At 41.6% G+C, this 547,202-nt stretch overlaps 2 protein-coding genes, 1 long non-coding RNA gene and 2 pseudogenes across 11 annotated transcripts; 4 read left to right on the forward strand and 1 right to left on the reverse strand.

Moving 5' to 3' along the window:
• The first annotated feature begins 15,221 nt into the window (after positions 1–15,221).
• Positions 15,222–377,899, forward strand: TMEM108 (transmembrane protein 108). 9 transcript variants are annotated; one of them, XM_055110470.2, is made up of 7 exons: positions 15,222–15,367; positions 22,821–22,939; positions 188,508–188,597; positions 208,221–208,306; positions 359,694–361,103; positions 370,114–370,268; positions 375,793–377,899. In XM_055110470.2, exons 4-7 carry the CDS (start codon positions 208,267–208,269, stop codon positions 375,913–375,915), a joined length of 1,728 nt encoding a protein of 575 aa, XP_054966445.1. In that variant the 5' UTR covers positions 15,222–15,367; positions 22,821–22,939; positions 188,508–188,597; positions 208,221–208,266; the 3' UTR covers positions 375,916–377,899. The 9 variants fall into 9 exon arrangements, with proteins under 9 accessions (XP_054966445.1, XP_054966446.1, XP_003822559.2 ...); XM_055110471.2 differs by having other exon boundaries at positions 208,225–208,306; XM_003822511.5 differs by lacking the exon at positions 188,508–188,597.
• A 2,093-nt stretch (positions 377,900–379,992) lies between these two features.
• BFSP2 (beaded filament structural protein 2) lies at positions 379,993–454,652 on the forward strand. The gene is made up of 7 exons (XM_055110472.2): positions 379,993–380,509; positions 424,757–424,839; positions 425,976–426,132; positions 427,829–427,990; positions 444,315–444,446; positions 449,828–450,048; positions 452,880–454,652. The coding sequence occupies exons 1-7, from the start codon at positions 380,021–380,023 to the stop codon at positions 452,881–452,883; spliced, it is 1,248 nt and encodes a 415-aa protein (XP_054966447.1). The 5' UTR covers positions 379,993–380,020; the 3' UTR covers positions 452,884–454,652.
• LOC134730069 (AF4/FMR2 family member 4-like) lies at positions 389,884–390,880 on the forward strand (annotated as a pseudogene).
• A 13,374-nt stretch (positions 454,653–468,026) lies between the features above and the next one.
• Positions 468,027–469,300, forward strand: LOC100986355 (repressor of RNA polymerase III transcription MAF1 homolog; annotated as a pseudogene).
• Positions 469,301–520,285: 50,985 nt separating this feature from the next.
• On the reverse strand, positions 520,286–530,696 carry LOC134730046 (uncharacterized). Its single transcript, XR_010111653.1, has 2 exons — positions 525,099–530,696; positions 520,286–524,913 (listed from the first exon to the last, which is right to left on the reverse strand). It is a non-coding gene; the product is annotated as an uncharacterized LOC134730046 (long non-coding RNA).
• Between the last annotated feature and the right edge of the window lie 16,506 nt (positions 530,697–547,202).

The raw sequence follows: 547,202 nt of genomic DNA on the forward strand, positions 1-547,202 counted from the left end.
AGTCACTCAGAAGTTTAAAAATTATTATTTTGAGATAAACATGACTATTAGAAAATGAAGTCTGAACACCAGTGACTGCAGAGGAGGTAGTAGTACAACTAATACAAAATTTAAGTTAAAGTGACTCCTGAAAACAAAATAGAAAAAAATCCTTGAGGTTTATAGAGCCACTAACTCCTTGCCAAAGAGAGTTAACTCTTTTTGAAAATCAGATGGTTTGGGAGAACTGCTAGTTGCTAATGCCATACACATTTCTTCTTTTTCTTTAAAAATTCTAAACGCTGATTTTGGTCAAGGCAGCAATGTTTCTGGCTGAAATACACATTTCCCATCATCTCTTGCAGCTAGAGCAGCCATCTGACAAGCTCTGGCCAATGAGACATAAGTAGAAGATTGCTGAACATTTCTGGGTAACAGTTGCTTTCCTGATACAGGCGCTCCTTCTTGTTCCTGTCTAGAGTGCAGAAATAAGGCTGGGAGTGGAAGTGATCTTGAGATCATGAATCATCCATTAGCATGAAAGCCACATGCTAATAATGGCAGATCAGAAAGGCAGAAGGAGTCTGAGACATGGACAGCTGTGCTGGGCACTGTGCTATGCTGCCTGATCCTTCTTCAGGAACCCACCACTAATCTCCACCACTGGGTCTGTTGATAGCTGGTGTCCCTCTGCTATGAGCTCTCTCTGAGAATTGCCCTCAGCTGAAGACAGACACCCTACTCCAGGTCATGCCCCTTCCTGGCAGGCAGCCCACATCCAGTGACTAGTTGATGAAGAGTATAGATGCCTGCCACCTTGGTCCAACACTGAAAGATTCTGAAGGACAAGCTTCACAGCTCCCTGCAGGTTTCACTGAGGTCTTGTGACCATACCACAGCCCAAATTCTTCCTCTTATACAATCCTGCTGCCTGCCCTTACCCTACAGGTTGTTGATCCCAGGTGCTCTCCCCAGTAAACTTCATACATGCAGTTTCCATGACAAAGTCTGCTTTCTAGGGAAACTTGACTTGCAACGACAACCTTGCACAGCCACTATACCAGCCTACCTCCTGATTTCTTGCTACATGAGAAGATTAAAATAAATTTTAGATAAGCTACAGAGCTGGATTTCTCATATATCTAGTCCAAAGCAATGTCTGTATAATACAGAGGGGTATTTTATATCATGAACTGTGAGTTTAAAAGTCTGAATTAAGGATTGATTCACAAGACTTAACATGGGTTGCTGAGGGCAAATGTGATATAAGTGAAACTTTTAGGTTGACAAGGAAAATACTAATTCCCATCTGATTCCTGCTTTGGAATATGAAGATACAGAAAAACCATTCCCTAAAGCTGCAAGAAAGGGCAGGTCCTTGACATTTCTCACTGAAAGGGTAATGATGAAGTACAGTAAGACTTGGCTAGATTGAAACACAGATATTGGCTCTACCAAGGCTGGAAGCCCTCTTCAATGAATAGATGAAGGCGCATGAGAGTTGGTTGGCGTGACCCAGAGTAAGCAACTCCAGCACTGAGGATTTAATGTTCAAATGTTAATTTGTGTTGCTATTGTCAGACTCCTCAGACATCATTAGTTCTAGAACATCTTAATGACTAGAGATGTTGAATCAAGAGTACTTCATCATTGGTACCCTCCCAAAAAGTCAACCCCACAAAATGAAAAAGCAAATAAAAAAAAAACCTTGAAATGAATCAAATGCAAATATGGAAACAAATAGTTTCCTTTTCTTCCCGGTGAATGGAAAAGGTGGTTAAGTACATCCTTGATTATCATAAAATTTGAAGAAAATGAATTCTAGGTGAAATTAATAGTGAATTCAGATCTCTTGAGACTACAGAACACCTGAAACTAGTATTCTGCCTAGTGTCTCAGATGCATCACACCTACGTTGTTTAAGGCGAAGTCCAGCAAATGTAAAATCAGGTAAATAATAAGGAAGTCCTGAAGGCTTAATCAATCTCCACCCATGACCATTGCATCATTACTGGTAGATTATTGCCTTCTTTTTCTGGGTTTTAAAATGAATACAATTGACTCTTCAAATAAGACAGTCATTGACATGAAAATGAGAAATGTGTACTTGTTCCGTATAGCTTTTGACTTCAATGATATTTCCCAAAGTAATTTAAATCTAATGACTTCTCAAACATTTGCTTGTCTTGAGACTAGGGCAATGACAGGAAAAGTACATCTGTCATATCATGAAAGTCCTAGAAAAAGTAGTAATTTAAGTTTTAATTTGTGTACCTGGAATTTTTAGCTATCTTTTCTTTCACGTGTTTGCTTAATATAGACCTGCACTATATTGAAAATGGCCACATTTGGCACAGTAACTACAGTCCTTCAATTCATTATGGTTATATAATTAACAGTATAAGTCACATTATACTCAGGCCAATATATTGATCCAGAGACCTCCAAGGATCGTTCAAGGGCAGAGAGAAAGGAGATTGCTGAAAAGTTAGATATTTGTGGAATCTCTTAGGTCTAGTGTTCCAAAGCATGGAGCATCTTCCCTCCTTAGGATGCGTGACTTCCTTTTTTGCTTAGTAATAGAATCCAGATTTTATTAATACCAACAAGGTACTCTGTCCACAAAAAAACAAAAACAAAAACAAAAAAACTATACTTCTTGGTTTCCCTTGTACTCAGCAATGATCACGTGATGCAGTTCTAAGGAGGAGTTTGGGAGATTTTAGGATGGGGAATTGACCCTTTTAGCCAAGGGCTGTATCTGATTTGCAGATGTGTTTCGGTTGGCCCACAGACTTAAAAAACAAACAAACAAACAAACAAACAAACAAACAAAAAAACTGGATAAATTCCCATAAAAAGTCCAGGTTTCTAGATTTCTGAAAAAATCATGAGATATGAGAGGTTTTGCATTCTTACGTTGTAACAACAAGCTGAAACTCACTAACAACACAGTTCCTGCTTCTTTGTATTGTCCTATTTTCTTTTCTTTTTTTTTTTTTTAAGATGAAATTTTGCTCCTGTCGCCCATGCTGGAGCCCAGTAGCGTGATCTCAGCTCACTGCAACCTCTGCCTCCCGGGTTCAAGCAATTCTCCTGCCTCAGCCTCCCCAGTAGCTGGGATTACAGGCATGTGCCACCACATTGGGCTAATTTTTGTATTTTTAGTAGAGACGGGGTTTCACCACGTTGGCCAGGCTGGTCTCGAACTCCTGACCTCAGGTGATCCGCCCACCTCAGCCTTCCAAAGTGCTGGGATTATGGGCATGAGCCACCACTTCCAGCTTCTACGTATTGTCTTATCCTAGCCTGCTTCACTTTTTTGCTTCGCCTGCTTCACTCCATAAGCATTTGTATTGCAAACCCTACCTTAAACCATAATCTGTGTCTCTCTCACTTTTTTCCTTTACTGTATCATATGTCATGTTTTATCTGTCAGTGATTCAGCCCTGGATGACAGAAGGGTTCTCAAACTCACACAGTTATCAGGGCTGCATAAATTACCATTCCCAGAAGGCTCTCAAAGCTAGAGCACGTGTGAGTAAATGGATAGATTATTGTTCATTAACTTTAATTTTTTTTGTTACTGGTGCTAAATTTGGATCACAGGTCATATTTCAAGGTGAGGTGGGCAACATGAAGTCTAAAGGTCTTATATTGCTCATCTGGTCTTGAGGGTTAGAACTGAGCCCAGTGTAGTGGCTCATGCCTGTAATCCCAGCACTTTGGGAAGCCAAGGTGGGAGGATTACTTGAGCCCAGGAGTTCAAGACCAGGCTTGGCGACATAGTGAGACCCTGTCTCTAAAAAAATAAAAAAATTAGCTGGGTATGGAGTCATGTACCTGTAGTCCTAGCTACTCAGGAAGCTAAGGCAGATCACTAGAGCCTAGGAGCTTGAGGCTGCAGTGAGCTATGATCACATCCCTGCACTCCAGGCTGGATGACAGAGGAAGACCCTATTTCAATTTTTTAAAAAAGGAAAAGGTCAGAACTGTGTTATGAGGCAAAACTCAAGGAGTGTTTACTACATTATTTTGTCAAAGGCAGCACTAGGGGGGCATGTAATGAGGAGATAGGTTGTCCTCACTTTTATGTTATAGGCTAATTCACTTTTTCATTCTAAGCAGTTTATCATTTTATCATTATCTACTTGACAAAATATATTTTCATTATCTTTATTTTCCTCATTCACATTGTTCTTGAAGATTATGAGTGCCACAAAGTATTCCCACTGAATAAAGTAGTACTTGCTTCATAAACTTCCCTAAGTTGAGTTTTAAAGGATCCCACTACCCTAGCTGTGCATTCTAGGGTTTCAGAATTGGGCCATTAGTCTACCTGTAATGTTCATGATCTTAGAAAATTGTATTGTCCCACTTCTTAACTTTTACCATCCTGAAATGAGAAAACCTACCACCTCCTTTTATTATAGGGTAGCCTCTGTCCAATGGAACTCTTACTTTCCATCAGCCTAGATGCCCTTCCTGGCACTTTTTCCAGGGCTGCTGTAGCTTTTTTGAATTTCAATAACCAGAGATACACACAGTTTTATTGCAGAAATCTTTATTTCTTTTGAATGATATTCAACATCTGGCTGACCATTTGAGCTGTGGTGCCATAGTGGAGTAGCATCCTGGAATGACTCCAGTCCCTCCTTTGGTCATAACCAATCATACAAAACAATTCCTTTTGTGCATAGATTTTTGATTATTTATTAATTTTTAATATTATTAGTTTGTCATTTAAACACTGTATCACTGACACAGTATAGTGATTCTAAAGTGCACTTCTCATGCAAAAGCATTAGCAGTATCTAGAAACTTGTTAAAAATGTACATTCTCAGCCCTCACCCCAGATCTACTTAATCAGAAACCCTATGGGTAGGGTCCAAGCATTTTGTTTTTGATGTAGGTGATTCTGGTACACACTCAAGTTTGAAACCCACTGACATAGTGTTTTGTAGATGAATAAGATGTAGTGACAGAAAAATTCATAGAAAGGAAAGTTTTTACTTAGAATTAGAAAAAAAATGGAATGTAAAGGAATGGAACATCAAGAATATCTTATATTGCCTTTTGTTTGTTTGGATATATGGCTATGGATCCAATCACTGGCAATTTGTGCAAGGGGTCAGTTGCTCACATTTGAAATTATGCTATCTAGGTTTGATGCTCTAAGTAAAATTAGCAAGGGGAAAGAAATAAATGTGAGAATGGAGAAGTAATTTAATATGAGAAGAAATGTAAATATTTATACATGCATGTATTCGCAGAAAGAGGAAAGAGCCCCCAAAGGAAAAGAAATGTAACAGAATGTTAATGATAGGCCCCATTAATAGGTAAGGATAATTCTCCAGTTCAAAGGGAAATCAGCAGAGATGCCAGCAGAAGTAGTGGGCGGCTTCTGAGAAAGAGTGCTCTTATTCATTTAACAAGTGACTACTGAGCACCTACTCTGCACCAGACATTATTCTAAGGGCCAGGATACAATGATGGACAAGACAGAACTTAGTCTAGTGGAGGTCATAAACTGTTGAACAGCCAATGGCAATACAGTGTGATGGAAGCCACATTAGGGGAGGAGCAAGGTAGCCGTCGAAGCTCAGAGGAGAGATGCTGGATGCTGAACCGAGACTTGGGAGATGGGAATCTTGGTAATGGTCATTACCATGATTAGAGTAGAGAAATACTGTAGAAGAAAACTGGAAGAAATTAGTAAAGTACTTCTCTGGGGCTCATTTCTAATTATATCTCTGAGGTGGGAAGCATTAGTCTCAGTATGGGTTTTTAATAGAAAATGTGTGTGTGATGAGGCCATACAACAGAGGGGAGTGATCTTGGGCTGTGGAAATCCGAATTCCTGGCAGAAGCACAGGACTGGGTCTAGATCCCACTTTGAAACTAAATTTCTAATCTTAGGATTAGCACAAGCAATCATAACACTGGGGAGACAGATCTAGCTAAAAGAAAATATATTTTTTTTAATCTTTGAAACCAGAAAACCTGAATACTCTTTTCTAATTTGGGGTTTTAATCGAACATGTGTGTGTGATGAGGCCATAATACAGAGGGGAGTGATCTTGGGCTATGGAAATCCAAATTCCTGGCAGAAGCACAGGACTGGGTCTAGATCCCGCTTTGAAACTAAATTTCTAATCTTAGGAAGCACGAGCAATCATAACACTGGGGAGAGGGATCTAGCTAAAAGAAAATACATATTTTTTAAATCTTTGAAAACAGAAAACCTGAATATTCTTTCTAATGCAATGGCTTTTGGTACTTTGAGATTCTCAGGATGAATTCTTAAGCATCAATAGCTATAAGAACATATTAGGGCCATGTTTTGGGGCCCCTTGTTAGCAGAAACTTTCATCAGTGGGCCGTTATTGATATAGCTGGAGATGGCAGATAGAATTCCAACAGAGAGAAAAGCACAAAAAAGAAAAAATAAAGGGGGAGGGGAAGACAGCTTGGATTTTATTTTAATTTTTTGGTTTTGGTATTTTTATTTATTTACTAAAAAATATTTTAAAGCAGGTAACAGTTATTGAATATTATTATGTGTCAGGCTTTCAGTTTGTTTTAAACCTGTAACTTTAAGTGTAATTGGTCAGTAAATTCACAAGTGACAGTTAATGTCAAGAGAGATAAGAAGAAACAGAAAGAACATGGCCACATACAATTTTTATCAGGTCCAGTCAAATATCCATTTCATTAAGTCAATTTAATTTCAAGTTTGGTAAAGTCATAGAGCCTGTAATGGAAGCTAAAAATCATTGGATATTTAAACAAAAATAATCTTTGAAATTTTTTTTCAGGCCCCTCGGAACCCCTTCATATGAATGGGGAACAGCTACACATTTGTGATACAAATCATTCGAGCCAGCAGGTTCCCCATCTCTCAGTTCTGATGGCTTGTCCATATGGATTTTGTTCAGCCTTGCAAAGTATCCTCAATGACTAAAGTAATTCTAACTAGTGCATCTTTGGGGATATCATAGAAAAGAAAGTCTCTATATCATCTTTTCAATATCTTAATTTGGGGCAAATAATTCAGCCTGTGAAACATGCCCTTTTCCATTCTTGAGCAAATCCTTTATCTCACCAAGATCAAAGTATTCCACTTATTCTTTGAGTGACTTCCTTCCTCTGGCATGTTGAAATTCATCTGTTTTATTGGTTTTGGAGACATTTGCAAGGTGCTTTAAAAGTTTTTTTGTAGTTATTATTCTCCTTCTTTATAATTGATTGGGTTTCTTTCTTCTCTTCACATGAACTACCGTTTTGCAGGGAAATTTTTCTCTGATAATTTATATGGCTCTAATAGTTCTCTTTTTAGTTCCTACCTTTAATCGTTGTTATTTTTATTCCTTGGTATATGCTTTTCGTGGAAAGCAAACAACAATAACAACAAGGTATTTAGGCTTTTCTAGTGGGTTATTGACTTTTTAAAGTTTTTTATTTCAAATGTCTCCTAAATAGAGACTATATTTATCATATTTCCCTTTAAAAAATCTAAAGTGTGTGCAATTTGTTTCATGGTTTTCCCCTGTCCCATGAGGATGTAGAATTTAATTACTGTATTAGTTGTTACTTAGCGGTTCACCCAACACAGTCTCTTGGGTCCATTTCTGATCCTGTTTAGGATGAAAGTTCCCTCCATTCCTTTCCTTGTGGGATTTAGAAAGCAGTTCTCAGTTTATTGACATCTATTCCCATTGCCTCTCGCACCTCTCCTCCTGACTGAACAGTTGGCTGCTCTGTGTTTGGATAATTAAAGCCTTTCATTATTATTATCTGGACAAATTTTTTTTTTTGCTTTCCCAATTCCATTTAGAATTTTCTGTCATCATTCCTCTTGGGTAATCTATAATATAAATTTTTTCTGCATGGAGAAGTTGTAACTTGAATTGTTTTAACATAAAAACGTTATTAAAAGTTATAACACAAATGGATCCTGTGAAGTTCATTCAACAGATACTTTTTGAGTGCTGGCTGTGTACCAGTTCTAGACCCTGGTAATAAGCAGGGATAAGAATAGAAGTTCATATGCTTATATTCTAAAGAGAGCAGGGTAGGGAGACAACAAAGAAATAATTCATCAGATGTTGATGAGAGGTAAGAAGAAAAAAGTAGGATAATAATTTAGAGCAGTCCTTTTCCACCAGTTCTACCAGAGAATTAAACTCTAATGCCCTAAGGCACACTTTGTATAGAATGAATTAACTTCTCTCCTATGCAAATAGAATGATACCAACTGTGTACTTTGGGAGACTAAAGAAAGCACTCTGAAACCATTTTCTACAGGGCTTAATTTTCTCAAGGAACCCTAAGTTGAGAAAGGCTTGAGTTAGAGAGTAACAGTTGTGGGAGGGAATGCTTCTTTGGATCATTTGACCAGGGAAAGCCTGTCTGACAAGGAATCCTCAGAGCAGAGACCTAAATTTAGCAAGTGAGGGAGGGTCCTGAAGAAGCAACAGCTGCAAGGTGGTGGTAGTGAAGGACAAAGTATTATGGCCAGATACAAGAGTGAGTTTGGTATATTTGAGAAGTAGTTAAGAAGGCCAAGGTGGCCAGAGCTGTGTTATCATGGGGCAGAGAAGTGGAGATAAGATCAGAGAAGTGAATAGTGAGGGGTAGAAATTGTGTGGAAAACATACCAGAGACATTTCAACTCAAGCTAATTAAACAGATTGACTGGGCTCCAGCTATGGGTCATAGCTTGGGGAGTTCCAAAGTTGAATGAATCATGGTCTCTGTCCTCATGCATCTTACAATATAGAGTATACAACATAACTTAGACTAAGAAAATACAATGTGATAAATGCTACATCTTAATAATAAGCAAAGGGGTGACCATAAGATGAGTTTTCCCAGGAGTAGACCCTGAGCCAAGTATTCAAGAATAGGTGATTTATAAAGAAATAACATCCAGAAGGACTCATAAGAGTCAAGTAGGGATGGGATATCAAGCAAGAGAGAGCCTGGCCATGCAGAGAGCTCTGTATTATAAATGACACCTTAGAGATTGTCACACTTTGAAGGAAAGAAGCTGGGTTTTTGCATGTACACCTGTTAATCATTGCTAATGGTGGTATACTCTCTTAGGCATGTTTGGTTCTTCATACAGGTGAAGTGGTGCCAGGTAGTTCTCTGAAGAACTCAGCCAAGGGAGCAGAGGCTCAGAAATGGGTGCACAGAGTTGTTAGAAGGGACCCAAGGAGAACTTGGTGGGGCATCAGTGGGCCACCAGAGGGCTCACAGAGCTTCTCAGCCTGAAGGGTGGTGCTTAAAGGATAGGCAGAGGATATTAAACTTTTCCTAGGTGAAAACCATGCCTATCTGCTTGATCCTGTAGCCTCAGCACCTAGTCTGGTTCATACTCACCATAGAGAATCCTAGAAGCGTTTCTGAACGGGAATGAATGCATGCATGAAAGACATCCCAGGCCCAGCAATTAGTCATGATAATTACATCTTTGTAGAAATGCTAAGATCCTCTGCATAAGAATTGCAAGCTGATGAGAATAGAGTTCAGAAATTCAGGAGGCATAGCCATAAAATGGTATGTAAACGTGAATCTGAGCAAGTGAGAAGTAATGCATTTAAGGAACAAAAAGTCCAAACTACTTAGAGTATGATGTGTTTTATTTAAAAATTATACATAAGAAAATCAGTAAAAATAATCTCTAAGTTTCCAAGAAAATACTTAGGTATGTGAGCCGCTAGTTTTTTATGACTTGTTTTGGACTGAGAGAAACCTTTTATCATAAGAACTTGCTTAAATGTGAATAAGAATTGTCACACATGAGGGGCATTACGATGAGCTCTAAGTCAGAGTCATGTCAGGAACCATGATGGCAAGGAGGTTCTCCCTGGGTGCCCATTCTGATTGGTTGAGGAGGGATGCCAATAACAATGTGTTGATGAGTATGAAGCTACATTCAGGTTTAGGAGAATAATATTAATAATACCTATCATTTATTTAGCATTGCCTACATGCAAATACTTCTTTAGCACTTTGTATTATTTAATTAGCTCATTAACAACTATAAGACAGTGTAGTGGCTCATGCCTATAATCCCAACACTTTGGGAGGCCAAAGTGGGTGGACTGTTTGAGGCCAGGAGTTCAAGATCAGCCTGGCCAACATGGCAAAAACCCATCTCTACTAAAAAATTATAAAAATTAGCTGGGCATGGTGGTGCGCACATGTAATACAAGCTACTCGGGAGGCTGAGGCAGGAGAATCTCCTGAACCCAGAGAAGGAGGTTGCAATGAGCCGAGACAGCATCACTGTACTCCAGCCTGGGCAACAGAGTAAGACTCTGCCTCAAAAACAAACAAATGAAAAGAACTATAAGAGACAAGTATAATAGTCCCCCTTTATCTGCGTTTTTGCTTTCCATGGTTTCAGTTACCCTAGGTATAGCACAATGAGACATTTGGAGAAAAAGGCCACATTCACATAACTTCTTATTTCTGTGTATTGTTACAATTGTTCTATCTTATTATTGTTGTTAATCTTTTGCTGTACCTAATATACAAATTAAACTTTATCACAGGTGTGTATGTGTAGGAAAAAAAAAGTCATATACATATATAGGATTTGGTACTATCTGGGGTTTCAGGCATCCACTGGGGTTTGTAGAACATATTCCCTGAAGATGAGGAGGGACCACTCTACTTGTATTGCCATTATTTCCATTTTACAGGTGAGATAACTTTGTGAATCGTTTATCCAGTATCTTCCAGGGGCCAAACTGTCTGGGTTTACACAGATGGAGGAGCTGGGATTTCAACCCATACCATGTAGCCCTAGATTTTACTCATAATCACTATAACACAGTTGAATACTATGATTGATTATCTGCCATATGTACAGGAGGAGGGAGGAATGGCATATCATGCATTTGCAATTTTTCGATTCTGGTCTTTGCCCCACCTTTCAATCATCATTTTTTCCCCTTCTCCTGTTAAACCCAGTTAAATTACACTACTTTCTCTTTCCCAATGTTCTATGCTCTTATGCTTTCATGTGGGCTGTTCCCTAGGCCCAGAACACCCTTTCTTTTGCCCTTTGCTGGCATCTTAGTCCATTCGGGCTGCTATAGCAAAGTGCCATAAGCTGGATGGTTTATAAACAACAGAAATTTATTTTCACAGGTCAAGAGGCTGGAGATCAGGGTACCAGCATGGACAAGTGCTGGTGAGGGACTTCTTCTGGATGACAGTCTGCTGACTTCTTATTGTATCCTCACATGGCAGAGAGCAGAAGCAAGTCTCTGGAGACTTTAAAAAGGGCATTAATCCTATTCATGAGGGCTCTACCGTTACAACCTCATCTAATCCTAATTACCTCCCAAAGGCCCCACCTCCCAACATCATCCACTGGGGATGGGAGGTTTCAACATATGAATTTTGGGGAGAAACAGTCCACAACACCTGGTTAACTCCTACAACTCCGGAATTCAGTTCACGTATAATTTCTTGCAAAAAGCTTTCCCTGATTTCATCAGTCAGAATTGGTACTCCATCTCTACGCGATCTTACAGTGTTAATGCGCCTCACTTGTAACATAAAAGTTTTTATTTTGAATTGTGGTAGCTTACCTCTCTTAAAATGAGCTAAAAGACAAGGCTCATGTAGTGTGTTGATTGAAAGAATGAAACCTGAATCCTTACCTCATCTCTGCTCCAAACTGTTGTTTTCTGAAGCTTACCTGCTTCCCACGTCCAGTTTGTAATTGTTAAGACACAGGTTTTGAACCACAGGTGATTTCCAGCTTTCTTAGCTTTTTCTTATATCAGTTTGGAATGTCCAAACATTTTATTCAGTAAGACTTTTGCCCATTTACACTTGTATTGCCTATTACATGCATGAGATAGGTGTTCCTTCCATAAACCATTATCTCTCCTTGGTGAATAAGCTTGCTAATTATGAAATCTCCATTTAAAAAAAAATCAGCTTGTTGGGAGGGGCACATGAGGTATTCAACTGTATGTATAATGCTTGATTTCTTAAGTTGGGGGAGGTACAGAGAGGTATATATTATCTACACATATTTTAAGTCTAAATTGTTTTGTGAAAATATAAAAGCGAATATTAATATTCTTAACATTCGTTATAGAGAATATAAAGAAAACCAAGTTTTCTACAAAAATGCCTTGTGGTTGGGTTAAATCTGTACACAGTCACAGTAAAGGGATAAAAGTATCAGTTATTAAAACACAGATACATAGACACAAAATGTTATCCTGCCAGGATTTGTATGACAGATGGAGACTAGAACCTTGGGTAATCTATCGGTCTTCATGAATGAAATCAATTAAGTTTAGAGAAGCTATTTATTGTCAGAGAGATAAAAAGGTAATTAGCAATTATAAAGCAGTCTATGGGGGTTCTAATAATAATACAACAATGGGTGGATTTCTGGGACTTGGCAAAATGGTGGATGGCTTATATCTTATCTTTTTCTTTCTTTTCAAATATACCTAAATCTCTTGCTGAGCAATTTCTGGACTAAGGGGTAGGAAACCTGGTTTGAGCTAACTCATATCAAGTTACTAATATATCCATTTCCCAAGACAGGAAAACCAGGTTATATGTATGAGGCAAGTAGACTGAAAAACAGAGAATGAACGACAGCCTGGATTTTTTTTTTCAAATTCACATCCTCAAGCAAGAGTCTTTGTTTCTTGTTGCTTCTTTCTGTAATAATGACACCCACAAAGAGAAAAATAAATGCTTTTTTCCTAGTTAAAAATTTACATTACTCAGTTAAGTAGCAGTGAAAACTGTCCTTGTTTTACTCAATAGATAAAGCAAGTTTACAAGGTGAGAAAAATTTCTCCCCCATTTGAATGCTGTGAAATATATTTTTAAAAGTGTCACAGAAGAAGGGAAGCTAGTTTGCAGGCTCACACATTGGGCTTCCATATTTCTGGTGTCACAAATAAAGTCACTTTTGAGTAAGATGGCTGGTGTTGGTAGAATGTTCTGAGGGATCTCACTAATTTAGTTAAAATCTAAGTAGGTCATATTCCACTACATTGAATATCACGCCATAAAAAAGTTGTACAATAGTTTTCCAAGGTGCAGGCACTAATCACTTTTAAAAAGTAACAGAATTTGGTAAAACGCCAGTAAAGAGAATTGGAAACCCTTGGAATCTTTGAAATAGACTCACCTAGGTGATGGGTTGCTAGGTGCAGCAAACCACTATGGCACATGTTTACCTTTGTAACAAACCTGCACATCCTGCACATGTACCCCGGAACTTAAAAAATAAAAAATAAATGCTCAAATGGAAATCTGTTTTAGTTAAGAAGGGCATAAAACAAGTAAAGCTATTACCAGAGAGTTTATCAGTTTGGCATGGTTAACAAAAGGCAATACGTTCTTTTAGAAATATTTAGTTAATCAATTGAAATTAAACCTAGTTGTGGACCTAGCTTTTCAATTTATTCCATTGACTAGTCTTTGGAGTATTTATTACCTATGAATTATTTTTGGCCTTTAAAAATCAGTTCTCAAAAATTATGTGGAAACTTTCTTCTGTTTACAGAGTGTGTATGTCATTAGTGATTTGTGTTGCAGAGTTTAGTTTTCCCTGTTAAAAAATGCGTCTATCGATCTAGCAGCTTATGCAGGTGTTCTCAAGCATGGATGGATATCAAATCGCCAGTAGAACTTTTTAAACCTATAGCTGCCCAAGCCCCACTTCTCATCCCAATCAGAATCTCCAGGCACAGGGCCCCACAACCTACTTCCATAAATACTTACCATCCAGCTAGGCTTGAGAACCACTGGTTTAATGACAGCAAACAAACTTTTTTTGAGGCTTTCAAAACATTTTTCTTGCTTAGACATTTCTTTACTCCTGCTGTAGCCAGAATCATTGCTGTGACAGGTTTAACATGTTCCCAGAAACTCTGAATTTTGTGCGATGCCATCTCTGATAGGGACAATGTGATGAACAATGTCTGAGATTGCTAGGTGGGCTTCACTTCTGGGGATGAGAAGCCAGAGAAGTTCAGGACACACTGACAAAGGTGAAGTTTTCTCTAAGCGACAGTTTGATCACCTTGATAGTGAGAGAGAAATGCTGAAGCAGGGTTATACCACCTGGTTTCAAGAGATGAGAGATGAAGGTTTTGGAGAATTCAGCACTTAAGAATCTTGAACCACGGCGGTACACTACTGGGTAATAAGAGCTTGGCTACGCTGAACGACAAAGGTTCTAGCTGGCCAGTCCGAAAACACCGAGTCCTTAGGTCAAATTTGAGAGATGACAGGGCCAGTGGGAGTCCTAACTTCTTGACTCTGGAATTACTGACAGAAGAATATTTGGACAGTTTTTAAGACCCCCAAGGCATATTATTTCACAACCTCTTTAGCTTATGCCTGAATTTGTGCTGTGACTGTTAGCTTCCCGGATGTTTTCTCCACATGCTTCTTTCTGAACTAGCCTGTATAGTTCTACAACAAATTGTTACGTTTTGAGAAGCAGGGACCACTTATACCACTTCTCTGGCCAAGTGTCTGGCACCGCGCCACTCAGACACACACGCCCAACCCTTTAGGATTAACGTAGACACAGTGTTCTCTTCCATGGCCATTCCGTCTCCACTTTTGGTTCCACACTCCAGTCACCAAGTTGGCATGATTGCTGCTCCATAGACCAAGGGTGGGTAATGTGGGGATTAAACACACCTTCCCTCAGCTGGTGCCCAAACTGTAAGCATCACCGGGACACCCCATGTAGCCACAGGAACGCTTCTCATCAGTGGAAGAAGGACAAGAAAGGTCGTGCAAGTTTCAAATTACGTGGAGCTGGGGCTACAGCCATTACTTTCGGACAGGTGCAATTCAAAGCGTGATCCTCCGACCAAGAGCTTCGTCATCGCCACCTGGGAGCTTATTAGAAATGCAGGATCTCAGGTCTCCACCCCAGACCTTCTGGATCAGAATCCGCATTTTAACAAGATAGTCAAGTGATTCTTATTTATATTAGAATTTGAGAAGTCAATTGATCTGGTAATTGATCAACTGAGTGCCACTTAGCCCCCGAAAACAGAGACCCTTTGTGCCAGCCTCGCACCCGCTCTGCTAGGTAGCAACCGAACCCCCAGAGACATCGGAGCGGGCGCTGCCGAGGGCAATTTGGTGATTGGCTGGTCTCACCACGTGACCGGCGCCGAGCCTTCCGTGCGACTGGATTGGCTGTCGCGGACGCTGACGGACAAGGCCGGGGCGGGCCAGAGCCTGGTCGGAGGGGCGCGCGCGGGGGCCCGAGGGGCGAAGGCGCGAGTGCGCGAGAGCGCGTGCGCGAGCGGTGGGGCTTTCTCCTGAGCCGTCGGAGGGAGCCGGAGCGCTTCTCCCGAGGTAAGCGGCGCTCCGGGGCGGCCCCCCAGTCCTTCCCATGCTGGGTCCCGGCAAGCGGGTTAGGCTGGGCTGGGCGGGGCGCGGGGAGGTGTGGGGTCAGCTTGCCCCGGGAGCCCAGCTTCAGGGAGGATGCAGCCCCGGTTGCCTTGGTTTCCCTTTTCCTATCCTCTCAGGCACCTTCCCATCCTCCCCACTGCGTGACGGGTCTGCCCGAGGGGAGTTGCCCACCTGGCAGCCCTGCCTCCGCCTTTGTTTCCCGCCTGGAGGGTTGCTGGCATGAACCCCCTCCCCAGGTGTAGGGTGCGGGTGATGGGGCGCGGGCGTCAGGAGCGCTGGACCTGAGCTGGGGCCGAGGAGGAGGTGGCTTTAATGCAGGGGGACCTGTCACATGGGAAAACGAAGAAGAAGAAATGTAGTGTCACTTTGGCCAGCCCGTGGGACTCGAACTAATCCCGCGGCCGCGAGCGAAGCCAAATTCCTAGCGCAGCTGTGCGAAGAGCCCTCCTGCCTAGGTGCCGGCGGCCTCGCCGGGGACGGAGCCTCCGTGCTGCCCGGGAGGTTGCTCTGCCGGCTGGACCTGGCGGTTTTCACCCCAGAGTTTCAGCGAAATTGAACGCTTTGAGCCTGCCGGAGGAATCCAGAGATTGGTTCAGGGGCTATTTTTTTTTTTTTAAGCAGTTGGGCACCGGTGGAGCCGGTCTAAATGAGAGTCTACAAAAACGAATTTCAGATGCAGCGTAACTGATGACTGGTAAATGGTGAGGAGGGAAATGCCTGCAGTGAACTGCAGACCACCACACTGAGATTCTTCCTTAAGAAGATAGGTTTTTTTTTTTTCGGAGGAAGGGTTGTAGTTTCTGCAAACAGGTTTTTCTGGGGGTACCCAGGAAGGTTATTACTTATTTTCAGCATGTTACTGGGTTGTGGGGAGAGGGAAGGCAGGGTCTAAACTAAACCTACTCAGACATCCTTAATTCTTTGAAAAGTGTGTGCTCGATGAAGACCATTTGGCTGCCAAAAGAGGTTTGTATGGGAGTCCGGGGGAGATGGATTGTTGCCTTTAAATCATACTTTAAAAAGGGGAAGGTATGTCCAGGAACTTAAGAGCAGATTAAGCTATGCAAAGTATTCCCTGCCTCTCCTCCATTTCCCCAGACAGCTCATAGGCAAACATAAAAAGTCCCTTCAATTTTCCACGGGTTAACTTCTTGATTTATTGGATACACCTGGTAATCTACTCTGTAAGAAATGGTTCAACTAACTCATTATGAAGATATTACTGTGTTCTGGAGTTTCCACGTAATTTATTCAGAACTCTTTCTGGTATGAGATGGACAAGGGTCTCTCTACCTTGTCCCTTGGAGACATCCTGATACCTTCAAAGCCCTTTATAGCTCTTACATTCCCTGTACAACATCATGTTTCTTTAGGAAGTGACCTGATTTCAAACCTCTAAAACACACCCCATGCCTGTGAAATGCCTACACTTGCCAAGAATTCAGTTTACTAGGCAAGATAAATATTTTTTTTAAAGAGGGAACACCTAAATTTGTTAGGGGTATCAAATTCAGGTTTATCAGCCACAGGAAATCAAATTTTGTCGGTTTTCTGAGATGAATGAAAGTAAAAGAACAAGTTACTGCAAAGCTCATTTAGAATATCACAAATGACCCTAGTAAAGTGAAATATAGGTTGTCACCTGATAGACTGTCACACAAACCAAATTAGTGGGAATAATTTAAAAACTTTATCAGAGTTTTTTGTTTTTTGTTTTTTTTTGAGACGGAGTCTCACTCTGTCACCCAGGCTGGAGTGCAGTGGTGCGATCTCAGCTCACTGTAACCTCCGTCTCCTGGATTCAAACGATTCTGCTGCCTCAGCCTCCCGAGTAGCTGGGATTACAGGTGTGAGGCACCATGTCTGGCTAATTTTTGTATTTTTTAGTAAAGACGGGGTTTCACCAGATTGGCCAGGCTGGTCTTGAACTACTGACCTCGTGATCCACCTGCCTCAGCCTCCCAAAGTGCTGGGATTACAGGTATGAGCCACCATGCCAGCCAGAGAATTTTTTTTTTAAGTGGCATGGAGTAGAGGGGAGAAAAGAATGCTGAGGGTGAGGTAGGTGGCATAGTATACACTTTTATTTTCAGAGGAAAGAAATTAATCTTTGTTCCATAAACCGCAAAGGGTATGCATTGTTTGTTTGGCCTGCGGAAGGGAGGCAGGGATTTTGAAAAGGTTGGGAAACACTGATTAGGTTATGCAAGGGACAACAAAAAGATTGACAGGCTTAGTCCATCTAGCAACGTACTTCAGTGACCTATAGGTCAAGGTTTTATTCTCTGATTCAATAAAAGCCCACTAGTGTTGCTTTCAAAGCAGCAACAAAATCATTTCCTTTCTGTCGTTTCTGTCCCCTGGGTCAGGGACGGGGAACATAGAGAGTGAATGAGAGAGATTAGAGTCCGACCTGCATGCCTAAGCAGTAGTGTCCTCTGAGGAGGATCTGTGTCACATTGTGTAAGTATAAGAGCCTTCATATTGAGAGGGATCTGAGTACCTTCCTTAGGACACATGCTGTAAGATACAGCTGGATTAACAGAGCCACAGGTGGGGGCACTGGGTGAGATCATCTGATAGGGAAGCATTGGGGAAAGAGGAGAGCCAGGAAATGTTTAATTCAGTGGGGCTCTGCTGGCTGCTTTTGGATCCTTGAGGAGGCATTTCAAGGCAGAGCTGCCTCATTGGCTAGCCTGGCTGGCTTTATGTGGCTTCCAGAGGACCTGCCATTCACACGATGAAAGCTCCTGTGGTAGTTACATGTCTCAGGTTGTAAGCATCAGTTATGCTTGTAATGTGCTTGAGAAAAGAAGGGCTCACAGAGACCTAAATCTAGGCTGCCGTTCCTTCACTTGGCTCGTGTCACCCCCAATGGCTCCCAGAAAACAAGTTGTACCCTCCTTACCAGTAGATGGCACTGCTGCCTCTGGGAATTCCTGAAGGAGCTGAACTATGGAGCTGGCAAACCAGCAGTGTGTAGCCTCTAGTCAGAAGATTTTGAAAGGCTATGTCAGCCCTCAAACGAAATCTCAAAGAAAATAGTTCTGAAAGCCATAACTGTTTACATAAGGTAGGAATAATGTGTGTCATGGGGACTGAGGAATGGCTGTGATTACATTGACTGTACATGTGTGTTTCTGAAGGGAGAAGGCAGAGAGTAAACTAACAAGCATCATAGCATAGGCTTTAAACGCACCCGACATATGTATTGTTGGTTAATTAAACATAATAATCATGATTTGATCCAACTTTCCAACAACTTAAACGTTTCTAATTATTTGCATGTGAAGCTAGTCTACACACATGGATGGGACTATGGAAATGTACATGTGACTTTTAAACCTGAACAGTAGCTGGTAAGTACATGCTCTGAAGACAGCAGTGAGAGTATTAGTAAAAATAATGCTGATAAAGTAGTCACTATATTTCAGGGCTGTCCACAGAAGATAGGTCAAAATAATTCTTAATTCGTTTCTTCTAAAACTTGAAAATTCCTAATGTGTTTTTAGATCTTCTTAGTTAATGCGGACCTTTCAATATTATATTAGCAGCCCCAAACTTGTGCTTTGGTTTTAATGATGTTATTAGTCAGGGTTAATTCACCCATCCACCTATTTTGAAATAACTATTCTTTGTTCTCTAGCTGTTACTTCTTTGAGATGGGAAGGTTATAGTGTATAATGAGGGCCCTGGCTTTGACTCTGCCTGAGGTATAGGATGCTACCTCTAGGTGCCATTACCCCAGTCACCTGCTGCTTTGTGTAGTTCCCATCCTATGGCTTAGGTTATTTGAGGTTTCTTTCTATCTCTCCAAGTGAACTGATGAGCTTGTCTTTACTACCAATGCTAAATACTAAAATCCTGCTTGTGCTAGGTAGTGGTAGGCCAACAGTCCATTAATGCCACCTTATTATGTGACTAAAAATAAATCTATTCACCTTTCTGAACCTTACTTTTCTCACCTGTTCACTGAGATTGATGAGATGGTGGATGTCTCTTAAAATCTCTTCCAAGTCTAAAGTTATATGGTTAGGTGATTCTCATAAGTTATTTCTGAAGACTAAAAATTATTTAGAAAATATTTTCATACTGTGAGCTTAGGGCAAAAAGAAGTCTTGCTAATGTTTCCTCCCAGAGAAGTGGTTGTGCATTATCTTAGGATCCTAACAGTTCAGAGTAGGAAGAAACTCTTGAAGATGATTTAACTTAACCTTCTCAATTTATAGACAGTTCAGTTCAGAACTGAGTTTCTTGACCAAGGTAACAGAGCTAGTTAGTGGCAGAGAACTAGTTAGAGGACTAGGATGCAAGCTCAGGACTCAATATAGTTTTCCCTTCTCCAATGCTGCTTTATTTCATCTGCCATCAGGCCACAGAATATGCTGTGTCTACAGGGCTGGGGCCAAGAAAATTTTCTGAGTAATTCCTTAATGTAGGGCTTTAAAGCAACAGCATGAATAGCTTTGAGTTTTGGCAGAAGTTCAAGGTCAGGCTTCTCTTTGCAGCTCATTCTTTTCTTCACTGATTGATTGTGAGCAGGATTTTTCACTGCGCATCTTTAGGCTTTAAAAACTTTTCTGCATATGCTGTTTCCTGTAAGAAAAAACTTTCATCATCCTAGAAGAATCATTCCTCAATCAGCTGTTCTTAAATTGGGTCCATGGACTCCCCAGCATCTCTCTGGATAGGAGAATCTTTCATATAATTCACTTCCTTTGTAATCTTATGTATTTTATCTTATACATTTCACACATAATTCTGAGAAGGAGGTCCTAAGGCTTCAAGAGACTACAAAAGAGGTCTGTGACACATACACACAAAATAGGGTAAGAATTCTGAGTTCTTGTCTGAGGAGCTAAAAGACATTAGGGTGGAAGAGTGTTAGGGGTAAGATATGGGGTAAACTTATTGAAGTTTGTAGGAACATTTTTACCTTTTAAAAAATTGCTCACTAAATGATGCTAATAGCATTTTACCCATCTTAAATTAATAATGTATATGCGAGTATTGATTTCCATTTATCATTCCTTCCTCAATAAGTACTCTTTCCTAATTTTACCAAAACACTTTCAAATTCATGTTGCTTTATTGGCGATGACATGCATACTAAGAGGCTCCCTTCTCCCCCAATCTGACTTGATTTCCAGATGTTCAGTTCCCTTCTAATTCATGACTTGGAGTTTTTGACTTCTGAGGTACTACACTTCATGTTCAACTCTAGGCTCCTAGGATCCACCATGATCCCAGAGAGGCAAAATAATTTACATGCTAGGAATTAAAAAAAAATCCTTAAGTTCCTTTATTTGTACCCAGGGTTTACCACAGAAATTGCTGCTCCTCCTTGGCTAATTATTTTCCTTTTCTATTTGTAATCCCAAATTCTCACTTTTCCTAATTGTTTCCAAATAGGAGTGACTGGGAGTTTGTATATATTGGAAATAAAAATCCTTGTTTAAAAAATGCAAAATTTTTGAATTTTGAAGAACATTTGCTTGAAAATCTCTTGCTTTGTGTCCTGTGACACCTTGCCTACTTTTGGTGCCATGGTGACCCATGTTGGTGAATTCACCTGCTGGCATCTTTTTGGCTATGTATCTTTTTGGCCAAAGTAATATTTATTATTGCTTTAGTAGAAGAATAAAAATTACCTTTTCTTCTTTAGAAGGTTATAATTGGGTTTATGTAATAACCTAATTATGTTATGTAATGTCAATTTTCTGCATTCTAATCTCAGTATATTGCTGAGTTATTGTGAGATTTTGGGGGCATGATTGATTTCTCTGAGCTTGTTTCCTTGTTTGGAAAATAAGGGGAGAGAGTAGTGACTACTTTGTTTCCTGTTCCAAAATCCTGTGACTCTAAGAAATTGTACCTGGTACCCAGACTAAACATATCCTAAAAAATGCTGCCTAATTGGGAATTTATTTATAATCAATTAGTGCCAGGATAATAATTCTTTATATCTGCAAATCATTTTATGGTTTTCAAAAATGTTCTCTAATCCTGTATCTATTTTCTACTCAAAATGCCAAAGGACAGCAGCATCAGTATTATGTGGGAGCTGGTTAGAAATGCAGAATCTCTGGCTTCACCCATGACCTAACAAACCCGAACCTGCATTTTTATCAAGATGCCTTGAGGATGCACATGCACCTTAAAGTCCAAGAAGTTGGTGGCTCGTGCCTTTGAGAAGAAGCTGGTGCTTTGAGAGGCTGAGGCAGGAGAATTGCTTGAGGACAGGAGTCTGAGACCACCCTGGATAACATAGTGAGACTCCATCACTATATACATTTAAGAAAAAATTAGCTGGGCCTAGCGGCACATTTCTATAGCCCTAACTACCCAGGAGGCTGAGGTGCGAGGATCACTTGAGCTGAGGAGTTTTAGGCTGCAGTGAGCTGTGATCACACAGTACAGAGTGAGACCCTGTCTCTTAAAAAAATTCTGAAGTGCAGCTTTTTTTTTTTTCTTTTTTTTGAGACGGAGTCTCACTCTGTTGCCCAGGCTGGAGTGCAGTGGCGTGATCTCGGCTCACTGCAAGCTCCGCCTTCTGGGTTCACGCCATTCTCCTGCCTCAGCCTCCCGAGTAGCTGGGATTACAGGCACCCGCCACCATGCCCGGCTAATTTTTTGTCTTTTTTAATAGAGACAGGGTTTCACCGTGTTAGCCAGGATGGTCTTGATCGCCTGATCTTGTGATCCGCCCACCTCAACCTCCCAAAGTGCTGGGATTACAGGCGTGAGCCACCACACCTGGCCCTTTTGAGTCTTATATTGGCCCTATGAGAGAGGAATAGTATTTTACAGTTGAGGAAACTGAGACTCAGAGTAGTTAAGTAACTAAGTCAAGGTTACTGTGCTAGTGTCTCACTCAGAACCCTCTACTCTAAACTTAATGCTGTCTTTCTTCATGATTGGGCTGAAGTCACTTTTGTACAATAGAGTCTGGTCACTGCCCTGCAGCCCATAAGGTTAAGTGTGACTGTGTAATTGAGTTTTAGCCAACCAACAGAATGTGATGGAAGTGGAAAAGTATTGTGATCCACTTCTAGGAAAAAAAGCACAGAGTATGCTCATGCAAGCTTCTTCATACTGTTTTCCATTCTTAGCTGACTGGAATGGAGAGGACCCATAGGGCAACCTTGGAAATTATGTTTTAAACATGGCAGGACTCTTGTTAGCCTGGGTACCTGGATCACTGCATTAGGTCCACCCCACCTACATGTTCACCTGTCTAGTATGCATACATGAATCAGAAATAAATTTTTATTGAACTTGAGCTATTATACATGTTTGGGTAAGCACTTAGTCTACTCTCATATTCACTTCAGCAGTGACTTGGGACTTGAAGTTCCTTTGGCCTAATGCATTTTTTCATTTTCATCTTTGCCAGTTGGTGATAGATTGGTGGTCATCCAACATGCAGAAATGAATGAGCAGTGAAAAGCAGCAGAGCCGATGGGTCATGAGGATGTAAGTGCGTTTGAAGGCTTCCACACCCTCTACTCCAGGGTAAGGCAAAGGCATTCTCTGCCATTGTTTTTCTTGCTTTTCCAATTCATAGAGGCTATTGTCTCACCTGTCTCTTGGAGTCAGTGCAATATGATGCCCTGTCTGTGAAAGGCTCCTAAAAGCCTTTATTGATTCAACTCATAGATACCAGGCAAATCAGCAGTTATGAAGAGAAAACCATGACCGAGGTGATGGGATGGAATCTATGCATGGAAATATTTCAAAACAGGAGTTTTTAGTGAGTTCGTTTAGGGTGTGATTTATATGGGAGGGGCTGTTGAGCCCTCTTGAAGTGCACTGTAAAGATGGGAACAGGGCCTGATTATCATTTCCTTATAGCCATGTCATATGTTAGCTCTGGTAGCTTCTATTTCCCTCACCTACCACCTTCTTTCTTCTTTGATTACTCTGCTTAACTTTTCCTTCATTAATCACTTTTTTAGTGAAGGAAATAACTTCTCAAAGTGTTGAAAATTCCGGATTTGGTGTATAATAGCACTAGCAAAGTACATGGTTTTGCCTGTTCCATTTTATTTTATCCAGCATCACTGGAAGTCACATGCCCATTCATGCCTCATCTGTTTGCAGCCCCTAGTACAATGCGTGTGGGCACTGGCAATGTTATAACCAAAACTGGTTTTGAATTTTCACTTGTGCTGCAGATTTTTGAGACCAGAAGGAGAAATTAACTGTTTGGTGTGGAAAGGACATCACATCCTTTCTGAGCTCTCCAATTTCTAGAGCTTAAACTAAAACCAGACTCCTTGAAGGGAAAATTATGATTCATATAAATATAAGAAAAGCTGAGTATGGTTAGGAATGAGGGATAGGAGGTTAAAGAAACATACTTAACTGAAGGGTTGTTTTAAGCAGCTTGGCTCAATACTGCTGAACCTTTGCTAGATAATGTCCCATTATCCAGGCTCAGACAGAGGGCACCCAGAAAAGGCTGGTATCTTTCGGGGCCTCATGTGGCTCAGTAATGAGTACAATGTACTGAACAAAATAGACAATTAGAGGATGGAGATCTCTGGAGATTCCAATAAATGTACATCATTATTGCTCTAAAGTGATGCACATGCTTGGAGATAAAGCAAAGAAAGGGCAGCTGCCAAGTGCGTCAGCAGAAGAGTCCAGGTGAGCAGCCCGATGCAGACTATAGCTCAGCACCTGGAGGTTGCTAAGAAAAGGAGCTGGTCTTTTCTAGATTTTCTCATTAAAAGAAAGGAGCTGGTCTTTGCTAACTTTGCTCAATTTCCTCTATATCCTGTATATCCTGTATTTTAAAAGTATATCCTGTATATCCTCTATTTTAAAAGTAACTAAAAAGTATAGCATGTCAGAAATAGCACTTGGCTGGTATGTTGCTGTGTAAATACTATACAAGGACTACATTGTGGAGGGAGCCATTCTTTAATTATTGATTTGGGGTCAAATAAAGTAATGCTAGAGATGCCAGTGGACCAGAGTTAGTTTCTCAACCTTACACTATTTATTGACACTTTGAGCCAGGCAATTCTTGTGTGGAGTGTCCTGTGCATTGTAGGATGTTCAGCAGTGTCTTTGACCTCCACCCTCGAAATGCCAGTATCTCCCTCCCTGATTGTGACAATCAAAAATGTCTCCAGACATTGCCAAATGTCCCCTGGAGAGCAGAATTGCCCCTGGTTGAGAAACACTGCTGAAGGGATATAGTGATTCAATCTTGCTCTGAATTTCTCTGGTATCGTATTTTAATCATTTAACTTCATTTTGTTTCACTTTCCATATCTGTAAAATATACACACATAAATAGCTAAATAGTCTAATGAAGTAATGTACATAGTACTGTGTGACTCCTTGGGGGCTCTGTCATTTCTAAGAAGCGATATTCGTCTTCCCAAATTTCTAGGACCCAAGGGTGATTCTTAATTCTTGTGGTGGCACTAACTGAGGAACACTGGAGTTTGAAGAAGGGCGAAGGTCTGTGGTATGGGAAATAATGAAGAATGCTGGACTCTTGAGTTTATTCAAGGGCTTCATGTTCTGGTTCATTGTGATAATATATTCTGGATGAAAACTTCCCTTTGCAAAGTTAAAAAAAGGGAAGAGTGGATGAGGCAGAAAGAAGGCTGTTCAAAAGAGCAGTCAAGGAAATTGCATTTGACAAGGTGATCTGCTAATGTTAAAGTGACTCATGTATAATTAGACCAAAGGACATAAAGAAATAGCCTCCAAAGGAAAACTATCGTCCCAAATGACTGCTAGTCCAGATCAGTTTTTACAGACAATACAGTAAAGACCAGAGAATGTTTGGAGGTCAGTGTTTATTCTAGAAACTTTTACATTTCTATTTCTTCTCTTCTTTAGGAATATGGAAAGGGATTATCTTTAATATATGCCCTTTGAATTATAAATATAAATGTTTTAATATGACATGTTCTTTTGATAGTTTTCTAGTACTATGGGTTGGAATGGTCAAAGAGGCCATAACTCTGATCTAGACCTGAAGTGTAACCTGCATTATTTTAATTAAAAGGCTCAGTTTAACTCTAAAACAAGGCCAGTGCAGGGATTAGATGTAAACTGTCCTGGCAGGTTTGCATTCCCCCTTGCTGTGTTTCTGGTCCCTGTGATTATTAGACTTGCTTACAAAGTTTCCAACAAATGCACTGTATTTTGGATCTACTATGTAGAGAAGCCATCATGTATAGTCTTGTTTATTTGCATTCTTCATACATTTTTAGTCCCAGGTGTTAAGCAAAACTTATAAGAATGTTTAAGAAGGATTCCATGTACCTTGAAGAAAGAGGCACTTTGGTGTAGAAGAGAGGTGAAAAGTGAAAGAAGCTCCACTTTGTTAGGAGTAGGCTGGTGTTTGAATGTTGAAGTTTTTGTTCTAATACTACTCAAAGTGTGGCCTCTGAACCAGCAGCATGAGAATCATTTATACTTGTTAGAAATGTACAGACCTATTAAATCAGAATTTCTGGGAGTGGGCGTAATAATCTGTGTTTTAACAAGACTCCCAGTGATCCTGATGGATGCTAAAATTTGAGAAGCATTGCTTTGTTAGTGGTTTCTGACGTAGTTACTTCTTACAAATGATGTCTGTGTGTGTTTATGATGGGGAGGGCACAGAGAAAGTATTTTTCCAGGTGGTCAGAACATATATAAGCTTTTCTTGTGATAACCTCTTGGATAGTTTTCTCAAATGATGCCTTAAGCCTTTTCCTGCATTGTCTAATACAGTAGCCACTAGCCACATGTGGCTTTTTCTTATTTAAATTAATTAAAATTAAATTGAAATTCAGTTCTTCATTGCACTAGCCACATTTCAAGTGCTCTGTAGCCACTTGTGGTTAGTGGCTACCATATTGGACATTGCAGATAGGGAGCATGTCCATCATCAGAGAATCTGTTAGACAGCACTGTTTTAGCCTGTGAAGACCCCTGTTTGTCAGAAACTTACATTTAGAATGATAGTATGCTCTTGTTATAACAAGACCTCAACTCATTTAAAACAGAATTGAGTTTTGGGCTTCTCCATCCTGGGGAAACTTTTCAGTCTGTGACTGTATCTTGCTGAACTTTTTACCTTGCTCTGGTATCTGTCTGCTACAGAAAGTGCCATGGGTACATCTCTGACATAATCAAATCCAAAGCCTCTGAAACATTTGCCCTTTAATCCCAGGCTGCTGAGCTGTCTTTTTCCATTTGGTCTCTCTATGCCCTGACCCTTCGTGGTGAGGCTTGTTTGTGCAAGATGTCTCTTTTGATACTGCCTAGAGCTTTACAAAGAGTCTGGAAGAGGTGGCAAGAAAATTTTCACCTCCCCTACTTCCAATTTCCAGCTTGGCTCAAAAAAAGTGTTTCATAAGAGGGTATTAATACTCAGACTTCACCGCTGAGGAATTATCCCCTGAAGAATTAGTCTCTAAAGCAAGTTTTCCAGCAGACATATTACAGCACAGATTTAGTAATTAAGCCCTTTGGCAACATGGAAGAATTTTCAGTTGATATTATGTATTAATATTACCAATATTAGTTGCTCAGAAATTATAATTAGAACAAATGAAAAGATGTGGAAATATAGACACACAATTTTTCAAAGATATAAAGTTTCCTGAGCCCAAGATTCTTGTGCATAGGAGAGGGAATAGGAATAAGGAGTTTGTGGCAATTAGTAGTATTGCTGGAGTTGAGGGGAAGGAGGTGGATAGAACCTGGACTTGATCCCTGAGTAGTCTTAACCCTGCTGTTTTTCTTTTGATGGATGCATTGCTTGTTCTCTTCCTGCCTTTCTTTCTTTCTCTCTTTAAAAATAGTTTATTCACTCATTTGTTTATTTGAACAGTTTTAAGTTCAAGCAAAATTGAGAGGAAGATACAGATTTCCCATATACCTCCTACTCCTCCTACTGCCTATACATGCATGGCCTCCCCCAATGTCAGCATCACCCACCAGAATGGCACATTTGTTAGAACTGATGAACCTACATTGACACATCATAATCACCCAAAGTTTATAGTTCACATTAGGGTATATTCTTGGTGTTGTACATTCTTTGGTTTTAGACCAATGTATAATCACATGTATCCATCATTATAGTATATAGGTATTTTCAGTGCCCTAAAAATCCTTCATGCTCTGCCTTTTCATATCTCCCACCCCTTTGCTCTTCACTAAACCCCAGAAACCACTGATTTTTTTTTTTTTTACTATCTCCATAGTTTTGCCTTCTCTAGAATATCATGTAATATGTAGCCTTTTCAGATTGGCTTATTTTACTCAATAATCAATGTAATGTAATGTAATGTAAGTTTCCTCTATGTCTTTCATGGTTTGATAGCTCATTTCCTTTTAGCACTGAATAATATTCCATTATCTGGGTATACCACAGTTTGTCCATTCACCTACTGAAGGACATCTTGGTTGCTTCCATGTTTTGGCAATCATGAATAAAGCTGATATAAAAATCTGTGTGCAAGTTTTTTTTTTTGTGGACATAAATTTTTAACTCCTTTGGGAACATTCCAAGGACCATGATCGCTGCCTCATATGGTGAGAGTGTGTTTTATTTAGTAAGAAACTGCCAAACTGTCTTTCAAAATGACTAACATTTTGCATTCTCACCAGCAATGAATGAGAGTTCTTGTTGCGCCACATCCTTGCAAGCATTTGGTATTGTCAGCATTTCAGATTTTGGCCATTCTAATAAATGTGTAATGATAGATAGCTCAGTGTTGTGTTGTTTTAATTTGCATTTCCCTGGTAACAAATGATGTAGAACATCTTTTGATATGCATACTTGCCATCTGTATGTCTTCCTTGATGAGGTATCTGTTAAGGTCTTTGGACTATTTTTTACTCAGGTTGTTTTCTTACTGTCGACTTTTAAGTTTTTTATAGATTTTGGATAATGGTCCTTTGTCAAATATGTCTTTTGAAAATATTTTTTCCCAATCTGTGGATTGTCTTCTTATTCTCTTGACCTGATGTTTCAGAGAACAGACATTTTGAATTATAAAGAAGCCCAGCTTATAAATTGTTTCTTTCATGGATCATGCCTTTTGTGTTGTATCTAAAAAGTCATTGCCATACCCAAGATCATTTAGGTTTTATCCTGTGTTATCTTCTATGAGTTTTATAGTTTTGTCCTTTACATTTAGGCCTGTGATCCATTTTGAGTTAATTTTTGTAAAGAGTGTAAGGTCTGTGTCTAGATTAATATATTTTGCATTGGATGTCCAATTTTACCAGCATCATTTGTTGCTTTGTTTTACTGCCTTTACTCCTTTGTCAAAGATCAGCTGACTATCTGGATGTAGGTATATTTCTAGGCTCTCTATTCTGTTCTATTGGTCTATAGGTCTGTTATTTTATCAATACCATACTGTCTTGATTATGTCACTTTATAGTAGGTCTTGAGGTCAGGTAGTGTCAGTCTTTCAACTCGGTTCTGCTTTAATATTGTGTTGGCTATTCTGCGTGTTTTGCCTCTCCGTATACACATTAGAACCAATTTGTTGGTAGCCACAAAATAACTTGCTGGGATTTTGATTGGGATTTTGTTGATTCTACAGATCGAATTGAGGAGAACTGATATCTTGACAATATTGAGTCTATAATGATCATGGAATATCTATTTAGTCCTTCTTTGAGTTCTTTCACCAGAGTTTTGTAGTTTTCCTCATATAGATCTTGTACACATTTTGTTAGATTTATACCTAAGTATTTCATTTTTGGAGACACTAATATAAATGGTATTGTGTTTTTTATTTCAAATTTCATATGTTTATTGCTGATATGTAGGAAAACAGTTGACCTTTGTATATTATTCTAGTATCCTGCAGCCTTGTTATAATTGCTTTACTAGTTCCAGAGGTTTTTTGTTGATTCCGTCAGATTTTCTACCCAGGTGATCATATTATATCATCTGAACAAAGATACTTTTATTTCTTCCTTCCCAATCTGTATTCCTTTTATTTTAATTTAATTTAATTTTATTTTATTGTTCTATTGCATTACCCAGGACTTCTAGTACAATGTTTGGAAAAAAAAAAAAAGTAGTGACAGTGCACTTCCCTGCTTTGTTCCTGATCTCAATAGGAAAACTTCTAGTTTCTAGTTTCTCACCATTTAATATGATGTTAGCTATAGATTTTTAAAATGTTCTTTTCCTTTTGGTTTGCCTTTCTTACCCATTTTTTTCTGCCCTAAATGTTGGAGGGGGCTCAGTTTTCTCAAGGGGGGTGCTATTAGCATTTTGATGGAATGAATCATTGTTATGTAGAATTTTCCTGTCTATTATAGGATGTTTGGGCTCTCTGGTCACAAAATGCCCATATTATTCTAACCAAGTCATTGTGTCAATCAAGATGTCCCCCTACATTTCCAAATACCCTCTGATTGAGAATCACTGACTGCTAGAAAGAGATGAGTTTGATGGGTTTTCTGTTTGTTTCTTTTTTGATGGGGAGAGGGAGGAGTAATTAGAGTCAGGGAAGATGCAGGTGCTCTGAGTGTCTGGTTCATTAATTTCTAATATCACCTAATCTTTCCCCGGTGCTGGCAGTGCTGTTGGTAGCCAATATTATTCTATTGGGATCAGGAGAATCAGGGTCTCCTACTGCAAGACTTGCTTTCAGAGGCTTGATACCAACCCAGAAACCATAGGGGGTTGTCTGTGCCACAGAGAGTAGAGGAACTACTGAGGCTCCCACAAGATGCTGCATTTTTATTTTGATTCACTGCAGCTAAATCTCCTACATCTACTTGAAAGTAGACTGTTGTCTACATGACAGTGATCTACTGAGGGAAAAATCAATAAGAGAAATTTACAGACAATCCAAGGGAGAAAGGCTTTGCCAGCCATTTACTTTTTTTCTCTGTGATTGCACATATTGGCAAAGTAGCCCCTAAATTTGTGAGGTTATGTGTAGACTATTGAGAGATCTGAGAATTGTTCTACAATTAGAAAAGAAAGGGAGAACACTTTTTAGACATCTTGCCAAGGGGCCTACATAGCCTATTTTGATTACAAGAGTGGAAACTCAAGTTACTTTAAAAAATGGAAGACTTAACTAAAGATGCACGAGAAAATAAGGAAAACAGAATTTCAGTCATGTGGCAAGTCTGCGAAGAATCTCAGGGGTTTTTAGGATGAGAGAATAGTCTGGCTGGACCTCATGGAGTCAGGACTTAGGAGCAGGAAGATTGTTCTGATCTTTTGTAACTCCAGGGTGTGTCTGCACTAACAGTGTTGGTCAGTCCATATTCTACTTTTAGATCATTAATGTGGTTCAGCATTTCCATTTTAGATTCTCTCTTGTTCCTCATGTTCTTGCTTCCATTTATCATTCCCACAACCTAACCAATGATCTGTGTATAGACCAAACTCCGAAAGAAGAAAAGGAGTATGATAGGTTTTGTAGTAACTATCATCCTGATAGTTAAACTTTATACCATGCAATTTTAGAGCTGCTGATGCTCTCTCCTGGTCCAAACAGCTGTGATTTAAGGGTATTTGCTTTAGTAAGGGCTATGGGCCTGGCAGTTTCTCTAGAAGAAGGTAATGGTGGGATAGGCTGAGACCCCACTGGGGTAGAGCAGTGCTGGGGTAGAACATGAGACCTCAATCTAGTTTAATGACCCTGAATTCTTAACTCTTGGAATCAATATAAATAGTATTTGTGGGTTATATAGACAACAAAGAACTGGAAGATTATTCAGAAAGGATACATGTTTAGTAGCAATTGTGAAAAAGCATGAATCTGTTTTTTTGAGAAGTCTGATTCTATCCCAGTGCTGAGTGATAGGGAAATTGCTGGGCTGGATGATTGGGAAATGGGGAATTGTATTTCCCATACAGATATCTTATTTTTTATATCTGTCAAATTTGATTCTTATGGCCACCTGTGTGTTGCACAGGAATAATGGCTAGGTGACTTTCTAAATGTTGAAAGACATTTTGACATCTTCGACAAGTGTTGTTCAACAGCTGGGTTTGTAAGACTCCAGTTGTGATAAAGGAAAATAACTTGGCTTATTACTCTAAAAATAAGTTCCATACAAATGTTGACATTTGGTGGATTACTACCTCACATAGTGTGTTTTGTTCACTTTCTCCCTGAACTTGGAGCATTAGTTTCATTTGAGCCAGTGATTGAGTGTGACTTTATAAGGGAATGCATTCTAATACTGCAGAAGGCTCTGTCTTTATTTATGACTCTGTGTCAGGGTAAGAATGATGGTCCTGGCTCTATTTGGACCTGCACAGCTGTGAGTGGAGTGACCCATGGCAGCACAAACAGCCCGTCATTTCATTGAATTATTTAAGGCTCTTACACTTCCCTTCAAGTAGCTGGATCATGGTGGCACCACATACAGAGAACAAGTTAGTATTTCCTTAGAGAAATGCAGCTTTTGTTGAAAGAGAGTCTGAAGAGAAGAGGTTCAGCAGGGCTTCTTCAACTGCTGGTTGAGGAAAGAATGTAGTTTGTTATTGAAGGGTGATGGAGATTGGGATCAACTTTCTCAACCCAGCTGCTGACTGCTGAGGTGAAAACAGCAGAGATAAAACATTTGCTCCAGTTTCTCTTCAGACTCTGTGAAGATCCCCATCCCCTGTATTGAATTTTTAAAAATAAAAAGCAAAAAATATAGTATTGTATCTAATTGGTCTTAACATATATCCGTGTTTCTTCTGAACAGGAAGATTTGTATGTAGATAACCACACATTGCCAGAAGATTAAAATCTTCAATTTTAACTTTAAAGAAGCATTAATCTTACAGTATAAGTGAAAGATTAACTCAAATTTGTGCATATGTAATTTTTCTACAAAAATAAAACAAAATTATGTTTGTTCTCATAGAATCAGGAATTAATTTGAAGCCCTTGTTGAAGATTCTTTAGCAACAATAAAGACATCTGCTCTCTCCAGGGTATAGAGAGATTCTGAAAGATGGCCAAGAGCCAGGGATCCTGAATCCTTTATTCCCATCCTGCCATAGGCTACTCCCCGTGAGGTTCCTGCAGGATAAATGTGCACGGGGGGTGGTGGAGGCAGGACTTTGGATGCAGATCCCTGAGGGCCTAGGACTGAAACCCCCAGCCCTGAACTGCCCTATTCTTCCTATGAACCACAGAAAGAGGCAGCTCCTCTCAGCCTTTTTCTTTCCATGCCCACTGTTGAATCTTTGCCTTCACTTTTCAAACAAGCAAAGCTGTGGCTGATGCCATGTCCTCAAACATGACCCATTCCTATCAGCACACCCCTTTAGAGGGCCCATCACAGACAAGGAAGAAGGCAGACGGGGAGGAATATGCTTCCCTGACTATCAAAAGCTGTTTCTTTTCCACTGGAAAGAACTTACTGGATCACTTCTGAAATTAATTATTGTCATTAGAACAGTATTTACCAGGCATTAAATGTTAGACATTATTTAGAGACTCTCAACTTAGAAAATCATATTTTTACTTTGAGAGAGCAAAATCCCATATTAGTACAGTCCTGGATTTTAACTTTTGGTTTCCTCTGGTGTTTCTCCACATACCCCTCCATTTTTTCCTTCCATTAACCCTGTTACCTTAAGTTCTTTAGTCTCTTTGCCTCAATTCTTATATCTTTATTTTATTTCCAGAGTTCTATGGTTCCCACCTGGCTGCAGGACAAGGTGCTTTATAAGTTGGCATAAAGACACAGGCTGATTCCAACTTCTCTTTCTGAATTTCTTTCTACTCTTTCTATGCGCAAACGTCTTTTACCCAAACTGGTCCTTGGTCCCGTTCTCTCCTCCCTGTGTAGAGTGCTCCTGTTTCTTTTCAGTGACCGCTTGGTAGCATTGATAGACTTTGGGTCCTGTGGCCAGATAGATCTGCATTTCTATCCTGTCCCTATCACTTTTTAGAAATGTGACTTTGGGCAGAATATTTCATTTCAGCCTCAATGTTTTTATTTTTAGAATGGGAATCATAACTACCTTATGGGATGCTTATGGGCATGGTACTTAAGGAACTGTCCTGCCCAGGTTCTATTTTCTGCCTTTTCATCCCAACAGTATGCATACGTGCTTGCTGATGAAGTTATTGAACATCAGAATTCCAGAGCTGGTCTACATCACAGTTCGTGGTTAGCCATTCTCTACCTGCCACTTTCACACCTTCCCTAACCACATCTTCCTTTGATAGGACCTAATCCTGTCAGTGAGCATCTAAAGATACATTTTCCTCCTTCTACCTATGATCGTGAAAACTATGTTCATGGACATTCAGAATGTCTTGGTATATCTGCCCATATCAGAAATTGACAGCAATTTCATGGCCACTGTCTGCAACCTTGAGCACTAATTCATTTTCTCAGCATTTGTTTCCTTTCATGTAAAGTGAGATTTATTGTGAACATCGAATGCTCTGATTGCAAAGAATACCTCTTTAAAATGAAGTTTTCCAACAGCTTTTTATTCTGAGTATCATTTAATAAAGTGCAACATGACATTAACAAGGTTGCTTAGACAACCCCTCGGAGTTTATTTAAGTAGACTCTGCCCCATATTGATTCCCAATTATAACATGTTTAGCATGAATTAAACCTGCCAGTGTTCTCAGACAATGTGATGCTCTCCCTGCAATTCTGCCCTCGTCTGTCAGCTACAAGAGTGTCAGTGTTTCCTTGTTCATTCTATTTAAAACGTAATTCTCAACCTCTTGCTCAAATGATTTAAGCCATATGTGAAGTCTATAAATTTTTTTTTCTCAGATGACCACCTTCTTTCCCTTCTTACTATTTCTTACTCCCTTTTCTCTATTTTCCTTATTGTCTCATGTACTAAAATAAGACTTTAAATTTTTTTTCTACTCAAAGTAAGAATAACAATGCTTATATTTTTCTAGTTTGATCTACTTTTTAGTAATAAATATGGGCTATTAGTTGTGTGTGTGTATGTATGTGTGTGTGTATATATATATATATATATATATATATATATATATATATGGGTTTTCATGGAATTAACTTTGTCTCTTTTTGCCCATGAGTTTATTGGTGAGAAGACACAAGTATAACTGTTGGGGTTCTTCTGCATTCTTTGGTTATTCATGATATTGCTAACTGAACCTTTACTGGTTGTTTAAATTTTGTGGTCATGTGTGTTTTTACCATAGGCTCTTGAGGGAAATATATAAAAGGCCATGGGAAAATTGGTGGTATGAAAAAAATCTATCAGTATATTATTCTCAGATACCCTTTTCGAGAAAAATTAAGATACTTTGAAAAAGATTCATAATCAGAAATATTATCTAGTTTAACTTTTTTGAATGGAGAGATTTTATAGGCTGGCAACAGGAGCTTCTGACCTTTCTTCTTCATGAGCACTGATGATGGAGGGAGTGACTGTGTTTGAGTGAATTTTAGGTAGAAGAAAGGGAGCCTGGTAACAACAAACTGTGAGACTGGTTGTATTACGTTACTTGTTAATCCTTCTGAAGGAGAGATACCAGGGCCTCTGCCCTGCATCCTTCCATGCTAGAAATATTCATAGTTGGAGGAAGCAAGAAATGCAGCCTTTGAGCAAGTTGGATTTTTTTTTAACTATTGATTTTGAAAAAAAAATTGTTTTTGTAATTATGAGTACCAGGAAAAAAAAGTAAATGAGAAGAGAGATGTATAGCAGATTAAATATGTGGCTGCCTTTTTGACTTGTGTAACATCAGATATCCCACTCCACCTTCATTTTTAAATAAACCTCTCTATTTCTTGCCCTTTCAGCTAATCAGAACTTTTCTCCTGCTCTCCCCTGTTGTCTCAGGATTTAGGAAAAGAGCTGATGGGATTGGGCTGGGCCTAGGAAGGATTGACAGCACCTCTAAGGGTTTGCTCCTGAGGAGAGGAGAATAACTTGCCTCTTGCTCCTCTTCAAGCCTCAGACGGGAGCTCACCCCCAGCCTAGCAGTTAACATTGCTGCTGCAGTCAGATGTGCTCTCTCTGTCCACCTTTTCTGTCTGGGGTTCCCTTCCTGTCTTTTGTTTGGCTGTGAGACATGTGGTTAAGCCCTTTGGCTACTCCCGTGCCTACAGGCCCTATTGCCCTGGTTGGAAGGGATGGGGTGGGAACGCACTTGAGGGGTGAGAGGCCCCCAGAGAGGAGACCAAGAGGTGCCAAGGGCAAAGCCCTGTTTCACAATTCTGTTCCAGGCCTCCGTGTTTACCTGGCTTTGCTTCTTAGGCTGGGGGACTTTGTTACTTATTAGAATTTTTTTTTCCTCAATTACATATTTTGTTTCCCCAATTAGATAAGGAGGCCTCTACAGGCATGGATCCTGCCATGTGCTTCTCTTGCATTCTTTGTGTTGCCTGCACTGTGGGAGGCACATAGCAGGAGCTCAGATATGGGGGTTTCATTGCATTAATAATGTCTCTTTGTAGTTGTCTTAGGGCTCTTACAACAGAGACTGGGTGGCTTATAAACAACAGAAATTTATTTCTCACTGTTCTGGAGACTGGAAGTCTGAGATCAGGGTGCCAGCATGGTTAGGTTCTGGTGAGGACTCCCTTCCGGGTTGCAGACTGCCAGCTTCTCATTGTGTCCTCCTCACATAGTGAAAAGACAGCGGACTGGCTTTCTGGCTTTGGATTACATGTGTGAGGGCTCTACCCTCATGACTGAATCGCCTCTCAAAGACGCTACCTCCTAAATGCTTCACAGTGGGGGTTAGGTTTTCAACATATGAATTTTGGGGGAACACAAACATTCAGTCTGTTGCAGTAATTTGTCTTATTCATTCCCTTCACCTTCACTTACTTACCATTCTTATATTTTTTTTGTTAAACATATATTTAGTAACTACTTGCCTGGTTCTTGCTGGAGTGACTTTTTTTTGGAAGGGTCCAGATTCTGCATACCTCCAAAGCAGTCTGCCTAAGATTGATTTGTCCATTTCTGCCTTTATTTGTTGAGTTGAATCTTAAACTTTCTCTTTCTTATAACTCTGTGAAGAACCTGCAATCTCAGGAAACATGAGCTCCACTTTCAAATGAAAGGGCTTTACTACTAGGAAATGAGAGAGGCCTAGGTTTTCTTCTTTCAGACGTCACATAAATTGGCTGTGCGGCTGCGGAAGAGTTAGGTCGCTTCTCTGTATAGTGTATTCTCAGATGATGTGAGTTAGGCTCATAATTGGGAAGTTTAGTGTAACTCCTCTAACTCAGATTATTCTCTCTGTTACTTAGGTTCTCCATTACATACAAAATCATTGTTTTTGTTAAAGTTGTTCTGTTCCTTTTTTCTAGTTGTTTAATGCATTTTTCCCCTGGCCAGATCAATTTTTTTGAGGAGCAAGGACAAGAGCTAATTCTCACATATCCTTGGCTACCCTTTTTCTCCCTGTAGACCAAGCATGAGAGTCCATTCAAAGTAGGTGATCCATAAATGTTTTAACCTAATTAGACACAAGCATTTTTAGAATTCAAGAGGAAGAAATTCCCTAAATACGTTAGCATTTAAGCACATCCTAGAGGTCATCTGGTTTACCACCTCAGTTTTTGATCATCAATTTATTTGTTCTATTATTCTCTCCTTCCTTTCTTCATCCCTTTTGTGCCAGGCACTGTGTAAGGAGCAGGGGATATGAGGTGAGGATAGACATAGAACTTCCATCAGGTGGAGAGGATAGACATTGAGCAAGTATTTAAAAGTCTGAGGAGAGCTTTAAGTACCAAAAGCTACAAAAGCCCATGTTGGGGAGCTGCCTTGTGGTCTGAGAAGGCTGTTATGAGGACGTGATGTTTAAGCTAAGGATTATCAACTCAGAGAAGGGAAGTAGCTTGCCCAAGGTCAGTCAGTAGCTCACACGTAGTAGAGCATGGCCTGTAGCACAGATTTCTCCCCTGACCTGGGCTTATCCCTATGAGTTTTGTGGGGGTGCTGAGAAAACTTCATTGTTCAAGTACTTTGATTTTGCATTTCACTGGGGCACATGGCTTAGCTATTCTATGAATAGCTTACAGTTTGATAATTTTATGGACTGTTCGTATACCCCCCAAATTCATGTTTTAATCTAATCTCCAATGTGATAGTATTTCCAGGTGGAGTTTTTGAGAGCTAATTAGGTCATGAGGATGAAAATACCTTCTAGAATTTGTCCACCAATTCAACTTCTAGTATTTGTCCAACTTCTAGTATTTGTCTATGCTGTTATCTTTCTGGAAGGCAGTTTGGCAAGATACATAAAAGTGTAAAATGTGTGTACACCTTGACCCAGCAATTCAACTTCTAGTATTTGTCTAACTGCATAGCCATGAAACGATACATGCACAGAGATGCCCACTACATATTTGTGTTTGTACGAAAAAAAACTAGAAATAACCTAAATACCTATTAGTGGGAGACTTGTTAACTAATTTATTATTAGGAAACTAAATACTTATACAGGTCAACTGTGGAATACCATATGATTTTTTAAAATGATATAGTAGTTCTTTATTTGTTTTTAATGGAAGGATATCCCTGACATGTTATTTAAAACAATTCTGATCACAGACAACATAAATAATATGAGCCTATTTACGTAAAATTGTTTGTAAATGTATGGATGTATATGAACATGCAAGGCCTGTTCAATAAAATCTTAGCAGTGTTTTTTCCAAGTGATTTTTAGTTTTGTTTCGGCATTTTGCTGTGTCATTTGAATGTTTGTACAATGGGCATGTCTCCTTTTTTTTTTTTTTTTTTTTGAGACAGAGTCTCACTCTGTCGCCCAGGCTGGAGTGCAGTGGCGCGATCTCTGCTCACTGCAAGCTCCGCATCCTGGGTTCATGCCATTCTCCACCTCAGCCTCCCAAGCAGCTGGGACTACAGGCGCCCGCCACCACACCCAGCTAAATTTTTTTTGTATTTTTAGTAGAGATGGGGTTTCACCGTGTTAGCCAAGATGGTCTCCATCTCCTGACCTCGTGATCTGCCCGCCTCGGCCTCCCAAAGTGCTGGGATTACAGGCGTGAGCCATCGTGCCCAGCCGGGCATGTCTCATTCTTAAAAGTCACAACAATATTTAAAACATGCATTGCCCTACTGACCAAGTGTTTGCAGCATCGTCTAATTAAGTCAGAGTATTAAATGGGTACAGAGGATTGGACATTGCTTTCATAGAGCATTTATTAACTGTATATGCCCTATAAAACTAGGGGATATGAATACAGAGAGGTGTCCTTGTTCCCTAGGAATTTAAAGTTTAGAATAATTTCAAGGCTATATGTTACTAAGTAGGCATACTGCACTGGTGTGTGGAATATGTAAGTACCCACCAAGGAGAAATTTTATAATGGCATATGGATTCAGATTTATCACTTTACCTTGAGGATTTACCCAAATATGAAAGGAATATTAGTGATTGCTTCACGTTCAAGGGAAGGGGTTTGGGCATAATGTGTAGACCTCCAGTACCATTTAACTGAGTGTTGCTACCAGTTGGGGCATGTATTTTTCAAAAGGAACTAGTAATTTCCTTCATTGGCAATTAATTAGGTATCCTAAAAACGTGCAATTTAAATCTGATAGCATGGATGGTGAGTCTTCTGGATGGCAGTGTTGGAGAGAAAGTCCAAGAATGCATTTTCTAGGACAAAAGGTCACTAATTAGCTTTGCGAGTAAAATCAATGCTTAGTCATTCCTTCATCCAGTTTTTCTTTTCTGATGTTCCTTTAGCAGCATCATATTAGTTTTTGACAATGGAAAATCATAACCTGTTAACCCAATGGATAAACAATAGCTAGGAAAGCTTTTTAGAGTTTTTGATAATTTTATTAATTTTCTATTAATGTCTCATCTTTATTGTAATTTTCTTTAGGCTCAGAGAATAAAAACATCTGTCTCTAGCTAATGGACCAGTAGAATAGTCTTTGGAGCCAGTAGGATATGAGCCTGTGATCTGAAGAATCAGGATAGATTTAAAGGAATTTGGTTAGTGACCTTGAATCTTTAATGTTCTCTGCCACACATTCTCCTCTTTTATAGTCTTACCATAAGAATTTGTGCTAAGAGGAATCTCTGGAAACATTCTAACCCAGGACACAAACTGCCTTTGAAATCTGAAGTAAATCTCATATAAAATGTATTTACACATAATTAAATTTGTTTTAGTCTAAAATCTGGTGATGTTACTTAATGTCAGTTCATTTCCACAAAGATTTATCAAGCTTCTGTGGATTCAAGTGAGAATGGAAGGAGAAAGTTTGGAGACAACACTTCTGAGGACTTTTGCCAATCACCTAAGCAATGTGAGGTTCCATATTGTGGCTTTCGAGTGAGATCATTCAAAGGTGTTATGTGTTTTTCTCCCTCTGGGCCTTCATGTGTATGAGTGGAGTGTTGAAGTTAACGAAGCCATGTTTTTGCCGAGTGAGCAGGTCCACGCTAGAGTGGGGATAGAGTTCAGCATGTATGGAAGGGAGTGGTTATGACAATTGACTGTGGAATTTAAATTGGCTAAGGAGGTGAATTTGGACATGAGGAGGGTGAGGGACAGTGAAAAGCTGTAGTATCCAATGGGTTGGAGGTCTCCCTGGGGTCAGAGACTTGCTGAAGTTGTGGTATCAGAGATGGGAAACTGACAGGAGATGTTGGTGGTGGGAGAGCAACATGGAGGAATTTCAGCTAAAAACTGGTGTGTGACCTTGGAGTTAGGGCAGAGAACAGGGACTGAAAAGCCAGGGTATTGGAATGATCATCTGTGTGGATACTGAATTCACTTAGAGTCATGGCCACAGGAGTGATGAAGAGTGACAGGGAACCAGGAACCCAGATCTTCCCAGAATGAGGGAGAGTGGGCAATATAGTCTGATTTTGTGTGAATCAAAGGTCAGGATTTTACAGAAGAAAGGAGGGACAGTGGTATAGATGTGATAAAGATAACCCACTCTACCTCTAAGCCTTGAAGTTCAGGGAATGTGGGGAGAAAATAGTCACCACATAGGGGGGCTGGAGGTGGAGTGAGCAGTGGGATCTTGCTAATGACTATAAGTTCCAGACAGCACAGGGAAAGGGTTTCAAGCATTGGGAATGGTGGGTGATAGGGTCAGGAAGAGGAATGGAAAGAGCCATATGGTGGTAAAATTGTAAGGTTGAGAAATGACTTGTGAGTCCTTGAGGGCTTCTCCTTGTATTCTTAACAGGGATAAAAGATATGATTAAGTTAGTCCTGATATTCCCAAGGCTATTGATTTATAGAGTGGAATGGGAGAAAGGACAGCACCCAGGGTTTTGGGTCTCCCGCTGGACTCCTGCTTGAGGGGGTGGTCTTATACAGAGCACATAGGGCCCCCATTTAACCCCAGCCAGAGGAGGGGCTGCCTTGAGACCAAGCATTCATTACCCCTGTCCAGGGAAGTATAATGAACAGTAGAGGTCATGGAACATTCTCCTGTTTTATTCAACTTTGTGGATCACTTCACGTATTTCACCACATAGGCAGCATTCCCTTGTGCCATATTTCTGATTACTTTGTGCCCAGTGAGGATCCTTCATTCATTTATTGCTTCTTTCCTTCCCAGTTACTTGTGTTTCTTTTGTCTGGACAGAAGAAAGCGGTAATGTCTGCCAGTCTGAGGACAGAGCGTGTGTGATGGTGCCCTGTAAGACTCTATTGAATTGAGATACTGTCTGCAGGAAGGCCATTTAGCCTAAAACCAGTTATCACTTCTCCTGAGCTAAAAAGCATTCAGTTCTATCTTCTGGTCACTCCAGAAGAGATTCCATAGTACAAGCCAAAAGAAATTAAATACATGAAGTGACCTTTAATCTATATTAGGGAAATTAATATATGTTTAACTCTTTGGAAGCATTAGATTTGAAATTCAAAATGAACTCCTTAATAAATCCTTACTGTCTCCTTGTGGACAGATGCGAGGGTCTTTAATATCTTTATTCTTTATGTCACAGTCTGTTGAGCCCTAAACATACTTGTATAAATAAAGAGATTCAGGAAAGATTTGCCAAAAGGACTTAATTTTATTTCTAATTCCTCTTTCTGGAATCCTGCTTCCTTTACAAGGATATTGTACAGAAATGTGATTTTATGAAATACTTGAATTGTTTTAATACTTCACTTTTAAAGTTCCACTTTGTATGTAAGAGGACTTCTCAGATTTGAGTCACAATTTTCAGAACATAGTGAAGGACCAAATGGGAATATAAAGGTTGGTTAGAGAAATAAACTTTTTTTTTTTTTTTTTTTTTATGGACAGTTAAGCACGTGATAGAGGTTCCAAAGGTAGATTGAAGTAGGGGAAGATAATGCTGATGAAATCATGGTTTCACTGGTGTCCCTTCCTTCTTTACAAATAAATCTATCCTAGAGATCACTTATGCAGTATGTAAATAATAAACACAGCCAAAGTTGGTTTACTGGTCTTTTTTCCAACCAGAACTTTACACTGATACTTCCTCTCCTCTGTGATAGAGTCATGATCACCAGTCCTTTGGAAGATCTGGAAAGTCCTTAGATAGCAGGGTGAAATCAGACCCCTTCCAGGCTGTAAACTTTTACAAGGCACAACCAGGCCTTTTATGTCTTACATGGTGAAGTTGGGGAAACTATCTCACCATTTGGGAAGGCATAGATGCTAAAGTCACAATGATGTGATCCTCGAACATAGAGCTATTCAATGTGTATTTGTTGGATGGATTAAATTGTCACTGCATTTTTTTTTTAGCACTATGTATTCTTTTTTAATTCTGTGGACTCCAAAAGTGTGGTTGTGTGTAAGGATATGTACAAATAAACACTTACATAGGTAGCCACACACACACACACGCACATGCACACACACATGCACAGAGATATTCGCATATGCAGAGAGACACCTGACTGTTGGTTCACACAGTTTTCCATTACAGAATAATGCCTTTCCCAGCTATGGTAAATAAGTGGGGTTAGTCTGATCTCTCCACCTCTGACCTAGTTTTGATATTTTGTAGCTCTAGTTAGTACAAAAGAAACCCAATTTTTTTTCATGTTCCAGAAACAGGTTCTTTCTTCCTAAAAATAAATGAAAGGACCTTGACATAAGGTGCATATTTTCTAATTAAGAACATCTATGCTGCATTTAATTGATAGCTTCTCAACCTTATTTCCAACAAGTTGTTTTATTCATAACTGGGCCAATTCTTATTAAATTTAAAAAAAATTTATGTCCATATGGCATTCTAGTGGTATGCGCATTTGTACATAGCATTCTAGGAATAAAAATATCATTTTAAAATGGAAATTACAATACCAGTATGTGCCTATTTCTACATAGTTCAGCCATTTTCAAGGCTTAAAATGGGTGGGACCACACATCTGAATTTTTCAGTATAATCGTTGGGTTATTACTGCATGGCAATTTTAGTTCCGTGAACAAGGAAATACACTGTGCTGGAGTTTCTTCTTTGATGGGTAAATATACTCTCTAAGTTAAGTGTAAGGATTCAGAGCAACCACAATAGCTACATAAGGCTACTCTCTTTTGCTTCATTAGTGTGGTTTTTTGAGGATTTTATTGTCATAATTCTTCACATGTACTTATATTCCAATTACTTTACTATATTTGGTGGCCCAAACGTGACATTCCTTACTAGATTCCCATCAGTTTACTTAGACTCGTCTTTTCTCTATAGTAAAGACTTTCTTGGAGCTTGGAATTTAATTGGTGTTATGCTGGGATAACTACCAAGTTCATTCCCATTGCCATCTGGTATGAGCCTCTTTAGTGTTGTGTGTGCCTGGTTGCACAGTGATCTCTTCAGTCTGTTTTGTATTACTATATTGTTATTTATAATGTACATCTCATTTATTTTATACCTTGTTCTAGAAAGGATTTAGGATGGTTTACAAAGATGCATAAAAAAAACTTAAAATTTAAGAGTGTAAGCAATAGAAGAAATGAGAAAAAAAAGCAAGATAATAAGAATAGAACTTGAAAAGGTCTGAGAAAATTGCTGGCTTTTAGGGCTGATAGTCATGCTTTTGCATGGACACATATATGAAGCGTTGGGCATCCTAGAAACCATTTAAAAAGGACCTCTATTCCATTACATGATATCCTTAGTATAGGAGCAAACCATTTACCTTCCTTCTTCTATAGTTTGATCAGTGTTTGTTAATCTTTAAAAAGTTAGTTTATTATACATAGAAGAGCAGTTATAATGTATATATTATTTATGAAGAGTAAAGTGCATACCCTCTGCCTAGCTTAAAAATAAAACATAACCACTGCCTTTGAAGCCCCCAATGTGCTCTTTACCAATTGCATTCCCTCCCTCTCTCCCCTACTAGAGGTAATTAGTACACTAAAATTTGCAGTTATTCTTTACTTTTGTTATATTTTAACATCTCTTTACAAATGAGTGAAAATGAAACAATAATGTGCATTTTTTTTCTGTGATCTTTGCTTCTTGTACTCAGCACTGAGATTCACCCATGTTGAAATTTGTACCTATAGTTCATTCATTTTCACTTGGGTAAACATGTACTACTTATCCATTTCCTTATGAACAACAAACAATGCTATCAATATTCTTATTTGTGTCTCCTGGTATGACTCCCTTTTGTATGTCTTACATAGGCATATATGTGTGAGACTTTCTCTAGGTTTTAGAATTACCAATTTGTTGTGTCATGGGGATAATCAGCTGTGCATATTAAGCTTTTCTAGATAATGTCAAATTATTTTCCAAAGAGATTTCTGCTCCCACTAGTGTAAGAGGAGCTCTTGTGCTTCACAGCCTTATGATACTTGGCATTGTGTGGCTTTTTGATATTTGCCCATCTGGTAGGTATTTGATGCATTCTTTATAAAGGTATTGCCAGGCCAGAAGCCTGGCACCAGAGATGAGTTATATATATCCTGCTCATCTTACTCACCAGACCTTCCTTCACAACTTCTCTCTTGTATCTGAAGTTTTCCTTCATAGCATCCATCTAAAGCTTGACTACATCTCACCTGCTTTAGCTCTCTGAATTATGAATGTTCATATGCTACTACTTGCTTACATTACAAATTTAGAACACATTTCAAGTGTCTTCAGTCGTGGTTCTCTATTAATTAGCTCAACACATAAGTTGAATAATTCATTGACACTGGACCTGGTATATGTTAAGGTAAGTACTTTGCTCTCAGAGACTTTTGTCTAGCTAAGGTGGTGAGGGCCAATAGGACTGTAAACAAGTATGTGATAAATTAAAATGCTATGAAGGGAACATCAGGTGCTGAGATGAATAACATGGAAATGAACTTTAGCTGGTGTCTCAGTTTTGTGCTGCTGTAACAAAATAAGCTGGGTAATTTATAAGGAACAGAAGTTTACTTGTCTCACAGTTCTAAAAACTAGAAGGTTAATTTGTACAGCAGCATAGAAAAAAAAAAAAGAAACTGGAAAGTCCAAGAGCATGGTTCCAGCATCTGGAACCATGTGGGTCATCCCACCGTGGAAGGCAGAAATGAGCACATAAGACAGAGGGGAAATCAGGCTAAACTCATCCTTTTATCAGGAGCTCATTTTCATGGTAACTAACCAATCCCTGAGATGATAACATTAATATATTAATGTTATCTAATATATTAATATATTAATGTTATCTCTTAAAGGTCCCACCTCCCAACACTGTTGCATTGGGGATTAAGTTTCCCACATGAACTTAGGAGAACATACTCAAATCATAGCAGATGGTGTGGCCAAGGAAGGCCTCTCAGGCAGGTGAACTTAGCTGAGACATGACCAATGGGAAAAGGTTAGCCAGGTGTTGTGACTACTATGTGTGGGGCAGGTTGGAGGGAGAGAAGGAAACAGAGGCAGCACTTCGGGCCAAGAGGTTGAGGTGTGAGGAACTTGAGGCAGGATAAAACTGGCATGTTTAATAGTTGTAAGAAGGCAGGTATGGCTGGAAGGCAGATGCTTGTTTGGAGGACTGTGGCAAGAAATTAAGAAAGAGAGAAATCTTATACCACCTCCTAGGCAGGGTAAGGAGTATAGATTTATACTTAAGGGCAAGAGAAAGCTGATGAAGGGTTCAAAATGTGGATAGGGAAGGGAGAATGATATGATCTAGTTGAAGTTTTAAGATAACTTTTGCTGATATGTGAAGATTGGATTGAGGATCATGATCGAGTAATTTTTTTGTGTGTTCGAAACAATCACAAAATTTCAAACATGTGCAGCACCTGTTACCTGTGAGGATACAAAGTGGGGTCCTTGTCCTCTAGAAGTTGTTCATAATCATTTGGGGTAGTGAAGCACATAAGAAAACCGTTAGTACTAAATGCCAAGTGAGCTGTACAAAGAAGACTTGTTACAGGATTAGAAAAGGAAGAAATAACTGTTGCCAGAAGCCATCAGGAAAGGCTTCCTGGGGCAGCTGTGAGGCTCAATATAGACAGGGAAGGATGAGTAAAAGTTAAATAGTAGGGAATAGAGAAGGCATTCCAAGCAGGACAAAACAGTGTACATCCATGTTTGGATAGAACAAAGGAAGGCTGGGAAATCAATTTAGAGAGACAGAGAAAGCTGTTGCCAGGTTGTGAGAGCCCTTGAATGACCTCTTTTCCCTAAAGATGGCACCACCAGTAGAATGGTGAACTAACACACTTCACATTTTCATGAGGATGGAGCCGATGGCTCTGGTTTAGAAGACTTTACTTAAGAATGCAATTTCTTTACAAACAATACCATTGCATTTATGATTACAGACTTATTTTATTGGTCCTAGATTAATATCTTACAGGTCTTTGCTGGGTCACATGGTTGATTTTGGTTTGGCATCGGGTCTTTACATAACAGAACCAGTTCTTTTTTAAAATAAACTAAGAAGTAATTAGACAAATGCATGTCTAGCTAATAAAATAAGGGCACTTACTTTACTCCCTCAGGACTCCTTCATTTCAGTGGTAGTGCAAAGAAATGGTGGAGGCAGCATGCATCTGGGGGACTTATTCAAATTAACTAGTATAAAGTCATATCTTTTAAGGTCTTACAGGAACTTCAGGTCCAGTTCAGTACAAGTCCTTTTATTTAAAACCCAAGCTGTTCTCCTCTATATTTGATCCTTTATTTAATACCCAAACTCCTCCCTTAGCCTGCCCTTACTTAAGGTAGAATTAGTGGCATCATGTGATACTCCATTCTGGCTTCTGGCTTCCAGCTTCCTTCATTTCTTAAGACTTTATATTTACCCATCATCCTGTAGCCAGGATTGGTGCATGATCTGTCCAGGCTTTGTCTGTCTGTTTGGTCAAAGTCCCGCTGTATAATTGACTCACCTCACTCTTACGCTTCCAAGAATGTGTACATTGTTCAGTCTCCTTGTCTGCTTTTCCACAGTATTTTGTATATTTACATATTCTTTGAATGTGTTCATTTAATATATCCTATTTTTATTCACTATTTTTACTCACTAAATGTCTTTCTAAATTTCTCATCTTCCTATCAGAGCCCACTGCTGCATTTTTGCCCAGTCTTCTCTCATGGCTCAATACCATACATCATACCTCATTCAATGGTGAGGAAATGTCCATGAAGACCCTAAACAGTACAGAGCACTTGATTCTTTTCCTGCTTCCTCTGGAAGCACTGAGTGACATCACCAGTATAATAACCATCCTGGGTCATTGCCAGCCTTACCACACCTTTTTTTCAGATAATTCAAACATTTTGATAGCCTGCCACAGTCACAGAGTTAGAGAGACCCTCAGAGTGCCAAGTATGAGATATTGTGCCTGTCTTCTGGAAAGGTTCTGGTCTTGGGAGAGGAGGGCTTACACAAGTGAGGACAAGAGAGGAGTACAAAATGGCTTTGCCAAGTTATCTCTGACATAAGGCAGTTCAACTTTGGCACTTGCAGGGCTGTGGTGTACCTGCTGCCACTGCCTTTCTCTCCCCTTAACTTGTGGGCAGTGAGCTAAACAAACTGAGGAAGTTTAAAGGTGGATTCTCCATTGGAAAAGGCTTAGAACCCTAATGCAACCTATAAGCAAGTACTGCAACTACAGATACAAAGGAAACACATAATAATCCCTGAAGAGTGTATTAAGAAGAGAGCATGATTTAAATCTCATTGCAACATTTCATTTCATACCAAGGACTCATTCTTTGTAACAAAGCAATGTCCCTGTCCTGGTAGGCGACCCACAGAAAAACCATTTTGTTTCTCTGAGTACAGTAAACTCTTTGCAGTGAATGCTTTCTCTGATGTATGTGTGTGTGTGTGTGTGTGTGTGTGTGTGTATCTGTGTGTGTTTGTGTGAGTGTGTTTAACAGTCTCTTGTTGTTAAAAAAGAATTGCATTCTGAGCTGAAGATGGGTATGAGGGTGCTAGGGTACTGCAGCTGCTCTGAATGTTATGTTGCCTTTAAAAAAAATTCAACATTTGCTGTCTTCAGGGAACTCCCATTGAAGAGATGGGGACACCAGACAGCTTACTAATGCAGCTCTGATCTCATTTAAGGTAGGAGCTCAGGAATTTTTGTTTGTCCCCTCTCTGTTACCAGCATATTGTACAATGCCTGGTGTGCAAAACGTGTTCAGTAGGAATGTGCTTTTTTGTTTGGAAATAATTTCAGGATTTTAAATAAGTTGCAATATAGGCTATAGGGTATACCCATATACTGTTTACTCACTGTTTTAGTTTGCTAGGGCTGCCATAGCAGTGTATCACAGAGTGGGTGGCTTCAACAATAAAAATGGATTTTGTTATGATTCTAAAGGCCAGAAGTCCAAGATCAGGGTGTCAGCAGGGTTGGTTTCTTCTGAGCCCTCTCTCCTCATCTTGTAGATGGCTGTTTTCTCCATGTGTCTTCACATGGATTTCCCTGTATATATGTCTGTGTCAAAGTTTCTTCCTCTTATGAGAACACCAATCATATTGGTTTAGAGCCCACTCTAATGAAATCATTTTAACTTAATTATCTCTTTAAAGACCCTATCTTCAAATATAATCACATTCTGAGGTTAGGACTACAACATGTAAATTGGGGCAGGAGGATCATAGTTTAGCCCATAACACCCAGATTCATTTAATATTTTTCCTCACTTGCATGATGATTTGTGTGTTAAACATCTGTTCATATTCTTGTTAGCCATTTGTGTATTATCTATGGAAATAATACACAAAATCCTTTGCCCATTTTTTAAAAATTGTGTTGACTTTTTTTGTTGAGTTGCGGGAGTTCTTTCTATGTTCTGGATATTACCCCTTTATCAGACATATAATTTTCAAATATTTTATCTCATTCTATAGGTTATTTTTTCACTCTACTGATATTGTTGTTTGATGTACAAAGGTTATAACATTTGATGTAGTCCCATTTGTCTACTTTTGCTTTTGTTGCCAGTGCTTTTGATATCATATCCAAGAAATCACCAAGTCAAATTCCAATGTTACATTTTCTTCTGGGATAGTTTTAGATCTAACATTTAGGTCTTTAATCCATTTTGAGTTGATTTCTGGTATATGATGTAAGACAAGGGTCCAACTTCATTCTTTTGCATGTGGATGTCCAGTTTTCTTAGTACCATTTATTGAAAACACAGTCCTTTGGTGTTGGTACCCTTGTTGAGAATCATTTGGCCATATACAAGGAGTTTATTTCTGGGCTCTCTATTCCATTTCTAAGCTTACCAGATCATTAGGAGAATCCTGATGACGTTTGGGAAAGAGATCCCCGCAAATGGCATCTAAAGATATTCACACAACAGTGAGGTCAATGAGGTAAAAATAATGATTAAGGACAGATTTTAGAATTAAGAAGTACTTATTATAATGAATATGACACTGCTAAAACCTGTCAAGTAAAATATGTAATAAAGCCTCAGGATAATCAGAGAATGGGTTATTCTCTGTTTACCTCAGGATTTAGCCAAAAGTGCTTTAGTTTTAAACCTTCATTAATATAAAATTATTAAGGATAATATAATATGAATGATTAAGGATTTCACAAGATCATGGGATCATAACTCTTATGTCAATTACCACATTTAATGTAGAAAAAGGGGAACACAGAATATACGTGGCCAAAGAATACCCCACGGAAGTTATTTGCTTTTGCTCTTTACCACATACCTGGTGGTACTTTTTAAAGCAGGCCTTCTTTTTAAAATAACAGCTTTATTGAGTTATAATTTACATATTATAAAATGCACCTTTTAAAAAATGTACAATTCAGTGATTTTTAGTATATGTAGAATGTTGTGCAACTATCACCACTATATTTCAGAACATTTTTGTCACCCCAAAAGAAACCTCATACCCATTAGCAGTCATGCCCTACCCCGTTTCCCCTAAGTCCCTGACAGGCAGTAATCTACTTTGTATCTCTGGATTTGCTTATTCTGTACAATTCCTATAAATGGGATCATTCTATACGCAACCTTTTGTGTCTGGCTTCTTTTACTTAGCAAATGTTTCCAAGGTTCATTCATGTTGTAGCATGTGTTGGTACTTCATTCCTATTTATTTGTTTAAATTCACAGATGGAAATTATAAATATTATTTTATAAAATATGTTTTGAAATATGTATACATTGTGGAATGGCTAAATTAAGCTAATTAAAATATGAATTATCTCATTTATTTGTGGTAAGAACACTTAAAATCTACTCTCATCAATTTTGAAGTATACAGTACATTGTTGTTGACTATAATCACATTGTTGTATAATAGGTCTTTTGGATTTATTAGTCCTGTCTCATTGAAATTTTGTATCCTTTGACCAACATCTTCCCAGTTCCCCCTTTTCCCAAGTCCCTAGTGTCCACTGTTTTACTCTCTGCTTCTATGAGTTCTCCTCTTTTATTATAGATTCCACAGGTAAGTGAGATTGTGTGGTATTTGTCTTTCCGTGCCTGGCTTATTTCACTTAACATAGCGTCTTGTCCATGTTGTTGCAAATGACAGGATTCTCTTCTTTTTTTTTTTTTTAAGGCTGAATAGTATTCTATTGTCTCTCTCTCTCTCTCTCTCTCTCTCTCTCTATATATATATATATATATATATCACATTTTCTTTATCCATTTATCTGTTGATGGTCACTTAAGTTGATCTCATATCTTGGCTATTGTGAATAATGGTGCAATGAGTATGGGAGTGCAGATATCTCTTCTACATACCGATTTCATTTCCTTTGGATATATATCCAGTAGTAGGATTGTAGGATCATATGGTAGTTCTATTTTAATTTTTTGAGGAACTTCCATACTGTTTTCTATAGTCACTGTATTAATTTACATTCACACCAACAGTGTACAAGAGTTCCTTTTTTCCACATCCTTGCCAACACTTATCTTTTATCTTTTTGATAATATTCATTCTAGCGGTGTGAGATGACATCTCATTGTGGTTTTGATCTGTATTTCCTTGATGATTAGTAATGTAGAATATTTTTTCATATTTGAAAAATATGGTCATTTGTATGTCTTCTTTTGGGAAATAGCTCTTCAGGTCCTTTGCCCCCCATTTTTTAATCAGGTCATTCATTGAGATTCATAGAGATTAGTCAACTTTTCCCAAGTAATATAATTAAAAAGTAGTAGAGTTGGAGTTTCAAGTTACTTGTACCTGTCTCCAAAGTTGAGGCAGGTTTTTTGTTTTATTTTGTTTAAAATCACAGGCACAGAGAGTTGAGTGAATCCTATTTCTTGGTACATGGAACCAAGAAATGGAATTTTATTAGACTTCCTCTTGATTATTTACTTAAATATTTATTTCGTTTTATCTTCATATTTCATTTGATTCCCCCCCAACAAGCAGTCATTTAAATTTGTTTTCATGTACAGATGCTTTTCAACTTATGGTGGTGTTACATCCTGATAAACACAATGTAAGTTAAAAATGTTGATAATGTATTTAATATACCTAATCTACTGAACGTCATAGCTTAGCCTACCTTAAATGTGCTCAGAACACTTACAGTAGCCTACAGTTGGGAAAAATCATCTAACACAAAGCCTATTTTTTTGTTTGTTTGTTTTTTGAGACGAAGTCTTGCTCTGTTGCCCAGGGTGGAGTGCAGTGGTGTGATCTCAGCTCACTGCAACCTCCTCCTCCCAGGTTCAAGTGATTCTCCCGCCTCAGCCTCCTGAGTAGCTGGGATTACAGCATGTGCTACCACACCCAGCTAATTTTTGTATTTTTAGTAGAGACGGGGTTTTGCCATGTTGGCCAGGCTAGTCTCGAACTCCTGACCTCAGGTGATCCACCTGCCTTGGCCTCCCAAAGTACTGGGATTACAGGCGTGAGCCACTGCACCCGGCCACAAAGCCTATTTTATAATAAAGTTTTTATAAATAATTTTGAATCAAAATCCAAAATTCAGAATACATTTTCTACTGAATGTGTATTACTTTTGTGCCATTGTAAAGGCAAAAAATAATAAGTAGATCCATCATAAGCCAGGGACCATCCATACATCTTTTTGAGTATATTATAAAATATGTATTGTGTTGTATTCGTGTGTTATAACAAATCTTATCTCTCTTTTTTCCCACTAAGCCTTGCAATTTTAGGATCTATCCATGTTGCTATGGGTACATCAAACCTGCTGCGTCTCTTTGCTGTGCTTCTCCACAGAGCATCCACCACATTTTTATCCATCTGTTCGGCCAGGGATGCTCACTCGATTCCCTCAAGATCCTCTTCCCCACAAACAATACTGCTGTCAGCAGCTGCTTTTGATTGCACATGAACATTCCTCTGGGATATATACAAGGGAGTCAAATTGCTGGGTCATACTTAATTTAACTAAGTAGTATTGGATTGCTCTCCAGGATAGCTCTACCAGACTTCACTCTACTAGCAGTTCTTGGGGGTTACTGTTTCCCCAGCACTCCACCAATGCTTGGCATTATCCAGCCTCCTAATTTTTGCTAGGCAAATAAGCACAAAATGAAGTCTTGGGGGAGTTTTTGGCCATTTCTTTGATCACCAGTGATTTAACATTTCTTACTATTTTGCTGTGATTTCTAGCAAGTGAAAACAACCCTACTGAATAGTAATCCTAACCCTCAAGAAGTCCAGACCATCACTAGTTTTCTGTTGTTGTCCTTCATCACTCCTCCTCCTTAGCACATCCCCGTGGCTTTTCCTTCTCTGCTGTAATCCCTCCTTCCTTGCACCTATCCTTTTTATCTTTTTGATAATATCCATTCTAACAGGCGTGAGGTGATATCTTATTGTGGTTTTGATCTGCCTTTCCTGGGAAAATGTCAGAAAAGATCCCTGGGGAAAGATCAGAAGCTATTTCGCCCATCCTGTGTTTTGTTGCTGTGGGAAACAAGGAGATTCTCCTGCTTTGTGCCAGCAGTGAATCAAATAAGAAGTAATAGATAATTTGAAGGGTGAGGACAAAGACACGAGGCCACAAGCAAGTGATGTTCCTTTAAAACACAGCATTCAAGGAGAAGCAAGTGAGTGAGGCTGAAAGAGTGAGGAAAGATTGCTAGGTAAGGGTGGTATCTGGAGACCACCAAGTTCCAAAAGAAGGAGGAGATGATCCACAAAGGAATGTGGTGCTGAGTAATGTGGGGACCCTCGAGATTTGGGTAAGGAGGAAGGCAGGAGGAGGATTTAAGGGTCTAGATTTTTAAATACATGTACTTTTAATAAGTCCAAACTTATCAACATATATACATTAAATGTGGGCAATTTTTTGTATCAGTTATGCTTTGATAAAACTAAAAAATAAGGAACTTTTCCATAAAAGTAGGTAGTGACACTAATAATAGTAATAATAACCCCTTCTGTGTGTCTGTTTCACAGTTTAACATTCTGCTTGCACTTCGAGGAGTCAAGGATGCCACTGCCTCATTATGCATGTAAAGAGACCGTGATATAGATGGGAAAAAAAGACTTCCTCGAGGTCTTTTGGAAGTTGAGATAGGAACTTGGGTCTCAAAGCCCAAGTCGCTTACTGCTTATTTCTGTAACATGATGTTGGAGATTGGGCAGGAGTGCTTGGGAGAAGCAATTGATTATAACAGAAGGGCAGAAAGGAGATAAAAGGAAGAGAAAAATTGCAGATGCAGTATGTGTAATAAAAAGTAAGCTACTCTGCCCTTAAAGTTTATGTCCTATAATCTTCCACTTTAAATTGTTCTCTCAGAATTTTCTAGTGTAAATGGGTTGAGAATATTAGAACTGATTACCTTTTCATTTCTATCGCCCAGCCATCCTCATTTGGCCAAAGGCCAACAGACAGTTTTCTGGGTTGAGATGTAGGAAGGCTTTGGCAATGGGCAGCAGTCTTTCTTAGCCCATCTTTGCCATGGGGTCAGTCTCTTTGGGTTGCGCCACCTTTACAGGTTAGCTGGAGTCAAGCTTAGGTCACATACAGGGATCCAGATCTATGGATAAGCCAATGAAAGGAAGAGAAATCAAGTGCAAGGCCAAGAAATCAGAATTCAGTTACCACATCAAAGCCAGAATGACAGCACTCTGAGCTGGGAGGGCTGGGGCACTGCCTCAGTTTCTCACATGAGATAGTCATGCTAGAGCCCAAGAAGCAGATAGATCCAAGGCAAAGAGACAAGGACTTGGGAGTGGGGGGCAAGGCTGCAGTTGTTTCTCATTCTTTGTCTGGCTGAGCCAGTCAAAGACTCAGACAAAGGGCAAGAGAAGTAAGCAAGTGGGTACCTGGCCGTTTGGGGCTGTGCTGGTGGTGAGCAGGGGAGGCAGCTGATGTTTTATAAATTGTTGCAAACAATACTCCTAAAGTCTTGGGCTTTATTTTTGCAGAGAGGAAAAAGGGCCCATTTAATTGTGCTTTGTTATTCTCCTACTCATTTTTTTTTCTTTTTTATTGTAGTGATGGCAGTGGTGTTCAGCCAGGAGCAAGTTATATGAGGTAGGGTTCTGCCCAGGGGAGGTGCCAGGGGCAGGTGGTGAGATAGGGCGTCCAGGCTACCTGGGTGTCTGCAGAGCACCCTGGAACACCCATTTCAGTGAGTTGTCTGACCCAGGAAGGTCAGCACTGTGCTCTCCCCACTTTGTTCTTGGGGTGAAGGATGGATCTTGTGAAATCCTGAGCAAAAACAAAGGCTAACTCTATCCCTAGGAGGGATATTTGGGTCACATTTCCTCTCTGAAGACTACTTCCACAGTTCTCAAAGTGAGAAGGCAGAAATGAAAGCACCTTCCCTTTTCTGTTTGTGCCCCTAAATTCCCCTGCACCTTCAGTCTTCCTTTGGCCTGGTAACTTCCTTTTGAGTTGGCTAGCTTCCTCTGCCTGCTGCTTAGGGATACAGGAGAGATGGTCCATTCGAGAAAGGACTCTAATCTTTGTCTTTTGTGTATGGAGTAAATAGGTACTTGGCCAGGATTCCCTGAGCTCTTGCTCCCAGGCTGACTCGTTTGCCTGTGTTCTGAGGAAATAGGCAGAGTGTGTCTTCCCAGGACAGCCCAGGGACATTCAGAGTGATCACCCCAGATGCTGCCAGGTTTTTGTGTGTCTTCCAAACTAAGACTTTTATACAAACTGAAATCAGCCTTTGAGGATAGAGAACTCCCTAAATGGAAACATGTAGCAAAGTGGATGGAGGGATGGCAAAATGGGGCAAGGCTGTCTCACCTGCATGTTTTGGCGAAAAATGGTGGAGTTTATGGAGCTCTGTGTGTGTGTGTGCACACGTGTGTGTGTATCTCAGATCTTTGTTTTTAGTGACTCACATATGTGCTCCTGAGTTGCTTTTTGTGGATGACAGGGCATATACCTCCCTATTCTTCTCAGTCCTTTCGGACATGCACTCATTTTATATCACCTCAGGGATGGCTCCAGCCTTCCTACCCAATTCTTAAGTATTAGAAGACAGGTTACTCCCAAACAACTAGGCGGTGTCCGATACCCTTGTGGCAATCAAGTGATGCTCTACAAAGCTGCTTTGTAGAGCTGACCTGAGTAGCTAGGGTCTTTGTAGAGATGAGCTGAGTGGCTAGGGTTAGATTAAGGCTTGGAGGGGTCCAAGAAAAATGAACAAGTTACAAGGCTGTAACCCTCTGAAAGGCCACAGAATTATTAGTGATATTTTGAGTTTTAATTATTGAGAGCAACTCAATAATTTAAGTAGTTAATCAGCTCAAGAATAAATACAACTTAGCAGGAAGTAATTAAAAAATTGAGATGTTTAACTGGAGGAGTTTTAAGCTTTGAAGTTATCTATTCAGTCAGAATAGTTGCACTAAATCCCAAATTATTCATTTACCAAGTATGAAATGTTTTTTTTCTTTCTCTTTCCCTCTCTGATGCACACACACATATATTTTATCATACTTGGATCTTGTAGGAAAAAGACTTTGAAGGGACTGATCATTTTCAAATCATTTATCCAGCGAATAGATATTGACATACTATTTTGTATGTTATTCTCTGCTCAAAACTGTAAGGGTGTTAAGATGCTTAAAACATGATTGCTGCCTTTCAGAAACTTTCAGCCATTAAATTGAGAAGAGAAGACAAACTTGCAAAATATAATAATAGTTATATAAATATTGAATTCAGCGAGAAGTGCCAGTGGTATATAATTAGGTTCTAGAAGAATGGATCAGATAGCTGTGACTTATGAAGGGGAAGATATAATTGGTGACTGCATTTTACTAAACCATTTATTTCCTCCTGGATTTGTTCCCTGTGTGTAAAGAGGGGCCTTCAACCCTGGTCAGGTGAGATGGAATATGCAATGCATATACATTTATCTGGAACTTTGTCCAGAGAATGGGTCTTTCAAAAAACAGAGTTACATAAATCCTCTCAGTGATTCTTTGGGGATTGTTGAGATGTTCATCATTATCTTTATTTTGCAGGTGCCTTAGTCCGTTTGGGTTGCTATACCAGAAAAATATAGACTAGGTGGCTTGTAAACAACAGAAATGGATTTCTTACAGTTGTGTAGGCTGGAAGTCCAAGATCAAGGTGGCAAGCTGATTCAATATCTGATGAGGGTCCGCTTCTGGTTTACAGGTAGCCATCTACTTTCTTTGTCCTAACGTGGCAGAAAGGAGCAAAGGTCCTCTCTGGAGTCCCTCTTACAAGGGCACTCATCCCATTCTTGAGAGTTCATGATCTAATCATGTCTGAAAGGCCCTATATCCAGGTACCATCACATTAGGATTAGGTTCAGCATGTGAATTTTGGGAGGACACAAACATTCTGTTTATGGCAGCAGGTAAGGAACTGCAGGTCAGAAGGGCCCCAGCAAAGTATCATTCTGAAGTGAATGACAGACGGGACAGGCATGAAGCTTGAAAGCGAGGAATAAGAGTGTGTCTTGCTTGACTGTGACCGTCTTGCTTACCTGCTGAGGCAGAGGTGCTAGGTATGCTTTCTCTTCAAGGCAGGGCCTCATCATGTAAAGGAGCTTCTGGGCGGAGGCTGAGTGCTTTCTCTATATAGCCAGAGGCCTCACTCCAATGCTTGGGGTGTGAGATCTAAGTTTTGCACAGATGTCTTCTTGCTACAGGCCAAGGCCACAATTAGGGGGAATGGACTCTTTCCACATGCTTACTTGTCATCTCGTCCAAGGTAGATGCTTGATAAAATAGTGCTCTATGCTAAAGTGAGCTGCCTAAGATTCCCTACACATGAAAAAGAAGCCTAGAGGAGAGCACAGATGGGGGACTGTTCAACTGCATTCCCAAGAGCATTATCCCTAACAGGGATAATGGCAGGATGTCCACTGTCTGTGGCCCCTTCCCTGGCCATTCTTTTACATTCATTGCTGTAGAGGGTATAAATAGGAATAAGGAACTGATGGCTATGTGAAGGTGAATTTCAAACTCTTTGGGTTGTGATTAACTTCCAGAGGCCTCAAAATAACTGATTTACATAAAGTATGATGCAGAAACTAAGCCACTCGTTTACATCTTCACCATATTTTTTGCAGGTAAGGATATATGTTGGTTACCTTTGGTCTTGACAATAACTTCAAGGAAGGAATGCTTTGTCTAATCATTGTTCCTTCTTCAAGGCCCAACTCAAACACTTTCTCCCCTGGTATCCTTCCCAGAGCTCTTTAGTCAGAATTCATGATCTTGTATACCTTTCCATAGCTCTTTGTTCATATCTCTTCACATATTTGGTTATTCACATGTGTGTTCATTTTCTTCATTCAACTCATATATTGTTTTTTTTTACACTCAGAAGCTGAAATTAGTAGACACTTAGTGCTACACGCTGATTGTAAAGTGTATATCTAGAGGAAAGCCAGTACAGTTCAATGTACCCAGTGTGAAGTACTATCATCCTAGTACTTAATATTTGAATATTTTCTCTATTTTTTTTAAATACTAGGACCTGCGTGAATGAAAGCTTAGTCTCTAGATAGACACAAGTAGGGTCTCTTCACATGAAAAAGGAACTCATCCTCTTCCCCTTTAGCTCCTTAAAGCTTCTCCTCTGGGTGGCAGAGTCGTTTGATGAAAGGAACATGAACTTTAAGCTGACCAGATGGGTGATCTTGGGTAAGTTATTCTTATCTTTCCACATAACAACTTCTCGGATATAAAATGTGGATAATTACAGTTTCCTTGAACAGTTCCATAGCACAGTGTCGTCACTTCTCATGCCTTCATCCATACCTTCATCATTTCTCATCTGGACGTTTCACTGGAAGATGACTGTCCTAGCTCAGGCTGCCATCACAAAATACCATAGACTGGGTGGTTTGACAAGAGAAATTTGTTTTCTCACAGTTCTGAATGCGGGAAATTTGAGATCAGGGTACCAGTATGGTCAGAATATGGTGAGGGTTTTCTTCCCAGTTTGCAGATGGCCACTTCCTTGACGTGTTCTCACACGGCAGAAAGGGAAAGAATAAGCACTCTGGTATCTCTTCTTATAAAGGCACTAATCTCATCATAGGGGCCTCACCCTCATGACCTCATCTAAATCTAATTACCTCCCAAAGACTCCATCTACAAATACTATCACATTAGGGCTTCAACATATGAATTTGGGGGGAACGCAGTTCGGTTCACAGCAATGATTGTGGCATTCCTTCAATCCATTCTTGCTATATGGAATATAGATCTGTCACATTTCCCTGCAGGCCAGAATAAAATTCACATTTCTTTGCATAACACTTGCAACTCTGGCTCTTATTTAATGCTTCAGCATTGTATCTCTCTGCCTTCATGTTGGTTGGTTCTTCCAGGAAGCAGACACCAACATGGGATTAGAAATGCAAAAGATCTGTTGGGGAAAGATAATAGGGAAAGGGAAAAAGAGTAGGTAGGGAAACTTTAGACTGCAATACCAAGTGAGACACATGAAAAAGAAAGGAATCAAGTACAATCAGATAGGAAGAGCATTGTACTGCAGTGTAACTCTGAGCAACAAGGAACTTTTGTGCAAAGATCATCTATAGAGGAGTCCCCATTGGTTGGGAGTGGCAAGCCTTGCTTGGTTATTGGCTGGAGCTACCTTAGTAGAGCATGACCTCAGCTTCAAAGCCGTGGCAGATCCTAAAGACACCCACAGCTAGGAGCTGTCAGCTAACTCTACTCCTTGTGGCAGATTTTGTCTTGAAAATAAATCTGAGCAGCATACTTTATGACCTCTGCAGTCTGCTTTGTGCTCTCTCCTTTGCCATGCCAAGTTCCTTCAACAACCATTCTACAGATATTTGAGTGCCTGCTTTGTGCCCATAACCAAGCTTGCTGAGCAAAACCAGGCTTCTCTGGAGTTTACAGTCTACTGGGGGAAATAAATGCTAATCAGATATTCACAATGATGGTGCATAACTGCCAGCGGCACTGAATGCTCTGCAGGAAAGGAAGTCCATCTTATAGGAGTGGGTGGCAAAGGAACCTGAATTTCTTGAACTCACCCCAGTTTCTTGACTCTCTGTCATTGTATGCGTTGTTACTTCTGCCATAACGTCCTTTCCCTGCTTCTTTGCTTAGCCAACATCATTCAATAATAACAACCATGAGCACATATTGAGCTTAGCCAAATGTCCTGATTTGACTTGGACGCTTCTGGTTGACTCCTTTTGTCATAGTGTAGTGATTAGTATTGCCCTCTTTCCTGTTAAAAATATCCCAGTTTAGACAGTATATTATATGGTCACTTGTTTGCCAAGCACTATTTTAACCTTTTTATTTATTATTTTTATTGTTGTTTTGAGACAGGGTCTCACCCTGTCTGCCAGACTGGAGTACAGTGGTGTAATCATAGCTCACTGCAGCCTCAACCTCCTGGACTTAAGGGATCCTTTGGCCTCAGCTTCCCAAGTAGCTAGGACTACAGGCAGGCACCACTGTGCTTGGCTAATTTTAAAAATTGTTTTATAGAAACAGGGTCTCCCTCTATTGTCCAGGCTGGTCTTGAACTCCTGGGTTCAAGCAATCCTCTTACCTCGGCCTCCGAAAGTGCTGGGATTACAGGCATGAGCCACCATACTTGGCCTCTAAACTTTTTGTACAAAATACTCATTTAATGCCCACTATATGTCTAAAACAGTAACGTTTTCAAAAAGTTGCAATTGTACAGTACAAGAAGTTAAACAACCCACTAAAAGTCACTGAGCCAGTGGTGCTGGGATTTGAGCCCAGCAAGTCGGTTCCTGAGCCTGTGCTTTCAACTACCAAGCTGTTTCGCCTCTCAAGAGACATTACTTGGAAAGCCCCCCCCACCCCCCTGCCGCCCCACTCCTCAGCCTGGCTTGACTGTTTCCCATGTGATCCATCTGTATCCTGTACATGCCTCTGTTACAGCACATTGTGATGGCACTGGAAACTGTCCCTCACTCCTCATCCCCCTCCCAGCACCTCACACATACTGAGTGCTCAGTCAATCTGTTGAATAAATGGATTGAGACAGATGAGAGAGTTGCCCATACATGGCACATGGACTGTTAAGCTGGAACAGGACGTTGGGTAAGTTGTTTTCTCCTTTTTAGATGTTTTTGCCCTTGTCCAACCTTCAGAAGTTTACTTCCTCTCTGGTTTAATACTGTTCTTAGACATACTGAATTATAAGGACTGTGGACTGAAAAGGGGCAGCTTTGAAAGAAGTGTATCTCATATAGTTCTTTGTTTTGTCTAATTCATTTTGTGGTGTCACATTCATTGGGCAATTTATATTTCTTTTCATGTCCCTGAAGTAACGTTTTATTTTTAGATAGTTCTAACCCTGAGGACATTCCAAAGACAATGGTATTTCTGTTTTTTTAAAATAAAGGAATATATAATTTTTTAAAAGCACATTTTGCTAAGGGACAGGACAGTCTGGTAATTGGGGGGTGAAGGTGATTCTGTTCACTTTGATTCTATTGTTTTCCCCTTTCTCCTCCATAGGGGCTAGTCCTGAGATAAAGTAAAAAAAAAAGGCATATGGTAATCCATTCTGAATATGTCATATTCCCTTAGTGTTCATAGCTGAGACCTTCCATAAACTATTTCTTAAGACACTGAAGATGAACCTCTTGACATGGTTATAGGGAGCAGAGATAAGGCATCCAAGGGGTTGCTTTTCAGCTAGGAAGTTTTTGGTCATCTGTACAATGCATACCCCAGTATCATTAATGATAAGATTTTATTTTCAACCATTCTTTTTCTTGAATTAAAAAAAAAACAGTGATTAGGAAATTTTCAACTAGAGGAAACCAAAGAACAGCATCATAAACCATGTGTATTCAGCTTCAACATTTACCCACATTCTTTTAATCCTACTACCAGACTTGCCTATCTGAATCATGAATGTTAGGCCCTCTGGTCAACTAGATTTTCTTCAATGCTTGATTTTTCCCTTCAAACAGACTTCTATTACTGTCACTAGAACAATCAGTATTAGACTTATTCCAGCCACTCTTCCCTTCTCTCTCCCACTCTAGAGAAGAAATGGCCTCAAATTTAGTTTGGAGTAGGGTGCTGTGCACATATCTCATTAGGAAATGGTGTAGATATTCAGGTTCTATCTAAAGATAGTTCATAGGAGAAAAGGGGAGGCAAAGAGAGGTGATTCATGTGCTGGAATGATGAAGGTACCAGCGCTGCTCCTTGAAGGATTATTAGCTTTTGGATGGGTGATGGAATTAAAAATTGTTAATTGTAATGGCAACAGTAGCTAATATTTGACGTGTTTACTATGGTCCAGGCACTGTTCCAAGCACTTCACATATATTACGTCATTACTATATGCAAAGGTGAGGAACAAGAACTATTAACATCCCATTTGCAAATGAGGTGGAACCTGAGGTAGAAGGAAGTTAATTCCTTCAAGGGCACACAGCACAGGGAGATAGAAGTTCACATATTCGTGAGATCATAGAGTGGGAGTGAATGTCATCAAGACCAGCTCTTTTATTAAGGAAACCATAGTGCAAAGGGTAAAGGGGTTTCTCCAGGACACGCAGTGAGTGGGTGGTGGGTTTGAGACTCTTTTCCAGGAACCTAGATTTGAGTGTGGTGTGTTTCAGTTATACCAGACAGTCGTCTTCACTAACAGAAGCACCTCGCGAGGCCTCATGATGTCAGTTCCCTACCTTTCAGCTTTTGTTAGGATTGACTCTTCTTTTACTATTTCTTTCTTCCAGGAATAGTTCTTGCTTTTTATATTTTTAAATCTCATCTCTGCAAATTATTGAACTTAGCTAACATTTAGAGAATACAGCCTGTTCAAAACATGGTCCAAAGACAATGTAAAGTTAGGGGAAGAGTCTCTTGCCTCTTTATCTGAAATTCCAAATATAAAATGAATGTTTCCATTTTTTTACCCCATTTCCTCTGCCTTATAGTCTCAAAAAAGTGATGGATGTCTGAAGGATAATTTCTTTCTCTGCCACCAAAGGCCTTGCCCACTATGGTGCTTATTCACTTTATTTTACTTTTATAATGGAAAAAGTTTATACAAAGCAAAAATTGAGCACTGAAACAGATCACTGATTCTCAATCAGAGGCTACAGCAAGAGATGGGAAATAATTGCGTTATAAGGATTTCCCCTTTCACTTTTAATTTTTTAATGCACGTTACTGTGTACTCATGGGTTTTCATCTATTCAGTATGTTACAATCAATTATAGTCATTATTATTTGGACCAAATTTGGCCACCAGAAACCTCTTCAGTCTGATTCCTTTGTCCTTTTGGCATAAACCCATTAATCTTTGAATCCTTTCTTGTATTCAGTGATAATAAGATGTCCCATTAAGGTGTCATGTTGTACTTTCTTGCTAGACTTCTTCTTTTTTGTAATAATTACTTTTATTTTTTTTTTCTTTCATAGAAGAATGGTGGTTTAGATTGTATGGATTTTAGAAACTCTTGAAAAAAATTGAAAGCCATTAGTAAGATCAATGTACCATTTGAGATTTTTTAAAAAGTATTTCAGCCTTCAAGAGCAATATTTTTAGAGTGAGACTTATTTTGGAAATGGAATCTATAAGGTTTCTAAATCAGGGGTTTCTATTTTTCACTAATTTCATCTTTTCTCTTGTTCAACTCTTCTAATTTCTGTCTTTGACTGCTGAGCCACATTAAAAAAAGAAAGCACCATTATTGCTTACTAAGGAGATATGATATGGAAAGAATTCTCAGATCCTGACCTTGTCCAAGGAGTGGTGAAAGGGATGGCATCCCAAATGTTAGCTGTCCTTTGTGGCCTTTTCTGCTTCTGGAGTCCAGAGGTTCTCCTTCTGTACCTTGTGACCTATCCATCATTGAATTCAGCTTATTTGTTTCAGTGCCAGATGTGTCTGGAGTCCACCTTAGTTCTCTTCTTACTTAATCTCTCGAGCATTTGAGCTTTTTTTTTTCTTTTGTCATCTGTAAAGTGAAGCAAAACTTGTAAGTTTGAGGTAAGCATTAAATGAACAATGTTATACACTATAAATAAGGGACTCGAGGCATAGTGAGGGTTTTGTACCTGTTGAATTCCTTCTTCCTTGTGTTATATTTACTTACACATGCAGGATATGTGTCTGCTTCATTTCTATAAATATTTTTATTGTTAAGTATAAGACAAATACAAAAACCTCCTAAAATAATTGTACAGTTTAATGAACTATTACGAGACGAGCATTTTTTAAAACATAATCCATGTGAACCAGGCCCTCTCTTTATTAGATGAGGTACACTCTGTGGTGAACAAGACAGGGTCCTGCTTTCATAGAGCTGATGATTCTGTAGCATCTGGTACTGCCAGAGATCATACATAGGAATGAGAGAAGACATTTAATTTGGCTAAATTAACATTGGCTCAAATCCAGCAAAAGACCTTGTTAGCAGAAGGTAGAGCTCTTTGTCCACTATGGTGTAGTTTGGGCATTACATGGATGTGTGGGGTTGGCCATACAACCATGAGATAACATGAGATTCCATGTCTCACTTCCATGGTTACAGAAGGACCAGCATGCTTTATAGTTTTACATCACAAAATGATTCAGAAAAATGCAGATGTTTACAAATCCTATACTTGTCCCAGAAACCTTAAACTCCCACTTGAAAAGGAAATTCAAAATGTCAGGAATCCCTGGGGAGGAACATTCAACTTTAGGATCTTGGCTCTGCTTGACTGTCACTCAGGGGTAGCCACCAGCAGTTGGGTGCAGCCCTGATAGAGATTAATGTAACTCAGCCTAGACTTCTTCCTCTCTGGGCTCCTCCCTTGTCATGTCCTCCAACTTTGACTCTGCTGTGTATCTCCTTGACCTGCTTCCCACTCTCTGGGTCTCTGGACTTGATAGAAAGCCTTGGTGAGTTCTAACTGCTACCTCTGGGAGTTCCTCTGAACCTTACCATCCCATGCACCTCTCTTGTTCTGTCCTATTTAGATGTGATAACGCTGCAGGATAAATCTTCTGGAACTATCTCCCAGGCTCCATGCCTTATAACCATAGGCGATGCTAACTTGCTTTGTTGTATAGCCCCAGTCTGGGAGATCAGACAGTGGTTTCCACTGGCTTGGGGTTAACCACAGAGATGTATGTCTTTTTGTTCTCTCTGATTTTGTTTCCTTGCTTGTTCTTTATGCTGATCCTTAAAAAATGTCATGAAACTGTGGCATTGTGACAATTAGCCCTTGGCATTGCTGTTTGGGACCAGATAAGGGAAATTTCTGACATTAAGATTGGTTATGCCAGGACCATACTACCTGTCTCAGGTATCCTTCTTGGGCTCCCTGGTGTTGTTGGTTAGCTTGCTCTGGACCTTGTCTGCCTAATAGGGCTTCGGGTATCTTGAGAACAAGGACTGTGGCCATCTTTCTTCCCTGGAACCTGAGCACTGAGTGTTGTCACCTTTCCACTGTGTGTGGCAGCAGCAACCAGAGAAGAGCTGTGGGTTTGCCTGTTTTGTTGCCTACCCATCATCCAGGAGGGCAGCCTCTGTCATGTCATTAAAGTCGAGGCCCAACTACGTGGTGCCTTTGAGAGAGCCCACTCTCATAAAGTAACTTTACAGAGAGATGCAGATGAATACTATAATCTGGGTATTGCATTCTTTTTGGCAAAGAGAAAAAAAGAAGATTGTTACTGTGTCTAGAGTGTTGAAATTGACTTTAGCGTGTTCTTTATCAGTGGGGGCCGAAACATTTTAGCCTGTTATAGGCCTTTGGAGAAGTAAAAAGAAAGATGGCTGTGGTCCTTGTCATGGTATCTGTGGTGTTGTTAAAGGGACAAGGCCTAAAACAGCTATCCAGCAGTGGTAGGGAGCCTGAGAAGTGCATGCTGGGACAGGCATTGTGGGCTACAGATTGACAGGAGGGCAGGAAAGGCCCACAGAGGTGGCAGAACATGAAGGTGTTGAGTTGGACCTTCACGAATGGGAGGAGTCATAGGGGAGAGAAGAGGGCTTTGGAGGAGACCATGGCCTGAGCAAAGCTAATACACAGGGTGTGTTTGAGAAAACTGAGTGAAAGTGATGTAACATTAGCCTTGAAAGAGCATGTGGGGCAGTAGGAATAGAGCAATGCTGAGAAGAAAGTAATTGAGAGGGAAGATTGCTACTGGGGCTGGCTTTTTGAGTAGCAAAGCTTAGGTCCTTGTATTCTGCTCCTAAACTAATTCTGATTCATTTTTATAGATCTGTGCTAGTAGTTCATCCACAAAGAAGGATTTGGTGCTAAGCAGTATATTCACACTGTATTTGAATACTTGACTTGGAATAAATATTGGCATTAATAACAGTTTTTAAGGACGTTTCTGATTGATAATAGACATTTGAATCACTGCTTGCTAGATTGACTCCAAGAGCTGTGGCATTATGACAGCCTTGGCATTGTTATTTGGGACCTCTGTCATTAAGATTGACTGTGTCACAGCCACAAATGCTGCGAGCAATTGTGTGATCCATGGAGACCTGGTGTGTTAGTCCATTCTTGCATTGCTATCAGAAAATACACAATGCTGGGTAATTTATAAAGAAGAGATTTAATTGGCTTACAGTTCTGCAGGCTGTACCAGAAACATAGCAGCTTCTGCTTCTGGGGAGGCCTCAGGAAGTTTCCAATCACGGCAGAAAGCAAAGGGGGAGTGAGCTGTCTCACATGGCCAGAGCAGAAGTAAGTGGGGGCGGTACTATACACTTTTTAACAACCAGATCTCACAAAAACTCATCATCACGAACAGCACCAAGGGGATAGTGCTAAACTAATTATGAGAAACTGCTCCTGTAATCCAATCACCTCCCACCAGGCCCCTCCTCTAACATTGGGGATTACAATTTGACATGAGATTTGGGCAGGGACACAGATCCAAACCATATCACCTTGTCAGTGCACAGGGAGGCATGGGAAGGTCACCACTGAAATGATGTCAGTTGTCTGGTCAAATTACCAGTTTATGTTCGGTGCCTTTTCTATAATTTTAATATATTAGCATATTGAGTTTTTTATTCAAAATAAATTTTACTCTCATGTCCTTTGAAAGAAAATGCATATTAATCTTATTTTTGGCTGTAGTTAATTCATTTTCGATAGTTGTTTTTTGGTCCACTTTACTCTGAATGTGCCTCATGGACTCATGTGGTGCTCTATGGGCAGGTGAGTCTAGTGACACCAATTATAGGTTGTCACTTCATATAAATAGTAACTGAAGAAACAGCGAACTTGACAAGGACAGAGAGGAGAAAAGATGTTTGGGAGCAGGAAAGAGGTTGGCTTAATGATTGTCTACCTTCTATAATCCCAGATTAATACCAGACTGCATGGTTCAGAGGTGCAAGCTATCTCTTGTTTTCTGATTCTTAGGAAAAAATACTAATGGTCTGGTTGAAAACCTAGTTCATTCATAAAGTGACCTGCTGAAGGCAGGTCTGACTATCTTGAATAGACAGCAAATAGATTTGTTTGCTGGCTGTATATCAGCATTTGTAAGAGTTTCAAGTTCAATTAAATGTCAATTTAGCGTGTGTTTAATATGTAGAATTTATTCCTGAATCAAACTATGCAAAAATGAAGGACTCAGCTAATGGAATTTAAAGGCAAGTTCTTACTCTGTCAGCCCTGTGGGTTGAACATAGTTGTAGATTAAAATGAGACCAGCAAGCATGAAGAACACCTTAACAATGGAAGGTGGTGGCCAGTGGGTTTTAGAGGCATGTTACTGAAACCCTGGAAACTTTGTGGAGAGTGCCTAAGTACAAAATGAATCATTACCTGAGAGAGAGATCATTGTTTTAAAAATATGTAGATTCTCACTGTAGGATCTGTAGTCTTTCCCATTAAAACGAAACAAAAAACTTCCCTGAAATCTTTCATACAAAACACCTAGAGCCAAGCAAAACGTCATCAGGGAGCATTTCTTGAACTCTCTGGCATTTCAAGGCAGTGATGTCATTCTTATTGCTTGATAAACATAACAATTCTTCAGGAGTCTTTTTCCTCCCATTTAATTTAAAAGGGAACTGTTACATAGCTGCTGTATTGTTGGGATTAAGTAATAGGGGCGTGAGGCCCTTGTATCTTTAGGATTCTTTCCCATCTCAGCTGTAGGCAGACACTTTTGGGACAAAGCCATCAGTAAGCATCAGTAAGTCATTTCGCATTACTATAAAGAAATAATATATTCATATATTGCCAAGTAAAGCTTGAGAAGTCAGTGCACTACCATTCTCATAAGAATTATCGTAAGAAATTTCAAAGGCGCATTTTTAAGAGTGGGGCAATCTCCCATGCAGTCAGCATCCACAGAAACTCATTGGTTAGCAGTTTGGAGTTTTTCCTTCCGGTATAATTTACATGCATATAGGGATATATTTTTATTTCATAAAATTAAGATCATACTGAATTTAAGGACATATATCTTACATTTTCACACATCTTATAATTTACCATGTCACTAAATATTCTTAGAGAACTTGAAAGTATTCTATTATATGGAGCTCCCAGAATTTATTAACATACTACTTTTGTTAAATGATAGTTATCTGCTGGTTTTACTTTTATAAAAGTGATGATCATCCTTGCACATTAGATTAATATTTGTGAATTTTTAGGGTAAATCACTGTAAGTAAAACTATTGGGTTAAATATATACATTTTTAATAAACATTGCCAGAATACTTCCAAAAAGCTGATTCCAATTTGTAATTCCTGTAGAAGTACATGAGAGTATCTATTTCAATGTAGTCTACTGACACTGTTACTGTTAAAAATATTTCCTAGATTCTTAGATAAAACATGGTATCTTATTTTAATTTGTATTTCTTTGATTACCTGAGAAATTGAACTTTTCCATATATTTGTTACTTGTATTTATTATTGTCCTGGCTTTTTCTGTACTCTAGATCCTCTTTACAGGGATCTTCTGTACAGGTAGGCTTCCCCAGTGAGTGTGAATTATGGGGCAATAATAGATTGTAACTAACCACAAACCAGGCCAAGGGACAGCTATTCCTATGGACTTGTTGACTAGATCAGTGGCTTTTATGTCCACTTAATGCACATCTGTCATAACTTTCTGTTTCTTATTTATTCTTCTCCTGACATTTATTGATTATGATGCATAATATGGTTTAGTAAGCTGCTAAGGAAACCATGTGATGGGTGGGATAATTTTTCTTATCAGGAATTTACAAATTAATTAGTATCATACTTGATAACTTTGCGTTTGTCAATAAAGAAGTTAAATACTACTCTACTTATTCACCCGCTACTTATTCAAATACTTTGGCCTAGGGAAGACTGTGAGAGGTTATCAAGTTCATTTTTCTGCCATTAGGCAAAACCTAATCAAACGAGGCTAGAAGAGGCAGTAGAGAAATGTAAAGTATTGCCTCTCCCAGCCTCATTTGATTAGGCTTTGACTAAAGGCAGAAAATGACCTGATGAAGAAATATTTCTCTGATTTGAGAGACTTCTTATTAAAAAAAAAAAAAAACCCAAAGCATCATGGTAGCATAAGAGCATGAACGTATCGTGATTGTTTTGAGCCTCTCAGAGAAAACACATTATTTGGTATCTACTCTTGCTAATCATAACTAGTTTGTCCCTGTCTAATAAGATGCTGAGTCTATAAAGTATGATGACTTCAGTAGTACTTGGAGCTTCCAAATTGCAAGGCATGTCTTGGGAGGAAGACGACAGCTTTTCCTCTTCTGCTAAACTGAGGCACTCTTCTCTGATACCTGTTGAAATGGTAGAGATGGTAGTCAAGAGGAAACAACCCATCGTTTGAGCCTTGATTTTATAAACAGTTTAGTAATACATACAAGTCAACTTCATTCCAGATACAGCCTGACAAGGAACCAGCTATGAAAAAGATAGCAGATGTCTAGAACTTTCTTCTACATTGATTAGTTGGTATACCCAGAGTGATGTGAAACATCTCCAGTGTTTCCCAAACTCCAGGGTCTAATAACTGCAGCTCATATTTTCTCCTACCCTCTTTTACCCAAGTCATATTTAAAAGTTTTCTTTCTGTGAAATTTTAAATTTATAATTTTTTAGTTGGACAGTTTTAAGTATGTTAAAATATTATAATAACTCACTTTTAGACTTTTAGAATTTTTTTATTCCTTGTAACTCTACAGCTGACACAATGGCCATTATTATTACTTTGATTTTTAACCCTATTTTTAGAAGACATGGTTTTTACATGGTGTGATCATAGGTTGTACTCTGTATTGTAACTCAGATTTTTTTCACTTAAGATTAAATCCTAAAATATTTTCCTAATTCATGGTATAGTCTTGATAATGTTAATAGCAGCAAAATCATTTTCCATTAAGTGAACATAACTCCTTAACCGTTGCCTATTGTAGGACATGTCCATAGCTTCTAACTCATTGTATTCAGTGTTCCTTGAAGCTATATTTATATTATAATACATTCATTCATAGAGGCATCAAGTATTTAAAAGTGAAGAGCCGATTTAAGTAGAAGGAAACAGAACAAAGCTGTGTAATCATCTAAAATAGTTCACTTAGTCATAGCTGAAGAAGTTCCTCTGCCATGTCTGTGGCTTGAGAGGAAAACACAAATCCCATATTTTATATATGTAGGTAAAGTTGTTTTTTTTTTTTTGAGATGGAGTCTTACTCTGTCACCCAGGCTTGAGTGCAGTGGTGTGATCTTGGCTCACTGCAACCTCTGCCTCCTGGGTTCAAGTGATTCTCCTGTTTCAGCCTCTTGAGTAGCTAGGGCTACAGGAGTGTGCCACCACACCTGGCTAATTTTTTGTATTTTTAGTAGAGACGAGGTTTCACCATGTTGGCCAGGCTGGTCTCGAACTCCTGACCTCAAGCAATCCACCTGCCTTGGCCTCCCAAAGTGCTGGGATTACAGGCGTGAGCCACCGCGCCCGGTCATAGGTAAGGATTTGAAAAGTTAGAACTGAAGTCCCACTTGGGTGGGGAGCTGGAACTGATGCTGTTTGAAGTTAGAACTCTTGGGACACCACACTCTTGGTAAGGGCAGTAGGAGCTTCCTCCCACCTGGCTTGTTCCTCAGGCCTGAGGTGTGCAAACAGAAAGTCCAGAGGAAGATTTGCTTCTAGGACTGGTTCTCCATCTTTGTTATGTATATGGTCTTGGCCAAGTCACTGTATTTCTCTGGGCTAGTTCCATCTTCCATAAAAATAGAAGCATTACATCAGATCTAAAATACTTGGCAATATTCTCACTTCTGTGACTTTTAGACAGCCTATCAGCTCAAAACTGCTCTGAGTGGTCTGGAATTATGGGGAATTAATATGACTTACTGGGTGGAAGAAACTTAATTCTGATGGGGACAGAGATGGACAGAAGGCTCCAACATTTAATGTTGCTTTAAAACATTTTTATGCCTTTCTTGATATTTCATTTTTACTGTTAGGTCAGTATATCTTTCTGAATTAGAAATCTAGCTATAAGTAGAGATGATTTTCATTCACTGAAAGCACAAATGATGTCTTTGTGGATGGCTGCAACTTTTCTGCTTATTCAACCCCCGGCTACCTAGGAACCTGCCACTTGTATTTGTAACATCAGTCATGACAGGTGTGTTGACATGTGAAGCAGACACCTGGGTAGATTAACAAGGCCTGAGGAACTTGAGTTGTTACAGTTAATAGATCAGCTGTTGTATAGATAGTAATATTATAGCCAAAGTTTCCAGTTTAGTCCTTGTTTCCAAAGGAAATTCCTCTCATGGTGTGAAGATATGCAGGTCTGTTTCTTAACCCTCTCAGTACCTGTGTCCCTTCTGATGAACCTCAATGTCAGTCATTCTTTCTTTCTCCCCTTCCCACCTCCCACCCCACCCCCCCCCACACACACACGAGATGCTGCTGACCAGGTTGATAACCCTTGATACAAATGGAAGGAATACTAGATTCATTCATTTCAAGGCTACTCAACTGTAGTTTCAGATCAACCCCTTACCAGCCCCGTGGCCTTGGATAAGTTAGCAAATCCCTCTGTTTTCTCTTCTAAAAAATGAGGACTTAGGTCAGAGAATCTTAAGAATCACAAAATTATACTTTCAGAAGAGTAAGACCTGACGCATAAATAAATACATGCCTGGCCCCAGGCATACTGATTAAACAGGACATGCTGTTTGTTTGTGGAACTTTCTTGTCTCTTGTCCCTTTCTGCACACCTCATCATTTGCTCTCGCTCCCTCCATATCGCCAGCATATGGCACCCAGTAGACTTCTTCTGCTGCCACTGCTGGCCTGGCCCCTTGCAGGGATAGTTAGCAGTTTCTCAGCCACCTTTTCCACTTGTCTTGTTTGTATTCTAGCCATCCTTCAACACGCAGGTTAAATGGCTTCTCCATTAAGCCACATAGATCCCCTCATCTAGCCTTAATCTCTTCCACCTACTAACTTCCATAACACTTTATCTTGTTTTTTTTAATTCGGGGTATTTATTACTTCCTCTTTTGTGGACACAAATATTTCCTTTACTGGATTGTAGTTCCTCTGAGGGTTTAATTTGTATCCCAATGCCTAGTATATTTGTTGAATGAGTGAACAAATGAATGAGTGGGGAGTTAGTAAGTGACTAAGTGAATTAATTAATTGTATTCCCACTCAGTACTATGCCATTCACTAGTAGACCCTCAGAGTTCTGTTTTTCTCATCATTCCCTTAGGCCCTCTTTAGATAACTAGCTTCTTAATTTCTGGTTAATTAATGAAGAGATTGTTAATGGCTGATATACTGATACGTTGCTGCTTAAAAATTTGTGTCTTAATAGCAGATCCAAAGAGATGACTCTTTAGTTCAGATAATGGACTATAAGAGGATTATGGGATGTGTGGATGTAGTCAGGGATGGGGAGGTTCCATCTACCAAAGGTGATGGTCTCAGCCTGTGTAGAAAGCTGGTCCAAGTTACATGTATTAACTTTTAATTTATAATGCAAAACAAAAATTCTCCATAGTACAGCAAGCCCCAGCCTTTTTGGCACCAGGAACTAGTTTCATGGAAGACAGCTTTTCCATGGACTTGAGGGGTGGATGGTTTCACGATGATTCAAGCACATTACATGTATTGTGTACTTTATTTCTATTATTGTTACATTGTAATATATAATGAAATATTATAGTTATATAACTCACCATCATGTAGACTTGGTGGGAGCCCTGAGCTTGTTTTTCTGCAACTAGATGGTCTCATCTGGGGTTGATGGGAGACAGTGACAGATCATCAGGCATTAGATTCTCATAAGGAGGATGCAACCTAGATCCCTTGCATGCACAATTCACAATAGGGTTTGTGCTTCTATGAGAATCTAATGTTGCCACTGATCCAACAGGTGGTGGAGCTCAGGTGATAATGAGAGTGATGGGGAGCGGCTGTAAGTACAGATGAAGTTTTGCTTGTTCACTCACCCGATGCTCACCTCCTACTGTGTGGCCCAGTTCCTGGCTGTCCACAGACCAGTATCAGTCCATGGCCCAGGGGTTTGGGACCCCTGCCATAGAACACTTAATAATTGTGGCAAAGTTGACAGTCAGCTGCCATCTCTTTGTTGCCTTGCAAATATTCTTTCCATTCAACAGCAGCGTTTTAATTTTTGCTGTGTGGACCATCAATCTGTAAGCTGCACTCAAGGAAAAAGACTGAGGCTCTCCTAAAAAATGATAATTGGGTCATCTTGACGTCTTAGACAGAATATTCATATAGCACAGGTGTGCAGTTTTCAAAGGCTCACCTGTATTCACTCCTGAGGATGCAGTGGTGGTTTTTGTTTGTTTTTTATAGACAGGGTCTCACTCTGTCACTCAGGCTGGAGTGCAGTGGCACAATCATGGCTCACTGCAGCCTTGAATTCCTGGGTGCAAATGATCCTCTCACTTCAGCCTCCCAAGTAGCTAGGACTACAGGCATGCACGACCACATGCAGCTAATTTTTTAAAAATTTTTGTAGAGATGGGGTCTTGCCATGTTGCCCAGGCTGGTCTCAAACTCCTCACCTCAAGCAATCCTGCCTTGGCCTCCCAAGGTGCTGGGATTACAACTGTGAGCCATTGTGCTCAGTAGTTGTGGTATTTTAAAGTGAGACATGGAGATGAGAGAGACTCATAGGATGTCTCTACTAATTGATCAGCACAGGCTTTCTTGTCTCTTCAGATTATATGCTGAATGGCCTCACCTCATCCAAACACACAATGCTGATGCCTCTGCCTCCCCTACCACCATGCACTGTGCCTTTCCTATAATATATATTAAAATAGATGACAGATGGTAAAGAGCAAAGCCGATTCTGTAAGCCTTGTTTTGTGAGTGCTTGATCTTTTATTTCAGTCACTGTGCAGTTTTCTGTGGATTATGTTTCTCATATTCTAGAAGACCAAGTATATCTAAATAATTTGGTATAATACGCAACAGAAGACTGTGGGTGAACTGACACTGAATAAATGATTTACTTTGAGAGAATGGAGGTTTACAAATATGACAGCCAAGGAACCAGGGCAACAGTTAACTTGAGCAGTTGGCCCCAAGAGGAAATGTCTTGGTGTCCTGGCAGAAGAGAGCCAGTTGTCTGTGTTAGTACCACAACTATCTCCTACTTCTTTTCTCTTCTGTCCGCACCCTTGCATGTCATGGGAAGGACTAAAACATGGTTAGATTGGCCATTCCAAATAATGTTAAGTTCTATAGAGGCCATGACCTGGGTCATTGTAGAAACAGCAGTCTTTAATCTGTTTCCAGAATGCAGTGTGCTTAGATAAGCAGTCTACTCAAGGTTAATATCTCTGCATCTGTGGTGTTTGGTATTTAAAGAATCAATTTAAACACCTTTTATTCAAAGAAAAATCTTAATGTTCTTTGGAGGTTAATGAATTTCAAGTATACTTGGGATTTAAGGAGTAGACAAAAAGTAAAAGAAGTAGATTTCTCATGGCTTAGATGTCTGGTGATGAAAACATAACTGCTTTCTAACGTTTTAATGTTTTTCCTGTGGTAATTCCAGAATGCATTCATTGTGGTTCTGTGTCATTAAGTACTGGCACAAAGGAGTTGTTGATAATAACCCAACCTGGGCACGTTTCCCAGCCTATAAGTTGATTTACAGTTACAGATTCTCTGCATGTTCATCACTCCCTAACCCCACAGACTATCATTTTTGAAGGAACTAGAAAAATAACATTAGTGGCATTTGAAAGGATAACATTAGAAAATTATCTGTTATTATAGTAATATCTGTTATATTGACTACTACCTATTTTATTGTTCTACTGTCTGAATGTTAGACTTTCATGTAGAATTCATTTGTAGTTTGGCTTGGTTCAGTTTTTATCCAGAGAGACATACAAATGTGGTTTACTGTTACTTTTGAGGATGAGGTCTATTACTAAAGAAATATGTGGCCCATTATAACCCATTGCTGTCTATGTGGATCCTGCAATACACTCCTCCATCACTTTACATGAAGAACTAACAGTAGAATGCAAAATGTAGGAAAATTTGCTTTAGGTTTTACACCTCAGCCTTCTAAGTTTCAGTTTGGTTCAGTCTGAGAAAGGCCTAGTAAATCAAGGAAAGAGAAGGGCTGCCTTGTGAGGCAGTATTACAAAAATGAGAATTGCTCAGCTTAGATGGATACTCACCAATAGGATACATTACCTAAATCCAAAAGAGGACAGGTGTAGCAGCTTGTATTAGTTCTTTTTCACACTGCTGATAAAAGCATACCCAAAACTGGGAACAAAAAGAGGTTTAAGTGGACTTACAGTTCCACATGGCTGGGGAGGCCTCAGAAACATGGTGGGAGGCAAAAGGCACTTCTTACATGGCAGCGGCAAGAGAAAAATGAGGAAGAAGCAAAAGTGGAAACCCCAGATAAACCAATCAGATCTTGTGAGACTTATTTACTGTCATCAGAATAGTTCAAGAAAGTCCGGCCCCCTTGACTCAATTACCTCACCCGGGGTCCCTCCCACAACACATGGGAATTCTGGGAGACAAAATTCAAGTTCAGATGTGGGTGGGGACACAGCCAAACCATATCATTTTGCCCTTGGCCCCTCTAAATCTCATGGCCTCACATTTCAAAACCAATTATGCCTTCCGAACAGTCCCCCAAAGTCTTAACTCATTTCAGCATTAACCCAAAAGTCCACAGTCCAAAGTCTCATCTGAGACAAGGCAAGTCCCTTCTACCTATGAGCCTGTAAAATCAAAAGCAGGCTTGTTACTTCCTAGATACAATGGGGGTACAGGTATTGGGTAAATATAGCCATTCCAAATGGGAGAAATTGGCCAAAACAAAGGGGTTACAGGGCCCATGCAAGTCTGAAATCCAGTGGGGCAGTCAAATTTTAAAGCTCCAAAATGATCTCCTTTGACTCCAGGTCTCACTGATGCAAAAGGTGGGTTCCCTTGGTCTTGGGCAGCTCTGCCTCTGTGGCTTTGCAGGGTACAGCCTGCCTCCTGGATGCTTTCACGGGCTGGCGTTGAGTGCGGCTTTTCCAGGCACACAGTGCAAGCTGTCAGTGGATCTACCATTCTGGGGTCTGGAGGATGGTGGCCCTCTTCTCACAGCTCCACTAGGTCACTGCCTACAGTAGGGACTCTGTGTGGGGGCTCTGACCCCACATTTCCCTTCAGCACTGCCGTAGCAAAGGTTCTCCATGAGGGCCCCACCCCTGCAGCAAACTTTTGCCTGAGCATTTAGGCGTTTCCATTCATCTTCTGAAATCTAGGCAGAGGTTCCCAAACCTTAATTCTTCACTTCAGTGCACCTGCAGGCTCAACACCACATGGAAACTGCCAAGGCTTAGGGAATCCACCCTCTGAAGCCACAGCCTGAGTTCTGCGTTGGCTCCTTTCAGCCATGGCTGGAGCAGCTGAGACACAGGTCACCAAGTTCCTAGGCTGCACGCAGCATGGGGACCCTGGGCCTGACCCACAAAACCGCTTTTTCCTCCTGGGCTTCCAGGCCTGTGATGGGAGGGGCTGCCATGAAGGTCTCTGACATGGTCTGGAGACGTTTTCCCCATGGTCTTGTGGATTAACATTAGGCTCCTTGCTACTTATGCAAATTCTGGCAGCCAGCTTGAATTTCTTCTCCAAAAAATGGGTTTTTCTTTTCTACTGCATCATCAGGCTGTAAATTTTCTGAACTTTTATGCTCCATTTCCCTTTTAAAACAGAATGCTCTTAATAGCACCCAAGTCACCTTTTGAGTGCTTTGCTACTTAGAAGTTTCTTCCCCCAGATACCCTAAATCATCTCTCTCAAGTTCAAAGTTCCACAAATCTCTAGGGCAGGGGAAGTATGCCACCAGTCTCTTTGCTAAAACATAATAAGAGTCACCTTTGCTCCAGTTCCCAACAAGTTCCTTGTCCTCATCTGAGACCACCTCAGCCTGGACCTTATTGTTCATATCACTATCAGCATTTTTGTCAAAGCCATTCAACAAGTCTCTAGGAGGCTCCAAACTTTCTCACATTTTTCTGTCTTCTTCTGAGCCCTCCAAAGTGTTCCAGCCTCTGCCTGTTACCCAGTTCCAAAGTCGCTTCCACATTTTCGGGTATCTTTTCAGCAACACCTACTCCTGGTACTAATTTACGGTATTAGTTCATTTTAACGCTGCTGATAAAGACATACCCAAAACTGGGAACAAAGAGACGTTTAATTGGATTTACAGTTTCACATGGCTGAGAAGACCTCAGAATCATGGTGGGAGGTGAAAGGCACTTCTCACATGGCAGCAGCGAGAGAAAAATGAGGAAGCAAAAGGGGAAACCTCTGATAAACCCATCAGATCTTGTGAGACTTATTCACTATCATCAAAATAGCAGGGGAAAGATTGGCCCCCATGATTCATGGGTTCCACCCACAACACATGGGAATTCTGGGAGATACAATTATAGTTGAGATTTGGGTGGGGACACAGTCAAACCATATCATGGGTCATGCCTATAATCCCAGCATTTTGGGAGGCTGAGGTGGGCAGATTGCTTGAGCCCATGAATTTGAGACCAGCTCTGGCAATATGGTGAAACGCTGTCTCTACAAAAAATATTTCTAAAAATTAGCTGGGCATAGCAGTGCACTCCTGTAGTTAACAGCTACTTGGGAGGCTGAGGTGGGAGTATCACGTGAGCCCAGAAGGTTGAGACTGAAGTGAGCCATCATCATGCCACTGAACACCAGCCTGGGTGACAGAGCAAGACCCTGTCTCATAAATAAAATAAAGATTCAAAAGATGGTGAAGAGTTAAGGATTTGTTCAATACCTCCAAAAGAGTATTCTTTACAACTTGAAATAAGCATGAGGACTTTGATTCCACCATCCATCCATTCCATGAAGTCTGAAACCTGGAAGCAATTTTTTTGTAAAAATTTTTTCTGATTATAGAAGTAATGTTAATTGTAGAAAATATTGTTAAGCACAGTAAAGAAAATAACCTGTAACCCTACATCGTAGAGATAATTGTTACAATAATCATAACTGTAATCATTGTGAATCAAGCTTTGTGTGTTTATATATCTAGATATTTATTTCTAGTTGTGTGTATAATAACTGATTTTTAGAATTGAAATTGTATTTTTATACCTACATTAAGAACATTTCCTCATTGTCACATACACATGTGAAATATCCATCATTTAGATGAACCATAATTTTCTGTGTCCTATTTTTGATTATTTAAGGTTATCTCCAAGTTTTTGCTTCTGTACATAATGGAGCAATGAAAAGAGCCTTGTATGTAAAAATGTATGTGAAAATTTCTAGTTATTTTATTATGGACAGTGCCTAAAACTGGATTTTTTTGGGTGAAAGCTCCTGATAGTTTTAAGGATTTTTGAAACATATTTCATTGTCTTACCAGCTTGCCCAGTGCTGTGTATATCAGGCGTTTTACTCTACAAATGATGTTCCCTTCATCACCCCTGCCTTGGTTAAAGCCTTAACATTTCTTCACTGGTTTACATCAACAGCCTCTAGCCTTGACTCTCTCCAAGCACTTTCCATATTTCCAATGTGATCCTTCTTACATAGGAATTCATCACATCAGTGGCTCCTCTGTAGCCTTTACATCAAACCACATATCCTAGCATGTATGTAGAACTTTTGGGGATTTGAGCAGTCCTGACCTCCCCAACCTTCATCTGGAAATAATTGCCCGCCTACAGTCTGGGCTTCATTCCTGTTAAAGTATAGTAGAAGCCGTCTAATCTGAGGCATGATTTTTAAATTTAAAAATATTGGCTAAAATAATGAGAGATTAGTGTCTTAAAATGTTTATTTTACATACATCTCTTAAAATGTTTATTTTAACTTAAAACATATAGTTGGACATTGTTCACCAATCCTTTGATGTAGGAACAAGACCTTTCCTTTGAATGTGGTTCCACCATTGAAATCTACTCATTGGAATCCCATGTCATTTTTCTTGTGTAACCACACCCATAATATGTCACTTACAAGTTCCAGTTTGGGATTCTTTTAAACAGAGTGAATACAAGGGCAGAATTCTTCCAGGTTGTTATGATTTATTTTCCAGTCTTGTATGGCTGCCTCACTCCTAATTTGACAGTAATTTTTTGGGACCTAGTATTTTTGAGGCTATTCTCTCTAGCTTTATAGAAGTACTAAGTCTTTTGATTCACATTCATATTCCATTGGTTTCTATAATATGATTAAGTTATGCGATTGTAATGCCAAGCACAACTCGCACAAACATATTGAGAACCAACATAAATAACCTTTGGCACACATGCCCCTCAACTGGGAAAGCATAAATCCTCCCAGCATACTGTAGAGATGCTTTCAGGCTGAGAACACTTGACTTGGTACGGGTACTGGTGAGCGCATCTTTCAGAAGGAGTGGAGAATATTTATTAATTTAGGAGTTGGTTCAGTGGAGGCCAGTGAAAGAAGTTTCTGTTGTGTTTATAGTACCCTAAATATGTCGTGGTCTCTCCCTTCTTTATCTTCAGCCTGCTGCTTACTCTGAGATCCTTGCAAACTGAACTCCAGCATCCTAAGTTACTGCAGGAAGTTTTCTCTTTCATAGCCCCTCCCCTTCCAGCTAGCTGCTCCTCCTGTGTGCTCATGTACCACCACATGCTTTTCTCTGTGTAAGTGCCTATTGTAATTTATTTGCTTAAAGTCTCCCTAGAATAGAATGTGAGTCCAGTGAGACGAGGGGCCTTGTCCTTTACCTCTGACTCCCTAGCTTCTGACACAGTCTTGTCTCTTAGAAAATATTGGATAAATGAAAATGAATTTCTTTAGCAAGTGGTATAAGCTGAAAATATACGTATCACATATCCTCATTCTAGGACACATTCAGTGTCCCTGAAATTAGAATAGGACTTACAATAAGTGTGTTCACTTTCTCAATAGCTGTTATTCAATTGATGGTAGCCCTTAAAAGTCAAAGAAATGAGAGGGCATGTGAAAAAAAGCTCAACATCACTGATCGTTAGAAAACTTCCATTCAAACCCCCAATGAGATACCATCTCATACCAGTCAGAATGGCTATTACTAAAAAGTCAAAAAATAACAGATGCTGGCAAGGTTGTGGAGAAAAAGGAACACTTAAACACTGTTGGTGAGTGTAAATTAGTTCAGCGATTGTGGAAGACAGTGTGGCAATTCCTTATACCTAAAGACAGAAATACTGTTCGACTCAGCAATTCCATTATCAGGTATATACCCAAAGGAATATAAATTATTCTCTTATAAAGACGCATGCACACCTATGTTCATTGCAGCACTATTCACAATAGCAAACACATGGAATCAGCTGAAATGCCCATCAGTGGCGGACTGGATAAAGAAAGTGTGTACATATACACCATGGAATACTATGCAGCCATAAAAAAGAATGAGACCATGTCTTTTGCAGGGACATGGAATGAGCTGGATGCCATTATCCTTAGCAAACTAATGCAAGAACAGAAAACCAAATACCGCATGTTCTCACTTACAAGTGAGAGCTAAATGATGAGAACACATGGACACATAGAGGGAAACAGCACACACTGGGACCTTTCAGAGGGTGGAGGGTGGGAGGAGGGAGAGGATCAAGAAAGTAACTAATGAATACTAGGCTTAATACCTGGGTGATGAAATAATCTGTACAACAACCCCCCATGACACAAGTTTACCTATATAACCTGCACTTGTACCCCTTTAGTTAAAATAGAAGTTAAAAAAAAATGTTAGATCACCTCAGGGACAACTATAGTGAGCATAGTTGTTGGTGTGGCAGTGTTCTTCCATAAACACCCCTCCATGTTTCTGTCAGAATCCGCTTTCTGGGCCTTCAGTAACCAGTGCAACATTCCTTGATTTCTAATTCCTAAGGGTGGCTCAGAGTAGGGAGGTTGTGTAGCCCCATGGTTATGAGCGTGAAGACTGGAGGTCAGATGTAGGCCCTGCCTCTTAGGCAAGTCAGGTCCTCACTTTTCTCGTCTATAAAATGGAGAAAGTCATGACTTTGGGATGATGCATGAAACCACTTAGAACTGCTTGGCATGCAGTATGCCTTCAATATATTCTAGCAGTTGCTGTTGCTATTGTGAAACCAAAGAGTTCATAAAAGTGATCCTATAAATAATATAATCAAAGAAGGATTCATAAGATGTTCTATAAATAATATCATTTCTGTCACACACTCCTTGCAAAGAATTCAAGGAGAAAGTACTACTGGGTAGATGTTTGATTCTGGAATCTACCATTTAACAACTGTAACATATCTGGGATATTTTCTTAACTTCTCTTAGCCTTGATTTCTCTACCTATAAAATGGGATGATAATAATAATGCAAAACTTAGGGGGTTATTAAGCATAGCAAATTATAGGATACATGTAAAATACAGCTCCTGGCAGATAATAACTGCTCAATAAATGTTAGCTATCTCTGGCAGTTATAATTCACAGTCACAGACTTGGATATGCAAAATAGAGCTTTATTTGTCTGTAGCTGAATGTTTCTCACCTCTTGAATTTCCATTTCCACTGATGGCAGAAATCATAAATCTTGCCAATTTATGATAAATTCAGTGACTTTCAGGCTTTTTTTCTTAATCTCTAGTTTGAGTAAATTCTCAGTTGATTTTGGATTCTTTCCTTTTGCTTTCTCCCAAAGGGTGAGGTCCTGGGGAGCAGGTGTTTTTCTGATATCCATATGCTTCTGTTCAGATGTAGGGCTCCTGTTGGTCTTTGGCCCTGCTGTGTGCACAGCTGGAAGTTTTCATTTCTCTTCTGTCTCCTGGGATCCATCAGGGTCCTACAGATCCCTTTGGTTCCCTGAAGCCTGGTTCCCCTGCCTAATCACTGACATTTTGGGGAAAACTCTCAGTGTTCTCTAGCACCTCACAGGAGAGCCAAGAACCTGTAAGACGGCCTCCATTCATTTCCTTGCCCACACTGTGCAGCCATAGCTCCTCCATCTCTCTGGCCCCTGCTGGGTGCTGAGCTTTTCTCAGAGCTGCTACTTTCCTGGATTTCCCAGGCACAGGCATCTGCCTGAACTTACCTGGTGTTTGTTACCTAAGGATTCATCCCCTATCCACCTGGGCTTGACTTAGTGTGGATTGGGAAAGAAGAGTACTGCTTCCTTCTTAGAAGCCCACAAGAGGCATCTAACTGTTAGTCTTTGTGTTAGTTTTCTATTGCTTCCATAACAAATTACCACACATTTTGCAGCACAAAATAGCACAAGTTTATTATCTCACAGTTCTCTAGGTCAGAAGTCCAGCTGGACTCTGCTGACATCTCTGTGTCAGGTGGCACAGGGTCAAAACCAAGGCCCACTTCCGAGCTCACGAGGTGGTTGGCAGTTTCTTGCCATTGTGGGACTGAGATCTGTTAGCTGGCTGTCAGTGGCAGGTCATTCTCAGTTTCTAGAGGCTGTCCATGTTCCTTGGTCCATGGCTCTCTTCCTCCATCTGCAAAGCTAGCAATGGTGGGTTGAGTCCTTCTCATGGTTTGAATCTCTCTAACATTCCCTTCTGCCAAGCTAGCAATGGTGGGTTGAGTCCTTCTCATGGTTTGAATCTCTCTAACCTTCCCTTCTGCCTCGTCTTTTTTGCCTTCCTCTTCCAATGCATCTCTCTCAGTAACTCTTCTGGCCTTCCTCTTCTGCTTTTAAGGACTCAGGTGATTACATTAGGCCTACCCTCATAATTTCCCTGTCTTAAAGTCAGCTCATTAGTAATCTTAATTCTTTCTGCAAAGTTCCTTCACTGCAGTACCTGGGTTAGCAGTTGATTGAATAACCAAGCAACAGGAAACCTTGGGGGTATGTGTGTGCGTGCACATGTGTGTGTTTCTTTAGAATTCTGCCTGACACACTCTTACCCCCAAACTTCCACGACTTTCTCTCGTCCACAAGTAGAGGGATAAACTGGCTTGGCATATATTCCTTGAAAACTATTGCTTCTGCTAGAACTTCAGTTTTTGAACCTGAATACTTTTAAAAGTGTCAAACTATTTTCTCTACAGCAAGCCTGAAGATGCTTTGGATATCTAGAAATAAAACCAATATTTTTCTCTGTTATAGCCTGTGTACCCCATGGGCAGTGGGTACAAAGAGGTCTCCCGGTCTCTTAGGGTGGTGGCTAAAGGGTAAAGGTCCTTCTAAAGGCACGACAGTTCGGTTAATCAAATGTTTATTGATTATTCTGTTGACAGTGCTGTGGGAGATCCTGCCCTCACGGAATTTATAACCTAATAGGGGTGAATGTCATTTAAATACATACTTATAATAAGTGCAGAATATGGGAAGACTGTGGGGAATTTGCAGTGTTGTCAGAGCCTATAAGAGGAGGCTGGGACTTCCAATTGAGAGGTTAAAGGTTTTTTTTTTTTTTTTTTTGGCTTAAAGAGTGGGTGGGTTTTGAGAAATAATGTTACATATTTGTAGTCTACAATGTACTTTCTATACTGGATTTCACTTAGAACTCACAGTTCCTTTTTGTGGCAGGGATTATACTGTTTGTGTTACAGATGTGGGAGCTAAGCCTGAGAGACTTGGCTCAAAATCAGATTCCAGTCATTGACTGACTGAGATTGAACCCAGCTTCACCAACTCTAAATCAAAACCATGCAGAGAGAACTGCATGAGTGAAGACAGTGAGGTGGGCTAGTGTATCATGTAGAGCTAGCCTCCAGGGTGGCCAACCATGATCCCCAGCTACTGGTACTCACACTTTTGTGTAGTTTCCTCCCAAACTGAATGGGAATGGCCTGCATAACCAATAAGATGTAGAAATAATGATGTGTGGGTTATGTCTGAGGCTAGGTTATAACAGATATGGCAGCTTGCAGCTTGCTTTATTGGATCTGTCATTCCAAGGGAAAATAGCCACCATGTTGTGAGGACATTTAAGCATCTTCTTGGAGAGGTCCATGTGGCAGGACTATGCAAGATCCATCATGAAAGCAGATATTCCAGTTTCAGTCAAGTCTTCAAATGATTACAGTCCGAGGCAACAACATGACTGTACCTTCATGGGAGCCTCTGAGCTAGAACCACCCCAGTTAAGCTGCACTCAGAATCCTAACCCGCAGAAACTATGTGAAATAATAGATGTTTATTGTTGTTTTAAGCCATTGTGTTCTGGGCTAATTTGTTTCACGGTAATAGATAGTTAATACAGCATGGGGTTTAAAAGAGTAATTTTATTTAAATAACATTGAACAGATTGTAAAAAACTTGCCTGCCAGACTAAAAACCATATTTTTTATTCTGATGGCATGAGGGAGCCACTGGAGGGTTTTGAACAGTAGAATATTTGGAAAAATAGGCTATTGGAGAGTCTCTTGCATATAGAGTATTTACAAATTAACTGAATTCTATGTCGTTTGGGCCTGGAGAGGAGTCACTAAGAAATTAAATACCCCCCAAATACTTCCTGCTTCATCTTTTTTGGTCTGAAAATCTTAAAATATGTATCTGCCTTCTTTTGCAATCCTAGGAATTGTGTTTCATTTTTAATCTTTTTCTAATTAGTGGAGATTTTTCTACTTGTAGCATTCATAGAAGATTAGAGCCCATGAAAGATAAAATAGCTTATTCCAAGAGTATGCCGAGGCAAATCTGTGGGTTACCACCAGGATGAAGTGTATGTGGTGTGTGTGTGTGTGTGTGTGTGTGTGTGTGTGTGTGTGTGTGTGTGTGTGTATAAAAAATGATTACATTTCAGCCAAACACAGACATAGCAGGGAAAAGTGTGTAGTGGAAAAATTCTGATCTTGAGCCTCTGTTCTCTAGCCTTCTAGTGGAGTCAGATTACAAAGGGGATTTAATTGCCAGCAAGACCTTGATGTTAATTCAGCTGCCAAAAAAGGGATTGCTCATGATTCACCAGGTTACCCAGGAGAAATTGGGTGACACATCCTGAGTCTCTGAGACCTTTAGGTCTTGGGAGGCCTTTACCTGATCCTGGTCACTGAACCGCTCGCTATAGCCTCTAAGCCACAACCTTTTTGGAAGACTGATCTGGGTGTAATGAATACTTTCCTTTTAAGTAGATTTCCTAAATCCAAGTTTTGAGGAGGTAGTCTAAAGTGGCTCCACATCTTTGGATTTTGCTTAAACCTTGTAAGGACTGACAGATCTCCTATAAAAATGTTGTTTATAGCTGGGCGCGGTGGCTCACGCCTGTAATCCCAGCACTTTGGGAGGCCAAGATGGGTGGATCACTTGAGGTCAGGAGTTCAAGATCAGCCTGGCCAACATGGTGAAACCCATCTCTACTAAAAATACAAAAGTTAGCCGAGCGTGATGGTGCGTGCCTGTAATCCCAGCTACTCAGGAGGCTGAGGCAGGAGAATCACTTGAACTCGGGAGGCGGAGGTTGCAATAAGCCAAGATCACACCGCTGTACTCCAGCCTGAGCGACAGAGTGACACTTCATCTTAAAAAAAAAAGTTGTTCGTTCCTATTTCTCCACATCCTCTCCAGCACCTGTTTTTTCCTGACTTTTTAATGATTGCCATTCTAACTGGTGTGAGATGGTATCTCATTGTGGCTTTGATTTGCATTTCTCTGATGGCCAGTGATGATGAGCATTTTTTCATGTGTTTTTTGGCTGCATAAATGTCTTCTTTTGAGAAGTGTCTGTTCATATAGTTCGCCCACTTTTTGATGGGGTTGTTTGTTTTTTTCTTGTAAATTTATTTGAGTTCACTGTAGATTCTGGATATTAGCCCTTTGTCAGATGAGTAGGTTGTGAAAATTTTCTCCCATTTTGTAGGTTGCCTGTTCACTCTGATGGTAGTTTCTTTTGCTGTGCAGAAGCTCTTTAGTTTAATTAGATCCCATTTATCAATTTTGGCTTTTGTTGCCATTGCTTTTGGTGTTCGTGTCCTTTGTAGGGACATGGATGAAACTGGAAACCATCATTCTCAGCAAACTATTGCAAGGACAAAAAACCAAACACCGCATGTTCTCACTCATAGGTGGGAATTGAACAATGAGAACACATGGACACAGGAAGGGGAACATCACCCTCTGGGGACTGTTGTGGGGTGAGGGTGGGGGGAGGGATAGCATTAGGAGATATACCTAATGCTAAATGACGAGTTAATGGGTGCAGCACACCAACATGGCACATGTATACATATGTAACAAACCTGCACATTGTGCACATGTACCCTACAACTTAAAGTATAATAATAATAAAAAAAAAGTTGTTCGTGAAGATGACCTTTCTATATCATGGGTACACTTGGCCTTGCAGGTGACCTCAGAGACTGTCATGCCTGTTTTGCTTTGCTTGGAGTTCATTGGTAGAATGATACGGTGGAAAGAATAGTAGGTTGGAGAGTCCAGAGGTGAAAGTGCTGGTTCTCACTGTGCTCCTAACTAGCCGTGTTATTTTGGGAAAGTCACTGAATTCCCCTGGGTCACACAGCTTTCTTGCCCATAAAATGAGGAAGGGTTGCAATAGACACTTTCGAAGGTTCATTCTAATTACAATACTCTATAACTTGTGATTCCTTTTATGAACTATCTTCATCAAATTTGAGGTACTGCCAGGCATGGTGGCTCACGCCTGTAATCCCAGCACTCAGGGAGACAGAAGTGGGAGGATAGCTTGAGCTCAGGAGTTTGAGACCAGCTTGGTCAACATAGTGAGACCCCGTTCTCCACAAAAAGAAAAAAAAAATTGAGGTACTATGTATCTCTGGGGAGAGTTCAGAGTGATAAGCTAACTCTGTTTCTAAAGAGAATAGGGCAAACGTTACAACCAGAGATATTCCTTGGAAACTTTATGCACTGTTATTAGACACAAATACCCATTCATTAGTTTTCCAAGGTTTTTGTGTAAGATGAGTGTTCCTTTGTAATTGTAAGAAATATTTAATTTCTAAGACTCATAAAGGTATGGAAAACATGAGAAAGGCTGTCATTGCATGCGTTGACAGTGCGTAAGTAAGCAAATCTGTGCCATATTGTTCAGTGTGTTTTATATTGTTTAATAGCTGCAGTTTTAGTCAATTATGATTTGTAGCATATTCTTAACGTTATGCAGGGGGTGCAGCCTCCTGCCTAATAATCAGTGTGACCTTAGTTTTGGTGCAACATTAGTATATAATACGGTACTTAGGAATTGTGATTTGTAGCTATGACAGATTTTCTTTTTAGGATTGGTAAGTACAGACAGGGCCCCCTTCTGGAACCCTTACAGGATAGCTGAAATCCACCAGTTAATCAGAAATCCTCTATTTTAGCTTCCACTGTAATTGCATCTCTTCTTCACCAAGCCTGTTTTGCCTATTTTTTTCTCTTCCCTCAGAGGATCAGTGAAAATGCAATCAGATGAACAAGCAGACAAGTAAAAAGGAGGAAAATCAAGGAGCCTATATGTTCTCTGAGAGAGCTACATAAACTTAAACTCTGTTGCTTCTGGAGTTGATTTGAGTGTGGGGGAGGGGGAGGAAGAGAAGGTCACCAGGTACAGCAGCTTGTCTTGTTTGAGCATTCAGCCACAGCTTCCAACACTGAACAGACAGAAATAAAAAGTTGGTGCTGGCTATGTGCGTCAGGTAGCTCCACATCAGTCCTCCCACTGTGGACCATGTTTACACCAGTAGGTTATTTTCTACACTCCTTTCATTCTAAGAGGATTACATCCTCCATTGCTTTCTGTCCGGGAATCCTCCAATTCCATCTGAAAGGCATGTTCGTGACATTTCTAGTTGGATCAGGAATTGACTTTGACCTGTAGTGGTCTGAGGAAGTGTCGAGTTGCTGGGTGACCTGCATCTTGTTGTCACATAGCCAGAGAGTATTGTGAATCCATTGCTGATCTGTGTTATATCACAGGGCCAGAGGGATACTGAGATTTCTTGAACTAAATCAGACATTTTCTAAACTCTGATTTGAAACAAACTCCTGAACCCACTGAAGCGAGACTGTCTCCTAAGGCTGTGGTTCTTAAAATTATGTGAGCATCAGAATCTCCTATAGGCTTTGTTAAAGTCCATTTGTTGTGTCCTCACTCCCAGAATTTCTGATTCAGTAAGTGTGCAGTAGGGGCAAATATTTTGCATTTCTACCAAGTTCCCAGGTGATGCTAATGCTGCTGGTCCAGGGACCACTTTTGACAGCCATTGTCCTAAGGGGCTTCTCAACATGGAAAGATTTGAAGTCAGGCCATAGTCCTTCTGAGATTTCTCAATCCTTTGACTCTGTTGACCCAGCTTGTCTCTGACCTACTGCCCCTTGGGTATGGGGGCCATAGATGTGTGCTCATATCCTGTCTTTCAGTTCCATAGTGCCCAGACAACCAAGATTGTGTCTGAACTATGGTAGCCATCTAGTCTGAATTTTTGAATGTAGTGTAAAAGCCAGAGATTTAGGGCAGAATTTATGTCTCCTATTGCCTTAGGAACATTAATCTTGAAAAAACAGTCTTAGGTGGGGAGGATTCTCATTTTTATCTATGAGGAATTGAAACTCAGAGTTTAAATTACTTGCCCAGGAAGTAAATGGCAGAGTTGATATTTGAACCCAGGACTCTGGCTTCAGTGATGATTTTCCTTCACCTAAGCTTCTCTTTCTCTTGGGTTCCTTTTGAACTGAAGATTTTCTTCACCCTTTCTTCTCATCATGAGTCTCTTTAATTAGAGTGTGAATTATGACTTTAATATAGATATATATATATCTGTATGGAGGCCCATTTTCCAACAGTTTTATCAAGTCAGTGAAGTCCTCAGATGTGTGTGTATTCATATATATTAATATATATGCACAATACATTGCTTCATTTTTAATATTTTGCATGCATTTTATCATACTATATAATATGCATCTTTGTAAGCTGCCCTGAAGCAGTTAGAAACAGGGCAAAGAATACATGTAGACCCCCAACTGTAGTCAACACATACACAAACACATTATTTATCCACCCACAAGGTGGCTTGTTCTTCATACCTTACAGTCTAAGAAAATGTCTCTTTGGTAGCTAAAGACTTGTACTAGGTTCCAGCTATGCCCTTGACTGTCATCAGTAAATGGAGTTGAAACTGGCTTTGCTTACCCTGCTTCCACCCAGTAACTTTCTATAAAGGAGATCAGGGCATCACTTAGTTCTGTGGGGAGAGAGGTGGCAGGTCTGTATTGACACTTTCATCTGTTGGAAAACAAGAACAAACCCTGAGGGCTTTTAAAGTATGTTCTGCAGTGAGAGTTTATATGCTTTATCCACATTAAGAGCAAGACAGTTTTTTTTTTTTCTTTCCTAAAGAAAACAGTTCTTTTTCCATTGCGGGGGAAACAAAAAAGGAAGAAATTCTGGCATCTCTTGCTGAAGGCTGTAATGAGGCAAGGAGCTGGATTGCAGGAGAATGGTAATAAGAAGTTAAAAATGATGGTCATAGATACCCCTCCAGGAACAAAATGACTCTGGGAAGATATAAAATTGCCTGTTTTTGTTTTTAAATTATCAAATAATATGGCAAAATGTATCAGTGACCCTTACTCCATTCCCCAATCTTCTTCCTAGTTAGGTGGCTTTTTTACTTTTCCCTTCACTCATGTTTTGTGAGTACAATTTTTACTGTCAGCAAAACATAATGAAGATATTTGTTAAAAACCTGTGACAACGGTTAGCTTCCAAGGGGGTCTCAGTTATGCCAACTTCTATTATTATAAAGAAACTTTCTGATGTTTAATAACATGTATAAAGAATACTAAAAGAAATTCTGTGTCGTCTAGAACTGAGAATAAGGATCATCACATGAATCAAGCATTCTTTTATCTTCCCTCAACCCTATTCACACATGGTGATTGGTCAGACAATATTAATGTACTTAGGGGCCTATAAAAATTAGAGTTATCCAGCACCTAGATATTCCAATGGGAAGCAGAATGGGTTCTATAATTAAGCAGTCAAATGTGTTTATCAATTGAGAGTAAGTTAATTTGGCTAGTGCTGCTTTAAGGGAGAAATCAGAGAATTGAAGTTGCAGAAAGATATAGTCAGTTCTGCTATAAAGTGACATAAGTGTTCTGAGAATCACCATGCTATGCAAAATTGTGCAACAAAACCCACAGGATTTATGGTTAAAATGGGCTTAGTGGCACACATTTAAAAACTTTGTCATTAAACATTAAAACAAAAAGAAACCTAATAAAAATGGTAACACTGTTAATATGGTTAAATGGTTAAAGAACACGTAAGAAAGACTTCAAGAAGTATGGCATTTTTCCTTGAAAAAAAAGCCACTAAGTTTGCTTGTGGAAGTAGACATTGGAAAGGTTGCTGCTTGTGAGTTATTATGAAGTGGTGGAAGGAGGGTTTTCCTGACACTGGAAGGAAGGTTGTAAACAGCAATGTGAATGGATGGGTGGCTCATAACACTCAGTGACTTAGGTATCCGATAGGTGTTAGAGGCATGTGCACCTGCTTTGGTTCAGTTGGGTGTGGTTTTCTGCAGTCACCTAGTGTTTCTCGTGGATGAAATAATGCATAAACCCAACATTTGTGTTATACTTAAAGTGTTCCCTAATATATCAGTTGTGTTGAAACAAATTCATGTTTTCAAAATAAGCATTATAGAAGAATTGACAAGTCAATCCTCAGAGGATGAGTGGAACCCTCCACCCACCTTCTCATTTTTTAAATACTGATGGTCATCTATGAGCGATGAGCCATATGAGAATGACTCTTTTATGCATGTTTATATCATATATCTTATAAAATGTTAAATAATATTAAGAAACATAAACATGTAAAGTCCTCCTTCCAGCCCCACAAGACAAGTAATAATTTTAGGCCAAATCAAAAATATCCCATGTATCAAAATGGCCTTGTCAAGATGACATGTCCTCACCCCAACCCACCCCTACCCTTGAGATGAGCCAAATAGAGGCTGAGTCACCGATGACTGGATGTTATTCGTTTTCTCACTGATGATTTTCCTTGACTGAGGTGGCAGCTGTTGAACTGGCTCTGTATTGTTTGACGAAGTATATATATATAATCATTGGTTCTGGGTCCCAAGGCAGTTCCCAGGGTCTTGTTTGTTGATTTTCAGGATGTGGCTGCATGTACTGGACATTTCTCAGCAGATCCTGCATACAGAATGATTGATTCTGGGGCATTCTGGATGTTCTACTCTTTTTAGGTCCACTTTGGGAAAAAAAGGGAAGCTACTACTTTCACATGAAGAAAGAAGTAGCTCTACATCTTTGAGCCTACATTTGCAGGGAAGCCATGTCTAGAAAAAGCATAATCAAAATGATGTCCTTGGAGGGAGCACCTGGCTGTTTACAACAAGTGAAATCCTTGTCTTCCAATTAGAGGGGCAGCTGGAGTCTTATGTGTGCATTCAGGTTGCAAAGAGATGAGCCACTATTAGATGAGCCACCACTAACAGAACTGCTGGGATGATGTAAAGTAATAAATTACACCACTCATGTTAAGTATGATAGCATCAATGTAAGCATGTAGGAAATTTTGTTTTAATTCTAGATTTAGGTATCAACTATAAAACCCTAGAATCTATGGCAAGTAGGAAATGAGGAGAGTATATTTTATCCCACACCTCATCTTACAATGAGGTGAGGCCTGCAGAAGCAACAATGACTAGCCAGGAGATGCTGGCGAGTCATAATGTAACTAAACAATAACATAAACGCTAGAATTCCCAACTGTTCTTTTAGTACCATAGTATTGATTTTTGTAATTTGGTGAGTTTTGACCACTTATTTAAGATTCCAGGCAGCCCTCCTGTTGTTGTTGCTGCTCTCCTTTATGCCAGCATTTGTCACACTTGCTTGATTTGATTCCCTGCCTCCTGCCTTCATTTTATTTTATTTTTTAAAGCTGAAAAAAATGAGGGTTGCTTGTATTCAGGCCACGGTTACCACCAGTTGGCTTTATTTCTTTGGTCAGTATCCTCTCTTCCATGGATAGAAATATGAATAAGAATAATCCTTGTACAAAGAAAACAAAAGTGCTAGCCTACTTTGTATGGAGGCCCATTTTCCAACAGTTTTGTTTTATCTAGTCAGTGAATTCCTCAGATGTGTTACTCGAGATGCAAGGAATACATTGGGAAAAACACCCCAGAAAAGTAGTAGCTTCCCTTTTTTTCCGAAAGTGGACCTAAAAAGAGTAGAACATCCAGAAAGCCCCAGAATCAATCATTCTGTATGCAGGATCTGCTGAGAAATGTCCAGTACATGCAGCCACATCCTGAAATCAACAAACAAGACCCTGAGAACTGCCTTGGGACCCAGAACAAATGATAGTCTTGATAATTAAAATCTTGAATATTTATCTTTCAAGACTTTTCTTAAGCCAAATTGAGAAAAAATGGATTATGAAAAGTGCTTAGAATTAAATCCAATATTTAAGATATATTAAGTGTTCATATGCTGTTGTATAATCTTTAACTTTTCAAAATGAATTCTAAAAACCACACAACTGGAAGACATTCATGAAAGACTGTTTACAGTGTCATTTAGCACAATTCCCACACACCAAGGATAAGCTGACTAATAATAATATTAATAGCAGCAGCTAAAACTCACTGAGCACTTACTAGGTGCCTGGCATCATTCTTCATGGATTACATGGAACTATTTAATCCTTAACCCCAAGAGGAAAATGCCATCATTATTTACCCCATTTGAGGAGAGGAAACTGAGGTTCAAAGAGGTGACTCCTGTCATAAAGCCAGTCAGCTAATAAGTTGAGAAGCTGGAATGCAAAACCAGGTTATCTACTTCCAAGCTTACACTGCTAGTAGAAATAAAGGGAGGAACCAGTAGCACTTGAGTTAGCCATGCCTCTCTCACTGATCAGGCAAGAAAGGCCATGCCTCTAAGCAGTTTTGTTATGCATTAAAGAGAAATAAAAATAATACATGTTTTTTCTTTCTTACAGATTTGTTGTGATAATCTTAGAAGATAGGGGGAGGAGGTGGTGTTTAATGAATATCTGCTATATGCAGGCACTGTATCAGGTATTTCACATAACATCATTAGCTGTTGCTGTCCCTGTTATTGCACAGGTCTCAAATTCACTTTTGACTGTAGAGTCACTGCCATTTTCAAAGGATAGAATCATTGCCATCTGTTCTCATGTGTGAGTTTTTCTTGTTGCCTGTCTTACTCAACTGATTCCAGTGGGGGTGGGGAGTTATTTTTAAAGCAATACATGTTATTAGTAGAAAACTTGAGCAAAGGATTTGAACAGGCAGTTTACATAGGAGGAAACTTCACAGGCCATCAAGTATTGGAAAAGATACTCCAAGTCTTTAGTAATGAGAGAAATGTAAATGGATGGTCTGCCTCTATGGGCTTCATCTTCAACATCATCTCATCTCTTCTTAAAATGAGTTATCCATTTGTAAATTGCTCATTTCTCTGGGGCATTGTCTTTGTAAACATTTTGTGATGCATCAGTAATTTCAGCATTCTTCCACCCAAGAATCACAGTAAATTTGATGTTTGCTCTTCAATTTTAGCAGAATTCTTTTTGCTTGGATAGGGGCACTTTGCAAACTGATGTCTTATACTTCTTAGTGCCTTAAACTAGATCCTGTTTAGATATGTTATAACAACTTAGTATGAGTTTATTTTGGTGCAAAAAAAATTTGAAATCCATGTATAGTTTTTTCTTAATATTCATTTTTCATGAACTTTTTGAAGACTTCTTGTATTTTATTTACGTAAATAAATGAATAAAATGGGGGAGGCATATTACATATGCTTTTTTTGTACCCTGGCTATGAAGATGGACTGAGTTATCTCTAAGATGCCTTCCAACTCGAAGACACTCTCCCCTCAAGGCAAATATCAGATCATCAAATCCAGTCAAGTTATAAATTGACTTGGGTTCAGCATAATTCAAAACTTACTTTGCTAAGCACTCTTGTTGTCAACTATATGAAATACCAGTGTACCAGTGCATTCAAAGGAAAGTATATCTGTATTTTGATTTATCTGCATTTATTTATTTATTTTTTGAGACAGAGTCTAGCTCTTGTCACCCAGGCTGGAGCGCAATGGCGCGATCTCTGCTCACTGCAACCTCCTGGGTTCAAGCGATTCTCCTGCCCCAGCCTCCTGAGTAGCTGAGACTACAGGCGTGCACTACCACACCTGGCTAATTTTTGTATTTTTAGTAGAGATGGGGTTTCACCGTGTTGGCCAGGCTGGTCTCCAACTCCCAACCTCAGGTGATCCACCCACCTCGGCCTTCCAAAGTGCTGGGATTACAGGTATGAGCTGCCGCACCCGGCCTGATTTATCTGCATTTAATTCAAACAGTACACATTTTGACTTGGTATGCTGAAATCGTTTTAGTGTATTCAGACCATTTCATAGGCTGATAGTTTACTCTAAAAATAGAATATACAGCATCAAACAAATATTAGTCCTCAATGGAACAAGTGAGGTTGAAACTTGATCTAATGTACCAGGAAACCATCCCATGTGAGTGATCTAGTGGCTTTTAATAGGCTAGAGCTGAACAGTTTCTGATGACTGCTCAAAAGCAAGTCAATCAGCGAGTAATACAGTTCAGAATCTTTATTCTCTGTTTTGTATCTGGACTGTGAACAACCCTTAATAAAGAGTACATTCCTTTCTGCCAGAACTGCCCAATGGAAGACAACAAGTCTATCTAGGCTTCTTATAAAAGCCAACAGAAACCTCCCAAGGGAGACTCAAACCTCAGATCATTGCATTAGGAGCTGAAAATTAGAGTGCCATTGACTGTTGTTGCCATGGTAATCACTGCTGACCTGGCAGGTTCTTCCTCATGATAGCCTTCTCAACAGGTTCACTTCTGCTAAGGTGTGAGGTGTGTGTCTCTGTTTGTTTGCTTGTGGCAAAGTTGTCATGTTTTACTCTAAATACAAAGTAAGAAGACAGGAGCCACCAATGTCTTGCACACAATAAATGTTAAATGAAGATTTTTGGGGTTTGATTGGGTGCACCGGGTTTGGAAAAAAAATCAGAGGTGTCAGTCACTATGCTCAAAATGTCTGTGAAGCCCCCATTGCTGGCTGCTGTTTCTCTTGAACAGTTCCAGTTGCTTTTTGGAGTAATCAGCACCTGTGTAAGATTTGCAACTCTCCAATCCACAAAATTCTGTAGGTGTCCAGAGAGTGGGGGAGCTGTTTTAAAACTGTCCTTCTTTAGAATCTATTATGAGGCCTTTTTCGGGGAGGAATAGCATGGCTTCTGAGTACTCATTCTATTAGGTTGTCTGGTTTTGGGGAGTTGGTAGAGTACTAACTCTAGGTTCTCTGATTTCTAGGAGTTGGTAAAGTACTTACGCTAGGTTCTCTGACTTCTGGGGACTGGCAGAGTACTTACTGTAGGTTGTCTGGTTTCTGGGGCCCTCCTTTGGGATTTTTATGCCCATCCAGGTGTGGAAACTACTCAATGGTAATAGTCTTAAAATCATCTTAAGAGTTTCCAGTCCTGAGATTTCCCCAAACCTAAACTGATATTAATAGTCTTATCAGATTTTTGCCATGTGTTCATTGAAAAAATAATCTCCTTCATGTTAATGCATTACTTATGGAATTATTCTTTCCAAGAAGAAGGGAAAGATAACATCCAAAGTTTTGGAGGTAGTTTAAGCATTTGTCTTAAGTTTTGTGTTTGCAAAATACTCTTCAGTTGTCTCTCATTTATCCTTACAAGCCTAGCCACACCTGCCCCCAGTGAACATCTCAAATTTACTGAGAAATAAAAATTTAGTACAGGTGATTTGCCTTGGATATTGTTACCAGATTGTGTTTTTGCCCAGTGGAGAAGCAGATGCATTTAAAACTGCACTTGACACCTGAAAAATCACTGTCCCAGAAGCTACTAAGTCCTTTGTGAAATTACAATGAAGCTGCGGGCTGAACCACTGGTGGTTCTCCTACCCAGGGCTCGGCTTCCCACAGACATAAGTGAATCAGATGCCAGGGTGTTTCAGTTTACCGTAGGGGGTGTGTAAAAAGACGTAAGATTATTTACTTAGGCAATGTAGTGTGGGGACATCACCACAGACCAATAGTAAGAAGGTTGGCCTTGATGCTGGGCTTTTTCTAATAGCACAGACTTGATCACATCATTAACCTCTCTTACCTGTAAAATGAAGACACCTGCCTTTCCTATGCCACAGGTGGTTGTATCAAATGAGGTAATGTTTGTTAACATTTTTTTTTGCAGCCTCCGAAGTACTTTGGAAACGTACTAGCACCATTCTCTGAGGCCCGATGATCGTACAGTGGCTGGAAACGGCATTTTCACATGTGCTTTTCCTGAGTCTAGGTTGTCAGGTGGATCCTTCTTAGGCTCCTCAGTTTGAACAAGCTGTCAGAGTGTATCAAAGAATACCAGATAGGAGGAGAAAAAAAAGTAACAGCTGAAAAAAAAAAAAGAGGGAAAAAAAGAGTAGGCACTCCCCTCCACCCACTCTCGGGTTCCATTCAGCACACTGACTTCATTCAGCAGTTTTTTTCCTGCTTTGTATGCAAAGACAGAGCCTCTCATGAGAACTTGGATGGTGGAGTATAAACACTCATTTAAAAATAAATCCAGATGTAGTTGGCTGCAGTCATCTGACAGAACCCTGATTCTCTCTTCAATAATGACGTTCATTTCTACCTCATTAATTCAGAGTTCTTAATAATTTCTCCAGGGTAAGTCTGAAGTTTACTTTGTTTTATCTATGAAGAAAGGACCCACAGAGCAAATGAATAGTGTAAATAAGTTTGCTAGGAAACATTGAGCCTGCTTGAGAGGAAGGGCCATTTTCAAATGCCTTACTTGCATCTATTTGCATCCTAACTATCTACTGATTATGAGTGATTCTAGTCATTAAAGTAGTCCTAGGAGGATTTCTTCTTGGTGATGTTTTATTAGCATTTAATTTGAACTCTAATAAAACTCCATTTTTAAAAACTTGCCCATAATTCAATATTGTCACACATCTTCCTTCCATCAGTATAAATTTGTTGTAAGGCATTATTGTAATTAATTACGTGCCCCCAAATCTCTTGCATATCATCTGGTACAATTACATCCTTTTGAAAAAGATTTTCTATTTTCCTTTAGTTTGTTAAGATTAAAGTGTCCTGACATAAATAGCATCACTAAGGCTTGGACTTAGAGAAGAGCTGCCTGTAAGAAACCAACTAGGGAGGAATGTAATTAGTTATTTCCACTATGACTAGATTCCAGCCCAAGATAGAGACCAACTTCTTCTTCTAAAAACTTTAGATTTCTGTAATTGCATAAACTAGACTTTATTCATAAAACAACTTCTGTACCATGCTTGAGATACAGTGAATACTAAGTATTTAATGAATTAAGGCATGAGTGCACATCTTTTGGGTTTTCGTTTGTCTTTTGTGTAGACACCTTTTAATATCAAGCAGTCTGTATTATAATAGGAACTCTGCAAGAAGATTGTATTGAAAGCAGTGTGTTCAACCCATCTATTCACTCATTTTTCAAATATTTTGAGGGACATCTACTATGGATCAGCCAGACCTAGAGGTCAGAGGAAGTCTGTGCCTCTGTACATTTCACATTTAGCGTTCAAGCCCCTTCACCTTTAAAAGTGAGATTGATACACTCTACAGTCTTTGCCTCTTACTGTACTTTGAGTTGCTGTGTGCCTGGTTCAAATCCTTTCCCAGCCATCCTCCTATGGTTATTGCTTTATGCCTAACTAGACCACTATTACAACAAAGCAGATGCTCTGGGCATAGCTCATCTCTCTTTATGTTTGTGTCTAATTTTTCACTTTGTTATACTTCTGTCACATTTTGAATATCTGCGGTACTATGGATCTACACTTCTAAGTAAATAAAGTACCTTTGTACCAAAGGTAACAGCTAATATTTTTGTTATTTATCTATGCTAGGCACTCTTAGAAGAGCTGACATATGCTCTTAGAAGAGTGCCTAGTATAGATAGCACAGATAGAGCAAATGATAAAAAGCATGGATGCATGCATCTAAGAGCATCTGTGAAATGAGTGTTTTTATTATTCCCATTTTACAGGTAAGAAAACTGAGTCACACAAGGATATATTTGTGTAACACAATTTCAAAAAGGCAAACTCTTGCTCTTGTTAACGGTAAGGCCTTTTTGGCATCCCATATTTGTGAACTGTATCCATATGTTATCTCATTTGATCTGATACATCCCTTCCCATTTGCTCACATAGAAGAAGTGAGACAGATGAAGGTGAGTCTCTGCTTTCAGCAGCTCTGCAGGTTAAGGACTGTACAGCACTTGAACCCAGGACTTCTGAGTCCTGATCTTGGACTCTTCCCTCAGAAACAAGCTGCCTTTCTTTTGCTGGTCTGGCCAGTAGATCTGTACTAAAGATGGGGGCCTCTCAATCTGAATGGGAGATTTGGAATCATGGGGACCTGAAGCAGTTAATGGAGGAGTGTTATAATAGAACATGTTTCATAGCCAGTCCATTTAGTCTAGGATCTAGAGCATTCCAAATAAACACCAACTCCTAATTTATTTTTTGCTCCTGTGTTGAATCAATATCTAGAATATGCTCTTGACAGCTCTGGAGCAAAAAGCCAAGTCTCTGACAAAAGAATCAGTACTAATTGGGAAATAAATCACAGTTTGCTATAGCTAAAAGGGAAAAACTCCCACACATTTATCTGTCATTTTGATTCGTTCTTTCATCCTTTGTAGTACATTTTCAGGGTCTCAAAGAAGCTCATCTGTCTATGAAGGTGCTCATGGAAGCATCTTGTTTTACATATGATGAAAATGGAGAGAGCACTTCTTTTGACAGGAAACTTCACTTCTTGTTACTGAAAACCATCACAACAGTCATTATGTCTGGCTTTCAGAGATTTCCTGGAGTTAGGAGAACAATAGACAGTTAAAATGGCAATGTCAAGAGCATTCTGGGGTTTTATAATGAGTACCAAGGGAAATTTTTTCTCTCGAGTTTGTAAGAAAAAAGTAGGAGGAATATTTGGGAAGCTGGGGATATGTGGAAATGAAAGGCAATGCTCTATTTTTTTAACGGAGTGTTCTTTCTAACCTTTGTAAGCTGAAAAAAATGTTATACCATGGTTTCCATGTTCTTGTTATTGAGTTGCCAGTGAAGAAGAGAAGTTTCTCTTCAGTTGTCCCTCTCTGTAGGTTAAATCAGCCCCTGAAAAGACACATTTGCAGCTTTCTGTATTTTTCTTTGATTAAACATCAGTTAGAATTCTTGGATCCAGTTTTTTAATTCTTGTTGTATATGTACAGTGCTTCTGGGGCTTATGATTTCTAATTTAGCAGCAGAAGTTACTTCTCTTTTCCCTCTACCTCCAAAAAAAAAGATGACTCAAGCATTAGGAATATGTTTTTGGGCTTATTGTATAATTCAATGTGTATTTGGATTTGCACAATTTTTAATCTTGATTTATGTAGCCCTAATGTGATTTCTAATTTTTAATAAAGTTTTTGAGGTACTAATGTCTAACACATTTAAAGTATAAACTTCATAAACAATTTATGTGACCTGCTGTTTTCATTTCTGTAGTTTCTTGCTTGCTGCTAGAGCTGTGGATGGTTTTAAAGACCCCTGTATTAGTTACGCAGAGATACCTGAATGGTAAAAATAACCTGCTATCTTTATATTTTTTTGAAAATCTAATAATACAAAGGCAATTATGAATTATTAACATGTTTTTAAAATATGAGTTGAATATTCCTTGTTTTAAAAATCGGTCAACATTGGCCAGGCACGGTGGCTCACGCCTGTAATCCCAGCACTTTGGGAGGCTGAGGTGGACGGATCGAGGTCAGGAGATCAAGACCGTCCTGGCTAACACGGTGAAACCCCGTCTCTACTAAAAATACAAAAAATTAGCCAGGCGTGGTTGCAGGTGCCTGTAGTCCCAGCTACTCGGGAGGCTGAGGCAGGAGAATGGCCTGAACCTGGGAGGCAGAGCTTGCGGTGAGCTGAGATCACGCCGCTGTACTCCAGCCTGGGCGACAGAGCGAGACTCCATCTCAAAAAAAAAAAATTGGTCAACATTTTAAGATGCTATAAGGTGGAAATAAAAGTTTTCCTTCCTATTGTCTCAATCCTAAATATCATTCCTTAAAGGTAACCACTGTTAAGTCTCTGCAAATTCTACCAGAAATGACCTAATGTTCTATTTGTATACAAGCACACATACATGTATACATAAATACCTATAAACATGTAACACACATCTATGCTTACATGTGTATGTACAGATACATATATGGATTCCGTTGTGGATATGTTAGTGATATACCTTAGACATCTGTTCACATCAGTATGTATAAATCCATTTCATTTTTAATGGCTATATTGTATTCCATTGCATTGGTTTGCCATAATTTAGCTTACCTTCTGTTTATCAACATTTACGTTTTTCCAGTTTTATCTTGTTGCAAACAATACTGCAATAAATATTTTTGTATATATCTTTTTGCATTTTTGTAAGTATATTTGTAGGATACATTCAAGGCAAGGGAATTACTGGTAAAAGAGGGTGTCCATTTTTAGCATCACTAAATATTGGCAAATTGTCCTCCAAAATGGCTGCCCTAATTTATACTTCCATCAACAGTGTAGAAGAATGTCGTGTTTCTCCACTCCCTTGTCAACACTAAATATGACAAAAATTTTAGTTTGTAAATACAATAAGTGAAAATAGTATCTTATTTTGACATTCTGTTGCTGCTGTATTTGAGGTTCATTTCAGCAAATGCTTACTGAGCACTCACTGTGTGTCATCACTGAAATAGGAAATGGCAATAAAAAAATGTCCTTGTTCTTGAGGAGCCATGGAAGTGAAGAAGAAGCCTCTTTTTAGAAGAAATTCAAAGGTTGCAAAGCTAGAAAAGTGGGTCTTTTGCACCCTACCAGCAGGAAATGTTGTCTATAAAAGATAGTGTCCACCCATGTCAACTTTCATTTCTGTTGTCGGCCTAAATTGGCAACTCTCTGCTTCTGCAATAGTGGCCTTGCTTTCATTTTGGAAGAAAGTTGGCTGCAGGTAGGAGTAGAAATGCCTATCTAGTAGCTTTGGTTTTTCTCCAGGACCTGACTTGATTATCTCACTGGTTGCTTTTAGGAGAAAGCACCCACTGTTGGCTTCTGTTCTGAAAGGGCACCAGGCAAGCATGGAATCCTATCAGCAGAGCAAGCCAAGAGCTCAATAAACTGTTTATTCATTGTTCAAGCTTCTCCACCTATATGGATTATTAGAAGAAGTATTTCATCTTAGGGTACCCAGATTAGATTATAGATACTTCAAGTATTCTTTAGAATTTACTGAGGGGAAAAAAATATGGAAAGCAGCATCAGTCATTTGGGACCGTGTTGTTTCCTGATACCAAAATAACCGAAATGAAGAAACTACAATCTGTAAGTTAAAACAGCTGGTTTCCAGCCTGTTAAATAAAAACCAAAAGGTGTGCCGTACATGGCAAAATGGGATAAACCTGGTTTTCTGAGTGGAGGCAGCTATTGATAATTTTACTTTTCGTATAGCTGAAGGTGAAGGAGATTTGAGGTTCTCTGAGAATTAAAATTCCGCTGGAGTTAGCCCAGGGTGAGACCCTCAGAGCTGTCTGTTCATGCCATTGCCTCAAGCCTGTGGACATTTTTTCACCCTGGGGCAAGAAGAGGCTCCAGTTTGCCCAACTGCTGTGTGTGTTCCAGGCCAGTGTCCAGTGAGGCTGACTTGGCAGCTGCCCTTTCCACAGCCAGCCAGCCAGCCCCTGAGTGTGTTTTAAAAGATAAGCGACAAAAAGCCAACCCCTTTTAGAGGGGCTGGAACAGGCTAGTAGTTGCTAGGCAAGTTAAAGTAATTCAGCGTCCTTGCCAAACGTCTGCCAGGCAAATAGGGAACTTTCAGAGAAAGGGAGTGAGATGGTGGTGTGTGTTGGTTGCCATAGGAATGTTTCCCTGATTGGAACAAGACCACAGAGTGGGGAGAGCAAGACGGCAGCATCTACGGTTCTTTCTGCTTAGGAATGGGAACCCAGAGTGGGCAGTAGAGCGGAGGCAAGCTATGCAGAGGCAGGAGCAGATGAGACCCTAGATGCCACGAGAAGCTAAACGTGGGGAAAATAAAGAGCAGATTAACTCAGGAAAATTATATGGGGAGCTCTTATGCTACTCTGAAGATGTGAGACTTGTTGGAGAATTTACAATCCCAAATTAACTCAGGGAGAATTCCAGCTAGACTCTGAAATGAATTAGATGGAGATTTAAAATAGGGCAATTTAGTGGGAAGAGATACTTAATTTGAAGGTAGGTATTTTGTATTTATGTAAATATTATGTCAGATTATGTCTTTATTTTAGCTCTTAAGGTAGTAATTAAATATCTGTTCATGAATTATAGTTTTTATCAAGTTCTGATTTATAGGGGAAAAAAGCACAGTTGACCAAATTGTATGAAACCTTGGACCTTGAAGAGACCCTCTGATGTGGGCTTTACTGCTGCATTAACAAGCACCCTGTGCATCTGGTGGCAGCTTCCAGAATGACAGCTGAGGGTCTGAGTGGAAATAAGTGGTTTTTAGCAAATGTTGAACCTCGAATGTACTATTTAACCTCCCTGATTAATTGATTATCCAGCTCCGAAAATAAGAGGTGATATAGCTATCCCCTTATCTCAGCATAGATGCTGTTCTCATTTGAATACAATTTGGGGGGTGGGTGGGGGTAGTATCACATCCTAGGGTACCTGCTATGATAATGACAGGCTTAATTATCAGTCAGTCAATATGGTTTAGAACAAATGTTTTCTTTTAGATCACAATCTTAAGGAAACCTTTCTTTAACGGATAAAGTTTTACTTGTGCATATGAAGTGTATATATAAATTTATCATTTGCCATATATTTGATTCATGTTCAGAGGGTATTTAAAATAGTATCTTCTTCAGAATGTATATGTTGGGATTATATATTGCTGTTTCCTTTTTATGTGGTTTCTTTTTGTGGTCATGTAAAAGAAGACTAAAGGGATGTGATATTTAGTCTCAAATATTTGAATTATAGTCACTGTTTTGTTTCAGGGCTGTTTCCTTCTATCAGTTCCTTTGATCTGGAACACCAATGTCATTTTTACTTTATAGTTGACCGTATGCTGGCTGACTGACATCAATTAACTAATCAGAGGCAAATTTGTAAGCCAAATGCCAAATTGTAATTTACTGGGAGAGTATAATCTAATAAGAAAGACTATCCTTGGGCTTTTCACATGGTGAACCCTAGTGTGATTTTGACAAAGAAGCCCAAGTATATACTACTATAATCTTTTTTTAAAAAAAGTGATGTTCTGAGCAGGTGCGGTGGCTCACACCTGTAATCCCAGCACTTTGGGAGGCTAAAGTGGGCGGATCATGAGGTCAGGAGTTCGAGACCAGCCTGACCAATATGGTTAAACCCCATCTCTACTAAAAAAATACAAAAATTAGCCAGGCATGGTGGCGGGCGCCTGTAGTACCAGCTACTCGGGAGGCTGAGGCAGGAGAATCATTTGAACTTGGGAGGCGGAGGTTGCAGTAAGCTGAGATAGCACCACTGCACTCCAGCCTGGGCAACAGAGTGAGACTTTGTCCCCGCCCCCCCCAGAAAAAAAAAAAAAAAGAAAGTGCTGGTCTTATCTAGACCCTCCAGAATCTAGACTAGCATTGTCCAATAAAAATGTAATATAAACCTCAAGTATGAGCTTTATATGTAATTTTAAATTTTCTAGTGGCCACATTAAAAAATAAAAGGAAACATGAAATTAATTTTAACAGTATATTTTATGTTGCTTAATATATTCAAGATATTATTTCAACACGTACAGTTGTCCCTTGGTATCCATGGAGGATTGGTTCCAGGACTCCCCACAGATACCAAAATCTGTGGATGCCCAAGTCCCTTATATAAAATGAAGTATTTGTATATAACCTGTACACATCCTCCCATATATTTTAAATCATCTTTTAGATTACTTAAAATACCTAATACAATGTAAATGCTATGTAAATAATTGTTGTGTTGTATTATCTGTATTATTTTTTGTTGTATTTATTTAAAAATATTTTTACTGGGCAGTTGCATATGTAGAACCCATGGATATGGAGGGCTGACTGTAATTAATGTAACTATTAATGAGATATTTTGCATTTTTAAAATACAAAGTCTTGAAAGTCCTATTGAGATGTGCTGTAAGCATATTTTTACACTTACAGCACATCTCAATTGGGACACTGAAGTTTCATGGACAATACTTGATCTGTACTTAGATTAAAACTTACAGTAGAAAAAGTAGATTCACATATCCAAGTCATTCCAAACATGCATATCAGTTGTCCAGTAACTGAATCAGTGTCCATTTCTAAATTTAAATTTAACTTTAATAAAATTAAATAAAATTTAAAATAAAATTTGGTTTCTTATTCACATTAGCCACGTTTTAAGCACTCAGTAACCACCTGTGGAGTGGCTGCCATGTTGGACAGCACAGAAAGGACTGCTTTCTCTAGCCTTTTCCTTCACTTCCACATGTCTCAGATTGGAAGACCTGTGTGAGAACTTGGATGGGAAGAGAATCTCATTTCGTAAGTGTGGAACCACAGACAAAGAGTTGATGTTCTTAAAAGGAAGTTTCCATTCAGGCTGTATTAGAACCTGCCTGGCAAGGAGTTATCTGCCTGGTAAACCACACTATCTCCACCCTTGTTCCTAGATACACCCCTCATTGTCTCCCCAACAGATAAAATCATGCCAACCTTGACAGTCTGCCTCCCTCAGGCTCCTCTTGTCCCCCACTCCAGGCTGGCTCATTTCCATTATGTCAGTGTATTTCCTGGTTATAGGCCCCCTTTATCTTTCTCATTGTTTCAATTTCCACATTTGGCCTTAATTTCTATGATACCTTAGTGTAGCATTCAAATGTTTAAATTCCAGTTTAGTTCTTAATTAAGATCATGTATATCAAGGTCAATGTTGTTGATTTATGTTAATTTGAATAAGAAACATTTCCTTTGCCCCTTGCTCCAGATTTCTAGAGTGGCTGGGCCAAGAAACTTTACTTCCTGTTCACCTAGGTAGGTATCTTGCTTTGGGCAAATCAGGATTCTTGAATATAATCACTCTGTGGTGAATCAGACCTGTGAAACTTAAAGAACTTATCTGTTCCCTAGAGAGGAAGAATTAAGAAATATCAGGTGGATGGATAAAGACTTAGCCTTGCCAGAAGTTTTGCCCCACGCCTTGCTTGGGTCTGAAACTTGGTTGGTACATAGTATAACAGTAACTCTATCACTCATAGGTTAAAGAGCACAGAAGTCTGTCATTTTCTGTTGGGTACCTGGCACTTGCAAGGGACATCACTGATAAAATTCATCCACTCTGTTTTGAATATATCAAGTGAAAAGCACTTACATTGCTTTTTCAGGTCTGGAGAATGATGACCTTAGAATGGGCCCTTGTTCAAGACAATTCCAAGTCCTCCCTTAGCAAGAAAGTTAGCTTGGAAATTAGGAAATAAATATTTGACCTGTCGAATCATTTTAAATTAACCTGAATAGAAATGCATATTGTGCTCCTTCCTCATTACCATCAGAATCAAATCATTTTAGAGACAGCTAAGGCTTCGTGGAAAGAGGATCTTTATTGCCTTTATTGGGACTGGATGCCAGTCCCAAGTCTCTTGGCTGCAAGGACTGTGACATCAAGAAAGCCATTGAATTGTTCTTGGCCTCACTTCTCACCTGTCAAGTGAGAACATTAGACTAGATGATCTTAAGGCCTTTTGGTCATCACATAGTTTGATCATCTACTCTAATCCCATGGTTTCTTGGGTGAAGAAACAAAGGCCTGCAAAGTTACTTCCTAAGATCCCACAGCAAGTGTGAGGCTGGTCTCTGGTTCTCCGTCATGCTCTGTCTACTTCAGGAAACTTCATTGTTCACTTAGAGGTTAAGCTTGAACCAAGTAAAAATACCCAGACGGATAGCTGATTCTCTGTTCTTCCCATAATGTCATTTTGTCTGCTCATATATTGAGGTTGTTGGCCAAACACCTAAAATCCATAGGTTACCTGTTAATTTTTTGCCTCCTTAATATAGCCAGCCAGTAATTCAGGTCAGATACCTCTCTGGCATAAAGTCCCCAATGACCTCCTATTTAAAACAAAACAGGCTGGGCACAGTGGCTCACGCCTGTAATTCCAGCACTTTGGGAGGCTGAGGTGGGTGGGTCACTTGAGGCCAGGAGTTCGAGAACAGCCTGGCCAACATGGTGAAACCCCGTCTACCAAAAATACAAAAATTAATTGGGTGTGCTCTTGTGCACCTGTAATCCCGGCTATTCAGGAGGCTGAGGCACAAGAATCACTTCAGTCTGGGAGACAGGGGCTGCAGTGAGCATCGAGATCGTACCACTGCACTCCAGCCTGGGTGACACAGCAAGACTCCGCACCCACACCCCCCCCCCCCCAAAAATAAACGAAACACTAAATTAGTTCTTTGCTGGTGAAAATGCATGGTAACAAAAGAAAAAGCAGTAGCTGGGATGCAGAGTTAAATTTGCTCAAATATTTTCCATTAAAACAATAACTACCAGAAACCCAGAGAGGGCCCCAGTAGCTGCTCTGGTTGGAAGCCAACTTTCAAGTGTTGGAGCATCACTCACGGACAGGAAGCAGAGCCTGACTTTCTTGGGAAGGCTTCTTTTAGCTGGGGCAAACCTAGGGACTTTCATTCTCCTTTAGCCTTTCATTCAATGAAAAAGGCCAAGAGTGCCAAGGAAAGGAAACTTGTTGATTGTCTATTATATACCAGGCATGCTAAGCATTTTATATATAGTGGCTCATTTAATTCTGTAACCACCCTGTGAATAGATAGGTATTATTTCCATATTACAGATCAGTAAAAGTTGTGTAGCTTGTCTAGGGCTACACAATAAGTGATCAGGGATTTTACTTAGCTCTAAAATCTGATTACTTTCCACTAATAGTCAATAGCAGATAATATGTAGAGCCCGGTGATTTCATTTTGTTTCCACTGGATTTGAGGACACCTGATATCACTCTGTCAGCACCAACATAAATTACAGCCTAAAATGAAAGGTGGATACGGTAATTGAGTAAATTTTGTTAACAAGCAGAGGCTGTTAACCTGCATCAGTGATCTTTTGAAGACTAAAAGCAAAAATACTAAACGATTTTTTTGCAAATAATACATTTATATACATATCCACTAATCGGCATTGTTGGTGAGTGGCAAAAGGTGTGTGAATCCTAAGTCAAATTTAACTTTCAGAAGTGGTGCTTGCACTTTTTGGGTAAAATACAGTGCTATCATTTTGGTTTTTAAGAAACCCTGTTGTTTGGGCTTGTGGTTCTGTCTTTTATCCTTAGGGTAGATGAAGGGATGACATTTGCATTCAGTGTCCCTCCTGTTCCAGTTAATTGGTGCTGCATAACAAACCACTCCAAAACTTAATGTCAGCAACAACCATGTGTATTTGACTCATGAATCTGCAATCTGGCCAGGGCTCAGCAGGGACAACTCATCTCTGCTCGCCTCAGCATCAGCTGGGTTGGCCTAGAGGCTGGGGGTTAGAATCATCTGAAGCTAGCCCACTTACATGTCTGGAGCCTAGCTGGGAAGACAGAGAGCTGGGCTCCTCAGGCATCTCTGTTTGTGGTCTCTCCAGCATGATAGCTTCAGGGTAGACAGACTTCTGTACCAGTTCACTGCTCAGCACATGACCCAAGAGAAAAAAAAGCAGGAACCTTTCATGATCTACCTTAGGAAATCAGACAGCATCACTCCACTATGTTCTATTAAACTGAAGCAGTTACAAAGGCCACTTAGGTTCCATGGGAGTAGAAATAGATTCCATCTCTTGATAGGGAAGTGAAAAGTTTCTCACAATCTTGCAGTGGCCACTGTTGGAAAATATAGACTGCTACACAGATAAACGAGATTGCAGGTAATGTGCTGGTGCCCAAACCAGATGCATCTCTGGGCCTTTCTCTTCAGACCAAGGGAGCATATTGGCATTAAAATGGAATATAATCTATCCATTATAATTTAACTGACATAACTTATACTTTTCAAGAAAATTATCTGAAAATTTATGACACTCTATCTACTGTTTAAAAATTACTTATGAAATACCAATGGATTAGGCTAATGTGGTAGATGGTTGAGTCTTTCCCTAAATTTTTCATCATTTTTGAGCTGGTGTCCGTTTAGTGTTCCTGAATTGTCATCAGGTTTCTGCTTTTCTACCTTGTGTGCAGAGGTAAACAGCTGAATATTTATGTAAACAGCTTTGTATAGAAACTTTTCCGTTTAAAACTAAAAAGGGAAGGCAATTGCACTTAAGATTGAATGTTTCCTGAAGGTTGTTTCAGCATTTTACAGCAGCTGCTGCCTCCTCTTTTGGAGATGAAATTATTATTCAAGACACATTTCTCAACGTTTACAAACTTAGTACACGCACACCTTATTTTATTATGCTTCACTTTATTGTGTTTTGCAATTTTTATAAATTGAAGGTTTATGGCAACCCTGCATTGAGCGAGTCTATCAACACCATATTTCCAACAGCATGTGTTTAATTCATGTCTCTGTGTCACATTTTGGTAATACAATATTTCAAACTTTTAAATGTTATTATATCTAGTATGGTGATCAGTGATCTTTGATGTTACCACTATAATTGTTTTAGGGCACTGTGAACCATGCCCATATAAGACAGCAAATTGATAAATGTTATGTGTGTTCTGACTATGCCACCAACCAACTGTTCTACTTCTGTCCCTCTCATTGGGCCTCCCTATTCCCTGAGACACAACAATATTAAATTCGACCAATTAATAACCCTAAAATGGCCTCTAAATGTAGGAAGCCTTGTTGAAAGCCTAAAGGCCAAAACAAAAGCTAGGCCTCTTGCATCAGCGAGACAAGTTAGGAATGCAAAGCAAAAGTTCTTGAAGGAAATTAAAAGTCCTACTCCAGTTAACACACGAATGATAAGAAAGCAAAACAGCCTTACTGCTGATAGGGAGAAAGTTTTAGTGGTCCAGATATATATAGAGGGAGTGAGAATATATAGAAGATAGATAGATAGATAATATAGAGAGAGAAGATTAAATCAGTCACAACATTCCCTTAAGCCAAAGCCTAATCCAGAGTAAGGTACTAACTCTTTTCAACTCTCTGAAGGCTGAGAGAGGTGAAGAAGCTGCAGAAGAAAAATGGAAAGCTAGCAGAGGTTGGTTCATTAGGTAAGAGGAAAGAAGCCATCTCCATAACATAAAAGTACCAAGTGATGCAGCAAGTGCTCATGGAGAAGCTGCAGCAAGTTATCCAGAAGATCTAGCTAAGATCATTAAACACTAAACAACAAATTTTCAATGTAGATGAAACAGGCTTCTGTTGGAAGAAGATGCCATCTAGGACTTTCATAGCTAGAGAATAGAAGTCAATGCTTGGCTTCAGTGCTTCAGAGGTCAGGGTGACTCTCAGGGGCTAATGCAGCTGATGACTTTAAGTTGAAGCCAATACTCATGTACCATTCTAAAAGTTCTAAGGTCCTTAAGAATGATGCTAAACTATTATTGCCTGTGCTTTATAAATGGAACAACATAGCCTGGATGACAACACATCTGTTTATAGCATGGTTTACTGAACGACTTAATCCCACTGTGGAGACTCACTGCTTAGAAAAAGAAGATTCCTTTCAAAATGTTATTGCTCATTGACAATACACATGGTCACCCAAAAGCTCTGAGGGGGATGTACAAGGAGATTCTTGTTGTTTTCATGTCTGCTAATGCAACATTCATTCTGCAGCTCTTGGGTCAAGGAATAATTTCAACTTTCAAGTCTTATTATTTAAGAAATTCATTTCATAAGGCTATAATTGCCATAGATAGTGATTCTTCTGATGGATCTGAGCAAAGTAAATTGAAATCCTTCTGGAAAGGATTCAGCATTCTAGATGCCATTAAGAACATTCGTGATTTATGGGAAGAGGTCAAAATATCAACATTAACAGGAGATTATAAGAAGTTGATTCCAATCCTCATGGATGACTTGGAAGGGTTTAAGACTTCGGTGGAGGAAGTCACTGCAGATGTAGTGGAAATAGCAGGAAAACTGGAATTAAAAGTAGAGGCTGAACATATGACTGAATTTCTGCAATCTCATGATAAAACTTGAAGGGATGAAGAGTTGCTGCTTATGGATGAGCAAAGAAAGTGGTTTCTTGAGATGGAGTCTATCCTGGTGAAGGTGCTGTGAACATTATTGAAATGACAACAAAGGATTTAAAATATTACATAAACTTAGTTGATGCAGCAGCAGCAGCAGCAGGGTTTGAGAGTATTGACTCCAATTTTGAAAGAAGTTCTGTGGGTAAAATGTGGCAAACTTTATTGTTTAAGAAATTGCCACAGCCATCCCAAACTTCAGCCACCACCCTGATCAGTCAGCAGTCATCAACATCGAGGATCCTCTACCAGCAAAAAGATTACAACTCACTGAAGGCTCAGATGATCATTAGCATTTTTAGCAATAAATTATTTTTAATTAAGGTATGTACTTTTTTTAGACATGTTATTGCACACTTAATAGACTACAGTAATGTAAACATAACTTTTATAGGTCCTGGGGAAACAGAAAATCTGTGTGACTCACTTTATTGTGATATTCACTTTATTATGGTAGTCTGAAACTGGACCTGCAACATCCCTGTGGTATGCCTGTAAGGAAGATCATATGCCATTTGTCTTTCTGTGCCTGGCCTATTCACTTAACATAATGCCCTCCATGTTCATGTTCATCCATGTTGTCACAAGTGGCAGAGTTTTCTTTTTTCTTCCTTTTTTTTCTTTTTTTTTTTTTTTTTAGATGGAGTCTGGCTGTATCACCCAGGATGGAGTGCAGTGGTGCGATCTTGGCTCACTGCAAACTCTGCCTCCCAGGTTCACGCCATTCTATCGCCCAGGATGGAGTGCAGTGGCGCGATCTCGGCTCACTGCAAACTCTGCCTCCCAGGTTCACGCCATTCTCCTGCCTCAGCCTCCCGAGTAGCTGGGACTATAGTCACCTGCCACTGCCCCTGGCTAATTTTTTGTATTTTTAGTAGAGACAGGGTTTCACCTTGTTAGCCAGGTGGTCTCGATCTCCTGACCTCGTGATCCACCCACCTCAGCCTCCCAAAGTGCTGGGATTACAGGCATGAGCCACCGCTCCCGGCCTCAGAGTTTTCTCTTTTAAAGCTGAATACTATTCTATTATATATATATATATATATATATATATATATATATATATATATACACACATACACATACAGTATAGATTATATATATGTATAAAATCTCACATTTGTGCATTCTAGTTATCTTTTAAAAATATATTTATAATATTGCATTGTAAGGGAATGTTGGTATATCAGTCCTTTGCAATTTATTGAGGTTTTCTTTATAGCTTAGTCAGTTTTCAGAGTTAATATTTCACTAATTATTGTATTCAATATTCTATATATGTTCTATACATCTAAAAGTTAATTATGCTATTGAAATCTTTTTACTGACCTTTTTTATCTGCTGAAGCTATCAATTACTAGGAGAGTTGTATTGCAGTTTCTCCCTCTGGTGATGGATTTGTCTATTTCTCTTAATTGCCATGTGTGATATAATAAGAAATATATATTTGGTCACTGCCCTCAGTTTCTGACACAGAGCTCCTAAAATGCTTGTAATTTCCTGAGTAATAGGGGTGCTTATTAACGCTATTTCTTTCCCCCTCTCTTCTTGCTGTCTCTTGTTTTTTTTAAATTATTATTATTTTTATGATAAAAGATTGTTTTATTTCAACAGCTTTAGGAGTACAAGTGGTATTTTTGGCTACATGGATGAGTTGTAGAGTGGTGAAGTCAGTCTGGATTTAGTGTAACTGTCACCTGAATAATGTGCATTGTACTCAGCAGGTATTTTTTCATCCCTCACCCCCATCCCAACCTCCCCGCTTCTGAGTCTGTAATATCCATTATACTACTCTGTCTGCCTTCGCATACCCATCTTGCTGTCTTTTGAATTGATAAGTCTTTCTTCCTCACTCCAAGTCCCCCCTACCTGTTTAGAGGTTGTTTGCTCTATGTCTGTCTGCTTCCTTAGTAGCTGCTCCTGCTATTTTAACAGGCATCCTTTAAAAAAAAATCTCTATTTGAATATGCTCCAAAATTCAAAGACATATCTCTCTGGCTTTTCTATTTTTCCTCCACAAATTATACATTTTTCTTATAGTTTTAAACAATGTTTTTCTTTTCCCATCTGTTTATCAATATCTTCTCTCATTGTTACTTTCTTCCATTTCAAGGTTTTCATCTGCTATCGTTTTTTCTTTCTTTCTTTCTTTCTGCAGTACGTACTTTAGAATTTCCTTTAGCGGGTCTTTCTCTCTTCTAATAGCAAACTCCGTAATAGACATCAGTGATACAGAGATAAATAAGGCTCACTCCCATACAATATGTAATTGCAATGTAAACTAAGTACAAAATTAGAGGTTAGGACAAAGTGTTGAGAGCAAAGAGAGGGGAGACTAACTCTAGAGAGTGAGGAGAGCATCTCAGGAACAATAAGTGTACATTAAATTATGGAAGGCTATGAGTATATTCATGGAACATTCATCAGCTCAGTGGGCTGGAGCTTAGGCGCGGGTTGGTGCCAGATGGAGCTAGAGAGGTGAATTAGCTAGATGGTGGGCTGTGAAGAGCCTTAAATGCCAAATTGAATGCAACAGGGAATTGGGGGAGGTTTTAGGCCGGGGACTGGCATGATTAGATGCATTATTTAGAGGTAAACTGTGTGACTGCATGGAGAGCCATGAGCTGCAATAGTCACCTGAGAGGAGGCTGAGTAACTAAAGCAAGGCAAAGCAAGGATAATGAAGAGAAGAAAAGAAATTTTAAAAGACATTCGTGAGGTAAAATCTTAACAGATTCAAAGTGTAGAGCACTGGAGGATGTACTCCAGGGACTCTAATTTGGAGGACCAGCAAGCTTGAAAGCACAGGAAGGAGTGCTCTTGTTTGGTAGTGGAGGGAGGGTGGCATTAGAGATGATGAGTTTAATGTATAGCATAAAACGTTTTATGTGCTTCAGGACAAATGGTGCGTTGGTTTTAGAAGAATTAAATATTGAGATGTTAGGGGGGATATCTATGTGCTGAGAACTCTGCAGGCTGACATATGTAACCCAGATTGTCTAAGAGCATCTGTCAAGACAGGAGAGAAGGAAGACAGGGCAAGAGAAGAGGGGAGGGAAAAACATATTTCATTTAATTAGAAAAGTATTTGCAGGGCTTATGCTTCCTACCTGCTCTTTTTAGCTAGCAAGATCAGATTCTCCCCTGGAGATTGCTTCCTGGCCTGTAAGCCCAGACTAGGGCTTTCTTTTTGATGTGTGAGTCATCACAGTATTTCTGTGACTTATTATTTACTCACATGTAATAATTGCAGTGGGCACTACTGAGAATTGAGAGGAGCTTCTTCCCACCAGGGTGTGAAGTAGTTTTGACAGCAGGTGTGGTGTGTCAGCCTGAAACCTGAACAGGGCATCACCTTTTACCTGGTGCCATCACAGAGTGCTCCAGATTTGGGTAGGAAGAGGATCCCGTCACATCCAGGCATCTCTTGGCAGAGGAAAGGGAGCTGGTCAGGGAGTTTTGAAAACAAAAATTGTACTATAAAATGTTTTATTTGGGGAGCTGTGCTCTGGCAGCATCCTGATCTGAAATAATTCCTAGCCTTTTGTGTGGTTGGTGGTGGCTGATCCATGGAATCCTGCTGTGTCACTCAGCTGCTGTTAAAATATTGGATCAAAGAAATGACTCAGGAGGAAAAGTGTCAAGTAACAGTTAATCATTTCTTCCTTGCTGAAAGATAGAATTTGAGTTGTTAAATTGCAGAATTAGTCCTGGAGTTTTTGTTGTTGTTGTTGTTAGAAATTAGTTATGATAAGAATTTGTATTCCTACATCTGCATAGAGACGGTGTTTATCACTAGCACCTGTCTCTGGTTGGCATCAGTAAGGCAGAAAGTGAGAAGTGGTGACATATGTGAACGCATGAACAATGCTAGGCATTGTACCTAAATTATCTCATTTAATCTATTGTGCAATAAAGGAAACTCAGAGATGCTCAGAGACTAAAGACGCCATCCGAAGTCACTGAGCAGGCACATGGCAACTACCGTTCAAACCCAGTGTAATTGTTGGCAAAATCTATACCACACTGCCGTCAGTCATCTTTCAGTATGTTTTTCTAATTTGAAAGAGCAGATGTGGTTTCCATGATGAATTAGTTTCACCCAGGTGTTTTCCCTTGATCGAAACACCATCCTGTCACGCCTGCCCCAGATTCCCAGCCTTCTATCCCCAGATGCTGTCTTCAAGTAACAAAGGAAGGAAAACATCTGAAGGGGCTCACTCCACGGTGCAGCAGCCAGCCCTACTTCATTCTTTGCTTTGAACTGTTTCTTGACTGCCTGTTAGACCATTTGTCAGATATGTTTTTAAACTATTACAGTTTCTGGCTATCCTTGTCACAAGGATAGATTACACAAGGTTCTCAGCAGCAAAGATGTCAGCTCTACAAATACAAGGATTTGGTCCTTGTTTTTCCTAGTGGTTTAAAATTGACTAAAGGCAAAGGATGGGCCAAATGGGACAGCCAAGGATGGGACAGCTTGAGCTGTCGGAAAAGGAACATATAAAGGTTGTCTTGGGAGCAGGTTTCCTTGGTGCCCACCCAAAGTGGCTTCCTGCATTCTACAAAGTGGCTTCCTGCATTCTACAAAGCTTAGGGGAAAACAGCATTTAATTTACATGGAGTGTCCTGTCGTCTCCAAGAGAACTTAAAATCACTTGCTTGAACAAGCAGAATTTACAATAAGAGGGCTTGAGAACATGAATGGATAGCCTTTTGTTATGGAAACAAGTTGTGTTATACAGATTAAAATGTTAATAGTTTTGGATGGCAATTGGAACTGGAGCTTATATCTATGCATGGTTGTTTTCCCTGGGACTTGTAGATACCCAACCAAAAGAGTAGAGTATTTTTAGCCAGGTTGTCACCCACAAAGAAAATAAAATGAAGATCTAGAACTAGGAATCCGGAGTTCAGAAAAAGAGGAACAGAAAGTGAGAGGATTGGTTACAAGCAATGACCATTTACAGAACAGGTGTGACTCATTCTCCAAGGTAGAGTTTATCACCTTACCCCACAAGGAATGACTTTCTGGAGAACCCATATTAGTCTCTTCCTTTATAAGACTTCACAGGAGAAAAAGGAGTGAAAAGGAAGAGAGACTATCAAACTTATCCAACCCAGGGCCTGTGGGCTGCATGCGGCGGCCCAGGACAGCTTTGAATGTGGCCCAACACAAATCCATAAACTTTCTTAAAACATTATGAGATTTTTTTGTGTGTGATTTTTTTTTTCTAAGCTCATCAGCTATTGTTAGTGTATTTTATGTGTGGCCCAAGATAATTTGTCTTCTTCGAGTGTGGCCCAGGGAAGTCAAAAGATTGGACATCCCTGCCAAAGGTTGAGGAAGTTCATGTATAACCGTGTGTTCAGATAAGTTCTAACTTACCTGACCAATTTTTGTTTGTTAATTTTATGCCACCTTTTTGCAGTTAAGTGGATTTTGGCATAGTTGCAGGGGCCATTTGTACTAACCTCTGTTGATTTTTTTTTTTTTTAATACTTTAAGTTCTGGGGTACATGTGTAGAATGTGCAGGTTTGTTACATAGGTATACACATGCCATGGTGGTTTGTGGCACCCATCAACCCGTGTTCATCTACATTAGATATTTGTCCTAATGCTCTCCCTCCCCTAGCTCCCCACCCCCCAACAGGCCCCTGTGTGTGATGTTCCCCTCCCTGTGTCCAAGTGTTCTCATTGTTCAACTCCTACTTATGAGTAAGAACATGCAGTGTTTGGTTTTCTGTTCCTGTGTTAGTTTGCTGAGAATGATGGTTTCCAGTTTCATGTCCCTGCAAAGGACATGAACTCATCCTTTTTAATGGCTGCATAGTATTCCATGGTGTATATGTGCCACATTTTCTTTATCCAGTCTATCATTGATGGACATTTGGGTTGGTCCCAAGTCTTTGCTGTTGTGAATAGTGCTGCAATAAACATACATGTGCATGTGTCTTTATAGTAGAATGATTTATAATCCTTTGGATATATACCCAGTAATGGGATTGCTGGGTCAATCTATCTATCTGACAAAGGGATAATATCCAGAATCTACAAAGGACTTAAACAAATTTGCAAGAAAGAAACAACCTCTGTTGATTTTCTACTAACTTTTTAGAAACTCATGTTCTTAAAGTGTTCAGAGGCCTTGTGTTTCTCATCTGTGTAATAAAGGAGGTGATATAGATGACCCATAGTGTATGATTTGTAACTCCAGAAAATAGTTATAAGTGAATTCAGTTATCATTTGATGTACTAGACACCCAATGACTAGGGGAAAATCAGCAAAGGATAGGTAGTTCTCTAGAGCCCTGTCTGGTCTTTCCTGTGTACGCACAGCTTTAAGCATTTGCCCAGCCTTGTATACCTTTAGAGATAAGGGGATCTTTAAAAAGCTGTCTTTAGTTCTTTCCTTCCCTGGATTTTCTTACTAAATTTCTGGCTGCTCTGCCATTTTGTGTTTGCTCGTTCCATCCAGTATCAAAACCTAGGCTAGCCTTGATGTTAGGCTGTCCTGATTGCTTGCCACTGTGACATCTCTTATTTCTGATAGTACCCTGGGCACTGTTTTCCATGCCCTGTTCCAAATATAGTCAGCCCCCTCCAGCAGGGCAGTGAGCTGCCAGCCCACATAGTCTTCCTCATCTGCTGAGGCTGGGGTAGGACTTTCAGGTAATGGAGCCTAAGGTGTGAGGGGGAAGAGGATAGGAGCAGTCTCTGGGGAAGATGTCACAGATTCCACTGTTGTTACTAAGATTCAGTAGGTGTTCTTTATAAATCCTTTTCAATTTGTTATATGCCATTGATCAGTTTTTAGAATCTTAATTTGGTTGTTTTTGACAACTGTGCCCACTTTTATCATTGCCCTTTGGGGAAGAGATTTGCCGAGCTCCTCATTAAGCCATTCCAGAAATCCCACCTCTTTTTCATATATTTATAAGTTTTCTTTAAAACTTATTTTACAATTCTGACTTCAGATTAGTGCATGGACATTATAGTTGTAAACATCTTGAGTCTCTTCAATTATCTCCTACGAGCCCTGCAGGTGCAATTTACCATGACTTGGCCCTAAACCATATTGATTTAATGAACACAGTCAGCTATGTATATTCCTTGATGATCTGTTGGTAATTTGAAAGATCATATCAACAGACATTATCCTGAATGGTAGAGTTGTGAAGAATTGTGTCCTGTGAATTTTGCAATTCAGAGGACAGATTGATTAGAAAGAAGATATTCTGCTGGATAATATTTTACTTCAATAAATCTGGCAAATTTATAAGATCTTTTTTTGAGAAAAAGTCTAGGCAGAATACAGTTGTGGTAAAGAGTCTTTTAAAAGCATCCTTACAAAACAGAAATTAAGTACCAAATTGGTTGCCGTGATCTCAAAGTAGTCATTTATTCCCTTCTATTTTCTGTACTCCATAAGAAGTCTTAAGCCTTAATCACATTTGAGTGATAGAAACATATCACAGTACCAGAAGACAGAAAATTAAAATGAAGTCTGGCTCTAAGAATGGGATAGAAACTAGTCATAATTCTAATCAAAAGTTATTTTATTTTCTAATTTTTAATAATTATATATTGTGATTAAAAAAATTTTAAAATATGTGCACATGCCCCTCTCCTTCAAATTTTATGTGTGCCAAGCATGGGCTCCATTTTGGCAGTGAAATGGCTGTGCATGCCACAGTAGACTAGGGGAGAGGTACTGACTATAGAGGTTCACTCCAAAAGGATCCAGCCTACCAAATCATAGTAATGTTGCTCATATATTTTGTGAATCTAAATTATTAAAATAAAGGTTAAAATCATACCATTTAAGGGGTAAAGTTAATACTCAGGAGATCTGGAGGCCAAATAGTCTCATTTCTTTTGGGCACAGATCTCTCTAATGGTTAGGTTGTTTCCAGAGCTATGGTGCCAGCAGGGCCATTGTGGTTGAAGCAGGCCCACAGATGATGCCTTGGATACTGAGAGCAAGGTTCATTTCCAGGTCAGTGAAGCTTGCTGAGAGCCAGAGATAAAGGATGAGGACCTGAACTATAGGGCTGTACTAGAACTCATTTGGGAACCTAGACATAAACCTCATTCACAGGGATGGGGCAAGTGTGGCAGGATTGGCAAAAGAAAACTGCAAGGAGATAGGCAGGTGGTATGCAGGAGTCCACTTTAGTCACCTTAGATATACCTGGGCAAGAGCAGAAAAAGTAACCTCAGACGCTACCTGTCCATGGGATGGGCTGTATTAATATTCAGATAAGTAAAGTGGGATGAGCCTGCTGGTAAAAGGCTTTCAGAGCCAGGGACTGACCTGTGTGGTCTACCCTGTGCCAAGGAGATGTCATTGTCTCTATTCATAATGACAATTGAACAGTCCCTGCTGCTGGCACAAATACCACAAGGCCCAAACAATATAAAACAAAATATATCCACTTTTATCTTCATGGTTATCATTATTACTATTAATAAAAAGAAAGGACCTTGGGTTAGTGGGCATGACCCTGGAATGGAAGTTGAAACTTAGTGCTTGGCCCATTAAGACATTACAGAAAAAAAATCATGTAATTGGAATGAATCTCATTTTCCTACTGTCCTTGGTATTATTGGACAGGATTTCTCAACCCTAATACAATGAACATTTTGGACCAGATAATTCTTTGTTATGGGGAGAAGAGGGGCAGGCTGTCTTGTGTGTTGAGTATTTAGGAACGTCTCTAGTCTCGACCCACCAGATCTCAGTAGCACTCCCCTTCCCAATCATGACAACCAAAAATGTCTCCAGACATTGTCTTGTATATTCTAGGGGGCAAAATTGTCCCCAGTTAAGAACCGCTGCTGAAAAGATACAAAATAAGCTTGTGTAAGATATGACTTTGTCCTTAAGGAATTCACAAACCTGTTAGGTGAACACACCTAATATAATATAATCCATGTACATGGATAATGTGGTAAAAGTTAAATTTGGAACAGTGAATTTCTCAACTTACACATAAAAAGAGTTAAAAGCAGAATATGAGACTAGCTATGGACAGGAAGGGTGCTGAGGAGCCAGGGATAGAAACAGCATTTGAGGATGGACAGCATTCAGCATATTTAGGGGAGATGAGGAGGGCAGCTCAGCTAGAGGAACAAGAGCAAGTATGTTTGTCAAGGTCCGTGAGAACGTTACCTGCTCAGGGTGGATGTGTGTGCTGGGAAGTAGAGGCAGGAGGCTGCACCAGGCTGCTGCTATCCTGGAGCACAGTTTCACACTCCACACTCCACATGTCCCTGCTCTCTAAAATATCACATCCCAGGCATAAAGTTAGTTCTAGAAATCAGGCCTTACAAGTATTGGTGATTCTACTTTTCTCCTCTCCCCATGTGATTAAGTGTGATAATAAAACACCTGCTAATACTTTAACTCACAATCTGTGCCCCCTCATTAGGGATTCTACTTGATAAGGCTGTTAGTGTAGTATAATTATAACTAACACTTATTAAGTTCTCACTATGTTCCAAACAGTGTTCTAAATGCTTTACATGTCTCAATTATTTTCCCAACAGCCCTAGTTGTAGTATGTTGTCATTTTCTCAGTTTTCAGAATGAGGAAACTGAGGTGTGAAGAGGTTATACCTTGAATATGCCCAAGATTATGCACCTAATAAGTGGCATAAACAGCATTTGAATCCAGATGGTCTGGCTCCAGTGTACTTTTAACCCATATTATACCCCTTCTCTATCCATGCTGATAAAATTGTGTATGTGACATAGATAGCAAAAAAACTACATAGAAAAAAGAAACAAGTGTATGGTGCTGAAGGAATTACTGGTTCATACCCAGAGCTCTGGCCTCTGAAAAATCCAAAACTGTCCTTGAGGCATGGGCTTATCTTCAGGGAGTTTACATTCCAGGGGTGAATTGAAAGGAAGCTCTGGGTTTGGAATTAATATCACATAAATTACTTAGATATATTCAGTATTAGGAATATTGGTATACCTAATCTGAATCTTTTAAAATGGGAATGCTTGGATCTGTCTTATTTCCAGATTTCATAGATTAATGTATTCAATTCATATTCCCCAGGATATTAAAGTACAGTGCATTCATCTGGAGCTGTTTAAAAAAGAAAAAAAAAGAGTGCTTTATGTTTGTATAGGTCATTTTCAATTGCATCATTTAATTTTATCATAACAGCTCCAAAGCAAAACTGCTTATGAAGCATAAGAGTTTGCATTAATCTTTTCATTCCTTTGCCTTTTATTATTGCCTTGTATGGCGAAAAGATGTCATAATTCTGTTTTACAGATGAGGAAACAGGTACAGAGAGATGAAGCCAATTACCCAAGAAGGCAGAAACAGATTTAGGTGTGTAATTCTCCTAAGCCCCCTGGGTAGATTCTAAATCTGCTGCACTGAAATGGGCTGCAGGGGAGGCCAGACAGCCAATATGGTTTCCTTCGTACACAAAGACTCCATGCTCAACCTTGACCAGGCTGGTGTCTTGCCAGCCCCAGCACATGCCCTTCTCTGCCTTCACTCATTCTACTTCCTTGACCTGCATTGCTTCCTCTCTTCTCTGATACTCTAAGTTATGAGCATTCTACAAGGGAAAGGAAGGCTCACTTTTATTTTATTTTATTTTATTTTATTTTATTTTATTTTGCTTTAAGTTCTGGGGTACATGTGCAGAACGTGCAGGTTTGTTACATAGGTATACACATGCCATGGTGGTTTGCTGTACCCATCAACCTGTCATCTATATTAGGTATTTCTCCTAATGCTGTCTCTCTCCTAGCCGCCCACACCCTGACAGGCCCTGGTGTGTGATGTTCCCCTCCCTGTGTCCATGTGTTCTCGCTATTCAACTTCCACTTATGAGTGAGAACATGCGGTGTTTGGTTTTCTGTTCCTGTGTTAGTTTGCTGAGAATGATGGTTTCCAGCTTCATCCATGTCCCTGCAAAGGACATGAACTCATCCTTTTTAATGGTTGCATAGTATTCCATGGTGTATATGTGCCACATTTTCTTTATCCAGTCTATCATTGAGGGGCATTTGGGTTGGTTCCAAGTCTTTGCTATTGTGAATAGTGCTGCAATAAACATACATGTGCATGTGTCTTTATAGTAGAATGATTTATAATCCTTTGGGTATATATCCAGTAATGGGATTACTGGGTCAAGTGGTATTTCTAGTTCTAGATCCTTGAGGAATTGTCATACTGTCTTCCACAATAGTTGAACTAATTTACAGTCCAACCAACAGTGTAAAAGTGTTCCTATTTCTCCACATCCTCTCCAGCATCTGTTGTTTCCTTTTTAATGATTGCCTTTCCAACTGGTGTGAGATGGTATCTCATTGTGCTTTTGATTTGCATTTCCCTAATGACCAGTGATGATGAGCTTTTTTTCATGTTTGCTGGCTGCATAAATGTCTTCTTTTAGAAGTGTCTGTTCATGTCCTTCGCCCACTTTTTGATGGGGTTGTTTGTTTTTTTCCTGTAAATTTGTTTAAGTTCCTTGTAGATTCTGAATATTAGCCCTTTGTCAGATGGATAGATTGCAAAAATTTTCTCCCATTCTGTAGGTTGCCTGTTCACTCTGATAGTTTCTTTTGCTATGCAGAAGCTCTTTAGTTTAATTAGATCCCATTTGTCAATGTTGGCTTTTGTTGCCATTGCTTTTGGTGTTTTAGTCACAAAGTCTTTGCCCATGCCTATGTCCTGGATGGTATTGCCTAGGTTTTCTTATAGGGTTTTTATGGTTTTAGGTCTTTCATTTAAGTCTTTAATCAATCTTGAATTAATTTTTCTATAAGATGTAAAGAAGGGGTCCAGTTTCAGTTTTCTGCATATGACTAGCCAGTTTTCCCAATACCTGTTATTAAATAGGAAATCCTTTCCCCATTTCTTCTTTTTGTCAGGTTTGTCAAAGATCAGATGGTTGTAGATGTGTGATGTTATTTCTGAGGCCTCTGTTTTGTTCCATTGGTCTGTATATCTGTTTTGGGCCAGTAACATGCTGTTTTGGTTACTGTAGCCTTGTAGTGTAGTTTGAAGTCAGGTAGCATGATGCCTCCAGCTTTATTGTTTTTGCTTAGGATTATCTTGGCTATACAGGCTCTTTTTTGGTTCTGTATGGAATTTAAAATAGTTTTTTTTCTAATTCTGTGAAGAAAGTCAATGGAAGCTTGATGGGGATAGCATTGAATCTATAAATTACTTTGGGCAGCGTGGCCATTTTCACGATATTGATTCTTCCTATCCATGAGCATGGAATGTTTTTCCATTTGTTTGTGTCCGCTCTTATTTCGTTGAGCAGTGGTTTGTAGTTCTCCTTGAAGAGGTCCTTCACATCCCTTGTAAGTTGTATTCCTAGGTATTTTATTCTCTTTGTAGCAATTGTGAATGAGAGTTCACTCATGATTTGGCTCTCTGTTTGTCTGTTATTGGTGTATAGGAATGCTTGTGATTTTTGCACACTGATTTTGTACCTTGAGACTTTGCTGAAGTTGCTTATCAGCTTGAGGAGATTTTGGGCTGAGACGATGGGGTTTTGTAAATAGACAATCATGTCATCTGCAAACAGAGACAGTTTGACTTCCTCTCTTCCTATTTGAATATGCTTTATTTCTTTCTCTTGCCTGATTGTCCTGGCCAGAACTTCCAATACTTTGTTGAATAGGAGTGGTGAGAGAGGGCATCCTTGTCTTGTGCCGGTTTTCAAAGGGAATGCTTCCAGCTTTGGCCCATTCAGTATGATACTGGCTGTGGGTTTGTCATAAATAGCTCTTATTGTTTTGAGATACATTCCATCAATACCTAGTTTATTGAGAGTTTTTAGCATGAAGGGATGTTGAGTTTTATTGAAGGCATTTTCTGCATCTATTGAGATAATCATGTGGTTTTTGTCATTGGTTCTGTTTATGTGATGGATTACATTGATTGATTTATGTATGTTGAACCAGCCTTGCATCCCTGGGATGAAGCTGACTTGATCGTGGTGGATAAACTATTTGATGTACTGCTGGATTAGATTTGCCAGTATTTTATTGAGGATTTTCACATCAATGTTCATCAGGGGTATTGGCCTGATGTTTTCTTTTTTTGTAGTGTTTCCAACAGGTTTTGGTATCAGGATGATGCTGGACTCATAAAATGAGTTAGGGAGGAGTCCCTCTTTTTCTGTTGTTTGAAATAGTTTCAGAAGGAATGGAAGCAGCTCCTCTTTGTACCTCTGGTAGAATTCAGCTGTGAATCTGTCTGGTCATGGGCTTTTTTTAGTTGGTAGGCTATTAATTACTGCCTCAATTTTAGAACTTGTTATTGGTCAATTCAGGGATTCGACTTCTTCCTGGTTTAGTCTTGGGATGGTGTATGTGTCCAGGAATTTATCAAATTCTTCTAGATTTTCTAGTTTATTTGCATAGAGGTGTTTATAGTATTTTCTGATGGTAGTTTGTATTTCTGTGGGATCAGTGTTGATATCTCTTTTATCATTTTTTATTGTGTCTATTTGATTCTTCTCTCTTCTCTTCTTTATTAATCTGGCTAGTGGTCTATGTATTTTATTAATCTTTTGAAAAAACCAGCTCCTGGATTCATTGATTTTTTGAGGGCTTTTTCGTGTCTCTCTGTCCTTCAGTTCTGCTCTGATCTTAGTTATTTCTTGTCTTCTGCTAGCATTTGAATTCGTTTGCTCTTGCTTCTCTGGTTCTTTTAATTGTGATATTAGGGTGTCAAATGTAGATCTTTCCTGCTTTCTCCTGTGGGCATTTAGTACTATACATTTCCCTCTAAACACTGCTTTAGCTGTGTCCCAGAGATTCTGGTACGTTGTGTCTTTGTTCTCATAGGTTTCAAAGAACTTGTTTATTTCTGCCTTAATTTTGTTATTTACTCAGTAGTCATTCAGGAGCAGGTTTTCAGTTTCCATGTAGTTGTGTGGGTGTGAGTGAGTTTCTTAATCCTGAGTTCTAATTTGATTGCACTGTGGTCTGAGAGACTGTTTGTTATGATTTTCGTTATTTTGCGTTTGCTTATGTGTTCCCTTTTCTTTGAAACCTCTCCAACATCATTTATTTTTTGACTTTTTAACAAAAGCCATTCTGACTGGTGTGAGATGGTATCTCTTTGTGGTTTTGATTTGCATTTCTCTAATGATTAGTAATGTTGAGCATTTGTCCATATACTTGTTGGCCACATACATGTTTTCTTTTGAAAAATGTCTGTTCATGTCCTTTGCCCACTTTTTAATGGGGTTGTTTGTTTTTTGCTTGTAGTAAAAATATTGGCAACTTTCTTAACCCTCTTGAGCCTCAGGTTTCCCACCTGTAAAACGTAGTCAGTCCAACCTACTACCTACTGCTGAGAAGATTTTTTTATTTAAAGAATCTCAATGACCACGTCAGTATTTTCCCCTCTCAGTCTGGCCTAAGACATACCTGCTTTGAGAAATCTTTTCTTTGCTTGAAATCCTTGTCTGATTAAAAACTCCTCTGAATGCTGTGATAAATCCTATGGTGCTGGATTAAAGTTAGAAATATCAGTATGAACTCCTGTTTATTTTAATGCATATTTGGATAGCTAGCTACAGAAATACAGAAATCTTTGTCTGATTAAAAACCCTCCTCTGAATGCTGTGATAAATCCTATGGTGCTGGATTAAAGTTAGAAATATCAGTATGAACTCCTGTATATTTTAATGCATATTTGGATAGCTAGCTACAGAAAAACAGATATCTCTGTATACCTGCATTAATATACATACAAGTATTTTCCAGCTGTATCCATGAAGAGCAATGAACTTTCCTAGTACCCAGATTTTGGTTTCTGAATATCATTTTCTGATAAAATAGCCCAGGGCTCCTTGGAGAAATGGCTGATTCTAAGACTGGGAGAGGAAAATACAAGAGGAATTGAGAGCATCTTTTGGTGCCAGAAAGTAAGAAAATGCTCAAGATTTTAAAAGTACACTAAAAGGACACAGAAGCCAATCTGAAAGAACATCTAATGGCCAAAGCTAGGCAAATATAATAGCTACTTTTCTTGGGGAAGTTGAAAAATGTACAGGATAACTGAGGAGCCAGAGAGTCTGGTTTTGTTGTGGTAGTATTGCACTTTCATTTCTAGGAGCATTAATTAATAATAAAAAAAATCTTCCATGAGGATATGGACTGCTTACATGATATCATTATGCTTTCATTTAGGTGATGCTAACACTGGAAAAAGTCCAAGATTTCACTGAAAAGTCTTCCATGTGTTCAGAATATAAATCCTATTAACAGGGCTTCATCATGATACTTCTTAAATTACGTTCTTGATAGCAGTCATTCAAGAGAGCCTCTCAGCTTTTAAATGTGCCGGTAAGGTTAAAAAAAAAAATCCAAACATTGGTCAGGTATGGTGGCTCGTGTCTGTAATCCCAACACTTTGGGAGGCTGAGGTGGGAGGATCACTTGAGCCCAGGAGTTTGTGACCAGCCTAGGCAACATAGTGAGACCCCATCTCTACAAAAAATAAATAAAATCAGCTAGGCATGGTGATGCATGCCTGTGGTCCCAGCTACTCAGGAGGCTGAGGTCGGGGGATCACTTGACCCTGGGAGGCTGAGGCTGCAGTGAGCCAAAATTATGCCACTGCACTCCAGCCTGGGTGACAGAGGGAGACCCTGTCTCAAACCAAACAAAACAAAAACAATAAGAAAACACAAATATTTAACCTAGCTTATATAATAAGAGAAGAAAACACCTACATCAGTCAAGCTGGACTTCACTACCTCATATTGCTCCATAAAAGAATGACCAATAGGAGCTTAGGTTTTAGGCCTTACTCAGTTGACTCAGCACCCCACAGGCCCTCAGATGAAACAGTTCACCTTTCCTGTCTCCCCCAACCAGCTTTCCTGAAAAATAATTGACAAATAAAAAATGTATATATTTAAGGTATACACTGTCATGTTTCAAAATGTGAATACATTGTGAAGTGATTACCAAATCAAGCAAATTAACATCCATCACCTCATATGCTCACCTTTTCTTTGATGTATGGTGAGAACACTAAAGATCTCTTAGCAAATTTTAAGTATACAATACATTAAAATTAACTATAGTTACTATGCTGTATATTTGATCACCAGAACCCATCTTATAACTGAAAGTTTGTATCCTTTGATCCAAATCCCCACATTTTTCCCAGCCACTGACAACCACCATTCTACTCTGTTTCTATGAGTTCAACTGCTTTAGACTCCACATGTAAGTGAGATCATACAGTATTTTTCTTTCTGCACTGGCTTATTTCACTTAACATAACATCCTCTAGGTTCATCTATGTTTCAGCAAATGGCAGAATTTTCTTCTTTTTAAAGGCTGAATAGTATTCCCTCAGGTATATGTACCAGATACACATACATAAGGGAATATATATATGTCTCAGGTACATATACATAAGGGAATACTATTTTTTACTCATTCATGTATGTGTACCAGATACATATACATAAGGGAATATATATATATATGTCTGGTACATATACATAAAGGAATGCTATTTTTTACTCATTCATCTCTCAGTGGACACTTAGGTTGTTTTCATATCTTGGCTATTATGAATAGTGCTGCAATAAACATGGGAGTGCACATATCTCTTTGACATACTGATTTCAGTTCTTTTGGATATATACCCAGAAGTAGGAGTGCAGGATCATATGGCAGCTCTATTAGTTTTTTGAGGGAATATCCATACTGTTTTCCACAGTGGTTATACCAATTTACAATCCCAGCAAGAGTGTACAAGGGTTCCCTTTTCTCTACACCCTCACCATCACTTGTTACCTTTTGACTTTTTGATAATAGCCTTTCTAATAGATATGAAGTGATATTTCATTATGGTTTTAATTTGCATTTCTATGATGATTAGTGATGTTGAGTACCTTTTCACATACTTTTGGACATTTCTTTGTCTTCCTTGGAAAAATACCTCCTCAGGTCCTTTGCCCATTTAAAAAAATCAGGTTATTTGGTTGTTTTTTTTTTTTTTTGCAATTGAGTTGTTTGAATTTCTTATATATTTCGGATATTAGCCACCTATTAGATATATGATATCAGATATAATAGCAAATATTTTCTCCCATTCTCTAAGTTGCCTTTCCATTTGTTGATTGTTTCCCTTCCTGTGCAGAAGCCTTTTAGTTTGATGTAGCCCCACTTGATATTTTTTCTTTTGTTGCCTGTGCTTTTGAAGTCATAGTCATAAACTTGTAGTTAAACTTTTTTTAACCTGTATTCATCTACTTGAATAGTAAGAAGAATTAGAGAATTAGAGCGTGTGAGCCCCCAGACCAAGAACATGATGGATAGCTTAGCTTTAAAAAAAAGCCATTCTGTGGTTATAAAATATCTATAGAAGTTTCTAAACTGGGGTGAGATCAGAGACATGATGAGAGAAGTAGTCTGATGGCGCAGTGAACATCGATCCAATAAGTACAAGATGGCAGGAAGACTAGGCCACAGTCAAGAACACTCCCACCTTCCTTTCCAAATACCTTTAATGCCTCCCCCATACTTTTAAGGAAACTCAGACACCTTCATTTGGCTTATACAACATTTCCTGGTCAGTCCCCAGTTTACCTCCTTTGAGCTCATTATCCCAATGTAAGTATATGAGTAATGAGTTTCCATTTCTTTCTCTTGCCATGCCTTTCTTTTAGTGGCCTGTGTACCTGCTACCCCCTCTTCCAAGAACCCTTTTTTATTCCTTTAGCTCGCCTGTTTCACCACCATTTTTTCCAGGATATCTTTTATGAACCCCGTCTGGGTAAGGGGACCTTGCTAGGTGCTCCTTTAGCATTGATCCTCTCCTGACATTGGCACTTGACATGCTGCATTGTATTTGGCTGTTAATTTTCTGTTGCCCCCTTAGGACTGTAATCCTGAGGGAAGGGAACATGTTTGTTTTGTTGTATCCCTAGCCCCTAACCCAGTGTATGGCACCAAGATGCCCAACAAATACTTGTCGAATGAGTGGACAAAGTAATGAATGAATGAACAATTGAGCAATATTAAATCTGAGCTAGCTTACTGAGAAGACTTTCCGAAGTCCACTCCAGAGATCTTTAATGGGAAAACCATCATGGAAATCAAATACAAGTCACCTTTGCTGTGAAGCATAAATTTTCTTTGTAGAGCCATTTTATCTCTTACATTCTGAGAAGCCCTCTTAACAGTAAGAAGAAGAGGAACTCGAGGGGAAAATCATTGACATTAAACTAGGATTTTAATGCTAGAAATAAATAATAGTAACAAAGAGCCTATTGTAACAAACCAGGCTTAATGGTTTATAACCTAATTTAATGAAGTATTTCATTGACAGATCTTACTTTCTTTTGTGTTTATATTCAAATAGCAATAGAACCATTATATAGAGTTTCTAAATATTTTAATTGTAGATTGTCATTAAATTTGTGGTATCTTGTCACTTTAAATTAAGTAGAGGTTTATTTGTTAAACATTTCACAGCATCTCCGTATCCTGAGTGCCTCACACTTCAGTTGTCTCTTTCTATGGCAGAATAGAAGAGAGCCGAGTAAGAGAATGGAGAGTTGAATGTCATGGTTGATGCCAACCAGAGTAGACCATATGCTACTCTATGCATCTACCGCTGACCTGCACAAATCGGGTGATGACGTATTTATTTGGTTGTCTGAGACTTCCGTTGACCAAAACAGCATCTGACTCAACTCCATGAATGAGCTTCATCAGTTGAGTGCTTCCAAAATGCCAGTAGAACATTCACTTTAATCAGAATCTCAAGTCATACTTTAGATACAAGGGACAGAAGAAGGTATTTAACTCTTCATTCACAGTGCCTTTGAAGAATGGCATTGGTTGCTAAGGAACAGCAATAGCATATTCTCGTGCAAACAATTGGTCTGCTGGGAATTCACGTTACTGTTTCAACAGGCTCTCTTAGAAGGAGGCAATATCTGTTTCTTTGTTTGCTAGTGTAATGGCAACGTATGCTGACTTCACTTCATCTATTTTGTTCAAGAAGTATCTCAGTTGAACCTTCATAAGGGCAGAAGGGAAGCTAGATGGCACACTGCTCTCTGTTGTATAGTGATTTGATTTTGGAAAGAAAGAATACAAACAGGAAATCCATCTTTATAGTTGTTTTAGAAATTGTCATCATCTATTTGGGTTATGCCTTTGTCACATGACCCCTGCATATCTCCCCTGGGTTACCAGGGTCATGCTTTCTGTTTCACAGATAAGGCAATTCAAAGGCTTACTTTGAATGGAGGAATGCGAATATAACTCTTAGAACCTGGAGAACATGCAAACTTGCTGGAATTTCCAGACCCCTATTACCTGGAAAAACATGTTTAAGCTGCTTTCTGAAATGCCCTTATCTAAGCCTTTTAAAAGAGAACCAATTTAAATTTTTTCACTTTAAAGTGCATTGGAACACAACAAGCATTTCTGCCAGCTCTTAAAATTCATTCAGTGTAGCAATTAAGGGCGACTTAATTAAAAAACAACTGACAATATCATTAAGCTGGTGAGCAAAATAGAACTAATTTCAGGCTAGAGTCCTACCTCTAGGCTGCAAAGAGCTTTGATTCAATGTTTGGGCCTGTTTCATTTTGTACTCAGGCCAAGATTTAACAGTCATGGGGGTTGGTTGTGTTCTCTGTGCTTAAATAGATGGATTTTCAGAGGAAATGAACACTAACCAAAGAAAATCAAATTTGATTTGTGCAGAATCAAGTAGACCATTGTGTCAAACACCATTCTAAATAAAACATTCCTCCTATACATAAAATTACATGAGGCTAACAGTCAGGAAACTCAGATTTCATCTTGGGTCGCTCATAAATTGTTCGATTCCAGACAAATGCCTTAAATTTCTTTGGAGCAGATAGACTCCAAAGTCCCTTCCAGCCCTAAAATTTCATTATATGTTAATATCTGAGTTCAGTTGGCTCAAGTGGAAGCATTTGGCAAAATTCAAAGGAAAGTAATACCTATAACATTTAGTGAGTGCTTACTATGTATTAGACATTTTCTGTGTTTTATGCATTCTCATTTAATCCCCACAACATCCCTATGAAATAAGTACTGTTATTATCCCACTTTTACAGTGAGGAAAGTGAGAAATTAAGTAGCATGCCCAGGTGAGTTTTAGTCTGTGGTTAGATTAAGACAGATCAGACAAGCTATCAGGAAACTGGTTTCACCATTATCACTTCTCCTTTTTATTCAGACTCTGGTGCTAATTAAGCACTTGGCTTTTGATCCTTCCAATCTTGCCCTGTGCAGGAGCACTACATTCATTCCAGGGTTTTCAGAAAAAATCTGCCTTTGGGGAAATTATGGAAATGACTTAATGATGGAAAAATGACTTTTAGTGAATTCACAAAGAGGAACTTTCAGTGTCAAAACAAAGGCAAACCGAAGTCTGCAAATGGGCAATGGTTGTATATAGTAAGAATGATGTGTTGTCTGTAGTGTGTGACGTGATTTGATGTGATGGAAAAGGGAAGCACATATATATATAGTCACACTTTACAGGCACTTTACACACACCATGTATTTACAAATACAAAACTTTGTATTTGTAAATGAAGGTGGTATATGGAGGACATCTCCAAATGGAGTAGTTTTAAGTTCTCCAAAACAATAAATTAGTAGACGTTTTTTTTCATTTTTTTAAAAAAAATTTTCATGTGTTTTTTGGCTGCATAAATGTCTTCTTTTGAGAAGTGTCTGTTCATATCCTTTGCCCACTTTTTGATGGGGTTGTTTGTTTTTTTCTTGTAAATTTGTTTGAGTTCATTGTAGATTCTGGGTATTAGCCCTTTGTCGGATGAGTAGATTGCAAAAATTTTCTCCCATTCTGTAGATTGCCTGTTCACTCTGATGGTGGTTTCTTTTGCTGTGCACAAGCTCTTTAGTTTAATTAGATCCCATTTGTCAATTTTGGCTTTCGTTGCCATTGCTTTTGGTGTTTTAGACATGAAGTCCTTGCCCATGCCTATGTCCTGAATGGTATTGCCTAGGTTTTCTTCTAGGGTTTTTATGGTTTTAGGTCTAACATGTAAGTCTTTAATCCATCTTGAATTAACCCAAATGTCCAACAACGATAGACTGGATTAAGAAAATGTGGCACATATACACCATGGAATACTATGCAGCCATAAAAAATGATGAGTTTATGTCCTTTGTAGGGACATGGATGAAGCTGGAAACCATCATTCTCAGCAAACTATCGCAAGGACAAAAAACCAAACACCGCATGTTCTCACTCATAGGTGGGAATTGAACAATGAGAACACATGGACACAGGAAGGGGAACATCACACACTGGGGACTGTTGTGGGTGAGGGGAGGGGGAAGGGATAGCATTAGGAGATATACCTAATGCTAAATGAAGAGTTAATGGGTGTAGCACACCAACATGGCACATGTATGCATATGTAACAAACCTGCACGTTGTGTACATGTACCGTAAAACTTAAAGTGTAATAATAATAATTTAAACAAATTATTTTAATTTTTATTTTAGGTTTGGAGGTACATGTGCAGGTTTGTTATATAAGTAAACTCATGACTAGGAGATTCAGTATAGAGACTATTTCATCACCTGGGTAGTTTTTTCCTGAACCTCTCCCCACTTCCACTTTTCTCTCAAGTAGGCCCCAGTGTCTGTTGTTCCCCTCTTTGTGTCCGTGTGTTCTTATTATTTAGCTCCTATTTATAAGTGAGAACATGTGGTATTTGGTTTTCTGATCTTGCATTAGTTTGGTAAGGATAATGGCCTCCAGTTCCATCTGTGTTCCTGGAAAAGAAGTGATCTCATTCTTTTCTATGGCTGCATAGTATTCCATGGTGTGTATATATACCACATTTCCTTTATCCAGCCTATTGTTGTTGGCTATCTAGGTTGATTCCATGTCTTTGCTATTGTGAGTAGTGCTGCAATAAACATAATGTGTGCATGTGTTTTTATGGTAGAATGATTTATATTCTTCTGGGTATATACCCAGTAGTGGGATTGCTGGGTCGAATGGTAGTTCTGTTTTTAGTTTTTTGAGGAATTACCACACTGTTTTCCACAGTGGCTGAACTAATTTACACTCCCACCAGCAGAGTACAAGTGTTTCCTTTTCTTGGCAGCCTCACCAGCATCTGTTATTGTTTGAGTTTTTAATAATAGCCATTCTGACTGATATGAGATGGTATCTCATTTTGATTTTGATTTGCATTTCTCTAATGATCGGTGATATTGAGCATTTCTTCATATGCTTTTTGGCCACATGTATATCTTCTTTTGAAAAGGGTCTGTTCATATCCTTTGCCTGCTTTTCAATGGGGTTGTTTTTTGCTTGTACATTTGTTTCAGTAGATTCTGGATATTAGACCTTTGTCAGATGTATAGTTTGCAGATATTTTCTCCCGTTCGGTGGGTTGTCTGTTTATTCTGTTGATGGTTTCTTTTGCTGTGCAAAAGCTCTTCAGTTTAATTGGGTCCCATTTATCAATTTTTGCTGAAATTGCTTTTGGCATTTTTGTTATGAAATTTTTGCCAGATTCTATATCCAAAATGTTATTTCCTAGGTAATCTTACAGAGTTTTTATAGCTTTAGGTTTCACATTTAGGTCTTTAATGCATCTCGAGTTTATTTTTATATAATACGTAAGGTGAGGGTCCAGTTTCAATCTTGTTTTTATTTTTTCATTTATTTATTTATTTATTTATGTTTTCTTTTTGGTAGGGACAAGGTTTTGCTATGTTGCCCAGGCCTAGACTTAATTTTTCTAGTTAACTTCTTTCTCCTGAGATACTCAAAGTACAGGCTTGGTGTTCAGAAAATAGTGATTCTGTAGGTGTTTTACAAATCAGCTAAGACAACCTTACAAATATTTGCCTTTTATGTCTCTGCAGTAGCTGAGATACTGTGGCGAATGCAAGGAACTATGTGACAATATATCTTCAGGAAGCACAGAATTTAGAGACAGAGTACATGTATAGTATATAGGAAGAGATGAGTAGCATCAGATAACATTTAATGAATAGTACAAATAACAAGTTAGAATGTACTTCAAACTATGAGAGCAAAGATTTGTACCACAATAGCCTTTTAACTAGAATATTATAATATGGAATTCCAAAAGCTGTTTGACTTACTATTTATGTGATTTAAGCAAGTCACTTAATCTCTCTGAGGCTTGGCTATTTTTGTTTGTAAAATGGGATGCAGATAGAACCCAAATTACAAGGGTGGAGTAGAAATCGAATGAGATAACAGATGAGAAAGAACAATGCAGGATTCTTATATAAGATTGTCATTTGTGATGTACAAAAATGTCCACCTCTGTGCCTTTTAAGCGTGTGGCAGAACTGTACTGCCTTGCCTCCTTTGCAGTTAGGTATGGCCATGTATCTTACTCTGGCCAATGAAATGTGGGCCCAAGTGGATATATGCCACTTCTAGGTGGAAGCTTTTAAGAGCCTGTGTGTGAATCATTGTTTTCCCCTTTTTCTCTCTGCCACTGGGATTGTGGAAGCCATGTGAAGCCTTAATTCACCTGGGGTCCCTTGAGTGGCTATGATGAGCAGAGCCCCCAGCTACCTGATGTTGAGTATAAAGCATGAACAAGAAATAAATTTCTGTCATGTTAAAGTAATGAGATATTGGGGTTGTTACTGCAACATAATTTCCTGGAACAGTCTGGCTAGAATGTTTACCAATCATTCTTAATATTACTTGAGTACCTGGATATCCAGGTTTTAGATATGTTATACATGTATGTGTCTGCTGCATGTTAGATTTTTTAATATCTTTGCTACCGTTTTTAACTCCAGTTTTCCAAAAAAGATGTTGGCCTCAACCCAGTCATGTCTTTTTCTCTTCTTTTCTGTTAAGTATTTAAGGTATCTACAGACCAGGACTAGAACTGGGCTTTTCTGTCTACTTCTATTTTTCAAAAGTTTAATTGGAGGGAAAAGTTACTGGTCAAGACAAAGTTTCTATGCAGATCATAACAATATTTGGAAGAGTGGTTGAATATAATTAAAGACAAGCTACCTTTATGTGTGTACACACACACACACACACACACACACACACATATATATATATTTAACAAGTCTGTAGTTATTACCACAAAATTAAACCTGAGTCTTATAAGTTTGGGAAAAGTAAACTCTTGCTCATATTTTAAGTTCTTACTCTCCTTGACACCCTTTTCTCACTTAGGGAAAATTGGACCCATTTTAGAACATGTGGCCGTAAACTGGTGCTTGAGACCCATGGAAGGAATGGTATTCTGTTTAAGAGTACTTTTAACAAGTTAAGGATAGCAAGTTCTCTTGGAGGGTGCCTAAAACAGAGCTACTTTATATTAAACTCTTATCTGCATTAAAGAATATAGTAAGCATTCAGTGTAATAGTCACTCTGATGATCCAAGCCATCAGTTATAATGAGGATTTACGTGTATCCTGTTGAATATAGCTCTCTCAGGGTGTGTGTAAGCCAGGGGAATGAGCTCCCCCAGTTCTGGATAACAATTAGCCCAGTGTGACTCTGTTGAAAGGCTGGTTAGTGCCAGCACTGCAGACTACAACATGGCCTTTTGAGTGCTTAGTCTCTTTAGACTGAACAGATTAACCCTTCTTTTTGGAGTAAAGCCTACATTGCCATATGCCAGGTACTAGACAAGTGGGTTATCTCCTTTAAGCCTCTTAACAATCCTGTGAGTCCTTTTAACTCCTTTTTATATAACAGATTCAGACAACAACAAACAAAAAAACAGAGGTGGGTTCTGCCCTCCATATTTATCTCTGTGGTGTCTCATGTATCTTAGAAACTGGTTAGATGGGCTAGGTGTGGTGGCTCACACCTGTAATCCCAGCACTTTGGGAGGCCAAGGTGGGCGGGTCACGAGGTCAAGAAATCGAGACCATCCTGGCCAACATGGTGAAACCCCATCTCTACTAAAAATACAAAAATTAGCTAGGCATGGTGGCATGTGCCTGTAGTCGCAGCTATTTGAGAGGCTGAGGCAGGAGAATCACTTAAACCCAGGAGGCGGAGGTCACAGTGAGCTGAGATCGTGCCACTGCACTCTAGCCTGGCAACAGAGTGAGACTCTGTCTAAAAAAAAAAAAAAGAAAAAAGAAAAGAAAGAAATTGTTGTGACATAGGTCGACTTAAGGAAGCAAAACTTTTAGTTCTTTAACATCTTTGACATTTGTTTCATAGAAAATCAAAAAATGCCAGAGTCAGAGAGAAACTGCCCATCATTCTGCCATACATCGTGAAGTGTGATTGAACTTTGGCATGCAGTCCCCTTCCTGAGCCTAAGTGTGTGCAGTGTTTGTGGCGGGAGATGTGAAGGAGCACTGTCCATCTTCCAGTAGTACTTGGAGAACTCAGCATCTCAAGGATGAGGGACAGGAGATTTAATTTAGTTAAATAGTCAATCATGAGAGGAGCTATCACAAAGTTAAATGTCCATGGTTACTGTCTCCTTTGGCCTTTCCCACAGCTGGCTACTGTCATCCAGCTGCCAATCAAAGTTTGTGAACAGGTGGCTAACACAGCAGAATAACAGCTCAGGCCATGTATGTATGTTTAGCAGGCTGTAAAAATTCCCACCCTTTCCCATTCAGGGCAAATGTCACAAGCATGCTATATCTGTTGGTGAATGTGATGAATCACCCAGAGAAGGACAGCAAAAATGCAGGCTTTCCATATAAAAAGGGAAAACATTATATTCATTGTCTCCCCACATCTTCACTCATGACATCCATGGTTTCTGATAGATCATCCTCTATGATTCCCCACTATTGTAAGGAAGTAGGTGAGCTGCTCTGTGTGTCCCTTATCACACCAGTCGATAGTGATGAGTAGGAATTTATCACTATGATATACTTCATGGTTTTCCAACTATAAACTAGTTTTCATTCTAGTTTTGCTAATCTAGTTAGGTAAGTCTCCACGGCCCATTCCCCTGGAATTTAGCTGTTTTAAAACATTAATACATCTGTCATCTATGTATTTCTCTTTCTTCTCTTTGGCTGCATTTATCCATGCTCTCAGTAGCTAACTTACTTTCCTCCGTTCACTGCAAAGGATCCACCCCTTTGATGACCTGATCTTTGAGGGCTCTTGCACCTTACTCAGTGTCTTTCTGGTATAATTTTTTCCAGGAGCAGCACTACAGGTTTACGTTCAGATTTAAGAAGCCCACTATGATGATGATAACCCATACGTACCTCTAACTCTGGGCCAGGGACTGTTCCACATGTTCATGTTAACTTACTTCTCATAGCCCTGTGAGCGGATATTGTTGTTATCTGCATTTTGCGGATGAGGGAGCTGAGTCACAGAGACGTTAAATGACTTATGCAAGGTCACACAACTGTTAGTGGCAGATCTGGGACTTGAAGCCAGGCAGTGTGGCTCTAGGACCTCTCTTCTTTAACTGCTACTCTATGCCCATCCTGTATCCCTTCTGTTTTCATTTTCACTTTTTCTGAAATTTTCTTCATAAACGATGTGAAATCTCTTTCTGTTTTGTCCTGCTTTGTTTAAGAGGACCCAGCAAAGGTGCAGAGAGAATGTAATGGCTTGGCTCCTGATGTCACGGCAAGTAAGAATCCATGTTGAGAAGCATGGGGAGAGGCCAGAATCAAACAGAACATGCTAGGTTCACAGTCACCTTCTTTGTTGACAGACACCTTCTTTGTGGAGGACTACAGGATTTTCCTGTGGTATGCTTAAGAGGGGGCTGGCTTTCTGGCCCATCTGAGGCAGAAGGCACCCTCCAGGAGCAGGGCTGCTGCTCCTCTTGTGGGTCACTTAGCCTCAGTTGAAGTCCTCAGAGCTGGTTCTAGAAAGCGGCGCTGGTGCGAGAAGAGGAACTGACGCTGCTCAGTGGAATCACATGAGGAACCAATAGCAGTGTTTCCTTGGTTAGTGGGTCTGGGTGTGAGACTGTGAGAACATGTGTGTGTTCCCAGACCTCAACATAGGCACACCTAAGGAGTTGGCCTTGGGTCTAAATGATGTTCTCTGTTCCTCTGTCAGGAACCAGACAAGGCCTAAGTTCCACGCTGTGTTTTTGAAATCACTGAGTCCTAGGACTCATTCAGATTGAATGCTGCTTCTCCAGGTTTAGGTTAAATATTTTAGCCTTGGATGCTGGGGCCAGGTTTATTGCAATAGGGCATAGCCAGGCTGGCCTGGCCACCTTGGGCTGCCACTTTCAAATGCTTTCCATTTACAGAAAAATTGATGGAGCTTCTCCCAGGGTAGATCTAATCAGTTGGCAATTCCTTGCTGTCACTGCTAACCTATCTGTGCCTTCAAACCTCTGTTGACTTTGAGGACCTATCTGCCTACTTTCTGCAAGCCACTCAGCCCAGCCATCCTGCTCCACTTCTTATGTATCTGATATCTGGGTCAGTCCAGCACCACCTTTGGTGCCAAGCCTTTGTCCTTGTGCAATTTTGTAGACTTCTTTGGGGGGTGGTTTAAGGATTTGATGCAAAGCATGATGTCTGACATTGATATTACACTGTCACCTGAGCCCCTGTAATGGCCTCCTAACTGGCCCTCCTGCTTACACACCCCTCCCTGCAATCTTCAAAAGCAGTTTTGTACCTATTGCCAATATGATCTTTTAAAAATGAACATTCTATCATATCGGTTTCTTGCTTAAAATCCTCCAGTGACATCTCAATTTTTGGCATATTGAATAAAACCCAAGCCTGCATAACACCACATGATCTGGTCCCGCCTCTACCTTGGGCACCATTTTGTACCAGGCCCTTTTGATTCAGCCACACCAACCTTCTGTTTTAACACTTCAAGTACTTGCATTGGTACTTGTGTACATGCAGTTTCTGCTTCCTGGAATGCTTGTCCATTGATCTTACATGGCTGGCCTCTTCACATCATCAGCTCTCACCTTAACATCCTCGAGAGGCATTCTTTCATCACTCAGTCTAAAGTAGCCACTCTGTCACTCTTTCTGCCTTTTGTATATTTGTCCATTGTCTCTGTACTCTCCTTAGAAAATAAGCTCCATGAGGCGGGGACCTTTCATGTCCTGTTCTGTTGTATCTCCAATGCCTAGAATAGTGCCTGGAACATAGTAGATAGGTGTTCAATTAATAGCTATTGAATGAATAAATGATATATGGTAAGTGCTCAATAAATGTTAACTATTATTATTTTGTTAGATAAAAACAAAAATGTGAAAATATAACTGGGGTTCCATTGAGTCCTGATTCTTTCCGGTGATATGTTCAAAGAAACAACTGTGTGGCAGAAAAATATGATTAAAAACAACTTTTACTCATTCCCTCAAAAAAAAAAAAAAAAAGCCCAAAGTGAGAGGGTGTGTTTTTCTCCTATAACAGAACTTGTTGAAATCTTGTTTCGCCATTTCTGATACTCACAGCATTCAACACACATGGCAGCTCTGCCAACTGTGTCTTTCTGTCTGTTTGCCAACCCCCAACCAAAGAGCTCCTCGAAAACCTGGCTAAGTGTCTTCAGGTGCTGTTGTTACCTCATTTTTGGCCCCAGTTTCTAAATCAGCATTCAGAAAAGGTCAGGAGCCACACAGGCACATTAAAACCTAGAGTGAAGTTGGGGGTGGTGGAAGTGAGGTTGGGAATACTCAAGTTGATAGTTTTTTAACCTGCTAGACATATAGCAAAAATAGGGAACTGATTAAAGATATGAGTGTATTCTAAACTGAAGAGTACTTAAGACTATCCTAAATAGCTGTACCTGTGGAGCATTGAATCCTAGACTTTTTTTTTTCAGATATACAAAAGGTTGATCTCTTTAATCTTGGTATCCCGCTACAAAGCTTTGAACCCAGAATAGAAGGAGATCTCTACTATCACAAAGCTTGTGCATTAAAACGATTTGTTTACTCTATAGGTCCTCCCTTGGAACCTTATTGACTTGCTTTATTATTTTGTTTGTAACTACTTTAGGTTAGAAACTGGACCTAAAAGGGAAGGGGAACTATTAGAGACAAGGAAAAGAACATGATACTAGTCAGCCTGAGTGAGCAGACCAAGATGAAAAATGCTCTCACTACACAGTGGTAACAGTGACCCTGATTCCTAAAGTGGGAGTCAGATTAAAGACAGGAGTGTGTCCTGGTCACTTTTTATCTCTGAATTGTTTCTCCAGTAGTGGGTTCTGGCTTCCAGAGCCATTAATGCCCTCTGTTCAGCTTTCTTATGTCCAGCACACATTTGCAAGACAGATCTTTAAGATTACAGGATGTGGTCTTGGGAAAGCAGGTCTTCACTGTGCAAAATATCCAGGTCTGACAGAGCATCTTTTCTGAGCCGTTGGCTTCATTAATACACTGCTTCAACCTGCTGACCTCAACTGACTCATCAGGTTATAAACGGAGTTGGGAATAGAAATTATTTCCCTGGGGGATCCCAGTTATATAATAGCTGTCATTTGTATGCAGTAAAATGATTTGCAGAGTAGCACAGCTCAGAGTTCCCAGCTGCATTCTGTTTGTTTATTTCTGGCAGCATATGAAACAGTTTGCTGGGTATGTGGTTTCCAAAAGGTAACATGGACATAATAGTAACATCTGGGGCTGGGGTTTTCTCCCACCCCATATAGATTTTAGTAGGAAGTCTGCATCTAAGGAATTTGAGTTTAATGTCTGTTGCTTGCTTTCTAACTGCATGCCTGTCAGTTCTCCATTGCTTTTACTGGCCACAGTCTTGAGCCTCTCAGCTGCCATCTCCCAGAGAGTGCCAAGCTAAAGAGCTACACATAAATATTCATGAGGGAAAGAGACTCAGAAAGCAGAGGACAGGTTGGGGAACCCTTTTTTCTGAGATGGGCTACTGGCTTCTTGCCTTACTTTCTTTTTCCTCTCTCCATCCCCCCTAGAGTAAATTAACTTATATACTGGCCATTGTCTTCCCTGTCCAGTGGGGAAGAGGCAGGACAGAGTGGAAGGCAACAGCCAAGAGAAGTGTGGGAACTACACATTTCCCTGGGATGGCATGGTGTTGTCCAACCAACTTATGCCACTGAAGGGTGCATTGTCCAAATAGTCCTTATATACCATAGGGGTCAAGGAGGGTGTAATGAGGACAGCAGAGAATCACGAGTGATAATAGCTATTGTGGTGGACAGCAGAGGGGTAGAGGAAGGAGAGATGCTCTTGTTTGCCCTAGCCAGGCTAGTGGGGACTGTGCCTTGGAGACAGTTATACAGGGGCTCACACTCATTCCTCTAACCCCCTAAACCTTTCTCTACCAGAAAATCAGATGTAAATGAACTACAGCTGCAGCCTTGAAGACTATGGAGAGAGGGAGGATATTTTAGACCTCCGTGCCTCACTGAGAGGTGAGAGAGTTGATGCTCAGGGGCCTGAATCTATGAGTCTTCTGATAATTTTGCCATTGGGTGTAGCATCCTCCTCTTATTGTCATCTTTCTCCTCCCTCTGCATTGAAATCATCCCTAGCTACCGAGTTTCCCACAGCTTAGGCTGCTGGCGAAGGCCCCAGTTTGTTCCACACTTGGTTGTTCTCTGACAGCTACTTGTCTCAGTCTCAAGTTCCTGATTTTCGGTTTTCACAATATTCCGAGCTAGGATCTTGCCTATTTCTAGTTGCCCTTACCTAGGTTTCCATTTTATAACTTCCTATCAAAGATACACAGTCTGATTAACTCTTCATAATATTGTTTTCTCTTTGTAAGCAGTAGAATTGGACTCTTAGATCAATTTATAGAATAGCTGCCACAACCATCTCTATGTCTGCCTTCACATGGACTATATTTTTAGTGCCGTTTTCTACTATATAACAAGAATACTTCTATTAATCTCAGCAGACAAGACCAAGTGTCAAGTCACAGCAAGGGTGATGGGAGCCAGGATTTCTTACTGACTTGACTGAACACCTCTGACTAAGGGTAGTTCTTCAGGTAATTGAACACACACCAATGCTTTAACACAGTTTCTAGCCTAGCCTGTCTCCTGAGCCTGATAATTTGAATAAGTGGGGAGTCTCTAAGCTGGACACAGAATACCCTGTGTCATATGATTGGTGGGTCTGAATGAAAATCTTTGTATTGGAGCTGGAATGGCAGGAGACAGTGCGATATAGTAGAAGCAACACTGAACTTGTAGTGAGAATCTTAGGTTTGGGAGCATCCTTACTCTGGCATCTTACTGTCCACGTGATGTGGTCAAAACACTTAACCTGATGTTGTTCAGCTGTTCATGAATCCTGTGTACCAGACACTGTGCTTGGCACTGCTGACACAGTGGTGACTGTGGCAAGATCTTGCAGTTAAGTATGACAACCCTGGCTATGTTAGGGGCCTCTTGTGACCCTTGAATGAGATAATGTTAGGGGGTTCTTGTGCACCTTAAATGATAGAAGAGTCACTTCTTTTGTGAACTTTAAATGTTCACAAGAGAGGTCTCATTTTTATTGAAAAAAACATTAATAATGTACATAATTTAAAGTCCACATGGGAGAGCATTAATGTATCCAACCAGAGCACCATATTGAAAAAAGTGCATAGCTACCCAGATGGAGAATGTACATTATCTAGCGGGAAAATATTTTTTACACATTTATACACTTACAGTAACAAAGTATAAACACTACTGCCTTTGATCCAAGGAATATAAGTACTTATTAAAAATAAATTATATGAAATGCCATTTGATTCTCTTGGAAGCTATTCTTCTGTGTCATCATTGAACACCCAGAAAGACTACAGGCTTATAAAGAAACATCTCTATTTACATGGTGTATTTCTGTATCACTCTTCAGGCTCAAAACAGAAGCAGAGCAGAGTGGCTGTAAGGCATGGATTGAGGACAATCTTCAGACCACCCTTTCCTGGTGAGGGAGGGGCTTTGTGAAGGCTTATGTTCTCCTTTGGAACCTAAAAGGCAGCTCTTGAGATCCTCCTGAGGGACTAAATACCAAAGGGAGATTAGGCCTGGGCAGACTTAAATGCACCGCACATTGGATGATTCGAAGTGACAGAGAAGAGCATTTTAAAATTATATACTGTAAGACAGATTACAGATCTATAAAAAGACAATGTCCCATTAAAAACTCCTCATGACATATTGGTAAGTGGAGAAAAAAAAAGACTATAGACTGTTTTGTGCATATCTCACTTTTTGGAAAAAGAAGTATTTGCAGGTTTATGTGTGTTTCAGTCTGTTTTGGCACTTTATAAAACACACAATTTATAAATTTAGAAAAAGGAGACTTTATTTTTTCTTAAGAATTATAGCTTGCAAGGTGGCCATCCTGCAGGCTGAGAAGCCTGCCTCTGACCAAGACCCACTTCGGAGGAGGTGCGTTTGGGATAGGAGCTTTATGCTAAACAGGTTGGCTAAATATACATGTTGAACAGGTTACAGAGGGGGCTATGAATATTCATGAAGGTGGTCCTAACACATGTGTATTAGACAAAATGCATGTAACATACACCTATGTTCACTTTGGGGTGGACACTTAACGTTTAAATATATTACAATTAGGCCCTATATGTCAAAAGGTCTTTTCAGGGCATGAAGGCACCCAAGTGGGCAACATCTGTGAACCAGCCAGAATCAGTCCATGGTTGGTGGTCTTATCATCAGGAGAAAGTTACTGAAATCAGTCTTGTCCAATAAAGCTGTATTTATGGCTGATAGAACAGGGGTTCAGTTAGCATCTGTGAGCTGGATGAGTTGTAATTGTTTTAATGTTGCTTATATCAAGGCCAGTGTTTGTAGCTGCTAGGGAAAAAGAAAAACCTTGTGACAATTAAAACATAGTTTTTGTTGGAGGGTGGGGTTGGGAGGAGGGAGAGCATCATCAGGAAGAAGAGCTAATGGATGCTGGGCTTCATACATAGGTGATGGGATGATCTGTGCACAGACCACCATGGCACACATTTACCTATGTAACAAATCTGCGCATGCACCCCTAAACTAAAAATAGAAGTTGGGAAAAAATCGTTTATTTTACTCATAAATAAAGAGTTTTGTGTCCGAAATTGGTGGGTTCTTGGTCTCACTGACTTCAAGAATGAAGCCGTGGACCCTCGCAGTGAGCGTTACAGTTCTTAAAGATGGTGTGTCCGGAGTTTGTTCCTTCTGATGTTCGGACGTGTTCGGAGTTTCTTCCTTCTGGTGGGTTTGTGGTCTCATTGGCTTCAGGAGTGAAGCTGCAGACCTTCACAGTGAGTGTTACAGCTCTTAAAGTGGCGTGTCTGGAGTTGTTCCTTCCTCCCGTCCAGACTTGTTCATTCCTCCCGGTGGGTTCATGGTCTCGCTGGCCTCAGGAGTGAAGCTGCAGACCTGCGCGGTGAGTGTTACAGCTTATAAAGGTAGTACAGACCCAAAGAGTGAGCAGCAGAAAGATTTATTGCAAAGAGCTAAAGAACAAAGCTCCCACAGTGTGGAAGGGGACCTGAGCGGGTTGCTGCTGCTGGCTTAGGCAGCCTGCTTTTATTCCCTTATCTGACCCCACCCACATCCTGCTGATTGGCCCATTTTACAGAGAGCTGATTGGTCCGTTTTACAGAGAGCTGATTGGTCCGTTTGGACAGGGTATTGATTGGTGCATTTACAATCTCTGAGCTAGACATAAAAGTTCTCCAAGTCCCCACTAGATTAGCTAGACACAGAGCACTGATTGGTGCATTTACAAACCTTGAGCTAGACACAGAATGCTGATTGGTGTGTTTACAATCCTTTAGCTAGACATAAAAGTTCTTCAAGTCCCCACTAGATTAGCTAGACAGAGCACTGATTGGTGCGTTTACAAACCTTGAGCTAGACACAGAGTGCTGATTGGTCTGTTTACAAAACTTGAGCTGGACACAGAGTGCTGATTGGTGCATATACAATCCTCCAGCTAGACAATCCTCCAGCTAGACAATCCTCCAGCTAGACATAAAAGTTCTCCAAGTCCCCACCCAACTCAGGAGCCAAGCTGGCTTTGCCTAGTGGATCCTGCTCCAGGGCCATGGGCAGAGCTGCCTGCCAGTCCCGCGCTGTGCGCCCGCACTCCTCAGCCCTTGGGCGGTCCATGGGACTGGCTGCAGAGCAGGGGGTGGTGCCCGTCAGGGAAGCTCGGGCAGTGCAGGAGCCCACCATAGGGGGACTTGGGCATGGTGGGCTACAGGTCCCAAGCCCTGCCCCGTGGGGAGGCGGCTGAAGCCCAGCGAGAATTCGAGCATGGCACGGGTGGGCCGGCAGTGCTGGGGGACCTGGTGCACCCTCTGCAGCTGCTGGCCCAGGTGCTAAGCCCCTCACTGCCCGGGGCCAGTGCCACCGGCTGGCCGCTCGGAGTGTGGGGCCCGCCGAGCCCACGCCCACCCGGAACTTGCGCTGGCCCGTGAGCACTGCATGCAGCCCCAGTTCCCACCTGCGCCTCTCCCTCCACACCTCCCCGCAAGCAGAGGGAGCTGGCTCCAGCCTCGGCCAGCACAGAGAGGGGCTCCCACAGTGCAGCGGCGGGCTGGGCTCCTCAAGTGTGGCCAGAGTGGGCACCGAGGCCGAGGAGGCACCAAGAGCGAGTGAGGGCTGCCAGCACGCTGTCACCTCTCAGTTTATTCCAAGGGTAGGAGTGTGTGACTTAACCCTTTTGTGACTTAACCCTTTCCTGTCATGGCCTTACGTCCTGTTTATAATTTGGTATCTTAGTGCCACAGAGAGTCTGTTTTGTCAGTCTTATGATCTCTGTTTTGACATTAATGCTGGTCACTTGTGTCTAAACTGAAAAAGGGAAGGGATGTAATGAGGCATGTCTGGCCTCCCATCCCATCCTGGCTGGGAACTCAGTTTTAAGATTTTTATGGGGTTGCCTTGGCCACAAGGGGGCCTATTCGGTCAGTTGTGGGGGCAAGTAGGATTTTATTTTTGGTTTATACACTGTAACAGAATACCACAGACTGGGTAATTTATAAGGAAAAATATATTTCTTACAATTCTGGAAGCTGAGAAGTCTAAAGTTAAGGGGCTCACATCTAGTGAGGGCCTTCTTGCTACATCTTCACATGGCAGAAGGCTTGAAGGGCAAGAGATCAGGGGAGAGAGAAGGGGGAGAGGGGGATTGAACACATCCTTTTCTTAGGAACCTACTGAGAGGTGAAGCTGGCTGGGCTTCTGGGTCGGGTGGGAACTTGGAGAACTTTTCTGTCTAGCTAAAGGATTGTAAACACACCAATTAGCACTTGGTGAAAAAGGACCAATCAGCACTCTGTAAAACGGACCAATCAGCACTCTGTAAAACGGACCAATCAGCTCTCTGTAAAATGAATCAATCAGCAGGATGTGGGCGGGACCAAATAAGGGAATAAAAGCTGGCCACCTGAGCCAGCAGTGGCAACCCACTCAGGTCCCCTTTCACAATGTGGAAGCTTTGTTCTTTCGCTCTTTGCAATAAATATTGCTGCTGCTCACTCTTTGGGTTTACTTCGCCTTTATGAGCTGTGAGACTCACCGTGAAGGTTTGCGGCTTCACTCCTGAGGCCAGCGAGACCACAAACCCACCGGGAGGAAGGAACAACTCTGGATGTGCCGCTTTTATGAGCTGTAACACTCACTGTGAAGGTCTGCAGCTTCACTCCTATAGTTAGCGAGACCACGAACCCACCAGAAGGAAGAAACACCGGACACGTCCGAACATCAGAAGGAGCAAACTCCGGACACACCGTCTTTAAGAACTGTAACACTCACCGTGAGGGTCTGCGGCTTCATTGTTGAAGTCAGTGAGACCAAGAACCCACCAATTCCAGACACACTACTCCCAAGATAACAGCATTAATCCATTCATGCCCTTGTGGCCTAATCACCTCTTAAAGGTCCCACTTCTCAACACTGTTGCATTGGGGATTAAGTTTCCAACACATGAACTTTGGGGTCACATTCAAACCATAGCAGTATGCAATATTAACTTTGTTTATCACTTGATGATATAGTTGTGTACTCAGCTTTGGACCTTCTGTATTTTCTAAGCTTTGTGCAGTAAGCATGTATTTCTTTTGTAGTCAGAAAAGTAATTATTGTAAACAAAATCCTATTATAAACAGAACTCTAAAATATCTATACAGCAAAGGGACTGTGTTGTTCATTATTTTATTCCTAGTGTCTGGACTATGCGGTGGAATCACATGAGAGAGCTTGTGAATGCTGCAGATTTCTGAGCCTCAGCCCTAGAGATGCTGGCTGATTCAGTTGTTGTGGAAGGAGATGAGGCTGCCAGGGAAAATGGAAGCAGATTCTAGAACAAATCATATTATGGAATATTATCAAAGCTATTATTTCCCATGTAACTCCAGATTTATTATAACCTGGGACAAAATGTGTACCCCAGTTGAAAATTATCACTGTAGCCTTCCCTCCATCTTGGCTCTAGTTGTTGCTCTACCTGAGAAGAATGTATCTAGTTCGGTTTCCCCTGAGATGCTTTTCAGGCTCTGTGGGACTTAGAAAAAGCAATTATCTATCAAATACCAGATGGCTGTGTAGATTAGCCCCAATGAGTAAAAACACAGTGATGCGAACAAAAGATGGTGATTAGCTGGTTGAATAACAACAGACGATCTCAGCGCAGATGCACTGGAAACAAGGGTGGGATCAGATACTATCATTTTTATTTTCTTGGGTTCATTAACAATGCATTCATTATTTCAGTACTGCTCTGATGTTAACAGAGAGATAAGGAGAGGGGGATAACTTTTACACCACAGCTTTCTCATTTTTATTAAAATAACATTTCCTTAAAACTTCATGGTAAGAGATGACTTAATGTTGTTTTCCATCTGGTTGTAAAGAATAGTAATGTGTGCTTCCTGGGAGATTTAAAAAAAAAAGAAATAATTCCAAACTAAGCATTTTTAGCTCAGTTTACATAACTGTTATAGAAAAACTAATATTCCCATAATATTCACATTGTCCACGTATGCAAACACAGTACTAAGTTGTATGAAACAGAAAAGACAATGGAGGCCACCCAAATGTTTCAGGCCATCATTCTGGTTCTGTTCAGTTAAAAAAACTTGAAATTTTCTAAGATGCTACCTATTCAAAACTCTGCTGTAAACTCTAGGATCTCCCAACTCTCAGCTAAGGTATGAGTGAAGAGAAGAAAAATCACAGGTTTAAAGCATGGTTAAACCAAAACTAGTAAAATGTGGTAACAAAATTTTAATTGTAAAAATACTTAGTTTAAAATGTAGCCAATATTTAGAAACACATTAACACACTCTAAGACATCATCCAAAAAAAAGCGTTTAGATATTGGTGGTGTACAAGCACTGAACATCGTTTTACTTCAACAAAGGAATGGTCAAAATATTAAAGTCAGAGTTTTAAAAAGATCAAAATCTGTTAAAATACACTGCTTTTTTTAATGAAAGAAGAAACAGATCTCCAAGGTATGATAGGAGATATATCAGTATATATCAGTTAATACATATTTCTAGGAATAGATGCCTTCAAAAATATAGGTATTGTTGCTGAATTGTGGGGGTTTAATTTTTTGGCAAATGCATTATCTTAGGTGTGGTCAGTTTGATTTGCCTACCCCTAGAGAATCAATAGTTAAACCCCGTATCACCCAGCCCATGTTCCTAACATTCAGACAAGTGATGAAGATTAGGCAACTAAAAACAGATATTGTTAGCAGGATGTATCACTGAAAGGCAAGCTGGTCATGAGTAGATATTTTTTCATTGTTTTATTTACTCATTTGTGAGCCTGGGGTCATTGGTTCCACCTAACTTCTCTCTCTGACATTTAGATAATTCACCACCAGATAGATGGTGATGGTGATGACTGGCTTTCTGTTAATCTGTGTATCGACGTTATAGTTTGTCTACCCATACTAGGTACATGAAAGAAGTTAGCAAAGCTTTAGTATAAATGGATGCATGTGATGTGCTTTCAGAGAGTATCAGTTTTGCTTAAGGATGTTAGGGGCACAATAATATAAACAAGTTTTATTGCTAGTATATAATTTTAAAATTATATTTTTATTAAAGTCATATTGCCTACTGTGGAATATAAAGCAAAATATGCATGTGTCTTTAAGAGATGGAGTCTTGCTCTGTCACCTATGCTGGAGTGCAGTGGTGCAATCATAGCTCACTGCAACCTCAAACTCCTGGACTCAAGTGATTCTCCTGCCTCAGTGACCCAAATAGCTGAATACAGGTGCACACCACCATGGGCTCAAAGTACACATTTTTGTAAAGATGAAACAGGAGATTTCAAGGACATTTCCTGCTTAGAGAGGTCACTTTCCACTGTACCTCAGGACTCCAGAATGTGGGATTAGGGTGATATATATTAGTTTACTCGCATCTTTTATTAGAGACTCTTCTATAAAAGGATTTGAGAAGCACTGCATGGGGCAGGAAGAAAAAGAGCATAAAATTTACTTAAATAGATGTCTATTCAGTTACAGTTATGAGAGGACTCCATTAAGTTACACATTTTTTGAAAAAAACTAACTCTTAAATGAGCCAAGCACACATCACTAAGTATTCTATTTATGAGGATTCAACGTTTAGAGAATCAAGAAGTACCAGTGGCTACATTCTCACAATTTTCTGCAAGAACCATGAGTCTCTCACTTATCTACTTTAGTGTCTCATTTACCACTTTTGGTGTGAAAAGTTCCCATGATTTATACATACCTAGACTCTTACTGCTAAAGATTCTTTACATACTTTGATGATAATGATTATAATGATAACCCATACATAGTGTTTAATGCATGCCAGACACTACTCTAAGGTTTTTGCATTTAACGCTCACAGGGATGCAATTGTCCTCATGTTTTCATTTTACAGATGAGGAAACTGACTCATAGAGAGTTAAGTAATTTTTTTCAAGGGCGTGTAGCTTACAAATGATAGAACAAAGATTGGACCCTGGACAATCTCGTTCCAGGGTCCTGTTCTTAAACATTACCTTTTCCTGCTTCTTACAGAAATTATTAAATGTTTACTGTTTACAAGGCTAATATTTATGAAGTCATTAGAAATGATGTTGGAAAACTGCTTTGAATCACATAAGTAGCTATTAACAAATGAGGTTCTAGTAGAATTTGACAATAATGACATGGTAGGTGCCATTTGGCTAATAAAGGAAATAAAATGAAGCCCTGAAATAGATTTTTAAAATTACTTTCATTATGGTTTTGCTATGCACATCTTGTGTTAAGTAAAGAATGTTGCATGGTGCTATTGGGCAGGGGTTTTTTTGTGCTTTTTAAAACTTTATTTCAACATAACTATGCTTACAGAAATACAGTCATATTGGTTAATAGAATGCAACTTAGTTTTAACTTATAATACACAATTTGGACCAAAAACTTGGTACATGGTTTAAGATTTTAAAAAAGGACTTGCAATCTGATTTATTTTTATCTATTACCAATTGATATTGTTTGGCTGTGTCACCACCCAAATCTCATCTTCAATTCCCGTGTATTGTGGGAGGGACCTGGTGGGAGGTAATTGAATCATGGGGGCAGGTCTTTCTCATGCTGTTCTCGTGATAGTAAATCTCATGAGATATGATGGTTTTATAAGGGGGAGTTTCCCTCCACAAGCTCTCTCTCTTTGCCTGCTGCTATTCAGGTAAGACGTGACTTGCTCCTTCTTGCCTTCCACCATGATTGTGAGGCCTCCCTAGCCATGTGGAACTGTAAGTCCATTAAATCTCTTTCTTTTGTAATTGCCCAGTCTCGGGTATGTCTTTATCAGCAGCATGAGAACAGACTACCACACCAATGTAAAAAAGTTGAGATCCTCCATCAAATGCTGCTCAAGAAGGTAGCAAAAAGAAGGCAGCAAGAACTTTGAGAAACTTAGCTTTGGTTTGCCTCAGAAAAATAACATGTGTTGCACTGCATAAGTTTGTAAAAATGGTGCAACAAAACATTGTAATCTTTCAATGCCAGTTTAGAAAGTTCAGTAACTAATGAATATGGAAGAGGGTGGGAGGGAGCCTATGTACACATGTGAAATTTCTAAAAGCTATCTGATTTAGATAATATTGCATGTAGGTTGTATATCTACACAAACCAAGATTCAGATCATTTCTTCAACCTGAATTAACACTATCTGTTCATCTGCTGAGGTCAACCAGAAAACTGGGCACACTAGCTGTTAAGTTTTTTTGACTTACGGAAAAAAGAAAATTAAATTTCTTCTTCAACTTTTCTGTTCAGAAGTGAAGGTATATTACAGGCAAGGTATTCCTTCCATTGTCCACATTCGTGAGGGAGCATGCAATGTGGTCTACTTGGGTTTTAATTTGTATCAGCACACATATGCAAAATGGTTTCCAAAGTTAATGACCACATAACTTTAGAAGTGACCCTAAAAAATAAAATGGCCAGGGGGTGGAGCCAAGATAGCCAAATAGGAACAGCTCTAGTCTACAGCTCCCAGCATGAGTGACGCAGAAGATGGGTGATTTCTGCATATCCAACTGAGGTACCGGGTTCATCTCACTGGGGAGTGCTGGACAGTGGGTGCAGTGCACCAAGCATGAGCGGAAGCAGGGTGAGGCATCACCTCATCTGGGAAGCACAAGGGGTTAGGGAATTCCCTTTCCTAGTCAAAGAAAGGGGTGCCAGACGGCACCTGGAAAATCGGGTCACTCCCACCCTAATACTGCACTTTTCCAATGGTCTTAGCAAACGGCACACCAGGAGATTATATCCCGCTCTTGGCTCAGAGGGTCCTATGCCCACGGAGCCTTGCTCATTGCTAGCACAGCAGTCTGAGATCAAACCGCAAGGTGGCAGCGAGGCTGGGGGAGGGCGCCTGCCATTGCTGAAGCTTGAGAAGGTAAACAAAGCAGCTGGGAAGCTCAAACTGGGTGGAGCCCACCTCAGCTCAAGGAGGCCAGCCTGCCTCTGTAGACTCCACGTGTGGGGACAGGGCATTGCCAAACAAAAGGCAGCAGAATCCTCTGCAGACTTAAATGTCCCTGTCTGACAGCTTTGAAGAGAGTAGAGGTTCTCCGAGCATGCAGCTGGAGATCTGAGAATGGGCAGACTGCCTCTTCAAGTGGGTCCCTGACCCCCGAGTAGCCTAACTAGGAGGCACCCCCCAGTAGGGGCAGACTGACACCTCACACGGCCGGGTACTCCTCTGAGACAAAACTTCCAGAGGAACGATCAGGCAGCAACATTTGCTGTTCAACAATATCCGCTGTTGTGCAGCCTCCGCTGCTGATACCCAGGGAAACAGGGTCTGGAGTGGACCTCCAGCAAACTCCAACAGACCTGCAGCTGAGGGTCCTGACTGTTAGAAGGAAAACCAACAAACAGAAAGGACATCCATGCCAAAAACCCATCAGTACATCACCATCATCAAAGACCAAAGGTAGATAAAACCACAAAGATGGGGAAAAAACACAGCAGAAAAACTGGAAACTCTGAAAATCAGAGCGCCTCTCTCCTCCAAAGGAACGCAGCTCCTCACCAACAATGGAACAAAGCTGGATGGAGAATGACTTTGATGAGTTGAGAGAAGAAGGCTTCAGACAATCAAATTACGCAGAGCTAAAGGAGGAAGTTCGAACCCATGGCAAAGAAGTTAAAAACCTTGAAAAAAAATTAGACAAATGGATAACTAGAATAACCAATGCAGGGAAGTCCTTAAAGGACCTGATGGAGCTGAAAACCAAGGCTCCAGAACTACGTGATGAATGCACAAGCCTCAGTAACCGATGCGATCAACTGGAAGAAAGGGTATCAGTGACAGAAGATCAAATGAATGAAATGAAGTGAGAACAGAAGCTTAGAGAAAAAAGAGTAAAAAGAAACGAACAAAGCCTCCAAGAAATATGGGACTATGTGAAAAGACCAAATTTACATCTGATTGGTGTACCTGAAAGTGACGGGGAGAATGGAACCAAGTTGGAAAACACTCTGCAGGATATTATCTGGGAGAACTTCCCCAACCTAGCAAGGCAGGCCAACATTCAATTTCAGGAAATACAGAGAATACCACAAAGATACTCCTCAACAAAAGCATCTCCAAGACACATAATTGTCAGATTCAAGTTGAAATGAGGGAAAAAATGTTGAGGGCAGCCAGAGAGAAAGGTCGGGTTACCTACAAAGGGAAGCCCATCAGACTAACAGCAGATCTCTCAGCAGAAACTCTACAAGCCAGAAGAGAGTGGGGGCCAATATTCAACATTCTTAAAGAAAAGAATTTTCAACCCAGAATTTCATATCCAGCCAAACTAAGCTTCATAAGTGAAGGAGAAATAAAATACTTTACAGACAAGCAAATGCTGAGAGATTTTGTCACCACCAGGCCTGCCCTAAAAGAGCTCCTGAAGGAAGCACTAAACATGGAAAGGAGCAACCATTACCAGCCACTGCAAAAACATGCCAAATTGTAAAGACCATCAATGCTAGGAAGAAACTGCATCAACTAACGAGCAAAATAACCAACTAACATCATAATGACAGATCAAATTCACACATAACAAAATTAACCTTAAATGTAAATGGGCTAAATGCTTCAACTAAAACACACAGACTGGCAAATTGGATAAAGAGTCAAGACCCATCAGTGTGCTGTATTCAGGAAACCCATCTCATGTGCAGAGACACACATAGGCTCAAAATAAAGGGATGGAGGAAGATCTACCAAGCAAATGGAAAACAAAAAAAGGCAGCGGTTGCAATCCTAGTCTCGGAAAAAACAGAATTTAAACCAACAAAGATCAAAAGAGACAAAGAAGGTTGTTACATAATGGTAAAGGGATCAATTCAACAAGAAGAGCTAACTATCCTAAATACATATGCATCCAATACAGGAGCACCCAGATTCATAAAGCAAGTCCTTAGAGACCTACAAAGAGACTTAGGCTCCCACACAATAATCATGGGAGACGTTAACACCCCACTGTCAACATTAGACAGATCAACAAGACAGAAGGTTAACAAGGATATCCAGGAATTGAACTCAGCTCTGCACCAAGTGGACCTAATAGACATCTACAGAACTCTCCACCCCAAATCAACAGAATATACATTTTTTTCAGCACCACACCGCACTTATTCCAAAATTGACCACATAGTTGGAAGTAAAGCACTCCTAAGCAAATGTAAAAGAACAGAAATTAAACTGTCTGTCAGACCACAGTGCAATCAAACTACAACTCAGGATTAAGAAACTCAGTCAAAACCACTCAACTACATGGAAACTGAACAACCTGCTCCTGAATGACTACTGGGTACATAACGAAATGAAGACAGAAATAAAGATGTTCTTTGAAACCAACGAGAACAAAGACACAACATACCAGAATCTCTGGGACACATTCAAAGCAGTGTGTAGACGGAAATTTATAGCACTAAATGCCCATAAGAGAAAGCAGGAAAGATCTAAAATCGACACCAACATCACAATTAAAAGAACTAGAGAAGCAAGAGCAAACACATTCAAAAGCTAGCAGAAGGCAAGAAATAACTAAAATCAGAGCAGAACTGAAGGAAATAGAGACACAAAAAACCCTTCAAAAAATCAATGAATCCAGGAGCTGATTTTTTGAAAATATCAACAAAATTGATAGACTGCTAGCAAGACTAATAAAGGAGAAAAGAGAGAAGAATCAAATAGACACAATAAAAAATGATAAAGGGGATATCACCACCAATCCCACAGAAATACAAACTACCATCAGAGAATACTATAAACACCTCTACACAAATAAACTAGAAAATCTAGAAGAAATGGATAAATTCCTCGACACACCCTCCCAAGACTAAACCAGGAAGAAGTTGAATCTCTGAATAGACCAATAACAGGCTCTGAAATTGAGGCAATAATAAATAGCTTACCAACCAAAAAAAGTCCAGGACCAGATGGATTCACAGCCGAATTCTACCAGAGGTACAAGGAGGAGCTGGTACCATTCCTTCTGAAACTATTCCAATCAATAGAAAAAGAGGGAATCCTCCCTAACTCATTTTATGAGGACAGCATCATCCTGATACCAAAGCCGGGCAGAGACACAACCAAAAAAGAGAATTTTAGACCCATATCCCTGATGAACATCGATGCAAAAAATCCTCAATAAAATACTGGCAAACCAAATCCAGCAGCACATCAAAAAGCTTATCCACCATGATCAAGTGGGCTTCATCCCTGGGATGCAAGGCTGGTTCAACATACACAAATCAATAAACATAATCCAGCATATAAACAGAACCAAAGACAAAAACCACATGATTATCTCAATAGATGCAGAAAAGGCCTTAGACAAAATTCAACAACGCTTCATGCTAAAAACTCTCAATAGGTATTGATGGGACGTATCTCAAAATAATAAGAGCTATCTATGACAAACCCACAGCCAATATCATACTGAATGGGCAAAAACTGGAAGCATTCCCTTTGAAAACTGGCACACGACAGGGATGCCCTCTCTCACCACTCCTATTCAACATAGTGTTGGAAGTTCTGGCCAGGGCAATCAGGCAAGAGAAGGAAATAAAGGGTATTCAGTTAGGAAAAGAGGAAGTCAAATTGTCCTTGTTTGCAGATGACATGATTGTATATCTAGAAAACCCCATTGTCTCAGCCCAAAATCTCCTCAAGCTGATAGGCAACTTCAACAAAGTCTCAGGATGCAAAATCCATGTGCAAAAATCACAAGCATTCTTATACATCAATAACAGACAAACAGAGAGCCAAATCATGAGTGAACTCCCATTCACAATTGCTTCAAAGGGAATAAAATACCTAGGAATCCAACTTACAAGGGACATGAAGGACCTCTTCAAGGAGAACTACAAACCACTGCTCAATGAAATAAAAGAGGATACAAACAAATGGAAGAACATTCCATGCTCATGGATAGGAAGAATCAATGTCGTGAAAATGGCCATACTGCCCAAGGTAATTTATAGATTCAATGCCATCCCCATCAAGCTACCAATGACTTTCTTCACAGAATTGGAAAAAACTAAAGTTCATATGGAACCAAAAAAGAGCCCGCATTGCCACGTCAATCCTAAGCCAAAAGAACAAAGCTGGAGGCATCACACTACCTGACTTCAAACTATACTACAAGGCTACAGTAACCAAAACAGCATGGTACTGGTACCAAAACAGAGATATAGACCAATGGAACAGAACAGAGCCCTCAGAAATAAAGCCGCATATCTACAACCATCTGATCTTTGACAAACCTGACAAAAACAAGCAATGGGGAAAGGATTCCCTATTTAATAAATGGTGCTGGGAAAACTGGCTAGCCATATGTAGAAAGCTGAAACTGGATCCCTTCCTTACACCTTATACAAAAATTAATTCAAGATGGATTAAAGACTTAAATGTTAGACCTAAAACCATAAAAACTCTAGAAGAAAACCTAGGCAATACCATTCAAGACATAGGCATGGGCAAGGACTTCATGTCTAAAACACCAAAAGCAATGGCAACAAAAGCCAAAATTGACAGATGGGATCTAATTAAACTAAAGAGCTTCTGCAAAGTAAAAGAAACTACCATCAGAGTGAACAGGCAACCTACAGAATGGGAGAAAATTTTTGCAATCTACTCATCTGACAAAGGGCTAATACCCAGAATCTACAAAGAACTCAAACAAATTTACAAGAAAAAAACAACCCCATCAAAAAGTGGGCGAAAGATATGAACAGACACTTCTCAAAAGAAGACATTTATGCAGCCAAAAGACACATGAAAAAATGCTCATCATCACTGGCCATCAGAGAAATGCAAATCAATACCACAATGAGATACCATCTCACACCAGTTAGAATGGCCATCAGAGCAATGGCCATCAGAGAAATGCAAATCAAAACCACAGTGAGATACCATCTCACACCAGTTAGAATGGCAATCATTAAAAAGTCAGGAAACAACAGGTGCTGGAGAGGATGTGGAGAAATAGGAACACTTTTACACTGTTGGTGGGACTGTAAACTAGTTCAACCATTGTGGAAGTCAGTGTGGCGATTCCTCAGAGATCTAGTACTAGAAATACCATTTGACCCAGCCATCCCATTACTGGGTATATACCCAAAGGATTATAAATCATGCTGCCATAAAGACACATGCACACGTATGTTTATTGCGGCACTATTCACAATAGCAAAGACTTGGAACCCACCCAAATGCCCAACAGTGATATACTGGATTAAGAAAATGTGGCACATATACACCATGGAATACTATGCAGCCATAAAAAATGATGAGTTCATGTCCTTTGTAGGGACATGGATGAAGCTGGAAACCATCATTCTCAGCAAACTATCACAAGGACAAAAAACCAAACACCACATGTTCTCACTCATTGGTGGGAATTGAACAATGAGAACACATGGACACAGGAAGGGGAACATCACACACTGGGGCCTGTTGTGGGGTGGGGGGAGGGGGGAGGGATAGCATTAGGAGGTATACCTAATGTTAAATGATGAGTTACTGGGTGCAGCACACCAACATGGCACATGTATACATATGTAACAAACCTGCACGTTGTGCACATGTACTGTAAAACTTAAAGTATAATAAAAAAATAAAATAAAATAAAATAAAATGGCCCTTCTTAGAAGACTAGAGCAAAACGTCTAGCCATACTTACAAGCCTTATCAAAAAAAAATGCAACCCCTTATGAATTACACCTCAATTTAAAAAAGTAGCCTCAATATAAGAAGCAGCTTTGAAAAAAAGAGAAAAACATATAACTTAAAATATCTCGAAAACCATTATGAATATAGGTTCAAAAGATAGTTAAGAAATTAATTTTCATAAGACTCCCTTGGATTAAGGCTTATAGTATATTCTAGTATTTCAAGTTTATCACTAGTTACTAAATATCAATTTTTAAATAACATGTTCTTTTTTGCTCTTTTATCAAAAGGGAAAATTCTAGCTTCATTCTATCTAATGTGGGGGAGAGGGACTAGAAAATAAATAAATTCAAAAAGTTCTGTGGGAATATTGCATTTTTCAAATGGAAGAACTTCCAACTGACCAGAAGTTCATACTGCCAACATACTTTTCATTGAAACAATTTTTAATAAATACAAATACATGGCATTGAGGTTTAGAACCTAATATAGGCCTGACAGTTAAGTCCTTTTTTTCTGGAGGAAGGCCTCAAGTCCCAATCAATTTCCAGTAACAATGTTTTTACAAATCAATGTAATAATAAAGGGTTTTATTTTCCTTCATATTTTTGTTTTTAGCATTCTGGTCTTAAATACTAGATTAGAATTTAGTTCAGTTCCCCAGAAGCAAATAGCTTTTCTTTTGCAATATGAGAGAATCCACAAAAAACCTTTCCCCAAACTAATTCCTAATATCTAATATGTGTTTAAATGAATCTTTTTCTATACAATGTAAATGGTAACTTTGGTAAAATGTTCCCATGAGTTGTTAGAAAGATTTAACTAGCTTTATAATTTAAGTTTTAAAACATAAATATTTGCAGCTTGATCTCTGTTGATGGTGATTGTTGGAGCCTAGAATTCAACATTTATAAATTCTCATTCATTCAAACAAAACACAGACCATCATCATACAACTTACTCCTCATGTCCTGAGAGAAGAGTCTTCTACTTCTTTCCGTCTTTGGCCTCCCAGTAAATTCCAATTTCAAACAACTTTTAACTCAAACTTCACTCTTAGATTTTTAACAAGCTTTTCACACATACATCATTAATGCGTCCCCTAATCTTTCATGTTGTACTGGCTATTGGGCAGTTGTGTTAAAAAAAAAACCAAAAACAAAAACAGCACTCCCAAAGCACTTGATTTATTTTTATTTGGAGAATAAGAGACCTTTTCTCAATTGTCTTTCGATAAAGATAATCCATATTAGATAAACTGTATGCTTGAAAGTCATCATCAGCCTCGTTATTGACACAGGAAGCTGGGCAGCATAGGAAGGTGATAATTCCGAATCAGTAAAAGTATAGAGGAGGCTCATCTATGAACCATCATCCTGTCCCAGAAAAGAAGAGCCTGAGTGGTCTTACCTATGCCCCATTACTCCAGATTTCTACATTTATCTTCATCATAGGAAAAGAGAGAACTCTTCTCCAGCAATCAGTAGGGGCTACATTATTCCTTGTGACTACCATGAACTTCTTTTCCATATCAGGAAAGTGTATGTGTGTGTGTTTAATTTCCCTCTAGTTGACATCTTTCTTCCTTAGTTCTATGCCTTTTGAGGACAAAATCTGCATGGTTTTTAAATTAGATCTAATGTTTAGAGTCACTTCATCACTAAGGTTTCCCTTCCCACAGCCCAGACCCAGACAGAGATTGATTGCCCTCTTATGAAGAAATCCCATTGCAAAGAGATTTTCAGGCACATTTAAATGGAACATATGGGGGTTTGTCAAGGAATGAGAAAAAGTAATTATGCTCCAAGAAAATTAAAATTTTAGCAGACGAGATTCAGAAGCACAAATTTTAGTTAAACCGAGGAGCAGACATTAATTATCATCATGTTAATCTTGGACTTTGGTAATTGCAACAGAGATTAACCAGCTAGTCAACTGAAAGTAGTACAGAGTCCAGGCTGGAGAAATTCTATTACCAAATAGCTTAATGTGATTAAAATTAAACTTCAGCTTTTATGCTTTAGGCCCTGAAAATTTGAAGATGGTTGACATTGAAACATTGTAAATATTCAGAGAGGTCTCTTTGCCCAGAGTATGGAGTCACAGATATTTTAAGCCAAAATGGGCCTTTGGCAATAATCTTTGCCATTAAGCCCCAGATCTTCCCTATCTCATAGTCTGCCCTGTAGATCTCAACCTGTCTGGGAAACATGGCTTGATCTGCCACCAAGCTGCCATTTATCTGTCAGATGTGTCAAGATTAGTAGTTTCTACATGCTGGCTTTTTATTCCAATTTTAATGGAAGCAGAGTCCTTTCTTCCCAGTGGTAGATCGATTAACCAGACTACATTGAAGGCAAGGAAGGTTAACTTTTCCATTCAGGACCAATAGTCCTAAGTCGAATATAAAAGATGAAATTTTGTTTTGATCTAGGAAAATACATTGGTTTGATTTCTCCCTGGAGAGCTGCTCTGAGTTTAAATGTGAGTAGGCTCTTTTTAAAAACCTGCTGAGTATCACCCTTTAGAGAAAGCCACCTGAGATTCTAGTATGGGTTTATCACTGGGTGCACCTAAGCATTAGCAAAACATGAGAAGGGAATCCTGGGAATCCCCTGATCATTAGGTGATAGTATACTGATGTCACGTTGAGGTCTTTATGTCTGCTGGTTTGAAGGTTCATGATAAGGCAATTTCCTTTCATGTTTTAGTAACCTTAAACAGTGGCTTATGTCTTTATTTGCCCATTGTGTGCTGGAAAAACTGCTACAGCAAGCAGACCTCATTTTTCCTTCATCCCAGAAGCATAAGGCCCAGCTAGAGGCTTGGTGGGATCCACCTCTCCTTTCGATGAAGCCTTCTGGAATTCAAGGAAGATACCTTTGTGTAATAATAGCACCCAGGTCAAAATATGTCTTGAGAAGATAGTATTTCAGCCAGTGGTGCATCTAACTCAGTTTTTCCTCTCTGGTGCCAGCATTCTCACTGTACTGTCCAGTCCAGACATCTATATATAATAGCAACAGATATTAGTTCTTAACTGAAGGTAGAGGAGATTTTATAATAACAAAAGTATTACAAGTTGAGTATCTCTTATCTGAAATTTTGGGAGCCAGAAGTGTTTCACTTTTTGGACTTTCTTTAGATTTCGAAGTATTTACATATAACCAGTAGAGCATCCCTAATCCAAAATCTGAAATCCAAAATGCTCTAAGGAGCATTTCCTTTGAGCATGATCTTTGAGTGTCACGTTGACATTCAAAAAATTGCAGGTTTTGGAGCATTTTGGATTTCAGATTTTCAAATTAGGGGTGCTCAACCTATAGTTGGGAATGTTTGTACCATCACTTTGCAATGATAAGTAAATATATAAATGAAAACAATAAATGTGTTTTCATAAATATGAAACCAACACATTTCCCTCTTCCTCTTAAAGTCTTATCTTATTCCTAAGGCATATGATTCCTAAGTCACAGTGGCCTTAGTACTCTAGCATAGGAGATGGTGGCACTGGGGAGTGAGAAGTCTTGGTATATTTATCTTCTCCTTAGATATAGAGAAGATAAGCGTGGAGGGATCAGCTCACAGGCTTCTCTTACAGTGTGAAGAAGTTTGGAGTCAGGAAGAAGGATGATATGACGTAAAAAGAAAGGCCTGCTTCTGTCCTGGCCAGGGTAAGGATGGAGAGGAAGGAGAATGAAAAGGGGGTAGAAGACAGAAGTGAGCCCAAGTAGCATCTCCAGAGTTCTCTGTGAGCTTTGATGTTGGGAGACTGGGGAATTCAGGAAAACACCACAGGCACAGGCACAAGATTCTACCCTACATTCTTGTTGAGGCAGGGAGTGGGCAGGAACCTGTGCAAGGCCCTTCAAGCCCAGGTGAAGCAGCTCAGTTTCCATAGAGCTGGGATGCTAAGGTGAGCAGCAGCATCATAACAGATGTTAGGGCTGAATGGTGCTGTGGAACAGACTCCAGGGTCTGCAGCCAGCCACAGCTGAGGGAAGCTGAACCAGCAAACGGGAGATGGCCGTACCTACTTGGGGGCATTGCAGGAAGGGAAAGACAGAGCCAGCCTGGTATTTTACCATCAGAGACCAAAAGGGCACATGATGATAAGGGAACAAGGGCATTACTGCAGGCCAGTGGATGCCAGGCAGTACAGACAAAAGAACTGGCACAGCCTGCGTAACTCCCAACTCCTCACCAGACACCGGGAGGACTGAGATACCATTATACGAAGAGGGGATGCTATCAGGAGTCTGAATATTTTCTAAAGGGACTATTTAAATTATTAGACCAAATTTGAAGCTGGCTTGGATATTTACTTAGAGTAAAAGCTGTTACATCAGATGTGATCAGAACCAATTTTTAAAAAATGATTAAGACAGAATCAGAAATAATTTATGTATATAACATTTAAATTTAATTTAATGTAAATGTACATTAGCAATATTTTAATTCACGGCCAAGACTTTTTCTTTTCGTATTGGTTTTCCAATTACAGTTTTGCTTCTTATTTCTTGCATAAATCATCCTCTAATGCATCAGCTACATTTCTACTTGCATTTTCTTTACTGGGCAAAGAACTCTTTAAGATACTTGCGAAGAAATTTGAGTGCAGAATCTTAGATTTCTACAGTTAAAAATTTTTTTTACCATTGGCTTGACTCCTAATTGAAAGTGTTGTTAAAGAAAACTTGCCTTAATTAAGTCTATTCAAATCATTCAACTTAGTTTTCATACAGACAACTCCCTTCAGTCATTTTTTTCTCATTTGGCAGTATTTTTAAATTATGTAATTAAAAGAACAAAAGAAATGGATGTAAACAGACTTGGAGACAAAACTGACTCTTGAAAGCAGACAGTGTGGAGACATCCCAGAGAGAAACCCTGTTACCTTTAGGTTCTCAGTGTTCTGGGAGGAATCAGTAAGTATGATGTAGAAAAGGAATGAGTTAATTCAGCAAGACAGTTAAATGCAGATTGATCTCTGTAACAGCAGATGAAGGCTCAAAAGGAAAGTCCACTTACAGTTGACATCTTTTTAATTGTATTTAGTTGCATGTATTGTAGGTTAACTTTGCAAACCCGCCACATATATTCTGTAATAAATTAATCAAACCATAAATTATATAGCTAATTTGTAAAGGGATGTTTAGTGGAACACTGATTTTTCTGCTGATCATTTTCCATTATATTCCTGATCCCATGATGGTAAACAATAAGATTTTTCTTTCTTGTCTGTAGAATTTATCCTAGATTCTACTTATAAACCTTATCAAAGATCTTTTAAAATATTATCTTTATTACCATATTTGTTAGAAAGCTTGCTTCCTGCCACAAATTCTCCAGAAGTGTCTCTGCTCTGAAAATAGACTAAATAGGAGAAGGTGTTTTAAGCTTCTTTCCGTGGGAAAAGTAACTTCCTAATTGGGGTCCAAGCTAGAAACAATTGTTTCCCCCATTGAATGGACATGTGGATGCTTTTGGTTTAACTACTGCATTTCCCTCTGCCTCTTACCCTGCCTTCACTTCTGCCTATCTCCAAAGATGCTTTTGTTTAACTGTTTCATGTCCAGTACCATACAGGCTTCTCCCGTTCTATGCTCAGACATCATTTACCCACCTAGTAGCCTAATCTCAACTCTCTATGGCCACCTGAGTCTGCAGTGGAGCAGGCTGAAGGGAGAGTTGGTAAACTTCTTGACATTTTGCCTCTGTGTGTCAGGTTTGTAGAGCCAGAAATTCTACAGGTCAACCCCTGGCCGTAGAGCAGGGAGCAAGACTTCAGTGAGTGCTCATTGATTTCTCCAGCTGTCAGAAAACTTGCACCCAAGAATGAGCAGGTGCCTCCACTGCCTTTGGCCAATGAATTGGGGACCTTGCATTTCTTTTCTTTTCTTTTCTTTTCTTTTTTTTTTTTTTTGAGACAGAGTCTTGCTCTGTTGCCCAGGCATGAACTCAGCTCACTGCAACCTCTCCCCGCCAGGTTCAAGTGATTCTCCTGCCTCAGCCTCCCCAGTAGCTGGGATTACAGGCACATGCCACCACGCCTGGCTGATTTTTGTATTTTTAGTAGAGACAAGGTTTCACCATGTTGGCCAGGCTGGTCTTGAACTCCTGACTTCAAGTGATCCACCCGTCTCAGCCTCCCAAAGTGCTGGGATTACAGGCATGAGCCACCGTGCCCAGCTGGGGCCTTGCATTTCTAATCAGTCAGAGGATGCAGTGTCAAAAACAGAGTTGACGTTATTTCCAGGCTGGGTGATCAAGGTAAATAACCCATTTTCTTTTGTTTCATTGTGTTACTGTTTTCTCTAGAACTAACACTGTTCACTTCCTTAGGAACCGTTAAAGGTGGCTTCACAGTATTGATTACTATTTGTGATCCATTTGTGACACATTCTTGAATCTTACTTTCAAAGTACCAAAGAGAGAATGGTTGCTTAACAGAAGTGTTGCTTAACTTCCCAGAAACCATTTGAGCTGATACTACTGTTCTATTATAAATGCAACTTATATAATTTATTCCTTACTGTCCTATCTCTGAAACGTGCCTACAAAGCTGCGTAATGTAAACTGGTTTTAAAGGGCATAGCATCAGCTACTATGCTGGGGTCAACTTTTAATATCCTGAAAAGGCTTAGGAATCAAAACCCAGTTTAAAACTTAGCCCAGTCTATTTGTAAGTGGAAACAGAAATGTCAGTCTGAGAGCATATTGTGACATATCTCTGGGAAATGTGTCCTCCATTGATTTGTGTCATTATCCCTGGAAAGAACATGTGAGGAAATAAGTCTTCCCAATCCAAATTTCCTTTTGATAAAACCTTGGCAAAAACTTTTCTAATTGTAGGTTTCAAGTCTTTAAGAATAATTTTGCTGGATGATGCATGCTTTGAGGATATGATATTTTAAATATCATATTGCTTCCAGACATCTGAGAGTTTAGCATGCAAATTAATATATATCATTTCTCCTCTCCTTCCCTACACATATGTGAATGTGTGTGTGTATGTGTGTGTGTGTTTTCTGTCATATGAAACACACTGGTTTTCTTCAGTCTGGTTTTCTGTCAGTCAGAAAACCAGACCTTGGGCAAGTCACTTAACCTTTACAGGCCTGTCTTCTCACACTATAACGTGAAGGAATTGTACTATATTTCATTGTAAGCCCTTCACAGTTGTAACATTCTTTTATTCTACTGGAAAATAATTTTGAGTCCACATGCTTATGTGTGTCCTCCATATGCAGATAACGTAGACTAGGCTTTATCTCTGAGAGCCTAAAATAATATGATTCACATATGCAGAACTATTTTCTTAACTTTTATCTTATATTTTAATATGTAAACTAGAAGGAGAGATTTTTAAAAGGTTAAAATCTTTTTGACAAAATATTGCATCTACACCTAAACTCAATCTTCACCATCACCCTTCCACTACCAACTTCAGTGTTTAGAAACCATGAGAAGTTCTGTAATAGATTGGTGTTATATGGAGCTCTTGCAGGGTTGAGAAGTAACAGGGAGAAACTCTCAGCCTGAGTCTCCAAGGCTGTCACTAACTGATTAGCATAAAAAGTGGTCTTGGGCAGGGCATGGTGGCTCACGCCTGTAGTCCCAGCACTTTGGGAGGCCAAGGTGGGTGGATCACTTGAGGTCAGTAGTTCAAGACCAGCCTGGCCAACATAGTAAAACCCTGTCTCTACTAAAAATACAAAAATTAGCTAGGTATGTTGGCAGGTGCCTATAATCCCAGCTGCTTGGGAGGCTGAGGTAGGAGAACTGCTTGAACCCAGGAGGCAGAGATTGTAGTGAGCCAAGGTCATGCCATTGCATTCTAGCCTGGGCATCACATCTAGACTCTGTCAAGGAAGGAAGGGAGGAAGGGAGGAAGGGAGGGAGGGAGTGCGAGCGAACAGGACAACATGACTGGTTTCCTGGTTCCCATCCACTTTCAGGAGAGTTTCCTTCTAGATTGCTTTAAACTTTATGCATATCAGAGTAACGGTTGCTGCAAAAAAAAAAAAGGAACAAATAATCAATAGGCTATTTTAAAAAATCTGATACCTCATGTACCTCTACTTCCTAGAGCCACTAAAGGCTGTCTTTTAGAGTTAATTTTTTATTGCTGCCTTGCTAAGATGAGAACCATAGCTAGTCTTTGCCTGCTTTCTTGATTCTCACACACCATTAAGATTGAAGCTAATTTGTCACATTGACACTGAGGAATGTTATTATTCAAAGCTGAGTTAAAAAGGGAATTTATAGAGAGCAAAACCAATAAGCCAAGCAGCTCTGACATTTAATTTTCTTGGAAACCTTTCCCATCGAACCAGGCGTGTCTGCACACTACACATTTGCAAAATGAGAAGTGGTGTTGTAGTAGGATAATCTCCTCATATAAATGATGAATGAATAATTTGAAAGAGATTGGATATTATAGGGGGCCCTTTCTCCTTCTCTTGTCCTCTCCCATCCTGCCCTGAAATGACATTTGTGGGTGGGTTCCAGCTTTTAGAGGTGATATGTTAAGTTCTGTTTTGTTCCTTTTTTTTTTTTTTCCTTAGGAATGGAGGGTTTGGGGAAGTGAATACGGATAATTTTTATTTATGTTTTTGGCCACCAGTTCCAGGTTTGTACTATTAAGAAAATTACTTCCTTGGACCATGAGCCCAAAGGGCAATAAACACTGTCCGTCTACCGAGAATTGCTTCAAAATCCTAATACGAACTAATTTAGGATTAGTTCAGGACACTATTGGCTTCCTAAGGTAGGCTAAGCTCACAGGAGAAACCATATTTGAGTATCCATTTAGCTTCCTGTTTTAGTCAGGCTGAGTAATGCTAGTTGCTTTAATAAAAAGCCAAAATCTCAGTGGTTTGACATAATAAAAAGTTATTTATTGTTAACATCCTGGGCCCAATGTAGGTTGACAGGAGGTGAGCTGGAGAGGGTTCATGTTCCGTATAGTCATTTAGGGACCCAGAACTCATCTATAATGTAGGTCTGCCATCTTCTGAAATCAGCATTTCTCTGCTGAGTTCAGTGTCTACCTGCAGGAAAGTGAGAAAGCTAGTGGATGGCGCATCATGCAGGGTAGGAGTGGGTGGGTGTGGATCCAGGACATTGACTGGAACTCAGTCACATGGCCCCACCTAACTGCAAGGGAATTTTGGAAATGTAGTTTAGCTCTGTGACCTGAAGAAGGAAGAAGCAAGTTTGGTAAACACATCATATTGACTCTCCCTTGGTTCTCTTTCCTCTTAACTACCTGTACTTGCATATGTACTCCTAGTCCCAGAGAAATCTACCTGTGATGTCACCAAGGCATTTAATTTAACTGATCTAGTGGTTTGGCAAATATCCATCTGCTTCTGTATTATTCTATTTGCTTTTCTTTGGAAGGAGATGACCTTTACATAGAGAGGAGGACTTTCCTGCTATGAAGGGTAAACATGTATAAACATGGACCCTCTTTAAATCACCGTATTTTTAAAGTGGAATTGTACAGGGAGTAAATGCCAACTGTTCATTATATACACATGGGAAGAGGGGATATTATCCATTCATCCATTACATTGGGAAAAGCTTTGAATGATTGTTCCTGTCTACCAAGTCTTTCCTCTGTGTGGAAGAAGAGAGAATTCTAGGGCTTCAGGATGACCAGAAGATAATCACATGATTTTTTAAAAGCTAGAGAGATTTCAGCTTGAATAATAATGGAACAAAGTATCACCAAGATGTCTAGTTAACAGAAGTTTACTTGACAATTTGAGACACAGTGTTCTAAAGAGATTGGTTTATGCCCCTTGACTGTATTCCAAAATTCAGGATCTAAGAAATTCTCAACTCAAGTTGGTTCTTGATTAAGGAACCATTTAGACACATGAAGGACTTATTAAAGGCAGCCAAAAGTAGGGAAGAAAATTGACAAGGAACTAACAGGAGCTATGGATTGTTTTACATGCATGTGAGTTTTTGGCTTGTATACATAAATTTTCATCAAATCCTTCAGCAAAGCATGATAAAGGCATAGTTTGGCATTATTGGGTATGCAAATTTCTATCCATGGACATTTTGGGACCATCAAATATGGCTCTCTTTGCTTTTGGTTGGAAGCCCATACCCCAAGAGGGATGTAGAAAATGAAGTATTGCTTTCTTATTGATTGTAGTACTGACTTCATCTGCCAGGAAAAGGCTGGCACTGCAAGGAAAAAAAAATCTCATCACCATGGCAACAGAAATCTTAACTTTGATATCATATGAAAAGGAAATTATTTTTTCTCTGTTTTTAAGAATTGCAATTTTGTGAATGTGGGAGTGACCTTTGATAGCAGTGTTTTCTTAGAGCATCTGAGCCAGAGGGCTAATGTCCAAGGTAAAGGCCTTTAGGACTTTTAATATGGCAATCCTGATTTTATTTGTATCAGGGGAAGAAACAATACTTAGACCATGCAAGATATCATTTTCCTACCAAGAAAATGACCTCATTTTTATGCCACAGATATCTCAAGGGTAGAAGAATAAGAAATTTCATTTGCTGAACTTTCCTGGATATTGCCAGGCCCCCAGAAATGGGGTGAAGGAGGAGGTAATTAAATTAATCTATATTGGATGTTACTATCCTCTTTTCCTGCTAAGTCAGTGACCACCTTCTGCTGTCAGTAAACCCTTTAAGATGGTGGAACCAGTCCTATAAAGGACATCTGATTACTCTGGTTGAGAAAACTGAGCTTCTTTAAAAACAGAGCTGTGGAGAAATCACTTGCCTTCCTGTTTTAAAACCTTAAAATGACAGTAAGTCTAATCAGCCATATCTCTTCAGTAAAGCAGCAGGTCAGGGGCTGGGTACAAGAAGAGACCTGGCATTTATTGGTCACACAGTCTGTGCTGGGCACTGTGCTAGCTGCTTGAAGTATTCAGACAATATATTTGTGTTTTTCGTCCTTGCTCTTATGAACAAAGAGGAATATTGGCTCATACGGGATGTTACTGGAGGTGATCACTTCTATATGAGGATCTAAACTAATAGTTCAAGATATTCTTTAGCCATTGGGGCCAGATATGTTATGATTTGGTCAGAGTTATTGAAGAGCTGGTATTTCAATTAAATGGTAGTTCTTAGCAAAGAAAAAAAAAAGTCCCCAGAGTACCAATGTGGTTCATTTTTATTCTTAATGATTAAAAACATTAAATCATTTTTCATTAAAGTTAATTGAAGTGACAGACTATATTTTTGAGTAGTACTATTATGAATAGAACCCAAGGATTGGGGTGGGAGGATCTATAAGCAATACAACCATGCAAAAGTGGTTCTTTTAAGAAAAATACATAGAGGGAGGCAGACTCAGAGTAGGCAATTAGTTTCAGAAAATCACAGTCCCCTACGGAGCCTTAATACCAGGTTTTCAATTCACCAAGTTTTCTCTCTCACTATTCATTATTTTAGCTTAGTAAGCAAACTTTCACCTATGTTAGTATGAAATAAGCCCCTTCTCCTCTGAAGTTTTGAGAAATGTTTATGAAAGTCACTATATCTGGCAGGGTACACTGGTTTATTCTATGGTAACAATCAACCACAAAATAACAGTAGGTGACAATCATACGAGTATATTTTTCACTCATGCCACATGCCAACAAGGATGGGCTTCAGCTCTGTTTAATGTCATCTTCACTCTGAGACCCATGCAGATGATATCACCTCTATCTGGAACTCTCCCAGTTTTGTGGTACAGGTAAAGAAAATATTCTCTTGTCAATCTTGCACTGGCCATTAAAGTCTCCTTCCCAACTTCCTGCTTCTACCTAGTCAAGATTCATATGTTATCACTGCCCAGTGGAAAGCTACTGAATAATTTGAGGTGTACTAGTGTAGGAATCAGATTGGATTTTTAGAAGCTAGGAGGTAGAGGGCAGGAAACCAGTGGGAGGCTATTACAAGTGCCTGCTGCTGGACGTGGACCCTGCTGTGAATGAATCGATGGGGTAAAATCATGATGCTGCCTCCTGTTATTTAAAACCTGATTACTGATGCACCCAGACTGCTTGAATATGTCTCTGTGGTGCTGACATGCCAGAGTGGCCCAACTTCTCAAGACCAATCTTTCCAATCAGATTAGTTTCCCAGCTCTGCCCCATCCCACTGTGTCCCAAAATAGCTCCAGCTGGCTATTTTGCTGAGATCCATGTATGTCCCATGGCCAAAGCTGCATAAGCTCTGACAGCTTGAAGAACCAGTGTTTGGATGCAGGAGGAAGAGTTACAATTGCAAGGGAAGGATACACTGAGGTTTATTTCCTAGTAAGATGTAGAGGTCAAGAGTTTCAGTTTGGGTTATTGAAAGAGTAAGTCCATTACCGAAATATAGAAGCAGTTGAAATATGTATTGAAACTAGTTTACTCCTCTTATTTTGGACACGTTGAGTAGGAGATTTGAGCAGTACTTTTCCGAGGAGTTGTCCAGCAGGCATGTGGGAAGCTCAGGGAGGTGTCCGTAGTTAGAGGCATCACTAATGCAGAGGTAACTAAGATTTGAGAGTTTTGAAGTAATTGCCTAGGGAGAGTGTTTAGAGGAAGAAAAGAGTGTGGAGCCTAGGATAGGCAGGAAGGTCCATTTAAGAGGAGTCAGAGGAGGAGACAGAATAATGAACTGAGAGGAATGTGGAGCGAGGAGAAATGCATCAGGAAAGTGGAATGCCTAGGAAGCTAGCATTTCAGTAGCTAGCTAGGGAGGAATTACAGCAGGAAGGGGTTTTGGAGGAGGAAAGTCTTGAAGGAAACATGTTTGAATCGCCACAGGGAAGGAGAGAGGACATTTCCTGTGGGGAGTTAATACTGAGGTGGAAATGAGTGGCTCCAGGCTTCTTTGTGAGTATGCACAGGAGGAAGCGGGTGAGGAGGCCAGCTTCATGAGGAAGGAGAATGCATTGGGAAGCAAGAAAAGGTGAGATCGGGCAATGCTGAGGAAACTTCATATACTAGTCAAGAGGAGGCCTATATGGATTCCTGAAAAAGAAGTTTACACTGTGTGTGTGTGTGTGTGTGTGTGTGTGCGTGTGTGCGTGCGTGTGTGTGTAGAAAAAGAAGCCAGCAGCTTCAGCAGAAAGGTAGAAAAATCCATGAGAAATCTTTTTCAGGAATCCATACCTGAAGTGTTTGTTAGCCTAGGTCACAGTACATTCTTAAACTAGGAGAGAAGGCTCTAGAAAGAATTTGAGCATTGCTTTACAAAGCAACATTTCCTTTTTTATGACTAAGGGAGCAGAAGTGTGTGGATCTAATCTTCAGTGTGGGAGGCTAAACAAGAGGCAAAACTTTGTCATTAAGTCAAGATAAAAAGGCTTTTTAACAGTTGCACTTTCCCCTCAATTAAAAAAAAGCTATCAAAATCAAAGATAAAAGATGTTCTTTTGGTCACTTTTTAGAAAGCGTAAAGCAATAAATGTTCAGAGATAATTCAATGAATGAAAAGCGTTTATGAGGAGCCTGTGTGGTTACTGATGATGTGGGCATTTGGTAGGTTTGGGTTTTCAAGGCTAATTTTTAAGAAACTCTACATTTTTTTTTTTATCTTGTAGGAAGAAGCATGGTTTGGTAGAAGGACAGTGAGCTTAGCAAAGTCATGAGTTGGAATCATGGCTCTGCTTTATGACCCTGAGTAACCTAAACTTTCTTAGCACTCCAAAAAAATAAGATTGCCGATACCTATTTTATGAGGCCTATGTGAAGCCATCAGTGAAACAGTCCCATCTGGCATGTTGCTGGGCACACAGTCATTGCACAATAAATGTTCATTTCCTTTGCTTTTACTTACAATTCCAACATAGTACCCAGATGAATGACAGGGCTTTAGGTATACTTTCAGGTCTCTTTCTCATATTACTGATCAACTGAAATAAGGAGATGGGCATTTTTCTTTTACATAATTAGGCTTTTTGAATAAAAATTGAGTTTACTATTAAACTGATTAAATATAAACATTAGCTGAAATCAATCTTATTTATAAAATATTTAATTGTAAGGTTTAATGAAATACAAATGCTTAGGAATAGTAGGAACATTGATTCTTTTTTTTTTTTTTTTTGAGACAGAGTCTCACTCTGTCACCCAGGCTGGAGTGCAGTGGTGCGATCTTGGCTCACTGCAACCTCCGCCTCCCAGGTTCAAGTGATCATCCTGCCTCAGTCTCCTGAGTAACTGGGACTACAGGTATGTGCCATCACACCCGGCTAATTTTTTTATTTTTAGTAGAGACGGGGTTTCACCATATTGGTCAGGCTAGTCTTGAACTCCTGACCTCGTGATCCACCCGCCTCAGCCTCCCAAAGTGCTGAGATTACAGGCATGATCCACCACGCCCAGCTGAACATTAATTCCTAAATCATATCAACTTCTACTTAATTTAACCTTATCTTTTTTCCCCACAAATTAGTAATATAAGCAATTTCACTGGACACTTCCTTGAGATTCTTATTTCTTTGAGTGTGTTTATGCCAATTTTTCTGTGGACAGTTTTCTGAATTCAATAATACTATTTTTTCAAATTGCATCTCTTCTGTAGAAACTAGATTCATCCTAACAAAGAAAAATAAGTTGCCTTTTCTGGTAGTTTTTAAAAAAATTACCTTCCTGAATGTTCAAACTTACCAGAATCAAAAATGAAAACAAAAGCCCCATGATGTGTTTTCAGTGTGAAATTCCATGGTTTTTTTTTTTTTCTGATCAGCAGGGGAACAAATTCACTTTATCTAAGTTCTACCATCTCTACTGGCCAGAGAGGCTACCTAGGTGTGTGCAAAACACAACATGAGTTGGGACCAATTTCCTTTCTAATAAGGAGCAGCTTTCTTATGTTAAAGGCTTTAGATCTCCTTCCTGGTTTTAAATGCAATCTCATGAAATTGTAACTATTTAAATCCTGTACAGCAAATCCCAAAATCATAAAAATGTAAAAATTTTAAATACAGAGATCTGTTCAGATATGGCATAATAGTTACCATGTATACTGACATAGTGAGATACAGTGTCTGCCCCCCGGCACTAACACTTGACATGTGTGTGCATGTCTCTCAAAGGACAATAGATGATAGATGACTATTTAAACATCCATTATGTAAATCATGTATGATCTTAAATCTGGAAAGAACAACCTTGTTATTATTTATAAAATAGTTCTTATAAACAAAAAGTTCACGTCCTGAATTTTTTCACATTTGAACTTGTTAATCCTGTTTGCTCTATGTGGAAGAATAATAAAAACAATCATAATAAGAAACGACAACTAATTATACTTCTTTATAATTTATAGGATACTTCCACATGTATTGTCTAATGTAATACTTGTAATGAGCAATCCCCGAAGGTAATACTGTGTCTCATTTTTAAAGGTAAGCAAACTGAGGCCCACAAAATTTAAGTAATGTGTAATATCTCATCCTAAGGGAGAGACTAAGACAAGATCCAAGATCTCATAATTTTGTACCCTACTTTTTTTCTATCATATTTATTGCTTTTCTCTTCCAAACATTCTTCTTGACATCCTTTCCACCCTTCATGGTTCATCTCAGCTATCATCTTCTTTATGTGGGTTTCCCTCTAGTCATCCCGTCTGGAGGAAATTTTTCCTATTCTCTTGTAATGCAGCATACGGTATTTCTGTTGTGGCTCTTAACCTACAGTGCCTTTGTGTTGTCATTATTACTGTATATGTCAATTACCACTCCTAGATGGGTAAGCTCCTTGAGTCCGTGGGATATATTGTACCACTTATTGGTGGTAGACATGCAGGAAAAGTGTGAATGAGTGAATGAATGGATTAATATGAATAAATGAACCACTGACATTCTAAGAGTCTCTGCCAGGAAGCAGTGTTGTTATGACTTAGCCAAGGATCTTTCCTCTTAGAGTTGCTAATAAAGTGGGAAAATGAGCTCAGATATAATCTGAAGTGGAGCTTTGAACACAAACAGTACATGACAAACCTATACGTGGTGAGCACACCTATTTCGCTGTGGTCTTCTCTTTACCAATGTTTCTTTAATTTCCCTTTCCATGCCAGTACTTCTTGCAGGCCACATTAGCTCTGGGGCAATCAGATAGATATGTCTCACCTTTTTCTTTTGCTATCTGACAGTTCTCCTTTCATTTGGAATGCTGAAGAGACTTTTCAATCTTTGTCCACCTTTTACAGATATAGCAAATCCTTTAGCTGTTGGTAAGCCATTGGCCACACTGGTCTCCTTGTCATCTTCTCATTGTTTTTAATCTTCTCATGTCTATGGCCTCCTTGACCACTGTGTTCTAATTGGAGCAGCAAGGCAATTCTTTTTGAAGGAGGTCACACTGGCTGTCCTGATACCCTGTGATACAATCATTGTAGGAATATTATATGTGCTGCTTTTTTAAGTAGGAAAAATACCAAGATATTTTGAATAGGGCTCCCACAGAGCTTTTTATCACCATGTAGCCTATGAGCTTGGAGCCTACCAGTGGTATATGAGATTGCTAATCAAAATGGAAACCAGTTAGCAAGATAATTAGAAAACAAGTACAATATTTCTTTCCAGAATAGATAGTTTCAAATGATGATGGTGGCCATGTAGCTTGATGTAGTCCTTTTTGAAAGTAATTTGGCAGCTATATCATAAATTTACATGTTTATACCTCTTTTGATGTGACAGTTTTCTTCTGGGAGTCTAGTCAAAGGAAATCTAAAGTTAATAGTATAAGTGCAGTGCATCAGGTAGGGGATTGCATTCAGCAGTGTCAGAGAAACCATCACAGTGGTTTAACACAATAGACATTTGTCCATCTCAAGTAACAAGAAGTGAGTAGACCAACAATCAGGGCTGCTGAGTCAGCTCCATGATGCCATTGACATCCCAAGGCTCCTTCAGTGACTTTTGTCCTCTTTGTGCTTTTGTGATTGTAGGATGGCAAGTTTATCACATGTCATTCTTCCAGGTGGGAAGAGAAAAAGGAAAGGAGAACAGGCAAAACTTACCTGGAAATCCCGGGTAGACTTCTCGTTTCTCGTTAGCCAGAATTGTGTCCCTGCTACCAGTAAGAGAGGCTGAGAAATTAAGATTTGGGTTAGGTACATTGTCAGGTTAGACAAAATTAGGAAATTGAGAGAATGACTATTAGTAAAACGATGTATTAGTAATGTCTTCTATGGAAATCAATGTGCTGATGATAACAAAAGTAAGATGATGCAGGCATACAATATCCATTCACAGAGTAACAGATAAACAAAATGATATAACATAGACTATTATGTAACTGCAGTATATTAGTCATAGTTTGTTCAGGAAAACAGAAGCCACTCTCTGAGGAATAGGAAACATTTTAGTACAGGTAATTAAAGGTTTGTATTACCTTTGGAGGGCTGGAGGAGTGAAGATCAGAAAGGGCTATCATCATAGCTTGGATCCTTTCAAAGCACAGCCTAAGGCAAGGAGTTATGAGCAGGCGGTTTATTTGGGAGGTGATACCAGGGATCCGCAGTGGTAGAGTGAGGAAAAAGGAATGGCCAACATAGGGGTGTGTTACAGAGGTTGCATTTGGTAGGTAGGAGCTTGATTCTATCAAAATCTGATGAGAAGCACACAGAGTACCTTCCAGAATTGTCCACCCAAAGTATGGAAGGTAGGAAGATTTCTCTATTGGCTCCTAGGACTTGCCCCCAGGGATATTAACTCCGTGTATTTCTGAGCTGTACACACGTATGTGGGCCCAACTAACTCCCATGGCATCTGCATTGTTGGAGAAACTCTACAACAGAAAGTAGAAATGTGGAGCCTGCACCCGAGGTAGAATACTTCCAGCATAATATGAGTTGAAGGCTGTATGGAACTGTGCAGTCATGGCTGAAATCAGAGGTGAAGCCAAGAAAATATGAGCCAGGGTACAGAGGTATCTGCTACAGCAAATTTCAGAAACTCAGACATGAGAGTCATAAGGAGGTGACCACCAAAAGTCTTACTTCCCTTCTGTAATCAAATGACTGGTCCTCTGGTGGACACTTAGAAGCCTCTGACAAAACCTTCCGTCTTTTGTCTACCACTACCCCATAGCTGACACTGGAGAATAATGGCTTCTCCTTCTCTTTCATCTTTCTAATGACATGCAAGTATCTTCAAATGGTAGGATTAATGCAAATCCTGAGAGAAAAGTCTCTGAGAGATGTAGTTTCCAGGCGTCATGCCCCTGAGGTACAAGAGTGAGCTCAGAAGGGTGAGCGTTGTCCTGAGTATTGATAAATGATACCTGGCTCATCAGCAACTGATGAATTATTTATGAAGAATTTTCGTATAACTTGTTTTTATCACTTCTAGTTAAACCCACTGGCGAGAGAGGGATTCCCACCCTAGGGTTATGGGGATTTTGAGAATGGCAAAACACACAACTCCTAACACTAGATAGATGTGGTCAATAGACATTTAGTAGTCATATATACTCATAGCTTTGGGAGAAGGACGCTTTCTTTATACCATTCAGGGCCACATGGGAGTTGCATATGGTAAGAGTGTGAACAACCAGAGGCCATTTTATAGGATCAAGAGGATGGGGTACCCCCTGGTTCCCTCAAAAGGATAAAATTGATTTCTTTGAATAATTCTACTGACTGACAAGTAACTGCAAACCACTACTCAGGGATAAGCAGGAACTGCACCTGGTCGTTTGGATAAGGAGGGCAGTTTGGCTAGGGGATCTTACATGTGAACTGAAGCCTCAATTTTAGACCTTACATCATGTGAACAGCAAACAGTCTTTACTAGTTTGGGTAGAGAAAAAAAGGGCACATCTTTTGTAAAAATTAAAATTAAATGACACTCATTTAATTATCTCATTTTGCAAAGAAATCCTTTCTCCTCAAGATTTCCTCTATTATGTGTCTTGGCGTTGCTCTTCTCGAGGTGTGTCTTTGTGGCATTCTCTGTATTTCCTGAATTTGAATGTCGGCCTGCCTTGCTAGGTTGGGGAAGTTCTCTTCCAGGAGTGGAAACACTCCTGCAGAGTGTTTTCCAACTTGGTTCCATTCTCCCTGTCACTTTCAGGTACACCAATCAGACGTAGATTTAGTCTTTTCACATACTCCCATATTTCTTGGAGGCTTCGTTTCTTTTTACTCTTTTTTCTCTACACTTGTCTTCCCACTTCATTTCATTCATTTGATCTTCAATCACTGATACCCTTTCTTCCACTTGATCGAATCAGCTACTGAAGCTTGTGCATTCATCACGTAGTTCTTGTACCATGGTTTTCAGCTCCATCAGGTCCCTTAAGGACTTCTCTGCATTGGTTATTCTAGTTAGCCATTTGTCTAATCTTTTTTCAAGGTTTTTAGCTTCTTTGCGATGGGTTCGAACTTCCTCCTTTAGCTCGGAGAAGTTTGATCGTCTGAAGCCTTCTTCTCTCAACTCATCAAAGTCATTCTCTGTCCAGCTTTGTTCTGTTGCTGGCAAGGAGCTGCATTCCTTTGGAGGAGAAAAGGCACTCTGATTTTTAGAATTTTCAGCTTTTCTACTCTGATTTCTCCCCATCTTTGTGGTTTTATCTACCTTTGGTCTTTGATGATGGTGACGTACAGATAGAGTTTTGGTGTGGATGTCCTTTCTGTTTGTTAGTTTTCCTTCTAACAGTCAGGACCCTCAGCTGCAGGTCCGTTGGAGTTTGCTGGAGGTCCACTCCAGACCCTGTTTGCCTGGGTATCACCAGCGGAGGCTGCAGAACAGCAAATATTGAAGAACAGCAAATGTTGCTGCCTAATCGTTCCTCTGGAAGCTTCGTCTCAGAGAGGCACCCAGCCGTATGAGGTGTCAGTCGGCCTCTACTGGGAGGTGCCTCCCAGTTAGGCTACTCAGGGGTCAGGGACCCACTTGAGGAGGCAGTCTGTCCATTCTCAGATCTCAAACTCTGTGCTGGGAGAACCACTACTCTCTTCAAAGCTGTCAGACTGGGACGTTTAAGTCTGCAGAAGTTTCTGCTACCTTTTTTTCAGCTATGCCTTGCCCCCAGAGGTGGAGTCTACAGAAGCAGGCAGGCCTCCTTGAGCTGTGGTGGATTCCAACCAGTTCGAGCTTCATGGCTGCTTTGTTTACCTACTCAAGCCTCAGCAATGGCAGGCACCCCTACCCCAGCCTCGCTGCCACCTTGCAGTTCGATCTCAGACTGCTGTGCTAGCAGTGAGTGAGGCTCCGTGGGCATGGGACCCTCCAAGCCAGGCACGGGATATAATCTCCTGGTGTGCCGTTTGCTAAGATCGTTGGAAAAGCGCAGTATTAGGGTAGGAGTGACCCGATTTTCCAGGTGCCGTCTGTCATGGCTTCCCTTGGCTAGGAAAGGGAATTCCCTTACCCCTTGCACTTACCAGGTGAGGCGATGCCTCGCCCTGCTTCTGCTCATGCTCGGTAGGCTGCACCCACTGTCCTGCACCCACAGTCCAACAAGCCCCAGTGAGATGAACCCAGTATCTCAGTTGGAAATGCGGAACATGGAATTGGAAAATATTTGAATGAATGCACACCTGAACCAGAAAGCGAGCTCAGCCAAGAGAGAAGTTCTGAGCTCACTGCTTATGCTTCTGCAGGCACTTGCTGTCCCTAGCCATCCAGCAGTTGTTCTCACAGTGGCCATGATGTCCATGGGTTAAACACCACTTTGTCCCTGGTGGGAGAAGAATACAGACTCTTCTCGTTGAATCTGAAACCCAGTCCTCCCTGCCTCAGCAACCGCTGCCACAACTTTTAGTGGATTTAAAGGAAAGCAAAGAGAATCCAGAGCCTAAGAAGCATTGCCCACCCAATCTGCTCTTATATGAATGACTTCCCAGGGTCAGAAATTGTATATAATGGTTTTCTGTATTACACACTCATTGTTTTTGTCTTATGTTGTTGTTTCCTCCCCAGTCCCCACATTTGTCCCAGCCTTTATTAACTATGTTGTCCAATATGGTAATCATTAGCCACATGTAGCTGTTTAAATGTAAATGAATTAAAATTTAAAATTTGGTTCCCTAGTTAAACTAGACATGTTTGTTTTAAATGCTTAGTAACCACATGTAGCTAGTAGCTACTCTATTGGACAGTAGAATTTATAGAACATTTGTATCATCACAGAAAATTCGCTTGGACAGCACCCCTTATGTTAATTTTGGAGGATCATTCAGGCATTTATTTAACCAATATACTAAAAAACCACCGTGTGCCTGAACTTATACCAAGTACAAAGGATACTGCAGCAGTCAAGACACATGAAAGTTCCGCCTTCCCAGAACTTACATTTTAATTTACAAAGCCTGTATCAAAGTGTCTGTGTATATCCACAGCTTAAGCCTGGGCGCACTGGAAAACAGATGGCTAGTTGTTTATTAAATTTTAGGCTCATCCCCACTCTGATTTCTTTGAGGTATAGCCCAATTTTCTTCAACTTTTAGACCTCTAATTTAAAAAAAAAAAAATTTATACTTTAAGTTCTGGGATACATGTGCAGAATGTGCAGGTTTGTTACATAGGTATACATGTGCCATGGCGGTTTGCTGCACCCATCAACCCATCATCTACAGTGGGTATTTCTTCTAATGCTATCCCTCCCCTAGCCCCCCACCACCTCCTGACAGGCCCCCGTGTGTGATGTTCCCCTCCCTGTGTCCACATATTCTCATTGTTCAACCCCTATTTATGAGTGAGAACACATGGTGTTTGGTTTTCTGTTCCTGCATTAGTTGGCTGAGAATGATGGTTTACAGCTTCAGCCATGTCCCTGTGAAGGACATGAACTCATCCTTTTTTATGCCTGCGTAGTATTCCATGTTGTATATGTGCCACATTTTCTTTATCTAGTCTATCATTGATGGTCATTTGTTGGTTCCACGTCTTTGCTGTTGTGAATAGTGCCGCAGTAAACATACATGTGCATGTGTCTTTATAGTAGAATGATTTATAATACTGTGGGTATATACCCAGTAACAGGATTGCTAGGTCAAATGGTATTTCTGGTTCTAGATCCTTGAGGGATCGCCACACTGTCTTCCAAATGGTTGAATTAATTGACACTCCCACCAATGGTTTAAAAGCGTTCCTATTTTTCCACATCCTCTCCAGCATCTGTTCTTTCCTGATTTTTTAATGATCGCCATTCTAACTGGCATGATATGATATCTCATTGTGGTTTTGATTTGCATTTCTCTTTTTTTTTTTTTTTAATTTGGTTAATCTATATACAAACATTCATAACAAAATAAGGAAGAAATACTCGTAGTTATTACTGTCCTCATTTCTGCAACTGGTCATGTGGTCAGAGCTGGTCTTTATAATTCCTCTTCCTCCACTGCCCTTTCCATATTCCTTTTCCCTTAGCAAGCACCTCATCTGGTCATGGTTCTTTGCCTGGTGGGGTGACCCAAACCTTCATTCCTGAAATTCCTGGACCGTTAATAGTCCTGCCTGAACTGGGCTGTTGTCACTTTTGTTTACTTTAGTCACAGGACGTGGTACTGATGCTCCTCCACTTGCAATGAGGTTATGTCCTGATAAATCCATCTTCTTTTTTTTTTTTTTTTTTTTTTTTCTTTTTTATTGATCATTCTTGGGTGTTTCTCGCAGAGGGGGATTTGGCAGGGTCACAGGACAATAGTGGAGGGAAGGTCAGCAGATAAACAAGTGAACAAAGTTCTCTGGTTTTCCTAGGCAGAGGACCCTGCGGCCTTCCGCAGTGTTTGTGTCCCTGGGTACTTGAGATTAAGGAGTGGTGATGACTCTTAACGAACATGCTGCCTTCAAGCATCTGTTTAACAAAGCACATCTTGCACCGCCCTTAATCCATTCAACCCTGAGTGGATACAGCACATGTTTCAGAGAGCACAGGGTTGGGGGTAAGGTCACAGATCAACAGGATCCCAAGGCAGAAGAATTTTTCTTAGTACAGAACAAAATGAAAAGTCTCCCATGTCTACCTCTTTCTACACAGACACAGCAACCATCCGATTTCTCAATCTTTTCCCCACCTTTCCCCCCTTTCTATTCCACAAAACCGCCATTGTCTTCATGGCCCGTTCTCAATGAGCTGTTGAGTACACCTCCCAGATGGGGCGGTGGCCGGGCAGAGGAGCTCCTCACTTCCCAGCAGGGGCGGCCGGGCAGAAGCGCCCCTCACCTCCCTGACGGGGCGGCTGGCCGGGAGGGGGGCTGACCCCCCCACCTCCCTCCCGGACGAGGCGGCTGGCCGGGCAGAGGGGCTCCTCACTTCCCGGTAGGGGCGGCCGGGCAGAGGTGCCCCTCACCTCCCGGACGGGGCGGCTGGCCGGGCGGGGGGCTGACCCCCCCACCTCCCTCCCATATGAGGAGGGAGGACGCTCCTCACTTCTCAGACGGGGTGGCTGCCGGGCGGAGGGGCTCCTCACTTCTCAGATGGGGCAGTTGCCAGGCAGAGGGTCTCCTCACTTCTCAGACAGGGCGGCCGGGCAGAGACACTCCTCACATCCCGGACGGGGCGGCAGGGCAGAGGTGCTCCCCACATCTCAGACGATGGGCGGCCGGGCAGAGACGCTCCTCACTTCCCAGATGTGATGGCGGCCGGGAAGAGGCGCTCCTCACTTCCTAGATGGGATGGCGGCCGGGCAGAGACGCTCCTCACTTTCCAGACTGGGCAGCCAGGCAGAGGGGCTCCTCACATCCCAGACGATGGGCAGTCAGGCGGAGACGCTCCTCACTTCCCAGACGGGGTGGCTGCCAGGCAGAGGCTGCAATCTCGGCACTTAGGGAGGCCAAGGCAGGCGGCTGGGAGGTGGTTGTAGCGAGCCGAGATCACGCCACTGCACTCCAGCCTGGGCGCCATTGAGCACTGAGTTAACGAGACTCCGTCTGCAATCCCGGCACCTCGGGAGGCCGAGGCTGGCGGATCACTCGCGGTTAGGAGCTGGAGACCAGCCCAGCCGACACATCGAAACCCCGTCTCCACCAAAAAAATACGAAAACCAGTCAGGCGTGGCGGCGCACGCCTGCAATCGCAGGCACTCGGCAGGCTGAGGCAGGAGAATCGGGCAGGGAGGTTGCAGTGAGCTGAGATGGCAGCAGTACCGTCCAGCTTCGGCTCGGCATCAGAGGGAGACCGTGGAAAGAGGGGAGAGGGGAGAGGGGGGAGGGGGGAGGGGGGAGGGGGGAGGGGAGAGGGGAGAGGGGAGAGGGAGCTCTATGTACCACACAGTCCTTCTCTGAATATCAGAAACGTTTTTTTTCTTGATTTGCATTTCTCAAATGACCAGTGATGATGAACTTTTTCTCGTACGTTTGTTGGCTATATAAATGTCTTCTTTTGAGAAGTTTCTGTTCATATCCTTTGCCTACTTTTTGATGGGGTTGTTTTTATTTCCTTATAAATTTGTTTAATTCCTTGTAGATTCTGGAGCCCTTTGTCAGATGGATAGATTGCAAAAATTTTCTCCCATTCTGTAGGTTGCCTGTTCACTCTGATGATAGTTTCTTTTGCTGTGCAGAAGATCTTTAGTTTAATTAGGCCCCATTTGTCAATTTTGGCTTATGTCGCCATTGCTTTTGTTGTTTTAGTCACAAAGTCTTTGCCCATGCCTATGTCCTGAATGGTATTGCCTAGGTTTTCTTCTAGGTTTTTATTGTTTTAGGTCTAAAACTGAAGTCTTTAATTCATCTTGAGTTAATTTTTGTATACGGTGTAAGGAAGGGGTCCAGGTTCAGTTTTCTGCATATGGCTAGCTAGTTTTCGCAACACCATTTATTAAATAGGGAATTCTTTCCCCATTGCTTGTTTTTGTCAGGTTTGTCAAAGATCAGATGGTTGTAGATGTGTGGTATTATTTCTGAGGCCTCTGTTCTGTTCCATTGGTCTATATATCTGTTTTGGTACTAGTACCATGCTATTTTGGTTACTGTAGCCTTGTAGTATAGTTTGAAGTCAGGTAGCATGATGCCTCCAGCTTTGTTCTTTTTGCTTAGGATTGTCTTGGCAATGTGGGCTCTTTTTTGGTTCCATATGAAATTTAAATTAGTTTTTCTAATTCTGTGAAGAAAGTCAATGGTAGCTTGATGGGGATATCATTGAATCTATAAATTACTTTTGGCAGTATGGCCATTTTCATGATATTGATTCTTCCTATCCATGAGCATGGAATGTTTTTCCATTTGTTTGTGTCTGCTCTCATTTCGTTGAGCAGTGGTTTGTAGTTCTCCTTGAAGAGGTCCTTCACATCCCTTGTAAGTTGTATTCCTAGGTATTTTATTCTCTTTGTAGCAATTCTGAATGGCAGTTCACTCATGATTTGGCTTTTTGTTTGTCTATTTTTGGTGTATAGGAATGCTTGTGATTTTTGCACATTGATTTTGTATCCTGAGACTTTGCTGAAGTTGCTTATCAGCTTAAGGAGATTTTGGGCTGAGACGATGGGGTTTTCTAAATAGACAATCATATCATCTGCAAACAGAGAGAGTTTGACTTCCTTTCTTCCTATTTGAATACCCTTTATTTCTTTCTCTTGCCTGATTTCCCTGGCCAGAACTTCGAATACTATGTTGAACAGGAGTGGTGAGAGAGGGCATCCTTGTCTTTGTGCCGGTTTTCAAAAGGAATGCCTCCAGCTTTGGCCCATTCTGTATGATATTGGCTGTGGGTTTGTCATAAATAGCTCTTACTATTTTGAGATACGTTCCATTAATTCCTAGTTTATTGAGAGTTTTTAGCATGAATGCGTGTTGAATTTTTGTCACAGGCCTTTTCTGCATCTATTGAGATAATCACGTGGTTTTTGTCATTGGTTCTGTTTATGTGATGGAGTACATTTATTGATTTGCATATGTTGAACCAGCCTTGCATCCCCGGGATGAAGCCGGCTTGATCATGGTGGATAAGCTATTTGATATGCTGCTTGATTAGGTTTGCCAGTATTTTATTGAGGATTTTCGCGTTGACCTTCATCAGGGATATTGGCCTGAAATGTTCTTTTTTTGTTGTGTCCCTGCCAGGTTTTGGTAGCAGGATGATGTTGGCCTCATAAAATGAGTTCAGGAGGAGTCCCTCTTTGTCCATTGTTTGTAATAGTTTCAGAAGGAATGGAAGCAGCTTTTCTTTATACCTCTGGTAAAATTCAGCTGTGACTCCATCTGGTCATTGGCTTTTTTGGTTGGTAGGCTATTAATTACTACCTCAGTTTCAGATCTTGTTATTGATCTATTGGGAGATTTGATTTCTTCCTGGTTTAGTTTTGGGAGGGTGTATGTGGCCAGGAATGTATCCATTCCTTCTAGATTTTCTAGTTTATTTGTGTAGAGGTGTTTATAGTATTCTCTGATGGTAGTGTGTATTTCTGTGGGATCAGTGGTGACTGATCCTCTCTATCATTTTTTATTGTACCTATTTGATTATTCTCTCTTTTCTTTTTTATTAGCCTGGCTAGCAGTCTAGCTATTTTGTTAAGCTTTAAAAAAAAATAGCTCCTGGATTCATTGTTTTTTTTTTTGAAGGGTTTTTCATGTTTCTATCTCCTTCAGTTCTGCTGTGATCTTAGTTATTTCTTGTCTTCTGCTAGCTTTTGGATTTGTTTGCTATTGCTTCTCTAGTTCTTTTAATTGTGATGATAGGGTGTCAATTTTAGAGCGTCCCTGCTTTCTCCTGTGGGCATTTAATGCTATAAATTTTCCTGTAAACACTGCTTTAGCTGTGTCCCAGAGATTCGGGTACATTGTGTCTTTGTTCTCATTGGTTTCAAAGAATTTATTTATTTCTAACTTAAATTTGTTATTTACCCAGTAGTCATTCAGGAGCAGGTTGTTCAGTTTCTGTGTAGTTGTGTGGTTTTGAATGACTTTCTTAATACTGAGTTCTAATTTGATTGCACTGTGGTCTGAAAGACTACTTGTTATGATTTCCATTCTTTTACATTTGCTGAGGAGTGTTTTACTTCCAGTTATGTGGTCAATTTTAGAATAAGTGTGATTTGGTCCTGAGAAGACTGTATATTCTGTTGATTTGGGGTGGAGAGTTCTGTAGATGTCTGTTAGGTCCACTTGGTCCAGAGCTGAGTTCAAGTCCTGAATATCCTTGTTAATTTTCTGTCTCATTGATCTGTTTAATATTCACAATGGGGTGTTAAAGTCTCCCACTATTATTTTGTGGGAGTCTAAGTCTCTTTGTAGGTCTCTAAGAACTTACTTTATGAATCTGGGTGCTCCTGTATTGGGTGCATATATATTTAGGATAGTTAGCTCTTCTTGTTGCATTGATCCCTTTACCATTATGTAATGCCCTTTTTTTTGTCTTTTTTGATCTTTGTTGGTTTAAAGTCTGTTTATCAGAGACTAGGATTGCAACCCCTGCTGCTTTTTTTTTTTTCTTTCCATTTGTTTGGTAAATCTTCCTCCATCCCTTTATTTTAAGCCTATGTGCGTCTTTGCACATGAGATGGGTCTCCTGAATACAGCACACCAGTGGTCTTGACTCTATCCAATTTGCCAGTCTGTGTCTTTTAATTGGGGCATTTAGCTGGTTTACATTTAAGGTTAATATTGTTATGGGTGAATCTGATCCTGCCATTATGGTGCTAGCTGGTTATTTTGCCCATTAGTTGATGCAGTTTCTTTGTGGAGTGGATGGTCTTTATAATTTGGTATGTTTTTGCAGTGGCTGGTACTGGTTTTTCCTTTCCATATTTAGTGCTTCCTTCAGGAGCTCTTGTAAGGCAGGCCTGGTGGTGACAAAATCTCTCAGTATTTGCTTGTCTGTAAAGGATTTTATTTCTCCTTCGCTTCTGAAGCTTAGTTTGGCTGGATATGAAATTCTGGGTTGAAAATTCTTTAAGAATGTTGAATATTGATCCCCACTCTCTTCTGGCTTGTAGGGTTTCTGCTGAAAGATTGCTGCTCGTCTGATGCACTTCCCTTTGTGGGTAACCCGACCTTTCTTTCTGGCTGCCCTTCACATTTTTTCATTCTTTTCAACCTTGGTGAATCTGATGACTGTATGTCTTGGGGTTGCTCTTCTCGAGGAGTATCTTTGTGGTGCTCTCTGTATTTCCTGAATTTGAATGTTGGCCTGTCTTGCTAGATTGGGGAAGTTCTCCTGGATAATATCCTGAAGAGTGTTTTCCAACTTGGTTCCATTCTCCCCATCACTTTCAGGTACACCAATCAAATATAGGTTGGTGTTTTCACATAGTCCCATATTTCTTAGAGGCTTTGTTCATTCCTTTTCATTCTTTTTTCTTTAATCTTGTCTTCACAGTTTATTTCATTAAGTTGATCCTCAATCCCTGATATCCTTTCTGCTGCCTGATCAATTCGGCTGTTGATACTTCTGTATGCATCACGAAGTTCTCATGCTGTGTTTTTCAGCTCCATCAGGTCATTTATGTTCTTCTCTAAACTGGTTATTCCAGTTAACAATTCCTCTAACCTTTTATCAAGGTTCTTAGCTTCCTTGCATTGGGTTAGAACATGCTCCTTTAGCTCGGAGGAGTTTGTTATTACCCACCTTCTGAAGCCTACTTCTGTCAATTTGTCAAACTCGTTCTCCATCCAGTTTTGTTCCCTTGCTGGCGAGGAGTTGTGATCCTTTGGAGGAGAAGAGGTGTTCTGGTTTTTGGAATTTTCAGCCTTTTTGGGCAGGTTTTTCCTCATCTTTGTGGATTTATCTACCTTTGGTCTTCGATGTTGGTGACCTATGGATGGGATTGTTGTGTCGACATCCTTTTTGTTGATGTTGATGCTATTCCTTTCTGTTTGTTAGTTTTCCTTCTAAGAGTCAGGCCCCTCTGCTGCAGGACCATTGGAGTTTGCTGGAGGTCCACTCCAGATCCTGTTTGCCTGGGTATCACCAGCAGAGGCTGCAGAATAGCAAAGATTGCTGCCTGTTCCTTCCTCTGGAAGCTTCGTCCCAGAGGGGCACCCACCAGATGCCAGCTGAAGCTCTCCTGTATGAGGTGTCTGTCGACCCCTGCTGTGAAGTGTCTCCTAGTCAGGAGACACAAGTGTCAGGGACCCATTTGAGGAGGCAGTCTGTCCTTTAGCAGATCTTGAGCGCTGTGCTGGGAGATCCACTGCTCCCTTCAGAGCTGGCATGTAGGAACATTTAAGTCTGCTGAAGCTGCGCCCACAGCCGGCCCTTCCCCCAGGTGCTGTGTCCCAGGGAGATGGGAATTTTATCTATAAGTTCCTGACTGGATCTTCTGCCTTTCTTTCAGACATGCCCTGCCTAGAGAGGAGGAATCTAGGGAGGCAGTCTGGCTACAGAGGGTTTGCGGAGCTGTGGTGGGGCTCTGCCCAGTTTGAACTTCCCAGTGGCTTTGTTTACAATGTGAGGGGAAAAACCCGCCTACTCAAGCCTCAGGGCCCTGGTGTTGCGAAGACCATGGGAAAAGCATAGTATCTGCATTGGAATGCACCGTTCCTCAGGATACAGTCCCTCAAGGCTTCCCTTAGCTATGGGAGGGAGTTCCCTGACTCCTTGCACTTCCCAGGTGAGGTGACGCCCCACCCTGCTTCTGCTTGCCTTCCATGGGCTGAACCCACTTTCTAACCAGTCCCAGTGAGGTGAGCCAGGTACTTTAGTTGGAAATGCAGAAGTCACTCGCCTTCTGCGTTGATCTCACTGGGAGCTGCAGACCAGAGCTGTTCCTGTTTGGCCATCTTGCCACCCCTCCCCTGGACCTCTGATTTGAGCTGATTTGTCAGGCGAAGTGGCTTACGTGTTTGATTTACCTGTAAGTATTGGCTATCATCATAAAGTTTTTTAGGTTCTGGATGAGAGGTTTATTTGAAAGTAGTTGTTCCAGGACTTAATTGTTTAAATCAATTCTGACTGCCTTTGTTTAGAATTTTAATTCAGTGAAAGGTCTAGTTCTTAATGATTATATGTAACCACAACAGAGACAAGAAATTCATTGCAATTAAATTGTTGGTTTTCCTCACACAAAGCTCATGTTTTAATGCTCCCCTCCATATGGGGGTCAATCATATAGCATCAACATTAATAGCCTAATAAGTCTAATAATGAAGATGTGTAGCATGTTAAAATTAGCCATTAGAATTCAAACATACCACACTCAATGCATGCAACAAGATCCACAAATGCCAACACTACCCATCTGTTTGAACTAATGAGCTGTAAACATTTCCCCCACTGGTGAACTAATAAATTATAGCATGTTACAATTGAAAGGGACCTTGGAGATAGATCTTTCTGTTCCAGCTACCTCTTTCTTCATTTTGTTGGTCCTATATAGTGGTATATTATTTATCCAAGGTCACAGTTGTACAGTAAAACCCTGCCATGGCATAATAGGCCCAGAAATTCCTGTGTGTAAAGCAGGGGTTCCCAAACGTTAGTATACATCCTGGAGAGCTTGTTGAAGCACAAATTACTGGGCCCCACCCTTAGAGTTTCTGATTCAGTGGGTCTGAGGTAGAACCTGATCATTTTCATTTCTAACAAGCTCCTGGGTGCTGCTTGTGGTCTGAGGACCAAACTTTGAGAACCACTTGTGTAGACCACGTGGTAACATTACTGTGAAGTTGAAATGGAATGATGAAAGCCAGCCTACATAATTAGCCAGCCTTGAGTTCTGAGGATCTAGCTGCAGGAGCCAGATCTATCCAGGTGTAAACTTGGGTTTGCCACCATCTAGTGTTAGTCATCTAAAGCTGTGTAAACATTGATGGGGATGATTCTGTTTTTTTTTTTTTTTTTTTTTTTTTTTTTTTTTTTTTTTTTTTGAGACGGAGTCTCGCTCTGTCGCCCAGGCTGGAGTGCAGTGGCGCGATCTCGGCTCACTGCAAGCTCCGCCTCCTGGGTTCACGCCATTCTCCTGCCTCAGCCTCCCGAGTAGCTGGGACTACAGGCGCCCGCTACCACGCCCGGCTAATTTTTTGTAGTTTTAGTAGAGACGGGGTTTCACAGTGTTAGCCAGGATGGTCTCGATCTCCTGACCTCGTGATCCGCCCGCTTCGGCCTCCCAAAGTGCTGGGATTACAGGCGTGAGCCACCGCGCCCGGCCAATGGGGATGATTCTGGATCCTGTAGCTGGCTGGGGCTTCCAGCTATCCCATGGTTAGTAGGCATTTATTTCTTCTATTGATTTGGGAAGATTGTGCTTTGGGGACCCAGCTCCCATCTTGCTGATTTCCAACTACCACCAGCTACTTCCCTGTCAGTCTTGTCCTCTCCTGAATATATTCTCCCCTCCTCCAGAAGACAAGAACATTGGCCCAACTCTTTCAGAAGCTGGAGAACCAGTCACATTACATCCAAAACTGTATTGGGGAAGGATTTTACAGCAGCCAGTGGTAGATCTCCTGTTGTTTAATGTACTCATTCTCAAACTCCTGCCTCACTGTCTTACCTCTGTGCCTTTGCGTTTTCCATCACTCTTAACCTTCAAGGTTTAGCTGAATTTCCACCTCCTTCAGAAACCTTGTCTTGCTACTCTAGAAGATAACAATTTTTCTTTTAAAGAGAAAATAGGGCATGATTCTGGTACTTTTGCATTCCAGACTTTGTGTGGATGTTCATGTCATTTTATTCTCAAAACTGTCTTGCAGTATAGACGTTGTACCCATTTTATTGATAGTAATGCTGAGACTCAAGAAGGGTAAGGCTTTTAAGAGACAGGGTCTCGCAGTTGCCCAGGCTGAAGTGCAGTGGCACAATCATAGCTCACTGAAACTTCAAACTAGCTCAAGGAATCCTGCTGCCCCAGCCCCTTCTAAGTAGCTCTGACTATAGACACAGGCCACCACACCTGGCTAATTTTTTTTTTTTTTTTTTTTTAAGGAATGGGGTTTTGCTATTTTGCCAAGCTGGTCTCAACTCCGGCCTCAAGCAGCCTTCCTGCCTTGGCCTTCCAAAGACCTGGGATTATAGGTATGAGCCACCATGCCTGCCCCATTTTCTAATTTGTTAGAATATAATTCTCTATGATATACCTTGTCTAATACAAGTGCATTAGACAAATACATAGGCAAAGCTGTCTATAGAGTGATTTTTGACAAGATAGTCTCTCTCCATGCCAAGCTGCAAGCTCTTAAAGATGGGGAGCATGTCTCATTTGTTTTTATTCTCAGCCCCAGCCCCTCCTATTAGCACAGTGCATGTTAAGTTGTGCCACTCAGTATTTTCCAAAATGGATCTCCTGGCTTACTGCTGTGTGTACTGCATCTTCCTGCCCCGCCTCTCTGTGTAGTTGGCTATGGTCCCCAGCGGGGAAGGAGGTTCCTTTGGTGTAGTCTCTCCTCCATTGCCCCCACTCAGAATTTGCAGCCTCAACTGTTTTCTCTCAGTCTATCTTCTCTATGAATGCCATCTTCAGGAAAAGGAGCACTTTTCCACCCTGAGAATGAATGATTTAGAGAGGAGGGTGGTTTCAGCTTCATGCCAAGCTCATAGTCTGGGGGTGGCTTCCCACACCCTCTTCACTTCCCTGAACCTCATCTCTCTCCTTTTCAGTCACTATCTCCTTATTCTTCAAGACATCCCTATGAATCAAGCAGTAGGGACAAGTGAGAGGCTTATCAGAGTCAGAGATTGGGTGAAAGATCACCAAAAGCTCATGTTGCTTAAAACTTGAATTGCATTAAAGGCATTGGATCCAAATGTTTAAGAAACACTGACTCACTCCTTTGCTGTTTTGAATATAACTTGCAAATGTGGTTTCATTTATCATCCCACTTCCTCCATCTCTTGTAAAACTGTCACTTTCAGGGAAGAGAATAAGTGGGCCTGGCCTCACTGTGGCTCTAGTACTCTCTGAGGATGGAGTAAGGATTCCTGGTTCTCAACCCAACTATACAGTAGAATCACTTGGAAGCTTCCTACATTCCTTCAGGGAGTCTGATTTCCTTAATCTGGGATGTAGCATGGCATAAGCATTGCTGTGTTCCTCCATTGTTCTAGTGTTCAGTCATTGTTCTAGTGTTCACTCAGCATTAAGAACTGCTAGATTAGGTTTTTGGATTCCAGGATTTGCTGATCATAATAGCCATATTGGGAGCCTTTTAAAATTTCTCCATCCCATAACCTGGGAGTCAGAATTCCTAAGGGAAAGACCTAGGGATATATGTTTGAAGTAGATTCTGGCCATCAGCTAGTTTGGGAAATTACCAATCTTGGTACTTTCAGATATTTCTTCTAGCCTTCCAGTCATCAAAGCAAGGTAGAATTATCAACATAATGATATAAAGCTATTGTATTATTTTATGCATGCTTCCTGGAGCAAGACAAAGATAAAACTCATTCAAAATGTTGGGAATATCATGAACTTCACTGTGGGACTAAGCATTCCTGCACAAGTCCAAACAGTGAACTTAATTCATACTCTTCAGATGATAGCTGTGTCTGTTTAATATTGGCCCAACCTACTCTTGCTCACATATTTTCCATTTCACTATAATTTTTATTCCAGCTGTATATTCAACAGACTGCCTGCCAACCCTGTGGAACCACTTGACATAAATGATGTATTTTGAAAGATTAAACCAGAAACACGTATTAAAACCATCTTTATACTAGCTTAAGACTTAAAGAAGTTTTTATGTGGATTCAAGTGGAATGAGAGGAACTAAGAAAGGGGAATGAGGCCCCAGAAAAGCAAATTTGAGGTTAAAGGTCAAAATTAAAATTAACTAATTTTTAATCAACATGCCACTTGGTAGCAAAAAATTAAAATTTATTAATGACTATAATATTATGAATAATTTCACATGCTGAAGTGTATTGCCTCTTCAAAGCATGCCTCTTGGGTTTAAATGTTCTTTTCACATGTAAAACGTTCTGGTAAGAACTGTGCCTACTTTCTATGACCTTACCTCCCTTTCTACTGTAAAAACATCAGCACATCTTTCAGGAAAATTGACTGCTGCCCAAAGGAAATACACATAATTTTTAGGTCCCTGAATTCAATTTCTGAAGATGTTTATCAGGCATTGCAAAAGAAAAAAGAAAAATGAATGAGTTTGCTGTGTACAAGAAATAATCTTTTTCATAAGCAGTGCAGTCAAAATGATAGAACATGCTCCTTTAGTATTTGGCATCTCTACAATATCATTTAATTCCCTGACCTCAATATTCAGTCTTTAACACCAAAACCATAAAAAGGGAAGTATGATACGTATTCTTCACCCTGCACAAGCAACTTCCTATCTCCTCAAAGGAGATAAATGATCCTAATTCACTGTAATCTAATCACTAAATCACACAGAAGAAGGAGGTTCTGTGTCATTCTAATAAGCCTCAAACTCCTGGTACTATTTTTACCCCATTGCTGACCTCAGTGGCTGTGGAGAGCAGAACACCCTCCCTCAACAAATGCAAATAGACTCCAGCAGTCTTTCTTGAGGAGCACTCAAGCAATTACTTCTGAGTCCTCAAGTAGAATTCACATTAATTGATTCCCTTTTGTAGGCTTTTCCTTAGCAGGAGATTAACAGTTTTTCTCTTTTGTTTGGAATTCTGCATCTTGGTGGAACTGACAACCTCCTTTATTTTATTTTATTTTATTTTTTAGAAAGGGAAATATGAAAGAGAAGAGCAGAAAGGAGCTCTATTACAGGTGGGATTTTTTCCCCCTTGAAAATATCGTGAGTGATAGCCTAGACTCCAGGCTGGCTGGAGGACTTGCAGAATGCAGGGAGGGATCTGCTCTGCCTCCTGCCTCAGTATAAATCCCTCCAGGGACAGGCACTCTGCTCCTCAGTTTTCTAGAAAAGTGCCCATGTACCTTTCTGAATTATGAAAGCCTCTCTAAATCAGGAATTACACAGCCCTCTTTCATCTGGCTTGTAGTCTTGGCCTACATGAATTAATTGTCAGCATTTTAAAATAGGGAAATTCCATCTAAATATCCAGATTTCTGACTTTTCTTAAAAACTTAGGAGAAAATTTTTGAGAGAATTTTCTGTTTTCTTAAGAAAAACAAGAGAAAAGATCTGTTTGGTGTGAGTCAAAAAACCACTATTCCCATTTGCTTTCTAGTTCATTATACTCCCTGTAATCTCACAGAACTGCCACAAAGTGACAGTTATTGTAATTGTACCCACACTGTTGATCATAAGTTCAGAGGACAGTGAAATATTTCTTGTACAAAGTATAAAAATTTAAAAGATAGACTAGGACTAGCACAGATTTCAAGGAAAATGAGAGAGAACGGCCAGGCATGGTGTCTCATGCCTGTAATCCCAGTACTTTGGGAGGCCAAGGCAGGTGGATCACCTGAGGTCAGTAGTTCAAGACCAGCTTGGGCAACATGGCGAAACCTGTTTCTGCTAAAAATACAAAAATCAGTCAGATGTTGTGGTACATGCCTGGAATCCCAGCTATTCGGGAGGCTGAGGCATGAGAATGGCTTGAACTTGGGCGGTGGAGGTTGCAGTAGGGCCGAAATTGCACCACTGCACTCCAGCCTGAGTGACAGAGGGAGACTCTGTCTCAAAAAAAAAAAAAGAAAAAAAAGAGAGAAAGAAAATGAGAGAGAACAACTGTTTCTTTATGGAAGTGAAGGATATTCCTGCGTTTAATATGCAAAGCATCTGTATCAAAAGAATTTAACTAAAAATGACATTATAACCCAAACCCAGCCCTGTGGACACATGCATTCATGTGTGACTTATGCTATAAGTAAGCCTGAGAGACATTCATATTTGCCTTCCTGAAGTAACCTGTTGCTCATGGAACAAGATGCTCAGGCCCTGAGATAACATGATGAATATTCATTCCTTCTGTTTTCCCAGTTCTGTCTATTGCAAATAACCAAAAGCAGCATGTCTGTACACCGTTATTAGCTCAGGAGAAAGGGAGAGACATGATGTGCAAGACACATGGTAGGTGTTTTAGTACATTTAATTCCCTAGGAGTGCTCTAATTAGGTATCAGCCCCATTTAGAAATGAGAAAGTTGAGGCTCCAGAGAAATTAAGTAACTTACCCAAGGTCACAGAGCAAAGCTACTAAGTGGCAGGCCTGCCCTTGTGCTTGCACTACTCATTGAAATGCTTTCCCTGAATTACTACTTAGCACAATGACTTTAGTTTTTTTTGTGGGTTGATAAGGAGTAGCCAAACAAGAGTATTCTGTTCATATTCTATAAAACTGCTATTGAGGATGCTAATGTTTGTCAAAAGATCTGTCTAATGATCTTTTCTTCGCAGTGAGTGACAGATGAGGTTTGTGTTTCTGAACAAAATTAAAAATGTACTTCTGTTTATGTAGCCAGAAACAAATGATACTAGCTATCCTTTTTGCCTTCATTTCCAGGAAGCTCCAAGGGAAATGTATTGTCCCATTCCGTCTTATGGTAAAATTAATCCTCCCTTTTGCCACATTGTTTTGGACTTTTCTTTCTGGAGTCATTATTGTGCTTTGGTTTGTTATTAATTCTGTTATTCAAGTTGCATCTAGTTGTAAGCTTCCTCAGATTCCTTTTAAAGAAGGCAGAAGTATAACTTATAAATAAGACCCTTAAAATTCAATTTATACCCCTAAGAGTAATTAATAAATCCAATTTTAATATGACACTAGATTTAACAGAAGGGGCTATTTGGGGAATGGCCCAAAAGCCTTTGGGTCATTTCTGGCTTCGGGGAATCACAATTAACAGAGACAACTCTCTCAAATTGAGCTCTGGCCCAGTTTGTCTTGCATTCTGCTACTGGGCGATAGTTGCTAACTTGCACAGAGAACTTACTGTGTACCTGGCCCTGGGCCAAGTGCTTGACATGCCTTGTCTCCATCTTTGCAGCAAGTATATCTAGTACCATTCTTACCCCTATTACAGGAAATTCAAGGATCAGAGCTCAAGAAACTAGTTTACAGGCACATAGATAATAGGTTTGATCTTGAGCAAAGACCTTGACTTCTTGGTGTCCATGTCCCCACCTGTAAAGCAGGCATATGCTCCTTTCTCAATCTCCTCACAAATCTGTGATGTTAGTCACTTCTGTCCTCCCCGCCCCCACTGCAAGGAACTAGATCCAAAGGAAGGGTTATATTCTATATCTCAACCTTCCTAGTCTTTTATTTTCCCTGAGGGTTCTCTAAGGCACGTTGGCCACCAACTTAATCAAATCTTCTCTTTTCCTAGGGAGACGGAAATCTCATGTTCTGTCTTTTCTAAGCTCTACTATTGGCCTAGGTTGTTGGTTATCATCACGCTTTGTCTCACAAAATATTTTAAATCTCAATTCAACTACAGTCAATTCTTGTTATTCATGGTAGTTACGTTATATAACCGGCATCCCCCAACCCCTGGGCCACAGACTGGTACCAGTCCATGGCCTGTTAGGAACCAGGATGCATTAGCAGGAGGTGAGCTGCAGGTGAGGGAGCATTACCAGCTGAGTTCCACCTCCTGTCAGATCAGTGGTGGCATTACATTCTCATAGGAGCAGGAACCCTATTGTGAACTGTGTGTGTGAGGGATCTAGGTTGCATGTTCCTTATAAGAATCTAATGCCAGATGATCTGAGGTGGGACAGTTTCATCCCAAAACCATGTCCCCCACCCCAGGTCTGTAGAAAAATTGTCTTTCTCGAAACTGGTCCCTGGTGCCAAAAAGGTTGGGGGCTGCTATTGTATATAGTCGCCATGAATGTTGAATTATCTAATTTGGAACCATTTCTCATAAGAGAAATAGAAGGTTAGTTTCCTTTGAGCCTCTCACAAACTTTTATCAACTGATCAGTATGTACCCTTCTTTTATGTGTTTCTGATTAAAGACACCTTATTTAGTATATATTGTTGATTCACTAACATTGAGCTTATGGCCAACAGCACTGTAACTTATGCCTGAATGAAGCTCATCTACAGCATTTTCTGTAAAAGCTACATCACAACTTACTGTGCTTAGAAACACTAAACAGCATCTCAGCACTTTGCTTGCAAGCCATATTTAATAGTAAAATCACCAACACAAAAGCATAAAAATGTAAAAAAAAAAAAAAAAAAAAGCACTAAATAGTCCATGGAGAGGACATTTGTTTCCAGTAAAGAGCTGAAACAAGAAAGACGGAGCATCACCTTGTTCATCTTAAGCTGGGAATGTATGCGTTGATTGACTGAAATTTTTTGCCACTCTATGCGTGTCCACTAATGACCATGAAAGCATTGCAAGTATTTATTTTGGGATTACAAAGAAATTTTAGGGATATTAACCCCTTGCCTGTTATAAGTTGAAGAGTTTTTGTTTTTTTCATTTTTACTTTTGCTTTGTATTTTTACTGAATTTATATGTATAATAAAGTTTATCAGTCTTTTTCCTTATTGCTTTAGATTTTGAGTCAGAATTAGCAAAGCTTCTGTACTCACAAATAATAGTAGAATATACCTGTATTTTTTTTCCTAGTACTTTTATGCTTTTTTACATTTAAATATCTGATCGATTTGGAATTTAAGTTGCGGTATGGTGTTTGGAATGAGTATAGTTTTACCATTTTCCATATTGCTCAACCAGTATCTCAACATTTGTTAAATGCTTATATTTTCCCCAACTGATTTGATATGCTGCCTTTATCAATCCTAAATTTTCATATATCATTGGGCCTACTCGTGTGCCAATATCAAATGCTTTATAGAGGCTTTAGAGTATGTTTTAGTATCTGATAAGGCCAGCAGTTGCCCCCACACCACCTTGTTTTTTTTTCCCCAGAGATTTCCCGGCTGTTCCTCCTTACTTGCTCTTCATGTACTTGTCATTTCAAGTCAATATGCATATCAGATATCAGAGCTTTTCATTTGGCTCTTTATGGCTATTTTCTGACACCATAGACATTTTTAATTAGAACATTTTTAGTGTTCTATGAAATTGAGAAGTATTCCTTCTGACTCAGTGCAAGTGATATATGACTGTCCCACTTAAGCTTGAGAAGCAGGGTTCTATTAGGCTCACTCTCCTTAAGTAAGGTATGGTCCAGGTTACTCATATCCCTGTGTTTCTCTTGTGCTAATAATCAGTGAAGTCCCCACCTGTGCCACTATGTCATATGTGTGGTCAAATGCTTTCCCTTGCATATTTTTTATGGTGAGAACACTTAAAATCTACTCTTAGTGATTTCCAAGAATACAATATGTTATTAACTATTGTCACCATGTTGTACAATAAATCTTTTGAATTTATTTCTCCTAACTGAAACTTTGTATCCTTCAAATAACGTCTCCCCAACTCCCTCTCCCCAAGCCCTTGGTAACCACCGTTCTACTCTGCTTCTATTAGTTCAACTTTTTTAGATTAAACGTATAAGTGAGATCGTATGGTAGTTGTTTTTCTGTGCTGGGCTTATTTCACTTACTATCTTCCAAGTTTATCCATGTTACAAATGACAGGAATTGCTTCTTTTTAAATGCTGAATGGTATTCCATTGTGTGTACATATATACCACAATTTCTTTAACCATTCATCTGTTGACAGATACTTAGGTTGATTTCATATCTTGACTGTTGTGAATATTGCTACAGTGAACATGGACGTGCATATCTCTGCATACTGATTTCATTTTCCTTGAATATATACCCTGTAGTGGGATTGATGGATTATGTGGTAGTTTTAGTTTTTATTTTTTCAGGAACCTCGCTACTGTATTCCATAATAGTTGTACTAATTTACCTTCCGATCAACAGTGTGCAAGAGTTCCCTTTTCTTCACATCTTTGCCAAAATTTATCTTGGATCTTTTTGGTAATAGCCATTCTAACAGATGTGAGTTGATGTCTCATTGTGGTTTTGATTTGTATCTCTCTGTTGTTAGTGTACAGTGATGTTGAGCATTTTTTCATGAACCTCTGGACCATGGGTATGTCCTCTTTTGAGAAATGTCTATTCAGTTTTTTTGCTCATTTTTTAATCTGGTTGTTTTCTTACTATTCAGTTGAGTTCTTTATATATTTTGTATATTAATCCTTTATCATATGCACAGTTTTCAAATACATTTTCCCATTCCATAGATTGTCTCATAACTCTGTTGTTTCTTTTGCTGTATAAAAGCTTGTTTGTTTGATGTAATCTGATTTGTGTATTTTTGCTTTTGTTGCTTGTGCTTTGGGGTCATATCCAAAAAATCATTGACCAAACCAATGTCATGGAGATTTTCCCATATGTCTTCTTCTAGTAGTAGATTTACAGTTTCAGTCTTATATTTATGTCTTTAATCTATTTGGAATTGAGTTTTATATATTGGTGACATAGTAGTCTAATTTCATTATTTCTGCATGTTGATATTCAATTTTCCCAATGCCATTTATTGAAGAGATTGTCCTTTCCCTATTAATGTGTTCTTGGCATCTTTGTCAAAAATCAATTGGCCATAAATGCACGGATTTATTTCTGGGCTCTCTGTTCTGTTTCATAGGTCTGTTTTTATGTCAATACCAAACAGTTTTGATTACTATAGTTTTGTGGTGTATTTTGAAGTCAGGTAGTGTGATGCCTCCATATTTGTTCTTTTTGCTCAAGATTACTTTGGCTATTTGGAGTCTTTGTGGTTCATTACCAATTTCAAGATTGTTTTCTCTCTTTCTGTAAAAAATGTCATTGGAATTTTGATAGGAATTGCATTGAATCTGTATATTTCTTTAGTTAGTATGGACATTTTAACATTAATTTTTCCAATCCATGAACATAGGATGTCTTTCCATTTATTTATGTCTTCAATTTCTTTCATTAATAGTTTGTAGTTTTCTGTGTACAGGTCTTCCATCTTCTTGGTTCAATTTATTTCTAAGTATTTTTTTATAACTATTGCAAATGGGATTGTTTTATTGCTCTCTTTAGATAGTTTGTTGTTAGTGTATAGACATGCAACTAATTATGTGTGTTTGTTTCTTGTATTCTGCAACTTTACTGGATTTGTCAGTTTTAACAGTGTTTTGGTGGATTCTTTAAGGTTTTCTATATATAATATTATGTCATCTGCGGACAGAGACATTTAATTTTTTTCTTTCCAGTTTGGATGCCTTTTATTTCTTTCTCTTGCCTAACTGCTTTGGCTAGGACTCTAGTACTATATTGAATAGAAGTGACAGTAATGGCTTCTTTGTCTTGTTCCTGATCTTAAAGGAAAAGCTTTCAATTTTACATTGTTGCATATGTTAGCTGTGGGTTTGTCATATATGGCCTTTGTTGCATTGAGTTACTTTTATTGTATACTTAATTTATTGAGAGTTTTTATTATCATGTTAGGATGTTGAATTTTTTCAAATGGTTTGACTTTTGAAATGATAATGTGATTTTTGTTCTTCATTCTTTAATTAGTAGACTTGAGTATGTTGAAGCATCCTTGCATCTCTGGGATAAATTTCACTTAATCTTGGTGAATAATCCTTTTGATGTGCTGTTGAACTTTGTTTGCAAGCATTTTGTTGAGGATTTTTGTGTCCTATATTCATCAGGGATGCTGACCTATAATTTTCTTTTCCTGTAGTATCCCTGTCTGGCTTGGGAATCAGGGTAAGGCTAGCCTTCTAAAAATGAGTTGTAATTCTTCCCTCTTCTTAAGTTTTTTTTGAAAGAGTTTGAGAAGGATTGGTATTAGTTCTTCTTTAAATGTTTGGTAGAGTTAAGTAGTTAAGTCATCAGGCCCTGGGCTTTTCTCTAATGGGAGACTTTTAATTACTGATTCAATTTCCTTACTTGTTACTGGTCTGTTCAGAATTTCTATTTCTTCATGATTCGCTCTTAGTAGGTTGTATGTCTCTAGAAGTTTATCCATTTCTTCTAGATTATTCAATTTGTTGGCATATAATTGTCCACAGTAGTCTGTTATGATCCTTTGTATTTCTGTAGTATTCATTCTAATGTCTTTTCTTTCATTTCTAACTTTGAGTATTCTCTTTTCTTAGTCTAGCTAAAAGTTTATTGATTACCACCTCTCAGTTTCATTAATCTTTTCTATTGTTTATATGGTCTCTCTGTCATTTATTTATGCTTTGGCCTTTATTATTTCCTTCCTTCTAACTTTGGGCTTAATTTGTTCTTTTATTTCTATTTTGTTGATGTATGATGTTAGTTTATTTATTTGAAATATTCTTTTTTGATGTAGGCTTTTATTGCTGTAAATTTTCCTCTTAGAACTGCTTTTGTTTTGCATCCTTCAAGCTTTGGTGTAGTATGTGCTTATTTTCATTTGTCTCAAGATAATTTTTATTCTTCCATTTAATTTATTCTTTGGTTGCTTAGGGACATGTTGTTTAATTTCTAAGTGTTTGTGAATTTTCTGAAATTCCTCCTGTTATTGACTTTTAGTATTATACTATTGTGGTTGGAAAATATATTTCATGTGATTTAGACCTTCTTAAACTTAAGACTTGTGTTATATATAGTCTATCCTGGAAAATGTTTTATGTGTGCTTGAGAAGAATGTGTATTCTGCTGCTCTTAGGTGGAATGTTCTATATATGTCTGTACCATTTGCTCTAAAATGTAGTTTAAGTCAATGTTTCTTTCTTAATCTTCTGTCTGCATATCCATCCTTTGTTGAAAGTGGAGCCTTGAAGTCCCCTGCTATTATTAAGAGTCTATCCTTTCAGATCTATTAATATTTTTTATGTATGTAGGTGCTCCAATGTTGGATGCATATGTATTTATAATTGTTATATCCTCTTGATGAATTGAAACTTTCATCCTTATATAATGATGTTTTTTGTTTCTTCGGTTTTTTTTTTTTTTTTTACGGTTTTTGACTAAAAGTCTTTTTTATCCGATAAAAGTATAGTTACCCTGCTCTCTTTTTATTTCTGTTTGCATGGATTATTTTTCCATCCCTTCACTTTCATTTTGTATGTGTCCTTAAAGGTGAAATGAGTCTCTTGTAGGCAGTATATATTTGAGTCTTTTTTATTATTATTCATCCAGTCATTTTTTTTTTAAGAGATGAAGTCTCACTGCGTTGACCAGGCTGGAGTGCAGCAGCATGATCATAGCTTATTGTAGTCTCAAACTCCTGGGCTCAAGTGATCCTCCTGCCTCAGCCTCCTGACTAGCTAGGACTACAGGTGTGCACCACCATGCCCAGCTTATGTTTCTTGATTTGATAATGTAATCCATTTATAATCAAGGTAATTATTGATAAGGACTTTTTAGAAGGAGTTTATTCATTTATTCTACGTTATTCCACTTTTGAATAAAAAATATTCAAATAAATACATTTGAATAAATTTACATATTTATTTACCTTTACTCTCACACTACTCAACACTTCTGACACCAAATGTGTGAGGGTATTTCCCTACACATGAAGCAGTTCTCCCATGGACACCAGCTGAGTATCCTATAATTCAATTTTTAATTCTGACAGTAGCTACCTGGAGGTAGGATCGGATCCTACAGGTTAAGGGCTCAGTCCCACAAGACTGCTCCCTACTTTAGATGTCAATCAGAAGTAGTAGGTTGTCACCTATACTTCTGACCAACTGGCTGTAAATTGGGACCACCACTACCCTCTCCTTGGGTTTGATTAACTTGCTAGAGTGGCTCATAGAGCTCAGAAAGTGCTTTACTTACATGTACCAGTTTATTAATAAATGAAATAATAAAGGATACAGGTGAACAGCCAGATAAAGACATAAATAGTGTAAAGTCTAGAAGAGTCCCAAGCATAGGAGCTTCTGTCCCTGTGGAGTTGGGGTATACCACCCTCTCAGCATATGGAAGTGTTTACCAACCAGTAAGCTCTCTAAACCCTGTAGTTCTTGGAGTTTTATGAAGGCTTCATCACATAGGCATGATTGATTAATTAACTCAATTTGTAGCTCCTCTCTTCTCTCTGGAGAATGTAGGATGGGGCTGAAAGCTGCAAGCTATATTCATGGCTTGATTTTTCTGGTGACCAGCCCCCACCCAGGAGCCCACCAAGAATTGCCTCATTAGAAAAAAAGATGCTCCTATCACTGAGGAATTCCAAGGGATTTAGGAACTCTGTGTTGAATGCTCCTATCACTCAGGAAATAACAAAGGTCATAGGGGCTTTGTGTCAGGAACTGGTGCCAAGACCAAATATTAGAACAAAAGATTCTCCTGGCACTCCTATCACTCAGTAAATTATAAGGAGTTTTGTGCAATGACTAGGAGAAGGGTCTAATACATATTTCTTATTATTTTACAGACTTACTACTGTCACTTTGTTAATTGTTTCATGGTTGTTTTGTAGATCCTTTGATCCTTTCTTCCTCTCTTGCTGCGTTCCTTTGTGATCAGGTGTCTTCCTCTAGTGGCATACATTGATTCCTTTTTTTTTTTTTTTTTTTTTCACTTTTGTGGCTCCACTATAGTATTTTGCTTTGTGTTTACCATGAGGCTTACATAAAGCAACTTATGAAAGCCTTTTTTCAAGCTGATAACAACTTAACTTTGATTGCAAAATAAACCTTTACAATTTTACTCCACTTCTCTATATTTTAAATTTTTGATGTTACAGTTTACATCTTTTATATTGTGTATCCTTCAACAAATTACCATAGCTCTTATTATTTTAATAGTTTTATATTTTAACCTCCATACTAAAGATAAAGGTGATTTACATACCACCATTACAGTATTAGAGTATTCTGAATTTGACTATGCACTTATTTTTACCAGTAAGTTTTATGCTTTCATATGTTTTCTTGTATTAATTAGTGTTCTTTTAGCTCAGAGAACTTCCTTTAGCAGTTCTTGTAAGACACGCCTGGTGGTGATGAACTCCTTCAGCTTTTGTTTGCCTGGAAAAGTCTTTATCTCTTCTTTATTTCAGAAGGACAGCTTTGCTGGTTTCAGGGGTTTTTTTGGCAATTTTTTTTCCTTCAATACTTTGAATATATCATCCCACTCTCTCTTCACCTATAAGGTTTCTGCTGAGAAACTGCAGCCTTTTTAGAACTCCATTTTATGTTATTTGCTTCTTTTCTCTTGCTGCTTTCAGGACCCAACAGTTCAATTATAATATATCATCTGTCTTGTTTCAATTGAATCTTATTGGAAGCCTTTGACCTTCCTGTACCTGGATATTTATGTCTTTTCCCAGATTTGAAAACTTTTCTATTATTTATTTTTAAACTTTGTGTTCCTTTGTCTTTTTCTTAACCCTCCTATAATTCAAATATTTGCTCTTTTGTTGTTGCTCCACCAATCCCATAAGCTCTCTTCATTCCTTTTTATTATTTTTTCTCCTCTGACTATATATTTTCAGATAACTTGTCTTCAAGTTCACAAATTTTTCTTCTGCTTGACCATTTCTGTTGTTGATGCCTTCTATTGCATTTTTCATTTCTTTCATTGTATTATACTTTTCAGCTCCAGAATTGTCTACTTTGTTTTCTTGTTTTTAAATAATTTCAATTTCTATTAAATTTCTCATTTTGGTCATTTATTATTCTCCTGATTTTGTTGAATTGTTTCTCTGCACTTAACTTCCTTCATACAATTATTTGTACTTTTTTTTTTCTCACTCTGTCACCCAGGCTGGAGCATGATTATGGCTCACTACAGCTTGAACTTCCCAGACGCAAGCAATCCTTCTACCTCAGCCTCTCAAGGAGCTGGGACCATAGGCACACATCACCATGCCCAGCTAATTTTTAAATTTTTTTTGTAGAAATGGGGTCTTGCCTTGTTGCCCAGGCTGGTTATACAATTATTTGAATTCTTTGTTAGGCAGTTTATACGTCTCTATTTCTTTAGGGTTGGTCACTGGTGCATAATTTTATTCTTTGGTGGTGTCATGTTTCTTTGATTGTTCTTCATCCTTGTTGCCATGTGTTGGTGTCTGTGCGTTTGAAGAAATAGGGACTTATTCCAGTATTTGCAGACTTGCTTTGTTTGGGAAAGCCCTTTTTCAGTCAACCTGTCCAGAGATTCTGAGCAGGTCATCTGATGTTGTCCATTAGCAGGCATGCTGTTGGAGTCTTCGGGCAGCCTGGCTTCATATCTCGGTCAGCAGGTGGTCAGCCTGGTACCCGAGTGTTTGGAATTGAACCTGGAGCTTAAAACTACTGTAGTAGACCTGTTACTGGGTCTGTAGGCATGGGCCTGGAGCATGGGTTGCAAGGGTGGGTTGTTTTTCCTTTATGCAGTGCTTTTGGATGTAACTCTGTACTTTCTTAGGATTTCATCCCCCAAATTGTTATCCTCATAAATTATTCTCTGAGGGACCAGACTGATGTGATTAATATTTTCTATTATATGGTTGAAAGAGGCTTTTGATGGAATCTAATTGTGGCTTGCCATCTATCCAAAGCAGCGCAATTGACCCAAGAGATTCAGCTGAGAAACCATCATTAGAATAGTAAGTTAGTTCAGTAAGGTCACAAAATGAATGTCAGTCATTTTTATATAGAGGCAATTAGGAAATATAATGGAAACAGAAATTCTATCACTGTGAAAAAATAAATATAAAATGTCTAAAAGCTATAAAACTTGACAGGACTGTAGAACTTAAAGAAAAACACTGAAACTCTACAAGAAGACCTAATTAAGATTAATTTTTAATAAATAGCCAAATGGTGCTTCTAGTTGGGATAGCCCTGTGTAACCCAGTTGATCCCAAATCTCCTAGATTTATAGGCTCAGTTGTTTTTGATAACTGAATAAGGTGAACCTGTTCCATGTATTATGGGAAGTCTGTCACTTTTTCAAAAATCTTTAAGAATTTCCAGAGACTATTGAAGGGCTTATAATCCCCTTGATCAATATATTAAACCACAACTGTTTCTTTGTTCTCTTGTTATTGATCATTTATTTATTCATTCATTCATTGTTTATTTACTAAGCATTTATTGAATGCCTACCACATTCTAAACGCTCCATAGATACCCACTAACCATTGCTGTGGCTCCTAAGGCTGCTGCCTCTGACTGCTTGTGGGTCGCCCTTGACTTGAAACATGGTCTCTTCTCTTTCATTGCCCCTGTCAAGCATCACTAATACAAGGCTGTTTTGTGTCAGACTTTTACTGAGGTTTTGACAATACTGGTTGTGGATGAGCATTGTGGAAAAGGAACACAAATGTAGCATATTGATACAGTTTGGCTGTGTTCCCACCCAAATCTCATCTTAAATTGTAGCTCCTATAATTCCCACATGTTGTGGGAAGGGGGACTCAGTGGAAGATAATTGAATCATGGGGGTGGTTTTCCCTATACTGTTCTCATGGTAGTGAATAAGTGTCACGAGATCCGATGGTTTTAAAAGGGGAAATCCCTTTTGCTTGGCTCTTTTCTCTCTTGCCCGCTGCCATGTAAGATGTGCTTTTTGCCTTCCACCATGATTGTGAGTCCTCCCCAGCCGTGTGGAACGTGAGTCCATTAAACGTCTTTTTCTTTATAAATTACCCAGTCTTGGGTATGTCTTTATCAGCAGCATGAAAGCAGACTAATACATATATAGTGTATATGTGCATAAAACAAGAAGCAATGAAAAATTAAATATTAGACATCTTAACATTCATGGGGCATCTCCTGTGGGGAATTTCTCACTTTATCCTTCATCCTTAGGTCTCACCTGCTACCATCTTTTGGAGTTGCCTCTCCTGTCTCAATATTTCTTGTGTATCGTCTCCTCAGCCTCTCTAATTTCTAGACCCTTTAACTCCTTTTTCCTAGCCATAGCCTCTGGAAACTCAAACCTTCTAATTTTTTTTTTTTTTTTTTTGAGTTGGAGTCCTGCTCTGCCGCCTAGGCTGGAGTGCAATGGCGTGCAATCTTGGCTCACTGCAATCTCCACTTCCTGGGTTCAAGCAATTCTCCTGCCTCAGCCTCCTGAGTAGCTGGGACTACAGGTGCGTGCCACCATGCCCGGCTAATTTTTTGTATTTTTAGTAGAGAGAGGGTTTCATCGTGTTAGCCAGGATGGTCTCGATCTCCTGACCTCGTGATCCACCCACCTTGGCCTCCCAAAGTGCTGGGATTACAGGCATAAGCCACCGCGCCCAGCCCCTAATTAATTTTTGTGTAATGTAGAGCACTTTAGCTATCTTTCTTTTTCTTCCTCATACAGATCACACTGGTGGTGGGGGACGAATTTGCCTAGCCAAAAAAGTCATTGAGCTGTTGTACCCCCCTCCCCCAAAGAAGAGCACTTCCCAGCCCCTGAAAGGAATTCTTCTCATTTCCAGAGCAATACGTTTTGGAATACTTATGTTCTTCCTCACCCTAGCTGGATTTTGATGAGATCAAGTCAGTCTCTCCCAAATTAATAAAGCAAATAGAAGGTAATTCTGACTATAATCCCAATGTACCTTTTCTGGATTTTAATAAAGTGATCTTAAAGTCAATTTTGGAGGGGGGTTAAAAAAAAGCAATCTCAAGTAACAAGTCTTTTTAAAAAGAGTAATAATATAGAACTCACTATACAAGTGGTTGAATTTAAACACTTGTTGTTCTAGTTGAAGAATGAGCAAACAGAAAAATATAAAACTTAATACAAAGTCCAGAAACAGATTGTTGATGAAAAAACCAAACTCCATAAAATATTTGAAGAGATTTCTTCTGAGCCAAATGTGAGGACCAAGACCTGCGACACAGTCTCAGGAGGTCCTTAGAACATGTGCCCAAGGTGGTTGGGTTACAACCTCGTTTTATAAGTTTTATAAGACATCAATCAATACATGTGAGGTATACATTGTTTTGGTCTAGAAAGGTGAGACAACTCAAAGCAAGGGCTTACAGGTCATAGGTGTATTCAAAGATTTTCTGGTTGGCAGTTTGTTGAAGGAGTTATTAATATTATTTGAAGACCTGGAATCAATAGAAAGGAGTGTCTGGGTTAAGATAATCAGTGGTGGAAACCAAGATTCTCATTATGCACATAAAATGGCTGCCCTTAGAGGTAATAGATTGCAAATGTTTCCTGTTCAGTCATTTAAAAGGTGCTAGACTCTCAGCTAATCTTTCCAGGATCAGAAAAAGACCTGGAAAGGCAAGGGAATTCTCTGCAGTATGTAAATTTCCTCTACAAGAGATAGCTTTGCAGGACTATTTAAAATATGTCAAAGAAATATATTTTTGGGTAAAATACTTTGATATTTTTCAGGGCCTGCTATCTGCCATGTGATGCTAAACTAGAGTCAGGTTGGAATTTGGTATCTTGTTACTACAAACAATCTGTTCTGTGAGTTCTAAGATCACTGTTTTAATGTTAATGCTGGTCCGTTTTGCTTCAAATCCAAAGGGAAGAAAGTATAATAAGGCATGTCTGGCCCCCACTTCCCATCATGGCCTGAGCTAGTTTTTCAGGTTTCTTTGGAATTCCCTTGGCTGAGAGGAGGGAGCCATTCAGTCAGTTGGGGTGCTTAGAATTTTATTTTTGGTTTATAATATCTAAGAATAGGAAAATATTTAGAATATAATAAATGAAATTAAAAATACTGGGAGTGTATTAGTTTGTTTTCACACTACTAATAAAGACATACCCGAGACTGGGAAATTTACAAAAGAAAGAGGTTTAATGGACTTACAGTTCCACATGGCTGGGGAGGCCTCACAATCATGGTGGGAGGCAAGGGAGGAGCAAGTCACATCTTATGTGGATGGTGGCAGGCAAAGAGAGAGAGCTTGTGCAGGGAAACTCCCATTTTTAAAACCATCAGATCTTGTGAGATTTATTCACTATCATGAGAACAGCATGGGAAAGACCCACCCCTATGATTCAATTACCTGCCACCAGGTCCTTCCCACAACATGTGGGAATTCAAGATGAGATTTGGGTGGGGACATGGCCAAACTATATCAGGAAGAAAATATGGGCAAGTATTTATATAATCTTGGACTAAGGAAGGCCTTTCTAACCATGGTAGAGTGTCTGTGAGGTAGGTAGAATTCTTATTAAAAAAAACACTTGAAAACCTAGAATGTTATATAACATTGATGAGCCTTAAAAACATTATGCTGAGGCCAGGCATAGTGGCTCACACCTGTAATCCCAGCACTTTGGGAGGCTGAGATGGGCAGATCATGAGGTCAGGAGATCAAGACCATCCTGGCCAACATGGTGAAACCCTGTCTCTACTAAAAATACAAATATTAGCTGGATGTGGTGGTGTGTGCCTATAATGCCAGCTTCTTGGGAGGCTGAGGCACGAGAATCACTTGAACCCAAGTGGTGGAGGTTGCAGTGAGCTGAGATCGCGCCACTACACTCCAGCCTGGCGACAGAGTGAGACGTCGTCTCAAAAAAAAACATAAAATAAAATGAAAACATTATGCTGAGTGGAAGAGCCAGACACATATGATTCTGTTTATATAAAATGTCCAGAATAGCCAAATCCATAGAGACAATAGATTAATGGTTGCCAAAAGAGGGGAAATTGGGGAGTGACTTATAGTAAACATGGTGATTTCATTTTTGAGTGATGAAAACATTCTGGAATTAGGTAGTGGTGATGGTTGGACAACTTTTGAATATATTCCCAATCACTGAATTGTATACCTTAAAGGCTGAATTTTATATATGAGTTATATCTCAGTAAAAAAAAAAAAAAAAAAATTAAAGATAGATAGATAGTTCTACTTGGGATGTCATGAGAAAACAAAAAACTTGGCATGCTAGTAGAGAATTGTTAAAGAATGTAAATTTTAAAAATTTTATATACAAATGACCAATAAACATAAAATGCAAATTAAAACATTGAGACCAAATATTTGCCTCTCGGCAGAGATGAAATTATTAATTTCTTCCTTGGGTAGAGTGTAGTCTAATGATTATTCTAATATACTAGTATTGGTGAGGAGCAATTTGGTAATATATTTATTTCAAAAAGCCTTAATTTATGTCCTTCCATAATGTGTTTCCATTTCTAGGAATTTATCTTAAAGAAACACATTTGCCATGTAAAATAAAATTGTAAAGTAATAGTAATAACACAAAGCTATTTCTGCTGCTAAGGGGAAAAATTAAATTAAAAATTAAATATAAAATGAAACAGACCAATAGAAGTGCACATTCAAAAGGCTAAAGAGATACACTCTAAAATGTGAGCAGTAATCACCTCTTATTTGTGGGATTATGGATAATATATATTTTCTTGTTTATTTTTATCTGTATTCTTTTTCTAAATGATCCATACCAGAAGTATCCTTGTAATCAGAAAATAATAGAAAAGTTATTTAAAATAATACAGTTTCAAGTGTGGCGAAGCTTTCTGGCTTGTTTTTTGTTTGTTTTATTTGGGTGTTTGCTTGTTTTGTGAGCTCCTTAGCAGAAATGAGATGAGAAAATAAATTTTTTGTTTCTCCTGTGATTACAGAGATTCATGAGAGATTCATAAAAAGTCTTCAGTTCTGAACCCAGATTCTCACTAGCTACCCCTATGAGCTTCCTTCAGTGGGGTGTATAGTTTCAGGGTTCGACCAGTTGATTAGTTGGTAATTTTATAACATACACCATTGTAAATTAAACTGTGGTGTATTTATCCCAAGATTTTTTCTCTTCGAAATTGGGTAAGTTAGGCATTACAACCAAGATCCTATTGAGTGGAGTTATTTCTGATTTTTAAATTATGTTCCTCAGATGTAACAATTTTCTTCTCCCAATTTCCTAGACAGAATCATGAATAAACTGGAGGATAAGCAGGACCAGATGATACCATGAAGAGAAGTTTACAGGCCCTCTATTGCCAACTGTTAAGTAAGTTGACACTGTATTTCTTCTTTCCTGAAATATACTAATGTTATTATTTGCTGGGTGCCCACAACTTACTTTTTGGATGGAGACCAGGGTTGGATTGGTGAAAGAGGACAGTAAAGTTTCACTCTGCTTCATCTAGATGAAGTATCAAGCACTAAGTCATTCTAAGATCTCTGTTTTAATGTTAATGCTGGTCAGTTTTTCCTAAATTCCAAAGGGAAGTTTTAACATCAATTATAGTTACAACTTGGACATCAGTTATAATTTAAACTCCATTATAATAATTCTAAATTGATGTGTTAAGCATAGTTAATTTGGGAATGAGTGTCCAAAAACATTATTGCCTTTAGTTTAGTATTCTTCCAGGATGACCTGCTGTAGATTCCTCATGAAGAGGAAATGGTAGGTTGTATTTTCTGTATTTTAACACATAGAACCTGTTGCCATACAGCCTTTGGCTTAAAATGTTATGCATAGTTATACATGGTTCTCAAATAACAAGTGGTGAAAATGTGACTTCTTGGTTTTGTGGTGGAATAAAGAGTGTTCAATTATGACTTTCTTTCTGCACATCACTCATGTGTTTTGGGTATAGTGCCACAAAGCATCAATTGCCATGTAGTGATTGTACTTTCTTTGGGATTAGAATTGCTACTGAATGAATGTAAAAGCCAAAACCAGTTGGTGGGTTTGATGTTCCAGTTAACCCACTTAAGACAATAGGCATTACCCGCTCCAGGTCAAACCAAAGCCAGTGAGTTGGAAAATTGGGAGTTATTGTTTGTCTTGTTCTTGCTAAGGTAAATGAAGTACCTATCTTTCCTAGGCTGAGTGGCTCCTTGTTAACTTTTGTTGAGAGAATAAAATGAAAAGATACTGAGATGCAAATCACCAGTCAGTCAGCCCTTAGAATTTAGTAATTCAGCTTATGTTGTACCCCCAGTGCAAAGCACTTCATCTACAGACAGCATTCTGGCCGGGCATTTTAATTGACTCATTTCTTCTGCTGAATTCTAATCCTTAAAACACATATCACGTCAGCCTGTTTCAGCCTGGTGGAAAGTCGCCAAGTGTTATAGGGACTTTCTCATGTTCCTTTTCCATGTGTTCTATGGGACTGCCAGTTTGTTGCTTTTTAAAAAATGATAAGCTTGTTTGTTAAAGAATAGGCTTTAAAGATTAAAGAAGCAATGTCATCAAGGAATGATTAACTCTGCCTTGATGGGAGAGGAGACATATGAAGGATAAATAGGATTTTACATACACACATACACACATACCCCTCAGAGAAGGGGAGGAAGGCTTTGTAGCCAGAAAAACAGGAAATAAAGAACAACAGAGTAGATTTTGGAACAGCAAAATGTTTGTTGAGTTCATCTATGCCGATTGTATGCCCCAAAGTTTGCATAATATTTTAGGGTCGTATGTTATTTGAAAGGCATCAGTAAATTATCCTGCAGTCCAGAGAGACAAGACTTATCCTATGACGAGGTCCATCCTCTTATATTGAGCAACTCTGAATGCTGAAGGGGGTTCAAACATCATCTGGCTAGCTACAGAAAACGACTGTGTCTTAACACCTTGCTGTTTGCAAAGCTTGCTGGGAAATGCAAACAGTCCAGAATATGTAGTTTCCCGCTGGTTAGGAGGTAGGTAGTGGCCCTCACTAAACCACCCTGATTACTGACATGCATATACACACAATAGCTCCTATATGTCACTGGTCAGCCAGTTATTAAGTTATGTGTATGTTAACATTGTCCACAAACAAAATGTTTTTAAGACATTTAGTCTGTGTCTAAAATAGACTTGAGAACTAGCATCAACACACACAATATGTTATTTTATATAACTCATATTTTATATAACTCATTATGATAAAAATATATAAAAATATATTTTTAATTTGGATAAAAAATCATGATTGAGTATTCTGGTTTTTCATTATTACATAACAAACTAGTCTAAAACCTTGTGGCTTAAAGCAAATAACAGTTATTTATTTCGTTCATGAATCTGTAATTTGAGCAGGGCTTAGCAGAACCTACTGTCTCCACTGCAGAGTGTTTGGGACCTAGGCTGGAATGACTCTAATGGCCGAGGGCTCCCTGAGGTCATCTCACATGGAAAGTTTGGGCTCCCCCACAACATGGTGGCTTCAGATTGGTCAGAATTCTTATATGGCAGCTACCAGTATGAGGCTTGGGCAAGGCTTAGAAGACTTATTATGAATTAATCTTGAAAGTCCCAGAATAATACGCATGCCACATTGTACTATCTGAGGAAGTAAGACCAACAGTAACTCAGGGGAAGAGGAATTAGGCTTCACTTCTCAAAGAAAAGAGAAGCAACAGCTTATAACAGTTATCTTTAGTCTGCTACAGAGAATATCTATTTGTTTAAAAAAAACAAAAACAATTACTAGTGGACATTAGCCAGTTCATAAGTCATTATTAATACAGAAGCTATACCCTCCTTTGTGCCTACTATGTTCACAAGGATTTGCTGACAGTTTACCTAAGTCTCCTCAATTATTCCAGAGGCAGATGCTTCAAGATGAAGAAGCATTACAGATGGATAAGCAAGGACTGGCCCAGGGTGCTCAGTGAGTTCAGTTCACAGCCATGTCTCTCTGACCCCTGCATATGTGCCCTTTTCTTCATTCTGCCATGGTGCCCTACCACACACAGGAAAAATCAGCAGTGTGGTCCCTCTGCTGCCTTTATAGCTAAGATAGGGAGAGTTCTAGCCCATAAGCAGTAAAGTTTGCATCTCGCGAGTGATGTTAGATGAGTGCTGGGGTTTGGATATCTGATCCCTCCAAGTCTAATGTTGAAATTTTATCCCGTTTTGGAGGTGGGGCTAAATGAGAGGTGTTTGGGTCATGGAGGTGGATCTCTCATTAATAGATTAGTGCTCTCTCTGGGAGAAGGAAAGTGAGCAAGTTCTAGCTCTTTTGTTACCTTGAGAGATGCCCCAAGAGCTGATTGTTTAAAAGAATCTGGCACCTCCCTCCACCTTGCATCCACTCACTCACCATGTGATCTCTGCACATATTGGCTCCCCTTTACCTTCCACCACCAGTGGAAGCAGCTTGAGGCCCTTATCAGATGCAGATGCTGGTGCCGTGCTTCTTGTTTAGCCTGCAGAACTGTGAGCCAAATAAACCTCTTTTCTTTATGAATTACACAGCCTCAGGTATTTCTTTATAGCAACACTAAACAGACTAAGACAGTAAGACCAAAATAAAAAGATGTTCTTTAGATCACTGAATCATAATCAATAGTCACTGAGGCTTGTATGTGCCCAGCTGGGGCTAAGGGATGCAGTCTTTGGCAGGCAATGCTATTGAGGTTTTAATTGTTTACTTTTGTTACAACTGACTATCTCTGCCTTTGTTTTTATTTCCTGAGCTCTACTCCACAATGTGGTACTGAGTGTTTCATCCCACTGGCTTTAGCCCTTTCAGAAGGTTTAACACATTTTACATGATATCTTGGAAAAGCTGAAAGCTTGAGTATGAGGGTGGTGATGAGAGCCTTTATGGTTATATAAAAACCAGATACTGTCATTCATTTTTCTTTCTGAGACCTAAATAATCAATTAGATGTTAAAGCTAGTCCTAAGAATACTTGTGTTATTGAGACAGCAGACAGGTTCAAATCCTAGTTTTACCACTTTCGTTTTTTTTTTTTTAATTTTATTATTATTATACTTTAAGTTTTAGGGTACATGTGCACAATGTGCAGGTTAGTTACATATGTATACATGTGCCATGCTGGTGTGCTGCACCCATTAACTCGTCATTTAGCATTAGGTATATCTCCTAAAGCTATCCCTCCCCACTCCGCCACCCCACCACAGTCCCCAGAGTGTGATGTTCCCCTTCCTGTGTCCATGTGTTCTCATTGTTCAATTCCCACCTATGAGTGAGAATATGCAGTGTTTCGTTTTTTGTTCTTGCGATAGTTTACTGAGAATGATGATTTCCAATTTCATCCATGTCCCTACAAAGGACATGAACTCATCATTTTTTATGGCTGCATAGTATTCCATGGTGTATATGTGCCACATTTTCTTAATCCAGTCTGTCATTGTTGGACATTTGCGTTGGTTCCAAGTCTTTGCTGTTGTGAATAGTGCCACAATAAACATACATGTGCATGTGTCTTTATAGCAGCATGATTTATAATCCTTTGGGTATATACCCAGTAATGGGATGGCTGGGTCAAATGGTATTTCTAGTTGTAGATCCCTGAGGAATCGCCACACTGACTTCCACAATGGTTGAACTAGTTTACAGTCCCACCAACAGTGTAAAAGTGTTCCTATTTCTCCACATCCTCTCCAGCACCTGTGGTTTCCTGACTTTTTAATGATTGCCATTCTACCTGGTGTGAGATGGTATCTCATTGTGGTTTTGATTTGCATTTCTCTGATGGCCAGTGATGATGAGCATTTTTTCATGTGTTTTTTGGCTGCATAAATGTCTTCTTTTGAGAAGTGTCTGTTCATATCCTTTGCCCACTTTTTGATGGGGTTGTTTGTTTTTTTCTTGTAAATTTGTTTGAGTTCATTGTAGATTCTGGATATTAGCCCTTTGTCAGATGAGTAGGTTGTGAAAATTTTCTCCCATTTTGTAGGTTGCCTGTTCACTCTGATGGTAGTTTCTTTTGCTGTGCAGAAGCTCTTTAGTTTATTTAGATCCCATTTATCAATTTTGGCTTTTGTTTCCATTGCTTTTGGTGTTTTAGACATGAAGTGCTTGCCCATGCCTATGTCCTGAATGGTAATGCCTAGGTTTCCTTCTAGTGTTTTTATGGTTTTAGGTCTAACATTTAAGTCTTTAATCCATCTTGAATTAATTTTTGTATAAGGCGTAAGGAAGGGATCCAGTTTCAGCTTTCTACATATGGCTAGCCAGTTTTCCCAGCACCATTTATTAAATAGGGAATCTCTGAATTTTAGACCAATATCCTTGATGAACATTGATGCAAAAATCCTCAATAAAATACTGGCAAACCAAATCCAGCAGCACATCAAAACGCTTATCCACCATGATCAAGTGGGCTTCATCCCTGGGATGCAAGGCTGTTTCAATATACGCACATCAATAAATGTAATCCAGCATATAAACAGAACCAACGACAAAAACCACATGATTATCTCAATAGATGCAGAAAAGGCCTTAGACAAAATTCAACAACGCTTCATGCTAAAAACTCTCAATAAATTAGGTATTGATGTGACGTATCTCAAAATAATAAGAGCTATCTATGACAAACCCACAGCCAATATCATACTGAATGGGCAAAAACTGGAAGCATTCCCTTTGAAAACTGGCACAAGACAAGGATGCCCTCTCTCACCACTCCTATTCAACATAGTGTTGGAAGTTCTGGTCAGGGCAATTAGGCAGGAGAAGGAAATAAAGGGTATTCAATTAGGAAAAGAGGAAGTCAAATTGTCCCTGTTTGCAGATGACATGATTGTATATCTATGATTGTATATCTAGAAAACCCCATTGTCTCAGCCCAAAATCTGCTTAAGCTGATAAGCAACTTCAACAAAGTCTCAGGATACAAAATCCATATGCAAAAATCACAAGCATTCCTATACGTCAATAACAGACAAATAGCCAAATCATGAGTGAACTCCCATTCACAATTGCTTCAAAGGGAATAAAATACCTAGGAATCCAACTTACAAGGGACATGAAGGACCTCTTCAAGGAGAACTACAAACCACTGCTCAATGAAATAAAAGAGGATACAAACAAATGGAAGAACATTCCATGCTCATGGGTAGGAAGAATCAATGTCGTGAAAATGGCCATACTGCCCAAGGTAATTTATAGATTCAATCCCATCCCCATCAAGCTACCAATGACTTTCTTCACAGAATTGGAAAAAACTACTTTAAAGTTCATATGGAACCAAAAAAGAGCCCGCATCGCCAAGTCAATCCTAAGCCAAAAGGACAAAGCTGGAGGCATCACGCTACCTGACTTCAAACTATACTACAAGGCTGCAGTAACCAAAACAGCATGGTACTAGTACCAAAACAGAGATATAGATCAGTGGAACAGAAGAGAGCCCTCAGAAATAACGCTGCATATCTACAACTATCTGATCTTTGACAAACCTGAGAAAAACAAGCAATGGGGAAAGTTTTACCACTTTCTAGGTGACTTACCTTAGGTAAGTTACTTAAGCCTCTGTGAGACCTAGATGTAAAATGGGATGTGATCACTCACTACCTGAGGTGGTATTGAATGAGATGACATGCCGTATAGAAGTCCTACATAAATGCCAGCTTTCTTACTGGCCTTCCTGCCTGGAAAACATAAGGACAATCTAACCAGGAGCTCTGCTGTAACTAACATTTGTGTGGAACCTTCTGGTTCGCAAAGCATTTTCCCATAATTTGGTCCTCACAACAACCTTGTAAGGCAAGTGGGGCATTATTATTGACCCTATTCTACAGAGAAAGGAATTGACATGATCAAGACTGCTTTTGCCAAGCCACATCACAATTTTTTGGAAAAGTTTTTAATAATGGAAGGTAAAGAGCGTCATCACAATCCCTGAAGACCATGCCACTGCTGAGGAGGGTCTGAATCTGAGTCTTGGTTTAGCAGATGTGGTGTTTGCTTGGGTACTGTGTACTGGAAAATTGTTATGCTACTTTGTTAAGAAGACTAAGGCAATTATTATGAGAATATGATGTTTTTACATATCAATATCTATTCAAATCAGAATGGTTTAAATACTTGGAATTAAGCAGTGATTATGTTTTGTAACTTCAGTGTTTGCTATACACCCAGACGTTTGAATTTCTTAAATCATGCTCTGTATTGTTACTCTAGTACACCCTGCTAGCTCATTCATGCACCCTTTGCATCTACTGGTCTGTGTCAAATCACACAAAGTAATTTTTTGTTCAACTCAGAGAACTGTCTGTAGGTCCCTATCTTAGGAAAAGGAGGGGAAGAAGGAGAAAAAAGAACTACTGGTATGGATTTGGACCCCTACTCTATAGAATTTAGAAGGAAAATACACCCCCTTTTCTGCCATCTTTACCTGGGGCATGGAGATCATGTCTCAGTCTCAGATTTGAATTATATGTATGTATACGCAAAAACACACACACACAAATCCGTATTACCTGTCTGTAGATTTTTCTGGGCCTAATGAGAAGCTGCTTGGGAGTTCATTTCCACTTGAAACCTATTTTCTGATGGGATGATCTGCTTCTCATGTGATCTCTGGAACTGAGTGGAACCCTTGAAAACACTAAAGTGAGAGAACTCTCTTTGGTGCCTTTTCAACTCTAACCATTCCTTCTTGCCTACCAGCTACCCAGTGACTATTCTTTCTTCCAGTTACTTCTTAAACTAGAAGGATCCACATAACTATATCTTTTTCAAGAGACTGACATTTCCCCTCTCTTTTTCTTCTTCCATGCTTATTTTTGTCCCATATTAGACCCAAAGCCCCCAACATGCTACCTTCTCATCTCAGATGTCCTCCTGTGGTCTGTGATCTGAAGTTCTCATGTATTCCATTAAGATGGAAAGCAATTTGACTAAACTAAGTAATACCAAGATGTGCTTACTGGTTAAGGAGAGTTAAGGAGCTCCTCCCTCCTTAGCTGTCAGAGATATTTGCATTTTGAAGTGATTTGGTATTGTTTTAAACAGCATTGAGTACAGTAGTTTAAAGAGGTAAGCTTCCTAGGGTCTGCGCATTTGTCTATATCTCTCAGAGTCATGGGTCAGGAATCTGCATATTTCCCTTGCTGGCTCATTTCTTCTTCCTTTTTTTTGTCCAGCTAACACCAGAAATGATCTTCTTATGCTGTATGTACACCTTTGTATTATCACCATCCAACCAGATTTTGCAACCCCAAATACTTGAAGCCATCCTTGACTTTCCTCCCACCCTACCCTGGATGCATTTGGATACTAGCAATACTAGCTCCTGTTGAACTTAACACATGAATCCATTCATGTCTTTGCATCCCCATTGTCTCAGCTTTAGAGAACAGCTTCCTATGTTCTTTCCTGGACCATTTTAATAGTCCTCTGTTTATTGTCCTATTCTCAGGTCTTCTTCTTCTAATTCATCTTCACATTACTGCCAAATTAGCTGCTTGTCATCTGATAATCTTTCCATGGCTTTGCATTACCAAAAGCAGCAGTTCTCATAATGTGATCCAAGAATCCCTAGGGACCCCTGAGGCTTTTACAAGAAGTCTGTGAGGCCCTTCTTTTTCCAACTATACATATTTATAAAGCCAGATTTTTTTCCATGTACTGTACTTCAACCAAAATAACATATCTCAACAGATTGAATGCAGAAGCTGATAAGAGAACCAGCTGTCTTTCATAAGCCAGACACTAAAGAGATTTACAAAAATATAAAACAATGCCATCCTTCTAATTTTTTGTGTTAGAAAATGCTTTTTCATTAAAAATGCTATTTGTTAAGAGTAATGAGTTTGTCATGAGTTAATATTTTTTGTTTTACAGCTTTAACTTTTAATATAGTAAATACCAATAGATATAACCTATATTTTGAAAAGCTCTTTGGGGAGTCCTCAATAAATTTTAAGAGTATGAAGGGGTCATGAGACCAAAATGTTTGAGAACCTCTGACCTAAAGGATAAATCCTAAATTCCTTAGGTTAGTGTTAGAGTCATTAATAGTCTGGTCCCGGACTACCTTTCCAGCCTCATCTCTTATCCCTTCTCCCTTTCATATCCCTCCTCCCTCACTCACACACATACACCACACAATTCTACCCAACAGACAAACACAGTGTGTTCCAGCCATCATAACACATACTGTGTCCACCACAAAATATTTAGCTCTGATTATACATGTGCTTGTTTTCTTTTTGTCTAGCTTCTCAGGCATGGGAATTCTATTTCATCATCCATTCCTTTGTTTCCAGTCTAATCGGGAGCTTGATTCATAATGGGAGTCATACATGTTTGATTTAATTAACATATTTCGTCAAATCTAAGATGCTAGTAGTTGTAAGAGCCACTGTTATTTTATGAACCACTAAAAAAGACAAAACGTTTCTTAAACAATCACACACTATCAATTACATCTTACAATATGGAAACACATGTATAGATAAAATACAGAATTATTTGGATTGTGGCTAACTAGGAAATGTACTTTCTGAGCCTCTGCCACTAAATTCTCCTTTAGTATCAGGTCTCAGCAAACCCATCTGTAGTTCTAGCTCCCACCCTAGGTGGGCCTCATGGAACAAAATAATTTCCCTTCAGAAACTAGAGAGAGATTCAAGGAGCTGGGTCATCTCTAGCTGAAGCTGGCTCATGTATTTTGTCTTCATGGCTTGTTTCTCATGATAAATGAGAGGAAATTTTTCCTGTAGTTGAGGAAGGAAAGTTGATACGAATTATAAATGACATAGTATTTAGGTCCAAACAAATTTTGACTCCAAAAATACGTGACCTTTTAGATGTTACAGACAATCATACAGATATTGCCATTCTGTATACATAAGAGTCAGAGTCATTTCCCTAGTGTGAGGAGATGAACGGAACTTCACCATTCTTTATGGGGTCTTCCTTTCCTCCTCCACCTTTCCCAGTGAAGTTGTCTTCCCTTGTGTTTTACACTGCTTGGTCACAGCCTTCATGGACAGTGATTAAGACTGCGTGAGTTCAAGTCCTGGCATACCACAAATTATTTTCCAAATTATTTTCATCCTTTTCCATCCAAAACATACCACTGCTAAATAGGTGCTGGGTTTTGTGTCCCCCACCCCTTACAAATTCATCATTCCTGAGCTATCAAAGACTCGTTGCTCTTGAGGAAATAAACAGCATTTAGTGGCATAGACCAGTTCATCAGCCTGCAGTTCCCTTGTGCTACTAGCAGTGGCTGCAGTAACAGTAATGACACTTCTGGTCATCTGTTGGCCTTATGGATATTGGAGGGCATCCACTTCATTGACACTAAAATTCAGTATTTTAGACTAGATTAACTTGATTGGCTTTGATTAGTGTTTCCCAAATCTGGCTGTACACTAGAATCACCTGGGGAACTTTTTTTAATAAATCCACTTTCCCAGACCCCGTCCCAGAGCAATTAAATCAGAATCTTTGGGCATGGGGCTGGGGCATCCAGTGATTCTGATGCGTAACCAGGGCTGGGGTCACTAGCTTTGATCTCTGGTTCTTAAACTTTAGTGCACAACAGAATCACCTTAAGGGCTTATTTAAACACTGATCACTGGGCCACCCCCAGAGTTTCTCATTCAGTAGATCTGGGGCTGGGCCAAGAATTACATGTCTAAGTCTCTAGTAGTGCTGAAGCTTTGGTCCAGAGACCTTGAGAATCGCTATTGTAGACTTATGAAGGGCTATCCAGGAGCAGGAGACGCTTTTAGCTTCCCTACCTCACTTGGGCTACATGATGGAGAAGTGAGTTCTGGAATAAAACCAGGATCAGTTAGGAAGGAGAATGGAGAGAAGGTGTCAGAGAAGGAGCTAGCAGAATTCCTCTCAAGTGTTGTGGGATTAGGAACTGTTAGAACTTGAAGTTTCATGTTATTCTTCAGGATGTACTGGAAGTTAGTTTTTACTCTGTTTTAAGAATGAGAAGGGCACAAGGAATGGGCTGGCTAGGGTTATAAAGCAAAAGGAAAACACCTTTTGAGTAACTCTTGGTCTTGACTGCTTATTGCAGCTGTCTCATTTTAGAACTTGATTTTATAAGACTTTTTTTCTTATGCTGTGTAATTCTTTTGCAAATCAAAAATTAAAGGCTGTTTTTGGGGGACTTGATTATGAAGAGATTTGCAAAAGTTCTCTAGGGAGAATAGATCTCTTTACTTCTGAGGGGTAAGTCATTCACATAGAAAATTTGAGGAAGTGACTCTTTCCAAGGTGATATTAACCCAGAAAGTTTAGGCATACCAGGTCCTTAAAAGTGTCATGTTGATTTAATGTCTTATGTTTTAGGTAGTGATTTTAAATTTGCATAAGTCAACAATTCTCTTCTGCAGATAAAACAAAAGTTTAATAAGACATTCTCATTGTAAACAATGCCAATGGGGACTAAGAATAAATATTTTAAAGAAATTCAATTTTATGAATTTAAGTACATTCCATTACACTGTTGGCAGAAGAATGTAGGTGAGGGAAGTAGTGCTCATACTTAGGAGAGCTGTTGACTTATGTAAATTCAAATGTTAACCCTTAATGAGTAAACCCAATTTTCTATAGGAAAGTATTTTTGCTAAAATATATGGTGGGAGAAAGCATAGAATTTCAAGCTCTCATGTTGTCTCTTACTAGTTATATGACTGCACAGAGTGCTTCAGCTCCCAGAGCTCCCTCGTTGTCCTCAACTACAATGCACAGATGACCAGTATATTGTCTACCTTAGGGATTGTTGTGAGAGTTAAATGGGTAGGGTATAAAAACATTTCATGTGTTGAAAATCCCTTTCAAACATGGGTTTGCTGTATTACTATCATTAAATAACATTACTTTTGTTGTAATATTGTAAGCAAATCTTATTTTTGTTTGGCAAATCTTATTTAAAAAAAAAAGAAAAAGAAATGTGAAAGGTAGTCTAGATGTCCTCACCCAGATTTGAATTCAGTAGAATGCTCATTAATACACATAAACCTCATGAATTGGGGCTATTTTTAACAAACAGAGAACTGTCATCTTTGTTAAAATCTGGTATAATTCTGGGAGATTTTTCTGAAGAAGGAAAATTCAAACAGAATTTTTTAAACGAAAAAAGAGTTTTTTCCAGCAGTTTCATATTGTCTTTGTAATAAATATCTGAAACATTTTTGAAACACTTAATCATTGCCTTTATATATGTGTTGGACACTGGAGATTCTTCAAGCTAGAACCCCAAAAGCCCCCCAAACCTAAGATACATTGCCTTTGCAGCATCTTCTTTCTTTTCTCCCTCTCCTGTTCATCCATTTCCGTTCCCTTCCTTTGGGTCATTTGCATCACCAAGCTTTCTCATCTCTTTGCTCCTCCCCTCAGAAGTTTTCCAGCCTTTCTGCTCAAGGGAATCAATTATCTGCTGCAAGCATCCTAGCAGCTCCTTGAAGATGAATCATTTGCCTTTGTTCCGACTGTACCAGGATATCACTCAGCCATGAGCTGTGGGCAGCCTCATTGCTCATGTCCTCCAGAGCATCTTCATCAGTTTCCCTGTCTGTAAAATGAGTGTTTGTATTAGTTTCCTGTGGCTTTTTTTTTTTTTTTTTTTGAGACAGAATTTCGCTCTTTTTGTCCAGGCTGGAGTACAATGGCATGATCTTGGCGCACTGCAACCTCTGTCTCCCAGGTTCAAGTGATTCTCCTAGTCAGCCTCCAAAGTAGCTGGGATTATGGGTGCACGCCACCACGCCCAGCTAATTTTGCATTTTTAGTAGAGACAGAGTTTTACCATGTTGGCCAAGCTGGTCTCAAACTCCTGACCTTCGGTAATCCACCTGCCACAGCCTCCCAAAGTGCTGGGATTATAGGCGTGAGCCACCACCCCCGGCCTCCTGTGGCTTCTATAACAAATTACCACAAACTTTGTGGCTTAAAATAGTAGAATTTTTTTTCACAGTTTTGGAGGCCAAAAGTCCAAAATCAGGGTGTTGAGGGGAGACCACACTCTCTCTGAAGGCTCTAAGGCTCCAGTCTCTGCCTCCGTTTTACATGGCCTTCTCCTCTTTTCCATGTATCTCTCCTCTGTCATTGGATTTAAGGCACACTTGGATAATCTATCATAAGCTCATCCCAAGATGCTTAATTATATCTGCAAAGACCATTTTTCCCAGTAAGATCATATTCAGAGGTTTCAGGGTTAAGATGTGGATATGTCCTTTGGGAGACCACCATTCAATCAACTACACTGTGATACTGCTGTTCTGCATAGAGTTATTAATATATGACACACTTAGCATAGTACCAAGTTCAGAAAAGGTGCTCAGTAAGTGGAGGGTACAGGCCAAGAAGTAAGTAGAAGGTGAGGAGATGGAACCATGAGTTTATACAGTTTTTTGGAGAAGTTTAACCATAAAGTGAGAGCAAGAGAAGGCTACAACTGGCAGGGATAGAGAGCTGAGTGTTTTAAAAACCAATGTGTTGAGCTGGTCTAAAAGCTCCCAGGAAGGGTGTGTGGGGACTGAGTGCTATAGGCATGTGAGCTTCAGATGAGGTGAGATGCACACTGATGGGCAGGAACTGCTCTACACGTGATTCTCGTGCTCACATGTAGCACTGGTGCTCAGGGTCTCTTTCCTGCCCTTGCCAACCGGTGCTAGTGCTAGATGCATGATTGTTCCGTGTTTGATGAGAAGAGGCAAGAATGAGAATCCCCTGTCCTGTGATCAGTGAGTCAGATTAACACTGAGTGTAAGTGCTTTGAGAGAACAGTGTAAGATGTTCTCTCAAAGTCACACAACTATTTTTCCACAGAACAGAGCCCAGGCTCTGTGCTGGCAGCTTGAGGTCAGCTAAGTATACAGCAGCTCAGGAGAGAGCCCCAGAACCCTCTGAGATGAAAAGAAATGCAGCAGTTTGCTTTGAAATTCCTTGGTTAAATGAAGAAATTGCAATGTGCCCACTTTGCCCAAAAGGCAGAGAAACAAGGGTCCAAGAATCACCCAGGGAAGCAATATTGTGCCAGGGAAGCAATATCATGCCTGGGCATCCCTGGAAGCAGTGGAAGATGAATGAGATGGAAGGGTTGGAAGCTCTAGAGTGGGCGGCTTGAGAAGGGATGGTAATTGTTCAGATTCCAGTTGCTGGCCCGGAGGTCACTATGGGGTGGGGACAGCCCCTGAGCCTGAGGAGTGCTGTTTAAAAGCAAGTGAGAGTGGCTGGGCAGCTTACTTGTATAAACACATGGGGTCACATCTAACCAGTTCTCACTGTGACACAGGAGAATCCCTGAAGGAGGAAAAGGAGGCTTAGACAAATATAGTTAACGTTCTTTAATTGATGTTATTGTTATTTTGACCTGCAGTTAAGTGTAAAATAATTGAGCTAAAAAATAAAACATAATTCTTATTTAAATAACCTAGCTATACAAATTTCATAAGGAAAAATGTTCATATTTCACACTAAAATTGGTCTGATTGGGGAAATATTCATGTCTTTTTTTCTGGGGCGGGGGGTGGGGGGGACGGAGTCTCGTTCTGTCACCCAGGCTGGAGTAGAGTGGCGCGATCTCGGCTCACTGCAAGCTCCGCCTCCTGGGTTCACACCATTCTCCTGCCTCAGCCTCTCGAGTAGCTGGGACTACAGGCGCCTGCCACCACGCCCGGCTAATTTTTTGTACTTTTTTAAGTAGAGACGGGGTTTCACTGTGTTAGCCAGGATGGTCTCGATCTCCTGACCTCGTGATCCACCCGCCTCGGCCTCCCAAAGTGCTGGGATTACAGGCGTGAGCCACCGCGCCCGGCCTCATGTCTTTTTTAATGAGTGTCGTAGGTTGGGCGGTCCCTAGCAGACCTAGAACCCTGAGACCAAGAGTCCTGTGGAGTGACTTATTAGGAAGGTTTCCCAGGAATAACTGATAGGGGAAAAGGGTAGTGGGCCTGGAAAGGGAAGAAAGGATGAGTATCAAGCAAAACTCCACAGAGATTGACTTTGTTGCAGTCTGTCTTGAGAGTTCTGGTGAGATTATAGGTCACACCTTGGACTTGTCTTCATCAGGTGACAGAGTATTATAATCTCGGATCTCTCAGTCATTGGTTAAAGGCACTGAAGATGTGCCAAGCTCTGTTTAAACATTTTAAATTAGTGACCTACATGTTAACATGTTTGATTGGTTTAATATATACAAAGCATTTTGAACAGTGCTATAAATGTTGGGCTGATGTTATTCTTACCGTCATCATCATGTGCTCCCCTACTCCTCCCATCTCTCTGAATATAAAGTAAAACCTCATCTCGCTTCCATTGCTAGGACCTTGTTCCTGGTTCTCATGTATCATGTTACAAATACAACTTATTGCATCTTCCTCCTCTCCTCTGTGAACCAGTCCTAAGTCTCATTCTCTGAAAACCAGTATGGAGGTTCCATGTAAGGGCTGGAGATGGCTGGTGAAGGGCTGATTGTTAAACATTTGTCATATGCCCCTGGGTTAGAGATGTAATTGAAGTTCGCCCTGTATGTAGTCCCATGGGCCTCTCTTTTGCATTATTAAATCATAATGATAAATGAGTATGACCAGGTATTTTATTCTTTCCCTGGAGATGTGGCTTTTATAGATGTGGTCTCCTTGATAATGTTTTGCCACAGAAGAAACTTTTGGCAGAATCATTGCCAGCCTGACAATCCTCCAAATTTCCCAAAGTTCAAGGAATACTTCGAAAACGTAAAGTTCTGAAAACTAGAAAATATTGACTTTCATAGGAATTGTAGTCTAATTATAAAGAAGGGCAGTCTCTGTGCAGGACATCTGATTGTATTTGTGAGGAAGGTGGTCCAGATTTTGGAGGAAAACATTCTTGTGTGTACAACAGGGAATTTAGAAGTTTACCCTTTGATGCTATATGAGAGTGGATTGGCTAGATGTCATGTAATTTTCATTTTTTTAAAGAAGAGGGAGAGGAAGAGAAAGGTAAGCATCAGATAAGCAGTTGCTAAATCTTTAAAGGGTCAGAGTGTTTCTGTTTGTTTCCTCTTTCTTTAATTTTCTAGGACAGGACTTTTATTCCTTAGAATATATAGAAGAGTCACAAAAGTCTATGCCGTCAGACCTGAAAGGAAGATCCTTTAGTAATTGCCACTGTGTTTAGTGCATGAGGAAATGGAGGCCATCCTGAGTGGAGAAGTGACTTACCCAGGATCCAAGCCTAGTTGATGTGAGAGAAGAGGCTTAAGCATGAGTCCAGATTCTCAGTGCAGTGTGCATGCTAGGATGTCCTCTCCTACATCCCTCTGCACAGCAATACTCCAGTCACACTGATGTTCTTTTCCTTCTTCAAGCACTTCAACTTATTCCTTGCGAAGTTCTTTGACCAGTTGTTTGTCCCAGCCTGGCATGGGTGGCTCCCTTCTGTTCAGATTACAGCCCCAGGACCTCCCCACAGCAGTTCCCCTCACCACTCAGCATAAACACATCACCCAGTCTCTCTCCATTACTTTTCCCTAGTTTAAGTTCTGCACAGCACTTGAAATTATACAATTTTTTTTGTTGTTCTTTGTTTATTGCCTACAGTCAGTTAAGAGCCCACATGGTGTATTCTTAGCCTAGAACAATGCCTGGCACATGGGAGACCAAAGAAACATGGCATTAAAGTAGAATGAACTGGACAGAGGAACAATGAGCAGGTTTCTCAAGTGGTCCATATTGTTGGATGAGACTTCATTAGAAAGAATGAGAATTATGGTCTAGGTTGGCCCAGTCTAATGGACATAGAACACAAGGCACATATGTAATTTCAAATTTTCTAGTAGCCACAGTAGAAAAAGTGAAAAGAAATAGGCAAAAGCAATTTAAATAATATTTGTATTTAAACCAATGTATTCAAAACATTATTTCAACATATAATCAATTAAAAAATCTAGTGAGATATTTTGCTTTCTTTTATTTTTTCAGACCAGGTCTTTTAAATCTCCTATATAATGTGCATTTATAGCACATCTTCAATTCAGACACTGAATTTTTTTCATAAATAGTTGGCGGTTAGATTTCATAAAACTTACGATTGGAAAAGTAGACTTACATACTTAAAATGTTTCTAGTGACTGAATTAGCTATCACCTTTTAAATTTAGTTAAAAATAAGTTTTAATAATTCACTTCCTCAGTCACACTTGCAACATTTCAAGTTCTCAGTGCTACATGTGGTCAGTGACTGCACAGGTCCATATCAGTTGCACCAAACTATTAGTTTTGAAGTTCCTTAGCCCTTCCTGTCCCATATCAGCTCTGTGGAAATAGTCTGGCATGTGGGGCTCATTGAGTTAGAACACCCATGCAGGCCTTATGCCAGGAATACATGACTGTGCCTTGAGTCCAGCAGTTTTTTGGCCATTGTGTTAAGAGATGGGAGTTGGTGAATCCTTTTAATACCTTGAAAGTTGAATTGTTTTATTCTGATTTGTCCTTTAAAAAAAAGCAAAGTTAGGGGATTCTCACAGCGTCCACAGAGCATATAGTCCAAAATGCAGTGCACAGGTGCAGACATCTCTGGAAGCACAGCTCAGGGCTTAAAAAACACAGAAAGAATCACATAAAGCAGAGGACCTGACTCCACAACAACCCTGCCCAGGTGGCCACAGCTGAGTAAGCCACATCTCATGCACTCATTCCACTGAGGCACCGAGAGTTTATCTGTACAGGAAGGTTTGTTGTCTCAGATCCTCTGCAAGGCCCTGAACTGAGGAGCAGCATACTTCACAAGAGTGTTTTGAGGTCCTCACCCCTTACAGAGACCTCTGCATGCCATCTCATCTTGGATATTATGTTAGCAGATTCTACCAGCAACTCCAAAGGAAATTGTTTCATGGTGTATGCATCCCTTGGGAGAAGAACAAGGGTTGTTATATTCTGAAACATCAGATGTCACAGGCTTCTGTCATGGCTCTAAGTTAATTACCAAGTGACAGTTCCTCTCTGCTATGGACATTAGCAGACCAACTCTAATTAAGATGTCCAGGGCTCAGATGCCCAGATAGCCAGGGTGCCTAACAAGTAAACAGAAGCTGAAGTTTCTCCTGGGGAAAACTGTCTCAAATAAAACCTTCAATCACAATAATTTGCAGGTAGTGCTATTTTCCAAATGAACAAACTGTCAAGAATGGGATCCTTAGAAGACAGCCCTCCTTTAAATACCTCTCTGCTTAGTTCATCGTTATTTTTTACTTTATAACATGGTTGAAGAAAAGTTTATATCAAGAATAATAGAAGTGTCAGCCTACCTTTTGCTTGTTGTTCACTTGTGCTTCCATTATTAGCATTGCCTTCAATCCAGTGTTTATTTCAGACGTCTTTTTAAGCTACCTGCCCATGTTTTAGGAGCTAACATTTCAAAGTAGATAACAGAATAGGCAAATCCCCTCACTTGGATACAAGTAAACTGCAAGGCTTCCTAGTGTCCTGAGTGTTAAGGAAATAGGGTAGGCCCCACTTCTGAGCCTTCCCAGATGGGGAGCTTCCCCTCTTTCATTAAGATGCCACCTGTCTCAGAGGCCAACCAGAAAATTTTGAAATCACCAAAAGGACTATTTGCAATCCATATTTATATTCACTGTTATTCATAATAATCCTAAAAAAAAAAAATAAATAAATAAATCCCTCTCTGCAACCCCTGGGTGGCACCAGATCATTTGGTACTCTTCTGTTTTCATGATCTTTCAACACACTTTTATAAAGAATCTACTATGTGCTAGGTATTATGCTAAGCACTGGGAATGAAAAGACATGAACCCTGCCCTCCAAGAGTTCCCAGGCCAGTGGAGAAAAAAGGCTTCACACAGAAAACTGTGGTACAAATGCAGTCTCCTTTATCAGATAGCACACCTGCTGGGGTTATGGCTGTGTGAAAAACTCTAGGGATGCAGAGAGATATAAAGCATAATTTCTTCTCTCCAAAAGCTTATAGTATAATCAAGGAGAAAGGGCAGAATATGAAAAAATAGTGTGTTATAGGATACAGTAGGAAGCTATAAGTCAAGCCATGTTCTTAAATCCAACTTAACTAGTAATAAAAATAATGTTTGATCCACCTCTGACTCCTCTATGTATGTTTGAATTAGTTCTGAACTTGGAGAGAGGCAACAATTAGTCCTCTTAACCAATATAACAACCAAAGGAGACTGACAATAACAAGCCTTTTGTACTTTATGGTATTTTCCCATCTAATATGCTGTTGACTCATCCTGACAAGCCTGTTGATAGGCATGATTTTAATACCATGTTACTATAAAGAAAATACAATGCCCTAAAAGCCAAGTGTTATGCCTAAAATCCTAGAACTAGGAACGTGGACTGAGATTGTCTTACTCCAAGTCCAGTATATTTTCCAGAATCCCAGAGCTTCGTTAGGCACCGCCTTTGTACTTGGAAAACTGTGACCCACTGAAGACAGTTGTGCCATCTGATTGTGTATCTCCTGATGGAGTTTATAACTTCAGCCAGTGAACTGCTCCAGCCTTTCCCTTGCAGTATGCTTTATCTTGTTTTAGCAGCTTTAGTGGTTGGTCTTTTTGTTTCTCCCCTGGGTCTGTTTAAAAAAAAAAAACAAACAGTAGCAGGATAGAGGTACTGGCTCTCAAATCAGATATTGGCTGGGTAATATTTAGGAAAGGAAATGTTGCAACCCATTGTGGCAGTGGGTTATTCCTTTTATAAGCTGAGGAATCTGTAGCTCATTTAGCCTCATTATTTTTTGGTTAGCAGGCTCTGGTTGTGCCATCCTTATGGCTATATTTTTAGAAGTCTTGGGTTATTATAGCAACTGTGAAAAAGGATGGGGAAAGAAATCTGGCTCCTAATATACATCCGCTTAATTGTTTCTTGAATTAAATTAGCCTTCATCTAGCCCTCAGAGAATGCACTCACTCCTGCTGCTGACTAAAAGCTGCTACCTTTGCGTGGTCACTGAGGGGGTTATCAGATGATGAAAGAGGTATTTCAGGGTGCTGGTGGGCCTCCTCCTCATCCAGTTTATTCCAGGTACCAGCTGGGCCTGGGAGGGTAGAGGCAGGAAAGGCCAGAAAGGAAGCATGTATAATCATGACATCTCCTTCACAGTGCCAAAAGAAATATTCACAATTTGCGTCAAGTCTGATATTCTAGTTGTGGAACTTAAGCCTCTTCATTGAAGCTGATGTGATAGGAGGAAGAGACAGTAATGGGACAGCCCCACTGTGTTTCAGAGGGTGAAATGGAACTGAGGAAATAAATAAGTACGGAAAACTATTAGGCTGCATCAGTGCAGTAAAGGGCAGAGAATGTTAGCCCTTAAACTATTTCTGTCACACTGTGGTTAATTATAGAAAAGCTTTGAAGGGGTTGAGGGGAAAAATGAGAGTAGGGAACACTCTGAGCATGACAGATGTAAACCGATGTTTTACTGCTCCTCCTTCCCTCCACCTTCCAGTAGTCTCCAATGTCTATTGTTGCCATCTTGATGTCCATGAGTACCCAATGCTTAGCTCCCACTTATAAGTGAGAACATGTGCCATTAGGTTTTCTGTTTCTGCATTAATTCACTTAGTATAATAGCCTGTAGCTCCATCCATGTTGCTGCAGAGGACATGGTTTTATTCTTTTTTGTGGCTGTATAGTATTCCATAGTGTACATGTACCACGTTTTCCTTATCCAGTCCACTGTTGATAGGTACCTCAGTTGATTCCACGTCTTTGCTATGGTGAATAGTGCTGAGATGAACATATAAAGCACCATAATTTTAAATTAACTTTTGTGGTGAATAAATTTTCACTACATTAAGGAACAAAGAGCTTTTAAATTATTTGAGTAATATGGTAATTTAAGTGACTATCATGCATATAATAGAAACATTTTTAATAAGAAAAGGAAATTTCAGTTTATGAAAATCATTATATGTTTTTTATTTTTTTAAGAGAAAGGGTCTCACTATGTTACCCAGGCTGGCCTTGAACTTCTAGGCTCAAGCAGTCCTCACAACTTGGCCTCCAGAGTAGTTATGTGTACTTTTTAAACTTCAAACAATTAAGCTCTTGAGGTGTCAGTAGAGTAACATCAAATGATCTAGAAATATAGGACTCTGGCTTAGTTCTAGATAGGACTATGCTATGAAATAGACTTCTCATGCATTATACAGTTGGCCCTTGAACAATGTGGGTCCACTTCTATGTGAATTTTCTCCCATCTCTGCCACCCCTAAGACAACAAGACCAACCCCTCCTCTTCCGCTCTACCTCAGCCTATGTGAAGCCAGTGTGAAGACAACAAGGATGAAGACCTATATGATCATCTACTTCCACTTAATGAATAGTAAATATGTTCCTTCTTTCTTATGATTTTGTTAATAACATTTTCCTTTCTCTAGCTTACTTTATTGTAAGAATACAGTATATATAACATACAAAATATGTGCTAATCAACTGTTTTGTTATCAGTAAGGTTTCTGGTCAACAGTAGGCTATTAGTAGTTAAGTTTTGGGTGAGTCAAAAGTTATATGTGGATTTTCAACTGTGCAGGGGGTTTGCACCCCTAATTCCTGCATTGTTCAAGGGTCAACTCTATTCTTGATGTTAGCATGTCCACTTGTACAGTTAGCAGCGATAGCCTCAGTAATTTTTCAATAGGATTTTGTGCTATATTTGCAAATCATGAAATGTTAAACAATTGTATTTTTCAGGCTACCATATGATTTGGGGGGATTTCTGTTCTGATATGGAAATAATACTGAGTAGCAAATATAATAATTTACAACATAACTATTATCTCTAACCATAGGGGTGATGGTGTATTTTTTTAATGTATCCATCCTTTCAACTCTAAATTTACTTTGCCTCTCATTTTTCTTTCTCTTTCTCTCCCATCTCTTAAAGCAGAATTCTTTGGTATTGAGCCACTTGTGTTAAAATTGTATAGCATGTTACCAAGACAAGAATCTCTTGAATTTTGTTTGTTTGCTTGTTTGTTTCACTTCATTTGAGGTTTAGTTTTTGACTCATATAGCTTTGCTGGGTAGTCTGGGCTAGTGAACTTTCCTAGGATCTCAGCCAGTCCATGATCAGCCATTCTGTAACCCAAAGGGACATGGAATGAGATTGATAGACAAAGATAAGCATTAGTTTCATTTATTCAACAAATATTTCAATGTCTGCTATATGTGCAAGTATTATATGTGCTATATCCTGGGCATATCCCTTAAAAGTCAAATAAAACAAACAAAATTTTAAACTCTCAAGAAGGATGGCTTTAAAAGATTATCCTTCTCCAAATCAAATTGTTATGGACATTTATTAAGCACTTACTATAAAAGACACTGCAGAGGTTATAATATGTTAAGATAAGGTCTCTAAAGAGTTTCATACAGCCAACCAACAGATATTTATTGTTTCAGTCAGTATAGGCCATCTGCTATAACAACTCAAAGATCGCTATGACTTAACATAAGAAAAGTTTGTTTCCCACTCATAGGAAATTTCAAAACAAACATTTCTGGTTGTCTGGGTTTCCTCCAAGATGTAATCAGGGACTCAAGCTTCTCCCACTTAGAATCTCATCATCTTCAATGCCGGCCTTCAAGATTATCATAGAAAGGGAAGAGATATTGGATAGGTATCCTCCTCTGACTAGAAGTGATACATATAAATTTTTGCTCCTATCCCACTGTCTAGTCACATGGTCCTATCTAGATGCAAGAGGACTAGGAAATGTTGTCTAGATTTGGGGAGCCACTTCCCAAGAGCAAATCTACACTGTGGGAAGGAAATGTGAATCTTGGATAGTCAACTAGTCATCTCTGTTCTTAGCTCTAAGCTTAAAAAACTCTAGGTGCAAAGAAAACTAATGAAATAAGACAGACTGTCAAGCATTGGATTTTTCTGACGGCCTATGATATGTAGTAAAATAAAGGTAATAGGCATGTTTTTCAGACATAACTAATTCTAATCACTGTTGCTATGAAACTCCTACAGCATTGTTTTATTAATAGTTTTCTCTTATGGAGTTCTGTTGTTACTGTCACCATCGATGTGTCTGTTGATGTGGGTGTCCTTGAAATAATGAATGACTGACCAGAACCACCTTAATTTCAAGGTTTGATAGACTCATGGGGGTAAATATTGCTATTCACAGGATTGAAAAGACTGAAAGAGAAAGAAAAACATGATTCATTTCAACTCTCTGTTATGGTGGTATTAAAAGAATTGAAAAATTCTGGGTATGTGAGATGAATGAAAACAGGACTACCATCTAAGGTTATTCAGGTTGTTTGCTGCACAACTGTGGGGGCACCATTCACATTCTAAGCTGTATAAATTGTGTCCTCCAGGTGTTGTGTGGCTAATATGTAGAGAATCTGAATGAAAATTTTAGCAATGGAGTAACTAGGAAAACAATAGCATTTTAATCACAATTCTGAGCCTGCAACTATACATTCACACTGGAATCTAGCTGATAACTTGCTCTTTAGGTTTTGCTAATTCAAGTTCTGATCAACATTTCTTAAAATAGTATGTAAGAAAGTCTTGTTTCTTAAGCAGATATTTCATGTTTCTGTAGAGAAGAGGCAAGAAAAATCAAGAGGAAGAGAGTTTGAGAGTATAATGAAAAGTAGAGAAACAAAAAAGAAAGATGAAGGGGTCAAGGAGTTATGACATTTTGAGAACTTAAATGAGTAGATTTGGAGACTTCTCTGAACCTCCGAACTTCTGATCACTTATCTGTAAAATGGGAGGCTTAGACTAGGTGATCTCCATTCTTGCGTACAGTGTTCAAAGAAACATAAAACACCATATGTATTTTCCATCTGCAGTTGGTTGAATGTGCAGATGTGGAATCTGTGGATATGGAGGGCTGACTGTACTACCCAATTTTATATAAAAGACTTGAGCATTCATAAATTTTGATATCCAAGGGGAATCCTGGAACCAATCCCTTCTAGGTACAGAAGGCCAACTGTATTATGTGTTATAAGTAATCAAGAAACTATTTGAAGTATACAAGAGGATGTGTGTAGGTTACATGCAAATACTATGGCATTTTATTGCAAGGAACTTGAGCATCTGTGGGTTTTGTTTTCTTCAGGGGTCCTGGGACCAATCCCTCAAGTATACCAAGGGTTGACTGTACAGAGAAACCTATTACAGTTGTTTTACTCAAGAAATATCATATAAGACAAGAAGAGTGGTTTGGTGGCAGAAACATTTGTCTGAGATTCAGAAAAGATAGATTCTAATACTGGCTCTCCTACCAACTTGTTGATCATTTCACCTTCCTGGACCTCAGTTTACCCATTTATAAGAAGTCTCAGTTTACCCACCTATATAAAGTGCATCAAGTGATCTGTAAGGTTGTTTCAACTCTTCCTAGTCTCTGATTCTAGAATTCTTAAATGGATGTATGTTTTTGCCCTAAAAAAAACAACAAAAATTAGCCCAGAATGTCATCAGATCTGCACACTGGAGTCATATAACATGGGAAAAGCCCACCAAAGGCCAAAGAAGAAACATAAATTATGACAGTATGTGGTCTCTTCAAGTTAGTCCATCCCAGTTGTTACTGCTTACTAAATTTATCAAATTCTTTAACTCTTTAGGTATTATTAGATTTGTACAGAAAACAGAAACACATACCACCCTTTCTGATAGGGTTTTTGAATTCTAAATCCATAGGAAGATTTCGTGTTGCCAGTGGTTAATTTAATTTTACCTGCTTTCATTGTTTACCAGGTTTCCCTTGGTTGGCTGACAGCCATCTTCAAAAATGTGTTCTGAGCATCTCTTGGGCATATTGCACTGTTGTAGTCATTATGAATTTTAAAGAAAACAAAAGGAAAAAGATAACATGCCTGATCTCACATAGTTCAAAATAATTCCAACAAATTTGGGAGGTAACTAATTAGATAATTTTAAAGACTAAATTGTCAACCTGGCTGCAGCACTACTGGGGTTCCTAAATATGTCATGTAAAGGAATATATGTCATATTCCTATGAAAGAACATTAAAAAGTATTCAAGCCAGGCACAGTGGGTCACACCTGCAATTCCTGTGCTTTGGGAGGCTAAGGCAGATGGATCCCTTGAGGCCAGGAGTTCAAGACCAACTTGGGCAACATAGCAAGATCTCATCTCTACCAAAATAAATAAAATTATTAAATAAATGTTTGTAGGTTGAATGAATGTACCTAGGAAAATTTCATCTATAACAAAGGCAGCCAGTGAACAAACCTATTGGTCAGTAGTGGCTCTTAGTGGAGAAAAAAATAGTGACAACAAAGGCTTCCCTTGAGAATTGGAAACCATAGGCCTGCCCTCTTGTGGTTTTGGTTTTGATTCCTATTAAATATGCAATATGAATAACTCTAAGAGGCCATGTAAATAAAAATAGTTCCAGTTGGTAACACCTTCTGGGACCCAGCTAAAACAAATGGAAATTCTCTTGGTAGGAAAAGGTTTTCAACCAAGGTGCCTCAAGATACTTGCATATTAACGTCAGTCGAATATGTGATCTCAATAAAAAGTTACCAAATACATAAGAAAGCAAGCTATGATAAGCAAGAGTCAGCAAAAGGGAGAGGAGAAAAAAAAGAGATTGATGACTGATTGATTAAGACTGCCAAAAACTTAGAATTATCAGATACTGAATATGAACTACTTGATATTTGCATAATCTATTAATGTTTAACAATTACCCCAGACCTTCGTGGCATAAAACAACCATGTATTATGCTCATGGAGTCTGTGGGTCAGTGACTTAGGATATAGGAAGAATGATTTGTCTCTGTTCCATGTTGTCTGGGTCCTCAGCTAGATGGCCTGAAGGCTGAAGTGACTTGACAGCTGACTGCTGCAATACTCTGAAGTCTCATTCATTCATATTTCTGGTGGTTCGTGCTGGCTGTGAATGGGACCTTAGTTGGAGTTATCAACCACACACCCAAATGTGGCCTCTCCATGTGGCCTTGACTTCTTCACAGTATGGTAATTGGTTCCCAGGGTGTGTGCAGAGAGAACCAGATAGAAGTCATATAATCCTTTCTAACCTACCTTCAGAGTCATGCAGCATCACTTCCACAATATTTTACTCATTAAGGAGATTACATGGCCTAGCCAGGCTTGAGGGAAGGGAAAATGTATTTCATTTCTTGATGAGGATTGGCAAGGTTCTGAGAAGGCATTTGGAGCCAGAGTATTGTTGCATCCATTTTAGAGACAGTCAGTTACACTTTATAAAAATACTGAAACAAAAGATGGAAATAGGGGAGGAAGATTATGAGATGATAGACTACTCAACTTGAAGAAAGACCCAGCTACAACTTACAAAATTAAAAACATGTAATTATTGGAATTTAAAATTCAGTGGATGGCTTAACTAGCAGATTAAACATCTTCTTTAAAAATATCAATGTACTAAAACAGAGCTTAAGAAATTACTTGGAATATACTATGGAGAAATAAGAAAGTAAAAAAATGAGAAAGGGTAATTGAGACACGGAAACTAGTATGAGAAGGCCTAACATAAGTACAGGTGGGGGTTCAAGAAGGAGAGAATAGGGACAATGGGGGAGACGTATTTGAAAACATAATGGCTTAGAATATTTTCTAGAATGTATGAAAGATATGCATACTCAGATTCTGGGAATACTGTGAGTCTCAAAAATAATAAGGGCTGGGCGTGGTGGCTCACGCCTGTAATCCAAGCACTTTGGGTGGCCGAGGTGGATAGATCACCTGAGGTCAGCAGTTCGAGACCAACCTGGCCAACATGGTAAAACCCCATCTCTACTAAAAATATAAAAATTAGACAGGCATGGTGGTGCATGCCTGTCGTCCCAGCTACTCAGGAGGCTGAGGCAGGAGAATTGCTTGAACCTAGAAGGCAGAGCTTGCAGTGAGCCGAGATCATGCCACTGCACTCCAGCCTCTGCACTGGCTGACAGAGTGAGTCTCCTTCTCAAAAATAAATAAATAAATAAACAACAAGAACTGCATGCATGCCTGGTTATAAAAACTGCAAATAAAGAGATAATCCTAAAAGCAGCCAGAGGAAAATGTTCCTTATAAAGGAATAATATTTAAACTGATGGTTGACTTCTCAACAGCCACCACAGAATCAAGGAGACAGTGAAATAATATCTTTAAAATGCTAATAGAAAACAACCAGCAACTTGGAATTAAAGATCTGATCAAATAATCATTAAAGCACAAGGGTAAAATAAAGACATTTTCAGATATTTTTTAAAGTAGAACATTTTCACAGATGGACATTCATTTACAGAACTTCTAAAAGATATGCCTCAGGAAAAAGAACATTTCTTCTGAGAAACAAGGTCTTAAATATAAGAAGGAATAGCCAGCAAAGAAATTGGCAAACATAGTAGTCAACCCAAGCAAACATTTTCTGTATGAAACATATAATAATGTCTAATATGTGGGGTTAATGAAAAACAACACAGAATAAATATACTAGACAATAATAGCAGTTAAGTTGGGAGGGGATGAAGAGAATCAAAGTCTTATAAATTCCTTGTATTGTTAGGATGGAAAATATATCAATTAACTTAGGCATAGTCAAGTTTTAGTAGGCATGGCAAAATTTCAAGGAAACTACTAAAAGACATAGAATTCATAACTTCCAAACCTGTAAAACAGAACTATTAGAATAAGAAAGAAAAAACTCAGTCCAAAGGAAGGCAATCAAGAAGGGGAAAATAGATATAGAGAAATCTGGATAAGTAGGACAAGGCAGAAATAAATCCAAATGTCAGTAAGCACAGTAAATGTAAATGGACCAGACTAGCCAGTTAAGTGCTCCACAATTCACTTTATGAAATTACTATAACCTTAATGCAAAAGCCAGAAAATGATAGTATGAAAAAGTAAAATTACTGAGTCAGTCTTACCCGTGAACATAGTTCTAAAGTCATGGCTTGGTGAGAGGGATGACAATCATGAAACTGAAAGGGAAACAGTGCCTGTACTTACCATCCCTGATGTCAAAATGCCTGCAAGGACACTGCCTTCCTTTAGTTTATTTCTTGGGTAGAGACGACAGGAGGTCTTTATTGATATTATCTCATTTGAGATTGTCTCTTAATATTCATGACCTAAGGCTGCTATACAGTGCCTGTGTTATATAACAGCACCTCTTTTACAACTCAGGATGTCACAGTATTATGAGTAATGAGGTGCTTGTGGGAGTTATTGAAGGATTAACTATAGACTCGTAACCAATCCAAGAATTGCAGGAGATGAGGCACCCTCATAAAGAATTTATCAAAGTAATTTGTCTATGTTGCTGTGGACAGATTACATTCTTATTCAGTCTCTGAAAGTTTATTGCCAGTCTCTGAGTAGTTACAAATGCATTATTAATAATCCTTAGAAAAGCAATACATTGTTGCATGGCTTAAGCTTTGCTCGTGTCTAGAAATTTGGAACAGTTGAACCTGACTTCATTTCAATGCCTCTTAAAACTTGATCCCCCTGAAACAAAACCTAAAGAAGTATTGTGTTTCTCCCTCTAAATTCAGTGAATCTACTTGTCATTTATTCAGTGGTATTTGAAAGCTTAAGTTGGCAAATTAGACTAATATTAAAAACTTAGATATGCCTCTCTTCCTTCCCCATCTTTGAGAGCTGTTATTGAGTAAAGGAGCAAATGAAAAGGGATGAAACTCTCTGGTAGAGTTAAGTAGTGTATCTAAACTAAGTGGAGTAGATACTGCCTAGTTGTAAACTTCAGCCAGTTCTCTGTTGAGAAAGACAGGTGCAGGGGCTTTTCTTTTTTATTTTTCATGCAACAACTTACTTAGTGTATAACACTGAGCTATCCCTGTTTGGAAGAAGTCAGAGGCCCAGACAATTTTTGCTAAAGGAGGGGTTGCTTTATGTATCTCCCTTAAAGGGAGATGGGTAGGACAGGATTCAGATGCTCCTGAGTCCCATAGTGAAAATACCATTTATAACCTGCTGTAGACTGTATGTTTATGATCCCCCCAAATTCATATGTTGAAACCTGAAGCCCAAATGTGATGGTATTTGGAGGTGGGGCCTTTGGGAGGTGATTAGGTCATGAGGGTGGATCCCTCGTGAATGGGATTAATGCCCTTATAAAAGAGACCTTAAAGAGCTTTCTCACCCCTTCCTCCGTTTGAAGACATGGTGAGAAGGTATGGTCTATGAACCAGCCAGCGGGCCCTCACCAGAAACTGAGTCTGCTGGCACCTTGATCTTGGACTTCTCAGCTTCCAAAACTATGAGAAGTAAATTGCTGTTGTTTATAAACCATTCAGTCTATGGTATTTTATTATAGCAGCCCTAACAGACTAAGATCCTCACCATAGTTTCCATCAGCTACAAGAAGGGCATGTTGTGAAGGCAGGAAAGCATACCATGTGGTGGTCCCAGGCTGAAAGGAGCCAGCTGCCCACACCACCTCGCTTTTGATAAAGTTGGATGGAGGGGGGTGATGGAAGTCCAAAGGAATTCCTTAGGTGTTTGTGTCTCACATCCTTATCTCTGAGGCAGCTGCTGCCATCTCATCTCCCTGTCCCTGCAGCTCAGAGGGCAGAGAGGTGCATTCCCTAGAACCAGTCAGCATTCAGAGCTGTTTGGCATCACCACTGCCTCATACTGCTATTCTTCATCCTCTTCGGACTGTATCCATTCTGACTCAGTGGTCATCCCCAAAACTTTGCATGAAGCAAAAGGAACTCTTCATTCAGACAGAGAGAGAGTTGGAGAGGGAACCAGGTGAGCATACCTCATGGCCTGAAGAACGTTATCCAAGAGAAAAGGTTTATTCTTAGAATTGTTATGTAGGCAACAATTCACTGATCTCTGCCTCCAAGTGGCTTAAAATTCACTGACAAGATATAGAAAAGTGAAATGTAAGATTGAGAGAATGATTTGAAAATAATTGCTTTTGTTTTAGTATTTGCAGGCCCATATGCAATAATCCTTTCATTTTTCCCTTGGTTTATCCTTCAGTCTCAGACGGTCCTGATGGGTAGCTTTTTAAATATAGGGTAGCAAGTCCACTAACATTTCTCCCAGTTACCAAGGAGACCTTATTGGCCTTAATACATTACCACCACTAAGTCAGAAGTCTTACATAATTAAGTGTTGTCATCTGTTTCACTTCGTACTTTAATAAACCTGAACTGATTCTTTCATTTTGCTTCTAATGCTTGCTTCTCTAGCCTGTGGTGAGATGTCATTCTTTCCTTTATAAGAATTGTGTTTTGATGACCGAAGAAGGGTTTTTGGTGTTGTGAAATTCTTCTGGAGTTCTGGAATTATCTCTTTCCTATGAATGCTTGAGGAACCACTAGAGGAAGCCATTGAGAAGCGGGCAAGACCACAGGTTCTGGACTAGCCTCCCTCCTTGGCTCAGATGTGGAGTACCTACAAAGTGCATGCCCCACTGCTTTCGCATATTTACTTAAGAGGTAGGTGGTGTTATCCCCATTATACAGTTGAGAAAACTGAGACTCAATAAGGCTAAGTAATACTCAGGGTTAAATTGGCTGCAAATAAATAATTGAATTAAGATTTTAATTCCTGGCCTCTGACTGCAAGCCCGGTGTTCTTTCAGCTATTTGATATTGGCAGTTAGGAGAAATAATGGGTTCAAGGAAATAGAATTTTTCAGTAGGAGGACAAGAGTACCTTTGGGTCCCGATATAGGGCCCAGTGGCCACTAGTGATGATATCTTACCACAGAGGCAAGGAAAGTTTACTAATACCTGGAGTATGGGTGTGATTCTTAAAAACAGGACAAACCTTGGAGGAATGAGTCTCTCAGGAGATCAGTTCTTTATTTGGCCCGAAGAGCCAAGGAGGCAGTTCCTGTGTCAGTGCAGAACAGGCGGATGCCCACAGAAGGCTCTTCAGAGTCCAGATAGGTGAAGGCATGTGGTAACAGAGCCCAGGAAAGGATCTGCAGGGCCCAGAGCCAAGAAGAGTAAGAACTGGTTTTGTAGGCACAAAGAGATTAGTGAGGCTCCTGCCAGATGTGGAAACAACCGTACCAGTTCATCTGCACCTTGAGCCAGGTGTTAAGCGTCTTTGCTTCAGTAAAGCATTAATATTTTCTTGCTTGTAAAGCTGCTCACCTGTGACTGTTTGGGTCTTCTTTTCATTTTTTCACTAAGAATATTGGATACCTACTGTGTGCCAGTCATCATTCTAGGTAGCTAATAAGACAAATAAGATATCTTCCCTCCTGGAGCATATAGACTAGTTAGGGAATCTAGACAATAGTAAAATAAATAAATAAATAAATAATTTATTATCAGCATGAGATCCCTACTAAGCAGAGAATTAATGGGGTTACTATGATGGCATGTGATTAGTAGCTAGTTTGGGTGGTCAAGAAAGCATCTCAGAATCGATGACATTAGGTTGCTTTGTGAATGACACCTGCCAAGGTGAATAGGAAAGAATTTGCAGATAGAAGAACAGCAGAGGTAAAGGCCCTGAAGTAGGGACCTGCTTGAGATTGTTGAGGAATAGAAAGAGGGCCAATTGTGGTCAGAGCATAGTGGTGAGAGAGAACCAGTGGAATGAGATGAGGTATGCATGCAGTTGGGCAGCAAAAGTAAGAAGTTTGGGTTTTATCTTAAGTGTAATGAGGAGCCATTGGAAAATTCTAAACAGATAAATAACATGATATTCTTTATGTCTTGAAAAGATACCTGACTGCTTTGTGGAGAATTGATTGTAGGAGTTTAGGAGTGGAAGCAGTGTTTCCAGTTAGGAGTTGATTACAGTAGTCAGGCAAGAAGAGATGGTGACAAATTGGACTAAGGTGGTAGTCATGGATATGGGGCAGTATGAGAATCAGGAAACATCTTGGAAGTGAAGTCAAAAGGATTCGTTCACGAATTGGATGATATAGAGTGAGAGAGGCAAGTTCAGTCAACCCGGACAGTCAACAGAGTAAAAGATGTCCTAACCAGATAGGTTTTAGGTCCAAAATTGCTCATTATAAAGAAAGAGATAATGAGCTTTTTGTGACCTCAGTGCTGATGGCAACAACAGCATCATATGTAGATCCTGTTGTGGTTAGAACACACGGACAGTGAGAAATCACAAGGACAAAAAACTAGGGCCATCTCTGGAAGTGGTACCTGTTTCATTCATTTATTCATTCATCAAATATGTAATATCTGCTAGGCATAGATAAATGTTCTGAATATAAAAAGATAAATTTCTACCTCAGATGCTCACACTCTTATTCCTTATGGGAATTTTCACAAACAGTTCACCATGAAGTCACACCTTTGGATTGAGACCTCTGTGGACATCAAGTTAGTTAATGTCTGCAATCAACAAAGCAGCCCTTTAATTTCTGGATTGGTTTTGGTTTTTCTACAGCAGTAATAACTTAGACCCTTTTAAAAATGCATTTCTGAAAAGAAAGCAGACATCTTCACTCTTCCTGGCTGTGCATCAGTGATTGTGCTCCTCATACTCTTACTTACCTCTTCTCACCTGCCCACTCCTGAGACTTACTGGCATATAGTAGCTGAAAGTATTACTATTTTCCTGGAGGATTGTAAAGGGTGTCTGAAAGCACTCTATTTTTCCCTCTCACAAGATCCAAACTGCATTAATTTATCATTGAATATTTCCATTTTAAGAAGCTGTTAATTCCAATAAACGTTGATGGAGGTTTGAAGCCCAAACATTTTAATGAAGCCATAAATCAAGAAGCCATGGTGGCTTTCTTCAAATGTCCTCACACAAAATGATCTGCAGGATGGAAGGTTTTCTATGGTATTATAGCGGCTGCTTCAGGCAGACAGATGCATTCCCAGCTTGGATGTTAATATGTTATAGTTAGCACAGTGTAAAGTTGGTGTGGAAAACCATGAGTTTGTGGTTCAGTTGTCAGCTACTTCATGTCCTTTCTCCCTCACCTGTCTCAAATTCTAGCATTGGTCATAAACAGCCTTGAAGTTGCACATATCAGAGGGCAAGTATCATTAACATATGTATTTGTTTCCTTAGGTTATCCCTGCCCTTCATAACTACATTTGCCAATGTACTTTACCATTCAGGTTATAGCTCAGTTTAATATTCTGCCTCCACTCAGCATAGTCTCATACACTCATTTTTGGAATTCTGCAGCTATTACCTTTATGTGTTGAAATGAGTGAGTGTCTTATCTGCCTGTGGACTAAATTCTCACTGGTATTTTTTCAAATGTCTTAAAATATTCACTTGCTTATAATTTCATACTGAATGCAGTTTTCCTGGGCTCGGTGGATCTGTTTCAACATATTGTATCTATTCTGTATAGTGTCATGTATTATTTAAATGTATTTATTATAAAATAGGACATGCACAAGTTTTGCAGATTGCCAAGGAGGTTGCCCTCTGGGCAGATTTTCTATGAGCTACATCAATCTCATGATCTCCTCCTCCTCCCTACTTTCATTTATAGAGCATCCTGGTACCAGACGTTACCATAGTGATGTAGAAAGATTGCTCAAACAAAAATGGGAGAGACATAGCACTGAGCTTTTATCTTCACTGCTTTGGGTTGCTGTGCACCCACCAACTAAGATACAGCATGTGGAAAAGCAGGGAGACATATCCTAGAGGCTACTAACTGTCATTAGAGATGAGGGTGTTGTAATACTTGTGAATTCCTGAGAAGTCAGTTCATTAGCTAGTTATTAAGTCCCCGCTGTGTGCCAAGCCCCACTAGGCGGGAGATGCACACAAGAGAAGATATGGTTGCTCCCTTCAAAGAACTTACAGTCTAGTAATTGCACCCCTTTCACTCAAAAGAGTTGCTTTGCAGAAGTCTTGACAATTCCAAATAAGTTCCCTTTTCTGACAGGCGTCTTTTCCAAATCTGTTGAGAATAGATTCCTGAAGTATATGATTATAAATCAAATTTTTGTCCTGAATACCTTGCTAATGGAGTGAAAATGGGAACCTGTATTGAAATACTTAAAACTTGTGTATTTTTGGAAGCTCTCTGTTGCTGTAGATCATAGGCAATGGTTTATAACACTTTGTAAACCAATTGCTGTGTTCCCTTGCAAAAATCCTGACCTATTGAGAATGCCCCAGGTGAGGTAGAGACCATATGTGTTGTAAGACTCCAGACAGCCTTGTGTGGTGAACTGGAAAGCTTTTACTTTCTTAGAGAAAAATAATTGAAATACTGTAGTGGTAAATTAAAGGGAAGGAACTGGAGTGGCAAGTGAGAAATTAGGTGAATTCCATTGTCTGCATAAGCAAGTAGGTAGCAAAGAACATGCCATCTGAAGCTAAGTTATTACCTGAGTGTTTGCTGCCTTTAAAAGCTCCATCAATTCTTCTAGTATACTTTGTTTGGGACTGTTTGCTACGTTTCTATTCTATCCTGATCACAATTAAAGTAAAATAAACCATTTCAGTGCTTGGAGAATCCCATAAATATAACAATGAAATTTTTCCCCAAATCTGTGAACACTGTAGCCTTGTTCCCTGACCTGTTGGAAAGGTGAAAAGAAGCTCTTGAGTGATAATACTTAGAGATTCTAATAACACTAAAAAGTCAGATTTGTTGCTTAAGTTTGAATTTTACCATTCATGTCAACCCCAGGAAGGACAGACTTCTAAACAGTGAAGTAGCCCAAAATTAGCAATGGAAGAGAGAGAAGGACACAGATAATCCCAAAACTATGTAATCAAAACTTGCGGGCAGCATTTGGGCAGGGTGGAGAAGTCAGTCTGCCATGCTGTCTTTTTCCAGACCACACAGCTGCGGTGAGAGGACAAGGGATAGGAGAGCTACTGCAAAAGGCACATCCAGTTCAGAAATAATTGTTTTCTTCCTTTAACTTGAGCCTTTTTCAGAGCAGTTATTTTGTCTGTTTATGGAATAGTCATTCTTTCATCCTGCAAAGGAAATAATCATTGTCCAGCTCAGAGGTGAATTATGGAGTATCAGGGAAGTAGAAGTGAAAATTTTTAGATATTCTACTTTCAAGAAGTAAATAACAGACCAAGTATGATGATGCATACCTGTAATACCAGCCCTTTGGGAGATCAAGGCAGGAGGATCACTTGAGGCTAAGAGTTCAAGACCAGTCTGAGAAATGTAGTAAGAACCCATCTCTTAAAAAAACAACAACAAAAAAAGAAAACTTTTAAAAAAAAAATTAGCTGAGTGTGGTGGCACATACCTAGTCCCAACTGCTCAAACTCCATGAGTTTGAGGCTGCAGTGAACTATAATCGTGCCACTGTATTTCGGCCTAGGCAATACAGCAAGACTGTCTCAAAAAAAAAAATTCACCCGAAGAAAGCTATCACGCTATTTTCCCAGTTAATAATAGATTACTTCAGCCATCTATGTTCTCTTGTCCAGATTGCTCATGAGCAGGAGCCACATTTGCAGCTGCACGTCTGTGGTTAGAAGTTTATTCTATTAACTTGAAACTGTGATATTCTCAGCAAGAAGCCAACTAACTTGGGATTGAACTAATGTCCACAGATGTAACACCGTTTTGTAGCAAAGATAGCATCATTCCTCTGCAAGTTGTCATTATATTGTTTCTGTCTGATTTGGTTACAAATTCATCACACACACAAAAAAAGTAGTGATAGCCTAAGTGCAGGCACTGGCTTTTGGAACAGTCCATGAAGCAAGTATAAATTTGTGGAGAAAAGATGAGTTCATGAATATGCAAAGCACTTACCACAAAACGAACAGGGTTTGAAGGTCATTCGTAAAACAAGCAGTGGTGAAGTTACCTACCCTATAGGCTTACTGAAGGGACCAAATGAAGTAATGCAGGCATGTCAGTCAGGAAAACAGTGCAGGAAACAGAAATCACTCTAGGTATTTCAAGCAGAAAGGGATTGCATATAAGGAATTATATGCTTCCAAAATCACTGGGAAGGCTAAGGCAGTAGATGTTGGGAACTGTGGCGTCCAAGGACACACTCCACTGTAGCAGCAGTCCAGAGGTCAGGAATGACTCTTGCTGGGCACCAGCACTCACCACAGTCATCTCTAAACACCAACAAAATGGTGACCAAGATACTGAAATACTGAGTACAGCTGCCTCACTGCTGATCATTCTGAACACTCACATTAATCAAAGATTACATATACCCAGATGGATCCGATTAGCATAGATCTGCTAGGAATCATCATAGCCAGACATAGGCAAGACAGGATCCTTTGGTTATGTGTTCTATTAACTTACTTCCTCCAGACAGCTTTTTGTTCCTGTCTTTAACATTTTGTATGTCTTTGAGGTTTGATGTTCTACCTTGAAGCTTTGAAATAGTTCATTTTAAAATGGGTCCTTGAGCTCCCAACCTGTTGGTAGGCAGAACACATACTTTGGGTTGAATGTGATCACTGTAGCCTGCACTACAGTGCAGCACTTTCGGCACTAGCACTTGCAGATAAAATATACCTATCCTCCTATCATTTGCTGAGGCTGCAGTGCAGTGATTCTGAACCCAATATGTGGGAGCCTTTGTGAACCAATGTGCTCACATTTAATCCACACCTCTAACCTTTCCATCTCAACCTGCCATCCTTGACAAGCAGAGCTGCAGTGAGAGAATATCCCAAGTTTGGACTTCCAAGTAAGGAGGTGGAATGAAGAGGTGTCTGCTGTTGGGCTTCTGCAGAAAGCCTGAATGAGATCATTGAAAATAAATGGAATATGCATGCTTTTTCCCCTCCAGATTCCATAGTTCTCCTATATCAAGGCAGATAACAGGGAAACTATATACTTTATTATTTGGCTCTTTGTAGAAATACCTTCACCAATCTAAAATTTAACATTATGCTTTTGACTTTTTCTTGAAAATGGCTGTATGTGAAACATTCCTATACTTTTTTGTTTTTAAAAAGTTTACCAAAGATACCATTCATTGTGTTGTCCAGTGCCTCTTATATCAAGACCTGTAAGATAAATTCCTCTTATAATTCAATACTAGGACAAAGGTTGTCTTTACTGACAAACTTATATGCTACTCCTTGCGAATATTGATAATTGTGTAATATATTCAGATCTCTCTTTGCCTTGACTCCAAGAAAGCTCTAAAAAAATTAGTTCACTTGCAGTAGTTTCCCTAGCCTAGATTTTCTGGATAATATTCTTCCTCCACCCAGCCTTATCATCACTTGTGCTTGTTAATGTACTTCCCTATTGAAGAGTTTTGGGGGTTGCTGTTAGTTTTTTTTTGTTGCTGTTGTTTGTTTGTTTTACTAATTGTATTCTTATAAACCACCTATCTCCCTTGGGGCATAGATTAGATATCAAATTCATGAATATCAACATTGGTATGAAAAGTCACCTATAGAATTAAAATATGCATGTCTGGAGCTTACCACATGACTAGTGACTTAGAATCTTTGGGATCAGGACTGAGATAAGAACATAGGAAGTACTCATATAACATTGTCCTTAGGTTTTTGGCAACTGTGACTTTAAGCAAAACCACATACAGTAGGTCCTCACATGACACGTTCAGTGTTGTTTCGTCATAGTGTAGAAGAGAAAATAAAATTGGTTTTGTTGTAAGTTGTTTTGCTTGAAGTCTCAGCTTCGAAGAACCTGTGGATGACATTAAATGAAGGTTTACTGTATAGTTTTTAAATCTCCACAGGTAATTCTGATATGTTCTCCTGATTAACTGCACTAAAGTCATTCAGTCAGTGAGTGGTGTGAGCAAGAACCGGAAATTAAACAGTCAATGGATTGCATATTGGCTGACCCATGTGACATGGCTGGTCAGGCAAGTAGTGACAGTTGTTTAAAGAATGCCCAAGGTGGCCGGGCGTGGTGGCTCATGCTGTAATCCCAGCACTTTGGGAGGCTGAGGTGGGTGGATCACAAGGTCAGGAGATCGAGACCATCCTGGCTAACACAGTGAAACCCCATCTCTACTAAAAATCCAAAAACAAAAAAAAAGCCGGGTGTGGTGGCAGGTGCCTGTAGACCCAGCTACTCGGGAGGCTGAGGCAGAAGAATGGCGTGAACCCAGGAGGCGGAGTTTGCAGTGAAGTCGAGATCGCACCACTGCACTCCAGCCTGGGCAACAGAGCAAGACTCCATCTCAAAAAAAAAAAAAAAAAAAAAAAAGAACTCCCAAGGTAAAGGGATATAGTTGCTGTAGAGCCACCATTCCAGTGCAGTTGACTCGTTCATTTATTTATTCCAACATGTAGTGAGTGCCTACTATGTACCAGGTACTCTGGCACTGAGGATACCAAAATGATATAGTCCTCTGCCTCTAAGGAGCTCACAGAGTCTAGTAGGACTGTCAGACATATAGATAATAACTACACATTATAGCAAATACAAGAATGGAGACATGCCCAGGGCATCATGGCAGCCCAGCGGAGAGGCGTCTGCTCAAATCTTGCAAGAAAACGTCAATTAAGGCTTCCTGGAGAAAGCAGCTAGAGAGTGGATCTCAAAGGATGAACAGGAGTTATCCTAGATGAAAGATATCCCAAGAAGAAGGGCCAGCACTATGTGGGAAACTATATACTGTGAATAGGAGAAGTCAACTATTGCTGCATAACAAATTACCCCAAAACTTAGTGGTTTAAAACAATAAAAAATTATTACCTCACAATTTCCATAGATCAGAAATTCAGGAGTGGCTTAACTGGAGATTCTAATGAAATGTCTCTCATATGGTTATGGTTGTGGTCAAGGGGTCAGCAGGAGCTACAGTTATCTGAAGGCTTGACTGGGGCTAGAGGATCTGCTTCTAAAATCTTTTACTCATGTTGCAATGGACAGGACCCCTCCTCAGTTCTTTACCATGTGTGTCTCTTGATAGACCTACTCACATGTCCTTGTGACATGACAGCTGTCTTCTCCCAGAGTGAATGATTGAAGAGAGGGCAAGGTGAACACCAAAATATCTTTTATGTAATAACCTTGGAAGTCACACAGAATCCTAGAGGTTACACAGATCAGCCCTATTCAGCATGGGAGGGGACTACACAAAGGCACGAAACAGGGATCATTGAGTAGATCTTGAAGCTGGCTACCACACAAGGCCATCAAGCTTATGATCTGGAATGGCAGAAGAAGCTGGCTAGGTGCAGAGCCCCATCCTGAAGGAGCCCAAAGACCATCAATAAGGAGCTGAGACTTCATGTGTGGGCATCATGAAGCCATTGCAGAGGCAGTAAGAAGAGAATTGATGATGTCAGATTTACATTTTAGAAAGGCTTCTTGGACAGTATGGAGAAAGGTCCTTGGAACAGAAGGGCCAGTTAGTTGTCACAGAAATCCAGCAAGATCATGTGGGCCCATATCAGGGCAGTTGTGGCATAGAAATATAGTCCTTTATTGTTCAAAATGTGGTACATGGACAAGCAGCTTTGACATTACCTGGGAGATTGTAGAAATGCAGACTCCCAGGCATCAAGTTAGACATAATAGAATCTGATTCATGTGGACCTAAAAGTTTGAGAAGTGCTATTATAGAGGACGTTTAGAAATAATTAGGAACACAGAGGAGAGAAGACCGACTCTGAAGTCATGTTTATTCTACTTCAAAACTAGAATGCATATTGTAAATTTTTACTGAAATCTACAGAATAGATCCAGAGAGCTTTGGGCATTCACAGCATCAGTAATGATATGGTATGATCTAATAACAGAAGGGCTTTCTCTGTTATTATAAATGGTAACCATGTAAATAAATGTTGCCAGCAGAGGAGACCTACTGAATACTTCTCTGCTCTAAACTTTACATCATTTTCCAACCAGCTTATTTCTTTTGTCTCAGAGTCTGAAGAACAAGATAGCTAAATTTTCAGAAAAGGGGCCATGGGGAATGGAATAATGTGATAAACAGAGATTTGGAAAGCTACAAGATAATGCACATTCTGGAAAATATCCTGATTTCCAGATGACCTTTCCAAGCATTGTCTTTTCTGGGATTGGATGTGGGAGCCAATTAACTACTGGGCTTCACACAGTAAATGTCTGCCAGGAAATTCATTACTTGCATATGGTCAACAGGAACCACCATCCAGTAGTTTTTTTTAACTTGTTAAGCACAAGTGCATCTTGTGATGTTCTCCTGGTCTGCCGGCTGGCAAGTGCCATCTGCCAACATTGGCCATGTGTCAATCTTTGTTTTTCCCCCTCCGTTCTTCCACCTACCTCTTTACAGTTAAGAAAATTATATAAATCAATTAGTGCTGCATCTCAGAACTCAGATGAATATGCTGCTAGTTCTGCAAAGAGAAATAGAGAAAGAGGGGGAGGGAGGGAGGCAGCAAGAAACAGATCTACCTTTTAAAAACTGATAAATGAGCATTGACACAATGAGAATACTTTATTGATGGAGGAGGGAGAGTTTCCTCTTGCAGCATGTTCAAATGCTTTGGTGGCTAATGATTTCAGACCTCCCAGAGCCTTAGTCCCATTCTTCTCCAGGCATGAACCGTTGTCCCTACTACTAATCAGGAGGTACTTTATGTAAACTCATCAAGGAGCACTGGGGTCACTGGCTCCAGGAGCTGCTAGAGATTAAATGGCTTCATTGGCATATGTCCAGATAGAAGAAAAGTGAAAGGGAAACTGGTACCTTTTCCTTGGCCCTTCTGTCTGACTCCCTCCTGTGTTCCAACCCCTGATAGTTTGGTTTCCAATGAGTTATTGCTCATTTATTGAGTCAGTTTTTAATTGGACTCTCACATGATATGAAGTTATCATTGCTATTTAGAGTGGTTAGACATGTTTCTGACTAGTAAATCTGAGACTGCCAGTAATTACAGAGCCTTAGGGAGAAGAGCTCAAAGCTGCTTGTCACCTATAAACACCTCCTCCTCTGGGGTTCCCAAGGAATATGTAGGGAAGTTTGCAATCGTACCACCCCATCCTGAACTTCAAGGACTTTCATGTCAATACTCCCACACCAAACCTTGAGTGAGTATTAAAAATAAGATCTACTTCCTTCTCCTGGAGTGAGCTAGTGTTGGGGGAAGGGATGCTAATTAAGAATATTCCCAAATCTTATGAAAGATAAACCTCTTTTTCCTATTTTTGATTGTCTCAGCTTAATAGGCATCATATCCCCATTTCTCAGAGGTTTGCCTTTGAAAGCATTCTCTGAGATTCCAGAAAATAAGATATTAGAGATTTTGCAATTCTCCCCTCCCCCAATCAAAGTCCTCCTTTCCTTACTCTGCTCTATTTCATCCCACAATACTGGTCACCTTCTAAACTACAGTATATGTTATTATTATCTTTACCCTCTGCCTCCCACCACTAGAATGCAAGCTGAGGACAAGTATTTTAGTCTTTTGTGTTTGCTGCTGTATTTCCAGCACCTAGAAAGTACCCGGCACATAGTAGGCACTCAATAAATGTTATTTGAATAAATTTAAGATTCTAAAGGACCTTGAAACCTGTTTAGTATCTTTATTTGGAGATAAACCAATTGAAACCCTGAGAGTTTGTGACTTTCCCTAGGTTGCATAGCTGATCTGCAGAGGCAAGTCTAAAAGGTGAATCCAGATCTTTCTCCTAACCCTGTGTCCTTCCTACCACCTGCTGCTGCTTTTGGCTGCTGGATGGAGCTGGGAAGAAGACTGGAGGCTACTGGTCCTAATCCATAGAAGGGATTTTCTGAGTCCTGCCCAGAAATAGGCAGGTATCATGAGCATCTTCTGTCCTCAAGAGGATCTTGGCAGTCAAATATGGCTGCAGCCTGGCTCCATTCCTTGGTCATAATCTCCAACTTCTGCTGCCAGGATTTTCTCCCTGTTTTTTTTATAAGACTGCCTGTTCGAAGAATGTACACACACACACACACACACACACTCACACACACACACACACACACACACTCACACACACACACACCCCTACCCCTCCAGGCTCACTAAAGCAACATACAGCTCTGTCAGGAAAAGGATCATAATCTCAGCCCTCACTCTCTCTGGTGCAGCTTGGGCAGAGGGATTACTGATGAAATTATTGAAGTTCCAAAGCCCCCAAGCCATCCTCTTGACACAACCACTGTTTTGGCATTACCTTCTGTTATTCTTTGGTTTTTGCTACTCCTAGTTACCTCAAATGAACATGCTACCCTGCTTTCGATCCACAAACTCTACCCCAACATCTGGCCAGTCTTGCCATGCCCTTCCCCCAACACCATGCCCTCCTCACCATCCCCAAGGGGCCAAAATGGACAATTGTAGAGACCAGGCAAGACTCAGCTCACTGGTTGAGAGAGGAGGTCAAGAGTTCTGCTGTAGAACGGAAAGAATCGGGAAACAGGAGGAGGACCAGAGAATAGGCAGTGCTTGAAAACCCTGTGGAGGCAAATTGTCTGTGGAGTTGGAAACAACCACATCACATTTGTCATTAGAAAAATATTAATTTTTTAAACTTTTCAATACTATGTTCAAAACCTCTCTCACAAGGTCCACAAACTTTCCTACTACAAGGCTGTCTTTGTTCTCGTCGGTTTCAAAGAACATCTTTATTTCTGCCTTCATTTCGTTATGTACCCAGTAGTCATTCAGGAGCAGGTTGTTCAGTTTCCATGTAGTTGAGTGGTTTTGAGTGAAATTCTTAATCCTGAGTTCTAGTTTGATTGCACTGTGGTCTGAGAGATAGTTTGTTATAATTTCTGTTCTTTTACATTTGCTGAGGAGAGCTTTACTTCCCAGTATGTGGTCAATTTTGGAATAGGTGTGGTGTGGTGCTGAAAAAAATGTATATTCTGTTGATTTGGGGTGGAGAGTTCTGTAGATGTCTATTAGGTCCGCTTGGTGCAGAGCTGAGTTCAATTCCTAGGTATCCTTGTTGACTTTCTGTCTCGTTGATTTGTCTAATGTTGACAGTGGGGTGTTAAAGTCTCCCATTATTAATGTGTGGGAGTCTAAGTCTCTTTGTAGGTCACTCAGGACTTGCTTTATGAATCTGGGTGCTCCTGTATTGGGTGCATATATATTTAGGACAGTTAGCTCTTCTTGTTGAATTGATCCCTTTACCATTATGTAATGGCCTTCTTTGTCTCTTTTGATCTTTGTTGGTTTAAAGTCTGTTTTATCAGAGACTAGGATTGCAACCCCTGCCTTTTTTTGTTTTCCATTTGCTTGGTAGATCTTCCTCCGTCCTTTTATTTTGAGCCTATGTGTGTCTCTGCACGTGAGATGGGTTTCCTGAATACAGCACACTGATGGGTCTTGATTCTTTATCCAATTTGCCAGTCTGTGTCTTTTAATTGGAGCATTTAGTCCATTTACATTTAAAGTTAATATTGTTATGTGTGAATTTGATCCTGTCATTATGATGTTAGCTGGTTATTTTGCTCATTAGTTGATGCAGTTTCTTCCTAGTCTCGATGGTCTTTACATTTTGGCATGATTTTGCAGTGGCTGGTACTGGTTGTTCCTTTCCATGTTTAGTGCTTCCTTCAGGAGCTCTTGTAAGGCAGGCCTGGTGGTGACAAAATCTCTCAGCATTTGCTTGTCTGTAAAGTATTTTATTTCTCCTTCACTTATGAAGCTTAGTTTGGCTGGATATGAAATTCTGGGTTGAAAATTCTTTTCTTTAAGAATGTTGAATATTGGCCCCCACTCTCTTCTGGCTTGTAGGGTTTCTGCCGAGAGATCTGCTGTTAGTCTGATGGGCTTCCCTTTGAGGGTAACCTGACCTTTCTCTCTGGCTGCCCTTAACATTTTTTCCTTCATTTCAACTTTGGTGAATCTGACAATTATGTGTCTTGGAGTTGCTCTTCTCGAGGAGTATCTTTGTGGCATTCTCTGTATTTCCTGAATCTGAACGTTGTCATTTTGACTAGGAAAATTTGAATTCAGTATTTCAAAAGTGATTTCTTGGAAATAATTTCTTATGTGGTGTCAAGTCTCTGGAGAAAAATGCAGAAGGTATTTCTGCCCATTAGATGCTGTTCACGAGAGAGAAATAGCAGGAATTAACAGTATGGTGGCTTCACACGATTGCCCAGATAGTGTGTGAGTTCAGGAAGTGTCTTGTTTGCAGGGAGAGAGTGATTAACACAACAGACGCTGCTCTGACTCTCCTATAGGAGTCAGAGGAGACAAAGCTTGGAGCCTACATTTACAAACTGTCATGAGCCAGCCCCACCTAGAAGCATGCTAAGCTTGTTTTAGTCATCTCATTTCTCTCTAGCCCATGGGCCAACCTTATTCCTGCTTTTTTGCATTTATCTGGGTCCCTACTATGTTTCAGCCTCTGTGCTGGGCTTGTATCAACAAGGCAAAGAGAAATTTTACATGATCTCTGTGTTCAAAGACCTCATGTACTTGATACAGAGGTAAATAGATTAGCAAATAACAGCTATTCACAAAATTAATGAATCAATAAAAATGCATTTAAATCATGTTTTGAGTGCTTAACTCTGCTGTAGGAGCTAAAGAAGGCCTCTTAGAGGAGTTAACAGCTGAGCTTTGTGCCTCACAGTTTCCTTAAGGCTGTGCAGATTCTTGGATTCTCGTCAATAAGGCCAAATAGGATATTCCCTCCCATAAGACTTTTTCTCTTAGGCATCTCATTTGTGTCATCTAACACTTAGGGTAATGGGGCGGAGGGGTATGTGGAGTATCTTGCTCTGACTCAGCCTTATAAGAACACCATACACGTACGCGTGTGTGTGTGTGTGTGTGTGTTTCCTAAAGGAGGACTTATTTTAATATCTGAGAATAGACTTCTAGGAACTTCCTTGATATACAGAAATCTCATAGACCCTATGGTCATTACTACAAAGAATCATCCCATTTTAGAGCTGGCATTGACCTTCTAAATCAACTCATCCTTTTTACAGTTGATGGAGGTTAAAGCCAGGGATGCTAAAGGACTGCCCAAAGTCACGCAGCTAACCACGGGCAGAGCCAAGTCTAGGACCAAGGCCTCAGTTCTTTGCAATTTTTATGGTACCTTGCAGGTCCCCCCAAGGGGCACACATCTGTCAGCATAGTGGGATGACTAGGAACAAGCATTACACTAGGGGCAGGGGTTGGGAGTGACGTATGAGATACTACTGAATCATAGAGCTGGAAGGGCCACTAGAGGTCATCTCGCTTACCTCCTGCATTTTTCTGATGAAGAAAGAGAAGATGGGGAAAGTGAACCTGATCTTCTCAGCCAGGGGAGGTATTGCCCTCTAAGAGGGATATGGAAATGTATGGGACCATTTTGGGCTGTCACAATGACTAGGAAATGATATTGGCACTTAATGGGCAGATGCCAGGGATGCTTAACATATATTGAGTGGAACAGTTCTACCAATGACAAATCACCCAGCCCCAGATGTCAACAGCATCCCCATTGATAACCATGAAAAGAGCCCCCATTACAGACAGAGAAGGGACCAGGCTCTGAGGTGGTTTGCCCAGTAGTTTGTCATTGTGTGTACATTTAGGGGTGGGTCACAAACCCCTCTGAGAATCAAATAAAAACTTCCTTTTCGTAGAAACCTACACATACACAAGAACTTTGCCCTTAATTTTAGTGGGTTAATGAGCCCCTTTAACCCATCAATGAACCACAGGTAAATAACCCTAGTCTGAAAAGAGACTTAAAGGTGGAGAAAATTAAATATGTATGTGTTTTCTTATGGATAAAAATTGTCTTATGATGTGTCCAATGGAGTGAAAAGTAAATGTGGGTTTTTTCCCTACCAAATGAACACAGTGGTATCCAGACTCTTAGATTCTTTCTTTTGTTCATCAGAAGCCTTGGATTTTTATCCATCACTTAAGAAGTATAGCTATTATTTCCTATTGATAGTCAAACTAAACACCACGTCTACCTTCCACACCTTCCTTCCCTTTCTCTCCCCACAGTAAGTACTCAGCAGGACTGAGGTAGGAAGTAGGAGTGGGTACTGACTTCAAAGGGTCCCTCTCCCTGAACTTTGGAGAGTCCCTTCTTCAGGAGTGTGAGTTCTGGGTGAGTGGTGGAAGAACTGCAGGCTTTAAATGCTAGTCAAGGTGTAAATCAGACACTGTGTATTAAAATGTGCTGAGTAATTTCTGACTCATTAAATCAGTTAAATTACAAAATGCTCCATTTCAAGATGCTCTATTTCGTCCATTTGCAACAAGTCATGGCAAACGGAAGAAATAGATTAGCCAATCATGCCTCCATGGTGTTGTTGAAGAGAATAGAGGAGAGGAGAGATGGACGACTCACTACCACTCTGTGAGAGAAGACTTAGGGTCAGGCGTAACAGTCAGACCAAGCAGTCTTATAGGATAGATATTCTTCAAGGGTTTTACATCTCATTTACTCCTGACAGCAATCCTTGGGGGCTTATTTTCTTGTCTATTTTACTAATGAAGAAACTGTGGCTGAGAGAGGTTAAGTACTTTTTCAGTTGAGTCAAAATTCACACCCAGTCCTATGTGACTCCTAGGCCAAGTTCTTTTCACCCCAATGCTTCCAGCGAGTTTGTATGAACACAGGTAATGATGCTCTCAAACAGCTAAAATTATCTGCACAGCAGATGCATGCCCCACTGCCTTCCCATCTACAAGATCCATCTCAGATTGTTCTTGGTTATTCCAGTATGCTGAGGACAAGCCTTCTGACTTTGGTTTCATTTTGTTTTGATTTTCATAAACTGTGCTTCTGTCAAGGCTGTAGAGAATCCTGTTAGGACAGTATGTCGTGATTTAAACTGTGGCTGATGAGTGACTTCCTTCTTTCCTTCTCTTGCCTCAAACCTTTCCTTTCTCTTCTGCATGCACAGTGCCTGGAGGTCTTCCCAAGCCTGGCTTGGCGGTGTCAAAAGGGAATCTGTACCTAATTTTCACAGAATGGTTTCCACTTAGCTGGGGGCTTTGTTTTGTCCCCCAAAGTAGCTGGTGACTTTGTTTTGTCCCCCAAAGTGTTTCATTCTTTTTCCCTTGTAGATTTGTTTCTCTGTGAATTTATCTAAAGACAGTGGTGTGCTGTTGGGCAAGAAGTCCTTTCCCACTGCCTCCTGTAGGAGAGCTGTAGTTACTGCTGAACAAATGACAACCTGCCCACTGCAATAATAACCACCATTCCCCTGGGTGACAAGTATCTAATTAAGTGAATGCCTTGGGTCAAGGGGTCATATTTCTGCAGGCAGTGGACCTTTGTACCATTTGTCAGTCAGGGGGTTAGACACATTCCCTACCCTCCCTGCTGGGTGTGAATTTCTACACCTGAGCCATTGCCAGCAGAGCTGATGAAGGAGCTTACCTCAGAGTCTCTAAATGAAGTCCACTGCTCTAGATCTGCTAAGAAATATCTCAAAACCATTGGTTCCAAGTTGATTGATTGATTTTCCTATTTCCATCAGCAAAAACCATAAATACTCAATTAAACTCTAAAAGTGGTCTTAGAATTCCAACACCAAGTATAGAGGACTTAATTATTTTAATGGGGGAGGGGAAAGAGCGCTAGATCAGGAGTCAGAAGACTAAAGGTTTAGCTCCGACTCTACAACTAACCGCCCACATGACCCCAGTAACTTTCTTATCTAGTTTCCCCAATGGAAAATGGGAGTTTTTTCCTTAGATAATCTTTAAAAGCAGTACTGTCCACTAGAAATATAGTAGGAATCACATATGTAATTCTTAATTTTCTGAATTTTAGCAACATTAAAAATAAAAAGCAAGTAAAATTGATTTTAATAATATATTTTATTTAACCAGTATATGCAAAATATTATTTTAACATGTAATTGGATTTTTCACATACTTTTTCCATCTTAAGTTTTTGAAATTCAATGTGTATTTTACACTTACATTGCATTTAAGTTCAGACTAGACACATTTCAAAGGTTCAGTTTGGCCAATGTGGCTGATGGCTACTGTATTGGATAATGCAGCCCAGACTCTTTTCTGGCTATTAATTTTTTTCTGTATGTCCCAATCCGTTACTTGCAACTCTTGAGGTTAGATGGATAATTTAGAATTTTTTATGTTTTAAAATGAAATACAGTATTTATTATTTATTAATACCCCAGGGGGATCTGGAGCAGCACTCCATGATCAAACAAATAAATATTTCTGTAGCAAAAAGTATGACAATACACACTGAGATAAAGAAAGACAATAAATAGCTTTATATAGGTTGGGTATTGCTGCCAAGTGAGTTACAGGAAAAAAAACTTTTATTTTTCAGAGGATTTGCCTTTTGAAATTGCAGATAAAGGATTGTGAGTCTGTATCACAAAAACTGTTCAGTATTAGGTTCAGTATTTGCTTAGTTGCTTTATTTGTCAAAAATTGGCCCAGCATTACTATAACAGTGCAGTTGTCCTTTGACTAGCCATGGATGTGGCATTCTGGTTAAATCGTCTCCCTTGTTTTACTCTTAATAGTGGTAATTGTCTCCAGCAAGCTGAAAGGGTGACCCATGGAGCCCGTGGAGACTTAGGATTGCTAGATTAAATGTAGGATGCCCAGGTAAATTTAAAATTAAGATAAATAGCAAACACATTTTAAGTGTAAACATGTCCCATACAATATTTGAATTTCATATAAAATTCAAATTTTACTGGGTGTCCTGCATTTTGTTTTAACTCTGGCACCTCTACCGTGTTAAAAGCCATTTCAGCAAGTGGTTACTGATTCTTGTGGGGCCAGCCAAGGGAGTGTAAGGGAAGACTTTCTTATCTTGTATCACATTTGCTCAGAAAGACCATATAAAGCAGGCTGATGGTTAAGAAGAATGAAAATCTGGTTGTTTTGATTCTAGAATCCAAAAAATTAGGAATGACAAAGAATTCAGCTACAGGTATGGCATTTGCAATCCTGATGTGGGCCTTGATCATGGCAGAAGGCTAATCTAACAGGTGTTCTTAATTGACTGTCTTAAAGCCCTTAAGAATCTTGTCAGGTCATAGCCACATACCAATCATGTAGCCCCTGATTTGGGGGTTTCTTAATCTCTATCAAGGTTTCCAGAAAGAAAACCGAAGAGAGTAAACTAGGAACTATCTCTATTTTTTTAAATATGGGGTGGGAAGTGGTGGGCGTTTGTTGAGAGCATAACTCTTTCTCTAAATGCCTCGGAAATTAAGAGGTGCCAAGAGGAAGTGCTGCTTTAAGAACCATCTGGCTCACCCAGGTGCAGGGCTGGGGAGGCTCAGAGCCTGCATCAAAAGTGGCTTCGGCTTCTGTAAACAGCGTCATTCCCAGCATTCCCTGCCAAGATGGGGCTTTATGTGTCCCAGAGAGAGTCAGCAGAAGCAGGTGGCAAATTTGACAGACTATGGAGAGGATGACATGGTATCTGTTCATTCAGTGGGGTCCACTCAGGGTCCCTCAAACTTTAGTGCCACCCTTTCTAATGACGTGTGAGGTGCTGGATCAAGAGCAGTGACCTGACTGAAACTGTTTCAGATCAAAGGAGACTAAAAGGACATGACAAGCAAATGCAGTATGTGTTGTTAGATTGAACTCTGGACCAGAAAAAAAAAAAAGTTCCTATAAAGGACATTATTGAGACAATTGGTAAAATTTGAATATAGGTCATTTATTAGACAGTAGTTTTGTAATTGTTAAAATTTCTGATCATAATTGTACCGTGGTTATGTAAGAGAATGCCTTTGTTCCTAGTTTTTAAGGGTAAAAGATTTCTTTATAGTTTCAAATGGCTCAGAAAAAAAAAATACAGTCATGCATATCCACTTTAAAATGTGGCAAAAAGTTACCTATTAGTAAATCTCTGTAAAGAGTACAAAAGTTTATTATACTATTCTTGTAACTTTTCTATAAACTGTTTAAATAAAAGATAAAAGAATAACAGCATGACACCATCCAAAGATAGATGTTCCAAAGGGATAGCCATGGGAGAGGTGAGGATCCCTGACTCCCTGAATCAGGAGCTGCCCAAATTAGAACTTCACTGACTTGCAGTTTCAGGATTTGGTGTAGTGGTAAGAGCCCAGGCACCAGACTCAGTCAGCCCTGGCATTCCGCCGGGCACCGCATTGTTCTATTTAACCTTGCTGAGCCTTAGTTTCCTAATCTGTAAAATGGGGCACTGTAACTTACCTCACAGCCTTTCTGCTAAGATTGGAGGTGATGTTTGCAAGGCACCTTGCTGAGTGGCATGCAACAGATATTTCCCCAAAATTAAATATGTCTTTGTTTCCATAGAAAGACCATGACTTGATGGGTCCAGAGTCTTGTATTTTCATCAGGTGCAAGGAGCAGCAATCTGTCACCAAATCTGTGGACCAGAGACTCAGGCTCTGCCCCATTTGAAACATTCTTATTGCAAACCCCAGTGGAAAGCCTATTCAGCTGGCAACTTCAAGCAGTATTTCCAAGCATGATTCATTTCCTAGTGGCATAATCACTTTGAACAAAACTACGGCAAGCCTTTTCAAGAATGCTTTTGAAAATCTTTTCTTCCACAGCTGCCACACAGCATGAGAAGCAAGGTCAGGTTATAGGCTCAAAAGTTTTGAAAAGGATAGAATTAACTCTGGACTTTAACCTTCAGACAAATGACCTCACAAGACATGGGAAGTAAAAGTAAAGAGAAAAAAATGTCTGGAGCTGTGAGTGAATAGCAATGATGCTGAACTAGAAATCAAAAGACTTGAATTAGAATGCTGGCTCTGCCACTTAGTAGCTGGTGATTTTAAAGCAGGCCATTCCAAGCCTATTGCTTTATTTGTAAAATGGGGACACTGGTGTTCCATATAGTTGGTGGATTAATCAAGTGAGATAAAGTACAGTGCTGCATTGCTTCACAACAGGATATGTTCTGAGAAATGTGTGTAGGTGATTTCATCATGCTAACACCATTATGTGAACATTGTAGAGTGTATTTACACAGACCTAAATGGTACAGTATACTACACACCTATGCTCTATGGAATAGCCTATTGCTCCTAGGCTACAAACCTGTGCGGCATGTTACTGTACTGAATACTATAGGCAATTATAACACAATGGTAAATATTTGTATGTCTAAACATAGAAAAGGTACAATGAAAATCCAGTATTATAATCTTATGTTACCACCATCATATATCAGTCCTTCACTGACCAAAATGTCCTTATGTGGCACGTGACTATACATGGAGGCTCTTGGTAAACTGTAAGGGGCTATGTAATGTACAGCCTAGCTACCCAGTGTAGTTCAGCATTGACATCACCAGGGATAAAACGAATAATGCAGACTCTCAGGCCCCACCCAGACCTAATGAATTAGAATTTACATTTTAACAACATGTAAATTGTCCGGAGCATTCATGAAAAGTTTGAGGACATACATGAAAGTTTGAGGAGCTCTGAGGTAAAACACCACCCTTGAGTTGATTCTTGAGGTGGCGTCTTTAAAGAGGCCTAAGGGGGCTTACTTAAAACCAGGACCTTCAAGGCCTAGTGTTTTGCCTATTCAGACTATCGAGTATATCTTGTGAGGGTTGGGCAAACCAGCCTAGTCTGTAGTGGATGTTAAAACACCCTGTGTCAAAGTAAGCACTTGCACTTCGACAGAACTTCTGCCTCAGCACAGGTCTACGTGCATGGACGAAATCCTCTTTTCTACCTCCACCATCATCACTGTGGTGTACGACAATCAGCTATGAGTTTTGAGACACCTGTTACTCCCAAGTCCTGCTTTCTGTCTGGGTCTGGAGACCACCATGTCTATCATGAGACCATCCTAGTTTTGATGAGAAAGGAATGTAAAGACATAACCCAAGGTCACTTGCAAGTAAGAATTAGGACAGCCTGTCCGGTCTCCCTTTGCTGCCGGAAGTGGCAGATAGTAGTGACCCTAAATGACCCTGCTCACCCTTGGGGAGGTTAAAGGAAAATATTCTGGGGCCTCTTGTAACTCCACAATTTCTTGAATTTGCTCTACTTTGGGCCATCCCTTGGTTGGCTAAGGCAGACCCCTCAAAGGCAGGAATTGAGGGGACTTTATCTTCATTCCCAGCAGCCGTGTACCACACTCAGTGCCTGGACATGGTAGATGACTGCCTAATGAATGAATCTGATGAAGACTCCGGCACAGCACTTTATAGATATTAGGTGCTCAGTAAATGCCTGTTGTTTGATTAACTAGGTCAGGGTAACTTTCCTGTTAGGCACTTACAGGCACAAAGCCCAGAATAGAATCTATGAGCTTGTCAGGGCCTATGAAAATGTTTCAGACCTGAACATTAACAACAGAATGACTCCAGGATACAAAAAGGAAACTGCAAAGTAGATATTAAAATGTGTAATTAGCTGGATGTAAAATATAATATTATGCCAACTAGTCAAGTGCAACTTGCCCCTTAAGAGTTCTGTGTAGATTATATTAAATTTTGAGATGTGGGCACATTTTAATCTGTTAAATGTGGCATGAAGGAAGCCCCAGAAGTTAGTGTCTAGAGCTTAAGAAGGATTTAAAAGATTCCCAGTCAGAGGAGTCAGGTGAGGTGGTGTTTCTTCTCCCCTGCTAAGGAGTCTGAAGCAGGGCAGACAAGATGCTGCCTATCTGAGATAGACCCCAAGACAGAGGGAAAGAAACAGTGCAGCAAAAATCAGGAAAGTCAACATGTAGGAAAAATTACAGGGTTTTCACCCTGTCCCCAGATGATTTTTCCCAATATATATTTTGTATGGTTTTGTGTAAAGAGAAAATTTTCTGCTTCTTGTCTTACTACCCTAGCATTGATTAATGGCATGCTCTATATCCTGTGCATTTCTATTTATTTCCTTAATCACAGGCTGTAGATGTTGGGGTGGGCTGAGTGTAGGGGGAAAGTGAAAATCAAATGTTCATCAGTTTTTCCCATTTTCCCATTCCCCTCAAGAAAATTTTTATTCTTAATTTTCATTACTCATGTAGATAATGTACAGAACTAAGTAGGAAACATAATCCATTTGCTCTGTGAGGCCCGATTTAATTAACATTCCTGTGGACACAAATAAAGGGATCTATATCAGTTAGCTTTTCCTACATAACAATGCCCCCAAAAACTTAGTGGCTTAAAACAACCATCATTTATTTGGCTTACAGTTCTACAAGCCAGCAACCTGGACTGGATTCAGCAAGGTAGTCCTTCTGGTTTTGACTAGGTTCACTCATGCCTCTGTGCTCAGCTGCCAAGTCAATTGCAGGGATGGCTGGTCTCAGATGACCTCATTTGAGACTACTTAACTTTATCCACATGGTTTCACATGCTACAGCAGGCTAGCTCAAACTTATTCACATGGAGGCTGAGCAGGTGTCCCAGAGAATAAAGATGGAAATATATGAGACTTCTTGAGGTCCAACCTTAAAGCTTTCACACTGTCAATTCTACCATATTCTGTTGACCAAAGCAAGTCACAAGGCAAGCCTATATTCAAGGAATGGGAAAATAAACTTCACCTCTTGATGGGAAAGAATTTCAGAGTCACATTGTAAGGGGCATAAATACTATGAAGGGAAGAACTGCAGTCCTTTTTGCAGTCTACCAGAGTCAAACACAACGAAGGAAATACAGTCTTGAATGAAATGAGTAAATAATGTTTAAACTGCAGGGCTAAAAAAGAGAGGATGGGAATCAGAGGATTCACATGTTTAAATATAGTCAGATCAAAGCGGGAAAATGAAAGCCAGGGCCTGGTCATTCTATTGGAGTTTCTAAATTTGGTTTTGATGGGAAAATAAATAACCACTTTAGAAAAAATAGGGTGTGCACACACAGGTGTGTGTATGTGGTTTTGCCAAAAAACCAGGCTTCAAGAGTATGCAGAGTTATAACGTCAGATAAAAGTTAACCGTTGTGGTAGACACCATACACAGCTAAGTACAATTATAGCTGTTAAGCATCTTTTTCTTTGCATTGTAACCAAGGACAGCGTAGTTTAGTTTAAACAAAAACTGTTATGTCACGTGGCTAAAAAAGTGATGAGCAGAGGTGGTACTTTGAGGCAGAAGTACAACGGCAGCTGGCACACTGGGTGGTGATAATGAGGCATGCTACAGTGAGCAGCGGAGGGCTGGTTCAGGGTAGCATTTCTCCTGGTCTTGGCTCTGCTGCTAAGCAGCTCTGTGACATTGCCCAAGTCACTTTCCCTCTCTGGGCTTTGGTTACCTTCTCTACCATGTAAGAGGGTGGGTTTGATCATCCCTATGACTCCTTCTACTAGTAAGACTAAATCGGTTGAATATCCCAGCACACGATGGCTTATCCCAAAAGACAGACAAGGACAGGCTGGGCTTGGTGGCTCACGCCTGTAATCCCAGCACTCTGGGAGGCCGAGGTGGGAGGATCATGAGGTCAGGAGATCGAGACCATCCTGGCTAACATGGTGAAACCCTGTCTCTACTAAAAATACAAAAAATTAGCTGGGCATGGTGGCAGGCGCCTGTAGTCCTAGCTACTCGGGAGGCTGAGGCAGGAGAATGGTGTGAACCTGGGAGGCGGAGCTTGCAGTGAGCCGAGATCACACCACTGTACTCCAGCCTGGGCGACAGAGCGAGACTCCGTCTCAAAAAAAATAAAATAAAATAAGACAAAGACAAAAGAGTATTTTTAGAAAAATTTTGATTTTGACTCCAGCTGAGTTTTCTTGGCCACAGGCCTTTCTGCCAAATGTACTTTTGCTGCTTTTCTTTGAGGTAAGAGAGTAATTAAGCAAATAAGAATCAAAAGGGACTCTAAAAGGGCTTTACAAGGCTCTCCTTCCCAGGTTTTCCTAGTTGTATTTAAAGCTACATGGAGCTCCCTGCTGGATTGCGGAGATACAGGATCACAGTCTCATTTACATTCTTCTCCCACCACAACATATCCATGTTTCTTTACACAGTCATCTTGTTTCTTACATCTTTGCATAAACTCTTCATCTCTGATGGGCTTAGAACACTTTCTTCAGCTTGTCATTTTAATTCATGGATGTTTAATTCAAGTTTTCAGGTGGTACCCAAGAAGAATCCCCTGTACCTGGCACCAGTTGAAAACATGCCATTGTTTTGCTATTGTGCTTCTCCATTTGCCCATCATAATTTTATTTCTCCTTCTGTTTTTTGTAAAGTTAAAAATGTATTTACTCCCTGTCTCCATGCCTCTTTATGAAAGGTGAAGTACATTGCAGCGTTGTTTGTAATAATGAAAAGTGGGGCATAATGCCCCATAAATGCTCATAAAGAAAGAAATTATTTGATTTAAAAAAAAAAGTACCACTATTTAAGGGACTACTAAGGAGCAGTTAAAAAGAGCAAGGTTCATTGGTATTAACATGGAACATTTTCCAAAACATATGGATAAATGAAAACCAATGCATGGTGTTATTTATGTGAAGGCTTATCTTAGTGTAGACACGTATGTGTGTAAACAAGAAAACTCAGGAAGGTCACACAAATAGGTAGCAACAGTTTACTCTGGGCAGCAGAGTAGATGAGGGGTAGCAAGAGTGGTGAGAATTTTTGTCTTATCTGCATTACTTAGATTTTAAATGTTAAAAATATAATTATTTATGCCATTTAAAAATATTTTTAAATAGGATTTTTGTAAAGAGTGAGGTGGCGGTGGTTTATATCTACCTCTGGATTTAAGCAAATAAAAGGTAGAAAAAACATTTCTTCCCCAGATTAATAACCCAGCATCCTATGCATGGAGGTGTGATAATCTTTCCGATTATCTACCACTGTGAGGGAAAATAATGCAACGAAGATTTCAGGAAATAACCATGTATTCCATCCTGGACAAGAACCATCTGAAAACCTCTGCATTTCAGGTCTTAATTACCCTGTCATTTCAGTTTTATTCTCAGAGCTAATTCTGAGAAGTGACAGATTTTCTCATATGCTGTGCAATTTAATTACAATTAACTCCTTACAATTTAATTACAGGAAAGTGCTATTTTTTCAGAATCTGAGCAACCAGAAAGTTAGCAGTTTTCCTCTGTAGTCTGCTTTTTGAAAGTGAGACAAATAAGAGACTGAATCAGGGAACTCTTCCAAAAACACCTTTCAAGCTCTGTCATAGGGTCAGTCCAGATGAAGCTTAATTTCTTACACCTTCAGCAATTATAGTACTGTGTGCTGATAACTGATGTTTCTAACAATGGCAGTGAGATAGCGCATGGGAACTTTGAAATTTCAAAGAAAGATAAAATTGTAGTTGGTGTCTGGTGTCGCTGTCTGTGTTTTTGAAAATTATAATTCATATGCCACATATTTAGTGTCTCTCAGATACTCAGAAAACTCAGCAATAGCATTTCTGAACCAAGAGATGTAAAAGGCAAGACTTGTGCAGAATGTTTCCAGGTAGCAAACGTGGACAAGCTACATTTTAAGCACTCAGTCGTCACATGTGCCTAGTGGCTACCATACTGGAAAGCACAGTTCTAAAGCATTCTGACAGGAAGTCTTCCTGACCACTGGGCTATTAGAGATTGCATGGTGCTTCAGGGTCAGGGGAGGGTGTAGCTTGCCCTGCAGCCAGCTATGTCTTTCTCATCCTTCTGTTTGGGCTCCTCTATTTAGTCACCAGCTCCAAGACAGCAGGAAGAGGCAGCATATATCCCCCTGCAGGGCATGTCATGTTCCAGCCATTTCTATTGCTCAGCTCTTGACACTACCTTCAGTCTCTGTCAGAGAGGTGGAATCATGCTGGATTCTGCAGGGTTAGCCCTTTCCTCCACCTTCACACCCTCTGTTGAAAGTCTCATACTTCCCAGAGTCCTAAGTAATTTATGCATAGAAAGGGCCGTTTGTTCAAGGGGCCAGCAGTGCTTAGGCCTCCCACCTGGGGGCCTACCTCTCTCAGGCAAACTAGTTTCTAAGCACCAACAACAGATTCTCCTTGTTCCTTCAGTCTGTCTTCAAATGGCCACCTTCACTACACAATGGCTGACATTCCTACCTTGTCCTCTTTGCATGGGATAGGAGCCTGAAAGGTCACAGCCAGCACATCCCTGGAAATGATGAATCCCAGCTCCCATGGCTGCTGTGACTAAGAACTGTTTGGTGATCAGCCAGCTGTTTTGAGTTTACCTCTTCCAAAAAACGGCTTTATTCTCTTCTTTGCATATTATTTTTCTGAATTGCTGCCTCTGTTGTTCAGACCATCCCAGATTAATGACAAAACACTATCTTATTCAAACCAAGAATTATCTACAACCCTCCTTCTCAACTAGTTTTTGCAAGATCATTTCAGTTTTTCTTTGTGTGCTACATCCTGGATTAATTCTTCAGTTTTGTCTTCTCTTGAATCACTACCTAAGGCTTATTCCATGTTTCAAGTTTTTTGTTTTTTTGTTTTTTTTTACTTTGATGAGTATGTTTACCAACGCTTTCTTATTTATTTGTTCTTGCCTCATTTTGGCATTCTTTGTTTTATAATTTCTTTTTTCAAGTGGAAGATATTTCTTCATTTATCTTTTGAGCATCATAAATTTGTTTTAAAATCCTTGCTGAATTGTTTTGTAAAATATATTTCATCTACAGTGCTGTGCAATAAAATAAATTATATCTGCACTGTCCAATATGGTGGCTATTGAGCCCTTGAATTTCATTTGATTTTAATTAATTTTTATTTAAATGTAAATCATCCATAAGGCTAGTGGCTACCATATTAAATAACACAGACGCAGAATAAATTTTAAAAGCAATCGCTGATTTTGTTAGTATTAGGTTTCCTCCTGTGTTTTAGAATTTTGATTTTCAAGCTCATTTTAAGTGGAAGATAATTTATTTTTTCTGTGGCTGGGGGAAGCGGAGTTGGGAAGGAAGTCCACCCTTCCTATTTAGTGGTTTTCAGTATTCTCCACTGGGACAGCAGTCTAGAATTATGTCTTTAAATGGTGTTTTGAAGCTCTTGCCTCAGAGAGACGTTGTTAATATTGAAGCACGCACAGGCAGCTTGGTTCAGTTTCTGATCAGACCATGTCTTTGTTCTTCTTTTGTAGACCTACCACTTGCTAAAAGCTATAGCCCCTAGCAGTAGCAAACAATGGCACATTTTTTTTACTCTACTTTTTCAAGCAAAAGAGCCCTATCTTAGCCCCAAACATGAGGCCATGAGCCTAATCCCGATCCCCTAGTTTTTATGAGTCACTTTAGTCCCTTTTTCCTGCAAGAGCTAGACCACCATCACTGCCTGCCTGCCTCCAGACTGGGCACCCAGCTGCTTCAGCACCCCCTCACTGCTTTGCCTTTCTGTTCCGTTCTGGCCCTTGGATATGTTTATCTTGTTTTGGAGTCCAGTCATATCTTTTTAGTTTTCTATTTTTGTATTATAACTGGCATTGCTATGTGTTTGAGGTGGAGGGGGCACCTCATGACATGAACTTACGAAGCTATCTTGACCCAATGGTGTCCCCCCAATAATATTTCCAGTTATAGCACACACATGAAGACTTTCACAACTACCTCATCATTCCCTAAGCATTTGGTCACTTGTGTGACAGAACACAATAGGTTTTCATTAAATGTGCGTTGAATTAATAAATGAAATATCAAACATCAAGACAAACATTACCTCCAGAGTGGAACCCCATAAATTTTCAATAAACTCCTTCTATAGTATCTCAATGGGATGATGTAAAGTGATAAAACTCTCTTCTTCTGAGCCACACAAACCTGTAGAAATAGAACAAACACATAATTGGGAGAAGCAGCAAAGAATCTGTGGTCATCTCTAATTTACCACACCCAGTTTTTATTTATTTATTTATTTTTTTAGAAACAAGGTCTCACTCTGCTGCTCAGGCTGGTGTAGAGTGGTGTCTTCATAGCTCACTGTAACCTTGAACTCCTGGGCCCAAGGGACCCTCCCACCTCAGCCTCCCAAGTAGCTAGGACTACAGGCACATGCCATCACACTCAGCTAATTAAAAATTTTTTTTTGTAGAGATGGGACTCTCACTATGTTGCCTAGGCAGGCCTCAAACTCCTAGGCTCAAGCAATCTTCCCGCCTTGGCCTCCCAGATTGCTGGTATTACAGCCATGAGCCACTGCACCAGGCCCATACTCGGCTTTTCAACAATTCTGAAAATTCTCAAATGTGATTTACATGTTCCTACCTCTATGAACCTTGGGCTACATAGTATAATAGCAAGGGGAACAAAACAGTAGTGAAATATCTGGGCTGTTGGCCACTAAATGGTCCTGAGCACACCTGTATATCCACTGAACACTTACATAGATCCTATCTCCAGATCCCCACTGCCTTAGTAACTAAAAAAACTTCTCTTATCAGGAAAGCAGAAAACAGACCAATATGAGTTGGATTGGTTTGATTTTTTTAGGTAGTCTCTTTCTGCTATCTGCTTCTCTAGCCTTATTTTCTTAGATTTGCAACTAGTTTATACCCACATTTGAGTATTCTCTATTTTTCCGCTTCCAACAGTTGAATCCCGTGCTCCTCTTTGCTGTAAAAACAGGCAGGGAGCTTGGACAAGTAGGAGGCTCAGGTCCCTCAAAGACCTGCCTTGGTGCTACTAGAATTGAGGCTGTGGCTGGCTGGCAAGATGGTTTTTGGTATTCTTAATAATCACCTGCTCCAGACATTTTTATGTAGTGAGGTTTAGGGCTAATGAGCAGATCACTCATAAAGAATATGGATTAAAATTCTTCCCAAACCTTACTTATAAAACCTTTTAAAAAAAGGATCAAGGTTGAGTATATCTATGGGTATGAGTGACCTCAGTTAATGATTCTATTAACCCAGTAAAAACTGGGTTTAAACAAAGCACCATGGATTAGTCAAGTATCTAATGCAGTATATCATGCGTATCTACTCCCTGAACAAGCTACTGACAAATGTGATTTTATTGAATCCCAACCCTCTGTAAGTTGTCCTGGAGGTTAATAGAGTTACTTCTAGCCAGTTCATTCTGTTTGCCAAAGAATGTTTTTCCTTGCTCCTTTGTATGGGATTGTCAGTTGTCTCTGGGAGGTGCTAGATAGAAATTACAATATAATGATGGTAGATGATAAAATGAACACTGAGAGAAGATATGTTGATAAGATTTCAAAACATCTTCTAAGATATACTTATCACCTAAAACAAATAGATGTTTGCTATAGATGGTTTAATTTTAAAATTTGCTCTTAAACTAAATAAAACCAAAAAAATTTTTAGTTAGGGCCTCTTTTAGATTGGTTACCAAACACTCTCAAAATAAAAATATACAGATCAATAATTTGTTTAACTTTGTTGAACACAGATAATCACTTAGGTTCAAGAGCAAGCAAATTCAGAAGCACTGAATGGAGAATTTTGCTGCTGTAGCATAAAAATCAAAGATATACTTTATGTTCCCAACATCATCCCTTGCTCACTGGGAGCCTTAGGCTGGGTTCAGCATGATGGACCTGGAGATCCCAAAAGAGGGACAATTTCAGTTGCATTTTAATCAAGCCCCAGGATAGAAGGGAGAATTATGTGAAATTGTTAATAAAAAAGAGCATTTGTTTCTTGCCCACATGGTCATTTATACACCTCATGCCTGAACAACTAGATAAATTAGTAGCTCCACCTTCCTCACAATCAAATGTGTATGCAGGACAATTTCAGGAAAGTTCAACCTCCTGCCCTAAACTGATTTTTCCTAATACTTCTGAATTCGTGCTATAACAGATAAGCAGCATTCTGATGCAGTTAATTAAGTAAAACCTCACTGCATCCAAAGCAGCAGGAGTTAAGATAGCTGGATGTGGCCTTAAGCTTTCCCTCACCCAAAGAATATTTCTACCCAGAACAAAGAAATCAGACCAAGCTTGATGTGACTTGGTTGTTTATATGTATTCTTTAAATCGGATGCCTTTAGAACATCATGTGTTCTCCATGGGGGGTGAATAGAAGTTCCTTGTGGAGAGAATGTTTGCTCAAATACACTAGTGGTACGTGCATTTGCAGCAGTCCTATTCCCTGTGATCATGGGTGTACCTTTATGCTGTGGAAAATCACATGAAAGACTCCACCTCCTACCTGTCAGATGATGCTTCCCTGCAGAGGAGGCATTGAGTGTTTATATATAATACCTAACACTTTAGGATGCTCAGCACTGTGCTTAATGCTTTATGTATATTAATTCATTAAGAGGTATTTTTACATATAATAATTTGGGGGTTTTTTGAGATGGAATCTTGCTCTGTCATCCGGGCTGGAGTGCAGTGGTGCAATCTCAGCTCTCTGTCCTCCATCTCCTGGGTTTAAGCAATTTTCCTGTCTCAGCCTCCCAACTAGCTGGGACTACGGGTGTGTGCCACCACACCTGGCTAATTTTTGTGTTTTTAGTAGAGACGGGGTTTCACCATGTTGGCCAGGCTGGTCTCAAACTCCTGACCTCAAGTGATCTGCTTGCCTCGGCCTCCCAAAGTGCTGGGATTACAGCCATGAGGCATCATGTCAGTCCCCATATAGTAATAGTCATTTTTACATATTTTAAATATAGAAATATTTCCAGATGAGATCTGGAATTTATGTCCTAACTATGGGGAGTGGAGCATAGAAGTATGTCTGGAACAGGGTTGGCCATGATTTAATGGTTCTTGGGGCTTGGGGATGGGATTTGGGGGTCCATCATTTTATCCTGCACACTTTTATGTGCGTTTGAAATTTCTCCATAATAAAAAGAATAACCAAAACTTTGAGGTAGATATTATTCTTGTCACTTTCTTATAGATGGGAAAATTTGCCCAAGTTCACACAATTTCAGAGAATCTGCATTCAGCCACTGTACTCAAGGTTGTGAAACAGCACCAAAGTGCCCTAGGGTACTACAGTGAACTGACTGTGGATGGAAGCACAGCAGTACTCGACATCAGTCAGACACCACGTGAACTACCATACTAGCTCAAATTCACAGTTTCCACATTAGATCTCACTACCTTCCTTTTGATGATGTCATTTCTTTGGCAAGCTGGGTTTTCAGCACTTGTCATTGAGGGCAAGCACCATGTGAAAATCAATGTGGAACAGGAACTGTGGGTGATGGTGTGCAATCCGACTGTGAGGTTTGAAAAGTCGTGTAGTGCCCTTTAGGTATACATATCCCATTAGGAAGTAAGGGCAGATTTAAGAATGAAATCATTTTTCTCTCACTTTATATGTAATTTTTTTCAAACGGCTACTAAGTTGTTAGGATATAAATTTTTAAGTTTTTTGGACCTAACCAAGGGCCACGTGAATCAAAAACATTTGGGAATCCCTGCATTATATTATACCACCTAAGATGTGGAAGCTAAAACATGGACCATCCAAATATTTGTTCCCTAAGCTGGTTCACCCCCCTCATTAGAAGCAATGTGTGTTTATTCACATACCCATTCAACCAATACATGTTGAACGCTTACTATGTTCCAAGCACTGTGCAGATGGGGGCATATAGCAGTGAACAAGACAGCAGAGTCCCTGCCCCGATGAGTCTGCTGGGAGGAAAGACAGACAATAAACAGGATTAACAGTAAGCATGCATCCTATTAGATTGTGGTAAGTGCTAAGAAGAGGGGGACAGAGCAGGCTAGGGGATAGGAAATGTGGAGGGCAGGGAGGAGGTGAAATTCTAGACAAGGTGACCAGGGAAGGCGTCCCTAAGCTGACAATTTGGTAAAGACCTGAAAGAGGTGAGAGAACTATCAACCACTTAGTTATCTCTCTCTTTTTTGTTTTCTAACCCTTTTCTATGAGACTTAGTTCTTCTCTTCATAAACCGATTCAGCCAGGTGCAGTGACTTACGCCTGTAATCCCAGCATTTTGGGAGCCCAAGCTGAGTGGATCATCTCAGGTCAGGAGTTTGAGACCAGACTAGCCAACATGACAAAACCCCAGCTCTACTAAAAATACAAAACTTAGCTGGGCATGGTGGTGCACTCCTGTAATTCCAGCTACTCGGAAGGCTGAGGCAGGAGAATCACTTGAACCCAGAAGGCAGAGGTTGCAGTGAGCCAAGTTAGTGCCACTACATTCCAGCCTGGGCAACAGAGTGAAACTGCATCTCAAAAAAAACCAAAACAAACAAATAAACAAAAAAACCGATTCAGAAACAGAACCCTGAAGTTAAATTATACAACAAATAGGAAACTGACAAGAACTAGCCTGCATCAGATAGAGTGATTAATGAAAAAGCAAAAGAAAATGGCGTGTAACTTTTTTTCTTCTCTGTGGATTACCTTCACTTTTTCCGGTGGAACCTGAACTTGGAGCATGAGGTTGTTACAAAGGTAATAAAAATCACACCAGCTCAGCCCTATACCTCATTTGCAATGAGAAATGAAGAAGGGCCCAGAGATTTTATGCAGATAAGTCATGTTATGATTTCAGATGGTAAATGACACTAACTAAAATGGTTAGATGTTTTAAATGGGATCAACACTGTGTTAACACCAGCTGCTCATATAATAATATTTTGCTTTTGTATGGAGATATTTTGTGAAGATGGGAGCAAAGGGCCATAAGGAGAATTTTTTAATCAAGCCATGTATAACATACAGAGGTCAATCCCAGATATGTTGTTCTAATAGCAATTTAGAACCATCAATCAAAATAAGCAGTGGGTTGTTTTCTTTCTGTCACCCTATAAAGCCCATATAAATGGAAATACCAGAAGAAAAAACAAGTTTAAATTACCACCGTGGAGTTTTTTTTTTTCTGTTGTTGTCGTTTGTTTGTCTATTTTTGAGACAGGGTCTCATTCTGTTGCCCAGGCTGGAGGGCAGTAGCACCATCACAGCTTACTGCAGCCTCAACCTCCCAGGCTCAAGCAGTTCTCCCATCTCAGCCTCCCGTGTAGCTGGGCTCATAAGCATGTACCACCACACCCAGCTAACTTTATTTTTTGTAGAGACACGGTCTCCCTGTGTTGTCCAGGCTGGTCTCAAACTCCTGGGCTCAAATGATCCTCCCACCTGGGGCTCCCAAAGTGCTGGGATTACAGGCGTGAGCCAGCACACCAGGCCTACCAGCGAGTTTTTTTTTTTAATGGGACAGCAGCAACCTTCATGGAGCTATGGAATTTCTCTGAGCCTCATCCAAGAGAGAGGTGGAATTTTTATTATTATTATTATAAGCCCCTTAGATGTCCTATGTCCCTGAACTTGTCCTTAATGAAGCCATCAAACTCATTATATTACGCTGCCTAAGATGCAGAAGGCAGGGTTCCTCAAGGTACCTGGAGCCGTTTCAACTCCTTTCCCGTCTATCTCGGCCTTTCTCAGCTCCAGACTCTTGACAAAGTACAGACATACACGATCTCTCTACTGCCTTCCTCCCTTCCCAAAACATTCAGAGTTAATCCCACTGTAAGTCATGTCTTGTTGAAAATCATTTGGCTGAGCAGGATCTGCAGTGGTTCCCAACCCTGACTGCACATCTGAATACATCCCCTCAGGAGCTTGATAACAAGAGACATCCAGATTTAGTACATTTGGGATGAGGCCCATGAATTTGTATTCTTAAGAAGTGCCTCAGATGATTCTGTTAGAAAACACTTTGTGGGAATCTTGATGGTTGCGTAGAAGTTTACCAGATTGGTAAAGGGAAGAAGAGAATGTTTTTCTACATGGGATATAAAATGCCATGTGTGCAAGTATGGATAAGGAAATATGTGTGGCAAGTTCAAGGTTTTCAAACTGTGCTCCAAAACACTGCTCAGGTAGGACAGAAGTTGTTTTATAAATATCAAGATTCTTCATAAGATTTCTTCAAATAAAGGTTTCACTGCTAAGCTCCCCTCCAGTTCTATTGTTTTTACCTCACAAAGTGATGGTTTCCTTGCCCAGTCCTCATTAGGCCCATTGCCAGGGTTTCGGTTGATCTCAAGCTCTCCTTTGATCCTACCATTGTCTGCCTCTTGCTTGTTCTTAGCTTTGGCACTGATTGTCATCATAAGAGAAATAAACAACATGCGTGGAACTTGGAATTCTTCTGCTTATAAAATGTGTCAGGCATGAACAGCCCACCCAAGTGTTCTGCAATTAGGTGGTAGGCACGTGTGGTTTTGTTTCGGAGCCTGCCTGCTATGGGGACCCTGGAGACAGTTTTTATAAAGTTTTTTTTTTAAAGCATCTGTTTCAAACTCTAAAGCGCCAAAGTCCTCTCCTTTTCTCAGAGACACAGATGCCTTAGCCACAACTCCCCTGCTGTAAAATTCTGAACTTAGCAGTTTGATCAAGCAAAGCTTTGTAGAGAGCTCTGGGCTTGAGATAGAGGATGCTTGGCTTCCAGTTCTATTTCATATGCCACTTGCTTACACCAACTTAGGCCAAATAACTGGCCAAATGAGACATTCTCTAGGTCATAGTTTCCCTATCTATAAAGTTGGTATACTAGCATGCTTTTATTTCTGAGACCAGGAATAACAAGTGATGTCTTAGGTGAATGGAGCTTTGAGAGAAAAGAGTAACATTCTATAAACATAATATTCTTAAGAACAATAGGGAACAGAATTGTGCATAATTTAACCTTGTAAGACAAGTTGCTTTTTCTGAGACACAAAGAGGAATTAGTTTACCAGTAAATACCTTTTAGGAAATGTTAATTCTCATTGATAGAGTATTCATTTAAACCATCTGCCATTCATCAAAGGATCCAGCCTCCAACTTTCTTCAACACTGAGTCCACAGATGAATCAATCATGCCTACCTTTGAATTCTCATCAAATTTAGCACTTCTCTCCATGAAAGCCTTTATCACACTCCTCAAGGGTAGAAACCTTCTTCTTTGTATCTGTTCCCAAGCCTAACACAGAGCCTGGCACATAGTAAGCCCTTGAAGTGTTGGCTATTAAATGAATGAGGTTTGGACACTGTCCAGTATTGAATTAGATGCACTCAAGACCAAAGATTAATAATAAAATACACATTCCTGGATTCGAGTGGATCTTAAGGATTCATCTCACCAACTTCCTGCCTTATGCCAGTGCCAACTTTGAAGCATAACTAGGACCCTTTATTTTTAGTTCCTTCCTAAGACGGATGTTGAGTGGTTTTGCTGGCTAACTCATCAAGCATGAGCATTCTTTGTGCAGCTTAAGTCCATTTTCTTTTTCTCCACTTACATGAAATTGAAGTAGAACATGCCTACATCTTGTGTGTGAGGGTTTTTTTTTTACATATTGAAGATTCCTCTTATCTCACAGTGTCTTGTCTAGTTCAGATTGGAAGCAGACACCATCACCTCAATTAGAGTATAACAGAAGAGTTAAGAGGTTGTCAACTTGAATTTTAAAATTGCAACCAGTGGCAGCTAGCAACATAGAAATCAGCTTCTGTACACCAAGGGGAGATGTTGCAAACTGGAACACTGCCATCCTTTGCCAAAGATAGACCAGGCTACTGTGCAGAAAGTCTCAGATTTGTTATGACTGAATATTAATGTACCACTCTCTGTAAGTGTTTGGTCCTCTTTGCCTTATTTGATGTGATTTGAATGAATTTAATTTACTAGAAGTGCTTTTCTGGATAATAAGCATTTATATTTTTCATCCTTATAAAAAATGCATGGCATCTTCAGGCAGAAAATAAGTGATAGTGTTAAATATAAGGAAGAAAGCTTTATTGTACAGTAGAAATCTTCCAACCTTAGGGTTATTTTGAGCTGATAGCAACATGGCACTAAAATTCTCAGAACTTCTCAGAAGAATTAGGTAATAAAAAGTGAGGCCACCATTTTTGTGTTGTTTATTTACTTTTTAAAAAATGCAATTTAGGGTTGAGAAGCTAAAGAAAACTATGAGAATACAAAAACACACAGCCTTATGTTCCAGAGCCATCACTTCATGATGACTCATCTCAGGATGTTTTCTCTACTTCCTTCAAATATGATTTTTTCCGGATAATTTAATTTAAATACCAATATAATGATTATTTCTGGAGATGGGGGATTTGCCTCCTATGATAATTCTCTTATCTGCAGAAGGATAGAATCAATTTAATTCCCAAGTAGCAATATTGAGATGTATTTTTATTGGTTTGCTTAATTATTTTTTAAACTTCTGTAACTACTGATGGAAACTAATTAAAACTAAATGCACATCAGCTTTTATTAAATGGCTGCTACTGAGATGGTGAAGTTCAGGAAATTGTAGGCCAGCAGATTCCCTTTAATAATGTTGGCTGATTCACAATTGGGGTAATTTCAGATTTATGAGATTTAAAGCATCCATATGTCATATTTCCTGAAGAATTTTTAATAAAGAAATTAATGTATGTGCCATTTCAATCTAATGAGAACAGAACCACTAACTGAATAATGTACATTCTTTGCCTGAAATCAAATTTCACGAACCTAGGAGTGTTACAGTGGAGAAAAGTACTTGGGGTTTATCTATCAAGTAAACGGAAGTCTTTCGCCACTGATTTATGAAGTATCCCCTCCCCACTAGGTACTTTTGTAACAACAAATTATGGTAAAATGATGAATTTAAATAAAATTTGAGATGCTGCAGTCACATATTATTAGCATTTAGATCATAAGCACTTTTTTAAATGTTTATTTCATTAAAAGGGCAAGTTTGGAGATTGATATCAGTTATCCAAATTTTTTTATGCAGAAACTAGAAAGAGTTTGCCCGGAACCCTGAGAACCATAGCATTTGAGATCTGGAAGGAGGCTTTGAGCAAAGCTTTTCTGGAGGGAGGGATGGAGAAGTAAGGAGAGCAAGGAGCTGAGAACCTAGAGCTTTAGCTTCCCTGCTCACCATCGTCTAGCGTGTGGTGTTAGGCCCATTAGGGAACTCCTGGGCCCACTGTTTCCTTCTCTGTAATTGGAGAGGCTGATGACTCATATGCCTACCTGGCAAGTAGTCAGCATGAAATGAAACATCCTGAGAGCATTTTGTGAACTATAAAGCCCCTTGTCAGGGTGAGTTGTTATTATTGTTATCTAGAAAGGCCCTCCTTACTTTTCAGAAGAGCAGAAGTGTGCAGTGACTTGCCCAAAAGCATTATTTGGTAAAACCAGGCTTGGAATCCAAGATGTTCCAACCTCCAGTCCAGATTCTTCCTGATCCTGTGGGACATTGAGAGAGCCAGGAGGGAGATAGTGAGTTCAATGTTAAGGCCACCACTGGCTTTTGGGCAACTTGGTTACATTACTTTGCCTTGTAATTTCATGGGAAAACATAATTACAGGCCAGAAGTTATGATGTTGGATAAGCAACATCAGCATTGCAGCTGGGCCCGCTGAAGAAAAGAAAACCCACATGTTGGTGGGGTACACAATTCACCAAGGCCCCCTGAATGAAAATAATTTGTAGCCAAAAAACGGTAACAGGACTGTCTATTGGGGAACAACCTCTCTTACTAAAATGAAAGAGCTAGACGGATAATTTTAAAACTGAGAAGGGCTCTTGTCCAAATTGACTATTTTCCCCCCAAAAAAGTATCCTTGTCTTGTTTTCATTCCTGCTGTTTCTAGCATGTCTAATATCTGAGTGCATATCTACCCTTAATGTCTAGTTCAAACGTTAGGGAAAGCACCCCCCTTTTTTTGTTTTGGTTTTCTCTTAGTCATGTTTAAGTTTTCTAAAGAATTTTCCTATATATCAAAGGCAGGCAAAAAACAAAGCAGAAGTAATAGAAGAATCGTTAAAGCTGTCAAATTGGTGGAGCCAAGATTTAAATCTCAGAGTATCTGCCCCCAGAGCCCTTGCTTTTTTGAGTTTATTAAATGCAGAATAACATTTGCATTCTTAAAACAGGAATTACACACACACCAGAGTCAAGGGGCTTAGAACCCTCATGGGGATTTATATTTATGCACAAAGAAATCACATGTTTTTCCCTGTGTTCCCAGACCCGAAATATCAACTAGCCAGGCTAACGAAGTAGCACATAAGTATTAAGCTATTAATACCAGGTTGCTAGGCTGCCAAAAAAAAAAACACACTAATAAAAAGCAGTAGTCTGATGTCTTCATTGAGCCTTATATTTGTCCAGATCTCTGTCTCAGTCCTTGTAGGGAGATGGACAGGCTGGAAAAGGAACATCCCTAATCCAAAGCAACCCGTGTGTCAGTGAGTGGTAGAGTAGGACAGGGGGGACTTGGGGGCTGTTGATGGACAGTGGGGCTGAGAGCTGGCATAGAAGGATTAGGAGCACACATAGAGGGAGTGTCCAGGATGACTGTCAGAAATTAGGTTAGAATGCAAAGCATGTCTAGCTAATTCTCAAGTATAGAATCTCTGCAGACAATTTTCTCATCAGGTAGAAGGAAGAATAGAGGGTACTAGCCAGTGAGAATGATAGCCCCCCTAGTGATATCAACTATCCCCACTTTGTTAATGGTGGAGGGGATGGTGGTGGTCTAGTCCCCAGATAACCAGTCAAGACAATAGAACGAGGCCCAGGTCTGAGCTTAAATTCTCAGATCCTCTTGGTCTCTGAAGGAGGTCCGAACAATATCAGGCTAACAGTAGCTTTTTCTTAAATGCATGCAGATACGCTAATAATGCTCATTAGGCTTATAGCTCACTCAAATTTAATTCAGAGTATTTCATTTGTGTCTTCGCTGTAGTTGCCAGGACAGATGTGTGCGTGGCTGAGGCACACTTCCCTCTGCCTGAGACAGATGTCAGGGTATTGGACCATGCTGACACAGCGCCAGCATGTTTATTAGCAAAAATAGATTGTCAGCCTTCTTTCCCCCAACTGAGGGTTTTCATTTTTGTAGTTAAAATGCAAATCCCAGCTCAGAAAAAGAGACAGATTTTGAGGGATGTAGAGGAAGATGGACGAAGTACAGTGAAAGAAGAGAAGAAAATAGAAAGTGATTGAAAGAAGAAAGAGGGAAAGCTTCAGGCTCGTCACTTCCTCTCACTAAACATGATCTAGATGATTTCTGATTCTCACACATAACTGAGATTTACCTGGGGGTGGGGGGAGACTAAAAATGCAGAATCCTGGGCCCCACCCCAGAACTACTACTTCATAAGGCCAGGGAACTTTAAGTTCCCTGGGAGATTCTCAGTCACTTCAGCAGTAGGCTATGGGTCAGTCTTGAGAGCCAGTAGGCTGAGGCAATCTCTAAGGTTTCTTTCTAGTCTTAAGAACTGTAAGAAGAGAGCAAAAGGAGTGGTGGGGACCACATGAACACAGAGGGTGCACACTGCTGTATTCATGTTGCTTTATACTGCAGAACAAGCACCCCTCCAGGCGAAAGCTGATAAGATACTGAGATCAGAGAATGAGGAAAGGAAGGAATGTTTGGCCTTGACATTGGTAGTTTGTGTTGATGTTGGTATTGACACCTCTTTCCCATTATTGGAGATACTTATTTCACTAAATGTGCACAAGTCCCTGACAAATGAGAGTAATGCATCCCTACCTTGTAAGTCTCAGATGCTTTGATCTCTTTGTCCAGCCATCTAATCTGCCAAGATGCTCTGAGCTTCTGCCCTCCCCTGATGAGCCACGCTACTGGAGAGAATTGGAGCAGGTAGAAAGGAGGTGGCAGCCCCACTGACTTTAGACTCTCTTCCTGGCTTCTGGCTGCTGAAGCCTCTCTCTTCATCTGTCTTTCTCTTTGAAGATAGTTTTTATTAGTGGGATTCTATTAACTCTCTGGGTAGAGTAGACAACCCTCCCAGCTCTGCCAGAAGGACCAAGTGATTTGTTTCAATCAGAGGCCCAAGAAGAATGTTTCTTCCAACGCCTTCCTCTTCTAACCCTCTCCAAGCCTCCTCAAAACTTCTTTGACTTACAAAAGCAATACAGAATGTCTGGAAAGCAGAAGATCCTCTCAACCCAATACAACTATGTTTATTTCATCTAGTCCCCTGGTGAATTTTCATATTCATATTTTACCTAGAGTGCTTGTGATTTTATGGGACTTTTTTCTTGTTTCTTGATAATCATTTGTAAAAGCTGTAAAATTCTTCTTCTAGAACAGGTACCACTTTGTTTATCAAATGCTTGCATAGTGCTTCCTGTGTATCAGGTACATAAATATTATAATAAATATTAATGCAGCTCATTCTCATAATATTTATAAATTCGTTTCACACTCAACCATATTATGCCCATGTTACAGGTGAGGAAACCAAGGCTGAGAGGTTAGGCTACCTGCCCAAGGACACAGAGTTGTGAGTGACAGAGATGGGCGTGTGCTCAGCTGTGCTCATAACCACTATGCTATGCTGGCATTTTATTTAACCACCTTTCTACTGTTTAATATTTAAACTGCTTATAGTTTTTTATAATTATAAAAAACTACAAAGACCATCGACTGCCTGTGGCATTTTATTCTTCTGGATTATTTGTTTAGGATAGGTTTTCCAAGAGATCTGCCTGCCACACTTGCTGTTTTGAGCTGACAGACAGGGGTGACAGTCTTACATGAATTCCCATTGGGGAAATCTGAACTGCTGGGAGAAGGAACACTTTTTCATGAGTTTGTTAGTGCTTGATTCATGGCCAGTGTAATCTAGGAACAATAATGGGAAACTATATAAAGCTCACAGTTTAGTGAAAATGAAGGCTTCAGATGTTGGATGATACCTTGCAGCCAGCTAGTGCTCAATTACTGTCTCCTGGTTGACTTGGCAGCCGTAAAGCCACTCTTCAAATATGAAAAACTGTTTTTATTTATTTCAGTAGGGAAATAAAAACAGAATAGCTCTTTAGTGGCAGATAGATTAACCAACAGTTGAGCTTAGTCTTTCTCCTTCAACCTGGATTTTTGACATCCTGTAGACAGAAGTTTGGTTTGGAGGTCAAGCCGTGTTCTCTAGAATTTCTGTATAGACGGGGTTGGAGTTGGCAGTCCCTTTGGAAGGAGGTGCTAAGGGGACTTGTTGTGAAGCCGTGTTTGCATGGCAAGCATAGGTTTTCCCTTCTGCAGTACGTTTATATAGAAGATGACTTGGAGCAGAGGAGCTCATGAAGATTATGCCCTCATCATGCTTAAGGTTTTTCCAGCTGATGTTGGGCCAAAATTGTCAGAGGTCCTGATATCTCACAGGGCATTTCTTTATGTTTTCTCATATATGACACAGGCCCACTGTTCTTCTTTGCTTAGAATGATATCATAATATCAAAAACTGAAGACAATTTCCATCTGGGAGAGCCAGGCCATCATACGTCTTCAACCCAACACACACACACTCTTCTGGCAGAGGGACGTTCTTCTCCTGGACCATCCCAGTTTTAACAATCATACATCTGTTCCCCATTCTTCCCAATTATAAATGTAATTACCATATCCCATTAGCACATTTTATTAAAACAGTCTTCCTATCACATAGAAGTGATAAATCTGAAAATCAGAGTTGAGAAAAGTGGAATGTCAGAGTAAGAAGAAATAGAAACAGCTGATTTCTACCCCTAAGTGTTCAGGTAAATTGCAGTGAGCCAAAGAGGCCTCAATGAAGTGTGTTAATGGCATAGAATCGGTAGACTACTTCATTGGTCCACACCTTCCCTTACTCCATAGCTCACTGTATCATTTATCAAGCATTGAAAGCCTCCAAAATGTTTGTTTAAATAAGCAAGAATACCCTGTGGCTGGTATGGGGGGGTGGGTGGTGGTCCTGACCACATTTTAAGAGTGTAAAATGAGTAAGTAAATAAGACCTGAAAGAGACGGATTAATGTCCGTAGGCAGTATGCAGCATACCTGATGGTGTTGCCTGGCAACCTACAGCCAGTCCTGCAGCAAGAGTCCCAGACAAAGAGGGGAATTGAGGATGTGTTCAGATGAATTAGGTTTATCACCCTACCCCTGTTTTTTTACTGTGGCGGCAACTGGGTAAGGGACCTCTTTTTAAACATGTAGCTGGGATTTGTTTTCATCAGATGTGGTAAGAGTTGCAGACATGGAAATGACTGTCATGAAGGAAGAAGTTTATACTCAAAGATCCCTGGAAAGAGGAGGTACTGCACACCATGCAGGGCCACATGGGGAAGCACCAGGTTTAATGAGGACGCAGAGAGCCTTTTTGTGGTTTTTATAAAAAGAAATGGGTAAGGCAGGGTAACCATGGTAGACAGGTTTAGTTTGAATGATTTTAGTGGGCTCTGGGCTATAGGGATTGTCCCTGGTTGCCAGGTACCTAGCCCTGGAGTGATTAGGGCTGAGGGATAGTGTCCTGGACTGCAAGAGACTGATTAAAGGAGATGGGGGGTGGGAGGTATATGAACTCTGGTTTGGTGGATTTGCACATCAAAGGTGTGCTTGCAGACAAGTTTACTATCTCTAGGAATTATCTAACCCTGGAAGGGTCAACCCCTACCCAGATGCAGAAGGCCTCAGATGCCACAGCATAAGAATAAAGAAAAAAAAAATACAATTAATACAGACCCCAGTACACACACACACACACACACACACACACACACACACACACACACACACACACACAAGTTCTAGTCTGTTTTGAGACATAAGAGGCATCTCTGTTTTAGGGGCTGATGTTCACAGAGCGTGTAAGGAACCTTAAAGAGTATTATTGGAAGATCTCATTCCCTGTCCCTTTGATGCCAAGTACGCATCCTGCAAGTCTGCAGTCAGTTCTAATGCCAAGCAAGGTGCCTCACTTCATTCTTCTTTCAAGATTTGCTCTTAGGACCTAATGAACATTAAAGGATTTTATACAACAGCAGCATGTATTCCATGAGTCACAGGCTTGAAAGAATAACTCCAAGAAGTGCAGGACTCCTATCTGGTCATTTTGGTTGTCTCGACGAAGGAGAGTGGAAAATGCATTTTTCTCAGCTCACCTCATAGGTTTAACCACAGTTCAGGCATGAACTGTGTCATTTCCTATCATGCACAGTGGGCATTGCTGAAAAGCATTATCTGGAAATACTATATTATGCCATTTTTGAATTAGTTTCAGTAATGAGAATAAACATTTGCAGAGCCTTTTGTGCTTGTAAAATGATTTACAAGCACCGGCTAGCTCACTTGTTAATAATTACTTTGGGTGATTCTTAACAATGCATATTTAGGAGATAAAAGTGATTATTTGGATGGGATTAGGGGAAAAAACAAGTAATAGAAAAGCATTTAACACAGTCATTTTCAGTTTTATACTCTCTGCAAGCCTGTACCAACTAACTTTATCATTTTCATTGAATTTCATCCCATATTCCTAATATTCAAAGACCAGCACAAAAACACTCAATGTTGGGTAAAATCATGGTTTAAGCTTTACATTATCACTCTTCCTTGTTGCCGTTTCCTGTCTTGATTTGCATATAGAGTGGGTGCAACTCAGGAAGCCCTCCACAAACACACCCACCCAACTCCCATGGAGACAGGAAACCCAGCTCCCTGCCCTTCCTCTGCCTCTGATGTAATGGATGACCCTAAGAATTTCACTGCATCTCTAAGCCTCAGTGCTCCCACCTGTAAAATGGCTGAGGAAGGAAGGATGCAGGGCAAATGGGGGAGTCTATAAATTCACAAATCTGTGATCTTGCCACTATCATTGTCTAAAGCTCAAACGGGCTCTTAAATCTAGTGAATCCATGATCTTGCCATTTTTGTTGTCTGAAGCTTGGAATTGTGATGCCGTGCATCTCACTGCTCATTTTCTTATTAAAACCCAAACTGTGACACATCAGTGTAACCACATGAGTGCATGCGTGCACGTGCACAGGTGTGCACACACACACACTGCTTACCAGACTTTACCTAGGAGGGAATTTACACCATTGGTGAACTGCAGATATTCCAAAAACACTTAAAAATGTAAAATTTCAAATATCTCTTGAATTTTCTTTTTCTTTCTTTTTTTTTTTTTTTTTTCTTTTTTTGAGACAGAATCTCGCTCTGTCGCCCAGGCTGGAATGCCGTGGTGTGATCTCGGCTCACTTGCAAGCTCCACCTCCCGGGTTCACACCATTCTCCTGCCTCAGCCTCCCGAGTAGCTGGGACTACAGGCACCCGCCACCATGCCCAGCTAATTTTTTATTTTTTAGTAGGGATGGGGTTTCACCGTGTGAGCCAGGATGGTCTCGATCTCCTGACCTCATGATCCTCCCGCCTCGGCCTCCCAAAGTGCTGGGATTACAGGCGTGAGCCACCGCCCCCAGCCAATATCTCTTGAATTTTCTATTCTAATCTCAGTTTAATATTACAGTATTTTTACTCGAATTGTTTGGTAACATTGACCCTTTAGATCAATGTTATCCTACAGCATTTGGGTATCTTTGGGCCACCCCACACATGCACCATGCCTGCTCTCTGGTATAAGAAGAGTAGTTGAAGCCTCATGCTCCACTTATTTCACGCCTTGGTGAACCCTAAGTCTGAAGTTAGGTTGCAGATCAAACAGTGGACTCCATTTCCTCTGCTCTGTTTTTAAACTGTCTCTTGATGGGTTCTTAAACCCGTCTACTGGTAAAGCCTGAAGTGCTCCAGGAAATATAAGAACCAAAGACATGTTTGAGAATAAAGCTATTCTATGGGGAGGTTTTCCATGACACTCATCTTCAACTTTACTATATAACTCAACTGATTTTTTAGTGGTGGTACATATCTCAATAATAATCACTGTATTTATCTATTATTTAGGGTTATCTTTGAAGCACTTTTGATGTTTTTGAGCAGTAACCACCATTTTTTGAGTATGTACATGTTACACAGCCTGTCATATACCAATCATGTCAGTCAGGATCCCCACAGGGAGCAGATGGCACTCAACTGGGGTAAGTGGGTAAGTTTGGACGTTTCAAAGGTAGTGTTTCATAATAACGACAAATCTCATGGATAATGAACCTTATCAAGGTTTTCCATAAACAATTCTTTTCTGATACCTTCCTAAGCATTTCACTATGTGTAGAAAATTAGTGTGATTTAATAAGCTACGGATTCAGTATCCTGAAAAGAACTTCCTAATGTCCCCCTTCTAAAGTAAAAAATCTTAAGCCCCAAAGGAATCTGGTCATTGTTTATTTATTACTCATTCATGAATTATGTTATCTTAATGAACATGAAAGCATGCCCTAGTCATAAACACACACACACACACACACACATCCTTAAAAATGAATATTGTTAACTTACCCAAGATTGATTGATCAAATCACATGTAATAATATGATAATTCGCTTTGAAAAACTTTCTGCTATCATAACAAGATATCAAATAAGTCCAATTTCAATTGATTAAAAAATCTATTGGAAAGACAAATGATTCTATAGTAATGTGGTTGCTGTTTCCTTCCTGCCCAAGCAGGAAATTGGAGTCTCTTTCTGTTAATGTAGCTTCTGATTTTATTCTTGGCTTGGGGCTTTCCTTTTCCTAGGCTCATGCTACATAATCCAGCATAGCCATGTGGTAGCTGTTATTTTCAGTAAGTCTCACGATTTGCGATCCAGCTTCAACCCATAGTAATATGGCTCTGCCATGCTAACAACTTCTCTGAGCCCAAATCTGCAAAATGGGAATAATTCTCAATTTTGTTGGCTGTCATGATGTTTAAATAGGACAATGTAAGAAAATGAACCAGCATAATACCTAGTGCATAAAAGGAGTTCAAGAAATGCTCAATTCTTTTCTTTTCCCTCGTGTATATAATACGGCTGTGGTCATCTCACTCTAAGACAGTGGTTTATGGACATTCTGATTCAGCCATGATCATAAAGAATGGTCTGACAGAGAAGTCTCATATATTGCATGTTCCTTCTAAACTTGGCTATACTGACATTTTTAACAGCTTTAGTTAAGTATTTATTGCATATCATCAAATTTACCCATTGTAGGTATACAGTTAAATTATTTTCATAAATGTATGGGGTTATGTAACCCTCAATATAGTCCAGTCATACAACATTTCTGTCACCCCAAAAAGTTTCTTTATTGTGCCGATTTATAGCACTTCACTCCCACCTCCAGCCCTATGCAACCACTGAGCTGCATTTTTCTCTGTAAATTTACCTTCTCCAGATTATTCATATAGATGAAATTATACATTCTGTATAGTCTCTTGCATCTGGCTTTTTTACTATGCATAATGTTTTTGAGGTTTATTCATGTTATAGCCTGTATCAAAATTTCATTCCTTTTTATTGTGTAATAATATTCCATCATAAGGATACGCCACAATTTGTTCACCTATTCACTAGGCAATGGAAATTTGGATTGTGTCCAGTTTTTGTCTGTTAACAATAATGTTAGGCCGGGTGCAGTGGCTCATGCCTGTAATCCCAGCACTTTGGGAGGCTGAGGCAGGCAGATAATTTGACGCCAGGAGTTCAACAGCAGCTTGACCAACATAGAGAAACCTTCTCTCTACTAAAAAATACAAAAATCAACTGGATGTGATGGTGCACACCTGTAATCCCAGCTACTCAGGAGGCTGAGGCAGGAGAATCGCTTGAGCCTGGGAGGCAGAGATTACGGTAAGCCAAGACCGCACCACTGCACCCCCAGCCCAGGCAACAGAGCGAGACTCTGATTCAAAGAAAGAAAAGAGGAAGAGAGAACGAAAGATGCCTATGAGCCACATTTTCTTAATCCAGAAAATGTGGCACATATACACCATGGAATACTATGCAGCCATAAAAAATTATGAGTTCATGTCCTTTGTAGGGACATGGATGAAATTGGAAATCATCATTCTCAGTAAACTATCGCAAGAACAAAAAACCAAACACCGCATATTCTCACTCATAGGTGGGAATTGAACAATGAGATCACATGGACACAGGAAGGGGAATATCACACTCTGGGGACTGTGGTGGGGTGGGGGGAGGGGGGAGGGATAGCATTGGGAGATACACCTAATGCTAGATGACGAGTTAGTGGGTGCAGCGCACCAGCATGGCACATGTATACATATGTAACTAACCTGCACAATGTGCACATGTACCCTAAAACATAAAGTATAATAAATAAATAAATAAATAAAAAGAAAGATGCCTATGAATATTCATATACATGTCTTTGGGTGTACATGTTTTCACTTCTCTTGAATAGATTCCTAGGAGTGAAATTGCAGTGTTGTGTGGTTTGTGTTTAACTCTTTAAAACTGACAAATTGTTTTCCAAAGTGGCTGTACCATTTTACATTCCCATCAGCAATATATAAATATTCAGTTTCTCCCCATCAACACCAATACTTGTATTGTCTTTTTTGTTACAGCCATTCTAGTGAATATGAAGTGATATTCATTATGGTTTTAATTTACATTTCCCTAATGACTAATAATATTGAGCATTTTTCAATATATTTATTTGCCATCCGTACGTCTTCTTTGGCGACATGTCTATTCATGTATTTTGCCCATTTTTTAATTGGGGTGTAAGAGCCCAATTTTTTATTGAGTTGTAACAGTTCATTATATATATTGTAGATATAGGTCTTTAGCAAACCTATGTTATGCAGATATTTTCTCCTGTGGCTTATATTTTCTGTCTGTGGCTTATATCTTTATTTTCTTAATAGTATTTTTCGAAGCACAAAACTTTTTAATTTTTATTGATCAAGTTCGATTTATTGAGTTTTTCATTAATGGTTTATGCATTTGTTCTCATTTTTGACAACTCTGCCCAACACAGAGTCACAAAGATTATCTCCTGTATTTACTTCTAAAAGTCTTAAAATTTTAACTCTTACATTTAAGTACCATATTGTGTTAATTTTGGTATATAGTGTGAGGTAAGAATCTAGTTCATTACTTTTGCATATGGCTTTCTAGTTATCCCAGCATCATTGGTTGAAAAGACTTTTCCCTCCTTCAATTTTTTTTATTATACTTTAAGTTCTAGGGTACATGTGCACAACGTGCAGGTATGTTCCATAGGTATACATGTGCCATGTTGATTTGCTGCACCCATTAACTTGTCATTTACATTAGGTATTTCTCCTAATGTTATCCCTCCCCCAGCCCCCCACTCAATGACAGGCCCCAGTGTGTGATGTTCCCCACCCTGTGTCCAAGTGTTGTCATTGTTCAGTTCCCACCTATGAGTGAGAACATGCAGTGTTTGGTTTTTCTGTCCCTGTGATAGTTTGCTGAGAATGATAGTTTCCAGCTTCATCCATGTCCCTGCAAAGGACATGAACTCATCCTTTTTTATGGCTGCATAGTATTCCATGGTGTATATGTGCCACATTTTCTTAATCCAGTCTATCATTGATGGACGTTTGGGTTGGTTCCAAGTCTTTGATATTGTGAATAATGCCACAGTAAACATACGTGTGTGTGTGTGTCTTTATAGCAGCATGATTTATAATTCTTTGGGTATATACCCAGTAATGAAATCACTGGGTCAAATGGTATTTCTAGTTCTAGATCCTTGAGGAATCACCACATTGTCTTCCATAATAGTTTAACTAATTTACACTCCCACCAACAGTGTAAAAGTGTTCCTATTTCTCCACATCTTCTCCAGCATCTGTTGTTTCCTGACTTTTTAATGATTGCCATTCTAACTGGCATGAGATGGTATCTCATTGTGGTTTTGATTTGCATTTGTCTGATGACCAGTGAAGATGACCATTTTCTCATGTGTCTGTTTGTTGCATAAATGCCTTCTTTTGAGAAGTATCTGTTCATAATCTTTGCCCACTTTATGATGGGATTGCTTGTTTTTTTCTTGTAAATTTGTTTAAGTTCTTTGTAGATTCTGGATATTAGCCCTTTGTCAGATAGGTAGATTGCAAAAATTTTCTCCCTTTCTGTAGGTTGCCTGTTCACTCTGATGGTAATTTCTTTGCCGTGCAGAAGCTCTTTAGTTTAATTATGTCCCATTTGTCTATTTTGGCTTTTGTTGCCATTGCTTTTGGTCTTTTAGTCATGAAGTCCTTGCCCATGCCTGTGTCCTGAATGGTATTGCCTAGTTTTTCTTCTAGGGTTTTTATGGTTTTAGGTCTAACATTTAAGTCTTTAGTCCATCTTGAATTAATTTTTGTATAAGGTGTAAGGAAAAGATCCAGTTTCAGCTATCTACATATGGCTAGCCAATTTTCTCAGCACCATTTATTAAATAGGGAATCCTTTCCCCATTTCTTGTTTTTGTCAGGTTTGTCAAAGATCAGATGGTTGTAGATGTGTGGTGTTATTTCTGAGGCCTTTGTTCTGTTCCATCGGTCTGTATATCTGTTTTGGTACCAGTACTATGCTGTTTTGGTTACTATAGCCTTGTAGTATAATTTGAAGTCAGGTAGCCTCCAGCTTTGTTCTTTTTGCTTAGGATTGTCTTGGCGGGCCCTTTTTTGGTTTCATATGAACTTTAAAGTAGATTTTTCCAATTCTGTGAAGCAAATCATTGGTAGCTTGATGAGGATGGCATTGAATCTATAAATTACCTTGGGCAGTATGGCCATTTTCATGATATTGATTCTTCCTATATATGAGCATGGAATCTTCTTCCATTTGTTTGTGTCCTCTTTTGTTTCATTGAGCAGTGGTTTGTAGTTCTCCTTGAAGAGGTCCTTCACATCCCTTGTAAGTTGGATTCCTAGGTATTTTATTCTCTTTGTAGCAATTGTGAATGGGAGTTAACTCATGATTTGGCTCTCTGTTTGTCTGTTATTGACGTATAGGAATGCTTGTGATTTTTGCATATGGGTTTTGTATCCTGAGACTTTGCTGAAGTTGCTTATCAGCTTAAGGAGATTTTGGGCTAAGACGATGGGGTTTTCTAAATAGACAATCATGTCATCTGAAAACAGAAACTATTTGACTTTCCTTTTCCTAATTGAATACCCTTTATTTCTTTCTCTTGCCTGATTACCCTGGCCAGAACTTCCAACACTATGTTGAATAGGAGTGGTGAGAGAGGGCATCCTTGTCTTGTGCTGGTTATCAAAGGGAATGCTTCCAGTTTTTGCCCATTCAGTATGATATTGGCTGTGGGTTTGTCATAAATAGCTCTTACTGTTTTGAGATATGTTCCATCAATACCTAGTTTATTGAGAGTTTTTAGTATGAAGGGCTGTTGAATTTTGTCGAAGGCCTTTTCTGCATCTATTGAGATAATCATGTGGTTTTTGTCGTTGGTTCTGTTTATGTGATGGATTACGTCTATTGATTTGCGTATGATGAACCAGCCTTGCATCCGCGGGGTGAAGCCGACTTGATCGTGGTGGATAAGCTTTTCGATGTGCTGCTGGATTCGGTTTGCCAGTATTTTATTGAGGATTTTCGCATCAGTATTCATCAGGGATATTGGTCTAAAATTCTCTTTTTTTGTTGTGTCTTTGCCAGGCTTTGGTATCAGGATGATACTGGCCTCATAAAACGAGTTAGGGAGGATTCTCTCTTTTTCTATTGATTGGAATAGTTTCAGAAGGAATGGTACCAGCTCCTCTTTGTACCTCTGGTAGAATTCGGCTGTGAATCCATCTGGTCCTGGACTGTTTTTGGTTGGTGGGCTATTAATTGTTGCCTCAATTTCAGAGCCTATTATTGGTCTATTCAGAGATTCAACTTCTTCCTGGTTTAGTCTTGGGAGGGTGTATGTATCCAGGAATTTATCCATTTCTTCTAGATTTTCTAGTTTATTTGTGTAGAGGCGTTTATAGTATTCTCTGATGGTAGTTTGTATTTCTGTGGGATCGGTGGTGATATCCCCTTTGTCATTTTTTATTGCGTCTATTTGATTCTTCTCTCTTTTCTTCTTTATTAGTCCTGCTAGCAGTCTATCAATTTTGTTAATCTTTTCAAAAAACCAGCTCCTGGATTCTTTGATTTTTTGCAGGGTTTTTTGTGTGTCTATCTCTTTCAGTTCTGCTGTGATCTTAGTTATTTCTCACCTTCTGCTAGCTTTTGAATTTGTTTGCCCTTGCTTCTCTAGTTCTTTTAATTGTGATGTTAGGGTGTCAATTTTGGATCTTTCCTGCTTTCTCTTGTGTGCTTTTAGTGTTATAAATTTCCCTCTACACACTGCTTTAAATGTGTCCCAGAGATTCTGGTATGTCGTGTCTTTGTTCTCATTGGTTTCAACCTTAATTTTTTTCTACCTTAATTTTGTTATGTACCCAGTAGTCATTCAGGAGCAGGTTGTTCAGTTTCCGTGTAGTTGTGCGGGTTTGAGTGAGTTTCTTAATCCTGAGTTCTAATTTGATTGCACTGTGGTCTGAGAGACGGTTTGTTGTGATTTCTGTTCTTTTACATTTGCTGAGGAGTTCTTTTATATTTGCTTTACTTCTAATTATGTGGTCAATTTTAGAGTAAGTGTGATGTAGTGCTGAGAAGAATGTATATTCTGTTGATTTGGGGTGGAGAGTTCTGTAGATGTCTATTAGGTCCACTTGGTCCAGAGTTGAGTTCAAGTCCTGGATATCTTTGTCAACCTTCTGTCTCATTGATCTGTCTAATATTGACAGTGAGATGTTAAAGTCTCCCATTATTATTGTGTGGGAGTCTAAGTCTCTTGGTAGGTCTCTAAGGACTTGCTTTATGAATCTTGGTGCTCCTGTATTGGGTGCATATATATTTAGGATAATTAGCTCTTCTTGTTGAATTGATCCCTTTACCATTATGTAATGGCCTTCTTTGTCTCTTTTGGTCTTTGTTGGTTTAAAGTCTGTTTTATCAGAGACTAGGATTGCAACCCCTGCTTTTTTTTTTTTTTTTTTTTTTTTTTTTTTTTTTTTTTGCTTTCCATTCTCTTGGTAGATCTTCCTCCATCCCTTTATTTTGAGCCTTTGTGTGTCTCTGCACGTTGAGGTGGGTCTCCTGAATACAGCACACTGATGAGTCTTGACTCCATCCAATTTGCCAGTCTGTGTCTTTTAATTGGGTCATTTAGCCCATTTACACTTAAGGTTTATATTGTTATGTGTGAATTTGATGTTGTCATTATGATGTTTGCTGGTTATTTTGCCCGTTAATTGATACAGTTTCTTCATAGCATCAATGGTCTTTACAATTTGGCATGTTTTTGCAGTGGCTGGTACCGGTTGTTCCCTTCCATGTTTAGTGCTTCCTTCAGGAGCTCTTGTAAGGCAGGCCTGGTGGTGACAAAATCTCTCAACATTTGCTTGTCTGTAAAGGATTTTGTTTCTCCTTCACTTACGAAGCTTAGTTTGGCTGGATATGAAATTCTGGTTTGAAAATTCTTTTCTGTAAGAATGTTGAATATTGACCCCCACTCTCTTCTGGCTTGTAGGGCTTCTGCTGAGAGATCCACTGTTAGTCTGATGGGCTTCCCTTTGTGGGTAACCTTATCTGGCTGCCCTTCACATTTTTTCCTTCGTTTCCACCTTAGTGAATCTGACAATTATGTGTCTTGGGGTTGCTCTTCTCGAAGAGTATCTTTGTGGTGTTCTCTGTATTTCCTGAATTTGAAAGTTGGCCTTGCTAGGTTGGGGAAGTTCTCCTGGATAATATCCTGAAGAGTATTTTCCAACTTGGTTCCATTCTCCCTGTCACTTTCAGGTACACCAATCAAATGTAGATTTGGTCTTTTCACATAGTCACATATTTCTTGGAGGCTTTGTCCATTTCTTTTTACTCTTTTTTCTCTAAACTTGTCTTCTCACTTTATTTCATTAATTTGATCCTCCGTCACTGATAACCTTTCTTCCACTTGATCGAATTGGCTATTGAAGCTTGTGCATGCGTCACAAAGTTCTCGTGCCATGGTTTTCAGCTCCATCAGGTCATTTAAGGTCTTCTCCATGCTATTTATTCTAGTTGGCCATTCATCTAACCTTTTTTCAACGTTTTTAGCTTCCTTCGAATGGGTTAGAACATGCTCCTTTAGCTCAGAGAAGTTTATTACCAACCTTCTGAAGCCTACTTCTGTCAACTCATCAAAGTCATTCTCCGTCCAGCTTTGTTCCATTGCTGGCGAGGAGCTGCGACACTTTGGAGGAGAAGAGGCACTCCGGTTTTTAGAATTTTCAGCTTTTCTGCCCTGGTTTCTCCCCATGTTTGTGGTTTTATCTACCTTTGGTCTTTGATGATGGTGACCTACAGATGGGGTTTTGGTGTGCATGTCCTTTTTGTTGATGTTGGTGCTATTCCTTTCTGTTTGTTAGTTTTCCTTCTAACAGTCAGGTCTCTCAGCTGCAGGTCTGTTGGAGTTTGCTGGACATCCACTCCAGACCCTGTTTGCCTGGGTATCACCAGCAGAGGCTGCAAAACAGCAAATATTGCAGAACAGCAAATATTGCTGCCTGATCCTTCCTCTGGAAGCTTCGTCCCAGAGGGGTGCCCGCCTGTATGAGGTGTCTGTCAGCCCCTACTGGGAGGTATCTCCCAGTTAGGCTACACAGGGGTCAGGGACCTACTTGAGGAGGCAGTCTGTCCATTCTCAGTGCTCAAATGCCATACTGGCAGAACCACTGCTCTCTTCAGAGCTGTCAGACAGGGATGTTTAAGTCTGCAGAAGTTTCTGCTGTCTTTTGTTCAGCTATGCGCTGCCCACAGAGGTGGAGTCCTAGAGTCAGTAGGCCTTGCTGAGCTGTGGTGGGCTCCACCCAGTTTGAGCTTCCTGGCCACTTTGTTTACCTACTCAAGCCTCAGCAATGGCAGACACCTCTCCCCGCCACAAGGCAGCAGCCTCGTGGGTCAATCTCAGACTGCTGCACTAGCTGGGAGCAAGGCTCTGTGGGTGTGGGACCTACCATGCATGGGAGAGAATCTCCTGGTCGGCCGGTTGCTAAGACCGTGTGAAAAGCGCAGTATTTGGGCAGAGTGTCCTGTTTTTCCAGGTACAGTCTGTCACAGCTTCCCTTGGCTAGGAAAGGGAAATCCCCTGACCCCTTGTGCTTCCCAGGTGAGGCAATGCCCTGCCCTGCTTTGGCTCGCCCTCTGTGGGCTGCACCCACTGTCCAACCAGTCCCAGTGAGATGAACCAGGTACCTCACTTGGAAATGCAGAAATCACCCGTCTTCTGCATCAATCACGCTGGGAGCTGCAGACCAGAGCTCTTCCTTTTGGGCCATCTTGGAACGGAACCCTCCCTCCTTCATTTTATTGTCTTAAGAATGACATTCTCTTACAGAACCACAGTAGAATTACCAACTTTACTATATCTTTACTATATCTAAAATTGTTACAATGCTTTCATCTAATCTATTATCAATATTCTAATTTTATCAATCAGTATGTGCTTTATAACATATTTTCTTCCTGAGCAAGACCCAGTCTAGGACCACAAAATTTACTTAGTTTTCATTTCTCTTTAATCTGGAACGTTTGTCTAGCCTTTCTTTGCCATTTATAGCATTAACAGTTTTGAAAATACATTTTCAAAATTTCTGGATAATTTCTGCAAATACATATATATAATTTTTTTTTTTTTTGAGATGGAGTCTCTCTCTGTCACCCAGGCTGGAGTGCAGTGGTGCGATCTCAGCTCACTGCAAGCTCCGCCTCCCGGGTGCACACCATTCTCCTGCCTCAGCCTCCCAAGTAGCTGGGACTACAGTTGCCCACCACCACGCCTGGCTAATTCTTTGTATTTTTAGTAGAGACGGGTTTTCACCGTGGTCCCAATCTCCTGACCTCGTGATCCACCTGCCTTGGCCTCCCAAAGTGCTGGGATTACAGGCGTGAGCCACTGCGCCTGGCCAAATTTTTTAATAATTTAAAATGTGCTTTAAGATACATTTTTAAATAAATATTCTTTCTCTTGTCTTTGTCTGACGTTTCCTCCTGATTCCATTCGTGCTGTGCCTCCCAAGTCGGAATACCACTTAGTTGATGACATATCCTTCTAGTGCACCCTTTCTGGACACATGCAATGTCCATCTGCCCTTCATTGATGTTAATTTTCATCACCCAATCAAGATGTTGTTCAGTTTCCCCACTGTGTAATTACTATCTTCCCCTTGCATTTAGTAAGTCCTCGGACTTCTTTTTTAGACCAGCACATTTAGATTTTTCTCAGTGTCCCTGGAAAAGAGAGGAACTGCTCTTCTGCTTGCAACACAGTAATTGCTAACCCCTGTGAAGAGAGCATTTATAATGGCATTAATGCCTGAAGACCTTTTTAATGTGTATTTAAGGATTTTCCCTAATGCATGGATGATTAGAATTAGAGAAAGCTGCTACCAATTGGATGACAGTTTTCTTATCCGCTATAATCTAGTACAAAAATAACTCCTTTCTGCTGTCTTATTAATATCTCTAGTCAAAAAAACTTCTCTGATTTGATTCCTGCCATGCTTGTTCATGAATAAATGGATGGAGCTGTGTTCCTGCAGGAATTTTTAAGAGTTTATTTTTTTCTGTTTCATCAAATGAAGATAAATGAACATCTTGAAAGAAAAGAAGTGGCTCGGACTTTACTGGAAAGAGTAATACTTGGAAAAAATATTTCTAATAGCTTGGCAAAATAAAAAGGATGATGACAACTCTAAAGTGTATGCCATCTCTCATCAGTATCTCTCATCCAGTTAATAGGAGAGGATGGCAGCTTTGTTATTAAATCATGTAGATGCTAATTGAAGACACAACCAAATAGAAGGATCAGTTGCCTTCAAAAGCGCTTTTAGATTATTAGCTGTGATTTCAATGATGGAACGCAATTTCCAGATCAACTCCAATTCTTAGACTCATAATTTTCCTAGGAACATGCATGCTTTGGGAAAGAATGGTTGTATAGCTGGTCCTCATTAAGAACCCTCATTCTCCAAGTCACTTTTGCCTCTAAAGTCTAAGTATTCCCATTATACATTACAGCCAAGGTCACCTGAGAGCTGTAATGTGCACACTAAAGCCATTTCTCCACCTAGTCCCTCAGATGTCTATGATTGTTTGGGATCTGCTGGTGCTTTGTAGCATGGAATCCATCCTGGTAATTGGTGGATGGATAGCTTTGCCCAAAAGTCTATGGGACAAGAACAGACAGCATGAGTTTAGATTTTGAAATGGCCTAGTCCTTAGAAATAGCTCATTCCAACACCAAAAGCTTATTACTATTGATATAGCTCTCTGAAAGAAATAACAGTGACAACGACAACCTGGATTTGCATAGCTCTTTGCCCTTTCAAGACACTCTTGGAAACATCTTTTTTCAGGCAATATAGCCAAAATGCCTTAGTTTAAAACTTGGCATCACCATCCACTGACTGTATAATCTCAAACAAAGTTACTTAATCTTGTTTTGTCTCGGTTTTCCTATTTGTAATATGGAGACAATAGTGGATCCCTATTAATAAGTTGTTGTAAGAACTAAAGATAACATCGATCAAGTGCTTAGAGCAATGCATACAGGAAGTGCTTAATAGAGGTTAAGTATTGTTGTCCTTATCCTATTATTCTACTGAAGAAAGTAAAGGCATGGATTAATATCCTGTATTTATGGTTGAAGAAGTAACCAGTGGTTCAGTAACTTGCCTAAGATCACATAGCAATTGATAGGTGACCCGCAATAAAGAGAAGCCGCTCAGAGCTTTTGAGTCCTGCTTTATAGGTCCCTGGGGAGGGTCCCTCCTCCCTCCAATCTTTTGTGCATTTTGTTACCTTAAATGACTTTGAAACACAGAAAGCCCTGAGGACCACACCTGGGTCTATGGAAGGAGGCCTGGACCAGCCTGTGTCCCCACAGAAATGCTTGGCCCCTCACCCCAGCCCCCACACCCATGAGAGCTTGGGTCTGTGGTATCAGCCAAACACAGATTCCATAAAGAGCCAGACAAGATGGGGACACTAACAACACAATCTCCAGTGCTTCTGCCTCTTCCAGGCTCACAGCTACCCCAGCAGGAAGTCTTGCTGATATGCTGGTTTCACCAAACCCAACAGCCACAGTGGCTGTAGCAAAAGTAGTTAAGTCTGTCTCAGAAATAAAGACCAACGAAGTAGCCGAGAGATGGATTTTGTAACTTTAGATCTTTAGGGAATGAAAACTAAATTTAACCCAACTTTGGCAATGGACAACCCCTACAAATACTTGTTTGCAAAATCACTTTATTTTATATTATAGATTAACATTAAATGAGTAAGGAATACATAATTGAGTGAACATTGGTGTTATACATTGATATTGAGACGTAAAAAGCATGTATACATACTCTGCAGCTTTAGCTAGCACATGTCCTCAAAATAGACCTCTGCACTACTAAGAACCAGAGACGACTTAAAGCCCTGCAGCCTTTCTTGTAACACACACAAATGATAAAATAAAAAGAGAGACTAATAAAAAGACAAACATTTCTTCTGGTAATCAGCTGGTCTGGAGTCACTGTTTCATTAGGTATTCCATTCCACACAAAATAAGGCGAATAAATAGAAACACACATATGGGGAAGAGGGAGATAAATAAACATGAAATAGAACAAATGAAATATGTACCCCACATTCTTGCAAAAAATCATTAGGTTGAGTGATTCCCTTTGAGTGGTGAGACTGTGGGCACTCAGTTTGTTTCCCTTCTTTGTATAGATATCCTCCATATTATATGAACATATTTTGCAATGGAAACTGAAAAAAGTACATTTTTAAAATACCTTTAAAAGAAAGTTGGTACCCATTGGGTACCAGTTGTAAGGGTATACACTGAAGAGGCTATATCTTTAGCATCATCACTTAGGGAGCTATGTGGTCATTAGGTTTATCCCAGTGAAAGTGTGCTGTACTATCACTTGAACATCATTATGCCTAGTGCTTGTCAAAAAAGGTCTGAACCTTAGATACTGAAGACCTTCCCATTATAAGGCAGGGAGAGGAGAAAGATTTAAAAACACATATAAACATCTTTTCTTTGTGGATAAAGAAGTGTGGCCAAACTCTATACCTTACCTGTAACTCTGGAATGTTTTGAGAATGAACCAAAATGTCAGATTCTTCCCCCTATCGAAACAGCCTAGCTGGCAAGGTCCCCAGGGACCCAAATCAGACCCAAGGTGAGCATGCTGGTCCTCAGTTTGTAGTGGGCAAGACCTCAGGGTGAGCTGAAGAACAGGGCCTTGGGTGATGCAAAATTGAAAGGCCAGACAGACCATCTAAGTGAGTTGACATAGACAGAGCAGGAAAATCTGAATACCAAGCCAGAAGATAGAGCCCAGGGAAATCAAATTGTGGGTGGGAGAAAATTCCCTCTGTAAGTAAAAGGGATCTGCAGCAACCTCTTTTAGCATAAAAGAACGCTACTGAAAATTCCAGTGTGGCCAGGATGGGAAGGTTTGTAGATACCTTTGTGCTTGTCAAAGTAAGGATTTATTCAAATGTGAACTACAGCTGTTATTGTGAGTGATTGAAAAGCATTCCAAGTTCCTGGACTGACAAACATTCTCTGTGTATCCACAGCCCTATTATTACCCATCTAATTCAATGATACGGACGTTGAAAGGGATTTGTATCCCCAAGGAATATATGCATTGCTGTTACTGTATTACTATGATGGCCTTTAAAAAAACTGTGTATACTGTTCTCTTGATACAAGATACTTGACAGGCTCTCAGCAAAATGCTGAGCTTTTACCACCTTTACTAAGTCAGCAATGACACTATCTCACAGGGTGAAAAAGGGAAATTTTTGCCAACTCTTGAAGATCTTGGCATGTATCAATAATATGATTTTTATAAGAAATGAGATTCTACAAATTGTGGGTAATAGATTTACACATTTCCCAGATGGCTTACAGAATAACAGACTGGAAACAGAACTTAAATTATAGGCAGGAACATAAACACCAGACCTAATTTTGAAAATAAGCAGAATAGAAATGTGATGAGCATTAACAAATAGTAATTGCTTGCAGCCTTTAATGTCATCTTGGCTAGAGATGTTATATGGTGTGAATGCCCCAAATAATAAGAACCAAAAGGGTCTATTTTCAATATAACTCCATCCAGCAGATACTAATTGAATACTTTCTATATGCCAGACACCATTCTAGGAGTTGGGGACATAGCAGCAAACAAAACCGAACAAATCCTTTCCCTCATGGTACTGATATTCTAGAGGGGAAAGACTAGTGAACAGGAATAAAGAAGTAAAATGTATAGTATGTTAGATAGGGATACATGCAATGAAAAAAATGTAAAGCCAGAAAGGAGAATATATGTGTTGAAGGATGGTGCTTCAGTTGGAAAGGAGAAAAATTCAGCCAGTAGTCTAATTTTGGAATAGAAATGGGTTCCAAAGTGGGAGGCAAGAGGCCAGTCATTTCACTCTCTGGATTTCCCTATCTATCAAGTGAAGCAGACTGTGGGATCTTTGTCACAAACAAGCTCTTACAGTTCAGATTGCTGGTGGTGCTTTGCTGTGTGACACAAGGGAAATTAAGAAACACATTGGATTTAAAAGTGACACACCAAGTAGTGTTCTTTTGTGCCAGTAAAACAAAGCTACAGATTGCCCAGAGGGAGACTTCTGCCTTGGAGTGAACGCCCCTGGAAGACACTACACTGGTACTTTCACTCCAGTGACAGCATAGGGGAGGAAAAATGGGGATAGTAACTGGTTTACATCTCAAGGATATTATAGTCTCATAGTTGCTTCTTTTTAACATTTTTTCCTTAGAATTACTATCTGTTAGGCACTGTCATTTTTCAAACTCATTTTATAGATTAGGTAATTGGAAAATGAAAAGTATCTTGCTGAAATTCATATAGCTAGTTGCAGTCCAAGAATTTAAAACCAGATCTCTCTGATTCCAGAATCTATAAACTTTGCATGACACCCAGCCATGTTCTCATAAGTACCTCATTTTTTACTCTAAAAATCTCTCCCAGATGAGGGTGCACTCAACAAAATCTGAAGTGGGACAGTATACAGGACAAATGACCTGTCTTTCTCAGCAAATAAATTATAAGAAAAAAGAGAAAGGGAAAATAACATATAGATTAAAAATTACTTAAGAGGGGGAGTTCTGGGAAGATGGTGAATAGGAGACAGGACTGACATGCAGCTCCCACTTGGATGGACAGAATAGCATGTGGAGACTCACACCATGGAATTTTGTTCCAGGAACCACTGCAGGAGCATAACAGGAAAACCAAAATAATTTCTAGATCCTTTGAAAGAAGCAGCAAATTCTGCGAGATAGGCAAAAAAAAAAAAAAAAAAAAAAAACTCAGGGGAAATGTATAGCCTGGGGCTAGGTCTGAGTCCTGTGGACAGGCTGCCTGGAGATAAACTCAGCGCTGTTTGCAGGCCACAGTGGGAGAGAGATTGGCCTCACCAAATGCATGGGAGCTGGGTGAGGCCCATCACAACTGGCTTTCCCCCACTTCCATGGTGACAGAGGCAACCCTAATCCCCTCTGGAACATAACCCCGTTGGCCCAAGAACCACCCCTTTATCCCCCATGGTAGCTACGGCAAGCCCTGCCCAAGAAGAGTCTGAGCTGGGTCCTGCCTAACACTGCCCCCGCCTGATGATTTTTCTCTACCTGTCCCGGTAGCCAATCACGAAAGACATAAACTCTTGGGAGCTTTATGATCCTGACCATTGCCTCAGAAACCTGAATACTTATCCTGGCCAACTTAGGGCAAGCTTATATCCCGCTTCTGTTGCAGCTGGTGCTTTCTTGAAAGCACGACCTCCTGGCTGTAGGCCAACCAACTCAGGACATTACGGAAACTCATGACAGAACAACCCTGCTGCAAGGAAGGAGAAAACACCTAATTCCATTGCATGCAACATTCTGGCTGACCAGTGGTCCTGAGTCTGTCCACATGACAACTTCACTGCTAACATAACTAGCATTCAAGAAAGCTAGTACACTAAACATATCTAAAACCAAGGACTCTCACAGAGTCTACTTCACTCCCCTGCCACCTCCACCACAGCAGGTGCTGGTATCCATGTTTGGGAGACCTGAAGATGGATTGCATCACAGGACTCTTTGCAGACATTCCCTAGTGCCAACCCAGAGCCTGGTAGCCCCACTGGGTTGCTAGACCCAGAAGAACAACAATCACTGCAGTCTAGTTCACAGGAAGCCCCATCCCTAGGGGAAGGGGACCCTTCATGGGACCTTCATGAGTCCTTCATGAGACCACCTCATGGGACAAAAGAATCTGAAGAGCAGCCCTTGAGTTCCAGATTTTTCCACTGAAATAGTCTACCCAGATGAGAAGGAATCAGAAAAGTAATTCAGATAATATGACAAAACAAGGTTCTGGCTGGGCACAGTGGCTCATGCCTGTAATCCCAGTATTTTGGGAGGCCGAGGTGGGAAGATCACTTGAGCCCAGGAGTTCAAGACCAGCCTGGGCAACATAGACTCCATCTCCACATTTAAATAAAACAAGGTTCTATAACACTCCAAAAAGACCATACTAGCTCCCCAGCAGTGGATTCAAACCAAGAAGAAATATCTGAATTGCCAGATAAAGAGTTCAGAAGGTTGATTATTAAGTGACTCAAGGAAATACCAGAGAAAGGTGAAAACCAACTTAAAGAAATTAAAAAATATATACAGGATATGGATTAAAAATGCTCCAAAGAAATAGCTATCATAAAGAAAAAAAAAACAATCACAACTTCTGGAAATGAAAGACACACTTAGAGAAATACAAAATGTACTAGAAAGTTTCAACAGTAGAATTAAACAAGTAGAAGAAAGAACTTCAGATCTGGAAGACAAGTTTTTCAAGTTACCCAATGAGAAAAAGACAAAAACAAAACAAAATGAACAAAGCCTCCAAGAAATTTGGGATTATGTTACATACACAAATGTAAGAATAATTGGTGTTCCTGAGGAAGAAGAGAAATCTAGAAGTTTTGAAAACATATTTGGAGGAATAATCAAGGAAAACTTTCCTGGCCTTGCTAGAAATCTAGACATCCAAATACAAGAAGCTCGAAGGAAACCTGGGAAATGCAACACAAAAAGGTCATCACCCAGGCACGTAATCATCAGGTTATCCAAAGTCAAGACAAGGAAAAAGTCTTAAGAGCTGTGAGGCAAAATCATCAGGTAACCTATAAAGGAAAACCTATTAGATTAACGGCACATTTCTCAGCAGAAACCCTACAAGCCAGAAGGGATGGGAGTTCTATCATTAACCTCCCCAAACAAAATAATTGCTAGCCAAGAATTTTGTATTGAGCAAAAACTAAGCTTCATAAATGAAGGAGAGATAAAGTCTTTTTCAGACTAGCAAATGCTGAGAGCATTTGCCACTCTCAAGCCAGCACTACAAGAAATTCTAAAAAGAGTTCTAAATCTTGACACAAAACCTTAAAATACACCAAAATAGAATCTTCTTAAAGCATAAATCTCACAGGGCCCATAAAACAATAACACAAAAAAAACAAGGCATTCAGACAACAACTAGTACAATGAATAAAACAGTATGTCACATCTCAATAACATTGAATGTAAAATGGATTAAATGTTCCACTTAAAAGATAGACAATGGCAGAATAGATAAAAATCCACCAACCAAGTATGTGCTGTCTTCAAGAGACTCACCTAACACATAAGGACTCACAGAAACTTAAGGTAAAGTGGTGGGGAAAGATATTCCATGCAAATGGTCACCAAAAGTGAGCAAGAGTAGCGATTCTTGTATCAGACAAAACAAACTTTGAAGCAACAACAGTTAAAAAAGACAAAGAAGGACATTATATAATGATAAAAGGATCAATCCAACTGGAAAATATCACAATCCTAAATATATATGCAGCTAACATTGGAGCTCCCAAATTTATAAAACAATTATTACTAGACATAAGAAATGAGATAGACAGCAACAAAAAAATACTCCACTGACAGCACCAGACTTCAATACTCCACTGACAGCACCAGACAAGTTATCAAGACACAAAGTCAACAAAGAAACAATGAACTTAAACTATGCCCTAGAACAAATGGACTTCACAGATATTTACAGAACATTCTACCCAACAACTGCAGAATATACATTCTTTTCATCATCACATGGAACATTCTGCAAGATAGACCATATGATAGGCCACAAAACAAATCTCAATGAATTGAAGAAAGCCAAAATTATATCAAGTGACCTCTCAGACCACAGTGGAAAAAAACTGGAAATTAATTCCAAATGGAACCCTCAAAACTATAGAAATACATGGAAATTAAATAATCTGCTCCTGAATTATCTTTGGGTCAACAGTGAAATCAAGATGGAAATTAAAAATCCTTTGAACTGAATGATAATTGTGACACAGCTTATCAAAACTTCTGGGTCACAGGAAAAGTGGTGCTAAGAGGAAAATTCATAGCATTAAATGCCTACATCAAAAAGTCTGAAAGAGCACAAAGAGACAATCTAAGGTTACACCTCAAGGAACTAGAGAAACAACAACAATCCAAACCCAAACCCGCAGAAGAAAAGAAATAACAAAGATCAGAGCAGAATTAAATAAAATTGAAACAAAAAAAATACAAAAGATAAATGAAACAAGCTGGTTCTTTGAAAAGATAAATAAAATTGATAGACCATTAGCAAGATTAACCAAGAAAACAGAGAGAAAATTGAAATAAGCTCAATTAGAAATGAAATGAGAGATACTACCACTGACACCACAGAAATACAAAAGATCATTCAACACTACTATGAACACCTTTACATGCACAAACTAGAAAATCTAGAGGAGGTGGATAAATTCCTGGAAATACACAACCCTCTTAGATTAAATCAGGAAGAAGCAGAAACTCTGAACGGACCAATAACAAATAGTGAAATTGAAAAAGTAATAAAAAAATTAACAGCAAAAAAATCCAGGACCAGACGGATTCACAGCTGAATTCCATCAGGCATTCAAAGGATTGATAACAATCTTACTGAAACTATTCCAAAAGATAGAGAAACAGGGAAACCTCCCTAAATCATTCTGTGAAGTCAGTATCACCCTAATTCCAAAACCAGGAAAGGACATAACAAAAAAGAAAACTACAGACCAATATCCCTGGTGAATATAGATGCAAAAAACATCAACAAAATACTAGCTAACCAAATCAAACAACGTATCAAAAAGATAATAAACCATGATCAAGTGGGTTTTATACCAAGGATGCAGGGATGGTTTAACATATACAAATCGATAAATGTGATACATCACATAAACAGAATTAAAAATCATATGACCATCTCAATAGACACAGAAAAGCATTTGACAAAATCCAGCATCCTTTATGATTAAAACCCTCAGTGAAGTCAGCATAGATGGGGCATACTTCAAGGTAATAAAAGCCATCTATGACAAACCCACAGCCAACATTATACTGAACAGTGAAAAGTTGAAAGCATTCCCCCTGAGAACTGGAGCAAGACAATGATGCCCGCTTTCTCCACTTCTATTCAACATAGTACTAAAAGTACCAGCCAGAGCAATCAGACAAGAGAAAGAAATGAAGGGCATCCAAATCGGTAAAGAGTAAGTCAAACTGTTACTGTTCCCCAATGATATGATTATATCATTCATCCAAAAAGATTCATCCAAAAACCCTAAAGATTCATCCAAAAAGCTCCTAGATCTGATAAATGAATTCAGTAAAGTTTCAGAATACAAAATCAATGTACACAAATCAGTAGCACTGCTATACACCAACAGTGACCAAGCTGAGGATCAAATCAAGAACTCACCCCTTTTACAACAGCTGCAAAAAAATAAAATACTTAGGAATATACCTAACCAGGGAGGTGAAAGATCTCTACAAGGAAAACTACAGAACAGTACTGAAAGAAATTTTAGATGACACCAACAAATGAAAACACACCTCATGCTCATGGATGGGTACAATCAATATTGTGAAAATGACCATAATGCCAAAACCAATCTACAGATTCAGTGCAACTCCCATCAAAATACCATCATCATTCTTCACAAAACTAGAAAAAATAATCCTAAAATTCATATGGAACCATAAAAGACCCCACATAGCCAAAGCAATACTAAGCAAAAAGAACAGATCTGTTGGCATCACATTACCTGACTTCAAACTATACTACCAGGCCATAGTTACCAAAACAGCATGGTACTAGTATAAAAATAGCCACTTAAACCAATGAAACAGAATAGAGAACCCAGAAATAAAGCCAAATATTTATAGCCAACTGATCTTCAACACAGCAAACAAAAACATAAAGTCAGGAAGGGACACCCTGTTCAACAAGTGGTGCTGGGATCATTGGCAAGCCACATGTAGAAGAATGAAGCTGGATTCTCCTCTCTCACCTTATACAAAAATCAACTCAAGATAGATCAAAGACTTAAATCTAAGACCTGAAACCATAAAAATTATAGAAGATAACATCAGAAAAACTCTTCCATACATTGGCTTAGGCAAAGAGTTCATGACCAAGAATCCAACAGCAAATTGAACAAAAAGATAAATAGATGGGACCTAGTTAAACTAAAAAGCTTCTGTACAGCAAAAGAAATAATCAGCAGAGTAAACAGACAACCCAGAGAGTGGGAGAAAATTTTCGCAAACTATGCATCTGACAAAGGACTACTATCCAGAATCTACAAGGAACTCAAACAAGTCAGCAAGAAAAAAACAATCCCATCAAAAAGTGGGCAAAGGACATGAATAGACAATTTTCAAAAGAAGATATACAGATGGCCAACAAATATATGAAAAAATATTGAACATCACTAATTATTAGGGAAATGCAAGTCATTACCACAATGAGATACCACCTTATTCCTGCAGGAATGGCCATAATTTAAAAAATCAATAAATAACATGTTGGCATGGATGTGGTGAAAAGGGAACACTTTTACACTGTTGGTGGAAATGTAAACTAGTACAACCACTATGGAAAACAGTATGGAGATTCCTCAAAGAACTAAAAGTAGAGCTACCATTTGATCCAGCAATCTCACTACTGGGTATCCACCCAAAGAATAAGAAGTCAGTGGCTGAATGCAGTGGCTCACACCTGTAATCCCAGCACTTTGGGAGGCCAAGGTGGATGGATCATGAGGTCAGGAGTTCAAGACCAGCCTGGCCAAAATGGTAAAAACCCTGTGTCTACTAAAAATACAAAAATTAGCTGGGCATGGTGGCGGGCACCTGTGATCCCAGCTATTCAAGAGTCTGAGGCAGGAGAATTGCTTCAACCTGGGAGACGGAGGTTACAGTGAGCTGAGATCGCACCACTACACTCCAGCTTGGGCAACAGAGCAAGACTCCATCTCAGAAAAAAAAAAAAAAGAAGAAGAAGAAGTCATTATATGAAAAAAGACACAAACACATGCATGTTTATAGCATCACAATTCACAATTGCAAAGGTATGGAACCAGCCTAAATGCCCATCAACCAACAAGTGGTTGGTTGATGAAATGTGGTATATGTACACCATGGAATGCTACTCAGCCATAAAAAAGGAATGAAATAATGGCATTCAAAGCAAGCTGGATGGAGTTTGAAGACCATTATTCTAAGTGAAGTAACTCAGGAATGGGAAACTAGACATCATATGTTTTCATAAGCGGGAGCTAAGCTATGAGGGTGTAAAGGCATAAGAATGATATAATGGATTTTGGGGATTCAAGAAAAAGGGCAGTAGGTGGGTGAGGGATAAAACTATGCATTGGCTACACTGCTTAGGTGATGAGTGCACCAAAATCTCAGAAATCATCACTAAAGAACTTTTCCATGCAACCAAACACCATCTGTTCTGCCAAAACTCATGAAATTTTTAAAAAGTCAAAATAAAAATTACTTAAGAGACAACAAATATCAATATTTGCACCTTATTCAGATCCTGACTCAAACAAACTGTTTAAAATCAATACATGTTAGCCAGATGTAGTGGCATGTGCCAGCAGTCCTAGCTACTTGGGAGGCTGAGACAGGAAGATCACTGGAGCCCAGGAGTTCAAGGTTGCAGTGAACCTGGGCAACAGAGAGATTATCTCTAAAAAAAATTTTAAAATAAAAATAATATATATAAAAAATAATAAAATAAAAATAAAAAATATATAATTTTTAAGTGTGTATATGTGTGTATATATATGTAAAATCAATATATGAAATATGGCTGGGAATTTGAATACTAATAACATTTGATAATATTGAAGAATTGGGTTTAAGGTGCTATAACATTATGTTTACATTTTAAAAGAGAGTCATTTTAGAGGTACATGCTAACATATTTCCAGAAGAAATATGATGTCTGGGATTAACTTTAGAATAATGCATTGAAGGGAGTATAAATAAATAAGATTGACCACATGTTGATCACTGATGTAGCTGGGTGATGGGTTCATGAGGGTGGTTATACTTTTATTCCCAATTTTATAGATGCATAAGAATTTCCACAACAAAAAGTAAAACAAAAAAAAACAAAATTTTCACCATGGTGAATGTGGAATTTACTGACCACCTGCCACTTTCGTAAGTGCTGTCTCTTCCATTAGATTGGGGGCAAGCCTGGGCACACACCCCAGTCTAATGGTCAAAACACATGTACTAGTGCCCCTTCCTGCCCTGGTTTATAGAGCTGACCTAGACATTGGACTTCCTGCTCACTGTAGACTCTCCTATTCTGGGTCTTTGGCTTTTATGCAACCAGCCCCAAGGACATGTCACCCAAGGATCCCAGGAGGCAATTTGATATAATGAAATAAGTTAGTCCTTTGGAATTATAACAACCTTCACCGGGAGTCTCACCTTCCCTTTAGTAGCTATGTAATATTGAGTAAAGCCCTTCACCTTACTGGGCCTTTATGAGTTGTTGTGATGATCAAATGGAATAGTATAAACAAGGGTTCTTCCCAGGAATCTGGGCTCCTAAATATACTGGTCTTCTAAGACCCAACGATGAATCGATGAAGAGGTGGTCTCTATAGTGGGAGTGACTGACATTTTCCTAGATCACATCTGTCTTCCCCACTGGACTACATCTCCTAAAGGAAGGAACCGTACTTTGTGCTTTTGGTGTTCCCAAAATAGTGAGATGGGAAAAACATGGCCTTGGGGTCAGAAAGTCCTGGGTTCAAATTCTGTCTTCATCGATTACTAACTGTGGAGCCTTTGACATGTTTTAGCCTCCTTATCTGTGAAATAATATGTCCACTTAGAGGATTTAATGAAAGAAGACATTCAAGTGCCCACAGTATAGTTGGGGCATGAGAAGTATTATTTTCCCACCTCCGTTAGGTGCTCTCTTGATACTTGCAGAATGAATGAGTTTAACAGATGCTCCTTTGAAACATGAATGCCTCAGAAGCCTTTCAGCTACAGCTTTTCAGGTTTTTCACTGAACATAGGAACCTAGGTGGACTCCCCAGGCTGTGAGTGTGTGTGACTGTTAGCCACAAGAAGGATGCCTTTGTCTACTTTGTGAAGGATGCTGAGTGGACAAACATGTCCCTGTTCAGAAGAAAAATGCCAGTCACCCAGAGAAAGGAATTTATAAAGAATGATTGAGACGAGTGCCAAGGTCAAGAGGAAAAATAATTCTAATTGATATTGTCAGAGCACTGGGCTTTCTTTGAAGAAAGCCACATTTTTTGACCATATTAAAGTTTCTTTGTGGTTAATTCAGGTCCCTGGCCTGGGCCTCATGGTGTTAGGGTTATTATGAAGACAGAAGTATGTAAATACCAGTTATCCAACTAGACCTGACTGCATGTTGGAATTGACTTTTCCCCAGGCTGCCCTCAGGTCCCAGTCAGCTCTGCACAGCCAGAGCGGCATCAGGTCGTACTAATGCCAGGCAAATCCTGAATAGTGATAGGAGTCCCCCAGAAAATGTCCATTGGCAGGAGGGCCTGAGGGCTGTTGCTTCTGTTGAAGTGTTTGAAGAGGTGCTGCCACCTCAGACTAGTGTCAAGGTCAGAATGGATGTGCAGTTACATCTTCTTTGCCCTTGTCAGTCTTGCTACTTCACTGCAAAAGTTCAAGTCTACAGAGGCTCAGGGGCAGGGATCCCACCTTTCTGAAAGGAAAGAGCAGAGGTAAGGCTCATTTCTGTGGATGGCGGGCAGGGTCAAAGGATTCTAAAGTCTGTCAGGACAAGCAAAGACAAAAGAAGAGTCAAGAAAGTTGTGAAAAGCAGCAGTGAAATTCAGTGAAGGAAAAAGTGCAGGCAGGAGGGAGGTAGCTGTAACAAGGGTATGGAGTGAAATATGTATCTCAGTATTTTTCCCCACATGCTTAACTGATAGCCCAATGCCATTTGTTGGACAATTATTCTTCTCCTTGTTTTCTAATACCACCTTTGTTGTGGACTAATTTTTCATCTTTTGGGGGCTTGCTGTTTAGTTCCATTCATCTGTCTCTGATCTCTGTCAGTGTGTTGTGTTGGAGTCTAAGAGTGCAAGTCCAGGGAAATTCAGACCTACATTCAGAACTACAGTTAGATGTGTGCTTTCCCAAATAGGAGACTCTTCTGTTCATCATTTTAAATGTTGTATCCTAATGTCATGAGGTCAGAAGGAACTGTTTAGGACAACGATGTGCGCCTAATAGGGAATTAATCATTTGTGCCTGAGTATAAGACCATGTCATGACCTTCCGATCACAAGAAAATCAGGTATCGTTGGAAAAAAACTCTAAGCCTGTCACCTGGATGTAAAAGTCGGGTTGGTGAGATCAGGCACATTCAGGGTGGTACGGTGGTAGACTAAAAGCCTACTAAAGATAAATGAAAGTCCCAGTAATTTGATTAGTTTTTTCTGTTTCTGCAAGTCACAAAAGTATATGAGCACTCAGTGGCCTTTATACTGTATGGTGGCCCCAGCCTGGTTCAGCAGGGTGTCTTCCCTCTCCATCACTCTGTGAGAAGCAGAGGGACTCTGATTGTTTCTGCTCAAGCAGGGTGAGAACAATGTTATCAGACATTTCCAGGCAGATAGCAGAGGTGGATTTTCCTAACCTCATCCCACCCTCTCTCATCTCATGCTGTCAGACTGTCATGCAGCTGCAGACAGAATCCATCCCCAGAGAACAGTGGATGGTGGAACCACATGTTTATTTTACTTTTAGTTTCCAAGTTTGCAGTAGGTTAGATGTAACATAGGAATGAACCCTGAGCAATGCTTTCTGAACCTTCTATGCCACAGGTTCCCCCAAATAATTGGGAGTGGTTGGAAGGAATCAAGGAGGAAGATGGTTAGAGGTAATTATTCATTGCTCTCTTTTCAGTCTCATTGTGCTAAATCCATGCCTCTGTTTTAAACCTTATTACATCATGGTGGTATTTATTTATCTGTATGTCTTCACACCCACCCCCAACCCCTGCAGGCTGCCTAAGAGTGTCTGGACTGTTTTAACCATTTTCGGAATCTAGTGTGATGTCTGGAATATAGTAAATAAGTGTTTGAGAAATTGTGACATGCACATGTCTAGGAATGTATGTGGCAACACTAGTACTTTGTGAAAACCCCATTTCTACTCAGTTCAGGCTTATGGTTTGTGTGGTAGTTGCAGTTGGGAAGGGGAGTGTCTGCTTTAAAAAAACATTAACACCCCAAATTGCCTAATGCCTGGGACTATTTTCCAAGTCACCTTCACTAGAATCAGAGATGGAATCTGGGGAAAGAAGTTGGGGCTCTTTGCTGAGAAAGGTAAATATTTTTCCCTATGCAGGTGACACATTACTGCTTCAGTTCATTGCTGCCTAGATCCTATGACAGCCTGGCAGGGGACTGGCAGAATTTTGCTGTGTCTTGTCCCAGCAGTCAGGATTTCAGGCCTCAAAGAAAAGCTCCAGTGAAAAGGAAGGGGGAAATCCTGGGAGTGGCAGAAATCCAACCTCCAGTGGCTCCTTTTCCCTGCAGGTTCATCTTTGAGCCGCTTTGCTAATCAGACAAGAAGGTCTTTTGGGAGAGATTTTACTTATCCTTTCCTTTCCTCAGAAAACCTCCTTTTATTTATTTATTTTTTTAAGGCAAAGAAAAAGTTTCAACAATTCTTATCATAGCCTGCAGGCACACAAGAGCAGGAGAAAAAGCAAATTGCAAAGTGAAGACCCAGCACCCTGTGTTTAGCCTTCACCCAAAATTGTACTGCACGGTGAACACTTAATTGCTGAGTAAACATGTTTCTAGGCTGTGATCTAGATTCCCTAAGAGAAGGGTTATAGGATAGTGTGTGGTTATATTCCCTCTGCCTAGAGAGGATTAAGTCTAAAATCTCCTGCATCAAGAATCTTGGTGTTGGGAAAGATGCAATACAGATTCTCCAAGGAATGAGTTTCCACCTGTCTTTTCATGCTTTGCATCTGGCAGTTTCTTGCTTTTGGGGAAAAAAAAATCTGTGACAGCATACAGGAGGAAAAGGAACATTAAAAATGCCATAAATACTTCTAGCTATTTACCTACCCTGAAATGTGCTAGATCAGTTCCCTTGATGAAGACAACTTTTTAAAAAATAAGTTTCCTTTCAATAGATAAGAAGCTTCCTCTCTGGTGGCCATGCTTCCCCTGCGGAAGCCTGTGGTGCAGTAGCTGCTGCTGAGACTCCTCTGCCAGTTGCTATGGAGAGCAGCTGCAGGGGAGGGGATTCCTGGAGAGGCAAAGAGGTGGAGAGGAAGCTCTCCTGTCTAAATCCAGATTCTCCATCTGAAAAGGTTAAGCAGGAGGGAAACAATATTCAAAGATGGGTGTGGGTTTGGAGGTGGGGTGTGTGTATATGTGTGTGTAAGAGAGAGAATATGAGAATATGTATTATTTTGATATGTGGGTTATAGCTAGTTTTCTTGGAAAAATCCTTTTCTAGAATGACATAGGAGAAAGTCTTGGGTAGTAAAACCATCTGGTTTTACAAGAAAGTGTCTGATGACACAGATTATATCTTGTGTTTATCTTTTTGTTGGTGGTGGTGGTAATAGTGTATTTGCTTTGTTCTGTTGTTTAGCAAAAATAAAGTGCTTGTGTCTTCCAATTATATTTAGCTTTTTCTAGACAATGGAGCCAGCTTTGTTGGCCTCATGAATTCTGACTCATATTTTGATGCTGACCAAATTGCATCTGTTTTTTTAATGTGTTCAATTCTATAGAAACTAGTTAAACAACTTTATAACAGAGTATATCAGGCTAAGAGGAAGAAAGGGATTCCTTAAAAGTATGATGTTTGGGATTTACCTCAAAACAAAGCATTAGAAGTTAAAAGTAGACAACATAACATAGCAGAGAAAGAGGATCAAATAAATATATAAAATAGTTATAATTATCTGATGGAATTTACCTTAAAACAACATAGGAGAGGAGGGACGTGGATGGGGATTTAGATGAAACGAGACTGACTGGGGGCTGATAATGTTTGGTGCATGGGAGGCTTATGATACTACATAGAGGTTTACTTAAACCTCTAATAAAAAATCAAAAAGTCATAAAGTAAAAAGAAGCAATTGTACATGTGTCTGTCAGCTCTTAAATATGGAAGAAATCATGGTAGGCCTCAACAAAATGAGGCTGCAGGCTAGAAAAACATTTTACTAAAGGGAATATACTGATGTTTGGCGTGGGTGGTTGATTGGTTTGGAGACGCTCACTGTCATCAGATGTCTTATTTGTAATGAAAAAATGCTGGTTACACAGGAGGGAAATGATATTCAAGGGTGAGTATATGGATTTGATCTAGGGTTAACAGGTCTCTCCCATTGTTGATTATTTTATGGCCCAAGCATTAGCATCCTAATGGAATATTCCTCTGATGGAACATTAATAGAGGCAGAGAAACTAGACAAATGACTGTATTTCCTAAAACCAATGACAAACTATCCAGTGTGGACTACAGTATATGGGTTGAACAGCCAAAATATTGCCTTTCTTAGCCTATCAGAACCCTCTGAAGAGCACAAGGCATATAGAAACTGCCCTGAGCAACTATGTCAGTGCCATTTATAGACTACAAGCTATGTATCTACTGGGACTCCCAAGGACCCGTACTGATTATCATTTCTCATCTGATTTTCCCAGGCATGGCCCTCTGTGTTCAATGATACACATACTCAAGAACTCAGAAGAAGCAATCTTATTAGTACTTGTCAGGGGAATTCTAGTGATGGAGGATGGGGAGGCCTCAAGACCCAAGAGGCCAGGCCAGACCAGAAGTCAGCTTATGTCAAAAATATGTACTGAAACTTTGAGTTCAGTTTTCTGGCTACAGGGTTTGGATCGTGATCTGGTCTTATAGTCAGACCTGATATAGCCAGGTCTGAACGTATAGACCATAGTCACACTTAGGGGACTGCAACCTTGAGTTTCTACAGCACATTCTTGTGCTTTTTATGGAGTTACATATTGGCTGGAAGAAAACTTGTGCACGTGTGCTTGTGTGCGCATGCACACACACACACTCTCTTACCTAGACACTATCTAAGTTTAGCTTAAGGACCTCACCCCATTTAGTTAGCCAAGAGGACAAAAATATCATCTGAAGTCTTATAGAGGAGGGGTGCACAAGGAGCAGAAGATGATAAATGGTACAGTGAATCTCCAGATGGCTCCCTGTAGCTCCCAGGGTCCCTCAGTTGACTTATCCAGGCAGATCATCATCCAAAGTGGCTGAGGTGTCCAATTTGCCACTGGAACAGCCACTCCTCATATTAGGAAGGACAGTGTATGAGGGAGGAAAATGGTTTCATCTATTTCTACCTTAAAGTCTGGCTCTGAAAGCTAGTTAACGCCCACTAAACAGGGAAAGCTGGGAGAGTTGTAATATGTGGCAGGAGATACCAACAGTGACACACAGGGACCAGAGAGATCCATCTCAGTGTGGACACTGGCTTTTAGGCAGGTAGGTAAAATAGTGTTAGAACAAGATTCTTCTGATGCTGTGGTAATTAGCCTTATTAGGAAATGCTTATAGCCCCAAAATTAAATCTCGGGTGCTGGTATATTTAAAGACTTTTCTCAAAATGGGGGATAGAGGGTTATACCTTGTAGCCATTCTATTTTAGTCATTTTCAATCAGCTAGATTCAGTCTTCTTCCTATCCTTTAAGTTGATCATTCACACTGCATAGCATGTTCCTTTAACCAAGAAACCATTAGGAAAGTGAATGACCATTTGTGTTACTTTCACAAACTATTTCAGGAAGATAAATTGACATACAGAAAGAGAGTTTATCCCTTGTAGTGCTCCAAGTATCAGATCCCTGAGGGTTTGTCAAAGAATTAGACCATCTCCTCAGTCCCTAACATGAATCCACCATGACCCCATCTGCAGCCAGGGTGGAATGGCTGCATATGCCATGGCGACAAGGCCCTAGCAAGCTCTATGTGGGTGCAGCACCTCTCCTTCCTTGCAGGGTGAAGGTCTCTTCTGTGGGAGCTTGTGGCTTTTTTGAGGGAAGCCATATGGGCCTCTAGTTCTATGATGAAAGTTCTAGACCTGCACTGTCCAGTATAGTAGCCATACACTGGCTATTAAATTTAAATTTTCATTAAAACAACACACCCTTGGATGTTCTTTCTCTCCCTCACCTTTTCATTCTTTCCAGTCCCCCATACCTGTTTTCTGAAATTACTCTCCAAAATAAACTCTCTGTGTTTTAACCATGTCTCAGACTACTTTTTTCACCTTCTTTACTCTGCTTATCCATTCCCTGGCCCCTCTTTCAAAAAAAAAAAAAAAAATCAAATAAACTTAGAGCCAGAAAGACCTTTAGAAAACATTTATTTCCATACCTTTTGGCTATAGATAAGGACACAGAGGCCCAAAGAAAGTAATATGCCCCTGCTATAAATTGTCTTTCTTGTAGAAAAGATGTGTGAATCAAAAGTAGAGAATCAAAAAATAAATAAACAATAAAGGACCCCTTAGCTTGGCATACAGTTCCAAAGTCAAGAATAAGACTTTATTAACAGAGAGAAACGAGAGCTAACCTTTGACATGGCATAAAAGGCTTAAGAGTTGAAATAGAGAAGTAACTGTACAATTTTGTTCAAAAAAGAAAGTTTTAAACATAAAAGATATTCAGAGTTTTGGGTCAACTGCATCTTTCTGGAGAGTTTAGTTCTTGTTAAGTCAATTTGTGTATTTTCATTGAGCATCCATCCTTAACAAGGTTTCATACATGCTGGCACTTTGAGAGAGAGTCAAGGGACATTCTGAAAGAACTCCCAATAGACTGGGGATCAGGAGATTGAATTTCAAATTATATTTTGTCCATTAATTGACTCTGTAAACTTGAAAAAGTCATTTCCTTTCTCTGGGCTATGTGGAAGTTCCTTTTCTTATAAATGACAAATAGCCTTATCATGGAATCATAGAATATTAACTTTAGAGGTGGTTTAGAGCCCATCCTCATTTTGCAGGTCCAAAGAAATGAAGTGAGTTTCATCAGTTAATACGGTAGCTCCTCCTGGGGAAAAAAAAAGAAAAAAGAAGTGAGTTTCTGAAAGTTGTTGAGTTAGAATCAGACCACATACTACCTGATCCTGAATCTAGGATTAATTTTACGATTCTTCCTAGCCATGAAATCTTGTGACTCCATGATCACAAGATAAGACAGTATTTCTGCCGTGAAGGATCATAGCCAAATTGAGGAGACACTTGATACCCATAAATAGTTATTATTTAAGACAAAAAACGAGACCCAGTAAGACTGACAACCCTCACTTAAATTAAGGCCATTGAGAGAAGCAGATTGTCAGGAAAATCCGTGAGGTTTGAGCTGAGCTTTTAAAAAATTGAGTAGATGGAAAATGTCATTATGGGTGTATGAAAGTAGCCAGAGCAAGACATGGACATGGGATCAGCCAGGAGGACAATGACTGTGTCCATCTGGCAGGAGGAGGTGAGATGGGGTTCGCAGGTTATGGTCCTTGGAGAGAAGTTCTTGGTGTTGCCCTTCCTCACTCCTTGGGGCAGGTCTGAAGATATGGTGAAGGGATCTGACACACGCTTTCAAGTCTGTAACAGAGAAGGAAGTAGAATGTGGAAACTATGACCAGGAGCCCTTAAAGTAATTAAATAGTTAAGATGCTAATTTCTGATTTGTCCTCAAGCAATTTTATTTTTAAATGACATTTTAGGCATAACTGATACATGGTGTTCCTGGCATCAGGATAGTTAGAAAATTCAATTAGTAGACTAATGAAGAACAGTTCACATTTTTGCTGGTAGTTGTTTGGAACAGATTGTTTAAATAAGCATAATTGTTTGTTTAGAAACAGGAATGGGTAAGCCCTTTATCAAGCCCACCAGCTTGATAAATTTCTTATTTTACATAGGATTGGTAAGGAAGAGATTCAGAGTTTCATATTTGTAATTAGAGAAATGTAATTATGGTAGGAAAATAGCAGTACATATACTTTAAAGATGAAGAAATAAGGAAGCATCAAAATAAAAGCAATACAAGCAGTAAAATAGAAATTGTAAAGCAAGATGAGAGAAATAAGACCTATCAACATTTATGTCAATAAATGTAAATGAATTAAAGTCCTCCGCTGGATGACAAAGACTTTCATTTAAAACAAAGCATAGCCATGTGTTCCATTCACCTAACTCAAATGACACAAAAGATTTACAAATAAAGATAGAGAAAAATCAGACAAAAATAAAACAAATATATTTTTAAATCAAAAAAAGCAAAAGTCAGAACAAGGTAGTAGTGGCATTATTAATATTGGTTAAAATAAAGCTCCAGAGGAAAATGCTTTGGATAAAGAGGATTGTTTTATAAAAGTTGCAATCCACAATGAATGTGTAATGTACTATAACATAGCACAGAAATACAAAAGCAAAAACTATTTGAAGACAAAAAAGTGGGAGAAAATATAATTGTTGTGAAAAACTTAGCATATCACATTTAGTCTTTAGTAAATTATGGAATCAAAATTAAATAGGATTTGATAAAGAAAATGTGGTATATAGAATGAGCAGAGCAAAATGACCAAATAGAAGGCTCTATCAATTGTTCCCCCATGCGGGAACACCAAATTTAATAACTATCTACACCAAAAAAGCACCTTCAAAAGAACCAAAAATAAGATGAGCACTCACAGTACCTGGTTTTACCTTCATATCGCTGAAAGAGTCATTGAAGAGGATAGGAAACACAGTGTTGAATCACCGATGCTACCCTTCCCTCATCCTCTGCCGGGAGCTGCACGGCACGGAGAAAGAATCTGTTCACTTCAGTGTGAGAGTGCAACAATTGTGGGACAGTGTGTTGAATTCAGTGCTGCCCTGTCACAACAGAAAGCAAAACTGGGCTAAACTCAGCTGACACCCACTCATCAAGGGAGTATTTAAACCAGCCCTAGCCAGAGAGGAATTGCCCATCCCAGTAGTTGGAACTTGAGTTCTGGCAAGCCGCACCACTGAGGGCTAAAGGCCTTTGGGCCCTAAATAAACTTGAAAGGCAGTCTAGGTCACAAAGACTCCAATTCCTAGGTAAGTTCTGGTGCTGAACTGAGCTCAGAACCAGTGGACTTTAAGGCACACGACCTACTGAGACACCAGCTGGGAGTGCTTATGCCACCTTTCCCCCAACCTAAGGGTTGGAGAGTGCTTATCCCACCCTTCCCCAAACCCCAGTTGCACAGCTCATGGCTCCAAAAATGACCCCTTCCTTCCACTTGAGAATAGGAGAGGGAAGAGTTAAGAGAACTTTGTTTTGCCTCTTGGATACCAGCTCATCAGAGTGGGATAGGGCAACAGTCAGAGTATGAGGCCCTCTTTCCAGTCCCTAGCTCCCAGATGGCATTGCTAGACACCCTGGGCCTGAAGGGAACTCACTGCCTACTAAAGAGTCCTTGGGCTCTAAATAACCAGCAGCAATACCCAGGTACTTTGCCATGGGTCTTGGGTGGGACTCTGAGACTCACTGGCTTCAAGTGAGACTCAGCACATTCTCAGGTGTGGTAGCTATGGGGAGAGACTACTTCTACTTGAGAAAAGTGGAGGGAAAAGTAAAAGGGACTTTGTCTTTCATCTTGTGTACCAGCTCAGCCACAGAGGGGCAGAGCAGCAAGGGGGCTCTTAGGGTCTCTGATTCCAGGCCATGGCTCTTGGATAGCATGGCTGGACCTGCCTTGGGCCAGAGGGGAGCCCACTGCCCTGAAGGGTGAGTCCCCAGGCCAGGCAGCGTTCACAACAAGCCAACTGAAGAGCTCTTGGGCTTAAAGTAAATGTTGGCAGTAGCCTGGCAGTACTCCCCATGGGCCTGTGGTAGTAGTGGCTGTGAGGTGAGGCTTCTCTCCCTGTGGAAAGGGGCGGAAAGAGTGGGAAGGACTGTGTCTTATGGTTTGAGTGCCAGCTCAGCCACAGTACAGTAGAACACCAGGTAGGTAGACTTCTGAGGTTTTTGACTCCAGCCCCTGGCTCCTGGGTGGCACCTCTGGACCCACCTGGGGCCTGGAGAAACTTGCTGCCCAGAAGGAAAGGAAACAAACCTGGCTGACTTCTCCACCTGCTGATCAAAGAACCCCAGGGCCTTTAGCAAATGGTAGCCAGGTAGTAGTTATAGCAGGCCTTGGGTGAGATCCAGTGCTGTGCAGGCTGCAGGTCTTACCCAGCACACTCCCATTGATGGTAGCTACAGGGGCGCTTGTGTCATCCCACTCCCAGCTCCAGGTGGCTCAAAACAGAGTGTGAGACTCCATTTATTTGGGAGAAGTTAAGGGAACAGAACAAGAGTTTCTGCCTGGTAATTCAGAGAATTCTTTCAGATCTTATCCAAGACCATTAATGCAGTACCTCTATGAGTCTGTAAGAACCACAGCGTTACTGGGCTTCAGGTGTCCCCTGACGCAGATATGGCTTAGATCACAATACCTAACTCCTTTTGAATATCTGAAAAGCCTTCTTAAGAAGGATGGTTACAAACAAGCCCACACTGTGAAGACTACAATAAATACCTAATTCTTTAATGCCCAGACGTCGAAGAACATCAACAAGAATCAAGATCATATAGGAAAACATGACCTCACCAAATGAACTTAAATAAGGTAGAAGGGACCAATCCTGGAGAAAAAGAAATGTGTGACATTTCAGACAGAGAATTCAAAATAGCTGTTTTGAGGAAATTCAAAGAAATTCAAGATAACACAGAGGAGGGATTCAGAATTGTATCAGATAAATTCAACAAACAGATTGAAATAATTAAAAACAATCAAGCAGAAATACTGGAGTTGAAAAATGCAATTGACATGCTGAAGAATGTATCAGGGTCTTTTAATAGCAGACTTGAGCAGAAGAAAGAATTGGTGAGCTTGAAGACAGGCTATTTAAAAATACACGTCGGAGGAGGCAAAAGAAAAAAGAACAAAAAATAATGAAGCACACCTATAAGGATCTAGAAAATACCCTCAAATGGGCAAACCTAAGAGTTATTGGCCTTAAAGAGGAGATGGAGAAAGAGATGGGGTAGAAAGTTTATTGAAAGGGATAATAACAGAGAACTTCCCAAACCTAGAGAAAGATATCAATATCCAAGTACAAGAAGGTTATAGAACACCAAGCACATATAACCCAAAGAAAGCTACCTCAAGGCATTTAATAATTAAACTCCCAAACGTCAAGGATAAAGAAAGGATGCTAAAAGCAGCAAGAGAAAAGAACAACATAAAATGAAGGTACAGTACATCTGGCAGCAGACTTCTTAGTGGAAACCTTACAGGCCAAGAGAGAGTGGCATGACATATTTAAAGTACTGAAGGAAAAAACTTTTATCCTAGAATAGTGTATCCAGTGAAAATATACTCCAAACCTGAAGCAGAAATAGACTTTCCCAGACAAACAAAAGTTAAGGGATTTCATCAACATTAGATCTGTCCTACAAGAAATGCTAAATACAGTTCTTCAATCAGAAAGAAAATGACATTAATGAACAATAAGACGTCATCTGAAGGTACAAAACTCACTAGTATTAGTAAGTACACAGAAAAACAGAATACTGTAACACTATAACTGTGGTGTGTAAACTGCTCATATCTTAAATTGAAAGACTAAAAGATGAACCAATCAAAAATAATAACCACAACAACTTTTCAAGACATTGACAGCACGATAAGATATAAATAGAAACAACAAAAAGCTTAAAATCAGGAGGATGAAATTAAGGCATACAATTTTTAATAGTCTTATTTTTGCTTGGTTGTTTATGCAAAGAGTGTTATCAGCTTAAAATAATGGGTTATAAGATAGCATTTGCAAGCCTCATGGCAGCCTCAAATCAAAAAGCTAATGGATACACAAAAAATCAAAAGCAAGAAATTAAATAATAACACCAAAGAAAAGAACACAGGAAAGAAGAAAAGAAGGAAGAGAAGACCACAAAACAACCAGGGGGCAAATAACAAAATGACATGAGTAACCCTTACTTATCAATAATAACATTGAATGTAAATGGACTAAACTCTCCAATCAAGGACATAGAGTGGCTGAGTGGATTAAAAAAAAAACCAAGACCTAATTATCAGTTGCCTATAAGAAACACACTTCACCTACAAAGACAAAAATAAACTGAAAATAAAGGGATGGAAAAAGATCTTCCATGCCAGTGGAAACCAAAAAAGTGCAGTAGCTATACTTATACAAAATAGATTTCAAGACAAAAGCTTTAAGAAGACAAAGAAGGTCACTATATAATGATAAGGAGTCAATTCAGCAAGAGGATAGAATAATTTTAAATATATATACACCCAACACTGGAGCACCCAGATATTTAAATCAAAGATTATTAAAACTAAAGAAAGCGACCCTAATACAATAATAGCTGGGAACTTCAACACTCCACTTTCAGCATTGGACAAATCTTCCAGACAGAAAATCAACAAAGAGACATCAGACTTAATATGCACTATAAACCAAATGAACTTAATAGATATTTACAGAATATTTCATCCAGTGGCTGCAGAATACATATTCCTTTCCTCAACATATGGATCATTCTAAAGAATAGACCATGTGTCAGGTCACAAAACAAGTCTTAAAACATCCAAAAAATTGAAATAATACCAAGTATATTCTCTGACCACAATGGAATAAAGCTAGAAATCAATAACAAGAGGAATTTAGGAAACTATACAAAATGCATAGAAATAAACATTATGCCTCCTGAATGACCAGTGGGTCAATGAAGAAATCAGAAGGAAATTGAAAATTTTCTTGAAACAAACGATAATGAAAACACAGTATACCAAACCTGGATGATACAGTGAAAGCAGTACTAAGAAGAAAGTTTATAGCTATAAGTGCCTATATCAAAAAAGAAGAAAAATGTCAAATAAACAACCTAATATTACATCTTAAAGAACTAGAAAAGCAAGAGGAAAACAAATCCAAAATCAGTAGAAGAAAATAAGAAAGCTCAGAACAGAAATAAATGAAATTGAAATGAAGGAAACAATACAAAAGATTAATGAAACAAAAAGTTGTTTTTTTGAAAAAATAAACAAAATTGACAAACCTTTAGCCAGACTAGCTAAGAAAAAAAGAAGACCCAAATAAAATCAGAGATGAAAAAGGAGATTACAGCTGATACTGCAGAAATTCAAAGGATCATTAGTGGCTATCGTGAGCAACTATATGTCAATAAATTGGAAAATCTAGAAGAAATGGACAAATTCCTAGACACATACAGCCTAACAAGATTGAACCATGAAGAAATCCAAAACTTGAACGGACTAATAACAAATAACAAGATCAAACCTTTAGTAACAGTTCTCCTAGCAAAGAAAAGCCCAGTCTCTGATGACCAAACATTTAAAGAACAACTAATACCAATTCTACTCAAACTATTTCAAAAAATAGAGGAGAGAATACTTCCAAACTCATTCTATAAGACCAGTATCACCCTGATACCAAAACCAGACAGAGACACATCAAAAAAAACAAACAAAAAAACTATAGGCCAGTATCACTGATAAATATTGATGGAAAAATTCTCAATAGAATATTAGCAAACTGAATTCAACAATATAATCACAAGATCATTCATCATGACCAAATGGGATTTATCCCAGGGATGCAAGGATAATGCACAAATCAATTAATGTAAAACATAATATTAACAGAATGAAGGACAAAAACCATATAATCATTTCAAATGATGCTAAAAAAGCATTCAACAAAATTTAACATTCATGATAAAAACCCTCAAAAAAGTGGGTATAGAAGGAACATACCTCAACATAATAAAAGCCATATACTACAGACCAATCACTAGTATCATACTGAATGGGGAAAAACTAAAAGACTTTCCTCTAAGATCTAGAACACGGCAAGGATGCCCACTTCCACATTGTTATTCAACATAGCAGTGGAAGTCCTATCTAGAGCAATCAGACAATAGAAATAAAGGAGACCCAAATTGGAAAGGAAGAAGTCAAATTATCCTTGTTTGCAGATGATATCCTATATTTGGAAAACCCTAAAGACTCCATACACACCCAAAAAACTATTAGAACTGATAAATTCAATAAGTTGCAGGATATAAAATCAACATACAAAAATCAGCATTTCTGTATGCCAGCAGTGAATAATCTGAAAACGAAATCAAGAAAGTAATCCCATTTACATTAGCTACAAATAAAATACCTAGGAATTAACCAAAGATCTCTACAATGAAAACTATAAAACATTAATGCAAGAAATTGAAGAGAACACCAAAAAATGGAAAGATATACCGTGTCTATGGATTGAAATAATATTGTTAAAATGTCCTTACTACCCAATGCAATCTACAGATTTAATGCAATCCCTATCAAAATACCAATGACATTCTTCACAGAAATAGTAGAAATAATCCTAAAACATATGTGGAACCGCAAAGATCTAGAATAGCCAAAGCCTATCCTAAGCAAAAAGAACAAAACTGGAAGAATTATATTACTTGACTTTAAGTTATACTATGGAGCTATAATAACCTAAACTACATGCTACTGACATAGACACATAAATCAGTGGAACAGAATAGAGAACCTGGAGAAAAATCCGTGCATCTACAATGAACTCATTTTTGACAAAGGGGCCAAGAACATACATTGGAGAAAAGACAATCTCTTCAATAAATGGTGCTGGGAAAACTGGATATCCATATGCAGAAGAATGAAACTAGACCCCCATCTTTCACCATATTACAAAAATCAAATCAAAATGGATTTAAAACCTAATTCTAAGACCTCAAACTATGAAACTACTAAAAGAAAACATTGGGGAAACCCTCCAGGACATTGAACTGGGCAAAAATTTCTTGAGTAACACCCCACAAGCACAGGCAACCAAAGCAAAAAGAACAAATGGGATCACTTCAAGTTAAAAAGCATCTGCAAAGCAAAAGAAATAATTAATAAAGTGAAGAGACAACCCACAGAATGGGAGAAAATATTTGCAGACTATCTATCTGACAAGGGATTAATAATCAGGAAATATAAATTTCAAACAACTCCATAGGAAAAAAATCTAATACCCCAATTTAAAAAATGGGCAAAATATCTGAATGGGTATTTCTCAAAAGAAGACATACACATGTCAAACAGGTATATGAATAAGACCCAGTATTTGCTAGTACAACCGGGTGACTCTAGTCAAAAATAATTTAATTATACATTTTAAAAATAACTAAAAGAGTATAACTGGATTGTTTGTAACACAAAGGATAAATGCTTGAGGCAGGATGGATACCTCATTTACCCTGATGTGATTATTATGCATTGCATGTCTGTATCAAAATATCTCATGTAATCCAAAATATATACACCCACTATATAACCACAAAAATTAAAAATTAAAAAAGTTAAAAAAGAAAATGTGGTATATATATATACACACACACAATGGAGTACTCTGCAGCCATAAAAAATGAAAATTCATGGCAACACAAATAAGCCTAGAGGACATTATGTAAAGTGAAGTAAGTAAGGCACAGAAAAATAAATACTGCATCTTCTTAGTCATGTGGGAGCTAAAGTTGTTGGTCTCATATAAGTAGAGAGCAGAATTGTGATTACTGGAGCCTGAGAAGGGTGGGAGTAGGGAGAAGAGAATAGGGAGAGGTTGGTTAACAGATACAAAATTACACTAGATAGGAGAATAAGATCTAGTGTTATTAGCACTGCAGAGTGACTATAGTTAACAATAATTTATTGTATATTTTCAAATAGTTAGAAGAGAATTTTGAATGTTCCCAACACGAAGAAATGATAGATGTTTGAGATGATGGATATGGCAATACCCTGATTTGGTTATTACACATTGTATACATGTATTGAAATATCATTCTATAGCCCATAAATATGTGCAATTATTACATGTCAAGAAAAAATGTGCAAAAGATACAAAGCAGCATTTCAAAAAGATATATGGGTGGCATGCATATAAAAAAAGTGCCCAAGACTATTTGTCCTTAGAGAAGAGGAAACTAAATCCAAAACGAAATACTGCAGCACAACTGTTAGAATGGCTAAAACATTGACAGCAACAAATGCTGGTGAGAATGTGGAGCAACAGGAACTCTAATTAATTGAGGATGGGAAGAAATGATGATACAATCACTTTAGAGACACTGTAGACGTTTCTTATAAAGCTGAGTATATAGATATTACTCAACCTAGCAATCTCACTGTTTGGTGTTTATCCAAGTAAATTGAAAACATATGTTCTACAAAAACTTGCATGTAAATGTTTAATAGCTTACAGTAGCTTTATTCTTAATATCTCCAAACTGTTAAGAACCAAGATGTCCTTCAGCAGGTGAATGAGTAAACAAACTGTGGTACAATCATGCAGTGGAACACTATTAAGCAATAAAAGAGAACAAGGTTGCTGATTTGTGCAAAGACACGAATAAATCTTAAGTAGATTTTGTTAACTGAAAGAAGCCAGAGCCAAAAAGAAAAGGAAACTATATGGACAGAAAATAGATCAGTGCTTGTCAGTGATTGGGGGAGGAGGGTCAGGGTGACTAAAAATGGGCTGTACAGCGGAATGTTAGGGTGTATAAACTCTTACTAGGGTTGTGGATATCTGATGGTATGCATTTACCAAACCCTTATAAGATGTTTATCACAAACAGTGAGATTTAATATATGCAAAGTGAAAAAAAATCAACTAGATTTGAGAGTCCAGGGTTGGACTGCAGACTGGGGAAAGTGAATATCCAGTTGACCCTTGAACAACATACGTTTAAACTGCATAGGTCTACTTATACACAACCTTTTTCCAACCAAACCATATCAAAAATATAGTAGTCACAGAGTGCCATCCCCCTGCACTCTCCATCCACAGAAAAATTGTCTTCCATGAAACCAGTCCCTGGTGCCAAAAGGTTGGGAACCACTGTTACAGATGATATAATCTTCTTTTCAAATATCCATGGATCATTCATTAAAAATTATTCTATACTGGACCAAAAAATTAAAAACCCTTAAATTCAAAAAAGTAAAACCTCTCCTTAGTGCAATAAAAACTAGGATTAGAAATTTAAAAAATAAAAAATTTAAACAAAAATCTCACAGCTATTTTGGCATTAAAGCAAACTTACCCTAAATAAATATTAGATATTAGAAAAAGTTAAAAATTCAAATATCGATTGCACAGAAAATAACATCAGTCCAAAAACTACATGTCAAAACTTATGGTTGAAAAGTGATCACAATACACTATTTTATAGAAATACTTAAGGCATAAGTAACAGAAGGAAAGAAGATGCATTAGTAATAAATTCTGAATGCAAAGCAAAAAGATATATATCCTTCCAGACAAAGCTTTCATCTTTTAATAAGGAAGAATGAAGATAAATTACCTATTAATTCAGCCCAAAAATAATCAAAAGATAACAAAATGAATTTAAAGAAGATATGAAGAGAAAATGGAATATAATTAGAAATTAGAAAAACAATCACACTTATGAATTATCCAGTAGTTGATTGGGAACAAAATAATAAAATGTGCACCTTTCAGTCTAGTAAGGGAAAATGTGAATTTAGTAAGGCAAAACAAAAAAATTTGGTATGAGAAAAGTATATTACAGATGAGGAAACTTTAAAGCAATTGCTACACTTTGTACTATACTTTGTATTACATATTTCGTGTAAAATTTTCAACAAAATTCAAAATCTCCTAGGAAAAAAATCAACCAAAATTATATAGGAAGTCAGAATTATAAGCATGGATGGTATTTTTAAGTTTTTAGGTTGTCAAAGAATTATTCCCAAAAAGAAGTTTTTTACTATTTACAAGTAGGCTTTTAAAAAGAAAAGTTTAATGAACAAGCATTTCAGATGATATATAAAGAGGCCTATCTCACTGAAAATATTTAAAGCTTCTTGGTTTGTATTATACAGCTCATGTAACCGAGTTTCCAAAGCCAAACTTGAAACCTTAAACACACACACATGCACACCCAACAAACTTACAAACCAATCCTAATCATAAATAAAGATACAGCAATCTGAAACAGTTTTGTCAAATTATATACATCAAGATCAAATGAAGTTTATTCTAAGAATGCAAAGATGGATTGCTATTAATCCATGGATTGCCATTAATATAGATCATGAGGTCTAAGGAGACCCAGAGCTAGATGACCATGTCAAAATATTACAGAAAAATTATTTGATAATTTTTAATATTTATTCCTTTAGGGAAATAAAAGCTCTCAATTAAATGTAGAAAGATATGTTCTTATCCTAACACCAATAGCTCTTATTATGTGTAGTCATTACCATTAAAACCAGGATTAAAACAAGCATGCCTACCAACATGATTACTAGATAACCGTCAAACAATTCCAGACACTCAAATAAATGCAATATGATGAAAGACAAAAATAAGAGTTACAAACTTATGAAAGTAATACCAAATTATTATTCAAAGGAACATTATTGTTTTCCTGAAAGATCCTAACCCATGAGAACTGAGACATTAGCAAAATATATAGTTACAGAGTTAACATACAAAAAAATTAATAGCTAATGATTTTATTCAAATTAAGTTCTGCTCTGAAAGGCAATATTGCTTGAAAAGGAATATAAAGTTTCCAGTGACAGGTGATGGAGATGTTATGTATCTTGATTAGAATGCTGATTAACAGATATATAATCCACATTTAAGATATATGAATTTTGCTGTATGCAAATTGGAGTAATACAGTATGTAGCCTTTTCAGACTGGCTTCTTTCACTCAGCAATATGTTTAAGGATCTTCCACGTCTTTTTGTGCTTTGATAACTCATTTCTTTTTATTGCTGAATAATATTTCATCATACGGATGTACCACAGTTTCTGTGTTCATTCACCTATTCAAAGACATCTTGGTTGCTTCTAGTTGTTGACAATTATGAATAACGTAGCTATAAGCATTCATGTGTAGGATTCTGTGTGAACTTAAATTTTCAATTCATTTAGGTAAATACCTAGGAGCACAATTACTAGATCATACAGTAAGACTATGATTAACTTTGTAAGAAACTGCCAAACTTTCTTCCTTGGTGGCTGTACCATTTTGCATTCCTGTCAGCACTGAATGAGAGTTCCTGTTACTTCACTTCCTCACCAGCATTTGGTATTATCAGTTTTGTTTTGTTTTTGTTTTTGTTTTTTTTGGATTTTAGCCATTCTAATAGGTGTGTAGTGGTATCCCATTGTTGTTTTAATTGACAGTTCTTTAATGACATATGACATTGAACATCTTTTCATATGCTTATTGCCTATCTGTATTATCTTCATTGGTGAGGTATCTGTTCAGATCTCTTGCCCAATTTTTAATTGAATTTTCTTATATTAAATTTTAAGAGAGATTTGTATATTTTGGATTCAAGTCCTTTATTGAATGTATGCAATTATTTTCTTCCAGTCGATGGCTTGTCTTTTATTCTTTGAATTTATCACAGCAGAAGTTTTAAATTTAATAAAGTCCAGCTTATCATTTTTTTTCTTTCATAGGCTTTGCTTTTTGTGTTGTATCTAAAAACTCATCATGAAACCCAAAGTCACCTAAATTTTCTCCTATGTTATCTTCTACAAGTTCTATAGTTTTGCATTTTACATTTAGGTCTATGACCCATGTTGAGTTAATTTTTGTGAAAGATGTAAGCTCTTTGTCTAGATTCATGTTTTGCATCTGGATATCCAGTTGTCCTGGCACCATTTATTGAACAAACAGTCCTTTCTCCATTGAATTGCCTTAGCTCCTTTGTCAAAGATCAGTTGACTTTATTTGCGTGAGTCTGTCTCTGGACTCTATTCTGTTCTGTTGATCAGTTTCTCTGTTCTTTCATCAGTATTACACTGCCTTCATTACTGAACCTTTATCGTAAGTCTTGAAGTTGGATAGTGTCAGTCTTTCAATTTTGTTCTCCTTCAGTATTGCATTGGCTATTGGTCTTTTGCCTTTCCATATAAACTTTATAATCAGTTTGTCAATATCCACAAAATAACTTGCTTTGGGATTTTTATTGAGATTTTGTTGAATCTATAGATCAAGTTGGGAAGAACTGACATCTTCACAATATTGAGTCTTCTCATCTGTGAACATAGAATATCTCTCCATTTCTTTAGACCTTCTTTGATTTCTTTCATCAGAGTTTTGCCATTGTCCACATACAGATCTTGTACATATTTTGTTAAATTTATACCTAAATGTTTTCTTTCCTTCCTTTTTTCTTTTTGGTGTTAGTGTACATAGTGTTGTGTTTTTCATTTTAAATTCCAATTGTTCATTGATGGTATATAGAAAACCAACTGACTTTTGTATATTAATATTGCTTATTAGTTCCAGTATTTTTTGTTGTTGTTGTTTTTTGTCAGTTCTCTGAGATTTTCTACGTTGGCAATCATGTCATCTGCAAACAAAGTTTTATTTATTCTCAATCTGTATACTTGTAGTTCTTTTTCTTGCTTTATTGCATTAGCTAGGGCTTCCAGTGTGACATGGAATAGGAGTGGTGACAGGTAACATTCTTGTCTTGTTCTTTATCTATATGTAAATTATACCTCACTAAAATAAGTTAATAAAAACCTAATACTTCCCCTATATAGCAGGAGTGACTATGTAGAATATATAAAGAAATTTTTTTCATAATTGCAACAGAAAAACTTAATATTTAACCAACACAGAAAGAAAACTATAAAGCCTCACTGCAGGAAGGAGCATAAAAGAAGATTTGAATTAATGAAGAGAGAGATCACATTCTATCTCAAAGGGAGATTTAATATTGCCAGGATTGCCCAAATTAGTTATAATAAATAGCCTTATTGAAATCCAAATCAAAATTCTAATAATGGAATTCTTAATTAACCTATGGAAAATGAGTCCAAAGTTTATCTAAAAGTATAAACAGAAACAAGTAGTTAAGATATTTTTGAAAAACAAGAGTAATGGGGGGGGGGCAGATTTGCTTTACCAAAAATCAAAACATGTCATTAAGTAATATGAATCAAAATATTGTATTACAAATATAAGAGAACAGATTAGGGTAACTAGATAGCCCTGAAACAGTTTGTTTATAACAGTTTTATTATGTTTTTAAAATTTAAATATAATAAAGGTAGCAGTTCAAAATCTGGGCAAAGGATAAGTCAAGTCAGTAAATGGTATTGGGAGAATTAATTACTTGGAAAAAATAAGTTAGAGCTTCATCACACACAGTATATCAAGGTAAATTACAAATGGATTGAACTCTTTGTCTTTGGTTTCTCAGGAAACCTTGGGGAGAAGTCTTAGTATAGGGCATTTAGTGTTGAGTGCACTGGGAGATAGAGTGAAGCGGAGTGGAGGCAGGCAGTCCCTCTAATACATGCTAATATGAAGAGCTCAGCTGACTCCACAGGTAGCTGAGGAGCTGGGCTAGCCCATCACAGCTGTCCCAAATTGAGACAAGGGCCTGTGTTCCCTGACATCAACCAGGTGTTGAATGTGGGATTTACCCTGGAGGGGCATGGTGTAGGATGAGGCAACTCCCTTTGGCTCAGTGAGATTTCTGGGAGAGAGATTGAACAATGAGCCATCAGCATCCAACACTCCAAGAAATTCGGGAATGAGAGCCTAAGTCTTCAAGAGGGGACCTGAGTGGCACACAACATCCACTACATAGTGTAGAAGATGAAATTATAAAACAAATAGAGGAAAATATTGGTAAATATTTCCAAAAACAGGATTGGGAAGGACTTTTCTTTGGTCAAAAACAAAACAAAACTCCATAGACAAAACAAAATCAAAGGCAGACAAACTATTGGGGGAAAATATTTTCAGTAAACATGATTGTTACCAAGTTGATAGCCTTAACATATTAAAAAATACTCACAATAGATTTTTAAAGACTAATATTACAGGAAAAAAAGCAGACAATGCTCTTGAGCAAAAGAAAATATACAGGTGAGCAATAAACTTCTGGAAAAGTGTTCAATTTCATTAATAGCCAAAGGAATACAAATATAATACTATTTTTCCCCTTTAAGTTGACCAAAACTGAGGCCTATAGAGTTTAAGTAACTTCTTCAAAGTCCCATCACAGGAACATAACAGAGGAAGCATTCAAATCTAGGGTTGAATGCTGGTTTAATGTGGCACAATATAAACACATGTAATCAAAGCCTCATTAAATAGTAAAGGGATTATTTAAAATAGTAGACCAGAAGAACAAAGAAAACAGGAGAGCAAACACAGCAATATAATTTAAGAAGTTAAAAGCACAGGCAACAAAAGCAAAAATAGACAAATAGGATTACATGAAACTAATAAACATTTGTACAGCAAAGGAAACAGCAGAGTGAAGAGATGGCCTAAAGAATGGGAGAAAATATTTGCAAATTATACATCTGACAAGGGGTTAATATCCAGAATATATAAGGAACTTAATAGCAAAAAAAAAAACTAACCTGATTTTTAAATGAGCAAAAGACCTTCACAGACATTTCTCAAGATAAACAAATGGCCAACAGATACATGAAAAAATGCTCATTACTAACCATGAGGGAAATACAAATCAAAACCACAATGAGATACCATGTCATCCAGTTAAAGTGACTATTATTTTAAAAGAGACAAAAGAAAACAAGTGCTGGTGAGGATGTGGAGAAAAGAAAACACTTGCACACTGTTGGTAGGATTGTAAACTAGTACAGCCATTATGGAAAACAGTATGGAAGTTCCTCAAAAAATTAAAAATAGAGCTACCACATGATCCACCAATCCCATTACTGTATATATATCCAAAGGAAATCAGTATATCAAAAGATATCTGCACTCTTAGGGTTATTGCAGCATTATTCAAAATAGTGAAGATATGGAATCAACCTAAGTATCCAACAATGGATGAATAAAGACAATGTGGTATATGTACACAATGGAATACTATTCAGCCATAAAAATGAAGGAAATCCTGTCCTTTGCAACAACATGGATCAGCCTGGAGGACATTATGTTAAGTGAAATAAGGCAGCCACAGAAAGACAAATACTACATGATCTCACCACTCATATGTGGTATCTAAAAAAAGAAAAAGAGGTGATATAGAAGCAAAGAGTAGAACAGTGATTACTAGAGACTGGGAGGGGAGGAAGGAGAGAATGGGGAGAGGATGGTTAATAGGTAAAAGGTTACAACCAGGAGAAATAGGTTCTAGTGTTCTATTGAACAGTAGGGTGACTATGGTTAATAGTAAAACATTGTGTATTACTAAATACTAGAAGAGAGGCTTGTGAAGGTTCTCACCACAAAAAAAAGATGATAAATGCATGAGGTAATAGATATGCTAAATACCCTGATTTGATCATTATACAACGTAGATATTAACCAAAACATCAAATTGTTCTCTATAAATATGTACAATTCCAATTTGTCAATTAAAAAATAAAAACCAAAATCTAGAAAACAAATGGAGAAAGGGTAACTTCCTTGGAAAACTGATGAAGTTGAATCCTAAACTAGGAGTCAGGAAGACCTAGAACCAACTGTAGAACCTCCCAAAACCTTAAGATTTGGTAGTAATTCCAGGAACCCCTGGGAATGGGGGTGGAGGTGGAACTACAGGTCAGAGAATTGGTTGAATGACTATGGAAACACCAAGCATTGTATACAAAAATAGGGTGTAAAGGCAGTTTTACATACTGAATGCTGAGACCCTGGCCCTCTTCCTAGCTTGCTCGCAAAGTACCAGTAACCAGAGCCACACCCTCCAGGCAGGAGACTGAAAGGAAAGATCTCATGACATTGACATCCAGGATTCCCTAAGTTATATTACAAAGCCTGTTTCTTTCCCACCACACCAGGTTGTGATATTCTCCAAATCAGATTTAAAGAGTTGTAAAACAACAATCTTGACAATTGGTTTTATTGAGGTTGGGGGTATAGGTGGGAGAAGAAAACAGTACAAAAAGGCACCACACTGTGGTCCTAGTGTGACCTTGCTTGCCTATGAGGACTGGCCTTTCGTTCCAGCACTGCTTTTCTCAAAGCCCTAAAAAACAGGCTATGCCTTGGTTTTCAGGTTTTCAGCCTGAGCTGTTTGCTCCTGTGAGACCTCAAATTTATTTCACCTGTGTGTCTGGTGGGAAGGGGCTGATCTTCAGTCACCCTTAAGGCCCTGCTTACTTCAAACTCAGCATGTAGTAAAGAGAGCATGGCCTCCAGGGAATATTCTCCCACCGGCTCCTTCCTCTCCCTGCAACTTGCACATCCTGGGTGGCCTCTCCCCACTTTTGTTTGCCTGTTTTAAAAAGTTGAGGCCATAGAGACTGTGGAACATGAAGCACAGGCTTTTTCTGGAGGCGCTCTCTTGGTGTCCCAGGTTCTCACTTGCTACATTGCTCTGAGCCCTTGGGAAGGCTGAGGGAGGATGAGATGATGATACTCTAGGAAGGAGGAAGACACCCTCAGGATTAATAATAATCGATCATAGCAGCCATGATGGCTGTACCAGACACTGTGAGATGCACTTTCCTATATTATCACAGAAGTCTTCATAAGCCTCTATTTCATGGATGAGGAAAGTGAGGCACAAAGTGATCAAGATCACACAGCTGAAAGCACTCTCCTGAGCCACCTGGATGTGAACTAAGTCTGTCTCATTCCAAGGACATCACTCTCCCTACCACCTCCAGTTCCTCTCAGGCCATGCAGCTCATCAGCAGAGGACTTAGTGTGCAGCTGTTATTAGATCAGTGACTTTCAGTCTTGGCTTCACATTATATCCACTTGGGGAGCTTTTAAAAACCCCGTTGACTCCATTGAGAAGCAAGGTTGAGAACTACTTATCATATACACACACATAACCCTAGAATACAAAGTTGATATCATCTTAAAAGCTAATGTTAACCTCATTCTTAAACTTTAAGATTACACCTTGGGTAATCTCATGACCACTTTGAGCATCTTATTTACAAATTTATTTTCATGTCAAGCTAACAGGCATGGTAACTAAACAAAAACACAGAACATAGCAGCTTCATTGGGCTTGGGAATTCTAGTTGCTGCCATACATGCCCATGTGTGATAGGGAGTCATAATTCTGAAGAGTTAGAAAACGCAGGTTCAAGTTTCAACCCTTTTACTAGATAGGAAAAACCAAAATCAAACTGCTTTTCTTTGTGCTCATACTCAACACACAACTCTTCTGACATCAAATGGGGGGGGGGGCAGTGGGTTCCCACACTAGCCAATTCTCCAACTTCCAGACACCAACTGGGTGTTCTACAATTTAACTCAATTTTTATACTGTCTACCTGGCAATAGCGTTGAGATCCCATAAGTCAAGAGCTCAGCCCCATAAGACTGCTCCCACTTTAGATGCCAGTCACAAGTCCAGGTTGCCACCTATGCTTTTGACTGAGTGGCAGTAAATCAGAGGTTCCCACAACCCCTTCCTCGGGTTTAATAATTTGCTTGAACAGCTTACAGAATTCAGGAAAACCATATGCTTAGTAGCTTACTGCTTTATTAGAAAAGAATACAACTCAGGAACAGCCAGAAAGAAGACGTGCCTAGGGCAAGGTGTATGGGAGGGGCACAGAACTTCCATGCCCTTTCTGGGCATCCCACCCTCCTAGCACTGTCATGTGTTCAGCAATCCAGAGGCTCTCTGAACCCTATTATTCTGGGTTTTGATGGAGGCTTCATTATATAGGCTTGCTTGGTTAAATCACTGGCCATTAGCAATGAACTCAACTTCTAACCCCTCTCCTCCTCTCCCCAGAGGTCAGGGGTTCCGGCTGAAAGTTCCAGCCCTCTAATCACTTGGTTGGTTCCCCTGGCAACCAGCCCCCATCTGGAGGCTTTCCAGGAGCCCCCAGCCACCATCATCTCATTAGCATACAAAAAGAAGCTGTGTGCCAAGAAACCAGGCAGAGACCAAATATATATTTCTTATTATGCCACAACCACTTAACCACCTTTGTGATCTTGACCTTGAAATGTCTCGTGAAACAAAGAAGCCAGCGTGATTTTTGAACAGAAGAATGACATGCTGGGGGTGGAGGAGAACCTTTCCCAAATACTGGAAAGCTAGAGACAAAGATGTTTTCAGGGAAGTCAGGGTATTAATAATGAATGCCACCCTTATCCACACATTCCAACCTCCATGAAGTTGAAGCTATGGAGTACAATCTAATGTTGATTCTGTCTTAAGCATCAGGAGAGCCTTCTTTGTAAGAATTCCTTAAATAGAAGCATATGCAGTATACTACTGGTCTTCTTCCAAAATGGAGATTTAAGTTCAAGCCTGCAAGAGCAGTGGCATAGCAAGAATCCAGTGTGACTTCATATTACCATAAACGTCTTATCCATTAGGGAAATGAATGCCAGGAGGGGCCCCATGACAAGGATTGCTGTATCTGCCTTTGCCTGTGTGGTCACACGTCTCTGACCCAATAAATTAGGATCTTACTCTAACTTGAAGTGGGTGTATGGTCTGTCTCAACTCTATATCACCTGTATGCTTGTAGACTGGCAAAGAAAGTCCTGGATTTGAGATTTGAGTTGGGGGAAAGAAAGGTGGTACAAGTGGGAGGAAGTAATCACTTCTTAAACTTACACACATAGAGGTGGTTTAGGAGCCTGCCAAGAACCTTTTTATCTTCCCCAATCTTTGTTCAGGCTCTCCCTTTCAGAAAACGAACAGTGTGTCTTGCCGACGATTCAATTTAATCATACAGCCTATTTGCCCAAACTTTGCTTTATAAGCACCAGGCAGGCACATGGTCTCTTCCAAACTTTGTTTCTTGACATTCTGGAGAAGCATTAGTTTGCTTGTGTCCATTGATCTGCTTGTGTCCTTTAAGCTTGCTTAGCAATAAGGCTGCAGGAGGCAGGGTGAGCAGCATGGACTTTCACAGGTGGCTCTTGCTTCTCCCTGCTGTGTTTATTCCACCTCTGCTTCAGCTCATTTTAGACTCCTATTTCTCTATTAAGCCTTGACGTCAGTTTTTATGTTATAAAACTTATGTCTGTGCCTGTTCTGTTATAAACCACCTTGAAGCCTTTTTGAAAAAATGAAAGACATACATCACAGACCAACATTGTCATCTCAGACCTCCATGTCTGTGGTGAGAGCACGATATACACCACATCAGGGGTCTGCTGGTAAAGCTCTCAGCTGGGGATGTTGCCTGGCTGGGGCACATCTGGAGATTCAGATCATGTGGAGCCACCCAAGAGACCTGGCCAGGCATCTGAGACTCTAGCCACATTACAGGGGCACAGAATGGTGAGCTGACATCTAGAACATTGAATCGCTCAGCCCCATCTCCACGGGAGCTTTGCAGGGAAGCTTGTTTGCTACAGTGAGTTGTACAGAACAGAAGTATTGGCATTTTTATATTGGATTCTTGCAGCACCTCTGTGAATTAGCATAAGATAGAAAGAACAGAGGTTTGGAGTAAGACAGACCTCATCCTTGAGCAGGAGAAGGACACAAGGTCTGTGACAGAAGAGGTTGGCCATATAGCAGGGTACTTTTCCTGCCACCCCATCATGCACCCCCTCCCCCATTAAACAGAACCCAGCAAGCCCAGCTCAGAGAGGGGCATAAGGAGCCAGGCAGACTTTTTCACTGGTAGCAGAAGCTTGTCACATTCTACTTTAAATGTCATATAACCATTTTTTCAAATGGATATAAATTCCTAATTTGGCTTTTTCCTTTACACATTCCTTTGGCATATGTACTAAGCACATGTTTAAAAAAAAAAACTAGCTGTAGTTCACTTCTGATTTTCTTACTTTAAAATGATCGTCACTTCATACTCATGCATATTTCATTATGTAAACCGTAAGATCCTTTTTGAACTCATGGGAGGAAGGGTAGGCAAGTGTAAAGATACAGTTTTGTGGGTCATACCAAGTTCGCACCTACAAGAATTCCATAGTGAGACCTATTTCCACCCACGTGACTTCCAGTGCACAGATATTCAGCTGGATGTATCTAAATGTCACTGCACAGCATTTGTGAATGGTTATAAAGAAGAAAAATGATACAACATGCTGCTTTGAGGCCGTTGGTTTTTTCCTTTTTTTCTTTTTTGTTTTTACCTCCTAAAGTTCAAAATTAGAACTTTGTTTAATTAAATACACATCTTCATCTAGGCTTATGTTGTTAGAGAAACTCCTGTTTATCTTAATATCTCTGAAACCAGGATGTGTCTTATGGTCTCTGTGAGCCAGACTCATGATGTAGTTACCATTGCCTGTGATGGGTGAATATTGGTTGTAGTTGTTCACCTCATCATCTCTCCATTTGAGGCAAATGCATCATTGGTGCTATGTGTATTTAACTGCTGTTTTAAAAGCCTTCACTAAGATTTACTGTGATTTAGCATTGAAACAAAAAGTTGTTGTGTGTGCAGAAGGGCAAGCAGACCAGCAGGCCAGGAATTTGATATTCATGGAACAAATGTCATCATTGTGAGAATGGTCTCCATTCCATATTGCAAAGCAACAACCGAGTTCTACAACGGACCAAAGGAAAGAAGACACTCACAGAGCAGTTGAAACTAGGTATTTTGTTGCTGAGATGCTTGCAAAAAGATTGGCAGTTACACACTACTTACTATAACTGAAGGCAGCAGGGATGTATGATAAACTGGTTAGATAAGTCTAAAGGAGTTCTTTCAATAAGGATAGAATAAAGATTGTAAATGGAAGAAACCATTGTGACATAGTTTAATTGCTAGCTTTTTTCTTTCTAAATGGCACAAAAAAATAGTGTATTTCTTCTTACATTTGATGAAATATGGGACCTAAAAAAGAAGAACTAGGAAGTCCTACCCACAGCAATCAGTCAAGAGAAAGAAATATAGGGCATCCAAATTGGAAAACAGGAAATCAAACTGTCAGTGTTCTCCAATGATATGATCATATATATAGAACACCCTAAAGACTTATCCAAAAGGCTCCTAGATCTGTAAACAAATTCAGCAGAGTCTCAAGTTACAAAATCAATGTACACAAATCAGTAGTACTGCTATACACCAACAACAACCAAGCTGAGAATCAAATCAAGAACTCGATCACTTTTACAACAGCTGAAAAAAAAGAAAACCCTAGGAATATACTTAACCAAGGAGGTGAAAGATCTCTACAAGGAAAACTACAAAACACTGCTGAAAGAAATGACACATAACACAAACAAATGGATTCACATCCCATGCTCATAGATGGGAAGAATCAATATTGTGAAAATGACCAGACTGCCAAAAGCAATCTACAGATACAATGCAATTCCTGTCAAAATACCATTATAATTTTTCACAGAACTAGAAAAAACAATTCTAAAATTCATATGGAACCAAAAAAGAGCCCACATAATCAAGCAATACTAAGCAAAAAGAACAGATCTGGAGACATCACATTACCAATCTTCAAATTATACTACAAAGCTATAGTTACCAAAACAGCATGGTACTTATATAAAAATAGGCACTTAGACCAATGGGACGGAATAGAGAACCCAGAAATAAAACCAAATACCTACAGCCAACTGATCTACAAACCATGCAAAAACATAAACTGGGGAAAAGACACCCTATTTAATAAATGGTGCTGGGAAAACTGGCAAGTCATATGTAGAAGAATGAAACTGAATCCCTATCCCTCACCTTATACAAAAATCAACTCAAGATGGATCAGACTTAAATCTAAGACATGAAACCATAAAAATTCTAGAAGATAACGTTGGAAAATCTCTTCTGGACATTGGCCTAGGCAGAGAATTTATGACCAAGAACCCAAAAGCAAATGCAACAAAAACATAAATAAATAGGACCTAATTAAACTAAAAAGCTTCTACACAGTAAAATAGGCAGTGTAAACAGACAGTATTTGCAAACTGTGCATCCAACACAGGACTAGTATCCAGAATCTACAAGGAACTTAAATCAGCAAGACAAAACCAATCCCATCAAAAAGTGGGCAATGGACATAAAAAGACATTTCTCAAAAGAAGATATACAAATGGCCATTAAAAATGAAAAAAATGTTCAACATTACTAATCATCAGGGAAATGCTAATTAAAACCGCAATGAGATACCACCTTACTCCTGTAAGAATGGCCATGATTTAAAAGTCAAAAATCAATAGTCGTTGGCGTGGATGTGGTGAAAAGGGAACACTGTTACACTGTTGGTGGAAATGTAAATTAGTACAACCACTATGGAAAACAGTATGGAGATTCCTTAACGAACTAAAAGTAGATCTATCATTCTATCCAGCAATCCCTCTACTGGGTATCTACCAAAGAATAAGAAGTCATTATATGAAAAAGATACGAGCACATGCATGTTTATAGCAGCACAATTCACAATTACAGAGATATGAAACCAACCTAAGTGCCCACCAACCAACGAATGGATAAAGAAAATGTGGTATACATACACTATGGAACACTACTCAGCCATAAAAAGAAAGAAAATAATGTGATTTGCAGCAACTTGGATGGAGCTGGAGTCCATTATTCCAAGTGAAGTAACTTAGGAATGCAAAACCAAATACTGTATGGTATCACTTATAAGTGGCAGCTAAGCTATGATGATGCAGAGACATACAGAGTGATATAATGGACTTTGGGGACTCAGAGTGTAGGGGGACGTTGGGAGGCGGGTGAGGGATAAAAGACTACATACTGGGTACAGTGTACACTGCTCGGGTGGCAGATGCACTAAAATCTCAGAATTCACCACTGTAGAACTCATCCATGTAACCAAAAACCACCTGTACCCCAAAAATACTGATTAAAAAATATAGCTTAATAATAGAAAAGTGAAAAAAAAAGACAAGCTATAGTTTCTTCAGATAACTATTGTACCTGTTGCCCAGTTGTTACATGAAAAACTCATAAAATTTACTCCCAGAATCACATATGTCTACCACTTACCTGGCCACAAGCTCACTTGTCCTCAGATGGTTTTGACATGGGCAACAAAAATTTCATGGCATCCTTGAAGAAGGAAGCTATTAAGGAGTCTATGGTCTTTTTTTTTTTTTTTTTTTTTTTTCCTTTCGAGATGAAGTCTTGCTCTGTCACCCAGGCTGGAGTGCAGTGGTACAATCTCAACTCGCTGCAACCTCTGCCTCCCAGGTTCAAGCAATTCTCCTGCCTTAGCCTCCCAAGTAGCTGGGATTACAAGCGCGAACCACTACGCCTGGCTAATTTTCGTAGTTTTAGTAGAGACGGGGTTTCACCATGTTGGCCGGATTGGTCTCGAACTCCTGACCTCATGATCCACCCGCCTCAGCCTCCCAAAGTCCTGGGATTACAGGTGTGAGTCACCGTGCCTGGCCAAGTCTATAGTCTTACAGATGGAGATGCTGAAGCCCAAGCCCAAAAGCCTCCATTATGTATTTATTCACATAGAGCATGAGAATGTGCTGCACGGATGCCTTCGTCCAGTGCTCCAGGTGGACTCTCTGGGCATAAAGGGGAATAGAGGGGAAGGAGAGGAAAAGAGGGTAGGGAAGTGGTTTCTCTTTGAGCAGTTATTCATTCTGCTCTTGGAAGTTTTTATTTTCTCCAGCCTCTGCTCCAGGACACCTTCCCTCCAATTCACTCTCTCCTGTCCCTTCTCCCCTAACCCACAGCTACTTCTTTTGCTTCTGTTCACTTCTCTCCTCCCTTCCCATCCCTCTTCTAAACTTTGTGGTGGCAGATTAGTTGGGGTGGAGAAGGATATGGGAGCATGTAGGGAGAAAGCAACACAAACAGGCCTTGGGGAAACACTTTGAAAACTTATTGGGAACCTTCCCCACCTCAACCCCTGCCATCTCTAGATCAGGAGTTGGCAAACTACAGCCTGCCATCTCTTCTTATAAATAATGTTATATTGAAACAGCCACACCCGTTCATTTACATCAGATCTGTGGTTTCACCCTACAGTGGCAAAATTGAGTACTGTAATTTTGGTCAGGACCATATCCATCAAGCCTATAATGTTTACTATCTGATCATTTACAGAAAGTAAAGTTGTTGACTCCCATAAGTGCCTCCCTGAGAGTATTCTACAGAATTCTCATTCTGCGAAATGTTAAATAGGTATTGCTGGCAAGAAAATTCTATAGTCAAATCATTTTGGAAACCCTGCTTTTTAATTCCAGGACTTCTTAGAGTTTTTAATAAGTTAATGTGCATTATGAATTTCTAAGAGGTCGCCATAGTTTGCAGCATTTTCCCAAGTTTATTTGGGAACCCTTTTCTTACAAGTACAGAGTGATGGGTAGAGCTCCTGAGAACACACTTTGGGAAATGGCTCTTTAACAATAGCCAAGATACATTGTTAAGTGAGAAAAACAAGGTGTGTCCAGGACACACTCATCTGTGTGAAAAGTAGGAGAGGGAAAATGTAGCTAAGTGTTTGCTTGTGACGTTTTAATTGCGTCTGGAAAGGTCCATGAGGAACTGGTAATGCTACTCACCTTCAGGCGGGTTAAAGCTGGTAGAGAGACATCACACAGTAGTTATTTTCTGCATCTTGACTCTTGCATTATGCCAATATACTTTATTACCTAAACAATCAATTAATCCATCTGTCAGTCAACATAATTAAATTTTTAAACCAAAAGGTAAAATAGTAAAGCACTTGGAAAACAGTTTGGCAGTTTTTAATCAAGTTCAATAGACACTTACCATGTGTCCCAGAGTTCCATCTCTAGGTATTTTCCCAAGATAAATGAAAACATGTGTCCTCACAAAGAACTTGTAAACAAATGTTCATAGCAGCTTCATTCATAATAGCCCTAAACTGGAAACAATTCAGCTGTTTATCATCAGATGAATGAATATACGAATTGGTCATATCCCTGTAATGGAATACTACTCAACAGTTAAAAAAAAAAAAAAAAAAGGAGCAAACCACTGATACCTGCAGCAAATGGATAAATTTCACAGATGTTAGGCTTGGTGAAAGCCAGACACAAAAGATTCTATTTAATTTCATTTTTGTAAAAATCTAGAACACACAAAAGAAACCTACAGTGATAGAAAGCAGATCATTTGCTTGGAGTGAGGATTGGGGAGGAGATTTAACTGTAAAGGGACACAAGGGAACTTTATGGAGAGACAGAAGTGTTCTGTGTCTTGATTATAGTAGTGGCTACACAAGTGTATACTTTTGCCAAAACTCGCCAATCTGTGCACTTAAAATGGTGAATTTTATTGTATGTAAATCATACCTCAATAAAGTTAATTTTAAAAAGAAAAGAAATGTCTCTTAAAAGGGAACAATGAAGGAGTAAGGGATATTCAATAATTTTAAAATGGGGTCAAGCAGCCCTACAGTTGATTGCAGAAGGTTACTGTCACCCTCTAGGCATCCATTCTCTGGAACTCCCAGAGAAATACAAATGAGCAGCCCATAACTGCATTTGTTCTTTGTCCAAGCCAGCTGAGGGATCTGGTCTGAAAACTAGTTCTGCAGAAGCAAACCTGCTTCACCTGATTGAAGGTTCCCACTCACCATGAGTGAGGCTGGTGACCTTTCTCCCACTTTTTGTGCGCTGTCTCTGATGATAGTCCCTCTGTTTTCTGGAACCTTGCCAATTTCAAGTGTAGCCCCAAAGTCATTTTGGGTGTACCACCTGGTGAAAATGTAAGCAGCACATCAGACCTCACTGCAGCCTTGAAAGATTATCCCCAGTGGGCTATCTCCAGTTTACAAACCAACTGGACTTCAAGGTAAGAGACAGTGAAGAAGCTATTTGACTCTTAGAACACATTTCCTGATTAAAATACTATTATGAATGGTAAAAACAAACAAAAAAATATAGGCTGATCTCTAAAAGGCCACTAGAGTTCTAGGACATCATAGCCCTCATGTAACCTCAAGACCACCTGGATCCTTTGTTCCTATTCCCACTTCAAGATCGTGTCTCTTCATACTGGACATAGGAATCAACCTTACTTGCAGACCTTTAAGGATAAGTTGTCTTTCCTATGACACATTTTTAAACCTTGCAATCATTTCTGCTTATAGCTGTCTATCTAGAGTCATATGTAATCTAGCAGACATTTCTAGGCATTGCGACAGACCCACTAGGGATTGTAGCACATGCATTAGAGTGTGGCCAAGCCAGGTAAGGTGTGACTCAAAGAGCCTGCACTAAGAGCAAGACAGTCCTGGACTGCGGCTCAGCTCTGCTACATTCCAGCTGTGAAGTTTTAGGCAAATTACTTAATCCATTTGTATGTTTCCTCATCTGTAAGATAACTATGATCATAATACCTAGTTTAAAAGGTTATCATGTGGGTTTAATGAGGTAGCGGAGGAGTTCCATTTACTAATGCTGAGCAATAAAACCACCCCAAAAATTAGCATCTTAAAATAATGACACCATTCATTTTGTTTGAAAGTGTGCAATCTGGAAAATACTTAGTGGGGACAGCTTGTCTCGGCTTCCGTTGGCATCAGCTGGGCTGAAATCACCTGAAGATTTGCCCACTCACATGTCTGGCAGTTGCTGCTGGGAAGATTCACATAGCTGGAGGCTTGGAGAGCTGGGACTCCTAAGCATCTCTCTCCATCTCGTGTGGTCTCTTGAGCATGGCAGCTTCAGGGTAGCCAGATTTATTACAAGTTATCTTTCATGACCTGGGCTTGGAACTCATGGAATCACTTCTGCATAGTCTCAAAAACCTGGCCATATGAAAGAGGAGGGAATGCAGACACCACTTCTCAGTAAATAGCAACATCACATTGTAAGAACCTATGGGATGAGATATTTTGGTACAGTCATGTTTGGAAAATATAACCTGGCATAGTAGAAAACTGCTTAACACCTGGAAAAAGTAGGACCAAATAAATGATATGTATTTGACCATTCCTATCACCACCCCCCACCTCACTGTCACTTCTATAATTAGCATTATTAGTGCTATTGCCGGTAAACCTGATGCACCTTTCAATACTGATGATGTGATGCTTGCCCTTCCTGCTGTGGGGAGATGAGGGTCACAGACCCAAGGATACTTCCAGGAAATGCTGTAACAGAAACTTTGCTGCAGGCCCAAAAGTTCCGCAACATAATTCACTGTGCATGAAGATGATATCATTGTTATGAGCAAAGATGGCTGCAAATACACAAGCTGAAAATAAAAAGGAAACTGGTTGTGGGTGGGGTGAAAAAGGCTTTTGTAGAAAGATGAGTTTGTTCTGAACCTGCAGCCTCCTCCACAGTGATGATGTCCCATGGAGCCCCTTCTTTCCAGCCCTCCACTCCTACTCCCCCAGGGAAACAAATGTGGCCAGAGCTACCAAATCCTTTAATTCACAATGTGTCATACCCACACCATGGTGCAGGGGCTTCTTTGGACTCATGTCCCTCTCTATGACCCTACTGAAGACCAAGGGCAAATTTTGGGCTTTATCAGCTGTAACGCATTCATTTGGTAGGAGCCCAAAATAAAATAAAGGCTATAAATACAAAGTGCAAAATCATGGAGTTAGTGTAGAATCTTTTCCTAATGGGAAAGGAGCTCTGCAGCCACCTCTAATCCTCCCCTAGCTTATGGTGCTCTCAGGAAGCAGCTCTATTTAGAGGCTGATCCGCTTGTCACAAGCTGGCTCCTGAGCTCTTGCTGCTTCTCTCTTGCACTCTCTCTGAACCTGGGTTGTCCATCTGCCCCACATCCTGCTGGTGCTAGCACAATACAGGAAATAATAAACACACCTTCTGAGGACACGCTTTACAAATGCAAATTATTTTCACTGAGGGCACACAGTTTAGATCCAATTTGTTCTTGGCTCTCTTTAGATTAAAAAGGTGCAGAGGGCAGGGGACCCAGCCGGGCCAGAGGGTGTTGTTTCCAGAAAAAGCAGCATCTAAAGGAGCCAAGCAGAATGGGATGGAGATGTGCTGTAGGCCACCTAACTACTTTTATGTCAAACTTACTACATGCGTGGACCATTTCTGTGTGGCCTTCCCTGCCCTGCCTTTTCTCCAATACTATTGTGATGAACAACTTGGTCTTCTCCTCTAACTGAATTGGTTAGTGAGCCCTCTGTACTCCCTTAGGGAAGTACCTCTTACACTTTGGTCAGATCCGAATCACCTGGACACATAGCTTGCTGAGCCTTTCCCCAGTGTTTCTAATTCAGTCCATCTGGAACAGGGACCCAACAGTCTGTAGTTCCAACAAATTCCCAGGTGATACCGATGCTGGTTGTTCACTCTTAGAATAGTTTTTCTGGCAGTACATATACCTTTATGATGGTATTTCTTATGTTCTGCTTTTCATTATTTTTTTTTTTTTTGAGACAGGATCTTGCTCTGTCATCCAAGCTGAAGTGCAGTAGCGTGATCACAGTTCACTGCAGCCTCCTGGGCTCAAGCGATCCTCCCACCTCAGCCACCTGAGTAGCTGGGACGACAGGTGCGCACCACCACACCCAGCTAATTTTTTGCATTTTTTTAGAGACAGGGTTTTGCTATGTTGCCCAAGCTGGTTTTGAACTTGTGGGCTCAAGCAATCTGCCTACCTTGGCCTCCCAAAGTGCTGGGGTTATAAGCATAAGCAACTGCTCCCGGCCCGTTATTATTTTTATAGCAAAGACTTAGGTCAGTACTGTCCAATAGAAATATACAAGCCACATATATAATTTTAATTTGTATAGCAACCACATGAATTAAAGTGGAAAATTAATAATTAGCCAAATATATCAAAAATAATTCAACATGTAATCAATACAAAAATTAATGGAATATTCTACCTGGTTTCATACTAAGTCTTTGAAACTGCATATATATTAATATTTTATACTTAACAGTACACAACTACATTTAGAGTGCTTAATAGCCAAATGTGGCTAGCGTCTACCATATTGGGCAAGGCAGATTTAAATAATGCTTACTGTGTACCAGACAGTGGTACAGACTCCTTACATGTTAACTCCTTTAGTCTTCACAATAATCCAATGAGGTGGCTACTGTTATAATTCTCATTTTACTGGTGAGGAAACAGGCACAAAGAGCTTAAATAACTTGTCCCAGGCCACTGAGCTAGAAATTGGGAGAGAGAAGTTTGAACCTTGGCAGTCTGGCCTCAGGGTCAGCCACTTTACCACAAGCCTTTCCTGCTCAACTACAACTCCCTGAACAGTAGGAAGGAAACATTATTTCTTTGTGTGTCCCATAGCATAGGCAATGCTTAGCTCAGACAGGACAGCCAGTAAGTGTGTGCTGGATGAATTAAATGAGTGAGAAGAAGGTGAAGCACTGACAAGGGATTTGTCAAACATGTTCTTCCAACAGGATTAAGTGCCTCCAACCATCACTGTATATGACTGAGAGGAAATATTTTAAAATTAAATTTGAAATCGCCTAGTCATAATGAGCTTCCAGGATAATGGAAGGATGTGAGAAAATACATAATGACAAGAATAAAAGGCTTATATACCATCTATTAGAGTGGCAGTCATGATTAGAGTGACCAGAACCTGGAAGGAGTACATGAAGGAAGCCTACCTGAAAGGGGTAAATCCTTAAAGGGATGTTAAATTGGATGAAAGGAATACTGTGGAGAAAGACATGGGAAAGGATTGACAAGAAGGAAGAATTGTCTCCCTCATGATGAACATTAATTGAAATATCATCTGTGGCAGACCTGGTTCCCAGGAAGCAGATTAGGACCTGGAAATCTGCATACAGGAGGTTTTCCAGAAGTACTGCCAGAATCAACACCTTCAGGAAAGTAAGAGAAGCCGGATCAGGCAGGGGGGGATGTTGGGCTGCAACACAGTCACGCCAAGTCCTTACCCAACCCTACGGAGAACTCCAGAGCTGGGATGGCTCTTCATAGTCTTCCCAAATTGAAGCAAGGCAGCTCTTTTAAGGCAGCTCCATTCCTTTTACAGGAGCCAGTCATTGGATACTGGTTTCCCAGGAAAGGCGTGTAACCTTGAGCAAGGCAGCTTTCTTCATCTGAGGGCAATAGCTGAAGAGAAGTTCAGCTGTGTGCTATTATCTGGCACCCCTCCTAGCAGCTCCGGAATGAGAACCTCATTGTTGTGGGTTGGGGAAGGAATCTGGGTAGTGGACTACAGCATCCACTACATCAACCCGATGCAAAATCTAAAAGAACCAAAAAGAGGACATCATGATAAATGGAAAGAGCTAGACAGAATCCCAACCCTGCCAGCTTATATGGGAAATAGATGCAAGGCCATAAAGCTAGTGAAGATTTATACCTAGTTTTCTGTAATTCTGGCGTTTATTTTCTCTCCATACCTCCTCAGGAAAGAGAAAAGGGAGGGCACAGGAAATACACATAGGGTGGTATTTATATTTATGCGTACCTGGGTTTGTTAAGAGCTATGGTTGGGGTGAGGGAGGATCAGCTAAGCAAATCTCAGAGGCAAGGAGCCACTTTCTCCTACTCCCCCTCTCTAGGACATAGGGGCAGCTACCCTTCTGTTACTGAGGAAGGTGTTTCTACAAGAGACAACATCCCCAAGTTGGGTTGTGGTGCTCTGTCTCCCCACTTCCAAGCTTAGCCTGGAGATAAGAGCCTTTCAGGGGATGCACTTAAGCTTTCATCTTGGTCTTATTTTCTTGGGCTCAACTCAGAGTCAGGGTTTGAACTATATCCCCGGCTGGAATTGGGGCCAGACCAAAATGGAACAGCCCTAGAGAGCCTGCCTCTCCAGGGTCATCTGTTTGTCATCTCCAAGGTCTGGTGAAGCTAGGAGCCCTTTAATCAGGTGATGAGCTCACCAGGAGCAGAAGTAATCAGGAATAACTACTAAAGAAGTTTGCAGCTGGCAGAGTCTGCAGCTGAGAATAGAAAGAGGGAGACAGAGAAGGGGGGGAGTACGAAAAAAACAGTAATAGACTTAGTTGTGCATCTTGGCTCCACCTTGAATGTGTGACCTTGGATAAATCTTTTAACCTCTCTGAACTTTAGTTTTAGGGAATGAAACACACCTTACAAAAGCTGCTTAAGTATCAAATCAGTTTTTGGGAGTAAAGTTATTTGCAGATGTGGTAGGTGCTTAATAAATGTGTGTTCCTCTTCTGAGCATAACACAGGGTAAAGTGTTTATGCCTATGGATAAACTTTACAAAATTTGCCAGAATTTTCCCTACCAGTATGCATCTTATTGCCCATGGTGGGGAATGAGATAGTAGCAGCTGAGATCCATGGCTAAGATCAGGATACTAGTTTATCTGGGATACACAAAGCCACACTCAGCCCTCAATAAATGTTTGTTGAATATGTACATAAGGACATGAACAAATGGTGGAGTGGTGATAAGAGAACTCAGCTTTCCCTTCTTCCAGGAAGCCTTCCCAGGTTCCTCCAGCTTTCTTGGGTTCCGTGACAAGCTTCTACATGTGCAATATGCTCCACCCAATGTGCTTCTGAATTATAGGCCATCTTCCATTATTCTCTCCTTGTTCTTTGTATGTTGAGCTTGTCTCCTTGGCTTGACATGGACAAATGGTGTTATTAGTTTTTCTACCAGAAAGCCACAGTGAATCATTCAGGTATGCAAATCCACAGATTTGTAGCCCAAAAGAGAATAATAAAAAGGTGGAGGGTGAGTACCCTTATAATCACATAGGACATGGGTTAAGATTTGTCCTTTTCTACCTCATAGGGTTTTGTGAAGATTAAGATGATACAGGGAAATTGATTAGTACAGTGTTGTCATGCTGGACCCTTGCTGACTTCAGTAGTGATGGTACCATGTTCAACAGGCTGAAAAAGAGACCTGCAGCCAGCAAATGAGACATCAGGTTTATTGAGGGGACTCACATACAGAGGAGTCCAGTGGTGATGAGCTGGATAGAACTGCATCTGCTGGTAAAAAGCATGCAGTTGATATAGCATTTTCACTTAGCGCCCTCCCCCTAACAACCTCCACCTGTAAACTTTCATTTAACCCAAAACAAAGGGCTTCAGTCCCCTGTACAGCCTACATTCCATGAAATGGGCCAGAGGTTTAGATGTTTCCCATAAGTAAGGAATGAATCTCCAGATCGGCCACTTCCAGATTTCTTAGCTTGGAATTCCAAGCACACATTCTTCTTAGACCATAGTGTCATTCTCAGGATAGGCTTAAGGTAAGCCATTGCTGTCAGGTGCAGCCATACAAGTGCCTAGCACATAGTAGACACTCAATAAATAGAAATTTAACATTAATGATGGTATCAGTATTGATATTAGGGAGGGTGGTAGATAGTGGAGGAGGGAAAAGGAGAAGAAAGCTTTTTAATTCCCAAGCACGCACAGCCTGGAGGGCTGAGTTTCAGAATTCAGTTGCAAAATTCAGCTTATGCCCAAAACTCAAATTACACCTTGGGGTATGGCATCCTGCCTTGAAATGGGAAATTAGGCAGTCTCACAAGGATGCACAGCTGTGTTGCCTGAGCTGTTTTGTTCCAGGCAAACTGGAGCAGGCAGTGAACCTTTGGCAACTGAGGAGAGCAGGGCCAGACAGCTTTGCAGCCATCCAACAGAACCAAGTGAGAATACCAAGCAGCTTTGCACAGTGCTCCAGGAGAAGCCACAGGGTCTCAGGAGCAGGCAGGCTGTGTGCCAGAGGGAGCAGACCCCCTTCTTAGACATCAGCCCTTCCTCAGGTAGGCCTGCCCATCCCCTCTTCCTGGACACTTGGCCACTGTCTCTGCTAACCACTAGCCGCTGCCTCTTCTCCTTCCTCCTCAACAAGTTCTTTTGTGAGGTGAGAGAAAGTGCTGAGAGATGTCAGCATGCCTGGGAGGATGTCAGGTCAAAAGCCCCAATGTTCTTTTTAGGTAAGTGATTCTCAGGCATGATCAGGCCAGGACATTGTGTCTTTTTCCTTTTCTGGCTTTGGAGAATTTGAAGCTAAGGGTACACAGATGCTGGTGTGCTCAAGTCAGGTACTTTAGGCAGGTCCGAGGACTCTCCAAGAGGTTCCCTAGGAGTCCCAAAGGTCCTGTTATGCTCTCTGACGAGTGCACTGGACCAGACCCCAAGCCATGGGCTGCAAGCTCTGGGGATTCAGTGCACTGGGTTTATAGGAGCCAAGTGTTCCGGAGACACCACTGCAGGCCTGTCCCTTGCATCTCTAGGGAGTGCCTAGGTCCTTCATGAGGCTGTTCTATTAGCTGCCCCCCCTAACAAAAACTCCTATTTGTCCTATTTCCTGCTGCTGTCATCACAGCCTTCCAAAAGCATAAACCTTGAACCAGAAAGCAAAAGCTGAGACTTGTCTCTGTAAAATCCAAATCTTGGCAGACACTCTCACACCATCCTTTAGAACTCTGGAGAGAAATGCAGGCCAGTTTGCCTAGGTAATTAGGAATGGAGCTTACCATGGGGGGAGCAATTGTGGAACGAGAGGGTCTCTGCAGCAGATCAACAGGAGTTAGGTTCCAGCTCAGCTTTCTCCTGCCTCACTCTGGCCTGTGGGATGTGTGTGCATTTGATGCACTTAATGTTAATCACAGAAGCAAGCAAAGTAAAAAGATAAATACATGCACACACACACACACACACACACACACACACACACACACACCCTGAATTGGCATGTCACAGGACTGATGTTGTTTACTGCTTGCTTTCATTGACATTGTCTCCAAAGAAATAAACATCTATGATTTTGTGGTAAGCATTCAGCTGCAAATAACTCAAATGTGTGGAATTATTCTTTCATTCTCACATGGTTTCAAAAGCATTATTGTGCTCTTATGATGTATCAGATAGTGAACTAAGCTCTGAGGCTCCAGATGGCTCGGTTCAAGAACTCACAGCCCCATGGGAGGGTATAAGTTTAGTTTAGAAACTAAAACAAGAGTTATCACCTATTTAATGTGAGGCACTGTGTGGGGCTTTCCAAGCATCTTAATCACATATTCCTACCCTAAAAGCATTCTGCACATAGGCATTATTTTCCTTATCATACAGCTGAGAAAAACGAAGCTTAACTAATTTGCCTGAAGTCTACAACTAGAAAATTACAAAGCCAAGATTGAACCCAAATCCCACTGACCCCAAGCCCATGGCCCTCCCACTATGCCCTCTACCGAAGGTCTCTGCGGGGAAGAGTCACAATAGGAACAGGAACAGAGTGTCTGGGAGCACTGGGCAGGGAGCCACCATTTCTACCTGGGGAGTTGAGGGACCTTGACCTTGCCAAGACAAAGAGACAGTCAAGTTGGGTTTTGGAGATGAATACATCATCACCGAGCAGGAAGGGAGTATGGGCAGAAATTGTGAATGAGACTGGACGTATCCGTGTCCAGCATCGTATGTGGCTTCCACATTTAAGCAACAGGGTAATCTAGCCCCATGGTACTGACAAATAAGCTTTGATTTTCATTCAGCCTGCTTGGTCAAGAAAGTAGTGGCTGTTTATATTACATGGGTGGTGTTTACCCTGACTTCGCAGTTGGAATTTGAACAGGTTAAAAACTGTATGTTCAGGTTGTTGTCTCTCTGACCATTTCACCTAACTCCATACTTTGAATTAGAATGTTTAAAAAGAATCAGGAAATATAGACAGATAAAGCAAGTCTTAGAATTTTCCCTCCTCTCTCTAAGTGGACTCCAAAGCACATCAGTAGATAAATTTGATTAGAATCTATCAACTAGGCTAAAAGAGATCCAAGGATCCAGAAGCTGGCATTAAGGCAGGGAGCATCTCAGCAACCATACCCTTACTTTGCCACCTGCATGCCCGCATCTGTGGGTACATGATCTCACACCAGGGTGCTGGGAAAGATGCCTACAAGCCTCCCTTCAGTTATGTCCCCTTCTAGAGCCCACCCCACGGGGTAGCCTTCACATTGCATTGTCCCTGCTGTCTGCCATCCATGCACCATTTTAAAAATATATTTTTAAAATTTAGAAGTTTTAACTATACAGAAAAGTTGCAACAGTAGTGCAGAGTTCCTAGATGCCTTGTTTCTACTTTCCTCTGTGATTAGCATCTTATATTACTGTAGTGCATTTGTCACAGTTAGTAATATGGATACATTATTATTAACTGAAGTAGCACTTTGTTCAGACTCCCTTTTTTTTTTTTTTTGGCCTAATGTCCTTTTTCTCTTCCAGGATGTCATCTGGGATACCACATTACATTTAGTCTTCGTGTCCCCTTACACTCCCCTTGGCTGTGACAGCTGCTCAGACCTTCTTTGCTTCTGACCCTTTGCAGTTTTGAGTACTGGTCAGCTATTTTATAGACTATCCCTCAATTGGGATTTGTCTGATGTTTTTCTAATAACTATACTGGGATTATAGGTTTGGGAGGGGAAAACTACAGAGATAAAGCACCTCTTTCATATCAAGGGTACATATTGTCATCATGACATTATCACTGTGGATGCTGGCCTTGACCACCTGGCTGAGGTCGTGTTTCTCTGGTTCTCTACTGTAAAGCAGGGAACAGTTTTTATGAGCTTCTTCCTTTTAGTTTGGGAGGGTACAAGGCAGTCTGGACTGATGCATTTGTGTTCTTTCCCATGATGTCAGAGAGATGTTCCATGAATATTAATGATCTTTTTATTTTATTAGAGGCTGAGTTGACCTTTTCATCCATCTAATTTGACTCTCATTTTTGTTTATTTGAGGCAAGTCTTTGAGAGAACACTTTTCGTATGTGAGTTTATGCTCCTGTCACCGCAAATTGTATTTCCTTCTATACTATTAGCTCCTTAAAGGAAATGGCTATGTCCTCAATATGCAGACACCATATAACAGCCTCCAGCTTTATTCCATCTGTTTCCCCAGCCCATAGTGTGTGTGTGTGTGCCAGGAAGCTTCATGGCCCTCCTAGTATGCATTTGTTCCTTATTTCCCTGAGGGAACCTGTGGCTGTTGATCAGAGAAATCATGATGCTGTAGAAAGAGCCTGGCATTGAGATGTTTCCCTTCTCTGAGTCTGGTCAGGAAAGGAGGACAGTAAGGAAACCCAAGTTAAAATCAGCCTGTTGAGGTCCAGCACTTAAAAGCCCTTGATGTCTCAATCCAGAGTGGTCACTGAAAGAGCTTTGATTTCACTTCTACATGGATGGTATTCCAGTTACTGCTGCTGCCTGACAAACCACTGCAAAACATAGTGGCTTAGATCAATAACAATCATTCATTTTGCTCATAAGTCTGTAGCTGAGGAGGAGTCACTTGTCTCTGCTCTCCCCAGACTCAGCTGCATGGGCTGAGTCTAAGTCAGCTTGATGGGCTGGAAGGTCCACTTTCAAGATAGCTCATTCACATGGCCAACAGGGTTGTATTGCTATCATCTGGAAGTTAGGCTGAGGCTGAAGGCCGTGAACCTCGGTTCCTTTCCACATGGGCCCCTCTCTGGGCTGCTCAGACTTCCTCGCAGCATGGCAGCTGGCTCCCAAGAGTAAGCACCACAAGAAAACCAAGAAGTAGCCATACCACCTTTTATGATCTGACCTTAGAAGTCAGGTAGCAGCACTGCAGCCAGTCACAAACCCACAGAAAAAAAAAAAAAAAAAAAAAAAAAAAAAAAAAAAAAACCCCACCCAGATTTAAGGGAAGGAACATAGACCTTACCTGTCAACAGGAGAGCCAAAGTCACATTTAGGAAGAGTAAGCAGATTGGAATGTACTGTGGTGGTCATTTTTGGAAAACACCAGCTGCCACAGATGGCTAGTAAGTGATTTAGGAGGGTTTCTTATTCTTCAGCGAATATGTCTTGTAGCCTAGGTGCTGGACTAGATATGGGCATATAACATGGAATCAGACATGGTCCCAGCCCTGGCAGCTTCCACTTCAGACAGGGAAACAGACAAGACACTGGCCATTTCCATTCAGAGAGGTGAGAGCTGGAGTAGAGATAAGCTTATAGGTTATAAGCACACAAGGAGGGATTCCTAACAACAGTTTCAAGGCCCAGGAAGAATTCTCAGACAAGTTCTAGGTGAGAAATGTTTGTACCAAGTTGAATCAAATGACTAAGGCAAAAAGGCTAAAGCTGAAGATTAAAGGCAGCATAGTTGCCCCCAAGTGTTGCTGCATTTGGGGAAAGATTTGTTTTTTTGTCATGGTCATCACAGCTGTTACTATTATTATCTTCATCAAGCATTCCTCTACTCATGTAGGACATTTTCCTGGATCAAAAATTTCTCAGTTTCCAGGATTTCTTGGACAGTCAGGATCAGAGAAACCTGGGTTTAAATCCTGGTACTGCTACATGGTGGTCATTTTGACCTCAGACAAATGACTTTAACCATATGTGAATGTGGAGATGACGGGGGACTTGAGCTGAAAATTTGTCATTCTTCCCTGTTTCTTACCCCTGGGAAAAGGCCTATGCTTACTCTGTGTGGGTGTGTGTTCACGTGTGTTTGTTCGTATGTTTTTTAGGAGACCATGATCTGTCAGCCCCCTAGAGCTTCAGCACAAGGTGAATTCATGTTGGCTGAAGGCCATAGGTGTGTCTGGGGCACACAAGCCCTGTCTCACATGACTTTCTTGCTGGAATGTATTCAAGAGATTGTACTCTGGGAAGCAGTTTCCCAAAGTACAAGTCATGGACCTCATCAGTCTAGCTGTTGAACCAGTAATCTCAGAGATGTCTATAATCTACCAAACAATGGTCCCAGTTAGCTCTAAGCAGAACTTTCTGTCCTTCAGCCTTGTTATCTGAGGCATGTTCCCAGCAGGATTTTATAGTAGGGAACATTTTAAATGTGGCAACCTGTAGTGAGGGAAGCAGAAAAGATTTGCACTCAAAACTCCTTGGTTTCATAAAGAAGTGAAGTCACAGGCATGGATTGCCTCTTAAGATCAATCACCCCTCTCACCCTGAAGTCAGTGATACATATTTATTTTTGGTTAAGGGAAACCATGCTCCAAGGAATTAGAAGTTTATATTTGATCTTTAATAAAAGGAATCATTGGAGTTCAGAGATGGACCATACTAGAACACTGGAACCACAGTGAGTATAAAAAGAACACTGGCCAGGCACAGTGGCTCACGCCTGTAATCCCAAAATTCTGAGAGGCCAAGGCAGGCAGATTGCTTGAACCCAGGAGGTGGAGACCAGCAACATGGCAAGACCCCATTTCAAAAATTAGCTGGGCACAGTGGCGTGTGCCTGTAGTCTCAGCTACTCAGGAGGCTGAGGTGGGAGGATCACTTGAGCCCAGGAAGTCAAGGCTGCAGTGAGCTGTGATCACGCCACTGCACTCTAGCCTGGGTCACAGAGTGAGACCTTGTCTCAAAAAAAAAAAAAAAATTTAGATAGATAGATAGATAGATAGATAGATAGATAGAGAGATAGATAGATTAGATACAGTATGAGTTTGGCACCTTAATGGGATTGGCAGGCAATGAGTTGGCCTGAGTCCCTCCCTGTCCCTAACCCTGTGTGTAGCTGTGTGGCCAGGGTAAATCATTTCACTTTGCTGGGCCTCAGCTTTCTCATCTGTAAAGTAGAGGAGCTGATACCAGAGTCCCAACATCCCTTCCAATTAAAGAACAATAATCTTGAAATTAGAAAAGCCCATTTCCTGGCAAGGTTGTGTGCTGTTGCTCATGCAGAAAACAAACTCCCTGATGGTCAGACTTAGTGTGCTTAGATGCTCTTTTCTTTTGTTGTTGAAACATCAATTGCAGAAGCTAAATTCCCAAGTGTTCCAGTTACCTATTGATAATAGAAACCAAAACAGTGGCTTAAAGCAGTAACAATCATTTATTTTGTTCAAAAATCTTAGGGTTGACCAGGCTCAGCTAGGCAGCTCTCATTTGGGATCTCTTGGGTGATTGCAGTCCGGCAATGGCCAGGGTCATCTTGCAGGCTCTTCACTTTCATGTCCGGTGCCTGGCTGGGGCTGGGACAGCTGGGTCTCCTCAGGCATTCCTGTTACTCTCTGCAAGGTCTCTTTATGTGGCCACCTCGAGGGAACTGGAGTTCTTACGGGGGGCCAAAGCCCCCAAGAGAAACCTGTAAAAGCTGCATGAGCTTTTTGGCTGTAGCCTCAGAAGGGATGTAGGGTGTCACTTCTGCATCATTGTATTCATCAAGGCAGTAACAAAGGCCTACCTAGGTTCAAAGGGAGGGGAAACAGACTCTACCTCTTGGTGGGAAGAATGTCAGAGAACTTGTAGACACAATTTAAAATCACACCAAGAGTCCAGGATGGTTCAGAAGACTTCTCAGACTGCTATGATTCGCTGTTAAAAGGGTTTAAAACAGCAATGCACAAAATATCTTGCGGTAGAAAACCTAGTTTAATGGGGAAGGAAGATCTACTTAGAAGAAACTTAAAATTATGAAAAAAAGATAAAATTCTATTTTTATGAATTTTCTGTGTAACAAATATGCCTTGTGTGTATATAAGCAATTTTAAGAGAAAGTGTGTATGTATATGTGTGTATATATAATTTTTGTTATATATATATATACACACACACATATATAATTTTGTGGTTTTTATATACATAATTTTTATTCTACCAAACAATGGAGTGTATGAGATGTTAGGATTGGGGAAGAGGAGAGAATTAAATCAGAGAGAATTAAATCAGGGGCTTCCAGTCCTTTTATTGTACTACTACAAGCTCCCCCAGTTACTTGCAAAATGAATTTAATTTACTGGGTTGTTAAAAGAACACCAAATATGTCATACAGAGCCCTGGAATAGAGATAGAAAAAAAACAAGACAGAAGAAAAGTCAAGAGACCAACAATAGAGAATCAGTTCTCCAAAGATGTGAATCATTGCTTTTGAATGGCAGAGCCCCCTGGGGAGATGGGTAGAGCAGAACAATAAATGAAAGTAGTCGAGAGCGTAGACTCTGCAGCCAAGCTGCCTAGGAACAAATTGCAGCTTGCCATTCCCCAGCTATATGACCATGGGCAAGTTCCTGTACCTCTCTGTGCTTCTTTTCCTCAATTGCAACAGGGAGCTAATAATACTACCTGCTTCATGAGGTTGCTGTGAGAATTAAATATGTCAGTACAGGCTTAGCCCTTTGAGCAGTGTATAGTACATATTAGCCATTTCTCTTTTCATCAATTCCCTTGTTGCCTTTGCCAGATGCAAATGTCATGCCCAATAGGACTGCAGGCAGCCAACCAAATAAACAGAAGGAGGAGGACCTTTCCTTCCCTTGGGTCCTGAGCTCACGTATGCATTGGAATTTTCAGTAGGAGGAGACCTTCTTGTGATGTCTGGACACCCATCAATATGTAGATTCCACCCCACAACAATTGTCCATATTCAGACACGTTTTAAAAATCGGTTCCACATTTCAAGCATGTGAAGCTAGGTTTTAGCTTTAGTCTCTACTACATATTTGGAATTAAAGCCTCTAGAGTCCATTATGCAAATCCATGCAAATAATATGCAAAGAGGCAGTAGCCTCAGATTGTGGGGAGGGGGAGTGTGTAGTCCAGCACAAAGGGCCTTGAATGAAAATTTGCATGTGTTAGGGAAGCCCTGGGTTGAAGGCCTTAGATGTTTATTGTGACAGTGTGCATAGCATTCAGTTGTTAACCTTTTGTGCCAAAGAAGAGAGGTAAATGCTTGTCTGATTTCCATATTGAAGGTGACAGTAGAGGTTGGAGGTGGTATTTGGCTAGCACAACATTGTAGGGATTTTTATTATACAAATGAAAAGTTGCTTTGAAATAATGGCCGTGGTCCAGGCTGTGTCCCCAACCAGCAATGTGTTCTTGGACAAGTCACTTCCCTCCTTCTGTTGCCCACTCTGTGAAATGAGGGGATTGGATTAGGTGAAATGCCAGATCCCCTCTCACTGTAACATGTAAACATCATCCTCCAGGTAAAAATCCCTTGGCACCCACGGTGGCAGTATCCGTTCATTGTGCCAAAGATGATGTACTCTAAAGTCCAAAGAAGAAAGGGCTAAGAGGTAACTCTACAGTTCTAGAGAGAACAATAACTTCAGGGGATGCTGATAGCTGAGTGGGGGAAATAGGCAGCAGCAACAAGGACAAACATATTTACTTAGGCTGTGTATCTTAGAGCACCAAGGATTCCAGTCAAAGGCTTCCCAGCTAGGAGGATGTTAGTTCCTGGAATGCCAGTGATGGGAAAGTCAGGGGAATTTTTTTCCCTGAGTGTTTTAAAGATCAGTCTGTATTAACCCCTCTCTCTGCCTCTGGAGTGCCGCAAAAGTTCTCCTAGAGGCCATGGTGGCTCCTCTCCCACCTGAGGGCCTGTCCCTGGGGTCAGCCAATGTTGCTTCCAAAAGACTGCTGTGTCCTTGGTCTCCGGTCTTTTATTGTATCTGACACATCTGGTGCCTGGCCCCAGAGATTCCCCGGGCCCTTAATTTTAACTCCAGCTGTTGCAGCAAACACCAGCTGGGTGCAGGCAGAACCTGACAGCCCTATGGCCCAGAGCTTCTCTGATCCAGCTAATGGAGACCTGGCGTCAGTCAGGAAGTGCAGTGATGAGCATCCCAGGAGCAGCCCTTGATCAGTGAATATGGGAGCCTCTGGGTGAGTGTTCTTTTCAGGCAGACAATTTGAGATGCAGCCTACTCAGCTCCACTGACGTCCCCTGTGAGTTTGAGGTGCCCACCTGGACCAGCTCATAACCTGCCCTCAGATTGGTTTTCCCTGTTTCACTAATCTCAGACCCCCACGGCTGACCCCACAGATCATTTTCCAGTATAAACTTCCTGCACAAACGCCCTGTCTCTGTCTCTCCTTTTTCAGAGGATCTCTAACATAAGGCATGTATATTAGTTTGCTAGGGCTTCCATAACACAATACCACAGACAGAAATGTATTTCCTCACATTTGAGGAGGATGGAAGTCTAAACTCAAGGCGCCAATAGGGTTGGAGTCCCCCGAGGTCTCTCTCCTTGGCTTGCAGATGGCGTCCTCTAGCTGCCGTGTCCTCACATGGTCATCCCTCTGTGCACACGTGCTCCAGATGTCTGTGTGTCCTAATCTCCTCTTCTTAAGAAGGACACCAGTCAGATCGAATTAGGGCCCACTCTATTGGCCTCATTTTACTTTAATTACCTCTTTGAAAGCCCTATCTCCAAATATAGTCACATTCTGAGGTACTGGGAATTAGGGATTCAACATAGGGATTTTGGGGGTGCATAAGTCAGTCCTTAACAACACTTAACACTTGTGAGCTAAACAGACACTTGAAAGGGAATGTCCATCAAAACATGGAGGTCACCACCACTAGCCCTAGGAATAGATTGTCTCTCTGGTGTTAAGCCGTGGGCAGGATAGGGGTGCCAGAATAACCCTGAGCAGGTCAGAGCATAACAGCACATTAATTCTTCTGGGATGCAACATACTGTCCTCTTGTTCCTCCTCCTGCATCATTGATAGTGGTTGACCAGGATAAGCATGCACTTTAAAGACAACCCTTGTTTCACATACTTCTGCTACTGTGTGACTTTCCACATGTTGCCTAATCTCCCCAAACCTCAATTTCATGCTCCACCAAGTGGTCATATGGATTAAAGCATGAAAGCCTGGGCCAGGGCAAGTGTTCAGTAAACAGGTTTTAGGATTGACTCGAATACACAGAATGTGCTGTTGGTGTGTGGTCTAGATCAGGGGTCCCCAACCACTGGGTCGCAGACCAGTACCAGTCTGTGGCCTGTTAGGAACCAGGCTGCACCACAGGAGGTGAGAGGCCGGTGAGCCAGCATCACCACCAGAGCATCACCGCCAGAGCGTTACCGCCAGAGCTCTGCCTCCTGTCAGGTCAGCGGCACCATTAGATTCTCATAGGAGCACAAACCCTATTGTGAACTGCACATGCAAGGGATGGATCTGGTTGCGTGCTCCTGATGAGAATTGAATGCCTGCTGATCTGAGGTGGAAGAGTTTCATCCCAAAACCATACCCCCCCCCCCGCCACCAACTCCAGTCCATGGAAAAACTGTCTTCCACAAAACCAAGTGGAAGACAATTTGTCCCTGGTGCCAAAAAGGTTGGGGACCGCTAGTCTAGATCATGAATGAAAGTTTAGAAAAAAATAGATTGTTTAGGGCAAATTTTTGGTCCTAGAGTTGGTGGGTGCTACAGCCTCAGTGCAATCTAAAGTCCCCCGCAGCCTCCCACTCCCCACCAATTTAGAAGTGCAGGGTGAGGACACAGGCCCATGCCAAGGCTCCACCACACACCAAATGGTGATCCTGGGCCTTGTGTCAAAGGCATGCCTGGAGATCTCCTCCCCATCTCTGCTTCTCGCCAGGGCCCTGCCTTCTCCATCAGACACCTGGGAATCACAGCTGGGGCCCCTGCTTTGGCCGTTTGTCCTGCTGGAATCTGATGGAGGAAAGACGCTCTGAGAGAGTAATTAGACGCAGACAGAGATCTCTCTCCATAGTCAGGGGAGCCTAGCAGGGGCTGAAGGAACTGCCTGAGGATGACAAAGAAGGGGATCCATGAACAAGGAGGTGCTAACAGGATAAGGAGATGCTAACAGGTCAGAATCAGGCCTCAGAGGACTGTTGGCCCTTCCTCAGCCGTAGAGACAGTAGAGCCATAGAGACAGGCTCTTCCCAACCCATGTGTTGTCAACGGCTCCTACATGTCATGCTTGCATGAGGTACCATTTTTAAAAATAGGCACATGCTATTGTGATTGATAAAATCCACACATAACTAGAAATGTTTTTAAACATATACGTTTTTGTCCTTGTGCATTTTCTTGAACTGCAAGTATGCACATTGGCTATCATACAAAATCCCTTTTTTTTTTTTTTTTAATGTTCAAAAGGGCTCCTTCTACTCAAAAAGGCTGGATATCACCAATGACAATTTTTCAGAGTTCAGCCACATGAATGCCATAGGAAAAGCAGTTAATAACAACCATGACACCAGCCGGCATTTGTAGAAGGCACCTTCTGTTCCAGGCTGTGCTAAGCGCTTTTATGGGCTCCAGGTCTGGTTGCTCTTCTCTAGACCCCGGTCCTCTTCTGCCTGTCACTCTTCTATGGCACTGAGACATCTTTGTCTTATTTTAGGATTGTTTGTGGATATGTGCGAGCTTATCCAGGGCCAGAGACTGCCCTGTTCGTTTTTGTGTCCCCCAGGGTCAGGGAGAGGGTTGAACCTCCATAATTGTTTGGCGAATGGTCCTGAAGGGACAGAGGTCTGTTTTCTTGTACCTTTGTGTAGTTTATAAATGGAAGATTCAGAAAAGGGCATAAGAGTTGGTACATACTGCCACCCAGGCCTTCCTCATTTGGCTTGGGGTGGCTCACACAGAGTTCACACAGGCTTCCCCACAGGCAAGCTGGCCTTGACCACTCCTGGCTGCAGAGGAAGAGGCAGATGTGGAGGCCACAAGCCTTCTACACCTCCAGCCCCAGCCTGTTCTAAAAAGTTGCCCTTGTGGGGAGGGCTGATGGCGTTTCTGAGGCATGTGGGAAAGGAGGAGCCTGGCCAGGGTAGCTGCTCTGCTTCCCCTGGTGCTGGTCTCTCTTTCCAGCAGGTACCAGGCAGCACCTACCTAATAGACCTGCCCCAGCTCCACAGACAGTTCTGGTTCAGTGTTGGGGCACTAGTGTGGGCTCAGGAATGCTCCTGACGTTTCCTGAGTTCCCAGCACTGTCCTAGGCCACAGGTAAGAAAGGCCCAGGCTGTATGCTGCTCCCCAAGTATTTTACCTCTTCTCTCTGTCTCCCTCTCAAGGTTTCCTGCTGATCTTGGCACTGACCGAAGCGCTGGCATTTGCCATCCAGGAACCATCTCCCAGGGAATCTCTTCAGGTCCTCCCTTCAGGCACTCCCCCGGGAACCATGGTGACAGCACCCCACAGCTCTACCAGACATACTTCTGTGGTGATGCTGACCCCCAATCCCGATGGACCCCCCTCACAGGCTGCAGCTCCCATGGCAACACCGACACCCCGTGCAGAGGGGCACCCTCCTACGCACACCATCTCCACCATCGCTGCGACAGTAACCGCCCCCCATTCTGAAAGCTCCCTGTCCACAGGGCCCGCTCCAGCAGCCATGGCAACCACATCCTCCAAGCCAGAGGGCCGCCCTCGAGGGCAGGCTGCCCCCACCATCCTGCTGACAAAGCCACCGGGGGCCACCAGCCGCCCCACCACAGCGCCCCCCCGCACTACCACACGCAGGCCCCCCAGGCCCCCAGGCTCTTCCCGAAAAGGGGCTGGTAATTCATCACGCCCTGTCCCGCCTGCACCTGGTGGCCACTCCAGGAGTAAAGAAGGACAGCGAGGACGAAATCCAAGCTCCACACCTCTGGGGCAGAAGCGGCCCCTGGGGAAAATCTTTCAGATCTACAAGGGCAACTTCACAGGGTCTGTGGAACCAGAGCCCTCTACCCTCACCCCCAGGACCCCACTCTGGGGCTACTCCTCTTCACCACAGCCCCAGACAGTGGCTGCGACCACAGTGCCCAGCAATACCTCATGGGCACCCCCCACCACCTCCCTGGGGCCTGCAAAGGACAAGCCAGGCCTTCGCAGAGCAGCCCAGGGGGGTGGTTCTACCTTCACCAGCCAAGGAGGGACACCAGATGCCACAGCAGCCTCAGGTGCCCCTGTCAGTCCACAAGCTGCCCCAGTGCCTTCTCAGCGCCCCCACCGCGGTGACCCACAGGATGGCCCCAGCCATAGTGACTCTTGGCTTACTGTCACCCCTGGCACCAACAGACCTCTGTCTACCAGCTCTGGGGTCTTCACGGCTGCCACGGGGCCCACCCCAGCTGCCTTCGATACCAGTGTCTCAGCCCCTTCCCAGGGGATTCCTCAGGGAGCATCCACAACCCCACAAGCTCCAACCCATCCCTCCAGGGTCTCAGAAAGCACTATTTCTGGAGCCAAGGAGGAGACTGTGGCCACCCTCACCATGACCGACCGGGTGCCCAGTCCTCTCTCCACAGTGGTATCCACAGCCACAGGCAATTTCCTCAACCGCCTGGTCCCCGCCGAGACCTGGAAGCCTGGGACAGCAGGGAACATCTCCCATGTGGCCGAGGGGGACAAACCGCAGCACAGAGCCACCATCTGCCTGAGCAAGATGGATATCGCCTGGGTGATCCTGGCCATCAGCGTGCCCATCTCCTCCTGCTGTAAGTGCCGCCCTCTCCCACCCATCCTCTCCCTCTACCACATCACTGGCTCAACCCCAGCATTCCTTTGTCCCTGATTTGGCATCCTTGCCAAGTGGGCTACAAAAATTCCCAGAATCTCAGGAAACTAGGTATCAGGACAGGTTATCCCTGACCCTAGTCCTCAGCTCTGCCTGGCCATGGCTTGAATGCCTGCTGATCATAAAGTCACAACTCCCAGGAGCTGGGGGAGGACCTTACAGGCAGTCTAATCCAACCCTGCATTTTGCAGGAAAAAAATGCCAAGCTAGCAGTGACATGGCTCACCCAGGATCCCAGAATTAGTGAGAGGCAGGGCTGGGCTGAGAGCTTGTAGCAGCTGTCTTCCAGCCCAGTGCCCTTGTCATGACACCACTCTGCCTCAAGGTAGCCTGCCAATGCCTCTAGCAACCTGGCACCAAGACACCATAGGTCAATGTTGATGCTTCAAAATTTACAGCCTCCAACTAGCAAACCCCTCACCTTCCTCTTTATCTTCCATCCTCTTTCTTGTGTTTTCTCTCCTCCTGCCCCTCTTCTCTCCTTCTGTCTCTCTTCTCCTAAGAAAGAAAAAGAGATAAAGCTTTCATCTGGTGGGAAGTTCTATAGCTTTGGCAAAAACCTAGTTCTTGCAGCTAAATTAAGGCTTGAGAGTTACGTAAATTCTAGCAACTCTCCACGCCCACCCCACTTTATTTGTTCGTAGGTGATGTGAGCTGATTGCATTGTGGACCTTGTCCTTAGTTTTTGCCCTCCCAAGGCCACCAGCTTCTCCTTGCTGCTGCCTGGCACTCTGTGAATGAGGAGTCAGGAGGCATTCTCTCTGTATTCTCCATAAAGAATCTGATACAACCTCTCAGAACTTTAGGGATTTCATTATGTCTTCCCTCATGTACTTGAGCTTTGATTCTTATGATTCTTAGAGTTTCTCTGATAGCCTTGCAGGAATCCTCAGCCACACCCCACCCCAAATGGTTACCATCTGCCACTCCCTTACCCCTTCCAGGGATGGCCACACTGCCCCACCCTCATATCCCCGCTCCTTGGACAGCCCATTCTCCTCTGACCCTCCAGGTTGTTGCCCAGCTCTCCTGGGGGCCTAAAGTTTGCCTTCTTGTGATTCCCACTCTATGGGCCTAAGCTGTGCCATCTGAAGCCATACAACTCTAGTTTGTCTAGCAACGTCTGAAACATTTGAAACAGCTCTGAAAGGCAGCCTTCTCTTCATCCAAGCCGCTCAGCCCCGGCCCTTCAAGTCTTCTTTGTAGGGCTGCATTGCCTGGGCCTGTCTCCCATCTGCCCCCTCTGGGGTAGCTTCTGCTTTGTCTCCCAAAAGGAAGCACAGCATTCCACCTGTGTCTGGCTACGGAAGAGGGAGCCGATGGTGGACTCTTTCTTTAGTAGCACTCAGGCAGCCAGCACTGGCATCAGCTCTGCTGGTTGTATTGGCTTCAGGTCATACATAGGCTTGCCCTGATCTCAAGAGGAACAAAGCCCCAAAGGCTTCCCTCAGGGAAGGCTGCTGAGCCAGGTCTCCCAGCTTTTCCTCCTGCTCTGGGTTGTTAGTGCAGGAGGTTTATGCCTTTAATGCGAACCATGATTTCCACTTGGCCTTGTGTTGCAAGATCTTTTTATATCCGGAGTCTAGATTCTTTTCAGGAGCCGCCTCTCATAGCTTTCGGTCTCCTTCAGGTTGATGAGCAAAGTAAACTTTCCATGTCAGGGCTGGGCAAACTGCTTCTGCTGAAGGACCCAATTCAAGAAAAGTAAAAGTGTTTGCAAGTTGCATATTTCATTCTTAATGAAAACAGCTTTATTGTCTCTCATGGAAACACACATTTACACATTTATTCTTAAAACTGCAGTTGCCCACTTCTAAAACAGAAGAATGATCATGAGAAAATGTAGCACTATTAGCCAATGAATTCTTAATAATGGTTGGTCATATCTGAGAAGTAACTACAGTAGAGACAGCTTTCTAATTTTCCAATCTTTACATGTGTCTAGGATGCTCTCGTTTACAAAGTGCATTCCGTTATTTTTTTTTATCATTCCATCTTAGACCAGCCAGAGACATAAAAGCAGGAACAAGCAAACACACTGCTAAACACACAGGTGCCACAGTGACTCCAGCTGTCCTCCACACCTTACAGGTAGGGAGTGAGTCACCAGGTGAAGTGATTGACCCAAGGTCCTGACCACACAGTGAGTCAGCGTAGATCTGGTAATACAAAATCTGTTTGATTCAGTGCAGGATTTCCTGTGTGCCCATTGTGTGCCAGACACTGTGCCGAGCATTAGGGAATCTGAGATATGGGCCTCCCTCTTTGAGCTGGATAGCCTGCACCCCACAGGCTACACCCACCTGGATTTTGCAATTCTAAAAGGACTCCTACTTCTCCCCCAGCCCTTCTGTTATGTATAAGCTTGAAATTAGATCAGATCTTATTGCAAAGCTGGAAAGCCCATGGGCTGCCTAAACCATGCATAAAAATGTCAGCCAAGACAGGAGCAAGGACACAGCCTGGGACTGTCCCTTGAGGATTCTTCTGGCACCCTGAAAGGAGCCTTCAGGTGCTGGAGATGGAACATATTACTTTCTAAAGAAAGACACAAACTTTTAATAAAAGTGGACTCTGGTAGCCCCTTGGGAACCACACACCCCACTCCCTTTGATGTCTGTCTTGCGTTTCCACTAAACACAAGGAGGCTCTTGCCTTGGCCCTGACTGCCTCCACATCAGCTCCATGTCCTCAGTCATGGCCCCAACTCCTGCGGGACCATCGTTAACCCTGTGAAGGCTCCAGTGAGAGGGCCATTAAGGTGGAAGAATATTTGTCCAGCTTCAGAACCCTGTGCTCTCAGAATTATCCTCATCTATTTGGACTGTTTTCATAGCCCAGCACCACTCTAGTTATCAGGAAAGCAGACCTCTTCCAGGTCTAAGGGCCCCTTGTTTTGGACCTTCTCAGTGGCTTCATTTATCTTAAAGCTACTCTACAGACCTCAAAGAAGGGTTTCATCCTTTGCCAGTTTGCTAGATATTTCAGGCACTCTGAGTCAGGAGTAAAGTGCATGCATCAGTTTCCTCTCATCTGGCATTTCATACCAGCACTGGCCCCTACCTTGCTTCTCTGAAGCCACCAGAGTCAGAATTCAGATGGGCGGGGTGCTGGGCAGCGGTGATCCTCTGCTCCTGGTAGAAGTGGGAGTTGAGTAAGGCAGATCCCAGGCCTGCGCAAGGAGGGAGGGTGTCCGTTCACCTGCCCTGCCAGATTGCAAGCCACAACCAGTGCCTGGAAGCATATATGTGTCCCGGGGCTGAGAAATGCTTTTCTCTCCTGAGCCCTGCCAGACACTTTAAGCCACGCACGTTTTCAGAAGTGCTGAGAACTAAAATTGATTGGATTCAGGCCATAATGGGCTAGGGCAGAGGAGCCAGGTGGCTCCCAAGCTGGTCTCTGCTGCCACCATCAGGACGCACAGAGCCCACCACTCTTGCCAGAAGCCTCCACGCCTGGCGCTGAATTGGTCGGCGCTCACCATTGTCAGCGGTCTGAGTTTTCATGAGCGTGTCAGTTTTGTGGCTCTGGCAGGGTCCTTTGCCTGTTTGTCACATGTGATGTCCATTTTTGAAAATGCCTTCACCCATCCTCTCTGCAAGAAGATGGGGCTGTTTGGAGGGTGAGATTAGAAAAATAGACTAGCTGCAGATGTTTGTCATCACCAACTCAAGTTCACCCTGGCCAAAGTGGAGTAGCCCCTCTCTCTCTGACACTAGACACTTGAGGGCACCCTCTGCACCTGGGCCCCAGAGCAGTCTGGCCTCCTTCTAGACAGTGGAGCATTAGTGCAGCATTCAAAGAGGTCACATACCATTGTGCTGATGGTTGCTCAGTGAATATTAGACCTGAATGTATATGTGTGCCTTTTCACTCACAGGCCCTGAATGAGTTTATAATTATTATATAAGAAAACCCAGGTGAGAATGACTCTTGCCAATGAAAAGAGTAGAAGAGATTGGGATCAGAAGGCATTATGGCTGGGAAACATGTCTCCTTGGAGCTTACGGATCAAACAGGGATGGGAGAGCCTCAAGGCAATGCAGGGATATCCAGGGAATGTCCCCCAGCTGTTCCAGTGTTAGACCCATACCCTGACAGCTCTTCCCTGTGCATCCCAGCCAGCACCTCCAGGCAGCACTCAGTCCTCACTTCATGGCTTCTCCCCAAGAGGGCCGTGGGCTTGTACAGGCACATTCCCGCCTGCCAGGCTGGTGGGTCAGACACTAAGCCCCCCAGCCTGACCTCCCTCCATACCCTGAGGCCTCCCTGTGACCTCCTCCCTCAGCCTCCAAAGGAGGGAAATGGCTGTGCCCAGCCCAGGTGCACCCCTCCCACTGGCACCCATGGGCGAATCCTTTCCCTCACTGGTCTGAGGTTTCTCATCGACAAAACAAAGGGGCCAAACTGAAATGTGTCATCACTCCCTGTCCTCACAGTTAAGCCTGCATAGATCATTAGAGAGGAAGCCCAGTATGCTTCTAAGACTTGGCTTGTGGAATCAAACATACCTGCACACAACCCCAGCTCTTAACATTTGTTGGCTGTAGGACTTACACAAGTAACTTAATCATTGATCCAGTGTCTGTCTGCAAAATGGGACTCCTGTCCACTGTGTTAGTTCCTTCGAGATGCAGGCACCAAGATGGGATTAGGCATATAAGAGAATTATTGGGGGAAACACCTGTAAAATGTTCAGGAAGGAACTGAAGTAGGCAGAGGAAGCCCCAGACTGCAGTGCAGGCCTGACCCCCATGAAAGGAGAGGGAGAAGGAAAGAGAATTCAGTAGGAAGAGTCTTAGACTACAGTGTTGTTCTAAGAAAGTTTCTGCCAGCCAGTGGGAGTCCTTAAGCCATTAGAGGGGTTCCATGTCCAGCAGGAACAGGCCTGCACTAGTACCCCTGTCATGGTCAATCATGGCTGACCAGGGCATTTTCATGGCTGCAACCTCGAAGACTTGTAAAATCAGAGATGATGCATGTTAGGTCTTATCTTAGCATCTGCCATGGAGAAGGTACTCAATAAATGGCAGTGATCAAACAGTGATGATTATTCATCTTATTGTTTTTAAGATTTGCAATGCCTGCTCAAACAGGCCCGGGAAAGAGCAATTCAATAGTTGTTTGAAAGGTTGAATCCTCAGGGGACCTGCAGGGTTTCATTTCCATTTCTCATCACACAGCAGATCCTATCACCTGAAAGCATGCCCTTCCACAAATGTGAATACAGTACTCAGGGCTCCATCTGAAAATGGAGTGACCCCTCTTCTTCCTGTCACACATCTGACAAGCCATGGATGACTCCCCAGTGACATTCCTGGGAACCCAAGAGAGCTTAATTCCCAACTCTGTTTTAAAACTCAAGGAAATTGGGACTCCATGACCTCCTCGAGAGTCTTGATGGCTACTGCCTCAGGAGAAACAGAGCAGTTGAAGCTTTTCAACTAAATGGGAAAGGGAACGGTTAACATCTTGTGTTTGCATAGAGCTGCGCAGTTTACAAAACGCTTCTGCATATGTCATCTCTATACCCTCCGGTGTTCAGGACAATATAGGGTAGTGGATATCAACTTGAAGATCATCAAGACCTGGATTCAAGTTGCAGTAATTAGTTGGGAGATCAAGATCAATACTATTAGCTTCTATGACCTTCAGTTACCTGTTCTGAAAATGGGAAGAGCAATAGTGCCTTCCTCAGGCAGTTATCATGTGGGCTAAATAAGCTTCAAAGTGCCTCTGGGTCAGTGCTGGGAATATAGTAGAGACCCTGTAAGTCTGACTTGTACTTTTCTTTCTTGGATGAAAGGTGAGACCACTGAAATAGTGAATGTTCTAACCCCTAGGTGGAGCTTTGGCCTTGAGCCACCCAATAGTCATATAACACAGTTTTTCTTTCTAGATCTCTCTTGTAGAGGATGTTGGGAGAACAAGAAGAGAACTGTCATTAATTAAGCATCCATTGTGTGTCAGGCATTGTGTTTGGCATTTTGCATCCATGATCTCTTTAATTCTCGTTACAAGCCTATGAAGTTCATCTTAAGTGACTTTCCAGGTGGAATTCATGGCAGAGTCACAATTTGAACCTAGGTCTTTCTGTAGCCAGGCTGGCTTTCAGTAAGTAAATGAAATGGTGTTTGAGAAGCACTGGAAACTCCCTGAGAGAAATATAATCAGGCCAGGAGCATGAACATGTGAGGGGAAGACAGCGTGGAGCAGAACTTTCTGTTCTGACTCCCAGGCCTTCCCGCAGGGCAGGATCTCTGCATCTGGCATTCTAACAACATGGGCTGTTAGAGCACTGGACTTGGGGGCGGAGGACTTGGATTCTGCAACCTCTACCAGCCCAGGTTAGCAGCATGGCCTTGAGCAAGTTCACCTCTCTAGGTTTCCATGCCCCACCTTCTAGAATAAGAATGTAGGCTGGGGGAAGGGGCTGATTTGGTTCAGCACCTACTGTGCACCAGGGACAATTTGAAGTGCTGGCAGATGTATGACTGCATTTAATCTTCCCAAGGAAGCTGACGCTGAGAGAGGTTAAGTAACTTACTCAAGTCATGCAAGTAATAGATTGTCACCTAGATTCTAATTCTAAATTCGATGTCCCTTTTGCCCTATTGACTAGGCCTAAGATGGCATCTGTCACTTTGATTCTGTTTGCTTATAACTGCTCAGTAGATCAGAGGCACAAATATCTTTCTACCTTAGAGAGGCGTGCAAACTATACAAATCTGACTCACAGATACACTTTTCCCCTGCCAGCCTGTGTTCTGTGTCTATGGCAGTGTTTTGTGGGGCATGATGGGATGTGCCCCCACAGGCTGATAACTGAAGAGCTGTTCTGTTTGTCCTGATTGCTCCCCTCCCTCTAGCTCTAACTCTACCAAAACTGAGCTGGAGCTGAGGAAACAGCACTTTTCCCACTTCCCAGATGGTTCCCTCTTTATGGCTTCTGTCACACCAGCTAGAACTCCTCCAGGTGTTTCACCATGCCAGCTGCAGGAGCAGAGTGAAAGGTAGTGACAATGAAGAACAGAGACACCAGAGAAGGGGACAGGGGACCCGGGGTCTTGTCCCAGCTCTGCCACTCACATACCTGTGACCTGTGGCAAGTCGGCCAGCACTTTAGGCCACAGTTTTTCCTCTGTAGAATAAGGAGGCGGCCTGAATTAGCAAGTTTCAGGCTGAGCACCACAGCCCCCTCCTTGCCCCTTCCCTCTTCAACCATCTGAAGAAAGGGTTTTTTGGAAGGAAGGGAGGGAAAGAGGAAAGAGATCCACAATATTTGAAAAGTTCTGTACCAGCTAATCTCTAAAATCCCTGTTAGCCCTAACATTCAGAAATTCCTTCTATGTTTTAAAGATTTTTTTAAAAGGATCTAGAAGACTGAAAAGCAAATTAGAAGTCTTTTTGATCAAAGCAGATAAGATAAAGTAGAAACTTACCCTATCTCCTAACCTTGTACAGAGACCTTTCCAGGTTGAGAGGCCAGCAAGGCTGGCAGCTGGAAAGAAAGCTACAGAATTCCCCAGGCAGCCTACAGGGCCCTGGGCTCTGGGCTCTGAGGTCTCAGCCTATACAGGTGCCAGCTTGTGCAACTGCCCCACACCCTGGCATGAACCCACCCCTGATGCTGGCCAGACCCTCAGGCTGCTGCGAACAGAGCTGGCCCTCTGCCAACCCCCGGTGCTGGCCTCTCTGGACAGCCCAGCCTGGGACCCCGACTCCCCAGCACAGAGATGGTTGGCACCACCAGGATGTCAGATGTGGCTCTTGGCTTCAGCTCTCCTCATCCCCAGAGGCTCTGGTGATGATGAACCTGGGGCAGGATATACTCAGTCCTCACTTCATGGCTTCTCCCCAAGAGGCCTCTGTCACCCTTGTCCTTGTGTTACCCTTCTGCAGTGTGAATCTGGACAGGCCACCCCACCTCTCTGACCTCAGAAGCCTTCCCTGCTCACAAGCCACTCAATTCACACATAGTTAATCAACAATATCGAGACATAATTCTTCCTCCTGGGCCCTGGGAGTCTCAGGGATGAACAGACAGGGTCACATGTCACACTGTGCTCAGTCAAGCTGTGTGGAGCCCACCTCAGGCCATCTGTGCAGGTGGGCTTTTGCATCAGTCTAAGGCAGGAATCAGCTGGTAAGAGCATAGACTGGCCAGGTGCAGTGGCTCACACCTGTAATCAATCCCAGCACTTTAGGAGGCTGAGGCAGGCGGATTACCTGAGGTCAGGAGTTCGAGACCAGCCTAACCAACATGGCAAAACCCTGTCTCTACTAAAAATACAAAAATTAGCCAGACATGGTGGCAGGCACCTGTAATATCCCAGCTTCTTGGGAGGCTGAGGCAGGAGAATCGCTTGATCCCAGGAGGCAGAGGTTGCAGTGAGCCAAGATTGCGCCACTGCACTCCAGCCTGGGCAACGGAGCTAGACTCCATCAAAAAAAAAAAAAAAACCATAGACTTTGGAGTCCAGCTCTCTGGGTTTGCTTTTGGGCCTATCACTTTACCTCTCTGAGCTTCAGTTTTCCTATCTGTAAAATGGGGATCCTAACAGTACTGACTTTATGGGGCTAAATGGAGGATTAAATGAATATTTCTATGTCCTTGGAACCATGCCTGGGACGTAAGTCCTATATAACTATTAACACAGGATTTTTTGATGATGATGATGATGATGATAGTACCAGAAAAGCTATTTTATCAGCATTCAAGACTTCTGCCCCGTGATTTTGCTCTGTGAACTTCTGCTGTAAAGGTCTTCTGTGGAATTAAGGCTCACTTTGTACAGTTCACCATGCCCTGCCCCTTTTCCCACCATACACTTACTCCAGCTGGGAACTCTCCTCATCAGTTCGGTGGTGCAACCCAGGCACCATCCTTGCTGCCTCCCTCTCCTCTCTGACTTGCACTCTCTCCATAGCTGTCCTGCTGACGGTGTGCTGCATGAAGAGGAAGAAGAAGACCGCCAACCCGGAGAACAACCTGAGCTACTGGAACAACACCATCACCATGGACTACTTCAACAGGCATGCTGTGGAGCTGCCCAGGGAGATCCAGTCCCTTGAAACCTCTGAGGTAATGAGCTTGAAAGTGCTGGCCCCACTGCAGGGAAACCAGGTCCAAAGAGAGCCATGGGGCATCTGCTCATTTCTGAGTGCCTTGCTCCTTAATGTATGGCCCATGGACCAGCAGTATCAATAACACCCAAGAGGTTGTAGGCCCTACCCTGGTCCTACTGAGCCAGGATCTGTGTTTTAGCAAGAATCCCCAGGTGCTTTCTGCACAGTAAATTTTGGAAGCACTGTTCCTGGGACTTTTGGTTTCTGGGAACAAGTGAACAAATACTCAGTGAGGACCTGTTTTGTGCCGAGCACTCCCAGGGCACTATGAAGATGAGAGCTTGCTCCTAAGGGGCTCAGGTTCTGAGATGTGGCTGGAGGACAAACCCCAACATCACCCAAAAACAAAGCCAATTAGGGGAAACACAAACACAAGACGAGTTATAGACAAAGAGCTGTGGAAACCCAAGGAGGAAAGCCTTCCCAGTGCAGATGCTAGGAAGGATTAATGGATTTCAACAGGCATTCCAGCAGAGGAGGTAGCCTGAGGAAAGGTGAGGATACGTGCTGGATCTGAAGGGAAAGAAGAATACACTGTCAGCATATTTGCCCAAGACACCTGGCTGGTCAGTGAGTGAGCCAAGCTTTGAACCCAGGACTTTAACCACAGAATCCATACTCTTTCCATCCTCACACGGAGGGTGGCGTAGAGGCCAGAGTGAAACAGTAAAGAAGGATAAAGGCCCAATTAGACACAGCCTTAATGGGGTATTATGGCATTGGGACTCTAGTTTGGGGCAGCAGAGAGTCACTGAAAGTTTTGATCTTTGGGTGACCCAGTTTTAGAAGGATTATGCTGATGGCCTGGTGAAAGCACCCTATATGTGATCAGCGAATGGATAAGGAAAGAAAATAATGGCTTGATGGATGAGTAAATAGATGGAATGACACAGAAAGACAGACTAAAAATAGGTAGCTCAACTAGGATGCAATTGAGATGGCCCAGGAGAAAAGATAACAGACGTCTGAGTAAGGCAGTGAGAGCTGAGAAGAGTTCTTGTGGAGGTGCAACCCCACCCCTCCTTCCCGTGTGGGTCCATTCCCCAGAGCAGCCAGGGTGAGCTTTTGTAAACATAACTGTGGTCACATCGCTCACATGCTTAAAACCTTCTCATTTCTCTCCAGTTAAAGTTCAAAGTCTTGTATAGGACCTGCAAGGTAGACCTAGACCCAGCCCAACTTTCCAGCCTCACATCACACCCCTCTCCCCATCTTTTGCTAAGCTCCAGCCACACTGGATTTCTTTTTGTTCCTTCACAGCACCAGGTTACATCACACCCACTCCAGGTGTGTGCATGGGCTGTCGCCTCTCCTACAACATCTTCAGGCTCTCCCCAGCACCCCCTTCACTTGCTCACCTCAGTGACTCCAACCCATCCTGCTGCAGGGCCCAGTCTAAATGTCACTTCCTCAGCGAGGCCTTCCTTCACCTGCCAGGCTGGGTTCAGCTCTCCTGTCACGTGGTCTTAGCTCCCTGTGCTTTTTCATTGTGACCCTTTTTAGAGCTGTGATATGCTACTGGTCTGATATTAGTTTAGCACCCCTCTCCCCCACTTGAGTAACCAGTTGCTTCCACATCGCTAAACCCAGCAGCCAATTCCGAGCACTCATCCTACTCCATCTGTGCAGCACTGGCACTGTCACATGGCAGCAGAGGCCCTGCCTTCTCAGGCTCTCCCCCAGCTCCCATTACTGATTCCCTGTCCTTTCCCCAACCTCTATTCACTGGAGCGCCCCATCTCGGTCCTGCCACCACTTCTTTTTTTTTTTTTTTGGTTGTTGTTTTGTTTTTGTTTTTTGAGATGAGGTCTCAACTCCGTTGCCCAGACTGGAGTGCAGTGGTGTGATCTCAGCTCACTGCAGCCTCTGCCTCCCAGGTTCAAGTGATTCTCCTGCCTCAGCCTCCCAAGTAGCTGGGACTACAAGCACACGCGACCACGCCCGGCTAATTTTTGTGTTTTTAGTAGAGACAGGGTTTCGCTATGTTGGCCAGGCTGGTCTCGACCTCCTCACCTCAAGTGACCCGCCCACCTCAGCCTCCCAAAGTGCTGGGATTATAGGCGTGAGCCACTGCCCCCAGTCACTTCTATTCTCTTTCTACTTAGTCCCATGACTTAAATACCATCTCTGCACTAGAGAGTCCAGATTTCTACCTGTAACCTTAATGTCTCCCCGGGCCCCAGACTCACCTACCCAGCTACCTGCTGCACATGTCTAATAGGCACCTCAAACTCAACACACCCAAGATTGAACCCTTGATTTCCCCCTCCCAACCCCAAAACCCAAACTTCACCTGCAGCTCCTGATTACGTAGATGGTACTGCCAGCTGCCTTTCCTTCCTGCACACCCCACTTCTAGTCTGTCAGAAAATTTCATTGGTTCTCCCTAAGGACCAGCACCTCTCATTGCCTGCACCTCTGCCCCTGATCCAAGCCAGTCTCCTCCCTCGCACCATGAGTGCTGCAATGGCCTCTAAATTAGGACTCCCCACTACCATCTTGCCTTCTGCAGTCTGCCCTCTGCACAAGAGCCAGATGATCTTTTCAAGGCAGGATCCCATGTCCGCCACAGCTTCCACTTTCAAGTGGCTCTTCTCTACATTTTGAATAAAATCCAGACTCCCATTCTCATGCCCTTCACAAGTTGGCCCCTGCCCACCACCTGAGCCCCCACCACACTTCCCATTGATCACACACCAGCTTCAGTGGCCTCTTTGCTCTTCCTCCTGCACAGGAAGCTTGCCCCCACCTTAGAGCTTCGCTCTTGCACCCTATCTGAAATGCTTTTCTCCTGGATACCTTGAACCCTCAATTCCTTCAGGTCTCTGTTCAAATGCCACCTCCTCTGGGAGGCCCTCCCTCCCTGACCACTCTGTATTAATTAAATCTCCAACCTCATTCTGTTTCCTCTTCCTTACTTTACTTGTCTTCAGAGCTCTTCTCACCACTTGACATTGCATCATTGTCTCTCTGTTGATTGGTTTGTGGTCTGGCTGTCCTGCTGCCTGAGGGAGCATTGTTTGTTGTGCTCACTGCTCTATTCCCAGCACCTGGAGCAGTGCCTGGCACATGGTAGGTTCTTAGTAAATGTTTATCATGTGAATGAACTATAAATGTTGTTCACCACAATTTACCCATCACCCAGTCAGAGCCTAACACACAGTAAATGCCCAAGAAAAATTTTTAAGGAGAGGACAAACGAGGGGCCAGCTTCACTGCAGCATTGACCTTTAGTGTGGCCTGTACACATTTTGCATGGAAAAGGTGTTCCTGAGATCTGTTATAGTAAGTGGAAAAAAATATGTAACTTGACAAAGGGGCTGGTCCTACTTTAGGTATGGGCTGTGAACCCCTAAACTTTAAATTTCTCATATTCTCTTTGCAAATTGGTAAATGAAAACCAAAGCCAAAGGACAATACTCGTGAACGCACTATAGAAAAGGCCCTTGCTTTTAGAACATCCCAGTTAGTCATTTGGCACAGAGCACGAGGGCTGCCGTCCAACACAATCCAGAGGCTCTGGTAGAAAGGGCTGCCCCAGCCAGTCGTGATCTCCAGACCAGGAGGGCGCCATAGGACCTGCAGCACAAAGCTCAGCTTGGCTTCAGAGTGGATTGGATTTTGCTGTTTCCCTCCCAGCAAGCAGTTCCTCTTATTCTGCTTTATTTAGAGTAATATTACAATTTGTTCCAATTCTCTGGGCTCACACTATATGAGGGCAAATGCAGGCAGCCTAGGGCCAGGATGAAGCCAGCCAAGCACACACACACTGCCGACCATCTCTAGAGCAATCATAAGGTCCCAGTTCATATTCCACCATGTTCCGCATCCTCAGGACATGTACTCACCACCTGCCCTTTAGCTGCTAACTTTGGAGACTGCCAAATGGTTTGCCTAAGCAAGTTCCTCAGTTGCCCTGCCCCCACTGCTGTGTTGATGCAAGCAGCAAAACACAGATCCAGGGCTGTACAGACAAAATTGTGATGCCCAAAAAGTGCTTGGAAACTTCCATTCTTTTCTCTTTTTCCCACCTCCTCCTCCTCCTTCTCCCTGTTTTCTCTTCTTCCTTCTTTTCTCCCTCCTTCTCTCCTCCCTTCTTTTTTCTTCTCCTTTGCTTTGGTTGTTTCCTGAATAACTCTCTCTTTAATGCAGCAAAACATACCCACATGGTTTTGCCTTTGGTGAAGACTTGCTTTGTGAAAGCTATAAAATGACAAGCCAAGCTCAGCCTCCACAGTTAAACCCAAAAGCATGGTGGAGGAAAGGGATTTTTGTCTCCTCTTTGAAGTGCTCCACTATTTTCCTTAGATGGCTGGCCCCATATCCACCCTTAGATAGGTGTTGAACTAATTCCAGACACTGAAGGAAATTCTTGTCTTCTGAAAAGACATTTTATCAACAATGGCATTTCTTCCTTACCTTATGATTCATACAGCAGAAAGTACTCCTCAGAAAGTATCTGTTATGTATGTTTTGTTTAAAAATAAACTTCAGAGAATTAATTGTGGCTAAGCAAATCTGGCATGAGCCAGTATACCTAGGCCTATAGTTGAGTCTTTGTCCTGAAATGGCTTGAAGGTTCCAAGACATTAGCTGTTTTAATTGGAAGAAGCTATGACTTTCTTTTTTTCTCTCTCTTAATTAGTACCAGGGCCCAAATCCAAGTACAGCCATTTAGTAGCCCGTAAATGTTTGCTTGTCCTTGGTAAGTGAAACCAAAACCCTGCCAAAGCCATACAGATTACCTTCTGGGCAGTGGATGGCCTATTTCTAGGCTTTTCTGCTCCTGCAACTGAACATACAGACTGAAATTTTCATCTGTCACTTATTATGCAGTCACACAGAGATGCAGATCCATTCAGCTCAGCATCACTAGTGCTATAAGAAATGGGGCAATAATTCTGACCAGGCTCTGGAAGGACTCAGAGCGGGAAGGAATTGGCCCTTGAAGCCTCTTGATAGGTCTGTTAGATCCTGACAGGTGGGTAGCAGGAAACAGGCGAGTGAGTCTAGGTGTATTCAGGAAGGAAAAGCAGAGAAGTTTCCCAGAAGTCTGTGAGAAAGAGGCAGGAAGTAGTCTGGGTGCAAGTGGACTGAATTTTGCCACTAGTGCAGTGAGCCATGCACTGTATGTGTGTCATGCATGGCAAGTCCCCTCAGACTTTGACAAGGAAAGCAGTACCATCTCTGGCAACCTGGGATTGGGGTGATTCCAGAAGCAGGGAATATTTTTTGAAAGCTGCTATAAAAATCTGAAAGAACAGCACAAAAATTAAAATATACACATATACACACACACACAAATTAATTAAAAGAATGGCATAGAGGGCTGTGCACCTCAGCATTAGCAGTGGGGATGATGAAAACGTGCACCAAGCCATCAGTGCTGAAATAAATGTTCCCATGTGTACATTTCTTTAAGAACGGCCACCTCTTAAGCCTTCTCCAGCTCACTCCATCTCCTCCCTCTCTCTTCCCAGGACCAGCTCTCAGAGCCCCGCTCCCCAGCCAATGGCGACTATAGAGACACTGGGATGGTCCTTGTTAACCCCTTCTGTCAAGAAACACTGTTTGTGGGAAACGATCAAGTATCTGAGATCTAACTACAGCAGGCATCACTTTGCCATTCCGTATTTTTCGTCTCTAAATTATAAATATACAAATATATATATTATAAATATAACCTTTGTGTAACCCTGACTTAATGAGAAACATTTTCAGCTTTTTTTCCTATGAATTGTCAACATCTTTTTTACAAGTGTGGTTTAAAAAAAAAAAACTTTACAGAATGATCTGTGGCTTTATAAAATAAAGGTATTTCTAAGCAAAGCAGTTGCATTGATTGCTTCTCTTAATAACTATTCTTGAGCACCTGGGGATCCCAGGAACCCTGGTCAGGTGAGGTAAGAGACTGACCTCCTGTAGAAGCTGAATGTTACAGTGGTCAAGCGCACGATTCTTTGAGTGATTCTTAAAGCTCTGGTTCCTCTTGCTTTGGTGTGACCCCATTTCCTCCCTTCTCATACGCACACCTGTAAAGGGAACTGGGCCGCCTCGGGGGAAGACGGCAGACTCATGCACAGAGCAGGAAAAGGGAACATCTCATCACCTCCGAGGATGAGTACCCTGGAGCCTTATGACGGCACCATTGGATGTCATGTTTAATTCCATCCAAGTTGTGGATGGCAGGCAGGAGCATGGAGCCCTCAGGAATCCATGGAGGACATCAAGGCATCGCAAGGCCATATCCCCCTAACATTACTTCCACTGCTAACAACAGGACTGCCTTTCCCTGGTGGGAAAATGCTCCCTTTATGCCCATTCCTGTATCCCCTCCAACACCCACATCTGCATTAAACACCCGTGCCTTTCTCTTGGAGAGAGTTTAGATGCAGACCCCGGCCCTGGAGCTTTAAAATGCTTGCCCTTCCTTCTTCAAGGATCAAATGTTTATTGGGGTTCAGCTTTGTTTTCTCAAAAGGCCATGGTATCGTGCCCCTGAGGAACATGTTTATCTAAGAAGCTTTGAGGTAGTAGAGCGATAATTTTTGAAACCTTCCTCCTGCAATCTTTAAAAAAGAAAAAAAAGATTGCCCAAGCAAATCATTTGGGAGAAGACATCATTATACTCCTACTTGGCACTGCAAACCTGCTCGCAGCACCAGCCGGTGGACTTGCCATCCAGCTCTCAGCTTCCACTGCTCCCCTTGTTCCCGGCCGGCTGGCTGCCTCCCCGTGCTGTGTCCAGCACGGCCAACAAGGTCAGACCCTCAGAGACGCCCAAGGGGCTTCCAGAGGTGGCTGCTTCTCTATTTTTTCCTGATTGTGGCTGAGAGAGATGATTACTGCTTTGACACTTCCTTTCTCTAAAAGAAAAATAGTTTGATAGTATATTTTGAATATAGATGCTCTTATAGTCAGATTGGGAATTGAACTTGAATATTGGGTCATATGTGTGTGTTGTTGCTGTAGTCTATCATGACTTTTTTCTTTCTGCATTTTCCTTAAAAAAAAAAAAAAAAAAAAGATGGCCTTCAAAAGTGTGTTCTCAATGTTGTATGAACCTCCTTCACATGAGTTCGGTTGTTGTCTCTCTTCAAAGACTCTTCAACCCACAAAGAAGCAACTAAATGTTTCTCTAAGTTTAATTTTCTAGCGTGTTGTTGTCTTACCTTTTTAACCTTACCATAATATTTCTGTTAACTGTTACATTTAATATACCAATGTGTGTAAGTATACATAGAGAAAAATCTGTTTGTAAAGTAAAATTTATATATAATATATGTAATCAAAGATACATATGTTATATATACATATGTGGATGTATGACTTATTTTTCCTTATCCACAGATTTCAGCTACCATGTATATATAAATAAACTTATTTTATTAGCCAGAGGATTCTGTTGCTAATACATTTTGCATTCTTTTCAAGATAAGCTCTAAGTCTTCCTTAAGCAGTACCAACACCACTTTATATCCATCTGTATTTTTTAATCTGATTGAACAGTAAGTTGAGTTTTATGTATGTGATGAGCTAATAGGATTAGCAGTTTATCATTTGATAAAATAAATCTTTTTGAACATGTTTGCAGTTTCTCCAAAATAGACTCATCTTTCATCAGGTCTTTGGAGACAGTGGTGTCAAAGTACATCCCCCCCTCTTTCTCCCTGTCTCCAGGGCTGAGTGGATTTATATAGTAAATATCTTTGGTCCGGAGAAGTCTGAAGTTAACCTGGCCATTGAGTGTTACCATTCTGTAGAGAATAACAATGCCTAAACATGACACATTTGTGCACAACTTAATCAGTAGCCTGAACTTTTCATTCAGCCTTGGACAATACATCTTGGAATTCACAATAATGCAGATCCTCAGAACCAAGTCAGTGTCATCCGTATAGGAGGCTGTTACTGTAACACAGGCTCGCATGCCCCTTCTGGGTGCATCAGGGGTGGTGTTCACAGCATTAATGCTACATCTGAATAAACAAGGACACTACTGGCCTTTACTTAATCCAATTGGTTCTTTCATCTGTTCATCAAATAGCCAACACTGATATTTATAAAATACCTCCCAGGCCATCTCAGAGAGACAAAGTGGAAGACAATAAAGAAAGGAAGGGTTGGAGTGTCCTGGTCAGCAGGAAGGAAGTGCACACAGGGTCTTCTAGTAGGCGACCAGGTTTTTTACCTCTACCTGCGTGACCTCAGGTAGGTACTCTGCTCTCTGGGTGGTGGGCAACAGGGAGGCTCCTAAGTAAGTCAGTGGCCCAGAGTTTGGAAGAGGGTGTCTGCCCCCAGCTCTGCTACTTTCTGGACATAGAACCTTGGGCAAGTCATTGCAGCTCTCGGGGTCCTCCTCACATAAGAGGACAGTGGCCAACTGTAGGACATGTCATTTTAGAGCTGTGAGGTACACAGCCCATATGGCAGTACCTGTCAACCCTGGACCTCCTTCCTCCTGAGGTTGAGTTGAGAATTCCACGAAATAAATCATAGGATTCATGCACACACCAGGCTGGATCTGCTACTCACTAGAGATTGACTCCCTTCTCCTTCTCTCACCTGAGGTACATTCCTACATTACAGCATCTGGAAAAATATCCAGCTCTGGGGTTTGGTGACCTGGTTTCTCCAGGGTAAAACTTATGTACAGAGGTTTTTAAGTCCATGTTGTCATCCTGAAACTGGGGGAACCTTTCTGATCCTAGAGAAGTGATTGAGGTGTGACCCTTGGTGGCTTAGTGGATGCCAAGGTCAATAATTAAAACCCAGGGGTGTCATCATATCCTAACTTGGGGCACCCTTGGAGAGGCTTACCAGAAAACACCCTCTTTGTTGTTTTTATTTCTCAGTTTTCCAACAGATGGAGAAGCAGAGGTGTAGGGAATGGCCGGAACATGTGTGGGATCTGAATTTGCCCAAGGTCCTTATCTGGTGCATCAGAGAGTTAGAGGCCCAAGCCAATGTTCAGACAGTGAGGTCCAGAGGGAGGAAGCATTCTGGCCAACAGCAAGCAGCTGATGAACAGCAGAGCATTAGAGGACAGAGATGAGGAGGAAAGGAGAGAGGTGAGGGAAGGACCTGAAGCTGCTGCGAGGACTGAGAGAGGAAACCATAGGCAAGTCTTTTCTCTTGGGTCCCTGGAGCTGCCTCCTGCCATTTTTCATCCTCTATTGCCTGTGTGGACATGTGTTCACATTCACATGTGCCAGCACACATAGGGATGTAGAAAGCCCTGAAATAGCTAGATTGAGTCCTAGCTTGTAATCTGAGGTCTGGGGCAAGTGATCAGTACACTTGTCATCTGAGGTCCTTGAGCCTTAGTTTACTCGTCTGTAAAATGGGGTTGCTTGATGCCTGCCTTGCCCACTTAGGTAGTAAAATGCACAAACCCAAATGGTCTACCTCCACAGCCTACACTGATCCAGCCTCCCCCACCACCAGCAGAATAATCCGGGAGGTTGGGCACATGACCCTGCATCAAAGAATGCATGAGTGCCTCTCTGCACACAGCCCTGGGCAGTGCCCATTTCTCTTTCAGTTCAGTGAATGATGGAAACTCATGGAAGACAGCAGACAAAGCAGCCCCAGGGATAGGGGAGATTCCAGAGAGGCCCGTGACCAGGCCACAGGGATGCTGGGGCTGTAAACCAAAAGCCACTGGACTCTGTAAACCCACTGGGCACCACAGAGGCAGAAGGGGTGATGAGTGAGAGGCGAGTAGTAGTGGACTTGCCCACCAGTGCCAGCTCCAGCATGCCCCTCCAGAGGCGCAGGGCATCCTTCAGGGGGCCACGGTCATCATCCTCCCTGGAGAGCCCCCCAGCCTCCAGGACCAATGCCATGAGTGGCCTTGTCCGAGCACCTGGGGTCTATGTAGGAACAGCACCCAGTGGGTGCATAGGTGGCCTGGGTGCCCGTGTGACCCGCCGGGCCCTCGGCATCAGCAGTGTCTTCCTTCAGGGCCTGCGGAGCTCAGGCCTGGCCACCGTGCCGGCTCCAGGTTTGGAGAGGGACCATGGTGCTGTTGAGGACCTAGGGGGCTGCCTGGTGGAATATATGGCCAAAGTGCATGCCCTTGAGCAAGTCAGTCAGGAGCTGGAAACACAACTGCGGATGCACCTGGAGAGCAAAGCCACACGCTCGGGAAACTGGGGTGCCCTACGGGCTTCCTGGGCCAGCAGCTGCCAGCAGGTAAGTGTCTAGGCTGTGCCAAGGGCTTTGCAGAGGGCTGGGAGGGGCTGCTGAAGGCAGCGGGTAGGGTTGTGAGTAGGCTGAGGCCAGAGAAACTGACCATAATCCCCTACACTTTCACACTTAAAATGGTAATGATAACAACAATGCTACCTTTTACCGAGGTTTACTAGGAGCCCACGCTAGCCCCCATACGTGCACTACCCACTATCTTCTTTAAACTTCAAAGAAATGCTATGCAGTGGATCATTCACTGATTGCATTTTTCAGATGAGAAACTGAGGCATGTAATTTGCCCAAGACTTCAAAGCTAGTAGAGGGATGGAGATGAGATTTGAACCTGAATTTTTGTGCTTCCAAAGTTGCATTTGCCCCATTACCCTGGGGCTGCCTCAGTCACCTTTACTGTTGAGAAGGGATTTTTACAGCTATTATCCAATCAAATACCATTGGATGGATGTGGTATTAAGAACAATGAATAAATGGAGGTGTGTTCCTGTATCCACCTACAACCATGCTGTTCAATAGAAATATGAAGTACATTGGTAATTGACAAGTTTCTATTACCCACAGTAAAACAAGTAAAAAGAAGCAGGTGAAGTTAATGTTATAGCTTATTTAACTCTATATGTCCAGAATGTTATTTCAACATGTAATCAATACAAAATATATTAATGAGGTAATTTACATTCAAGTGGAACTTTCTGCATGATGGAAATATTAATATCTTATATCTGCACTGTCCAATCTGGCAGCCACTAGCCATATATGGCTATCAAGCACTTGAAATGTGGCTAATGAGTCTGAGGAATTGCATTTTTATTTTATCTAATTTTCATTAATTTAAATGTAAACAGCCACAGGTAGCTAATGGCTATCTTATTGGACAGGGAAGGATGCAGAGGTTTCATCTTTCTCCCTTGCTTGGTCAGCCCTGCTTTTCCCACTCTCCAGGGTGATTTCTGCGGAGCCTGGAGCACATCCATCATGTCTGGCCTGCAGCCTGTAGTTCTAATGCTGGGACTCCAGCCAGCATTACACCTCTCAGCTGGTCTCTCTGTGGATAGCTGGCTTCTCCTCTCCTCCTCCTCTTTCTCTCCAGATGCTGGCCTTGGGATCCCTCTGAGCAAAATCAGTCTCTAACCCACCAGGGACTGCCAACTCAGACCCTTGGCCCCCTGGAGTCCAGTATGCAGCCTCCCAAGAGGTCACAAAATTTTATTTGTGTGTAGCTGGGGGAGGCTAAGCAGTTGCACACAGGGACTCCCCATTTGCCCCTCCTGCCTCCCATTTCATCCCAGGATGCTTCTCCTGCACTGCTGTCAGTGCCCACTGACAGCACAGAGTGCATGATGAACAGCACCATCCTCTCAGGCTCTCCCCCTGGTGCTGCTGTTCTGCTTGCATCCATCTGGGCTGCAAGGGAGAGCCATCTTAGAATAGTCCAGGGCCTTAACGCCTGTCAAATCTAAGAGGCAGCCATTCCTCCAGGATTCTTCACAACTGTCCTTATTCCAAATATTGTGCCATAACAACCACCAGAACATCCCTAGATACTCCAATATGTCAGCATCTGTTGGACAATCGCTTGCAATCAGATGCCACACAGACTTGTCAGGAGAAATCAGGTATCCCAATGGCTAGGTTAAAAAGTAGGGCCACAAAACTTAGTTTATACTCAATAGATACTGACTTGTTCTGGCTCCAGATAGCTACAAGAGCCTTTGCAACTTACTAACTTCTCTGGGCCTCAGTTTCATTATCTACAAAATGGGTATAACAATGCTTACATATTCCAGCAAATCCATAGACAAATAAGAGCCTGGCTCCTGCTTACAGGTAGAGTACAGACTAGGAAGCTCTAAAATCCTGTGAGAGCACCACAGCCACACACCAAGACATGCGACCTCTGTAGTTGAGGGTCAGGATCCCACATGGGCTCACTTTCCTCTTAAGTGACTATAAATGAGGGCCTGGGTATGAATAAAGTTCTCTTTTTCTTCTTTTTTAAAAAATCATGGACTTGAAGATAGAGTAAGACCAATTGATAAAATGGAGTTATTATTTCTTTTTTTTTTTTTTTTTTTTTTTTTTGAGATGGAGTCTCGTTCTGTCACCCAGGCTGGAGTGCAGTGGTGTGATCTCAACTCACTGTAACCTCCACCTCCCGGGTTCAAGCAATTCTGCTTCAGCCTCCCGAGTAGCTGGGATTACAGGTGCACGCCACCACGCCCAGCTAATTTTTTTGCATTTTTAATGGAGATGGGGTTTCACCATGTTGGCCAGGCTGGTCTTGATCTCCTGACCTCAGGTGATCCACCCGCCTCTGCCTCCCAGAGTGCTAGGATTACAGGAGTGAGTCACCATGCCCGGCCTGGAGTTACTATTTCTATATTGCACAGCCCAGCCTTTCAGCCATATTAAACTCTATTCCATCAAGAAGAACAAAAGAAAACTCCATAATTGAGAAATACTCGTGATTTTTTCAGTCCATCTGGCCTCGTGGAGCTGCAGGAGGCCCCCACCAGGCCCCCACCCCTTTCCAGGCCTAGAGGAAAGGCCACCTCCCAGCCCAGTCCTTTCACAAAACGCTGCCTTCATCTCACTTGGGGTCAGAGGCAGCCACTCTGCGGTCCTGGGCCCCAGAAATCCAGAGCTCTCTCCCTCTGCCCTCACTTAGGCCTCTCTGGCTGGGGCTTCATGCCCACCTTTCCAGACTCTGGGCTCTGGTGTTTCGTGCTCCTCACAGCACTCCTTACCCCTCCTGTTTCTCCACCTGCAGCTGCCTTTTCCCCACCTTGTCCGTAGAACTCCTCCTGGTCCTGCAGCTCAGTTCCATGGCAACCCTCTGTGACTCCTCAGGGCCCAGGCAGGGCCTGAGGCCTCAGAGCAAGCTCTCAGTAACTGAGCCCCAAGTTGGCACCTAGAGAGAAATTCGACCTCCTTAGCCTGGGCCCCAAACAGAGAATCCAAGAAAGACCTCAGTCACTCAAGAGCATGGTGGGGATGTCCATTTTGGTGGCACTTTCTTGGATCAGGCTGGAGCAAGCAGTGGGGAAGGTCAGAGCAGGCAACAATTTCCATAAACGTCTGGGAAACAACATTTCCTCTTGCTTTCAGAGGGGGAGAAGAGTTGGAAAGGAGACAGGCTCTCCTTCCCGCCATCACCACCCCAGCTAGCACAGAAAGCTCCTGGGGCCATTCTGGGGAGTGGGGGCCCCCTGTCCCCTGGAATCTCCCCACAGCCTGTCTCACCCCCACCCAGAGGAGACAAAGACAGGTTTTCAGAAAAGCCAGGAAGAGGAGCCAGGAGGAGGGAAACAATTGCTGTCACTGTGCAGAGAGTCACATCATGGAAAGCAACACGAAACTAGGGTGCCAGGAGGGCTCACACCATGGCAGAATCAGGAAGGCCGTCCTGGGGAGGGGGGATCTTCCTCATCCTTATCACTATGTAAGTTTGGGGCCAGGGTTGGCTCCATGGGTGCGCCACCAGTGAAGTCTCATAGGATCCTGCACTGGAGTGCAGCGATGCCATCAGAGATCACTGCAACCTCAAGCTCCTGGCCTCAAGAGATCCTCTTGCCTTGGCCTCCCAAAGGGCTTGGATTATAGGTATGAGGCACCGTGCCCAGCCAATAGTTTTATCTTTGAATTTGTGTTTTAAAAGTGAAGTCTTGTGGGACAATGGAGTATGGACCAGGGGCTCTTGAATGGTCCTACCTCCCTCTGTCTCCCTACAACAGGTTCTTGGCCCACCTCTCTGCCCCTGGGAGCCCCTTCTGACACCTGCTCCATGCCCCTGGGTGGCAGCAACTGGAGGGAGAGGACAAGCCTCTTGCTCACCCCCGACCCAGGTACCTACAGGTGGCACTGAGATCGTAATATTCTTGGGGGTTATCACCCCACCCCACCAGCAGGACATGGTACATCGGTCCAGTGGCCGGTAAGAAAGGTACCGCAGCCGTTGGTGGGGTGTGCACATGCCCAGAATCATGGAGCGAGGCCTCTGGATGCCTATAAAGGTCTGCATGAGCATCCCCATGCCCCAGGGAGTGGAAATTAAATAGCAGATAAAAATTACCATAACAAGTTGAAACATGACAGAAGAAAGGAAAAAGCATTATATTTGAGTAACTTAAATCGCACTTTGTTCCTGCTCTTTGAACAGGGGGCCCCACATTTTGCACTGGGATCCACAAATTATATAGCTGGTCCTAGTTAGGGTTCATGCATATGAAGTTCTATTTCAATTCCAAACCTCTCTCCTCCCACTCCTCAGCTGTGTTAGAACCTCCAAGCCTCGCTAAGTGGTGAAAACAGACAGAAAAACCCCGGGTGGCAACTACAGAGGCTGAGGAAGACCTGGGCCATTTCCCTCTCCAGCCTTGCTCTGTGCTCCTGACTTTTCTTACCAAATGAAGGATGCTGACAATAGGCTCTGATGGCAACATCAGGCCCTTTCATCCTCAAATAGGCCAAACACAAGCTTGGAATAAGGCAGCCTTGTGCCTCGGAGCTGCAGATGAAAGGAGAGTGGGGACAGAGGAGCAGCCCTCAGAGACCAGGTGTCAAAACAAAAGGAACAGCTGAAGCCAGGGGGAGAATGAAGCTGCCTGAGGAAGAAAGGGGAGTGCAGAGGTTCTAAGTTAAGGAGCCAGGACATTAGTCTAGGTCTCCATGGGAGAAAACTGCAGCTTATACCTCCAAAGGATAAGGCTGTCAGCTGGAGAAAATGGGAAATCAAAATTGTTGAAAGGCAAAGGATTAGAGTTTAAAATGGACCTGATTTGACTATTTTTCCTGCTGTTCACAGCCCGTCTTTCTGTCTCTTGCACAGAGACAGCCCATACTCAGGGAATCTGCCTACTTGAAGAACATGCTGGAAACTCAGGCAATCCAGATCTGGGCCAGGTTTCTCCCACAGAACTTGTGGTCCTAGAAGCCTCTCTTTTTAGAAAAAGAAACAAGAACTAATCCTTCTCCACTGAGAATAAAGAAAGGCAACAGGGTTTGTTGTTCATGATTTACAACCTGGTATCCCTGGAAAGTAGGTGATGGGGGCAGAATCATAATCTGCAAAGGCCTGACCACATTTCCCCAAGAAAAAGTCACTCAGCCTGTTTCTTAATCAATGCAATTTGTTTGGTCAGAGCAGGCCAGTGGGGCAGTTTCTTTGTCAGCCAAGCTATAAGGGACACTACAGTACGGTTAGAAATGTAGCTACCAGAGAAAAGTCCATTAGAGAGATTCATTCCTCTTAGGAAGAGTGAGGTATATGATTGGAAGAAATATTTTGATGGGAGAGGGGGAGAAGGAGGCATGAGCCTGCTTCCCAAGGGTCTTGTTCATATAATACAGGTGGCCACTAAGCTTCTTTATTTATTTTTATTTATTTATTTTTTTGATATGGAGTCTCACTCTGTTGCCCAGGTTGTGGCGCAATCTCGGCTCACTGCAACCTCCGCCTCCCGGGTTTAAGCGATTCTCCTGCCTCAGCCTCCCAAATAGCTGGGATTACAGGTGCCCACCACCATATCCAGCTAATTTTTTTTGTATTTTTAGTAGAGACAGGGTTTCACCATGTTGGCCAGGCTGGTCTCAAACTCCTGACCTCAGGTGATCCACCAGCCTTGGCCTGCCAAAGTATTGGGATCACAGGCGTGAGCCACCGTGCCCAGCCAGTCACTAAGCTGCTTTCTAAGAAAGGTGGTTTCTGGAAGTTGAATGTGTCTGGAAAGCAAGAGAACTGCTAAAGAAAACAGAGGGAGACTAGGGCGTGGCACTCAGGGCCTCTTTCCATGCCCCTCTCATACACCACACTCGGCCACTCTTAAATCTCTTAAGATCTCTTAAAATGTGAGTTCCATGTTGGGAAATGGAAGACAGGGGGTGGGGTCAGTTTTCCATGAAAACTAGGGAAAACTAGATGTGATGCAAAGACTGGGGATTTTGAAGCCAGACAGCCCCTAGCCTTGCCGCTTGCCATTTACCAACCGTGTGATCTTGAGCCAAGGTCTTCATTGATCTCTGCATCTCAGTTTCTCATCTGAATAATGAGGATGATTAGAGACTTCCTTTGACATGATAAAATATCTCTAAGAAGGAAACACTAGGCCTTCCACAGAAATTAAGAATGAGAAAAAGATGCCCGCTCTCTCTCGTTGGTTAGAGGCAGTAGTCAATATGATTAGACAAGAGAAAGTACTTGGTATAAGAATTGGAAAGAAAGAGGGAAAAATTTGGTCTTTCTGGAAATTCCAGAAGGAACAATGTAAAAACTATATGACAAACAATAAGATGATTTAGTGAAGTAGCACGTTATAAAATAACATCAAAAAGCAATGCTGAGGCTGGGCATGGGGGCAAATGCCTGTAATCCAAGCACATTGTGAGGCCAAGGCAGAAGGATCACTTGAGCCTGGGAGGTTGAGGCTGCAGTGAGCCATGATTCTACAACTGCACTCCAGCCTGGGTGACAGAGCAAGACCCTGTCTCTAAAAGAAAAATAAATAAATAAATGCGGCTGGGCATGGTGGTACAAACCCGTAGTCCCAGGTATTCAAGAGGGTGAGGCAGGGGGATTGCTTGAGCCCAGGAGTTCAAGACCAGCCTGGGCAACAAAGCAAGGGCCATCTCAAAACAAATAACAAACAATGCTGTTTATATATAAACAAAAAGATAAAAGAGATGAGAAAATCTTATTTATGATAGCATAAGATGAATCACCTCTTAACTTCAGAAATGTCCAAAGTCTATATTAGACAATAATCAAATCTATCTGAAACACACAAAATAGTCTTGAACAAATGGAAAGAAACACCATGCACTCAAATAGACTCAATAGCATAAAGATGTCTCTTCTCCCTAAGTTAATGTATAAATTTAATGCAACCCTAACTTTTAAAATTCCATCTTTTTTTTGTAGAGTTAGATGAGTTGATTTTCAATTCCCTTTGTAAGAACAGAAAGACAAGAATGGCCAGGAAAGAAAAACTAAGAAAGAGTGGAGGGGAGGAGGCTGGGGAGGGGACCAGCAGCCCCGCCAGACATTAACATATTATAAAGTCTCTGTAATTAAAATAGTTTAGCGTTGGCACAAAAAAGATGAGAAAACCATGGAACAGAATAGAACATTCTATAGTAAGCTCTACTGTGTTTGGAAATTGAGTATTGATGAAGGCAGCATTTGAAACCAATAGAGGGAAGGGTGGACTTTTTAATAAGTGATATTCAGACAACTAGATAGTCATAAGGAAAATAATAAAATTAGATCCATTTCTTGCTGTACCCTAGGGTCAGTTCTAAATGTATCCTAGATATAAAATCAAAAATGAAAACATACAAGTAGAAAACATAGGTGAATTCCTTTATAACCTGCATATGGGAAAATTTTTTCTTGTTACAATTCAAAATACAAAAGCAACAAAGGAAAATATTGATAAATTTGATTAAGAAAAATTTTAAAATGTTGCATTTCAAAATATCACCATAAGCAAAATTAAAAGATAAATGACAAACTAGAAAAAAAAATGCAATGTAGGATACAAAAGGTTAAAATAGCCCTATTTTATACACAGCATTTAAAATTTGAGGTTAAAAAAAGCCGATAGCACTCTTTTATTTTTAAATGTTAGAGATATGAACAGACAGTTGACACAAAAAATAGATGAAAATGGCTCCTAATGTCTCAACTGCACTCATAATAAGAGAAATTTTTAAAATCTACCTGAGATACCACTTTTACCTATCCCATTAGCAAAACTCTAAAAGTATGTCAAACTATTTGTTGGTGAAGCTCTAGGGAAACAGGCAAGTTTATACAGTGTTGATGGGAATAGAAAATGTTACAACCCCTATGGAGAAGAATTTGGCAACATCTAGACAAATTATATAGGCATTTATGTATACATAATTTGACCCAGCAGTCCTGTTTCTAGGACACACTCCCAATGATACACTGGCAAAAATATGAACAAGAAGTATGTACAAAGCTGTTCACTGCAATCCTATCTGTAATACCAAAATACTGGAAACAATCCAAATACCTCCCAGGAGGGGACTCATTGAATAAACCATGATGCATCCACAAAGGAACAAGAAATCGCTCTATAGCTACTATGGAGTGATGATCTCCAGGATATGTTATTGAGCTAAAAGGCAAGATGGAAAGAGTGTGTATTTCATTCTACCATCTAGCTAAGGGAAGGATATGAATATATACATACGTATGTGTTTACATTGAAAAAATGGAATAAAACAAACCATAAGTGTTTTTAAATGTTACTTATAGGAGGGTGGAGGGGAAAAAGTAGCAGGGAAAGGTAGGCCACTAGAGTTCTTCTAATTTATCTTGTTATGTGGAGATGACTTTGGAACCATGAAAATATTTTACAGAATTGTATAACAAAAATAGATTTCAGAAAGCCAATTCTAAGAATCAAAAATAAAAAGAAACAAATGAATCCAGCTACGTATCAAGTTGATAGCATAGTCACACGAAGAAGAACTATTCCAAGCGGCTTTTTAAACCACAGGAATTTAACTGTACATTCCTAGTGGAGATGCAAAAGACAACAGAAAAAAACCCAACAATTTTTCAGTAATCACATTGGTGGTGGTAGCACTGGCACTGTTATTCTGACACTGGTGTGTGTGTGTGTGTGTGTGTGTGTGTGTACTGTGAGACAGAGTAAGAGAGTAACTATATTTGTGTTATTGAAAACTGAGACTTGAGTGTGAGTGAAAGGAGATAGCTGTAAGATGCATGACGTTTAGTGACAATTCTTTAGTCTTGAATTTAAATCGGAATTATCAGTATAAAGTCATGATATATGTGATCATAAAAATAAATATATGCCTATTTCCAAGTCTGCCCACTGAAAAGATCTAGAAGCAATGGCCAACTTAGCGACAATGAACATTTTTAGCCTCAGATTTGGGTCTCTAACAACCATCTTTCACTAAAAGAATGGGGGGCTCCTTGTAGAAATGGCTGAATCCAGGTTCGAGGATAGGAAATATACAAGACGAGTCTGAAACATCTTGTCATACCAGAAAGCAAGGACTCTATGGAAAACTACTACAGTCATGTCAGAAGACTTAGGAGTCAATTCAAAGAAGCTCCCACTAACCAAAGATGGTTGGGAATCAATAAGAATATTATCAGGGCTTCCAGTAAGGTGAACAAGAAGACATCCATGTGCTGGGAGGGTGGCTACCCCAACTCCATGGGGACAGAACTCCTGTGCTCAGGACTCGTCTACACCTCATGCTGTGGAATCTAAAGCAACAGCAAAGCTGAGGTCCAACTGCCATAAGGATGGACACCAAGGAGGCTGCACTGGGGAGAAAAAGAAGTCAAGATAAGCAACATGAACCATAAAGCCCGGACCGTGGGGGGTATGAAAGAACAAGAAAGGCGGGATCAGGAAATTCAACAGGACGAAGTTGCCTTCCCACCTAGCTCTCTTCTCTTTGCTGAGCCATACAAAACTACTAGCAAGGAAGATAAGTTATCGAGTTGTATCCAGAGTAGGCTTGGAAACTATGGTAAAATGAAAGATTTTATAGGAGACAAATCTATACCAAGGCTTATTGCAGTTTCCAAGCCTACGGTACCACCTATAACAGATGAAAATGGACCCCAGTAGGACCTCTGCACCCAGCATTTTTGTCTCAGAAACAGTCCTCAGGCTTACAGAGTGGACATAGTAGCCAGTAGACCAGTGCAGGTGGCAGCAGTGGCACTAACAGTCGTGGCCAGAGACATGACTGTGACTCACATAGCAGTAGTGGGAGCAGAAGACCAGAGAAAAATGTCAGCGTGGATCACAGCACTCCAAGCCGCGCTCTTCCAGCCCTGGGAAACCCCAGGCTGTCTCTTCGTTAAGCTCCAGTCATTCCAGCTCTCATGGGAATGATCAGCATAGCAAGGAATATCAGCACTCCAAATCACCTGGGGACCCTAATGCAAACGGGAATTCTCCCTCTCACGTATCTTTTCCAAGTGGGCAGCACTCAAATCAGTCTTTCCCACCTTCGTTGATGTCAAAGTTCAGTTCAATGTTACAGAAACCTATTGCCTGTGTGCAGCCCGTGGGCGGACAGGAGTCCGTGGGCGGACAGGAGTCCGTGGGCGGACAGGAGTCCGTGGGCGGACAGGAGTCCGTGGGCGGACAGGAGTCCGTGGGCGGACAGGAGTCTGTGGAACCAGAGCTGTCCTCTGAGCGCTACAGTAGCCAATCCCATGGTGACAGCACAAATGAGCTGCAGCCCAGCAGCAAAGCACATCTCGCCAGGCTGAAAATACCTTTCTAACCGCTGGACCTAAGTCACACATTCAGAGCTTTTAATATTGTGACTATGTGAAGCAATTGAACATGAAATTCTGATTGAACTTGAACTGCCTTTTGCCTTAATAGTAAAGAATGTAAAAGTTTAGAGATGTTTTAAAGTTTAAAGAAAGACTTGTGAGCCACTTCCAAGTGAATCCATAGAGACCTGTTAGCTCCCCTCTTGGGAAATAGACAAAATGTCATTTACAGTTTTCAAATATTAAAGTAAGTCAGTTATAGAATAAAAGCATGATCCATCAATTTTTAAAAGAATATTATTAAGAACATTAACTGCAATAGATTGAAATCCATCAAATATATCAGTATAACACCAAAAAAAAAAAAACTAATTAATCACCTTTGGAGCCCACTGAGGAACCAACTCATTATTTTTAAAACTGGTAAATAATGAGAGAAAATAAAGCATTTTCCTGCCTTTCTTGTAAGACCTATAGGTATATCCGGTAAGAAAAATAAATAGAGGAATTATCTTTTTATAGATGTAGTCCAGCTAATAAAGAAAAATAATAGAATTATTATTAATTTTATTTATATCTATAATAAAACAATGGCTCTAGGCAATAACAATAATCAAATGGCTATGACCTTCACAAAATGCGACCAGCAGCCGTTCTGTATCTCCTGGTGGGGTACACATCACCACCTATGAAGTAGTCTTGCAAACAAACAAAAAACCTGAATATGATTAAGCCTCAAGATAAAACTACTAATTTACAGAAAAGAAGGGGGTCAGATGAACGGGTTAATTCTATAGTAAGCTCTACTGTGTCTGGAAATTTAGTTTTAATAAAGGCAGCACTTGAAGCCAATAGAGGGAAGAGTGGACTTTTTAATAAGTGATATTTAGACAACTAGATAGTCATAAGGAAAATAATAAAAGTATTATTATAGAGATGAAACCAGCAAAATCCAAACTCTGGGAAACTATAAGACAAAAGACCCAATTTTTTAACAAATAAAAATCGCAAGGGAAAGAAGCAAGATGGTAAGAGAAATCTATACAGTAAAAGAGACTAAATTAACATATCAGCCCATCAAAATGGGCTTTATTTGGATCACTATTCAAACAAACTATTAAAAAATATATTAGACACGAGAAAAGATTAACACTGACTAGATATTTGATAATTGAGAAAGTATTACGAAAGTATTATTAATTTTTAGACGTGATCATGGTTGTGAAGTCATGTGTTGTTTTTAAAGCATTCTTATAATTTGCCAGTACAGGCTGAAATATTTGAAGAAGAAATAATATGATGTCTGGGATTTGTTGAAAATAATCTCAGGCAGAGTGGCAAGACGCGTGGACACAAGTAAAACAAAATAGGCCACGTGCTTATAATCAAGGAAGCTGGGTGATGCATATATGGGGGTCACTATAACAGATTTCTTGTGACTTACGTTTGAAATTTTTGTAAAAATGCAGCTAGGAGACCTACCTCATCGGGTTGGTGCAGGAATGTAAATGAAATGATGTGTGTAAATCGCCTGGCACATAATCAATGCTTTAAGTTTGTGGAATTGAATAAACTTGAAGACATACATTAAGTGAGCAGTAACACAAAGAGCTGCTTACATGAGCGCGTTGATCAACCGGCATACGCTGTGGGAGTTTCCAGAAAGAGCAGGGTACTGATTAGTTCTCAGCGAGGGTGCCCCAGGAAGTGGGGACTGAATGTGGGTCCCAAGGAAGATGCCGGAAGATGGCCCTTCAGAGCGGGGCCCCGCGTGGACCAAGGTGGGAGCCGGGCATGGCGTCCTCAGGGCAGTCTGGGTGCCGGGCAGGCCTCCCACCAAGCGCCAGCTCTGCCGGGGCCACTGCTCTGTCTCCCTCCCTCTCCACTTCCAGAGCCTGGCACAGAGAGGCATACCTCGACACACAGCGCGTGTTCAAGAAACGGCCGGTGGTGAAAGGTGAATGTGGAACCAGACAGGCTCCAGGTTTCAATTCAGAACTCCAGCTCAGGGGTTCTCTGAAATTCCAGACCAGCAGTGAGACAGGAAGCGGCTGCAACGTCTGACACAGAGAAACAACGCAGCAGAATCTTCTGCCGCTGTGAGAAGAGAACCAGGATGCTGGTTAGATACTGACGTGGAGCTGGCGCCAGAAGGTATCGCTGAGTAACCACGTCTGTGCTCTGCTACTATTTCTGTTTCTTAGAAAGTGGAGGGCAGACCCTCTCTGGAAGCACACATAGGGGCTGCGGACAGTGGAGGCTTCTGGTGAGAGGGCTGGGGCTGGAGACAGGGCAGGAGCAGGCTTACTTTGGGGTGTATACTCTTTGACACTGTTTGGAGGTTTTACCTTAAATAAAATATGCAGTAATAAATAAAAGTCCTGTCAGTGGCTTTTGGGGTGGGGGAAGCAGTAATTCCTATCAGGTCTTGGGGCAGGGGAAGCCTTCAGAACTCCACAGAAGCAAGAGAACCTTTCTACTGACGTGTCCCGGTGGGAGAGAAGACCCATCTCCACAGCTCGTCTCAAAACAAACCCAGCCAAATTAAACAAGCGTACAGAAGAGCAATAGGAAAGATGTTCTAACGGGCTACACTCTCCAGAAGAGCTAAATTAAAACTAATCCAGGCAGCTGGCACAAGTGCTGAGAACAAATGTGGTGGCTTTTTACGGGGGAATTAGTGAAAGAATGGCTGAACCAAGCAGAATGTTACGCAGGGTCCCCAGCGCTCTCCCAGGGGGTTTATGCTGATCCACCGAATTTGAGGACTCAATTTAGGCAAATAAAACCTAGTTTATTGTCGTCTGGCTGGGGAAAAGCACATAAAGACTCATTTATCTGGTTGTAAACGAGCTAGTAGAGCTGGCTGTCACAAGTGCATTATTCAGCAGAAACGAGAAGTGATTTCAGCAGTCCTCAGGAGGGAGTGAATGCAGGGCACAGGAGTGGAAATCTCCACCACCAAACTGACCACCACTGGAAAACAACTTGTCCTTTTTAGTTACATGTTTATTGCAGGACCAACGAATAACCATCTAAATAAGCGCTAACTAAATAACACTACAGTGTGGAAGTTAGAAAGCCCCCGCATTTCAGCAGGCTCTGGGAAAAAATTATGCAGAAGACAAAGTCCCCTGCTGAATGTAACTGCCCACGCCTGCCTGGCCCCTGTACTCACGCCCTACTCATCCCTGTCCGCTCCCGTCTACTCACCCCTGCCCTCTCTCCCCTACTCACCCCTCTACTCACCCCTGCCCTCTCCCCTCCACAAACCCCTCTACTCCCCCCATCCTCTCCCCTCTACTCACCCCGTCCTCTCACCTTACTCACCCCTGCCCTTTCCCCTCTACTCACCCCTGCCCTCTCTCCCCTACTCATCCCTCTACTCACCCCTGCCCTCTCCCCTCCACAAAACCCAGTACTCACCCCTGCCCTCTCCCCCCTACTCACCCCGTCCTCTCACCTTACTCACCCCTGCCCTTTCCCCTCTACTCACCCCTGCCCTCTCTCCCCTACTCACCCTTCTACTCACCCCTGCTCTCTCCCCTCCACAAACCCCTCTACTCACCCCTGTCCTCTCCCCTCTACTTACCCCTGCCCTCTCTACTCACCCCTACCCTCTCCCCTCTACTCACCCCTATACTCACCCCTGCCCTCTCCCCTCTCCTCTCCTCTACTCAGCCCTGTCCTCTCCCCTCTACTCATACCTGCCATCTCCTCTCTACTCACCCCTCTACTCACCACTGTCTCACTCCCCTCTACTCACTCCTCTACTCACCCTGCCATCTCTGCTCTACTCACCACTGCCCTATCCCCTCTACTTACCCCTGCCCCCTCCCCTCTACTCACCCCTCTACTCACCCCTGCCATCTCCCCTCTACTTACCCCTGCCATTTCCCCTCTACTCACCCCTATTCACTCCCCTCTACTCACCCTGCCACCCCCCCGCTTACCCCTCTACTCACTCCTACGTCTGCTCTATTCACCCCTGCCCTCTTCCCTCTACTCACACCTGCCCTCTCCCCTCTACTCATCCCTGTCCTCTCCCCACTACTCACTCCTGCCCTGTCCCCTCTGCTCACCCCTCTACTCACCCTGCCATCTCCCCTCTACTCACCCCTGCCATCTCTCCTCTACTCACCCCTGCCATCTCTCCTCTACTCACCCTTGTCCTCTACCCTCTACTCACCCCCCTACTCATCCCTGCCCTCTCCCTTCTATTCACTCCTGTCCTCTCCCCTCTACTTGCCCCAGTCCTCTCCCCTCTACTCACCCCTGCCTCCTCTGCTCTACTTACCCCTCTACTCAACCCTGCCCTCTCCCCCGTCCTCTCCCCATCCTCTCCCCTCTACTCAACTCTGTCCTCTCCCCTCTACTCACCTTTGCCCTCTCCCCTCACCCCGTCCTCTCCCCTCTACTCACCCCTGCCCCCTCTGCTCTACTTACCCCTCTACTCAACCCTGCCCTCTCCCCTGTCCTCTCCCCTCTACTCACCCCTGTCCTCTCCCCTCTACTCACCCTTGCCCTCTCCCCTCTACTCGCCCCTGTCCTCTCCCCTCTACTCACCCCTGCCCTCTCTCCCCTACTCACCCCCTACTCAACCCTGCCCTCTCCCCTCCACAAACCCCTTTACTCACCCCTGTCCTATCCCCTCTACTTACCCGTCCTCTCCCCTCTACTCACCCCTATAGTCACCCCTGCCCTCTCCCTATTCACCCCTGTCCTCTCCCCTCTACTCAGCCATGTTCTCTCCCCTCTACTCACCCCTGCCACCTCCGCTCTACTCACCCCTGCCCCCTCCACTCTACTCACCCCTCTACTCATCCCTGCCCTCTCCCCTCTACTTACCTGTCATCTCCCCTCTACTCACACCTGCCATTTCCCCTCTACTCACCCCTCTACTCACCCCTGTCCTCTCCCCTCTACTCATCCCTCTATGCACCCTGCCATCTCCCCTCTATTCACCCCTGCCATCTCCCCTCCACTTACCCTTCTACTGACTCCTACCACCTCCCCTCTATGCACCCCTGCCCTCTTCCCTCTACTCACCCCTGCCCTCTCCCCTCTACTCACCCTCGCCCTCTTCTCTACTCACGCTTGCCCTCTCCCCTCTACTCACCTCTGTACTCAGCCCTGCCATCTCCCCTCTACTTGCCCGTCCTCTCCCCTCTGCTCACCCGTCTACTCACCCCTGCCCTCTCCCTTCTATTCACCCCGTCCTCTCCCCTCTACTCACCCGTCCTCTCCTCTCTACTCATGCCTCTACACACCCTGCCATCTTCCCTCTACTCACCCCTGCTATGTCCCATCTACTCACCCATTCTCTCACTCTACTCACCCCTGCCCTCCCCCTTCACCACTGTCCTCTCCCCTCTAGTCAGCCCTGTTCTCTCCCCTCTACTCACCCCTGCCCCCTCTGCTCTATTCACCCCTCTACTCAACCCTGCCCTCTCCCCTGTCCTCTCTTCTCTACTCACCCCTGTCCTCTGCCCTCTACTCAACTCTGTCCTCTCCCCTCTACTCACCCGTCCTCTCCCTTCTCCTCACCCCTGTCCTGTCCCCTCTACTCATGCCTGCCCTCTCCCCTCTACTCACCCCTGCCCTTTCCCCTCTACTCTCCCCTATACTCAACCCTGTCATCTCCCCTCTACTCATGCCTGCCATCTCCCATCTACTCACCACTCTACTCATCCCTGTCCTGTGTCTGCCCTCTACTGACCCCTGTTCTCTCCCCTCTACTCATCCCTCTATACACCCTGCCATCTCCCCTCTACTAACCCCTTCCATCTCCCCTATACTCACCCCTGCCATCTCCCCTCTACTTACCCCTGTTCTCTCCCCTCTACTCACCTCTGTCCTCTCCCCTCTACTCACCCTTGCCCTCTCCCCTCTACTGACCCCTCTACTCTCCCCATCCTCTCCTCTCTACTCACCCTTGCCCTCTCACCTCTACTCACCCCTTTACTTGCCCCTACACTCTCCCCTCTACTCACCCCTGCCCTCTCCCTTCTATTCACCCATGTCCTCTCCCCTCTACTCAGCCCTGTTCTCTCCCCTTTACTCACCCCTGCCCCCTCTGCTCTACTCATCCCCCTACTCATCCCTGCCCTCTCCCCTCTACCCATGCCTGCCATCTCCCCTCTACTCACCCGTCCTCTGCCCTCTACTCACCCCTGTCCTCTCCCCTCTACTCACCCTCTATGCACCCTGCCATCTCCCCTCTACTCACCTCTGCCCTCTCTCCTCTACTCACCCCTCTACTCCTTCCTGCCATCACCCCTCAACTCATCCCTGCCCTCTCCCTTCTACTCAGCCCTGCCCTCTCCCCTGTACTCACCCCTGCCTTCTCCCCTCTCCTCACCCCTGCCTTCTCCCCTCTCTCATCTCTCTACTCACCCCTGCCATCTCTCCTCTACCCACCCCTCTAGTCACCCCTGCCTCTCCCCTCTACTTACCCGTGTCCTCTCCCCTCTACTCACCCTTGCCCTCTCCCTTCTGCTCACCCCTGTCCTCACCCCTCTACTCGGCCCTGCCATCTCCCCTCCACTCACCCCATTCTCTCCCCTCTACTCACCCTGCCCTCTCCCCTCTACGTACCCCTGCCATCTCCCCTCTACTCACCCCACCCTCTCCCTTCTACTCACCCTCATCCTCTCCTCTCTACTCACCCCTACCCTCTCCCCTCCACTCACCCCTGCCCTCTCCCCTCTACTCATCCCTTTCCTCGCTCCCACCATCTCCCCTCTACTCATCCCTTCCCTCTCCCTTCTACTCTCCTCTCTACTCACCCCTCTACTCACTCCTGCCATTTCCCCTCTACTCACCCTTGTCCTCTTCCCTCTACTCACCCCTGCCCTCTCCTCTCTACTCAACCCTGTCCTCTTCCCTCTACTCACCCCTGCCATCTCCCCTCTACTCACCCGTCCTCTCCCCTCTACTCACCTCTGTCACCTCTCCTCTATTCACCCCTCTACTAGACCCTATCCTCTCCATTTCACTCACCCCTGCCCTCTCCTCTCTACTCACCCGTCCTCTACCCTCTACTCACCTCTGTCCTCTCCCCTCTACTCACCTCTGTCCTCTCCCCTCTACTCACCCCTGCCATCTCCCCTCTACTCACCCATCCTCTCCCCTCTACTCACCTCTGTCATCTCCCCTCTATTCACCCCTCTACTAGACCCTATCCTCTCCATTCTACTCACCCCTGTCCTCTCCCCTCTACTCATCCCTGTCCTCTCCCCTCTACTCACCCCTCTAGTCCCCCATGCCCTCTCACCTTTACTCACCCCTGCCCTCTACCTTCTACTCACCCCTGTCCTCTCCCCTCTACTCACCCCTGTTCTCTCCCCTCTCTTTCCACCTCCTCAGCTCCTACTGCTAGCCCTACTGCCCAGAGTACTTCCAGGTACCATTCCCAGCTTTCAACTTTACTTCATTTTCATCATCTTCATTCCCACCCCCCAGGTAACCTTTCTCCAGCTCTGAGGAGAAAGGTTAGGTGATGGAGAGATTTATTATCACTCACCCACCAGGGAAACACGGGCCTTGTTTTGTTCATCTGCGCAATGAAGATGAAACCATTTCTCTCACATGAGGAGTAACTGGGACAAGGAGGAGAAGCCCCGGGAGGTCGCGGGAGTTCACTGGGTGTGGGTACCCAGCGTCCCTGAGGAGACTGCCTGGGAAATGAGGCGCTCATGGCAGCATCCAGCCCACCCAGGCCAGGAACGTCTCCAGGGACAGCCTTGGGTAGGCCCCTGAATTCCTGGGTGCAGTTGGCCCAGATCCAGCCACCCCCCGGAATGGGCACAGGCACTCTGGGAGTTCTCTGGGTTCATCTTCTGTGAGGCATGTCCCTGCTCAATCCCACCAGCCAAAGACCACTGAGAACATACCTATGATTTTCCTAACAAAATCATGTTCCTTCCCTAACAAAATCATTTACTTCCGTAAGACTCATGAGGTTAAAACCATCCACAGTCTTCACTGAACTGCAGGCCTCTGATATGACCCTTGTGTTGCGTGACGTCTGCAAACGTTAACAAGAACTTTTACTCTCTGTCTTAATTTGGGCCTCTCCATAACATACGGGGCTACCTAGGAAGATGGGATTATGTGCAGTGTATTTGTCACCTTGGGCTGCCAGAACAAAGGCCCATGGACTGTGTGTCTTCAACAACAGAAAGGCATTTTCTCCCTATTCTGGAGGCCAGAAGTCCAAGATCAAGGTGTCAGCAGGATTGTTTCTTCTGAGGCCTCTCTCCTTCGCTCATGGAAGGGCATCTTCACCCCGTGTCCTCACGCAGGCTTCCCTCTGTACATCTGTGTCCAAACTTCCTCTTCTCAGAAGGGCACCAGGCATCTTGGAGTAGGGCCCACCGTCAGGACCTCATTTTAACCGAATTACCTCTTTAAAGACCCTTTCTCCAAATACAGTCACATTCTGAGGTACTGGGGGTTAGGATTTCAGCACAGGAATTTGGGGGAGGAAGGACACGATTCAGCCCGTAATACCCATTTTACAGATAAAGAAACTGAGGCCACAGTTAGTGTTCCATCCAGGATCAATTCAGTGTTGTTTCTACCCCTAAAATACTGTTTAAAAACTTCCTGTCACATTCATCTATAAGGCCCGAGTTAGTCCTGTCCCAGAACCCTGAAGGGTAGGCGGGCCCACAGTCTACGTAGAGTGCCTGTTTGATAAGATAGAGCTGTAGTCGACACAGGCCCCACTCTGTGAGTTCAGACTTTGGGATGTGCCTCTTTTTCTGCCCTTCTCTGCCTCTTTTAATTTGGAAGAAACTGTCAGAAAGGGTGATTGATCCTTCTGCAAGCACATCTCTAACAGGAACTAACTGCTTTAACCAGGACGCGTGAGGCTGGGCGGCTTCCGACCCATCAGATGGCTCAGAACTGAGACTTGCAAGTTTAATAGCTTTGCTGCTGGGGAATAGCACAGCCCTCCTCGGGATTTCTCATTGTCTTTTTCAGTGATTTTAATACTCAGAAAAACGTGCTGAGCAGTCAGCACTCAAGGCAGAATGACTTTATCTGAGTAGAGTTCAGAGACGCCCCATGGTGTGTGGCTCCGGGTCCGCCAAACCACTCCGCCACAGGAGGTGAGCACCTGCTCGGGTGGGCGAGGCCTGGCATGAGGGATTTCCACAGACCGCTGGGACCCCTGCCCCCGACAGGGGCGATCACCTCTCACCACCACCTAGCCCAGTGGTAGGGGCCAAGATGCCAATCTCCACGGAGTGAGGCACGGCTCTGTTAAATCCCACCAGCCAAAGACCCCTGAGCACATCCTCATAGGTGGAAACAGTGTATTAGCATGCCGCAGCAACAGAAAAATGGACCAGGAGAACCCGGGACATCTCAGGAAAAGGGAGTTGGGAGGGGCTTGTTATGAGGTTTAGGCCTGTGTTAGGTTGTTGGGGAAAGGTTTAAGAAAGGCTTGTTCTGCATTTGATGCTGTCAGGAAGTAGGGGCAGTTTGATGATTGGGGATCTTAATAATCTTTACACAAGAGGTGGAAGGAATGAAGCAGGCATAGAGCTGCTGTTAGTAAAGAAGCAGCAGTCATCACTCGAGTCAGCTGGAAGAGGGGATGTTGAGTTTTTGTGGTTGCAGAGCGTCCTTGCCTCTCTGTCCAGATAGAATCACCGCGTGCCCTTGTCTCCATCTCCTTCCACCATGATCACAGAGTGAGCTGGTCTGATTAGTGCTGATATTCTGTAAATGCTCGTGCATAGGTGAGAATACTCTGGTCTAGCTGTCAGCTGCCAACGGTCAGGGCCATGGTTTTACTTCCTTACAGCAAGCAGGCATCCTCAGCCTCCTCCTCCACAGTGGTGGGAGGACCACGGAGTCAGAACCGAGGTGCAAGCGACCTCTCTTCTCACGTGTCCTGTGCAGCCCCTGTGAGGCTGGGGGCTGAGAGGTAATTGCTTGGGCTGTGCTGTGACTTTAGGAGCAGGGCCCACTCTGTGCCTCTCACGTGCTGAGCAGAGTGTGTCTGTGGAATCCACACTCCTACCTGTCTCACCCATCTCTCCCCCAGAGTCTATCTTGGCAGTCCTGCATCTATGCAATCAACTGAGTTAGAACATAGCAAGTCCAGCTGACTCCTTCCCACAAGAGAGGCCCTGGCCCTGTTACTAACCCCTAAGAGTCCATTTCCTTATCTATACATTAAGGGAGAATAATCCGTGTTTCATAGGATTGCTGTGGGGATGCTGGCTGGAGATAATGCATGTAAACTAGAAAGTATGGGTCGGGAAGGGAGGAACCTGTCCTCTCTGGCTCCTGCTGTTTCTCTATCACCCAGGATGGCGGCCAGCACATAGATGCATGATAAATATTGGTTAAATCAACAAATGGAAGTGCCCCACAAAGTAATCAGTTAATAAGAGGCAGCTATGTTGGTTTCCCAGGGCTACCATAACAAAGTATTACAAACTGGGTGGCTTAAAACAACAGAAAGCTATTCTCTCACAGGCCTGGAGACTAGAGGCTGGAAACCAAGATGTCAGCAGGGGCAGCTCCTTGTGAGGACTGTGAGAGAGAATCGGTCCCAGGCTGCTCTCCCAGCTCTGGTGATGGCGGGCAATCCTTGGCCTTCCTTGACCCGTAGATGCATCACCCCCATCTCTACCTTCATTCTTCCGTATGTCTGTGTCCAAATTTTCCTCTTTTCATAAGGATGCCAGTTACATTAGATGAGAGCCTACCCTAATGACCTCAACTTGATGACATCTGTAAAGATCTTATTTCCAAAAAAAAGGTCACCTTCACAGGTACTGGGGGTCAGGACTGCAACTTATCTTTTGGATGGTACACAATTAAATCCATAACACTGGCTATCGTTCTTTTCACATTATAGTCCTGATTCCCAACATTTTGTCCTGTTTTGTCAACTGTCATTTAAAAATGTTCCAGAAATATCAGTATTTCTGCACCTAACCTATTTCATCCTCTCTTCCTTTTGTATTTGAAATTAAATTCCACATCCTGGCTGGGTGTGGTGGCTCACGCCTGTAATCCCAGCACTTTGGGAGGCCAAGGCGGGTGGATCACAAGGTCAAGAGATCAAGACCATCCTGGCCAACATGGTGAAAACCCGCCTCTACTAAAAATACAAAAATTAGCTGGGTGTGGTGGTGCGCACCTATAGTCCCAGCTACTTGGGAGGCTGAGGCAGGAAAATTGCTTGAAACCGGGAGGCAGAGGTTGCAGTGAGCCAAGATAGCGCTACTGCACTCCAGCCTGGCAACAAAGCAAGACTCCATCTCAAAAAAAAAAAAAAAAAAAAAAAAAAAATCCACCACATCCTATCAAACTACTTGGGCTATTGGGGTCCAGAAAGGAAAGCTGTACAGAGAATCCAAGAGAATGCTGTTCATATAGTAGAAACACAGTAAATGCCACTAAGCTACTGTGTGACCTTGAACAAGTTACTTCACCTCTCTCAGCCTCAGTTTTCTTAACTGTTAGATAAAGGCATTGGATCTCACTGACATCTCCCTGCAGACACACAGGGAATAGGCAAGTTTCCCTTTTAGAATTCTGGTAGGCAGATGAGATGAATCCTTTCCCTGGACATGCAGAGACCTGGTGCCACTGACTCCTACCTCTCTCTTCACTTCTGTGTACCCTGAGATGAAGCCCTTTCCCTCTGAGGCTCCTCATCTGTAAAATCAGAGGGTAGAATGTTCTGATCTCCCAAGCCCGCAGCCATAGAGGAGGCTGTCACTGCTCCCCATCATCTCTGAGCAGTGGATGAAGCCTATAGAAGAGAGGCAGCCTCCGATGAGCTCATTGTCCCCATTCTTTGGTTGGCTGGCTGGAAATGGGAATGTTCAGTACATTTTGGGCACCTCCTTCATTCCTGAGGCTCAGGTGGCAGCCTATGCCCCAACATTAATGAAGCAGCAGTTATATTACCCCCAGCCCAACATCTGCCAGAATATAGCCCAGGTGTTGCCAAATGGCAGGGTAGGGAGAAACTGTCCAGACAGGGGGGTTGCCAAGAGACAGCAAAGCCAACGCCTCACCCAAGTTCACAAAAGCCCAGATTAAACCAATGAACAGCTGGAATTTCTAACTTGGACAGCCCCAGGATTGTGCCTGCCTATACCTGGTACTGAATACGTGAGCCTTCTTGCTCCTTCTTGGACACACCCTGTCATGGTTCCAGACACCCACTGCTGTGATTTTGAGCTTCTTTGTTACACTGAAAATCCTAAGAGCAGAGGTATGGTCTGATTATTTCTGAACCTAAAACCTAGCACAATGCCAGGCACAAAGAAAGAAAAGAAGGAAGTCAGGAAGGCAATAAGGAAAGTAGGAAGGATGGAAGAGGAAGGAAGAAAGGGAGGGAGGGAAAGAGGGAGACTGCAACAGAATATCACAGTGGCTAATGGTGCAAGCTGTAAAGTGCAAAAGAACTGAGTTCAAACTCTGGTTTTGCCATTGACTGGCTTTGTGACCCAAGGCAAATTGCTTAACCTCTCTGAATTCCAACGTCCTGTACTATTCACTCCACAGGGTTGTTGTGGGAATTAAATAACTTACTTAGAACACTTGGCATAGTGCTTGCCCATGGTAAGCATTCGGCAAACTGTGGTAGTAATTTGTGTCATCATTTATAGTACTTAAAACAATAATAACCACATGGACTACACAGCCCTCTGACATCACCTGCCCAGCCAACTTTTCCGTACTTTGGGGGCGGGTGGTGGGGTGGTGGAGGAGGCGGCGGGGGTAGGAATGAGCATTTGCACAGCGTTACACAGGGATGGTCCCGCTGACTCAGGAGCATTCCACTCTGTGGCAGCGATCTCAGAGTGGCCTGCAGGCCAAATCAGAGCTGCCAGAGCCCCTTTGAGATGGGGGTGTCCCGGGCTACCGCCTCTGACCTGGTTCTCTTGGCAGGTGGCGCCACCTGCTGGCTGATCTAGGAACTGTCTTACATACCTAGTCACTCAGCTGCAAAATGTTCTTTGTGTCAAGCCCTGGATTCCTATAATCACCTCCTGACTGCCAAAGCCATCTTGATCCTGGGAAGCCAGTCACGCAATTCATACTGCCCTGCAGTCGTCCGGTTCATGTCAGAATTTCCAGGACAACTCCCAATTTCCTGAGGATTATAAATCAACCATAAAATTTCATTTTCCCCTGAGACTTTGCATATATTGACCAGCTAGTCTGTTTCTATTCTCTTCTGCTTTTTTTTTTTTTTGCGGGGGCGGCGGGGAATGGAGTCTCACTCTGTCACCCAGGCTGGAGTGCAGTGGCTCAATCTCGGCTCACTGCAACCTCCGCCGCCCGGGCTCAAGCGATTCTCCTGCCTCAAAAGTAGCTGGGATTACAGGCGCCTCCCACCGCGTCCAGCTATTTTTTTTTTTTTTTTTTTTTTTTTTTTTTGTATTTTTAGTAGAGATGGAGTTTCGCCTTCTTGGTCAGTCTGGTCTCGAACTCCTGACCTCGTGGTCCACCCGCCTCGGCCTCCTGAAGTGCTGGGATTACAGGCATGAGCCACTATGCCCAGCCTTCTCTTCTACTTCTATTCGTGACAGAAGAAACCTCGTTTCTTTCCTTTTTCAGGTGCATTCTGGGTTGCTTTGGAGCTTAGGTCAGACCTTGAGTTTAGAGTCAAGGGTCCTGAGTTCCAGTCTCAGCCCACCAAATACTTTTGCCCAGGTCCCTAATCTCTCCCACCTCCAGCTGCTTTATCTGGAAAAGGAGAGTTATCATTCCACCTGCCATCATGGTCCTGATCCTTTTGTGGGTTTGTTTTTGGTTTTGTTTTGATTGTTGTTGTTATTGTTTTTGAGACAGAGTCTCACTCTGTCACCCAGGCTGGAGTGCCTTGGCACAATCTCGGCTCAGTTCAACCTCTGCCTCCTGGATTCAAGCAATTCTCATGCCTCAGCCTCTCAAGTAGCAGGGATTACAGGTGCACAACACCACTCCCCGCTAATTTTTGTATTTTATTAGAGACAGCGTTTTGCCATGTTGGCCAGGCTGGTCTCAAACTCCTAACCTCAGGTGATCCGCTAGGCTCAGCCTCCCAAAGTGCTGGATTACAGGCGTGAGCCACCATGCCTGGCCTGGTTCTGATCCTTTTGAAATTTAAAGGAGAATGAAATCAGTGGGAAAAGGCTTTGTCAGTGTCACAGATAAGGCTACAACCCCTTAGCCTGTGGGTGTAACAACTGTCACGTGTAAATACAGAATCCTGGGTGACGGTGGCATGCATTGGCCCTGCCTTCTTCCTCACCAGCAGTCTCTCAGTGTGACATTGTCATGGTAGCTACTATAAGGCTGGCACAGGTTTTGGTTTTATTATGGTCATTCATGAGATTTTTAATGAGGGCTTACCAAGCCCTATGGGAGTTCAAATATTAGAGCCAAAATTCTTGGACTCTGGGACCTGGAGGTCTAGAAGGGATGAAGTGTAAACAAATCCACACACTGGTCCATCCCTGTTACATGCCAAGCACTGTGCTGGGCACGTGATGGATGTCAACCGTGGGTCAAACAGGAAGGACTCACGAAGTACAGTTACAAATGCAGCTTTGGTTTGATAGGGCCCTCACCCAAGATCCCTTTCAAGTTGCTCAGTGGGTGGTAGACATTCTTCCCAGCCCCTGGGCGAAAACATGGAGGGTCCCATGATTTTTCTGATCACTTCCAGGAAACTAGAAACGTCACACTCGTTTTAAGCCACAAAACAGTATCAACTCAGGAAATAGAATGTCCAGTTGATATATTATTCAACATATCAACCCTCACTTTCTCCCCTGCCCAGGTAGGGCCAAGCACCTAGCAAGGATGCTGAAGTCAGTTCCGTCTCTCTTTCCTGCTATTCTCTTCACTCCCACTTCCCTGTGGCTGTTTCTAGCCCAGTTGAAATCTAAGCAGGACAAAGGGATGGGAAAGGGAAAGGGAAAGGGAAAGGGAAGGGAAGAAGGGAAGGGAAGGGAAATAAAGAAGGGAAGGGAAATAAAGAAGGAACGGAAAGGCAAGGGAAATAAAGAAGGGAAAGGAAGGCAAGGGAAGGCTAGGGAAGGCTAGGGAAGGCAAAGGAAGGCAAGGGAAGGGAGGGGAGGGGGAAGTGGAGGGGAGTGGAGAGAGGGGGGAGGGGAGAGGAGGGGAGGGGAGAGGAGGGGAGAGGAGGGGAGAGGAGGGGAGAGGAGGGGAGAGGAGGGGAGAGGAGGGGAGGGGAGAGGAGGGGAGAGGAGGGGAGAAGAGGGGAGGGGAGATAAAGGGAGGGGAGGGGTGAGGAGGGGAGGGGGGGAGGGGGAGGAAAGTCAGGGATAACTGTCTGTGCAGGGCCACTTTCGAGTAAACACGCAGGGCCTGTTGGAGAGCCACCTGGGTGACTGGGACTGCGTCCACATGACCTCTGCAGTCACCCCGCCCACTGTTCCCTGAGGCCACACTTGCACATCAACTGCCCTCGCTCTGACCTGCCTTCTCCATCAAACCTGTCCCGGCCAGTCTCTCCCTGTGTCTGTCAGGGTCCCAAGATGTATCAGCCACTGTGCTAGTTTTCTTTTCCAAGTTGATTTTATTTATGCGATCGATCTCATTTTGTTCTTAATTATGAAATATTTTTAACACATAAAAAGGCACCTAATACTCAGCATTGTCAACTCAGTGTTATTTGTTAAAAAACCTTTTTTTAAAACCTGAAATCAAAGATTTTAGATATAATTGAAACTCCCCTTGTACTCTGTCCTGATTGAATTCCACCCCCACCGCCCCAAGAGGTCACTGCTGCCCTAAATTTGGTGCTTACCACTCCCATGAAAGTTTTACTACATATGTATAAAACCTTTCCTAGGACTATTTTGCATTATTTTAAACTTTATGTTAAATTGTGTTATACTGTGTATCAGTCAGGGTTCTCCAGGGAAACATAACCATAGAATGTGTACAGAGAGAGATTTATTTTAGGGAATTGGCTCACACAGTTATGGAGGCTAGAAGTCCAAGATCAAAGTGTCAGCAGGTTGGGAGGCCCAGGGAAGAGGTGACGCTGCAGTTCAAGGCTGAAGGCTGTCTGCTGGTGGAATCCTATTTTCTCAGGGGACCTCAGTCTTTGCTCTGTTAAATCCCGCAACTAATTGGATGAGAATACCCACATTATGGAGCGCAGGCAACCTGCTTTACTCAAAGTCCACCAATGTCAATGTTAGTCTCATCCAAAAACACCTTCACGGAAACATCTAGATTGTTTGACCATCACATATTATTTCCATCTGCAACTTACTTTCTTCACTTATGGTGTTTTTGAGATTTATCTATGTTGACAAATCTATCATTTCATTGTATATGAGGGGACTTCAAAATGTTCCCGGAAAAAAAATGGAATTAAGAGATAAAAATACAAAATGTAAACTTTTTTTTCTTTTTATTTTATTATTATTATACTTTAAGTTTTAGGGTACATGTGCACAATGTGCAGGTTAGTTACATATGTATACATGTGCCATGTTGGTGTGCTGCACCCATTAACTCGTCATTTAGCATTAGGTATATCTCCTAATGCTATCCCTCCACCCTTCCCCTACCCCACAACAGTCCCCAGTGCGTGATGTTCCCCTTCCTGTGTCCATGTGTTCTCATTGTTCAATTCCCACCTATGAGTGAGGACATGTGGTGTTTGGTTTTTTGTCCTTGTGATAGTTTGCTGAGAATGATGGTTTCCAGTTTCATCCATGTCCCTACAAAGGACATGAACTCATCCTTTTTTATGGCTGCATAGTATTCCATAGTGTATATGTGCCACATTTTCTTAATCCAGTCTATCATTGTTGGACATTTGGGTTGGTTCCAAGTCTTTGCTGTTGTGAATAGTGCTGCAATAAACATACATGTGCATGTGTCTTTATAGCAGCATGATTTATAGTCCTCTGGGTATATATCCAGTAATGGGATGGCTGGGTCAAATGGTATTTCTAGTTCTAGATCCCTGAGGAATTGCCACACTGACTTCCACAATGGTTGAACTAGTTTACAGTCCCACCAACAGTGTAAAAGTGTTCCTATTTCTCCACATCCTCTCCAGCACCTGTTGTTTCCTGACTTTTTAATGATCGCCATTCTAACTGGTGTGAGATGGTATCTCATTGTGGTTTTGATTTGCATTTCTCTGATTTTCTTCTGCAATGCCACTTGACCCCAATACAAACTCGACAGTAGTTCCAAATAGCCGGAAAACGGCACTTTCAATTTTTCCACCCTACAAGATCTAAATAATTCTTGTTCTTGTCGTAAAATGGGCAAATGGTCTGAGGTGCCTGACGTCCAGGCATTCTTTTACGCATCGGTCCCTCTCTAGTCTCTGTTCCCAATGCAACTCATCCCAAATCTTCCTTCTTTCCCTCCCGCCTGTCCCCTCAGTCCCAACCCCAAGCGTCGCTGAGTCTTTCTAATCTTCCTTTTCTACAGACCCATCTGACCTCTCCCCTCCTCGCCAGGCTGAGCTAGGTCCCAATTCTTCCTCAGCCTCCGCTCCTCCACCCTATAATCCTTTTATTGCCTCCCCTCCTCACACCTGGTCCAGCTTATGGTTTCATTCTGTGACTAGCCCTCCCCCACCTGCCCAGCAATTTACTCTTAAAAAGGTGGCTGGAGCTAAAGGCATAGTCAAGGTTAATGCTCCTTTTTCTTTACCCCAAATCAGATAGCGTTTAGGCTCTTTTTCATCAAATATAAAAAACCCAGCCCAGTTCATGGCTCGTTCGGCAGCAACCCTGAGACGCTTTACAGCCCTAGACCCTAAAAGGTCAAAAGGCCATCTTATTCTCAATATACATTTTATTACCCAATCTGCTCCCGACATTAAATAAAACTCCAAAAATTAAATTCGGGCCCTCAAACCCTACAACAGGATTTAATTAACCTCGCCTTCAAGGTGTACAATAATAGAAAAAAGCTGCAATTCCTTGCTTCTACTGTGAGACAAACCCCAGCCACACCTCCAGCACACAAGAACTTCCAAACGCCTGAACCGCAGCGGCCAGGCGTTCCTCCAGAACCTCCTCCCCCAGGAGCTTGCTGCAAGTGCCAGAAATCTGACCACCAAGCCAAGGAATGCCCACAGCCCAGGATTCCTCCTAAGCCGTGTCCCATCTGTGCATGACCCCACTGGAAATCGGACTGTTCAACTCACCTGGCAGCCACTCCCAGAGCCCCTGGAACTCTGGCCCGAGGCTCTCTGACTGACTCCTTCTCGGCTTAGCAGCTGAAGACTGATGCTGCCCGATTGCCTCGGAAGCCCCGTAGACCATCACGGATGCTGAGCTTTAGGTAACTCTCACAGTGGAGGGTAAGTCCGTCCCCTTCTTAATCAATACGGAGGCTACCCACTCCACATTACCTTCTTTTCAAGGGTCTATTTCCCTTGCCTCCATAACTGTTGTGGGTATTGACAGCCAGGCTTCTAAACCTCTTAAAACTCCCCAACTCTGGTGCCAACTTAGACAATACTCTTTTAAGCACTCCTTTTTAGTTATACCCACCTGCCCCATTCCCTTATTAGGCCAAGACACTAAATTATCTGCTTCCCTGACTATTCCTGGATTACAGCCGCATCTCATTGCTGCCCTTCTCCCCAACCCAAAGCCTCCTTTGCATCTTCCTCTCATATCCCCCAACCTTAACCCACAAGTATGGGACATCTCTACTCCTTCCCTGGCAACCGATCACATGCCCATCACCATCCCATTAAAACCTAATCACCCTTACCCCGCTCAACGCCAATATCCCATCCCACAGCACGCTTTAAAGGGATTAAAGCCTGTTATCACTCACCTGCTACAGCATGGGCTTCTAAAACCTATAAACTCTCCTTACAATTCCCCCATTTTACCTGTCCAAAAACTGCACAAGTCTTACAGATTAGTTCAGGATCTGCGCCTTATCAACCAAATTGTTTTGCCTATCCGCCCTGTTGTGCCCAACTGGTACACTCTTTCATCCTCAATACCTTCCTCCACAACTCACTATTCCGTTCTTGATCTTAAAAGACGCTGTTTTCACTATTCCCCTGCACCCCTCGTCCCAGCCTCTCTTTGCTTTCACCTGGACTGACGCTGACACCCATCAGTCCCAGCAGCTTACCTGGGCTGTGCTGCCGCAAGGTTTCAGGGACAGCCCTCATTACTTCAGCCAAGCTCTTCCTCATGATTTACTTTCTTTCCACCCCTCTGGTTCTCACCTTATTCAATATATTGATGATCTTCTTTGTAGCCCCTCCTTTGAATCTTCTCAACAAGACACACCTCTGCTCCTTCAGCATTTATTCTCCAAAGGATATCAGGTATCCCCCTCCAAAGCTCAAATTTCTTCTCCATCGGTTACCTACCTCGGCATAATTCTTCATAAAAACACACGTGCTCTCCCTGCCAATCGTGTCCGACTAATCTCTCAAACCCCAGCACCTTCTAGAAAACAACAACTCCTTTCCTTCCTAGGCATGGTTAGCGAGGTCAGAATTCTTACACAAGAGCCAGGACCACACCCTGCAGCCTTTCTGTCCAAACAACTTGACGTTACTGTTTTAGCCTAGCCCTCATGTCTGCGTGCAGCAGCTGCCGCTGCCTTAATACTTTTAGAGGCCCTCAAAATCACAAACTATGCTCAACTCACTCTCTACATTTCTCATAACTTCCAAAATCGATTTTCTTTCTCATACCTGACGCATATACTTTCTGCTCCCTGGCTCCTTCAGCTGTACTCACTCTTTGTTAAGTCCCACAATTACTATTGTTCCTGGCCCGGACTTCAACCCGGCCTCCCACATTATTCCTGATACCACACCTGACCCCCATGACTGTATCTCTCTGATCCACCTGACATTCATCCCATTTCCCCATATTTCCTTCTTTCCTGTTCCTCACCCTGATCACACTTAGTTTATTGATGGCAGTTCCACCAGGCCTAATCGCCACACACCAGCAAAGGCAGGCTATGCTATAGTACAAGCCACTAGCCTGCCTCTTAAGAACCTCTCATTTCCTTTCCATCGTGGAAATCTATCCTCAAAGAAATAACTTCTCAGTGTTCCATCTGCTGTTCTACTACTCATCAGGGATTATTCAGGCCCCCTCCCTTCCCCACACATCAAGCTCGAGGATTTGCCCCCACCCAGGACTGGCAAATTAGCTTTACTCAACATGACCCGAGACAGATAACAAAAATACCTCTTAGTCTAGGTAGACACTTTCACTGGATAGGTAGAGTCCTTTCCTACAGGGTCTGAGAAGGCCACCGCAGTCATTTCTTCCCTTCTGTCAGACATAATTCCTCAGTTTAGCCTTCCCACCTCTATACAGTCTGATAACAGACCAGCCTTTATTAGTCAAATCAGCCAAGCATTTTTTCAGGCTCTTAGTATTCAGTGACAGACTAGCGGTCTATTAAAAACACACCTCACCAAGCTCAGCCACCAACTTAAAAAGGACTGAACAATACTTTTACCACTTTCGCTTCTCAGAATTCAGGCCTGTCCTCGGAATGCTACAAGGTACAGCCCATTTAAGCTCCCGTATAGACGCTCCTTTTTATTAGGCCCCAGTCTCATTCCAGACACCAGACCAACTTAGACTGTGCCCCAAAAAACTTGTCATCCCTACTATCTTCTGTCTAGTCATACTCCTATTCACCGTTCTCAACTACTCATATGTGCCCTGCTCTTGTTTACACTGCCGGTTTACACTGTTTCTCCAAGCCATCACAGCTGATATCTCTTGGTGCTATCCCCAAACCGCCACTCTAAACTCTTGAAGTAAATAAATAATTTTTGCTGGCAGGACTATGCTGAATCTCCTTAGGCACTCACTAATCAGATGTCCTGGGTCCTGCCAATTCTTAGACCTTTTATACCTGTTTTTCTCCTTCTCTTATTCCGTTTAGTTTTTCAATTCATACCAAACCGTATCCAGGCCATCACCAATAATTCTACACGACAAATGTTTCTTCTAACAACCCCACAATATCACCCCTTACCACAAAAATCTTCCTTCAGCTTAATCTCTCCCACTCTAGGTTCCCACGCCGCCCCTAATCCCACTCAAAGCAGCCCTGAGAAACATCGCACATTCTCTCTCTCCATACCACCCCCCAAAAATTTTCGCCGCCCCAACACTTCAACACTATTTTGTTTTATTTTTCTTATTAATATAAGAAGGCAGGAATGTCAGGCCTCTGAGCCCAAGCCAAGCCATCGCAACCCCTATGACTTAAACGTATATACGGCCAGACGGCCTGAAGTAACTGAAGAATCACAAAAGAAGTGAATATGCCCTGCCCCGCCTTAACTGATGATATTCCACCACAAAACAAGTGTAAATGCCCGGTCCTTGCCTTAAGTGATGACATTACCTTGTGAAAGTCCTTCTCCTGGCTCATCCTGGCTCAGAAAGCTCCCCCACTGAGCACCTTGTGACCTCCACTCCTGCCCGCCAGAGAACAAATCCCCTTTGACTGTAATTTTCCTTTACCTGCCCAAATCTTATAAAACAGCCCCACCCCTATCTCCCTTCACTGACTCTTTTCGGACTCAGCCCGCCTGCACCCAGGTGAAATAAACAGCTCCATCAAGTTCAAGACACTTTTGTAAGCAATGATACCAGCCATTTAGTTCATCCCTAAAGAACTGAGGGCCTTGGGAATTTAGCAATGTTAGTGCAGTCTTTTCACATTATTAACTGAAGAAAAATGAGTGCCCTTTAAAGATTTTTTAAGATTAGGAAACAAAAAGAAGCCAGAAGGAGCCAAATCAGGACTGTAAGGTGGACGCCTAATGATTTTCCACTGAAACTCTTGCAAAATTGCCATTATTCAATAAGAAGAATGGGCAGAAGCATTTGTCATGATGGAGGACTCTAGTGAAGCTTTCTCAGGTGTTTTTCTGCTAATGTTTTAGCTAACTCTCAAAACACTCTTATAATAAGCAGATGTTGTCATTTTTTGCCCTCCAGAAAGTCAACAAGCAAAATGCCCTGAGCATCACAAACTGTTGCCATGACCTTTGCTCTTGACCTGTCTCCCTTTGCTATGACCGGACCCCTTCCATCATTTGCTAGCCATTTCTTTGATTGTGCTTTGTCTTCAGGATTGTACTGGTAAAGCTATGTTTCATCTCTTGTTACAATTCCTTGAAGAAATGCTTCAGAATCTTGGTCTCACATGTTTAAAATTTCCATTGAAAACTCTGCTCTTGTCTGCAGCTGAGCTGGGCAAAACAGTGTTGGCACCCATTGAGTGGAAAATTCGCTTAACTTTAATTTTTCGGTCAGAATTGTGTAAGCTGAACCAATGGATGTGTTTATGGTGTCAGCTATTCTTTCTGCGATCAATAATTGGTCCTCTTCAATTAGGGCATGTACAAGATGAATTTTTCCCTTGCAAATTGTCTGCTGCTATGGCCTTCATCTTCAACATCATTTTATTCTTTCTTAAATGAATTATCCATTTGTAAACCGCTGATTTCTTTAGGGCATTGTCCCCATAAACTTTTCATAAAGCTCCCATGATTTCATTATTTTTCTACCCAAGCTTCACCACAAATTTGATGTTTTCTCTTGCTTTAATTTTTTCTGAATTCATGTTGCTATGATAGGGGCTCTTTCCAAACTGATGTCTTATACTTCTTAGGGCCTCTTATATCTGATTCTGAACTATTCTGTTCAGATATAAGAACTTAGTATGAGTTTATTTTGGTGCAAAAAAATTTGAAATTTAGGCTGGGCACGATGGCTTATGTCTGTAATCTCAGCACTTTTGGAGGCCGAGGCAGGTGGATCACTTGAGGCCATTGCTACTAAAAATACAAAAAATTAGCTGGGCACAGTGTCATGTGCCTGTAGTCCCAGCTACTGGGTAGACTGAGGCACAAGAATACCTTGAACCCAGGAGGTGGATCTTGCAGTGAGCCGAGTTCTCTTCGCTGCACTCCAGCCAGGGTGACAGAGAGAGACTCTGTCTCAAAAAAAAAAAAAAAAAAAAAAAAATCTATGTATTGTTTTTTCATAATACACATTTTTTCCATGAATTTATTGAAGGTTCCTTGTCTATATGATAAGTTATGACTTTTTCTGTTGATAGGCATAGGTTGCTTCCAATTTTTCTATCACAAACAAGAGAGAGCTTAAGCTCTCTCTAGTGAGGAACTGCCATGGCATAATACATAACAAGTGCTTAAAAAGCGTTTGGGTTTGACTTGTTTGGCTTACTATGCACCTGGTACTGTCAAGACAAAGCAGCTCAATTTTATTTTTTATTATTATCCTTTAAGTTCTAGGGTACCTGTGCACAACGTGCAGGTTTGTTACATATGTACACATGTGCCATGTTGGTGTCCTGCACCCATTAACTTGTCATTTACATTAGGTGTATCTCCTAATGTTATCCCTCCCCTCTTCCCCCACCCCACTACAGGCCCTGGTGTGTGATGTTCCCCATCCTGTGTCCAAGTGTCCTCATTGTTCAGTTCCCACCTATGAGTGAGAACATGTGGTGTTTGGTTTTCTGTCCTTGTGATAGTTTGCTGAGAATGATGGTTTCCAGTTTCATCCATGTCCCTACAAAGGACATGAACTCATCCTTTTTTATGGCTGCATAGTATTCCATAGTGTATATGTGCCACATTTTCTTAATCCAGTCTATCATTGTTGGACATTTGGGTTGGTTCCAAGTCTTTGCTATTGTGAATAGTGCCACAATAAACATACGTGTGCATGTGTCTTTATAGCAGCATGATTTATAATCCTTTGGGTATATATCCAGTAATGGGATGGCTGGGTCAAATGGTATTTCTAGTTCTAGATCCTTGAGGAATTGCCACACTGTCTTCCACAATGGTTGAACTAGGCAAAGCAGCTCAATTTTATAAGAAAAGGAACTGAGGGCTGGGCACAGTGGTTCACGCCTGTAATCCCAGCACTTTGGGAGGCCAAGGAGGCAGATCACCTGAGGTTGGAAGTTCGAGACCAGCCTGACCAACATGGAGAAACCCTGTCTCTACTAAAAATACAAAATTAGCCGGGCATGGTGGCACATACCTGTAATCCCAGCTACTCAGGAGGCTGAGGCAGGAGAATTGCTTGAACCCAGGAGGTGGAGGTTGCGGCGAGCCGAGATCACGCCATTGCACTCCAGCCTGGGCAGCAAGAGTGAAACTCAGTCTCAAAAAACAAAACAAACAAACAAAAACCACAAAAATGAAAACAAACGAAAGGAAGGAAAGAAGGAAGGAAGGAAGGAGAAGAAAGAAAAAAGAAAGAAGAAAGAGAAAAAGAAAGAAGAGAGAGAGAAAGGAAGAAAGAAAGAAAGAAAAAGAAAGAAAAAGGAACTGAGCTATTTAACATTAGAACCATGATTCAAACATGGGGGTAACGGAAGATGGCTGAGCATGGGTTTTACAGGCCTACCCTGGAGAGGGAGCACCGTGAAAAATAATCAAATAGCTGGCATTATTCTGCAGGCCTGAGAATGCTCAGTGGGGAAGTAAAACAATGATTTGGCTACCCGCCCATAGCTTCTGACAGCCAGGGGCACCTACATCGTAATTCTTAGCAGAAAGGACCTATATTTCACAGAAGCACCAGCAGAGTAGCATAGTAATTAAACTGATTTTTTGTCTTCCGTTTTGACCTTAGAAAATAAAACATCTGAGATTATAAGAGAGAAAGTGTGAGTATGAGGAGGAAACTGTCTATAGTTGATACAAGAAATAGAGTTCTATTATTTAAAGTGATCAAAACAGCCAGTAAAGGGAAAGGGAGGTGGAGGGTGAGTAAGTTAAATTTTCATTTGTCAGCTAGAAGTCAGTAAACGATGTCTGTGGCTGATAACTTGAGCAATCAAGAAATATGTGGGCAGGCTCTGGATGAAAGAAACAGTGAGGCCAGGCACGGTGGCTCATGCCTTTAATCCCAGCACTTTGGGAGGCCAAGGCAGGCAGATCACCTGAGGTTGGGAGTTCGAGACCAGCCTGGCCAACATGGTGAAACCCCATCTCTACTAAAAATACAAAATTACAAAAATTAGCTGGGTGTGGTGGCACATGCCTTTAATCCCAGCTACTCAGGAGGCTGAGGCAAGAGAATCTCTGGAACCTGGGAGGCAGAGGTTGCAGTGAGCCGAGATCACACCACTGCACTCCAGCCTGGGTGGCAGAGTGGGACTCCATCTCAGAAACAAAACAAAAACAGAAAAAAGAAAAGGTGAAAGTGCTGACAGCAGGGTGTGGGGAGAGGAAAGTGTGGGTCAGGGAAATGTTGGTCTCTAGAAGGTCTTCAGTGCTGTTTAACTTTATAAATCAGGTGATAATTAAATTATCACTTGAATAATTTTAAAATTAAAATAGAAGAACTACAAAATAGAGCAAGGACTACTGAAATATTTACAGATTTTCCAAGTGATATATGCATAATAGCCTCCCAGATGGGGTGGAAGCTGGTAGGTAGAGATTGTAAAATTTAGCCATGATACTTCAATTGCTGAAGTGGAGGGATGGGGGGTCATTATTCTAGACTCTTTCTACCTTTATATATAGTTATACATAGTTGAAATTTCCCATAGTTAAAAGGATATTTTTTAAAACAAGCACAGTCTGTGAGGTCAGACAGGTGTGTGTTAAGTTCTAGCTGAGCCACTTAGCAATGTGGGCAAGTTACTTAAACTCTCTGAGACTGAGTTTCCTCATCACATAATGGAAGTAACTGCTGTTCACCCACTTAGTGTGACCATTTACATCGGATGTAGGGATGAAATGAGATTATGCCTGTGAAGGGCTGACTGTGGCATAAGTGTAGTAAGTGCTTTAAAAAATATTTTGGTTTGGTCTGTTTTGTTGCTTCTATGTGGGGTTTTTATAAAGAAGGTTTGACTGTAAAATGTGAATTCTGCTTCTCAGGCATCTTATATTTGTTCTGTACCTCTATTTTCTGCCTTATGTGTTTGCTGTTGTTTAGTGTTATATTTCTCTCCTCAGCTAGCTTGCTTAGTCTATTCTGTTAACAAACACTTATTGAGCACCTATGTGCCAGGCACTGAACTGGGTGCTAAGGAAGCAGAGATGAGAGACTGTCCCTGATCCAAGGTCACACAAATCAGTGATGGAGAAAGGCAGGAAAAGATCAGAATAACATGCAGCATAAAAACTGCAGAGATTGATATACCACAGTGGGTATGGGGAGTACTGAGGACTGAGCCAGGGTTTGAAGGATGGATAGGAGTTCACCAGACAAAGGAAAGTAGGAGGCAGTCTGCCATGACATGCCGAGGTAGCAGCAGGAGTCAAGGTCTGGAAGCTAGAAAGGCCTGAGTCTGTTCAGAAAAGTAACTCAGTTCATGGTTGGGCAGTGAGGGAAAAATAAAACTAGACTGAAGAGCAAGGTCCAAATTGTGCCCCAGGCTACAGACTTCATAGGACAAGGGGACATGGGAAGGTTCATTCCAGAGCACAGCTTCAAATAAAACATGAGTTCAAAACATGAGTTCCAATCTGCATCTGAGTAAGTTCATTCCAGTAGAAAGGGGGAGGGTGAGAGGTTAGAAAGCAGAGACAGACAGAGAGAGAGAGAAAAAGCAATGTCACAGAGCGAGTATAAGTCCATTTTCCTACTGCTGTGAAGAAATACCTGAGACTGGGTAATTCATAAAGAAAAAAGGTTTAATGAACCCACAGTTCCCCATGGCTGGGGAGGCCTCACAATCATGGCAGAAGGCAAAGGAGTTGCAAAGGCACATCTTACATGGTGGCAGGCAAGAGACCATGTGCAGGGGAACTTCCCTTTATAAAGTCACCAGATTGTGTGAGACTTACTGTCTTACTATCATGAGAATAGCACGGGAAAACCTACCCCCATGATTCAATCATCTCCCACCAGGTCCTTCCCACAACAAGCGGGGATTATGGGAGCTACAATTCAAGATGAGATTTGGGTGGGGATACAACCAACCATATCAGCAGGAGATGCTGGCTGTCTAAATAGATCCCCGTCAGAATCACTGTATCTGGATGTGCCTGGGGCTCAAAATTTGATTTTGTTGGGGCATCTGGAGAAAATTAAGCCCTAAAGGGCTGTCTCACAACAAACTCATCTGACATAAACACCCAGGACTGTGTTATAAATGGTAGGGTTTAAACCCTATATATGGTAGGGGTTAAACCTCTTTAGTGACCAGCACTGATGCCTACTATCCAAAGCAAGCCCTCGTATTTCTGAGGTTGCTGGAGGTGGAAGTCTAGGTGGGCCCAGAATCAGAACTTGGGGGGACAGAGAGGCTTCCAGGGAAAGAGGAGCCTAAAACACTTTGTCCTCAGCATGACAGACTTCTAGGGGCCAAGGTGATCCTGTTTGCCCAACAATGACAAATAAACCCCGGCCAGCAGTTCTAGCTTCTCACTGCATGCTCATCTGGCCCCTCTACAATGACGTTCCTTCCCAGCCAGAGCATAGTCTGATGAAGTCAGGGTTGATTTACAGTACAGGCTCAGAAGTGTATTGTGGCTTCCAGAGTGAAATCCAACCTTAGCCCTCAGATGTCTCTCATTCTCCTTGGACACCCAATGGCTGTGACTGTGCTTGTGAGTGAACTGTCTCAAGAGATGGCTAGACTTCTCCATTACTTGAAGACATTTCCCCTAAATTCACTTTCAGATGCAATCTTTTTTTTTTTTTTTTTTTTGAGGGAGTTTTGCTCTTGTTGCCCAGGCTAGAGTGCAATGGCGCCATCTCGGCTCACTGCAACCTCCGCCTCCCAGGTTCAAGCAATTCTCCTGCCTCAACCTCCTGAGTAGCTGGGATTACAGGCACACCCACGCTGGGCTAATTTTTGTATTTTTAGTAGAGACTGGGTTTTGCCATGTTGGCCAGGCTGGTCTCGAACTCCTGACCTCAGGTGATCCGTCTGCCTCAGCCTCCCAAAGTGCTAGGATTATACTTCGTAATCCCCTGAGCCACTGGTGTGAGCCCCTGCACTTGGCCTCAGATGCAATCTTAACTCACTGTGCTTGGGCTTCTTAGTTTTTGTCCCCAGGTAACAACCATCAGGTTAAACCAGAAAAGAGATGATTAGGACTTGAACCAAGCTGGATAATGGAGTGGGAATGGATTTGGGCACATCTACTTGGGGAATTGTTGGTTTTTGACTTGGGAGATGAGGAAGAGAGAGATGTTTAAGGTGATTCTCAGGTTGGAGCTAGGTAAGAACCTGGCTGTTCCCTGAGGATAGGCACTGGGTCTTCCCTGCTTGGGTTCTCCATAAAGAGGTAGCACTACTGCTGGGCTCATTAATTCAACTAATACCTGCTGTACCAGACACTGTGCTAGGGATGGAACAACAAACAGGACAGAAAGGCAGTGCCTGACTTCCAGGAGGTTATATTCTAGCAGAAAATACAGATAAAATAATTTAAAAACCATAAAATTGATAATACAAGCTTTGGTAAGTGTTTTAAAGAAAACTAACAAAGCAGAAAGGGGCAGAGTAAAGGGAAGCACTACTCGCAGTAAGGTGACCAGAATAAGGGAGCTATTCATGCAAAGGGGAAGGGAGGAATGGGCCAGGCAGGGGAGTCGGCAAGTGCTAGGGCCTTGAGCAGGAGAGGGACTGGTATGGTCCAGAAAGACCAAGACCCACATGGCTGGAGCCTTTGGAGCAATGGAAGAGTAACAAGCATGCAGGGCCTTGAAGGCCACTTCAGAAGACTGAGTTTTACTCTAAGTATAAGAGACACTTCTATAGTTTTGTTTTGTTTTGTGTGTTGTTTTTGTTCTGAGATGGGCTTTCACTTTCACTCTGTCTCTCAGGCTGGAGTGCAGTGGTGCAATCATAGCTCACTGCAGCCTCGACCTCCTGGCCTCAAGAGATCCTCCCACATCAGTCTCCCAAGTAGCTGGACTGTGGGTGCACATCATGACACCTGGATAAATTCTGTTTTTTTGTTTTGTTTTGTTTTTTGGAGAGATAGGGTTTTGCTATGTTGCCCAGGCTGGTCTCAAACTTCTAGGCTCAAGCAATCCACCCACCCTGTCCTCCCAAAGTGCTGGGCTTATAGGCGTGAACCACGACACCTAGCCCCTCTGAAGAGTTTTAATTTAGTTTAATCAGAGTGACATGATATGATTTTAAGAGTTTAAAAAGCCCACTCTGGAAGCAGGATGCAGAATGCATTGGAGGAGGGAGGTACAGATCAGGGAGTTGGAAGGATATTACAATGGGATATTATAATGGGATAGGAGAGCATGATGGTGACTTGCACTAGGGTGATGTCAAGAGAGGTAGAGAGAAATAAATGGATTTGAGATACATTGTGGGGGTAGAATTGACTAGACTCAGTGATAAATGAGATGTGGGAGATGACAGAAAGTGAGAGATCAAGATGATCCCTTGGTTTCCGGGTAGACATTGGGGTTGTTTACTGAGATGAAGAGGATCAAGGGGTGGTGGGGAAAGGGAAGATTTGTGGGGAAATTATCTAGATTTTCTTTTTTTTTTTTTTAATGGATTTTCACTCTTGTTGCCCAGGCTGGAGTGCAGTGGTGCGATCTCAGCTCACTGCTACCTCTGCCTCCTGGGTTCAAGCCATGATCCTGCCTCAGCCTCCTAAATAGCTGGAATTACAGGTGCGTGCAACCACGCCCAGCTACTTTTTTGTATTTTTAGTAGAGGCAGGGGTTTCACTATGTTGGCCAGGCTGGTCTCGAACAACTGACCTCAGGTAATCCACCCACCTCAGCCTCCCAAAGTGCTGGGATTCCAGGCGTGAGCCACCGCACCCGGCCAAAATTATCTAGATTTTCATTCGGGGACATGTTAAGTTTGAGATGTCTGAGAAATAGCCAAGTGAAGACCTCAAAGAGAGGGTGAGTATGCAAGTGTGGAGCTGAGCAGAAAGTTCTGAGATAGACATTTAAATGTGAAAGTCATTAGCACATACAATGCCATTTAAATCTGTGTGGATAGATCAGACCATTTCGTGATTAAAAAAAAGCACCAAGTCCCAATCCTGAAAAACTTTAACATTTAGAGGTCAGATAAGGAAGAAAAACCTGGTGAAGCAGAGAATAATAAGAAAGAATGGTCAATGAAGTAGGAGGAAGTCCAGAGAGAGTGGTGTCATGGAAGCCGAGACAGAAAAGTACATCTGTGACAAATGCAACCAGCAGGTCAAGATGAGCACAGAGAAGCATCTGCCTGGCTTGGTAATGCGGTGGCCTTTGCCTTGTTATTAAGAGCAGTATCACTGGGGTGCTAGGGACTGAGAATTATTTCTCATTCCTTTATTGCTAGAAGCAAGTTATGCTGAACATCCATCCTAAACTTGAAAGTCAAATAAATGTGGGAAGGGTTTCCAAGGGAATCTTGCATCTTGCCACTGCACCAGCTGAGTTTAATTTCCCAGGAGCTCAGTCTTACCCACCTCCTCCCCACACCTGCAGCTCTAGCTGCCAGGATGCCAATATCTTTACTCCAAACAAACCATTAATTGTACCCTTGGGCCCAAATGATAACCTTTTTTAAAACGCTGCTTGTCTTTGCCTTTTCTTTAACACAATGATGCTCAAATCTCTCATCCGCCACCACCAGCTCATTTATTTTAATAACTACATCCGCAGTGAAAACAGGAGTAGTATTATAGAAAGAGATAAAGTCCTCACCATCATAGTACAAATGACTAGGACTTTTCAGATGACTATGGACAGGAAAAACAAAGGAAAAAAATATATATGTATATATATACATATATATATATATCAAGCCACTAGATGGAAGTCTTCATTCAACTGCCTGTGCACTTCAGAAAAGTAAAGCAGGATCAGTGCCAGACTGCACAAACCCATCAAATTCATTCGACATTCATTGAACAACTGCTTTGTACAAAGACAAATAACAATGATGATAATGGCTACCGTTCATGCAATATTTACTCTGTGGCAGGCAATCTGCTGAGTCACACATACACTGAGTCTCACACACCTTGGCTCATTTAAGTCTCCCAGGAGGAAGGGAGTGTTATTATCTTCATTTTATGGGGGAGGAAACCAAATCTTAGAATTACTTACTCTAAGCAACTGGCCCATGCTGGTGAATGGAGGAGCCAGTTTCCAGAATAAGAAAACACTGTCGTTGTCTACAAAGTATTTATACTAAATGTGGTAAGAGAGGGATAATGTGCCACAGGGGTGGGCTGTGACTCAGATGCAGGAACCAGCCAATGAGGGAGGAAGAGAATCAGCAAAGGCCCCACCATGCTCTCTACAGCTCATGATGAAACGGAGCGGTCACCCCTAATTGTTTTCCCTCACTCTCCCCACAACTACTGCACCACAAAGAACCGACTGTTCTATCCCCCAAATGCATCTTAAACTAGTCCACATTTTTTCACCTACCCTATGATCACATCATTCGTCCAGGCCACCATCATTAATAAAATGGGCTCCCTGGACCACCGCAAGAGCCTCCCAACTGGTTCTTTGGCATCTTCTCCTGCCTCCTCCAATCCTCTCTTCCCACAGTAGTCAGAGGGTCCACTTAGTGCACAGATCACCTCTGTACCCTGCTCAAGCCCTTTCAAAGGCTTCCCAGTAAATCTCAACTCCTTTTCATTGTGCCCAAGGCCTTCCCTCTATGGTCTGGTCTTGTCTACCTTTTTAACCTCATCTCCTACAGTAGCGGCTGGTTTCTCAACAAACAGGACAGAGCCTGGCATAAACAGTAATTATGTGCTGAAGAAATTAAGGCAAGAATGAATGAGTGAATAAATAGAAAAGTTTCATGGGGAAGCCGTGTTTGAAATGAGCATTATACTGGAGCAGGCTTTCTCAGACTGAGGGCTGGGAGTGGGGAGGTAGTGAAACAAGTTGCTCTCAATGGAGGCAGCAGGTGCAAAGGCACAGAGGGATTCCAGGTGCAGCAGGGAGGCAGCTAGAGCAGGCCTGGGGGCAGGGCCATGTGAAACCGGGGTTCTCAAGGTTGAGTATGCATCATAAGCCCCTGGAAAGCTTGCTGAGACACAAATTGTTGGGACCCACCTGCAGAGATTCTGATAGGTCCATCTGAAACAGGAGCTGAAAAGTGCATTTCTCACAAGTTCCCAGGTGATGCTGCTGCCACTGGTCCAGGGCCCACACTTTGAGAACCACTAGTGCAAAGTACAGTCAGTCCTTCACATCCATGGGTTCCACATCCATGGATTCAACCAACTGTAGATCAAAATATTTTTTAAAAAATAGATGATTGCGTTTATACTGAACATGTGGGCTTTTTTCTTGTCATTATTTTCTAAATAACACAATAAATAACAACTATGTACATAGCATTTCCATTGTATTGGGTATCATAAGTAATCTTGAGATGATTTAAAGTATATGGAAGGATGTGTGTGTAGGTTATATGCAAATACTACATCATTTTATATAAGGGACTTGAGCATCTGTGGGGGACTGGAACCAAGACCCCATAGATACCAAAGGACAACTGTATATACGTATGGGTTTTCTATAAGCTTTAATTTTGGAGGGTAGGAATTGTTACCTTAAAAGAAGGATATAAATCACTATTTTAAGCCAATATTAGTCCTTTGATACTTAAATGTGAATGAGTTGCAAGTTCTTTATCAACCAGAAGGAGAACTCCAGGCACCAGAGGTGAGAGACAGGAGTGATTAAGAACTGGGAAAGGGAGACACCCTAGTCTGCCTGCTCCCCAGTGTGCCCCAGGCCAAGCTGGAACAGAAATGATTAGCTTTGCTAGTGGGGAATTCAATGAAAATGGCAGGGTTTGGTGGCTTACACCTGTAACCCCAGGACTCTGGGAGGCCAAGATGGGTGGATAATTTGAGGTCAGGAGTTCGAGACCAGCCTGGCCAACATGATGAAACCCCGTCTCTATTAAAAATACAAAAATTAGCTGGGCGCAGTGGCACATGCCTGTAATCCCAGCTACTCAGGAGGCTGAGGCACGAGAATATCTTGAATCTGGGAGGCAGAGGTTGCAGTGAGCAGATATTGCGCCACTGCACTCCAGCCTGGGCAACAAAGCAAGACTCTGTCTCAAAGAAAAAAAAAAAAAGAAATTCAATGAAATGAAACAAAATAAGACAGCCACACTGGAGCAAGGGGAAAGCAGTTATTTTCTTCTCCCATAGCTGGGACTTGGCTCCACCCCACAGGCTCCCCCTATCAGAGCCTTCAGCTCACCATTTATATATATATATATATATATATATGAGTTTCTTGGGTTGAAGGGAGGACACCCCTCATTCCCTACCTGTGGGAGATCCTGAGAGGCTTGGGGATTCAAGTTTGAAAAACCACTCCTCAAGGCTCCATGAAACCCCTAAACTATATCCACAATGTTTATGTTCATGTGTATGTTTTGGGGGAGACGAAACTCTAGAGCCACGCTGCCCAATACGGTAGCCACGGGTGGCCACCATGCTGGACAGTGCAGACAGAGCATTTCCACCATCACAGGAAGCTCTCTCAGCACTCATCTAGAGCTTTCACCAGCCTTCCAAAGGCATCCATGACCAGAAATTTTAAGGGCTGCTAGGCAAAGCCAGTGAAACTTCATCTAAGGAGCCGGACTCTGCCCTGGAGAGATGAAAGCTTGTCACTGTGACAGAGGCTATGAACAAGTCTGCCTTTGAATAGTCTTTTTGTGCTAAAAATCCCACTCTAAAAACTCTTAGAAGATATCCAGATTTTATGCCTTATTATTTATATCCCCCCACCCTGACCATTGTCCAAAGAGAGGGACATCTTAATTCCACAAATATTTGCTGTAAGAAAGGTTCTCTGAGGTCCCCCAGAGCCTCTGTGCCTAACACAAGTCATGGTGGTAAGTGATCTTGACGCTCCCAGTGACCTTGTCTCCTTTGGTGTGTGTGATCGCTCTAGGTGGGCGAGGCAGTCTTGGAAAATGCCCGGCTCATGCTGCAGACAGAAACTATCCAGGCCGGAGCAGATGACTTTAAAGAGAGGTAATGCCTTACAGCAGAGGCGACAGTCCCTCCACATCCCTAGACTCCTAGGCAGTGTGGATAATGCTGTTCTGGAGCCTGCATCATCCACCTTCTACCTCAGGGGAGGCTGGCAGGATAACAGAGCCATGATTATCCAGCTCACACCCCTCCTTGTAGACATAAAGTAGGCCCCAAGGGCTCAAAGATTTTGCCCACTGTCAGTTGGTTTAGAGCAGGGTTCTCAAACTCTGGAATGCTCAGAATCACCCAGGGGCCATATAGAAAACAGAGATTGCTGTGACCCACCCTGTTGAATTTCTGATTCAATGGGTCTGGAGAAGGGCCCCAAATTTATATTCCTAACAAGTTCCCAGGGATGCTGATCCTGCTGGTCCTGGGACTCAAATACTTTGAGAACTACTAGCTTACAGTAATGATTCTCCAACCTGGCTGCATATCAGAATTACCTGGGCACTTAAAAATGTCAGTGCAGTGCACAAGCTATAGACTAATTAAATCAGAGTCCCCAGGGGTGGGGTCCAGGCTTCAGCAGTTTTAGAGCTCACCAGGTGACTTAATGTGCATCCAGGCTTGAGAACCGTGCTCAGCTACACCTCCCACTCAGTCCCTGAAGGCATCTGGGTTTGCAGCCACTCTCCTGGAGATGGACACTTTTAACATGGGTGCTTTGGAGATAGAAACCACATTTCTTATTTTGGGGTCCCCACCCTGGTGCTTAGCAGGTTGTCAGTAATGTTTGTTAAAGGATCCTTGGTTGAAAAGGAGGACAATCAGGATAGCGATGAAGATGCCGGATCCCCTAACCTGGATCTGAACTCCTGAGTTTTCCCTGGAGTTCTGTGTTGCAACACTCCCATGAGGCTGGTAGCCCGTGAAGCCAGGTTATCAGAAGTTGGCTGCAATTGCCTTCATTTTAATAAATCAATGTGTGACAATTGCACTAACAGTGCCCTCAAATCTATTGAAACAGTGACTTTTACCATTCATTGTCTATGCCCTCAAATCTATTGAAACAGTGACTTTTACCATTCATTGTCTAACTATCACATAATTGGCCTGTTGGTAACATTTATAATCTGATTCTTTTTCTTTTGGGCTACTCAGTTATGCTAATTAAGTTCCTTTATCTGCAGATATGAAAATGAGCAGCCATTTCGAAAGGCGGCAGAAGAGGAAATTAACTCTCTGTATAAAGTCATTGATGAAGCTAATTTGACTAAAATGGACCTGGAGAGTCAAATAGAAAGTCTGAAAGAAGAACTTGGCTCTCTATCAAGAAACTATGAAGAGGTAGGAGGGGGCTGGGGTTGCTGGGTTGGCCACAAGACCAGAAGTTCACATCTGTCTGCCTGTGCTTCATAACAAGGCCACAGTAGCTCATTTCTGACTCTCCACATTGCGTGCCCAGGACTGCAGGGAACATACCTGTAAAATACTTTCAGATCCTTGAAGTGGGTCAGGTTACCCCAGCAGTCTCAAACTCAAATAGCTTCAGGAACCAGTGTGGTACAGAAACAGGGGAAGGCAGCCAGTCTTGGCACTAGCAAATGAGGGAACTTGTGTTAAATTAGAGGGAGCAACCCCTCCTCAATGCATTCTATGTCAGGTTTTTTTTTCAACACTGTATTATACAAACAAAATAACTCTGAGGGTAGATCCAAGCTGTGGTTGACATCTACTCATTAACAAAATTGGGTCAGATTATTGAGTGACAGAACTGAAGAGGACCTCCAACAGTTATGGGGTCTAGTTCCCTGCGAGACTTCAGCAATTCTAAACCACCTCACACATATTACTGTCTGATCCAAGATTTAGGCTGCTTCAAGTTGAAAGAGTCAAAACCCACTTAACGATGCTCACATTGGGAAGTTCTTTCTTGAGACCAACTTAAGCTAACCAGCAACTGTAAGCCCATTTCTTCTTGTTCTTAGCTCAGTGATTTAAGACTACTCTCCAACAGCAACCATTTAGAGATGCCAAAGTTATCTTTTAAGTCTCTTTCATCCTTGTCTGGCTTTATGCATAAATTCCCTGTGCTGTTGTTGCTTACTTTGTTTTTGTTTTTGTTTTTGTTTTATTTTACTTTAAGTTTTAGGGTACATGTGCACAATGTGCAGGTTAGTTACATATGTATACATGTGGTTTTTTTTGTTTGTTTGTTTGTTTTATTTTGATTTCTGCTTTGGGCCTGGGCTTGTGGAGACCAACCTAAGAAATGCATCCTTGGTGCTAGGCATGGTGGTACAAGCCTGTAATCCCAGCACTTTGAGAGGCCGAGGCAGGGGATCACTTGAGCCCAGGAGTTCAAGACCAGCCTGGGCAACATGGTGAAACCCTGTCTCCACTAAAAATACAAAAATTAGCTGGGCATGGTGGTGTGTGCCGTGCCTGTGCCTGTAGTCTCAGCTACTCAGGAGACTGAAGTGGGAGGATTGTTTGAGCCCAAGAGATGGAGGCTGCAATGAGCTGAGATCATGTCACTGCACTCCAGCCTGGGTGACAGAGTGAGACCCTGTCAAAAAAAAGAAGGAAGGAAGGAGAGAGAGAGAGGAAGACAGACAGAAAGAAAGAGAGAAAGAGAGAGAGAAAGAGAAAGAAGGAAAGAAAGAGAGAAAGAAAGAAAGAAAGAAAGAAAGAAAGAAAGAAAGAAAGAAAGAAAGAAAGAAAGAAAAAGAAAGAAAAGAAAGAGAAAGGAAGGAAGGAAGGAGGGAGGGGGAGGGAGGCAGGGAGGAAGAAAGAAAGAAAGAGAGAGAAGGAAAGGAAGGAAGGAAGGGAGGGAGAGAGGGAGAAATGCATCCTTGGGAAAAGAGAAATTACACTTACGCTGGGAAGAAGGTCAGGGACTTTCCCAGTCTCTGTGAAGCCTGTGTCTGGCAGTTCTGGAATGAGAAAAGAATTGCCCACAGAGCTGGTTTTCTGCTGGCTAGAATTCTATGCCATTTATTTCCCCCCGTAACTCATCTAAGATGTATATTGTTGTTTTCAGGATGTGAAGCTGCTGCACAAACAGTTGGCAGGGTGTGAGCTGGAACAAATGGATGTTCCCATTGGCACTGGTCTGGACGACATCCTTGAGATGATCAGAATTCAGTGGGAGAGAAATGTTGAAAAGAACCGGGTGGAGGCAGGAGCCCTGCTCCAAGCTAAGGTGAGAGGCAGGACCGGCATCCTCCACTCTGCCCTATGCAGAAGGAGGCCATGCTGAGCTGCAAACTAGTCAATGTGCAGACGAAGAAATAACAACGGTTTAGTAACAAGTTCAACCTCATTAGAAACAGAAGAAATGAAAATTAAAATAATAGCTTTTTGTTTACCTATCTAAAAGTAGAAAATGTTTAAAATGGTAATAATGCTGGCAAGTATGTGGAGAAGTAGGTTCTCTACTGTATTACTGAAGAGCACAAACTAGTGCACTGCCTTTGAATAAGAAATTTAGTAATATGCACCAAGAGTGTTAAAATGCCCCTAGCTACCAACTGAATAATCTGAATACAATCCTGAAAGAATAATTGAGGCCGGTGGTGGTGGCTCACGCCTGTAATCCCAGCACTTTGGGAGGCCAAGGCGGGCGGATCATGAGGTCAGGAGATCGAGACCATCCTGGCTAACAGGGTGAAACCCTGTCTCTACTAAAAGTACAAAAAATTAGCCGGGCTCAGTGGCGGGTGCCTGTAGTCCCCTCTACTCGGGAGGCTGAGGCAGGAGAATGGTGTGAACCTGGGAGGCGGAGCTTGCAGTGAGCCAAGATTGGGCCACTGCACTCCAGCCTGGGCAACACAGCGAGACTCTGCCTGAAAAAAAAAAATAACTAATAATTGAAAAAACAAATCATCTGTGTCCAAATATACTCACTGAAGCATTATAAGAGTGAAAAAAACATACACATTTACCAGTAGAAGAAAATCTAAGCCACAACCTACCTATGTGCAGTAAAATATCAGGCAGTTATTAGAATTAATGTTTATGAAGCATTTATAAAATAGGAATGTGCTCATAATATAAGGTAAAATGAGGAGAAAATGAGAGTACAGAATGGTATATGCCAGAAGCCAAAAAATAGTTTCTGTAAAGGACCAGACAGTAAATATTTCAGGCTTCTTGGGCCAGATGGCCTCTGTTGTAACTCCTCAGTGCTGCCACTGCAGTGTGAAAGCAGCTGTAGCCAATAGGTAGCAAATGAGCATAGCTGTGTTCCAATAAAACTTTATTTACAAAAATAAGCGGTGAGATGGATTTGGCCTGTGGACTGCAGTTTGCCACTTCCTGGTATATACAGTAGGGTAAAACATTCAAACAAAGAAACTAGGCATTGAGAAAAAATTTTAGAAAGAAAAGACTAAAATGGGATTAGCAGTCGTTGCCTTTGAGTGATGGATCAGTCTGACACTTTGAGATGTTTTTTCTTTTTTGTTTTTGAGTATTTCTCAAGTTTTTGTTAAATAGTATACATTATATTCATGGAAGAAAAACAACTTTTATTAAACCTCATAAATAATACAGGAATTAACCAGAAAATAGGATGCATAGGGTTTGTTCTTCCCTTCTCCATCTCCCACCGATTTCTGACTTTGTAATCTTGAAACAGAGGATGAAAAGTGACAAGGAAGGAAAATGTGGAAAAGTAGAGAAAATAAGGTAGATGTCTGAGTTAAGGCAAAAGGCTGTTTCTGAGCTCTTGATTACTATTTAGTGGTTCTTGATCCTGGCTACGCAGCAGAATTATTTCAGAGCATTTTCAAAAATCGCCATCCCAGACCAACTAAATCAGACGGAGGAGAGGGACTTTGTGATTTTTAAAGCTCTCTGGATGATTCTAATATGCAGCCAGATTTGAGAACCATAAGAATTATAAAAAGCTATGAAAAGAAAAATAGGAGAGGCTTTTCTGTCCTTTCTCCCACCATACTCCCTCTATCCCCCAAGTATCAACAAGAACCTTCCCAGCAGGGTCTTCATCAATTCTGGATCCCCCAAATGTTCTCCAGCCTAGAAAACATCCTTTCATTTACCCATTTCTCCAACCCCTACCCCGTTTCAATAGCTTCCTTTCTTTCTAACCACCAATCCTTGAGCCAGGTCACTACAAACACTTTTTTATGGCAAATAGCGCCTAGTTATTCAAAAAATGACTTCCTCTCGCCCCACCCAACCTGATGAGAAGTGGAGCAACACAGAGGTAAAGTGAAGCCATAGATTTGAGTTTGGTCCATTGCCTTTTTTAACAGACTCATGACAGATAACAGATAATTAATGGTCCTAGAGACCATCTGATCCCATTCCCTAATTTTAGGTGTGAGGAAACTGAGACCCAGAGAGTGCAGGTGACTTCCCACGATCACACAGCTGGTTGAGAGCTCCATAGTTCAACTCTCCTGTTCTTGGTCCAGAGACCTTTTGTCTGCATTGGGCTGCATCGTTTCTCCCCTGGCTCTGCTTCTAAAGCTAAACCTCAGAGGCCCAGCAGTTTGCAAACTTTGCTTCTGTCCCAGCCCTCCTGCGGTGTGCACCACACTGTGGTAACTGTTTCTTTGGGAAAGGACAGACTATTATAATTATCAGAAATAAATCCTTCATAGTTTGAAAAAGAAAAAAAAAAAGGTCATTATTATCTCCTCCTCACCCCTTGGAGAATCATCACTAGCCCAACAGTAACTCAAACATTAATTCTGAACAGATTCATTAGTGTTTTTTTAATAGAGTAATCTGAAAGCTACATCTCAGAGAAAACAGACAGTATTTGTTTTAGCTTGGCCAATGCTGCCTGGGCCTCTTGCAGAGAGGCAGAGCTCAGAAAATATTTGCAGAATGAGTGAATTCCTCTGATCATCAACAGAGATCTGAACTGACAGCCAGAATTCCTCCAATAAATAGTTTTGTCAGTTGCAGTTGTGCCCTCAGGGGCTGACATTTGCCCATCCTGAGCATCTCTTGTTGGTTTCTTGGCGGCAAAGCATAAATGTGAAATGGCTTAGCACACACAGCTTTCAAAAGCTTTTGTAAAGAAAATGCAAGCATGCATTTAATTACCTTTCGGACCACAGAGGCTGAAAATTAATTAACATGATTAATTTATATCTTAGTTTAGGTTCCTTCAGAAGCAGATCCTGAAACAAATATTGGAGTTAAGGTAGTTTACCTGGAAGTTGGGGAGTTAAAAACCAACAAAATACCAGTAGAGGAGAAGCAAAGAAGGGAACCAACAAAGAATGCATAATCAAACCAGTTACCACTGTGGGAGACTGACGTGTAAACCAAGAAGAATTGTGAGAAATGGTATAGACTACAGGAGAGGGGAAAGGCGAGGGAGCTGAGATGTTAATACCATCTCCCAACAGTCTTCTGCCATCTGCTACCAGAGTGGCCTTCCAAAGGCTTCAGAGAAACTCTCAGGCAAAAAGATGCAGAATCTGGCAGGGGGAACAGGAGAGCACTAAACTGCAAAAGCCTAAGGGATAAAGGCAGTACCATCAGCAACTGCTAGAACTTATCTGCCAATTCTGTTTATTTTTTCAGTCATTAAAAGCTTAATAAAATAGAGACAAAAAAAATTTATTAAGAGGTTCGGCTAAGGTCAGTGCAATAATCATATTCTTTCCAGCTATGGTGTTACGAATGTCAGGAACCTCATGGTCCAGTTTTTGGAGCTTCTGAAGTTGTATGATTCAGAGATGACAGGATCAGATTGGTCCAGAGAATTTCTGGAGGGTCTTAAAGTCTAGCTCTTCCTTGTCTATTTATTGTGGTTACCTAATGCAGAGTACTCAGGGATGCTTCAGGAACCTCAGACAACATGCCACACCACACTCTAGACCTCCTAGTTAGTCATGTAAAACAAAACAACTTTTTTTTTAAGTTGGGCACTGTGGCATGTGCCTGTAGTCCTAGCTATTCAGGAGGCTGAGGCAGGAGGATTGCTTGAGGCCAAGAGTTCAAAGGAGAAGTACACTATGATCATGCCTATGGATAGCCACTCTACTTCAGCCTGGGCAACATGGTGAGACCTCATCTCTTTTTTAAAAAATGCTTTTTGTCTCCTATGCTCTTACAAAATGCTTCTGACACCAAATATGTAGGTTTGTTCCACACCAAGCAGATCTCCAAACACCAGCTGAGTGTCCTATAATTCAATTCAATCCTGACACTACCTGCCTGAAGTAGTATCAGATCCCACAGATTAAGGGCTCAGTCCCATAAGACAGCCCTCACTTCAGATGACAAGTCTGGCCCTCCCATACTTTGGATGAACTGGCTATAAATTAGGGGTTCCCACAACGTCCTCTGCAGAGGGATAAGTAGATAGTTTGCTAGAACAGTGCCCAGAACTCAGGGAAACACTTTACATATTTTTGCCAGCTTATTATAAAGGATACAATTCAGGAGCAGCCAAATGGAGGAGATGCTTAAGGCAACGTATGTGAGAAGGGGCACAGAGCCCCCAACTCCAAATTTTTGACTCTATTATAATAACACTTGGCTTAAAATGCAAACATGTCATACAGCTATACAAAAATATTATTTCTTTTATCCTTATTCTATAAGCTTGTTTTCTATTTTTAAGAAAAGGTTTTTTTTAACCTTTTAAACTTTTTTTGTTAAAAACTAAGGCACATACATACACATTAGCCTAGGCCTACACAGGGTCAGGATCATCAATATCACTGTCTTCCACCTCCACATCTTGTCCCACTGAAAGGTCTTCAGGGGCAGTGATGTGTGGAGCTTTCAGCTCCTGTAACAACAATGCCTTCTTCTGGAATTCCTCCTGAAGGACCTGCCTGAGGCTGTTTTACCGTTAACTATTTTTCTTTTTTAATAAGTAGGAGTACGCTAATGATAAAAAGTATAGATACAGTAAATACTTAAACCAGTAACATTTACTATTATTAGCAAGTGTTATGCACGGCACATAATTGTATGTGCTAGACTTTTATATGACTGGCAGTGCAATAGGTTTGTTTACACTGCATCATCACAGGGTCTCACAAAGCTGCAATCAAGGTACCCACCAGGGCTGCGTTCTCATCTTCAGAGTTTGTTCGGGTTCTTAGCATGGTTCAATTCCTTGCAGATGTAGGCTTGAGGTCCTCAACTCCTAGAGGCCAGTCCTCCTCAGAGGCCATTTACAACATGGCTGTTTGCTCCTTCAGGGCCAACAGAAAAGCATTACCATTTTAAGCCTTTAATCTGATTAAGTCAGGCCCACTCAGATACTCCTCTTTTGATCAGCTCACATTTAGCCGATTTGGAACCATAATTACATGTCAAAATCTCTTCATCCTTGTCATCTAACATAATTTAATCATTGGACATAACACCAGAGAGCAGAGATCATGGAGGCCATCTTAGAATTCTGCCTACCAGGCCCCTCAGTGTTGAGCAGAGAACTAAAACTCTGCCCCTCCCCAAACCCCCACCATCTCACCTCCTCTGCCAGGCAAACAGCTCTGCCCTCAGCCCACCTCCTCTAGGGGAGCACGGGTCCCGTCTTGTCCAATTTCTCAGCCGGGGCACTGAGACGTCTTTGTTCCCTCACCCTAAGCCTGGTCTGAAGTCTGCCTCCTGCAATGCAAGCTCTGTTTTGCCTTCTTAGCCTTCTTCCTGAGATGCTCCTTCCATTCAATTTCCATTTGCCCAAAGCTGACTCCACACTTTCATTCCCAGAGGCCTCATTTCTCCGTCCCTTGCCTGCTGCAACTGGTTGATGTATACAATACCCAAAGGCTTAATCAATCACCAGCACAAGCTGGTGGTTGCCCGGATGTGAGAGAACTCAGTCTGTCTTAAGAGTCCCCTGGGTCAGGAACAAATGGATTGCTCCCATGCTATCTTCTCTAACAGTAGGTCTGCACTTGCCTCAAGTCAGTTTGAGGCATCTGCAGTCAGGAACTTTATCTGAGCTGTAACCATCATGCCTTCATGTCACATGTCAGGATGACAGATTGTGCAAACCATTAAGAATGAAGACAAGTGAATAGATTGAAATGAATTGTGAGGTTTCTGGTTGTTGATAGTCTTAGGGCCAAAAGAAACATTCAAGATCATCTAAAGCAGGGCCATCTAACTGAAATATCGCAATGATGGGCATAGTCTATAATCCACGCAGCAATCCGGTATGGTAGCTACTGGCCACAAGGGGTTATACAGGTGCAGTGGCTCATGCCTATAGTCCCAGCACTTTGGGAGGTCAAGGTGGGCAGATCGCTTGAGCCCAGGAGTTCAAGACCAGCCTAAACAACATGGCAAAACCCTGTCTCCACAAAAATACAAAAATGAGCCAGGTGTGGTGACATGTGCCTGCAGTCCCACGGGAACTACTTGGGAAGCTGACATGGGAGGATCACCTGAGCCTAGGAGGTCGAGGTTGCAGTGAGCTCTGATCGCACCACTGCACTCCAGCCTGGACAACAGAGTGAGACTCTGTCTCAAAAATAAATAAATAAATAAAGCTGAGGAACGAACTTTTAATTATATTTAATTTTTATTTCAGCAGCTACAGATGACTAGTGACTGCTCTATTAGAGGACAGCATAGGTCTAGATTTACCCACGAGGAGAACAGAAACCTTGAATAGCATCTCTCCATGTCATCTACACTTACAAACAATAATTTTCCCTGTAAACACAGACATTTTATACAAGCTACTCTGTCTAGACTTTTTCTATTCTTGCTTTTACCAACAAGAGTCAATATTTTCTAAGATATATGAAGCTGAATTAAAACGGGCACTGCCACTCTGACTCTAGACTACAAGATGACCTCTTGTGCTATTGCCATGTTAACCACCTGGGAAAGTTCCTTTCCAGGGGAACAGCAAAAGCAGGACGCCTGACAGCATCTGTAATCTAGAGGCTCCTGTGTGCCGATGAGCTGGCTGGACTCCCTGAGGGCTCTTCAGTGAAATAAGCCATGGCTGTAGCCAGTGTGCTCAAGGCAAACACTGAACGGGGATCCCGAAGCATCTTCATATCTCTGAATCTCACAGAGAGCTTCACAAAAGGGCCCCTGTTTGCTTTTATGTCTTTTTAAATTGACTTTTATTTTATTTCAACATGTATAATAGATAATACATTCACTTAGTTCAAAATTCAAAACATACAAAAGATATAAAGTGAAAAGTGCTATCCAACCCATGTCCTAGCCACCGTTTTTTTCTATGGGGGTCAATCAATGTTATCCTTTTCTTGTATGTCATTTCAGAAACATTTTACCCATATACAAAGAAATATATGTATATTTTTTTCCTGTCTTTTTACACAAGTAGTATTCAGAACATACTGCTTTATGACTGTATGATATTATACCACAGGGAGCAGCAAACTCTGGCCCACAAGCCAAATCTGACCCATTGCCTGTTTTTACAAATAAAGTTTTATTGGAACATGACCATCACATTCATTTACATATCATCTGTGGCTGCATTTGCACTACACAAGTGGAGTTCAATAGTTGCAACAGAGACCATATGGCCTGCTAAGCCTAAAACATTTACTATCTAGCTAGTCACAGAAAAAGTTGTCAACCTCTGTTCTAGCTAACAGATGCCCCAGAATTTGTTTAGCCTGTTCCCTACTGCTGGGCATTGAGGGTGGTTTCCAATCTTTTGCTATTAGAAGAAATTAGTCACTAACATGGTATACCTCTCATTTCCATATATAGAAATGTATCTGTTAAATGAACTTATAGACATGGAATTGTTGGCCCCAAAAATGTGTGCACTGGTAATTTTGATAAATATTGCCAATTGCTCTCTACAAAGATTATAACAATTTACATTTCTATCAGAAATATTTGAGAGTGTCCATTTCCCCATATCTTCACCAATACTTTGTGATCTTTGCTAATACTATGGGTTAAAATGCATTTCTTGCAAATTGCTTTTGTGTGTACTAGCAGATCATATCTTTTGCCCATTTGGGTTACTGTAGTTGTATGCTATAGTAGCATATACCAGTTGGTGCAGCTGCAAAGAGAATAGGGAGAATCAAGAATCAGAGCAGATCTTAAAAGGAAAAACCAAAAGACTGTCTCATTGAGGTAGGTACTGCCTACTCTTTGCCTCTTCTTTTCTCTAGTTAAGAGAACACACAGGCTGGGTGTGGTGGCTCACTCCTGTAATCCCAGCACTTTGGGAAGCCAAGGCAGGCAGATCACTTGAGGTCAGGAGTTCAAGACCAGCCTGGCCAACATGGTGAAACCACGTCTCTACTAAAAATACAAAAAATTAGCCGGGTGTGGTGGCACACACATGTAATCCCAGCTACTGGGGAAGCTGAGGCATGAGAATCCCTTGAACCCAGGAGGTGGAGGATTGCAGTGAGCCAAGAACACTCCACTGCCCTCCAGCCTGGGCGACAGAGTGAGACTTTGTCTCAAAAAAACAGACAACAAACAAAAAAACACAGACATTGTAGAGTGCTCTCTCAGGCCCTTATCTTCTTATGTTGTGTGTTTAAACTCACAACTGGTTGACTACCAATATCTGGGTAACTACATAGGGGATCACCCAACATTGCAGCCTCTTTCTTACATCTTCTACCAAGGAATCTCCACTCACTTATTCATTCAAAATCTATTTGTCAAGGACAAACCAGGTGCAAGGCCCTGACTTGATGCTATGGTTCCTGAAGTCCCTGACTTCAAAGAACGCTCGTCCCAGACTACCTGATTGTGCTGATCTCAAAGCATATCTTAGATATTTTTTAATAGATCTTTCCCATAAAAAGTGTAAGGACTGGCCAGGCACAGTGGCTTATGCCTGTAATCCTGGTGCTTTGGAATGCGGAGGCAGGAGGATCCCTTGAGGCCAGCAGTTTGAGATCAGCCTGGGCAACATAGTAAGACCCCACCTCTACAAAAAAAAATTTTTTTAATTGGTCAGGTGTAGAAGCACGCAACTGTAGTCCTAGCTACTCAGGAGGCTGAGGGAGGAGAACTGCTTGAACTTAGGAGGTCGAGGCTGCAGTGAGCTATAATCTTATCGCTGCACTCCAGCCTGGGCAACAGAGTGAGACCCCATCCTAAAATAAAATAATAGAAAAATCTATTTTTCTCTTTAGAATTAGACTCATTGCTGAGCCTCTTCAGCTGATTTTATCAAGAGGATGAGCTTACTTATTACAAGGGGGCAGCAAGGTCACAAAGCCATTTACTCCTCTGTGTTTTGTTTGGCAGCTCCAACGGGGGCTGGGAATTGGTCCTACACTCAAACAGCAGCTTCAATAGCTGGGCAGTTCTTGTGTAAACTCACAGAGAAACTTGTAGCCTAGCCGGGCCAGCTCCTCTGCCAGTGTTGAAGTTTCACTGAGTGAGGCGTGCACTTCTTTTTAATCCCCGCTGAGGAGAGCCCATGTTGCTAGTGCAGACTGGATGGCATCCAGCCTTCTCCCAAATAAATCCTACATCTGGCTGAGGAAGGTCGGGAGTGTGTGCTGCCTGTCAAAAGCTATCCTTAGCTAAATAACATATGACACCACATAACTGTAAAATGACTTACAACTGTTATAGTAACGATAGCTGATCCTCTTAATGAAAAGGAGATTTGATCTCATCCTATTCCTGGTAGATCCTCCTCTGCTTCCCTAGTCCCTAGCATGTGCCTGGCCTACATTGTAAACCTTCAGTAAATATTGTTGAGCACATTCTAGGTGTAAAAAGCTATGTTAGGTCTTCAAAAGGGGCAGAGGGGTGAGTAAGAAGTTGTTCCTATAAATAAGGAACCCACAGTCCAGTGTGGATGTTGGCTGGTGTAGCTGTGGGAGGCAAGAAATGGGTAGAAAGGCTACTCTTCTACAAGGCAGGATGAAATTTTCCACAAAAGCAGAGCCAGCCAAGCTTTTATGGAGCATCTACCAAGGGTTCTAAGCACCCGACAGGTACGTTCTCATTCAATCTTCCCAACATGAGATAGGTATTGCGATTTTAGCATTTTATAGAGGAGGAAACTGAAGCACAAAGAGGTTAGGTAATTTGCCCAAAATTACACACTTAGAAAGTGGCAGCACTAGGATTCAAATTACACATTCTGACTCCAGAATCCACACTCTTAGCTGCTAGTTTGAACTGGACAGACCACGTGAATGGGGGGACCTTAATTTGGTTTTTAAAAGATTTTTTTGTAGAAACAGGATTTCAGTATGTTGCCCAGGCTGGTCTTGAACTACTGGCCTCAAGCAATCTTTCTGCTTTGGCCTCCCAAAGTGCTGGGATTGCAGATGTGAGCCACCATGCCCAGCTGATTTCTTTTTTAAGAATAAATAAGTGACATCTTGTGGAATGTGAGGTTGGAGAGGCCTTTGTCCCGGGGGGCTAAAAGTTATGCCAGACTTCTGTTGGGAGCTTTTCAAACCAAGCATCTGTGCCCTCCTTGTGGGATTCTTCTATGACACAAGATAGGGAACCCCTGTATTCCCACGGGACCATTGTTTACCTTTCTCCATGAACAGCACGATGAGATTAGCATGATCTCATGAAATCTGAAAAGTGCTTAAGAGCCAAGGCGGGTAGCTGCATTCTGCAGTAGAACAATGCTCATATAAAGCAATTGATCACCAGTTGCAAAAACCAGAGTGCTCGAGTGACTTGCTCAAACCTGCACAGCAACTGCTTAGTGAAAGGCAGAAGACACATGAGGCATACAGCTCATCTGGATACGTGATCTGCTGAGAGTGCACTTGCAATTTCAAAGACCAGGAAGTATCAACATTCTCTCTCCTCACTCTCCCTCCTCCTGAACACTCGCCTTCCCCTCACATTGCAAAGGTAGCGTTTCTGTCAGTTCTGGGTCATTGCCAAGGGTGTTTTTAGGAATGGCCATCCTAATCAGCAAAGTGGGTCAGGCTTGGACTTGGAGATGGTTCTTTTCCTCTTTCCCAGTCCTCATTTGTATCTTCAAGAGTCAGGCCCTCAAATACGTAATTATTACTTACTTAGAACACATTGCTTTTCTCTTCTCACATCCTTCATGTGCAAAAACATGCTAATTTAATTGGAAATTTTTGAAATTTGAAAATCTTTATTATGTTTCAAAATGTCGACATGCTCTCCTGCCCCAGAAGTAATTGCACTCCTACGCTGCTGGAGTACAAACATGGGCGGCTCAGGTCCTGTGCAGTTGCAAAGCCTAGGGATCAACATACTTGAATTTCATCACACACCCTAACAACTGCACTGGGCAACAAAACAGAGCCCCACCTTCCTATCCTCAGGGGCTAGATGACACACCTACTATCTGGTCTATGAGAAGAAATCTGGAGGCACAGGGTTGAAATGGAAACAGAAATAGAGTTATAATAACCAGAAAGCACAAATCTAAAAAGCCATTGGATAAAAATGTGTAATACTTTTAGGTGAATTACTTTTAGCAGTGGTTACTTTAGGTGAGTTAAAGCAATTAAGTGGGAAGTATCTCTTGTGGTGAGATGATTTGAGAAGGAACACAGTGACATTAAAACTTGTAGTGATCAAATTACATTCTTTTGCTCTTTCAGTCTTAAACTAGAAGAAAGCCTTTGTTCAGTGCTGGGAGGTCTTTAACACCTCTGTTGTACTTATTTATCTCCCTTTTCCACAAAGAGAAAGCAGGCCTCAGGACTTAGCAGCTTGGCAGTCAATGGCAGCTGGAATTTAATAACAGTGGTTTGTTATAACTTTATTAATTTTTTAGTTATCCTCTACCCACTGCAAGGGATACTGTTTCATTGGTTTCTGCAGCGATCTAGAATTTTGCTTCCATGGACCAGGCATGCACCTGGGAGTGCAGATTTCTGAGCTGTACTCAGGATCCCCTGCATCAGAGCCCACATTTTCTCAAGATCCTAAGGTGACGCTCATGCGCATTTAACCTATAGTTTCCATTTTAAACTAACCTACAGTTTCCATTTTAAACATGTTTATTTGTAAAGAAAGAGTGAATTGGTTTAAATAAAAATAGCATGAATGAGTATTAAGAGAGTGTGAAAAACCATGTCAGTGGTCCAAGAACATTTGAGAAACACCTAAATACAGTATTTTTGCTAATGAAACTAAGACATAGTGTTTCAGCCAAGAGACCAGTAAATATCACGGAAGCCACTCACTGGATTGAGAGGGGACAAATCATGTGAGGGACTGTGGCTATAGCCTTGGCCAGCAGCTTTACACTAGACCTGCACACCGAGGCTTTGAAACTTGCCTCCATTCCTTCCCTGGCTTTTCCCGGTGGAGTGATGGTAAATGTTTCACAACTGCTTTCTGGGTGAAATATATGTATATGTATATATGTGCCAATCAAATTCACAATACTGCTTAAGGGTAATGTAACAATTCCCACTGATTTTTTTATATATAATTTTAGAAATAACACAAATTTTAAGACAAAATACTTTGCTATTTCAATTACACCTATAACTTCAGCATGACTTGCTATTTCTTGGAAAATTCACCAACCATTTTTTATAATTCTATCATCAACAATAGTATCACAAAATCAGACTACAAAAAATGCTTGATTACTAATTTCTGATTAAGCAAAAAGTCACTCACATTATTTGTTACTGGTGGCAAATCTGTAGGGGGTCTGAAGCAACCTCAATTCTTGCCTCCTCAGAAGAAAGAATTCAACTGAAGGGCATAAAGCAGAAGAGACGGAGGCAAGTTTTAGAACAGGAGTGAAAGTTTATTTAAAAACTCTAGAGCAGAGACCGGGCGCGGTGGCTCACGCCTGAAATCCCAGCACTTTGAGAAGCTGAAGCCGGCGGATCAACTGAGGTCAGGATTTCGAGACCAGCCTGGCCAACATGGAGAAACCCCATCTCTACTAAAAATACAAAAATTAGCCGGGCATGGTGGCAGGCGCCTGTAATCTCAGCTACTCGGGAGGCTGAGGCAGGAGAATTGCTTGAACCTGGGAGGCAGAGGTTGCGGTGAGCTGAGATCGCACCATCGCACTCCAGCCTGGGGGACAAGAGCAAGACTTCATCTCAAAACAAAACAAACAAAAAACTCTAGAGCAGAAACAAAAGGAAGGAAATACACTTGGAAGAGGGCCAAGCAGGCAACTTGAAAGACAAGTGCGCAGTTTGACCTTTTGACTTGGGGATTTATACGTTGGCATGCTTCTGGGATCTTTCATCCCTTCTCCCCTGATTCCTCCCTTGGGATGGGGTGTCCGCATGTGCGATGGCCTGCTAGCACTTCGGAGGGGAGCATGCGCAGTGTGTTTACTGGAGTTGTACACCTGCTCATTTGAGGCATTCTTCTCTTACCAGCTAAATGCCCCTAGGAGGTCATATACCAGTTTAACTCTGCCATTTTGCCTCTTAGTGTGCATGCTTGAGCTCATTTGCCCAACTCCTGAGATCTTATCAGGAAGTTGCTGATCACCAGTTTCAGGTTTTTTCTATCTTTAGGGAGACTGCTTTTCCCTGCCAGCTGTGACAAGTTATTATTTTAGAGAGACTGTTAACAACCACCTGACCATCACCTGATGGTCACCTGACATTCTTAGTTGGTTGTGGGGGTGCCTCTCCCGCCCTGTTCATGTCTGACTGGCTACCTATTAGCTACCTCTGTTACAGTTACCAGTAACAATGTAATTTAATTTCTAATGATGGCTGTGTTTAGCAGTCAACTTACAACATTCCTGAAAATTTAAAAATCAGCTCCCGTCAGCTGTTAGGAGCAAGTTCTAGCTCACTACTCTCCCCGCCACCCTCTGTAGCTACATTGTCTGACTCCATTTGCCTTCCAGGATGCCCCACCTCCTGCCTCCTACCTACCTACACAGCCCATCTGGCCAAGACCCCAACCCCAAAGAGGGGAGAAAAACTGGGGTATTGATCATAAGAACTTGGAAGACAAGGAGTATACTTCAGAATGATCCACCTGAGTTTGGGGAAGATACCTCCAATTTTAGGGATCTTAAATTGGTAGATTGGTGGAGATGACAGCATTAAATACTAGTTGAGAGCACATCTCTGGGTCTGCTGCTGGGCTGGAATCCTCTTTCTGTCTCTCACTGGCCATATAATCTTGAGCAAATAACTCAATCTCCCTGTGCCTCAGTTTCCTATGAGGATAATAATGACATCTCCTTCATAGGGTTGTAAAGATTAAATTAGATACTCGATTAAAACTGTTAACAATGTGCTTGGCACAGAATAAGTGCCTAATACATACTCTTTATTAGTAGTAGTATTTAACTATTACTATTTAATTGTTACTAAATATTTAACTCTTCATAGTAGCATTTAACTATTACCACTTTGTTATTTAACTATTAAATAACAAAAGTTATTTGTTGGCCACTATTACTTTTTACATTTGGAAAATATATACAGTCAGTGTTTTCATGCTTTTAAGATTCTAAAGGCTTCAGCATGCTTAATCTGCTGGAAGCCTCACAGTGACCACAGGAGGGAGTCATTATATGATTATGAGTATTATTCTCCATTCATTGTGGTCTGTGTTCCATGGGCAGAAACTGAGACTCTGAGAGGCTGAATGATGGCTTAGGGACACAAGCTGTTGGCTAACCAGTCAGAGCTGGGTCCAAGGCTTCTGTTCTCCTTCAGCGGCTCCAAAGCCATTAATGGTCATTCTTTGGGCTCTGTAAAGACCAAACAGTAAGAATTGGAGGTGCTACTACTGAGCTATGAGCCTCTTGACTTGGGGTTTCTTTCTATTTTTTTTTTTTTTGAGACAGAGTCTCACTGTCACCCAGGCTGGAGTGCAGTGGAGCCATCTCGGCTCACTGCAACCTCCGCCTCCTGGGATCAAGAATTCTGTCTCAACCTCCCGAGTAGCTGGGACTACAGGCTCACGCTACCATCACACCTGGCTAATTTTTGTATTTTTAGTAGAGATGGGTTTTCACCATATTGGTCAATCTGGTCTTGAACTCCTGACTTCAGGTGATCCACCCACCTCGGCCTCCCAAAGTGCTGGGATTACAGGCATGAGCCACTGCACCCGGCCTTGACTTGGGGTTTCTAGCCAGTCCATTAGATTGGACTGTCTTTGGACTATTCTGTAAATAAATATTCATATGTGGTAAAAATGGTAATTCCAGAAAACCGTAACCTAGGAAAGTAGAGTTTTTTCCCTCCTCCATTCTTGGCTAGGAGACGTTCCATCAGACTGCATCGAAGAAAATGGGGATGATCTCTCATTTTTCATCTTTTCCCCAGAACAGAGGAGTAACAATGACCTTTTCCCCTGAATATATGGGGAGGGATCAGACTCTGTCCATCTTGCTCTGGGGAGAAGTTAAAAACACAGGGCTTCGCTTTGTCTGGGTCACAGTTGTGACTAGACACATGGTTTTCACAAGGAAACAGGGACTATCAGATTGACAGAGATCAAGTTGGATAACTCCTTGTTTGAGGGCGGTATGGGACAACTGGCACTGTCTTACAATGCTGAAATGGATTTCAAGTTTTCCGAAGGGAAATTTGCCACTATTCACCAAAATTAAAAATATATATCCTTTCTAATCAGCAGTTCTACTACAAGAACTACTTTCTCAAAGGCATGCTCTTGTATGAAAAATAAGGGATCAAAGCTTTTTCTTTGCACCATTGTTTGTAATAGGGAAAGAAAGACTAGAAACAATCTGAGTGTCCACCAGCAGAGACTTCTAAATACATTGCAGCCCTTCCAAACAAGACAACACTGTGCAGCCGCTAAAAAGAATGTACTCAATTTCTATTAGGTTGGTGCAAAATTAATTGCTGTCTCTGCCATTGAAAGTAGTGGCGAAAACTGCAATCGCTTTTGCACCAACATAATATATACTGATATAGAATAATTTCTAAGATACATTAAGTACCAAAGCAAGGGGGGGGCAATACATATTTATTTATAAATATATAAACTATTTCTGGAAAAAGGAATAAGAAACTAGAAACAAGAGAACTGGATAATTAAGACACAGGAGAAAATGAGACTTTATAGTCTGTAGGAAATCTTTTGAATTGTATTTCATTTGCAGGCATCGTATGTTCAAAATAAATACATTTTTGTATACAAGTTGGTGGAGGGACCTGTTTAAAAAAAAAGACATTTCCAGCCAGGCGTGGTGGCTCACGCCTGTAATCCTAGCACTTTGGGAGGCCGAGGCAGGCGGATTACCTGAGGTGAGGAGTTCAAGACCAGCCTGGCCAACATGGTGAAACCCCATCTCTACTAAAAATACAAAAAAAAATTAGCCGGGCATGGTGGCGGGCACCTGTAATCCCAGCTACTCGAGGCAGGAGAATCGCTTGAACCCAGGAGGAGGAAGTTGTGGTAAGCTGAGATTGCACCACTGCACTCCAGCCTGGGCTACAGAGCGAGGCTTCATCTCAACCAAAAAAAAAAAAAAAAAGATGTTTCCACGTGACAGCTGTTATTTCCTCTGGTTAGAGGCAGTGGAGTGGTGATTAGAAAGGCTGGGAAGGAAGGATGGGCTCAGCTTCTGATCATCACTGCTCACACTGAGACCTGACTCTCCACAGCAACAGGCGGAGGTGGCCCACATGTCCCAGACCCAGGAGGAGAAGCTGGCAGCTGCCCTCAGGGTGGAGTTACACAACACTTCGTGCCAAGTCCAGAGCCTCCAGGCTGAGACAGAATCCTTACGTGCCCTGGTAAGTGGGCCAAGGAAAGACCTGATGTCCCTGTGCTAATTTTAACTCTCTACTGTCAAATTCCAGTATTATGGATCTTAGTTTCCAGGGGATTCCCATCTCACAGCATATGAGTTTTGAGGCCTGAAATGTCTTCTGACTCCCAAGGATCATCAGATACTGAATCACAGCAGGTGCAGTAGACACTGTAGTGCCCCACGGAAATATCTCTTACCAGGCTGCTGCTGTAAATGTTGACTGTTAACATCTGCAGCCGCCCCTTTTCAGCTGCCCCACTGCTCCAGAGACCTGCCCTTACCCACACTGAGGACACCTAGCCCAGGAGGTTAGGCCCTGCCCCCCAACCCTCAGCCAGTGACTAAGAGGGGGCTTTAAAAGCCCAGCCTTCTTGCTTCAACATGGAGCTAGCTCCATGCTATAGAGCTCTCCATAGGACCAGGCTGTAGCCAGATTCCAGAGACCACATCCTCGCTTAGTGCCTTCCTCTGCCCTGTCCTGCTTTCCTCACTCCCCCTTTTCCTGAGAGTACTCCTTAATGATTTGCGAGTTCCAGGATCCCTAACTCAGGCTCTGCTTCTGGAGAACCCAACCTGAGACATCTAGTAAGCTCTCAGACTCACTGGGATTTGCAAGCTCGTCTCTTTCATGATTAATTATTTATTAAAATATTAAAATAATAAAATGTATTAATAATGAAGCAATCCACCCTCTGATCTCTGGAATGGATTGAAGTTCTATTTGGGTATTAAACATCTTTTCTTAGATGTCCCCTCCAGGAGGTCATTTGCATTGTTCTAACTACAGCTTCGTTGGTGCAAATCAAAGGTTGGTCCATGTAATCCTTGTGCAGCTGAGATGGCCTGGAGTCAATGAGGCACATGATAGGATGTAGGTCCGTGCAAGCATGTATAAGAAAAGGATCTGAGGATCTGAGGGGAGGAAAATCAAGAGTAATAGAGTCAGAAGGGCTCAGCTCCTCCATTTATCCCTTGGGTAAAGAGGCAAATCCCTGGACCACAGTTTCCTCTTCTGCAAAATGGGTATGATAGTCACAGTCCAGCCCACTTCTCAGTGTTTCTAGGCGGATCCAATGTGTGGATGCACATGAGCATGCTCTTCTGACTCTTAGCATTATTTTGAGAACTTGCTATGTTCCTAGAACTGTACCAAGTGCTTTGGAGACATAAAACTAATGAGATATGGTCCCTGCCTCCAAAGGGTTAATGTGGCTTCGGTGGAGGAGCTGATACAAATGTGAGGGAGGGGCAGATGGGAGAGAGCACCCCTGCTGTGGGAGTCAGGAGGTAGACTTCGTGGTGGGTGCTCTACTCACTCACTAGCTATGTGAATGAGCAGAGCTTTCATTTTCTCACTTGTAAAGTGAGGATCTATTTTGGCTATCATATCTAGTTACTGTCTTAGTAGCTTAAGACAACAGTGAATCACTTGTTCTCTCATTCTGTGATTTAGGCAGAATTCAGCAGGGATAACTCTTCTCTGTATCACGTGGCCTCTGCTGGGGCTGGAACACCCAAAAATGGCTTCTTCATTTAGCTTGTCTGGTGACTCAATTGTGCATCTCTTTTTCTCTCTCCCTGTGACCACTCCGTGTAGCTAGCTTAGACCTCCTCATATCATGACAGCCTGACATAGTCAAACTTCTGATATAGCACCTGAGTGAGCACAGAAGCTACCAGGCCTCTTAACACCTGGGCTTGAAAGTCTCTGGACATCACTTATACCACATTCTAGTGGTCAAAGCAGTCACAAGACTATCCTAGATTCAACAGGGAGAGAAATAAATTCAACTTTTTGATGAGACAATGGCAAGGTCACATTGAGAAAGCGATTGTGGAGTGGAGATAATTGTTGTAGCTGCCAATGCAAGTGTGAGCCACTTTAGGATCGTAATAGAATTTACCTCATAACGTCATTGAGATGATTAATTTGATAATGTATGTCAAGCCCTTAGCACAGTGCCTGGCAGTTAGTGAGCAGTCAATAAATGCCATCTATTATTAATTATCATATAAAATTGCTATAATAGCTACTAGTACAGTAACTCCGAGTTGGCATCACCAGCCACCTGGTCACCTCACTTAAACCCAGGGTCCTAACCATTGGGGAAAAAAATGGAAAAATAATTTACACTCTCAACCAGAAAACTTCATAGTAGTGCCATTCTGTCTATGCCCATAGCCCAGAACAGGCTGCCTCTGTTCCCTGCTGGTTCTAGTAGATTATCGTTCCGGTCACGGGGCCTTGCAGCCAAGGTGAGGAGCACAGATTGGGACAAAATAGGTAACAAACTCTCATACGGTTTTCAGATACAGGAAGTTCATCCAGCCATTCCTGTTATTCTGTCAGAGAGATCTGTGCACACACAAGGCCCCCGCAGCTTATATAAGCTTCAGACAGCCAAGCTGGCGAGACTTTCGGCCCCCTTTGCCAATAAGGCACTATTTGCATTGGAAGCTAGGCACAAATAATGGTGCTTGAGACCTGCTGAACTCTGTGTCCAGTCAACTCAAATCAGGAATGGAATTCAAGGCCAGAAGTCACAGAAGGTCACTATTTTACTTTCTGGAGGATTTTGCAATCCGAGAAAGTCCCTTCAAATCTCCAGAGACCTGCAGAATAAGTGTGCTTCTGTGATCTCAGCTTGTTTGCTGGTGCTGTCTGCGTGGCTGACTGAGCCAGTGTACTTGCCTGCAACAGTAGCCTGATCATAGTCACTGCAGCTCAAGCATCTCTGGGAGAACCAGGCATCCTCTCTTTCTGCCATAATGTCAGGGACTTAGGTGGGGAAGCTGGATTTGGACTTTAAGGGTGAGATGGAAGACACATATAACCTTTGGCTGGGGTTCCAATGAATGCCCTGTTGGCAGTGGGTCCTAAGTCACCATGGAAAAACCTCAGGCCACATGAAGAACTCATCTAGAAGATGGAGCGAAAACTATAGACAGATGATCCAACCGTGATTCTGTGAAGCGTGTTCCCAAATCACAGATGTTACAAATCCAATGTCAACAACAACTAGTCACAAGTTAAGTACTTTCATGCATAAACAAAGAGAGAAAACCCAGGGAGGTTGGAACAAATGATGCTCAAAGTCAAGGTGGCCATTTCTGCATCCTCACTGCTATAGAAAGGTTTCCAGATTCTATTAGTTAAATAATAACCCTAGACCAGATACTGATCTAGATTTATTTTCTAGTGATCACGTTTTGCCTCTTATAAATATGCCTCAGACAGATGAGAATCTGACTCAACATTCTCATATCCTATGGAATTAAGAAGATTTAAATAAGGTAATATGGTGATCCACGCTAACAGCAGTCATGATTCAAGATGGTGTCGTGACAGAATTTTCTGTTTCATCCACAGTGGTCATAAGGGTGTAAAAAGTCTCCTCCTGGAGGACAGGGTACAGAAACTTGTTGCATCAAAATTTAATTCAATCCAATTTAGAAAGATATTTGTTTTTTGTGTGTTATATTAAAAAGCCAGATGCTAAAGTATAGGTGAACCATAGTTAAAACTATTGGAAAATGTTGAACACAGATACAGTTTTTTAAAGGGGTTTATTGATTAGCTCTGTAGTTTTCAGGACATGGTGCATGGGAAGATGAGAAGAAAGAAGTTTCCAGTCTAATGGGGAGACATAGATAGTGCAATAAGTGTAACCATAATACAAGTGCTATCGTCCAGGGCAATCTACACATACCAAGAACCTATTCTGTGCCAGGCCCTGACTTGTGTGCTGGGACTACAGAGACTTGGTTCCTTCCAAGTCTCACCATCTGGTGGAAAAGACATGCCCATAAGCAAGCTTAGCCCACTGTGATAAGTTCAAGAGCATGCATGAGCTTGGGGAGCCATGGAAATACAGAGGGTCTCCTAACCCAGCTTGGTGATGGTAGCGGCAGAGGAGTTTCAAGGAAGGCTTCCTGGGGCAGGTTACCTCTAAGCTTGGACTTGGGGATGAGTAGGAGTGAGTGAGGTGAGGATGCTGGAAGGAATGGAGGAGCATGGTGCAGGTGGAGGAAAGAACACAGACCAAATAAACTCCAAGACTGGAAGTGTTGATGCTGCTGTAGGGTGGGGATAAAGATGGAAACATACTGGGCCAGCTGTGTGCGCCATATCAGGGGCCCTGGGGAGCCATCAATGGAGTTTAAGCAGAGGAGATACAGGCCCAGGTTTGGGCTTTGGACAGAGTACTGTGGCTATTTGTGTGTGGAACTCAGGAAGAGGAGGAACTAGAGGTGGGGAGATGAGCTAAGAGGCCACTGAGGGTACCACAGGTGAGAGGTGACAAGCTCCCGATCCCAGACCATGGTGGCTGCAGAATGTGAAAACTTCTCAAGAGATACAAGAAGCCGGACTCATAATATACAGGAGGCCATGATGGTTGCATTTGGAAGGAAGAGAAGGAAGGAAAGCAGGAACACATCTTTCCCTGGTTTCCAGCTCACATGGGTTCACCAGCTGAAGCATAGACTAGGGGGAGCCAGCAGGTTCAGGAGGCAGCCAGTGGCTTCATTTTGGACACCTCGATGTGAGGTCTGAGTATATGTTTCCAGTAAGAAGTTCAGTGGCAGGTCCATAGCTACTGAAGGAAAGATTGGTGGTGGAATTATCAATGCAGGACGTGGCCTGGAGACGACTCATGAGTATGTTCAAACCATGAGTATGATGGAGACCAACACAGACCCAGGATGCGCTCCTCGGAACAAAAGCGGGCTCAGGGTGGGCACTGGGAAGCCCAAAGTGAAGGGACGGCAGAGGAAAAGGGATGGGCAAAAATGTGCTACTAAAACACCAAAGGGGAAAGCGCTGAGTATATAAAGGCCAGAGACATTCATTCTAAGGACAGTGATCTGGGAAAGAAAGCTGGAGGAGATGGTGTTCCAGCCAAATGATGGATGGGGTTTCAGCAGCAGAGGGAGAAGGTGTCCCCCGGGGAGTGAAGAAATCAGAAGAAAAAGCCCCGGAGAACAAGATTTCTTTGAAGAAACGCCTGCAAGCTGCCTCTCATTTGTCTCTCTCAATCCCTATCCCTCTTGCCCCGCTCCTCTCTCTCCTCACACCCCCTTTCTTTTCTCCCTCCCTCTCTCCTTCTCTTTTTCGCCTCCCTCACCCTCTCTCCCATCAAAAAGATCAATCAGACTAATCCACAGTCTGACCTGAGTGGGATTCCTTATTTTTCCCACGGAGCCACTAAGAATAACCCCCATCAGTCTCCATAACTGGCAAGGTCCCTGCCACGAGGGGAATAGTCCAGGCTACCACCAGCCCCTGCCACTGCTCTGCACACCTCCCTCTTCAAGGGCCCGGCCTGTTGTCCTCGGGTTTGGACCGGGTTCGCTCTTTTGTAGAAACGAGGCCTGGAGAACACCTTGCACGATGCCAAGCACTGGCATGACATGGAGCTCCAGAACCTGGGCGCTGTGGTCGGCCGGCTGGAGGCGGAGCTCAGGGAAATCCGCGCGGAGGCGGAGCAGCAGCAACAGGAGCGCGCGCATCTGCTGGCCCGCAAGTGCCAGCTGCAGAAGGACGTGGCGTCCTACCACGCCCTGCTGGACAGGGAGGAGAGCGGGTAAGCCTCACTTCCGCGTCAATTATCCAAGAGATGCATATTCATGGATTTAAAAATAATTATTTTCCAAACACTGTAGAAGTATTTAAGAAGAAATCACCCCAGACTTCCTCTCACATAGGCACCCATTCCCACAGCCTAGCTGTGTCCTTCCTTTCCTATTCACATTCACATACAAATAATATATATAATATATTCACATACTAATACATTTTCTATATGTATGCATATTTATGTATGTATATATACACACATACATTCACATACATGTGTATACCTAGGACGTACATAATAGCTGTTAGGGAATGTTTCAGTTGCTTGTAATAGAACCTAATTAATGAGGCTATAAACCAGTGCTCCTGAAACTAATGTGCACTCAAAACCCTGCGCATCTTTTTGTTTTTTTGGATACAGGGTCTCGTCTCGGTATGTTGCCCAGGCTGGTCTCGACTCAAACCCCTGGGCTCAAGTGATCCTCTCACCTAAGCCTCCAGAATAGCTGGGATTACAGGTGTGAGCCGTGACACCCCAGCTGGGCATCTTTTTTAAATGCAGATTCTGCTTCAGTACGTCTGGGGTGGGGTCTGAGAGTCTTCCTCTCTAACAAGCTCCCAAGTGATGACTATACTGCTGCTCCACAGACTACACTCTGAGTAGCAAAGATGTGTAAATCATTTATTTAAGAGTCCCAGAAATAGGTGATCTAGGCTGCTCAAAGATTTCATTAAGGACTCAAGCTCTTTTCATCTTTCTAACATACCATGATAACATTGGCTTTTTTTTATTATTATTATACTTTAAGTTTTAGGGTACATGTGCACATTGTGCAGGTTAGTCACATATGTATACATGTGCCATGCTGGTGCGCTGCACCCACTAACTCGTCATCTAGCATTAGGTATATCTCCCAATGCTATCCCTCCCCCCTCCCCACTCCCCACCACAGTCCCCAGAGTGTGATATTCCCCTTCCTGTGTCCATGTGATCTCATTGTTCAATTCCCACCTATGAGTGAGAATATGTGGTGTTTGGTTTTTTGTTCTTGCGATAGTTTACTGAGAATGATGGTTTCCAGTTTCATCCATGTCCCTACAAAGGACATGAACTCATCATTTTTTATGGCTGCATAGTATTCCATGGTGTATATGTGCCACATTTTCTTAATCCAGTCTATCATTGTTGGACATAACATTGGCTTTTTGTCTTTATCTTTGTCACCCCATGGTTACCATATGCCAGCCACAGATCCAAACATCACATCCTCATTCCTGGCCAGAAGTGGGAGAGAAGAGGCAGCAGCAAAAAAAAAAAAAAAAAAAAAAGGCTTTTTCTTTTTTTTTATTGATCATTCTTGGGTGTTTCTCGCAGAGGGGGATTTGGCAGGGTCATAGGACAATAGTGGAGGGAAGGTCAGCAGATAAACAAGTGAACAAAGGTCTCTGGTTTTCCTATGCAGAGGACCCTGCGGCCTTCCGCAGTGTTTGTGTCCCTGGGTACTTGAGATTAGGGAGTGGTGATGACTCTTAACGAGCATGCTGCCTTCAAGCATCTGTTTAACAAAGCACATCTTGCACCGCCCTTAATCCATTTAACCCTGAGTGGACACAGCACATGTTTCAGAGAGCACAGGGTTGGGGGTAAGGTCACAGATCAACAGGATCCCAAGGCAGAAGAATTTTTCTTAGTACAGAACAAAATGAAAAGTCAAAAGGCTTTTTCTTGAATGATCCTCTCCTTTAATCAGTGAAGGAAAGACATTTTGAGGCTTGCAGTGGACTGTCCCTTATATCTCATTGGCCAGAACCTACTTATACTGGCCATACCCATCTGCAAGGGAGGCTAAGAAAGCAACTCTTTAGCTTTTCCAGACTCCATAGTGGAGGCAGGCAAGGGGTTGGGACTAGGAGTTGAGTTAGTCTGCCATAATTACACACACACACTTGCACTCACTCTTTTTTTAATAGATAAGGATTCCAGAGGCATATACATCAGCCTTGGGCCTTAGCTTCCTTGCCAACTCTTTCCAGAAACCCAGGCCCTTATTTTGTATCATAGTTCTATGCCTTCTTATTTCCCTCCAAGACCCCTTGTCTGACATATGTTGAATAAGGAATAGAGACAGCTTAGTGATTGTATCATCCAACCCCTCCTGATTCAAGAGAGAACACAAAGACCCAGAATGGAAAAAGATTTGCGCATGATCACACAGGAGGAGGAGACAGCACTGGGACGGGAGCCCAGGTCTCCTGCTCTCTCCAACAGTGTAACCTCTCTTTATTCAGAAGGCGGGAGAGCCTCAAGGAAGCGACCTAACCACACCCTGCTTTCAAATGGAAAATATGTCATCCAGCTCCTCTCCAACTGTCTTTTATTGAATTGATTTTTGTTGATTATAAAAGCCAGATGTTCCTAACAAAGTATTTTTTTTTCAGATGCCTATGAGCATCTGAATAAAAACACAAAGTCAATTTAAACAAACAGCAAGAGCAGTGAGTTAGGCTGAGTTACTTCTTAAGAATCTATGTGCTACGTTCATTTAGTGAGTGCCAAGGCAGACCTGACTCTTGATTATTTTCGTTTATCCTCCAAACCCTGCCAAGACAACCTCATGATCCGTGTTTTAGAGACAGGAAACAAAGCCTCAGAGAGCTTAAGTCATGGCCCAAGGTCTCACAGCAAATAACCATGGAGTAATTATTTAAAACCCAAAACTATCTTGTTCCAAAGGCCAGATTCTTTCATGAGATGGCCCCCTTTCTCGTAATCCTATTGTGATAGAATGACCAATTTTCCTCACCCATTGCTTCTGACTCCTATGTGTTTCCTTTCAGCTGATGGAGAAACTTCCTCTTTTTCATGAAGAAAACACCCTTCCTCAACAGCTGACCCAAGAAGTTGCTTGAGGAGCTTTCTCCTGAGCTCCAGTCCCTGCTGGATTCCCTGGTTAATTCAGCTTGAGCCGAAAAGCTTCCTGGAAGTGGAGAGGATCCTTCTGCTTTAATCTGAGTAGTCTGTAGCTTGAGCAATCTCCCTTGTCCTCCTTCAAATAAATGCTTTGTGCGCAGCGTCCAGTTTGCCCACCTTGTTCAACTCACTATAGGGTCGAGATGGATATCACTTTGTCCGTCTGGCCTTTGCTCACAGAGCTATGCTTGAAGGCTTCTGGAAGGATTCCCTTGAGTGTGACGCCATCTGCCTCCCTAGGGTCACCTGCTCTTGGGTTTGTCAACATAAAAGTGCTGCGGAGGCAAAAGCAGTGCTCATGGCATGCAGGATTGACGCAGTCTGGGACAAAAAACAACACTCTTGCTCGAGAGGGGATTAGTGTGGTGCTTTATCACGTGTTTCATAATTACAGGCATCATGGAGTATTCAGACCTCTTTAATATACTCTGCATGCATATTCATGTGCAGACACACACATTTCACTTGCTATTGGCAGAGCATCTCTCAATCAGTTAAAAGGGAACTTCAGTCTAAGCCCAATCTAAACCCATTCAATCTAAGTGGGGGATTAATTACACTGTGGTTGCTCACCCCACTTACAGCCTCAGAATTTTCTTCCAGGGTCCTTTCTCCAGTTCTCTCAGGGCCTAAGCCAGCCAAATATAGTTCATGCATCTGCCACCTACCCAGGCAAGACTCTCTTGCCTTCTGATTAAAATTGAAACCACCACCTGTGTCCTACCACAGGTTCTCAGTGTCTCTAAAACTGAAAGGAAAAAAAAAAAAAAAAAAAGCCGAACTTTAATTTTGTCATTCCTCCCTCAAACTTCTGTTGGTCTACCTATCACACAGAATTACAGACCAAAATATCCAAGCTGAGTCTTTGTGTTTGTGAGCTGCTAATCCAGACAGGGGGATGTATCCAACACGGGTACATTTGAAAACCCCCATACCCGAGGGTCCAAATAACCAAGGCCCACACAAAGAAAAGAACATTTATTTATCCTTAAGGATTGCTTATGAGAGAAGCAAGGTGGCCAGGCGTGGTGGCTCATGCCTGTAATCCCAGCACTTTGGGAGGCCAAGGTGGGCAGATCACAAGGTCAGGAGTTCGAGACCAGCCTGGCGAATATGGTGAAACCCCGTCTCTACTAAAAATACAGACATTAGCCAGGCTTGGTGGCGGGCGCCTGTAGTCCCAGCTACTCAGGAGGCTGAGGCAGAAGAATCGTTTGAACCCAGGAGGCGGAGGTTGCAGTGAGCCGAGATTGTGCCACTGAACTCCAGCCTGGGCAACAGAGCAAGACTATCACACACAAAAAATAAATAAATAAAAGGCAAGATATATGGTATCCTGGTTGGAATTGCTACAACTGGTTTTCCTTTTTGGCCTGCAAGAGCAAAGGAATTGTATTAAAGATCACATGAGCAGAACCACTATTTACAATGTGCATAGCCCCTTGACATAGGTCAGTTTGTTGTTTGAGACATGGAAATAGGCAAGACACCCTAAAACTACATTTTAGCAAAGTATCCATCTCCATAGCTGCACACTATGGGGCTGCCCATAATTGAACCGCCTGGGTACAAGAGTCTTGCCAGAAAACAAAGTGGGTGGCTGGCCTTGCTATGTTGGATGCACAAGACACTGAGGTCTGTTTCTTTTCTGTCTTTCTTGTTACTATTAATTTTTGGTCCCTCAGGCAAGACCTAAATTCCTAACCTAAATGTAGCTGGAGGCTTCAAAGGTGACAGTCCCCAAAAGGTCAGCCATCAAAAGGAGGTACTTCTATGACCGAATGGCCATGCAGTTTTTAGAACCTGGAAGTCGTTTCAGCCACTGGAAAGACGGGAGAATGTATCTGCGCATCCTCCTGAGTTTCCACCAGACAGCATGCTGTGCAGGGCTGCACACACTTGGTCTCCTCCACACCATCATCTCAAAGAGCAGCTGCCGTAAATCATTCAGTTAATCACCCTTTGGCAGGGAGAGCCGCGGCAGACTGGTGCTTCCAGTTCCCAGCACAGGCTCTTGCTGTTTCTAATGAGGCTTCATTAACAGGTATGAGAAGGCACTGCTGGCCCCCCAACTCTGCCAGGGCCTTGTTTAAATCAGGCTTCCTCTCACAACATCCCAGTACAATTACGCTTTGGCAGTGGTTCACTGACAGGTGGCAGGGGAGGCTGCTGCTTGTATTGGTGTCAAGGACAGAGCATTTGTTCTGGAGCAGACCAGAGCAGGGCTCCCAATGGACACCTCCTGAAACACAACCGAGCTCTATTTCCACACCAGGCAACTCCACTGGCCTCTGGCCTAGCTTCTGAAGGGCTGTGTGAACTCCCAATGGGATTGCTAGAGCATCCATGGCTTTCAGATTCAATATTCTTTTATATCAAGATCCTTAAATCTTACCTTCATGATCATCTGTAACACTTCTTAGCATGTACTGGTGCCCAGACATTTTGATGCACTTTGGGGATACCAATAAAAAGAAGGCCCAGTTTCTGCCCTCATGGGTTTACAGCCTTGGTGAGTGCAGGTGTGCTCACTGAAGGATCAACAATGCAAAGGATAAGAAAAGCAAAGCAGACAGAGCAGCACATTACAGTTTTCACAACCCCTTCATAGATTCATTTTGTCACCAAAGGTATAAAAATAGACATCTGAGTCTGACCTCACTTGGTTTTCAGCAAGTTGATTTAGCAAGAACCATCAAGCACCATGCCTGTCTCTGATTGTCTCCTCACACCCCATAGATATTATTTTATAAACCCTTACATTGTCTTGCTTGTTTTGAGAAAAGGATGGGTTGTTTCTTTGGAGACAAATCTAGAATCTTATCTGGGATTGCCAGACTTAGGAAATAAAAATATAGAATGCCCAGTTTAATTTAAACTTCAGATAAAAAAAGGAAGAGGTTTTTAGTATAAGTATGTCCCACATGTTGCATGAGACATACTTATGCTAAAACATTATCTGGCAGCTGTAATAATATCAGACAGAAGCACTCCATACTTCATATTCCCCACATAGTTATCTGACATCAAGCAATTCATAAAGGTTTGCCTAGCACTTCCAGTTGGGACATCCCAATACACAAGAAGGGGAAAGGATGACCCAGACTGTGTCTTTACCCATTCTTGATTGGAAACTCAGTCCCCTGACACAAAAGCACCATCGTGTTTGAGAAATTAGTCTGCTAGTTTAGTGAAGAAATAAAGCAAACTGTTTTCTCAGCTGAAGTAACTGGTTTGATTGGATCATATTGACTGGTTATTTTGAACAAAAGGTTGAGCAGGAACAGGAATAGATCCCAGCATAGACATGTGGTGTTGCAGAGTCGACAGAATTTTCGCTATCATGCCCAAGAGGAAATATTCCATTTTCTCCTGCTCTGAGAGTGGAAGGTAATTTGCACCACAGGGAGTCCAGTATTCAGTGTAATTCTGGGATTGGACAAAAAAACATGTTGCATCTTAAAGAAAGGGCTTTGCAAAATGGATGAGCAAAAACTACTAAATTTCTTTGGACAAGTCATGCATACTTTGTTTTTGTTTTGTTTTTATCTGCAGCTAAAGTTCTTACTGACATCCTAGACAGGAAAAATGTATAAATGGGGTTCACAACTTTAAACTAAAAAGACAAAGGCAAACCTGACAAGATGATTAAGACAAGTTGTCACTAACTCCCTGGATGATAATTAATGATGTTGTGGTTGCTTTGAGAAGAAAACAAAAGGAGAGGGGACAGGAAATCAATAGACTAGTGGTAGGTTCAGCCCCTCATTGTTTAGTACCAGCAACCAAAAGAAAAGAAGCAAGAGAAACACGTAGGGTAATAAATTGTCCTGAGGAAGTGAAATAGTGGGTTTACACATTATTTTGGGAATTCAGTCTTAGCAGTTCACCAGAGCAACAATCATGCTGAGTAGTGGAAAGCTCCCTCCAAAACTAAATCCTTTTCCTCAATAAATATTTATGCAGTCCCTGTTATATGTCAATGCTATGTTAGAGGCCAAGAATATGAAGACGTATGAAATGTGAACCTGCCCTTAAATAATCTAGATTAGCACTGTCCAATAGAAACAGAATGCAAGCTACATATGTAATTTTAATTTTTCTAATAGCCATATCTTAAAAAGGGAAAAATAAACAGGTGAAATTAATTTTAATATATTTTAATTATCTTGTTATGTCCAAAATTCTATTATTTCATAATGTAATCAATATTTTTAAATTATTAATGAGAGTTTTATATTTTTGGTACTAAGTTTGAAATCTGGCTTATGTTTTACCCTAATAGCCCATCTCAATTCCGATACTAAATCTTCATCAGAAATACTTGAGCTATATTTAGAATTCATAAAATTTATAGTTGAAAAAGTAAATTGATGTACCCAAGCTGTTCCAAACATACTTAAAAGTTTTCCAATAACTGAATTTAAGATCACAAAATTTGTTTTCCTTTGATCTTCATATCCACATTGACATAAAGTGGTTCATCTTTTTCAGAAGAGTTCGTGTGACTTTGAAGCAAAAGCACATCAGTTTCAAAACCACACCTGTCGAAGTTAATTCATTAAGTCTTGCATCTCATTCAGTATTTATTAACATCATGTTCAAGGAGGTATTACATATATTGAGAATCAACTCTAAATGTATCAACATAAAAAATCCCATTTCAAATTTTTCTTATAAGTTTTACAGGACAAATATTTTACACAGCTTAAGATTTTAATTAAATTTTTAATTAATTAAAATTAAATAACACTTAAAATTCAGTTCTTCCGTCACACTAGTCATATTTCAAGAGCTCAATAGCCACATGTGGCCAGTGGCTACCACATTGGACAGCACAGATTAAAGTTGACTAGAGGTAGATGGGATCTACAATGGATTTGACCAGCTTGTGAAAACAATCGAGGTCATATTTGCACGATAATTTGTGAGAAGTCCTGCTTTCCCACCAATTTATCTCACCAAATACATCTGAAATTCCTGGCAGGTGAGCGTCCCACCTAGAAACAGAGTGGCTACATTCCAACAGTTTTATAGGCCTCCTAACTGGCCCACGTAATCCTTCTACTGCACTGCACTGCTTCTCATAACTAGCTCTTTTGGAGGGAGTTTTCTCTATCAGAGATCTTGAGCCTCCCCTGACACAGGCCTTTTGTTTTCTTTCATACCCCTCTCCTTTCCTTAATCTCCTAACCACATAAGCCCTGGGAGAAGTGAGCTGAATCAAAGAGGCTAGCATGGCCTAACAGCCAGCCCCCACCTGCTCAGTCAGACTACTCTGCCGGTCTCTTCTCTCCCTCATGGTGATTTTCTCTCCAAGGTCTCATAGCCTATCTCTCAATCTAGCTTCAGGACCCACCTCAAATTACATCAGTTCTTCTGACAGCTCTGAACCCTATCTCTGGGCTGAATTCTCATTCCTGTTTCAGCCCCATGCAAATCAAGGCAAGTGACCAGCCATCTGTTTCAACATCCCCAGACACTTTCTGAGCTTTTTTTAAACATCATACACAAATCAATCAATGTAATCCATCACATGTAATGTAATGTAATTACATTGTAATTGGATTACATCACAATGTAATCCAACAGAACCAATGACAAAAACCACATGATTATCTCAATAGATGCAGAAAAGGCCTTTGACAAAATTCAACACCCCTTCATGCTAAAAACTCTCAATAAACTAGGTATTGATGGAATGTATCTCAAAAAAATAAGAGCTATTTATGACAAACCCACAACCAATATCATACTGAATGGGCAAAAACTGGAAGCATTCCCTTTGAAAACCGGCACAAGACAAGGATGCCCTCTCTCACCACTCCTATTCAACATAGTGTTGGAAGTTCTGGCCAGGGCAATCAGATAAGAGGAAGAAATAAAGCGTATTCAATTAGGAAAAGAGGAAGTCAAATTGTCCCTGTTTGCAGGTGACATGATTGTATATTTAGAAAACCCCATCGTCTCAGCCCAAAATCTCCTTAAGCTGATAAGAAACTTCAGCAAAGTCTCAGGATACAAAATCAATGTGCAAAAATCACAAGCATTCCTATACACCAATAACAGAAACAGAGAGCCAAATCATGAGTGAACTCCCATTCACAATTGCTACAAAGAGAATAAAATACCTAGGAATCCAACTTATAAGGGATGTGAAGGATCTCTTCAAGGAGAACTACAAACCACTGCTCAACGAAATAAAAGAGGACACAAACAAATGGAAGAACATTCCATGCTCATGGATAGGAAGAATCAATATCGTGAAAGTGGCCATACTGCCCAAGGTAATTTATAGATTCAATGCCATCCCCATCAAGCTACCAATGACTTTCTTCACAGAATTGCAAAAAGCTACTTTAAAGTTCATATGGAACCAAAAAAGAGCCTGCATTGCCAAGACAATCAAAAAGAGCAAAGCTGGAGGCATCACGCTACCTGACTTCAAACTATACTACAAGGCTACAGTAACCAAAACAGCATGGTACTGGTACCGAAACAGATATATAGACCAATGGAACACAACAAAGGCCCCAGAAATAACACCACACATCTACAACCATCTGATGTTTGACAAACCTGACAAAAACAAGAAATGGGGAAAGGATTCCCTGTTGAATAAATGGTGCTGGGAAAACTGGCTAGCCATATGCAGTAAGCTGAAACTGGATCCCTTCCTTACACCTTATACAAAAATTAATTCAAGATGGATTAAAGACTTACATGTTAGACCTAAAACCATAAAAACCCTAGAAGAAAACCTACACAATACCATTCAGGACATAGGCATGGGCAAGGACTTCATGACTAAAACACCAAAAGCAATGGCAACAAAAGCCAAAATTGACAAATGGGATCTAACTGAACTAAAGAGCTTCTGCATGGCAAAAGAAACTACCACCAGAGTGAACAGGCAACCTACAGAATGGGAGAAAAGTTTTGCAATCTACCCATCTGATAAAGGGCTAATATCCAGAATCTACAAAGGACTTAAACAAATTTACAAGAAAAAACAAACAACCCCATCAAAAAGTGGGCAAAGGATATGAACAGACACTTCTCAAAAGAAGACATTTATGCAGCCAACAGACACATGAAAAAATGCTTGTCATCACTAGTCATCAGAGAAATGCAAATCAAAACCACAATGAGATACCATCTCACACCAGTTAGAATGGCAATCATTAAAAAGTCAGGAAACAACAGATGCTGGAGAGGATGTGGATAAATAGGAACGCTTTTACACTGTTGGGAGTGTAAATCAGTTCAACCATTGTGGAAGACAGTGTGGCAATTCCTCAAGGATCTAGAACTAGAACTACCATTTGATCCAGCGATCCCATTACTGGGTATATACCCAAAGGATTATAAATCATGCTACTGTAAAAACACATGCACACGTATGTTTATTGCAGCACTATTCACAATAGCAAAGACTTGGAACCAACCCAAATGTCCATCAATGATAGACTGGATAAAGAAAATGTGGCACATATGCCATGGAATACTATGCAGCCATAAAAAAGGATGAGTTCATGTCCTTTGCAGAGACATGGATGAAGCTGGAAACCATCATTCTCAGCAAACTATCACAAAGACAGAAAACCGAACACTTCATGTTCTCACTCATAGGTGGGAACTGAACAATGAGAACACTTGGACACAGGGTGGGGAACATCACACACCAGGTCCTGTTGGGGTGGGGGGCGCTGGGGGAGGGATAGCATCAGGAGAAATACCTAATGTAAATGACGAGTTGATGGGTGCGCAAACCAACATGGCACATGTATACCTATGTAACAAACCTGCACATTGTGCACATGTACCCTAGAACTTAAATAATTTTTAAAAATTGTTTTAATTGAGGTAAAATACACATACATAATTTACCATCTTTACCTTTTTTTTTCTTTTTTCTTTTTTTTTTTTTTTTGAGACAGAGTCTCGCCCCGTCGCCCAGGCTGGAGTGCGGTGGCGCCATCTCGGCTCACTGCAAGCTCCGCCTCCCGGGTTCAAGCCATTCTCCTGCCTCAGCCTCCTGAGTAGCTGGGACTACAGGCGCCCTCCACCATGCCGGCTAATTTTTTGTATTTTTAATAGAGACGGGGTTTCACTGTGTTAGCCAGGATGGTCTCGATCTCCTGACCTCATGATCCGCCCGCCTTGGCCTCCCAAAGTGCTGGAATTACAAGCATGAGCCACCGCACCCGGCCCCATCTTTACCATTTTTAAGTGTACACTTCAGTGGTAATAAATACATTTGTATTCTCTTTTTTTCCCTTCATTCCCCTTCTCCTGTACCCTTCTTGGTCTCTGGTAACCACCAGTCTATTCTCTATCTTCATGAGACCCATGGTTTTAGCTCGCACATATGAGTGAGAACATGACATGTTTGTCTTTCTGTGCCTGGCTTATTTCACTTAACATAATTTCTTCCACTTCCATCCACGTTGTTGCAAATGACAGGATTTCATTCTTATTATGGCTGAATAATATTCCATTGCATATATACCACATTTTCTTTATCCATTCATCCACTGATGGGCACTTAAGTTGACTACATATTTTGGAAGTTTTTTTTTTTTTTTTTTTTTGAGACAGAGTGGCACTTTGTTTCCCAGGCTGGAGTGCAGTGGTATGATCTCAGCTCACTGGAACCTCTGCCTCCCAGGTTCAAGCAATTCTCCTGCCTCAGCCTCCCATGTAGCTGGGAGGCGTGTGCCACCATGCCCAGTTAATTTTTGTATTTTTAGTGGACCCGGGGTTTCACCATGCTGGCCAGGCTGGTCTCGAACTCCTGACCTCAAGTGATCCGCCTGCCTTGGCCTCCCAAAGTGCTGAGATTACAAGCATGTGCCACCAACCCAGCCTGACTACATATTTTGACTAATGTGAATGATACTGTAATAAACAGAGTGCATATATCTCTTCAATACACTGATTCCCTTCCGTTGGGGTATATATCTCTAGCAGTGGAATTGCTGGATCAAGTTTTAGTTTTTTGAAGAACTTTCATACTGTTCTCCATAATGGCTGTACTAATTTACATTCCCACAAGCAGTGTACCAAGGTTCCCCTGTGTCCACATCCTCTCCAGCATTTGTTATTGCCTGTCTTTTTGATACAAGCTTTTAACTGGGGTAAGGTGATATCTCATTGTGGTTTTGATTTGCATTTCCCTGATGATTAGTGATGTTGAGTATTTTTTCATATACCTGTTGGCTATTTGTATGTATACTTTTGAGAAATATCTATTCAGATCTTTTGCCTATTTTTAAATTGGATGATTTGTGTTCTGCTATTGAGTTGTTTGAGCTCCTTATATATTCCTGTTGTTAATCCCTTGTCAGATGGATGGTTTGCAAATATTTTCTCCCATTCTGTGGGCTCTCTCTTCACTTTGTTAATTGTTTCCTTTGCTGTGCTTTTTAGCTTCATGAAATCCCAATTGTCTATTTTTGCTTTGGTTGCCTGTGCTTTGGAAGTCTTACATAAAAAATATTTGCCCAGCTCAATGTCCTGGAACATTTCCCAGTGTTTTCTTCTAGTACTTTCATAGCTTTAGGTCTTTCATTTAAGTCTTTAAACCATCTGATTTTATTTTTGTTTATGGTAAGAGACAGTGGCCTAGTTTCATTCTTCTGCATATAATTTGCCAGTTTTCCCAGCACCATTTATTGAAGAGGCTGTCCTCACTCTATTGTATATTCTTAGTGCCTTTGTTAAAGATGAGTTGGTTGTAAATGAATTGATTTATATCTTGGTTCTCTATTCTGTTCTATTGATTTGTGTGTCTGCTTTTTTGCCAGTGCCATGCTGTTTTGATTACTATAGCTTTGTAGTGAATTTTGAAGTCAGGTAGTGTGATGCCTCCAGCTTTGTTCTTTTTGCTCACTATTGCCTTGGTTATTTGGGGTCTTTTGTGGTTTCATATATATTTTAGGCTTTTTTTTCTATTTCTGTGAAGAATGTTATTGCTATTCTGATAGGGATTTCATTGAACCTGTAAATTGCTTTGGGTAGTATTGTTATTTTAACAATATTAATTCTTCCAATCCATGAGCATGGAATATCTTTCCATTTTTTTGTGTCCTCTTCTATTTTTTTCAGAGTTTTATAGTCTTCCTTATATAGATCTTTTACTTTGTTAGACTGATTTCTAGATATTTTATATTTTTGTACCTTGTTAATGGGATTGCTTTCTTGATTTCTGTTTCAGATTGTTTGCTGTTGGTGTATATAAATGCTACTGATTTTTGTGTGTTAATTTTGTATCCTGCAACTTAGCTGAATTTGTTTATCACTTCCAGTAGTTTTTTGGTGGGGCCTTTAGGTATTTCTAGGTATAAAATCAAGTCATCTATGAACAAGACCAATTTGATTTATTTCTTTCCAGTTTGGATGCCCTTTAGTTTATGTTCTTGCCTAATTGCTCTGGCCAGGACTTCCAGTGTTATGTTGAATAACCATAGTAAAAGTGGGCATCCAGCCAGGCACAGTGGCTCACACCTTTAATACCAGCAGTTTGGGAGGCTAAGGCAGGAGGATCATTTGAGCACAGGAGTTTGAGACCAGCCTGGGCAACATAAGGAGACCCCATCTCTATAAAATAAAATTAAAAAAAATTAGCTGGATGTGGTGTATCACACCTGTGATCCCAGCTACTTGTGTGTCACAGGATCCTTGGGGCATTGCTTTTCTCCCTTCCAAGTATTAACCAGGCCTGACCCTGCTTAGCTTCCAAGACCAGACAAGATCAGGCCCCTTCAGGGTTGTACGCCCGTAGATGGGTTTTCACTTTTCTGGCCAGAAATCTCTGTGGTCAGTGGCATCTTTGCTCAAGCTTTGCTCAGGCCCGCTGGGCTCATTCCACCTACTCAGCCTGGCAGGCTGTGCTCAGCTCACGCAACTGGCCTGAATCCCATTCCAGCCAAGGGTGAGCCAGGCACGGAGTGGCAAGGGGTATGTGAGCAAGCAAGTGTGGGGTCTGGCCACTTCTCACAGCCAGGCACACTGGCTGCGGTGGGGTGGGCAACTCCAGGTGCTGGCACAGGTGCTGGCTCCCTGCGAGTCTGCAGCTGGACCAGGCATACTGCAAGCAGCTTCTACAGCTGGCAGCAGGAAACACTGTGGTGCCCAGAAGCTTGGAGATGCCAGGAACTGCAGAGCCCCAAACAGGGTGTCACAGCCCTGGTTCGGGGAGCTCTTAGGTCTGGGCTCCCCAAAGGACCACAGCTCTTCTCTCCTTCTCTCTTTTCTCCTCCTTATCACCTGCAATGTGGTGAGCAATGGGTGTGTTTCAGCCCTGTTTGTGTTACAGCTCTTTCAGCCCTGGTACCCCAAGTCCCACGTCCAGGAAGAATGAGGTATGTGGGCAAGTGGAGGGTGAGCAAGGCAAAATGGTGTTTTACTGAGCCACAGAACAGCTCAGAGGAGACCCACAGTGGGTAGCTCTTCTCTGAAGGCAGGTCATCCTGATGAGAGTCCAGCTCTCAACAGAGAGGAGACCCACAGTGGGTAGCTCCTCTCCGCAGGCAGGTCATCTTGATGTCTGCCCAACTCTGGCTGAGTCCAGGGTTTTTATGGTCTTCAAAGGGGAGGAATGATCAGCAATGCATGCTGATTGGCCTATGGGCGGCCATGGGTGGGGAGAGGCTGGGCAGCAGAAGCAGGCATTTCCAAGCCTGTGAGGGCTTCCCTGGCCCCCAAGACTGCAGGAATGCCCGAGTCTGCAGCCGCAGCTGGGCAGCCTCACTTTGCTCCACAATCAGAGTGGGTGCCAGGAGCAGAGAGAGGCCAGGCAGCAGGAGCAGGCATTTCCAAGCCTATGGGGCCATGGGGGACATCCTGGCCCCCGAGAGTGCAGGAATGCCTAGGTCTGCAGGGCAGCTAGGCAGTTGCAGCTGCACCTGGGAGGGTGGGGCTCCTGTCTCTCCAACCAGGAATGAGTCCTGGCTTCCTCCTGTTCCCAGCTTCCACCGGCTCCCGCCAGCTTCCACCGGCTCCCGCCAGCTTCCACCGGCTCTTGCCAGCTTCCTGGAGTACACAGCCCTGGTGCGCCTCCCCTACTGCAGCCAGCGTCTTTGCAGCAGCTGCTCCAGATAAGCTGCCACTGCCATCACTTGGAAGGTTGAGGTGGGAGAGATTGCTTGAGCCCAGGAAGTGGGGACTGTAGTGAGCCATGATCATGCCATTACACTCCAGCCTGGGTGACAGATCGAGATCCTGTTTTTAAAAATATAAATAAGGCCAGACACGGTGGCTCACGCCTGTAATCCCAGCACTTTGGGAGGTCGAGACTGGTGGATCACAAGGTCAGGAGTTCGAGAACAGCCTGGCCAACATGGTAAAACCCTGTCTCTACTTAAAATCTAAAAATTAGCCAGGTGTAGTGGCAGGCGCCTGTCATCCCAGCTACACAGAAGGCTGAGGCAGGAGAATTGCTTGAACCCTGGAGGTGGAGGTTGCTGTGAGCCGAGACTGCACCACTGCACTCCAGCCTGGGGAACAGAGTGAGACTCTGTCTCAAAAATAATAATAAATAAATAAATAAATAATAAATAAAAGTGAGCATCCTTCCTGATTTTTAAGAAACTCCCTGTCAGTAGTTGTTAGGTGGCTAATCTTCTCAGGTTACAAGACAGACCTCTAGGGGGCAGTGTTGTCCAAATGCCACAGGCCAGCCTGCTGGTCTCAGGGGGACCCATCTTGAGTACCCTATTATGTACTATGTTCATGGAACCTAAGGCATCATTGATTAAAAGAGATACCATTACTGGATGTGCCACTAAAAATGAAACTACTCCAGATAGAAGTCTATTAGACCCCAGATAAAGCTGAGACACTAAAGGCCTCTGTGGAGGGGGTCCATGAGAAATATACAGAAAAAAGAGAAAGAAAGGGACATGCATAGTAGGACAGCAAGAGAAGTTGCATGTTTCAATTTTGCCATGGATGGAGGAAGTAAAATCTGCCCATATAATTTGAATCAAAAGTTGGTTCTCATGCAGTTTTCTGGTACTACTTGTGCCATCAAAAAAACCTCAGAGAATTTAATGTACAAATGCACCTCAACTTATGATGATGTTATGTCCTGATAAACCATCATAAGGTGACTATATCATAAGTCAACTTTATCCAGTTGTAAGTTGAGAAGCACACTGAATGCATATTGTTTTCACACTATCACAAAGTTGGAAAATCATAAGCTGAAACATCGTAAGTTAGGGACCACCTGTAGTTTCACATTATTATGAGTTCCTTGGCAAGGGTAGAACCCAAAGCTTATATAATTTGATGCCCTCTTTTAAAAAAGAAATACAAAATATCTTACTCTTGCAAATTTTATAAAAACCTATGATGAGGCTGAGTGTGGTGGTTCACATCTGTGATCCCAGCACTTTTGGAGGCTGAGACAGGCAGATCACTTGAGGCCAGGAATTTGAGACCATCCTGGCCAACATGGCAAAACTGCATCTCTCTACTAAAAATACAAAGAAAATTAGCTGGGTGTGGTGGCACATGCCTCAGCTACTCTGGAGTCTGAAGCATGGGAATCACTTCAACTTGGGAGGCAGAGGTTGCAGTGAGCTGAGATAGCAACACTGCACTCCAACCTGGGCAACAGATTGAGACTGTCTCAGAAAAAAAAATATGTAATTTGATCCCATGAAGCTGTGAGGTGGAACCCTTTCAGGACCTTGGAAGGGCCACGCAAATGAGGTGTCCTGAAGCTTTACTCTCATTGGTAACTCAGCCTGTGCCCCAAGTGACAGGCAGAAGCAAAGAAAAATCCTCTACAAATGAACACAATTTTAATCGAAACAACAGCAATCACAACATACCATCAACTATTATCATATCCTGACTTCAGAGATGTTAAAGTACACAACAGTATGCTTCTTAGGAGCAATGAAATATGGTATTTCAAAAAGAAAAAAGATAATGTAAATTTTGACCCTGACTTGGCTAAGACAATAACACATGACAACAACAATGATGATAGCCATCATTTATCAAGCTCCTACAGTGTGCCAGCCTTCTCACAAACTTTTTTTCTGCTCCTCACATGAGCTTAATGCCACCATCAAAGACTTGAAAGATACAAGCTAGTGATTCCTACCAAATCCACAATTAACTCACTTGTTTGATCAGTGTACAAATCAAGTAGGTCATAGAAAATGACCACAGATCATCACGGACTAATCCAGTGGTGAAGTGAATCACAACCAGAATTGCAGAGATGGTATTTTTATTGGAGCAAATCCACACAGCCCCTGGCACCTGGGCCACTATTGACCTGGCAAATGCTTTATCCTGCCCACCCCCACCTTAATCCTCTGCTGCCCTGTTGTGGCAGGGACAGCAGTATACTTTTACTGTCCTGCCTCCGGGCTATGTCGGCTTGCCTGCACTTGGTCAGAATGCAATCTGGAGGGACCCAGAAGCATTCTGGGTAGTAAAGTACCTGCAATGCCAGAAAATGGGAGATAAAGCCTGACAATATTCAGGAGTCTGCCACATGCGTGAAGCCTCTAGAGTCCAGTGGTCTGGGCTTTGTTGGGAATCTCTTCTAACATGAGATTCAAGTTGTACTTTACACCAGAAAGAGCCATGAAGAAAAAGATACGAAGCTTAATTTTCAGAAGTAACACAAACCAGATTTGAGTATCTGTTGCTGTGAACCACTAACTCAAGTAACCCTTAAGGGTACAAGGTTTTTGGCTTTTGTTTTTGAATTTTTATTTTAACATAATTTCAGGCTTACAGAGCAGTTGAAAGAATAGTTGAAGAATTGCCATATACCCTTCACTCAGATTTCACAAATATTAACATTTTCATAGGCAGACAGAAGCAAATTATTTTTAAGTTGAAGTAGTTAAGTTTCTTTTATACTTATTTAGTTCTAGGAATTTTGACTGATAGACATTGACTGGTGGGGGAGGTGGAGGTTGCTGGCTGACCAAGGTGATCTGTGGTGGTTGGTGGCATGTTGGTGGCTAAAGCAGGTGATGTGCAGTGTGGTAAGGATGTGTCATAGTGACCACCTGGATGGGCCAGCAGGGCCAGGGATAATGAAACGTTGCCATGGAGTTTCTTCCCCCAGATACAGTGTGGCCCAGGTGGATGCCACGGTGCCACCCTCTGGTGCTGAGGAGCCCACACTGTGTGGAGCCTGCCCTGCCTATGCACCGGTGCCGATGACCCAGCCAGGCCTGATTTAGCCCCACCAGGCAGGCAGCAATGGCCCCTCTCAAGCATGGAGCTCCCTCCCTGAGACAGGAAGCTATTGGAGAACTGGGCTTTGAAGCCATCAACTCACAGCTAACTGTAGAGAGCAAAGATACCCACATTATCGGCAGGATTGAGAACTACTCACGTAAGATAGCAGGAGACGACAAACACTGTTCTGACAGGAGGGCGGCCCACGTACTGAAGGCTCTCTCCCCATCCCAGACCTCAGGCCTCAGCCCCAGCAGTCTGAGCAAGAACCAAGGTGGCAAGGACAAGGGCCCCCCTCAGGGACAAGTGCAATTGCAAGACCCTCTTCCACTTGATTGTCATGCTCAGCGAGTCCTTTCAGGCCTGACTATGACCTCAGCACAGCCCGCAGCCATGGGTTCAGCCGGAAGCCCAGCCTCAGGTGGGTGGTGAATGCAGTCAACTGCAGTCTGTTCTCAGCTGCGTGGGGGGACATCAACGTCCTAGAACACAGCTGTGGAACACAGTGGATGAGGAGATCCACCTGGCTTAATGAGACACCCACAGCTATAACCCAGACATGGACCCAGACGCCTTCAGAGAAGAAGATACCCGCTGGTCCTTCAACTACTTCTACAACAAAGGGCTCAAGCAAATTGTTTTCTTCAGCCACCGCTCCATTAGCAGCTCCACCTGCACACCCTCAGAGGCAGGCAACGAGATGGACCTGGAACTGGGGGAAGAGGAGGAAGAGAAAGGAAGCAGAGGTGGAGGCAGTGAGGGTGGGGCCGAAGAGACCAGACCAAGGAGGACAGGTTCCCAGTGATTTGTATGTGATGAGGAGTAGCACAGGCCCCAGCTTCATCCAGCTTCAACCAATGCCTGGACCTGCCCACCTGAGAGGCCCTGAGGCCTCCCCAGCTGCAGGCCAGACCCTGGTGCTGTCAGAGTCTCAGCGCTGCCCAAGGCCACACCTGCCTGGCCCTTTGGCTCCAGCCTGTTGGTGTCCACTCAACCCCATAGGCTTCTGCTGCCCACGCTGTGGCTGGACTAGACAGCACAGGACCTGCTGCAAAGAGTAACCACCTTGCCCAAACGAACTGCCACAGGCAGGGACAGCTAGACCACAGAGTTTATTTTTGTATTTCTGCTGGGCCTGCACACTCCAGCCCAAAGGGCTTATAGCCAGGGGCCCCAGAGGTCATGAGCTCTAGTCTTGGGTCAGCTCTTGGCACCCACCTGTACCCCCGCCTCACCCATTTGGCTGCATGCACTGAGTGTCACTTTGCTGCAGCTCATTGCTTTCCAATAAAAATGTCTGTGACTTAAAAAAAATTGAGACAAAAATTTAAAAATTTTATAACATGCTCATGAATGCTGGCAACCTCACCTCCACCAGCACCCCACCCCAGCTGCCACCACCGCCAGTACAAGTGCAACACCAGCAACCCCACGGCTGCCAGTGCCCCAGCCCCCATTTTCCCCCCTACCAATGCACCACCACCACCACTGGCATGAGCACATGCAGGAACACCGCCTCCCCATTTCTGCTGGAACCCCTCCCCAGCTAACACGTGTGCACCCCGCCATGCTGCTGCAGCTGCTGCCATACATCAGTAAGCACAGATCTCACTGACACCACCCTGACCAAGTGCTTTGGCTAGCACCTTCCATCACAGTGCTGTGGCCAGCAGACTGGGAACAACTCGGCCCCTCCAGCAGAATAGATTCCTAACCTTGAGGGTTCAGATAGCACAGCCAGGTGCCCAGCACCAGCCCTCCCAGAGTTAGAGCACGCAGCCCAGGAGTGCTGAGCTGAGTCTGGGCCCCCTAAAATCTTAGAGAAATGAAGCAAGTCAACCAAACCCACCATATACCACAATCAAACCAAGATCATCAAAGAAGATAAAAGCAGAAAACCTCTCCAAAGCACAACAACTTCAAAAATTGAAGGAACATCAGCCCACACAGATGAGAAAGAACTAGTGTGAGAACTCTGGCAACTCAAAAACCAGAGTGTCTTCTTACCTCCAAACCACCACACTAATTCTCTAGCAATCGTCCCTAGCCAGCCTGAAATGGCTGAAATGACAGACAGAATTCAGAAAATGGATAGGAATGAAGATCATTGAGATTCAGGAGAAAGTTGCAACCCCATCCAAGGAATCAATAAGATGCCACAGGAGATGAAGGATGAAATGGCTATTTTAAGAAAAAAATAAACTGATCTGATAGACCTAAAAAACTCACTTCAAGAATTTAGTAATACAATCTCAAGTATTAATAGTAGAATAGACCAAAGTGAGGAAACACTCTCAGAGCTTGAAGACCAGTTCTCCAAAATAACTCAGTCAGACAAAAATAAAGAAAAAAAGAATTTAAAAGTATGAACAAAACCTCCGAGAAATATAGGTTATGTAAAGAGACCAGATCTACAGTTCACTGGCATCCCTGAAAGAGAAGGAGAGAAAGCAAGCTACTTGGAAAACATATTTGAGGATATTGCCAGTGAAAATTTCCCCAACCTTGCTAGAGGCCAACATTCAAAGGCAGGAAATGCAGAGAACCCCTGCCAGACACTATAAAAGATCACTATCCCCAAGACACATAGTCATCAGATTCTGTAAGGTCGAAATAAAGAAAAAGTTTTAAAAGCAGCTAGAGAGAAACAGCAGGTCACCTACAAAGGAAACACCATTAGGCTAACAGCAGGCCTTTCAGTAGAAACTATACAACCAGAAAAGATGTGGGGGGCCTATATTCAGCATTTTTTTTTTAAAGAAATTCCGGCCAGGTGCAGTGACTCACACCTGTAATCCCAGCACTTTGGGAGGCCGAGGCAGGTGGATCACCTGAGGTCAGGGGTTTGAGACCACCTGACCGACACAGTAAAACTCCATCTCTACTAAAAATACAAAAATTAGCCAGGCATGGTGGTGGGCACCTGTAATCCCAGCTACTTGGGAGGCTGAGTCAGGAGAATCACTTGAACCCGAGATGGAGGTTGCTGTGAGCCAAGATGGCGCCATTGCACTCCAGCCTGAATGACAGAGTGAGACTCCATCTCAAAGAAAATAAATAAATAAAATAAAAAAGAAATTCCAACCAAGAATTTCATATTCAGCCAACTGAGCCTCATAAGTGAAGGAAAAACAAGATCCTTTTCAGACAAGTAAATACTAAGAAAATTTGTTACCCTTATATAATTAATATTCTATAATGGTAAAGGTTTCAATTCAACAAGAAAACCTAACTATCGTAAATACATATCCACCCAACACAGGAGCACCCAGATTCATAAAACAAGTTCTTGGAGACCTAAGAAGAAATTCAGATAACCACACAATAATAGTGGGAGACTTCAACACCCCACTGACAGTATTAGACGGATCATCAAGGCAGAAAACTGGTAAAGATGTTCAGGACCTGCACTCAACACAACCAAATGGACCTAATAGACACGACAGAACTCCTTATTAGAAGCAAAGAAAAGACACTCCCAATATAATAGTCTCTCACTATTACTGTGTGGTGACAAAGACCCTATCTCTAAAAATAAAAAGTTTGAAAAAAAATCAAGAAATTAGCATTGGTGATAATATTATTATCCAGTCTGAATATTCTATTCAGATGTTGCCAGATGTCTCAATAATGTCCTTTAGAACAAAAGAACATTTTAGATCACAAGTAACATTCAGTTGTTATGTCTCTTTAGTCTACTTGAATCTGAAGAAGTCCTCAGCCTTTCCATCTGCATTTCATGACATTGGCATTCTGACAAACACAAATGTATTAGTTTCCTAGGCCGGCCATAACAAATGATTACAAACCGGATGGCTTTAAACAGCACAAAGTTATTTTCCCACTGCTCTGATAACTAGAAGTCCAAAATCAAGGTGTCAGCGGGGCTGTGCTCCCCCCAGAAACCTGTAGGGGGAATCTTTTCTTGCCTATTCCCAGCTTCCGGTGGTTGCCGGCAGCCTCTGGTATGCCTTGGTTTGCAGCTGCAGCCCTGCAGCCCCTGCCTCTGTCTTCACGTGTTGTTCTCCCTTTGCGTGTCTGTGTCTCTGTGGCTTTTCTTCTCTTCTAATAAGGATACCTGTCATATTGGATTAAAGGCCCATTCTCCTCTAGTAGGACCTCATCTTAATTAATTACATCTGCAACAACTCTTACTTCCAAATCAGGTCACGTTCTGACATAGTGGGGATTCAAACTTCAACATATCTTTTTTCGGAGTCACAGTTCAATCCGTCTCAACAGGGCAGTTATTTTACAAAATACTCCTCAACTTGAGTTCTGGTATTTCCTCAGGTTAGATTCAAGTTGCACACTTTTGGTTGGAATACCATAAAACTCACCAGGAGGCATGTGATATCAATATGTCCCTCTCCTGGTGATATTAATTTTGTTTACTGGGTTCAGGTGGCATGTGCCAAGCTTCTCCACTGTAAAGTTACTGTTTTTCCATTTGTAATTAGTAAGTATCTTGTGGAAAAATACTTTTAGTCTATTTTGAGTAAATATTGTTATTCCTCAAACTTTCTCTCCCAGAAGTTTTAGTTTTAGCATCAATTGATGATTCCTGCCCACGTCAATTATTACTTATTATGGTTGCCAAATGGTGATTTTCAAATTCCGTCATTTCTTCTACATTTTTTAGTTGGCTTTCTTCTATAAGAAAAAATGTTCTGGCCGGGCGCGGTGGCTCGCGCCTGTAATCCCAGCACTTTGAGAGGCCAAGGCAGGAGGATCACCTGAGGTCGGGAGTTCAAGACCAGCCTGATCAACATAGAGAAACGCTGTCTCTACTAAAAATACAAAATTAGCTGGGCGTGGTGGCACATGCCTGTAATCCCAGCTACTCGGGAGGCTGAGGCAGGAGAATTGCTTGAACCTGGGAGGTGGAGGTTGTGGTGAGCCAATATTGCACCATTGCACTCCAGCCTCGGCAACAAGAGCGAAACTCCATCTCAAAAAAAAAAAAAAAGAAAGAAAGAATGTTCCTTTCTCCCCTATTTGTGTGTGTGTGTGTGTGTGTGTGTGTGTGTGTGTGTGTGTGTTTATATCAGCATGAACACATGGAGGGGCTGCAAGTTTTGAGCAGGGCCTAGAGCAAAAAGGCATCTGTAGCAAGCTGAGGTGTGGAGCCAGCTGCCTGCCACTGCACCTATGACCAGCATGCCCAATAATTGTGGAAGTATCTGTTGCAGACAAAGGAAACATATAGAACCCTTGGCACGCCACAGTAGGAGAATAACAGTCATAGAATATTTGAGAAAGGCTATGTCCACCACTGTTGTCAGTTAGTCTCCACTAAAAAGCAACTCCTGACTTCCTCCTGAAACCTCATGGACTGAGCACTTGGCTTCAGGACCTACTCTGTACCTGGGCTATGTGAATGGGTGCTCCTCCTGCTGAACACCAGTGTATTCCAGCAATAGGGAGCACCAGCAGGAGAATGAGGGACGAAAGAGAGTGAGGTCAGTGTATTTATTGCCCTGCCCCTCCCTGCAGCATCACCACAGGCCAGTTCTGATGATGAATTGAGGAAAAAATATCACTCCTATGATATTTTTACCAAAAATGCGTAATCCAAATCTAATCCTGAGAAAACATCAGACAAGCTCAAATGGAGGCACAGTCTACAAAATCATTGGCCTATACGACCCAAAAAACATCAAGTTTATAAAAGACAAGGAAAGACTGAGGAACTGTGCAGATTAAAGAAAACTAAAGAAACCTGACAACTAAATGCAACCCATGAACCTGGATTGTATCCTGGACCAGAAAATTGTTTTCTTTTGTTACAAAGGACACATTTTGGACAACTGATGGAATTTAAATAAAGTCTGTAAGTTAAATAATAATATTGTATCAATGTTTATTTCCTAATTTTCTTATAACTGTATAAAAGATTAGGTTCATGCTATACATGCTGTTTTTGTTCTTTTGTTGTTGTTGTTTTTGATTTTTTTTTTTTTTTTTTCTGAGACAGGGTCTTGCTCTGTCACCCAGGCTGGAGTGCGGCGAGTGCAGCGGTGCAATTTCAGCTCACTGCAGCCTTGACCTCCCCAGCTCAATCAATCAGCCCTCCCATCTCAGATTCTCAAGTAGGGACTACAGGTATGCACCACCACACCAGGCTAATTTTTTTTTTTTTTTTTGTAGAGGTGGGGTTTCACCATGTTGCCCAGGCTGGTCTCGAACTCCTGTGTTTAAGCGATCCACCCGCCTCGGCCCCACAAAGTGCTGGGGTTACAGGTTTGAACCACCACACCAGGCCTTAATTTTTAAATAGAGACGGAGTCTTACTATGTTGCCCAGGCTAGTCTTGAAGTCCTGGGCTCAAACAATCCTTCCACCTCAGCCTCCCAAAGTTCTGAGATTATGGAAGTGAGCCACCATACCCAACTTATGCTGCTTTTTAAGAAAACTGAGTTTTTGGTTTAATTTCACTTGAACTTAACACAAGAAAAAATGAAATTAAATTGAAAGAAATGTTAGACTTTTAACACATTTTTTTCACCTTAGGAAATATTCGTTGTTATAGGATTCTTCTGTTCCTATAGGTTTAAAAAAATGAAAGCTGTTAAGAGGTTGGAATGTTATACATTACTTTTAAGTGCATGTTTCATTTTTACATAGTATCAATTCTCTCTATACTATAAAACATGTAATTATTGGCATAGGTATATTTCTTCCTTTTCCCTTCTCTTTCACTCTTGTTTGTTGCTCATATCATTTCTACTTTATCAAGCTTTATAGTCTGGGCACGGTGGCTCACACCTGTAATCTCAGCACTTTGGGAGGCTGAGGTGGGCAGATCACTTGAGGTCAGGAATTCAAGACCAGCCCGGCCAACCTGGTGAAACCCCATCTCTACTAAAAGTACAATAATCAGCCGTGCCTGGCTGATTAGCATCATTCTTAATCAATTTTTCCAAATGAATGCTATGTTTTATCTGCCTGAAAATTCTCTTCTTTTTTCTTCTTGGGGCATTTGTTTTGTATTATATCTCCGAATATATTTTTCTGGTTTTATTTGTTAGACTCTCTACTTCAAAGCCATCAAAGGATTATCTTTGCCCTTTTCTATGTCTATCATTTTCTTTCTAGATTAAAAAATTTTTTTTCTGGCTGGGCGCAGTGGCTCATGCCTGTAATCCCAGCACTTTCGGAGTCCAAGGCGGGTGGATCAGGAGTTTGAGACCAGCCTGGCCAACATAGTGAAACCCCATCTCTACTAAAACTACACAAAATTAGCCGAGTGTGGTGGTGGGTGCCTGTAATCCCAGTTACTTGAGAGGCCGAGGCAGGAGACTCGCTTGAGCCCGGGAGGCGGAGGTTGCGGTGAGCTGAGATCGCACCATGGCACTCCAGCCTGGGCAACAAAAGCGAAACTCCATCTCAAAAAATAAATAAATAAATAAATAAGTAGTAAATAGATAAATAAATTTTTCTAACCAACCAGGGAACTATTTAAAAATGATAATAAATACATTTAAGTTAAGCTTTTTTCTCTCTTTTCTCTGTATTAATTGTGATTACCAATTACAATCTCAACATTTTGGGAGGCCAAGCTGGGAGGATTGCTTGAGGATATGAGTTCAAAACCAGCCTAGGCAACATAGCAAGACCCTGTCTCCACAAAAAATAATACAAAATAATTAGCCAGGCATGGTAGCACCCACCTAGAGTACCAGCTCCTCAGGAGGCTGAGTGGGGAGGATCACTTGAGCCCAGAATTTCCAGGCTGCAGTGAGCTATGATTGCACCACTGCACTCAAGCCTGGGCAACAGAGTGAGATCCTGTCTCAAAAAAAAAAAAAAAAAAAAAAAAGTGGTTGTCCCAAGTGTCTCCACCAAAATTTAGCTTCCAGCCATGTCTATTCAGTTTCTAACTATATTGTTTATTTATTACATAACCAATAATGTTAATTTTTCTTTAGCTCTGCAATATCCTTTTCAACACATTCTGTTGTCTTAGCTTATCATCTCATAGATCTTATTATTTTAAAATTATATTCTATGTGGGGTTTTTTGGGGGGCTTTTTGTGGGTTTTTTTTTTTTTTTGAGACAGACTCTCACTCTTGTCACCCAGGCTGGAGTGCAGTGGCACAATCTCAGCTCACTGCAACCTCCATCTCCTGCGTTCAAGCAATTCTTCTGCCTCAGCCTCCCGAGTAGCCGGGATTACAGGCACCTGCCACCACGCCCAGCTAATTTTTGTATTTTTTAGTAGAGACAGGGTTTCGCCATGTTGGCCAAGCTGGTCTCGGACTCCTGACTTCAGGTGACCCACCTGCCTCGCCCTCCCAAAGTGCTGGGATTACAGGCATGAGCCACTGCGCCCGGCCTGTTCTATGTGTTCTTATAGTGCAAAGCATTTGTGGAAAACGTGCCCTTGTTAGAGAGTTATGTTCTTCTGTACTGGTATCTTTGTATGCCTTTTGCATTCTAATCATTTATTCAACATATATTTGAGTACCTACTACTGTAAGACAGTTTTTGGGCTCTGGTGATACCACAAAATAGAAAAAGTCCTCGTTTTCATGGTGCTTATACTGTGTGTGTATGCTGGTGTGTGTACATAGTGTGTGTGCTGTGGCAGGTATTTGGGTTTGCTATAATATGTTTACACAGTTACTACACATTTCCTGCCATTTTACTGACAGTTAAACTGGGCGGTGTTATCTAAGTCTTTCATCTCTCTAACAAAGTGAAGAGTGAATTCTCCTTGACATTGTGTTCACGGTATCTGGAACCAGTTTGAATTCTCTTCAGAGCTTCAGGTTAAATTCTACATGTTGATTTTAACCCACTTTTCTGTAGCCTGAGGACAGAACTGTTATGATTAAATTCATGGACTTCAACCTTACAAGTGGTAATTCAGTTTGTTGTCACAACAATGTTTTCTTTATAAATTTAATTTTGATTACAAACAATATAACTACATTTTCAAAAAATTGGAAAAGAATAAGATCACCCATATATGATTCTATTGGAAAGCCGTTTTTATACTTTCATAGTCTCTATGGTAACCTATAAGAAAAATCATCATGTGACTGTGAAAGCTCTTTATTGACTGTTTAGAAACAAACTACGGGGCTTTTTCTAACAGTTCAACACAAAAAAGCAATCCTGAAGGTGATCCATATCTTAGTTGTATCTCATACCAAAAATAATCTCATTTTTTCTGCCCATGTGCAAGCATAATTTTATTTATGTTCAAATTGGAAACGTGGCCTCTGCCTTCTCATTTATTTTCTTCTTGGTCAAAAACCTTTTGATTTCTTGGGTGAAATGGAAAGGAATGATGTCAAGTATCAGAAATAAAATATTTCCTCTCTAGGGTGTCTCTAAAACAAAAAGGGAAGGCAAGCGGCAGGACCTTTAGCTAATTCATTAAAGACAAAGTTGCCTTAGGCAGCCACAAAGAGACTTGTCCAAGGATGTTTGAGACTCTCAAAGGAATGGAGTACAGAATGATAATATCAGCTTGAGCTAAAGAATATTCCTTCATCTGAGCAGAAAACATATCTCTAGGTTTCCTGGCAGCTAGGGCAGAGAATAAAATGAAAGAGATGTCATACTTCTTTTTGCCTTATAAATGACTGTGTTCCAAAGTGTTGGAAGACTCATTTCTTCCCACCTTTGAACTATGAAAGGACAATTTTTACATGAATCCTTATATATAGGATCATGCACAATGGAATAGGCAATATTCTTGGTAATTGTTTTAACAAAAAAAAAAAAAAAGGAGAGATTTCTTTATTTATTACTCTTTCTTCTATGGTTCCAAATAGGAAGACGATAAAACAAGATGAGGTTCTATAAAGTCATGTGACAAGAGAAATTCTCTAAAGTCCTGTCTAGATTAATAAGTCCATGTGTGATTTTCTTCTTGCCTGGTGTTTTATTTTCCACTGCTCCTGCCTTTGTACTTTTTCTCTAACTCTGTTTCTCTCTTGGGGCTGAAAGCATCAACTGTGACATGTCATTGTTCAACGAACCATCTTGACAGCGAGAAGAGAATGAGAGCTGTCCTCAGAGGCAGGTCCTGGTGGAGGCAGGAAGCAGACACCATTTTTCCTTTGATATTCTTTCGCTTCTCCATGCCCTTTCGATATTGCCACCACCTGTTGGTCCTCACTGCTCTCTGGGCATACAACTTCCCACTGCCGTGTCCTAGCCAGGCTCACCCTCTCAAACACTGCCACAGCTTTAAAATTACCTCTTTTTATTTTCTATCAAATCTTCTCTTTCCTCTGGGTTGAGTGAAGCATCAAAAGGAAATTATGTCTATCAATCCAAGTTCAATCAGAGAAGCATAACTACAAAGAGCTCTGGGATAAGGGGCCAGGTGCTGTGGCTCATGCCTATAATCCCAGCACTTTGGCAGGCTGAGGTGGGCGGATCACCTGAGGTCAGGAGTTCGAAACCAGCCTGGCTAACGTGGTGAAACTCTGTCTCTACTAAAAATACAAAAAATTAGCTGGGTGTGTTGGCAGACACCTGTAATCCCAGCTACTCAGGAGGCTGAGGCAGGAGAATCACTTGAACCTGGGAGGCGGAGGTTGCAGTGAGCTGAGATCATGCCATTGCACACCAGCCTGGACAACAGGAGTGAAACTCCGTCTAAAAAAATAAAAAAAAAAAGAGCTCTAGGATAAGGGATTTGGAATTAGACCTTACACAATGATGGGGGGAGCTGGGAAGTGAAGGTTGGAAAGAAGTGAGAACAGAGAGTCATCCATCTGGATCTGAGAAGTAGATCCCACTGTCAAATTCAAGAAGCTGTTAGAGCAGTCTACAAAAAGCACCTGCCTGCATTGGCTATGGGTCCATACCAAGCATCAGCTGATAAGGCTGGGGCTGCTGCTGGTCACTGGGGCCAGCACTTGATAGGAAAGCTGGTCACAGAGTGTGGAGGGCAAGGACAAGCTGGAACCCACTGGGCACTTCTGCATCTGCCACTGCAACTAACCACAATGACCTTCTGAGAGGAGTGGCTGCAGCTTCTCCTCCACCTCCCAAATTTTGTGCAAATTACTCTTTTAGCGAACTCTAACCTGAGACCACTAAGAAAGAGGATTCTGGGCCGGGTGTAGTGGCTCATGCTTGTAATCCCAGCACTTTGGGAGGCTGAAGTGGGCAGATCACCTGAGGTCAGCAGTTTGAGATCAGCCTGACCAACATAGTGAAATCCATCTCTACTTTAAAAATATATATATAATACAAAAATTAGCTGGGCATGGTGGCGGGCACCTGTAATCCCAGCTTCTCAGGAGGCTGAGGCAGGAGAATCACTTGAACCGGGGAGGTGGAGGTTGCAGTGAGCTGAGATCGTGCCATTGCACTCCAACCTGGAAATAAGAGCAAGACTCTGTGAAAGAAAGAAAGGAAGGAAGGAAGGAAGGAAGGAAGGAAAGAAAGAAAGAAAGAAAGAAAGAAAGAAAGAAAGAAAGAAAGAAAGAAAGAAAGAAAGAAAGAGGCCGGGCGCAGTGGCTCACGTCTGTAATCCCAGCACTTTGGGAGGCGGAGTTGAGCGGATCACGAGGTCAGGAGATCGAGACCATCCTGGCTAACACAGTGAAACCCCGTCTCTACTAGAAATACAAAAAATTAGCCGGGTGTGGTGGCGGGCGCCTGTAGTCCCAGCTACTCGGGAGGCTGAGGCAGGAGAATGGCGTGAACCCGGGAGGCGGAGCTTGCAGTGAGCCAAGATTGTGCCATTGCACTCCAGCCTGGGTGACAGAGCGAGACTCTGTCTCAAAAAAAATAAATAAATAAAAGAAAGAAAGAAGGAAGGAAGGAAGGAAAGGAAGGAAGGAAGGAAGGAAGGAAGGAAGGAAGGAAGGAAGGAAGGAAGGAAAGAGAGAAAAAGAAAGAAAGAGAAAGAAAAGAAAGAAAAAGAAAGAAAGGAAAGAAAGAAAAGAGAGAGAGAAAGGAAGGAAGGAAGGAAGAGGATTCTGGAAATGTAGTTCCCAGTTTAACCAAGTTGACAATAGAACAATCCAGCATAGTGTGTTTTGATACACTCCTACTAAGTTACAAATAAATGATATTCTTTGTGAAATCCCCTCAGAAGGTCACTTTCTAGTAAAGAAGAAGGTTTTTAGTTCAAAGAGGTCTCACGCACCGACAGGCCAATATGGGCCAGGGAGTTATTTTCCTGGTGCCCTAGTTTACTTGCTCCAAAGCTTTGCAACTTTTCCACCAACAAACCCAACTCCTAATTCTAGAGGACGGTAAGTGTCCTTTAGTAGACCCTGGACGACTAGGCTCATAGTCCAGAGGAGCCCCCCACGAACTCATAATCTCTTTGAAGTCTTCTGTTCCATCTTCTTCAGTCCTGCAAATCTTGACTCTTACCTTGCAATACAGTATATGTGTGCTTGTTTAGTATAAAAGTAAAGTTTGTTTAAAAGACAGGGTCTCACTCTGTCATCCAGGCTGGAGTGCAGTGGCATGATCATAGCTCACTGCAGCCTCAAACTCCTGGATCCTCAAGCGATCCTCCTGCCTTAGCCTCCCAGGAATGAGCCATCGTGCCTGGCTTCTGTCCCCATTAATCTTTGTTGCCACCAGTAGTGCCAACCTTTGCATGCTGTACTACCTGTTAGTGTTTTGTCTGGCTTCCTAGGTAATCTGTGAGCATCTCAGTGGCAGATATTGTCAGAAACATACCCATTCCCTCTTCTTCCTTGCTAACAGAAGACCAATGTTATTTGGAGGAATCATGACTAGTCTAAACCAGTCATGGAAATCTCATTGTCCTCTGCCAGTGAGTGATAAGGCTGAGCATCTGACTCATTTCTGGTCATTAGGATGTACAGAGAAATCTGCTGAGAAGCTTCTGGGAAATATTTCATTTCTTAAAAAACGAAATATACCTTGAGAAATGTCTTATCAAAGAAGAGACTTTTGAATATTACATCCCTTGCCTCCTGCTCTGGACATAGCAGTATGATGGTTGGGGTTGTGGCAACCATGTTGTGACCATGAGAAGATGGATATTATGCCAAGGGGAGCAGAGCAGAGAGAAGGATAGGAAGAACTTGAGCTCTTTGTTGTTGTTGTTGTTGTTGTTGTTGAGACAGAGTCTCGGTCTCTCACCCAGGCTGGAGTGCAATGGCGTGATTTTGGCTCACTGGAACCTCTGCCTCCCGGGTTCAAGCAATTCTCCTGCCTCAGCCTCCCAAGTAGCTGGGATTAAGGGTGCTGCTACCGTGCCCAGCTAATTTTTTGTACTTTTAGTAGAAACAGGGTTTCACCATGTTGGCCAGGTTGGTTCCAACTCCTGACCTCAGGTGATCCACCTGCCTCAGCCTCCCAAAGTGCTGGGATTACAGGCTTGAGCCACCACGCCAGGCCAGAGCTTGAGATCTTGAATGGCTGAGCAAATCAAACCAAATACCTTTAGAAATTTTTCTTTATAAACATGTTCTTAGGGTTTATGTTACCTTTAGAGAACTACCCTGAAGGGACCTGCTATGAGCTGAACTGTATCCCTCAAAAATTCATATGCTGAAGCCCAAAACCCCAATGTGGTGATATTTGGAGATGGAGCTTTGGGAGGTAATCAGGGTTAGATGTGGTCATAAGAGTAGGGGCCTCGTGATGGGATTAGTACCCTTATAAGAAGAGACACCAGAGAGGATGCTTCCTCTCTCTTTCCATCAGGTGAGGACACAATGAGAAGGCCACTATCTGCAAGCCAGGAGAAGAGCCCTCGCCACAAACTGAGCCCTCCAGACCTTGTTCCTGGACTTCAGTCTCCAGAACTGTGAGAAATAAATATCTGGTGTTTAAACCACTCAGTCTATATTTTGTTATAGCAGTCCAAGTTGATGAAAATAGGACTCTAATTGGTATATACTTAAGTAGCTAATATTGTGCTTACCATAGGCTGGACATGCTCTAAGTACATTAAAAGTACCAACTCATTGAAATCTACACTTTTCCAGTGAAGTGGGTGCAATTATAACCATACTCATCACATACATAAGGAATTTGAGGCACGGCAAGGTTAAGTAACATGCCCCAAATCACAAAGCTAGTAAGTAGTAGAACTAGGCTTTGAACCAGGTTTGTCTGGGTCCTGAGTTCACACTCTCAACCACTATCCTCCACTGCATTTTGAGGCCGCCCTGTGCCGTATTCATCCTAAAATTCTCAAAGGCTGGCACAGTGCCTGACACATATTAATGCATATATTGAACACTGATGTGCAAAGCAATCTCCTAATTTTGTCAACAATCATCTACTTTCATCCTCATAACGACCTTATTAACAGGGTGACTAATCACCCTGATTTGCCTGGGACTGAGTGGGGATTTTGGGATGCTGGACTTTCCATTGAAAACTGGGACAGGTTGGTCACCCTACCTATTCGGTCAGTTCATGCTTGCATTGTGACTTTTATTAGCCCTACACACTTTTACCTTCATGAGCCCCTCACACCATCATAAATGTTTGAGTACCCTAGAAAATTAATTTTTTACGATGTGAGAAAAAATTAAAACATTTTCTTCAATGCAAAAGGTTCATTTTTTTCTGATTTTAAAAGAAATCAAATCATTTAATAGATCCTAAAAAGATTTTTGGTCCTAGTCATTGTGCCTATGTGGATGAATTGACTCTGCGTTAGTTCTGCCATAATCCCCATTTCACAGACAGCTTAAGCAAACTGCCAATAATCCTTCATCTAGAAAATGATGGAGCCAGAATTTGAATTCTTGCTGTCTAACTCCAGTTAAGAGCCTATGCTCTTAACTGCTACTTCAGTGTTTTCCAAACATTTTTTATGTTGACCCATAATTTAAAAAAAATAAACCTTATAGCACAGTGCAATACTCATATGCACACACACAACACACATAGGTAACTCAATCAAAAGTTTCATGTAACAATATTTACCCTTGCTACACTAATTTGCACTGATGTTTTCTATTCAATTGTATTTGATTCTATTTCATTTTTTAAAATGCTGCTTGCATCCCAATGTATTGAGTTCATGACCCTTCAATATATAGTTGCCCACAGCTTGAGAAATACTACACTCCACTACAATATCATTTAATAAATATTTGTTGAGTAAAGTTCCTGGGTGCAAGGACAGGGTAGGGACATCACCCAACACAAATATTTTTAGCCAAATAACTATCAGTTTCATCTGTCTCTTTAACAACTGAAATAACATGAAAAGGAAATGTGTGTTATTTTAGAAACACAATGCCAATGGTTGATTTAAGATTTTACAGTATCTGCTTCCTGGAAAGAATGTGATGAGAGCTTCGATTTTATACGGGTTTGTCTTGAAGAAGTTTTAATATTTCATCTTTCTTCAGCAGTTCTTAAGATAGGGCATTAAAAGGTCCTTAAGAAAACTCATGAACCCAGAGGCTAAAATGACACAGCTCAGTCTTTGGTCTGTGCATGTCTATTTTCTCCTTGATTAATCAAACGCGAGCCTTTCACTGGGTTGCTTTAACTGTGTCCTATGGAAAAATGTGACTTTCAAGCTGACTAGGTAGATAAATAAGGTTACTAGATGCCAAATACAGATCAAGCAATGTAAATACGCTTTCTGGCTAATTTAAAATCACTCTGAAGCCTGTAGGACTTCAGAACCCCTAAACAAAGATGCTGACACATCATTAGTTATTCTCAAGCAACACTGACGGAGTGACTTCCTTCTACGTTTGGGGACTAGTCTCGATACTGAAAGTAGCACAAAGCCTTCATTCACTAGGACCTTCTGACAACCAGCAGTATATTTGACGCCGAAACTAGCACTGGGCACCAAAAGGCAGTTGGTAAATGATGGATGGGAAAAGAGTTGCTTGAAGGAATGAATGAACGTTAGTGAGAAGATCTCAAATCAAGGAAGTTCAGACCAAGAAGACATAAAACCCAGGTGTCTGAAGTGGGGCTCAGAAAAGGAGGGAAGGCAAGAAGAGGAAGGGTAAGGAAAGGTTAAGGGTCATGGTGTCATGGGAAGGGCTCAGGGCCAGCAGGGAGGAGCCTACATTTTGTTGACCTTGATGTCTAGCTTGCTGTGATTTTGGCAATAGCCTTCACTTTTCTGAGCCCCAGTTTCCTCAACCGTAAATTGAGGTGTCTACCCAATGACATCAAAGTCTCCTTTCAGCCTTTAATTTCAGAATCCATGGAGTCACAGAATCCACAGAATCATGAACTCACAGGCCAAGAGGGCAACAGTTATAGGTAGAAGGCAGGGAGGAGGGCCCCTTGGAAATTTTGACTTTAGAAAGGGTTTCTCGAGCCCAAAGATGTTGGGACCTTACATTTTCACTGAATGCACTGCTTTTCTGGAGCTGGGTTTCAGAATCCCACTTCCTGCACCAATTTGCCAGATACCCTAGGAGAAGCCTCAGCATCCTCTGTACTTCTTTAATGTTCCCAATTGTAATTACAATTGTGCCAGGCATTGTGCTACATTCTGTACGTGCATAATCCCATTTTGTCCTTACAGCAGCCTGTAAGGTAGACTATACTTTATTATGCTGCAGATGGGTAGAGAGGGCTCAGAAAGGTTAAGTGACACACCCTAAATTTTTCAGCTGGGAAGTGGTAGAAGTTGGACTTGAACCCCCAGTTATGTTTGTCTCCAATTTCCACACTCTTGCTACAGCACCAGGCTGCACAAGTCTCAAGGTTTGCAAAAACGAGTCCCTTCCCACCCTGCCCATTTACAGAAATGTCAGGAAGATTAATGATACATCCCATTTGACACTTTTTATTTCTTTATAGTTTATAGCCTACTTACTTTCAAAAATGGATCTGAGGCACCTCAAAATATTAAAACAAGCTGGACGTGGGGATCACATCTGTAATCCCTACATTTTGGGAGGCTGAGTCAGGAAGATCACTTAAGCCCAGAAGTTTGAGACCAGCCTGAGCAACATAGTGAGACCCCCATCTCCACAAAAAATAAAAATAAAAATAAATTCACCAAGGGTAGTGACACAAACCTGTAGTCACAGCTACTCAGGAGGCTAAAGTGGGAGGACTGCTTGAACCCAAATCTTTGAGGCTGCAGTGAGCTATGACTGCGCCACTGCTCTCCGCCTGGGCAACAGAGTGAGATGCTGTCTTTAAAAAAGAAAAAGAAAATATTAAAACACATAATATAGGACAGTTTTTAAAATTTAAAACACACACACACACAAATGAATGTAGGCCTAAAAAAAATTACAAAACCAAAATGAGACTCATAGTCTAGTTAAGAGTAATGTACCAATGTCAGTGTCCTAGTTTGTTATTGTACTATGGCTATGTAAGATGTCTTTTTGCAGGGAAGCTGGGTTTAGTGTACATGAGACTTTTCATGTTATTTTTGAAACTATGAGTCTATTATTATTTCAAATAACAAGTTTTTAAAAATATATAAATAGAGATTAAGGAGAGATGGAATAATTTATGGCAACTCTCTATGAGTCTATTATTATTTCAAATAACAAGTTTTGAAAGTATATAAATAGATAGATAGAAAGAGATTGAGAAATCTGGAATAATGTAATGAATAAATTTGTACCAGGAACCTGGGATGTCACGTCAGAAACTATGAGCCCCTCACCCCAATCTATTTCCTCTTCCTCCTGGGCACACAGTTAGATTATATTTTTCAGCCTTCTTTGAATTAAGAATGGCCACGTAGCTGAGTTCTGGCCGACAGAATGTGGGGAGTGGATGGGTACTATTTCCAGGCCTAGCCTGCAAAACCCTTTCAAGTGCCTTCTTCCATGCTCTTTCCCTTCCTACTAACTGAAGATAAAAGATTGCCAGGTTCTAGAAATTGGTAGAGCTGCAACAAAAAAGCTCGAGTGCCTGATCAGAGTGTGAGGGAGAGCTGCCCGGTGACCTTTCCACCTTGGACTGTTGAATGGGCAAGAAATAGGCTGGGGGTGGTAGCTCACACCTGTAATCCCAGCACTTTGGGAGGCCAAGGTGGGAGGATCACTTGAGGCCAGGAGTTTGAGACCAGCCTGGCCAACATGGAGAAACCCTGTCTCTATTAAAAAATACAAAAATTAGCTGGGTATAGTGGCGCCCACCTGTAATCCCAGCTACTCAGGAGGCTGAGCCATGAGAAATGCCTGAGCCCGAAAGGTGGAGGTTGCAGTAAGGCAAGATTGCTCCACTGCACTCTAGGCTGGGCAACACAGCGAGAATCTGTCTTGAAATAAACTTCTAGTAATTTCAACCACTCTTTGCACATCCTTTTTGCACTCTTAAAGCATATTGAGATCCTAAAAAGTTTTGTGTATGTAGGCTATATCCATTGATATTTACTGTACTAGAAATGAAAACTGAAAAAAAATAAAAGGTTTATTAATTCATTAAAGAAGAATAATAAACCATTACACATTGACGTAAATAATGTATTTTATGAAAAGTAACTATATATTTTCCCCCAAAATTACATTTTTGCAAATCTCTTTAATGTCTGGCTTAAAATAGAAGACAGCTAGATTCTCACATCTGCTTCTGCGTTCAATCTGTGAGATAAATTTTAGTTTATGTATATTAAAAAAATTCCAGCCTCACATATACATAATAGAAAAAGAGGAGTATTTTAAAAGCTTTTTCCAGATAATTGTGGATATTCCTCTTTGATACTATATCTAAACTGGACAAGTGATCATTTCTTAAAGGTTAATTTTGCAGTGTGAAATCTGAAACCATATCAGTGAACTTTTCATATTGCATTACCTCAAAATCCATTGGTTTATCTTGTACTTTGAATGGACCTTTTACCCATACATGATTTTGTAACATCATCCTTTGGTCATTTGGAAAATAGTAGTTCACTAAGTTATACAGATCTTCCAAATGTTGACACATTTTATTATGCAATACAGATTTGAAAAGCCTACATTTGTTAATATCACCACCAGCAGTATCAGAAGTCTTCAAGTAGTGGAAAGATGGAAAGTTCATAATGGTAGATACAAGTTTTCCAAAATTCTAATTTTCATCTGAAAGCTTGAATATTATTATTGGCAATAAACATTGTCCATTTATTTTCCTTAAAGTGACAGGCTCACTTTGTTCAAGAAAATGTCTGCCCAATACTCAAGCCTGAGTAATGATAGTGGGACTGTCAGTCATTCTTTCAAGTAAAAGTAAAATTCTGTGAAAAAGCATCTAGTTCATTCAGCTCACATCTCAATTGCATAAGTGCTTTCCCCCAAGACAACCATTGAGTATTTCAGTGTGCAACAGCAGTGCTTTGTGCATGTGTCCCATTCTGGTTCACAGAATATCAAAAACATGGGCATTCAAGAGTAGTAGTTTAATAATATCAATAATTTTTACTGCTTATCGAAGATATTCTTAAGTAAAACTGGTTTTCTTTTTAAATTTATTTTAATTTTATTTCATAGAGACAGAGTTTCACTATGTTGCCCAGGCTGGTCTTGAACTCCTAGGCTCAAGTAATCCTCCTGTCTTGGCCTCCCAAAGTGCTGGGATTACTCTCAGCTTTCAAATGCCTTGAAAGTGCCATGACTGCTCTTCTCTGTAGCTGGATCTTACAGTAGAAACCACAGTCACTCAGTTGGAAAACTTAAATGCAATGGGAGTAATTGGGATGTCAGGAGCCAAGTGGTGGCACTCAGCTACCAAAGGCAAGGTGCACATAGTCACCATAATGGACAGAAAGTCAAAGCAGCAATTGGAATGGTCTGGCTTGGCTGGGCGCAGTGGCTCACTCCTGTAATCCCAGCACTTTGGGAGGCCGAGGTGGGCGGATCACCTGAGATCAGGAGTTCGAGACCAGTCTGGCCAATATGGTGAAACCCTGTCTCTACTAAAAATACACAAATTAGCCAGGCTTGGTGGTGGGCACCTGTAATCTGTAATCCCAGCAATTCGAGAGGCTGAGGCAGGAGAATTGCTTGAACCCAGGAGGTGGAGGTTGCAGTGAGCCAAGATCGCACCATTGCACTCCAGACTGGGCAATAAGTCTCAAAAAAATAAAAATAAAAAGAATGGTCTGACTTGTGTAGACTATGACATTGGCCAGTTAATCATGGAGTTTTTAGAAGTAAAATAGGAAGCCTACTAAATTCTTACTTGATTTGTGTAAGTAGAAATCTTCCAGGTCAAGTCAATGAGAGTCAAACTTGAATCATAAAAACAGAATCATGGCCTCTCAATCAATTCCCAGATTTGAGCCAGTTTAAAGACCCAGAAACCCTTGAATGAAGGTGAGGCCACATCCCCTCAAGGAAGGACCCTGGTACACTACCAAAAATTTATATTGTTAATATTTCTTTCAGCTTCCCCTAAAGGGACCTACAGCATTTTACCAGGGTAACTGTGCATTGGGGAAAAGGAAACAGACATTTCAGGGACTACTGGTTAGTGGCTCTAAACTGACACTGATTCCAGGAGACCCGAACATCACTGTGGCCCTCCAGCCAGAGTAGGGGCTTCTAGAGGTCAGGTGATCCACAAAGTTTTAGCTCAGCTCTGACTTACAGTGGGTCCAGTGGGTCCCTAAAACCATCCTGTGGTTACTTCCCCAGCTTCTGAATGTTTAGTTGACATAGATGTACTTAGAAGCTGGCAGAATCCCCACACTAGTTCCCCAACCTGTGGAGTGAAGGCTATTATTGTAGGAAAGGCCAAATGAACGCCATTTGAGCTGCGTGTACCTAGGAAAATAATACATCAAAGCAATACTGCATCCCTGAGGGGATTGCAGATATTAGTGCCACTGTCAAGGACTTGAAAGATGCAGGTATAATTATTCCCACCACATCTGCATTCAACTCTCCTAATTGTCCTGTGTAGAAGACAGAAGGATCTTGGAGAATGACAATGGATTATCATAAGGTTAACCAAGTGGAAACTCCAGCTGCACCTGCTGTATCAGATGTGGTTTCATTGCTTGAGCAAATCAATACTTCTCCTGGTACCTGGTATGCAGCTCTTGATATGGCAAATGCCTTTTCTCTATACCTGTTCATAAGGTCCACTAGAAGGAGTTTGCTTTCATAAACCAAATAAGCTCATGAACAAAATGGCCATGGTGGCAGGGATGGAGGTTATTCATGGGCTGAACAACATGGACTTCCACTCACCAAGGCCAACCTGGCCATCGCCACTTTGAGACTGAGTACTCAAACTGCCAGCAGCAGAAACCAACACTGAGCCTCTGATATGGCATCATTCCCAGGGATGCTCAGCCAGCTACCTGGTGGCAAGTTGATTAACAGCTTCCAATCATGAAAGAGGCAGTGTTTTTTTCTTATTTCAACAGGCAGTTACTCTAGATATGGTTTTTTGTGTTCTTTTTTGATACAGATCTCACTCTGTCACCCAGGCTGGAGTGCAGTGGCATGATCTTGGCTCACTGCAAGCTCTGCCTCCTGGGTTCAAATGATTCTCATGCCTCAGCCTCCCAAGTAGCTAGCATTACAGACATACACCACCATGCCTGGCTAATTTTTTATTTTTAGTAGAGATGGGGTTTTGCCATGTTGGCCAGGCTGGTCTCGAACTCCTGACCTCATGTGATCCTCCTGTCTTAGCCTCCCAAAGTGCTGGGATTACAGGTGTGAGCCATGGCGCCCAGACTGGATATGGATTTTTACCTTCTCTGCACATAATTCTTCTGCCGTAACTACCACCTGTAGACTTAAAGAATGTCTTATCTACCATCATGGTATTCCATACAGCATTGCTTTTGACCAAGGAACACACTTCACAGCCAAAGTACAGCAATGGGCTCATGCTCCTGGAATTCACTGGTCTTTCCATGTTCCCTACCATCCTGAAGCAGCTGGCTTGATAGAATGGTGGGATGGCCTTTTGAAGACACGGTTATAGTATGATAGGTGATAATACTTCGTAGGGGCAAGGTTCTCCAGAAGACTGTATAAGCTCTGAATCAGCATCTAATACATGGTACTGTTTCTCCCATTGCCAGGATGTAGAGGTCCAGGAATCAAGGGGTGGAAACAGGAGTGGCACCACTCACCATGACCCCTAATGACCTACTAGCAAAATTGTTGCTTCCTTTTCCCACGGCTTTACGCCCTGCTGCCATAGAGGTCTTATTTCCAGAGGGAAGAATGCTTTCACTAGGAGACACAACAATGATTCCATTGAACTGGAAGTTGAGACTCGCATGTAGCCACTTTGGGCTCCACACACCTCTGAGTCAGGGGAGTTATGGTGTTGGCTGGAGTGATTGATCTGGACTACCAAGGAGAAATTGGACTACTACTCCACAATGGAGGTAAGGAGGTAAGTATTTCTGAAATACAGGCGATTCCTTGGGCCATCTCTTAATATTACCATGCCCTGTGGTTAAGGTCAATGGGGAACTATGATAACCCAATCTAGCCAGGACTATGAATGGCCCAGAGCCTTCAGGAATAAGTTTTGAGTCATCACGTTAGGTAAAGAATCAAGCCGAAGTGCTTGCTAGAAGCAAAGAGAATACAGGATGGATGGTAGAAGATGATAGTTATAAATATCATCTAAGACCCTATGACCAGTTACAGAAATGAAAGCCATAATTGCCATGAGTATTTCCTCCCTCTTTTGTCAAATGTGAGCTAGTTTAACAAAAGGAGGAGGTATGGGCACATACCAGGGTTTCCTGGAACCAGGCAATAGGGTCTCCTGTGGCCTGGGGCCCAGACATATTTATTTTATTTCCTCTCTTATTCTTGTATCGGGTAACGTAAGATATATTGACTTTATGTCAGTAGTTAAGTATCGTTAATTTTACGTTATTTAACTTATGGGATATCGGGAGAAGAGTAAACATCACTCAAAGACTTTACCTCCTCTTCTGGGGAAGGAATTAGTGCACTTTTATTGCATGTAGGATAGTTATATCATGTTAGGTGGAACTATGGCTTTAAGAAGATGGGTAAGTGTGGCCGGGCGCGGTGGCTCACGCCTGTAATCCCAGCACATTGGGAGGCCGAGGGGGGCGGATCACGAGGCAGGAGTTTGAGACCACCTGGCCAATGTGGTGAAACTCTGTCTCTACTAAAAATACAAAAATTAGCCAGTCGTGGTGGTGCATGCCTGTAGTCCCAGCTACTCAGAAGGCTGATGCAGAAGAATAGCTTGAACCCAGGAGGCAGAGGTTGCAGTAAGCTGAGATCATGGCACTATACTCCACCCTAGGTGACAGAGCAAGACTCCATCTCAAAAAAAAAAAAAGATGGGTAAGTGTGCCTAGTTGACAAGGTGTGAACTTTTGATGATTAGTTTTAGGTGTTAATGTGACTGGATTAAGGGATACCCAGATAGCCAATAAAGCATTATTTCTGGATCTGTCTGTAAGAATATTTCTGGAAAAGACTGGCACTTGAATCAGTAGACTGAGTAAGGAAGATCAGCCCTCACCCAGTGTGCAAGCACCAACCAGTTGGTTGAGGGCCCAAATAGAAAAAAAAGGCAGAGGAAGGACAATTTGCTCTCTCTCTTCTGGAGGTGGGACACCCATCTTCTCCTGCCCTTGGACATCAGAACTCTAGGTTCTCTGGCCTTTGGACTCCAGGCCTTATACCAGCAGCTTCCCAGGTTCTCAGGCCTTCAGCCTCTGACTGAGAGTTACACCATCGGGTCTCCTTGTTCTCAGCCTCTGACTTTAGACGAAGCCATGCTATCAGTTTCTTTGGTTCACCAGCTCACAGATGGCATACCGTGGGACTACTCAGCCTTGTGATGACATGAGCAAATTCCCTCATAAATCCCATCTCATAGATCTCTATCTACCTCCTACCTACCTATGTACCTATATCCTACTGGTGCTCTGGAGAAGCATGATTAACAGGTGGACACCTGACTCCAGAGGGTCAGTCAGAATTTTTTCTCCCAAGAATGTGGATTTGGTCCTAAAATGAATGACTCGGTTTCTGCTGGTTGCTTCACTCATAGACGGGCCAGCTCAAGATCTGCAAGTGGGCCTTTCCTCCACAGGGGTAGGGAAGTCTAGAAGTCTGCTCTACAGGAGAGGCAGGAACCTGACACGCAGGCAGAGGAGAGATAGATGTCACAGCTTTGAGGAGTCAGAGGAAAGCTCTGCCTTCCTTTCCAGATTCTGTCCAGCTCCGGGTCCCAGGCCTCAGGAGACCCTATTGTCTGGTTCCAGGAAACCTTGGTATGTGCCCAAACGTCCTTCTTTTATTAAACTAGCTCACATTTGACTAGGACCCACGTTGCTCCTCTTATACCCCAAGTGTATCCTTCAAGTCCGAGCACAAATGCCCCCTGCTTGGAGAAGCCCTCACTCACTTTCAGGAAAAGTAAGCCATTTTCTGCCCAAGACCCAAAACTACCAAATTCATCCTATACTACCATATTCACAACATACTACCACAATCACCCTATATGACTACCTTCATGCTACGCTACCACAGCCATCACCCAATGCTACCACACTCACCCTGTGCTGCCAGTCACCCTATGTTACCACATTCATCCTGGACTACCCCAGTCAACTAGACTACCACATTCACCTTATGCTATCACAGTCACCAGTACTACTGCCTCACATTGTACTACCATTCACTCACTACTGCAATCTCCCTGTACTACCACAGTCATCCTACGCCACCACATTCACCTTATGTACCACAGTCACATTGTATTACCCCTCCACTCACTTCCACAGGCACCCTGGACTACCACATTCACACCATACTATCACAGTTATACTGCCATCACTTCCCTTGGGCTCATGGGCGTTATTTGTCTTATTATTATACTTGTGCCCTCAGATGACATGATAATGTCCCATTCAAGCCCCTTCTCCTAATGTCTGAAACATCACCTCATACCTAATAGGAGCTAAGCAGATATTACTGAGTAAGTCAGTAGGATGGTAAATCAATGAATGGGGAAATCACTGGACTACTATTTAAAGATTCTTATTCAACTCTGTGGGTTTAAAATTTTCTTCTACTATTTATAAGAATGAGAACGCAGGCACCATGAGAGCAGCACCCAGCACAGCGCCCAGACTGGCAGACACTCAATAAACATGGGTTGGATGAATGAGTTAGGGAGTAGGTATGTGAGTAGGTGTTTGGACTGCTAAAAACTAAGTCCTAAACTTCTGAAGCTCCTTGCCCGTGGATGGTAATTTCTAAATGCTATCCATAACTCTTACCCTACTATCTGCACCCCCTTTTACGAATACCTACAGAAGGACATTAAGTGGTCATTCAGAAAGAGTGGTGGGGCCCCAGTTAATCCTACTCCCGCTTGCATTACCACACTCCTGAGCAAGGCAGGTCGTCTCTTAAACTCTGCTGTTGTGCCTCCTCTTTCTTTCATCATCTTGGGAAAGAGTATGTTTCTCTGAAGATACCTGGCCTTTCTTGCTGAGGAAGTCTTCTCTCTTTCTCTTCTCTTTCTCTCCTCCTGCACTTCTTCCTTCTGACATGTCTGGGCCCTGACACTCTCTTGTCCCACCTCTCACCATCCATTCTGACCAGGAGCCCCTGGTAAATTCTTTGCCTTGGCTCTGGCTGAGGCAGAAGGAAGAAGAAAGTGTGATTCTATTAATTCCTATAATAGATGTTTGTTGAATGCTCACTGTGCTTCCCATATTCAGGAGTTGTTGGAAAGATAACCTTGGATTCCACAGTCCTTGTTTTTGTATGACTTAGTTTTAGGGAGAAAACAGATATTCAACTTCCACTGAATTAAAAACAATACTTTCCCCACAAAGGAGTGGTGGCTAAATGGAATTTTACAAAGATCTCCCAAGTACTGATGGATACATGCACAGATTAGATAAATTTAGACCAAACTAGGATGGTTGTAACAACATGGTGTATGTATTAAACTGCTACGGCTGCCATAACAAAGTACCACTGGCTGGGTGGCTTAAACAACAGAAACGTATTTCCTCCCAGTTCTGGAGGCTAAGTCTAAGATCAAGGTGCCATCAGGGTTGATCTCTTCTGAGGCCCCTGTCCTGGGCTTGCCAATGGCCAGCTTCTTGCTGCCTCTTCACAAAGTCATCTATCTTTTCCTGGGCTTCCCTGATGTCTCTCTGCGTGTCCTAATCTCCTCTTCTTATAAAGACACCAGTCACATTGGATTAGGACCCATTCTAATGGCCTCATTTTAACTTAATCACCTCTTTCAAGGCCTAAGAATCTGAGACCAGCCTGGGCAATAAAGTGAGACCCTGTCCCTATAAGAAATAAACAAATATATAAATGCTATCTCCAGATACAGTCACATTCTGAGGTACTCGGGATTAAGGCTTCAACATACGAATCTGGAAGGCATTCAGCCCATAACACTATATAATAGCCAAACACACTAGACCCAGCCTAAATATCTAAGGATAGGATAACGATTGAGCTCATTCAACAAATATATACTGTGTGCTCACAGGGTCAGCTACTACACTGGATGCAGAGTCCTTCTCCACAGTCTAGTGGTGGCAGTGGGGACAAATTATAAGTGAGGCAGCCTAGCATGGTGCTTGTAGGCATGGACTCTGGATGCAGACTTCCTCGCTCCCCCACCTACCAGCTGGGTGATCAAGGGCAAGATATTTAACTTCTGTGCCTCAGTTTCCTCATTTGTAAAATGGGGTTAATACTAGTACTTACCTCATAGACATGTTTTTTGTAAAGCTTTTGGAACAGTAGCTTAGGCGCATAGCCCTATATGAGTGGTAAATAAATAAATTTGCAAATATCCGTGTGAATCTGGCATTGAAAATGAGGTTTGTTGTAGACTGAAATATTGGCCCCAGTGTCACCTCTCCCTGTATCCAGGCCCTCTGCTGTGTAACTCTGCAGTTCCTCCACAAATAGTGGAGTCTACTTCTTTATCCCTTGACTTTAAGCTCACCATGTGACATGCTCTGGCCACTGGGATGTTAGCAGCTGTGAAATAAGTAGAGGTATGAGGTGTGCCAGCTGGGTGTGTCCCCTCGCGTTTCCCTCACCATCCTAGGATCATGCTAGAACTAGCTTGCTGATCCTAGGGGCAGGACAGAGACATGGGGACCAGAGTCACCTCAGCTGATCCACAAACACCTAAGTGAGAACTCCATGCTTATTGTTTTATATCCCGAGACTTTGATGTTGTTTGTTATGCAGCAATAATTGACGAATAGAAGGTTGACTGAGACTACTTAATAACAAGGGGAAATGTTCCCAACAAATTATTAAGTGGTAGAAAACCAAATAATAAACAATTTGCACAGTAAGATCATATTTTTCTTTTAAATAAATGTGCGCCTATGCGTGTGTGTATGTGATGTATCCCTGAAAAAATATAGACCAAAATGTTATTCAGTAGTTATCCCTGTTGACAGTAATTTTTAATTTTTGTTTATCTTTTTCTATGCTTCAAATGAGCCACATGGCCATATTTTGATTTTGTAAATAGATTGTGAAATATTAATTGAGAAGATATCTAGATGAATGAATCACCAAAGGTGGCCAGGTAGGTAGAAGCAGCCCCTCCATGGTGCCTGTTCTCACATCCCCGACTTTGGCCCAGATTCTTTGGTGGTGAATCTTCACTACACCTGCACTACGGTGGGCTTGGAGGCCACACAGAATATCTGCGATTGTCGGAGTCCAGAAAGCAATGTGTAAGATAGCCTTTCAAGGTGATAACTTGTTAAGATTCCTTGGAGCCCTCTGATGGGTTCCTGTGGGTCCTGGAACACGGAATTTAAATGCAATTTGGGCACATGCCAGGTCAGTGCAGAAATTAAAAGTTACATTTAGTTTAAGAGCAAAACAGGAGAGAACCTGAGGAACAAGTCTGAAATATCTCATCTGCTTGCAGCAGTGATTTCATTTTAGTCTGCAATATTCCAGCCATGCATTGGCTTCCCCAGTGGGACCAGTCCTAGTAAATGGAACCTGCATGGATAAGGCTTGGCTTCTTCAGCAAAGGCAGTCTAAACTATATGGCCTTCACTCCATCTCACTCTGGATTCAGAATCCAGACTGCCACCACAAGTGGCTTCCAGATCTTCCTAGAAGAGACTCTTGCTATTTTACTTTTTTAATGAATTTTATTGATGTGTAATTTATAGACAATAAAATTCATTCATTTAAAATGTAAAGCTCAATGAGTTTTAAAAATGTATATGCTCTTGTAACTGCCATCATAGTCAAGATACAGAACGTCTTCATCCCCCTGAAATGTTTCCACAGTCCCTGTGCAGTTAAACCCAACCCTCACTCCTGGTTTTAGGTTACCACCAATGTGCTGCCTCACTATAGATTAGGTTTGCCTTTTCTAGAACATTATGTAAATGAAATCATATAGCATATACCCTTTTGTGTTTGGTTTCTTTTGTTCAGCATGATTTTGAGATTTATTCAAGTTGTTTTGTGTGTCAAAATCTCATTCTTGGCCAGATGCAGTGGCTCATGCCTGTAATCCCAGCACTTTGGGAGACCGAGGCAGGCAGATCACTTGAGGTCCGGAGTTCGAGACCAGCATGGCCAACATGGTGAAACCCCGTCTGTACCAAAAATACAAAACTTAGCCGGGCGTGGTGGCACATGCCTGTAATCCCAGCTACTCGGGAGGCTGAGGCATGAGAATCGCTTGAACCCAGGAGGCAGAGGCTGCAGTGAGCTGAGATGTTGCCACTGCACTCCAGCCTGGGCACTCTGCCTCAAAAAAAAAAAAAAATCATTCTTTTTTATTGTTTAATAGCATTCCATTGTATGAATATACCACAATCTATCCATTCACCTTTTGGTAGACATTTGGGTGGTTTCTAGTTTTTGGCTATCATAGAGCTATTTTTTTGAGTTTCAACTGTACTTATTCAGGCCTTGACAGCTGTTATGGGGCTCACTTACTACTGAATGAATAATTTTCCCTGAAGCTTGCTTTTGCACTAAGCAAAAAAAAAAGCTCTGTGATTAAACAAATTGATTATTCATTCATTCAACCAATCAGTCATTCAATTAGCCATTTATCGACTAAATATTTGCCTATCATCTACTGTTAATACCAGTAATAATTCAGTAATATTATTTATGGAATGCTTATTAAACGATGCCAGGCATGGTGGCTCATACCTATGGCCCCTGCTACATGGGAGGCTGAAGTGGGAGAATTGCTTGAGCCCAGGAGTTCAAGTTTAACCTGGGCAACACAGCAAGACCCATTTTAAATAAATAAATACATTAATAAATAAATAAATAAATAAATGTTAAAGTCACCATGCTTAGACTATTACTGGTAATCGCATTCATTTCTCACAAGAGTCCTGTAAGGTAGCTATTAACTGGTCCCTGTTTTGGGTGCTTCTTAAACAATAAAAGGCTATGCAAATAAGACTGCATTTTTATCAAACAAAGAATTTTATAGACAACTCAAGTTTTTCATTTATTTGTTGGCCTTCCCTCTCCCCTCTCACTCTCTCCAGTTGCTGTGAGTTGATGAGGTTTTATTGCATCTCTTCTCTACTCAGGACCAAGTGGTCTATGACTTTGCTCAAGCTTTTATGTTTATTGGGGTTGAAGTGGTGCTTGGCTGACACTGGGAGGAAGACATTACACTCCCAACATCCCTGGTGTCAGAGCAAGATTGGTATTCACTCCAGGCGCACACTGAACACTTCATCTTCCAGACACCCAATTGAGCCAAGGTGCTATATAAGTCAAATAAATAAGTAAAATGCTGGAAAGCCAAGGGCAATTCTGTCCTTATTTGGCAGATGGAAATGTAGTTAATTTTTCTGAGTTCCTATTGAATGCTAATACTTCCCAAGAACTTTGGAAAAGACAGGAAACAAGAGGATTAGCCAGAAAAACAAAGAGAGGGACAGACTGTCTTGACTCTTGAAAAGTTTAATTAGTTTAAGAGTCAAAACAAGCTGGAAGAATAGATATCAAAATATATATATAAATAACTGCCCAGGCACAGCGGCTCACGCCTGTAATCCCAGATCCCAGCACTTTGGAAGGATGAGGTGGGTGGATCACTTGAGGTCAGGAGTTTGAGACCAGCTTGGGCAACATGGTGAAACCCCATCTCTACTAGAAATACAAAAATTAGCTGGGCATGGTGGCACACACCTGTAATTTCAGCTACTCAGGAGGCTGAGGCATGAGAATTGCTTGAACCAGGGAGACAGAGGTTGCAGTGAGCCAAGATCGTGCCACTGTACTCCAGTCTTGGCGACACAGCAAGACTCCCTCTCAAAACAAAAAACAAACATACTAATCCACTGGTTCTCAAACCTAGCCAACCATCAGAATCACCTAGCGGCCTTGATAAAACATAGATTGTTGGCCTGGTGCAGTGACTCATGCCTGTAATCTCAGCACTTTGGGAGGCTGAGGTGAGAGGATCGCTTGAACCCAGGAGTTTGAGGTTGCAGTGAGCTATGATTGTGCCACTGTACTCCAGCCTAAGCAACAAAGTAAAACCCTGTCCCCCCCAAAAAAACAACAACAAAAACAAAATAAACAAAACACAGATGGTTAGCTTCTCACTCTCAGCGTTTATGATTCAGTAGGTCTAGAGTAGACCTCAAGAATTTGCATTTTTAACTAGGTGTGGTGGCTCACACCTGTAATCTCAGTACTTTGGGAGGCCAAGGCAGGATGATCACTTGAGCCCAGGAGTTCAAGACCAGCCTGGGCAATGTAGTGAGACCTTGTCTCTATAAAAAATAATAATAATAATAAGCCAGTATGGTGGTATGCATATGCAGTCCCAGCTACTTAAGAGGCTGAAGTGGGAGGACTGCTTGAACCCAAGAGGCCCAGGTTGCAGTAAGTCGTGATCTCATCACTACACTTTAGCCCTGACAACAGAACGAGAACCTACCTCAAAAAAAAGAATTTGCATTTCTAATAAGTTTCTAGGTGACGGTAATACTGCTGGTCCAAGGACCACACTTTGAGATCCACTCAAATTTGACATGTGCTATATCTCATTTAAACATCCCAAGAGCACTGTGAAGTAGTCTTATTATCCTCATTTTTTGAATGAGGAAAGTAGAGTTCACAGAATTTTCGGAACTTGCCCTAGCTTCACAGCTAGTGAATGGCAAAACTAAACTCTCAATTTAAGTCTGTCTCACTCCAAAGCTATGGATTTCCCACTATTTCAAACTGCCCCCAGATACTTCCTGGAAAAGTGGACCTAGAATACAATCTGAGCTGGTCAATGTTGTCACAATCTCTAGAGCCTGGGAGTAAACAGGCCTGGTGACATTACTTAGGGCCACATGCTACTAAAATAATAGGATAGTTAACAGAATGATTTGGAAAGGACCCAGAATGTAGGCATCAATGACCCTGACCAAAACTCTGTGATCCCCTGAAGCTAACTCAGAATGCAAAAAATCCCAGTGCAACCAGCACTTCTACTTCCTCCTTTAACAATGACAGAGACCGTTCAAATCAGATTCTCCTGTGACTTTCCCCCTTCACCTTTCCATGAGCCTTCTGCCACATTAACTCAATACAAGAAACAATTCTATGACAATGTATAAAAGCAAAGACTTCAAACTCAAGTCGATGCTGTATGTGAGCAAAGGAGTACTATTTTCCTGTTGAATTTTTGTCATCTAAAAGACTTCAATTCAGACATAAATTACCAACTTAAGAAATGAAAGAGGACCGGGCACGGTGGCTTATGTCTGTAATCCCAACACTTTGGGACGCTTAGGCGGGCGAATCACCTGAAGTCAGGAGTTCGAGACCAGCCTGGCCAACATGGAGAAACCTCGTCTCTACTAAAAATACAAAACTTAGCCGAGCATGGTAGTGCATGCCTGTAATCCCAGCTACTTGGGAGGCTGAGACAGGAGAATTGCTTGAACCCAGGAGGCAGAGGTTGCAGTGAGCCAAGATCGCTCCACTGCACTCCAGCCTGTGCGACAGAGTGAGACTTTGTCTCAAAAAAAAAAAAAAAGAGAGAAAGAAATGAGAAAGGAGCCTGGGCACAGTGGTTCACTCCTGTAATCCTAGCACCTTGGGAGGCCAAGGTGGTTGGATTACTTGAAGTCAGGGATTCAAGACCAGCCTGGTCAACATGGTGAAACCTTGTCTCTATAAAAATCCAAAAATTAGCTGATCGTGGTTGTGCACACCTGTAATCCCAGCTACTCAGGAGGCTGAGGCAGGAGAATCGCTTGAACCCAGGAGGCAGAGGCTGCAATGAGCCTATATCACACCACTGTACTCCAGCCTGGGTGACAGAGCGAGACTCCATCTCACGAAGAAAAAAAAAAAGGAAATGAGAGAGGAGATATCACAAAGATTAAAAGGATGGTAAGGAAAAGTCACGAACAACTTTATGCCAATACATTTGTCAACTTAGATGAAAGGGACAAATTCGACTACCAAAGACACTTGAGAAGAAATAAACAACCTGAATAGACCTATATCTGTTAAATAAATTGAACACATAGTTTAAAACCTTTCCACAAATAAAAATCCAGATCCAGATGGTTTCACATATGAATTCTACCAAACATGTAAGGAAGAAATTATAACAATTATATACTTCTGGAAAATCTAGTGGGGGCGGGGGGGAATTACTTTTCAACTAATTCTATGAGGCTAAAATTATACTGAAATTAAAAGACTTTAGTTCAAGGCCGGGCAGGGTGGCTTATACCTGTAATTCCAGCACTTTGGGAGGCCGAGGTGGGTGGATTGCCTGGGCTCCAGAGTTTGAGACCATGCTAGGCAACACCCGAAACCTCATCTCTACAAAAAAATACAAAAAATTAGCTGCACATGGTGGTGCATGCCTGTAGTCCCAGCTACTTGGGAGGCTGAGGTGGGAAGATCACCTAAACTAGTGGTTGAGGCTGCAGCGTGCCACGATCGTGCCACTGTACTCCAGCCTGGGTGACAGAGTGGTATGCTGTTTAAAAAAAAAAAAAAAAAGACTTTAGTTCAAGTTGAGACCAAAGACTGTGCTATTATGGGGTGGAGAAAAGTATCACAATTTTGGTAATACTAGGCAAGATGTAACCTCAAGTCTCCAGGCAGCCCCATGAGGTAAGCAAGTTTCCTTCATGTCCCTGTTTTGCCGATGAGGAAGTAGTAAGAGTAAATAGACTAGGGAACCTCAACCTGATCACCTCTCTTCTGGTGGTCAGGAAGGAAGAGATAGGCAGACACCCAAAATAAACTTTGTCTATTTCATAGCTTCCCTGTGAATGAGAACAGAAAAAGTTCAGGAGCCACCAGAGGATGTTAAGGAGGCTTCTTAGAGAAGACGTGGCAATGCACCTCATGGAGACGTTTAATTTCTTCACTACAAGGAATTTCAAACTTATGTAAAAGGACATAGAATACAACAAAGCTCTCTTACCCAATCCCAAAAACAACCATCAATGTCCTATTCATTCATACCTCCATCTACTTCCTCTGTCACATATTATTTTGAAGCAAATCTTACCCATTGTATTTTACCCATAAATGTTTCATTCTATATCTCTAAAACATTGTTTCTAGACCTCAGCACTATTGATGTGTGGGCCAAATAATTCTTTGTTGTAGAGGACAGTCCTGTGTGTTGTAGGATGTTCAGTAATATTCCTGGTCTCTACCCACTAGATGCCAGTATCACCCGTCCCCTGCTGTTTCGACAAACAAAAATGACTCCAGAAATCTCCCCTGGGGGTGTGGGGGTAAAACGTCAAAAATGAAAACTACTGCTCTAATAGACAAGGACTCTTTCTTAAAAAGCATACACATGATACTATTATCACACCTAAAAAAATATAATTTTTTTTTTTGAAACAGTCTCACTCTGTCACCCAGGCTGGAGTGCAATGGCGTGGTCTCAACTTGCTGCAGCCTCCACCTCCCGGGTTCAAGCAATTCTTCTGCCTCAGTCTCCTGAGTAGCTGGGATTACAGTCGCGCACCACCACGCCTGGCTAATTTTTGTATTTTTAGTAGAGAGGGGGTTTCACCATGTTGACCAGGCTGGTCTTGAACTCCTGACCTCAGGATCTGCCTGCCTTGGCCTCTCAAAGTTCTGGAATTACAGGAGTGAGCCACCATGCCCGGCCTAAATTCTTGTATTAAATTTCCTCTAATAAGCAATTTATTTAGTAATGGCTACCTGCAAGGTTGGGATGAACAAGATTCTGAAGCTTTGTCCAAGTCCAGTAGAAAGAGTGCCAAGACTGATTTTTCTTTTTAAGATGGTGGGGGGGTCTCACTATGTTGGCTAGGTTGGTTTTGAACTCCTGGCCTGAAGCAATCCTTTTGCCAAAGCCTCTCAAAATGGTAGGATTACAGGTGTGAGGCACCACACCTAGCCAAGACTGATTAATGATGCCTGGCATGAGCATGTGATGGGACAGTGCTAGTTTCTGTCCCTAATCTAGTCCATTCCCCTCTTTTTGAATTGAAGACTCGGTAGAAAGAAATGAGATCACTAAACATAGCTTACAGGGTATTGAGTATGGTTATGGAATCAGGGCAGATTCAAAATCAAAGTGGGAGTTTTCTCTTTTTTGTTTTTAATAACTCCAAGTGTTGACAATGTGCAAGGGAATAAGCATGTTCAGATATTATTTGTGAGAATATAATTTGGCACAAATTTTCCAGAGAACAATTTGACAATATATAACAAAAACCTTAAAAGTTCGCTAACCCTTTGACCTAGAAATTCTACTGCCAGAAATGTATTCCAGAGATGTGCAGAGAGACTTAGTGAAGATTGTTTATTGCAAGGTCTGTAATAATAAACCACTGGAAACAATCTAAGGGTTTGACTATAGAGGATTAGCTAAACACAGTATGCTGTCCAACTGATGACCTTGCAGTCACTTGAATATTACAAAAACACATGAGGACATGGAAAGATGTTTGTGACATATAGGGAAGTGAAAAAAAGCAAGTCTGCATATTCAGTAAGTCTCAATTACTGAGTATATTTCAGTAAGTAAATGAGACTTACTGAATATATTTCAGTATATCACTATATATATATTTACTTAATATCAAGCAAATATATTCAGCAAATCTCACTTTCTATTTTTAAAAAATTTTTACACATAAATATATGCACGAGAAAAAAGGTCATAGTAATTATCCAAAATATTAACAGCAGTTGTTGCCAGCTAGTTAAATTAAGAGTAATTTTTATTTTCTTCCTTTTGTTTATCTGGCTTTTCATAATTTTATTTATTTATTTATTTATTTATTTTTTGAGACAGAGTCTAGCTCTGTCGCCCAGGCTGGAGTGCAGTGGCGCAATCTCGGCTCACTGCAACCTCCGCCTCCCAGGTTCAAGTGATTTTCCTGCCTCAGCCTTCTGAGCAGCAGGTATTACAGGTGACTGCCACCAAGCCCGGCTAATTTTTTTATTTTTAGTAGAGACGGGGTTTCACCATGTTGGCCAGACTGGTCTCGAACTCCTGACCTCGAGTGATCTGTCCACCTTGGCCTCCCAAAGTGTTGGGATTACAGGAGTGAGCCACCGCACTAGGCTCATAATTTTCTATAAGAATCCCACATTACTTTTTAGGGGAAAAATGTTTAATAACAATGCTTTTTTTTTTTTTTGAGGCAGTTTCACTCTTGTTGCCCATGCTGGAGTGCAACTGTGCGATCTCGGCTCACTGCAACCTCCGCCTCCCAAGTTCAAACAATTCTCCTGCCTCCGCCTCCTAAGTAGCCGGGATTACAGGCATGCGCCACCACCCCCATCTAATTTTGTATTTTTAGTAGAGACAGGTTTTCTCCATGTTGGGCAGGCTGGTCTTGAACTCCCAACCTCAGTGATCCGCCCACCTTGGCCTCCCAAAGTGCTGAGATTAGAGGCGTGAGCCACCGTGCCCAGCCAACAATGCTTTTAACTGGCTTGCCAGATAAAATGCACCATGGGACATACTTACATTAAAATATTATTTATTATTTATATAAAATTTAAATTTAACTGAGTGCCCTGAATTTTTCTTTACTAAATCTGGCAAGCCCACTTTTAATGTGAAGTAATAAAAGAGAGATCTGGGTGCTGGAACCCAATGGGCTGGCCTCTGTGAAGATAGGAGAGGAATTATTATTCCAACTCTTTTAAATAAGAACATCAGGATTTTGGTGAAATAAGGAGGGAAAACCAATTTGAGAGCCACACAGTCCTTGTCTCAAATCTGGAGTCTACTATCACCATCACCACCACCACCATCATCCCACCTCACTCCCCTCTCTGTGTCCTGATCTGGATGTCCTGGAGCAAGTTACTTGTTTCCCCTCATTCTCAGTAATAGTGCGTATCTTCCAAGGATTAAATGAGAACATGTGTGTAAAGGCACCTTGTAAATTGCAAACTGCCAAACAGCAGGTTATTATCATGTTAGTAAATTACACACACAAGGACATGTCAAACAGGAACAAAACATCTGCCACAGACAACCACAGAATTGTTCCTTGCAGCACATTTTTGATGGCTCTCTGAGGTCAAAACAACTCAAGGTTTAGTCACTCCAGTGCTGAACCCATATATTAACATCTATCCAAATTGTTCTGTGATCCTATTTATAGCTGCACTGATCATTAAATGTTGTTGGAACATTTTGCCTCAAGTCAGTTGTTAAATTGCTTGGCGAGTAGTGTGCAACGCGTGGCTCAGGGGAAGCCTGTGTGGTTTATGAGTTTGGCAGCTCATAACTCCAGGGCCTCACCTTATCCTCACACACTAGTCCTGGTCACCTTGGAAACTGCCCTATTCTAGATGCAGAGCACAGGACGCCCTGGCTGACATGGAATTAATCAGCAGCCACCTTCTCTACTGGTCTCTGTTACTGGAAAAACGTCAGTGCCTCTCAAGCCACTTTAGGGAGGATCCATGGCAGAGTTTTAAGGATCTTCCAGGGAAAATTAATATAAGAGTCTGGGTTTTATGAGAAAATGGAAAAATAAAACAAGCGAGAAAGAAATTAAGAAAGAAAGAGGAAAAGACAGAAATAAGAAGAAAGAGAAAAAAAATAAGGAGAAGAAAAAAACAGAAGATTATTATCCCATTTTACAGATGAGGAAACTGAAACTCAGATGCCCAAAGTTACTAAGCAAATAAGTATCAGAGCTCTGTTTCAAATCCAAGATAAACAAAATTCCTTCAGGAGAAAAAACTCCCCCCAAGAAGAATGAATTTTACAGATGTCCAAAGACGTAAAGAGACAATCACCTGTGTTTATGTCCTTCAGCTAGAGAGTAAATTCCAAAATTCCATTAAAATATATGAGGATACCCCATTGGATGGACATTTTTTAAAGTGAAAAGGCTCAAAGCCAGCAAAATGTGTTACTGAAACTCGTGCATGCAGACATGGTTGGTGACAACAAAAAGCAATTTGTAAAATTTAACAGGAGTCATAAAAATGTTACTAGTTTGTTCCAGTTACTGTTGCCTATAACAAATTACCCCAAAATTTAGCAGCTTAAAATAACCATTTAATGATATCCATGGATTCTGTGTGTCAAGAATCTAGACAAGGCACAGTGGGGTGGCTTATCTCTGCTCCTCAATGAGTAGGGCTTCAGCTGGGAAGACTCTATGGCTGCGAGGACTTAGTGGCTAGGGTTGGAACATCCAAAGGCTCGACTGGGCTGAAAAATCCTAGATGGCTGCCAGTTGGTGTTAGCTGTTGGCCAGGAACTCAACTGGGCTATCCTGGAGAGCATCTATCTGTGGCCTCTCTAGCATGGTGATCTCGAGGTAGTTCAACTTTGTGGCTGACTCTCCCAGGAGAAAGAATCAGGCAGCAGCTTCATGGCATTTTCTGACCAGTCACACAGTATCACTTTCACTGCATTCCCTCAATTGAATCAGTCACAGCTGGACACAGTGGCTTCGGCCTGTAATCCCAGACTTTGGGAGGCCAGGGCAGGAGGATCACTTGAGCCCAGAAGTTCGAGACCAGCCTGAGCAACACAGGGAGAACCTGTCTCTACAAAAAATTTTTAAAAAATTAAAATTACCCAGGCGTGGTGGTGTGCACCTGTAATCCCAGCTACTCAGGAGGCTGAAGCAGGAGGATCACTTAAGCCGAGGAGGTCGAGGCTGCAGTAGGCCATGATGGTGCTGTTGCACTCCAGCCTGGGTGACAGAGTGACACCTGTCTCAAAATCAAAATAAAAATTGTTTTTAAAAGTGTTGAATATTGGCTAGGCACAGTGTCTCACACCTGTAATCCCAGCACTGTGGGAGGCCAAGGCAAGCTGATCACTTGAGGTCAGGAGTTCGAGACTAGCCTGGCCAACATGGCAAAACCCCATCTCCACTAAATATACAAAAATTAGCCAGGTGTGGTGATGCACACCTGTAATCCCAGCTACTCGGGAGGCTGAGGCAGGAGAATCGCTTGAACCCAGGAAGTGGAGGTTGCAGTGAGCCAAGATCACACCACTGCACTCCAGCCTGGGTGACAGACTAAGACTTTGTCTCAAAAAAAAAAAAAAAAAAGGCTGCACACTGTGGCTGACGCCTGTAATCCCAGCACTTTGGGAGGCCAAGCTGGGCGGATTACCTGGGTTGGAAGTTCAAGACCAGCCTGGCCAACACGGTGAAACCCTGTCTCTACTAAAAATACAAAAAATTAGCTGGGTGCAGTGGCACATGCCTGTAATCCCAGCTACTCAGGAGGCTGAGGCAGGAGAATCACTTGAACCTGGGACGCAGAGGTTGTGGTGAGCCAAGATCGTGCCACTGCACTCCAGCCTGGGTGACAGAGCAAGACTCCATCTCAAAAAAAAAAAAAAAAAGGGTTGAATATCTTATGGAATTTATTGACTAAGTACTGAATGTGTATTGCTTTTACACCATAGTAAAGTTGAAAAATTGTAAGCCAAGCCATTGTAAATCAGAGTCTGTCTATATATATGTAGAGTCAAAGACCGAGAGGAAACACAAAGATGAAAACAGTTGCTGTTTACAGGACTGGAATTATAGGTGACTTTTTTCTCCCTTCTTTGTTTCAGAATTACTGTTGTTTAACTTCTTTATAATAATTTCTGAAATTGTCAAAGTCTAGGATAAAAAACAGCCACAGAAAATGAGAGCAACAGGGAGAGAGAAGAGGATGTGTGGGGAGTGTATCAGTCAGCTACTGCTATGTAACAAACCACCCCAGAACTCTGCATCTTAACAATTATTATTGATTGTTAAGCTCACTTGTGTGAGTCAGCTGAGGTATGGCCAATCTACGCTGAGCTTACTCATGCATCTGTGGGTTGGTTGGAGGATCTTCTCTAGGCTGGGTTTGTCTGGGGCAGCTCTGTTCCCCATGTTCCCTAGTGGGCTATGGGGAGCCATATTCTTCTCATGGTGATGGCAGAGGTGTACAAAGATAAGCAGAAACACCTGAGGTCTCTTGAGACCTAAGTGCAGAACTCAAGTGTGTTCACTTCTGCATTACTGACATAACCAAACCCAAAGTTTAGAGCCAGGTGGAATTCACAGAGAGAAGACACTGCCAAGTTACATTGCAAAGGATGTGGATACAGGAAGGGATGATAAATAGGGACCAATAACATCATCTAACTACAGGAAAGGAAAGGAAAATGAGAGATTGGACAGGATGAGAAGCAGTTCAAGGCAGGAGGTTCAAGGACACAGTGGATAACAGTTATTCTCTCATACTCCCCAAACCGGACCCCAACACACACACACACACACACACACACACACACACACACACACACGAAGCATCTAGTCGTCTACCTAATGTCCATTGCTTTTCTCCTATACAAAAAGAAATCTGACCCAGCTCCAGTCAGAGGGGATAGTTCCTACCTGGTCTAAGCTAATCTTTGTAGTCCGTTTGCCTGGTGAGTGATTGGTTTAGGATTGGTCACATGATACAGTTCAGGCCAATAAGAAGTGAGAGAGAAATCTGCTGGCCAGTAGAAGGGTTTCTCTGAAATGTTTCTTGACTAAAAACAAAACAAAAACAAGCAAAAATCAGCAGCCCTCCCTCTTCCAAACTTTGTGAGATCTGGACCTGCCACTACCATCCTGCACGGCAGAGTGGACAGAAGGAAAGAACCTTAGACTTGCTGATATTGATAACAGCTGAATTCACTGCCAGAGCTGCCCTCCCTCTGGGTGACCTGACATCTGAGATGAATTTTATTTTCTCCAGTCTTGTCCTCTCCCCTAGACTCCAAATGCTTTCAGCTGCCTGTGGTGGCCTCTACATTCGAATGTCTCACTTAAGTCCAAACAAATTCCTCATGGGATTTGCTGGGATTCCCCAAGAGCAGAACAGAAATCAGGCACTCTGAAAATCGTGCCATGAAAATGCAATTTGTTAGTGAGTCGAGGAGAGAATACCAGTGTGGAGCCCCACAGTCCTCAGCCTGAATCCTGTGGCACTGCCACATACTTACCTGAGTGAAGTCCTTATATCTCCTCTCTGGGTCTCAATTTCCTCATCTGTAAAATGGGGATAATAGAGTCCAGGGGAGGATTACAGAGATAACATACAAAAAGCTCCTAGTGCACGATGCTCAATAAATGTCAGTGGTTCCCTTTGTTGGTGCGGAGAACAATAATAAAATCTCGGCGGGGCGTGGTGGCTCACACCTGTAATCCCAGCACCTTGGGAGGCCAAGGCAGGTGAATCATCTGAGGTCAGGAGTTCGAGACCAGCCTGGCCAACAGGGTGAAACCTTGTCTCTACTAAAAATACAAAAAATTACCCGGGCATGGTGGTAGGCACCTGTAATTCCAGCTACTCGGGAGGCTGAGGCAGGAGAATCGCTTGAACCTGGGAGGCGGAGGTTGCAGTGAGCCGAGATTGTGCCACTGCACTCCAGCCTGGGCGACAGAGCAAGACTCTGTCTCAAATAATAATAATAATAATAATAATAATAAAATCTCAGTTTTGAAAGGATCCTGACAGGTACGATAAATGATTGTATTTCCTGGATGATCATAGCAGGATCATTGCATGTCCTGCCCAAATAACCATCACTGCCACTGCCCGGCATACAGGGCCAGAACCAACTGCACTGGGCATTAGGGCGGCATTTCCTAAGTGTGTTCTTAGAAACTTAGCTCTCAAGTAGTACGAATGTTATGAAGGGGCAAAAGAAATGCTGGAATCAAATAACTTTGGGAAACATTGCGTTAAATAACACCAAAGCAGGTTTCTTTAATGCAGGACCTCTCAGAGCATTGAACAGAGTGGTACACTTTGAAATATCCAATGAAGGATGGAATCTGCAGAGTTTCCTAAACCTCTTGCTCCTGGGAGACCATCCAGCTGGGAAAGTCTGCATCAGGAAATGAGGCATCTGTCCACGTAGTGACGAAACCACAGACAACCACCGAGGTCAGCCTCAACTTTGCATTCACCCCCAATCACTGCATTGTAGAAATTCTCTCCTTTCCTACTTCAGTCTAAATAGTAACTTAAGGAACTCCATTCACTGCTGCTCCGCAGTCTTCCACAGTGTCCCCATTCATCCCCTCTGAATGAAGCAAACCTCCAAGTTCATGGTTTTAGGTAGTCTTCTGAGGCTAAGAGAAGAGGGTCATCTTGTCAGGACGGAGAGAATTCTCCCTTCCTATTCCCGTCCTGAAGCAGGCCCTGAACACAGGTAGGCAAAGCTGGCTTTCCCATCTCAGCCAGGTCTCTCAGCTGCTGAGTTCAGTAAATTTCAAGATAGCTGGCTTTCTTAGGTCCTGCTATTGCCCTCTTGTATGTTAATGAACTTCCTTTAAAAACCCATCATATGTTTTGAGACTGTAACTAAGAGATATAAGGAAAGGTCAGGATCTGGGGCAGACCAAACAGCCTTAGCAAAACCCTAAGACTCTGGGAAAGGGACTATGCATATATTCAGAAGACCTTGGCCCCAAAGTTCACCTGTAATACGCATGTGAATGAGCTATTCCTTTCTGTTGTCACCTCCCAGAATGGTCAATAATTCTATCTCAGAAACTGACCAGATAAAATGACTCTCAGTTCTCATATAGGCTTATCCTGAATCTTCTTGTCTCAGGAACACTGAGAAAGCAGGCCTTTTCCTGAACTCTTTTAACTAGAATGAAGAAGACATTCCCAGGATGACTCTAAGACAGAAACCACAGGCACTGATGAATCTTTATTAAGCATCTACTATGTGACAGATGTATATGGTCCTAGTCAGAGAGAAGAGCCAAATGCCCAGTTTGGGAAACTGAGCAATGTCTGCAATGTAAAGAATCCGATCCACCCAACCCTTATCAACCCGCTCAGACAGCTGCAGCTGTGGGTGAGGCCCTTGGGAAGATTTACTTAAACATGAAGCTAGACATGGGTTTGTCTTTCATTCAACATACTTGCAGGGAACAGGCATTGGAGACAGCAGAAACAAGGCTGGCCAACTGCTTTGTGGGTGGGCAAGGTGGACATTTGCCTGGGAGGCAGGAGGCCTTTACAGAAACTATGGAGTGGCACGCAGCTCAGGCCTTTGCATGCCCCTGAAACTTAGCTTTTTTGGTAGGGGGTTCTGGGGAGGGGGAGGTTGAGGAAGAGAGGCAGACTGCTGTAGTGGGCTAGGGGGTCAGCAGTCCTAGCCTCACCTCTAACAGGTGGTTGTCTGTGGTTTCACCACTATGTGGACAGATGCCTCTAAATGATCTCGCCAGGTCATTTTTTTTTTCTTTTCTTTTCTTTTTTTTGCTTTTATTTTCTTTCTTTCTGTTTCTTTTTTGTTGTTTTTTCTTTTGTTTTGTTGTTGTTGTTGTTGTTGTTCTTGCTGGTATAGACAGGGTTTCACCATGTTGCCTTGGCTGCTCTCAAACTCCTGGACTCAAGCAATCCACCCAACTAGGCCTCTTAAAGTGTTGAGATTACAGGCATGAGCCACCACACACAGCCATCATTTCTGCTCTCTGACCTCAGTTTCCTTGTTAGTAAAAAATGAGATGGTTGTTCTAGATCTGTCTATTAGGATTTTTTTTTATTGTGGTAAAAATACAATTAAAATTTACTGTTACCGGCCGGGCGTGGTGGCTCACACCTGTAATCCCAGCACTTTGGGAGGCAGAGGCAGGCGGATCATGAGGTCAGGAGATCAAGACCATCCTGGCTAACACAGTGAAACCCCGCCTCTACTAAAAATACACAAAATTAGCCGGGCGTGGTAGCGGGCACCTGTAGTCCCAGCTACTCGGGAGGCTGAGGCAGGAGAATGGCGTGAACCCGGGAGGCGGAGCTTGCAGTGAGCCAAGATCGTGCCACTGCACTCCAGCCTGGGCGACAGAGCGAGACTCTGTCTCAAAAAAAAAAAAAAAAAATTTACTGTTACCGACATTAAGTACATTCATTATGTTGTATGACCATTATCACTACTTAGTTCCAGGACATTTAATCATCCCCAAAAGATACCCTATATCCATTAAGCAGTCATTCTTCATTGCCCCCACTCCCCCTGACCCTGGCAACCACTGGTTGGCTTTCTGTCTCTATGGATTTGCCTGTTCTGGATGTTTTGCATAAATGGCATCATACAATATGTGGCCCATTGTGTCTTACTCCTTTCACTTAATACACTGTTTTTGAGGGTCGTCCATATTGTAGCATGCATCAGTACTTCATTCCTTTTTAATGCCTGAATAACTCTTTATTGTAGGGATAGATACATTTTGTTCATCCATTTATCAGTTGATAAACATTTGGGTTGTTTCCATCTTTTGGCTATTGTGAATAGTGCTACTATGAACATTACAGGTTTTCAGTTGAATACCTGTTTTCAATTCTTTTGAGTATAAACCCAGGAGTAGAATTGCTGGGTCATAAGGTAAACTTATGAGGAACTGCCCAACTGTTTGCCATAGTGTCTGCATCATTTTATGTTCCCACCAGCAATGTAAGGGGGTTCCAATTTCCCCACATTGTTGCCAAAAGGATAATTTTTTTTTTTTTTTTGAAATGGAGTTTCACTCTTGTTGCTTAGGCTGGAGCTCAATGGCACGATCTTGGCTCATGGTAACCTCCGCCTCCCAGGTTCAAGCAATTCTCCTGCCTCAGCTTCCCAAGTAGATGGTATCACAGGCATGTGCCACCATGCTCGGCTAATTTTGTATTTTTAGTAGAGATGGGGTTTGTCCATTTTGGTCAGACTGGTCTCAAACTCCCAACCTCAGGTGATCTGCCTGCCTCAGCCTCCCAAAGTGCTAGGATTACAGGTGTGAGCCACCACGCCCAGCCAAAAGGAGAATTTTTTAAAGCAGGGAGGCCACTTAGTAATCAAACGTTTTCTTCTAATCAAATATTTCTTGGAAACCCACTATAATAAAACAGATTAAAATAAACTGCTGGAGTAAAAGTGACAGCACTTCTGAGGACTCTTCTGGGTTCCAAAAACACAGTTTTAAAACTACTTGCTCCAAATGAATTTGTTAGATCCTTCCCTGCATGGAATCTGAAGACCCTATTTTCTCCCTTTCTTTCTCCAAGGTTCATCCATCTGGTCCCTGGAAGTAGGAATAGCTTGAAGAAGGTTCTTCCCATCACTATGACATGCTTTTGGGGAAAGTCTGAGGTTACAGTGCTCCTCAAACTGTGGCATGGGGCCTACTTTCAGAAGAAATCACCTGGTTATTATTAAAATGAAAATTCTGGGCTGGGTGTGGTGGCTTATGCCTGTAATCTCAACACTTTGGAAAGTCAGGGCAGGTGGATCACTTGGAGCCCAGGAGTTCAAGACCAGACTGGACAATAGGACAACACCCTATCTCTACAAATATATTTTTTAAATTAGTCAGTCTTGGCGGCACATACCTATGGTCACAGCTACTCAGGAGGCTGAGGTGGGAGGATCACTTGAGCCTGGGAGGTTGAAGCTGCAGTGAGCCATGATCGCACCATCACACTCTAGCCTGGCCAAGAGTGAGACCCTGTCTCAAAAAAATAAATAAATAAAACAAATATATAAAATAAAACAAAAAATACTGGGACCCCACTCCAGACTTATAGAATGGGAATCTTCTTAGGGAGAACCTGAGCTTTGCATTTTTTACATACTTTCCAAATGATTTTGATGCTCTAAAATCTGAGCACCACTAGCTGGAAAGGACTGAGAGGTGAGAGATGGGAGAGTAAATGAGGGAGGCTGATGAAGACCAAAAAGCCACCACCTTCCTGTGCCCTTGTGAATACCCTTCTCTGCTCTCTGAATGGGAGGGAGAAGCTGGATTTGCTTTCGGATCGAGGTGCCAACTGGGGCTGCTTCAAGGTTATCTGGGCACCACTCCCTGTGCACAGAACTATAAAGACTGGTCCTGAAGGACAAGGACCCTCTTATGCCCCTCAGCAACTGTGTACAGTGTTTAGCATTTCTAAGTGCTGTTATTTTTTTCTAATAATGCTTATTATGGCTACTTTTTTGAAATTGGAAAATTTCAAAAATAGCAAATCAGCCATGAAGCAATGACTGTTTATGTGAGTTTAAGCAGCATTAGGCAATGCTTCCTTTGTGCTGAGAATCAACATTATTTACTTTGGGAATCTTGCCCAGATTTCTGTTAACTCATTCATGTACAGTTTCTCCTCCCAAGCCTTGTGACTCAATGTAGTTGTTCCCAGCTGGGGCAGGGAACAAGAAAAAGCACCATACACAGACCCAGCCTTGTGCACTGAACTCATCAAGGCCATTGAAGGTCCCCTACTCCAGCCACTCCCCCAGGAAAGGAATCTCCTCTTCAGACTCTGCTGGGACTCATCCAAGAATTAGTAGCTTCCCCATTTTGGTTATCCATTGCTGTGTAACAAATCTTGCCAAAACATAGTAACTTAAAACAACCACCATCACATTCACTCTCACCACTCTTTGGATTGGCCGAGCTTGACTGAGCAGTTCTGCTCCCTGTGATGTCAGCTGGGGCTGCAGCCATGCGGGAGCTGAACTGGGCTGAGAAGTCCTACATGACTTATTCAGATGGCTGGTTGTTCACTGGGAGCTCAACTAGGGCCATTGACTGAAATGTCTCCACCTGGCTTCTTCGTGTGGCTTGAGCTTCCCACAATATAGCAATACAGCAGCTGGGCTTTGAGCAGGAGTATCCTAAGAGCAAGTGTTCTAAGAGGGAAGAAGTGGTTCAAGGTATGGATTTGGAATTCAGTTCCAGCTCTAGGGTCTTGAACCAGTTACTTAATCTCTTGGAACCTCAGCTTCTCCATCAACCTGATGAAAATAATACCTTCCTCATCAGATTTAAGGAAAGATTACAGATAGCATATGTGAAGCCCTTCTCACAGCGCTTCATAAACAGGAGTGGGTTTTGATCATGGAGACTCCAACACCTAAGCATGGGATCACCCTTGAAAGTACATGCTGGCTGGGCGCGGTGGCTCACGCCAGTAATCCCAGGACTTTGGGAGGCCGAGGTGGGTGGATCACTTGAGGTCAGGAGTTTGAGACCAGCCTGGCCAACACGGTGAAACCCTGTCTCTATTAAAAATATACGAAAATTAGCTGGGCATGGTGGCCAGCACCTGTAATCCCAGCTACTCAGGAGGCTGATGCAGGAGAATCACTTGAACCCGGGAAGCAGAGGTTGCAGTGAGCCGACATCACACCACTGCACTCCAGCCGGGGCAACAGAGCGAGACTCTGTCTCAAAACAACAAAAAAAAGAAAGTGCATGCTGGATCTCTCCACTCTCTCTCTGAGGCTCATAGAAATTCCTGAGTTGCCATCCTGACTTTAAAAAAAGTGTGTGTGTGTGTGTGTGTGTGTGTTTATGATGTCTTTAATGGGATCCTACAGGACTAGATGCAGAATCAGAAACTATGACCTGACTCCTCAGAATTTATCTTAAAGGAAAAAAACCTTGCAAGTGTTCGAAGATATTTATAGAAAAATGTTCCTTGCAACAGGACAAATATCATGTTATCAATAGCACATTACAACCTAAATATGTAACAATAAGGGATGCAATGTTGGGATATTATACATCCATATTCTGCTGGATATTAGCTGCTTATTAAGATATAAAGTATCTGATCATCATTCCTCTTAGGGGGAAATTCTAAGGTAGGGAAGCTCTCCTGCTTTTCACTACAGAATCAGGAAGAAGGCAGATATACTCACTCCCTGCTCCCTGGCAGGCAAGGTACAGGCATGTGAGCTGAGTGTGGTTGAGTGAGACACTCCTGCCTAAGGCTTTGCCCACAAAGACAGAAGGACCATGAGTGACTTTCGAGATTGCCATGTTGGTAGTAGAGCCTAGCTTCCAGGGGCATAGATGTCTTGTGGTTCAGAGCCGCCTTACCAAGCTAGACTATAAGAAGTGTGATGTGTGAGAGACACACATTGGAACTATGATGTGTGAGAGAAAGAAACTGTATTCATTAAACCACTCTAGGTTGGGGTCTCTTTGTTACAGCAGCTAACCTTACCCTAATTGTGGTGGCTTTAGGGCATGGCCACAAATTCTTTGGCACTCCTCCCATTGAGAAGTAGAGTATGTCCCCTCCCTTCATACCTGAGCAGACTTATGACCACTTGGATCAATGTAATATGGTGAAAGTGACACTATTGACTTCCAAGCCTAGGTCACAAAAGGCCACATATCTTCCTTTTTGTTTGCTGGAATGTTAGCCTCTAGAACACCAAGCAGCCTTTTGGAAGAAGTTAGACAACCCAGGCTGGGTGTGGTGGCTCACGCCTGTAATCCCAGCACTTTGGGAGGCTGAGGTGGACAGATCACCTGAGGTCAGGAGTTCGAGACCAGCCTGGCCAACACGGTGAAACCCTGTCTCTACTAAAAAATACAAAAATTAGCCAGACATGGTGGTGGGCACCTGTAATCCCAGCTACTAGGGAGGCTGAGGCAGGAGAATCACTTGAACCTGGGAGGCGAAGGTTGCAGTGAGCCAAGATTCCACCACTGCACTCCAGCCTGGGCAACAAGAGCAAAACTCCGTCTCAAAAAAAAAAAAAAGGAAGTTAGACAACCCAGAGGCTGCCACACTGTGAGGAAGCCCAAGCTGCATGCAGAGGCCACATGTAGGTACATTGGTCAAGAGTCCCAGCTCAGCCCAGGGTTCAGGTTCTCCCAGCCCAGGGCCCTAAACATATGGATGAAGCTCCCAGATGATTCCATTCCCCCTCCCCACACCCCAGCCTTTCATGTCATTCCAAGTTTGAGTTTTTCCAGCTGAGGTCTCAGACATTGTGGCATCATCCCTGCTATGCCCTGTTAGAATTTCTTGCACACAGAATTTATGAGCATAATGAAATGGTGGTTGTTTTACTCCACCTAAGGTTGGTGAATTATTATACTACCATAGGTAATGGAACACTTAACTGACATATGATAGATTCTGTGGGCTATCCAAAATACTTCCAAAAAATTTCTTTTGGCGACCGACTTAACCAGTATTGGCTTCTCTTGTCAAAATCAAGAATCTTGGTTGGTATAGGCCGGGCGTGGTGGCTCACACCTGTAATCCCAGCACTTTGGGAGGCCAAGGCAGGCAGATCACCTGAGGTCAGGAGATCGAGACCAGCCTGGCCAACATGGTGAAACCCCTTCTGTACTAAAATACAAAAATTAGCCAGCCATGGTGGTGGGCACCTGTAATCCCAGCTACTTGGGAAGCTGAGGCAGGAGAATCGCCTGAACCTAAGGGGCGGAGGTTGCACTGAGCCGAGATTGTGCCTCTGCACCCCAGCCTGGCGACAGAGTGAGACTCTGTCTCAAAAAAAAAAAAAAAAAAAAAAAAAAGAATCTTGGTTGGCATACATACAATAAAACACTATACAACCTTTAAACTAATGATGTAGTTCTATATGAATTGTCATGAAAAGATGTTCCAACTGTAATTTTAAGTGAAAACAATAGGTTCCAAAACAGTATGTACAGAGTAGTTTTTTTTTTAAATAAAAGTATTACTTTTGCATAGAATAAATACCAGGGTGCTATCTACCAAAAATATACAGTGATTATCTCAGGATATTGGCATGATAGCTTCTTTCTTCTGCTTAACTGTATTTTCTAATTTTTCTATAGTGAACATCAGTTTCCTATGTAATTTTTATCTTACATAATTTTTTAATTAAAACATATTTTTTTAAAAAATAAAGCAAGGGTTACAGATCTAGGAATTTGAGAGTGCCTGAACTACCCCTCTGCCTCTGGGGATTTTGTAAATTTCCCAATGAGAGATCCCAAAGTGCAATCTCTAAAGTGTACGGTAGCCCTGAGTAATTCCTCCCCTCCACATATATATATGTGTGTGTGTCATGTATATGTACATGTGTATATATATAAAATACATGTATATGTAGTGTGTATATATATGCATGTACACACACAAATATATACATATGTATATACACATATATATACACACACACATATATATGCTGCTCTTCACTTTAAGAAAGTGTTTATTTCCCCTCTCCTTATATCTGGACTGGCCTGTGACTGCATTGGCCATAGAACGCATCATAAGATGTTCAAGGACATCTGAATCTCAGGCCTCAGGAAGACTGGTAGCTTCTGTTTCCTTCCTCTTACAGTGCCTGTCCTTGGGGTGTTCTTTTTTTTTTTTTTCCCTTCAACTTTTTTTTTGAGACGGAGTCTTGCTGTGACACCCAGGCTGGAGTGCAATGGCATGATCTTGGCTCACTGCAACCTCCGCCTCCTGGGTTCAAGGGATTCTCCTGCCCCGGCCTTCCGAGTAGGTGGGATTACAGGCACGTGCCACCACACCTGGCTAATTTTTGTATTTTAAGTAGAAATGGAGTTTCACCATATTGGCCAGGCTGGTCTCGAACTCCTGACCTCAAGTGATCTGCCCACCTCAGCCTCCCAAATTGCTGGGATTACAGGCACAAGCCACTGCGCCCAGCCTTCCTTCAACTTTTAAGTTCAGGGGTACATGGGATGTTCTCTCTCATTACCAGCCTATTCCATGTGGAAAGACCACATGGAGGAGAACCAAGACTCTCCTGCTGACAGCCTCAGCTGAGCTCCAGGCCAATAGCCAGCACCAACTGCCAGCCTGGCAAGTGAGTCATTTTGGATTCCAGCCATGTTGAACCCTAGTTGACTACAGCTTCAACCAATATCATGGAGAGCAGAAGAATTGCCAAGCTGAGTCCTGTTAACCCACAGATATGAGGGATACTAAAATGATTGTTGTTTTAAGCCTAGGTTTGGGGGTAATGTGGCAGCCAGCCTCCAAGATGGCCCCAGTGGTCCCCACCTCCTGATATTCACACCACTTTATAAGCCCTTTGCACTTTGTACCAGAGCTGGCCTGTGTGACTAATAGAATACAGCATGGTGTGTTACTTCCTGGATTAGGCTATAAAAGACCTTGTGGCTTCTGTCTTGGTCACTCTTTCAGATCCCTCTTCCTGTTGGAAACAGCACCATGGAGAGGCCCACATAGTGTGACCAACTCCTCCCAGGACTTCGCAGGACTTTCCTGGTTCAGCACTGAAAGTCTCACATCCTGAGAACTCCCTCAATCCTGGACAAACCAGGATGGTTGGTCACCATATGCCCATATGGTAAGGAAATGAGACATTTGGACAACAGCAAGCAAGAAACTGAGGTCTCCTACACACAGTCATGTGAGGACACCATCTTGGGAGCAAATCCTCCAGCCCCAGCCAAGCCCTGAGCTGCCTGCAGTCCCAGCTGAAGCTCAACTGCAACCTCAGGAGAGCTTCTGAGCTAGAACCACTTGCCTAAGCTGATTATGGAATCCTGTCCCTGTGATGTATTATTTTAAGCTGCTAAATTTGGGATAATTTATTAAACAACAATAATAGATTTTTTTTTTCTCGAGATGGCACCCTGCTCTCTTGTCCATGCTGGAGTGCAGTGGCACAATCTCAGCTCACTGAAACTTCCACCTCCCAGGTTCAAGCAATTCTCCGGCCTCAGCCTCCCAAGTAGCTGGGATTACAGGTGCACGCCACCACAGCTAATTTTTTTTTTTTTTTTGTATTTTTAGCAGAGACGGGGGTTTCACCATGTTGGCCAGGCTGATCTCGAACTCCTGACCTCAGGTGATCCGCCTGCCTTGACCTCCCAGAGTGCTGGGATTACAGGCGTGAGCCACCGCGCCTGGCCAACAAGAGATATCTTATACAGGTTGTTTGTTATACCCCAACAGAAGCAGGGGACATTAGTGGATCATGTTCTCCACCCCGTTGTGTGTATTTTATATAAATGTATGGGGTAAACAATAATTAAAATTTAAAAAACAAAAAAAAACTTTTATGGGGTACAAGTGTAATTTTGTCACATGGATACATCGTGTAGTGGATCTACCTTTTGTGTGTGTGTGTGTGTGACAGGGTATCACTCTGTCATCCAAGCTGGAGTGCAGTGGTGTGATCACAGCTCACTGAAGCCTCAAGCTCCCGTGTCCAAGTGATCCTCCCACCTCAGCCTTCCAAGTAGCTGGGACTACAGGTGTGCACCACCATGCCCAGCTAATTTTTTAATTTTTTCAGAGATGCGGTCTCCCTGTGTTCTTCAAGCTGGTCTCAAACTCCTGGACTCAAGCAATCCTCCAGCCTCAGCCTCCCAAAGTGCTAGGATTACAGGTGTGAGCCACTGCGCCCAATCTACCCTGTTTTAGACAGCTGTGATGATCTTTCTGTTTGGGGATTTCTTTTCCTTTCCTGAAAATCAGCCTAACAGAATTTTGCTCCTGGAGTTTCTGGAGAGCAGTGCTGGGCAGGTCCCCTGGCTGCTGCTGGGTGAGCATTCCAACTCTAATTGTTTTCCAAGCTTTAACCATAAGTCCCTTGGACTCCCTTGGGTCCTCTAACCTCTCTATTTCCAAATGCTGTCTGAGGTGGCCCTTATTTCCCTGAAGGCCTGAGGTGCTTACCTGGGCTGCTTACATAGCCTTCTCTGCTAGAAAAGATCCCTGATGTCTGGCAGCATGAGATCTGTGCAGAGAACAGTACGCGGGGTGCATGGCCTACAGGGCACGCGGGTGTGGGAGTCTGGGTGGGCCCCTCCTTGACCCCAAAATCTTTTCCAACCAGGCACCAAGGAATCAGATCTTAGCATTTGGGTGTGACTCATTCACTTGGGAGGGACAATTTCTTCACTGGTACCTCCTTTTGAGTGAATTTATTGAAGACACTCTTTTCTGCTGGGGTAGCATGAGATGAATTTGAACATAATCCAAGGCTGGCACAGAAGGCAGGTGTGGCCCAAAGCTGACCCTGGCTCCACTTCATAATTCCATGTTAGACCGATCCTGATCTGTCTACAGAGAGTCAGGCTGCAGGGCTACCCCCGTGCTGAGCACCCCAGCATGCTCAAGGGCAGGCCCTGGTGTACACCAGAGACCCAGAGACACCTTGCAAGTACAAAGTAGGTAAGATACAAATTAACATGTACTGAGTGCATTTGCTTCCCAAGGCTGCCATAACAAAGTCCGTAAACTGGGTGGCTTAAAATTACAGAAATGTATCCTCTCACAGCTCTGGAGAGTAGAAGTCCAAAATTAAGGTGTCACGGGCTTGGATCCTTCGAAGGGCTATGAGGGAGAATCTGTTCCCGGCCTCTCTCCTTGCCTCTGGTGTTTTGGTGGCGATCTTTGTTGTTCCTTGGCTTGTTGGTACGTCACTCCAATCTCTTCATCTTCACATGGCCTTTTCCTTGTGTGCATCTCTGTCTCTGAGTCCAAACTTTCCACCCTAATGTCTTCATCTTCACTTAATCATCTGCAAGGACCCCATTTCCAAATAAGGTCACATTCACAGGCACTAGGGGTTAGAACTTCAACATCTTTCAAGGGAATGCAATTCAATCTGTAACACTGAGGAGTTAGTAAAAATAGTTAATATCTATGAAATATCAGGAACTGCCGTGACAGTCATTTTATATACATTATTCTTAAATTTTCTTTTCCTTTTTTTCTTTTTTTTTTTTGAGATGGAGTCTCACTCTGTCACCCAGGCTGGAGTGCAATGGCACGATCTTGTCTCAATGCAACCTCCGTGTCCCAGATTCAAGCAATTCTGCCTCAGCCTCCCAACTAGCTGGGATCACAGGCATGCACCATTACACCTGGCTAATTTTTGTATTTTTAGTAGAGACAGGGTTTCACCATGTTGGCCAGGCTGATTTCGAACTCCTGATCTCAAGTGATTTGCCCACTTCAGCCTCACAAAGTGCTATGATTACAGGCATGAGCCACCACGCCCAGCCTATATACATTATTCTTAATCCTCACAAAGTTGCCCTCATTTTATAGCTGTAGAAACTGAGGATAAGAAAACTTATGGGGCTTATACTAAATTACATAGCTAGAAAGTACAAGCTCTGGAATCAGATAGGCTGGCTTCACCACTTACCTGTGTGAAGCCTTGGGCAAGTTATTTTAACCTCTCTGTGCCTCAGTTTCCTCATTTGTAAAATGAGGATAATAATCATGATTCTTTCATTCATGCTGAGTTGTTGCAAGGATTTTATTTTATTTATTTATTTTTCTGAGTTATATTATGTGCCAGGTTCAATATTGTTTTATATACCTATCTGAATTACATTTCCCCATGTCTTTGTGAGACATGTCTTTGTGAGACAATAACTATTGTTATTCCCATGGAGAAAGATGAAGAAAGTGATGCATAATGCGGCTAAGTAGCCAGGGTCATTCAGCTAGCCCCAGGAGTCGGATGGGACCCAGGTTTGGGGGACTGCTGCTTGTGCTACCTCCTGATTACTAATTAAGATTCTTCAGTATCTTGATACAGGGAAGAGGTGTCCTGGTTGGCAGGCAGGAGTATCCTGGTCAATGGAAAGTTATATCCTTCCATTGTAAGTTAATGAATTTGGTAAGCAAGAGTCAGCCCTTGAGCCCACGCACCTCTTAAAAGCACCTCTGGTCACTGAAAAAGAGTTTCTCAACTGCCATCTTTTATTCAACAAATACTTATTGAGCAGCTACTATGTGCCAGGCCACTGGAAATAAAGCAGAGAATGAGATGGACAAAGAGCTCACATTCTAGTCGGGGTGGACAAATATGTAACCAAATAAGCAAGACTAGTTTTCAATGTGTGAGATGCTATGAAGACAATAAAATGGTATGATAAATAATGACTAAGGGAGTCAGTAAAAGGTCACTGTGAGCAGGTGGTACCTGAGCTGAGACCTGACATGATGAGCCAGTTATGAGACTCTAGAGAAAGGTGCATTAGGCACAAGGACAGACAGTGCAAAGGTCGGAGTGAGATCCGCATGTCAGAAAGACTACAGGGTGGTGGCCAGGATGGCTGGAGCAAGGTGAGAGGTAGAAAGCATGATGCAAGATGAGACTGAGAGCTGGGTATGGGCCTTGCAGGCCATAGAAGGGATTTCAGTTTTATTCTAAGCACAACTGGAAACCCGTGGAGGATTTTAAGCAAGAGAGTAATATGACCAAACTCTAAATCATTTTGATTCTATCAAGGTACACCCTTCCACGTAGAGCTTCCCTCTAACGTAATCTTGTAATCTTGAATTTCAACAGATAGAAACATTTAAAGAGCCAGATAGTAAAACTGGTAATGCCACTCCATCTTGCTTAAGTTACAATCTCTCCTTTACAGGATTCCATAGAATTCTGGCAATCACCATTTCACTTACGTGATGACTGTAATTCATATTCTCGTGAAATGTTAGAATATAATGGTCCACATTTTATGAATGAAGAAAACAAAATATGAATATCTTCTTTAAGGTCAATAATAGAACCAGGAAAGAAACTGAGAAATCTTTCTTTGTTACATGTGGTTTTTTTTGTTTGTTTGTTTTGTTTTTTTTTTTGAGATGGAGTCTTGCTCTCTCACCCAGGCTGGAGTGCAGTGGCATGATCTCAGCTCACTGCAACCTCTGCCTCCTGGGTTCAAGTGATTCTTCTGCCCCAGCCTCCCGAGTAGCTGGGACTACAGGCGCATGCCACCACGCCTGGCTAATTTTTTGTATTTTCAGTAGAGACGCGGTTTCACCGTGTTAGCCACGATAGTCTTGATCTCCTGACCTCATGATTCTTGCCTCGCCCTCCCAAAGTGCTGGGATTACAGGCATGAGCCACCACGCCCAGCCTATTAAATGTGTTTTTAACACAGTCCACCTTAATTTCTCGTTCCATACAACTGCACGTTCTGAGCACATTTCTTGCATATTGTATTGGTTTTACTCTCCTGCTGGTACTCAGTCCTGCAGTAGGTGCACTTCACAAGAGGGTGTGCAATCCGACATTCCTTGCACAGCTGCTGCCCCTGAGACAGCACCTCGAAGGGGAAGCGCTGGTGGCACTTGGTGCAGGCGTAGAGCGCCGCCATGTCCGGCCCGGGCCGCGCTCACAGACCCGCCAGCCCTGCCCGCCGATTTATCTCGTTGCAAGGACTTTAAAGATAATGCACAGAGGGCCGGGCACAGTGGCTCACGCCTGTAATCCCAGCACTTTGGGAGGCCAAGGCGGGCAGATCACGAGGTCAGGAGTTCGAGACCAGCATAGCCAACATGGTGAAACCCCGTCTCTACTAAAAATACAAAAATTAGCTGGGCGTGGTGGCGGGTGCCTATAGTCCTAACTGCTTGGGAGGCTGAGGCAGAAGAATTGCTTGAAACTGGAAGGCGGAGGTTGCAGTGAGCCAAGATCATGCCACTGCACTCCAGCCTGGGCGAAAGAGCGAAACTCCATCTAAAAAAAAAAAAAAAAAAAAAAGATAATGCACAGAGCCTGGTACATAGAAATTACTGAATTCATGGTAGTTGTCGTTATAAGTCGTGGAGTCAAGATTTAAATCCACATCTCCTTAGCTCCAATTTCTTCATTCTTTTCTCTCTGATCCAGCATAACCAGGTGTCAGGCACTTCTGTGTCCATGATCTCATAGAATCTTCATAATACCTCTGTGAGGTGAATATTTCTGGCTAGCTTTTATGCTTGTAGGAAATAAGGCACAGAGAGGTGAGGTGACTTTACCAAGGTAATCCAGTAAATAAAGCATTCTATTCTAGCTCCACGGATTCTAATATTTCTTCCCCTATGTTACCTCTCATCCCAGTGCATGGAGGTTCACAGGCATAATATAAAGGAACATTTTCCTCTACAATGGTTTGCTAATAGCCTCTATATCTAAGGTAGTCAGTTAAGATTATGAGCTAAGTCAGTGGCCCAACCTGAGACTATGACAGGCAGAGTTCTGTTCCCGTAAGAGTCAGCTCCTGCCAGGTTCAGAAAGCTCAGGCCACAGAATATGCTGTTAATCTTGAGAAAGTCCTTCAGGAGAAGGAAGCTGTCTCTCCCTCTTTTTCTCCCTCTCTCTCCCCTGCTCCTACACCACACACACACACACACACACACACACACACACACAATGCTTATAAGAGTCTTCACTCTTGGGACAAGCAACTAACCATTGAAAAGAGATGGGTTATATAAGACTTTTCTGTTCGGAAGCCTGAAAAGTGAAAACCAGCTGTGATATGGTTTGGATCTGTGTACCTGCCAAATCTCATGTTGAAATGTAATCCCCAGTGTTGGAGGAGGGGCCTGGTGGGAGGTGTTGGGTCAGGTTGTCTAAAGTGCGTGGCACCTCCCCTACTCTCTCTTGCTCCTGTGTTTGCTGTGTGACATGCAAGCTCCTTGCTTTGCCTTCTGCTGAGAATAAAATCTCCCTGAGGCCTCCCCAGAAGCTGAGTCCTGATGCCAGCACAATGCTTCCTGTATAGCCTGCAGAAACATGAGCCAGTTAAACTTCTTTTACTATAAACCACCCAGTCTCAAGTATTTCTTTATAGCAATGCAAAAACAGCCTAACACAAGCTGCCAGGCCCAGTTCATAGTTCCCCAGCAAACCAGTGCTAGGGAGGATTCCAAAAGATAAAAATAGAAAGAAATTCCAAAAATGCAAATACCTCAGAGAGGAATGCTTTTGGGTTTCTTCATCAGGATAGAAAGAAAGTTAGAGCAGCAGAAGCCTTTTGCTGGAGCTTTCTCTGATCCTCCCTGTAACACCTCTGCCCAGCGGCCCTCCACACCACAGCTTAGTCCTGCAGACACCTGGGGAGAACAGACATTTCTGTAGCTACCCAGGGGCCTCATCTGGCACTTAGACAAGTTTTGTTCCACCTGCACCCATTTTTAAGTAGTTGCTAAAAATTTTAAATTATGAGATTTTACCTAAGCTTTTGGATTTTTGTTGTTTTGCTTCTTTTGAAAAATCAAAGGTTCTGGCCACGTGACTGTATTCTTGAGTGGTGTGAGCTGGAGTTGGGTCATGGTTGCCTCCTGATTATTTTTATGCCCAGACCACTAATCTTGTCTAGTCCCTGCAAGAATTTGGGTTTTTCACTTCAGGCCAACTGTGACCTCACCTCTGCCTGTCAAATGAAACAGATGTGGCTTTGCCTTGGCATTCAAAATTATTTCTAAGCATGGCTTATTCAGACTTACCACTCATGACTACACTTCATTCAAAATTTTTCTACTCCTTCATCCTCTAACAGATCTCTTATTTTCCCACATTATGGCTTTTCTAGTGATTTTTATTTCCTCTAACATGTCTTCTTTCCGAACTTGGCCTTGGAACTCTTCCATATCCTTTAAAATCCATATGAAGGCCTTGCAGAATCTCCCAAATAAAGTTTTACGAACTTTCTTTCCTTCGATGCTCCAAAACAATCTTTTTTTAAAAAATTTTTTATTTTTTACTCAGGCCGGTCTTGAACTCCTGGCTTCAAGTGATCCTCGCACCTTGGCCTCCCAAAGTGCTGGGATTACAGGTATGAGCCACCCCATTCCCAGCCCCACTTGTTGTTCTTTGAAGTACTCACTCTGGATTTTCATAACTTCACATATTTGCACGTTATGTTTTTTCTTCCTGGAATTTACTTCCCTCTTTCTCTGCCTGCTGAAGTCCTAATTGTTTTATACTCATTCATAAGCCACTCCCTCTGGGCTTCCTTCCCCATTTACCTGAGCAGAATGGGTTGATTCTTCTTCTGTGAGATGCATTTGTAGAAACACATTTAGTATGGAAATATATATACCATCTATTTGCATTACACACACACACACACACACACACACACACACACAACATAATAACATATATAGCTTTTGGAGACAGAAAGCCCTGGATTCAATCCCAGCTCCACCATTTGCAAGCTGCTTGATTTCAAGCAAATAAATTATCTAAATCACGTCTGCTTCATCTATAAAAATGGCAGTGACAATGATAAAACCTACACCAAAGAGTCATAGTGAATATCAGTTGCCACACAGCTAACCTCTCAGTAAAGTTTCACTAGTGCTTTTATCCCTGTATTAGCACTAGTTTCTTTGAATAATTATTTGGGGGAATGTGTCTTCCCTATCAGCCTGTGGGCTTCAGTGTGGGGACTGTGTCTTATTCATCTTTCTAGTGCTTAATAAATATGTATTGAATGAACCAACTCACTATTATGTATACATTGGTTTCATGACCTCTACTTGAGGGTTAGCTCCTTGAGGTTGTCAACTGGGCCTTTCTTTTTATGATGTAAGCTCCATGATCCTCCAGGGCCTACCACAGTGACTTTAGTAGGCCCTTAATGTGTAAATACTTAGCGAACGATTGAATGGACTTCCCAGAGTCCAGCTTTCAAAGACCATAGATGAACAAGAATCTGTGTTAGTAACTGCTACGTGCCAGGAACCATACACATATCATTTCCTTTAAAGAGGACATATCATTTCCTTTGAAGTCAGACCAGGAGCAGTTGTTCATGCTGGTAATCCCAGCACTTTGGGAGGCCAAGGTGGGAGGACTGCTTGAGCCCTAGAGGTCAAGGATGCAGTGAGCTGTGATTGCGCCACTGCACTCCAGCGTAGGTGACAAAACAAGACCCTGTCTCAAAAAAAATAAATAAATAAATAGATTTCTGTATTAATCTTTACCAACACTTAATCCTCACCAACATGCTGTAGGGTTAATATACTGTTTTAGAGGAGGAAACAAGAGACTTAGAAAGGCTAAGTAAACTTATAAGACTTCAGAATCCCATTTCAGTAACACCACTCTTCTTAGCCAGAAGTTTTTTGTCAATATCCAGTAAATAGAACGACACTTCTCAACTGTCTCTGTTCTAACCTGGAGCAATGGTTGCTAAAAATAGGGCCCTGCCCCTCACTCCCAGCCCACCACTCTTCTGTTAAGGACTTTTAAATACTTTCTTTTTCTCCTTGTCTTTCCCTTCCTCCACTTTTCTAAAGGAATGGAAAAATCTTCCTTGTGAAGAGGCTTGGAATAAGAGAGCTATGATCATGTTCTCAGGGCCCAGTGCAAAATGTAAATGCAGGGCACCTTGTTAAAAAAAAAAATTTTTTTTTTTTTTTGAGATGGAGTTTCACTCTGTCACCCAGGCTGGAGTGCAGTGGTGCAATACCAGCTCACTGCAAGCTCCGCCTCCCGGGTTCACGCTAATTCTCCTGCCTCAGCCTTCCCAGTAGCTGGGACTACAGGCACCTGCCACCACGCCCGGCTAATTTTTATTTTTTTATTTTTTTTATTTTTAGTAGAGACGGGGTTTCACCGTGTGTTAGCCAGGATGGTCTCTATCTCCCAACCCCATGATCTGCCCACCTCGGCCTCCCAAAGTGCTGGGATTACAAGCGTGAGCCACTGCGCCCGGCCCCCTTGTTAAAAAATTATCAAGAATTTAAAGATGGCTGACAACAGAGCATTTAATTGAGTGTCCAAGAGCAATCCTGCCGTTTCTGAGAGCAGAGTCCTGGGCAACTGCACAAGGCTGCAGGCCTCTAGAGGCATGCCATGCCCCTAGACCTCAACTGTTTTTCCCATCAAAAATCAGTATCACCAGCTTTTGTCCTGCCCAACTTTCCAAACTTGGCTGCCATTAATTTCTCACATCCCTGCATGCACTAGCCACTCCCCTTAAGAAGAGGTGAAGAGAATTTCTCTTCTTCTTCTCCCATAACATGTTTTAAATTTTAAAAAAAGAAATTTAACCAGGAGTGGTGGCTCACACCTATAATCCCAGCGTTTTAGGAGGCTTGAGGTAGGAGGATCACTTGAGCCTAGGAGTCCAAGACCAGCCAGGGCAACGTAGCAAGACTTCATCTCTACAAAAAATAAAATTAGTAGGGCATGGTGGCACACACCTGTAATCCCAGCTACTCAGGAGACTGAGGCGGGAAAATCACTTGAGCCCAGGAGTTCGAGGCTGCAGTGAGCTGTGATCCCACCACTGCACTCCAGCCTGGCTGACAGAGTGAGACCCCATCTCAAAAAAAAAAAAAAAAAAAATTAATCTGGTGATAGTAAAGCCATGTTATGAGCTTTAAGGACATTGAAGTCATTAAGATTCCTGGAAATGGCTACAAAAAATTTTTAAAAAACAAAAACCAGAGGAGCCAAGGTGGCCGAACAGGAACAGCTCCGTTCTACAGCTGCCAGCGTGAGCGATGCAGAAGATGGGTGATTTCTGCATTTCCATCTGAGGTACCAGGTTCATCTCACTAGGGAGTGCCAGACAGTGGGCACAGGACAGTGGGTGCAGCACACCGTGCACCAGCCGAAGCAAGGCGAGGCATTGCCTCACTCAGGAAGCACAAGGGAGTTCCCTTTCCTGGTCAAGGAAAGGGGTGACAGATGGCACCTGGAAAATCGGGCCACTCCCACCCAAATACTGCGCTTTTCCGACAGGCTTAGGAAACGGCACACCAGGAGATTATATCCTGCACCTGGCTTGGAGGGTCCTACGCCCACGGAGTCTCGCTGATTGCTAGCACAGCAGTCTGAGATCAAACTGCAAGGCAGCAGCGAGGCTGGGGGAGGGGCGCCCGCCATTGCCCAGGCTCGCTTAGGTAAACAAAGCAGCTGGGAAGCTCGAACTGGGTGGAGCCCACCACAGTTCAAAGAGGCCTGCCTACCTCTGTAGGCTCCACCTCTGGGGGCAGGGCACAGAGAAACAAAAAGACAGCAGTAACCTCTGCAGACTTCAATGGCCCTGTCTGACAGCTTTGAGGAGAGCAGTGGTTTTCCCAGCATGCAGCTGGAGATCTGAGAACGGGCAGACTGCCTCCTCAAGTGGGTCCCTGACCCCTGACCCCTGAGCAGCCTAACTGGGAGACACCCCCCAGCAGGGGCAGACTGACACCTCACACGGCCGGGTACTCCTCTGAGACAAAACTTCCAGAGGAACGATCACACAGCAGCATTCGCGGATCGCAAAAATCTGCAGTTCTGCAGACACTGCTGCTGATACCCAGGCAAACAGGGTCTGCAGTGGACCTCTAGCAAACTCCAACAGACCTGCAGCTGAGGGTCCCATCTGTTAGAAGGAAAACTAACAAACAGAAAGGCCATCCACACCAAAAACCCATCTGTACATCACCATCATCAAAGACCAAAAGTAGATAAAACCACAAAGATGAGGAAAAAACAGAGCAGAAAAACTGGAAACTCTAAAAAGCAGAGCGCCTCTCCTCCTCCAAAGGAACGCAGTTCCTCACCAGCAATGGAACAAAGCTGGATGGAGAATGACTTTGATGAGTTGAGAGAAGAAGGCTTCAGACAATCAAACTACTCTGAGCTGCAGGAGGAAATTCAAACCAAAGGCAAAGAAGTTGAAAACTTTGAAAAAACTTTAGACGAATGTATAACTAGAATAACCAATACAGAGAAGTGCTTAAAGGAGCTGATGGAGCTGAAAGCCAAGGCTCGAGAACTACGTGAAGAATGCAGAAGCCTCAGGAGCTGATGCGATCAACTGGAAGAAAGGGTATCAGTGATGGAAGATCAAATGAATGACATGAAGTGAGAAGGGAAGTGTAGAGAAAAAAGAATAAAAAGAAACAAACAAAGCCTCCAAGAAATATGGGACTATGTGAAAAGACCAAATCTGCGTCTGATTGGTGTACCGGAAACTGACGGGGAGAATGGAACCAAGTTGGAAAACACTCTGCAGGATATTATCCAGGAGAACTTCCCCAATCTAGCAAGGCAGGCCAACATTCAGATTCAGGAAATACAGAGAATGCCACAAAGATACTCCTCGAGAAGAACAACTCCAAGACACATAATTGTCAGATTCACCAAAGTTGAATTGAAGGAAAAAATGTTAAGGGCAGCCAGAGAGAAAGGTCGGGTTACCCTCAAAGGGAAGCCCATCAGACTAACAGCGGATCTCTCGGCAGAAACCGTACAACTCAGAAGAGAGTGGGGGCCAATATTCAACATTCTTAAAGAAAAGAATTTTCAACCCAGAATTTCATATCCTGCCAAACTAAGCTTCATAAGTGAAGGAGAAATCAAATACTTTACAGACAAGCAAATGCTGAGAGAGTTTGTCACCACCAGGCCTGCCCTAAAAGAGCTCCTGAAGGAAGCGCTAAACATGGAAAGGAACAACCGGTACCAGCCACTGCAAAATCATGCCAAAATGTAAAGACCATCGAGACTAGGAAGAAACTGCATCAACTAACGAGCAAAATAACCAGCTAACATCATAATGACAGGATCAAACTCACACATAACAATATTAACTTTAAATGTAAATGGACTAAATGCTCCAACTAAAAGACACAGACTGGCAAATTGGATAAAGAGTCAGGACCCATCAGTGTGCTGTATTCAGGAAACCCATCTCACGTGCAGAGACACACATAGGCTCAAAACGAAAGGATGGAGGAAGATCTACCAAGCAAATGGAAAACAAAAAAAGGCAGGGGTTGCAATCCTAGTCTCTGATAAAACAGACTTTAAACCAACAAAGATCAAAAGAGACAAAGAAGGCCATTACATAATGGTAAAGGGATCAATTCAACAAGAAGAGCTAACTATCCTAAATATATATGCACCCAATACAGGAGCACCCAGATTCATAAAGCAAGTCCTGAGTGACCTACAAAGAGACTTAGACTCCCACACATTAATAATGGGGGACTTTAACACCCCACTATCAACATTAGACAGATCAACGAGACAGAAAGTTAACAAGGATACCCAGGAATTGAACTCAGCTCTGCACCAAGCGGACCTAATAGACATCTACAGAACTCTCCACCCCAAATCAACAGAATATACATTTTTTTCAGCACCACACCACACCTATTCCAAAATTGACCACATAGTTGGAAGTAAAGCTCTCCTCAGCAAATGTAAAAGAACAGAAATTATAACAAACTGTCTCTCAGACCACAGTGCAATCAAACTAGAACTCAGGATTAAGAAACTCACTCAAAACCACTCAACTACATGGAAACTGAACAACCTGCTCCTGAATGACTACTCAGTACATAATGAAATGAAGGCAGAAATAAAGATGTTCTTTGAAACCAACGAGAACAAAGATGCAACATACCAGAATCTCTGGGACACATTCAAAGCAGTGTGTAGAGGGAAATTTATAGCACTAAATGCCCACAAGAGAAAGCAGGAAAGATCCAAAATTGACACCCTAACATCACAATTAAAAGAACTAGAAAAGCAAGAGCAAACACATTCAAAAGCTAGCAGAAGGCAAGAAATAACTAAAATCAGAGCAGAACTGAAGGAAACAGAGACAAAAAAACCCTTCAAAAAATTAATGAATCCAGGAGCTGGTTTTTTGAAAGGATCAACAAAATTGATAGACTGCTAGCAAGACTAATAAAGAAAAAAAGAGAGAAGAATCAAATAGACGCAATAAAAAATGATAAAGGGGATATCACCACCGATCCCACAGAAATACAAACTACCGTCAGAGAATACTACAAACACCTCTACGCAAATAAACTAGAAAATCTAGCAGAAATGGATAAATTCCTCGACACATACACCCTCCCAAGACTAAACCAGGAAGAAGTTGAATCTCTGAATAGACCAATAACAGTCTCTGAAATTGTGGCAATAATCAATAGCTTACCAACCAAAAAGAGTCCAGGACCAGATGGATTCACAGCCGAATTCTACCAGAGGTAGAAGGAGGAACTGGTACCATTCCTTCTAAAACTATTCCAATCAATAGAAAAAGAGGGAATCCTCCTCAACTCATTTTATGAGGCCAGCATCATCCTGATACCAAAGCCGGGCAGAGACACAACCAAAAAAGAGAATTTTAGACCAATATCCTTGATGAACATTGATGCAAAAATCCTCAATAAAATACTGGCAAACTGAATCCAGCAGCACATCCAAAAGCTTATCCACCATGATCAAGTGGGCTTTATCCCTAGGATGCAAGGCTGGTTCAATATATGCAAATCAATAAATGTAATCCAGCATATAAACAGAACCAAAGACAAAAACCACATGATTATCTCAATAGATGCAGAAAAGGCCTTTGACAAAATTCAACAACCCTTCATGCTAAAAACTCTCAATAAATTAGGTATTGATGGGACACATCTCAAAATAATAAGAGCTATCTATGACAAACCCACAGCCAATGTCATAATGAATGGGCAAAAACTGGAAGCATTCCCGTTGAAAACTGGCACAAGACAGGGATGCCCTCTCTCACCACTCCTATTCAACATAGTGTTGGAAGTTCTGGCCAGGGCAATTAGGCAGGAGAAGGAAATAAAGGGTATTCAATTAGGAAAAGAGGAAGTCAAATTGTCCCTGTTTGCAGATGACATGATTGTATATCTAGAAAACCCCATTGTCTCAGCCCAAAATCTCCTTAAGCTGATAAGCAACTTCAGCAAAGTCTCAGGATACAAAATCAATGTACAAAAATCACAAGCATTCTTATACACCAATAACAGACAAACAGAGAGCCAAATCATGAGTGAACTCCCATTCACAATTGCTTCAAAGAGAATAAAATACTTAGGAATCCAACTTATAAGGGACGTGAAGGACCTCTTCAAGGAGAACTACAAACCACTGCTCAACGAAATAAAAGAGGATACAAACAAATGGAAGAACATTCCATGCTCATGGGTAGGAAGAATCAATATTGTGAAAATGGCCATACTGCCCAAGGTAATTTATAGATTCAATGCCATCCCCATCAAGCTACCAATGACTTTCTTCACAGAATTGGAAAAAACTACTTTAAAGTTCACATGGAACCAAAAAAGAGCCTGCATTGCCAAGTCAATCCTAAGCCAAAAGAACAAAGCTGGAGGCATCACACTACCTGACTTCAAACTATACTACAAGGCTACAGTAACCAAAACAGCATGGTACTGGTACCAAAACAGAGATATAAATCAATGGAACAGAACAGAGCCCTCAGAAACAATGCCGCATATCTACAACTATCTGATCTTTGACAAACCTGAGAAAAACAAGCAATGGGGAAAGGATTCCCTATTTAATAAATGGTGCTGGGAAAACTGGCTAGCCATATGTAGAAAGCTGAAACTGGATCCCTTCCTTACACCTTATACAAAAATTAATTCAAGATGGATGAAAGACTTAAATGTTAGACCTAAAACCATAAAAACCCTAGAAGAAAACCTAGGCATTACCATTCAGGACATAGGCATGGGCAAGGACTTCATGTCTAAAACACCAAAAGCAATGGCAACAAAAGCCAAAATTGACAAATGGGATCTAATTAAACTAAAGAGCTTCTGCACAGCAAAAGAAACCACCATCAGAGTGAACAGGCAACCTACAAAATAGGAGAAAATTTTCGCAACCTACTCATCTGACAAAGGGCTAATATCCAGAATCTACAATGAACTCAAACAAATTTACAAGAAAAAAACAAACAGCCCCATCAAAAAGTGGGCAAAGGATATGAACAGACACTTCTCAAAAGAAGACATTTATGCAGCCAAAAGACACATGAAAAAATGCTCGTCATCACTGGCCATCAGAGAAATGCAAATCAAAACCACAATGAGATACCAACTCACACCAGTTAGAATGGCAATCATTAAAAAGTCAGGAAACAACAGGTGCTGGAGAGGATGTGGAGAAATAGGAATACTTTTACACTGTTGGTGGGATTGTAAACTAGTTCAACCATTGTGGAAGTCAGTGTGGCGATTCCTCAGGGATCTAGAACTAGAAATACCATTTGACCCAGCCATCCCATTACTAGGTATATACCCAAAGGACTATAAATCATGCTGCTATAAAGACGCATGCACACGTATGTTTATTGCGGCACTATTCACAATAGCAAAGACTTGGAACCAACCCAAATGTCCAACAATGATAGACTGGATTAAGAAAATGTGGCACATATACACCATGGAATACTATGCAGCCATAAAAAATGATGAGTTCATGTCCTTTGTAGGGACGTGGATGAAATTGGAAATCATCATTCTCAGCAAACTATCGCAAGGACAAAAAACCAAACACTGCATGTTCTCACTCATAGATGGGAACTGAACAATGAGAACACATGGACACAGGAAGGGGAACATCACACTCTGGGGACTGTTGAGGGATAGCATTAGGAGATATACCTAATGCTAAATGACAAGTTAATGGGTGCAGCACACCAACATGGCACATGTATACATATGTAACTAACCTGCACATTGTGTACATGTACCCTAAAACTTAAAGTATAATAATAATAAAAATAAAAGAAAAAAAACCCCAAAAAACTAGAGGTGAAGTTTATTTTATTTCTCTTCTTTTTGAACTTTGTATGGCAGACACACCTGACACCAATAACTTAACTTAAGCATACGCTGAGAATGACCCTATGGTCTAAGAAGAATGTGCATTTGGCGGTCCGAGCTAGGAAATCCAGGAGTGGCCAACCCACAGACTCACTCATTATCAATGAAGGACATTTGAATCCTTGGCCCATTCCTTGGAACACAGGCTGTACAGGGGATGAACGCCCTTTGTTTTGGGTTAAAAGAAGGTTGCCAGGTGGAGGCTGCTAAATAAAAATGCTATGTGTAGGCTGGGTGCCATGGCTCACACCTGTAATCCCAGCACTTAGGGAGGCCGAGGCGGGCGGATCACCTGAGGTCAGGAGTTTGTGACCAGCCTGGCCAACATGGTGAAACCTCGCCTCTACTAAAAATACAAAAATAGCTGAGCGTGGTGGTGCGCACCAGTAATCCCATCTACTTGAGAGACTGAGGCAGGAAAATCACTTGAACCCGGGAGGCAGAGGTTGCAGTGAGCCAAGATCATGCCACTGCACTCCAGCCTGGGCAACAGAGTGAGACTCCATCTCAAAAATAAATGTGCTCTGTGTGTGTGTATATATATTTTTTTTAATTAAAAAAAAATAGAGCAAGCTATCTACCTGCCTTGGCCTCCAAAGGTGCCAGGATTACAGCCACCGTGCCCAAATGCTATATAAACTGCATGCTTTTTACAAACGGTAGTTGTTTTCCCATCCAGCCTGCCACCACTGGAGCATCGCTGTATTTAAGTTCACCCAATACATCCTGTGTCTTGTTTGCTTTCCTTCGGCCTCTCGGACATGATACCATCCCTATTGGAGTTAATAGGGGTCTGGCAAGACAAACTGGGGCTGGTCTCATGGCATGTTATGCCAATGGAATGCAGTCTAAGTAACACTGTGCCAGTTCCAGGCCTGGGCCATAAGAGGTCTCACAGCTTTCACTCTTGCCCTCTTGGGAACCAGTTGTCTTGTAAGAAAGCTCAGGTCTGACTACTAAATGATGAGAGACCACATAGAGAGGAAGGGAACTAGCCATCCCTCAGCTGTTTCAGACACCCCAGTTAAGTCACTAGACAAGTTAGGAAACCTATCTTGGTCATTCTCACCCTAGACAGGCTCCCACTTGAATGTCATCACATAAATGACCCCAGACAACACTGCAGGGAGCGGAACCACCCAGTTGAGTCCTATGCCATCTCTGCCTCCCATGTAACACTTGGCATGTGGCTGGGCAAACTCAACTCATCCTTCAGGAGCTGACTGCAGTATGCCTGCTGTGCCAGATCCCACTGACTGAGCAGGCCCAACAATGCACCTCAACCTTGACCGTGTGTTAGAATCACCCGGGGAGCTTCCCAAAATACCCATGGTGGTCCAACCCCCAGAGATTTAGCTTCCTTGTCTGAGGCAAGGCAGAGATATTGAGACGAGTGAAGGGTGGAAGGGTTGGGCAATAGTACATGATGAAAAGAAGAAACTGACTCTGCAGTCACAGCAGGCCTAGGTTCAAATCTTGACCCTTCCTCTAACTAGATGTACATCCTCTCTGATCCTCAGCTTTCTCATCTGTGAAAAGGGTAACTATCATCTCCCTTTCCAGTGAGCTAAGGGGAGTCAGCTGCCATAGAACAAAGTGATTAAAAGTAAAGAACTTGGAGGCAGAGAGAATGGGGTTAAAATCACGGCTTAAGCACTACAAAACTATGACAAATAAGGGTGTGCTACGAACAACTGCAACCCAAAAATTTGGCAGCTTAAATGAAATGGATCAATTATTTGAAAGACACAAACTACCAAAACTCACTCAAGAAGAAATAGATAACCTGAATAGTCCTATATGTATCCAGTTGAATTTGTAGTTTAAAATTCCAGGCCCTGGTGGTGTCTCTAATGAATTCAACCCAAACTGTGGGAGACTCTAAACTACTTATGTATTTAAAATCTCAAAAGATAGAGATAATAAAACTTATCCTTGGCTGGGTGTGATGGCTCATGCCTGTAATCCCAGCACTTTGGGAGGTCAAGGTGGGCAGATCACCTGAGGTTAGGAGTTTGAGACCAGCCTGGCCAACATAGTGAAACCCCGACTCTACTGAAAATACAAAAATTAGCTGGGCATGGTGGTACATGCCTGTAATCCCAGCTACTCAGGAGCCGGAGGCAGGAGAATCACTTGAACCCAGGAGGCGGAGGTTGCAGTGAGCCGAGATCGCGCCATTGCACTCCAGCCTGGACAACAAGAGTGAAACTCTGTCTCAATAAATAAATAAATAAAAATAAAACTTATCCCTGCATGAGCCAGGCACAGGGCTGGACTCTTGTCCTGCTCCACCTCTAACTGGTGAGCAACTGTGGGTAAATCCCTTCACTTCTCAGTGCTGCAAGATTCTTAGCAGGAAAATGTTAAGATTCTAAAAATGCTCTGCTGTACATCATTCACTGCGGAAGAAATGTGTCTGCTTGATGCTTGAAGGGGAAGTGGGCTGACTCCTGGACAGCAGGATTCTGCCTGGGGCCACAGCCAATCACTAGGTGCCCTTCCACCAGAGGACACTAGCAGAGGGGTCCCATCTAGGCAAGAGAAAGACTTGACAAATGGTTTGCCCCTATAGTCAATGATAAATTTTCAGAAAGGGAAGACATGGTTTTAAAAACAGTTTACAAGGCCAGGTGCGGTGGCTCATGCCTGTAATCCCAGCACTTTGGGAGGCCGAGGTGGGCAGATTACTTGAGCTCAGGAGTTTGAGACCAGCCTGGCCAACATGGTGAAACTCTGTCTCTACTAAAAATACAAAAATAAGCCCGGTGTGGTGGCAGCTGCCTGTAGTCCCAACTACTCTGGAGGCTGAAGCAGGAGATTTGCTTGAACCTGGGAGGTGAAGGTTGCAGTGAGCCTAGATCACACCACTGCACTCCAGCTTGGGTGACAGAGCAAGACTCCAACTCAAAAATAAAAGAAAAACACTTTACATATATTATCATTTTTTTTTTCAAGACAGAGTCTTGCTCTGTCACCCAGGCTAGAGTGCAGTGGTGTGATCTCGGCTGACTGCAACCTCTGCCTCCCCAGTTCAAGCGATTCTCCCCACCTCAGCCTCTTGAGTAGCTGGGACTACAGGCGCGCACCACCAAGCCCAACTAATTTTTGTATTTTTAGTAGAGACAGGGTTTCACCATGTTGGTCAGGATGGTCTCAAACTCCTGACGTCAGGCGATCCACCCGCCTCAGCCTCCCAAAGTGCTGGGATTACAGGCGTGTTTCGTTGTTGTTGTTGCCAGACTGGTCTCAAACTCCTGGACTCAAGCAATTCACCCACCTCAGCCTCCCAAAGTGCTGGGATTGTATAATAGATGTGAGCCACCCCACCCAGCTGTATTATCTTTTCATTTTGTTTCATTTTATTGTTTTGAGGAGTCTCACTCTGTCGCCTAGGCTGGAATGCAGTGGCGCAATCTCGGCTCACTGCAACCTCTGCCTCTCAGGTTCAAGCGATTCCTGCCTCAGCCTCCCAAGTAACTGGGATTACAGGCACACAACACCACACCTGGATAATTTTGTATTTTTAATAGAGGTGGGGTTTCACCATGTTGGCCAGGCTGGTCTCGAACCCCTGATCTTAAGTGATCCACCCACCTTGGCCTCCCAAAGTGCTGGGATTATATGCATGTGCCACCGTGCTTGGCCTATGATTTTTTAAATGATCAAACCAATCATGAAATGCAAGCAAAATTATTATCCCCGTTTTAGAGATAAGGAAATTGCAGCTCAGAAAATTTAAGTGCCTGCCTGGCATAAGAACACCAGCTCTGTCTGACTCCAAGAAACCACCACACCCCATAAATCAATGGCCAGGTATCTTCCCAGGGAAACATTTTGATATTTAACTTTAAAACAAATGTTAATATTAATATTATATCTTTCAGACAGTTGCTGAAGTAGGTTAAAAATAGCTCTGAATTCTGCAACATTCCTCCCATGGAGATGTGGGGTCTCTGTACTCTCTCCTTGAATCTGGGCAGGCTCTGTAACCACTTGAACAATAGAACACGGTAGAAGTAAGCCCAGGTGCGGTGGCTCATGCTTGTAATCCTAGCACTTTGGGAGGCTGTGGTGGGTGGATTACTTGAGGTTAGGGGTTCAAGACCAGCCTAGCCAACATAGTGAAACCCTATCTCTACTAAAAATACAAAAATTATTTGAATGTGGTGGCACACACCTGTAGTCCCAGCTTCTCGGGAGGCTGAGGCAGGAGAATCCCTTGAACCCACGAGGCAGAGGTTGCAGTGAGCCAAGATCGCAGGGCTGCACTCCACACTCCAGCCTGGGTGACAGAGGGAGACTCTGTCAAAAAAAAAAAAAAAAAAAAAAAGAACACAGCAGAAGTGATTCTGTGCCACTCTCCAGGCCCAGGTCTTAAGAGTCTGGCAGCTTCCCCTTCCTGTCCTTCAGACACTCACTCTAGAAGTCCTGAGCCACCATGTAAAAATGCATTTACACTGAGACCTCCATACTGCAGAGGCCACAGGTAGGACTGAAGAGCAAAAAATAAAAATAAAAAATTAAAGAGTTTCAAATGAGCCCAGTACCAGCCCTATGAATAAGGAAGGTATCTTGACCCTCCACACCAGTTCAGTCATCAGATAGACTATTGAGTGGCTTTAGTGAATGCCACAAAGAGCAGAAGAATTCCATGGCTGAGACTTGCCTAAATTTCTGATTTTAAAACTGAAATATAATGAAGTAGTTGTTTTAAGCCACTAACTTTCAGGCCAGTTTGTTACATAGCAATAGATAACTGAAACAGCTGGGAAAATAAAAGAGACCTGCCTGCTTCCACCTTTCAAAGCACTGGGATTACAGGCGTGAGCTACTGTGCCCAGCCTCATGAATTACCTTATCCAATACTGAAAACAATCAAGCTTGTGTTTTACCCATATTTTACTTTTTCTTTCTCTTTTTTCAGAGGCAGGTCTCACTCTGTGACCCAGGCTGGAGTGCAGTGTCACAATATTAGCTCACTGCAACCTCTTACTTCAGGGCTTATGTGACCCTCCCATCCCAACCCACTGCCTCAGCCTGCAGAGTAGCTGGGACTACAGGCATGAGCCACCACACCTGGCTAATTCCTGGCCTCAAGCGATCCTCCTTCCTTGGCTGCCCAAAGCATTGGGATTACAGCAATGTGCCACCACTCCTGGCCCACATTTTAAAAGCAAAGATTCAATGATGATAGTAAGGAGCTTAAAACAAAAGGGAAAACAAAAATAAAAAAGAAGAAAACTAAAGCCCAGAGAAGTTAATGAGCTTGCAGATGATCACACAGCTTGTAAGTGGGGGAAATGGAAACTGAACTCCCAGTCTGGTCTATCCAGCTAGAAAATCCACGTTCTTGTCACCATCTCACATAGCTGCACCACCTTTCTGGGTTCTGATGGTGTTCTTTTTTTTTGAGACGGAGTCTCGCTCTGTCGCCCAGGCTGGAGTGCAGTGGTGCGATCTCAGCTCACTGCAAGCTCCGCCTCCCGGGTTCACGCCATTCTCCTGCCTCAGCCTCCCGAGTAGCTGGGACTACAGGTGCCCGCCACCACGCCCAGCTAATTTTTTGTATTTTTAGTAGAGACGGGGTTTCACCGTGTTAGCCAGGATGGTCTCGATCTCCTGACCTCGTGATCCGCCTGCCTCAGCCTCCCAAAGTGCTGGGATTACAGGCACGAGCCACCGCGCCTGGCACTGATGGTGTTCTACATTCCCCTTAGTATGACATCATGTGTGGTTTTCCATGTGGCTGCAAAGACTCCAAAATCCTCCTTTAATTTATTTATGTTTACCTTTTTTTTTTTTTTTTTTTTTTGAGAAGGAGTCTCATTCTATGGCCCAGGCTAGAGTGCAGTGGTGCAATCTCAGCTCACTGCAACCTCCACCTCCTGGACAACACTTCTTTTAAATGGCCACATATTGTTCCAACTATAGTTTACATGCCATCCCCTTTTTGAGTATTTACATTCCTTCCAAATGTTTTTGTCATTAAAAGGAATTCAGAAATGAACAAGCTGCATCATGTGGACATAAAGCAGAAATTCTAGAGGGACGACTGTATTATGTATTGAACCTGCTTCCAAATATAACTCAATGAAGAATAACTCAATTTGTAAGTTCTCAATAAAATGACAAAGTCAATTAAAGATGCTCAGTGATGGTAAGCCTCTCCCTGCCCTGTAAACCCACTTCCATGGCAAAGCAGCCCAGATCCAAACCTACCCCTGTCCCACCCTGCCATGTTGCAGCAAAGCTGCAATTGTTGGGAGACTGAACCTCTCTTGGGGTTCCTTTGGTATTATCGGCAATTTCATTTACACAACTCCTCCCCATTTTCTGCTTCTTCTCTGCGCTGACTGCCTTAATGAACCTGGTTACCCAGTCACCTAAGAAGGGTGTCCTGGCCTTGCTGTGTCCCAATGTGCAGCAAGGAAGGTAGAGAAAAATGATCCCCTTGGAATTCACATGCCATTCAGGCCAGATAAATTAATCACCATTTAACAACTTAGTGCAGACCTCATCAATCTTAAATAGCTTGGACAGCTGCAAAAATTAAGATTGTCTCAGGATGCTTGTTGGCTTTGAAAAGATTATAAATCCTCTTATCTCAAAAGGGCCAGGTGAAGAATTTGTAAATCCTGTTAAGAATTTTAGTCTTTATCCTGAGGGCAGTGGGTAGCCGTTGAATGGTTTTAAACAGAGGAGTGATGGCCTGATCAGATTTTTTGATATAGAAAGAACACCTTGGTTGGAGGGCAGTTGTAGGATTAGGTGATCAAAGGGATGGATGGTAGAGAAAAGGGAGGATTCCATCATGCCCACAGGATCCTGCCCAGAACAGCTGGGTGGGTAGGATGGGAGCAGAAGGGGAGGGAATGACAGGAGAGTGGTTCCCTCTTGGACCATGTGAGTAGGGTACTTGAGGGTAGAGTCCAGGGCTGTGATTAGGGCAGACAAGCAAGCTGACTTCCAGATGCTCATCACCCAGGGCTCTCTCGCTGGCTGGCCACTTGGTCACATGGACCCAGGTCCAGGAGGGAGGGCCCCATAAGCCAGCCTAGCCCAGGGAACTGAGCATTCTCAGAGACCACAGCTGGCCCAGCAGGAGAACTGGGGACATTGGGAAAGATCCTGAGGCTACGCAGGCTGCTAAATCCATGAGACTGTGAACCTCTTCCTTCCTATATAGGGAGCAGTGGACTACCCCATCTTTAGGGGCTGTTGGAAACTATCAAGTCACTGGAGCTTTTCAATTCAAGGATTCTTGCTTATTTTATACTTAGGGGTAAGCACTATCCCATAGCCCCAGGATGAAAATTCCCCAGTTCCTCCCCTCCCAAAGATCTACAGCCAGTAGGAGACAGGAGCCAAGGTGACACACAATGGCATGGGCTGGGACCAGTGCTTTAAGAGAGGGAAAAGACCAGGGCAAACCTGGAGGAGGCAGAGTTTAACCCAAATGGTGGGCATCTGGGAAGGTGTAGAAGGTGATAGGTTTTCCTCTGGGCCCTAAAGAAAGGTTGACTTCCACAGATGGATAGGAGGGGGCAGGACATTCTTGCAAAAGATAATAGCTTGTGCAAACATCCAAAGTTGAAAAAATACAGGACGTGCTGGAGCAGAGGGAGCTTTGCAGAGGCATGATACTTTTTAGATGGAAGGATACACAATTGTTCATACTGCCCAGATTCCCCAGATTGTGAGAATCTGGGACAATGACCTAGCTTTGGCCCTGAATTCAACATTATCATCAGTGGCTGAGATAGAAATTTCCTGGTGACGTCACCTAGGGAAATGCTAGGAAGCTCAGTCCCTGACTTGCCCTGTCCCCAACCCCAAAAAACAACTTCCCAGATCATTAAGACATACATGTTTTGTACCAGCTTCATACTTCCATACATCTTACTTTCCTAAATATATGTTTCTTTTTTCTTTTTCTTTTTCTTTTTGAGACGGAGTCTTGCTCTGTTGCCTAGGCTGGAGTGCAATGACGTGATCTCGGCTCACTGCAACTTCTGCCTCCTGGGTTCAAGCGATTCTTCTGCCTCAGCCTCCCAAGTAGCTGGGATTCCAGGCGCCCGCCACCACGCTCGGCTAATTTTTTTTGTATTTTTAGTAGAGACGGGGTTTCATCATATTGGCCAGGCTGGTCTTGAACTCCTGACCTTGTGATCCACCCCCCACCCCCACCCCTCGGCCTCCCAAAGTGCTGGGATTACAGGTGTGAGCCACCGCACCTGGCCCTAAATATACGTTTCTATTGCTTTCTTTCTACTTAAGCCTTTAGAGGAGGAGGTAAGGTATGTAAAAATAACCCCACAAAACACAAAATATATCATATTATCTTTCCTTCTTTTGAGACAGTCTCACTCTGTTGCCCAGGCTGGAGTGCAGTGGCATGATCTCAGCTCACTGCAACCTTTGTCTCCCAGATTCAAGCGATTCTTCTGCCTCAGCCTCCCAAGCAGCTGAGATTACAGGCATGTGCCACTACACCCGGCTAATTTTGTATTTTTAGTAGAGATGGGCTTTCACCCTGTTGGCCAGGCTGGTCTTGAACTCCTGACCTCAGGTGATCTACCCACCTCGACCTCCCAAAGTGCTGGGATTATAGGTGTGAGCCACCATGCCCAGCATTGAATTATCTTTCAAAACAAATCCAGGCCAGTTGAGGTGGCTCATGCCTGTAATCCCAGCACTTTGGGCTGGCGTGCAGTGGCTATTCACAGATGTGATTGTAGTGTACTACAGCCTCGAACTCTTGGCCTCAGCAATCCTCCCTCCTCAGACTCCCAAGTAGCTGGGACTACAGGTTCATGCCTCCTTGCCAGGCCAAATTCACAATTGTTTACAAATACATGACATGCACTTTGTTCCTCCAGGGCCTCTTGGCCCACAGATGCCCACGAGGACAAGATTTGCCAGCAACAAGGGAAAAAGCCCCAGAGAGCTTCATAAAAATTTTCAATTTCTATCTTCTGGCCATCCTCAGGTTGGGCTTCCCATTGCATGGAGAGGACTGCCTGAGGCCAGGAAGGGGTTGGGGGAGCAGATCCCAGAATCACATGGTCTAGAATTAAATCCACGAAGTGGGTTGGGTCACAGCCATCAAATTATTCCATAGGAGAATAATCAGTGATTATCTGAGGCTACTTTTGCCCCCACCCTCAGTCCAGTTCTATTTGGACTGAGAGGGAGAGTGACTCCTCAGCTCCCAAAAAGACTGAGTGAGAAAGCAGGTAGCAGTAAGGTACTCAGGAATGAGCCAGTGTCACTAAGCAGACAGGGAACTTGGGAGTGGTCATTTTGCTTCAGTCATTTTTTTTTTTTTTTTTTTTGAGATGGAGTCTCGCTCTGTCACCCAGGCTGGAGTGCAATGGCGTCATCTTGGCTCACTGCAACCTTCACCTCTGGGGTTCGAGCGATTCTTCTGCCTCAGCCTCCCGAATAGCTGTGATTACAGGTGCCTGCCATCATGCCTGGCCAAATTTTTTTCTTTTTTTGTATTTTTAGTAGATATGGGGTTTCACCATGTTAGTCAGGCTGGTCTCGAACTCCTGACCTCGTGATCCTCCTGCCTCCCCCTCCCAAAGGGCTGGGATTACAGACGTGAGCCACTGCACCCAGCCTATTTCATTCATTTTGAGGTCATGGATGGTTTAGCATGAGGAACAGAAACTATATATAATCAGAACACTTGAGAGAAAAGCCCCAAATACCAAGCTATTTCATATCTAGAAACTGCAAATGTATGGCCAAGCGCAGTGGCTCACGCCTGCAATTCCAGTACTTTGGGAGGCTGAGGTGGGTGTATCACTTAAGGCCAGGAGTTCAAAACCTGGCCAAAATGGTGAAACCCCATCTCTACCAAAAATACAAAAATTAGCCGGGCGTGGTGGTGTTAGCCTGTAATCCCAGCTACTCGGAAGGCTGAGGTAGGAGGATCGCTCGAACCTGGGAGGCGAAGGTTGTAGTGAGCCAAGATTGCGCCAGTGCACTCCAGCCTGGGTGACAGAGTGAGACACTGTCTCAAAAAAAAAAAAAAAAAAAAAAAAAAAAAAGAACACACTGAGGACCCAGTAATGAATGAGTGGCAGAGTTAGGGAGGACAGATAAGAGAATAATCCGGCTGGGTGAGGTGGCTCACACCTGTAATCCCAGCACTTTGGGAGGCCGAGGCGGGCAGATCACAAGGTCAGGAGATCGAAACCACTGATGAACATGGTGAAACACTGTCTCTGCTAAAAATACAAAAAATTAGCTGGGCGTGGTGGCGTGTGCCTGTAGTCCCAGCTTCTTGGGAGGCTGAGGCGGGAGGATCGCTCAAACCCAGGAGGCAGAGGTTGCAGTGAACCGAGATCGCGTCACTGCACTGCAGCCTGGTGACAGAGCAAAACTCTGTAAAAAAAAAAAAATAATAAATAACCACAGACCCCCCCACCGTGTAATTATAAATCAAGATACATGCCATCATCATCATCACCATCATCATCCCTCACACTAATTGTAACATTAATTGGTTTTCCTATTTGCCAAGCACTAGAGCTGAGTGGTCTTAAATTTATGTCCACATTTCATCCTCACAACTCCAGGAGGCAGTTGTGCTTATCATCCATACTTTACAGGTGAAAAAACCTGTGATGCAGAGAAGTTAAGTGACTTGCTAGGAGGAGGCAGAGCTGGTACTCGAACCTAGATTTGACTCTAGAAAGCATGCGCTTGACCACCGAGTAAAAAGCAAGGTCCCCGAGAGAAAGTATAGGATTTGCCTTCCACCCAGCACGTGGAAGGTTTCCCTGCACTCCCTGCACTCTGACCCTCTCTCTGCTTTTTGTCAGCCTAAAGAGGATGACAATACCATTGACCTAGTGACCTAGTAACCAGGAATATGGAGGCTCTGAGTCAGAAGCAGAAAATGCCAGACAATCTCACATGTAGCTGTTGGATCATGAAGTAAGATGAAGAATGGAGCTAGGGTCAGGAACAGGATAATCGTGCCTTGCCAACGTAATTATATCCCTTGCACTCTGTGATCAAAACGATTGAGTCAGAATGTCTTGCTTTGTGCCAGAGTCGTTTGACTGGCTCCCAAAGCGGCCACCCAGAGTAGCTTTTCCTTGGCGAATTTGCCACAGAGCTGAACCTGGGTCATAGTCATATCAGTGTCCTGTCAGGGTTCATCTCCCTGAAAAAGCCTGACTCCCAGCAATCCAACTCATAAGAGGCCAAACTATATAACCACATACATACCAATGTATTCATTAACAGTGTTAGTCTTTCAGTAACTGGAATGTTCCTCTCCCAACTAGGGCACCCTTTTCCCAATATCAGCAGTCTCAGAGAGTCAAGTTAGTCATCAACAGGCTGGTTGGTGAGTGTATCCCAAGAGTTAAGGAAAGCTGACCTTTTGAGGGCTATTTCAGCCAAATCAGGGTGCAGTCTACTGAATCATCTCCACCTTACAGCAGGGCACGTCTATGTGAACACAAATTTCACACTGCTCTTTCCTGGACAGTGGTGGGTAATAAGTGCCAACTTCTGGCCTCATGGCTTTATCCTATTTCTTTTTCCTTCCTCTTTTCTACTCTCCAGGCTCTTCCCTCATCCTTCAGTTCACACATTCTCCATACAATAAAGTTGATTCGGTTGCTGATCATTCAATTGTCATCACATTGCAGCCCTTCCCTCACTGAGATGCTCAAGGAGGTCACCTTGATGGATAGGTTGGTTGTTCCCAAGCTCTTCATTTATTTACAGAACTTTTTGGTTTATTTTCTAATATGTTAGGTTTAACCTTTTGAAATGATTGTTTTTGGCAGGTCAAAAACAGTCAAATAGCAGCAATTTTATGTGGTTCAACAAGCAGCAAACCAGACCCATTGGGGGTGGGGTTAATGAGTCTGACTCCCTTCTCAAGCCATGGTGGTGGGTGTATGTGTGTGTGTGTGTGTCTGTGTCTAGGAGAGGGGGGGTGTATGGCAGCCCTTTTCTCTTTCTGGAAATAAGCTCTCCTGGATAGTTGCTGTTGTCTGGGGCCTCCTCTTGCTGTCCATGTATCCTCCAACTAGGGCCCTAATGTCAAAAATGAGCTAAGGAGGAACTTGAGGTTGAAGGAGAAGGTTGAATTATTTGTTATGTGTGGCAGAGTTAGCCTATGCTCATAAGCCAACAAGGAAACACTTTTAGAGTCCATGATTTGTGCAGTCCTCTGTTAATGTGGAAAACTGGAGATTAATTGAGACATTTTTCATTTTACAAACATCAGTTAAATGCTTGTGTGATATAGGCTATATGCTCAATGCCATTCCTGCCTTCAAGAGTTTTCAATGTGCTTTTGTACCTGTTTGTCTCCTTCTAGTTACCAGCTTAGTGTACAATAA

Source organism: Pan paniscus, chromosome 2 (genome assembly GCF_029289425.2).
Source record: "Pan paniscus chromosome 2, NHGRI_mPanPan1-v2.0_pri, whole genome shotgun sequence".
NCBI lineage: Eukaryota > Metazoa > Chordata > Mammalia > Primates > Hominidae > Pan > Pan paniscus.

Excerpts from the sequence above, each read along its gene's own strand:
- TMEM108 (XM_055110470.2), top strand. The coding sequence starts at position 208,267 with ATGAAGAGAAGTTTACAGGCCCTCTATTGCCAACTGTTAA. Across the intron at positions 208,307-359,693 it reads CCTCTATTGCCAACTGTTAA|GTTTCCTGCTGATCTTGGCA; the intron begins GTAAGTTGACAC and ends CTCCCTCTCAAG. Across the intron at positions 361,104-370,113 it reads CGTGCCCATCTCCTCCTGCT|CTGTCCTGCTGACGGTGTGC; the intron begins GTAAGTGCCGCC and ends CTCTCTCCATAG.
- BFSP2 (XM_055110472.2), top strand. The coding sequence starts at position 380,021 with ATGAGTGAGAGGCGAGTAGTAGTGGACTTGCCCACCAGTGCCAGCTCC. Across the intron at positions 424,840-425,975 it reads GCAGATGACTTTAAAGAGAG|ATATGAAAATGAGCAGCCAT; the intron begins GTAATGCCTTAC and ends CTTTATCTGCAG. Across the intron at positions 444,447-449,827 it reads CAGAATCCTTACGTGCCCTG|AAACGAGGCCTGGAGAACAC; the intron begins GTAAGTGGGCCA and ends GCTCTTTTGTAG.